Source organism: Mus caroli, unplaced genomic scaffold, assembly GCF_978045245.1.
Source record: "Mus caroli unplaced genomic scaffold, Mus_caroli_1 scaffold_2, whole genome shotgun sequence".
Taxonomy (NCBI): Eukaryota; Metazoa; Chordata; class Mammalia; order Rodentia; family Muridae; genus Mus; species Mus caroli.
Window position 1 is genome coordinate 145376053 of NW_028227257.1, and position 472861 is coordinate 145848913.

Genomic DNA, 472861 nt, shown 5'->3' on the forward strand with positions numbered 1-472861 from the left:
TGTGTGACTTGGGCAGGCTGGCGAAGGAAATGAGGAGCTGAAGAAGGAGGCATGAGGTGTGTGCTGAGTCTGGGGGAAGTCATGGAAGAGACTGGTGGGATGAATGGTCATATGTCACCAGTGGGGAAATGTCAACAGGCTTGTCCATTCTGGCTCCTCTCTGTGTCCCTCTGTCTTACAACGGAGGCCAGGAAGGTTCCTCTCACAAGGACTTTCTGGGAGAGGCTTCAGAAGAGCAACAAGAGGTCTTTCCTATACGGGCCATTTCACAATGGCTTTCAACTTCAAGTACTCAGGGGCCACATTAGCAGGTAGAATGTTCTGCACCCCTCAGTGTTCAGCATGTTCTGCCCCATGATGGGCACTTGGATCCACTTCTCCTCTGTGCAATGGAGGCTCGGTTGTCTGCAGTGTCAGTCATAGGTAGGGGTGGGTTTGCAGGATCCCGGGGCGACCCTGCTTAACTTTCTGAGCCACTGCCAAATTGTTTTCCACTGGGATTTGTGCTCACCATCCTCGGTGCATCATCTGGGGAAGCTGCCAGCTCATGCTTCCCAGGGGGTGGCCCTGCTCTTGGCTCTGTTGCACAGGGGACAATGCTCAGTGGGTAAGAGCACCTGACTGCTCTTCCGAAGGTCCGGAGTTCAAATCCCAGCAACCACATGGTGGCTCAAAACCATCCATAACGAGATCTGGCGCCCTCTTCTGGAGTGTCTGAAGACAGCTAAAGTGTACTTACATATAATAAATAAAATCTTAAAAAAAAAAAGAGAGAGAGAGAGAGATTCAGAAAGATGGAGCCTCATGCCCCACACAGCCTAAGAAGCACAGAGCTCGTAGGGACTGAACTGTCAAGAAGGTTCAATGGGTAAGGGTGATTACTACCAAGCCTGATGACCTGAGTTCCATCCCCAGGACCGGCATGACAGAAGGAAACACTGACTTGTGTAAGCTTTTCTGTGACCTTCACGTGTGTGCTGGGGCACAAGTGCACCCACACATAAATACATAAACACTAAATAATTCTTTAAAAAAAGAAGGGGCAGGAGGGAGCTGGAGAGATGGCTCAGTGGTTAAGAGCACTGACTGTTCTTCCAGAGGTCCTGAGTTCAATTCCCAGCAACCACATGGTGGCTCACAACCATCTGTAATGAGATCTGATGCCCTCTTCTGGTGTGTCTGAAGACACCGACAGTGTACTTATATACATAAAATAAATAAATAAGAAGAAGAAGAAGAAGAAGAAGAAGAAGAAGAAGAAGAAGAAGAAGAAGAAGAAGAAAAAGAAGAAGAAGAAGAAGAAGAAGAGGAGGAGGAGGACGAGGAGGACGAGGAGGAGGACGAGGAGGACGAGGAGGAGGAGAGACAGCTCATTGGTTAAGAGCACTGGCTGCTTTTCCAGAGATCCTGGCTTTCAATTCTTAGCACCCACGTTGCTTAGGGTTACTAGCGTTGTGATGAAACACAATGACCAAAGAAACTAGGGAGCAAAGTGTCTATTTTGCTTACACTGCCACACTGAAGTCTGGCACTAAAGGAGGAACTCACACAGGGCAGGAACCTGGAGGCAGGAGCTGATGCAGAAGCCATGGAGGGGTGCTGCTTACTAGCATGCTCACCATAGCTTGCTCAGCCTGCTTTCTTATAGAACCCAGGTCTATCTGTCCAGAGAAGACAAAATCCAAAATGGGATGGGCCCTCCCCTGCTGGAGACAGCATACAATGACAGGGACTGCCTGCAGTAGGCTGGGATGGAGACATCTCAGTAGCCTGCAACAGCTCTTTGTAAAAAACAATTGTTCCCAGTTCTCCTAACCTTAGCCCTGGACAACGGCTGTATAGATTTCATTTGTGCATGACTTCTTTTCAGTTGGCCCTGGTGTGCATAACTATTCTATTCTATCTGACTTTCTTACTTCTTTCTCCTTCCGCTCTGGTGAATTCTGTGAAACTAGATGTTCCTGGGTGTGTAATGATTCTTAAACAATTAAAAATTGAGGCATGGGGCACAGCACAGCACAGTCCTAATGGCCCAGGTGCATGCTGTGTGTTCTCATCTTGGAGACAATGTAATAACTGCACATTGGTAGTTACAGATTAATGTATTATATGCAAAGAAAGTTTGAAGAAATTATTAGAAAATTAAATAGAGCCAACATTGGGATCCCAAGAAAGAAAAAAAAAACTATTAAAGTTTTGAAATAAGTTTTGCACAACATTTGAGAGTGGTTCCTGGATAAGCAAGTATAGAATATGTAAAATCTTATATTAGTAAAATTAAGTCAAAACACTGGGTCTCTTAGGAGAGTCATTATGTGCAATGTGCAGAAGCAGAAAGCTAGCGGAACTACTGAGTTAAGGGTTAACTTGATTCTTTCTGGCCACTGCCTGGCAGCTTTGCCCATGTCATTTATCATTAGAGCTTCACAAGAAAATGCAAGTAGCTGGCCTCGGAGCTCTGAGCTCTGAAGTATAAAAGTTAAAGTTTAAATAGTGGTAAGTTTGCGATTATTATTATTTTGGCTACAGGCCTGGGAATAGGGAAGCTTGAAACTTGGGAACAACTGTGATTCTTGATTCTTTGTGGGACGAGGTTATTCTTTTGAATTTGATTTGGCAATGATTATACAATGTCTTTTTTTTTTTTTAACCTGCTTTTGGAGTATCAATAAAAGACCGGAGCAAGAGAGCGAGTAGAGAGCGAGTGAGGAGTATGTGAGGTGAATGTGGAGAGCGCATGAAGAGTGAGAAAGAGAGAGAACATGAGAAGAGTGTGTGAAGAGTGAGTGAAGCAAGAATGTGAAGAGTGAGTGAGGAGAGAATGTGAGGTGTGTACAGAGCATGTGTGTGTGAGTGAAAGGAGAGTGCATGTGATATGTGGGTGAGATGTGTGTGAAGAGTGTGTGTGAGAGGGAAAGGGGGAATACACAGAGGTGTGTGTGAGTGTGAGACTTCAAGGAAAGAAAAGCACACAGGAAAAAAGCAGAGAGCACAAGAGAATGCAGAGTGTGTGCAGCCTCAAGCTGTGAGCGAATGAGCGAGAGAGAAAGAGAGCAGAGAAAGAGAGAGAAGAGAGAGAAAAATTTAAGCCTTGAAAGATTGCCTGTCAGCGTGTACCCCAAAAGTAGTCTGTGTATATTTATTATGCACCTTCTATGCTCTGCTTCCAGTTGAGAACTCCGATCCTGTGTTCAGGCTGGACCCCGTCACTCCCCCATCAATCACTAATTAAGAAACTTGCTATGGTTGCATCTTATGGAGGCATTTTCTCGATTGAAGTTCCCTCCTTTCAAATAACTCCAGCAGGGGTCAAGTCGACACAAACCCCACCAGTTCCCACATGGTTCCCCATAACCATCTATGACTTGAGGTCTAGGCGGTCCAATGCCATCTTCTGTCTTTGAATAGCAGGCATACACATGGTGCAGAGACATATGTGTACAAAACACTCATACACATGAAATAATTTTTTTTTTCGAGACAGGGTTTCTCTGCATAGCCCTGGCTGTCCTGGAACTCACTATGTAGACCAGGCTAGCCTCGAACTCAGAAATCACCTGCCTCTGCGTCTCAAGTGGGATTAAAGGCATGAGCCACCACCACCCGGCTGAAATAAAATAATTTTTAAAAAATTGAAAGGAGGAGGCGACCAGAAGCCACAGACCACATATACGTGTTTCCTGTTTCTCCCCATGTGATACCCTGTGCCACACTGGGGCTCTTCCACTCTCAGGGGGTTGAATTAGAGCTGCGCTCACAGGTTATGCTATGGTCAGTGCTGGGGCAGCTGGCTGCACAGTCAAACCAGGTCAAACCCAGTCCACAGCAAGGTTAGCATCTGCTGCTTACTGGCTTGAAGATCTGGGGCAAATGACTTAATTTCCCTAAGCCTGTCTTCTCACTGCACAAGGGAAGGGTGAAAATTGCCTTAATGAAGAGTCAGTGACCAGGGCGCAGGTCAGATCAATGCTGTGCTACTGCTACTGTTAGCAGGGAACGGGGACAAGCACTGCAAACCTACCGCATCTTGCTCTTTTTCTCTGCATGTTGGAAAGTTAGGGCCAGTTTGTGCATGACTTGAGGACAGTGGCCAGCTTAGAAGATTTCCTTACCACGTGGGCTGGTGAGGCTAGGGAATTCAGGTTTGAATGGCATTCTCACATTAGCTTCTGTCCAACACCCCCACCCACCCTCCCCAGGCACTTCCCTGCATGAAGACCTTCTAATAACAGGGGTCTCTAACCTCTGAGGAAGTCCCACCTCTCCTGGGCCTGCTCAACTCTGCCTTTCGCCAGGGCTCAGAGTCACCCAGGAGCTGAGCGTACTCTAACTCCCCATCTCCTCCAAAGGGCACTGCCAACTTCTTCTTCACTCAAAACCCCTTGCAACATTAGACTCTGGACTTGGTGAGCAGATGGCTGCAGGCATTTTCTCACAGTACAGGAAGGCAGGGAAACTACGACTGTGGAGGTGCCAGGATTTGCCCAGGAAGTTGGAGATCAGTGTAAGATGTTTGTTCTGCTGATGCCCGCAGCCAGAGCAGCCAGAGCTCGTGTTCTCAGAGGCACTGCATGTGTGGTTGTGGTGCCTGCTATTTAGAGCAGTAATTACCATGGGTAGCAGATGGGGGAGTAGGCTCCAAGGGCTAGGTGCCAGTCAGCCTGGGAACTTTGCTGATAGATGAAGTTTTTCCCTCACTCAGATGTTCTGTGAGCCCCTCTTTAGACTAGGTTCCGTGTTGGGAGCTAGAGATGCAATGAACAAGACAATGGTCAGATATTTGTACTAGGCTGCAGGGCAGTGGTGGTGCATAGCAGGCGAGTCTTTGAGTTCAAGGCCAGCCTGGTCAACGGCATGAGTTCCAGGACAACCAGAGCTACACAGGGAAACCCTGTCTCAGGGGGAAAAAGAAAAAGTAAATACAGGGCCAGAAAGCACAATGAACTTAGTCTCTGGGAGCTAGGAAAAAAAAATGGCCTTTATTCATCAACCCACCCATCATCCATCATCATCATCATCATCACCATCATCACCATCACCACCATCATCATCTGTCTATCAACCACTCATCCTTTGGTCTATCCTTCTGTCCAGCTCTGTACACTTATGGGGCTTATCCCTGTTACTCTACTAATAATTACAGTACTGACTGACAGACTCAATCCAATCAACAGCCTTATTAGATTACTAATAATTTATTTACGGGAAACATGAAATGGCCAGAGTCAGAGGTTTCCAGAATCAGGACACAGCAATAGTTCTAAATGTGTCTTATCTTGGCAGCCCAGCTCCTATGCTCCTTGCTTGGGACAATTGTGCTCTGGAAAGGAGGGACCTTGCCCCAGGCTGTGTGATTCACAGCAAACAAACTGCTTCTTCCAAGGGAGGGGGAGGATGGGGTGGGGTGTGTGTGTGTGTTTAGAACATTTGACAGAGGCTACACCAATCCAAGTTTTTCATGATTTTGTCTCTGCTAGATACCTTGATTTTTGTTTTTCTATCGATATGATAAAATCCCCTGACAAGGGGTTGGAGAGATGCCTCACACTGGCTGCTCTTCCAGAGGACCTGGATTAGATTTACAGCCCTGAGACTGCAGCTCGCAACCCTCTATAACTGCAGTTTCCGGGGATCCAATCCTCTCTTCTGCCCTCTGTGACTACCGGGTATGTGGTGAACATACATGTATATAGTCAAACACCCATACACATAAAATAAAGTGTTAAATACCATGACAAAAAAACAGCTTTTGGAAGGGGGCTGGTGTGATGACTCAATGGGTGAAGGAGCTTGCTATCAAACTTGACAACCAGAGTTCAATCAGGGAGATGTATACAGTGGAAAGAGGAATGGCTCCGGCAAATTGTCCTCTGGCCTCCGCATGCAAAGTGTGGCCTGTGCACACATACAAACATTGCTGGGGCCATTTCAGGTTGAACCAGAATTTGATCTCCTTGGTGGAGAATCCCAAGGCAAAGTACCAAACTCTGCTCTAGGAATCAGAGGTTAGGATGTCTCAGCTAACTTTCCTTAACTCAGCTTATTTTAGTTAACTTACCTTAAATTGTCAGCTTCTGTACACACACAAATAAATGTCAACAAAACCAAACAAAACACAAAAACCAAAAACCTTAAGGGAGAAAGGGTTTATTCTGATCTACCGTTCAAGGGTACAGACTATCACAGCATGGAAGTCAAACCGACAGGAGCCTGAAGTAGCTGCTCCCGTGGCATCCACTGGCAGGAAGCAGACAGGAGTGCATGAATGCACATCTCTGCTTGACTTCCTTTCTCCGTTTATGCAGTCCAGGATTCCAGGATTCCCCACGAAGGGAATGGTGCCGCCCACAGTGGGCAGGCCTTCCCATATCCCTTAAACTAATCAGAGCAATCCTCAATAAACTAGCCCTGAGGCCATTACCCAGAAGGCTCTAGAGTCTGTTAAGATGCTGTTAACCATCACAATAGGTTCATCTTTTTAGGCCTGTTGAGCCTCCACCTCATGACTGTGGCTTTAACAGAGAGGGAAAGCATTTCCCTTCCCACTAGACTTGCTAGGGGTAGGGGCTGTTGGGGGCCAGCCCCAGGGTTCTGTGTGATGGGGACGACTAGCTACAACAGGCAAGGCAGGTGACCACAGTGACGTTTTCTGGTCATAAATAAATTTATATCTGAGGCTAGGCTATTTTGTGGGCCATTTTTGGTTTAAGCCAATCTAGGTTTATGCCATGTGTCAGGAAGAGACCACCAAAGTTACCCATGATCTTCTCAGATGACCTGGTTGTCAGCGGGTCCTCAGTTTCTGCTGCCATTCCCCTGCCTCCTACCATAGTTTCTGGCCGACTCTCCACTCTGTCCATTAGCCAGTCTCCAGGCGTTGAGTTGGGGACCTTCATGTCTCCTTAATTCTATCTGCTTTTCTTGATCTCAAGTCATGGGGCAAGCTTTACTTGTGTGACAGGGAAAGACTGTTATATGTGGCAGTGGCAGGGTAAGAGGGTACCTGGCAGGCCCATGCCAAGATGTCCCCCTGAGAAATCACACCATGCGGCAGACCTGGTATAAGGGAAGTTTATTTAGGGGGAAGTGGGGGGGGGCAGACAACAAGGACAGAGAGAAGGGAACAGAGACAGACAGAGCCACAGGGCAGAGAAAGGGAGACAGAAGAAAGAGAGGTCGGCCAGGAACACATGGGAACAGAGGGAGAAGACGAGGAGGAGGAGAGAGAGGCTGGGATATCGAGCAATCCTTTTTTGTTTGTTTGGATTCTGGTTTTTCTGTTGTTTGAAGGGGGTGTTTCAAGACAGGGTTCTCTGTGTAGCCCTGGCTGTCCTGGAACTCACTCTGTAGACCAGGCTAGCCTCGAACTCAGAAATCCGCCTGCCTCTGCCTCCCAAGTGCTGGGACTAAAGGCATGCGCCACCACTGCCGGTCGTGAGTGGTCCTTTTATAGGAGGCAGCTGCTGCCCATGGCAGACAATGGCTGCAGGTTATGTTGCAAGCTGTTGCTAGGTCCCTGTTGCTAGGCCCTTTGGAGGAGCCTGATGGAATCCATTGTAAGTCAACAAAGACAATGCAGAGCCTCCTCCAGTTTGTATCCTTGCTGAGGCCCTTTCCAGTTTAACTAGAATTTGCTCTCCTTGATGGAGAATCCCAAGGAAAGTTACCCAACTCTATTCTAGGAACCCGCAGCCGTCCAGATGTCCTGCTAACTTATCTTAAACTGCCTGCTTGGGCAGAGCCTCCTCCAGCTAACCACTTATCTTAGCTTCTGTTAAACTGCTTAGTTCTGCAAAACTCCCCTACCACTGCTGAGAAAAAGCCACAAAGCCACTCTCTGGACGCTTGCTTGTGGCTATGGCCTTGACATCTGAGTGTAGTCCCAGTCAGCTGGAGAAAGATTCTCAATTTGCTATAAATTGTGTCTAAGTGGTCACCACTGGTGGGCTCCCAGTAACACCTGGAGCTTCTACCATCTAAGGGTGCTCTTGCCTCCTCTCTCTCTCTCTCTCTCTCTCTCTCTCTCCAGCTCACTTCAAATCAGCTCAAGGCTTCATCTGCTCATAGCCAGTCCGTGCCGGAAAGCCCTCCGAAGGGAGACCCTCACTCAAGTCTCAGGATAATAGGGGACCCCCAAGAACTCACGAGAGACCAAACTTGATGCAAACCACATGAGGCTTTATTCGGGGAAAGCCAGAGCTCTGGGGATGACTCGTATCCCACGCAGGGGTAGAGGAGTCGACCCCAAGGGGAAAAGGGTCCCAGTTTTTATAGGTCCTCAAGGGGGAAAGGAGAAGGGGGGATTAGGGGATTTCCAGATCTAAACAATGTCTATTCTAAAAGGATTGATTTCTCAAAAAATGGCTATGGGAGGGAAACAAGGAAAGAGTCTAATGAAAGTACAGTAACTCGGATTGGCCCCGACTGTGGTTGCTGGGGAGATTTTCCGACTCTATCTCAGCAACTAATATCACAAACACCTGGCAGTGAGGTGCAGCAGTGGGCACACACCTGGGTTCAAGGAACGGTCAGAACATTGGCAGACACACGGGTTCAAGAAGTGGCCAGAACATTGTGCACCTCTATTTTTCTAAATCAGTGAAGCTAGTTCTGCTAACAATGAAATCTATTTTGCCAATTTCAGGGCTTCTGTGACCTTTTACATTTTGTCAGGATCTTTCACTCACACCACCAGAACCTCAACGCTGGCTGTAGCAGCTTACTGTTAGTGTTTCTTTTCCTTTCTTTTTCTTCTTCTTTTTCCTTTTCCTTCTCCTTCTCCTTCTCCTTTTCCCTTTTCCCTTTTCCTTTTCCTTTTTTCCTTTTCTTTTTCTTTTTCTTTTTCTCTTTCCTTTTTCTTTTTCTTTTTCTCTTTCTCTTTCTCTTTCTTTTTCTTTTTCTTGTTTTTTTTTCTTTTTTTTTTTTAATTTTTTTAAAAGATTTATTTATTATATGTAAGTACACTGTAGCTGTCTTCAGACACTCCAGAAGAGGGCGCCAGATCTCCTTATGGATGGTTGTGAGCCACCATGTGGTTGCTGGGATTTGAACTCTGGACCTTTGGAAGAGCAGTCGGGTGCTCTTACCCACTGAGCCATCTCACCAGCCCTCTTTTTCTTTTTCTTTTTCTTTTTCTTTTTCTTTTTCTTTTTCTTTTGGTTTTTAGAAACAGAGTTTCTCTGTGTATCCCTGACTGTCCTGGAACTTGCCCTGTAGACAAGGCTGGCCTTGAACTCACAGAGATCCTCCTGCCTCTGCCTCTGAAGTGCTGGGATTAAAGGCTGCCCCAGGTCTTAGTGTTTCTGCACCATGCCTTTGCCTGTAGCTTCTCTTCCTTTTTTTTTTTTCCAGACACTGGCTGAGGATGATGTGGAAACACATGTTGGCCACTCCTCAGTCACACGGCTCAGGGCATTCGCTGTTGGTTAGTGTCTGGGATGGTAGGTGGGCTTTTCCATATGGCTATTTAAACCTCACACGTGGTTGGATGTGTGTGTGTGTATGTTGGCGTGCACCATGGTGTAGAGGTCTGAAGACAAACCTGGTCTTCACCTTCTTCTTGTTTAGAGTCAGGGTTTCTTTGCCGTTCACTGCTGTGTACTCCAGGCTAGTCCATGGACTTCTGGGATTCTTCTGTTCCTTTCTCCAGCTTCACTGTAGCCGTTCGGGAACTACAGACACTCACACGCCGGCATACGCAGTTTAACGTGGGCTCTGGGGATTTAAACTCAAATCAACATGCTTGCATGATAAGTGCTTCACCCACTGAGCCATCTCCCCAACTTGGACTTCACATTTCAATTGGAAGGCTCTCAAAGCTTTGAGACTTGATGTCCATGTATAGGCTCTGGTAAAAGAATGAAGGGTGGGCAAAGCCATCACTATAACCACCATCATTATCTCCATCATCATCACCATTATCACCACTACCACTATCATCACCACCACTATCTTCATCATCATCATCACCACCATCCTCAGTTGTAGTCTCCATCCTCTGGAACTCAAGGAAAAGACCTTCAGTGTCTTACATGTGGTGGCATGGTTGGTATTCACTGTCTGGTGGGCATCTGGGGGCAGGTCATGGAGGAAGACTTGAAGTGCCATCATTATGAGACCAGTCTCAGTCCCTGATGGCAGTGTTGTCTGTTCTGCCTGACCTGTGCAAGTCTGGGGTTCTTTTGGTTTCTTTTTTTTCTGGCTTTAAAAAGGAATCGGTGTCCTTGGGCCTGTCGACGTAACCATCTAGTGGCATGGGTCACAAAGAGCCGGTGACAAATCATGTTCAGACTCACGTTGCTCCATGCTCGTCCACTGAGCTGGCTTCTTGGGATATTTTTTCAAGAATTCTTTTTATTTTTAAATCTGTCTGTACGTGGAAATGTGTGTGTGTGAGTGCAGGTACCAGCAGGGTCAGGAGATCGCTGGATCTGAAACTGCAGGCTGTTGTGAACTGTCTGGGTGCTGGGACTGAACTCAGGCCCTCTGCAAGAATAATGTTTTGTGTCAGCTTGACGCAAGCTAGAGTCACCACGGAGAAAAGAGCCTCCAGTTGGGGAAATGCCTCCATGAGTTCCAACTGTAGGGCATCTTCTCAATTAGTGATCAATGAGGAGGGCCTGGCCCGCTGCGGGTGGTGCCGGATTCTATAAGAAAGCAGGCCGAGCAAGCCACGAGGAGCAAGCCAGTAAGCAGCCCCCTCCATGGCCTCTGCATCCAGGTTCTTGCCCTGCTTGAGTCCCTGTCCTGACTTCCTTCAATGGTAGATAATGTTCTGGACACGTAAGCCAAACAGACCCTTTCTTCCCTAATGTGCTTTTCAGTCAGGGTGTTCTGTTGTAGCCATAGAAACGCTGATTAAGACAAACAGTAAATGCTCTTAACTGCTTAGCTGTCTCTCCAGCCAAAGTTTAGGTCTCCCTTTCCATTGTCCCCTCATCTCTTGTGCCCAGGTCCTGTAGCCACTGGCCCACTGTAGCTCCCTCTTCTGGTACCAGTAGCCTCAGCCAGGGGGACTATATTTTATCAATGGGCATCGTCGTGTTTGGGTTTGATTTTTTTTTTTTTTTTTTTTTTTTTGAGAGCTCAAACCCATGGTAGGCCTCCCTCCTACCTTAGCCCTCTGGGTCCTGGGTGCACCTCCACACTCCATGATCCAATGCTGGCAGTGGATCTGGGGCTTTGTGTGTGGTAAGCAGACCCTCTAGCCATGGAGCTCCACTTCGACCACACTGGGCTCCTTGCCACTCTGGTGGCCTTCACACTCATTCACCCTCCTGTTTTAACTTCCAGTGTTGTGAAGAGACTCCAGTTTTCCCGCATCTCTGCCTTGGCTTCTGGCTCTGACCCTGGCTTAGCCTCTGGCTCTGACCCTGGCTTGGCCTCTCTCCTGCTTTCTCCAGACTGTGCCTATCCCCCACCCCACCCCCCAGGTTCCCATCTTGGCCCCATCTTATCTCATTCCACACACACAATCTCATCCATGGTTTCGGTTTTCCTCACTGAGTCCGCCCCCCCTCCCCCATACCCCAGTGCTGGCAGGGAGCCTGCACTCTACTCTTGGACTCCAACTGTCTCAACCCTTACCCCTGCGACCCAGCTCAGGATCATGGCACCAAAAGCTGGGCCGCACTTCTCCTGTTCTTCTTCCTAGATCAGGAAAGGTTGCCACCATCTATCTAGCGTCATCCTTGACTGCCTCAATTTCTCAGTTTCTACTCTCAATGACTCACTGAGGCCCATGGACTTGACCTCTTTTGACAAATCTTCATCTGTCCACACACGTGTCATCCCGACAGCTCTGGCCTCAGTCTCCCAGTGGACACCTGCCTGAAGCCATATTACTGTCTTCTTTGGTTCCTCCACGAATCCAGTGACATATTTTCTACCTAACAGTGGTGGTGGCTCCCACTGGAAATCACCCCCAAGGCCAGAGTGACTGTATTTAGCAAACAAAACTACAGGATGTTCAGTCAGGCTGAACAATGGATGTCTTCTGTTTTTGTAGTGTGAGCATGTCACGAGCGCCACATGCGGCGGGACCTTCTAAGCCTTGGACAGGTTCCATGCCCCCAGCATGCTTGCCCTACCCCACCTCTTTCCTTTGTTTTGTTTTGTTTTGTTTTGTTTTTGTCCTTCATTCCCCCACCCCCACCCCCAGACAGAATTTGTCTGTGCAACTCACTCTGTAGACCAGGCTGTCCTCGAACTCTCAGATCTGCCTGCCTATGTATCCCAAGCAAGCACTGGGATTAAAGGTGTGCATGGCCGCTGCCCCGGCTTCTGCTCTTTTTGGATTCAGTTTGTGTTTTAAATTACATGTACATGACTATAGGAGGACACATACACGTAAGTATGGGTGCCTGCACAGGTCAGAAGAGGCCATCAGATGCCCCGGCAACACAATTCATAGGCACCTGTGAGCTGCTCAACATGACTACTGGGAGTAGAACTTCTACTCTTTGCAAGATCAGCAAAGACTTTCCATCACCATCCATCTCTGCAGCTCTCCTCTTCTCTCTGGACCGTCTTATGCATCCCAGGTTAACCTTGAACTCATTACGTAGCCCAAGGATGACCTTAAACTTCCAGCTTTCTCCTCCCAAGGACTGGGATCATAGGTGTATACCACTCTGCTCAGTTTTACAGAGTTGAAGCCCTAGTTTTGCATGCTCGAGGCAAGTCTTCCACCAACCGAATCACACCCTGGCCCCCAGCCTTGTTTCTTATTATACTGTACTCTGGGTCATAAATTTAAGACAGACTGAATTGCTTAAAACTGTCCCAAGAGGGCCAGAGGTTTGCTCATAGATTTGTTTCTCTTCCCTGCATCTGACCCACCAGGGAGGCCAGCCCCTTCCTGCTCACCTCTAAGACTTGGAACACAGTAGCCCTCTCTTCCAAGAAGCCTTGCTGCTTCCCTGGGTGACCGGAAGTCCCTGTAAGCCTGCACAGCAGCGCCTCACCCTTTGGATCTTCATCGCCACTTTATTCTTTGTGTCTCTCCTTCAGACCACACGACATCGTTGTCAGTCCTGCACATCCCTCACCCCACCCACGCCCCATCCTACATCTGGTCCATCCTGCCTGGCTATGCCACAGCTGGATGCTCCCAGGGGAGGAGGCACAGAGCTTTGGCTGCCTCCCAACTCTCCTGGCCTGAGTCCCAGTTACAGGGCTCACCCTCCTTCCCTGCCTGAGTTCCCATGAAAAGTGGCCTCCTCCCCAGCCCCTTACCCAGGACCAGGTTGTAAAACGCTGAGACAATGGGGGCTTGAGGCCAACTTTCCAGCCGGACAGCTGCCAAGCCATCCACAGAATCCGCCTGTGCATCTGGGGGACAGGCAGCCGTGAAGAGTGGGGGTTTAGCCACACTGCATTAGCTTGAGCCCTGGTGTGGCTGCAAAGGAAGGAGTTGGGATTAAGTCAGGATGTAAGTTTGAATCCCAGCCCTGCACCTTCCCTTTGTACCTCCGCTTTCTTGTCTGTAAAAGAGGACCACGGCACTCATCTTTAGAGTAGACCATGAGTGGGAAACACCTCACACTCATCAGGGCACAGGAGCAATCTCCTGCCTCTCTGTGACTCCTGAGAGCAAGCCATGGGCAACAGAGATCTCCTTTTAAGTTCTCCCAGACTCACTAGCTAGATCCTACCCTTATCCTCTGCACAGGCTCCAGGGAGCATCCGGTAGTCAAAATGACCTTTAAGTGTTAGTGCATATAACCAAGCTAAGAGGGAGAGTGACTGAACAGAGATAGACCAAAAGGAGTGGTCTGGGCTGCAGAGGTAAAGCTGGGAGCCCCTTGCCTTTCAAGACTGTCCTCTGAACCTTTTCCTTCTGCCTGGGCCACCTGATCCCCTGTGGCTCAGTAGGGGCATCTTGGCTGACCCTGGTAGACCTCCTTGTGGCCCACCTCAGCCTCCTCTCTAATCGACAGCGTTACAAACTAATCGATCATCTGTTTGTTTTCTATCTGTTCTATAGATGCTTCAAAGCCAGGAGCGACTGTCTCGTTTGCAAATGTATAGTTATCTCTCAGTATCCGTTGGGGATGTGTAGGACCTCTGCAGATATACAAATCCTCAGATGCAGAAGTCTCACAGTGTTTTGTTTGTTTGTTTGTTTGTTTTGTTTTTTGTTTTTTGAGACAGGGTTTCTCTGTATAGCCCTGGCTGTCTGGAACTCACTTTGTAGTCCAGGCTGGTCTCGAACTCAGAAATCTGCCTGCCTCTGCCTCCCAAGTGCTGGGTCTCACAGTGTTTGTCTATAACTGAAGCCCCTCTCCTGTTAGGTTCAAGCATGACCACATTATTCATAATACAAATGGCGGGTGACTAGCTGTCACACGGTATTGTTTAGGAATCATGGTGAGAGAGAACAGAGCACCTGTTCAGTATGCATGTAGTCTTATTCCCCAGAATATTTTATGTCCTTGATTGAATCAGAGAAATATGGAAGTGAGACATTTTACAAAAATGGAAATGTGAGCGGACAGGAAAAGTGAGAGCAGCCGGGCTGCCCTCACTCTGGTCCAGACTGCCTTTCCGGCTGACTGATGTTCAAGAAACTTCAACATGCCTGACAGCCCCGCATTGCCAACAGACATCTTCCCAAACAGGAGCTGGAGCAGTAGCGCAGTGCTTGAGAGCATTTGCTGCTCTTGAGAGGACCTGGGCTTGGTCTCCAGCACACATTTGATGGCTCACGACGGTTCATAGCTCCAGCTCTGGGGACCTAATGTTCTCTTCTCCCCTCTGCAAGCACCAGGAACACACATGCTGAACATGTATGTGTGCAGCTAAAACACTCATGTACATAAAAATAAAAGCATTTTATTAAAAAAAAATCCTCAGTAAATAAATGAATGCTATTTAGGGCAAGAGTGTTTGTCAACTTGAGTATGATGTTTCCATCCCTAAACCTAAACAACACACCTCATTTAAAACCATCTTAGGAATGCACTTTTTACTTGATTTTAAAACCTAATTTTTTTTTTAAGGATTTGTTTATTTTGTGTATGAATGCTCTATCTGCATGTACACATGTGTGTCACTAGAGGGCATCACACACACACACACACACACACACACACATACACACACCATTATAGATGGTTGTGAGCCACCACGTGGTTGCTGGGAATTGAACTTAGGACACCTGAAAGAGGGGGCAAAGGGGGACAGTGCTCTTAACAGCTGAGCCACCTTTCTAGCCCTTTAAAACTTAAATTTTAAGCGCACGCACACACACACACACACGCACACACACACATGCCTGCATGCACACATGAACAATCATTAATGTCAGCACCCACACATATTAATATAGTCTCACACTTAACCACATTCAGACCCATGTTCCTGCAAACACACACATTCATACCACATGCATGCTCCCAAACACAGACACATGTATTCACACACACACACACACACACACACACACACACACACACACACACACACACACACACATGTGCAATGCTGTCTCACCCCACCCCACATTCCCATATTCACAGTTTCTCATGGAGACATGTTCATACATACACTCATTTATGGACACACTTGCACCTCTGCACTCATATACCCACACTCTCAAAATGTATACATGAATATAGCCACACACATGTCATATACGTACACACATAAGCACATAGCTTCTCACGTTTGGAGAATATACAGGCAAATTCACACTCATTGGACACAACTGCTCATACACACAAAATCGCGCCAGTTTACTTACTCCCACACACCCACTTACATACTCTCATATACCCACAGTCACACACACAGAGAAACCACTCGCATATTTTCTCACACACATACACACCCACCCACCCCCCACACACACATTCTAACCTTGGTTACACTCATACTGCCACATAAACACAAAGGTACACACAGAGACACATAAGTACACACACATACACCCCACACTACACACACTTCTTTACCACACTCGCAAGTGTGCACACTTCCATTTTCACTCTAACATTAGGTTAAGAACTTGGAAGTCGCCCCTACCTTTCTTACGCTAAGAAAAAATTGAGCATGGTGACGTATACCTGTAATCCCAGTCCTTAGAAGCTGGAGGCAGGAGGATTGTTATGAATTCAAAGCCAGCCTGGGCTCCATGATGAGTTCTGGTTCAGTGGGAGGGGGAGGAGAGAGAGAGAGAGAGAGAGAGAGAGAGAGAGAGAGAGAGAGAGAGAGAGAGAGAGAGAGAGAGAGAGAAGCTGAAATCCTACAATGAGTTTTAGATCCACAGAGACTAGAGGCCACAGGTAACTATGACTCTGAAAGCTGGCTTGGGGAAGGGGTGGAGAATCTGAGCTCAGCCTAGCCTGCTGCAGGAGCCAGTAACTAGTTAGAAGGCTTCCAAAACCACAGCTGGAGGCCCTCTGAGGACCAGGGAGAGCCCAACCCTGCCCCCCCCCCCCCAGTTTTGTAGGCTTTATTGGCAAGATTCTGCCTGGTGCGGAGGACCTGGGATCCCTGAAGGGAAGGGCTGTAATCAAGAAGGGCCAGAGGGCCTAGGCAGGAAACTGCTTTGCCCTAAGCTGCTCTGATCAGGGACAGGGATCCTTACACCTTCCTGTCTCCAACAAGGGGAAGAGGGACACTTAGAAAACCTAAGAAATTCTTCTAAAGGTTGCCTCTCAGGAACTGCAACCCCAATGAATAGGCTGAATTGGATTGAAGGGCATCATTGTATGTGTGTAGAAAAACTAGGAAGAATGTCATGACGGGGCTGGGGAGATGGCCCAGTCAGAAAGGGACTTTCTACACAAGCGTGAGGACCCATTTTAAAACTCAGCACGTGGACATTGTCTGTAATCAATTTCAATGCTTGAGTGAGGGAGCAGAGATAGGAGGATCTCTGGCCACCTAGTAAGACAAGAAAGCCTGTCTTTAAAATAATAAATAAATAAATAAATAAATAAGTGTGGAGCATGTAAGGGGTGGCCCTTGGGGGTCAGGACACCACCAAACACCAGCTTCTTAGTACAGCTCCACACAAGGAAGATTTGTTATGCTGGAGGGCTGGGGAGGGAGGGTGGGGGGTGGGAGGGGGTAAGCTTGTGTCTGCATTAGGCAAAGGCATGGCCAAGCAGCAGCAGGTGCTTTTGCGTGGCTTTTTAAGGAGAAAAGGAGTCTGTGATAGGGAGAGTTGCTAAGTCTTGATTGGACATGTTAGCCAAATAATGAATTTTGATTGCTGGTCCTTAGTGTTTTGTCTCGGGAATGAACTGAACTCAAATAGTGTATAAATGCAAAGAGGGTTTTTATTCTGCAGAAGTCCTGCCTGCTGGAGTCTCCCATTACCAAGATAGAGACTCTGAAGTGAGTGTGCAGGCCTTGTTTAAAGCACACTAGGGGAATCCCAGGGTAAGTGGACTTTGTTTTATGCTATCTCTGAGGACATTCCATTACCGGGTTGTGAGGGCTGCCTGGAAATTGCTGACCCATTGCCCTTGCTTCAGGTCAGGTGGTGGAGCAGTTTCTGATGGCAGGGCAGTTTCTGACTAGCTGCCTGAAGCCTGGGCTTTTAGACCTAATCTCCTGAACTGCCAATTTGAAGCCGGTCATGGAGTCAGCCTGTCTCATCCAGGGTAGCTTTAGGAATGTAATCTAACAGTTTTAGGGAGAGAGACATGCCTGTAGACACCATGTTTGCTATGCTCAGGCCTGCTAGCGAGCCAGTCCTTCAGAGAGCAATTGAAGATGCTGGATGTTGCCTTCTGACCTGTGTGTGTATGTGTGTGTGTGTGCGTGCACGCACACACACACACATGAATAGATAAAACTTTTTTTTTTTTTTTAAGTAAAAAGATGAGGCTGGAGAGATGGCTCAGCAATTAAGAGCACTTGCTGCTCGTACAGAGGCCCTGGGTTCAGTTCCCTAAGTGCCTATAACTCTAGTTCGAGGGTCTCAGATGCTCTTCTGCTTCCTGGCTAACATATTTATCCATGGGGAGTGGGGGTGGGGTGTGTGTGGAGTGAATGCTGTCAAGGTTCTAAGAATCAGCCTGTGTAAAAGATGGGGTCAGAGAAGGTCACTCTCCCTACTTCCTCTCCCACCCCTGCTCTATCTTCTCACCTATGGACTGTAGATAACAGCAACGGACACTTACAGTCACAGATCCATGGTTCCAGGATTCCCTGGGATGCCAACAGTAGTGGGTGTGTCAGTCCCTTAGATGAGATGGCAAACGGCCACAGAAGTTGAGCATTTCCCTCACCCCTGTTTACTTAAATCATAATTTAAGCTTACTTTTAATTCCTAACACAAGAAAAGGGTTAAGAGACTAAACGTTACACTGTATTGTCTAGGAAATCCTGGTTAAAAAAAAAAAAATTGGTCCATGCTCACTACAGAGGGGCTATCATTGCACATGTGGCTGCAGTGTGATTCTGGTGTTAGTAATATATTTGCTCTGGGGTTGGCTGAATTCAGGAATGGAGAAACCGTGGGCTCAGAAGTCATGGAGACGGAGCACCCATGACATTACCGAACATCCTCTTTTTACACTATCTCATTTGTTCTTTACTTAAACCACATGTGGCAGGAATTTCTGTTCTTTTACACATTGGGATTTGAGGTCAGGACAGCTCTGGAACTTGTTCCAAGGTACCTAGTCCATGCCTGTGGGTGGCCAGAGTCCATGTGGCCACAGGCTTTGCCAAGTGTTCTCCAGGTCTCTGTGGCCTGTTCCTGCAAGCCTGATTCTTACTGGGTTGTCGACCAAGTGTCCCACGCCCAGCATTTCCCACGCTTGGTGGCTATAAATAGCTGTTTTGTGCTGGAATAAGTCAAAGCCTTTTTCCCTCAGGACTGTAGAAAACACCCCACAGAGGGCCTGTAAAACACAGCTGCCCGAAGCGAACATAAGTAAGCTCGTAGCCATTCCCCCCCCCCTTCTTCTTGTGACATTTGAGAGCATCCCAAGCATTCATTTGGGAAGGCTGTGCTTTATAACTGATGTCACCCCTGGGTAGTTGTCTTAGTCAGGGTTTCTATTCCTGCACAAACATCATGACCAAGAAGCAAGTTGGGGAGGAAAGGGTTTATTCGACTTACACTTCCATACTGCTGTTCATCACCAAGGAAGTCAGGACTGGAACTCAAGCAGGTCAGAAAGCAGGACCTGATGCAGAGGCCATGGAGGGATGTTCTTTACTGGCTTGCCTCCCCTGGCTTACTCAGCCTACTCTCTTATAGAACCAAGACTACCAGCCCAGGGATGGTCCCACCCACAAGAGGGGCCTTTCCCCCTTGATCACTAATTGAGAAAATGCCTTACAGTTGGATCTCATGGAGGCATTTCCTCAACTGAAGCTCCTTTCTCTGTGATAATTCCAGCTGTGTCAAGTTGACACAAAAAAAGCCAGTACAGTAGTCACGGACAGTATGATCCAAGAGGTCCTTTTGGAGGGACTCTGGTGACTTTCCAAAGAAGCTTGCAGCCTGGGAAACATCCTCAGAAAGAAACGGGTCCTGGAAGAGTTTGTAGAACAGGACAGGCAGCTGGGCTAGCCTGGTCCAGGCAGCTGGGCTAGCCTGGTCCACTGCACATCACACACGGCCAGCCACAGTTTCCTCTGCTTCTGAGGATAGTTCTAAGCTTGCCGTGATGTTCTTTCCATCTTTACATGGCTAGAGGCAAGTGCTAACCATCACTTCTCTGCTGCTGGCTGCTACAGAGATACTCACCTGCAAGGGGGTTGGGGAGGGGGGGTACATGAGAAATAAGCAGCAGGCCTCAGGGGAGCAAGCTCTATCAACGCAGTGTCTTTTTTTTTTCTCAACTTGTTTGTTCTGAGACAGGGTCTTCCCACAGAGCTCTGATTAGCCTCGAACTTAGGGTGACCCTCCTGCTTCTGCACACCTGTCCCCCCAAAACGCTATGATCACAGGCATGAACCACCATGCCTAACCATTCTAGACTGTCTTTTAAGTTTTTTCTTATTTATTGACTTCGTGTGTGTGTGTGTGTGTGTGTGTGTGTGTGTGTGTGAGTGAGTGTGATACGTGCGTGCCACAGCGTGTGTGGAAGCCAGAGGAAAACTCTCAAGAATCCTTTCGTGTTTACCACACGATTCCTGGAGATTGGAGCCAGGACATGAGACGTGTAGGCCATGTCTTTACCCAGTGAGTCATCTTGTCTGTCTCTATACCAGAGTGTACTAATGATAGCTTAGGTGAAGGAAATGTGAAAATCACCACATGAGGGGCTGGAGAGATGCTCAGCGGTTAGGAGCACTGACTGCTCTTCCAGAGGTCCTGAGTTCAAACCCCAGCAACCACATGGTGGCTCACAACCTCTGTAATGGGATCTGATGCCCTCTTTTGGTGTGTCTGAAGACAGCACACTCACATAAAATAAAGAAAAGGCAATCACCTGGGAGGAATGTGGTTCCCCCCCCCCGGGGGGTGTTTTCAAGGACATCTTGGCTGGGTCGGGCGTGCAGCTCAGTCGGCAGCCCTGGTTCCTGCCCGTTCACCTGCTTCCCAAGGCTGCTCTACCACAGACAGCAGTAGAGTCTCACTCTGAACACTACATTCCTGAGTCACTGGAGTCTGGGTATGTCACATGATCCCCTGGGGCCAATATGCACACTTCGGAAAAAGTTCTAAGGCTTCTTCACTGGATAAGGTCTGTAAAGCGCTTAGCCCATACGAAGCACACAGCAGACCATGGGTACTTCCTCTGCGGCTAAGTGACTTCCAGCTGTGCCGCTTAACAGGCTGGGTGTCTGCACAGTCTTCTCAGACTCGGAGCTGCAGTTTCTAATCCCTAAAGTGAGAGGAATCATATGCATTTCAGAGTCATCAGGACACTGAATGAGATAATGCATGAAAATGTTCTTCAGATGCTGCCAAATGCTATGTAGTTAAAGTCACCATGGCAACAGCAAGGGGTTTTTTTTTTGAGATGGAAAGTTGAAGCACCTACTACCAATGGCACCTTCTAAATCTCCCAGGAACTGTGCACTAGCAAGTAGCTCCCAAGGATTGACAACCCTTTTACACTGCAAAGAGCTGTGGCTGGCTGGGATAGGGGTGAGGGTGAGGGCTGGGCGGGGGATGGGAGGGGGAAGGCACTGGTCTAGTGCTAGAAAGAGTGACTTTGTTCCTTACTTAGGATCTAGCCTGGTCTCTGGCAGAAGACAGGAGGGAGGTGATTACTTGTGAATAGATGTGCTTGTATCACTTCCTCTAACCCCATTGCCAGCCTGCAGAGTGTGCTGCCAGACTCAGGAAACAAAAGCATGGGACGTGCTGGGCGGGGGTGGCGCACGCCTTTCACTTCTGGTAGAACACAAGTATTTTATTTTGTCAGAGGCAGTAAGCACGCTTGCTTTAAAGCTTTAGAGTGAGCCTCTCGCTCTATCTCCCAAAGCTGATTTTGGCTTACAGGTCCTTTCAAAGATGGCTTATAGCAGCCGTAGCCAGCGCAGCTCTACCTGTAAAACTTGGGTGGTTCTGGCAGAGCCTCTCCCAACAGCAGCTCAGTGTGCAGCTGTGGGGTGGGGGAACAGTTGTGGCTTCTTCCCATTGTGTGTGTGTGTCCTGAGATAGGCACTTGTCGGGGGCTGACATACTCCTTATCTGTCGCCGGCTCTCTGCCCTGTCAGCCTGCCTGCTTTTAATGGGAAATTTGAAGTTGTCTGTCTGGTAGCACACACGTAAACCTATCAAAAGTAAAGATAAGAGCCTGGTGTGGTGGTGCACACATTTAATCCCAGCACTTGGGAGGCAGAGGCAGCGAATTTCTGAGTTCCAGGCCAGCCTGGTCTACTGAGTGAGTTCCAGGACAGCCAGGGCTACACAGAGAAACCCTGTCTTGAAAAACAAAAAAAAAAAAAAAAAAAGTAAAGATAAATAAGGAAAAAAAGAGATGTGCCTTCTGGTTTCTGTTTATGGAATGTAGAGCTCATTGTTTCATAAAGATGTCATAGGAGCTGAGATAAAGGCGATGGCCCCTGCACACATGTAATCCCAGTGCTCGAGAGGTGATGATAGGAGGTCCTGGTGGAGTTAAAGACATCCTCAGCTACATAGGGCCATCCTGGGCTACATGAGACCTTAATTCATCCCCTCTCCAAACTGATGGCTTCTTTTTGTAAAAGAACAACAACAAAAACCTGTTTACTTTGAGGCCTCTGCCAAGGTCTCTGCCCTGACTTCCATGTCTCTGCTCTGGACCTGCCTGGTGTGTCTCCCCTCCCTGCACTTGAACTCTGCTCCATTTTCCACCACAGCCTGCAGAGAGGCTCCCCTTACTTCCCCTTCCTCTGGCGAACACACTTTGCCTTAGATAATTTCAGCTCAGACTCTGCCCACTCCTGGAATCTTTCTCTGAATAGTTCCTTTTGGCACCACCCTACGTGGATTTCTGCCTCACCCTGTGCACAGAGAACAGACTGTTCTGCATACTGGAGACCCAAGCCAGGGCACTGAGGTCCTGCTTTGGGTTTCAGGCCAGACTCTTCCTCATTCTACTCCACACCCCAATGGGCCCCAAGTTCTTCAGCTGTCAAGTAAGATGCTGATGAAGGAGACCAAAGGCCTGCCACTCAATGTTAAAGTCACTATGTCATGATGGTGACTCATGGTGTGGTGGTTTGTATATGCTTGGCCCAGGGAGTGGCACTATTTGGAGGTATGGCCTTGTTGGAGTAGGTGTGGCCTTGTTGAAGTAGGAGTGCCACTGTGGGTGTGGGCTTAAGACCCTCATCCTAGCTGCCTGGAAGCCAGTCTTCTGCTAGTGGCCTTCAGATGAAAATGTAGAACTCTTAGCTTCTCCTTTACCCTGCCTGCCTATATGCTGCAATGCTCCCCCACCTTGATGATAATGGACTGGACCTCTGAACACGAAAGCCAGCCCCAATTAAATGCTGTCCTTATGAGTTGTCTTGGTCATGGTGTCTGTTCACAGCAGTAAAACCCTAACTAAGACATATATAGCTTGCACATTTTTTTTGTTTGGTATTCCACAATGAACCTGCCCAGCCAACTGCCGTGATCCCATCTGAAAAACACAGGGGTTCAGAAATCTCCAAGTAAGTAACAAGGCTGGCATGTAAACCTACCCTTCTATGAGGGCATGAGCTGAAGTCACCTTAAAAACAGTCTATAGTTTCTGGAAGGATTTTTTGGGGGACCACGAACCAGAAGGGGTGATTTTCCACCAGGCTTCCTGGCTACCTCCCTTCCTCAGCTTCTCAGCTCCTACTGTGGAGACATGGGCTGTCTGTGAGACAGATGGAATCTGGACTTCACATTCTCAAGCATTGTGTTGGTGATAAGATCCCCTACCCAGCCAAGATCTCTGAAATCAGCCATTCTGAACCTTTACAGAATCCTGTAGCTCACATACTTCTGCTCTTGCCTGGGCTTCCGTACCCCTCCCACACCCCACCCCACCCCACCCTCTTCGCCTTGGTTTCAGAGCTGAAACACGTTTTGGGGGCTAAGCCTTCTCCAAGGTTGGTTTGCCTAGGTCTGGTTTGTTCCTGGCGAGGCTGAGGTAGTACACACAGGCAGAAGTGGGTAGGAGAAGGCCACCGGGTGCAGACATGCAAACATAATCTGCTTCTACTTCCCAGGCTCCAGTAGGGCTCTGTTCTAAATGCTGGTGACACATCTGGACTTCTTCACTCCTCCCTTCCCATGTCAAGGCTTCAGGTTAACGAACACCAGCTGTACAGGAAGTCCTGCACTAAGCTCTTGGACTGAGAGGCACCAGCATCCTGGAGGCCAACCGCAAGTATGCCCCTTCAGCTTATGCTATGTGGCCCTGTTGCTTCATGTTGTTCTCCCCAGCCCCAGCCCCCCCCCCAGTCCCCAAGCAGGTGACAGTCACCAGTATCTATCTACTGCAGCTGTCTTAGGTCACCCTGTTTCCGGTCATGGTTGAAGGTACTCTTTTTGAAGTAGTTCAGGCTGACAACTCCCAGCCTATTTTGCTGATCTATTTTGCTACTGGGGCACCAACCTTGCAGAGTGCCCTCTGTCCATAGGTGTCAGAGGTGGTGAGGGAGAACCAACCCGTCTGTCTCCAGTCCTTCCAAGAGCTCCAAGAGGGAGGATCTGCACCTGGAAGCATTCAGGGAGGGCTCTGCCCCGCTCTGCAGTGAGAGAGTCAGAACAGGAAAGCTGGGAGCTTTGAAACACAGAGAGCCCTTCTCTACTTCACAGCTCCACTCCCCAAGGGGGCAATGCCTCCTGTGTCTTCCTGAGGTAACTCCCCCTTCTTGCTTTCATCAGATCCTGCATAACTCAATGAAGGGGGAAATTTTTTCAAAAGCCAAGCTGAATTCTCTCAGGACCTTTCCCCAGCCAATAACTCATCCACAACCCTGTGGGCCCCTCAGCTCCATGGAAGGTCCAGTCAATGAGGCGGATGAACTAAGCTTAGCACCCTCATCAGAATCGCCGTCGCTCTCCAAGAGCTTATAAAAATTCACACATGGCTTCCACATCAGATGTCCAACAGTCACCCCCTCCCCCACTTCCCACCCTGATTCTTAGTCTGCTGAAGTTCCAAGCCCTCCCCTAAGCTAACTGCTTCTGCGGCAGTTATTTGACATTGGGCTCAGAATGTCATAGCTTGCTACTGCGAAGGCTTTTTTTCCTCTGGCTTATTTTTCCAGGTTGGGAGTTCGGGTTGGCTCCCAGGCTGTTTGTGGCTCTGCCATTGTGAGTATATGACTCTCAAAACCATGCCAAGCACTGGGAGGGGCTGGGACCATGTGATGGGAGGTTTCCTGAACTAGGCCAGAGAGAATGGCATTGGCTAACACAGAGGCAGGTTCTGCTGCCTCCTGCAAAGGATGCTGGGAGAGCAGCAGGCTATGGGTCCAGGGAGAGGAAATGAATGAACTTGTGTGTGTGTGTGTGTGTGTGTGTATGCGTGCGTGGGGCAGGAGAGGCATGTTCTCATGGTCTCAGCTCTCGCAAATCTCTGGTTTTCTCTTCCTGACATGTGTCCGGGCGTTTTTCAGATATATTGGCAAAACCATCAGGTAGGAGGTCTGTGGTAAAGTGGATTTTAGATATCTGATGACATTCTTGTTTAGGAACTGGTGGAAGACTCAGGATGATTTTAGGTCTGATGCAGAAGAGAATAGTGAATAGCTAGCTATTAAGGAAACTAAAGACAGTTCAAGATAATTTGGTTCTGAGTCTGCAATACTCAGGCTCTCTGCAGTCACAAAGTTCTAATTAGTCATGCTTGAACATAGATATGGCTTGGGGAGGAGGGTTGGGGCATGGTCTTATGTAGTCTGGCTATGTGTATGGGGGACATAGTCTCATGTAGTCTGGCTGTGTGTGTGTGTGTGTGTGTGTGTGTGTGTGTGTGTGTGTGTGAAAGAGAGGGGGGAGAGGAAGAGGGATAGGGAGAGGAAAAAAGAGAGGGGGAGAGAGAGACAGAGACAGAGACAGAGACAGAGACAGAGACAGAGAGAGAGCAGGAGAGGCATGTTCTCATGTAGTCTGGCCTGGCCTTGAAACACTGATCCTCCGATCTCTACCTTCCAAGTGCTGGGCTTACAGACAAGCATCAACCTGCCCCGTTTAGGTGTGGCATTTTTTGGGCAACTTCAGATCACTTTTTGGTTATTTCCCGTAGCTTGCCTGGGTAGGATTCTATTTGTCTTACCTCCCTAATTTGGGGCTTAATTCTTCTTACTGCTTCTGCTGTCAGGCTCATCTTTTGCTCCCTTCCCTCCCCTCCCTCCCACTCCTATCCAAGAGTTCCTCCACCTCCCCCCCCCACGCCCACCTCCCCACTCCCCCACCCCCACCCATCCAGCAGAGTGTTCCCTCTGCTCCAACACAGATGCCCAGCCTGAGGCACCTGGCCAAGGAGCCTGCCCCCGTGTTGATCACATGTAAAAGCAGCTACCAGCTGCTGCAGCAAGAGGTGGGTTCCAGAGATCACTTACTCTGGCCTTTTGTTCACATCCGCAGTAGCTCCAGGGGGACTCCTCGTGATCTCAGTTTACCCAGGAAGAAACAGACACCAGAGGAGAAAAGTGTCAGCGAATGAAACAGCCTCTCATCGAGGCACTGGCTTGTCCCCAGAATGTGCCACCTTGCTATGGCCAGGGAAGGGCATCTGTATGATGCTTTGAAAGCAACTGCATGCTTGCTAAGTTTCACATTCATTTTACCCTGCGCATCTCCCTCCCTGTTTTACAAGGTGTGTATCAGAGGACACAAGTTGCCTTAAGTGGATCTTGTACTTGGCACTCAAGTCTCCCATCTACCCAGAGCCTGGAGACCTGATTCTAACCACTGTCCTCTTCTCTGTCACCTGTGGTCCTGGACAAAGCCCTCCCCAGGGCTGACCAGGCAGTGCTGGGTTGGGCTTTCCTCCCATCCCTTTAGGAGACCTGAATTCTATTTCTGTTGGTCTAGCTTGGGTATCCAGGCCATCTCAATAGGGCACCACCCAGAGAAGTCTGTCATTGTGTCCACAAAATTCTGTGAGTCTTAGCTTTGAGCTCTGGTCCCAGACTCATGGTAGACCTCTGTCTTAGGGTTTCTATTGCTATGCAGAGACACCGTGATCAAGGTGACTCTTATAAAGAAAAACATTCAATTGGCTTACCGTTCAGAGTTTTAGTCCACTATTGTCATGGTGGGAAACATGGCAGCATGCAGGCAGACATAGTGTTAGAGTGGTACCTGAGAGTTCTATTGACAGGCAGAAGGAAGAGAGCGACACTGGGCTTGGCTTGAGCATCTGAAACCTCAAAGCCAACCCTCAGTGACATACTTCCTGCAACAAGGCCACTCTTCCTAATAGTGCCACACCCTATGAGCCTATGGGGGCCATTTTCATTCCGAGCAACATAACCATATAGGAAGAAGGACTCTAAATAACAGATGGCCTGGTCCTAAGGAGGGACAAACTGAAGAACAAGGCCAATTACAAAACCAATTCCACACGCACAAGTTCAGTGCTTGGAGATCTATGGGCCTTGGACCCCGCCCTGGCTTCTAGCCCTCTCCAGCTTCTCAGTGCACAGAGCACTTTCTCCTGGGGTGACTGATGTGTCCCAGTTCTGCCTTTTAAAGATAAAGATCCCAAGATCTTGCGTGTGCCCTGGCTTGCCAGCAAGAACAACGCTGCAACAAGATCCTTCTGCACAAGTTTATTGGGAGAGCTTGATTGCAGAGGCGAAGAGACCCCAAGCCCAGAACTGGTGCTGCTTATATAGGCCTAGGAGAGGCGTGTCTCACACCCTGATTGGTTATGCGTGGGTTATGCTTACCACCTCATTTGCATGTCTACATCTGATTGGTTAACTTCTCTCTCATCTGATTGGTTAACTTGTCTCTCATCTGATTGGTTAATTCTCAAAACCTCATCTTGGCAAAAAAACTTTACTGCCTATGTATGCAGTGGCAGCCAGCACCACCCTGCAACGGCACATGTGGCTTCCCACATCAAGAGATACACCCCTGTAATCCCAGCATAACAGAGATGGGGGTGGGAGGATCATGAGTTCGAAGCTAGCCTGATTTGAAGCTAGCTGAGGTACAGGACATGCTATCTCAAACAAAAGGAATGAAATAATTTAAAAATAGAAAGAGGACCCGGAGAGGTGGTTCAACATTTAGGAGAGCTGGCTGCTGTTGCAGAGGACAGGAGTTCAATTCTGAGCATCCACGTGGGGACATTCACAACTGTCTGTGACCTCACGGGACCCAGAGCTTTCTTCTGGCTTCCTTAGGTATTGGCATTCACATGCTCACAATACACAGATATGCAAATATATTCATGAATGAAAAATAAATCTAAAAAATAAATAAATGAAACTGAAGACTTCTCCTTCTAAAAGAAGGCCCCATTCTGGCCAATCTAAAAGCTGCTCATCTTTTCCACTGTGCTGTATATTTCCTACTTAAGAACTGGATGGGTCAGGTCTGGGAGATGGCTCAGCAGATAATGGCAATCACCACCAAGCCTGACATCGAGATTTGATCCCTGGAATGTTGGAAAGAGAGCACAATTGCCCCAAGTTGTCCTCTGACCCCCACGTGCATGCCGGGGCATGTGTGCACCCACACAACAAGTTCAGAAATACATGTAATTTAAAAAAAAAGAATTATTTTATGGACATCTCAGGAAGCAACTGGGGGAAGTAAGAGAGGAGTCTTGGTGGTTATGATCAAAATACATATGCATATGCATCTGCATATGAAAATGTCAAACAATAAAAGATTTTAAAAAGAATTACAGGGAGTTAAGAATTTGGGCTCTGGATCACACAGGGTTTAGAGTCTGTCTCTCAGTAACTCAGCGACACAATAGTGAAACACTTTTGCCTCTAGAAGCTTTAACCTCCTTATCTGCGAAATACAGGTCATAGCAACATCTGCCTCAAAGAGTAAGTGTTTAGGGCACCAGCTGACACAGCGTTCATCCAATGGTGTCCCAGCCCTCGCATCCGAGAGCAGAAGGTGGATGTTAGAGAGCTTCCTAGAAGACAGTGTGCTGAGTTACAGACCCGCAGGTACTGACTGACTGTCCTGGGCGACTAGGGAGTGAAGAGCCAGCCGAGTGCCGCTGTGGCAAGTACAGCAGAACACTGTTCAGGAGGGGAATGTGGAATATTCTAGGCAAAGAAAGAGCTCTGGGGAACTGTGTCTGGTCAAATTTGAATGAGCTGCATTGCCCGGTGTGGTGGTGTACACTTTTAATCCCAGCACTTGGGTCACAGAGGCAGGTGGATCTCTGTGAGTTTGAGGCCAATCTGGTCAACAGAGCAAGTTCCATAACAACCAGGAAAAACCCTGTCTGGGAAAAAAAAAAAATTAAAAAAAAACAAAAACAAAAAAGCGCTGCCGTGTTTTTCCTGAAATCTCCTTTGGGCTAGGGTTGTCCATAGAGGGATCTAAGCATCAAAGAGGGAGTGAAACAGCCACATGTATAATCAGAAAACCAGGACAGAGAGAAGACACTGAGGCAACCCAAGCATTCTGACGCGGTCCACCTGGTCACAAGGAATGACCTGAAAGCTGCCTCTGCATTCGTTCTTGCCACACTTGATCTTTTGCAAGTTTCTTCATCTCCTGAGACTGTTTCCTTTGACGACACTTCCAGCATTTCCTGTGGGTCAACCCTGACACGAGAGCTCTAGGCTGGGACATAATGGGAGACCAGTGTGGGTTCTAGCAGGGTGAGTGCTGTTGGTCTCCCCACCTGTGTGCATTTCCTTGCCAGCTCTCCATCCTGCTGGCCACAAAACTCTGGGTATCAATTGCAGTGCAGCTGGGCAAGTGCCTATCCCGTATTAGGTTAGCTTGCTATAACCAACCCATCTTCTTTCTCTATATTCCGAATGACTCTGCTTCTCCAAATGGACAATTGAGTGGTACACAAATCAATGAGGTTATAGAGATAGACCAGGCCTTGGGCCCAGAACATCACAAAAGGGCCTTTGGTGTATCCTGCCACTAAGGGAGAGCCCTTGAAGGTTATAGAGCAGGGGGATGGGGAATGGCATGGTGAGGTCCCAGATGACCCTAACATCCTCAATTCCCATAACTGTGTGTTTAGTCTGAACCAAATGGTGGGAGGGATGCAAGGGACATCAGACACCTCTCATGATGCTAAGGGCCTTATAGGAGATCTGCTCATACAAAGGACTCCAAGGCTGAGAGCAGTCATTGTTCCGTAACAGTTTCCTCTGAGATTGAAACACTCTGTCCTGCAGGGTCGCTCTTTAAACAAGAAGATAACAACTCAAAACAGCTCCAGGAAGTCCCTGAAACAGACCAGATTCACAGGCCTCTCCCTGCCAGAATGAAGTATAAAAGCTCAAAGTTCCTCTCAGACTGACAGAAGCTGAGCTAACAAAGAAGACTCTGAGAGCAGAGCAGCTGCCTGGAAGAAGCAGAAACCAGCTGAGCTGCCTAGACCAGGCTTGGGTCAGTTATTTGGGAAGGACACGTCGACTTGTTGAGTTATCTGCAGGCTGTTCAGTGTGCTTCATGTTTCTAGCTTTTGTGAACTGTCACCTGTGCTAGGATGAGCTTTGATGATGCAGCTGTCTTTGAGTCATGTCTCCTCCTGTATGTAACCCCAATAACACTTGGTTTACCAAGCTGCACTTCAGTGGTATCTGTACTTTTGTCTATCATGGGATCCTTATTTGGGGTGAGCAGATATGTGTGTTGTGTCTCCCCAGGAAAAGGTTTTTGTCACACAACAGTTATGACCACAGGAGATCTGGCAGCACAGAACATTCCCTCAGCTGGGTGACAACATTCTGTATGTCCCCTCTCAGGATTGAGTACACAAAACTGCTGTCACGTAGACATGAAAATTTCCCAGCTCTCTTCAGATGAGGGCAAAACCTCTTGGAGCTTATAAGGAACTAATAAAGGTTTCAAATGTCATTTTTTTTTCATCTGTCACCTTCAGTTGCATAAAAATGGTGAGCTAGATGACTCGGCCGATAAAGTGCCTGCTGAATAAGCCTGGCTATTTTAATTCAATCCCTGGGACCCTGTAAATGTGGAAAGAGACTTGACTCCATGAAGTTGTCCTCTGACCTCACACACACACATATATCTGGCCATCAGGAAATGGGGACCAAGAGACCATCACTTTTATATGCTGGGGGTCCTGTCTCTACCCATTTTTAATATGTTCAGTCAATGTCTTCCTCCAGGTTCAACCTTCAGCTCTGGTATACCCACTGCCTTAGCTAGGGCTGAGAGGTAGCCTGAAAGGAACCACTGTCTATAGTCCAAGTTCGAACATACATGCCATGTGCCAGACAGGAACACAACAGGATGGATGTCAAGGAACTCAGGTTTTTTCAAAGGGGACAGGGATCCCCACCCCCACCTCATGGAGTAGACCCGGCTACAGAGCTGGACAGTGCTCAGCATGGCTGCTCTTGGGACTTGTCCTCATCCTGGTCCTGGTGGGTGCTGGGGAAGTCATATCAGTACATTAGCCCGTTAGAGTTCCTGCTGGGCAGAGGGGAGCCCCCAAAGGAGGGAGTTTCTTCTATGGTGGTCTCTAATGGCAGTGAGCGAAGGTGACAGAGCAACATGCTAAAACTTGGTGGCAGAGCCTCAGGGAGGCTCAGGGGATAGCTAGTTCACTAGCAGTGAGGCTGGGTCCCCATCAGTCACTTCCTACTAGCCAAGATCCTTGGCTGTGTCAGGAAGCTGGAGGCAGGACTGACCCAAGGATGACTCGTATAATATGCCTTACGGCTGGAGTCCCCGTGGGAGTGGGTGGGAGCCTCTGACATGAGCTGTAGCTGCCAGAGTGACTTTTCCATATCCCTGGTGGGGACAGCAGTAACACCCAAGCAAGCCAAAGCTGCTACGATGCAGGGTTCACAATGGGTGGTAGAGATGTATGTCTTACTCCTGTGGTGAGCTGAGCATAGAAATGTAGGCTCTGAGAAGGCAGAGGGGGAGGGAGGCAGCTGTGTTATAAGAAGGGAGGGTGTGGGCTGGGGCAGAGCCATGACCAACTTCTTTAAGGCTATTACCTTCCATAGGGAGAGGAGGGGAGGGGGAGAGGGGAACTCAGATACCAGGGAGACAGTTCATGGAAGAAGTCTTGTGCTTCATGCCCTTCAGGAAGTAATACCTGGTCTCATAGGAGCTCACCGAGGTGGGATGCTTAACTGGTGGGTTTGCTGAAGACTCGAGACTGTAAAACTAGGGAACTCAAAGAAAATCATTCTGGGCACCCATTTACTAGGCAAAGAGAGAGCTTACTGACAGCCCTCCCCGATTTGCATACTAAAAATAACACCCAAACCTCAAGTGGGTACGTTACAATGTATTGTACCTATTTCCGGTTCTCACCAGCGACTGGTGTAGCAGTAAAGACAGAGGAACTGAAACCAGATGCAAGGGTGAAGTTGATTTTCAGAGACAGGATGTCGAGGGGAAAGGAAAGTTCCAGAAGGCATCCAACACGATATGCTGTGTGTGCACGGTTCAAGACGAAAAATGAGACCGAACAATAACCATCAGTTATAGTAACCATCTGTGGCCCAGCTCAGGAATTCTGGGACTCTGAAACAAGGGAGCAATGTGGGAGTAGGAGGTGGGTTGGGGGAGAACACACAGGCAGCTAAGGCAGAAGTGGTTGCAGAAGTGACTTAAACCTAGTGGTCCATGTGTGGCTACCTTTCGTGACAATGCCTTGTGACTTCATGTACATGACACATTTCCTCAACCCAGGCCTTTCCATCTCCTTCCGAGTTGCCAGAGAACTCAGCTATTTCCCAGCCTTCTGACCCTGGCAACGGAGATCTTATGCTTGTGGTTTCAAGCCACCCAGACTTGAGTAATGGATCTATGGCACAGTCACAGGAAACCATTGGTACCGGGTTTGCTGTTCTTCATGCTGACAATGAGAGTCGCCAGTAGAGGTCACATGCCTTCCAAGGCTTCTGTTTCCTGCTTTGCTTGTGGCCATTAGGTCTGTTCTCTATATATCTGTTGACCTACCTGGATTTCTAGTGTTTATAAACACCGGGGCCAAAAGCGACACAGGGCGTCAAGGGTTCATTTGGCTTATGGGATCCAACCATGGTCGATAATTGTACAACAAGCAACAGAAGAAACTCAAGGCAGGAACCTGGAGGCAGGAGCTGAAGCAGAGGCCTTAGAGGAATGCTGCTTACTGGCTTGCTCCGCATGGCTTGCTCAGCTTGTCTTCTTATAGCATCCAGGACCCCTGAAATGAACCCACACATGCCAGCCTTGTCTGCTAGGGATATTTTCTCATTTGAGGTGCCCATTTCCTCTATGACTCTAGGTTGTGTCATGTTGACAGAAAACAAGCGGCACACCTCTCCTGCATTCTGGGCTCGCCTCAGGTTGAGGCAGGTCCTGCCTGTCACACCACACCCCTTCTCTTCTCTCTGTGTTATCCTTGTCCTCTGGGGCATCCCAGTTGGGAGGAGGATAAAGATCCAGGCAGGATCAGGGCATGAAAGATACTAATTCTGAAAACCTCTGTGAGTCTGTTGGGTGCTCCTGGTGAGGGCTAGCTTGTCCCTTGCCTCTGGATGGCAAGATTGCTAGTTACTGTTGCCATGGAGAACAGTGGATGTCCACAATTCCTCCTCCCTCCTTTACTGCTCTCCTGGGCCAACTGCTTCCAATGTCATCATGGAAAGCAAGGGTTGTCAAGGGGACGCAGAAAAGCAGACAATCTGGGTTTGGGGGTGGGTTTGGGGGTGGGGTGAAATGCGTGGTCCCTGCTCCACTGACAGCCTGCCCAGGACCCAGGGCCAAGCCTCTACCTCATGTCCCTTGTCCCCTACCCTGAACCCCACTTCTGCCTTACTTGTGTGGTATCTGGGGGAACAGAGAAATGAATCTGGATTTGGGGCTTGAGTCCCAGCTCTGTTGCTCTCTGCTGTGAGGTCACCTTCTGAGCCTTTGTTCCTTCATCTGCAAAGGAAATGAAGCAGCGCTGGTTTAAGGGGTTGAGAACCTTGTTTTCTGCCAGATGTGGTAGTGCATGCCTTTAATCCAGGGCTTGGTGGAGCAGAGGCAAGCCTCCTTCTGCCATTCCAGCCTCACCCACTTCCAAAGCAATTTTATGCTCTTCCAAAATAGTACCTCCAGCCGGGGACTAAGAGTCTCTGGGGGACATTTGCATTCAAGTCATACCAAAAAGGGTGCTTAAAATTGGGGGACAGGATATCCAGGGATCCATCCCATAATCAGCCTCCAAACGCTGACACCATTGCATACACTAGCAAGATTGTATTGATAGGACCCTGATATAGCTGTCTCTAGTGAGACTATGCCGGGGCTTAGCAAACACATAAGTGGATGCTCACAGTCAACTATTGGATGAACCACAGGGCCCCCAATGGAGGAGCTAGAGAAAATACCCAAGGAGCTAAAGGGATCTGCAACCCTATAGGTGGAACAACAATATGAACTAACCAGTACCCCGGAGCTCTTGACTCTAGCTGCATATGTATCAAAAGATGGCCTAGTCGGCCATCACTGGAAAGAGAGGCCCATTGGACTTGCAAACTTTATATGCCCCAATATAGGGGAATGCCAGGGCCAAAAAGTGGGAGTGGGTAGGTAGAGGGGTGGGGGGGAGGGTATGGGGGACTTTGGGGATAGCATTGGAAATGTAAATGAGGAAAATACATAATTAAAAAAATTGGGGGACAGGGCTGACAAGATGGCTCAGCAGGTAAAAGTGTAGTTTATAACCTAATGACCTGAGTTGCATCCCCAGAACGCACGTGATAGAAGAAGCGGACGACTCTCAAAAGCTGGTCCTTGACCTCTACGCAGGTACACGTACTAAATACATAGGTGCTAATTTAAATAATCCTTAAAGAATACAGTATGTCTAACCCCAGACTGGCTTTGGCCATCCAGTTCCACAAACTTGCTGCATCAGTTGTCGCCTCCGTCCATCTCCAGGGGAGCTTCCTCAGTTTCCCAAACACAAACACTGCGCCTCCAAACACCAACCCTCTGCTCAGTCCTCCCTCTGTCCCATCTGCCCACCTCGCCGCTTCCTGTCTTTCCCAAGCCCCTCATGTAAATGGAATCATGAAATATCCACCCCACCCCCTCCTCCAGCATGATCTGCTTCAGGATGTTTTGAAGAATCATTGAAGAACGTGACCAATGTGACCGGTCCAGCCAGAGTCCGCACGCAGTAGGTGCTGGGTGTGAAGGTGACTGATTGTCCTACAGCCAGCCTCGCTCTCTTCTTTCTCTCCAGGCTTGGAGGCGGAAGGAAGGCAGGGAAAGGAAGTGCCGGTTTTCTAACACACGGAAGTGTAGACTCCAGAAAGGAAGAAGCTGCCCACATCGTACGTCTGCTCATCCTGTCACTGTAGACCATGTGGCTCGTGAGGAATCACGAAGGTCTTCTGTGTGGTCACTGTCTGCCCTGTCCTCTGCTGTAAGGGTGCTGTTATTCTGAGTCACGATGACTTTTGAATCCAGATTTGTCTCTGTGCTTCACTTTCCTCCTCCCCATAACCTTCAAGAAGCCAGTGCCTGTCTTGGTTGTCTCTGTGTCCCTAGGATCCTCAGTGTAGCACAAATCTGTACTTGGTAGCTGGTAGGGACAGTGCCCTAAGACAGGACACCATGCAGCTTTCGAAGTGTCTGTGTTCATTCCAAGTTCCCCTGGGGGTACCCTCACAACCAGCATTCCTGTTCCCATCGCCTGTCTCCACCTGGGTAGGAGCCCATTCTTACAGCACAGCCTGGCTGGCTGTGCAGCCCAGTGGTCCTCAGAAACACTACCCCATGGCTGTTCATGTGCCATGGCTTCTGTAGCCATCACCAAGTAGGTAGTGCCTAAGACTAGCTCGTGTGTTACCTTATGGTTCTTTGGTTCAGCCGGTTGTCATGGGGTGTGTTCTTTTCAGTTCTAGGGTCAGTGTGTTTCTTTGCTCTCTGGCTTCTAGGAGCTGCTGGCATCCTTAGCCTATGGCCTCCTTCTGTCCTTGGCTCCAGGAGTCACTAAAGGATTCCTGGCTTTCCATCATGCCAATCCCTGCTTTCTTTTTGAACAGACTCTTCTTCCACCTCCCTCTGCTACTTTGAAAGACTCTGTCTTGGGCTTACTCGGACTCAGTCCAGTTAGGCTGCTCAGATAGGTCCATAGCCAGGGGCATAATACACCGAAGACCTGGGCTTAGCAGCAACAACAGGCTTCTCCCAGTTGTAAGGGCTGTAATTCTACCTATAGGGGTTCTGAACATGCCTCAGTGGCTTTCGGCTAAGGTCTACAGTATAAGGGGTCACCACCATGTCCTTCCAAAGTCACTGAAGTTTCAGACCGTTACATGGGGACTTAGACACTTTTAAAAGTCTACCTTATATACTTTAAAACGCTTCGTACAGTCCATTTCACCCAAGTAACCCAGAAGTTTGAAGTTTGTTTTATTCATCGTTGATATTATTTATGATGGTGGCACTAGATTCCTGAGCCTTGCACACACTAGGGAAGCACTCTGCCACTGGGTTACATACACCCCAGTTCTGCAGTTTTGGTTTAAAGTTAGTTAAGCACAAGGCCTCAATTCCCCCTTGGCATGTGCCCTAACACAGTCTTGGGACTGGGCATTAAGATGTGGACATCACATCCTCCATCAGCACTTTGGGTCTACTTCTCAAGTGTGAGAACTTGTGCAGATGACACGTGGGGCTAGAGAGGCTTCTCGTGTGGGCTCCTCTGACTGCTGCAGATGTACTTTCCTGTCCCCTGAGCTACCGGGCCACCTTCCTAGTATTTAACTTCTCTTTCTTTTTTTAAATTTATTTTATATGTAGGGGTGTTTTGCCTGCACAAATGTCTGGGCACCACTTGTGTCTCTGGTACCCACAGAGGTCAGCAGAGGTTGTTGGATTCCCCCCCCCCCCCAACTGGAATTACAAATAGTTGTGAGCACCATGTGGTTGCTGGGAATTGAACCCAGGTTCTCTGGAAGAGCATCCAGTGCTCTTAGCCACCAAGCCACCTCTCCAGCCCCACCTGTCAAGAAGCGACTTAAGGAAGGCTTTGTCATAGTGAGGAGGTTACAGTGTCAGGAGCTCAAGGACACGGGTCACACTGACTCTACAGGAATCAGAGATGGATGCTGGGGTTTGGCTCACTCCTTCCTCTGAATTCAGTCTGAGATCCCAGCCTATAGGGCGGTGACACTCACACTCAGGGTGGTTCGTTCCTTTTTGTAAACCTTTCTGGATACACTCAGAACTGTGTTTCCATGTTGATTCCAAATTATGTCAAATTGACAATCAAGATTTTCCGTCATGGCCCATTGGGCCTCCGGGCCCCGCAGGGTGTCCTGGCATGCGGGCGGGCACGGACCGAGGTACAGTGTCTTGGCCACAGTCTTGTCCCCGCTGCCCACAGCCAGGGCCCTGCTCTACCCCACGGCTGTGGACCTCAACAAGGGCCATAGGTGACGAAAAACGTCAGCGAGCCGAGACACAGCCGGCGCCAAAGGCGCCTCACCAAGCACACCAAGTTCGCGCAGGACTTGATGGGGGAGGTGTGCAGCTTCGCGCCCTACGAGCGGCGAGCCATGGGTTGCTCAGTGTCCAAGGACAAGCGTGCGCTCAAGTTCATCAAGAAGAGGGTGGGCACGCAAATCCACGCCAAGAGAAAGCGGGAGGAGCTGAGCAACGTGCTGGCAGCCATGAGGAAGGCGGCGGCCAAGAAGGATTGATGAACCCTCCCCCAATAAAAAAAAATCATTCAAAAAAAAAAAAAAAGATTTCCCAAAAATGACCTAGCGTGTAAAGGGACGGCAACTGCCACCAAGCCCAAGGTACCAGGCAGGAGAGAACTGACTCTTGCAAGCTCTTCTCAGATTTGCGTGTGTCGTGGTGCATCTCTGGGGAGCACAAATGCACAAATTACTTCATTATTAAATTAATTGTTAAAAGAATCAGCCAGCACGTGCTGGGAATGAGACCCTGAGCAGTGAGGTTTGCAGAGTCAGCAACCACCCTTGGGCGTGTCTCTGTGAGTCACCTGGCATGAAGGGGTACACAAAGCACCTGCTAAGACAAGCCCAAGAATTCTAGGAGTAAGGGAATGTCACAGCCAAGAGGGGGCGGGGGAGGGGCAGAGCAGTCACTTCATCATGAGACAGGCGAGTTGAATCCTTGGTACCAGGAATAAACAGGAAACTTCGGAACCCCTCTCAGGCCTTCCGGGTCTGGGGTGCTGGGGGCACACGGTGCACTTGGGCTCCTGACTAACCTTTCTCCTTTAACTACCCAGCTGCCTGTCTTTCTTGTAAACTGCCCGGGGTGGGGGTGGGGCAGACTCCAGCGTGGGGTGTTCTTCTTTCTTGTTGATTCTTCTTGAGGCAGCGTGGGGCTGGGGCGGGGGTGGGGGAGAGCTTAGGCGGAGGGTAGGACTTTGAGGGTAGGACAGGAAAGACATTTAGGGTTGCTGTATAATAAAAAGTTTACTTACTAAGCCTAAGTTACTATGCTATTGCAGTTGACCTGCCTTCTGTGATCCTCTGAGGCCAGAAACTGCAGTTTCTGGCACCTAGCACCTCCTCTTCAAGCCACAAAAGATTAAGTAAATAGCCTTGTCTATTTCAGCAGGAACTGCTGGGCTCTAACTTTCAGCCTGCTAGTTGGAAGTTGCAGGAAGAAAAGATACTTAGATAAGTGATTATAGAATTTGTTACCAAGTTGTAAAAAGTTTCCTATGAAAGCTATCTAAGGGGAAAAGCAGAAAGATCCTAAGTGGGTAAAGGGAAAAATTCTCTAAGTGGGGAAAGGGAAAAGAATCTAGTCTAAGTGGGGAAAGGCAAAAATGTCTCCTCTATTAATCTTAGCTCTATTGATGATTTTTGAGCTTCTCTTTGTCCTCAGTACTTATACATCTTTCAGATTACATGATCACATGTTACAAAGTTCATCACAAGTTCACACAAAAAAAATCAAATCATAGCCGGGTGTGGTGGCGCATACCTTTAATGCCAGCACCCGGGAGGCAGAGGCAGGCGGATTTCTGAGTTCAAGGCCAGCCTGGTCTACAAAGTGAGTTCCAGGACAGCCAGGGCTATACAGGGAAACCCTGTCTCAAAAACCAAACCAAACCAAAACAAAACAAAAAATCATAAATTGAAACAGAAGTTTACAACGGCAAATGTTTATATGCACATCCACTAGGAATAATTATCTGGCTAAACATCCATCTCCTGTCTCAGCTCCACAGGTTCACTGAAGGTTTAAAACCATAACTAAGTTATTAGTGAAGTTTTGTATAGATAAACCCAGTTGGTATTTTATCTTCTGTCCTAGCACCTACAATAAATTGTTAGTTGCCTTTTAATGACCTTTGGTTAATTGTTTTACCACCTCTTGGAATGTGCTCTGAGTAGGAGAAGGTCTGGTTACCATCAATTACCTGGTGACACTTGGGAGACTGGCAGAGTTCTCACTGCAGCTTTGACTATCAGAAAAGGACCTAGTAGAAGTCCCATTATAAAAGAGCTTGATAATCGCAGATATAATTTTAGGAATTCTCATAGGATCATCATTAAGACTTAAGTCATCTATTTGTCTATATAGCATCACTACAAGACAGTACATCTTCGTGGATCTGCAGAGATCTGCTTCAAAGGGATGTGCTCCTACTTAGTGATTGTTATATATGTTTAATAATAACAGGAAAAGCATATTAATAGCAGGAATCTTTCCTAAAATTTGTCCCTCACAGCCTTGCTTAATGAGGGCTCACCTGTCGCAGATTATATACTAACCTGAGGCAGGCCACTTTAGGATGATCACCTGCTAGTTATTAGCTTGTCCCATGATGGCTCCTGATAGTCAGCTCTGTACCCTCACATTCTCCATTGCTGCCTGCCGCTGCAGACCTTCTTAGGTGCTGTTCTGCTTTTTCCAATGCTCCTCGCTCCCTCTCCCTCTCCCCTCCCCCTCTCCTCACATCCCCTTTGTGATATTTTCTATATCCTTCAGAGGCCAGTTCAGTTGTCAGGTCCCCAGTGAGGGCTCCTTTGTTCTTTCAAACCGTTCTAGATTTCCTCACTAGCTCTCCAGGTACCCACAGCCTGCCTTTCCACACCAGGCAGGATTGCATTTTGAAATCCGAAAGGCTAGCTCTTGATGTTTATTCTCTTTCATCAGTCTTCCTCTTCCAGTCTTACATAGTGAGTAATTAAGAATATTTAGTTAAAAAAAAAACTTTTTTTAAAGCTGGCCCACACCTTTAATCCCAGAACTTATAAGGCAGAGGCAGGTGGCTCTCTGAGTATCAGGTCAGTCAGGGCTATGTAGTGAGATCCTGTCTCAAGATAAAATAAACTTAAGAACGTGTGTGTGTGTATGTTTGTGTATGTGTGTGTGTTCACACACACTGGTATGTGTCATGGCATGCATGTAGAAGTAAGAGGACCTGTAAGATTCAGTTTCTCCTTCTGCAGTTATGGGTCGGCAGGCTTGGTAGTTGGTGCTCTTATTTGTTGAGCCACTTTGCCAGCCTAAGAATATTTGTTGAATGGAAAACGGTGGCGCATGCCTGTAATTCTAGTACTCTGGGAGATAGTGAGTTCAAGGCTAGCCTGACTGTATATTAAGGCCCAAGCAAAAAAAGGGGTTGGGGTGGGGTAGGGTGAATTCAGCCAGTAGAAAGATGTGACTTTAGAAGGTAATACTCCTAGAGCCTGGCAACAAGTGAGCTGGTCACCATGGCGATCGACCCAGATAGAGCCCAGCAGCATCCAGTACAAATGCACAAGACCTTAGTTGAGGCTTGCCTTACTTACTTACAGAAAGCTTCCATCTTGGTGGAGGAGTCATTCAGTGACTGCTCAAAGCCTCCTTGTCTGTGGGGTGGAGAGTTGAGGGGTGGGGGGATGGGGAGTGGGGAAGTGGCAGAGGAGGGGGCAGTAGGAGAGGGGGACTGGGCTAAGGGGGAGCGGACCTGGCACAGGGACACAGATTCCAACCTGTGTGGTCTGCCTCGAGGTCTCTTCCCATTACATTCCTCCAAGCTCATGAGGCTAGGGAGTAGCCACGCCCTGCTATACAGCTAGAGACCTAGGATATGGGAGTGGTTTGTCCTCAGGAAGGAAGGACAACAGACTTAAGACAAAGACAGTGTAGGCCCTGGTTTGGGGAGAGACCTTGCTAGGGGATCTATAAGAATCTGTGGACCATCCCATCCACAGTTGGGGTAGTTAGAGGGCCAGGGAGGAGGTTGAACTTTCCCTTTTTTGGCCAGACATTGGACGTTGCTAGGAGTGACCAAGGAAGGGGTGAGTAGTGAGGAAGGAATGTCAGTGATTGACAGATGTTTCCTATGGCTAGCCATTATCAGCGGTTCTGCAGTGGGCCACTGACAGGAATCTAGGAAAAGAAGTCTGCGAGGCTAACTGGAGCAACTTTTCAAAGTGGTGACAGGGAGAGAGAGACTGAGACCCTTCCTTGGAACTGTGGTCTGTCCCCACCCACCTCCAAGACAAGCTTTGGCTAATCTCTTGAGGCCACTGCTCCTATGGGTTTCAGAAAGGAAGCAGAAACAAAGGGAAGAGTGAGGCAGCTGCTAGACCACTGGAGCCCTGAGGGCACATGCTGAGAGAGAGGTTTCTCAATTCAGCAGGAAAAACAAATCCAGAGCCTGCTTGTTCCCTGTGCATGCAAGCTCAGAGGCAACACACACACACACACACACACACACACACACTCACACACACCCCATGCATGAATCCAGAAGTGAGCCTAGGTATACTCTTGAAGGCAAACTTGTAATTACATGCAACAGCCTGTCCTGAACACTCAGCCTGCAGCCACACACCCCAAAACCTGTCCTCACCCATCAAATTCATCAGCTACTAATGCTCAGGTATATATGGAAAACACAGCATAGGGCCACTGTCACTCCATCCCACGCCAGGGCACAAGCATACCTGTGAAATGGGGTCAGAAAATGATGGCACTAGTTCTAGAGTCTAGCATTTAGTAGGACTCCCATACTCCTGGAGGGGAAAAAGCCATCGTTGGGAGTGCTAGCACACTCCTGTGATCCCGGCATTCAGGAAACAGAGGCAGGAGGCTCACCAGTTAGAGGTGGGTCTGAGGCTACATAGCAAGACTAAATCTCCAAGATCTTCCAGAAATAATCAAGATCCAGGAAACAGTCCGGTCTGTCTTAGGCAATGGGCAGCAGGGGAGAGACTAGCCCCTACTGTAACCTTTAAGTTGAAGGCTGACACACATCTTACTGTGTGAGAAAGTCAAGGCCAGGCTCCTGGGTGTGAGACATTGCTCATCGCCCATAGTCCAATCAGAGATGCGGCCCATCTGGCCATTGTACCTTCCTGAGGGCCCATGGCTCCTCTCTAGGTTCTTCCCTGGCTATCTACACAGCCTCATTACTGTTTTGTAGTGGTGATAAAACACTGTCCAGAAGCAACTTTGAGAGGAAAGGGTTCATTTCATCTTACACATTACAGTTCATCCTGGAGGGAAGTCAAGGTAGGAATTCAAGACTGGAGCTCGAAGCCAAAACCAAGCACAGAGGATGCTGCCTACTGGCTTACTTCTCTTGGCTGGCTCAGTTCCTTTTAAACAGCCCAGGACCACTTGCCTAGGGATGACACAGCCAAAGTAGACTGGGCCCTCCTACATCAATTAGAAAATGTTTAAAATAGAAGTCAGGCAGTGGCATAGAATGCCTTTAAAGCCCCAACACTTGGGAGGCAGAGGTGGGTGGATCTCTGAAAGTTTGAGGACAGCCTGGTTTACATCCTGAGCTCCAGGACAGCCAGAGCTACATAGTGAGACCCTGACTCCAAACACTGCTGCACAGGCCAATCCAATGAAGACTCCTCGTCTTAAGTGGCTTTAGGATTTGTCAAGTTGACAAAAAAGTAACCAGCACAGCAAATAGAGACACTCAGCTTTGCCTCTTTTCTTTCTTGTCAGACAAGGTCTCATGTAGCCCAGGCTATCCTCTAACTCACTATATAGCCAAGGCTGGCCTTGTTCTCCTAATCTTCCTATCTCCAGTTCCCTAGTGGGATTGTAGGCCATACCACCACACCGAGCTGAACAGTGACCTATGAAGGGCACCACCTTGTTCTAAGCTCCCAGCTAGAAAAGATGGAGCAGAGCAGGAGGTGGCCCTGCTAGAATCTGGGATTTTATTTGCTCAGGTGTCTGTCTGCCACTCTCAGATCCTGACAGGCTGTGACTTGTTCCTCCAGGAACAAGAAGACCTCTGGGGAGCCCCAGGGCTCTGTGAATGGGGAGAAAGAGCCAAGCTTGTGGGGAAACACAACCTGTCTACTGGGGGAGCTTTTGCAGGGTCCTGCTTGGGGTTCAATAATAAAGACACAGAGACGTCTGTGTAGTACAAAGCTGTTGACCTGCTTGCTGGGACAATCTCTTAGCAACCCAACCCATCTAATTCCACTAGGCCTCTGTGCCCGGCTCCTGTTTGGCTTCTGTCCCTCCGCCCCCACTCAAGCAGCCAGCTCTTTAGTTACCAAAAGCCCCATTCTTTTCTCATAACCAAAAAGCATTAGCAAAGTAGTAGGGAGATCTGCAGCTGACTCACTCTGGACCAATCAGCAGCAGGACAAGGCTCAGTTGATATCTTAGTCCATTTATGCTTAAACTATATGTGGCCTTTTGGCCACATCTGAGGACAGGCCCCTTCGTGGGCTCCAGCAGTTCATAGGTGGAGTAGATGCTGGGGTGGGCCAACTCAGAGCCCAGGATCTGGGCCTGGGTGGTAGCTGAGTTGGTCAGCCCACCAGCTCTCCCACACTCTCACCACCGGGGCCAGCTCTACTGTGTTTCCCAGCAGCACAGTGCTCTCCCAAATGCTGCAGTCAGTAAGGGGTGGGGTCAGCTCTACCTAGCCTTTGTATATTAATATGATCCCAGGTGGCATCTCAGACCAGGGACCAAGGTCTGCATGGCCTTTGGTGGTAATTTGGGCCATGGACATTGATGCAGACCCCTGCTACTGCATGATCACAGACCCAGCCATGGCCTTCAGCAGCAGCAGCAAGGCCACAACCTAACCATGGCCTCAGGTGGCATCACAGGCTACTCACAAATGGTGTTCCTCTCTACCTTCAAGTCTCCAGATCTGCCTCTCTTCACAGTGCTCACAATGTTCCTCTTCTCTTCCTCTCCAATCTGTCCACCATATTCGCATATTGTAGTGGTTTGAGCTGCAGGCCACACAGTGGACAGAGTCTCTGGGTGTCTTCAAATGTCTGTCCAACCCTAAGAATGCAAAGGAAATAAATACATTGGCCAAACACATGGCCAAACACAGCACAGAAAAACTGTAATTCAACAGAGTCGTCCCATCTCATGGTTGAACCACCATTACAATAAACTCGAGAGATAAGCAGACAGGCCAACAATGAGAATTAAACACAGCAGGACATGTTGATGGACCACATGCTGTGGTCTCCACTCTGCAGGTCCTGCTCTTCTCCCTGGGCTGGTAAGTAGCTCTGGGGGTCACAGTGACTCACATGGTGGTTGACTTTCTCAAAGGAAGAAGACATAGGCCACTGGTTCTTGCATTCATCACTGGCTCTACTGATAGACAGTGTAATTCACCATCTCCCAAGGAGCAAGAACAGCAATGGCCTTCCTGTTTCCAGTTCTGCCTCTCTTCATAGTGCACAAATGGCCTCTTGCCCCCTGCTTCTCCAGCACCTATCTGCTTGCTTCTTTCTCTCTCTTCACTCCACCACCTACTTACTTACTTCCCACAGGACCCAGCCCAGTGAGGGTGCAGACCATATTGTTTCTATACCCACACTAACCATTTTTAGAAGAATAAAAAAGGTCTCTAGGAAATTACTGGATGCAGCTCTATGACAAACAGTGGGAGGAGTACCGGCCAGCCACCCCTGGGCTTGGCATGTTCGTGGAGGTAAAAGACCCAGAGGACAAGGTCATCCTGGCCCAGCAGTATGGCTCTGAGGGCAGGTTCACATTTACCTCAACATCCCTGGTGAGCACCAGCTCCTGTCTTCACTCCAATTCCACCAAGGTCTCCCTCTTTGCAGGAGGGATGCTGAGAGTTCATCTTGAAGTGGGTGAACACGCGAACGACTGTGCAGAAATTGCTGCCAAAGACAAGCTGAGTGAGCTGCAGCTGAGAGTTTCTCGGCTGGTGGAGCAAGTGGAGCAGATCTAAAAGGAGCAGACCTACCAGCGGTGGCGAGAGGGGAGCTTCAGACAAGCCAGCGAAAGCACCAACCAGGGAGCGCTATGGCGGTCCATCCTGCAGTCTCTCAGCCTCGTGGCCATTGATGTCTGGCAGATGTGCCACCTCAAGAGATTTTTTTTTTTTTTTGAAGTCAAGAAGTTGGTGTTGTTGTCCCAAGCCTCACAGGTCTTCCTTCCAGGCTATGGGAAAAGGGCCTGGAACCAATTTCTCTCTGGGAGCAGGACTGGTTTTCAGCCGCAGATGTTCTGGAGGAGAGAGGGGCTGCAAACATGTCCTCATTCCTCAGGCTCAGGTGGAGGACAGCAGCCCGGCTGGCTAATGCTGAATTGGTAGTAGGACAAGCCCTCTCACTTGCACCTCTGGACCTTTTGCAGTAATCAATCTCTCAGGGGCTGGCGGTGCCCTTGGTGTCTCAGAATCTCAGTGTTGCTGATCAAGAAAGTGAGGCTGCTGTCTGGGGTAGGTTTCGGGAGGGAAGTGGGTGGGCCAGCAAGCTGATTTTCCTCTGTCTTCCTTTGTTAATGTGGAATTTTGAGTAGGTCAGTGACTCTTTGCTATTCCAAAAACCTTGCTTTTCTTGCCTTTGGCTTAGAACCAACCTGCTAATCTAGAGTGTGTTTGCCTGTCAATTTATGGGTGTGGAGGGGTTGCAGTGCACGAAAGGGGCCCAGAGGTAGATTTTAGTTTCTTACAGTTGTCCTTTCTGGGGCTTGAGCAACTGGTATCAAACCAAGCAGAGACTTTAATGCTGGTTGGAGCCAGAGCCTACAGAGTCTTAGTTACCGACTTCATTTTCAACGAATGTGGGTTTGTTACATTGGTTCTCCAATTTTAAAAAAGGGAAGAAAAAAAAAGAATTAAAAAAAATCTTTCTTGAGGATAGGGATTTAGCTCAACTCTGGAGTGCTTATCCAACATTCTCTATGACTTGTGTTGGAAGCCCAGCATATACAAACCAGACATGATGTCAAACACCTATCATCCAAATATTTAGGAGGAAAATCAACACATTCAAGGTCCTCCCAGGTTACACAGTTAGGTTGGAGTCAGTCTGGGCTATCTGAGACCCTATCTCAAAACCATCAACAAACAAACAAACAAAGCAACAGAAAAGGAAAATGGCCCTAGCATAAGACAGCTGTGTAGAAAGCCAGGCCTATGGGCAACTGGGGCCAGAGCAATTCCCTAACCCTCTTGACCATGTTGATGGAGGAATCCCCATCCAAGCTCCCGTAGGCCTAGGAAGATGGCAGGTAACAATGATCGCTGCCAAGCCTGATGACCTGGATGGGTGTCATCCCTGGAATCCACATGACAGGAGAAGGGAATAAACTTCTGCAGATTGTTCTCGGACTTCCATAAGCACACAACACCCTGCCTCCAGATAGATAGATAGATAAATAAAAAATAAATAAATAAATAAATCCATTGATCCCAGAATTTGAGGGAGCAGGGCATGTTTTCTCTGAAGACCGCCTAGAAGAGCTAGCTGCATCTTTACTCCATCCTGACTGTGTTTATCTCTGAGGACTGGATGCTTGAAGTCCTGGGCCAGCCTAAACTGGTTAGATTGCAGATGATTATCCTCAAAGGATCTCTATGCCATCTGCACACAAAATGGCATAACCCCCAGGGCCACTTCAGCTCACAATTGCCATGACAACAACTGGACAAAAAGAACCATGAAAAGGTCGAAGGGGGCAGTGCCCACATTGCTGGAAAAGTTGTGTGCATTCCCAGAAGCACACAAGCATTCCTCCTCGGTGTCAGCCTCACCCCAATCCTCATTTCTTTCACCCTGAGGTTATAGCCATTGAGTCCCGGGGCTGCTGGGAAGCTGTTTTACACATGTATTAGTTCCTTTACCCCATTCTTGGCCAAGAATGAAAAGTCTCCTTCATTGCTTGATAGCACTTGATCTTGTTTTCTCCCCCTCACAATTCTGAGAGGGACAAAGAACCCAGTTTTGGGGCCAAAAGTAGCAACATGCAGGGTGAGGCAAAGGAGAGGCAGGATGGTGCCTGCTTGCCTGTGGCAGGAGAAGCCTTCTTCCCAGGGGCCTTAAGGGGTTTGCAGACCCAGGACCGGGCAGAGCTATCCCTGGTATTGGGGAATAGAGAGCTTGGGGAGAATCATTGTTTGGAGCCTTTGTTTCCTGCTGTGGGAATGTAGAAGAGTTACATACACCTTCCAGGGATATGTCCTGAGGTCTAGAGTGAATGTGTGCGTTTGTCTGTGTGTGTGTGTGTGTGTGTGTGTGTGTGTGTGTGTGTGTTAGCTTGTGCTCAATGTGAGCAACCCAACAGTACTCTACAATAACCTCCCTCCAACTCTGCTGCCTACAGAACATCATGGAAATGCCCTGCGCTAAGCCTGTTTATTTTGGAACCCAGAAGGCTAGAAGTCCCTCCTTAGTGGACTAGCCTCAGCCTGTGCATGGAAGATAGCTGCTGGAGTGAGCCCTTTAAACTTTGCTCATGACACTCCTCTTTGCTTTATGACATTTGACAATTGCTGTGACAAAGAGGAAGAAGCAAAAAGAAGTTGTCACATCAAAACACAATTGCCTCAGGGACAATAGGAGAGTGTTATTAGGAGCCAGATGCGACTGACCAAGACCCCAGATCGCAAGTTCAGGTTACCCTAAATGATACCTCTTGGAGGAGTTAGCAGAACTTTTACAGTCACAGAAGAAAACAAAGGAAACACAGATCAATTAATTTACAGAGTGGTCTGTTGAGGAGGGGACAGGAGCTAGGCACCTGCTCACAGCCACACCTGGGACTGTTGCTGTAGGTTCCAGACTGTCTGGTGACATTCTCAGCTCTGGAGCCCATAGGTCAGGTGATTTCCAGGAATGCATTCTGAAAATGTCACCAGAGTGTCAAAAGGATGTTTCTGGTAAACTGCTACGGACTAATGATAGCCCAGAAGAATTTTATCTCTCTATTTACAACATTTCAACTCCTTCTAACTACAGACCTTCTAGTCACTCACTCTGCTGAATTCCCTGCACAGATGTCAGCTTTGCATGGGACTTCAGTTCATGGAGCCAGAAGAGGCTGTGCAGGAGTCTGGGGGATCAATGCTGTTCCCTGCAGAGCACCTCTTCTTCTAGCTGTTGTTAGGAAAAAGCCTCACTGTGCAGCCCAGACTGGCCTTGTACTCAAACTAATCCTCCCAGTGCTGGCCTCAGAGCTCTGTGTTCTCATTTTCCTGTGGTCTGTAGCCTCCCAGGCCCCGAGGACCGAGATATTGGTTAGTGAGTGACTTCCTCTCCTAGTGTGCTCTTGGCCTCTTGTGCTGCTCAGTGTTGGGACTGGTTATACAATTCTGAGAGGGAAAAAGGAGGTTCAACCTGATCACAGAGGAGTAAACAAAGTAGAAATGGACAATGATTAGGAGGAAAAAGAAGGGCTTTGAATATGAGTGATTGATTTACCTGCAAAGAATTCTATGTTCAATCCTTAGCACCACACACACAGTGGGCACAGACAGACCAGAGGCTGGGAGGTAGAGGTAGAATGAGAAAAAGTTCAAGGCCACCCTTATAGAGTGAGCCCCTGGTGATGGTGGTATTTGATAAATGAAAAAAAGGATCCCAGGTAACTCAGGCTGGCTTTGAACTTGCTAAGTACCCAAGGATGACCTTGACCCTCTTGGTCCTCCTTCCTGCATCTCCCAAGTGCTAGGAACATAGACCTGCACCACGATGCCCAATGTGCTGTTACTATTTCTAAGACCAGGCAAATCCCACATCACTAGCAACTGCACGATGTGGATGGAAACTCTGCCCCTGTAGGATTTGGTGGCTAAAGACAACGGAGCATCCTCTCATATCTGTTCTAAATGACGAGAGATGCTCACATGGTAGCTGCATCTAGAGCCTTAATGCAAGAACGTAAAACATCTTTGGTAATTTTTGTAGGTTCTCTGAGGGACAGAGAATTACACCCACTTGGAGATAAGTAGTTAAGTAACAATTTCCCCCTAAGGTTGCACAGTGTGTATAATTGCAGGACCAGAAATGAGCCCAGGCTAATTTCAGGCTTAGACTAGAATCTAATTTTACTGCACGCTAATTCTTGAGGAGGCCCAGCCTACTCACATTTTGTATTTGTGCTTTTAAATATCATGCACTTAATTTAAGAATTAAGTAGTACATTTGTACAAAGGAACAATCTAGAATTGCATTCCCTCTACTCAAATAGATTGAATTTCCTGCGTGACCTTTCTTAAACGGTCAGGAGAAGCAACGTTTAAAACAGAATGGAATGCAACCTTTAAAGTTTTGGTTGGGTAGGTAAGATTTTTATGTCAACTGCTGGAATTCTTTGGCCCTGAAAGCCCGAGACTTGGTGTTTTGTTTTGCTTTGTTTTGTTTTTGAAATGAAACCCAAGAGCATAAAAATACCTGGCTTTCTCTGTGTCTGCCTTTTAAAACTAGAAATATGAAAGTACCAGAGGTGCGGTTTAATATCATTAGAAAACAGAGGACTTACAAGTCATAGGCAGGTAAAAAGAGAGCAGTGGCGGTTTGAACAGCGTTTTCTTGGAAGCAGTAAGGGAAAGAGGTGTTGACAGGCACCTCATTCCTCCTAGTGTGACTTACTGTCAGGCTGGAAGAAAAGCAATCGTGGATACCAGGCCTGCATTGTGAGGCTCTCTCTCTCTCTCTCTCTCTCTCTCTCTCTCTCTCTCTCTCTCCCTTTCTCTCTCTGCATACTTGTCATTTTCCACATTGCTGCGGCTTCTAGAGTTCTGGTAAATTCACAAACAATGCCATCAATGTCCTCACCTCTGACTCACCAAGCCCTGCTGGCTTCACCGCCATTCACAGTAGATTCTTTTATTCTAATTTGTTGTTTTTCAGACAAAGTCTCACTCTGGAGCTCAGGTTGGCCTGGAATCGCATGTAGCCCAGGCCAGCCTTAAATACAGAGCAATCCTCCTGCCTCAGACTTTCAGGTGTTGTGATTACAGGCATGAGTCACTATGCCTGGTTTTTTTTTTTTTTTTTCAGTCTTAACTAGTGTAATCAAGTCTCAGGTCACATATCACATGTTGTAGCGTAGAGTTTGGCTACACCGCTTTGTGTTTCCGGTGGGTCCCACTCCTCCAGACACCTGTCCAGAAGCTCCCTGGATCTTAGAATGAAAGACACACATACATTAGCTTATTTTTAATATGCTGTCTAGTTCAATGGCTGGGCAGTTCTAATTCTTTGCCTGCTACCCTAGGCTCAATCAGGGAAGTGTCTAGTGGCCATTTACCCAAATTCTTCCATGACTCATTGACTCTCTTTCCTGCATCTCTAAATATGATTCATCTTCCACTTCATCATGACAGTCCTCCTTTTTCTCCTCCTCTCTGTCCTAGCTCCATCTCCCTTTGCCCAACTATTGATCATTGGCTCTTTATTGATCAGTCAAAAGGCAATTGGGGACAAGGACCTTGTAGGTTACAGAATGCTGAGAGAACGAAAGGGGCTGAACGGCTCAAAGGTGCCATGTTGAAAGCAAGATGGGAGAGCTGATGGAGCTGAAAGGAGAGTCACTTCAAAGCCAGGCATAGAGATTTTCTGCCATGAGGGCCCCAAATCACGGAGCAGGTTGAAGGGGACTGATTGGTTTCCAGGTTCACTGGATCCAGACAAATGGCAAATGTGTGAATGTAGCGACCATGCTAAGGTAAAGCCTTGGTGACAAGCAGAGTGTGTCCCTGAGGATCCTGTGGTCCTTGCACCGGTGACCTAAGGATGCGCTGATGGGTGCCCTGGTACTGTGCTTTATAGAATCAAGAAGCGCTAAGCTCATAAGCTCATGAGTCTACCTCGTTCTGGTGTGGATTCACTGCACCTCTGTGTTCCTGTGCTCCAGGATTCATTGACAAGTTCATAGCTGAGGATATTTGTAGAAAAAGTTATTCCTCAGTCTTTTCTCAAGATGGCTCCCATCTGTGCCCCCATCTGTTCCGGGCAGAGAGCAGTTGTTTAGTAGCACGAATGACATGTGGAGTCACTCTCCTTGAGGGGTTGCACTCACAATGGAGCAAACTGATGTCCCATAAAATGGAGTCACCCAGGCCAAGGCCCAGTCTGAAAGCTGTTCTAATGCAATATGTTATGCAGCGCAGGGCACAGCTTTCCCAACCCAACCCCGGATTCCTGCTGGGTGGGTCACATGGAGAAAATCAACATTGTTCTTTTTACAAGACGCTTTACAGTTTAAGTAAGTAGGAGCCACACTAAGTGTGAGCGATAAGAACAATGTTTAGTGCAGGACTAGGCTGGTCTTGAACTCACAGAGATCTATCTGTCCCTTTCTCTCTCTCTCTCTCTCTCTCTCTCTCTCTCTCTCTCTCTCTCTCTCTCTCTCTCTCTCATTTTTGGTTTTTCTCGAGACAGGGTTTCTCTGTGTAGCCCTGGGTGTCCTGGAACTCACTCTGTAGACCAGGCTGTCCTGGAACTCATAAATCCACCTGCCTCTGCCTCCCAAGTGCTGGGATTAAAGGCGTGCACCACCACGCCCGGCTGTCTCTTTCTCTTAAGTGCTGAATTACAGGTGTGGGCCACTATGCCCAGCCTGATGGTTTTTTTTTTTTTTTTTTTCCAGATGGGGTCAAATTGTACTGGTCAGGTTATAGCAAACAGCCTCTCTTCTAAAATGGGTTTCTTGAAATGTAGGCTGGCCTCAAGCTCACTAGGTACCAGAGGATGACCTTGAGCATCGATCTCATCCTCCTGCCTTCTGCTGGGATAACAGGAGTCTAGTACCGTGCCTGGTATCTTTTTTTTTTTTTTTTTTTTTTTTTTTTTTTTGGTTTTTTCGAGACAGGGTTTCTCTGTATAGTCCTGGCTGTCCTGGAACTCACTTTGTAGACCAGGCTGGCCTCGAACTCAGAAATCCGCCTGCCTCTGCCTCCCAAGTGCTGGGATTAAAGGCGTGCGCCACCACCGCCCGGCTCCGTGCCTGGTATCTAATTGAACACTTTACATTTGCTTTGCAGAGTCTCTTAGTTAGGTTTTTATTGCTGTGAAGACACCACGACCAAGGTAATTCTTATGAAGGCAAACTTTTCACCGGGGCTGGTTTACAGCTTCAGATGTTCAACCCATTACCATAGTGGCAGAAAACATGGCAGAATGTAAGCAGTCATGGTGCTGGAGGAGCCACAAGTTCCACATACTGATCTGAAGGCAGTCAGGAGGATACTAATTTCCACAGGCAGCCAGGAGGAGGCTCTGATTCCACACTGGGCAGAGTTTGAGCTTAGGAGACCTCAAAGCCTACCTACACAGTGGTGCACTTCCCCCAACAAGGCCACACCTACTCCAAAAGGCCACTTCCTGTGGCCAAGCATTCAGACACATGATCTATGTGGGTCCAAACCCTATGCAAACCCGCCACGCGCTCTGGTCGAGTCAGTTTAAGCCAAGAGGCTTGAAAGTCACTCATGAGGCAAAGAGCTTCAAGGAAGCTCTCCTCCTAGAGTCTGGCGTTTCCTCTAACCCATACACTAATTTTCCATTCCCGAGTTAGTCTAGTGTATAGATCCACGTGCTCTCTTTTTAGTATTATCCTATTATAAGTGCCTTTTAAGATTGAATTCTGACATAGCTAAAGCCTTCCGCCAGTGTTCCAACAGTCCTAGAACATCCTTGAGCTAGACAGTGACATTCAGAATAGCCTTTGGTATTACACTATCAATAAAACCCAAGTTGCTCCCATATACAGGAATTTACAATGGTTTAGGAAGTAGATCGGGTGGTGGTTTTAGAGTATTGCATTATTCATGAGATAGTTAGCTAGAATGGAACTCTCTAGTTAGAACCATGACTTGGGTGTGAAAGCCCTTGACCTAGGAGAGTAAAGACCTCTCACCTGGCTTCTAAGACTATAGCTGAGTTACACCCATACACATGTATTTACAATGGCCTAAGGGGGAGGTGGACTATACAATAGACTAAAATAGGAACTATGGCAAGGACACGAAGCCCTTGACCCTGGCTTCTAAGATTAAGTGAATCTTAGGTGGAGCCCTTTTTGATCCCAGTTGTTATCAATGAATTCTATCCCAGGTGGTTCCTGTTAGACCTTTTGTGTTTGCATTCCTCTGTTTTATGTAAGATTCCTTTTACCTCATTTGTACCTTGCGAATATGTCACCCAACTTCCTTATTGTCTTCTGCATAAAAAGTCTGATGCTCAATTTGAAAAATACATTCAGATTCCACACGACCTCTCCTGTGTGTGTCTGTCTGTCAATTCATCCTATGCTTTGTCCACCCGCAACTAGAGACCCGTTCCACGCAGACAAAGGGGCCCAGAGGGTCTGCGGCACAAACCACCACACATGCATATTGAGTTCCTCCTGGTTTGTTTCAATTACAATGTCTGTGTATCAATCCACAGGAATTTCAGGATTCTCCCTAGCAAGCCTTTCTGAGTCTACGGCTGAATGCATGAGGTGACATGTGTCTCTATTATTGTTCTATTGCTGTGCAATGACACCATGACCAACTCTTATACGGGAAATCATGTAATTGGGGTTTACATAGAGTTTCAGAGGTTCAGCCCATTATCCTCGTGGTGAGAAGCATAGTGGCATGCAGGCAGACATGGTGCTAGAGAAGGTGCTGCAGGTATCCCACAACCCTGGCATCTCCAACATCTTGGCATCTCCAACATCTTGGCATTTCCAACGAAATCCAGTCTTTCTTTCTCAGCGTCACACAATGGCCACTCTTGGTCTCCATTCATGGACTCCCCTGATACATGCCTGGCTCGGCAGCTTTTCTTAACCATGGAGGGAGATTCTACAACCCCTTTCTCGTGTCCTTGACCCTAAAGCCGGAACCATGTAGCTGAAGCTGCCAATTTCTGCTGCTTGCTGGGGCTGGAACATGACTCCCTCATTCAAATACCAATGTTGGTGCTCCTTTTCTCTTCAAACTGTGAGTTCTGTATTTCTCCCTGCCCTGCTTGCTTCTTTTCATTGTAGATCTGCAGATGAGTGACCACTAGTAACCAGGTTACACAGTCAACACCAGACTGTCTTGAAAACTCCTTCGCCAAGGCCATTCATCTAAAACCCTTTCATTTAGCCTCAGACAGACTTTTTGGACAAGGGCAAAATCCAGCCGCATTCTTGGCCAATATATCACAAGACCAGTCTCTAGGCTACTTACTAATAGTCTTCCCCTCTGAAGCATTCTGAGCAGGACCCACAATTCAAATTGCCCTCAGCACTGTCTTCCTTGCTCCTACTAGGATGGCCAATTAAGCCTTGCTTAATTAACTCAACTGTTTTCCTAATCCAATATGTGAAAGCCCACATTTCACCAACAAGCAGCATGGTCAGCTGTCACAGCAGTACCTTGCTCCCTGGTACCAACTTCAATCTTAATCACTGTTCTATTGATATGAAGAGACATCATGACCACAGAAACTCTTATAAAGGAAAACATGTTATTGGTGTTTATTTATAGCTTCAAAGATTTAGTTCATTATCCCCATGGTGGGAAGCACGGTGGCACACAGACAGACATGGTGCTGGAGAAGGAGCTGAGAGTTCTACATCTGGATCTGCAGGCAGCAAGAAGTGGCTCTGGACTTGGCTTGGACTTCTGAAACCACAAACAAAGCCCATCCCACTGACATAACTTCCTCCAACCAGGACAGACTTCCTAATCCTTTGAAATAGTGTCACTCCCTGGTCACCAAGCATTCAGATCTGTGACCCTAAGAGGAACACTCTCAGCTAAACCACACAACATACATCAGGTTTGAGCATTCTGAGTTCATGACAATCAAAGCATTGTGCCCTGAGGTATGATTATAATGTTGTATTGCAGTGTTAGACTTACGATGTGGGAGCCACTCCCATTAGTTACTTTCCTAATGCTATAAAGAGACACCATAACCGAGGGGACACCCTCTGCTGGCCTCCATTGGCAATGCCTACACATGGTGCCCATGCATACAAGCTGGCAAACACTCATACACATAAACAAAACCTCGAAAGCCCAGAAATATCACATGTCCATAGAATGGTTTTTATAACATGTACATTAAATATCATGCATCTTTTGAGGATTTGGTTTGTTTGTTTTGAGACTGGGCCTCACACAGTGACTTAGGCTAGCCTTGAACTGATGGAAATCTTCCCCTCAAAGTTCTGAAATGATAGGGTATGACCACCGTGCTTGGAGTGCTGGCTGGTTTTGTGTCAACTTTACATAAGTTTGTTAGGGTTAGGGTGTGAGTGTGCTTCATCTGGAAAGATGGAACATCAACTGGGAAATGCTCCAACCGAACTGACTCATGAGCAAGCCTGTGGGGCAGTTTCCTTTTTTTCTTTCCTTTTCTTTTCTCTTCTTCTTTTCTTTTCTTTTCTCTTCTTTTCTCTTTTTTCTTTCCTTATCTCTTCTTTTCCTTTTTATTTATTAAACTTATAAAATTTATTTTAAAATATACAACTCAGTATTGACATTTTAAGGCATCAAAATAATTTATAATAGTTAAATGCCCTTTAAATATGTATGATATCTTCTGAAGCTAAATTAATATACATTCAACCAGTTTTTAAAATATATTTGGAGCATTAAACATGATAGAAGTAGAAAAAAAAACTCTTATGAAGCCCTCTATGAAAGGAAATTGTGACAAGTTATTGATCAGACAGAAATCGTTCCATGTGTAAGGAAGAATACTCAGCGTAACTGTGGCTTCATAGAATGAACTGGGTAGTGTTCCTTTTGTTTCTATTTTGTGGAATAGTTTGAAGAGTATTGGTATTAGGTCTTCTTTGAAGATCTGGTAGAATTCTGCACTAAACCCATCTGGTCCTGAGCTTTTTTTGGTTGGGAGACTTTTAATGACTGCTTCTATTTCTTTAGGGGTTATGGGACAGTTTAGATGGTTTATCTGATCCTGATTTAACTTTGGTATCTGTCTAGAAAATTGTCCATTTCATCCAGGTTTTCCAGTTGTGCTGAGTATAAGCTTTTGCAGTAGGATCTGATGATTTCTTGAATTTCCTCAGTTTCTGTTGTTATATATCCTTTTTCATTTCTGATTTTATTAATTTGGATACTGTGTCTGTACCCTCTGGTTAGTCTGGCTAAGGGTTTATCTGTCTTGTTGATTTTCTCAAAGAACCAGCTTCTGGTTTGGTTGATTCTTTGAATAGTTCTTTTTGTTTCCACTTGGTTGATTTCAGCCCTGAGTTTGATTATTTCCTGCCATCTACTCTCCTTGGGTGTATTTGCTTCTTTTTATTCTAGAGCTTTCAGGTGTGCTGTCAAGCTGCTAGTGTAAGCTCTCTCCAGTTTCTTTTTGGAGGCACTCAGAACTATGAGTTTTCCTCTTAGCACTGCTTTCATTGTGTCCCATAAGTTTGGGTATGTTGTCCCTTCATTTTCACTAAAGTCTAGAAAGTCTTTAATTTCTTTCTTTATTTCTTCCTTGACCAAGTTATCATTGAGTATAGCGTTGTTCAGCTTCCATGTTATGTGGGCTTTCTGTTGTTTTTGTTGCTGTTGAAGACTAGCCTTAATCCGTAGTGATCTGATAGGAGGCATGGGATTATTTCGATCTTCTTATATCTGTTGAGGTCTGTTTTGTGATCGATTATATGGTCAGTTTTGGAGAAGATACCATTAAGTTGCTGAGAAGAAGGTATATTCTAATTTAGGATGAAATGTTCTATAGATAGCTATTAAATCTGTTTGGTTCATAACTTCTGTTAGTTTCACTGTGTTTCTGTTTAGTTTGTGTTTCCATGATCTGTCCTTTGATGTGAGTGGGGTGTTGAAGTCTCCCACTATTGTTTTGTGAGGTGCAATGTGTGCTCTGAGCTTTAGTAAAGTCTCTTGTATGAATGTGGCTGCCCTTGCATTTGGAGCATAGATGTTCAGAATTGAGAGTTCTTGGTAGGTTTTCCTTTGATGATTATGAAGTGTCCTTCCTTGTTTTTATTCAGTATTAGAATGGCCACTCCAGCTTGTTTCTTGGGATCATTTGCTTGGAAAATTGTTTTCCAGCCCTTTACTCTGAGGTAGTATCTGTCTTTGTCACTGACGTGCATTTCCTGTATGCAGGAAAATGTTGGGTCCTGTTTACGTATCCAATCTGTTATTCTATGTCTTTTTATTGGGGAACTGAGTCCATTGATATTAAGAGATATTAAGGAATAGTGATTGTTGCTTCCTGTTATTTTTTATGTTATTTTTATGTTTGTGTGGCTATCTTCTTTTGAGTTTGTTGAAGGAAGATTACTTTCTTGCTTTTTCTAGGGTGTAGTTTCCCTCCTTGTGTTGTTGTTTTCCATCTTTTTTCCTTTGTAGGGCTGGACTTGTGGAAAGATATTGTGTAAATTTGGTTTTTATCAGGGAATATCTTGGTTTCTTCATCTATGGTAACTGAGAGTTTTGCTGGGTATCATAGCCTGGGCTGGCATTTGTGTTCTCTTAGGGTCTGCATAACATCTACCCAGAATCTTCTAGCGTTCATAGTCTCTGGTGAGAAGTCTGGTGTAATACTGATAGGTCTACCTTTATATGTTACTTGACCATTTTCCCTTACTGCTTTTAATATTCTTTCTTGTTTTATATACTTGGTTTTGACTATTATGTGACAGGAGGAATTTCTATTCTGGTCCAGTCTATTTGGAGTTCTGTAGGCCTCTTATATGTTTATGGGCATCTCTTTCTTTAGGTTAGGGAAATTTTCTGCTATAATTTTGTTGAAGCTATTTACTGGCTCTTTAAGTTGGGAATCTTCACTCTCTTTTATACCTATACCTATTATCCTTAGTTTGGTCTTCTCATTGTATCCTGGATTTCCTGGATGTTTTGGGTTTGGAATTTTTTGCATTTTGTATTGTCTTTGACTGTTGTGTCAATGTTTTCTATGGTAGTTTCTGTACCTGAGATTCTCTCTTCTATTTTTTGTATTCTGTTGCTGATCTATAACTCCTGATCTCTTTCCTAGGTTTTCTAACTTCAGGATTGTCTCCCATTGTGATGTCTTTATTGTTTCTATTTCCATTTTTAGATCCTGGGTGGTTTTTTTTTTTTTTTTTTTTTTTTTTTGGTTTTTCGAGACAGGGTTTCTCTGTGTAGCCCTGGCTGTCCTGGAACTCACTTTGTAGACCAGGCTGGCCTCGAACTCAGAAATCCGCCTGTCTCTGCCTCCCGATTGCTGGGATTAAAGGCGTGCGCCACCACGCCCGGCTCCTGGGTGGTTTTATTCAATTCCTTCACATATTTGGTTGTGTTTTCCTACAATTCTTTAAGGGATTTTTGTGTTTTCTCTTTAAGGGCTTCAAGCTGTTTACCTGTGTTCTCCTGTATTTCTTTAAGGGAGTTATTTGTGTCATTCTTAAAGTTCTCTGTCATCATCATGAGATGTGACCTGAAATCAGACTTTTGCTTTTCTGGTGTGTTGGGGTATCCAGGGCTCACTGTGGTGGGAGAGTTGGGTTCTGATGATGCCAAGTAGCCTTGGTTTCTGTTGCTTATGTTCTTGCCCTTGTCTCTCGCTATCTGGTTATCTCTGGTGTTAGTTGTTCTTGCTGTTTCTGACTCTGGCTTGTCCCTCCTGCAAGCATGTGCATCAGAACTCCTGGGAGACCAGTTCTCTCCAACAGGAATTTGGGTATGGACAGCTGTGGTACAGGGTCAGTCTGGGGGTGCAGATAGAAACCAGAAGTATCCTGTCTCTGGCTGTTCCTTGGTTCCTGTGACCTGAGGGATCCAAGCGGGTCCCTCTGAGCAGAAGTGGTGGTCTTACCTGTGCTCACAGGTGTATCTACACCCCTGGGAGACCAGCTCTCTCCCAGTGGTGTTTGGGTATGGAGCGCTGTGTCACAGAATCAGCTCCAGGTGCTATGGCTGACAGTTTCTTGATATATGGTTGATATGGAGGGTCCCAGCCCACTGTGGAAGGTTCCCCTGGGCTGGTGGTTTGGGGGGGGGTGTAAGAAAGCAGGCTGAGCAGTCCACAGACAGCAAGCTAGTACACAGCGCTCCTCCTTGCCTGTGCTTCAGCTCCTGCCTCCAGGTTCCTACCTTGAGCTCATGCTATGACTTCCTTCAGTGATGGACTGTGCTGTGGAACTGTAAGCTGAGCCAAACCCTCTCCTCCCCAAGCTGTTTTTTGGTCATGCTGTTCATCACAGCTATAGAAATCCTATGTAATGGCTAAGACATCACAACTCAGTGTCTCAGCTTCACTAAGGATCTAGTTAATGTGCTCCAGCAGCGGTGTGCATCTGTGCTGCAAGTGGCTGTATCTGTCATGGGAGTCACTGGTCATACTAGCAGCAAGCACGGGTCAATGACCTGTGGATGGGCAACAACAGCTCTCTGGACAACCTGGTCTGAGAGTGTGATAGTTATGGTGCCACACAGAGTTAGGATGTGAGTGTGCATCAGAGGCTACCTGGCTGACAGTGTCATCACATTTTGTCGGAGATAGATGTCATACTCTGACACAGATGTCACAACTGCAGATTGGATTACAGGTGAAAGATTAGCTTTCTACTGGGTACAGGTTTTTACCTCACCAAGGCTTCCATGTTCAAGATACCAGTAGTGTCCATATGATAAACTCATCTATACTCCTAGCTATAGGGTCGGTGACTGTTGATTTTCTATAGCTGTAATGTTCTGATAAGTCATTTCATCACATCTTAGTGCCAAGATTTCCTGAAGGAGACACTGTCTCTAGTTTTGGTTTGTAACTTGTATAGCTTTTCTGTTGTCATGCTTTCTGTATTTCTTTGCTATCTGTCTATCTATCTATCTATCTATCTATCTATCTATCTATCTATCTATCATGTATCATCCTATCTATTTTAGTTTTTTGAGACAAGGTTTCTCTGCCCCGGCTCTTCCAGAACTTGCTATGTATCCTGTGGTCCCTGTAATCATCAGAAGGAACAGGAAAACTAGATTCATCGAGCTTAGTTGACCTGGATCAAACATCTAATCTGGTGTCAGGAAGTTCACTGCAAGCATATTTAAACACAGTACAATCTGAGGGAAAGTTTCCAGGCAACAATCATTCCAATTCTAGATGCATAATAGAGCTTACAGCATAACTACCTCGAAACTCCTTTGCAAAGCACATGTGACTTGAGGGTGGTTTTTATAACCAAAGGGCTTAGGATCTGTACCGGGTCTAAAAGCTAGCAGGTTATAAAACACATGTGGCATCTCCCCTAGGGTGAGTTATTAACCAGGAGCTAAGATAAAGGATTAGGGAGGGAGAGTTCAGGATACATGACGGGGGTTAGGGGTGGGGTTGGGGGTAGGGGGGTGAGGGGGTGGGGGGGTAGCCTGCCTCTACAGACAGGAAAGTTCACTGGGTTGTTAACATCCTAGTGTGTGGAAAATAAGTGTTTATTTCCTTCACTGAGGAGACATCTCTCATGAGTAACATTTCTGGTTTCTCCAGTGTTTATTTGTGAGCAGGAGAACCTTGTGCCATTCACATGAAGTCCAGGCTGGCCTCGAATTTAGGAACCTCCTGATTCTGCTTCCCTGGCACTAGAATTAAATGTATGTGCCACCATGTCTGGCTTTAGTTTAATTTTTTTAATGAAAAATTTGTGTATGCATATGGGTGTTTTGCTAGCATGTCTGTCTTTGTACCACGTGTGTGCCTGGTACTCACGGAGGCCGGAAGTGAGCACAAGATTCCCCCAAACCTGGAGTTGCAGATGATCATGAACCATCATGTGGGACTGGGAAGTGAACCCCGATTCCCCGAGAGCGGCCAGTACTCTTAACTATGGAGTCCCCCACCATCTCCTTTGTTTTCTCAACTTGTTCCCCCATTCAACTTTCATATTGATTTCTGTTGGTGTACCAGTAAGTTTAATCAGGGTTACTTACAGAATCACGTCTGCCTTAGCAGTGACTACACCAAAGGACAAAGTGTTCCGTCTCCATCAGCAACCATTAACTTACTACCCGTCCTCAGAGACGGGTGGGGCCTTGTGAGCCTCTTCCCCTAAAGATAAGCTTTATTTTTTATTTTATTTTATTTTTCTGAATGAAATGATCCTCCTCTGTAGCCCAGGCTGGCCTGGAATTCACTGTGTAGCCCAGGCTGGCCTGGAATTCACTGTGTAGCCCAGGCTGGCCTGGAATTCACTGTGTAGCCCAGGCTGGCCTGGAATTCACTGTGTAGCCCAGGCTGGCCTGGAACTCACTTTGTAGCTCACGCTGTCTTGGAACTCTGGGAAGTCCTCCTGACTAAGCCTCCTGAGTGCTGGGATTCCAGTGAGCCACCATGCCTAGCTTGCTTCTAACTGCGTCATTTAGAATGTTTCTTTGCATATTTCTTCAAGGGAAGAGAGATCCTTCTGGGAAGTACTCTCTGTCTCTCTGTCTCATGGGTTACATTCCTAGAATGGTCTGGGTGTTTTGCTCCTATTTAATGTGCCATATTAATCTACTGTGGTGACTAATTTTCATCTTGGTATACTGTTTGTATTACACATGTATTAGTATTAAATGTGAAATAGAAAATTGACCTGTAAGCTGGGCGGTGGTGGCATACACCTTTAATCCCAGCACTCATGAGGCAGAGGCAGGCAGTTTTCTGAGTTCGAGACCAGCCTGGTCTAAAGCCAGGGCTACACAAAGAAGAAAAAAAAAGGAAGGAAGGAAGGAAGGAAGGAAGGAAGGAAGGAAGGAAGGAAGGAAGGAAAGAAGGAAGAAAATTGACCTGTATGTGGCCCTGATTTGGAAGGAGTTTTGTCTGAGTTATCTTGTGTGAGCCAGACAGTTTTGATGACAAAATAAGTGTCTGTAATATGTCACGTATGGTCTGGCCGCTGGCTTACACACTCATGAGTGAGACTTGGATGTTCTGGTATAGTCACTAGTCTGTTAGCAGAGCTTCCTTTTCTCCTCCTCTTTTCCTCCTCTCTTCTCCCTCTCCTCTGTCTCCTCCTCTTCTCTCCCCACCCCTTCTCTTGCCCACTTTCTCCTCCTTTGAGACAAGGTCTTTTTTGGTTCAGCTGGTCTCTCAAACTCCATTGAGCTCCCGATTCTTCTGCCTCCACCTCCCAAGTGCTGGATTGCAGGTGGACATCACCTTTGGCTAATGACACTTCCTTTAACTCATCTGTTGTTGACATGACCCACTTTCTAGTGTTTTAAAATGCTTGATCTAGAGCCATCCACTTTAAGTTACCTCTAAATATTGTCAGTTCACAGTAAGGATGCGTTGCTTTTCAGACACGTGTATTATGTGGATGTGTGCACATAGGTATTGGAGCATGTGTGGAGGGGTGTACTCGTGTGGTGTGCACTCGTGTGGGTATATACAAGAAGGGTGACATGCGTGGCTCATTATCCATTTTTATACTGAGGCAAGGCCTGTTGATGAACCTAGGGCACCCCCACACCCACACCCAGTTGACTAGACTAGCTAGCTAACTTGCCCTAGGGATCACCTGTCTCTCTGCCTCTCACGTATTGAGGTGACAAACGAGCCATGGCCATTCAGCTTTTTATGGGTTTTGAGGACCCAGACTCCAGTTTTCATGCATGCAGGGGCAAGGCAAACACCCTTTGAGCATCTCCCCAGCCCGCTAGCTCTTAATATGCTCCTGTCCTAAAGTGTGAGTTCTATTTGGGGGCTTAGCTGTGCGACTCAGTAGCTTGTGCTTTAGACTTGATTTTCCTGCTTCATTCCAAAGACACTTAGGACTACAGTATCTGTGCCTCCATCCCATGGGTGTCAAACCCACGTGGTTCTGAGGTCTGTTGCTAGACGACACAACATCGGTCCAAGAGTTTTGAATTCATCCTTGATGCTTCCTCTGTCTTATGGTTACAGTCTATTGCTGGCTTCTGGTTTTAGTTGGTCACGCCACAAAGAGCTTCTCTGAGGATCATTAAAACCCCACAAGTCACCAGGACGGGTGCCTTAGTGGCCCCAGTGGGTAATCCATTGCATTGTTAACATGTTTTTTTTTTTTAATTTTTTTGTTTGTGTTATCTGGGGACAGATGTCTCCAACGCATGGGAGGAGGTGTTCTGAAGCACTTTCAGTGCTGTTTGCCCTTGTGATTGTCCTGATCAATCTTTGGCAGTCTTTTAAACAACATTTCATCTAGCCCTTCTCTTGACACCCCACGCATTACAGGGTTTACATCATTAGAATTCTTTAAATCTAATGTTATGTTCTTTGGGACTGCTACTACTCTCTTCTCTTCTCTTCTCTTCTCTTCTCTTCTCTTCTCTTCTCTTCTCTTCTCTTCTCTTCTCTTCTCTTCTCCTTCTTCTCCTTCTTCTCTTCTTCTCCTCCTTCTCCTCCTTCTCCTCCTTCTCCTCCTTCTCCTCCTTCTCCTCCTTCTCCTCCTTCTCCTCCTTCTCCTCCTTCTCCTCCTTCTCCTCCTTCTCCTCCTTCTCCTCCTTCTCCTCCTTCTCCTCCTTCTCCTCCTTCTTCTCCTCCTCCTCCTCCTCCTCCTCCTCCTCCTCCTCCTCCTCCTCTTCTTCTTCTTCTTCTTCTTCTTCTTCTTCTTCTTCTTCTTCTTCTTCTTCTTCTTCTTCTTCTTCTTCTTCTTCTTCTTCTTCTTCCTCTCTCTCTCCTTCCTTCTCTTTGGGTCTCAGGAGCACTTCAGGGGTCCTACTTCTCCTTAGCTTACACCAGGTCTTTTTTCCAAGAGCTAACTTGTTTGTGGTGTCCTTGCTGTTTTTCTTGCCTATTGAAATCATTTCTCAGGCTGGAGAGATGGCTCAGTGGTTAAGAGTACAGACTGCTCTTCCAAAGGTCCTGAGTTCAATTCCCAGCAACCACATGGTGGCTCACAACCATCTGTAATGGGATCTGATGCACTCTTCTGCTGTACATGAAGACAGCTACAATATATTCATATAAATAAAAAGAAAATCTTAAAAAAAAGGAAAGAAATAATTTCTCAGCATAGCACAGTAGAACTCTATAGCAACTCCCCTGCGCTCTCTCTCTCTCTCTCTCTCTCTCTCTCTCTCTGTGTACAAAGTTTTGCTCTATCAAGTCCATCTTGAATTCACTAAGCAGCTCAGACTAGCCTTCAACCCACAGTAATCCTCCTGCCTCCGATGCCTTGCCTGCTTGCCAAAATTGTAGGTGTGAGGCACTAGGGCTGGCTATAGCCTGCCTGAGCATGAAATCCTAGGCCATGATGAGGCTTGCTACTCTTTCTATTGACCCTGCTTTTTGTTAAGCCCTGAGGCCCTGCATGGAGAGGAGAGTTCAGGCAGGGAGCCTCCCAGCTCTGACCTCCAGCACTCACCATGTGCCTCACACAGCACCACAGACAAGAGCTATTCTCACCAGGGTTGGTTAACACTACAGTGTGAGCCAGGATTTGGGTAACAGCTGCAAGCTTTGAAACAGTGTTTGTGATGGTGTTTGTGGACATTGGTAGGGTTTCGGTTTTTATCTCTATCATCAAATGGTTTACTTTACTTGAAAACAAACAAACAAACAAACAAAACAAACTAAAACTTTGTGTATTGCCAATTATTTTTGCCAGAAACATGTTTACTTGTTGGTCTCCTTCTTGGATGATGGAGTCCTGCTGGCCACATTCATGGCTCTGGGTGAACTGTCTAGAAACTGGATTGATGTGTTTATGTCTCTCCACAATGTCAAATTTTATCAAAAGCAATAAATCCACAAGCTAGGCCTACTTCATTGGCTCTAATTCACCAAGTACTGCAGATTTCATTTGGTGCTAATGGCGACTGCCAATCAGAGAGTCTTCTGTCCCAAATCTACTAACTGCTCATGTTATCTCTCAAGCCACATGTTTTGCTTCACACAAAATATGTATGTGTGCTTGTAGGATGAACTAAAACCCAAGCGTCTGGGAGTACCTGTGAGGGAGTTTCTTCACTGGATCATTTGCAATGAGAAGATCTACCCTAAATCTGGGCTACACCTTCTGGTGGCAGCACACATAAAAGGAGGTGGGGGAAGGAAGCTTTTTGGTTTTGCCTCCTTGCTTTGGCTCTTGTTGGCAGGCTCATCTATGCGGACGCTGATGCACTCCTTCACTGGTGTTAGAACCTACTTCTTCAGGATTCCAATGTAGACTGAAGACCAACAGCTCTCTAGGAATCTCCTGGGACTTCTCCCCTAGACTGAGATTTGTCAGACATCCAGTCTCATAGACTAAACAGCTGTTAGCCAATCCATTGAGAGACAGCCTCTGTTTGACTACACAGCCACTTCCTGTAGGTCACTCATAAGAGTGATTAAATCTCTACATTAAAATATCTATATTAGACTCACTAAATCTTGATATACTCAAATACACTCAGATGCATACACACTCCCCCACACAGATACACACACATACAGACACACACACACAGATGCACACACACATACAGACACTCAGACACACATATGCACATATTTATCCTGTTAATTCAGTTCTATTCCTCTGGGGAACCCTGACTAATATATTCTCCTTCATTTTCTGTATCTCATATGAGGAGAATTGCATCATCCTTTGATCTGCTGGTTTTGAGATGTTTGTGGTCCGCATGGGCAATCTGGAGTGGTTTTGAAATATCTATGTGTCTACGTGTTCCTGGTTTAATTTGGTAAGTTCATAAAAGGCAATGCTTCATTTGTGTAAATAAGTTACTTATTCAGCACCTCATGATGTGCACGAGACAGATAGTATTTAGGGGTGGCACACATGCATGTGGAAATTGGAGGACAACTTATCATAGCTTGCTCCTTCTGCTGTGTGGGTCCCAGACATTGAATCAGTCCTTGGGTTTGGCAGCAAGCACCTTTACCTGCTGAGCCATCCTGCTGACCCAGGAGATGGCTGTTTATTGACACAAGTAAGATGCAGACTCACTGCCTCAGCATTGGTGCCCCAAATGGAGAAAACTGCTGGTTGAAAGATGGGGTCACTCAGGACAAAGCCCTGCAGGTGACTCTGCTGTGTGACATGGGATACCTTAGAGCATGTACAGCTTAAAACATTCATCCTTTCTCTCTCTTTTTCATTATTCCTTCACATCTTCTCTCTCTTCCTCCCTCCCTCCCTCCCTCCCTCCCTCCCTCCCTCCCTCCCTCCCTCCCAAGTTCCTCCCCAATGCCCTTTATTTCTTCTGTTTCTACTTCTTTCTGTTTCCTTCATCTTTTCTCCTTTCCTTCTGATGTCATTTCCCTATAATGACTGATGGTTAAGATGAGAGTATCCTGTTGATACAGAACCTCCATCATGCCACACTCCCTTCTTGGGAGTACCTTACTAATGGCTGTGAGTCCCTGGCCTTTTCTGTAAATGTCTCTGACAGGACTGCTCAGATGTGCTGTTCCCCACTGTCTCCTACAGGGACCCAGGCCACCTCTGAGGTACCATGACTAAGTTTCCCTTTTCTAGTGTTCTGCTCATGCCCATTTCTTCCTAGATATGGGTCTCATATTTACCCTGCAGTTCTGTGGAGTTAACACTATCTCTTTTGCGTCTTTATTAAAACACCTCCCAACCCACATTGGATCTGTGAGTTTCCCTACCTGATAAGGAGCTGGGGAAAGGCCTAGGGCAGATCCTAGCTCTGAAAACCGCAAACTTTTGGCTTTGAAGAAGTCACTTCCCTACCTACCTCTCACTTCTGCGTTTGTCTATGAGGGTAAGGCTGGCTGGCTTTGGGAAGCCAGGGCTTTCTGGTTCCATAGAAGAGTAGGATTTCCTTCATCCAGTGTTTCTGTGGGAAGCGCTCACCTAACACTGACCTTGCACTCCTTATGGTTAATTCTGTTCCCCACCAAAGACGCTAGGAGGAAATTTCCCATGTCAGACTCTTCTGGATGGATATTTCAGACTCTCCCAAAGGCCACTCCCGACAAGGAGAATCTGACAAGAGGAAGGACCTTGTTCAGAGATGGGAGAATGCAAGCTGGGAGTGGCTGCTTCACCACAATCAGTAATGACCTTAACTTGGGTCTGCTGTTGGTTCATTACCTGGGGTGACCTGCATACTGATGTGTCCCCAGGAACAGTGTTACAGAGAATCTGTAACTAACAGTCAAGGCATTTACTCAGTCGCAGCTAGTTGTTTAACTTTTGAGAACTTGATGGTTTCTCTCAAAGAATTAAAAACATATCTAAAGCAGACCCATGCGATTAGCTCACATTTTTTTTTTTTTTTTTTTTGGTTTTTCGAGACAGGGTTTCTCTGTGTAGCCCTGGCTGTCCTGGCACTCACTTTGTAGACCAGGCTGGCCTCGAACTCAGAAATCCGCCTGCCTCTGCCTCCCGAGTGCTGGGATTAAAGGCGTGCGCCACCACGCCCGGCTTAGCTCACATTTTAATGAAGCAAATTTAAGTCTAAACAAAGCATGAATTTTTTTATGCCCTTGGCTCTATAAACTGAACAAGTCCACAACACAAACACAAATAAAAACTTTAGCATCAAATTTTTAAATTTTCTTTTCTTTTTTTAAAAAAGATTTATTTATTTATTATATGTAAGTACACTGTAGCTGAATTCAGACACCCCAGAAGAGGGAGTCAGATCTTGTTACAGATGGTTGTGAGCCACCATATGGTTGTTGGGATTTGAACTCAGGACCTTGGGAAGAACAGTCAGTGCTCTTACCCGCTGAGCCATCTCATCAGCCCTTAAAAAATTTCAAATGGCATAAAATCAAGGAACGGATTAAACTTGTGACATTGTGCTTCACACTTACCCTTTTTCTGTATTATATTTTAATTAATTAATTTCCTTATTTTGGATTACAGGTTGTTTTATTAGATCTGGAAGACTTGCTGGAGACGAACTATTCAGCTTGTATTTCTGAACACAGAAGCAGAAGTCTTTTAATTTTATATACCATTTATAACAGTTTCCAACAAAGTATGTTTGCAAAGTGTTCTGTTTCCTCATCTCTTCCACCCTCTCCCCATTTCTTTGGTGGTGCTGGCGTTGAATCCAGGGCCTGGTACAAGCAAGCTATGCGAGTTCTTGTTCACTGGCCTCTCTCTAGTCCCCTTTACTTTGTCTCTCTTTCTTATGTGTTCCGTGTGGAAGAAAAGGCAGGAGAGCAGGTACTAGTGTGTCAAGGAACTAGTGTAGAGATTAGAGGGCAATGTTTTGGAAAAATGTTCTTTCTTACCTTGTTTTTAGGCAGGGATTTTCCTCTGTCTGTCTGTCTGTCTCTCTCCCCTCTCCCTTCAACTCCTCTGTGTGTGTGTTCAGGTGGCTGTGGGAGCCAGAAGGGGCCAGTTGATTCCCTAGAGCTGCTCAAGTGTGGCTGTTGAGAACCAAACCCACAAGTTTCTCATAACTCTTAAGCAATTTTTTTCTTTTTAAAGATTTATTTTATTTATATCACTACACTGTAGCTTTCTTCAGACACACCAGAAGAGGGCATTGGATCTCATTACATATGGTCGTGAGGCACCATGTGGTTCCTGGGAATTGAACTCAGGACCTTTGAAAGAACAATCAGTGTTCTTAACCACTGAGCCATCTCTCCAGCCCATACTCTCTTTTTTTTGGGGGGGGGGGGAGGGGTTTGAGACAGGGTTTCTCTGTATAGCCCTGGCTATCCTGGAACTCACTTTTTAGACCAGGCTGGCCTCGAACTCAGAAATCACCTGCCTCTGCCTCCCAAGTGCTGGGATTAAAGGCGTGCACCACCACTGCTGGGCCAGCCCATACACTTATGCAATTTTAACTGTGGAGCCATTTCTCCAGCCCAAGGCAGAGTCTTTCTTGTTGCTACAGTTTTGATGTGCACTCTAGGACAGTAAGTCCGTGGGCTCTGAGCCAGTTCTCCTGTCTCCCTCCCATATTATTGTGTGTGTGCTGGATTACAGGTGCTAGAATTGAACTCAGGTCCTCAGGCTTGAGTGGCAAGCATTTTCTTTCACCTGCTGAGCATCTTCCTGACCTTCGTCTGTTGATTGTAATCACAATGGATTATCAATCGAGCTAAATCATTTTAAGCCAGGGCACAGTGAAACCACTGAACTAGACCACTTCTGGGGAGAAAGAAAGGCTTATTGGAGATCAAACTGTTTAAGCTACCTCTCAGGGACAGAGGACAGAGGGAGGGGGAGAGAGAAAGAGACTGAGAGACTCTAGGCCTGAAGAGAGGGCTTGGAACCCTAAAAGCCCACCCGCAGTGACTCACTTCCTCCAACAAGGCCACTACTGCTCTAACATTCTAACCTATCAGAGAGTTCCAAATCTTGATGACTAAGCATTCAAATATAGGAGCCTGCAGGAGGGGTAGGAGGTATCTTATTCAAACCACAAGAGAAAAATCTGTGAATCTCAGCAGCTACCCAGGTGAAGAAAAGGAGGAAGACAGGACATTTGTCACCTGAAGGTGGAATGGTTGCATGCGTGAGGCTGGACCATGCTCCCCACCATGACGATGATGGACTAACCCTCTGAAACTGTAAGCAAGCCCCCAATTAAATGCTTTCTTTTTTTAAGACTTGCCTTGGTCATGGTGCCTCTTCACAGCAACAGAATAGCTCTCATGGAGTTTTGGGTTTTTTGTTTTGTTTTGTTTTGTTTTCCTTTGGGACTCTGGCTGGTTTTTTTTTTTTTTTTTTTTTTGGTAGAACTACCACTGTTTTCTCCAACAGTTGTTTATTTAGTGTCAGGGGCAAGGAACTCATGTGTGGAGGCAGAGAACAACTCACAGAGTCAGTTCTCTCTGCCCACCAAGTGAGTTCTGGGGACTGAACTCCGGTCCTCAGGCTTAGTAGCAAGTAAACCTAACTCAAGGACTCATCTGGCCAGCCTTTGTTTTCTTATTTGGAGCAGGGTCCCTAGCTACATCAACTGGGCTAGTTTTGATTTTGAAGCAATCTCCCACCTCTGCCTCTAGAATGCTGGGATTATAGATGTGTGGTGCTATGTCTGCACCTCAATCCCCCACCCCACCCCAAGCAGGATGTAATGGAGCCCCTGCCCTCCAGTAACTCTAAGTATTTGGGAGGTGGAGGCAAGAGTTCAGGGTCAGCCATAGCTTTGTGACAAGTTCAAAGCCAACCCGAGCTAAGCAACGTATTCCCAAACAAACTAAAAAGCTTTGGTAGGTAGGACCTGGAGAGGGCAAACCATGATCAGAACCGTGAATGAAAATATTATTTTAATAAAAACAAAACAACAGCGACAAAAGCTCCTCCTGTCTAATTGACAGCGTGTTCTCAATTGTGGTAACTGAGAAGTGGAAATGAAAGCACTTGGCGCCTCAGTTTACTGTTTGAACTGTGGTTACTAATGAGCTCCAGTGAGCACACTGGCAAGACAATGCTAGGATTGATCTCCAGCAAAGGGCCCATTGTCATGGCTGCCGGTCTACTCAGGGTTATGGTAAAACACCAAGCCTGAGAGCAAGCTGTGGAGGAAAGGGTTTCTTTGGCTTACACTTCCACAGCACTGAATGAAATCAGGACAGGAACCCAAGCTGGGCTGGAACCTGGAGGCAGGAGCTGATGCAGAGGCCATGGAAGGGTGCTGCTTACTAGCTCGCTTCCTAAGGCCCACTCAACCTGCTTTCTTATAGAACCCAGGACCACTGGCATGGGGTGGCCCCACCCACAGTGGGCTGGGCCCTCCCCCATTTGTTACTAATTATGAAAATGGCCTACAGCTGGATCTTAAGGAGGTATTTTCTTCATTGAGGTTTCCTCCTCTCAGATGACTTCAGTTTGTGTCAAACTGGCGAAACAAACTAGCCAGTACCGCTGCATGGCTCCTCATTCCTGAGCCGCTCTATGGGGACTCCATTCTGCTGCTGCTGTGTTCCACTGGGGTTTTCTAAGTTCTGCCGCAGTACTTGGTGAGTATGTAGGCTCTGTGCTTACCTCAGGAACCTTGTGTCCCCTTTCCTTTAGCATAGGACCCTCAACAATGTGTGCAATCTCCGCGACATCAAGTTACAGCTTTAATAAGTTAATAAACTTTAATAAGTTTCTTAGTCTATGACAACGATGTTCAAGGGCTGGAGAGATAGCTCACTGTTAAAGCGCACGTGTTGCTCTTGTAGAATGGTGTTACAGCTCTGACCGAAATAGTGTTGCTAGTGTTACAGCTCCCTCCAGGGTGGGGAGAGTGTTTCCCCGCTGCAAGTGTTATAACTCTGCTCTGGCCCGGCACAACAAGAACCCAGGAAGGTGGTGGCTGCCTTGGCTTGGGGGGGGGGGGGAGAGGGGAGAAGCAGCTGAGACCGAAGACGTTGTCACAGCTTTCCTTGGGGCGGAGCTTTCCATAGAGTTTGGGTTTTTTACTCTGATGGCTGGCCAGCGGGTGGGGGTGGGGGACTGAGAGGGGCGGGGAGGGAACGAGGAGGGCAGTGAGCTGGGTCTGGCCAACCATTAGGGAAGTGAGAGTGGTCTGTGGGCGGGACCTGAGTGTTGGCGTAAGGAGGTCCTCAGGGGAGGGGCCTAGTTACTCACGAGCCTACAGGGGCTTACAAAGAGGACCTGAGTTCTGTTCCCACGCCCACAAGGTGACTCGAACCATCTTGAATTCCAGATCTAGGGTATCCGAATAGTTTCCTTTGAACTTGTAGGACACCCAGGCACACACGTTGTATATATACATACACATATTTGCATGCAAAACACTCATAAAACAAACAAAAACTTTTAAAATCTTATTTTTTTTTTAAACTTTAACCAATGGTGGATATTTTAACAAAAGCAAAATTATACCCCTTTTTCTGGGAATGAAACAGATCCAATTGAGCCTGAGGGTGGAGCAAACCAGATGAGGGCAGATGTGCTTGTTGGGCATAGAGGTATAAACTCTGCCACGATTGTTTTGGGTTCCTTTCTAAATAATTACAGAAGGTCGCAGTGGCTCTGTATAACCCTGTCAGAGGACACCCAAGGCTCAAAGGCCACAAGCAAGCTATGTTCTAATAAGCATCCATGGGCAGTCCTTAGCCTGTAGCCTTTCTCCTTTCTTCCCAGAGAAACACCCGGTGTGGAAAGACCTTCCAGGCTCCCAGGTGTCTGGCTGTAAGCCAGTGTCCAGGAGATCTTTCCTCATTGCATAGGGTGTCGGTTCCCCCACCCCATCACCCAGTACCCCGCCCCCCTCCCCCCAGTTCCTCCTCTGCAACCCCTATCACCACGGGCAGGTCAAAAGACACAACCGGCCGTGAGCGTTTTTTGGTTATTGTTGTTGGTTTTTTTTTTTTTTTTCTGGTTTCAGTTTTTTTTCTGCCTGAGTGGAGATGAAACATCACTCCTCCCACAGATGGGAAAGAGGTGCAGGTAGGGGTAAAGTGAAGGGACACCCAATGCATCACACGTGCATCACGCCGGACGTTGTGTTGGGGGTGGAGGGTGGGGGTGGACTCTCTAGGCTCCCACTCCCCGGTCGGCGCACGCCACTTGCCCGCGCCCTAGGCCGCCGAGCTCTGCAGGGGCCAGAGGCGCGCACCACGCCCGACACACCCGGACGGAGCAGCGGCCGGGTCTCCTACAGCGAAGGGCGCCGCCCGCCCGCCCGCCCGCGTGGTCCTGTCCCCAGTGCAGCAGACAGCTCACACCCTGCCTGCTTCTGCGAATCAGGTGGGTCCCGCCGGGCGTCTGACACTGAAGCCACGCGAGGGCTTCAGTGGGGAGGAGGTGTGGGTGAGCGGGAGCGCCGCTATTCCGGCCCAGCCCTACTACGGTCCTTGCTTTTGTCCTGGTCACTCGATCATTTCCTCTGTATCCACTTCTGAACTCTAGGCTCTGTCCCACCCTGAACAGTGTCGCTGCATCTGTTTGCTTACTGGGGTCTCCCGCCACCTTTCCTCGCTATCCGAATAGCTGATATTCAGGGCAGCACAGGGCAGGGCAGGGCAGCACAGGGCAGGGCAGGGCAGGGCAGGGCAGAGCAGGGCAGATCAGGTCGTGGGACCACCGGTACTAACCAGTGAGTGTAGAAAGCAGGAGGTGTCTTTTCCTGCTGTAGTCAGGACAAGGCGGGTTGGCTCTTCTTCCGGACAAGATGGGAAAGGGGTGCAGGTAGGGGCAAAGTGAGAGACACTCGAATTTGAGAGACAGACTCCTAACAGTGAAGGAAGGACCAAGCCAAAATCAAGCCTGGGCAAAGTCTCAGGCACTAACTTTGCTGTGTTGGGTGATGGGAGGTAATTTCGTCACAACTTTTCAAACCACCTCGTTCCCACTGCAAGGAGACACCATCAAGTGTTTGAAGATGGCAGGGGAACCTCTCAACAAAACACACACACACACACACACACACACGTTTTATTATTTTATATTTATTTTGCATGCAAAGTACTGTGTTTCATTATGGCATTTTCATACATATGCGATTGCACAAACTCTTGAAAATCATCCAAGAAACAGCAAAGCGGGAAATAATGTTGGGGGGGCGCGGAGGAGGGAGAACAGAGACTGGAGAGACTGCTGTCTTCCTTGCTGCGGGGGCCAGGAAGAGGCTAGGAGGGCGGGGATGTCAGCGCCACTAGCTCCTCCCCCAGGAAGGACCCCAGGGACTCTTATTTTTGTGGTTTTGCTTGTCTAGGCCACTATCGGCCCCAGAACAGATCTGCCTGCCTCTTTCATTCGCCCGGAGGTAGATAGGTGTGTCTCAGGAGGCTGGAAATTCTGGGTGGAGCCCTAGCCCTGCCTTTTCTTAGCTGGCTAATACCTTCCTTGTAGACTCTTCTTGGAATGAGAAGTACCAATTCTGCTGAAGACCTCGCGCTCTCAGGCTCTGGGTAGGCAAAGGCGAGGGGGCTCACCATGGCTCGGGTTGTCCAGGGGTTGGGGCATCAGGACTACGGGAGTCTCTGTCTTTGACAGTGCTTCCTTACAGTTATTTTTGGGAGTAGTTGCTTCTTCCTGATGGGAGCCGCGTGCAGGTCCAAGCTATCTTTTGCAAGTAACAGGTGTCTGGTGACTAAATGCAGGGCTGAACACTTCACTTGGGATTACCTGGTTCCAGAGACTTTGAGTATTGGCGCAGGCCCCAAATGGCCTAGGAGGGGTACCTGGAGACCCTGGCTCCTGCTCCTCCGATCTTATTACATAGAACCGATTCGTTTATTTCTACTTTCTGTGTTAGGAACGCCCCAAGAGGATATTTTAGGGAGGCCTCCTGTCCTCATTCCCTGTGATTAGGGCCAGTTTTCAGTGGAATGGCTGAGATCAGAAGGCGGGAGATCAATTGATTACTGTCAATGGCCCCCTGTGGCTGAACTTTACCGGAAGCATTCTGAGTTACAGAGCAGGACTGGCCGCCTTGCACTGGCCATACTGACTCTGAGCAGCCATTTGCCCGGTTTCTGACACTTCTGAGCCAGGGGCTGGTTTTAATTCCTTCTGGGTCTTGGTGAGACTTTTAGTGTACATGGGTCTCTCAGGTTCCCCAGCCTAACAGGATAAGCTTGGCACTGTTGGGTGGATTTATAGAGAAGGAAATCAAAGTTGGGAGAAGCCAAGTCACTGGTTTATGGGTGCTCAGGGATTAGATTGAATCTGAGGTTGGAATGCACTCCAGCCAGCCTCTAAGGCTTGTGAGCTTCCTGTTTGTTTGTTTGTTTGTTTGTTTGGAGTGTGTTTTTTGTTTTTTGGGTTTTTTTTTTTTTGTTGTTTTGTTTTGAGACAGGGTTTCTCTGTGTAGCCCTGGCTGTCCTGGAACTCACTCTGCAGACCAGGTTGGCCTCGAACTCAGAAATTTGCCTGCCTCTGTCTCCCAAGTGCTGGGATTAAAGACGTGTGCCACCACTACCTGGTTGCTCACTTTCTATTCAGCATTTCCCACCATGGCAAGAAAACGACTAAGGAACAGATGGCATGGCTCTGGGGGGTCGAGGGGGGAGTGGGGAAGGGCTGGGGAGAGTGGAAGGGAAGAGGCAGTAGGTGGGGCTGAGCATTTATTTCAACAGGTGCAGTTCAGGTATAAATATTATTTTTGAAGTGAATATGCTTTCTGATAAATAATCAGGAGTCTTTACAAGTCTGATAAATAATCAGGGGTCTTTACAAGTTATTACTAATTTTTAATTACACTCTAATTTACGTACACTAAAATACATAAACCGTAAACATTCTTGGTTTTAATGAGTTGGAAGGTTTTTAGATGGACAGTCCTTGTGTTTGGTCTAGGCTGGTCATTTTCTGAGAAGTGGCTGAGGTCTTGTGTGACAAAACTTTGCCAGGGGATGCAGCACACCTGTCTACTCACCTGGATAGTGAGTCCAGGGCAGACCAAAATACGGATACCACCAAAATCCAACTTGGCGGACCACAGAGCTTTATTGGTGTTATTTATGGGAATATGGGTGAGGGGTTACTTACAGAAGTACACATGACTCATGGAGAGCTGTATCATCAAAGGACAGGTGACAGGTCACAAAAGCTGGGAACCTGGAGCATAGCCTTCAGATAACTCAACAGTTAGAGAGTGTCCTTCCCAAGTAACTGACCCAAGCCTGGTCGAGGCAGCCCAGCTGGTTTCTGCTTCTTCCAGGCAGCTGCTCTGCTCTCAGAGTCTTCTTGGCAGCTCAGCTTCCGTCAGTCTGAGAGGAACTCTCAGTTTTTATTGCTTGCTCTTATAGGGAGGGGCCTAGTGAATCTGGTCAGTTTCAGGGACTTCCTGGATCTGTTTTTTGTTTTTGTTGTTGTTGTTGCTTACCTCTCTGTTTAAGGAACTCCTCTGAAGTACTGAATATTTTAGTCCAGAAAGAGAATGTTACACAAGTCTTGAGTTGTGTGTCTGGGGAAGGGGTGGAGTTCATTGATATAGACACCTGAACCCAGGACCTTTAAATACCCAGTTGGGTTGTTGTAATCCACTGAGTTATACTGTAAGCTCCTGATATTCTATCACTGAGCAATATCCTCTAGCCCTTGTGATGTTTTGAGATAGGGACTTGCTTTGTAGGGCAGACTGGCCTTGGGTTCTCTAATTTTAAGGGAGAGGACAATAGTGTGTTATTATTATAATCTTTGGGACTGATTAGAGTGAAGTTGTGCATAGTGGTGCACACCTTTAGTCCCAGTACTTGGGAAGCAGAAACAGGTGGTTCTCTGAGTTTGAGACAATCCTGGTCTACAAAGTAAGTTCCAGGACAGCCAGCGTTGTTACACAGAGAAACCCTATCTCTGGAGGAGGAAGAGGGGAAAGATGGGGTGGGGAAAGGATGTTATGTCTCCCAAGGCCATAGATATGACTTAGATTCCATTCTATGACTCTAAGAAAGGAGCTCTCCCTTAATGGGCCTCAGAAAAGTGCCCAGACCTCCCCATCTATGGGAGAGGTCCATCTTCAGTGGCTTACAAGCTCATTAATGCCTGTCTAGCTACCTAATATTTGCTCCTGAAGAGTTGAGACCTAACATTTAGGACATGAGTGCCTGGTGGATCTGGGTACTTGCATCTGAAATGGAGGCAGAGGAGGGCTCAGCATCTCCACACTTGCTGACTTTCAGGCCCTTGAGGTAACCCCTGGGGAGCCAGAGAGAAGAAAGTCAGAGGGTGGATCTGTTGTAAAAAGACAGGAGATATGGTAGCGTAGCCCCTGGGGTGAACGGGATCATTACCAAGATCATAGCAGACAGAACTCACTTCTGCCACAGAAATCCGGACACTGTCTTCCTGTGGACTAAATCTGATTTTTGTGGGTTTGTGTAAAACTGACAAAGCACTTAGCAGGATTATTGGGATGCACAGTGTTTTGTTTATGGTCAGGGAAAGCTGTGTTGACCATCTTCTTTTCAGAATGTATAATAGATCTGTCTCTCCATGGCTCCTCTAATCTAGAGGACAGGTAACTTGCAAGAACTTTCAGGACCCTCTGGTAAGTGTCCAATCATCCCTTGCAGTCTGGTTGACTCAGGTAGGGACCAAAATAAGGGCTATTCTTTTAGTCCCTGGATCTTCATGGGCTCTGGTCCAAGGTTGGTTGACTACTCCCCCCGCCCACCCCCTTCCCCCGGAAGGTTACTTAGGACAGTCCTGAAGAGAGGCTTGGACATAGGGCACATTTGATCACTTATACCTTTTATAAGGCAGACAGATCCCGCAGCAGGAGGATGTACATATTTTAATCATTATTTATTTATTTTGATCATAAAGCATTTTTTTCCCTCCCTTTCTTTCTTTCTACTTTATTTTTTCAGGACAGAATTTCACTGTGTAGCCCTGGCTGTTCTGGAACTCATTCTGTTGACCAGGCTGGTCTGGAACTCACAGAGATCCACTTGCCTCTGAGTGCTGGGATTAGAGGCATGTACCACCCTATGATCTGAAAGCTTCAATTACCAGTGATTGGTAACTCTAATGAGTTGAAGTAAACCCTAGGGACACTGTGCAGGGCCAAATCCACTTTTTTCTTTTTTAATTCTTCAGGATCAAGTTTGTGCTTATCATAGAGAGCACATTTGATGAGTGAATCAGCGATCAAGGAGGAGGAAGGCTAGGGAGCCTGTGAACTGTGGCTGGAGCATGCACTTCTAGGAGAGCCTTTTATCCTAGGCACAAATGTGTTGGAGGCTTATGGGTCTAGAGGAATCTCTATTCCCTTTAGGACCCAGTTGGTACATTAGGTAAAGTGTTTCAAGACCTAAAGAAATCACTGGTGTTCTTGATATATTCCCTCTCCAATAAATGCCAGCCACTACCAAAGCAAAGGCCCTAAAACCCATAGGGACAGAAAAGAAAGCCTGGAGATCAAATTGAGAGAAGAGCCAAAGGGTAGGCAGGCATGCATGGGCCACCATCAGGAACCTCCCTCCCCGAGCCTCAGTGTCTGGCCGTCCGTTTTGTCCTTGTTTATGACTCTCCTGTAGATGACAGACACGGTCTCTTTTGCAGGGTCTTCATCTTGCTGTTAAAAGAACTTAGACACAGGTTCCACAGGAAACTCATTTTATGAAAAATTGCAAGAAAAACAACAGGGCAGGCAAGGCATAAATCTTGTTAGGGCTGGAAGGAGCTGGCTAAGTGGGGGAAAGTCAGGCCTTTTGCCATGAGGTCCAAGGTAGGCTCTGCATTGGGGATCTGCAAGCGGCAGTGCGGGAGGCGGGGTGGGGGGGTGGGGGTGTCAGCAGAGAAACACTGATTCAGACAGGGTCACACCGAACACACTTCCAAAGGAAGGACAGAGGAGGGTCTACTGCTGGGTTTCTGTGTCAACTTAACACAAGCTGGAGTTATCACAGAGAAAGGAGATTCCCTTGAGGAAATGCCTCCATGAGATCCAGCTGTAAGGCATTTTCTCAATTAGTGATCAATGAGGGAGGGTCCAGCCCATGGTGGGTGGTGCCATCCCTGGGCTGGTGGTTCTGGGTTCTTTAAGAAAGCAGGTTGAGCAAGTCTTGGAGAACAGTCAGTAAGCAGCACCCCCCTACCACCACCACCACCACCACCCATGGCCTCTGCATCAGCTCTTGCCTGCAGATTCCTGCCCTGATTCCTCCAGTGATGAACTATTTTGGTAATGGCATTTCAGTATAGCAGTAGAAACCCTCACTAAAACACAGAAAAGGGGCAGTTAGATAGACTTTTTATATTAGAACTCAGGAAAGTGATCAGGCAACGAAATAGAAGCAATGACCTTTATTTATTTTAAGTTTTTTGAGACAGGGTCTCACTTAACCCAAGCTGGCCTAGATTATATGTAGTTAAGGATGGTCTTGGATCTCTGACTTCCTGCCTCCATGGAGCGCTGGATGACAGACACTGTGTAGCTCTGAGGATCGAATCCAGGACTGTGTGGGCTAAGAAAGGACGCTGCTAACTGAGCTACATCCCCAGCTGTATGGCTTCTGCAGTTGTCAGTACCCGTGTGAACAACTACCCAAAATGAGATAAAATATTTTCTTCAGGCCTAGAGAGATTGCTCCGATGTTAAAGCACGTGTTCTGCTCTTCTGAGGACCCGAGTTTATATTCCTAGCACTCAAGTCAGGTGGCTCATAAACGCTTGTGACTCCGGCTCCAGGGATCTGATACCTTCCTCCCCTCTGAGGGTACCCGCATGCTTGTGCACACACCCCATATAGACACACACACACACCTCATTAAAAATAATACATCTTAAAAAAGTTATCACCCTAGAAAATACACATTTTCTCCCTCACTGCCCCGCCCTCCCTCCACAATGCCGCCATTTCCTGGCTTTGTTGCCCACTCATGTTTTTTGTTTTTTGCTTTTTCTTTTGCCTGATCCTGGACTTCATGTAAGTAAAATAAGGCATATCTAGTTTATTTCACTCGCACAATGAGTTAAGATTCAATTGTAGTGTGCTTATGAGTAATTCGATTGTTCTATTGTTAAGCCATTTGCTTATCTCTTCTCTCATTAATGGCCAGGTTAGTCCCTTCCAGGGTTTGGGGCTAGCATGCAAACATTCTTGCTAAAGCCTTTTAGAAAGTTGGTGCTCGGGCTGGTGAGATGGCTCAGTGGGTAAGAGCACCCGACTGCTCTTCCAAAGGTCCAGAGTTCAAATCCCAGCAACCACATGGTGGCTCACAACCATCCGTAATGAGATCTGGCGCCCTCTTCTGGAGTGTCTGAAGACAGCTACAGTGTACTTACATATAATAAATAAATAAATCTTTAAAAAAAAAAAAAAAGAAGCCGGGCGTGGTGGCGCACGCCTTTAATCCCAGCACTCGGGAGGCAGAGGCAGGCGGATTTCTGAGTTCGAGGCCAGCCTGGTCTACAAAGTGAGCTCCAGGACAGCCAGGGCTACACAGAGAAACCCTGTCTCGAAAAACCAAAAAAAAAAAAAAAAAAGAAAGTTGGTGCTCATCCAGGAGTGAAATTACTCCCATAGCAGAACTGGAGTTGTTGAGATATGCCCATATGTGTGTGTGTGTGTGTGTGTGTGTGTGTGTACTAGAGTTGGTGGGATTTGTGTGTGTGCGTGCTCTATTCTTGCATGCATCAAGTCCAGAGGAGGATGTCAGGTGTCTTCCTCTCTGTCACTCTCCACCTACTTTTGTGGGGACAGGGTCCCCACCTTAGCTAGACTGACTGGCCGTAAGCCCCTGGGATCCGCTCCTACCGCTAACCGTCCCCCAGCACTAGGGTTCTGGGCACACATGACTGTGCCTGGCTTTAAACTTCACTCTTTATGCTTGTACTGCATACATTTAACCCATGGAGCCATCTCCCTGGCCTGACTGTTGGCCACAATATTCCATACTGATGGCTGATTTTATTTTTCCGTTTGAGTGACTGTCTGACACTGTCACTGCCTTGCTGCCTTGGCTTTTGCCCATTGAATTTTAGGTTTTGAAGGTCAGGGCATGAGTAGGACAAGATATAACATAAGATGGTGATGTACAGGCCCACTGTGGATTGTGCTGGTGATATGCAGGCCCACTGTGGATTGTGCTGGTGATGTGCAGGCCCACTGTGGATTGTGCTGGTGATATGCAGGCCCACTGTGGGTGGTGCTGGTGATATGCAGGCCCACTGTGGGTAGTGCTGGTGATGTGCAGGCCCACTTTGTGTGGTGCTGGTGATGTGCAGGCCCACTGTGGGTAGTGCTGGTGATGTGCAGGCCCACTTTGTGTGGTGCTGGTGATGTGCAGGTCCACTGTGGGTTGTGGTTAGGAAAGGACAGGACCATGGTGGTTGAGTATTTGTTACTGGTGGTCAGGATCTAGGCTGAGTGATTTTTCAGGTCCTTGACAACTCTTACCCAAAAAAGTGAAAATGAGGGTTCACAAGTGGATCTCTGTGAGTTGGAGGCCACTCTGGTCTGTATGGTAAGTTCCAGGATAGACAGGGCTACCTAGAAAGAGCTTGTCTCAAAAATAAATAAAGCCAAAAAAAAAAAAAACCCACAAGCAAAACAAAATATCAAAACCCCTTTGCTTGTCATGGTGGTATACACCTTTAACCCCAGTGCTTGGGAGACAGAGATAGACTGATCATTGTGTGCTCCAGGTCAGCCAGGGTTGCATCAAGAGACCCTGTTAAAAACAATACAGATTAACAAGAAAACCTACAAAGAGTTGATAGATTTACAAAAGAACCAAGATAACTTTCTGGAGGTAGGATTGACAGTGGGGGAGGGGTGGAGTGGTGGGAGGCATCTGGAGAGATGGCTCAGCTGTTAACAGTTCTTGCTGCTCTTGCAGAGGACCTGAGCAGCTCACACACCCACAGCTCACACAGCTTCACAAACTGCCTATAGCTCTAGCTCCAGAGATCCACTACCCTTTTCTGGCCTCCTTGGAGACCTGTGCTTATGTGCACAGTCCCTCCCCCCATGCACATGTATAAAAATAAAACATGGATGGAGCTGGGGGGAAGGGATACCAGGACATGTGAGTATTCTAAGGCCTAAGGGTTTCCTTTTATAGCATTCAAGAAAAGAAGGGCCAGTTATGAGAGGTGTAGTCTGGATGTCTCTGTTTTGATTTACAGATTAGGTCTCATTTTTCTTTTTTCTTTTTCCTTTTTTCTTTTTCTTTTCTTTCTTTCTTTCTTTCTTTCTTTCTTTCTTTTTTTTTTTTTTTTTTTTTTTTCAAGACAGGGTTTCTCTGTGTATCTGTGTAGCCCTGGCTGTCCTGGAACTCACTCGGTAGACCAGGCTGGCCTTGAACTCAGAAATCCACCTGCCTCTGCCTCCCAAGTGCTGGGATCAAAGGCGTGCGCCACCACTGCCTGGCAGATCTAATTTTTCTTATTGCATGTGTTCTTTCCTATAATGTATCTAATTTTAATCATATGTCCACTTAGGGAGATTCTCCCTAAAACGCTATTGGGTGGCATAGTTTTGCCTTATTGCCCACATATTCAAAAGGCAGTTCAAGCTGGATTGGCGGTTCTGTTCTTCCTGCACTTGAATGGGAATTGTCAAAAGCTGGGTGCAGGGGAAGGGCTGAGGGGTTTCTGAGACTGCATAGGAGAGTAGTAGTGTGTGTATGTGTGTGTAGTGTGTCTAGTGTGTGCAGGTGAAGGAACTAGGTTGGCAAGTGCACTGTTGGATGCTAAACTGTCTCCTGTTCTTGTCTGCCCCAGACCAGCTTTAGGCATAGATTCCTGGGCTCCAGAGTTTTCTGTGTTATCAACTAGGGAGTTTCAGACTTGGTTCTTGTAGTCAACAATCTAGGCAGTTTCAGGAATGTTCCTGGCTTTAAATAAGACAAGGGTCACTGGATTAATGATGGTGCTGGTAGCCAAGAGAGAAGACAGGAAGGAGGGCAGAGAAAGGAATGAATTGCCTTCATTGTTAAGTGTTGCAGAACAGTGCTGGGAGGGGGGTGGCTGTTGGGAGAAGGACAGGACAGGATGGGATGGAGAGGTTCCATTGGGCAAATAGATTACCAAAATACACAAAGAGAGGAGGACAGAGCGGAAGGAGCAGTGAGTGAGTTGAATCCCGGAAGCGGAGCCAGCAGAAGCAGTGGCATTTTATAAAAATTACAATTACATTCATTGTATGTGGATGTGGATGGGTGTGTGTGTGCCACGGTGCCTGTGTAGAGGTCAGTGGGCAGTCTGTAGAACTTTGACCTTTCTTCCTGCCATGTGGATCCTGGGACTCGAGCTCAGATGTTCAGGCTTCACAGCTAGTGCCTTAGCCTGCTGGGCTAACTGGCCAGCCCAAGGAACCTGGTTTTCAGATAGTTTCCTGGCTGGCTTAGAAGTTGATACATGGACCATACTGGCCTTAAACTCATAGATGTCCACCTGCCTCTGCCTCCTCAGTTCTGGGATTAAGGACATACAGCACCATGCCCACCTAGCCTAAGAAATAGGTTTTTGAGACAGGCCTTTTCAGTACAGTCTATGTATCCCAGATTAGCTTCAGTCTCTCTCTGAATCCCCTTGCCCCCCATTTCCCAAGCACATACCCCCTCACCTGCCTAAGCAAGTATTTTTGTTATATTTATTTTTTAATATTTATTTTTGATTATATATATGTATCTATCTGTATGTGGTTATGTGCACACAAGTGCAGTGCCTTTAGAAATCAGAAGAGGGCGATAGATCTCTGGAACTGGAGTTACTGACATTGTGAGCTAACATGTGGGTGCTGGGAACTGAACCTGTATCCTCTGGAAGAGCAGCCAGTGCTCTTATAGCTGACCAATCTCTCCAGCTGCTTATTTTTTAATTAGCGTACAAAGCAAGTTTTTTGAGATATCTTTTTTCTTTTTTTTTTTTTTTTTGATAAGATATTTTCTTTATTTACATTTCAAATGCTATCCCGAAAGTTCCCTGTACCCTCCCCCGGCCCTGCTCCCCTACCCACCCACTCCCACTTCTTGGCCCTGGCGTTCCCCTGTACTGGCATATAAAGTTTGCAAGACCAAGGGGCCTCTCTTCCCAATGATGGCCGACTAGGCCATCTTCTGCTACATATGCAGCTAGAGACACAGCTCTGGGGGTACTGGTTAGTTCATGTTGTTCCACCTATAGGGTTGTAGACCACTTCAGCTTCTTGGGTACTTTCTCTAGCTCCTCCATTGGTTGAGATATCTTTATACAAAGCTTTGCTTTCCCCTACTCCTCTCTTCCCTCCTTCCCTTTTCCCCTCCTCCCCTCCTCCCACCCTGCCTCCTCCCTTTCTGTCCTCCCCGCTCCCTCCTCCCCTTCTCCCCATGCTCTCACTTGGACTCTTCTGTCCCTGGTAGTCCCCCTCCATTCCTTTAAACTCTTTCTCCCCTTATGCCCCCTTTCTAGTTTCATACCCTACGCCCACACTTACATAGCCAACACCTAAGCACATAACTACACACACATATATATCAGCTCATGAGAGAGAATGTGAGGTATTCATCTTTCTGAGCCAGGCGGGCTACCTCAATATAATAGTTTCCATTTTCATCCATTTTCCTGAGAATTTCATTTTTATTTGAGGCTTAATAAGATTCCCATGCATATTAGTATACCCTGAATTTTGATGTCCACTCACCAGCCAATGGACACCTAGGCTGAATTTCATCTCTTTGCTTATGAACGGATCAGCTGTCGACACGGGCAGCCAAGGATCTCTGCCTATGACAGAGAGTCCAGGAATGGTAGACCTGGGGCTTGTGGCTGTTTTTAGTTTTATGAGAAACCTTTGCACAGGTTTGCATAGTGGCTACGCCAGTTCCCATTCCCACCAGCAGTGAATAAGTACCTCTCTCGCTCACATCCTTGCCTACAGACATCTGTTGTCATGTGTGTTTTTAGTGATAGCCAATGGCTAGGATGGGAAGGACTCTGGAAGCCATTTTAATTTACATTTACCTGATGGCTAAAGATGTTGAGCACACTAAAAACCAAAGCAAAGCAAAGCATTGGTCTTTTGTGTTTCCGCTTTTGAGAACTGTTGGCTCAGTGGCCATGTATTACTTGGCAGGGCTTTTTTTTTTGGCTTGTTTACTTTTATTCTTCAATTCTTTATATAGTGCAGACAGTAACCTTTGTTTGAAGTACAGGGATTGCTGTACTATGACCACAGAAGGTCTTTTCATGATCAATTGTCTTCTTCAACTTACTTTTCAATGTCTTAAAGTTTTCACTCTAGAGGTTTATTCCTAGGCATATTGTACATTTATTTATTTATTTATTTATTTATTCATTCATTCATTCATTCATTCATTCATTTGTTCATTTATTTATTTATCCTGAAGCTATTGAGAATGGAATATTTCTCCGAATATCTTTCTCAGTGAGTTAATTTTTTGGTATATATAAAAAAGCTACTGGCTTTTATATGTAGATGTTTCTACCTTGCAACTTTACTGAAAGTGTTTCTCAGATCTAAAAGTTTACTGGTGGAGTCTGTAAGATCTGTTTTTTTGTTTATTTGTTTTAAGACAAGGTTTCTCTGTGTAGCCCTGGCTGTCCTGGAACTCACTCTATAGACCAGGCTGGCCTCGAACTCCAAGTGTTAGGCCTAAAGTTGAGCCTCAACCAGCAGGTGGATTTTAAATGTAGGATCATGTTATCTGAGAGCTGGAACCGTCGGGTTTCTTTGTTGCCTACTTTTATTCTGTTTGTATCTTCCTCTTGTCTGAGTGCTCTAGCTAAGACTTGGGGACTACACTGAACATGAGGGAGAAAAGAGTCACCTGTGGGCACCCTTGTTTCACCCCAGAGTTTAAAGGAGATGGTCAGCTCTCTCCCGTGTACTCTTGGCTACAGATTTGCTACATATTGTCTTTATTATGTTGACATATATTCCATTTGTTCCTAGTTTTAGACTTTTCATCATGCAGGCATATTGAACTCTGTCAAGTGTCTTTCTGTATCCCTTAAGCCGATCATGCCTATTTTGCCCTATGTCTGTTTATGTGATGTGTTATATTTATGGTTTTGTATATGTTGAACCAGACTTGCATCCCTGTGATGAAACCAATTGGTCACGATGTGTGATCCTTTCACTTTAAAAAAATAAAAAGAATTAAGACTAAAATAATTATTTGTGTGTTTGCCTGCCTGCCTGTATGTATGTATGTATGTATGTGCACTGTGTGTGTGTCTGGTGCCTCTGGAACACAGGAGAGGATACTGGACCCTCTGGAACTTGAGGTACAGACAGTTGGTAGCTATTATGCAGGTGCTGGGAAGCAGATCTGGCTCCTCTGCAGGAGAATGTTCTTAATGGTTGGGCGATTTCTGCAGCTCCATTAATGTGTTCTTGAATTTTGTTGAGAATTCTTGCATCTCTGTTCATCAGGGAAATTGGACTTTCTTTCCTTCCTTCCTTCCTTCCTTTTTTTCTCTCTTCCTCTCTTTCTCTTGTGTTTTTATCTGGTTTTGGTATCAGTCACACTGGCTGTACAGAGTGATTTTTGTCAGTGTCTCTTCCTTTCCTACTTTGTGGGACAGTTTGAGAGGTACGGTTCTTATGTCCTCCTTAAACATTTGGAACTTGGGGCTGAGCGACGGTGCTCTTCCAGAGGACCAGAGTCCAGTGCCCAGCACTCAGTCACAACACCAATCTGTAACACCAGTCCCAGGGGCACCCAGAGGATCTGACATCCTCTGCTGGATTCCACAGGAACCGCCTGCATGTGGTACACAGACTTACATGCAAGCAGAGCCACTCATACATATCAAAGAAATTAAATTATTACAACAAAAAACATTGTTGAAAAAAAAGTTTGGGATTTAGCAGTGAATCCATAAGGTCCTGAGTTTTTCATTGTGAGGAGATTTTTAACTATTACTTCAATCTCAGTGTTTTAGGTATGTTTAAAAATTTTCAATCTTTGTGTATATGTATGTTTTTGAGACAAGATTTCTCTGTGTAGCCCTGGATCTTCTGGAACTGGCTCTGTAGACCAGGCTGGGCTTGAACTCTGCCTGTGTCTGCCTCTTGAGTGCTGGGATTAAAGGTGTGTACCACCATCATCTGGCTTGTTTCAGTTTTCTTAAACTAGAGATTTTAAAGACTTTTACCTGGGAAGGCCAAGAAAGAGATTAAGCAATACCGAGCTACAGGGAGTTAAGGCCAAGGCAGGGTTTTTTAGAGTGGAAAAGATTAGTAAAATCTAGGTTCATGCTGGGTTTGATGTCACACATCTTTACTATCAGCACTCAAGAGGCAGACGCAGCTGGATTTCTGTGAGCTCCAGGGCAGTCTGGGCTGCATAATGATACCCGTCTCAACTAAATTAAATTAAATTAATCTAGGGGTAGAGATAATGGAAACTGTTGAGACTCCCGTGCTCACAGCTCCTTATGAGAGCATGTGTGCATCTTTATAACCTGGACTTGAGATCTCTGTCTACAGTGTATATCAGCCAGCTAGCTTTTGTTACAGTTGTGCTGTGTAACCAACTCTAGAGCTCTTTTTTCAAGTGATGATTTTTTTTTTTTTCCACAGAGGATGTCAGCTGTCCGTAAGTGCAGAGCCATGGTCTTGTGGTTTTTCTCTAGTTGTCAGTCAACCAGAAGGTTTGTTCCAAAGTGAACTCTTATTCTGAGACTTAGAGGCTGAGGGAGCTACCTCTGTTTGGTGTGTGTCATTTTCATAGTGAGAGATCAAGAAAAGATGATTTGATGCTTCTCCAAACACCCTCTGTGGACGTCCATCCAAGCATCCTCTCTGTAGATGCTGCTTAAGCCTCCTCTCTGCACTCTCACCCAGTTGCTAGTAGTCACAGCCAGTCACATGACAAAGTAAGAAGTACAGATTTGCCCCTTGCTCATTTTCAGGGAATCAGTACTTGGAGATACGCATCTAATTGACAATATGTTTGTTAATATAATAGTTTCCTCATTATTTATCAAGGGTACATTTGAAGACCCCAGTGACTACCTGAAACCTACAGGATTTTCTGTGTACCGTGTTTTCCCTCTGTAGCTTCTCCAGAACCAAGGGCAGTATCACTGTGATGTCACCAGATAACAAGCTGTGACTGTTGTGATCCTTCCCAGCATCCAGCTCTGTCAAGGGCTGTAGTTACACTCTGACCTCACTCTTGTCTTTATGACGTCACCCCTCAGGACCTGCCCCAGCCTCAGGAGTCATCACAAGTCTCACAAACAGTGGGGATACACTGGATAAAGGAATAATTCTTGTCCTGGGCTGTTTTCATTGGGATGGCACAAGATTTTATTATGTGAAGCATGGTATACATTTGAAAACCCATGACTTGTTTGTATCTGGAATTTTCCATTGAATATTTCAGACTGTGACTTACTATAGATAACCAAACTCTCAACCTGTTCTTCAGCTTTTTTTTTGAGGCAGGGTTTCTCTGTGTAGCCCTGGCTGTCCTGGAACTCACTCTGTAGACCAGGCTGGCCTCAAACTCAGAAATTTGTCTGCCTCTGCCTCCCAAGTGCTGGGATTAAAGGCGTGCGCCACCACGCCCGGCGTTCTTCAGCTTTCTACAGCTTTGCAAACAGGACTCCTCTTTTGGGGGCTCACCCTTGATTTTTCCTCCTGTATTAGTCCACTTTCCACTGTGACAAAATCAAGAAGAAAGGCTTATTTGGGCTCATGCCTTCAGCAGTTTCAGTCCCTAATTGCTTGGCTTGGTTGTTTTGATGGTAGTGTAGCACAGGATAGAGCAACCCCTGTTGGCTGATTCCTCCTCTCCAGCCTCGGCTCCAACCTTGTATTCTGCAAGAAGACAAGGCACCAAGCTCATTGGATATTTTGATCTTTCTAAGCACATGTGACTTCCAGGGCTCTGCAAAGGTTGTGCTTTAGCCTAATTCTTGACCTCTGTCCCGCATACTCCGACTTCTGCTCCAGCCTCAGAAATTACAGCAGTTCCTTGGACCCTCTTTCCCCTGCTTACAATGTTCCTTTACTTCCTCCCAAGTCTACCCTCTATAGACTCCTACTCATCCTTCAAGACTCAGTTGAGCCATTGCCCTTTCTCCGACTTCAGTCTCTGCATTGTGTTGTAGGTGGAGGGTCTGGCATCCTGCAGGGTGGGCCTCAGCTACATGTCTGCCAGGGGTCACTGTTTCTTTCCTCTTGAGCTGTGAGCTGATAGAGTTTGAGAATTCATGGTTGGCATGCGTTATAGACCACAGAGTTCTCTGGTTGGCACACACCAGTGTTGGTGTGGCCTGTGGAGATCTGCTTTGGGCCTTTGCTTGCCCTTTTTAAAAATTGTATAAGTGTTTTTGCTAACATGTTAACATGTGTGCTAAGTGCACTGTGTGTGTGCCTGGTGGCTGCAGAGGTCAGAAGTAGCTATTAGATCCCTTGAAACTGGAGTTATAGATGGTTGTGAGCTACCATGTGAGTTCAAGGAACAAACCTAGGTCTTCAGAAGAACAACACATGCGCCTAACCTCTGAGCCATCTCTCTAGCATCATGCCTCAGTCCTTGACGGCTATGAGATCTGAGTCCTGCACCATCGGTTGGCTACTAGGGACGTTGCCTTCTCTCCTGAGAGGAGGCTGGTGGGAGGGGAGGCATTGGGGAAGTGAAAGAGTTGTTGAGATTTAGGCCAGACTGGTCCCCATGTAGGCCAGAAAGGTCACCATTTAACACGCTTACTAACCCAGAATTATTTCTGAGAATCCTTCCAGATCTAAAAGAGGAAGTAAGGATAGATTGTCCAAGTCTCAGCCAGGGCTGGGTTGATCTGGTGTCCAATCTCCACCTCAAGGCTGCAAAGCTTTGGGGTGCAGACACGAGAGAGGCTGTGGGACTCTCCTGTGGAAGCATGGCTGTACCCAGAGCAAGCTGGGGTAGAGGGGGAGCATGTAGCCAAAGAGAGGCCTGGAAGCTGAGGGAAGGGAGGGCTTGGCGCTTCTTAGAGGCCGGAGAGTGACAGGTCCTGGAATAAGGAACTCACCTGACTCCCAATTGATTACATGACTCTGGGGGGAATTGGGGAGGAGTCTCGAGTTGCTATATCCAGAATTGTCACAGTGGACAGTTCTAGATGTGAGATTGTGTAGTCCTGGGAGGACAGAAAAATAGGAATTACTTCTCCATTTTACCGGTAGGCAAACTGAGGCTTAGAGTGCTCATGTCCTGGCCAAGAATGATGAATGAAGTGGGAGAAGTGAGTCATGCAAGTCAGATCTTTGAATTCCAACAGTGCGTCTTGGAGCCCCTGGTAGCTCCAAGGAGAAAGCATTCTGGAGACAGGTGCTGGGTCTGGAGGAGACTCTTGCCTGGGGCAGAGGGAGGGGGGCGGGACTGAAAATGCTGGAGAGAGAAGTTAGGACTAATCCTGTCACACAGCCCCTGTGTTGTTTTCTCACACACGCACCTCCCACCCCCTACCCCCGCCATGTTCTTGCCTGATAACAGGCCACCATACCTAGTTTAAGAGGTACTGAAGATCGATCAAACCCAAGTCCTCTTGGATGTTGGACAAGCACTCTGCCAACTGAGCCACAACCTAGACCCTAGGACTTGTTCTTAATAAGCCTTTCATTATTATAAGCCCATGGGCCCCTCTTCAAGAGCTTTGCTCATGAGTTCAGTGATCCTCAACCTGTGGGTCGAGACCCCTTTGGGAGTCGAGCAACCTCTTTACAGGGACTGCCTATGACCCTCAGAAAACAGATATTTACATTGCAACCGTAGCAGTTGCAGATGTTCAGGTATGAAGTAACAATGAAATGATTCCCAGGGTTAGTGGTCACCACAACATGGAGAACTGTATTAAAGGGCTGCAACATTAGGAAGGCTGAGAATCACTGGTCTAGATGCTTTAGTCTGGGCTGTACTGTAGTCTAGGCCACTGGAAAGGGGGCTGTGGGCTGAAAGTGAGGTGGCCATACCCCACCTGGTTCTAGTGGTGCTGGCTGGGGTGTTGTGGGAGCCTCAGTTTCCCTGTCAGCTAGACAACACAGGGCACAGATTGATCCGATAATCTCCCTGAACAGCTAAACAAAAGACCGAGGGAAAGGAGTCTGACCCACAGGAAGTGAATTCTCAAAGCAAAACCCACAGAGAGGAAGTGCTTGCTATTCCCAGGGGAATCCCAAGTTGTCAGCTTGTTCTTGACCTGTAGCTATGAGGAAGTCATCTTCCAGGTGTACCTGCCTGGCCATTCACAGTGGCTCTGCCAGGCAAGCAACATTTGTACAACTTCCCTCAATCCATTCTTGAATTTGTTAATTCATTTAGGGTTGATGGAGCCCTTTCTGAGTGCTGGGCTCTGCACCTGCCTATGGAGAGGTGAGAACTTCGCTAGGGGAGACCACACCTAGATGTCTTGAGTGTGCACTGAGTCTCCTAGGGGATGTGAGATAAGTCTTGACCTCCTCTGAGGTGACTAGCTGGCTTCCTGCAGATGTGGTCTTCACACTGAGAGTGACAAGGGATGTTCCCGAGGCAGACGAACCCTCCGTGAGAGCCGACCCTCTCCAGCCCTTCCTGTATCTGCTCCAGGAGGCTGAGAGCTCTGTTGGCTGGAAGGCAGAAAGGAAGCCAGAGGAGGCGGCAAGCCTGGTACCGGTCAGCTGCGCAGAGTGGTATTATTAGTGTTAGCAACATCCAGAGAACAGCTGCCTGCCTTCCCCCTTCTAACAGAAGGCGGTGAGTGCTTATGTGGAAGTCCAGCTGTCCCTAGGAGGAACTTGTCTGGCATCAGGTCTGGGAGAAGCGAGGACACTCGCAGAGTCAGCACTTGGCTCCCCAAGCGTTAAGAGCACAGTCTGGAGTTGAGAATGGATTTCGATGGATCCTTACTTAGGAAAGTCTGGTTTTGTGTGTCAGACAGTATAGTGCAAAGGAAGGCTAAATAATATTTCTAAATGCAAACTGGACTGAGTGTGCTTGGGACGCCATCTTTTATGTGTCCCAAATTTTTCAAAAATCACCACAGAGGTGCTCAGTGGCTGAGTCCAAACACCAAGCACCCCCGAAAAGGTGCACCATTCAGAGACTGTGGCACGGATAGCAGGAGACTCCAGTACCAGGGCAGAGAAGCAATGAGTCTAGTCTGCACAGGACATGGTGACTTGCTCAGTGTGATGGGTCACTGTCCTCAGGCTGCTTCCTTAGAGTTCAAGGTCACTCTGACTGACCTGGGCTGTGTCCCTTTACATTCATGTGCAGAAGTACCGGAGATGCAGAAGGGGACATTTATCTGTTTTGTTCTTGACACAAGCTGGGCAGCTGCCATGTCTATCAAAGGCCCCTAGAGGCAAGGGCTTCGTGGAGCTACAGAGTTCTGTGGTCAGAGAGGTCCCGGGGGAGTGTTGGGAGGGAGGGGCTATGTTAATGAAGCTCAGAATTTCAGTGTCCCCAATGTGAGATGTTGCAGACATCAGTGATGCCATGGTGGTGGAGGTGTAATAGTCACCCAAGACCCTGCTTTTATATCCTGGTTTCAAGGAGCCTTCCAGCCTTCCCACCCTCCCACCTTGGCTCTGAGCTGCATCTTTCCTTGAGGCTCAGTTTATCTGTAAAGGAGAAGGGTTTGAGGATTGACACTTAGCATTTCCTTCAGCTGTGAAATGTCTCTGTGTCCGATTATCGCCAGGCTGAGCCTACAGGAGCAACTCTTTGCTGGTGGGCTTTCCTGCCTTTTTTTTTTTTTTTTTTTTTTTTAACCTCAGGGTGTGACAGCTGAGCAGCCACAGCAGTCAGGGGTGAGAGGACCGAGTGGCATGGTGGCATGTTGTGTGTTCAGAATAGGCCAGAGTGGAGTCCTGCGATGCAGCTTGGGCCAGCACCTCTGATTCACTGCATGTTTGATTTTAAGATGAGTTTAGCTCATTGTGTGTTCAGAGCCTTTCATTGTTGCGCATAATCTATGGCTCATTCATTCGGTAAGGCACTGTTACGTGGGGCCACAAACCACAATCTGTGAGAAGCCGTGGTGCTGGACCACCATGGAGCATGCTCCACATCTGGCTTACCAGGAAATGGTTACAGTGTTATCTTGAGTGAATCAAGGCTTGTGCTCTCAATAGGTGAGGTACAGGCTGCTTCAGGCAGCCCTGGCTGAGGCTGTACTTCCAGGAGCCGGGATCATCGACTGCAGTCATTGCTGTGGAATTGTCCCAAGGATTCCATTGAGTGCTCAAGGCAGCTGTTGCCACCATGAGGGTAGGCTGGTTAATAGGATGACAGTCACTTTGCTCACAGCAGCCCTGGAAGCAAGAGTTTGAAGGCTGTTAATTAGGGAATCAGGGTCTTCTCTTTAGGAGCAGGAACATCAGAGGAATTGCCTGCAGTATAGCAGAAAGCACTCAGTAGCGCTGTGACTTTGATGGATTCTTTGAACAGTGCTTAATATTTGCTCAGCGTCCCAGGGAAGATTGGGGCCCCTTGCACTGCTTCCAAACAACATATCAGAGACCTACAACTGAGTGACCTCCAGGAACAGGGAGGTACTGATTCTCGGGACTGGTCATTTTCCTCCTCCTTGACCAGCGGCTATTGCATACTGAATTCAAAATGGCTTCCCTCTGGTGCCCATGGTTAGTCCCGGCCTAACCTTCTGAGCTATGGTCAGAGGGAGCTGACCTTCTCAACAGTGCTGGGCCTTGCTTTCTTGGAGCCAGCTGAAAATAAATGCAAGGCTGTTTCCTTTGTTGCTAGGCAAGATGTGCTAGGGTCAGGGGACAGGTGATCAACCTAGGTGCCTGGCTTGATAGGAACGACTCTGACTTGAACCCACAACCCGCTGGGACCCGAGAGTCAGAACACAGCCCTGCTGATTTGCATACTGCTTTTTGTCTTAGCACTCAGGCAACTGGTCTTTTGGTTGTTACAGTAAAATGACTCAAATTTCAGGGTTCTGTGGGCCACATGGCGAGGGCTGCCCGGGGGGGGGGAGACACGAAACCTCCCAGCTTGCTTTCATTTTCTCTTCTATCCCTGCAGCAGGTAGAGCTATGGCTGACTCATGATGGGGGCTGCGCTAGGGCAAATCCATAGTGACTGGAAAATAAATCGAAAATTTGTTGAGTGCGGCTAGCTAGAGGAACACCAGGCTCAGGGCCCTATGTGGAGTGTGTGTAGGGTCTCAGTTTTTTGATTCAGGATTGGGGTCCAGCCACTGCCCAGTGTCAAGATAGGGTATCTTACTGCATACCATTCACCTAGAAGAGATGCAGATCTGAAATGCAAAGTGTGGTTTCAACAGCACAGGATGGCATCTCTACCATCAGAAAGTTGAAAGTTTTAAGTCATCCATCATACGTCTGGAAACCTCTGGAATGGAGGCTCTGCCGTCTGCCGGTGAAAAGCCGAAAAAGAGGTGTTGTCCCCCTTACTCTCCAGGCCCCAGAGGTGAAACATGGCTCCCTCCAGACAGAGGCTGGCGTTCACTCTGATGGGACTCTTGGACCTTGTAAGGTTTGGAGCAGAGAGGTTTGGAACGGAAACAAACCCGGAAGCAGTGCCTTTGGCAGCCTGAAGTCATTCTGCCTTCCCGAGCAAGAGTCTAGAAAGTCCACCGCAGCCTCTCCATACCCAGCAGCCAGCCCCCTCATCCTGGTGCTCTGGGGCCGTGTCTAGGATTTCCTGCCACTCCTCCCATGCAGTTTCCTTTTCCTGATCTGCTGGGCTTAACTTGATGTTCAGATTTGCTTTCTCCGAGGGATGCCACTGGGACATGGTCTTCACTGCCCGAGCTCTGCTCAGCTCACTGCTTTTGCAGATGGGCAAGCTTCTGGCGAAGGAGGTGGTCCAGGAACCAGATTATTCTCTCTATAGCTCATGCTTACTTTTACTCGTTCTTCATGGCAGCTAAGTGACAGGACAGGGATGGATAGCGCTCTGGCTTTACAAAGGGGGAACATGAGATACACAGATTAAGGAATGCTCTAGAACCACATGAGAAGAAAGGGGGTTGGGACTAAGACAAGGCAATGAGATGGTGCACACAGCAGAAAGAAGACCCCCAAGCTAGCAGGGAGAAAGGAAGTCCAGCCTACAAAGGGACGGGGCCTCTGAGGTCTCTGAGGCCAGGCAGAGCTCCTTAGTCCTGAGCCCCTCCACCCAGACTCCTTTGGTCATTAAAACACTGGCCCCAAATTGTTCATTCTGTGCTGCTAGCCTCTTATGAAAGTGCGGTGGCCAGGGAACCCTGAAGAGGAGGGTGGTGGCCTGGGGCCCAGTGCTGGGGCTTTAGCAAAGATGGCAGATGCTCTTTGGTCCCTTTTAGGCAGCTTATGCCACAGAGCCAGCTACACACTGCTTGCCCATTGTGCAGGTCACACTTCCTGTTTGCCACTGGGACCCAAGTGGAACTTTGAGTGAAAGATGAGAGGGTGGATAGAGCCTCCTAGCCAAAATTGCACCAGTTGGAGGTGGAAAGATACCAAAACAGGCTAAACTTTCCTTTCGAAGCTAGGGAAACTGAGGTGAACAGAAGTTTAAAGCGAGTGAGAACCTGTCCTAGCTCCCATAGTTTGCCAAAAGTCCTGATGTGAGATTATGAAACCCTCAGATGAGTCCTCCTTTCCACATTCCACAGCTGAGGGGTTGGGGCTGGCACAGGTGTCTGTCTGGGCTGGGAGGAGTCTTTTCGTGAGATGAGCTCTGTGAACAGATTATTTGCAAGTCAATACCAGCAAGCACACTTGAAGCCACCTCTCCTGGCAGTTTATATCTACCACAGGACTGTGTGTAGGGTGCACATCAGGCAGCGAGTTGCACGTGCCTAGACAGTGGCTTGAGCACAAGAGGGAGTAACCTGGTGAGTAACTTCCTGGCAGTGAGTGGCAGAACCCTGGAGGGTAAGGAGGTGGTGACTGGCTAAGAGGGGAAGGCTGTCTTAGTATCTGCTGCCTTTTAGGCAGCTTTGGTGTTGGCCTGCTACCCTGAACTCTGATTTAAGGGAGGAGGCAGGGCGTAGTCTCCTAACTGAAGAGAGCAGAGTACTGCTTAAGGCTTAGAGTACTAAAGACTGATGCTCCTCCCTGGTGCCACAGTAGGGTTAGAAAACCCGAAAGCAAGGTGAGAGAGGAGGATCAGATGCAGAGCACATGCAAGGCCACATACATGCACACCCACACACACACACACACATGCACACAGATGCATGCACACACACAGATACACCAAGATAAAAACACATCCATGCACAAACACCGCAGAAATCGCTAAGGTTAGCTGACCTTGAACAGTGTGTTAATGGCCTGGAGCCTCTGTGTATTGGCTCCATGGAGGCTGTTGACGAATGACACATGAGCAGGATCTAGGAAGAGACTGTAGGCTGCTCTCCTTGAGCGGCGTCTCAGTGAGTGTGGCTGTGGCTCTCCACTCCAGCGCTTTGTTTTACTTTCTGTATCCCTATAACCTGACACCAGTGGAGTGGCTGACTGTATTTTGGGAGCTTTCCCTCCCCCTGGTCACCCATGAAGACTATGTTTTAAAGGAATATCCCGGGGCTTACCCCCCCACACCAACCCGGCAGCGTGGCACCCTTCTTCCCATTAGAGCTCTTGAGGACACCGTTGCACATCGGGGGGTCCATGTACAGCACCCCAGACTTTTCCTGGCAAACAGACAGTCTGGCTGCCTTCAGTGTCGTCCTCTTTTAAACATTTCTTCAGTTTATATGGCCTGGAGCAGGCTGGAGGGGTGGAGGTCTGCTCTTCATCTGGGTTCCTTCCCCATACAGGACCTGTGCAGACGCAGAAGGGACAGAAAGTGACCAACAGAGTGGCTTTCCGAGCCGCAGTGAATTCTGTCCTGCAGGGAGAGGGGAAAAACAATCCCCGTTGGCACCCGGTCTCTACACTTCCCCTTTTCCTCCTGGGTTTGTGGTTAAACTTTCCAAACCAGACAGCTTCGGAGGAGGCTCATTAGAAGGGTTATTTTGGTTCCATTTTTATTTGAAATTTACTTAAAAACAGCCAAGAACCGGAGGGCTTAGACAGGAAGACCATGTTGCTTGCCGCTCGTTTCTGTTGGTGCAGCAGCTTGGACTGCGCTGCCCCTGGCGTTGGTGAACTTGGCTCCTTTTGCAAAGGGATGACAGAAAATATGGCTCACATTTATGCAAAGTCAACACTGCTTGCTCTGTGACTTTTTATTTATTTCTATTTTAATCTTTTGAGTGTTGGGGAAACATCTAACTTATTTAAATACATTTTTGTCTGGTTACAAAAAGTCGTATGTTCTCATCACAGACTGTGCCAATGCAGCGAGCAGAGCGGAAGCCCTGGCCATCCTTCCACAGACAGAGAGAGGCTCCCTCCTCCCTCTGTGGCCCCATTTCTTCTGCTGGTCAGTTTCTTTTCCTTCCAGGCCTCACCTTCGCATTAGTGTTAGCATTTTAGGGAATAGCATGAGGGAGTTGTCCAGTCTCTGCATCTTCCACAGGGCTTGGCACACAGTAGGCACTTCATAATTATTTATTGCTTGGAACAGGATCTGGTGCATTTCCAGTATTTAGAGAACAGAAAAGCCCAGATGGCAGGTGTGGGAGGTCACATGATCTCTCAGGTACCTGAGGGTCTCAGGACTCAGCACTGATTTTCTTCTGACAAGTCCAGCAGTCTGGTGAGATTGGGGAGATACTGTTCTGAGATGATATCACAGCATCTGGTTGCAGCCAGGAGTTTCCCAATATTTGTAGACTGCTGCTGCCTGAGATTCTTTTGGGCACCTGCAGTTTATGTAGTAAGTTCAGTCTAAAGTGCAGGGGACAGTTAGCATGTGAGTGCCAGCATACGGTTGCTAAAAGTATCTGCAGGGATGCCTACGCTGAGATGGGTTCTGCCACTGTTGAGTAGAGAGGTAGCTGCTATAAGCCATCCCTACCACATCTTTGAATCAGCAACTGGTACTTCCCAGTGAGCTTACTGGATGCTGAAAGTTGAGTTTTTTATTGAGGAAGCAGTAAACGTGGCAATTGTGATTAGTGTTACAAATGGAACGTAATTGCTTAAATTCAAGGTCAACCTATCTGAGGACGCGGGCTATAGTAGGAGTCCCTGCTTTTTATAAATTGCTTTTAAGCCCAGCAGGGTAGCACACACCTCTGATCACAGCACTCAGGAGGCAGAGGTAGACTGTGAGTGTGAGGTCTGCCTAGTCTATTAGTGGGTTCTAGGCTAGCCAGGGCTACATAGTGAGACCTGTCTTTTTTTTTTTTTAAATATATTTTTAAAAGTTGAATTTATTTATTTGTATGTATATCAGTCTTTTTACTTGTAAAATCTACTTCTAATTGTTCTATGACCCAAAGGTGGGGAAAACATTTATTTATTTATTTTATTCTTTGTGTGTGTGTGTGTGTGTGTGTGTGTGTGTGTGTGTGTGTGTGCGTGCACAAATGCAGGCACCATGGTATGTGTGCAGGTGGAGGTCAAAGGATAACTTGCAGGAGTCCAGGTACAGAACTCAGGTCGTCAGGTTTGGCTGCAAGTGCCTTGGCCCACCAAGCTGTCTTGCAGCCTCATCTCCACTCTTGTGTGGAGATGGACCATTTATCCTGGAGCAGCTAGGGACTCTGGAGTCTCAGAGTTGGAAGAGGACAGAATCTTCTTCTGTGTACCTTGTGTGTATGTGTGTGTGTGTGTGTATATATATATATATATATGTGTGTGTGTGTGTGTACAAGATTGTATGTATATATATATACACACACATATAGTAAGCAGGCAGAGAGATGCGCTGAGGCATACTGAACAGCAGATGAAAGAACTGATGCTTGAGTGCTCAGGAGCCCACCTGGCGAAACCTGAGTTGTCAGTGAAGAGCATTTGCAATGGCTGCAGTTACTATAACCATCCAAATTAATGTGGTCATATAAGCTACAGATCCTTGGTCTTCAGACGTTCACAACCTGAAATGGGGGAGGAGACAGGTGTGGCGGTTGCTGAGGGAAGAGGTAAGGGATGCTAAATTAATGCTTAGCCAGGGGAATTCAGAGAGGGAAGTTCTCCATGCTGACCAGGCCCAGTTGGTTCCGGCTTTGACCCCGATGGACACAAGTGTGCTCTGAGCTTGTTCCCCTCTCTATCGGACGGGGCTAATGGAGTGTGCTCCTCGGGGGTATTGGGTGCCCCATCCCTCCCTCAGTCAGCAGGTTAAGTCATCAGGTCATCCTGGGTCATTTGGGGGGCTGGTGAGTACAATCACCTTCTTGAATCTGCTCCGTGACACAAAGAAGGTGAGCCCTGGAAGGTCTGTGTGAGCAGTTAAGTGCTTGAGCCCACTCCCATCTTATTGATCAGATTAGCCACACAGCCTTACCCAACCAACTCCAGCGGGCCAGGAATTGAGATCTCGCCATGAAGGCAGAGAGAGCTGGAGATATAACTAGTCAAACAACCCCGAAAACTCCCCAAGGTTGGGTGTTCCTTTTTGCGTCAAGCTTGCCGGAGGCAGCTCAGGAAGCTGAAGACTGTGTTGAGTTCCCTACAGAGCAACCTCTTTGCTCGGAGGCTGGGGAGCTGCAACCAGAGACGAAAACCCCAACATTGCCTCTCCGCAGGGAAGAAAAGGTATTCAAGGGCTGTCTGCTGACGCTTCTGGCGGAACAGAGGCCTGAAGCTGGGGGTAGGAGAGGTGACCATGAAGGGGCCCGTGGTACCCACTAAGAGGCTGAGGACCCTTGAGGGACCTGTGGGGAAGGCAGAAGCAAGGAGACAGAGCTGGGTTTCTAGATGATCTCGTAGCCCCAGCTGTGCGGTGGTTGGTAATGGAGTGCCTCTTTCAGGTTCTCACAGGGCAGCACCTCACCTGCCTTATCCATGTGTCACTGAGAGTGAAGCTCACTTTTGCAATGGCCTGTGCTTTCATTAGAGAGCCCAGAACGGGGCTTGGGGGAAGCAGAGCTATGTGGACATTTCTGGAATGTTTCCAGTCAGTTGAACATGTTTAGGAAGCCAGTCCCCAGCCCCCCTTCCTCGTTCTCTGTGGTTTCCTAGTTTGTCTCATGGGGCAGTTTGGATGGCAGCATTTTCACCTCACGCCGAGTTGTACTGCATGCATGCTGCCCTCCCTTCCTCCACACCTCAGTTTACTCACCTGTAAAATGGGGTAGCTCAGAAGATTGGGGGCATCGGTTGAGAGGGAAGGAATGCAGAGTACAGGCCTTCATGGTAGCCTCAAAATCCTCTTGAAATCCACGGAGCTCAAAGTGAACAGGTGAGCGAGGTACCGGTGAGGGAGCCTCTGTTTGGACACTCTCCTCTGCAGGGTGATGGGTTACCTCAGGGCCCGTTTTCCATTGAGCACGGAGATCCTTGGGACCCATGAGCTGTGTCATTGTCGAGCTTGGCACTTGCCAGGTGTTGATCCTGGTATAAAACAAATATTTACCTGACAAATGAGTAAACTTAGCCTCCTCTGATTTGCACCAGTGGCTGGTCAGCTTTATTTTTAAAAATTATCATTTGCTAGACAAGTGCTCTACCACTGATCTCTCTCCACTAACCTCCTTCCAGATTAAATATATTTATGTGTGGCATGGGTGTGTGTGTTTGTGTGTGTGTGTGTGTAGTTGAGGGGAACTCTGTGGGAGTTGGCTTTCTCCTTCCACCATGTAGGTCCTGGGAATTAAACTCAAGTCACCAGGTTTGAACAGGTTCACTGAGCCATTTTGCTGCTTCTGTTTGCAGACTTCTTTTGGGATATGAGCAGGTAATAAAGAGCTCCTGGCTTTGCCTGAACCCAGCATGCATTCCCACCAAGTCATTCAGGACAGCCACCCGAGTCCTTGGGGTTTCCTGCTGGGGGAGCCATGGCCCTGCTTCCATCCAAGGCTGTGGTCAAGGCTTGGGTAGTAGGGAAGGTGATTCAGAAGTGTTCTGGGAATTGCTCAGTCCATGCCAAGGCCAGGCTAGCTGTTTTCAGGCCACGGGTACATGGTGGACTCTGGAGACACACAGAGCAAAATGTGCCAGAGTCTGTGAGGGAGAGTTCTGGAATAATCATCAATGTGAACGGAGAAACTGTTGTTTATTGGGAACTGGTTAAAGGGACCTCTGCCAGCATTTCATGGGTGCCATCTCTTTCCTGTGTCTGAAAGAGTGGCTTTGCAGGCAAGCAGGAGAAACCAAGTGTTTATAGAGTTGCCTGAGGTCATTCAGTCAACACCACAGGCTCTCCTGTAGATGTAGGCTCCACTTCTGGCAGATGGGGAGGTAGGGACAGTTTGTTCCTTAGGCACAAGGGACAGTAACACAAGCTGCTGTTTCCTAAGTACATTTTGGGTTCCATGAACTTTACAGATGAATTTGTTGATCTTCTTGGTAATTCAAGGACTAGATGACTTTTTAAAAATCGGTTATGGGGTCTTGCTGCATCACTCAGGTTAACTTGAATTCCTAGGCTCACGAAATCACCTTTGAAAAGCTGCTGTGATTATAGATTTGAGCCACAGAGCCTGGCTAAAGCATCCCTACTCAGTCTACTCCATCTGCCCTCCTCCTGCAGTGCTAGGGCTCCAAGACCTCACTTATGCTAGGCAATTAAGTGTTTCAGGGCACTCTATTACCCCTGCTTTATGGGTTAGTAAACAGGCTCGGGAGTGCATGTCCAGGGTCACAGGGCAAGAAATGTTCCGGTCCGTGAACAAGAGTTGTCTCATTTCAAGAACAGACAGAAAATAACATTCCCCAGTGGCCCAAATTTGAGTTATTTTGTTTGTTTACTTGCTTGTTTGTTTGCGAAGGTATTATTTTTAAACTTTCTGCTAAAACTTCTTCTATTAGATATGAATTCCTGAAAGCATTTTTATGCTTGAGTCAATTCATTATAAGAGTTTGAGAAAAATATAATAGGAGGAAAAGAAAATCCAAGACAGAACAATCTCAGGATTTTCTAGTAAATTCTTAGATTTGAACACCCCTGGACCATACACGACTCACTTTGAGTCAGTTTGTCTGTCTCCCCCTTTCAAGCATCAAATCAGGCAAGTCGCAGAAGTTATAAGAGAGAGGCAAGAACAGCAGAGGTGCAGGAGGAGTGAGGTGGGGATGTATAACGGTTAGCGCCCCTCACTTTTGAGACAAGACCAGGATGGCCTCAAACTCAGTGGTCTGCTGGCCGTTGCTCCTCAAGTGCTGAGATTCTAGGTGTGTGCCATCATGCCTGGCTGGTGATGGTTAATTGAGACTACGAGCTTGATGGGATTTAAAATCACCATGGAAACATGCCTGTGAGTATGTCTAGGAGGAGGATGCTTCCAGCAAGGTTGAACTGGACATGGAAGAGCTACCCCAACTGGGCAGCACCATTCTGTGTCCTGGAATCTTAGACGGATGACAAAGGAGAAACCAGGGCCCAGAAGGCTCAGTGGTTAAGATTGCATGCTGCTCTCACAGAGGATACGAGTCAGTTCCCAGCACCCACATTGGGCAACTCACAAACAGTCTGTAACTCCAGCTCCATGGGAACCGGCCACCTCTGCCCTCCAGGGATATCTGTCATGCGTGTACACACACACTTAAAAACAAAAATAAATTTCTCCCTTTTAAAAAATTCAGCTAGCTGAGCATGGGGATTCATGTCTGTGGTTGTACTCAGTGACAACAGATTCTCTTTCCTTGCTTTTTGGTAGAAGACAAGACAAATATGTTACTCTAAGAACTGGGCCTCTGTGCCACCATGGGAAGGACTCTAGATTTCAGCTGCCATCTGAAAGGATGAATGGGTATTAAAAACAGACCCAGTCAGGTGTGCTGGTATAGACCTGTAATCCCAGCATTTGGGAGGCTGAGGCAGGAGAGTCACAAGTTCCAGGCCAGACTGAGCCACATAGCCCTGTTTCAAGAACTAAAATACAGCCTGAGAGGACCCAGTCTGGAAGGGTAGCCGGAGATAACACCATTGAGTCACACTTTACTAAACTATTTTCACGGCGGGGGTGGGGGGTGGGGGAGAGGGAGGGGCAATTTTGGGATATCTCCTCCATCTGTCAGCTGACTCTCAACAGGAACAAACCTGGGCAAGTGTCTTAGTCAGGGCTTGTGTTGCTGTGATGAGACACCATGACAAAATGCAAGTTGGGGAGGAAAGGGCTTATTTAGCTTCCACTTCCAGATCATAGTCCATCGCTGAGGGAAGTCAGGACAGAAACTCCAACAGGGCAGGACCCTGGAGCAGGAGTATCATGATGCAGAGGCCATGGAGAGGTGCTGCTTACTGCCTTGCTTCTATGGCTTTTCTCAGCCTTCTCTTATAGCCCCCAGGACCATCAGTTCAAGTATGGCACCATCCACAGTGGGCTGGGTCCTCCCCACATTAGTCAATGAATAAGCAAATGCCCTACACCTGGATCTTAAGGAGACATTCTCTCAATTGATGGTCCCTCCTTTGAGATAACTCCAGCTTGTGTCAAGCTGACACAAAATATCCAGCACTCAAGGCATCCCTGAGGTATGAGTGGAAGAAACTGTTATGTTCAGTGGGAAGGGTGGCACTCATGTGGATATGAGGAGTTCCTGGCTCTGGGGCCTTGCCCATGTTACCCAACCTCGGAGCTGCAATTTCCCTGCCTGGAGAAATAGGCAGGTTGCCCAATGGCTGTGGTGAGGGTGGAATGAGACCATTATTGAGATTATCTTGGGGCTGGAGAGATGGCTCAGAGGTTAAGAGCACTTGCTGTTCATGCAGAGAACCGTGTTTGAGTCCCAGACACCCTTGGCAGCTTACAACCATCTGCAACTTCAGTTACAGGGCATTTGACCACTCTTGGATTCTGGGGACCGCGCACATGTGTATATAGCAAAACACTCATGCACACAATTAAAAACATGTATGTACATACATATCTATGGTGGGGAGGGGAGGAAGAGAGACAGGTTTGGAGCAAGGGTGGCCGTGAGCTCACAGAGATTGGCCTCCCTTCGTTTCCAGAGTGCTGGGTTGAAGGGCATGTGCCACCATACCTGGCTTTTATTTTGAAGCATCTTGTGTAGATGAGCTTGGCCTCACTCCGAGCTGCATATCTTACAATCAAACAGTTCTGAGTAGAAACAGGGATACAACTGGCTGTTGAGTTCCCCATTCCTGAAGGCTTCAATCAAGGGTACTTGAGAAAGAGGGTTAGTGGAAGCCTGGGGGGACTGACCAGTTACCACCGGCATAAAAAACCTGAGAGACTTAAAGCAGGGATGGTAAATGGACGTTTTCCTTTTAGGTCATCTAGAAGGCCCTGCTGTTTTTCAGCTAGGGGCCCAGCATTGAGACAGCAAGGTTGAGGTGTAGGAACTGGCCCTGGGAAAGCTGACATCTGCTCGGTGGAACACTAAGAAACAGGAACAGGCCAGACTGGAAATCTCTGACTCTCAGCAGCTTTGCCTCTGACTAGACAGAGACCTGCTGCTCTCCTTGCATGGCCAAAGCATGTTCTCTGCTCCTGCTCCCTGGGTGGAATGGCTTTCCTCTGCCCAGAGACTGATGTCCTCCAATCATTGATAAGTAGCTCTCCTGGCCCTAGACTACGGCATGTCTTCCAGCTCTGAAGGAGCAATGATTGGTTCCAAAGCCCAGAACTTTCACCTGGAGCCTAGCTGTATGTTCTAGGTGCCAGGGACCCCCCCTCCGGCCCCCCAGGGCTGCATTACAGATATTCGGAGAGAAAAGCTGGCCTACCCTCTGCATCTGGTAGGGTTGTGGGGGAGCTGAGCAGGTGTACTACACAGAGGTTGCTGAATAGAAATGGAAGGGAGAGCTGGGACAGAACTGGTGTAGGAGACCTACCTGGGGCCTTTCACTGTGGAACACAGCGTGCATACCTTATAAAGTGTCAACAGGACCGGTTTCTTCCTTAATTAAAGCATGAAGGGACTATATTAACTCTAGGCCACAGAGGAAGGTCTGTCTTAAAGCTGGTCCGAGCAGGCGATGTGCAATGTGGTTATGTATTGCTTGGGAAGATGAGATAGGGGCCCATGAGATGGCTCAGTGGGTAAAGGTGCTTGCTGCTAAGCCCGATGATCAGAATTTGATGCCTGGGTCTTAACAGTAGATGGAGAGAACAGAGTCTCAAAGGTTGTCCTTTAGTCATGTGTGCTGTGTATCCCCAAATATCACGCAAAAAAAAAAAAAAAAAAAAAGAAAAGAAAAAGAAAAAAAAGATCAAACAAATGTAGTTTTTCTCCTACCTTTTTCTTTTCAAGGCAGGGTTTCTCTGTGTAGCCTTGAATGTTCTGGAACTCACTCTGTAGACCAAGTTGGCCTTGAACTCAGAGATCTGCCTGCCTCTGCTTATGAACGCTGGGATTAAAGGCATGTGCTATCATTGCTCAAATGTAAATTTTAAAAAAACTGAAAGAAGAAAAAAAAAAGGTAATAATTCCATTTTCCCAGAGAGAGCTGAGTGTCCTCCCTGGCAGATTCATAGGAGCCTATGCTCCTGACCACAGAGCTTCTTGAGGCTGCCACCATCATTTCAGAAATGTTGCTAGGAGAAAAGCCACGGCCATAGCAATTTGGGGACAAAAGGGTTTATTTAATCTTACAGCTCGTAGTCCAGCATGAAGGGAAGTCAGGGCAGGAACTCAGAGGCTGGAACCAAGGTAGAGACCATGCAGGAGTCCTGCTTCCTGGCTTGCTGTCCTTGGCTCGTTCAGCTTCTTTATATAGACAGGCCACAGTGGGTGGGGCTTCCCACATCAATCAGCAATCAAGATATACTTTCAGAGCAGTCTAGTGGAGGCAATTTCATTTATTTATTTACTTATTATTTATTTATTTAATGTATGAGTGCTTTATCTGCATGTACACCTGCATGCCAGAAGAGGGCATCAGATCCCATTAGAGATGGTTGTGAGCCACCATATAATTGCTGGGAATTGAACTCAGGACCTCTGGAAGAGCAGTCAGCCAGTACTCTTTAACTACTGACCTATCTCTCCAGCCTATGGAGGCAGTTAATTGAGGTTCCCTCTTCCTGAGTGACTCTGGTTTGTGTCAAGTTGACAAAAACTAACCAGTTATAATAGCCGTGGGAGCATCAGGCTAGAAATCTCTTCTCAAGACTGATGAGGCTGACACACAGGCGCTTTCCTCACACAAATGTGACAGCATTGGTGGAACTGAGCACTGCAGTGTGGTAATCATGATGGTGCTTTCGGAGACAAAGCTGTGTCCTTCTCAAGGACAAGCCCACTTGTCCTTCATGAGGACAAAGCCATTTAGCTCTTGATGTTCTGCGTATGTGGCTCTCAGTAGGTGCCAGCTTCCACACAGATGTTATCATTCCCATTTTACAGATGTAGCAGCGCAGGCACAGCGGCATCAAGTAAGCCTCCCAGGATAGCACGCCTCACGTGGCAGAGCCATGGCTGGCATCCAGACCCTAGATCTCTTACCCAGCCTGCTCCAGCCCTTCCGTCACCCTGAGACATGATCATCCCCATCACACAGGACAAGAAACCCAAGTCACTTTGCCCCCTGGCTCAGCAAGCTTGCCTTTTGTGACCATCCCAAACAGACTTGGGACTGAACAAATGACAGCTAGCAAGCTTTGTGTTACTAGTGCTCTCTGCCAAGAACACTTAATCCCCACATTCCCACAGAGGTAAGTGGGGTAGGAATTGCAGCCAGAAGTGACTTGAAACAAAACCAGGGCTCCCCACTTCGAGGGTGAAGCTGTCACTTCTTCCGGATGGACAGTGTGAACAGACCGAGGCCTGAGGGTGGCATGGTGACAGTCCTCACCCCTCTCCCGTTTGTACCCACCTGCCCACCACACTGAGTGCAACAGCTGACCTGGGGAGTATCCCTTGGAGGCCCCCAGGGAGGAAGGGCAGTTCTGGGATGCATCAGGGGAGTATCCTAGCTGGGTGGGCTGACTCTCAGAGCATCTCCCTTTATGTAGGCCACGTGGAGGGCAGAAGTGAGGGCTCTCTGGGGTAAAGGAGGGAAGTTGCTTCCTGTGTTCTGGAGTGTGGGAGAGTTGGGATCGGCAGGAGACCCCATGAGGAGCTGGTAATGACTCAGTTGATGAGGTGTTTGAGGAGCATGCTCAGAGCCCTGTGTTCCATCTCCAGCACTGCAAACATTTAGAGACCCCCCCCCCCCCCCCGCTACCCTGATGCCGGTCCCTTCCCCAGTGGCCTCCCTCCCATGGAAGACCTTAGCTGCACCCTCCCAAGGAGTTCAATCCCAATGAGGAATCTAGGAGATGGAAGAGGCAGGACCTACCCATGATCCTGGGGCCCTAGAGAGTGAGGTGGGCAGGGTGGGGGTTGGGGAGATGGTGTCAGAGTGTACCAAGCTTCCACAGGGAGCTTTCTGGAATTTTCCATCCTTAGCAATACACATGGAAAAAGCCTGTTAATGAGGCCCACTTGTGTGTTCTAATCAAGCAGACAGGTCTGTGTAACCACCATCTAGACCAGAGCTTGCCACCCCTAAGGAGCCTGCCGTCCCCTCTTGTAACACCATGAGTTAATTTTACTTGTGTAGGACTTTAAGTTGAAGCATATAGCTGATACCCCCTCTCCCACCTTTAAAAAGACAAGGTTGCAGGTATCCCAGGTTGGCTCCAAGCTCTCTGTGTACTTAGGCCTGGCCTTGGAACCCTGTCCACCCGTCCCAAGTGCTAGACAGATAGGCCCTGTTATGACATGCCTGACTTAAGAATGTGTCCTCTGGGTCAGTCTCCTTTTGCTGAGTACTGAGTGCTGAGGTCCTCCTGTTGATGTGACCTGGCTGCAGCTTGCTGGTTCTCATCGCTACAGAAAGGTTGCCATTGTGGCAATTGGTGGCAACTTCCCACTTCTGTTGGGTCTTGGTCCAGTGTGGGATGTAGCTGATGCTCATCACTTGGAAATAGACTTGAGAGAATGACTGTATCTCAGGCATGTGCCCTGTGGGTTGAATGGATGCCATCAGAGAGGATTTCAGCAAGCTATTAAGAAGAACTTCCAGTCCCTGAAGCTTATGGTCAGCTGGCTCCTGCTCTCAGAGGAGGAAGCCGTGAAACTTCCTTCTGAGAACAGGAGGAAAAGGCTCAATTCCAGGCTGAGTGACCTGGGGCCAGGCCTTGACTCCTTCCTGTCTGGCATTGGCCCCCTCCCTGTTGTCTAGGGTTCCCAGACTTCCCGGCAGTGTCCCAGTCACTTGGGGAGGGAATGGGACAGGGGGTCCTGAGTACCATCTCCCTGCTTGAGCCAATGTGTGCCATAGACAGTGTTGCTTCTGAGAACAATAGGCTTTTGGAAAAGCACAGCCGGTGACAGGGTGCTTCTGTGCACACAGTGTGCAGGCCTAGTGTGCACACAGCCTGAGTCTGAGTTCCATCCCTCATATCACATAACTGGATCACATAACATATACCCATCATCTTAGGACTGTTGGGGAGGCAAGATCAGAAGCCCTAGGTTGTCGTTGGCTACACAGTGAGTTCATAGGCTACTAGGGATCCTATCTCAAAAAGGAAGACAAACAAACAAACAAAAGGTGGGCAGGGTTAAGTTGTCCCTCAGGAGTAGGTATGGGTTTCTGAGGCTGTCCCAATTGCATTATGGTAAAGGCTTCTCTATGGAGATTTACACCATTTTCTAAAGTGCAGTGTTCCACATAACTGTGTGGCTTCCAGAGCCAGGCTGTGGAGGAAGAGCTTATCTCAGAACCATATTTAGGCATCCCATCAAAGTGCCTCGTCCGCTCACCTGCCTCTGCCCCAGGCTGTGTCATACGCATCTCCGTGGCTGGCTGTTCCGGGGAGGTATCACTTGAGAATGAGTGCATCTCACAGGGCTCCCAGTTTTCCCTGGGACTGGGTGATGTGGAGGGTGGTGGCCTCATCTCTTGTGACTCCTGGCCTGGTTTGGTCCTGCAGTTTTTCCTCTGGGTGAGGAAGTCAGAGGACCAACCCAGAGCCCTGATTCTGCCTTGCTGCGTAGACCTGAATCAACAGCCCTGATAAACAGCCCATTTCCCGGGGCTGAGGGAACAAAGCCTGCGGCTGCTGCCGAGGGATCTGTCTGCCCACCCCACCCCTCCTCTTCCTGAAACAGCTGTTTATTCTTTTGACAGGAGTTGGAACCCTGTACCTTCCTTTCCTCTGCTGAGCCCTGCCTCCTTCGGCAGGCCAGAGCTCGACAGAACTCGGCTGCTTTGCTGTTTGCTTTGGAGGGAACACAGTTGACCATGAGGTATGTTTAAAGGATTTGTGTCTCCTAGCCCTGGGTCACCGAGAGCTACTGTTAGGTCACCAAATGGTTCCACCTGAGGGAGGACCCTTGCTCTCTTCCGAAGCTTTCCTTGGTCCCTTCTGTGATTTGTTGTCCTTTCCCTTTTGCTTCTGAAACAGGAGCTGGTGGAATGCTAGCTGGGAACTATGGCATTCTGCTTCTCTTGGCAGTTCCCGGGGCTATGCCAGTCAAGGCTGCAGCCTGGAGTTCTCTGTGTGGGGTTTGGGTTGATGGGGCTGAGTCTTGGGCAGGGCGCGGTGGGAGAGTGCTGACTCTTCTCTGCTCTGGGCTGTCTCATACATGTCCGGTGGCTGGCTGTTCCTGGGAGGTATCACTTGAGATTGATTGCATACCATATAACACTGCTCCCAGGGACAGCCCTGCACTCCCCTAGCATCTCTGCTGTAGAAAATGCTTTGATGGTGGTTCCTGGGGGCAGCCAGGAAAAACTGTAGTTAGATCCCAACGTTAGACTTCCTAAAGGAGACTGAAGTAGAGGCGGTGAGGCAGATGTACCTTCAGAACAGGTTGTGCTGCCCATGGTGGTGTGTGACAGCTGTGTCTGTAGATTTAGTCAGAGTCCTGGCTCTCACTTTCCTGTATCTGTGTTTATTCTGACCCTAATGGTATTAATATTTTCTCTGTGTGTGTGTGTGTGTGTGTGTGTGTGTGTGAACATATGTGTACTTATGGGCCTAGAGGCCAGAAGAGGACATTGAATCCCTGGGGCTGGCACTATAGATAGTTAAGAGCCGCTTGGTGTGGGTTTTAGGAACCAAGCTGTAGTCTCTCTGTAAAAGCAGAAAGCCCTCTTCCCACTGAGCCATCTCTCCGGCCCCAACTCCGATTCCAACCTTCTTAATGAAAACATGACTGAAAGCTAGTTTTTCTTTCTTTTCCCCCATCCATTGTATCATGTTTCTCTCCATGGGGAATTTTATAATAAAATGGTCTCCCCTTATTCTAACACTGCCCCACTGCCCAGAACAAGACCTAGAGGTAGACACTGTGACCTAAAATCATTGCTTCTGAACATGGTCAGCAACCTCGTGCCAGCCACCTCTTCACTCAAGTGTGGTCTCGACCAGAAAACAGAGCCGTGGGCACCACAATGACCATTGGTGAGTGTGAGGCGGATAGGACATACAAGTGAGGACAGTCAACACCAAGCACACCAGGAGATCCCTGCTAATGGCAGAAAAGTGATCAAGTCAGGCCCCCCAGTTCATCTGAGGAGAAGCTGACCCTACCTAGTGTTTGGGCTCTTTGGGGGTGGGGAGGCGACAGTCACAACAACATGGCAATCCTGAGTAGCACAAAGAGATCTGAGTCTTCCCATGACGGTTGGCAGGGCCTTCGGAGGCCAACTCCTGGGATGAAATCCCAGCCCCAGAGCTGTCTGCTGTGCACACGGGTAAGCTGATTAACCCGACGAGCCTGTTTCCATGTATGCACAAATGGGATTAATAGAGTTACATCCCAGGACCATTGTAGTGGAACTGAAAGACAGCTGGAGAATGCTTCAGCCTGGGCCTGGCTCAGGAAGGAAGCAGGTATGAAGCTGACTTGATGGGGGACGGGGCACTTTAAGAAAAAGAATTTAAAGTCATAGATACAATATTCCCTAGGGAAGTGACCATGTAGACTGTGAGAAGGGGTATATCATGTAAGTGAAAACGGCCAAGTCCTTCAAACAAGACACTCAGAAATCAATAAAATGATGGAAAAGCTGGAAAATTGATGGGATGTGTGGAGCTGTGTGATACATGTACTATATTTTGGCTGCAAATTAAAAAAAGTAAAATTTTTTCTACTTTTGGTTATACCCATGCATGTGTGTCAGTGTAACGGTATGTGTGCATGTGCACATGAGCCCAGGTGCCCTCAGAAGCCAGAGGTGTTGAATTCCCCAAGTTAGTTGATTATGATCTGCCTGATAGGGATGCTAGGAGAGCGGTGTGCACTCTGACCTGCAGAACCATCTCTTCAGCCCCAGGGCCGCAGACCTACTATCTTTACTAGGATATTCTAGACCAGAGGTTCTCAACCTTCCTAATGCTGTGGCCCTTTAATACTGTTCTTCATGTCACGGTGACCCCCCAACCATAAAATTATCTTTGTCGCTACTTCATAACTGGCTTTGCCACTGTTATAAATCATAAATACCTGTGTTTTCTGATGGTCTTAGATGACCCCTGTGACAAGGCCATTCATTCAACCTCAAAGGGGTCATGACCCAAGGTTAAGAACCACTGTTCCAGTGGCAATTTCTTTTTATTTTAAATTAAATTTATTTAGTGCGTGTGTGTGTGTGTGTGTGTGTGTGTGTGCGCACACGTGTGCATGCAAGTGTGCATGCATTTGTGCCTTGTATGTGGGGGTCAGAGGAAAACTTGTAGCAGTTACTTTTCTCTATCATGTAAGACCCCGGGACCTGGGGAATGGAAGTCACTAAAGAAGCAAAATCAAAAAAGGAAGGGAGGAAGGGAGGGACGGAGGGACGGAGGGACGGAGGGACGGAGGGAGGGAGGGAGAAAGGAAGGAGAGAAGGAAGGGGAGAAGGAAACCAGAAGACAGGTTGGTTCATTTGGTCTCCGTCGTAGCTGATGTTCAGGAGTGGTTGTTGCTTACTACGTAGCACTGGGCAGACTTGTTTTTGCCTCATAGTTCGTTGTTATTGTGTCTGGGATGGCCTGGACAGCTTCCTGTTCAGGTGGCTTCAGGCAGATTCCCTAGAGTGTAGTCCTTGTTCCTTGATAGGTAGTACAGCTGGGCTGGGTACCAGTTTGGGGGAGCACTGGAGGCTTGGTACATCGTGACCCCTGAACAGGAAGAAAGTCAGGTCTGGATGCTATATAAGGTTCTGGGACCCTGGTGAGTAAGTGGGGCAGTTCCTTGCTTCCTCCTATAGCCCCAGTCAGCTACCAGAGCTAGACAGAGCTACCTGGACTCTGATATAAATAAAGCTCTGTCTTATGAGGGGACCCAGAGGCCCAAGCTGCTGGGGCCTGGTGAGCCAGCATCTGTACTACAGTATAGATAAATTGGTCGACTGAGGAGTCTATCATTAAATCATCCAGTCTAGGAAAAGTATACAGGCCATGGCAGCAGGGTGAGCCCTTGTGCATGCCTAAGGGATATAGATGCCTGGAACTGACTTCCCATCCAGACCTGGGTAAGTGGAGAAGCCTGGAAGAGAAGCCTGGTGCAAATGACTTCTTTATGGAGTGTGAAACTCTGTTTCCAGGGCAGGAAGCTGACCCTTGGCCTTCTAAGAGTGACCCTCGGCCACTTTCCTGCCTGATGTTGGCAAATGCCTTCTGTGGGCACTCATAGGAGGCAGTAGGGCTACTCAGCTACAACCTTGTCCCAGATTGGGCATAGTAAGGTTTCTCTCAGCCTGCACCTGGGGTCTCGGGCTCATCCCAGCTGCTCTGTGAGGGGTGTCATATGAGCCTGAGATTCTTGTCTCTGGTGAACACTCAGTTCTGCATTCCTTTTTGGAACCTCTCTCCCTAAGAACATTGTCAGGTTATAGCTGCCGTTTGTGGAGAACATGCCGACTGCCTGGTACAGCATGCTTTGCAGGCACAGTCTATTTCTGTCCTTTGTAAAGCCCCAAGGGAGATCTTTGTGTCTCTATATTACACATGGGGCAAAACCTCAAGTTAAAGCAACTTCCCCAGGGGACACATCTGGGACCCTGCCATGGTCAGAGTCACCACCTAGTCTGATCTTTACCTGTAGTGCTGGATTAAAACACTCTTGGATATAATTGAGGGTTTGGGGATACCAAAGGCGGGTGCTATAGGCAGAGGATTAGTATAGAGGTGGAATGTTCCCTTAGCATGACTAGTGTAGAGAGTTCTATCACTAGAAACGTGTGTGTGTGTGTGTGTGTGTGTGTGTGCAAGTGTGTGTGAATGTGCAAGTGTGTGCATATGTGAAAGTATGTATGCAAGTGCATGTGTGTGAGTAAGCATGCATGTGCGTGCACACATGGATGTGTGTATGAGTGTGTGCAAGTGTGCACACGCACATGTGTGTGAGTGTGCAAGTTTGTGCATGTATGAAAGTGTGCGTGCAAGTGCATGTGTGTGTGCGCATGTGTGTGAGCATGCGTGTCTGTGCACACACAGATGTGTGCATGTGTGTGTGTGCGTATATGTGAGTGTGTATTTTGTGTTTGTATGTGTCTGCATGTGTCTGTGTGCCTGTACGTGTGTGTGTGTAGCTAACAGGCAATGTCCAGGTTGCCATTCTATTGTTTTGTTTGCTTTTGTAACGTTTGTCACTCCTTGACACTCTTTAGCTTTTTGTCTCGCCCCCCCCCCCAGCCCCCCAGGGAATGGAGGGTCCCCAGTGGCCTTGTTTACTCGAATGCCTCTGTGTTCAAGAGCCCACTGCTGCCCAGTAACCTAGTTCATGGTGGCTGATGGGTCAGAGTGGTGCAGGACTGAAGTCCCTCAGGACTCTCATTGATTTATTTATGCCACAAACATTATGGGTGCATCTACCAAGCCCCCTGCAGGGCCTGTGCCAATCTGGACTCATCCTGCCTGCTCATTCCTTGGGAAGGAAAGAGTGGCTTCCAGGCCCAGGGGCTGGAGAGCACATCCTAGGTTTGGTTTCTTTGGCAAGTGCTTTCTTCCCTGCCTGTCTCCTGCTCTCCAAGGCAATGATAATGGCTTTTCCAGGGAACCTTGTGTATCCAGCTGAGGTTCACCTTTCACCCACCCTGATTGAAATGGAGAAAACAGCAGCACCCTGTGTCTGCTTCAGAGAGGAATTGTTTGGAAGGAATGTTTCCATCTGGCTGGTGGGTCTCTGAGGTTCTCTTGAGGGGTGTTCATTGAGCCATGAAGTGGATCCAGAAAGGTGGAGGCTTGCCTTATGAGATGCCCAGGAGGAGGGATACAGGTGCTAATCTGCCAAAGCTCTGCAGGGTTGACTCTGGGAGTGGCCAGAGGAACGAGTGAGAGGTGACAAGAACACTAGGTCACAGGGTCTCAGAGTTTACAGAAGGGCTCCAGGCCACCACAGTCTGTCTATCTGTCTGTCTGTCTGTCTGTCTGTCTGTCTGTCTCTCTCTCTCTCTCTGTTTTGATGTATTTCATTTTTTACTTTTTTAAGACTGGATTTCTCCGGCTGTTCTGGAACTAGCTCTGTAGACTAGGATGGCCTTGAACTCAAAGATCCACCTGCCTTTCTGAGTGCTGAGATTAAAGGTGCAGGCCACCACACCTTGCCCTCTTTCTTTTAAAGTGTAACTCCTATTTTTATTTTATTCCCAGATTTTTTTTTTTTTACAAATTATAGGAGAGACCACACATTCACTTTTAAAAGAGATGAACATACTTATCAGAGCTTGATCTCAGATTGACCCATAAGAAATGTTCGTGTTTTATAAACGCAACCATCTAACACATGAGATATCTATTTTTATTTTTCCTCTTTCAAAAGTTACTGTAGTAAGCTCACTGGGCTTTCTAAAAATATAAGTACTTATTGTATACGTCTTCTGTAAAACCATGCAGTTAACAGGTGAGACATGCGAGCAAATACTTATATAGTAGCAAGCAGAACAGCATAGGTGAAGGTCCATCTGAAGCCACTTCTTAACATGGGCTTTAGTGGAGCATCAGTGTGTCTAAATCATGCTGGGGGGTATTTGGTCCTTCAAGGTGGGCTTCAGGAGATCAATTCCTGATCACTTTGCTCTGAAGGAATGGCATTGCTCACACAGTAATATGGCTTGAGTTAGAGTCCGCACGGAAGCATCGAAGGCTCTGCTTTGGAAATATCCCTGATCACAGTGGCCTCTACAATATTCTGAATGACAAACTTAATGGCCTCTAGTGAGCATACGCCAGGCACAGTTTGTGCAGGCCCTCGGCCCTCTTTGGTGGAACCATTATTTGGTTCTTTGTTTCTTGCTCCTCCTCCTCCTTCTCCTCCCCCTCCTCCTCCTTCTCCTCCCCCTCCTCCTCCTCCTCTCCCCCTCCACTCCTCCTCCTCCTCTTCTTCTTCCTGATGGTGATGATGATGATTGTCATCTTGGAGCCAAGATCTGAAAGAAGCCAAACTCATTTCTTACCTGATAGGCGAGATGGTTATCCAGCAATCTTCAGAACTACAGTTTGAAAATTCTAAAATTCTAAGGACACACAGGACTTTTAGGCCATGCTGGCTGCCAAATGTCTCATTTTGGTTCAGCGAGAAAATCAAAATGGTTTTAAAAGACCAATTGGCCATGCTGATAGCCCTTGCTTCCCTGGGAACTTGGGGGTTTAGATCCTAGCAAGCATGTTGTGCCTGTTTCCTTTTTTATTTTAAAGATTTATTTATTTATTTTTATGTATACGAGTACACTGTAGCTGTCTTCAGACACACCAGAAGAGGGTGTTGGATCTTATTGTAGATGGTTGTAAGGCACCATGTGGTTGCTGGGAATTGAACTCAGGACCTCCGGAAGAGCAGTCAGTGCTCTTAACCACTGAGCCGTCTCTCCAGCCCGCTGTGTCCATTTCTAACACTTAGCTCTGACAGCTCTCAGCCACAGCCAAAGGGCATGTGGTTCCAAACCATTAGTGAAGCCCAGAAAGAAATCAACCTTGAGAGTCAGTTCTGATATGAATTCCTGAAATCTACAAAAGTCACACACACACACACACACACACACACACACACACACACACACACACCAGGCTACTGAGGGTGGGGATCAGGAGTACCAGTCTGGACTGCCTCTGGTGGCACCGGTGACTCTGTTTCTCTGTGTCCTGCTCCTTCCACTAGGAAGAGGCTTTGGATTTGTGGGGTTGGCACGGCTGAGCCTGGAAGCCTGGGCTCGCCCTTACCTCCCAGCAAGCACAGGATGTCTTTAGACTTGATCAGAGAAATTAAAGTTCATCTATCTTGGCAGCAGCTCTAGCTCAGGCTGGGCTAGAGCGGGTGGCGAGGCCTTGAATGTCCCCCCGTTCCATTTGTATAAGCGGCACTCCAGAACTTTCTCCAAGTGTTCTGAGCACTTTCTAAGGACCAGTCCTCGTTTTCAGCAGATCCTCCCAGCAGCGTCTTTTATGAACATTAGTAACAAAGGCTAACATTTTGGAAAAGCATTTATCCTGTTATGGCATGGCTCTGAAATCATTGCTCTCCCCCTCCCTCTCCCTCTCTGTCTCTCCTTCTCTTCTGCCCTCCCTTCTTCTATCTCTCCTTCTCTCCCTTCCTTTCTCCCTCCTAAGGCAGTCTCACTATGTAACCCTGGCTGATCTGGCAGCATATTTTTGTTTCTTGAGATTTGAGATTAAAGATGTGCACGGCTGTGTGTGCGTGTATGTGTACATGTGCTTGTGTGGTGGTGGTGATTGGTGCTGGCAGCTCATGTACCAGAATGTGCATTTCATGGTCAGAAGACACCACTTAGGAGCCAGTTCTCCCCTTCCATGGTACATTTTGGGTATCAGGCTCAGGCCGCAGACTTCTCAGAAAAGGTTACACACAGAGCCATCACTCTGGCCCTTGCTTGTTATTTGAGATAGTATTGCTGTGTATAGCCCAGGCTGTCCTCAAATTTGCACCCTCTCTCACTAGTCTTATCCCCATTGTCAAAACAAGAAAACTAGTTTAATTTGACCTAGCAGAGCCTCCCACCCCCAACACCTGGGGCACCTAATCTGAAGCTCTGGGTTGAATTCAGACTTTGGAGCACATGAATAGCTTGACATCTGTGGTGTGCATTCTCTGAACCAAGAGACAGAGCACATTAATGCTTATGCATAGAGGTCATGGGGGCGTGCTGCTCTGGCTTGCTCTCCGTGGCTTGCTCAGCCTGCTTTCTTCTGAGTGCCCTACCTAGCCTTGAGGTCTCTGGAGTGCCACTCTAGTGATAAAGTTGGAAGTTGGGGCGTGCAGAACAGCAGGCAGGGCAGAGGGAGCAGTTAAGATCTACTCAGAGCTCTGGGTGACAAGGCCAGGACCCATTGCCTGTGAGGTATGTGGGCCAGACAGGAGGCCTGGCTCATCTGTGGGCCAAAGGATTGTCCTCTCTGAGCTTTTAGAATCTCAAAGGGCCAGCTCATCTTGAGGAACAGTTTCTCCTCAGACAGGAGAGTGCTGAAAGGGATCAAAATGTCATGACAAAACTTCCTAATATAGGAACAGCAACATGAGGTGTACACTACAATTGTCCTCTCTCTTTGGCCATTAGAATTGTCTGTGACTCCCCCAGTAATGCCAGGGTTCTGGTACTCTACTCCCACCCCTCAACAGGTGAATAAGGTCCTTTGAACTCAGATCCAGTTCTTCTCTACCCCAAAGGCTCTGACATCTGCCAATCTCCCCTCAGGCCACTGAGAGCTCTGTGCATCCTGTATTAAAGCTTTAGATCACAGAGACACACCTAATCCAACAAGGCCATACCTCCTCCAGCAAGGCCATACCTCCTAATAGTGCCACTCCCTGGGCTAAGCATATACAAACCATTCCATTCCATTCCCTGGTCCCCATAGGCTTGTTCAAACACATGAGTCTAAGGGAGTCATACCTAGTCATAGCATAATGCAAAATACATTTAGTCCAACTTCTAAGTCCCCATAATCTATAGCAGTCTCAACAATGTTAAAAGTCCAAAGTTCAAAGTCTCTTTTGAGAATCACCCAATCGCTTAACTATAATCCCCAAAGCAAAGCAGGAGACCAGATAGGCAAACTCCAAACTCTGTGTCTCCATGTTTGATATCAAAGCAGTCTTCAGATCTCCAACTTCTTTTTCATCTTTGTTGACTGTACCAAACTTCTTTCTCCTGGGCTGGTTCCACTCCCTGTTAGCAGCTTTCCTCAGCAGGTATCCCACAGTTCTGGCATCTTTAAGATCTTGATGTACCCAAGTCAACTTCGCCTTCACAGCTTCTTGTTTCAATGTCTGGGATCCACACCTGATCTTCTGGGATCCTCGAAAGGGCTTGGGTCACTTCTCCATCTCTGCCCTCTGTAGGACTCTAGGCTCTAGTTGACTCCACTCCACTGCTGCTGCTGTTCTTGGTGATCATCCTATGGTACTGGCAAGTAGGTGAAAGAAGAGTGAATCTTCCTTCTTCCAATGTCCTTATGTAGGCGTCCAGCAGAAGGTGTGGCTCAGATTAAAGGTGTGTACCACCATGCCTGGATCTAAAACTTGCTTTGTTCCAGGCTGACTTTGAACTCAAGAGATCTGCTTACCCCAGTCTTCTGGAATTAAAGGCCTGTACTACCTTGCCTGGACCTAAGATTTTCATGATCACTATGCTTCAAGATCTCCATGTCAACAAGATCTCCATGTTAAGATCCAAGTCAGAAACAAGTCTTCTATCCTCAAGATCTGGATCACAGGTGTGCCCTTCTGTTTCTGGATTGTAGTTCATCCCAGATGTAGTCAAGTTGACCACTAGGAATAGCCATCACAAGCCTGTTGTGGAGGCTGCCCCCCCATCCCCCAGGCTCTCACCCCTTTCTTGTGGCAACTCTTGTCTTCATCTCCAGTGTGCAACTGTCATTCCCACTCTGCATCTTGCCTTCCTGAACAATCACCGTCCTGAAGTTCTCAGTCTGCTGTTATCCTCTTCCCTTTCTTTCACAATCTTATACAGAATTTAAAAAATACCCGACTCCTTCAGTAGTTCCAGTTGTTTGCTGGCTTGTGGGGGTGTAGTGGGGTGAACCAGGTGGGGCTGGAAAGTGGGTGCAGGCTTAGATTATAGTCATTGGAGCAAGTCTTCAGTGCTCCAGCAACAACAGAGTTGGTGAGAATTCTACGGACCATCTTAGAGCTACTTCTTCTCTTTCCAATGCCCACATGGATGGGCTTCAGCATCCTTTCAGAACATGAAGCCTCATTAACTGTGCTGGCCTAATTGACCATGACTAGTTTGTGTGCTTGAGGGAAGGGGGGGAGGGGGAAACAATTGTCCCTGAGTGAGTTACAAATGTATCCTGTTAGGAAGGATGTGGGCAGATGCCTTTCATTATCTTTACTGCATCAAACATTTTATGTGTATGAGTGTTTTGCCTGCATGTATGTATATGTACCACTTGTATATGTGGACCCCATGGAGGCCAGAAGAGCATCAGATCCTGTGAAATTAGAGTTATGGACACCTGTGAGCTGCAAATGTGGATGCTGGGAACTGAATCGAGCAGGTGTTTCACTGAGCTGTTTCAACCACACAGCTGTTTCTCCAGCCCCAGAAGCCATCTCTCATTCCAGATTTAATTTATTTAATCTATTTCCCCCTCTTTTTTCTCCCTGCCTCTACAGGAGAAAATAATGAATGTCAAGGGAAAAGTAATCCTGTTGATGCTGATTGTCTCAACCGTGGTTGTCGTGTTTTGGGAATATGTCAACAGGTAATTATGAAGCCAGCTAGAAAGGCTGCTTTCATTCCCTGTGACTGGTGCCAGCTGAGTGACCAATCAGTCTGAACATAAGGAACGGAGCCATAAGCAGGAGTCCAGTCTTCCTGTGTTCCTGAGCCCTGGATGGCCATTAAAACTGTAGACCATCCAAGTCACTTCTGCCTTAGTAATTATCCTCTTTCATGCCATGTTCCTCAAACCTCAAATTTCTTTAGGCTAGACGGAGAGAGAAAGTACATTAAGCCAAAACCACCATCTCAAGTAATTTGTATAAGCAGATCCCAGAAGATTCAAGCCAGGCAGGGTGGTGCATGTATGGAATCCTTGAGCTTGCAAGGCAGAGGCAGGAGCATCATACAAATGGAAGACCAAGCTTGTCTACATAGTGACTTCCAGGCCAGCTGTAGCCTTACAAGGAGACCCTGACTCTAAAAATAAAGGGGCTGGAAAGGTGGCTCAGCAGCTAAGAGCACTGGCTGCTCTGTCAGAGGGCCTGGGATTGACTCCCAGCACCCACATGCCTGGTGGTTCACAAACTCCTGTATCCAGTGTCAGGACTCCTTCATTGTTTTCTGGCCTCCGTGGGCACCAGAAACACAAATGGAGCATATCCATCCACACAGGCAAAGCACACATACTCATAAACTCGAAAAAATAATTAAAGAAAGGAAAAAAAAAAGATAAACAAATGATCCAGGTAGGAATTCCACAAGAAACCAGCTCTGAGTCTTTCAGTCCTAAAATATTTGCAGGATGAAAGGGACCATCCAAGTTGCTGGGATTTGCTACAAAAAAAAATACCAAGTTTTACCAGTGATTCATTCGTGACTGGCTGAAAGCCTCTTCCTCCCTCGCTTGGAAAGAAGGTGAATGAAATGTTTCTAGGTTGTCAAATGCATCTGTGAATTAAAATCTATCAGCTGCCTTTGCTCCTGGAAGCTCTGCTGTTTGAGGCCTCAGGGGGAGATATGTCTCCATCAAAAAGTCCCCACAGGCTCCTAAGAAGGAACATTGCCTGAACTCCGTTCCACCTCAGCTGGTCCAGAGCTTTCTCAGAAGAGTACTTTTTTTTTTTTTTTTAAAAGGTGAAGTGTTTAGTGGCCCGAGAGTTCTTTAATCTGGATTGTCAGCCATCTGATTTATCTCTTTCAGACTCTTGAGTTTTAAAGTCAGACGAGCCAGCAGAACTCTTGGGGCTACAAAAAGAAAACTGTATCTTTAGGCCCAGGAGTAGGAGGGGCAAGATAAGAGTTTCAAGGTGTAGCAAACATGTAACCACTTCTGGGATGTTCTGCTGTTTCATTCTGAATAGCCACTTTTGAGAAAAGGCCTGACAAGGTAGGCTGTGACCAACTTCAAAGGTCTGGAGAGTAGGCCATTTGAATTGAGGAAGCTAGTTCAAGTTAAGAGATGATTCACTAGTTGGATATGGCTACCCTTAGGCTCTTGGGCTGAAGAACATCTTGGCTAGACCAAAAAGCCAGACTGCCTGGTTGGTCCTGGGTTCCCATTTACTGCCTGTGTGGCCTTGGGCAAGTTACTCAGCTACTCTGTTCTTCAGCTCCCTACTTTAAAAAAATGAGGATTATATCCCAGCATGGTGGATCAGACCTGCAATCCCCATACTTGAGTGGCTGAGTCTGGAGGATCACTGTGAGTTAAAGCCAACCTGGGTTATGTAGTAAGCTTAAGGTCAGCCTGAACTACAGAATGAGACTCCGTTATAAAAAGAAAAAGAATAACCCTAAAAACAAAACCGTAGAGATCACAGGTCAGTGGTAGAGCACTTGCCTAGCTTTGCAAGGAATCCCTGTACCACTGATGAGCAAACAAGAAAATTCCCCTGCCGTTATCATCCTCATCTTGGTCACCTCTGTCATAATAGCCAGGTACCACAACTTGTGTGGTGGCTTCAGCCAGAGAGTCCTAGGCAAAGGTGCCGTCCTTGTCAGCTCCCATGTGCAGCTTTCTTCCTGGTTTGCAGACAGCCACTTTCTCCCCAGACCCACATATGATGGAGAACAAGCAACTTGTAATTGTTTCCTTTTCTTATGAAAACACTAAATTCATCATGAGGCCCCAGCCTTAGGCTCCCATCTAAACCTAGGTACTTCCCAGATGCCTACCTCCAAGTGCCACATCTTGGGGACAGGGCTTTAACAGACACATTCACTACACTGTAGCAGTCTTTGCTCTGATGGGCAAAACATGCATCAAGATTGTGGTGTCTAGAAGGTATGTCTCCAACCACTGGGCTTGTCCTCTGGGGCTGGAACACTCATTTGGATAACCAGCAAGCTCTGAACGGAGTTTGATTAGACACCTTTGGTGTTGTCTTATTAGAGCCATGCCTCTGTTTTTTGAGTGGCTCACTAATGAAGACATGGTGAGTAGAGAGCTGGCTCAGTGGTTAAGAGCACTTGCTGCTCTTCTAGAGGACCTGGGTTCAATTCTCAGCACCCTCATTGGGCAGCTCACAGCTGCCGGTAACTCCAGCTCCAGGGGATGCAGTGACTTCCTCTGGCCTCTATAGGCACTGCATACATCAGCATCCCCCCTCACCCCTGCAACACACACACACACACACAAAGAGGGGGGGAGGGAGGGAGGGAGGGAGAGAGAGGGGAGAGGGAGAGAAGAAGAGAGGAGAGGAGAAGAGAGTTGAAAGCTCAAGAGCACATACATATGGGTGTGGCATCTCTGAAAGAGCATTATTATCTTTGTTGCCAGGCATCTGCTCTGAGCATCATGGCTGTAGGTGGTCTGGCTACTTTTTAGGCAGTTGTTTGATACTAAGACTTTAGATACATTGTTTTTCTGATTCGTGAAATCACTTGTTTTTCTGCCAGAGTACAGAAAGGGGAACAGGTCACTGGCACTATCCAAACTGGCTATGCACTGACCTGAGGTGGATCAAGGGCATTCACCCTAGAGAGGCAGGTGGCACTGTGCTCAAAGGGATTTAAGTATAACTGACTATATCCAACAACTAGTATATAGGCCATTTAAAACTAATACTGCCTTCTGGGCTAAATAGGACTGCAGTGAGATCCTGTTTCAAAAAATAATAATAAGGGCTGGAGAGATAGCTCAGTGGTTAGGAGTACTCCCTGGTCCTTCAGAGGACCCAGGTTTGATTCCCAGCACCCACACTGTGCCTCACAACCATCTGTAACTCCAGTTCAGGGGCTCTGATGCCATCTTCTAGCCTCTGTGGAAAGTGATGCTGGCAAAAAACCTATTCCCGTAATTTTTAAAAAGAAAATAGTAAATGAATAAGAAGAACATGGTCCAGGAAGGCATTTGATTTCAAGGTTTTTGAAAATCCAGTGCCATGTTTTAGAGCTGGAAGGAATCTTACAGGTTAGTATAACCATCGAGATAAAGAAGGTGATGAAGGTGGCCGGAGTTACTGAGCATGTGTGGATACCCAGGCTGTGTCACTCCTGTTCTTAGAATGGTTCCACAAAGTGGGAATGACTCTGTGTGTGTGTCTTGATGGCAACACCAAGTCTCAAGAATGCTCAATTAAAGTTTATGGTCATGTTTGGGGAGGACTTGAGCCCCTGTTGCCTGAGTGAGCCATTCTTTTACTCAAGCACTGCCTGTCCTTGAGCTGGGCCATTTTATACAGATGTCAGAGTGGAGGCCAGCCTTGCAGGGGACCAGCCTTGCAGGGGAACAGGGTGGGGTGGTCAGTAGTGGTTTATATCTTTGTTCTAGGTAGTATTAGATCTTGAGATCCTCCGCCTCAGGTTCCATGGAAGAGTGCTCCCATCTTCTGAGTGTTCAAGGGCCACATGAAAGCCAAACAGAGCCCTTCACCATCGGGCATTACAGTATGGATTGGGTGAGATCCGTGCATAAGGAACCTGTGATTTAAGGTGAATGAAGGGCGTTGAGGTAGAGAGGAGACCATGAGAGACTGTGAGACAAGGAGGCAGAGACTGCCTGCCCTGGAAAGAGATTCATAGACATTTATAAAACACATTCTGTGGGCCAAGTGCCATGCCAGGATCAGATCAGGGAGGGCACAGAAGAGGTGACTTTTTGAGCTGTGCCTTGGAGGATTAGTGCTGCTAAAGTGACAGTTTAGCCTGAATATCATTGGAAGATTCTGGGAGAAGATGGTAAAATTTAGAAGGAAGGCTGTTAAAGACAAGATGGCAAACATTAACTACAAAATAGTGACCCTATGTCAAGTAGTGTTCTGAATGTTGGGTGTCTTTTCCTCTCTCCTCATAGTTGCCCTCTTTTCCTCATGGTCCCCTCTTTTCTCATTGTCTCCCCCTTTTTCCTCATTGCCTTCCTCCCCTTCTCATTGTCTCCTCCTCCTCCTATGGTAAGATGTGGAGTTACTCCACAGGCTCAGATGTGGGGTTCTGCACCTCATTAGTAGAATGACTTTGAGAAAACTCATGGATTGCCCCTGCCCTTCAGAGTAAGGCTGGGGACAGAGTGGTGTGAGGATTCCCAAAGCCACTGTGTGTCAACTGCGTGGAACAGTGCATGGCTAGACTCACCAAGGCACTACATTAATACATTGATTTAGGAGCTAGGTACATTAGGGCTTTGTCCTGGAGTATGGATCTTGGGGCAAAGCTGGAGGAGGTAACAGGGCAGGAAGGCAGATGTTTGCTCCCTAGGAGGAGGCTTGAGCTCTGGTGTGGGGAGGAAGTGGGGAGAGGAGATAAGAGCCAAAGAGACCCTGGTAGAATCTGAAACAACTATTAACGATGGGATGAGCAAAGTCAGCCATAGGGTTTAGGCACAGTGCCTCTGCCCAGCACCAAATTACTCAGTATGGCACTAAGTCCTATCTTTTTGAGACACTTCTCATTGGTCATTGCTATGCAGAGCAGGGAGGCCTCAAACTTGTGGCCTCTGCTGCTCAAGGCTGGAATTAGAGACACCAAGCCACCACACACATTCTCCAGTAGCTTCTCTGGTCAGCACTGTCACCAGCCATGGCTGCCTTGACCACTGCCCACTTCCTAACTGTTTTCCACACCAACTCTTTATGCTCATTGCTGCTCTCTGGCCACACTAGCTTTCTAACAGTTCTTCCCAGGCAAATCCCCTAGCCAGGATTTATGTTGCTGTATGTTACCTTCTCTGTTACATTGTATATTTTTCATGAGCCCCAGCACTGGGTGTGTAGGACTTGCCTAGCACGTGTAAGACTGATGAGAGCTAGTGCCCTAAAGTAGTTGTAGCTGGCCTAGCCTTCTGGTTAAAGCAACACCCATGGGGGCTGCTCAGCAGAAGGGATCTGAGCTGAATGTGGCGGGCTGTTTCCTGTGGGGAAGAATCCTCAGCCTGAGATGGCTGGCTGTGGCGCTTCCACCTTCCCCGCCTTCCTCATTGCCCAGCTTCTGGGACTGTGGTGGAAGAGGACCTTCCTGTCATGTAACAAACAGCTGGGTGACTTTAAAAGAAAGAAAGGGGCAAAAAAAAAATCCCCCAAATAAAAACAAGAATTGAGAGTGTTTGGATGCCCACTTCTGTCCCTCAGTGATGCTTGTGGGAATCCCCTGAGAACCCAAATGCTTAAGGAAAACCACTGCAGTGAAGCCTTTCTGAGAATTAAAAGTATATGACGTGTTTCTATTTCTTATTTGTCCTTAGCCCAGAAGGCTCTTTCTTGTGGATATATCACACAAAGTAAGTGTTCTGAATTCTGTGTATCTATTGGATGTCTGGATCACTTGAGTTTTTTTTAGCCTCTAAAGTTGATTTCCTCTCTTCAAGCCAGCCAATGTAGTGCTCAGGCCACAGTAAAGGGAGAAGGAGAGAGGCCAGGACAGGGAGGAGTGCTAGGGCCCTGGGGTCAGGGCTGCACTCTGCTAGTCCCCAAACTGGTCTTTGTAGAATAGTGATGAGTTTTGCCCTCAGTTCTGCTCAGGGGACTCCCCTCAAATATTGTCATGGGGACCATTTTTGGTTGATGTAGGAAAAGAACCCAGGGAACTGTATGCTGTAGTGGATACCCTCAGTGCTGGTGTGAGGTACTGAGGGAGGAGTTATGTTAAGTTCCAGTTTCTTATCTTTTGCATGGTGGCCAGGAAGCCCAGAAGAAATAATTTGTAACAGCTTTCACCACACGTAGCCTTCATTTAGGTGTAATTCATTCCCTAGTGTTACACCTGGCTTGTATCCTTACCTGCTGAGAGGTCTTAGCCACACACTCAAACCCATTGAGCCCTCACTTCAGCTGTAAAGAGGACAATAGACATGAAACTTTAATTTGAGATTGTCAAGGTCATGTGAAAATATACACTGGGTAACCAAATGGACCAGTGGCATTTTCTTGGTGTATGTGTGTGGTATGTGCACGGGTGTGAGTGGGTGTCCGTAGTTATGCCTGCCTATGCATGTACCAGTGTGGGCCAGAGAGTAACGTTTATTATTCTATTCTTCTGTACCTCAGTTTTGGAGACAAAGCTTCCTACTGAATTTGTGTATTATTTTTGGCTATACCAGCTGGCCAGCCAACCCAGGATTCCTGGTTTCCACCCCCTACCCCCACTAAGTGCCGGGGTTCCACACTTGCACCACTTGCTTTGGATTTTGTCAGAGTGCTGGAGATCTGACCTTGGGTCCTCATGCTTTTGAAGCAAGCACTTTATTCACTGAGCAATCTTCCTATCCACTAATATTTCTTTTATTAAAATTGTGTGTGTGTCTTTGTGTGTGTGTGCAGATCAGAGGACAACTTGGTTCTTTCCTTCTACTCTTATGGGTCCAGGAATTGAAAGTGGGTCATCAGACTTGGTGGCAAGTACCTTTGTACCCACTGAGATATCTTGTCAGCCTTTCTCTATTTCCTATGACTTGTGTGTGTGTGTGTGTGTGTGTGTTTTCTTTCCCAATTGTTATAAGCACATCTTGGATTCATTAACTATCTTAGACATTTCCAGAGGCAATTGAGGTCTAGAGTGGATTTCTTAGCCAGGTGTGGTGGAGTGAGCCTCTTGTCTCTGCCATAGGCCACATGGGAGGGGGAGGCTGCGGTAGCCAGAGCTACAAGCCAGGACCCCACCTCCAAACAGGGTCCCTAACATTGTGTGCCTGTTCAGAGTCACCTTGTCACCACATCCAACTTTCTCTCACCAGAGACACCTGAAAGTAGAGACTTCAACCATAATTATCAAAAGCCAGGGCTAAGATTGATATATAACTATTTTCTAACTTTTCTTTTGTCAATCTTCAGATTTCCTGAAGCTTTTATTGATTGGGCAATGGGATTTTTTTCTCAGATTAATCTCTGTAATACATGCATGTGTACAGACACACACACACACACACACACACACACACACACACACACACACATGCAGTCATTCTTGGGAAGGTGCTTTTTCTTATTTTAATATTACCCCTCGTTACAGCCGCTTTATGTTCACCAGGCCCTTGCATATCTGCTGTCTCATTGGTCATTACAGATCCCTTCGTGGAAGGACTATTATTGATTACCCATTTCAGAGAAGCACGTGGCGGTTTAGACAGTGTGAGTGTCTGCCGAAGTCACTCCACTAACAGGAGGAGAGCGTGACCACAGGCTCTCATGTCTGCAGGGTCTCCACCATTCTGATTTCCCTCCCCTTATCCTTCAGGGGTCCCAGGGATGAGCAGAGTGCTCAGGGCTGCCCAGAAGGGCACAGCTGAGGCTCCTCAAGTCCACTCTCTGCCTTTAGCTCAGCTGCCTTTTGCGTGTCCGTGTTCCATGAGCTGTACCTTGATGTTCACTTTTTCTAGTGATACCCGACCCTTAAAGTTCGGGACCGCCTCAATTTCTAGATGTGTTTATATTCTTTTTCATTTCCTAGAATTCCAGAGGTTGGTGAGAGCAGACGGCAGAAGGAATGGTGGTTCCCAAGCTGGTTTAAAAATGGGTAAGGGATCAGGATGGGTTCCTAAGTCCCTGAAACCCACAGAGGACCCATGGCCTCCTCACTCCCTCCTTCTGGCTCACTGGACTCACTCATGGAGTCTCCTCATTGCTGTTGTTGTTTTTGTTGTTGTTAGCTTCTATTGTTATTGTGTGTGTGTGTGGGTGGTGTTTGTGTGTATGACATGTGTATGATTGCAGTTGTGTGTACACCATAGTACACGTCGGAGGTCAGAAGGCAGCTTTCAGGAGGAAAATCTGCCTTTCCAGTGTGGGTTCCAGTGTGTGATCACCAGACTCAGACGCTCAGGCTTTCAGGACAAGTAGTTTTACAGGATGAGCCATCTCACCAGTTCAGAGGAGGCTAACTTACAAGTGGAATTCTGAGTCTCTCCCTGCTTCCCTCCCCCTCCTCCCACTCCCTCCTCCTCCCCTTCCTGTCTGCCTTCCTCCTTCCTCTGCCCTTTCTTCTCCAGTTAAGGGTGAAGTTCAGGCTGAAGTGGAAATTTCAGAATAGACACAGAACAGAAATGTCCCTTGGAGCACTGTTCTGAAACATCTCCCCGACTTCTGAAATAACTGAGGGTTACAGAACCTCAACCCCTGACCCGCATGATGGCCAGAGAGGCAAATGCTGTACCTTTTATCAGAAGTGTGTAGGGATCAAGGGGTCAGTGTGCCGAGTCCTCCAGTCCACCCAGTGGTGTGAGTGATGCCTTCTTTCCCTTGTCCTCCAGTCCACCCAGTGGTGTGAGTGATGCCTTCTTTCCCTTGAGACACGAGTCATGGAAGCCACCTGTCCTTACCAACTTTGTCCTACCTTTGTCCACAGGACCCACAGTTATCAAGAAGACAACATAGAAGGACGGAGAGAAAAGGGTAAAAATGGAGACCGCATTGAAGAGCCTCAGCTATGGGACTGGTTCAATCCAAAGTAAGGACAGAGACTACGCACCCTGAAGGAGCTGACAGGAGATTGGGGTGGGGGGTGCTGAGGGGGTGCTGGCAGGAGGGGATGCTGGCAGGAGCAGGTAGACCTTCCTCAATGGGCTTTGGCTAAGGCACTAAGATCTGGGTGCTTTGAACCAGACTGAACACTGTGGTAATTGCAACAGGAAATGGCCAGTGGTAGGTTAAACATAAACACTGGGTGTTAAGGACTTTACAGGCCACATAGGATGCTGCTGAGAAAATGACAAGGTCTGGGGTGAGCCAAGAAAATTCTCTCTAGATTCAGCTAAAACATATCCATGAAGTAGAAATTATGAGCTAGGAGGTCACAGAGCCAGGAATTCCCTCCGTACACAAGCAGAGAACTCGTGTCTATCAGAAACTAGGAAATGGTAGCTGGTGTTTTCCAAACTGCTGCTCGCTACCCACTCACGTTCTCAGAAAGCAACCGAAGTATCAAGCCTAAACAGACTTTAAAAACAATCAAGGAATGGTAGTGTTGGTGCAGTGAGCAAAGCACTTGCCGCGCTAGTGTGCAAACTGGAGGTCAGAACCCCTGGAAGCTGTGTGAAGCCAGATGCAGTGGCCTGCGTGTGTGAGCCCAAGCATAAAGGTGGAAATACAGACAAGAGAATCTCTGGAAGGTCTTAGGTCAGTCAGGCTGCTTTAGGAAGTGGGGAACCCCCAAGAAACCCTGCCTCAAACATGGTGGGAAGTGAGGACTGTCACCTGTAGTTGTCCTCTGACCTCCACATGTGGGCTGTGGAATCTGCATGCCCACATACTACATACACGTCACACACACACCTACACATAGCACTGAAGTATAAGAGATGATCAAAGTGCATACCCTAAGGATGAGTGTTTGTAAGTAGAGTTTTGTTTCTGTGCATATGTGTATTATTTGCATATAATATAAACTATTTCTTCACTTGATCACAACCAAACTTGCAGTTCTTTCAAATTAAAGCTTTAAAAAATACTGTGTTAGGCACTGTGTTGGGGACACTATGATACGTTTAAGAAGTTCCTCATCTTAGAACTGGGGTTTCTTAGCTCAGTAGCGGAGTATGTAGTTAGCATGCATGCCACCCTGGGTTGATCCCAAGGACTAATATAGAAAGAAGACAAGAAAGAAGGGAGGAGAGGGGATGGGCAGGAAGTGGGAAGTGGGTAGAGGAAGAGCAGGGTTGGGTGTGTGTACTTCATAGTCCTAGGGGGCAGTAGATGTTAAGGTCATGTGATCCGCTGACTGGAAAGGTGTGATCCGAGCTGCCCAGGGCGACTGTCAGCCCTGGGAGACTTGTGACTGGTGGTTTTTCTAGGAAATGGACATTAGGAACTGCCACAGGCTTAGGACCCGAGAGGTGGCACTGTGTTGTGTATGTGTTAAGGAGTTTCTGGGTGGAAAGCCTCAGCTGCTTATGAGCTTGGCTGAAGATGAGCTGGAGAAGGTGAGGTATCATTAGGCTACAGGTAACAGGGAGATCTGTAGTCATAGATGAGGTCATCGGGGCTGAGGAGTGGGACTGGGTGTGTTCTGTCTCAGCACTGGAGGAGCAGGCAGAGAAAGAGACCTCTCAAGGGGTGCAGGCACAGCTGTAAAGAAAGGAGAGAACAGTGCCTCGTTCTTTTTGACGGATCTCAGGCTCTGGAGAAACTGGAGATGTCCTGGCAAGTCCACTGAGTTCTCAGGAGATTCATGCCAGTGTGCAAGACTGAGAATTCCATCCTGCCTGTATCCTACCATAGGCTGGGCATGGGGTAGCTGCCTGGGACACTATGAGTGTAAAATGTTGGGAGCACTGCAGCTTTGCTAAGCGTCTTAGATGGGGATGAGGTCCAGAGACTAGACAGCTAGAGATGGTGCTTATGGAGGTAAGACCCCACCCCCAACCCCCAGGGCTAGACAGTTAGAGATGGCTGCTGTGGATGTCTCAGCTCTGCCCCAACCTCTTCTTTTTCATTTCCCATCTTCTTAAATACCTCAGTCCTAGCGTGGGAGAATTTTTCCATTGTTCACCAACAGTAAAATTCTATTATCAAGTCTCCCTCTCAGATTCTTTCCACATCCTCTCTCCCTTCCATAGCCACCTCCCCTGTTTGTGCTGACATCATCTCTCTATTGGGATTCTACAGCTTGTGTGATGTGTGTCCCACATCTTTCCTCAGTCTACTGTGTGCTTCATAAGAATTTTAAACATCGATTCATTTATTTGTGTGTGGCAAGGCCCGCATGTATAAGTCAGAGGACAACTTGTGGGAGTTGGTTCCCTCCTTCCACCGTGTGTGTTCCTGGGATCAAACTCAGGCTGTCAGCTCCTATGAAAGTGCCTTTCCCTGCCGAGCCACCTGTCCAGCCTAATATACAGAATTGTCATACTTCCTCTAGCTAACCCGTGGATACCATTAATGTACCTGTGCATGAAGACATACAGTTGGGCATGAACTCCTAGTAACCTAGAGACCCGGTTGTTCTATTGCAGGAGGTGGTCATTTTCCTAAAGTTTTTGCCCCCTATGGTGGGCCTGGCCATGCTGAGGTCACACAGTTTGAGTGCCCGGTGCAGAAGGGAGGGCATTTGAGTGTCACATAGCACCGTTTCCTGCCACTCTTTAGAACCTTATCGTGGTAGTCTTGGCTCAGGCAGTTGACAGTATCACAGTGGCTTCTTTGAGGGGATGTGCTTGTGGGTTTTGATGACTGAGATTCAGGCACAGTTTCGCCCTAGAAACTGGAATCCCCTGATCCTGCCTCCCACCTGCTCCCACCTGCACTTTCAGGCTGTTGTCTGGCTTCTCGGTCACACGTCACTGACATGCTGAAAATGCCAGTGGAACTGAACAATTAATGACCGGGAAATAGAATGTTTCAATTTTTAATTTTGCTTTAATTTTTAATAGCGCTGTTTTGTCTTCCTGCTCAAAGGAGGCTCTCACTTTCAAATAGCCAAGGTGGACACTGGGTTTCCACTCAGTTTGGTCGGGCGGCAACAGGGCCCAAGAGGCCACAGAGCTGAGGAGTGGCATGGCAGGGTTGAGCACCCACTTGTATTGAAGGTTCTCAGGGGGAGAACTGGGTGCCATTTTATAACTTTAACTTTTTCAAATCCTATTTTTAATGATAGTTCTTAAATGCTTTAACCTTCCTTGTAACCCACCACCCACCAAAGGTAATGGAAAAGAAAGGATATGGGGGAAGTGGACCTATATTACAAAGGTTCTTTGGAGCAATTCCTGTCTGTGTGTTTGGAAATCAGCAGTTCAGTTCACAGGTCAGCAGGCAGCGAGTGCCAGCTCCATCCACTCGCAAACACCTCACATACACCAGCAGTCCAGTTTGGTGGTCAGGTTAGCAACAGTGGTTACATGACCTAGCAGAGACAGGCAGGCTCAGCCTCTGCTCGGGTCAGCAGGAAGGACTAACAGGTACACCAAGAGAAGGTCTCTGCTCTGCCTCTCTCAGGGAAGTGAAGATCAGGAAAGACACAAGAGTCACAAGTGTTGCACAGGTAACTGTACCAGCAAGCCAAGTTCTGTCTCCGTCACTCCATGGCGTCCTGTTTATACCCTCCAACCATCACGTGTCCTCCACATACTTTGCCTCAGCACTTGCATCTAATTAGCTAAGTCCTTGAAAGCAGCAGCAAACTACAGCACACCACCAGAATTTTTTTGGGGTGCATTTCTCTCTATGACGTCCCAACAAATGCACCTCAACTATGCAGTGTAAGGCAGACCAATACAAAGAATTTTTCATCATGAGTCCTTTCACATTCTTACTTTAGCAGAACATCCTCTCTCCTCTGTCTGCTTCAGTGAACTGTTCCTTCACTAGTCTGCCTTAGTCTTTCACCTGTGTCCACTTTGACGAAATGTTCCTTCACATGTTTGCCCCAGCAAAACACCATCTAACTGACTTTCCAAAGAACCCTTAGGTTTCCACTCCACCATTCTCTGGGCCAGTGCTTAAACTTCAGTTTGGCTCTTTGTGAAAATGAAGAGGCTCAGCCCCCTTCCCCTTCCGGAGCCTCACTTGCCTTGACAGTGGGTGCTGGCAATGGCTGGTGTGGGGCTAAGTGCAGGAGGGAAAGGCCTGTACTTAGCTCCTGGTATACACGACACATTAAATACAGGCCTAGTCTTTTCATTAACCACAGTATAACATCATCTGCTCATCGAGAACAATGAGCAACACTGTGGTTCACGCACAGCAACAAGACAGACTGAGGAGGTTGGCTGGGCTAGAGCTACTCGAGACTTCCTTCCTTCCTTGACAGCAAAGTCAACAACCCAGCAGATGAGGCTCTGACATAGGAGGGAGATAACATTCACAAACGCTACTTTTGAGAAAGAGAATCTGCATATGATTATTTATTTTCTCCTTTTTGTTTTGAAATACCATCATTCAATAAAGCCAGCCTGGGGAGGGAGTAAATGTTCCCACCAGGGTAAACCTCTGCAGGCGAGCACCCCGCAGAGCTGGCTCCTGTGAGCTCCTAATACCAGTGCCACACTGGCCTATCACAGTTCAGTGCTGACGAAATGCTGCAGTAGCTACTGAATGGACAAAGGCAAATCTGGGGTTTAGCCAGACTTTATCAGCTGAGCACGTGTCCATCTAAGGAGCAATGAAAACTGGGGCTCAAAGCACTAGACTCCACAGAAAGACTCTGGGTTCAAGTCTCAGCTTTCCTTCTTAGTAGCTGTGTGACTTTAGGCAGATAAGGGCCAGACTGTCCATACTGCAGACAACAGCACTGGGAACCAGTGAGGTTTAGGTTTAAATAACAGGAAAATGCTGCAAGGCGAAGCAAGCTTGCCCAATTTGTATTTCACCCATCTAGGACCTACTATCTTTGTACTTCACTCTGTTCCAAGAGAGTTGGAGGTACCCTATGCATTTGTGCCTGGCCCTTGCCAAGACTCCACCCCGACTGTGCTTCCTGTCTTTCATGCAGTCAAGATTCAGGGACAGTCACTGGCCTCCTCTTCCTTGGCCAGTCTCTCACCACACCTCAGTGTAATGGTTCTGACTCAGTGTTGTATGCTGCTTCTCACCAGGAACCGCCCGGATGTTTTGACAGTGACCCCGTGGAAGGCGCCCATTGTGTGGGAAGGCACTTATGACACAGCTCTGCTGGAAAAGTACTACGCCACACAGAAACTCACTGTGGGGCTGACAGTGTTTGCTGTGGGAAAGTAAGCATCAGGGACAAACTCACCCTTGATGATTTGTTCTTGTTCTAGCATCAAAGGATTTGTGAGGGGCTCCAGGGGCCCACAAAGGCTGGAATTTGACAGTAGACTTCCCCCTTCTTTCTTAGAATGGCTGAGAAAAAACAATGATAGTAGGTGAATTATTTCTCTGCCAGTGAATGAGCCAATCCAAGCCAGAGTAGATTATATTAAATACAGGTTTATTGGGAAGCTGCTCTCAGGTGAGTTCACTGACCCCAAGGACTGAGGCCAGAGATGTCACTGTGGGGAGTATGGTGAGGAAGGGCAGAGAGATGGGAGGGGAGGGAAGGAGAGGCAGAGAAAGAGAGAGAGAGAGGGCAGAAGGGAGGGAGGGAGGAGGGAGGAGAGTGCAAATGTGTGCATGACAGGATTCGGTCTGGACTCCACGCCCACAGTTACCTGGCAACATCCAGGTATGCTCCTACCCATAGTTACCTGGGAACAGCCAGGTAGGCCTGGCCCACAATAAAATGGGCTGCTTGCCCCTCCTCTCTCTCTCTTATTTTTGCCTCTTGCTCCCCCTCTCTCCCCATTCCCGTCCCTCCTCTATCACCATGGTCATGGCCGGCCTCTACTTCTTTACTCTTTCCTTCTCTCTGCCTTTCTCTGCCTCTAGTACTCTTAACTCCCCTGCCCATGCCCTGAATAAATGCTATTTTATACTATACCGCCATGTGGCTGGTCCCTCAGGGGGAAAGGACACCTTGGCATGGATCCATCAAGGCACCCCCTTGCCCCATATCTCACCACACCCCATAGAACATACTCTTATATTTCTTTATCTTTTTATAATCACAAGCAAAGTGTCTGGATTACAAAGGCAAGAACCTCTAGGGGGAAGGCTGGAAAGTTCAGGCACGGGGGTGAGGTATGTCAGGTAGGGACTGAGGGATGCTGGGAAAACCTGAAGGCTTGCTTTGCTATGTAAAATAAGCACCTTGGTCCCTTGTTCCTGGGTTCCAAACCAAACAGGAGGCAAGTCCACCAATTCCCACCACACAAGGGAGGGAGACTCTCTTCAATGCCACTGGTACCCAGAACCAAGACCATTCCTGCCTTCAGAACCTTTCTAGAAAGGCCCCAAAAGCCAGCTGTTGACTGCCTGGGATGTAAATGCTCCTCCTTTCTTAAAGCCCGGGGCCACGGACAGGGTGTGGATGTTTGGGTGTGTCAGAAGACAATTTAGGGGTGTTGGCTCTCTCCTTCCACTATATGGGTTCTGGGGATCGACTTCAATGCTCAGGTCTGGCACCCTTACCTACTGAAAAGTCTTTCTGGCTTGTTTCTTTTTCTGTCCTCAGGCCCTTGGTGTTGGTACTTCTGATTTAAACACACACACACACACACACACACACACACACACACACACACACATCAACAGGAAGTTGGCTCCCCTGCCATAGACAAGAGGAGCAGAAGGAGCAGGTTGACCTTCCATTGAGCTTTCACAGGACGGGACCTAACAGAAGATGCTGTGGTTATATCCCCTGATCCCCTCCCAGGGGCCATCAGTCCTCCTTGGCTTTGGGAAGTCCTGACATTGCTCAGTGTGCTCATTCCCTGAGCCTAATGCCATCCAGTGGAAAGCAGTGCCTGTGGAGTTTTGACATTTCACTAGAGGCATTTGTATTGTTTAGGGATTGGAGTCAGGGCTCAACTCAGCAAAGCCTCTGGGCACTGAAGCCACAAGACAGCCACATTGCACATTGATTTGATCCTAGTGTTTCCCTAAAAGAACAGAAAGTTGCCCACTGTCCCACAATGCTATCAATCATCCAATCACAACTCTGCAGAAAAACAGAAGCCAGATCACCACAAGAGCCCTGTGATCCCTCCCACCTCCTGGGGGAAAGCTGTGCTCCCAGCTAGGCAAGTCTGCCACAGTGAATGCCAGAGAATGTGCATCTGGACCTTAGGGACTGGCCGTTGCCTGTCTTCAGGCTCCATGCCGGAGCTACCTGCAGCACTTTAACCTCTTAAGCTGACAGCTAGACACTGCAGTGACACTGCCCTCCCTGCCCTGCTCCTAAGGATTGTTTCCCTAGCTTCAGAGCACACTGGGTTTCCTTAGAGGTCCAAGTACAGAGGTGTGTCCTGACCTCTATCCCGCGTGGTCCTGTCAGAGGCTCTCCTGGATCATTCAGACCTATTCGCCCATCTAAAGAGTCACACCTGGAAGCCTTTGAGCTCCCTGATGCCAAAAATAAAAAGTGCAATTTGTTCCAACTGCACTGGAAAAACCCAAGCATTGAGAAAAACAAAACAGCAACAAAAGAAACATTCAGAACATTGTGATTGGCTACTTGTGTGCTCAGCAAACTGTCTGTGGTCCATGTCTGTGTAAGGTTTGCACAAGGACCCTCTGACTTCAAACCCTCATCCTGCAGTCTCCTTGGTATTTCTTCGGAAGACGGTCTATAGCTTGAGCTTGTAAAATGATCAATATGGTGTCATTAGATTGAGTAAATATTCAAATTGACAAGAGATATTTATAAAAATGAGAAAAATAAAAATAATACTGATACTATAAAATGTTGGAAAATATGTGAAGTAATAGGAATCATTTTTATTGCTAGTTGGGAATACAAAATGGTGCAGCCACTGCAGAAGAAATTGCGGAAGTTGCTTACACAACAAAACATGCTCTGATCATAATCTTCTGGTCAGATTCCTTGGTGTTCCCCCAAATGAGTTGAAACATGTCTTCACAACAACCTATGTAGATATTTTTAGAAATGTTCTTTGTAACTGCTAAAACTTGGGAGCAAACAAGTCAAATGGAAAGATGAACGGATCAATTCAGACAATAGGATAATATTTCCTGCTGAAAAGTGAGCTGTCGAGCCAGAGAAGGAGGAGGAAGTTTTTGTCAGTTGTTACTTAGTGCAGAACACAAGCTGGAAAGGTTCTGGTGCTGGCCAGTTTTGTGTCAGTTTGACACAGGCTAGAGTCATCTGAAAGGAAAGAGCCTCCATGGAGAAACTGCCTCCATCAAATGCAGCCTCAGGCAAGCCTGTAGGGCACATTCTTAGTGACTGATGGGGGAGGGACCATACCACTGTCTATGGTCCCATTCCAGGGTTGGTGGGCCTGGGTTCTATTAGAAAGCAGGCTGAGTAAGCCATGATGAGCAAGCCAGTAAGCAGAGCCCATCTATGGCCTCTGCATCAGCTCCTGCCTCCAGGTTCTGCCCTGCTTGAATTCCTGTCCTGACTTTCTTCTAGGATGAACAATGATGTGGACATGGAAACCAAATACCTCTTTCCTTCCCAACTTGCTTCTGGTCTTGTGTTCTGTCAGAGCAATCTGTCCCCAAATAGGACAGATCTATACTGTCCACTTTGATTCTGGAAGAGCCAAGCTATGGTATCAGGGAAAAGAATGGTGCCTGTAAGCAGCTGGGGGGAGAGAAAGGCAGAAAAAGAAGAGCCTAGGAGAGTTCTAATGCAGTCAAACTCTTGTGATACAATAGTGGTGGATTTTGCTGATACCATGCTTTTGCACACTTCCCAACATGAACCATAGTATAACATAGTATAATCTTATGTTAATGTGAGTGCCAACTGTCACACACATGCCACCAGGAGCACTGGTGGCCCTAGTAGGGAAGTCTATTCGTATATCAGGTAGGAGGTACATGGGTACATTCAACACTTTCTGCTCAGTTTTGTTCAGAATTCAAAATTATTCTAAAGCATGCTATTATTTTTTTACATTTTATCTGTTTTTGATTTTATGTGCAATGGTGTCCTGCCTGCATGGATGTGTGTGAGGGACGTTGGTTCTCTGGAACTGGAGCTACAGACAGTTGTGAGCTGTCATGTGGGTGCATGGAATAGGATTCTGGGAATTGAACCCAGGTCCTCTGGAAGAGCATCTATTACTCTTAATGCTGAGCCATCTCTCCAACCCCAAAGAATGCTATTTTTTTTAAAGATAAAATTGTTAAAATATAAGTAAACTGTAGTGTGGTCTGTAGCTTGGGTGGCTGGCTGCATAGTGGGTCTGACACTCTAGGTTTGATCTCAGGTACCTTAAAAATAGCAGATGTCCTGCTGGTAATCCTAGCAAGACTATGAGAAGTTCAAGATCATCCGAGACTGCATAGTAAGTTTGAGGATAGCCTGGTACACATGACCCACTGTTCCCCCCCAAAAAAAATAAATAAAAAATAAGATGCAGTCTGAGATTGTTCGAGTATATGAATGGAATCATAATATGGTTTTTGTCTAGATGGTCCACTGGTGTTTGGGGTAGCCCGTGAGAGGTTTGTAGAATGGACATGCAGTAAGGAATTAGATGTCCATCCTATGAACATCCATCCTCGGTGTCACAGAGGAGGCTGACAGCACTAGTGTTTGGGGTTAACCTCACAGAGAAGGTAAGGTTGCGTTTTGAATGCTCAGAGGATTCTGGGAAGAATTTCCTTTGTGTTTGGCTTAGCAGATACACTGGCCTCTTCTGGATATTGAAGAGCTAGCTCCTTCTCTGACAGCCAGCTTCTCAACCAGAGAACAGAGCCTTAGCATGAAGCTTCCTGCAAAGCAGAGTAGTCGAGGGCACCGAGCTCTCAGGGTGGCAGGCATCAAAGAGCACACGGCTGGGGCTGTGCATCCCCAGTTTGCTTAACAAAGCTGGCAGTGAGACAAGTCATACCACTTTCCCCAAGGACCCAGTGACCAGCTAGTGGCGAGTGGTGTGTGGAGAAGCCATCCCCTCCTAACATACAACACAGATCATCTACTGTAATGTTACATATGGTATTGCATGTATATATGTACCCATATATAAGTGTGATAGCCCGTGGTGGTTCAATGTAGCCCTCTCTGTTTCAGGTACATTGAGCACTACTTAGAAGACTTTCTGGAGTCTGCTGACATGTACTTCATGGTTGGCCATAGGGTCATATTTTACGTCATGATGGACGACACCTCCAGGATGCCTGTTGTGCACCTGAACCCTCTGCACTCCTTACAAGTCTTTGAGATCAGGTCTGAGAAGAGGTGGCAGGACATCAGCATGATGCGCATGAAGACCATCGGGGAGCATATCCTGGCCCACATCCAGCACGAGGTCGACTTCCTCTTCTGCATGGATGTGGATCAAGTCTTTCAAGACAACTTTGGGGTGGAGACTCTGGGCCAGCTGGTAGCCCAGCTCCAGGCCTGGTGGTACAAGGCCAGTCCCGAGGAGTTCACCTATGAGAGGCGGGAACTGTCGGCCGCGTACATTCCATTCGGAGAGGGGGATTTTTACTACCACGCGGCCATTTTTGGAGGAACACCCATTCACATTCTCAACCTCACCAGGGAGTGCTTTAAGGGGATCCTCCAGGACAAGAAACATGACATAGAAGCCCAGTGGCATGATGAGAGCCACCTCAACAAATACTTCCTCTTCAACAAACCCACTAAAATCCTATCTCCAGAGTACTGCTGGGACTATCATATAGGCCTGCCTTCCGATATTAAAAGTGTCAAGATAGCTTGGCAGACAAAAGAGTATAATTTGGTAAGAAATAATGTCTGACTTCAAATTGTGATGGAAACTTGACACTATTATTCTGGCTAATTCCTCAAACAAGTAGCAACACTTGATTTCAACTTTTAAAAGAAACAATCAAAACCAAAACCCACCACCATGGCAAACAGATGATCTCTCCAGACACCTTGAGCCTGTAATATGTGAGAAAGAGTCTATGGCAAGTAGTAATCAGGTGTAAATTCTCAGTGATCTCTTATTTATTCTGGGTTTTGGGGAAACTTGATTCTAGAAATCAAAATTAATTTGACAAAGGAAAAGCAGATGCTGGAAACTTCTGCCCAGTCTGTCATACAATTCACCACAGGCCAGGTGCTGAGAGAAGCATTAGGGAACAGTGTGGGTTGTGTCGGAGTTGGGCGGCTCCATCCCTTTGGCTTCATTATCTTCCTCCTCGTGGAGATTCCAAAGCAACACAGAGAGGCTTTGCAGCCAGAGAACTTTAATAAGGATGCCAATGTGACCATCAGTCTGTAAAAGCTGATGGCTCCAGGAGCCGCTGGCAGTCCAGGCTCCACTAAGCTATTGTTTCTGTCCTGGGCATAAAGGAGGCAGAGAGTGCTAATAGGTACTTTGGTGGCACATGTTCAGAGTCCAGGAAAAATGGCGGGGTGACCACTTAGAGGGACATAGGGCTTGGGGTTGGTGATTGAACTGAGTTACAAACACAGACAGCTTTCTTCAGGATGACTAACAGCAGGAATTGAATGGAAAGCATGTTCATTTTGTTTTGCCCAAATCATATTCACGCTGTTAGCTTTGTGTGCTGAACCCCTGTGGAGAGGGTGTGACTGTATCAGGGAAGGAGAGTACCTCAGCGGACTGAGGACCAGCACCCTGTTATATCAGAAGACAATCCGCCATCGTCTGGTCCTACCACCTGCTCTGAACCTCCGAGTTCCTCAGCCCATCGTGTTCCAGTGTGGAGGCCTATATGGAGCAGGTGACCGAAGACAAAGCCCCCTGTTACATGACCTCATTTCCCCTGCTCTCAGTACTATGCAAGTGTGACAGCCAGCCAGCCAGATGTACTGGACAACATAGGAACTGACTTTATGGCAATGGGAGACGCAGTCACTACGATGGAGCTGCTGAAGGTTCCGTTCCCTGCTCTGAGAGCCTGCAGGAGCCCCTGTATAGGTGGTTCTCAACCTGTGGGTCGCGACCCCTTTGGGGGACCGTGTCAAATGACCTTTTCACAGGTGTCACCTAAGACGGTTAAACAACATAGATATTTCCACTCTGACTGGTAACAGTAGCAGAATTACAGTTAGGAAATAGCAAGGAAAGTAATTCTAGGGTTTGGGTCAGCCATTAGGTCATATCATTAGGGAAGTTGAGAACCGTTGCTCTACTTGGGTATTTAAGGAAATCATTGCAAAGGGGCTTGTCGCTCTGTGTTTCTGTGTATGCATAAATTTATATTTTGCTTGTCTTCCAGTTTAGGTCATCTGTTTCTACCTTTAAGCAGTTTATTTAAAAAGCCGTTGCACCACCTTGGTGAACAGCATGAGGGGTTTCTATAAAAAAAAGGATCTTACCATTGTCCACAGGGCTCTACCTCTTACTTTTCAATTGTTAACAAAAAAGGTCACACACCGAGAGGCAACAAAACCCACAGAATTCCTGAACCGATGGGAGTTGCCAAAGGAAGCAGAGCCTGCACATCTGCTAAAAATTCTGCCTGTCTGTCACTCACGTTGTGCTGGATCAGTCTAAAGTGGGACAGTTCAATGGTCTGAACGTTTCAAAAAGGCTCGGGAATTTGAGGGGATTTTTTTTTAAATAAAATTGATCCAAGTTTAAATCTCTAATGAGTAAACTTAGGATTTTATTAAAGGTAATTTTTAGACATTCTTCAAAATAAGAATTCTTGTTTATAATTGAATAAATTATTTTCTCAGTATATTCTGGTCTGGTATGGATTATGCATTGTATCCTGAAGATGTTCAGAAGTGTCAATTATGATTGTCCATAATCATAAAGAATTTTAAGATACCTTGAATGTGCTTCACAAAGACAAGATTACAAAGGGCCGGCTTTATTCTCAAATTATAAAGTGTGCTCTCTCTCAATCTCTTTCTCTCTCTGCATGTGTGTGTGTGTACATGTGTGAGATCATCTGGCAGAGCCTTCATGAAAAGGCAGTCTATGAGAGCACTGTCCAGCTGCCCTGTGTTCATCCAGGACATGTGGCTCTCTTCTCGCCAGCCGTCTGGTCTCTGGAGAATCTTATTTCTATGAAAATGAGTGCTGTGTTTGCAGAGGATTATCTTGTCTGGAGTCATTGGTTCTGTCCATCTCGTAAGAGGGAGTGACTGTCTGAGGGGTGACCTGGGCCTAGGCACTTCTGTCTTAGGATTTGCTGTGAAGAGACAACATGGCCAAGGCACATCTTATAAAAGAAAACATTTAACTGGGGCTGGCTTACAGTTTCATAGGTTCAGTCCATTATCATCATTGAGTTGCATGCCGGCAGACGTGGTGCCAGAGAAGGAGCTGAGAGTTCTACATCTTGGTCTGAAGGCAGCCAGGACAGACTTCCTTCTGCAGGCAGACTCGAGTAGGGTCTGGATCACACTTAAAATACTTTAGTATGAAACCCCTCTTCCACAGTGACACACTCCCTCCATTAAGACCACACCCCTAATAGAGGCACTTCCCTTGTGCAAAGCATATTCAAACTACACAGTCCCCCAAACAGTGAAATTCAGGTGCTTTACTAAAACTTAGGTTCTTGTAGTTTTGGGAACGGCTAGCTGAGGGTGGGCAACTTCACGATAAAACAGTAGGGACAGAGGGAGGGCAAGGTCACTGAGGGGAACAAGTCCTGGGGACAATCCTGCCTGGCTCCAGCCTTACCTAAGGTCTTTGCTGCTTCTGGGCTTTACAAGCCTATGAAACCATCAAGTGGAGTAAGGCTTCCTTTTGTAAGCCTTACTGGACTGCTCTAGGATTGTGAGTTCCTCAAGATGCTGTGTGCCTTTGCACCAGCCGACTCCTGTCTGTCATTCATCTCACAGGCTCTGTCTCACAGGGATCTACAGAAAGAGTGGGGGAATGCAGCAACATCTATTCCATCATGCCTCAGAAGACGTGTGTGTGTGTGTGTGTGTGTGTGTGTGTGTGTGTGTACATGAATACACGTGCAGATGTGTGTTTTGCATGTTTGTCTTTGTGCATTGTGTATGCCTGCCTGTGGAGTCCAGGAGTTGACATCAGGTGTCTAACTCAGTTGTTCTCCACCCTATCTTTTGAGCCAGGGTCTCACGAACCCTGAATGGAGCTCACTGACTGTCTAGAGGGGTTGGCACTGAACTTGAGTGGAGTTTGCTGATTGGATAGACTGGCTAGCACTGAACCTGAATGGAGCTTGCTGATTGGCTAGGCTAACAGGCACTGAACTTGAGTGGAGTTTGCTGATTGGATAGACTGGCTAGCACTGAACCTGAATGGAGCTTGCTGATTGACTAGGCTAACAGGCACTGAACTTGAGTGGAGTTTGCTGATTGGATAGACTGGCTAGCACTGAACCTGAATGGAGCTTGCTGATTGACTAGGCTAACAGGCACTGAACTTGAGTGGAGTTTGCTGATTGGATAGACTGGCTGGATTCCAGGCTGCAGGTCATGGTCTGCAGTCTTCACAACAACAGCTCTGGAGTTCCAGTGGCATGCCCTCACACCTAGACAGTTTATGGGCATTCTCTGGGATCAGATTAGTGTTCACATGGCAGACACATTATCAGCTGAGCCATCTTTCCAGCCTAGGCATGCTCCCCACTCCCTCCCAGTGTAACAGACATCGGGCTTGTCTACAAGGGAGTTGCTAGGTTGGGTGGACGGAGGTAACCAGGCTCATTCTAACTGGATGGCACCAGTCAATGTGGGGTCCCAGACTGAATACAAAAGAGAAGGCAGACAGAGCATCAGCATCTCTCTGCTTCTCGATTGGAGATGGGACCAGCTCCCTCACCTTCCTGCTGCTAACATTTCCATCCGTGGTCCAGCAGACAGAACCTTTTTCCTGTGGTTCACAAGCTGCAACCTCGGGGTTTCAGCTTGAGTTCAGGTTGAGGCTCTATGCCAGTGCCATGGCCAACAGGGTTCCGTGCTGCTCGCAGGGCAGTAAGTCCTGGCCTCCTTGTCTCCCCACAACAGCACATCAGCGGCTCTCAGCTCACATCTCCCTCCCAGCCCTCGCAGCCATTTGGCAATGACAGTGGCTGCATTTTTTGCTTGTCCTAACTGGATTGTGAGTGTGGGTGCTACTGGCATGTAGTGGGTGGATACAAGGGCACTGCTAAGTGATTCACACTGCACAGGGTGGCAAACTTCACCCCATCTCAAGAAATGTCATTAGTGGCAAGCTTGGAGCGGCTGGAATTACATTTTTTCAGAGTTCACTAACCGAATTATCTGTTTGCCTGTGTGGGAAACTCTAAAGCTCCACTTCCTCCCTAGACTCCAGAGCTAAGGCAAAGCAGTTTCCCCTGGTGTCCACCAGAGGGCAGGAGTTCCAAAGAGAACCAGTTTCTGGAGTGATGAAAACATTCTTTTTGGTGCTATTAAAGGCAGCATCATTTGTATAAATGCTACTGATTCTTCATATAAGTGGAACTAGCTCTATAGCTTAGTGGTGCTGTAGGTGTGTTGTGCAGTTTATCAAATAAACAGGTAAAAATCAACCCTACATATACCACAGTTAATAAAGAAGGCATAGGGGAAGGAGGAGGGAATCTTAATGCTGACTTAAAGGAGAGACACATTGCTTATGTGCGCCAAGGGTGCGTGGAGTTCACACTGAGGTTTGGTTCCAGTGGATAGTGCTGTGTTAGGCATTGACTAGGGATTAATGCTTTTCTATGAGTGAGCTGTCGCTCTGGAGATGGGCTTCTGTGACATGGTTGTTAGCAAGCTCCCCTCTACCACTCAAACCCATGCTCCGCTCCACAAAGTGCCTCTGGCTGACTGCCACATGGTTTTCAACAGAAACTGAATGGATTCTTGGACATCTGGAGCTGGAGGCACATTTTTTTTTTCTTTTTGTAAAGCACCCAGCCTCGGTATTTTGGTGGTAGCAATACAACACACACCAAGAAGTGACCTGGAATTCAGTGGCCCTTGCTTCAACTGTTCCATCAAGGTGAGCTATAGCCTTCAACAACCTGTCCCACCCCTCTCTTAGCTACTCAACTGTATAGGTGACACTGGTCATCAGCATCCACTGGGTAAGAAAGCATCCCAATAGCGGCGACCACTTGACGACCTCCTCCAGGGTTTCTTGGGCAGCTTGCTGCTTTGTATATTTATCAGGTGGACAGGAGACAGGTGGACATTCCCTGTTGTGGAACACAGTCTCCAGAATCCAAAGGCAGCCCAAGGGAGTTTTTGTCTTTCTTAGTGGCAAGGGACACAACATTTATTCACAATTTACAATTGGCTGCATCTTGGAATTTCCTGGATCGAGAATATTCATATCCGGATCTTATCCCAAAGATTGCTGCTGTTCAGTTGTCTTGGTGTGGGCTTGACGTCGGGGGTTTTAAAACTTTCCTGTGTGACTGTTAGTCTTGGGACCTTGGAAATGACTGCCATTAGAACAATTTGCTTTTTGTGCATGGCTTTTATTTTGATGTTGTCTTTTTGGTTTGGGTTTTGGGGTTTTTTGTTTGTTTCTGTTTCTGTTTTGTTTTGTTTTTGGTTTGGCATTTGTTAAAGTTCTTACATTTCTATATTAATCATTTTCTTCTAAATTGAATTTGGGAATTTTTGGTTAAATTTGATTTCTGCTCCATTTTCTGCTTAATTAAATTTGTTTTATCTTATTTGTGTGGAGGCCCCCTTTAGAGGTCATAGGAAAACTTGAGGGAATCAGTTCTCTTGTTTTACTATGTAGGTTCCAGTGACTGAACTCAGACTTAGCAGCAAGCACCCTCACTCACTGAGCCATCTTGCTGGCCCATTCCACTTATCTATGAAACCAGGTATATACACATGATAAACATCTTTTAAAAAGATTATTCACTTATATATATAAGTGCTGCATTTGCATGTGTGTGTACATGACAGAGAGAACATCAGATCTTATTACGGATGTTTGTGAGATACCTTGTTGCTGCTGGAATTGAACTCAGGACCTCTGGAAGAACAGCTAGTGTTTCTTAACTGCTGAGCCATCTCTCCAATCCCAGCTAGACTTCTTTTTTTAAAATTCAACTAATTTTTTATTATATTCAACACAATATATATTTCTATACCAATCATAAAAATTATGGACATGTTATTAAATGAACATAAAGTAGATAAGTAGATTTTTGTTTGTTTGTTTGTTTTGTTTTTAGTAGAGCTTTAAAATCTTGGCTTTTACTGTGGTACAAACCCTAAATAAGAACAAGTTTTAAACATTGGAGTTCATTGTAATAAGGCTGTACTTCAATGTCCCTCACATCATCAAAGGATTTTACCTCCATAGTAGCTAAGGAATGAATCATAGGCACGATTATTTGAATACAAATTTCCTGCTATGGTCGAAGCTATTTGACTTCAGTGATTGTCATCATTCTCAGCCCACAGGGAACAGGTTACATTCATTTAAGAAATGGTGTGTGAGCCGGGCGTGGTGGCACACGCCCTTAATCCCAGCACTCAGGAGGCAGAGGCAGGCTGATTTCTGAGTTCGAGGCCAGCCTGGGCTACAGAGTGAGTTCCAGGACAGCCAGGACTACACAGAGAAACCCTGTCTCGAAACCCCCACCACCAAAAAAAAAAAAGAAAAGAAAAGAAATGGTGTGTGTATTAAGATGGTCTATCCATGAAGCCATTCATCAACTGTTTCAGTGAACCATGGTTCTGCTTGGAGGGTGGCACAGACATGAGGTGAGGGTAAGATACTGATTCATTGGCTGTGATGATTTTGAAAAGTATTCATCTCAGAAAAAAGAGTAACTTATAAGGTCCTCTTCTTCAAAATTGATACAATAATTATAAATATCAAGGAAAACATTCAGTCTCACCCTTTGTTGTTCTCCTACAAGCCACCTCCCAAATTAATTGCCTCTGTTTCTTTTGACTGTATAAATTATTTTCAAATAGGTATGCTGTTCTGAAAACAATAGTATAGTGTAAAAACATCAGGTTAACAATCCTCCTAATAGAGAGGCTGAGATAGGGGAAGCTCGATTTCAAGACCATTATGCAGTACACAGCAAGACACTGTCACTTACAAACAAGCAGAAAATGTATATGAATTGTACAATATTGGACCTATTTCTCCAATTACCAAATTAGAGAGACCACTGCATGACAGCCCACAAATTTCTAATTCCTCATTTTTTGAATTTTAATCAATTAGGATATGCTGGTAATATTAAATTTCCTATTGAGATATTAAGGAAAAGTGATCATTACTTCCAGTTATTTTTGTTGTTAGAGGGTGGAACTATGTTTGTGTGGGTTTGTTGAAAGATTACTTTCTTGCTTTTTCTAGGGTGTAGTTTCCCTCCTTGTATTGGTGTTTTCCATCTATTGTCCTTTGTAGGGCTGGATTTTTGGAAAGATACTGTGTAAATTTGGTTTTGTTATGGAATATCTTGGTTTCCCCGTCTATGGTAATTGAGAGTTTTGCTGGGTATAGTAGCCTGGGATGGCATTTGTGTTCTCTTAGGGTCTGTATGACATCTGCCCAGGCTTTCATAGTCTCTGGTGAGAAGTCTGGTGTAATTCAAATAGGTCTGCCTTTATATGTTACTTGACTTTTTTCCCTTACTGCTTTTAATATTCTTTCTTTTTTTTAGTGCATTTGGTGTTTCCATTATTATGTGATGGGAAGAATTTCTTTTCTGGTCCAGTCTATTTGGAGTTCTGTAGGTTTCTTGTATGTTCATGGGCATCTCTTTCTTTAGGTTAGGGAAGTTTTCTTCTATAATTTTGTTAAGGATATTTACTGGCCCTTTGAGTTGGAAATCTTTGCCCTCTTCTATACCTATTATCCTTAAGTTTCATCTTCTCATTGTGTCCTAGACTTCTTGGATGTTTTTGGGTTAGGAGATTTTGCTTTTTGCATTTTCTTTGACTGTTGTGTCAATGTTTTCTATGGTATCTTCTGCACCTGAGATTCTCCTATCATATTCTGTTGGTGATTCTTGCATCTATGACTCCTGATCTCTTTCCTAGGTTTTCTAACTCCAGGGCTGTCTCCCTTTGTCATTTCTTTTTTTTTTTTTTTTTTTGGTTTTTCGAGACAGGGTTTCTCTGTGTAGCCCTGGCTGTCCTGGAACTCACTTTGTAGACCAGGCTGGCCTCGAACTCAGAAATCCGCCTGCCTCTGCCTCCCGAGTGCTGGGATTAAAGGCGTGCGCCACCACGCCCGGCTGTCATTTCTTTATTGTTTCAAGTTCCATTTTTAGATCCTGGATGGTTTTGTTCATTTCCTTCACCTGTTTGATTATGTTTTCCTGTAACTCTTTAAGGGACTTTTGTGTTTTCTCTTTAAGGGCTTCTAGCTGTTTACCTGTGTTCTCCTGTATTTCTTTAAGGGTTATTTGTGTCCTTCTTAAAGTCCTCTATCATTATCATGAGAAGTGATTTTAGATCCGAATCTTGCTTTTCGGATGTGATGGTGTATCCAGGACTTGCTGCCATCTGGTTATCACTAGTGCTACCAGTCCTGGCTCTATCTGACTGGAGCTCATTCTTCCTGTGATTCTGGTTGTGACAGAACTCCTCAGAGTCAAGCAGTCTCTGTGGTCCTGTAATTCTGGGATCCTGTGATCCTGAGATCCTGGCTGTGTCAAAGTGCCTGGTAGTCAAGGTGCCTGCCACCCTGAGATTCTGGTGTGACCAAGCTTCTGTGATCCTCTGATCCTGGGTGTGTTAGAGCACCTGGGAGTGGAGCTTCCTCTGGGTGTTGTGGGACTGGATGCTGAGTTTGCACCCAAGATATGCTCAGGGCACTGACCCAGACTGGAAGGAACCCATGCCACTGGTCTGGTGGAGTTCCTGTGTGCGTGGGTCCCACTGGTCCCAGTTACTCCCAGTGTTGGAACAGATCCTAGCTAGACTTCTTCTTTTTTTTTTTTTTGGTTTTTCGAGACAGGGTTTCTCTGTGTAGTCCTGGCTGTCCTGGAACTCACTCTGTAGCCCAGGCTGGCCTCGAACTCAGAAATCCGCCTGCCTCTGCCTCCCAAGTGCTGGGATTAAAGGCGTGCGCCACCAAGCCCGGCTCTAGCTAGACTTCTTAATCATCTTTTAGGTCAAAAATTTTCTTCACATGTTTTTCTCTGCCCCAAATATGTACTCTGGTTCAAATATGTAGTCTGAAGTTCTAGAATATCAATTGTTTTTGGAATTCTGTTGCTTGGCTAAGAATTCCTACGACTCATCCACTTTGATAGTGTTTTCCAGTAAATCTATGAAAGTCCTAGTTTCTCTCCTCTCACTTCTTGTACTCAGGTTTTCTGGGCGAAGCAGCACATTGGTTCAAGGAAGCACAGACAGTGTATTAGTCAGTGTGATGGTTTGATAAGAATGGACCCCTTAGGCTCATGTTTGGATGCTTAGTCATCAGGGAGTGGCACTACTTGAGGAGGATTAGGAGGTGTGGCCTTGTTGGAGGAAGTATGTCACTGGGGTGGGCTTTGAGGTTTCAAAAGTGCAAGCCAGGCCTAGGAATGCTCTTCCTGCTGCCTGGGGATCAGAATGCAGCTCTCAGCTTTGTCTCCAGCACTATGTCTGCCTGTGTAACACCATCATATTGCTATTGCCTGTCATGATGATGATGGTCTGAAACTGAAAATGTAAGCAAGCCCCACTTAAGTGCTTTTCTTTATAAGAATTGCCTTGATCATGGTGTCTCTTCAGGCGATAGGACAGTGACTAAGGCAGGGTTTGTTAGAAGAGAACAGTGGCTTGCATACACATATACACAATCCTATCAGTTCTGTTCCATTAGAGTACCAGAATATAACTTCCAACAGTGGAGTAGTGACACTTTTACCTTAGGGGTAATCTACAGTTGTCTAATTGGACTTAAGACCTGTTCAATAGGAGAGAGTTCTGCTGACTACTCATGCTGACTCTAGAGGCAGGGAAAGGCTTTCTCTTTGTAAACTTTGATAACTTTGTAAACCCTCAAGGCAGGAAAGTGGCCAGGCACTGGCCTGAGGAGTTCCAGCAGCTAGACTTCTCTGTCATAACATATCTAGCCTCTGTGACTGTCACAAAGGTGGTTTTCCGCCCCTCCAGAGGACCCTCCCCAGATTTGTTAATTTTAGATGAAAAGTCTAAACCAAAGAGCCACCAATCCCTGAACAGGAAAACCCATCAATTCCTGAGCTTTCTGATTGGTCCCGATGAGTTCACTTGGTGGGACTTGAAATCCCAGTGTCTTCCTTCATTAGGGTTTTACTGCCATAAACAGACACCATGACCAAGACAAGTCTTATAAAGGACAACATTCAATTGGGGTGGCTCAGAGGTTCAGAGGTTCAGTTGATTATCATCAAGGCAGGAATATGGCAGCATCCGGGCAAACATGGTGCAGGAGGAGCTGAGAGTTCTACATTTTCATCTGAAGTCTGCTAGCAGAATACTGGCTTCCAGGCAGCTAGGATGAGGTATTATAGCCCACACCCACAAGTTCACACCTACTCCAACAATGCCACACCTCCCAGCGTGCTACTCTCTGGGCCAAGCATATACAAACCATCACACCCACCAGTCCATACCCTGGAAATCTCTGCCCTTGAAGTCTCCACTCCCTAAGAAATCCTATATTTGCTCAGTTCATGCTGTCATCTCCCAGGTACAGAGTCAGCAACCTTGGATTCATCATTCTCCCCCTGGACTTGTCCCTCTAACAAATCTCTTTTATGAGATTTGCTGCCTGGTGTGACACTAACAGAGTCAGTGGAATTTATGTGCATATGTAAATATGTTTATTTATTGGTTGAGGAGGTTACTATAAACTTGAGAGGGAGTGTAGAGGGAGACATAGAAGGAGTAAATGGGTGGAAATAATGTAAACAAAGGAGTCATTGATAAAATTCTTAAACAAATACATTTGAATAAAAACAGTCAAAATGGAGTCTTCTGGAGAGCTGTCCCTGCCTCTGTTGCCTTATCTGCCTTAGGTGGAGAGGATGTGCCTAGTCCTGCAGGGACTTGATGTGCCAGGATGGGTTCTCAGGGGAGGAGGAGTGGGGGAGGGGCTTGGGAGGAGGGGGGCTGTAATGGTGGCATAAAGTGAATAAGTAAGTAAATGAATGGAAGATACTAATCTCCTGGTTATGAAAAATAAACTCCAGCATGTGACTTGTTAAGATCACAGCCACCTGGTTCGTTCTCAAGGGACACAGATGGCATCATCATCCACAAAAGACTGGAATGATGAATCACCAAAGTGTGGACTGACAACAAGTCTCACACTGAACTCACTTTCAAACATTTACGCTGCCTTCTCCAACTGCTCCCCCAGGCGTGGTGAGGGTCTGTGATGACGCCTGTGCGGAGTTACTTTGTGGTCTGTGAAAACAGTAGGTGCAAGGTTGTTCTTAATTTCAACCAAACTGACTGATACCCACCTCTCTTCTTGATGCACAGACAATTTCATTTTGGTGGATTAACATAATTTTTTACCTTTTTAAAAAGACTTTACACTGGGCATAATGACACATGCCTTTAATCTTAGAGCTCCATGAGGCAGAGACAGGAGGATCTCTGTGAGTTCTAGGCTATCCTGGTGTACAGAGTGAGTTGCTGCCATCCATTGCAATATAGTGAAGTGTGTGTGTGTGTGTGTGTGTGTGTGTGTGTGTGTGTGTGTCTGTGTCTGTGTACATATATATGTGGAACTACTGGGGGTTGAACTCAGGACCAGGCCTCTTTGTTTTTGAGCTCAATTTTGCACTAATACCCTAATCTCTGCCTCTGTGAACCCGGGGGTAAAAGGGAAACCTTGCCTGCTTGGCTGGGTTTTGTAAACTGCATGGCTGAAAATCCAAGGTTCTTGTATGGATAACTTACACAATAGCGTTGAGCCTCCAGGCTTCACACTGCAATAATTTCATAATCAGTTACTCTGGAGAAGGAGCATAAGTCTCCTGCTGCCCTTCTGGCTGTGATCATCACAATACCACAGCACTGGTAAATTAACCATTTCCTTTATTACCGTACAAGTCTTTGGAGTCAAAGTTTCAATGAGGACTGTGAGGTAAGAGATTAGGAAACACAGCTCAGTGAGGACTCTGAAGAGAGTTCAGACCCACTCAGCAATGTAGGGGTGCTCTTCTGTAGGTTTCAGGGGTCCTATGGCATGTAGTTGATGATGTGTAGCTCATAATATGTAGGTGTAGTCAGGGTGATTTCTGGGTATAATGAAGAGTGAAAATTTGGTAATTTGGACCCGTCATTCTGTATACAGCACCATAGCCCCTGAAAGCTAACGACACTCGGTGAACTTCTCTTTATAAAGATTCTAAACAAACAGTGATGGGATTTCTGTTATCTCATTCACAGAAGCTGAGAGAGTAGAAAGAGAAAGAAGCTGCTGAAGGTGGACTTGGCCTGAGTAGCCCTGAGCCCAAACCTCAGATAGGTACGTGTTTTCATTATGAGCTCTTTGACTTATATCTCACAATGTGACTTAAGCTGTGAAGTAGAATTTTAATATCCAAGGAGCCACAGTGCCTTACCTGCTAGTCAGAGTCACTAGGATGAAGTCACAGAGAAAGGCGGCCAAGCTTACTCTGTATGCACAAGATTTTCCCACAGCATACTCTGTATACAAGGCTTCCCACAGCTCACTCTCTGTACACTGGGTTTCTCACAGCTCACTCTGAATGCATGGGGTTTCCTACTGCTTACTCTGGAGATACTCAACTTTTATCTTTTTCTTTTCCCTCTAGGAAAAGAATGAGATACAAAATATTAATCCTATCGCTGTTGGTTCTAATGTCTCTCTATGCCCAGTATAGAGAATACCCTTTCAGGTAATTGTGAAAACTTAATGTTATATTCTTGATAAGAATCTGGTGAGATTACAGGATTTGCCCCTTAAGGAAATCGGCCAAATGTGCAGATCCAAATATATGTGAATTATACTCGTGCCTGTCTCCATAAATAGAGCCCTCTGTCCCAGTTCTTTGTTTCTAATGATATCAAAGATTTTAAAAATTCTATAGATAACCAGGTGTAGTGGTACATGCCTTTAATCCCAGCACTTGCAAGGTAGAGGCAGGCGGATTTCTGAGGCCAGTGTATTCTTTTTTTTTTTTTTTTTTTTTTTTTTGGTTTTTCGAGACAGGGTTTCTCTGTGTAGCCCTGGCTGTCCTGGAACTCACTCTGTAGACCAGGCTGGCCTCGAACTCAGAAATCCGCCTGCCTCTGCCTCCCGAGTGCTGGGATTAAAGGTGTGCGCCACCAACGCCCGGTGGCCAGTGTATTCTATGGAGCTATTTCCAGGCAGAGAATCCCTGTGTCCACTGTGGTTGGGGAGGGCTGTAAGAGAAGTGTATGAAACTACCACTGGCTGTGGCAGCAAACAATGTTCACAAAAGTATGTTAAAGATGGAAACAAGTAGCACCCTCTTTACTGTTGGTGACTTCTGGAATAAAATGTATTCACTCCATAAATATGAAACAAGCAGAAAGACTTCCTAGCTATTTAACAAGTTTCTGCTAAGGATGCTAATCAATCTCATTTATTTGTCTCTGAAATTTATTAGGCAGTGGATGTATTGTTTCCTAAAGCTAAAGCTGTATGTAGCAAAGGGGGTGGGGAGAGATGATGGTGGAACTCTGCCCACCACAAATGAGACCCTGAGTTCAGTCTCCAGCATAGCAAGGAATAAATGAATACATAGCACATGGGCGTTCACTTTAGTGGTCTTCACCACATTCACTACATTATCTGAGCAATCAATGATATACTTCCAACAGTGTATTTTGAAACACTAGTAAGAGAACTAGATGATTTGTGAAAACCTTTTGTATACTTTTTGAAGTAATATAGTGCTTTTTTTTTTTTTAATTTCCCTTAAGCATAAAGAAACTGCAGATGACCTACCAGTGCTGGTAAGTTTTTATTTACAAGTATGGTACGACTTGTCCTTTGTGGACAACGTTGGTTGTTGATCCATGCTCCATGTTTCCTGCAGTCAGACTGCACAAGCACCATGTGACACACACATCTTAGTGATAGCTAAAGTTGGAGTGCCAGGAATCAAGAAAAGCAGGTGGGTAGTCAGCCATATTTGATGGAGGGCTGGAAACAGGCTAGGAGCAATTTACTAACAGGAGACAGAGCTTAGGCCCTGCAAATCTTTCCTCCTTGTGTGTTCTGGGCAGTCACATAGGTACAAGACTTGGTTGAAGATCATAAGAAGCCACACTCAGAACATCTCCCCAACATGTGTGCCTAAACATGAGTTAGACGAGGAGGACACCAATAGATGTGGCCAAGTGAATGGTGTAGGGGAAGGAGGAATCACAAGGCCTCTACAAAGAGCCACACACAACTAAGAGATGCTGAGCACAGGAGAGATAGTTGTCCCAGGGAAGAGCGCACCAACCGGTTTTCTGATAGCAAGTGGTCATCCCTGAAAACATACATACAAGGCCATGAATTTGGAATACAGCAAGAAGGGGGTGTATTCAGGAAAGTTGGAAGGAAGGAGGGGGAAAGGGAAAAACGATATAATTATCATAGAATCTCAAAAATGAAAGAAATGATCATCAAAGGCTCTCAGGAGGTTGCAGTGGCCACACAGTCATGGATTCTAAGAGTGTTGTCATGGGAACCCACATTGACGAGCAGCAACTTTATTTTCTGATGCTTCCTATGTCCAGGAGCTGGGTTTCATGATGATTCTGTGACTTATAACATCCAGAGAGGACCAGGTCTACCTGGGCCAAGCATGAAAGCAATATGTTAAAAAGGAGTGGATTTGGTGCACAGGGGTGCTTGCTTGTGACACCAGTACTTAGAACAGAGGCAGAAAGGTGAGGAGTTAAATGTTATTTACCTCCATAATGGTTTTAAGGCCAACCAGAGATATACAAGAGCATGTCTCAATGACAGTGGCTAATAGGAGACTTTCAGCTGTTCATATGAATGCTTCTCCTGGCAAAGATTCAAGGATTCAAACATTCAAAGATTCAAATATCCAAGGAATGCCCACTGCAGCAGAAGGTGGAAGAGGGAATGGGTTAATATACTTCTTGGAAATTTTTATTTACTTTCTGATACAGGGTTTCTCTGTGTAGCCCTGGATGTCCTGGAACTCACTCTGTAAACCAGGCTGGGCTCAAAGTCAGAGGTGTGCCTGCCTCTGCATGCTAAGTGCTGGGACTAAAGATGTGAGCCCATGCCCAGCCCTGGACAATGTATTTACTATCATACTTTCCAACAATAATAATTTCTTCTATTACCATTAATTCTCCTAGCACTGGAATTCTTTAACCTAACATATCAATACACACCATTTATAGGCAATGACAGCCAGAGTTAGTTGAATATTATAGTTTGGTCACATCTTTGAGATAACCTTATGGTACAACACAGCTCCACGCCTGCCTAGTCCCTCTACTGACTCTACTCAAGATTAACTCTCCACGGTGCCCTTATATCAGGGCTACCACTAGAGTGTATAGCAAAGAAGAAAAAGATTGAGTGAGGAGAATTACTGGACTTCCAATGCCCGTGACTTTGAGTAGGATTATAAAAGATCTTTGTGCCTCGATTTCATTATCTAGTAAAATGGGTATGAGAATTATGATAGCAATGATAGTATCTATCTTCATGTGTATAAAATAGAAATTAAATAAGAATTAGGAAATTTGTATATTTTTCAAAACCTTGTTTAATAAGGATACTTTAATGTTTAACCTCCCTTGTAGCCCACCACCCACCATAGGTAGTGGAAAGGAAAGGTTCATAGGGCAAAAGAAGGTGTAGACCTGGTTAGAAACAGTTCTTTGGGGCAATTGTCAGGATAGCAGCAGTTCAGTTCACACAAATCAGTAGTAGGAGCTTGATTCACTTGCAACCACCGTCCATGAATTAGAAATGGCAGCTCCATCCAGAAGAAACTTCGAGGCTCTGCCAATCAGCCTGAGTCTCCAGAAGCTGCAGGAAGCCGCCCAGACACCACCACAAGTTCTTTGGTGCATTTCTGTCTACAAAGTCACAACAAATGATGATCAGCAATGAAGGCAAGGCGTACCAATGCCACAGCATCGGCAAAGCCCAATGAAACCTGGCAAAGAGTGTCAAGGTGAACACAGCATTGTCCACTGTCTGTTGGGTTATACTTATACCCTTTCCAAACATCACGTGCTCTCTCAAGTGTCCACTCTAGCAAAACATCACATGCCTTTTTTCCAGGCAGCTTCCAGAAAAATACCACATGTCTGTTCAACAAAACATCCTCCCACATGTGTGTTTCAGTAAAAACATCCTCCCATAAGACAGTTTCCATAAAAATATTACATGACACAACTGAGTCTCCAAAGAAACCAAAAAATTTCACTTCAGAAAGTATTCAAAAAGTATGAGCTGTTAATAGCAGAACTCTAACTTTATCCAGCAAATTAGGAAATATTTTACTTAGGAAAGGGTAACTCAAATGAAATCTGGAAACTACATGCAAATAACAGCCTCAAGTTGCAGTATGATTAAAGAAATTTGAAAAAGACCAATGAACTAGGAAAACTATGATAGGTGCCCAGTAAGAGATGTGACTAGAACAGTATAAAAGATGGGTCATGGGAAATTTGTGGCCATATAAGGAATGTGGACATGAACACAGTGAAACTGAAAAATGACATGGTAATCTTGGGGCTTCCATAGCACAATATGAAAGTCCAAGGAGAAATCTAGAGAATGATTGGAAGGGGACAGAGAGGGAGCAGCCTGCTAATTCCGGAAGATGACATGTGGAAGTATTCTCTTCACATTTACTTCCTTTCAGATTTGGTTTTATCCTACAAAGAATTTTAAGTCTTCTGGATTGGGGATAAAGGTCAAGGTGGAGTGCTTATTTAGCAAGCATGAGGCCATGGGGCCACTCCTCAGCTCCAAACGACACACACACAGAGAAGACAGACAGACAGACAGACAGACAGACAGACACACACACACACACACACACACACACACACACACACACACACACAAAGAGTGAGGCCAATTAGGAAGCTGTCCCAATGGCCCAGAAAGAGATAATGAGGCTTGAAGATGTTGGTGGTGGCAGGGGGTGGAATCAGGCAATAGACTTGAAAGAGATTTTGAACATAAACCACTTAGGACTGAATCCTGGGCTTCCAGGGGCCCCGAGAGGGTATTGACTCCTGCTATGCTTTGGCAGTGTACACATGTTCAGTGGGATACAAGCTATGACAGTAGGGACCTGGAGGTGAGATGGCAGCATTAAACACTTCACTGTGAGATGTCCAAAAACTTAAGACCTCCAGAACACAGTTGAATTCCTGGAGAAGTCCAAGTTGTATGTAAAAAGCCTGAAGCCACAGAGGAGTGCCAAGAAAGTGTCATGTGGAGAAACAGAATGTCTCAGAGAAACCCTCATAAAAATGGTTGTCAGGTCTCAGATGAAGACTCCTCAGCAAATAAGATATTTAATGCTCATCTAGCAACGGAAATAAGATCTCTTTCTACTGTTAAAACAAAACAAACAAGAGCACAGAGGTAGGGCACAGCTGAAGCAGTCAGACTTCTGTGAGTTTAGGGCTGGCCAGGGCTATAGGAAGACCTTGTCTTGAACAAAAGGAACAAGACATCAAACAATCCAGAGTAACTTTGGGATGGCAGGAAGTTGAGGGAGCTATAAATTCTCTCTGAGCTAGATGACTGTGCAAGAGAACTATAAAAAGCCACAAGGGCTGCCAGGCGACAGGGTCCTGGGCTGCTGGGTGGCAGGGTCTGGTGCCATCGCTACTGGCACTCATCAAGATTGTTCACTGTGAATTTTATATCTTTTATCGTTTTTTTTAGGTCTCTGAAAAACCAACCAGAACTCCAGCCTTCAGACTGGTTTAACACCATGTAAGAAAGCCCATCTTGCATCTGTGAGGTTAATTCACAAATGTTGACATATGGGATCAGTGCCACTGTTGGAAGTGTGTGCCTGGAACCAAGGAGGCCAGAGCAGGGCACTGCATCTCCTGGAACTGGGGTTACAGAGGGCAATGAGCCAACAGTGTGGGTGCTGGGAACTGGACAGGTTCTCTGTCAGAGCAGCAAGTGCTCTTAACCACGGAGCCATCTCCGCAGTCCCAGCTTTGAGCAATCTTGCTACTTAAAACTTGATCAGTGGAAGTGGGTGGGTAGGGGAGCAGGGTGGGGAAGGGTATAGGGAAACTTTCGGGATAGCATTTGAAATGTAAATAAAGAAAATATCTAATTAAAAAAAAACTTGATCTATAACCGTTTGCATCACCTGAAATAGACACATCTGCTATTGTATATATGAAACACACGTATACAAAGTAGTATTCCTGTTTATGGTCATTAATCCTGCTTCCTAAGCTTATAAGCAGTCTAAATCTTTTTAAAAGATTCAAATATTATATCAAAAGTGAAAACTAACATATAAAAAATGTTCTGAGTTGATTATCCCTAACTTCCTGGCATTTTATATCCCTCCAGTCTATAAGGCTATTGAAACATAAAGTTTAGGGAGTCAGGATTCTGTCACTCAAAATAAAATTGTTAATAATAATAATAACAGCCCATTTCAGGCCTAATATGTTTCTAATTATATTGTGATCATCATTCTGAGCATAGACAATTATATGTGTCCAAGCACTTTGCATTCCAAGCCCCTCCAGTAATGTTTTGGATTAAGGTCACTAGGAAATTTCATTCTAAGTGTGAAGATAGGGCTAAACCAGAGGCAGGTTTCATCCCCAGGACAAAGAGCTTATATATAACGCTCATCCTGAGCATGGGGGTAAATCTGCACACGAGCATTCCCTGGCTTTCCTTTCATGTCTTCTACTTAACTGTAAGTGCACACTTACATAATGGTCTGGCCTGCTGCCTTCTTACCTTCTCCTTCCTAATATATATACTTATATATTAGTAAATTATATTTATGTAATTATGGGATTCAATATGCACATATATTCAACAACAATTGGGGACCAGCAGGACCCGGGTACCCAAGAACTCCACCAGACCAGTGGCATGGGTTCCTTCCGGTCTGGGCAGTTGCCCTGAGCAGACCTTGGGCACAAACTCTACAGTCAGTCCCACAACACCCAAAGGAAGCTCCACTCCCAGGCACTCTAACACACCCAGGATCATAGGATCAGAGGTGCCCTAAGCAGACATTGGGTACTAACTCTGCAGCCAGTCCCATAACACCCAAAAGATGCTCCACTCCCAGATACTCCAACACACCCAGGACCCCGGGATCCCAGTATCTTAGGAGCTTGGTCACACCAGGATCTCAGGGTCCCAGAATCACAGGATCACAGAGACAGCTGAACTCTGAGGAGTTCTGACACAACCAGGATCACTGGAAGGACAGGATCCAGTCAGATATAGTAAGGGCAGGTAGCACTAGAAATAATCAGATGGCGGGAGGCAAGCATAAGAACATAAGCGACAGAAACCAAGGTTACTTGGCATCATCAGAACCCAGTTCTCCCAACATAGAAAGTCTTGGATACACCATCATACCAAAAAAGCAAGATTTGGATCTAAATCACTTCTCATGATGATGATAGAGGAATTTAAGAAGGACATGAATAATTCCCTTAAAGAAATACAGGAGAACACAGGTAAACAGCTAGAAGCACTCAAAGAGAAAACACAAAAATCCCTTAAAGAATTACAGGAATCATAATCAAACAGGTGAAGGAAATGAATAAAACCATCCAAGATCTAAAAATGGAAATAGAAACAATAAAGAAATCACAAAGGGATACAACCTAGAGTTAGAAAACCTAGGAAAGAGATCAGGAGTCATAGACACACACATCACCAACAGAATACAAGAGATAGAAGAGAGAATCTTAGGTTCAGAACATAAAAAATACTGACACAACAGTCAAAGAAAATGAAAAAAGCAAAAAGCTCCTAAACCAAAACATCCAAGAAATCCAGGACACAATGAGAAGACCAAACCTAAGGATAATAGGTATAGAAGAGAGTGAAGATTTCCAACTCAAAGGGTCAGTAAATATATTTCAACGAAATTATAGAAGAAAACTTCCCTAACCTAAAGAAAGAGATGCCCATGAACATACAAGAAGCCTACAGAACTCTAAATAGACTGGACCAAAAAAGAAATTCCTCCTGTCAAATAATAATCAAAACACCAAATGCACTAAACAAAGAAAGAATATTAAAAGCAGTAAGGGAAAAAGGTTAAGTAACATATAAAGGCAGACCTATCAGAATTACACCAGACTTCTCACCAGAGACTACGAAAGCTAGAAGATCCTGGGCAGATGTCATACAGACCCTAAGAGAACACAAATGCCAGCCCAGGCTACAATATTCAGCAAAACTCTCAATTACCATAGATGGAGAAAACAAGATATTCCATGACAAAACCAGATTTACACAATATATTTCCAAAAATCCACCCCTACAAAAGATAATAGATGGAAAACACCAACACAAGGAGGGAAACTACACTCGTGAAAAATCAAGAAAGTCATCTTTTGAAAAACCCAAAAGAAGATATCTGCACAAACATAATTCCACCTCTAACAACAAAAATAACAGGAAGTAACAATCACTTTTCCTTAATATCTCTTAACATCAATGGACTCAATTCCCCCCAAAAAGACATAGACTAACAGACTGGATACATAAACAGGATCTAGCATTTTGCTGCATACAGGAAACCCACCTCAGGGACAAAGACAGACACTACCTCAGAATCAAAAGTTGGAAAACAATTTTCCAAGCAAATGATCCCAAGAAACAAGTTGGAGAAGTCATTCTAATATCGAATAAAAACTTTCAACCAAAAGTTATCACAAAAGATAAGGAAAGACGCTTCATAGTGGTCAAAGGAAAAATCTACCAAGATGAACTCTCATTTCTGAACATCTAAGCTCCAAATGCAAGGGCACCCACATTCATAAAAGAAACGTTTCTAAAGCTCAAAGCACACACTGCATTCCACACAGTAATAGTGGGAGACTTTAACACCCTACTCTCAGCAATAACAGATAATGGAAACAGAAACTAAACAGGGACCCAGTGAAACTATCAGCAGTTATGAACCAAATGGATATAACAGATATTTATAGAACATTTCATCCTAAAGCAAAAGAATATACCTCCTTCTCAGCACCGAATGGTACCTTCTCCAAAACTGACCATATAATTGGTCACAAAATAGACTTCAACAGATATAAGAAGATTGAAATAATGCCATGCACTCTATCAGATCACCACAGACTAAGGCTGGTCTTAAATACTAACAAAAACAATGGAAAGCCCACATACACATGGAAGCTGAACAACGCTCTACTCAAAGATAATTTGATCAAGGAAGAAACAAAGAAATTAAAGGCTTCTTAGAATTTAATGAAGATGAAGGCACATCATACCAAAACTTATGGGACACAATGAAAGCAGTGGTAAGAGGAAAACTCATAGCTCTAAGTGCCTCCAAAAGAAACTTGAAGAGAGCTCACACTAGCAGCTTGACAGCACACCTGAAAGCTCTAGAACAAAAAGAAGCAAATACACCCAAGAGGAGTAGACAGCAGGAAATAATCCAACTCAGGTCTGAAATCAACCAAACAGAAACAAAAAGAACTATGCAAAGAATCAACAAAACTAGGAGCTGGTTCTTTGGGAAAATCAACAAGATAGGTAACCCCTTAACCAGACTCACCAGAGGACACAGGGACAATATCCAAACTATTAAAATCAGAAATGAAGAGGGAGAGATAACAATGAAATATATCTTAGAATAATTATTCTGCTTGTTGAATATGAACAGTTGAAAATATTAAAATCATGTTCTACAAACAAACAAACAAACAAATTAATAAGAAAAAGAGGCCATAAGTTTGAAAGAAAGTAAGGAGAGGAATATGGAAGTATATAGAGGGAGAATGATAATGAAGTAATTATATTATAGTCTCAAAAGGGAAGAAATAACAACCTCTTGTATTTTACAGATACAGATATATATATATGTATTTGTATATATTTTCCCATATATATATATTAGGAAAGGACATTATATAATATAATAATGTATTATGTATGATATATTAATTATTATATAATTACATATAATATATTATATATCATATAACACAATGCTATATATTATATAATGTACATACACGTTATATAATACTTATACATGTTATATATAATACATAAACTACATGCTATATATTAATTTTATATTATAAATTATATTATATTTTATATAATTACATTATCATTTCTTAATGCATATGGAATTATATATAATTTAAATTATATGCATATGTGGGGATGTGTAGTTGTACACATGAATGGAGTGACCTACTAGAGAAGGTTGTGAGCCACCCCAGAACTGGAAAGTAAACTGCGGTTCTCTGCAAGAGCAGCATACACTCTTAATGGTGGGACCATCTCTTTAGTCCTTTTCTTTCTTTCCTTCCTTTTCTCATTCTCTCTCTCTCTCTCTCTCTCTCCTGGAGACCTAGTTTCAATCTATACCCCATGCTGACCTTGAACTCACAACTGTCTCACCTTCCTGATGATCTGATGTGGCCCTTTCTGACGTGATGCTTCCCTAGCTTATCAGAACTGTCAAGACTTTGGGTTGGATATAATGGGATGCTGCCTTCAGATACAAGGTATTAAGCATTATCAGTCCCCCCCCCACCCCGATGTTTTAGGATTACCTATTTCACTCTAAAATTCTGTCTTTCTTACAAATACAGAATGGATCCAACACACATGCGCATGAGAGCTACTAACTGGTCCGCTCCGATTGTGTGGACCAACACTTACAATGAGTTAGTCTTGGTAAATTATTATAAGAAGCATCCAGTTACCGTGGGGTTGATCGTGTTTGCAGTGGGAAGGTAGGTAACATCAAGTGTCTTTTAAACTCAGGCTTTTCGTTGTAGAAAATAGAGATGATCTACTGACTCTATGTTATTCTCTTTAAGTCAATTCTTGTCACAATCCACAATACCACCACACAGAAGCAACCCATTCTCTCAGCTTCCTTCTATGATCTGATTTTCAGTCTTCCCTCCGATAATAACTTAATTTCATGGGCCTTTTACCAATCACCGTAATACAAGTGTATAGCACTTTTCATTATCTCTGTATTTACTCCAGTATTTCCCTACCTACTGTGCACCTACAGGTGATAAATAACTGCTTATAGAAACTCCCACTCACCTGTACATATTGACTGTCAGAGGAACACAACAAAATAAAGCCGCTGTGATTTTATGCAGCAGGGTTCTTACATGCTATGTTTTCTGACCATTAATCATAATGTTGAAAAAAAGAGCATATAAAAATCATCCAGTGATTTTAAAGTCAAAGCAAACCCACACTGAATTCCTCCTAATCAAATAGAAAACCAGAACCACAAGAGTCAACTGTTTAAAGAGGAAAACAAGTGCAATGAAATGTTTCCACTTAAAGATAGAAGGGCTGACCTATAGACAATAAATATTGAGAGAGAGAGAGAGAGATGAGTTCAGTGAAATTAGGACATACTGCAAATCAAACATGAACCTTGCCAGGTACAAAATGTGAACCATGACCATGTTGTGAAGACATCAAGCTGGGCGTAAGTATGCAATGTGTAGCCTTCAGACTCTGCACCACATGGTCAAAGCATAAGGAGAGTTTGCAGCGGCCAGTGGAGAGCAGGGGCGGCAGCTAAGGTGTGCCGCTCCACACGGTCTGAGCTCCTCAGGAGAGACAGGCTGATTCTTGGCATCTCTGTTCAGGGTTAGCAGATCTTTCAACCATATTGTGACTTAGTGACGCCTCGCTCTTTCTTCATACTGCCTCTTTCTAGTATACACATTTAATATTACAAAAACATATATAGAAGAGTCCACTCAACAAATGTCCTTTCCATGTGTGTAAAGTACTCTTTGTGGTTGACCATATTTAACTCACAAGAGTTGAAATAAACAAAAAACTGAAATTGAACCAAATGTCATATGGGGGTGAAATTTTCAAAAATCAATTCTAGGATAAAATCAGGAAAGCTCACAAATAGGTGAACATTGAATTGAGCAACACAATTTTTTTAACTTAGCATACAAAGTCATGGGTTTCGTTATGACATTTCCGTACAGTTTGTCAGTGCACTATGTTCAAACTCCCCTCTCATATTCTAGCCTGCCATCCTACTCCACTATTCTAATGTTCTAATTCTGCATATGAAATAAAACAAGCTGTATTTATCTTCTCCATTATCCTCTCCTGTATTCCTCTCTCTACTCCCATTAGCCTTTTCCTTTTTCAGATCTTTTCACGTGTGCACCACCCTCCTACATTTCTTTATTCACTCATCTGAATGACACACTCTATAAATACCCAGTAGGTCAAGACTGGAGATGTAGTCAATTAGCAGAGCTTAAGAACCTGGAGCACATAAGGCCGTAGGTGACCTTCAGCCCTTCCAGAACAGGTCATGGTGGGTCACAGCTGTAATCCCAATACTTGGGAGGTGGAGGCAGAAAGATTAGAAGTTCAAGGTCATCCTTGGCTATACAGCAAGTCTGAGGCCAGCCTAGGATACATGTGATTCTCTCAGGAAAAAAAGTGAGGGATTTCCTACTTCTCATGAGTCCCTGGGCTTGAACTCCAGAGCCATACATGCAGACATACAAACATGCACACATACATACCACACATGCATAAATACATACTACACATGCACATATACATACCACATATGCACACATATATACCACATATACATACCACACATGCACAATGCATAGCACATATGCACACATGTACACATACACACCACACATGTACACTTACATACCACATATGCACATGTACATACTACACATGCACACTTACCATACATATGCACATGCCACACATGCACACATACACACCATACATGCGCACATACATACCACACATGTACACATACATGTAGGTAGGAATACATACCCTAACCTTCATTTTAAGGAGCTGTATAGAGAAAACAACCTAAGACAAGCTAAAATAAATAAATATGGGAGTGATGATAAATAAAACCAAATTTAAACCCAACTTAGTCCCTTACAAAAGGTCAATAAAGTTGACAAACCCTGAAAAAAAAAAAAAAAGAAACAGACTAGGAGAGTTCCTGATAAATACTTGGTAAAGACTCTGCCAAACCACCAGTGGCAGGAGTCACAGAGAAATTGATGCAGACTGGAAGAGACCAAGCAGCTGTCAGGACTAAACCCATCCATCATGTGTCCCGGAGTGCATCATGACAACTGAAGTGCGTTTACGAGTTAAAACTGGGGAAATCAGATCACAATCTGTAGCTTAGCTGATAGAATACCACAGTTGAGGATTTCCTTATTTTGTACGAAGCACAGTGGCCACAGAGAATGTAGAGAGTAGCTGGGGGACACACGGCTTGGGAGACTCTGGCATACAGGGAAAGCTCTCTGTAACTTTAATGACGTTCAAAAGTAGGAAGTATGGCTCTACTGAAAAACACATGTTCTATGTTGTGCAAAGAGAAGAGAGGACAAGGTGTGTTCAGGGTGAAGTGACAATGGCTGTAGGTGTAAATGACTAAAACTGTTTGGTTGGCTTGTTTTCTGGAGGGCAGAGAAGTTACTATAAGGCAGTGATACCAAGAAACAAACTGGCAAAGATCTCGGAGACAGTGCAGATGTCATGTGTCTGTGACCTCAAGACTGTCTCTATCTGTGGGACTCCCCCTCCAGTGTGGAGTTACTAATGAGACTGGATGACTACACTTTCTTCATTCTTTTATAGCACATCAGGGTTTTAAATGATTAATTAACTGGACCCTTTAAACAAAGTTCCTCACCAGCTGGTATGTAAAAATTAATGCAAACATGTAATCAGTAGCGGTAACGGTAAAGTGGCTAGAAGATAGACGAGAATGTTTTCATGAGGGAGGCAAACCTGCCACAAAGGAAACACGGGCAACGCTGACTTCTTTGGATTTGTGCGACAGCATCCAGCACAATATCACAACATCAGTGATTCTTTTCATGGCTCACAAATAATAATAGATTGGATGAGCTACAACACTTTCTCCTGACCATTAGTTATAATTTATCATTAGCCTGTTTCCCAAAATGTAGATCAATACCCAGGACTTAGTTCTAAGGATCGCATAAGCATTACTGAAGCAGACCCCCTCATGGTTACCTTTCCTCTTTTGAAGTTACCTGTTCTATTCATTACCTGAGAATCTCACCAGTTTCCAGGAGCAGAAATGGGGAAATGTTTTCCAGCCCAACCATTTCGCTGCCATCATAAGGCTCACAATACAAAATGCAGAGGACAGAGTGCCAACTGCTACACCAACTGTGTGCATAGCTGACGATTCTATGCACAGAGATGCACAGCAGCAGAAGCCTGGAGAGACCCCTCTCTTGCATCCTGTGTTGCCCAGGGCCACCCTGAACTCTGGCTTTCACTTTGGGCAAGGCTCAGAATGAGACTCCTTACCTCACTAATGTTCATGTCTTCTCTCAAAGAGCCCCTCTTCTGTCCCATGACCCTGCCAAAGAAAACAGAGTAAATACTTTCATAATGCTCCAGGAGAGTAGTGGCTATCTGGGTGCTCAGCTTTCGGTCCTGGATAAGCTATGCCCAGGCGATTGTGATGTATGTGTTCCACCCAAACTGTGAGATGAACCTCAACTGCTTCTTGTTTATTCTGCAGATACCTTTTGTCCTACTTGGGTCAGTTCCTGGAATCTGCCGATCGGTACTTCATGGTCGACCAGAAGGTCATCATTTACATCATGCTGGACGACTTCTCTTATATGCCGTGGGTAGACCTGAGTCGCCATCGGACACTAAAGATTTTTAAGATTAAACAAGAGCGGAGGTGGCAAGACATCAGCATGGTGCGCATGAAGGTCATCAGTGAACACATCGCAGGTCACATACAGCATGAGGTTGACTATGTCTTCTGCATGGATGTGGATCAGATATTCAAAGCCAAGTATGGTCCAGAGACTCTGGGGGACTCTGTAGCTCAGTTGCACACATATTGGTACCAGGAAAGTCCAAGCAAAGTGCCTTATGAGAGGAACGAGTCATCAGAAGCGTACATAGCAGTAGGCGAGGGGGACTTTTATTACCATGCTGCTGTTTTTGGAGGCACAACCACTCAGGTTTTCAAGATTACCAAGGAGTGTGCCAAAGCAATTATGAAAGATAAGAAAAATAACATTGAAGCAGTTTGGCATGATGAAAGCCATTTAAACAAGTATTTCTTTCTCCATAGACCCACTAAACTCTTGTCACCAGAATATTGCTGGGATTTAAGAAAGAATAAGACTTCTGATATTAAGACTGTCAAACTCGCTTGGAACTTTAAGAACTATAAAGTTCTTAGAAGGCACCTATAATTTTATAGCCCTTCCTTTGCATTTCTGAATTGTGGAGTATTGATTTCCTTGGAAAATTAGCAGCTGGCATATTCTGACAATAAAAAAAAAATCATTACAAAGTGCCAAACCCATCAACAGAGAACTTATCTTCAGCTCTGATTCATTCTGAATGATGTAATAAGGGGCATAGCAGTCACAGAGAGTGTGCTGAAATGATGTAATAAGGGGCATAGGGTCACAGAGAGAGTGCTGAAATGACATAATAAGAGACATAGTGACCGCAGAGAGTCAGATGGAAGCATGATGGTAGGTGATAATTTCACATCTGTGTCAATCTTGCAAGTATAATGTGTTAGTTCAGGGTGGAATGGAATGGATTCTGGAACTAGAAGAGGAAACTAAGTATCCCAGATGATGAGAGCAGAAGCTGTTGTGGCTGCTTTGTTTAGATTGTATGTAGCCATTGCTATCTTGAATCAGAAAAGCCTTGGTCATTTTTGAGACACTCACAAAATAAGCCCATTAACATTCCCTCACAGGAGGAGAGAAGGGCTCATGAGATTCATGAGGCCCCTCCCTGCCTCCCTAAAAATACATAAATGGTTAATGATGGCTGAAAATAAAAGAAGCTTTTTGTTAGTATGATTAGACTGTAATTGTTCATGCTTCCATATGTAACAGCAATGCACTCTTTGATTCACTAAGATAGACTGGAATAGAATCATTTCTTTGGTCTGTTGTACATCTGGATATTTTCATCTGGGATGAATATATCCAGACTTCTTAGGAAATGTCAAGTAACAATTGGGGGTGGAGTTACATGACTTCTGTTATATTGGTTAATACATGCAGCTAAGGCTGAGCTATCTGAGAGGGCAGTGTCTTTCAGGGACCATTCTCCTATCTATATGAGGATATACATATAATATATGAGGGTGAGTATATATATATATATATATATATATATATATATATATATATACACACACACACACACACACACACATATTTGTGTGTGTAGCCATCCTCCATGTGGCATGTGGTATGTGGTGGTATACCTTCTTGATATAGTGGCAACTGTGTAACCCCTGCTACAGATGATAGAGGCAGAGAAGGAGTATCCATGACAGGGGATTCCAGAATGGACATCTTTATATGTTGTGAAATGGCATGGCTTCTTGATGAATGGAGCTTGCTATGAGAATATGTGTATGCCCCCAACGTGGCCAGTGAGCTAAAGACTACATTGAAATCCCTAGGGCTAGTGAAATGGCTCAGCAGCTAAGAGCACCAACTGCCCTTCCAAAGGTCCTGAGCTCAAATCCCAGCAAGCACATGGTGGCTCACAACCATCCGTAACGAGATCTGACGTCCTCTTCTAGAGTATCTGAAGACAGCTATAGTGTACTTACATACAATAAATACATAAATCTTAAAAAAGAAATCCCTAAAAATAGCACATATGGGGTGAGAGTGTAGGCAGGCTATGGCAGCAGTTACATGGTCTCCGATGTGTGACAAGCAAGTGACTACGGCTAAGCTGTTTGCCTAGAAAAACAGTACTGGCATAAGGGAGAGGTTACAATAGGGAAAGGACATGAAGATGCTGCTCTCTGCCTTGGCCTCTGGTTTTTCAGTAAATATGGACAGGGAGTGAGAAGAAGAGGACAGAGGTGAGAAAAGATTCCCCATATGTCTCTTCTTTAGTTTTAAATTTTTATTATTTATTTAGTGTGTGGTGTGGTGTGGTGTGGTGTGGTGTGGTGTGGTGTGGTGTGGTGTGGTGTGGTGTGGTGTGGTGTGGTGTGGTGGTGATGTGTGTATATGTGTGTGTGTGTATATGTGAGAGAGGGGGAGGGAGAGGGAAAGGGAGAGAGGGAGGGAGAGAGAGGGGGGGGGAATGCAATGTATGTGAGTCTGGAAGTCAGGTTTCTCCTTCCACAGTGAATTCCAGGATTAAACTCAGATTGTCAGGATGTTGTAACAAGCATCTTTACCCACTGGGCTGTCTCAACATCCCATGTCTAAATTTTAATACAGTGGAAGGGAATATCCAGGACTTGGTTTTAAAAAAAATAATCTTAGGATCTATGTTATTCAGGATCTAATAAGGGGTTTGTAGGTCAAGATTACAACGGTGATGAAATTATTGCATATTCAAATATAATAACAAAGAAAGTGAGGTCATGCTGGTCCATGGGGTTGGAAGGCTCGGAGGGTCACAATCCAGAGGCACCAGGGATACTCATTGCTCTATGGACCAAAGCTTGGAGTCTTTTAGCTCTCCAGTGCGGTCAGACAGAAAGTGTAAACTGCCAGCCTAGCTTTACTTTTTAAAAAGATTAATTATTATTTTATGTATATGTATTTTATGCATTGCATGCATGCGCTGTGTGCATGCAGTGCCCTCAGAGGCCAGAAGAGGGTACTGGATCCCTTGGAACGGGAATTTGATTACTAGCTACCTTGTGCTCATTAACTGTTGAGCCACCACATCTATCTTCTTAAGAATAATGTAATCAGCTGTTTTCTGCTGCATTCTATGGGATGGTAGATACCTGTTTCCGAATGCTAACACATTGTTTCTATATTTTAGTTACATCTAGATGTAAACAAGACCTGACTAGCCATTTGATCTCTGTCACCTATAATTCCCCTTCTGGCAACCAAAGCCTCAATCTGTCAGGGCACCAAAATGTTCTGATTCACTTAAACAGAATAATTTATGAACAGGTAAATTTGAAAGGACTTAATTATTAAGTATCAATAGTCTGGCACAGTCAGGAGAAAATTTTCAGTTCTCCTACAGGGCCAGAGTTAGTTAGGGACAAGCAATCTGTGCTGTAGGGTTAGGTGCTGATCAAGAACAATAGAGAGTGTACCATTGAGAATTCTTCTAGTTGGCATAGAGGAGGTGTAATAACACTAGAGAATCTCACAGGAGGTAGCCTCTGATGCACACTCACATCCTAACTCTGTGTGGCACCATAACTATCACACTCTCAGACCAGGTTGTCCAGAGAGCTGTTGTTGCCCATCCACAGGTCATTGACCCGTGCTTGCTGCTAGCATGACCAGTGACTCCCATGACAGATACAGCCACTTGCAGCACAGATGCACACCGCTGCTGGAGCACATTAACTAGATCCTTAATGAAGCTGAGACACTGAGTTGTGGTGTCTTAGCCATTACATAGGGTTTCTATCACTGTGATGAACAGCATGACCAAAAAACAGCTTGGGGAGGAGAGGGTTTGGCTCAGCTTACAGTTCCACAGCACAGTCCATCACTGAGGGAAGTCATAGCATGAGCTCAAGGTAGGAACCTGGAGGCAGGAGCTGAAGCACAGGCAAGGAGGAGTGCTGTGTACTAGCTTGCTGTCTGTGGACTGCTCAGCCTGCTTTCTTACACCCCCCCCCCCAAGACCACCAGCCCAAGGGAACCTCCCGCAGTGGGCTGGGCCCCTCCGTATCAACCATACATCAAAAGACTTCCCCACAGGCTTGCTCATGAGTCAGTTCGGTTGGAGCATTTTCCCAGTTGATGTTCCATCTTTCCAGATGAAGCACACTCACATCCTAACCCTAACAAGCTTATGTAAAGTTGACACAAAATCAGCCAGCACTCCAAGCATGGTGGCTCATACCCTGTCATATCAGAACTTGAGGAGAGGATTTCCATCAGTTCAAGGCTAGCCTAAGTCACTGTGTGAGGGCCAGTCTCAAAACAAACAAACAAACAAAGCAAATCCTAGAAAGATACATGATAGCTAGTGGACATGTTGTAAAAAACAGAATTTGAACATGTGAAGCTGTAAAGGTGAAGCCTAGATTTCATTGGAGACCCCACAATGTTAGAGATGCCAGAATCATGGGATACCTGCCAAGGAGAGCTACAGAGGAGTGAGAAGTGTGTTGCAGTCAACAAAGCAGAAGGAAGTTGGAGGTCTGGGGAGTGCTTTGCTGTCAGACATAGTGATGCAGAGTTTAGGTTTTGGTCTTGGTCCAGTATATCTTCACCTTGCTCCCTGCTCCCTGCTTTTGGATTGGTAATGTATATTCTGTGCATCGTATGTTGGAAGTACGTGATGTACTTATAGGGAGTTACATTTAAGAGATTGCCATGTGTCTCAGAAGAGACTTTGAACATTGGACTTTTAAATAGTGTTGAGGCAGTTAGGGACTATGGGGACTTCTGAAATTGTACTGAATGCATTTCCACATAAGGATATGGCTGTCCAGGGAATGGAATGTAGTGGTGTGAATAAGAATGGGCCCCTAGACTCATATATTTGAATGCTTAATCACCAGGGAGTGGTACTATTTGAAAGGATTAGAAGGTGTAGCTTTGCTGAAGGAAGTGTGTCACTAAGAGTGGGCCAAAAAAGCCCATTCCAAGCCCAGAGTCTCTGTTCCTGCTGACTGTGGGTCCAGATGCACAACTCTCAGCTCCTTCTTCAGCATCATGTCTGCCTGTGTGCTGCATTTGTTTCCTGCCTTGATGATAATAGACTAACCCTCTGAAATTGTAAGCCAGCCCCAATTAGATGCTCTGTTTTGTAAGCGCTACTGTGGTCATGGTGTCTCTCCACAGCAATAGAGCAGTGGCTCTCAGTTATAAGCAAACACAACTCCATTTTGAGAATGGTGGAGCATCCAGAGATCTAGTTTGGCATCCATGGGAGTCCTCTGGACACAGGGACGTCTGCGTTGAGTTGCTTTTCACTGTGCTTGGGTGTTGTGTTTTGCTTCTGCTGAGGTGGCTGCCTGGATCTTTTACTCAGGTTTTCACTGATTTTCTCCCAGTCTGAAGTTTTCTTCTCACCAGTGTAATGGTGCTTTTTTTTCTTTCTTGTCTTCTCTGTATCCCAATGGTTTTAGACTTGGCATTTAAGCTGATGAAATATTATGAGTTAATTTTTGTGCATGTCTGGGGAAGTATAGACCAGCCCTTTTTGGAGATGGCTATATGATCGTTCCTGAGACTTTGTTTTGTTTTAAATCTATCTTTTTTTCTCTAGTGACTGACCTTTTCTCATCAGAGTTTTTATAGGTGTGTGAGTCCATATTCAAACTTCATTTTGTTCAAACAACCTATTTGCCTATCTTCAAAGCCGTAAGGTCTTGACAGCTGAATCTTGTAAGTATAAAATTACAAAAATCTGATAGAAAAGAAAAGAAGGCTGAGCTCAGTTCACATGGGATATAACAGCTCCAAAACGTGGAGTGATGCTCATCGTCAGGGTAATAAACAAGAATCAACTAATCCACAGTGAGTTGGTGAATGTGATTAATATAAAAACAATTCCACAATATATTTACTTAAAGTTTTACCTCTGACTAAAAAATTCTACGTCTAGGAATTTATCTTGCATATAAACTGTCCTGAGTTCAATTCCCAACAACCTCATGGTGACTTACAACCATCTGTAATGGGATCTGATGCTCTCTCCTGGTGTGTCTGAAGGGAGCAACAGTGCATTCACAAACACAAATAAATAAATCTTTAAAGAATAAAAATAACAATCTCTAGGAAGGAACCCTGCAGATTTGTGTGGCACAGGCACAGAGAACGTTTACTCCAGCATGGCATTTCTTAGAGCCAGCAGGGCACAGGCAGAATGCCTGGCAATAGAAAAAGAGATGCATAATTATATTTGTGAATGAAATACAGCTCACTTATAAAAAGCTGTGAGATACATCTATATTCGGTACCATGGGATGGTTTTCAAACTATCCTGGGTGAAAGAGCAGAAGTGGCAAGAGTCTGTCTAATATGCTTACATTTGTGGGCCTCCAAAAAAAAAAAAAAGCCATGTGTTTAAAATATACGTGCCTGTATGAACAAAGAGAAAATACAGAATAAAATCCATGAAGCCTGTAATGGGGTGGGGAATAACGACAAGAATCAGGTGCTAGGCAAAGGAACACCCACTGTGCCTGAAATCTCCCTTTTGGTATTGGAATGTTTTATCATATGTTCCAATCTATACATATGTTTGCATCTCTTTCAATAACAAAAACAAAATTAGTTTTAGAGGTGAGAGGGAAATAAAGGTACTTGTAATCTCAAATTATGTGTGGCTGTCTCAGTGTAATCGTGTTATCACAGTGATGATCTTTCAATAACCTGAAAATGTGCTATTTCTATAATCATGAAAATAAGCACCATGAAAACATCTTAAAAAGGAATAATGTGGGGCCAGCTCTGCCTGGGATAACAAAAAAGCATGTCTAAAAAGTGTCTAAAAAGCATGGGGAAACAGTTGAAATTTTTCTCTGTCATCCATACGCATACATCATTCAAGGTACATTTCTATAAACAAATAACGAAGCCGGGAGAAGCCCCGTTCAGTCTAACCATCCCTGCTGTCGTTCAGGCCCAGAACCAATGCTTTGAGTTTGTCCTTTCCCAACATCTACTCCACCTATGGGCTAGGGAACCAGATGTCATCACTGAAGAGGGGCCGTTCCTAGTAGGTCTGTCTGCTGGCTGGCCCGCAGCTTGGCGCTTCTGCGGCTGCAGGCTTCATATGTGGGATGGGGTGGGGTGAGGGTAGGCTGCGGGCAGGCTACAGGCACAAAGGAAGAGCCCAGTGCGCCTAAGGGAGGCCAACATCAAGGGCAGAAAGGTATGCACCAGCTGGATAGAACTAGCTCTGCCTACCTGAAAGAGCGCCCTGACTCCGGGCAACAGCAAGATATCCAACAGGAGTCTGGGCAATCAGAATCCTTCTTAGAAAGCAGAACCCTTGAACCAGACCAATGAGAGACAGAACTAGAGACTGGCAATGACAAGTGTGAGAGGAGACTGTGTCACCACCAAGAGCCACACGGATGTCTGTGGTCTATGTATGCTACCACACGAAGCTACATTGATGCCTGTGGCCCACGTTTCCACCAAGGGACTGTTGATGAGAGTGGTCTGAGCTGCCACCTGAGGCCCTGTTGATGTCCCTGGTTTGTGGTTCATGCTGCTGACAAGGGCTGTGTCTGGATCTGTGGTCCTTCTGCAGCCAGGGACTATGTTGATATCTGTGGCTTGTGCCACTCACTACCAAAGGCTGTGCAGACATCTGTGGTTTGGGCTGCAATGTGGGTGTGTGTATGGGGGGGTATGTTGATGTCTGGGGACCTGGCTGCCGACTGGGACCATATTGGTATCCTTGGCTGAAGTTGCTACTCCAGGTCATATTGACGTCCTCGGTCTGTGCTGCCACTAAGGGCTACGATGACATCTATGGCCTGTGATGTGGCAAAGAGCTGTGTTGATATCCATGGTCAGTACTGCCACTGTAGGCCATGCTGAGGTCCCTGGCATGTGCTGATGCCATGTGGATGTCATTGTCTGATTTCCCAGTGACTGTAAAGGGCAACGAAGATACTTTTGCAGTGGCATTAATGACTTCAGACTCACAGTTGAGAAAGAGGGACATAGAAGGCTTCAGTGACAGCCCTCACCCCCACCCCACCCACCCCTGAAAAACCTAATAAGAAACCACCAAAGAACTATTAAAAACTGTGACAAGGATGCTAGTGTGTAGCTCTCCATAGAGCTTCTGGCATGGGTTGTGGGAGGATTAAGTTTTTTAAGGGGCTGGCTACTGGGAGCTTAGCCACACTCCAGTGAGGTATAAGCCATACAGATTGGACTTGTGGCCTCCTCCTCCTCCTCCTTCTCCTTCTCCTCCTCCCCTCCCCCACCACCTCCTCCTTCCTTTTGGTGGGGAGGTCACAAGAGAAGAGGGTGAACCTGGGAAGACTGGAAAATAAGTGTGAAAGGATGCATGGTGTGAAATTCCCAAATAATAAAAATATTATGGTAAAAAGATAAAAACAAAGGAAACTCAAATCAGATTTTTAAAAAAACTTTGTAAAGGTTTTCAGATTAGACAAAGCTCTATTTTTGGCAGCCATAAAACAAGGTGTTACCTCTGGGGTCACTGTGGCAGCAGCTTCTAAGGTTTCCATTATCAAAAGAATTCAGTGACGTCACCATGAGAGAAAACTCCGGCAACAGAAGGATACCACACAATACCTGAGCTGGTATTTTCTTTTCCTGCCATTCATCTTTACAGTATCAAAACTAAAGGTAAAGTGACTCACAAGAAAGAGATGTATAAACTTTTGGATTATTATGATAAAAATCATAGTTATCAATCCCAAACTTTGACATAAAAACTATATTATTCAAAACAATGAATGATATATCAAGGTGTTCTTGGCTTTTAAGAATAATGCCATTAGCCGGGCGTGGTGGCGCACGCCTTTAATCCCAGCACTCGGGAGGCAGAGGCAGGCAGATTTCTGAGTTCGAGGCCAGCCTGGTCTACAAAGTGAGTTCCAGGACAGCCAGGGCTATACAGAGAAACCCTGTCTCGAAAAAACCAAAAAAAAAAAAAAAAAAAAAAAAAGAATAATGCCATTAAGGTCACATGGACAGGAAATAACCTGGCTAAATAAGCCACAGTCTTACTTCACTCAAACTTTGTTCCAAAGGATCTCGAATTTAAATAGTGAACATTTCACATTGCTCTTGGGACATAGAGGTTGTGTCCAACTACAACCCGGTATGGTATTATTTGCAGAATTTTCCAGTAGAAATGTAAGCTGTATTTGTTACCTTAAATATTTGAGGGGATACATTAGAAAGAGGCAAAAAGAAATGGATGGAACTTTACTCAAATATTTTCTTTTACTCATGTTTCCAAAATTTCAATTGATTAATACTAAAAAAAAAAAATCAAATATCTTAAAATTCTCTGTTTCTCAGTCTCCTCTCTATATAGTCCTGGCTCTCCTGGAGCTCATAGACAGTAGACTAGCCTTGGACTCACAGAGAATCTCCTCCTCCTCTTCCTCCCCCTCCTCCCCCTCCTCCTCCCCCTCCTCCCCCACACCCTGCATATTCTTCCTTGAAATCTCTGTTTTCTTTTTTTTTCCCTTTTTTTTGATTTTTAATATTTTTATTACATATTTTCCTCAATTACATTTCCAATGCTATCCCAAAAGTCCCCCATAGCGCCCCCCACTTCCCTACCCACCCATGAAATCTCTGTTTTCAAACTCCACTTTTTGGAGTATGAATGGTTCATATGTTCACAACTCATGTGGCTGGTGGCTGCTGCATTAATAGGTACACACCTAAAACTTCTTCATCATTAAATATATGTCCAGGAAAAAGTAAACCTCTATGTTCCTCCTGTACCCAAAGGCAAGACAAGACCTGCTTTTGATTGATGCCTGACCCAGTTTGTGTGCCGATATCTACTACTGCCCCTGTATCTCAGTGCATTAGTGGAGGTAATGCCTTTGTATTCCTAGGAGACAGTGTATCTATTTTGAGGCTATCAGTTCTGAGGTCTTTAAGTCAATGACTGGCTTTACTATCTTTGTGATACACTTTGTTTGACTGTAGGGTAATCTGAAATCAGACACTGAAGTTGGTGGCCCAATTTCTACAGATCCATTGAAGACACGGAAGAAAGTTTTTTTTTAACCTTTAACCGAAATTTTTCCTTCCTCCCTCTCTCCCCCACTCCCTCTCTCTAGGAAGGAATGCAGTATAAAAAAGCAGCACTGTTGCTAATGCTGTTGGCTGTATTGCTGGCACTAACTCAACGCTACTCCTACTCCAGGTAACTATGTAACCCTGACGTATCACAGTCGCTGATTGACACAGCTGACCTAAAATGCTGGGCTTTTTATACAAAGGCATCAAAGCACTCTCCAATGGCAATGGCGAACGGATACCTCAGCTCTTTCACTTTTTTTCAACTGTCAAGAAGTACCGATCAAATTCTTGGTTCTCGGTAAGCCTTGTGCCAGCTGGTGCCGAGTCACACAGTGACTTCTTGTCTCAGGGAGCTTTGCATTCTAGGTGGAAAGAAACGGCCTGTTTTCTGTGCTGTCAGAGTGCTGTGTAATGATGCTATGAAGACGAGAAAATGAAAGGGCCGGAGGGAGCTCCTCTCTGATTTTACTCTTCATCTTTTTTTTAAATTCTGCTTCATGTGTGAGTGCCTGTTATATGTTTATGTGCCATGTGCATGCAGTGATAGGGGAGGCTAGAAGAAGGAGCTAGATCCCCTTACAGGTGTTTCTGAGCCACCATGTGGTTGCTGGGAGCCCAAATCCAGGCCCTCCACAAGAGCAGCTGGTGTTCGTAGCAGCTGAGCGAGCTTTCTAGCTTCCTACTTTACTCTTAAGGCACTCACTTACAACAATGTTTTCTGAGCCCGCCTTTATTCCCAGCCAGCACTCAGGAGCAGAGGCAGGCAGATCTCTGAGTTTGAGGCCAACCTGGTCTACAGAGTGAACTCCAAGACTGGCTACACAGAAAAACACTGTCTCATAAAAGCAAAGCTAACATTTACATTAGCTTGAAATTCAGTTCAATCTTTGTGCTTCTCTGCTGAGTCTGTCTTCAATGTATTAAACAAAAACATCTTCAAGACAATGGACTGCTAGGTTAGGGTTTGTTATTTTTTTGTTGTTTTTTTTTTAAGGGAAAAAAAAAACCTTTTAACATCAAAGTTCTGATCATTGTTAATGAGGCTAAAATAGCAACTCTCTAAAGGAAAAACAAAACCAAAAAACCATTAACATGCTAATGTCCTCATACAGAAACATTTAAATTCTCAGCTCCTCTGTGCCCTACTCACCATTGTCGTCCTTGTACTGATGGCACCAACCATTGTTTGAAAGGTAGCTGAGTTGGGGGACATAATGTCTTTAAGGTTACCCCTATTCCTTGGTATCCTAGGCTACACTTATTTGGTCTCTAGAGTTATTGTGTTTTAATGAAGGAAATTCACAGCCTGACATTATAGTCTTAATACATGTCCCATAAGCTACTAGCAGGCCTAATTTGTCCCGTCTTTCATTGCTGCAACCTTAAACCGGTCAGAGTGTTTAGTGCGTACAAACAGATGGAAGAAGAACTTCAACTGTAGAGTTTTGGTTCTTGTGTTGTGTTTTGTTTGCTATTATTACTATTAATAGACTTTTTCCCAAATTTATAACTAAATTGACTTTTTTTCCCTTAAAGAACAAAGGATCACCTACAGAAGATGTATGCCTGCTGGTAAGAGTCTGTCTGTGACTGTCCTAAGGACTGTGGAGGGGAAAGTGCTTGCAGCAAAACGGGTTTCTAGTAGAGATGCTGTACAGAGAAGTGTGCTTTGGCCATTGACGTCAATGCAAGCATCCCCGTTCGGGACAGTGATTGCTTGGGTTTCTTTAGATGGATAGCTCCCTGAGAGCAGCCTGGTTTCCACCCACAAGAAGATGACCTCATCTTTTCACTTTATAGATTCTTTGCATCCGTATCATGGCTTCCAGCTTTGTGTTTTCATGAGATTCCTATGTGTGTAAACATGTCTCTCTGTTTATACATGTTTCTTCTGCCTTTTCCTTCACTCTTTTCCTTCTGTTGGCTTGCTTTGTCCTCGTCTGATTTGGATGTTTGTTTGTTTGTTTATCTTACTATTATTCTTTACATGCCTACCTGTTTTTTAACCAGAGACAGAAAGGGTGTGGATCTGGATGGGAGGGGAGGTGGGAGGAACTCAGAGGAGTTAGGGGAGAGGAAACTGTAGTCAGAATATATTGTTGAGGGAGGAAAATCTATTTGGGGGTGGGCAGGGAAGGCTGTGTTTGTTTGGTTTTGGGTTTTCTAGACAGGGTTTCTCTGTGTAGCCTTGGCTGTCCTGGAACTCACTCTGTAGAGCAGGATGGCCTTGAACTCAGAGATCCACCTGTTTCTGCTTCCTAAGTGCTAGGATTAAAGGCGTGCACCACCACAAACAGCCTAAAAATCTATTTTCAATAAAAGAAAAAAAAACTCAAGACAATGTTGCTCAAAAATATAGACAGTTAACTTGATGTAAAACAAAACAAAACCCCCCTAAACAAAAGCAAACTTCTCTGTGTGTCAGTACACAGTTTAATGAATTTAGGCACAGATAATGTGGATGTAGAAAGAGAACCAGGGGAGCCATACAGTGAAATATCTTTGGCTAGAGATACTTCTGAAAATTAAGAGATGCACTCTTTATTGCCTTCCACTTTATTTCAAAATACTAACCACTCCCAGGAAGTCACCTGGGAATCTCATGCACCTTGCGCCTGACATTTCACCCGATGCTCCCTAATGTTACAGCTCACACGACGAAACTGAAAGTCGGGAGACTGACACTGAGACAAGGTGCCTATATAATTTTACCTTTTTACCACATGTCAACATTCATACAACCACAGCACCAATCAAGATATACTACTTTTCCATTACAGCCCAAACTCTCCTGTTTGGTACCATGGGATGCTTCCTGTTCTACCCCCTACTTCATCCCGGGAACCACTTCTAGGCATTTTTCTATCTCCATCATCTTGTCATCTTGAGACTTTTCTAAATAAGGTCATAAAATACATAACCTACTGATCAGAGGTGTTGTCATGCAGCAAGATGCCCTTGACAGCCAAGCACATTGTGTTTACTAACATTCTAGACCGTTTTACTGATATGTAGTATTTCATATATGAACACAGCAGAATTTGTCAGACAGATTTTAGTGTAGAGTTATATATTTCAAAACCTAATCTAAGGAGGGTGCTCAAATGCTTTAACCTTCCTTCTAGCCCACCACCCACCAGAGGTAGTGGAAAGGAAAGGTTAATAGGGCAAAGGGGGATGTAGACTTGGCTAGAAATAGTTCTTTGGGATGCATCCAAACATTGTTGTCAGGATATCAGCAGTTCAGTTTACACACAGTAGCTCGATCCACTGGCAAACATCATTCGAGAGTCAGCAATGGCAGTTCTATCCAGAAGAAACATCTGTCAATCAGCTCGAATCCTTGGGAGCTTCAAGAAGCCTCCAGAACACCACCAGAAGCTCATTGGTGCTTTCTCTCTGTGAGGTAATGACAAACGTTGATCAGCAGGCAAGGCGAACCAATACCACCCAGCATCGCCCAACTGTCTGATGAGTTACATTTATACCCTTTCCAAACATCCTGTGTTCTCTCAAGTGTCCACTCTAGCAAAACATCACATGCCCCTTTTCCAGGCACTTTCCAGAAAAACACCACGTGTCTGTTTTCAACAAAACGTCCCCCCATGTCTGCTTCAGCAAAAACATCCTCTTATAAGACAATTTCCAGAAAAATATCACATGACACAACTGAGTCTCCAAAGAAACCAGAAATTTCATTTTAGTTAACAGGTTTTTTTTTTTAATTACTTAAGTGATCTGAGTTTTATCTATTCCCCCTACCACTGTTGAACCCACCCACTGAGTTATTTCTATCCCCATTCAATACTATTGATAAGATTTCCTATTTCTGTTTCTTTGCATCAAAGATACTATGCCCATGGTATCATACATTCAGCAATCTATTGAGTGGATGACCCCTGAGGTGAGTCTTCTCTTTGTTCCTAGGAAAGATCACTTAGAAGAACCTCATCTCTCCACCTGGTTTGATCCAAAGTAAGAACAAAATAATAATGTAACTCAATTTAAAGGAATGTTATTCTGTTAGCCAAGTGTAGGTACTCCAGACACCTAGAACCAGCTTTTTTCTAAGACTTTTTAGTTTTTACTTTTAAGGGTTTTTTTTCATATGTTTATGGTCTATTTTTCAAGAATCATGCAGTTAAGGGGTATATTAAGAAAGCTGTCATATCCAATCTGGTTTAACATTCCTGGTATTAATAGGGAGAAAATGTCTTTAAGTACAATCTAAAAAATGCCAATATTGACTCCTCTAAATTTTAATTTATGATCACTATTATTTGAATATTAATTATACAAATGAATGTTTCACTGTGACATTTCTACAGATGTATATATTATGTTTTGCTGGTGTCGATTCTTCTTGCTATGCTCATTTGCCATTGACACTCAAAGGAAATCATTATTCTGTAATGGTTGTGTAATATTCGGTTTTATGTTTGTACAGGATAAACATGCTTATAAAACATTTATAATGCATTTATGTATTTCCTTGACATTGTCTGATAGTTGTAATTTGGGGTTTATTATATTCCAATAAATATAAGTGTGCGTGTGTGCACATACCATGTGAGAGTATGGATTTCTAGCATGGAGTCGCTGGTTTAAAGACTTCAGGTTTTAAGGCCTGGGAAGTTGGCTCTGTGTGGTAAAATGAATGCTGCATATGCATGAGGACCAGAGTTTGGACCTGCCCCATTCACATAAATGCTGGGTATACGTGGTGACCAGTCTGTTCTCCCTGTGCTTGAAACATGGAGACAGAGGATCCCTGGAGCAAACTGGCTAGCTAGCCTAATTGGTAAGCTCTGGATTCAAGTGAGAGACAGCCTCAATACGTAAGCTGGAGGGCAAGTGCAGAAGATACCCCATGCCAACATCTAGCCTCTACATGCACATGCACAGATATACACCCACATATATGCAAACATGCGCATAAACATATACAGCACATACACGTACAGAAGTAAGAGTAAATACAAACAAATAGGACCTGTAGAGATGGCTCAGAAGTTAATAGTGCATGTTGCTCTTATAGAGGACCCAGGATTGATTCCCAGCACCTGTGTGGCAGCTCATAGTCATATATAACTCCAGTTCTAGGGGATCCCATGCTGTCTTTTGGGCTTATTGGGTACAGGCATACAGGTGGTAAACATGCATACGTGCAGACAAAACACACTTAGAAAATGAAAATAAGTAAGTCTTTAAAATAAATAACTAGGGGCTGAAGAGATGGATCAGCAGTTAAGAGCGCTGGCTGCTCTTCCAGTGGTCTTGAGTTCAATTCCCAGCAACCACATGGTGGCCCACAACCATCTGTAGTGGGATCTGACTGCTTCTGGTGTGTCTGAAGACAGCAGCAGAGTATTCACATACATAAAAACATTAAAAATATACATAAATAAATAATAAACAGACAGACAGTCAGACAGACAAACAAACAAGTAAATAGATAAATGACACAGAATTTAATCTTTGATTTAGGCTATTCAATTACATTTGATTATCATACTATTTATTTTCCAATCTATAGTGGGTAAATATTAGTAATGTTTTACTTATTTTACATACTTTCTTGATGTTAGTTTTATAATATCAAATATTTCATTCTTGGCTGTGAGCATGCCTAGGCCTAGAGGAGCAAGTGGCACATGATTTATAGGAGATCAGGGATTGCCAGGGCTGTGAAAGAGAAGCCATCCATCAGTGCCATCACAGTATCATCACAGGATGACATTAGCCATGCCCAACACTCACCCTACAAAGTAGCAGAGAAAGAGAAGAAAATAAAGTAACATACACAATAAATCATTGTTACAGTCCTATTGCAACAGCTGCTGCAGAGATGGATACTAAGTGGAAGTAGATGATAATCAGATCCATGGCTCCCTTATCCACTGCTAATACACTCTTGGCCTCCGTTCTGATCACCTCCATTTCTGATGACCGCAAGTCCCTCAGTGGTGCAGTCCTGTTGAGGCACCGCTATTTTCCAAGGACCATTATTCCTGGACATGAGCTTAGTGGAGAGCATCCCAGAGAGTTCTTTGGAAGGCAGTTCTCCTTGCTGTCATTTTTGCAGTAGCAACTTGTATCTCCTTGGTAATGAGAATCATTTTCCCAGCCAGTATATTAATGATATTTTTACCTTTTAATTAAACATTTAAGAAAACTCCAATGACCTGCAAGTGGTTTTATGGACCATGACTTTATTTCCTGAGGAAGGGATTCGATTCCTCTCTTGTGAAGTAGTGTCTCCCAACCCATGGAATCGCAGTCATAAATCACTCTATAAATTAATTATCTAATGTAATCGAGAGCAAACCCTTTCTCACATCTACCTACCCTTATGGACTATGCATTTCAACTTTGAAAAACATGTAACCAGAAAAAAAATCATTGGCAGGACCTCAACATTGCAGAGAATCAAGCTCTCAATTTGCACTGAAATGGAGACTTCTGTTGACTCTCCCACTTTCTGGTAGGTTAGCTGCTTCTGGACAGACAGATGCATAGTAAGGATAGAGGCTGTGGTGGAAATAAGCCAACTGTGACACACTTCATCATAAAATTCACTGACTCCTCAGCTAGGCAGTGTGTATGGCACTGGACACTCACTGCCTGCCTAGCTCCATCTAAGTGATGGGCACATTGTTTAGCCACATATAATCTCCATTCCTGTGCTGGGGGGCACTCTGCACAGACTCACTAAGGCAGAACTAGGTTTGAGAGGCAAAGCTGTGATGATGGCATCCAGAGGATGGCTCCTGTTGCTCACTAGCATACTGAGCCTCCTTTGTATAATGTGTCCTCTTACCAGCATTTCGCTCTCAGAGGAAGGGTTTCATAGTTAAGGACTCTAACGATTTACCTCTTCATCTTCTGTTTAATCTTCTGTTAAACAATGTTGTATTTTAAAATGGTAACACTTTAGTTTCAATCGTGTGTGTGTGTGTGTGCACATGAGTGTACATGGCTGCAGAAGAGTAGAAGGGCTGCTGGGCTCTCTGCAGCTGGAGCTGCAGGCTGCTCTTAGCAAGTTCATATGGGTTCTGGTGATCAAATTTACGTCTTCTGCAAGAGCACTGCACTCTTCACCACTAATCCATCTCTTCAGCCCCTAAATTTGTTTTTTTTTTTTTTTGTGAGTGTGTATGTGTGCTCATGAGTATGCATGTGTATGTGGGCCAGTGACAATGGATATCTTCCGGTATCACTTTCCACCGTATATTTTAAGTCATGTTCAATACCTGTCTAGGTTTGCTGCTCCCTACACCTCTAGGGTGCTCCTGTCTCCCTCTTCCATTGCTGGAATTACAGACATGCACCAAAACGCCCCACTTAAAATACACACATACACACACACACACACACTGCATGAGTTTGTATGCATGAGTTTGTGTGTGCAGGAACCCACAAAAGTCAGTAGATGGTGATCTCCTGGAATTGGAGCTACACGTGGTTGAGAGCCATTATATGTGGGTGCTGAGAACTTACTCAGGGTCCTCTGCAAAAGCATCACCATGAAGTCATCACTTGGGTGTTGGGGGTTGAATTCCTTGTGCTTGTATAGGAAGAACTTTCTCACTGAGCTGTCTCCCATACCTGTTGCATGTAGCTTTGTTACCCTGCCAAAGCTCCCAAAAAGGACCATGCTACCAGCACCTGCCCAGAGAATATTGGATCCTTGGATGAAAACACAGACACACACAGGTGTTCAAATTCAACCTGCTTTTTGGCACAATTGCTGGATGCTACTTATCTCCCACCTGGAGAAGCATGCCCTTATAAATATTCTTTGCTCAGGATCCTAAATCTGCCCTCAACTTTAGTTGCTTAGTTACATCTAGTCCCAGATAAACATCCCGACTACCCACCTGTATGTAGGAGCAGGTGTGTGGCCACTCCATCTAAGATCTCTCATGGCTAGTCACCTTTTCTCCCTCAGAGGCATAGGAAACTCCTCTCCTCTTCTCTCTCCTCTCTCCTCTTCTCCCCTCCCCTCCCTTCCCCTCCCCTCCCCTCTCCTCCCCTCCCCCTCCCCCAATTGTCTCCTTCAGTCTGTTTTTACTCTATTTATGAGACAGATTCTCACTGAGGGCTAGGCTGGGTATTCAGTGAGTCCTAGGGATCCTCCTATTTCTACCTCTAGGTGTGCACCATGCCTAGCATTTTTGACACGAGTTCTAGGGAACCAGACTTGGGTCCTCATGCTCTTGTGGCAAGCACCTTTAACTGGGTGAGCCATATCCTCAGTTCCACAAAGGGGATACTATAGATCTTTCCAGGGGAAAAGAAAGGAAAAGCAGAAATTAAAAACATAGTAAGCACTCTACAGCTACTAGCTATTATCACTTGCATAACTTAGACTGTCACAGTAGGATAATCTGCTGGGTTTTTGTTCTTTTTTTTTTTTTTTTTTTTTTTTTTTTTTTTTGCTCAACAGAAAACGTCCTGATGTTATAGCAACAACTGGTTGGCTCGCTCCAGTCTTATGGGAAGGAACTTACAACAGAGAAGTTCTAGAGCAATATTATCAGAGACTGAACGTTACCATAGGCTTGGCTGTCTTCGCTACTGGAAAGTATGCACTGCTGGTAGTTGTCCTTTATATTTTGAAGAAATAAGGATGCGCAGCCATGGACTGTCTCTAACCAAAGTACTACTTACTAACGAGTCTGTCATTACTTCTTTCTGCCCTGTGTCACTATGGATAGCGGTTGTTCACTTGTTTTAGTTTAGTTTAGTTTTGTTTTGTTTTATCCAGCAATAGCTGAATGTTAGAACTTGTGAAAACATTTTCATTACTGTTCATTAAACTCTCTTTCCTTTTCTTCCTAACAAACTTTATGTCTTTTCTCAGGCCCCCAAGCTTACCAGATTATCTTTCACTAACCAATACAGCTAAAGGTACAGACACAGCCAGGCTATCTTTATCTTCTTAGACACCAATGTCTTGGATGTTAATTGGCATGCTAAGTGGCACACACCTGCTGGGAATTGGTGAAGTGTTTGTTTATCTTTTGTTTTCGTAGCTTTACAAAAGAGCCCCTGAGACGCTTCATAAAGTCTGCTGATGAGTACTTCATGGCGGGCTACAGTGTTATTTTCTACATATTGGCTGACAGCACGTACAATCTACCATACTTTGAGTTAGGTCCTCTTCGGACGCTTAAAACATGGAGGCTATTTGAGGAAGAGATGTGTCAAGACTGTAATCTCAGAAACATGATTAACATGCATAGCAAAATCATACACTATATACAATATGAAGTCAACTTTCTCTTCATGATGGCTGTGAACCAGACCTTCAAGAACAACTTTGGAGTAGAAACCTTGGGCAAATCTGTAGCTCAACTCCATGCATGGTGGTATTTTAAAAAGCCAAGAGATTTCCCCTATGAGAGAAGAACTAAAGCTGCAGCTTTCATCCCCTTCGAAGAAGGAGATTTCTATTACCACAGGGCCATTGTTGGCGGCACACCCCTAGACGTCTTAAATCTAATTGAACAATATATAAAGGGAATTAAAGAGGACAGCACAAATAAACTTGTTAGCACGTTTGAAAGCCACCTAAATAAATATTTTTTTATCAACAAACCCGCTAGGGTGTTATCACCAGAGTACAACTGGGACCCAAGATTTAAAACTCCTCCGGAGATCAAGCACATTAAGATAGCTTGGAAACCATAAATCGCACTATGGTTGTGCCCTGGGGTTCATGAAATCACAAGTAAATACCAGGAAATTCCTCCAAGGTAAAACTCTGGGGAGCTTACACAAGTGTGTAATCTTTCAGAATAAATTGTCTTTGAAATTATAATTCTCCTTAGTCTAAATTAAAGTAACTAGATAAGTATTGCTTACATGGTGTGATGTTTTATGTATGCATTATTAATGTGGAAATTATTTTGGAGGTATAGGTGATTTTTTTTTTTATGAAGAAGTCATACACGTCAAATAGATATACACAGGGGAAGCTTAATATTCATGACTTTGCCCATCTGGGCGGCGGGGGGGAGGGGTAGTATATTCCTTAGAGCCAATCTCCTTGATCAGTATTCAGTGTGCCTACGATGTGACTGAGCCCAGGTGAGCTGAAGACATTCTACGAAATGTAGTTCTTGCTTTTATTGCTAATTACGTTGAGTTCATTTTTTAAAATGTTTCTGTCTTATTCTATGTGTGTGGATGTTTTGCCTGAAAGTGTGTCTGTGGACTATGTGTGTGCCTAATGCCCTCGGAGGCCAGAAGAGGCATTTGGACTCCCTGGAACTAGAATAACAGGCAGGAGTGAGTCACTATGTGGGTGCTCGCAACTGAACCTGGGTCCTCTGAAAGAATGGTAAGTGCTCTTAAATGCTGAGCCATCTTTCCAGCTTTGAGTTCATGTTTTTAAAAGAGATACAAGAATGTGATGCAATAAAAAATTATCTTGTCCTTGAGGCACCCGATAGTCTAACGCAGGAGATAAAACTACCCTTGAATGTTTATTTCACAAATTTAAAAGTTAAAAAATAAAAAAGCCTCAATCCCCTCTCCTAGATATGCCAAGAACTAGATGCTGGTAATGCACATTATGCTGGTGAAGTCTCATGCGCCATTTGAGCTCCCTAAGAAGCTGGCTTTGGAAGTGCGGTTGGTCCCTCCTCTCCAGGACTGTTTGAATTGTGCCTTCTGGGGGATGGTCCCCATTCCCTGTGATAGTGAGGGAAAGTCTAGCAAAACAACCTGAAGCAAAGCAGGGGCTTGAGAGCAGCTGTAAGGCAGGCTCTCTCCAACAGAGCTCACTAGTATTTATCCTCTGACATGAAAATGTCTACAGAGGGAACGAGAACCAGAAGTTCAGCCATAGGAAGCTCATCCGTGCAGAAAAGCACAATTGGGAGCCCCTGTTTCAAACCCCAGTCCATTTCTGCTGCGTATCTGTAAGCCGTGCCTTTGAAGAAGTTCCCTCTCTATGTTGCTATTTGTTCTTTTACTTGGAAGTCTCACTTGAGGCTACCTTCAACTCTACCAAAGACTTTATCAGGAATGCCACCCGGTGGCATTCCCAGGGTTTCCTGGTGGATCTCCGCTGGGTGTCTGGAGACCTCAATTTGATGATGTCTTGCTGTTGATCCACCCTTGATATTTATTGCCTTACTCTGGGCCTTTTTATATACTCAAGAAACTACCCATTCTAAACCGGAAGTATGCCTATGGTAGATCATCCTCCAAATTGTATAGAAGAATACATATTAGCCAGCATTTACCAATAAAGGGTAGTGAAAAGAATGGAAACACACACACACACCACCTCAAGGCAGATCTTAACTCCATCTACTGATTCAAATGCTAGTCTCTTCCACAAACACTCTCATAGACACACTCAGAAAAAGTGTTTTAGCATCTGTCCGATTGCACTTTAACTCACTCAAGTTCAGGCATAGAACCGACTATCATGGGTTATCTCCATGACATCCGGGGAAAGTAAAGCCATGAAGACAATGAGCTGATGGCCAGGGGACACGAGGGACCTGAAGGCAGGATGTTTGAATAGCAACAAGCACAGCATAGGAATCTCCAATGTGAGATGATCCCATATGATGCTGTATCAGTGGCTATGTGAAATTATTCACGCATTAAACTCACAGAATTTGAAAGCCCAGAATGAACTGGAGCTGCGACCAATGCCTGTGGGCTTTTGGTTTTGTTTTTCAAAATCTCACAGAAGACCATATGTTAAAAGGTGGATGGCGAGAAGCGTATAGAACTACCTCACTGAAAAGGAAGAGAAGAAAATGCACTAGTATAATTTTGGAATTCAGGGAAGGATCTCTAGGAAGGAAAGGACTGTAAGTGTAAAAACAAAAACAACTGTACATAAAGATTGGACTCGGGGGCTGGAAAGATGGCTCAGCAGTTAAGAGCACTGACTGCTCTTCCATTTGTGAAGGTCCTGAGTTCAGATTCCAGCAACCACATGGTGGCTCACAACCATCCATAATGAGATCTGACTCCCTCTTCTGATGTGTCTGAAGACAGCTACAGTATACTTAGATATAATAATAAATAAATCTTAAAAAAAGATTGGACTCTAGTTGATAAAATTGTTTCTGAAACAGAAGCTAAAAGACAGAGCTTCCAATGGGACAGTTTGAATAAGAAGATAATGCAAATGTATTGTAACTCCAGCTATAAAATAATTATCCATGTGGATCTGGAAAACTAAATAATTGCAAAATAACTCCAAATAAATCATGTAGACACTCAGTTCTCAAGGAGACAGAGAAAAAACTTTGCACTCATTAACTGCATTTGCATAAAGCGACGTCTTTCCAAAGCTATCATCATAGAAGCTGGAAGAAAAAGTAACTTTGCAATGGAGCAAATAAAACTATCACAGTCACATCAACAGGCATAAGTTGTGTTATTGTCATGCACCCCTTATATGGTGGAATCGCTCCTTGTTACCAGTTGAACTACATCCCTCCAGTAAATGTGTTACAATTCTGAATTGTGGCCAATCTGGATGAAACTGAGAAGAAGGGCCAGAGTTTAACCTCCAGACAGAGAAAACAGTCACATGAAAACTAAAGCACGTTTTACTCATTCATTTATTGTGTATGTATGTGTATGGTGTGTGTGTGTGTGTGTGTGTGATGTTGATGTGTGTGAGTGCAGACACATTTGTGCTGCAACATGAACTTTAATTATTCATTATGTCAGTTAAAGGACATTTAGGCTGATTCCATTTCCTACCTATTATGAATGAAGCAACGTGAACATGCTGAGCAAGTGTCTTGGCAGGAGGATGCTGGTGCCTTTGCATAGACATCAAAGAGTGGTCCAGCTGGGCCATATGGAGGATCTACTTTTAGCTTTGCGAAGTGATTTCCAGAGTGGCTGTATCAGTCTGCAATCTCACCAATGGTGAGTGAGTGAGCACCCCCTTTCATCTTCTCCAAAACTTATTGATAATTTTCTTTCTTCCCCCCCCCCCTTTTTGGTAGGAGGCAGACCAATAAGTTTATTTATTGAGTCGTTGGTGGAATATGGATGAAGTTAAAGGAGCATGGGTAACTGAAATGCATCTGCATGACTGGAGAAATCACACGTGAATATGAGGTGATGATCTTACCGAAACAGAGTCTTTGGGGTACCCCATTCAGTCAGCCTCACACCTCCTGTATGCTCTAGTACCACCTAAGACACATGAGAGTCCAGTGACTTCTCACCCCTCTGCATCTAGAATGTTCACAGACCTGTTACTATTACCATACACCTAGCTATCTCTGTCCTAGATTATTTTATTGCCACCATTACAGAGGCCAGTGTAACCACCTCAGCAATCTCTACTCTTTGATAGACACTGGTCATGCTATGCCCAGAGGAAGCAGCTATACCACAACAACCCCTTTCAGAAAGAGACACTGATAAAAAAGCCTACTAATGAGTCTCAGGGAGAATCATGCATCCTTAAGAGCGAGAGGCACAAGGACGCCAGGTCAGAAGCATGGGTAGTTTTAAATAAACTAGAATACTTTTAAATGAAATTACCCTGCAGGCCAACCAAGCCCCAAGGGCATGGAGACTGCAGAGGTGGCTCAGCAATCAAGAGCGCTTACCAATCTTGCAAAAGACCCAGGTTCAACTCATTTGCACAATGGCAGCACCCAGTGCCTTGAAACTCTGGTTCTAGAGGATCCAATGCCCTCTTCCAACCTCTGCAGGCTTTCACATGCTCAAGCATGCACACACACACAAATTTAAAGTAATTTTAAGTGAGATAATAATTAAATAAAAGATAAACCAAAAACTAACACATGGGAATTTGACAAAGCAAACACAAGGAGCTTGTCTGCTTTTAGTCCTGTTATGGAGGTGGTTAAATCGATCCTATATACACTCAGTGTTGATTTTTGTTTGGAGGGACAGGGTGATTCCAATTCAGTGGTAACCAGAAGAGCTTACAATTGTGATGCATAGCTGGGTTTGCTTTGCCTGAACTGGTGCACAGGTTGTAATACTGAAATAAACCTGGGAGTGTGGGGACTGGGAGGCACAGGAGTGGGGTGGAGTGGGGGGACTGCTGCACAAGCTGAGCTAGGCATCGTGGGAATAGTGAGACATCATTGGAGGACTAAGGTGTGCGTGACTCACCAGGCTGGGCTGATGCGTTAGCTGGAAGACCAAGAAACCCTGGAAGGTAGGAACAACAGGGTGTTTAGAGGGGCACCCCGAGAGGACAAGCTTTCTGCCTTCTATTAAACCTAACTAGGCCAAGAAGTACATGAACATGAACACTAGATGGCACACCATAGAAAGTAACTAACTGATTATTACTTCTAAAATGAAGCTGCTCTAGGGGAGCCTGTTGATGTCGACTTGGTGGTAACTGGAATTCTACTGATTAACGTCTTCTGTGTGGTAATTCTGCGCTCCTACATATTCCCTTTGCTCTCCTGTGTTCCAGTAAAGCTGGTCAAATTCTTCCTCCTCTGTCTTCCATATTCACCCAAATCCTTGCAAACTTTCCAACTTGTCAGCAACTGAAGTCAGCAGTGCACCGATGCTTTCCAACGAGCAGAAACCACGTTGAAGGAGACGACTTACAGTACCCTCACATTCTGCTAAGGCAGTCACGGATGAGCAGGGTAATTCTTTTCTGTCTCGCTTTGGATCTACTCCCCCCTGGAATGCTAGACTAGATGTGCTGTGGAATGGATCTGAATGGAGGGGCCATGCAACATTAAGAAATAACATTTCCTTGTCCCTCTGAATATCCTTTACTGGGTCACAGTCATTAGAAAACTTCAGGGCATAGGAATAAGCCCTGTCACTCATCTGCCCCCAAGTCACATTAGGCTGTGGTGGCCATCTTGTCTCAGTTACAGTGTTGGAAGTCTCAAATCCCAGATAATTAGTGTCTAGAGTAAACAAAGCAGCTAGTGGCTCTACATTAGACCTAGATCTACCTGAACCCCATGTGAACTCAAGCCAGGGAAAGCTGGAGAGATGGCTCAGGAGTTAAGACCATTGGCTGCTCTTTCAGAGGATCCAGGTTCAGTTCCCCACTTTGCTCTTTCGGCATAGCACTGCTTTGGCTTTTGGAGATCTTTTGTGCTTCCGTATGAATTTTAGGGTTTTTTTTTTCTAGTTCTATGAAAACCATATTGGAATTCTGATGACGTCTGCACTGAGCCCCTGGAACACCTTTAGCCCTGTGGTCATTTTCTTTTTTTTTTTTTAATATTTTTTTTTATTACGTATTTTCCTCAATTACATTTCCAATGCTATCCCAAAAGTCCCCCATTACCCCCCCCCCCCGCACTTCCCTACCCACCCATTCCCATTTTTTGGCCCTGGCATTCCCCTGTACTGGGGCATATAAAGTTTGCGTGTCCAATGGGCCTCTTTTTCCAGTGATGGCCAACTAGGCCATTTTTTGATACATATGAAGCTAGAGAGTCAAGAGCTCCGGGATACTGGTTAGTTCATAATGTTGTTCCACCTACAGGGTTGCAGATCTCTTTAGCTCCTTGGATACTTTCTCTAGCTCCTCCATTGGGGGCCCTGTGATCCATCCAATAGCTGACTGTGAGCATCCAGTTATGTGTTTGCTAGGCCCCGGCCTAGTCTCACAAGAGACAGCTATATCAGGGTCCTTTCAGCAAACGCTTGCTAGTATGCAATGGTGTCATCTTTTGGAGGCTAATTATGGGATGGATCCCTGGATATGGCAGTCTCTAGATGGTCCATCCTTTTGTCTCAGCTCCAAACTTTGTCACTGTAACTCCTTCCGTGGGTGATGGTTTCCAATTCTAAGAAGGGGCAAAGTGTCCACACTTTGGTCTTCGTTCTTCTTTAGTTTCATGTGTTTTGCAAATTGTATCTTATATCTCGGGTATACTAAGTTTCTGGCTAATATCCACTTATCAGTGAGTACATATCATTTGAGTTCTTTTGTGATTGTGTTACCTCACTCAGGATGATGCCCTCCAGGTCCAACCATTTGCCTAGGAATTTCATAAATTCATTCTTTTTAATAGCTGAGTAGTACTCCATTGTGTAAATGTACCACATTTTCTGTATCCATTCCTCTGTTGAGGGGCATCTGGGTTCTTTCCAGCTTCTGGCTATTATAAATAAGGCTGCTATGAACATAGTGGAGTGTGTGTCCTTCTTACCGGTTGGAACATCTTCTGGATATATGCCCAGGAGAGGTATTGCTGGATCCTCCGGTAGTACTATGTCCAATTTTCTGAGGAACCGCCAGACTGATTTCCAGAGTAGTTGTACAAGCTTGCAATCCCACCAACAATGGAGGAGTGTTCCTCTTTCTCCACATCCTCGCGAGCATCTGCTGTTACCTGAATTTTTGATCTTAGCCATTCTGACTGGTGTGAGATGGAATCTCAGGGTTGTTTTGATTTGCATTTCTCTGATGATTAAGGATGTTGAACATTTTTTCAGGTGCTTCTCAGCCATTCGGTATTCCTCAGGTGAGAATTCTTTGTTTAGCTCTGAGCCCCATTTTTAATGGGATTATTTGATTTTCTGGAGTCCACCCTCTTGAGTTCTTTATATATATTGGATATTAGTCCCCTATCTGATTTAAGATAGGTAAAGATACTTTCCCAATCTGTTGGTGGCCTTTTTGTCTTATTGACAGTGTCTTTTGCCTTGCAGAAACTTTGCAGTTTCATGAGGTCCCATTTGTCAATCCTCGATCTTACAGCACAAGCCATTGCTGTTCTATTCAGGAATTTTTCCCCTGTGCCCATATCTTCGAGGCTTTCCCCCACTTTCTCCTCTATAAGTTTCAGTGTCTCTGGTTTTATGTGAAGTTCCTTGATCCACTTAGATTTGACCTTAGAACAAGGAGATAGGAATGGATCGATTCGCATTCTTCTACATGATAACAACCAGTTGTGCGGTCATTTTCATAGTACTAAAACGCAGACTACAAAAGAAAGACTATGTGAAGTCTTTCCTCTTCTGTCTTCCTCAGATTCTTTCTTTAGTGTTTTAAAGTCTTTATTGTAGAGGTCTTTCCCTCCCTGTTAAGTTTATTCATAGCTTATTTTCTTTTCCTGATTATTTTACATTCTCTTTCTCCTGAGCCAGCCTCCAGCAAATGATAGACTCCAGTCCACCATTCCTGGGGGTTTGAATCGACTGAGGCTTCCCCGTTAGCTTTCATTATCATCGGTGGAATCACCCAGAGCTATCCCCTGGTTTTTCTCCTTTCTCTTTTCAGCTGCCACCCTCTTTACTTTTAACTAGACAGGATCACTCTTCCCACAAAATACAAGTCAGTGAGAATGGGGAGAGGGGGAGAAAATATGATGAAAAAAGTTACTTTCTCTTCAACCACTTAACAAAGGACAGATGGTAGGGAAACACTACATATTGATTGATATTTCCAACACACACACACACATGCATGCACATATGCACATGCACACTCATGCACACACACACCTGCATGCACGTGCATGCACATGCACACCCACGTGCACACTTCAAAGAAGAACCTCAACCTTATAACACATTGTTTCTTTGCCAATGTTGAGTTTTCAGCAGACTGTGCAGTCATATCAGTTGTTTGTGTTGGTTTCGAATGATAGATGCATGTGGCAAGATTAGCAGTTTCCATAGCTCAAACGTTTTAGTTACACTCTTTTGTTGTGTTCCACGGTCAGAAACTGTATTAAGTAGAATATCATGACAATGGACAGGGGTTGTGTGGCTGTACTTGCAAAAACAGTTGAACTGAAAAAGTGTCTCCATGCCCAACTGTTTGTTTATTTTAGTTTTTAAAAACTTCTTCCATAGTGGGAAGGATACACTACTCAATCATTTCTGTCTCCATTACAAGGCCTCCGCCAGGGTATCTATTCGTGGCTGTCCATGCAATTCCTTTCTCTTGTGCTCTTTTCTGAAAGATCCATTCATGTATCTCATTTTCAATCTTCCTTGTTAACAATCTCTCAAAAATGTTCTTTTCAAGTTTCTGACCAGTGATTAAAGATCTGATTTCTATAAGTAAGTGCAGACCTGTATCACCTCTTCTTCTGGGCCATAGTTACAGCTAGATACATTGCTCAAAGTCCTAATGCCTGGAACAATAGCTCTTGACTACTCCTCTTCATTGGCATCCCAGTGTGAATATACTTGTACTACCATAAGATAGAGATGATTTTTTTTAATGAAGCCCAAGTTTTTATTCTTCCTTCAACATGGAACGCCCATGACACCGCTGTCATGTGGAAGGTGAAAAGGGGACCAGAGGCAGCAACAGTAGATGCTGTGTGTGACAGAACCATGTATGCCTTTATGTAAGAATGTGTGCTGTCTGCACACATTCTTATGTGTCTGGCTGACACATAATTTCTGTCTGATGATAGACAGCTGCTGTGCATGTCCAGCCTTGGCACAGTATTTAACACATTGCCTGAACAACTACTGCTCAAGCTGGGTGGTGAAGGTAACCGTTTAGAATTCCCCATTAAACATTGTTTCTTCCAGGGTACAACAGAGTCTGCTATGGATGTCTCAAACAAGAATAAATGGTTCTCTCAGAAGAAGTTAGCATTGTTGTGATCTCAGACTTTAGATATTTGTTTGGTAATTTTCCTGTTGAGTCTTGCTTTCAGAAGCCACACAATGTTTTTAACCACTGACACTCTGGGCACTGTTGGATAGGCTTAGAAGAGCCTAGTGACTTGCAACACCCATAGAGAGTCTTCACCTGCCCTGGGCATGTTCCAGAAGCAGCGATCATGTTTCTTGTTATTAATAAGTCAGACTAGTGCTTACAAACAGGGTTTCTGTTGTCTTGAGACAATAGGAGTCTTACAATTAACACTCTGGGGATCCTAAATGTAGAAAAGATTCCACACATCCTTTTGATAACTCGACAGGACATGAATGGCTGTTACCTATCCATATGTGATTGTACATAAAACAGCACAGTTCGCTAGGCAGGAACATCTTGGGCTTATATTAATTAACGTAGAAAAATGTGTGTGCATCTTTGTGGGTCTACACACACAAAGGGACAGAGTTGAATTGCTTCTTCACTACTTCTTGTCTACATGAAAGACTTTATTCTAACAAAAACCCTCTTCCCAATTTTGACAGTTCTGATGAGACTAGAACTGTTTTCTATTTACCAAATAGAAGTCAGTCTAGAAAACAGAACTGCAGAAGCAAAGGCCTACGTGTGGTTCTGGCAGAAGCCATGAGTTCACTGTAAGCAGGAACTGCGCTGGAGAGATGAGAGAGAAACTGGAAGGGCCGGGTGGGGCTAGACTGAGATTTCTATATTAGGCTAGGAACATGGACAGCATTCTGTGGACTGAGGGGATGGAGTGACCAATTTCCATAGGCTGTAGCCTGGACTGCAACCTCATCACAGGCCTTAAAGATTACAGCAATGGCACAAAACAAAAGCTATTGTCATTTGTGGATTATACCCACAGAAGAATTACGACAATATTAGCCACAGAATAACAGCAATTAACTGTTGATCAAAAATGTTTCTCTGAAATTTTTATCTCCCAGATAAAGGTGGCAGATTAAATATAACAATACAACTTTACTACCTCTGAAATCCTGCTAAAACATAATAAATGGATTTGTTTTATTTATTTATTTTATTACTTACCTTTTTATTTTGGCTTTTCAAGACAGGGTTTCTTTGTGTAGCTCTGGCTGTTCTGGAACTTGCTCTGTAGACCAGGCTGGCCTCAAACTACATAGATCCACCTGTCTCTGCCTCTGAAGTGCTGGGATTAAAAGCATGTGCCACCCAGCTGTAAATGGATATTTTAAATCCTACAACCCTACCAGTACACAGAGATAACAAAATTTTAGAAGTCATCCTCAAGGTTTCTACTTGAAACTACTGTGGGAAAAGTAGAGATCTCAAATGGCATACAGCACATAATCTTACAAAGAGATCCTCCAAGCTGACCTGTACTCCTCAAAGTGTCTAAGGTCAACAAAAAGACAGACCCAGCACGTCATCGATTAGACACGAAAGAGTCAAGACAGCCAAATGCACTGTGAGTTTCTCAAATGGAGAAAGAACATCGGTGGGAAACTGGTGGCATCCAAATCAACTCTGGTTTGGTTATTGGTGGGACTTACAGTCATCTCTTCATTTTGATAAACACGCCACGATTATGTGCAGTGATAACAGGAGAGAAGGCTCGGTGGAACGCATGTGGGAACTTTTTCTCCCATCTGTTAAGACTCTTTTGTAAACTTAAAAATGATTTCATTATTAAGCTTTGAGACTAAGTCAATATTGAAAGGAGAGAGAGCACGCGCTCATGTTCCCTCTCTCACCCAGTACACTGGGCAGTCATTTCTAGCATTGATGGTCTCCAGAGTACAGACCGGCATGAATAGGTGTGCAAGGCTGTGGTCCTGGGAAAGCGGGACATGAGCTGAGCATGCGTGCACACCTTGGTGATGCTGACCTTAGGGTAGATGGTGGGGCTGCACGCACGGTAAGACTCTGCATGTCCAACAGGGACAGGATCAACTTAGGGAAGAACACGTGGGTGTCTCCGTCCTACAGTCGGGGCTAGTGGAAATTGCATTTTGCTCCGAACTTCAACTTCCACTTGTTTATTGATAATACTTGAGGCAGCCACGGACTCTTTTATATTAGCCTATTCCTGCCGTTTTGTTATAATCGCTTATTAGTTTAAAAAAGGTCTTAGGTCAGTTCTTTGAGACTTTTCTATATGATTTTGGTTTTTTCCTTCCCACACCTATGCCTTCTGTTTCCTTTCTGCATTACTATTACTATTATTGTTGTTATTATTATCATTATCATTATTATTTGGTCACAGTGACTTGACAGGAACCACTTATAGGAGGAGAGGTTTATATTTGTTTACAGGAGCAATAGCAGTCACCACCGGGAAAACATGGCACCTGCACCAGGGTAGTCCATGGAGGCAGGAGCATGAGCAGCAGATAGGGAACCGGAAGTCCGAGGAGAAATGGGGCCTCCCACTCCCTGATGCATGGAGTGCAAGCCTTCTCTCAACGACGTGGGTTTCCCTGAATCTGCCTTGTCCACATCTTTATTTTGGCTTTTGTTTAATTTCGAGACAGTGCTTTGTATAGCTGAGACAGCTGGGAACACCGCGTGCCTGAGGATGGCTTTGAACTCCTCACCCTCTTCCCTCTGCTCCCGAACACTGGGACTGAGGCATGCACTACCATGCCCGGCTCTGGTGCATACTTTGAATGCGCCATTATCCTTTCCTCGAAAGCATCCCCAACCCCCTTTCTCTTCCCTCCTTACCCCAATGCTGATTAGAGGCAGTGGGAAGAATCACACCGCCATCTCGAAGTTTTCTCTACCAAACACATTGCTTTACTTGTCCGTTATCTGAGAATGCAGGGCAGCAATTTTTTTTTTTTAGGTCAAGAGCAGAACAGAATCACATTCTGCCAGAACATGCCTTAAATGGCCTCTGATCTAATTCCTGAGTGCGCCCTTGATCCGGTCTATAATCTCAGGATCTCAGCCTTTGCTGTATCCACTCCAATCAGCATTGCAGACTTCCCATGCTCCCTCCCAAAAGACCCATTAAGCTCTGATTGCAGCATCCTACATCCCTCCTGCACACCAGTTCCAAAGGCCTGAGGACCACATGGTCAGGTCAAACACAGCAATGGCCCACCTCTCTGTACCAGGGTTTTGCTTTCAGTTATTTTTCTTGTCACGGTAAAATAGTAAAATAACACACACACACACACACACACACACACACACACACACTTGAGGGAGGGTTTAATTTAGCACATGCTTCACAGTGACACAGCTGTCACAGTGGAGAAGGCACTTGTAGTCTTGAATGTTATCATGAGTTAAAATACAGTACCCCCACATTGAGATGCTAAAGCCTTGAATATCAGTACCTCAGCCCACTGTTGTATTTGGGAACAAGATCTATAAGGTAATTAAGTTGAAATTTGGTCCTTTGAGTAGTCCCAGGTCCAATAGAGTTAGTTGTATTCTAAGAAAAGGGAAATCTAGACACAAGCAAAGGAAAGAAAATGTAAAGATACAGAGAAACGGGAATTATTTACAAGTCAGGGAGAGAGAGAGAGAGACTTGGGACAGTCCTTGGGTTGGGGGGAATCAACGTTGCTAATACAAAGAGTAGCGATTCTCAACCTCTAGGTCGAGACCCCTTTTGAAAGTCAAATGATCCTTTCACAGGGGTCACATATCAGATATTTACTTTGCAACTCATAACAGTAGCAACATTATAGTTTATGAAGTAGCATCAAAAATAGTTTATGGTGTATGGGGGGGTGGTCACCACAACATGAGGAACTGTATTAGAGGGTCACAACATTAGGAAGATTGAGAAACACTGCTCTAGAACAAGAAAGACACATTTCTAATGTTTAACCCACCTAATCTGTGGGACTTTGCTATGGGCTCTAACAACTGACATGTACAAAGAGAATATTAGATCAATAAGGTCAGGAATGGCTGTCATTTTACTGGCTGATACACTACAAACATCTACTATGCTACTCAGCACACAGTAGGTTTTCAATAAATGTTGGCCAAGTGGACTTATAGAGTCAATAAGAGTCTCCCTTAGATAAATCCACTAAATACCATCAATGCTATTTATAGTAATGCCTCCCTCCCCCTGTAAGTCCCCCAAGGCTGCTCCTGGATGTCTTACCACATACTGTGATGTAATGGATCTGCTACCACACCCCGAAGGAACAAAGTCCTTTGGTGATGACTCACATCCGGGGCCAGGAACAATTTCCCTAAGAAGAGAAAAGATGGGGGAAAAAAAATCTTACTGTGATGCAGTAACTTAGAATTAAACCACCAGAGGAACATATCAGATTTGCCATCCTGGACAGATTGGCACAAAACGCAGCTTGTTACTCCACGTGCTTCTGCATGGTATTTGATTAGCTGGCTTCCTTGAAGGCAGCAAGAACAGCCTGGATCAGTAGTTTAAAGGACAAGATAATCAAGACCTTTCCTGCTCTTATTGAAGCATTTCTTATGAGCAGAGGAAAAAGACTAATTAAATTTCCTTAGGACTCATTCAATTATGGACTCACAGCACATCTCTCAGCCCCATCTCTACATCCTAATGTCATCAGCCAGCTCTATCAATCAGTATTGAAATTGGTACCCTGAATATATTAACCAAAAACCAGAAACATAAAAGAAAACCAATAAGGAGTATTCTGATTTTTAGCTATGAATACCCTTTTAAAGATGTCCCTCTGGGGCCTGGAAGGATGACTGTGTTGTTAAGAGGGGTGATGCTCTCTCAGAGGACCAGAGTTTGGTTTCAACACCCATGCTGGGCAAATCACAACTGCCTGTTTCTCCAGCTCCAGGGTTCTGGTCCAGTTACCATCTTCTGATCTCCATGAGCACTACCTGCATATGCACAGTCCCACATACATGTATGAACAATAATAAAATAATAAACAAATAAATAAATAGACATGACTGCTCCAAGGAATAGAGGAGAAGAAGGTTCATTGTAGATATGAGGGAAAGAATAGTCAGAGGCAGAGACTTCTGGGAGTCCAGAGTGAACCTGACCCTGAGCCAGGCCATGGGGGAAAGGGGGGGGGTACAGGGAGGAGGGGAGAACCAGGGGTGTAAAGGGTAGAGCAGGGAAGGCAGGGTAACTGAAATGGCTGGATTATTTAGGAAGGGCAGCTGGGGGAGGGGTAGCCTGGCCCCTGAGTGGGAGAAGTTTAGAGGAGTGGGGTATGCCAGCCATACCTAGTAACAGGTAGGGACTGAGGGATGCTGGGAGAACCTGGTGGCCAGGCCTGTTTTGATATGTTAGATAGGTATCTCAGTGGGCCATTTGTCCCAGGTTTGATACCTAACAAGAAACACATAATTACAAATAAAATCCTTTTTTTTTTTTTTTTTTTTTTGGTTTTTCGAGACAGGGTTTTCTGTGTAGCCCTGGCTGTCCTGGAACTCACTCTGTAGACCAGGCTGGCCTCGAACTCAGAAATCTGCCTGCCTCTGCCTCCTGAGTGCTGGAGAGATGGCTCCGCCGTTAAAGGCTAGGCTTACAACCAAAAATATAAAATTTTCATCAAAATTATGAAAGGATCTGAAGAGATGGCTCAGCAGTTAAAAGTATTTATGGTTCACATGCTGGTTTATAACCATCTATAACTCCAGTTCCCAAATATCCCATCTTCTCCTGAACTCTACAGGAACCAAGGCACCCAAGTGGGATTCAGACATGCATGCAAAGCAAAGCACTCACATAAACCTTTAAAAATCCTTATGATTGTTTGATTAGAGGTGATAAAACTGCAGGCAAATTTCCTTTCTACTGACCCGGAACTCCACCTAAGTTTCCACTTCTAAAGCCTAACATTCTTTTAGAAGACACTTTTTAAAAACAATCTGTCCGCATGAGTATAGGAGCGCGTGTATGTGCAAGGGTGTGAACCTTTGTGTGCGTGGAGATCAGATTTCTCAGAGCCAGATGCCAGACTCATTGTATGGGCATTAGTGACACCAGATAGCAGATAGATTCTTTTTCTCTGTTATTAAGGAATTAAAAAGACAGGGAAATGGCTCAGCGTGAAGCAAAAACTTATGTCTCAGACTCCAGGGGCTCCAGAGCCGAGAACCAGTGACGCTCAGAGGTTTTTATGTGGGTTCAAGTATTATCTTTTTGATGATACTCGTGTTCTGTGGGACTTACGGTGCTTATGTGCCTCTTTTGGTGTAGTAATTTGGTCTCCTGCTTCTGTCTATGAACATCTATCTCCCTTCCAACTTTCTTTCCCTCTGCTTCAGAGGTCCACAGTACCACTGGGATCCAAACTTCTCTTTATGATTAGGGAGCAAGCCATCTCTCCAGTCCTCTTTTAGAAAAATTCTAAATTCTTGAAAATTCAAAAGGAGGTGTGTGTGTGTGTGTGTGTGTGTGTGTGTATTACCTGCATGCACTAAAGCGCATACCATGTGTGCCTGGTTTTCACAGAGGCCTGAAGAAAGCAAGTGAATCTGTGGAGTGAAAGATCCAGGTGATTGTAAACTGCCCATTGTGGGTGCTGGAAACTGAACTCAGGTACTCTGAAAGAACAGGAAGTACTCTTAACTACTGAGCCTCCTAAAATTATTTTTTAAAGAATATTTAGCCCAAACATTTACAGAGAATATGTGTGAAAGCCAAAATTTGACAGTACTATGGGCAAGTCGAAATATTTAACTCAGAATTGGAAACTCTCATCTATTCCCTACAGTTTGTTCTTCATCTGGGGCCCAGAATTAATGCTGAAACTGATGCAATCTGGAGTGGGTGCCAGCAAATGTTTTGCAAACCCTCTGTCCCAAAGGGCAGTGCCTCACAAATGACGCTGGTTGAGATTGTCTTGAGAGTTCAGTTCAGGAGCACGAGCAGCACAGACAAATACACTTGGAAACACCGTTTTCCTTTCTAGTAAAAGAACAGTGAAACATAAATACTTTATCACAATAAGCAAGGATTAATTTCCTATTTGTGCTGCTTCCCTGAGAGCTACAGCATATACAGGAAGTTCACACCCTGGGGTTTATTTATGGCAGAATGGGGAAAATGAAGCTGTGGACTTTGTCAAGGAAGATTCCGAGAGAACAGACCATTAAGCTATCATAGCCCCCGCCTTCTCTATGAGCAGCTTATCGATAAAAGGCTAACCATGTGATTACCTGAGTTGGGACATCATCCCCAGGACTATAAACATTTGACCTATTTTATGGGAAGTCAATTTGAGAAAGCAGAATCACAAAGCTTAAAATTCTAGAACCTTCACCCTCAAGCAAAGGTCGCCTTGATCCTTCCCAGTCACTTTCCTGCTTTCTTCTGGACAATATCAGTGTTCTGGAGCTATAAAGTCAAGGGACAGCATTTCATGAGAGGGAACCACCACAAGGCGTCTGGAATTACACAGCAAATAGTGTGTGTGTGTGTGTGTGTGTGTGTGTGTGTGTGACAGAGAGAGAGAGAGAGAGAGAGAGAGAGAGAGAGAGAGAGAGAGAGAGAGAGAGAGAGAGAGAACGTTTCCAAGAGGGAGCTCTCAGCAGTGATGAACTAGCTCTGTATCTTTATAACTGTGTTTATAAGAATGTATATATACATGTGATAAAATGGCATACTTATATGTATACTTATTCTGTCAGGGCCAATTTCCTATTTTGAGACTGCACATAAAACAGATTTAACTATAGGAGTAACATGAATAGAGGGGTCCTTGTGACCACTATAATGTCTTCTCAGCTTTCTGTGATTCTATGTTTATTCAAAATAAAATGCCTTTTAAAAGTTTATTTTGTGTACCTTAATATTTCCCTGAACAGTTTGCATTGGGACAGACTAGGGAGAGAGAAAAAACAAAAAACAAAAAACAAAAAACAGCAGTGATTTTTCAAACATGAGGTTTTCAGTTACAAACTGCAAGGGAGGCAACTTGAGACTGGGAGGGTTCTGGCAAGTGCTTCCTCCAGAGCCTGGACACTGTAAAATGTAATTTTAGAATCCAGGCCCGACCTTTCACCTCTCATAAATAAGTCTGCCCCCATTCCAAGGCTGGCTCTTTCAGGGGACATTTTTCACAGGCCACATCCTTATTTATAGAAAGAAGCCTTTCGGTTTTGATTAATCAAATGGGCTCCGTGTTGTTGCTTTCGAAACACCCTTAGCTTGTTTGTTTGTGGTATAATACAAACTTCACGAGGGCTGGCACTGTGTCCACTTCTGCCCACTGCATCAACTGGGAGGCCCTCGCCTGCTAGAGGCCAGGTGCTCCGTAAGTTAATTTTGTCTGAAAAAAGTAAATGCACCTCCTGGGAATTGGTCTTCTTTGGGGCAAGGGCATTGGCGCGAACTCCTTCCTCTCACTGCCTACCCGATGTACCAGGCTATACTCAGCACCCTCAGCACGCCCCTCAATCTGCAAGACCCCCACTACAAGAGGACGCCTTCCCCCTCACTAATGCCGGGAATCACAGGAGGCCTTGCACCGCTCCCTCAGCCCCGCCCTGTTCTCGCACCTTCTCCTCGGATTAACCCACTGGAAGCTGGAGCGAGACTCTGGCAGGGCCTTAAGCTTTCCGGCCTCACTGTCTTACCCTCCTAGTATCTGCCTGCCAACAACCCCTTCAGGCCACGCCCCCTCCAGCCACGCCCTCTGAGGGCGGGGAGAGGCGTGTCTTCCCCTCCATTCCGGGGCACCTATTGGGCAGGCCGCCACCTAGGGGCGGGACTGCACCCGAGCTCGAGCCCCTTCGTTGCTAACGGCTCTCAGTAAAGCTCCGGCTTTGGGAACTGGCGAGTTTACGAGCGACTCTGACTCCAGCACTATGTCTGACAAACGACAGTCCAGCCATGTCCAGTCTCAGCGGATCCCTGAGTCCTTCAGAGGTGAGTCTCTCGTCACCCGCACAGCCTCTTCGAGCCCCCCTCTGGGTCCCGAGCCCCACCTTCTGCAGTGAGAACCCCCGCAGACCGCCGGCGTGCCTCCACTGCACTGTGTGCGCTTCGCAGAGTCGCCGTCTTCTTCATTCCTGAGTTCTCGGGCTGATAGATGATGATTTGGGGGTGCTGGGGTGCAGCCTGCATGGCAGCCAAGAGGGCGCACTCGCGGCAGGGGCGTGTATCCATTGCTCGACACCCTGGCAGGCAAGAGCTGGCTTATCCTTTGGGTCCTAGATGCCAGGTGCCTATCACCGGCGCTTCTTTATCTCGGGCGGTGCACGCGGACCAGGACAGACCCTGGCAGTCAGGAGTGGTAGAGGCGCCTCTTCTGCAGCTTCAGCCAGCCTCCTCTGCTCATTCTTGTTTCTTTTCTGCCCCAGCGCCTGGGAGGGGAAGTAAGCAGTTCCAACAAGTAGCCTTCAGCAACCCCTACGTGATCCACACTCCTCTGAACCAGGGAAGAACTCCCACCCTCTTCCCGCCATCCCCAGCTTCGGGAAACTGATCAATTTCCTAGTAAAGGGCTAGGCTTCAACCTATGACACAGTAGGCGGTATAGGCAGAAGAAAGAAGGTTCCCCCCCCCCCCCCGGCTTTCCTTCCAGTTCCATTGTCTGTCCCATACTGTTGTCCACTTTTGTCTTAGAGATCTCTCCTTCCAGGTAAATAGCTCACCACTCTTCTGGAGCCTTCCTAGTTTTGAAGGCAAGAACTGTTAGCAGGCTCTCAGCCTATCTTCCATAAAAAAATTAGAGCCCTTGAGCGAACTACCTCCTTGAGCCTTTAAATTGTATAACTCCTTGGGGTCAGGAGATGCCCAGTAAGAGAAAATAAACCTCGCAGGAGTCCTGCTATCCTCCTGGGAGCTTTACTAATCTAAAGGAATTATTTCTAAAGATGGAATTTCAGGGAGGATGACACGGTGGAAGACATTTAGGAGGCTGAGTGGGCTTTTCCATCATCCTGTGGAGAAGGCTATCATCCATTCGGATTATTTGCAAAGCCAACCTGGCCTCCCATCCCCCTGCCCAGAAGCATCTTTAACTCTTTCTCAGGGTATCTCGAGGATCTCAGAGGGCTCCAGAGTGTTGTAATAGGAAACCTACGGGATTCCATCCTCGGGATTATGCAGAAAAGCCTGTGTGTGTATCATTCTCCATACTTTAACCCTTCCCCCAACTGGGAGCATAACAAAATTAAAGAGAGCAATAGCAAAACTGACCCTTAATAGGCTAAGCACTATCCTAAGTGTTTTATAAGGTGATCTTATTGAATCCTCACAAACTGATACTTAGTGACTTAGTCTCAAAGGCTTAAAATTCAAATTTAATTCTAAAACGTGAACAGGAGAAAAGTGCCAAGTCTGCCTCTTCAGTGGTGGTCTCTGGCTTTAGATGAAAGTGTGGGTACGTTGGGGGTCTCCTTCACCTGTACTAGGACCACCAAAGTGGGAGTGGATTTGGAGCCCCACCCTAGGACCACCCTGTGGGAAGTGGATTTGGAGCCCTGCCCTAGGACCACCCTGTGGGAAGTGGATTTGGAGCCCTGCCCTAGGACCACCCTGTGGGAAGTGGATTTGGAGCCCTGCCCTAGGAATGAACTCAATCTCTATTCCTAAAGATCATTACATTTTTCTTGCTCACAGACCAATTTGAGTTTTGGTTCTAAACCCCTTTTCTTGGTTCTACACTTGGCTGTTTTAGACAGAAATCTTCTCGAGTTAGTGAAAATGATTAGGCTTTTTCTCAAGAATGTATACAATTGAATTTTTGCTTGGCTTTGACAATTTTTTATTTAAAAAGCTTTGCATTTACTGTGTGTGTGTGTGTGTGTGTGTGTGTGTGTGTGTATGTGCCCATCTTGTGGAGAGATCAGAAGACAACTTTTGAGCTTTTTCCTTGCAACAAGTGTGATCCAGGGATCAACTTCAGGCCATCCATGCTACAGCAAGCACCTTTGTGGGCTGAGGTAGCTCACCTGCCCACCTTTTAATCTTTGTTTTCTCACTGGTAAGCCTCAGAGATTTAACACTAGGAAGAAATCTATTACTATAACATACTAAACAGAATTTCTTAAATGTGCGTCATTTTGCCAAACATCTAATTGCAATCCTGGGACAAGGAAATGTCTTTATTCCCTGTCTTTCAGTAAAGAGACTGAGTCAGATTGATAAAGTTGCAGACAGCCTAAAAAATTCAGAACCAGGTTTCCAACCCAGGCTCTGACTTCCCGAGGGATGTTCCCAGTCCTGCAGCGATCCATAAAGGAGGTACCACAATAGAGGGTCTGGTCCAGCCTCAGGACTTCACTGAGGGTAAGAGGGAGTAAACAAAGGGAGCCTAAAGGATCAGTGTGACTGAGGACCTCCCAGAGAAAGCCACTCCAGAGGACTGCTTCTGATGGGAGTGTGCAATTACACAGTGCCAACTCTGCCTCTTTGTGTCTTTGTGGAGAAGTGATCCTCTGTAGATAAACATGGCCAAAGCTAGGACCAACCAAGGAAGTTAAGCAAGAGCAGTGAACAACAGTGCAGGTGGATGGCAGAGGAAAGTGTTGTTGTAAAGAAGAGCCTTGTCAACAAGATAGATCCCTGGGGAGGATCCCTTGGAAAGAAGCAGAACCATGGGACTGATATGTTTATTTCAGTTGCTACAGTTGATCAGATTGGTGGGACTTTAACTTCTTCAATAATTGACCTGATTAAACCACCAGTGGTGATAAATGAATTCAAATGGAAGACTAAGACTGCAGAAGCTATTGTTTATACAGTTTGTGATAAAATAGATTTCAGTGTCACGGAATAGCATACGCTTTACACTGTAAAAGACGGAGTGAATAACTATCTGGTCTGCTTTTAAAAATGTAAAATGTTGATAAAGTGATTCAGAGGTGACTGAACTAGGTAATGAGTTTTTAAAGAGGGCACAGGCAGGCAATTTCCTGTAAACTGTTATGAGCACATAGCAGTATCTGCCTAGAATCCTGCACATACTTGTAACATGACTATTGTGTAATGTAACTTTCAGTTGGACCCATCTGTTACCCTTTCCTTTTTTGCCTCATTGTAAGAGCTCAGGGTGAGCCAGGTGGTGGTGGCCTATGTCTTTAATCTCAGCATTTGGGAGGCAGAGGCAGGTGGATCTCTGTGAGTTCAAGGCCAGCCTGATCTACAGAGTGAGTTCTAGAATAGCCAGAGCTACACAGAGAAACCCTGTCTCAAACAAAAAGCAGCTCAGTATGAGGCATATAGCAGATGAATAAATGTTTGCTGAAAGAAAGAGGAAATGGGCATAAATCATCTTGTTAAACGTTGGTATTTATTGTTTATTGATTTTAGGTTGTGGCAATCCTTTATGTATTGTTAAGTATAGACAGTCTATTTATTCTTATTATAAACAGTCTGCTTATTCAGGTGTGTATTAACAATAAAGGAACTATAATTGGCAAGGAAATATATTGTACCTTATGAAAACCGAGAGAAGTTAGAGGATCTAGCAGGTATAAGTGTGCCTCAGTTCTCTGTAACACACTTGCACCTCCTGTCTTTCTGTCTCTGTCTACACTCTGGGACTACCAAAGAAACCTGGACCTCAAGCTTGTGTTTGATGTTTTAGTAGATGGAGCCTTGGAGATATAACCAAGAAAATGCCTTCAATTATGAGACAATAAAAAGGATGCCCACTGAGGGAAGGTAGCGTGGTCCAGGGAAGTGAGTGGCATTAGAATGAAAAGCCTGGGTTGTGGGCTCAGTACCATCGCTGACTACCTGGGTCACTTAGGCAAGTTCCCGGACTTCCAGAGTCAGTCAGTTCCTCATCGTAGGCATAACCTTACTGCCCTATCTCCCAAGAAGATCTGTGTAGGAGGCACAGAGGGCTTTGTGCTCACAGATAAGCACCAGGGAGCCAGGAATGTTAAACACATAGGGTTGGCTCTGCAGAGAGGGGGATGTTTTCTGCCCAGAACGCTGAGAGAAGAAGTAGGTCAAAGCTTGGTGAGCTTTGTCCTATCTTTATGGCCAAGGCCCCGCCAGGTCCTCCCACAGACCGTCCTTATGAGCTGATTTTTCTCAATCGACTGACCCCATCTTTATGGAAGATGTCACATGTACTTCACAGAGAGTTTCCATGTAGCATGGCTTAAGCTTTACTGTGCACACAGGATTGAGTTCACTAGCATCAGAAAAAATTTTCACCAAATTGTGCTGTGGTTGAATATGCCTAAAATAAACTATTTGGGGTCAGACTCTCAAAGTTTGAGCCAACACTGACTACTGAGTGGTGTTAACCAAACTGTCTTCTTATCTCTCACACATCAACACTCTGCTGGCCCTGGTGATCTCAAAGACCCCACAGATATATGTGAATTTTCTTTTGAAATTTTAAGGTTTTTTTTTATGATATTACTTCATAGAGAAAATAAAGAATGAAAAGATTAAAGATGACTAGACTTGCAGGGATACACCCACTTCCCATTCAGTTCACATTCAGGAGAAAGTGGAAAAGACGAGAGTGACAGATTCCCTGACAGAGTTCAGAACTCTTTACTGCCCTACATGTGATCTGTTCTCCCCCCTGAGATGGAATCCCCAAACACATTGTTAGCCTTGATATTTTCTCCATGGCATGCAGGTCCCAGAAGGCAGTTTACCCAATAAAACCACTTATTCCTTATGTGGTGGTGTGAATAGGCTCAGTGTTTGAAGACTTGACCCATAGGGAGTGGCAGTTAGGAACTGTGGCCTTGTTGGAGGAATCTGTCACTCGGGGTGGGGGAATTTGAGGTCTCAGAAGCTCAGGACAGTCTTTTTCTGCTTCCTTTGAATCAAGATGTAGAACTCTAGCAACCAAGTCTGCCTGGATACCATATACCAGGAGGATAATAGACTAAACTTCTGAACTGTAATCTTGCCCCAATTAAATATTTTCCTTTATAGGAGTTGCTGTGGTCATGGTGCCTCTTCACAGTATTAGTACCCTAACTAAGACATCTACCTTATAAGCTATTTATTAATTGCCTTATAGTTGTATTGGTAATAGTAGTCACTGCTTGACTACCCTTATATGTCAAGCAAGCATGTATTTTTTTTTCATTTGGTCTTCATAACACTGGTCACTAAGTACTGTTCTTTCTTCCATTTTTCTGATAAAATGAAGAGGTAGGATTGGAATTTGGCCCCAAATTGTCATGCTCCTACATATATCTTAGCAGTTCGTCTGAGGGAAGAATTAGGAATCTAATGCTAAGGTGTCCTCTGCCAGAGCAAGCCATGCTCCTAACCGCTGAGCTCTCTCTCCAGCCTCTGTCAATAGTTTTTACATTTAAAAAAACCCCTCAGTCCAGCATTTATATTTTAATACGGTCTTTTTTAAGGGTCAATGTTTTGCTACAAGTGAAAGTCAGATGTCAGCATAAGTAAGTAAGTTTTGTTGGAGCACAGCCACAATCCTTGTCCCCTGTGTTGCCCATGGCTGCTGTATGCTGCCATAGTAAACTTGAGTATTTGCTCAGGCTCTGTGGTCTGCAAAACCTGTTTTCTCTTTGCCTCTGTCAAGAAGACACTTGCTAAATTCTAGCCGTCTGGTGTAGGATGTTGGTGAACGGGAGGAGGAAGAGAGGAGGAAGAGGAGGAAATAGTTGTATCTTGAATATAAATACTTTTGGAAGTAAAAATTTGTCAAGATTTTTCACCAGCCAGTTTCCCCTTTAAAAAGTGTTCTTAGACCCAGATAGCATGCATTTTAAAGATAAAATTCCCAACTATTTTATCTGTCTTTACCTAGATAATACTGTCCATGACAGTTTACAACATAAGATATTCACCTACATTCTGTTTAAGTAAAAGGGAAGGATTGCCTCTTAAATACTGCAATGCAAACGGGTTAGCCCATCCCTTTCCCTTTGTGCAATGGGGCATGTGACTCTGAGTCCCTAATTTTAGATATAAGTCATGTTTCTGGGCTTCCCCAGCAGAGGAAATCCAATACATTTTGGAGTAATTAAATCTCAATGGTGAATGGATTTACTCATGCTTTTGATCATGCTCCAGTTTGTCTTAGAATAAACCAGCTGACACAGGACAGAGAGTGTCATACACCACTCTGAACAGTCTAGGAGCTCCCAAGTGAGACACTTCTGCTGTCCCTGTAGCCAGACGACAAAAGTGACTGTACAATGTGTACTTTTACATTCTATGATTTGGTTTGGTTTTATGTTAATTTCCTTGAGGTGAGGTCAATTTGAACAATAATAATAAATTTAAATGTATAGATATGTGTGCATTTTCGGTCCTTTTGAGATAAATTATTATTATTATTATTATTATTATTGGTTTTCCAAGATAAAGTTTCTCTATCATAACCCTGGCTGTCCTGGTACTCACTCTGTAGACCAAAAACTGGCCTCAAACTCAGAGATCTGCCTGCCTCTGCTTCCCAAGTGCTGGGATTAAAGGTATGCTCCACTCTGCCCAGTTTATATGTTTTTATATGCACAGTCTTTGGCCTACAGGAATTTCTGTACATGCCTTGTCTGTAGAGGCCAGAAGAGGGCATTGGATCCTCTGGGATTGGAGTAAACAGAGGGTTGTGAGCTGCTGCATAGCTGCTGGGAATCAAACTCAGGTCCTGTGGAGGAACAGCCAGTGCTCTTAACGACTGAGCCAGCTCTCCAACCCTATAAGTCCTAGTTTTGATTGGTTAAAAGTTTGTTTTTAATCCAGTTTTCAGAAAAGAGTTTCATAGTGGAAAAAGAAAATGCATCAAAACCCGTGAAAGCCAGGTTTGCACCCAAGTACTGCGGGGTCCCTGGTCTTCTCTGGTCTTCCCACTGTCAGGCATTGAAAGGTATTTAAGCCAAATATCTCAGGAATATTGATTGCCCCTTACTTGTCTGCCATCTCCCTCATACGCTAATAGAAGGAAACACCCGAAGTTATTAACTGAGACACTCTGAGGAAGCTGCTTCCCACTTTCAATGCCATGTACCTATTTGGGCTTTGAAGAATCTTGATGTAATGGTGGGGCCTGAGCCCCGAAAATATCTTGGTCGAGCTTCCTGGCCTGTCTACATGGGGGAAAATTTGACAATGTAAAATCTTTGAATGTTAAGTGGAGAATTAACTCATTTTTAAGGGGATTTTTTTTTCAAAAAGAGCAAGTACTAGTTCCCATTTTCAACATGGAAATTCGGATAGAATATTCTTTTCACTGAGTACAGTAGATGGTCTCAGAGACTTCTCATGTGTGGCTACTGAGCGCTAGCTATCTCAGTTTTAGAAGACCAATCCAATGCTCAGTGTCCTTTACAGTGCAGAAGCTAAGTTCCCACCAGCGTCAGCCGTGGCTGGTGGTGGTGGTGGTTGTTGTTGTTGTTTTGGTTTTGGTTTTGCAGAACACGTGCTGAGCATTGGGAGTATGGAAATGAACAAGAGGGACTGTATTTGTCATCCATGGAAAAGCATTTTCCTAGCATGTTCAAGCTCCTGGACTGGGTTCCCAGCATCATAAACTAAAAAAATGATTAAGAACCACCCCTGCTTTGGAGGTTTTGTGTGTACTGTGATCAGGAGCTCAGCAATTTGCCCACAGTGGGAGGGGCTTACGGTGATGTTTTTGAGAGCACCAAATGTTACCAGATAAACATCTTGTGGCCTGTCTGCTCATCTTTGGAATCTAGTTCACATAAAATCTAGACCTATGTGACTCAGAACCGTGAGCTTTTCTGCTAAAAATAGGAAGTCCACCTGGGGCGAAAGGCTTCCTCAGTTAGGATATAAGATTTTATCCTCAAAATTGCCTGCCCACCCTTGGGCATAGTCTTTAGGGCCAGGGTTTTATCCTTCCTGGCATGACCTGGTGAAAGTCATGTTGTTTCTGTTACTTTATTCATAAAATGCAATTAGAATTACTTAGCCTAGTCAGGTATGGTGGGCATTCCTCTAATCCCAGCACACAGAAGAGTTCCAGGCTAGCCTGAGCTACATAGCAAGAGTTTATTTAAAGACAAATAAAAAAATAAGACTTCACTGGATGGTTCTAAAATTTAGTGATACACATCACATTTTAAAAGTATTTAAAAAACACAACGCCTGCCTGGCAGGAGACCTCCCATATTGTCCCATGGGAAGGCACGTTGCTTCTGTCCCCTCATTTATAAAGTGCAATTACAACTGCTTTATTATCATCCGTGTAACACTTGCTAGAACTTCCCTACAAGCAGTGGCCCTGTCTCAGGTGCTCTGCCAGTGACTGTGTCTGTGTCCTAAGAATTGTGGCTTAGATCTGCCAAGATAAACTTAAAGTTGTCTAAACAGTCCCCTGACACAGATCAGAACGTTACAAACATAACCAGACTCCTGGCTGTGTTTTCTTGGTCCCCTCCTGTGTTTCAGAGGCTCACTCTAGCTGCCAAAGCCTTTCTCTATGCCCCACCCCCCCACCTCATCCCCACTCCCCACCCCCTAACCCCTACCCCTGGCTCTGTGTTGCCTTGTTGCTTTACCCCTTCCTCCTGAGCATTGACTCACCACCCCAGGCACACCTCTCCCCTCCTGTCACTTCTAAAACTACAACAGCAGCTGAAGTAATAGCAAAAGCCCAGGGTCAGCTGGCCTCTCTCAATCCCCATATGTTCCACCATGGAAACGAGGAAGATGCTGGACTCAGAAAATAGAAAACTCTGCACAAAAGGCCGAGGTGGATTGCCAGGCTCGAGGGTAAAAGGCAACTGCCGAATACTAACTGTGCAAACCAGAGAAGAAACGGAGGGGATGCCCGGCTGTTGTGAAAGGAGATTTAAACTGTGGATGGAGGATTACGGGTGGATCACTCAGAACGGTAGTAGACTAAAGAAAGTGAAAAGAAAAAAACAGAAAAAAAAAATAGTACTAGAAAGGAATGCTAGTTTGTCCTTTACCATGGCTTAGCTTTGACTGACATATTGGTGGTTATTAATCTAACCAAAATTACGATGCAGTTTTATAAGTCATGTTGGAGGAAGAGATAAGGAAGAGCAACTTCTCTCGTATCAGGGAAAGTCGTGTGGTACTGCTCAGAACTGAAAACACAGGCAGAACCCAGGTTGAGGAGGGGAGGTTGGTTAGACCCGGGATGCAGCCAGAAGATCAGTTTGGTTTTGAGGAACAGCTATGGGGAGAAGTGAGCAGAGCAGGCACTGTACCTTTTTGTGTTAACTTCTAGAAGTGCTTGATTCTACACATGGGCAGGCATACCATAGCATGCATGCCACAGTGTCAGTGTGACAGCGCACATGTGGAGCTCCGAGGACAAGCTTCAGGGATCAGTTCTTTTCTTCTACCTTGTGGGTTCCAGGGGTCAAATTCAAGTTTCTCCATTTTGGCAGCAAGCACTTTTATCTGCTGAGCCAACTTTCTGGCCCCGAGTTTGACGTTTTAAAACTTCGGTAGTGTAACAACTTTGATTTCTTTTTTTTAGGTCAAAAACAGGAAAAGCCCAAGTTCATGAGTTCAGAGGCTAATAAAGAACAATAGCTAGAAGGGGGAAATATGCTACTAATTTTATTTATTTGAATTTTAAAATATAGTGTAAACTAGGAAAGAGATTGAAAGAATGTGTTGAAACATTTATTGTCTCTGGGTTTAAAGTAACGTTCCTCTCCTTTTTATACTTTGCTACACTTTTTGCAGCAGTCATGTATGTATTACGTCTGTAATCAGACAAAAAGCCTCTTATGCAGAAGAGGAAGGAAGCCCGAGGACTGTGACATCCATCATCACACTGTTCTTGCTATTGCAAGAAGCCAGAAACAGCCCGGTCACTAATCAGGAAATGGGTGATGGTTCATAAACCCTGGGCAATCCTGAGCACAAGTAATTTGTATAACAACAGTGTGATGGAATTACGCGTGTGGATCTGGGTTGTCATCTGGAGTCATGCTGTGCCCTCAGCTAGAATTCCCATTTTCTTTCTGTCTCTGCCATCTTGGTGGCATTTCCCTTTCTGTTAGGAAGCTGACAGCAGCTGTCAGCTCCCCATCCCACTGTTGCTCACCTCCATCCTGGTCACTCTCCCTCCTGCCTCTCTGTTTACCTCCTGGTGTCATGACTGCCTTCGTTCCTCACTATCCTTGATCTCATTAGAGGCTGAGTAGTCTCCATTTTTGTTATCTCACATCATGAGGCAAAATAAGCAGGTGGTATCTGAGAAGCATTTGCTGGGTAACGCAATAGGTGACGTGAGATAAGACCAGGGACACGTATTTCAGGGCTGAGTGAGACTGAGACAAGGAAACTCAGGTGAAGCCAGCGGACCGCCAAGCACAGCTCATTCAGTGAGTGGCTGGGATGAAGTGATGACATGCCCTTAACAAGGTGTCTGATTTTGTTTTTGACAGAAAATTCCAAGACAGAACTGGGAGCTTGTGGATGGATTTTGGTGGCTGCCTCGTTCTTTTTCGTAGTTATAACCTTCCCAATATCAATATGGATTTGCATAAAGGTAAAGAGCATTTCTTTCCCTTGTGAAGCAAGGTCAGCTCCCACCTCCAGAAGCCATGTGATCCATGGGGCAGGTGAATGGGTACCAAACTGGCCTGTGCTGTCTCTTTCATCTCTTGTGGATAGATTCTGCTCGTGAGTTATAGCAGAATCTTAAAACCCAGCTCTGTCTGCTCAGCCCTTCCTCACGAGTGAAGTGATGATTGCTATGCAACAGCTTTGTGTCAGCTGTGAGATGCTCCTGGGAGGATACAGCGAGGATGGCGGAGGGCGGGGCTGGGCAGGGTGGCAGGCTCCCTCCTAGATGGCAGTCCTTCCTTAGGATGATGGCAGGACTGAGGGAGCAGCCCGTGTCCACACACGCACTGCGGAGCCTGGCACAGAGCAAAGGCTCCCCAGTGCAGTTGTCTTTCCCACAATTACTAATACTTAGCCAAATAACTGCCACTTGCGTATTGCTAGGTTAACGAATGTGCTGCCTGCATTTTCGGATAAATTGTATTGTAACTAATGGAATCAGAAGAAGCACTGTAAGCTTTTCTGAGCAAATAAAACATGAATAGTCGGCAGGATACTAACAGCCAAGGATGGGCTTGGAGGTGGGTTTCTCTGTGCTCTGCGCTCCAGTGTTATGAAGTCAGGATATTTGTTCTGTGTTTTGGGTCAGAGGCTCCTAGATAGAGCAGGCTAGTCTTGGACTCACTTTGTAGTTCAGCTTGGCTCAGACTCACTGTCCTTCTGCTTCTGCCTATAGAGCCCTGGGATTAGAGGCATGTGTCCCCCACTCCCAGGGGTCTATCGCCTTATTATAGTAAATAAAGATCTGTGTGTATATAAGACATAAGCTTTGTGCTTGGAAACAGTAAACACCAGGTACACTGTTTATAGATACTGTCAGGAAATAGAGCAAACAACAGGAGGCATTGAACCTGGTCAGAGCGGAGACATGCTTAGGAAGCTATGCATGTAAATTGTATTCCTTGTGATGAATGTTCATTCATGTTTTTTATTCCAGATTGTAAAAGAGTATGAAAGAGTCATCATCTTTAGACTGGGTCGCATTTTGCAAGGAGGCGCCAAAGGACCAGGTCAGTACTCGACTGCAGTCTGGAAGCCAAAGTGTTGGGGTTTTGTATTTTTTAAACCCATCTGTATGTGTGTGTGTATGTGTGGGTGTGTGCACATGAGTGCTGGTGCCCACAGAGGCCAGAGGTTTGGGATCTCTCTGTAGCTGGAGTTACAGAATTTGGATCCACCTAATGTACGTGCTGGGAATGGAGCTCTAGTTCTCTGGAAGAGAGCATCAGGAGTTCTTAGTGTTGGAGCCTGTTCTCTGGTCTATGAGATGAGCTGTCTTACTGATGTGCCAATGGGTCCTCTGCTTGGAGCAGAAGTTGTCTAACAAGGACAGGGGCTCTGGCCAGGCTGGGGGCTGCCCACCCTTTCCACTCTTATCTATTTAGGGTGCTTAGGTTATCAGTGGCCTTGACTAACAACGGCCATAGCCTTGGGAGGCTGAGCAGGAAAATCTTAACCAAAGAAAGGGCTGCAGTCAGTCAAATGCTGGGCCTAAGGGCACATGCCACCACGCCCAGTGAGGCTCTGGGAATGCAAGGGAGAGCAGAACACTGTCTCCTTGTCAAAGGCCACCAATAAAGAAACAGATAGCTGTGCCCCGCATTTAGTGTTAGGACCCAGTAGCCACAGAATCCTGAAAAAGAAGCCAGGAGACCCGGAGAAGAGCAACTGACCTGAGTGGGAGCTCAGTCAAAGCTTTCCGATTGTAGTCTTATTATTTTAACATTACATGTCTATGTGTGGGTGTGGGTGTGGGTGGGTGTGTGCACATGAGTGCAGGTGCCTTCAGAATCCAGAAGAGAGGCAGAGTCCTTGGAGCTGGAGGGAGTTGCCTGTATGGGTGCTGGGCAGTAAACATGGCTTATTTAGAAGAGCAGCAAGCACTCAACTACTGAGCTATCTCAGCTCCTCTGCTTCTCTCTCTCTCTCTCTCTCTCTCTCTCTCTCTCTCTCTCTCTCACACACACACACACACACACACACTGTTGTTTGTTTTCTTTTTGAGACCGTATTTCACAGGCTAACCTGAATCTCACTGTGTACCCTAAGCTAGCCTCAAACCTCAGCAGTCCTCCCGTTTCAGCCTTCCAAGTACTGTAAATACCTATATGGCCAGCTGTGGCCGGCCTGCCTGCGTTCTGAGGCATGGAGAAGTGCCAGCCGCACAGAGGGATTCCTGACAGAAATAACATCTGCAGAGCAGTGTAGCGGAGAGAATGCAATGAGTGCTGCAGGAACTGTGTCCAGTCAGAATGCAGGACCCCAGGACAGGGAGAGTGATGAGAGGCAAGGCGAATCCTGAGAGACTGCAAGGGCAAATGGGTCATAGGGAGAAACTCTAGTAAGTCTTTAGAGAAGGGTGATCAAGAAAGCAAGCTGTGTTATGAAAAGTGTCTGGGCTATTCCGTAGGACTGATCAAGGACGAGCTGAGCCTAATCGCACTCTCTGATCCTGTATGTTCCAGGTTTGTTTTTTATCCTGCCGTGCACTGACAGCCTCATCAAGGTGGACATGAGGACCATCTCCTTCGACATTCCTCCGCAGGAGGTGAGCAGTTCTCACTATGGCTACCTGACACTGGGAGGCCAGAGCTTGTCGCCCTGACTGCCTTCTCTTTGTCCAGCCCTGCCTCTTGAGCAGGTCTCTAAATTCTGTGTCAGTGTCCTCAGCTGTGAATCGCAGGTTGTAACGGTGAGGCCGGGGGGTGTGGTGAGGGGTGAGTGAGAGACTGAGCTCGTGAAGTGCTTAGCACTGTGTGAGAGCTTGTCATGGTTGTTAGAGACACGGTGTGATGCCGAGGACACGGACTTAACCTTACTATTGTAACCGTCACTCTGACCACAACTCTATGGGTTTCAGACAGAAAAGAAAAACGTAGTTTAACATCCTTTCTAAGGGCCTTCATTTTTATTTGAGATAAATTGGTTAGAAGCAAAAGAATTCGAAAGTGCTCATCTAGCATTTTAGGAACCTCGTGATCATTCGAGCCTTTTCAGACTTCTTCACAGACAGCTCCCAGTTCCTAGAAGGAAGCCATCGCACTGAGGCCAATCCTCAGAGCCCAGCTCTTGGGATGCTGTGTCTGGTGCTTTTCCCCATCTCAGGGCTGACTGCACCAGATATAATAACCATCGCTAACAGGAAGCCAGCGGGCTGCTGAGGGGCTGGCTGTGGGAGAACTGGAAGAGCAGTGTTCCCTGGCATAGTCTGGGAACTCAGCATGGTGTTGGAGCCTGGCTTTCTCTTATCATAAGTCGTAAGTGCAGGTTGGTCACTCCCTTACACTAGCACTGACCCAAGCACTGGGTAAGGCAGGCTTCTCCATTCACATGAACTCAATGAAGCAGACGTACTTCCCACCCACACCTTAAAGAAGCCCGAGAGCATCCTGGATCCTCTGAATGCTTCCCTGTCATCCAGGAAGATGGGCTCCCCCGAGCCTCTTTGAGGGCCTGGGAATTGTGGCGGTTTTTTTGTGTAGACACTGTGGGCATCTGGCATGTGGCTGCGAGCTTTTGCCTTCCACTGCTCTTTCCCTGCAAGCAATCAACCTGGAGTGACTGGAACTTGGCAAGCAGCTCTTTCCCAGCCCCTGGGGTCTTACTGCAGAGGGAGGTTAACCACTCTACCCACAATAACCAGTGCTCAGAGAAGCTGCAGCATTGAGCGGGTGGCAGCTGTGGCAGCCACCACTGGCAGGAGTCTATGAATAGCGTTCATTTCCCCACTGCATTACAAGAAGCTGTCTAACAAGATGGCAATGACCTGTACATTTGTTAACAAATGCCCCTGTTCCCTTGAGTCGGAGGGGTTTTAGATTTCAAAACTAAGCTTTGGGTGCCTGGCAGAACTAAGGCCTCAGAGCGTCTCTGCTGCTGTTACTTCTCATTGACAAGGCTGGGGATGCTTTCAAATACATCCTGCAGGACTCCTCCCTTGATCAGCAGGACTATGGTTAGGAAGCAGTGCTTCCAGTCTCTTACAGATGAAGGTCACATGGCTTACAGCCCGCTACAGCCCAGGGTCAGGGCTCCACGCCTGCAATCGTGTCCTAGGGCCTTGTTATAGTTCTGTCTCTCACCACATGGCCCTCCACCATGTCAGCCACACTGCCAGTGCTCCAGAGACAGAAGAGCTGCCCCTAAGAAACTCACCTTGGAAAGGAGAAGCAGAAGTGCCCATCGTGCATCTCCATCAGTGCATCACGGCACAGGGGCATAGTGGGTGTGCACAGGGTGGCCTTCCTGAGAGCAAGAATCAGAAAGTCCACAGAGAACAAATTTGAATGGAGGGAATAAATGAGCCGGAGCAACATCAGCTTTTGGGTGGCATCGCAGATTTTGTTGAGGGGTTGAATGAATCTGTGGACTTGGATAAGTAGGAGAGCCTTATTAAATCTCTGAAGGGGCACAGATCACCTTCTGATGCTTTACCAGAGGGCTTCAGCCATTGCCTAGGGGTCATGGAGTGACAGTGACGAAGCCCTGGCAGGTGTATGATTGCCTTCCTCTTCCCGTAGGTCCTCACTAAGGACTCGGTGACAATCAGCGTGGATGGTGTGGTCTACTACCGTGTTCAGAACGCAACCCTGGCTGTGGCCAATATCACCAATGCAGATTCAGCAACCCGTCTTTTGGCACAAACTACCCTCAGGAATGCGCTGGGCACCAAGAACCTGTCTCAAATCCTCTCTGACAGAGAAGAGATTGCACACCACATGCAGGTGAGGAGTGCCCACTGCTGGTTAGCGAACCAGAGCCAGAGAACGGAAGCTGAGGCCATGACCCTTCACCCAGATGGGGATGGTCGCCCTTTTCCCTTTTCAGGTTTTCCAGACTTTACTAAATATTTTCAGACAAAACCCATGGGATCATGGCACTCAGATGCATGCTGTTTTTAAATTCCTTTTGGTGTCTCCCCTCCCCGCGAACCCATATTACTCTCCTCATAGATTGTATGGCTCGAGAGTTACTCTGCAAGACAGTATAAGCATTGCTAAAGCTCTGGCCTCCAAGCAAATCCCATGAGTCCCCATGTAATTACCTTGCTTTCAGGTCTTGCCTGTGACGTAGGTGTTAATAGCTTATTCAATGAAGTTACCATACTGTAAATGCAAACTCCTATTCATAGAGGTCTGTCTCTTCATGGTTAAACTCTGCTGTTTGTTTAGTTTTGAATAGGTGATCACTCTACACCACAGAGTGCCCTGTCACTTACTCTGCAGCCAAGGTGGGCCTTGCATTTCTATCTGAGCATTACTACCACCCCCCTGGTAATGTATGTGTGGTGCCATCCCAACCTCCTGAGATGAAGTACCGTTCATTCCTGCCCTTGTAAAGGAGGAACAGGAGACAGGCTTGCACACACCCATTAACTTGAGTAGGCAGACTGCTGTGAGCTTAGCCTGAGACTGACCACTCTATGTGTAATGTCTCACTGGACCATAGCCTCAGCTGCTCCTGACCAGGGAAGAACATCTGGAACAGCTGCAGTGGAGACTACAAATAAACAGTTCCTTTATGTCCTCTCAGAAGCTTGCCAACCTACACGAGCACAGTAGTCACGGAATCAGATCTGTAGCCCCTGCTTCAGCGTTCCTCTGACGATGGTGCTCTGCCACTCACCAGTCCTTACCCACCTCATCCATACCACTTGCCGGTGAATGTGCCCACTCTTGGCTTCTGGACAGGCGACGGGGACTCACTTGCCATCTCTTCTTTTTGCAGAGTACGCTGGACGATGCCACGGATGACTGGGGGATAAAGGTGGAGCGGGTGGAGATTAAGGACGTGAAGCTGCCAGTGCAGCTCCAGAGAGCCATGGCTGCAGAGGCAGAAGCCGCCCGGGAGGCTAGGGCCAAGGTAATGCTTTCTGTTTATGTACATTCTGTTATTATTTCAGTTTGGTTTTCTTAAATTCCACACTCTCTCTCTGAAAGAGTAAAATAGCCATGGATGTTTAGGAAAGCCTTGCTAATCACCTCAAATTCTGTTTCCTCAGAGGTCACCATTTTAAACAGGTGCATGTGTGCGTGTGATGTGTGTGTGTGTGGGGGGGTGTGTTTTGATGAATGTGCATTTTTGAGACAAGGCCTTTCTGAACCATCTGGTGAGATTGTCTGGTCAGCGAGGCCCGAGGAGCCACCTGCCTCCCTCCTCCACACTGAGATTACAGATGTGTGCTGTTACCATGTTTTGCTTTTGCATGAAGGCTGAGGAATCCAAAGTCTGGTACTCAAGATGGTACAGAAAACACCTTGTCCAGGGAGCCACCTCCCTGGTCTGCACTCGCACTTTAATTGACTAGGTTGTTGCATTATTAGCATGGGTGGAACCGCAGTGCACACACTTGTATCTTAGCCTTTCCACATGGGTCTCATGGGAACACTGGTCTATTAAAGCTGTATCACTGTCTCAAGACTGTGAGCTGCAGGCTTTATTCCCCGGACTCATTAGTAAGGGCAGGTTGACTTTCAGAGCGCGTGACAGTGCATCAGCTTGTTCTGTCCATCCGTCCTTGATTTCTCTGGCCTTTTCCCTCCTCTTTCCCTCCAGGAGGCTCTTCCCTCCTGCTGCATCTCCTTCCTCCTGTTCATTCCCCCATCTTGCTTCTCTCTCCATGTTTCCTTTCTTCTCATCTCCACCTTTGTCCTAAGCCTCCCCGAGTGAATGGCCCCTCTGGTAGTGCTGAGGAAATATTTATTAAGCAAACCTCAAAAAAATGTTTCCTGTAAGATGACAACATGTCAGAATATGAAGATATCCCATCAAACCCAAGGCCTGGAAGCACAGGCAGACCTCGTCGGAGCTGCACAGGGGCTTTGTCTCACTGCAGGCAGCCGTGGCGGAGGGCTTCTCATTCTCAAGATCATAGTTTTCCTTGGGGAGCAGCAGTAAGGACAGAGATTTCCTGTTAGAAGAGTGATTCCCTGGTTCAAGGAAGAGGCCACACAGCCCCACCCTGTGAAAAGCTAGAACTGTTTTCATAGGAGGCTTTGCCCTGCCTTTGACAGATCTCCTAAGCCAATTTGTCATCATCAAAAGTCATAGTGGTCAGTGACTGGCGGACCACAGAACCCTCTCCACCTCATTGGTTACCCATTTAAGCCACAGACTGGCTATTATAATTTCTTAGCCAGCCAGTTCTAAATAGAGGAGTACCCTGTTGACAGGCTGCCTCCGGAAGTTTCTATCAGCCAGAATTTCCATGTCTTCCGAGTACATTCACAGTGACATTGCAGAAATCTCAAGTGTTTTCTTGCAAACCCCTCCCTTTCAGGAACTAAAATATATGCACAGTGTTATTAAATGTTCCCGTTACCACCCAATTATTTGAAAAGTAGGAATTGCCTTTACCTTATTATGTGACATTAACTAGACGCCCGTTATTAGATCATATGGAATAATAATGTCTCATACAGAGTATGAGAATTAAAGGACCCGGGAATCTTCACCTTCTATTCCCACGTCAGTGATAAACTACAGAGCTGTTTTCCACTGACATCCAGACCCCTTTGCGGCGCTGCAGATAACAACCCTCCGCTGCTCGGAGATAGCCCTAAACAGGAAACTTGTTTGCTATCCTGCTCAGTGAAAACTGAAGCCTCAAAGAGCTGAGTGATTTCATCAAGGTCCCATGGCTGATTAGAGATGAGATCGCCCTGTTGCCCCCTTCCCTTCCCGATTCCTCCGGAGCCTCCCACCACGGACCTTCCACCATGGTCTCAACAGTTGCTTTCTTCACTTCATGACAAGGAGCAAAGCTAAAGAGGCCAGTTAGAGTGCTGTCCTTGGATGCAGCTGTAAGGTTACATGAGCCTGGCCCATAGCTGTCTGTCCCCCAAGGTTAGGCTTCACACAGTGTGACCTGCTTCAGAAAAATACACTAGTAAAATAAGCAACTCTGAATTCGCTGTGAGCTCGCATGGGAAATAGAAGTTGGCCGCCTCTTCAGTAAGCAAGTTACAGAGAAGAGAGAGTAGTGAGGTGACCCATATACATGGACTTCAGAGTAAAAGCCCTCAACTTAATTAGCTAGAGGGAAACTCAAATTCAAGCCCCAGGCTGATGCCACACCAGATACCCATCAAGATGGCTGAAAACTCACCATGAACTGGAGCCCTGTGTTCTGCTGTGGGGATGCCCATTGGTACTGCCACTTTGGAAGACAGTCTAGCAAAGTGTACCAAAGCTGGATGTTGGCAGAACCTGTGGCCATAGCTTCATGCTCAGCATGGACCTCACAGATACACACTCATGTTTACCAGCGGTATGCCCGGGCAGCACCTCCCCCACCCTGGAAGCGTTCTGGTCCTCATCCTGAGCTGAATAGATAAGGGCATAGCTATTCTTAGGACAGAATAGTATGCAGAGAAAATGAGCACAGAACTGCTCGCAAACATAATCTAAGCTCAGAAAGCTGCTCAAAAGTATCCAACAGGAAGGCACAGATGAGGGCAGGCCTCTAGCCACATTACCAGCTCTCATTTTAAAGTGTGTAGATGAACTCGTGGGTTCAGGCTCCAGCAGTGAAACTGAATGACGTGTGTCAGTCGACACGGAATGGCTGCACATTTGGCCAGAGACCCACCCAGCTACGAGGAGCTTGCTTTGCTTGAAGATGCTCTCCACATGCAAGTGTCCCTGGGCTCTGTCGAGAAAAAAAGCCTGTGGCATCTTGTCACCTCTTTGGTGGTTTGCTCGGAGTAGCTTTTGGATGAACTAAATGTGTGCCCATCAGAGTGGGTCCTTCCTGGAAGGAAATGAAGGATCTGTGGTCCATGTCCAGACAATGGTGTGCCTAATTGGATGTAAGAGATGGCAAGGAGGAGAGTCTGAGGCTGCCACACACAGTGGAGTGCACTCATGCATTCACCAGTGCTTGCCTCAGAGCACTGTTACCTACCTGTTCAGTATAATGCCTGGTACCCTCTATCCTATTTAATGACACTACACGTGGAACCAGAATTTGGACTTAGGACTCAGATCCTGTCTCCTCCCCTTCCTTGTCCATCATTCTCATTAGGTAGAGGCAGTTGGGATCTCTGTGAGTCTGAAACTAAATTGGTCTACAGAGTGAGTACTGCACCAGCCAGAGCTACATAGTGAGACTCTGTCTCAAAAACAAAACCCATATTATGTACACACACACACACACACACACACACACACACACACAATCTGTATCAGTTCTTGGCTTCTCCTTTCTATTCCTCTATACGTTTCCACTTACTCAATCAGAACTTGATTCCCGTTTTGTGTGCCGTCTGCCTCATGATGATACCATGGAATGCTGTCCCATTTCAAGAGTGTAGTGTGTTAGCTACTTTTCTGTTACTGTGCTGAAACACCATGGCCAAGGCTACTTACTCAGAATTAGTTTATCAACCTAGAGTGATACTTTTAGGACAGGCTAGAAGGAAAGCGATCTCTAAATATGAAGGGGATTCTACGGGTGTTTCAGAATCTCTCCTTAAGTCGTGTTTACTAGACATGCTCCTGAGTGCAGTGTGTGCGGCAGTCACTCACATGTCAGTGGTTGCTCGGTACTCCTAACCAGAAAGAGAAGGCGTGCAGTATTATTAGTTTTTATTCTGATAGAGCTAAGAGACTTTAAACAACAGGTAAGATGGAACTTTGGTTGGCTGCCATGCACCTCCTAGCATGCACACAGTCAGTATTTTAAGACTCACACGTCATTCTCATCAAACACCATCTCTAAGTTTTCATTTCAATAAAGTCTCCATTCTCTGATTTCAAAGGACTGGAAATCCACCTGACTTGCAAAGGGCTTCTGTCCACACATTTAAGTCTGTTGCTCGCCCCTTTGCAGTGCTTTGGCCTTCGCCTTTGTCTGGCACCCTGTTCAGATAGTTTTAGCCCTGCCTGAGAGACAAGACAGCAGTAAAAGAGAAAGCCTTGAGCCAGACACATCCTTACACAATTCAGTTTCAGGAAAAAGAATACCTCACTCACTCAGGATCTGAGTGTCTAGGGATTGATGGATTCCTGGCAAATCCCATATGCTATCTTACTTGAAGACCACTATGTGGCACCATGCTATTTGCCAGCTGATCTCTTCTTCCCCCTGTGCAGGTGATTGCAGCTGAAGGGGAAATGAATGCGTCCAGAGCTCTGAAAGAAGCGTCCATGGTTATCACCGAGTCTCCTGCCGCCCTTCAGCTCCGATACCTTCAAACCCTGACCACTATTGCTGCAGAGAAAAACTCCACCATTGTCTTCCCTCTGCCCGTCGACATGTTGCAGGGCATCATGGGTTCTAATCACTGAGCTGTCCAGGTCTATGGAGAGCTGTGCTGAATCCTTCCCAGGGTAAAGTGGGGACAAAGTTAGCCTTTAACTCACAGGAAGATTAGCCAGAAACTTGTCTGTCCCCCTCCCTCTTCTTTCCTGTATGTTCACTAGAGGGGCTTTTAGAATGGCTAGAAATCATAAAGGCAGATGAGGGACTCGCTCTGGAGCCAGGAGTGTAGCTCAGTAGCAGAGTACCTGTTAGCATGCCTAACCAAAACAGAGACATGTTGGCTTGTAAATAACGAGAGAATGAGATGGCTGGCTTATGCACAGTTCTCTTACTCTTTAAGTTTGCGTCTTTATTCTTAAGTAGTTGAGGCCAACTTCTGACTTCCTTTAACTCATTCTGAACCATGAATGAGCAGGCAAGTCAGGGCAAGGGACACAGCCTAGACATGCCACCTGAGCCCAGTTAAATGCTCTATGACACTGAAGAATTGTGCTGCCCACTTCTCTGGCCACCTGTGCATTCATTCCCTTGAGAGGATATTTTGGATTGTTTTGTTTTGAGACAGGATTTCTCTGAGTGGCCTTGGCTGTCCTGGCCTTGCTCTCAGAGATCTCCTTGCCTTTACCCCGACCCCCCACCCGAGTGCACCACCACAACCACCTCGTCTTAAGGAAGGGTATTTCCCCCAAAGTTCATCCACCAACTCTAAGCCCAAACCTTGTTTCGGAATGATCCTCTCCTTCCTCCTGCTTGATCCTGTAGGAGCCAACAGAGAGGCTCACACTGACCCTTCCGAGACCGAAGGTCACTCCTGCCATAGTCCTTTTGAAAATAGTAGGTGCACTTTTTAAAAACCTTCTTGGGCCTCCCATCCCTGACTTGATGACCCCTCTGTGTGTGGCCTTTAAAGCAGCTAATTCCTGCCACAGAAGTGCTCTTTCTCACTTTTGCCTATTTTCATGAATCAGGTTTTTACATCATCTTGATTTTTAAAAATAACTTGGGAGTTCTATCAATAAATTTTTATGTCCATTTGATTAGCTTAAGTACTGAAGTACCTTTAAATTTTTTTAAGAAAACATCATACTTCGCTCTCTGCATACTATTAACTGTTGTATACTGTGGTATGTTTTAATACTAACCCTCCCTAAGTAGCATAAGGAATCCCTAACACAGGAGCTTGTGATTGACCTGTGCGGACGCCCCTGCTGAGCCCTCCGTGCACAGGGAGAATGCTTATGTTTGATTCGTTTTGTGGGGTTTTCTTTCTCATATAAAACATACAAAACCAGTAGAGGACCACAGTTCCTTATTGTGACATCCTTCCCTTGGCCTGGAAAGCTTGGTGGTGGCTTTAGCAACAGCTTGGGGGGAGCGGGGGCGGTCTTGACTCAGCTGGAGGAGCCTGGAAGAATGGCTCCCTGTCACAGTAGCACTGTTGACACCTGCCCTGAGCTGTTCACTGCCAGGCCCACGTGGAGCCCATGACAGACACTCTATTCCTAAGCCTTGAGCCCAGCTGGGTTTTCTAGAGGTGTAGAGCACTTCCACCTGGACTCAAGTTGCACTTACATTTTGAGTTGAAAAAGATGTTTTTTGCTTTTTTTAAATCTGTTTATAGAAGTAGCTCACCCTCCACTGAGGACCAGGAAACCCTGTGTCCTGGTAAAAACACCTTGGAAACAGGAAACAATGCCCCTGGTTTTCTAAATTTCCTGTCCAGACACCAACTGGCCTTTGCTTCTGTGCCTTGTGAATTAGTAATCCAGTAGGCTAAAACTCAGTCACAGGGAGGGGTGGAGAAGAGCAAGCCCAGAGGAAGGGGTGCTGGTGGGAGGGTTTCCACGCATCCCCCCCTCAGCCGTGTACAATAAAGTGCGTGCCCTGTGACCCAACTCTGTGAGTCTTGGTTCTGTCGGCATAGAGGCTGTTTTGAAGATGTTCACTGGACTTTGCATTCATACTTGAAGGGGGCCTTAAATTTTAAGTTGTTGGATTTTATCAGTTCAGGACAAAGAGTCTGTAATCCACATGTTTACAACACTGGCCAGGATAGAACAAAGAAAAGAACTCAAAAGACTTGTTTGATTGTGCTTTCAAGTCCATTGTTTCTTGTGAGTCCCCACACTGCCCGCTTCCCCAGGCCTGGCGACCCACAAGTGGTTTTCAGCTTTCCCTTTAGCAGCGAACCTTCCTTTCCAAGGGCATGATCCACTGTTGAAGATTTCAAGTGTCTGTTTCTGCAAGATGACATCTATAGCACTTCAGTTGTTCAGTGAGGACAGTGAGGTTGCTAATCAGCTGTGAAAGGCAGCCTTGATCTTCAGCTCTGGGGCCTGCAGAGATGGCTCTGTGGTTAAGAGCACTGACTACTCTTTCAGAGGACTTGGGTTCAATTCCCAGAACACACATGGTGGCTCACAACTATTTGTAACTCTAGACCCAGGGGACTCAACACCCTCACACAGACATACATGCAGGCAAAACACCAGTGCACATAAAACATTAAAAAACAAAAATAGGTAACTTGGGCTCTCAACTCAGCTATGCTTCTCGGCGTCAGATTTTTCTTACCACTTAAATGGAGTTTGAGTTCTGTTTGTAACATCACAAAAGAGTCTCATAGAATTCTGAAGATCTCAGTCCAAAAGTCATACTTGTGAGGGTTCCTCCTCTGCACTGCTGCCTGGAGTGTGACTTGGCTGGTTGAAAGCTGTAGAGCAGCTCTGAGAATTGCACACATGGGGGAACTTGTATACTTAAGGAGGGGACACTCTGATCGGGCTACCATGCCTTCAAGACATCAGAACTGCTGGACAACTTTACACCTATATTCTAACTCAATGAATACTCAGTTACCTAAAACAGCTTTGTGCCAACTAAAGATTTCGCTAAGGAAGCATAATGTCTCCAGCACCAAGTGCTGTGCTCAGCAGTTTGCATCTTTCTCTTGCATACACAGGCCTGCCTGGTGTATGTGGACCAGCCCACAGGAACTCTGCGGATAAGTTAGGGCTGTCTGTCTCTTATAGTGATACCCGTGGCATCAGGCAGAGAGCAGATCCAGGCTCAGGTGATGCCAGGATCTGCCTAAAGGAAATACTGAGAAGATGCAGGCAGCTTTTTGGGATCTGCTCTGTAGCCTGAAGGGTTAGGTAAGAGGAAGCCGAAAGTCATAGTTAAAACAGGTTTTAGGAATCTAGAAACTTGGCACTCATAACAAAAATTGTGGATCTTCCCTAAAAGATTCTGGGGAAGGGCCAGCAAGACAGCTCCATGAGTAAAGGCACCTGCCTCCACCCTAACGACCTGTTTTCAATTCCCAGGACACACGGTGGAGAGAGAACCAACTCCCCCTTGTTGTTCTCTGATCTCCCCAGATATATGCCACGACACCCACACATACAGGACAATTTTTTTAAAAGATTCTGGGGTAAGGGACTTGAAAGGTGAATCAAAGGTGAGGAGAACTTGTTCTTCTTGCAGAGGACCCCAGGCTCTGTGCCAGCACTCTGTCCCAGGGAGCTCACCAGAGATGACCATTCAGACACAGCTTATAGTCAACTGAAATAGCCTGGAATGCCAGTATGGGACAAGTATTTGGGGACCCAGGTATAGCCCCAAATGTTCAGAGCACGAAATTTCTGAAGACAGAAACCTCATTCTGGCATCTTGTGCTAAGACCACCAGTCCGGAATAAGACCACTACCACAAGTTAAAGCCAAATTTGAAGCAAGCTTTAATTAAATACCGTTCAGATGGATGGACTCGTGCCAAGTCGATCCCTGGGTCCCTAGGAAATGGCTAGGAGTTGCATTTTGCAGGGACTCCTGAAAAGGTAAAACCCACAATTCATTGCATTCCCCATCAGGACCAATCAGGGGCAAGCATACACCTTGACATAATTTCTTGCCCACCTACCTCCTGCACACATGTGATCAAGCCCATCCGGTGCAGATGGGTCAAACAAACGCAGAACAGACAGGAACTTGTCTTAACTGAAAACATGACTTTTAACCTGCAAGATATACTTTTTCTGTTTTGGTCTCCCAATAACTGGCAAGGTATATTGTCCTTGTTCCTGTTTTGTCTCACACTCGCTTGGCAGTTTCGGGGGATGGGGGGCAGGCTTCGTAGAAGCAAGCAAGCAATTAGACAGATGCCGTACTGGTTAGCAGGAGGGGGTTCCACACCAGCATGCAGCTTAACATGTAAAGATAAGTTAGCTGGGACATCCTGCCGTTGGGATTCTAAAACAGAGTTAGGTAATTGTCCAAGGGATTCTCTATCAAGATGAACCTGAAATGGCCTCAGCAAGAACACAAGATGGAGGAGCATCTGCACTGCCTTGCTTGTCACAAAAGGCAGCCCACAATCAGTTGCAACTCAGTTCTAGAAGATCCAACACTCTGCCTTCCTCGAGAACCAGGGACACATATGGTGCACATATATACATGCAGGAAAATACCCCTGAAAATACAAGTAAATAGATCCTTACTATGGAAATCAAACCCGTTGGGAGTTACCATACACCACAAAGTTGTAGGAGGTCTACTGTTAAATTTTTAGCTTTAGCGTCTGGTTCCGCCCCAAAGTCAATAAAATTGCCATCCACTGCTCCCATTTGCCTCCTTCTTCCTTGGAATCCCTGCAGTGTTGCCAGGGATCTCACTGAGAGCGTTCATTCAGGAGAGGAGAAATTTACCCAGCAACCAGATGTATCTCTCTGACCTGTGACCTCACCAGGAATGGTGTGAGGACTCTTGAGAACTGAATAGTGGACTTGGAAGCAGCTCATCCTCTCTCTCCCAGGAAAACATTCTACAAACAAAGACTCTGCCTTTCCCTAAGCTTGCCCTTGCATAGCTGAGAGCCAAAATGCCTGTAGACATTTTGCTATCACACTAAAAGCCAAGAGAGACCGTGGAAAACTTAAACATAGCAGCTCCAGTCTGACACCAAGGCCCATAGACTCGGGACTCACAGAGAGATCCTGAGGCCATTTGATTTGGGCTGGTTCTCTATCACATATAGTCTAACACATCCTATCTGACCCAGCACAGGGCAGGTTTTCTCCCATGATGCACTAGAATCTGTACATGTAATTTTCTACCATTTAGCAGGAGTCCTACATTGGGTTAAGCCAGAACCACAGATTTCCAAGGGGTAAGCTGGCTTTGTCCAGAGCAGCCTCCCACCTCCCTGTAGGGAAAGCCTTGTTGTATGATGCTGTCCCTGGGGAGGGGGGAAAAAAACCCTGCTCACCTAGATAGAGAGCCAACTGTAGAACAAAGTTAGGATACAACTGAAAACCAATTTGATGAACCAAATGGGTTTACTGGGGTCACTTACAGGATCGGAATGGCTCAGAGGCAGCTGTATCACCAAAGCCCACCACAGCACGGGGGACAACTCACAGACACTGGGAACCTGGAACTCACAGAGCTGACAGCTCAATAGGCTCAGGGATGTCTGTTCCAGGCCCTTCAGTCATTCTGAGCTGCTTTTAGGCAGTCTGGCTTTTCTGAGGGTGTCTCTCGGTGTCCTCAACAGCTTATATAAACTTGGGAAGGGAGAGCCCTAGCAGATATGGTCAGTTTCAGAGACTTCCTGAAGCTTGTGTGTTGTCTACTTCTGGCCTGAGCTTCACCAGTTTCCCTCCAAGATGAAATGTTTTATCTCTGTGGGAAAAAAAAAATTGCTCACAAGCTCTAGGAACAGACTTCTGTTCTGCTATGCATTTTCAGCATGTTACACTTAGCAGGTCAATTGCTTTGACTCCTGAGAGCTGCCCTTTGGAGATAGGCAAGGCAGGCATAAAGTCAAGTGCAAGTTCCTTGGCACAGTGCTCAAGGTTCCTTGCCTACTGCTCAGCTTTGAAGTCTGGCACTCCCAAGCTGCTCTGGCCACATATCTAACCCTGAGTGCACCAGTCTCTTCACAGAACCCCACCTTTGTTTTTGCTACACCCTGCTTGTAATCATGATCTGCCTCCACACCTAAACCATCGCCTCTTCCACCTGGAAAATTCCTCCTCTGTTGCCCTCTGGCAATGACTCAGACTCTCTCCTCCTCTGTTTCCCTCAACACTGGCAATGACTCAGAATCTCTGGAGAAAGGACCCCAAGGGAATCTTACTTCTAAAGAACTCCCTGGACAGTTTCAGGGCCCAGCCAGAGCTGGAAACAATGGTGTAAACACACACAACTCTCTCAGGCTTCCTATCATACAAACCTTACCCTGGGCTCTTCTACTCTACAGTTCACATACAGAAGCCATTCCATAACTGGAGTGGCATGGACCAAGAGGAGGGAAGCCGGGAAGAAGAAACCAGGAGGAAGGAGGGGAGGGAACAGGCCTGCTCTTTAGTTCCTTGCACTGATCTGGCACCTCTGTGGAGAAGGGCTTTTGGGACAGTTCGTGGGAATGCCCAAGAGGGAGCTTTGATGCTGGTGCACCAGCAGAGATCCAGGCCTACAGGGACCACATTGAACACCAGAGGCTGCAAACAGAGGTATATCCAAGAGCATCTCAGGCTACAGCAGTTGCCAATGCAGAGATCTCACCAGAGTCCTGAGCAGCAGAATGAACAGAAGGGACCAGCTATAAAAGTTGGTACAGGTAGACATCACAGAACGTGGCTCTGTGATGATGCATGGTACCTACTTCCTACTCCAGGGAATGTACTTGGCTTTGAACTCTATGTCCACCACTGTTCTAAGGCTCTTATCCTGTCCAACAAAAATAAAAATGTTGGGATTGGTCTGGAGAGATGGCTCAGCTGTTAAAGAGAACGAGATGCTCTTCAGAAACACCCAGGTTAGATTCCCAGCACCCACAGGGCTCACAAGTGCCTGCAACTGCAGTTCCAGGAGACCCAGTGCCTTTTTCTCACCTGCTCAGATGCACACTGCATATCCATATATGTAGGTAAATTACACATACACAATTTTAAATTGTTTTTAAAGTTTGGGTACAGGTAGCAATAACAACTTATATCACATTATATTTCTGTAATATTACTGAATTATACACCTGAAAGTGACTAAAATTAAATCCTGTCATATACAGCTTGGTATATAAAAAACCAGACAAATTAAAAAAAAAAAAAACTGGACATGGTGGCACATACCTAGAATCTCAGCTTTGAGGGAGGCTGAAGAGATTTGCAATTCAAATCAAATCTGGACAACTTAGTGAAACCCTTTCTCAAAACCAAATAGACCAGATTCTGGAGAGGGAGACAAAGCTGCTCAGAAGGGAAAGGAGCTTTTGGCTCAAGCTCGGTGGCCTGCGTTGGTCTCTAGAACCCACTAGTGGCAGGAGGAAAGATGGGACTCCTCAAAGCTGTCCTCTGACCTCTACATACACACCCGCACACACACACACACACACACACACACACAATGCATACATGCGCGCATGCGTGCTCGGGGGCATACAGAAAGAGAGAGACAGAGACAGAGACAGAGACAGAGACAGAGACAGAGACAGAGACAGACAGAGAGACAGAGAGAAACAGAGAGAGGCAGAGAGAGAGACAGAGAACAGGTTAGGAATATAGCTCAATGGTAGAGAGCACTTGTCTAACTTGCACAGGATCTGGGGTTCAATTTTGAAAAAAGAAACAAAAACAGACCATTCCATCAAACTAAAACAAAATAAGACATTTCACCACTGATTGGCCCAGGCCTATCTAAAAGCTTTGCAAACTTTATTAGACTAGATGTTAAGAGATTTCCACTCAGCCTTCTCTCCCTCTTGGCCTCAATTAGGTCAGCCCTGCATCTTGCTTCAGTGGTTTCCTGTGCTCATTTGCTTTTGTCTGCTAGACACAAGCCAGGGCCATCTGGGGAAAGGGAACCTCAATTGAGCAATTGCCTCTATTAGGTGGCCTGTAGGCAAGTCAGTGTGGACACTTTCTCAATTATTGTTTGATGTGGGAGGCCCAGCCCACTAGAGAAGATGCCACCCTGGGCAGGTTGGGGAGCAAACCAAACAAACAGCGTTCTCCTATGGCCTCTTCTTCAGTTCCTGCCTCTAGGTTCCTCTCTTGAGTTCCTGACCCGACCTCCTTTCATGACAGGCTATAAGCTATAAGTTGGCACAAGCCATTTCCTCATCTAATTGCTTTTGGTCAGTGTGTTTATCACGGCAATGGAAAGCAGACCAGGATGCTCTGCAGTACGATCTATGCACAGCATTCCTCGGCGTGCCATCAGCTTTTCAAGGACCGAAATGCACACGCACGATGGATAAAAGTTCATCTGCTCGCCCACTGGCCCGTGGGAGGCGTCTGCCTGGGTCCCTCCGGATCACCAGGGTCATGAACAGGGAGGGTAGCCATGGAATTCAGAAAGCAGTGAGACACCTGGGGAGAACACACTTCAAAAGCTTTTATTGGCTTTAATTTCCAAAGTACAGACATTTGAAGCAATTCTGTAAAGACCCTGAGTTTCCACAGGGCTTGTTTTGGCTACTGTAAAAAACAAAAACAAAAACACTCGCACACACACCATAGTTTTCCTGCTTGCCATATGATGTCTTTGGGAGATGGACAACCCTCAAAGGCACTGATTGGTGACATTGATGGCTTTGGTCCTTACTCAGGCAGCCAGCTCAGCCAAGGCCCGGTCCAAAGGATCCACTGACCAGTAGTTGTCATCCCAGCCGAGGAACCAGCCCACGAAGGAAGGAGGCTCAAAGCCCTGCCTAACGACTGTGATGGGGGTCCTCCTGTCCCGATTTGCTGGATCTGTCTCGATGTACCGCTTAGCTGCGGACACACAAGAGGAAGGAAACGCAGGGACTCTCAGTGTGATCTCCTCAGGGAGAGAATAGCCCTACTGACCACCACCACTGAACACAGGCAAAGGCCCCATGTGAATTCCCTCCAACACAGAAAGAACAGAAACTTCTACTTAAATTCCTGCTTTGCAAAGTCCTCAGCCCTTGCCTGTGTGTATCATTTCCCCTCTGGTGATTAAGAGACATTAAATAAACTGCTCTTAAGACTCCCAGCCTCTAGATTAGATTTTGGGATACTGCTTTCCTACATGGGGCCCCTAACAAGGGAGTCCTTGGACACGCTGAGAATTAGACATGGCCTCTCCTCTTCCTTCCCCAGTAAGCCCTCGGGCACTCTGAAGGGACACACTGATCTCTTCATACCTGCTAGAGGTTAGACCTGGCACATCCCTCAGAGCCTCTCTAAGAGCGGGTATCTTCTGCTCCTTAAAGGTGATGAAGGTGAGATTCCCCCCATGCCTTCATCTCCCTTCCAAGTCCCCATGGCTTTACTTTGTACACACTTCCCACCTCAATGCCTCACCACAGGTTCTATCACCAGAGTAAATCAATCTGGGCTGAAGCTTCCAAAGTGAACCTTCCATCTTTATGAACGGATTGTCTCTGGTCATCACAACCAACTATTGGGATATCACCCCAACCAAGGCTCTAGAAGGTCAGGCTATGAGCAGAAAGCCCCCATCCCTATGGATGCTAACCCCTAGGAGAGCATCAGAAGCTGTTCCCACCAAGCCCCAGCCTTTATCTCATGCCCACCTCCCACCCTCACCTACAGCCAAAGACCCCACCCCCACTACTGCCTAAGACTCACCCCCACCCACAACCAGAGAGACCCCCCACCCCCACCCCAAGCCTCACCAGAAGTCAAGGCTTCTGTCTTTTCCTCTTCCTGGGAGTCTTTTCCAACCCAGACAAAGACCTGGAGTGAGATGTGAAATGAAAATCACGTGAGAGGTGCCGCGACAGTCACTGCCTCATGAAGAACAAGGGTGGAGGAGGGTCCTGGGTGCCAGCAAAAGACAAAACGCCACAACTAACAGCCGTCAAACAGCAACTAGAAGGGCATGGAACAAAGGCTGCAAAGCATCGGCCTACAAATGCATTTGCCATTAAGCTGTTGGCCTGTAATAGCACCGTCTGCAAATTTGGTTATCAATGATGGTCTAAAGAGTCTGGCTTTCCAGCCTCTCCAGAAACATGGGAGAATCTAGAAGCTGGGCCATCACCTTCACTGGGATGAAGCTGAAAGGGTAGGTCCAGTTTACCTCAGGCTACACCATTCCTCCTGTTTCCTCATCCCAGCCTGCACACCCACAGTCACTGCAATACAGCGGCAGCATTGGAAAGCCTTCTTTAAGAGCTCACGAGTCACACCTTTAAAAGTGTAGATTCACTCAACAGATGAGTGGACAGAGGTTCTTCATCACTCATCCAACAAATGCACTCGGGAAGGCTGCCCATCCTGGCATCTTGACTGACATGTGTCTAACTAAGGCTTGCGATGAAAAGCCTTAAGACACACACATAAAAACCCCTGCTGATTTCTACACACCATCTATTGTTTATATCTTTTTGTGTATGTACATGCGTGTATTTGTGCCACAGTGCACACATGGAGGTCAGAAGACAACCTTGGGTGTGGGTCCTCGCCTCACACTTTGTTTGATATGGGATCTTCTTGTTCATAGTGACGCAGCCAGACAAGCTGGCCCGTGAGCTCCTGGGGAGTGTCCTGCCTCTGATTTCCTCATTCCTCTCTTGCTCAGGAGTATGGTATCACAGACACACCCATCACTCTCGGCTTTTCCCTGGGTTCTGAAGACCTGAACTCTGATCCTCAGGCGTGTTTAGCAAGTACTTTATCCACTGGGCTATCTCCCCGCTCTTCTGCCATCTATTTTTGTTTTTTTATTTTGCTTCTTTCAAGAGAATCACATTCAAGAGCGACTGCCATATATCAATTGCAATTAATTTTATCAAACGCCTTAAATGAGAAAATGCCAGGCTCGAGTCAGGACTGGTCTGGTGTCCCTTTGACTTGTCTCAGGAACACAAGCACTTACCATTTTGCCTGGAAGATGGTGAAGCTAAAAAACACTGGCCGAGGACTGCCAAGGAGATGCATAAACAGGCAATGTCTCTGACCGCTTAGTCAATGATGACAGCCATATTGTTCAAACTGCAAACACTGAACTTCCCACTGAGCTGTCCCAAAGCTGCCCCATGGGAGAAAGACATGGGACTTTGTATTCAGACATTCTACAGCCTGGAGGATGCTGGGAACAGGCACTTGATAGAAGAGTTACTGAGTTAACACTCCCACGGGAATAGATCCAGACCGGGCAGAGGTCAACTTGATGCAGTCCTTCACTCCCAGCGTCCCCAGTACAGAGCACTATGCAGATGCCCAACTGACACTGGATGAATGAATGAATGTGAATGAATGTTGGCATCCCTTCTGGGGCCTCCACAGCAGCTACCCTAGCAGATGGCACTAGAGGGCTCAGAGCTGGGAAGTGACATTTTCAAGTCTCCAAATCACACTGGGCAGTTGGGCTATGTGACCTGGGTTTCTTTTCTAGGGTGCTGAGCAGATTTCAACGACCATGTATCTTGCCAGGCAGGTCCCACCAGTTCCATGCTACGGCTGTGGAAATGGAGTCTCAGGGAGAGGGTGTGGCTTGTAGCCATTCCAGGAAACACCTGATGTTGTCTCTTTTATGCCCTTCCCATGGTGACTCATCTTAGAACTAAGAGTCCAGCTTCTCCCTCTACCCAGGTCTTCTCCCTCTCTCCTTCACTCACCTGGTCCCAGGTGTCCAGGAGCATGACATCATCAGTAGCCAGGTCTTCCTGCATAAGCTCGCCAGGAACCTCTTCGATCTGGGAAGGGTCAAATGGGGGTCAAGGAAGAAACATCAGCCCCATTGGTTCCCAGAATGAGTTTAGAGAGAGATGGTCTACCTGCAGAGGCCCTTCCCCTTCCCTGGGCCATCAGACTTTCTCCAGGCTCTGAGGTTCACTGAGCCTTGGACCTGCCTCCTTCCCTAGGCACAAGCAGAGGTGTCACCTCCAGACTCACCACAAAGCGTCCGATCCTGTTGGAGCAGGCAAAGAGTCGAGGAGGATGGGCATCCATCTTCTTGTCCTTAAGCCTGGGGGATGTGCGGTAGGCAGTCTTCCCGCCCAGAGCCTCCCAGAAGGCATCTGTGAGGGGAGATCACCTTGGTTGCCAAGGGAAACCCTTGACCCATGAGCACATCTCACCAGACCCCAGACCAAACTGTGCTCAAAGCCAGCTGGCTGTTCTCCACTCTAAGATCCCAAGGGGCTCAAGATGGAAGAGAATGGAAAGAAAGGCCTGAGAGGGTAAGCAGGCAGAAAACACAGTGCAGAGACAAGAGCACTACAGAACGGGGCTAATTATCTCCTCTCAGAACATGAGTCAGTAGATGCCCAGAGACAGGACAGCAATTTACCTAAAACAGCCTGGGAATGGAAAAGCCAGGAGGCAAATCTGTTTTAAGTCCGATTTCCATGCTCTTTCTACAATACCTGCTGTCTACATGTGTTCTGCATTTTTATAGAAATGTATCACCATTAAAGATAAAACTTCATTGTGTCCACTCATTGGCTCCAGCTACAGTTCAAGTCCTCAAAAGCCACAGTGACCATCAGCCACCAAATTGGGACTGGGAGGTATAGAACACTCATCCTCAGAGATGTGTCTGCTGAATGGAGAGGCTGTATGCCCACACATGCGTGGACAGAGCATGAACAGACCAAGCTGTCCTTCACTGCTTCCGTGAGATACCAGGAAAAGGGGGAGGGTTCTGAGTATCAGCAGAAAAGAGGGCTGAGGGCTGAAGCAGGGTCTTCCTCTCTATAGATCTGAAGGTCCGGGACCTCTTTGACTCTGTCACTCATTGCTCTCACAAGACTTCCTGGGAAATGGTCAACAGCCCCTAAGGCCCCCTCGCACCATCCACACCAAGTTCCCCTTTCTTCAGGAGACAAGAGATTATCCATCGCTGACTATCACCCTCATTCCATCAACACCAGAGAAGGATGTGGAGATGGAGCTCCAGGCAGTGGGAATTGGTGGGTCCCCGCTCGCACCTGGCTCACTGCCTTCCTCCACCTGCACGTGCCGGGACCGAAGCACCTTCAGAAGCTCCTGGGCGCCGGTCTTCTCTGCCTCACTGGCTCCTGCGCCCACCCACAGGTAGGCAGCGGAGGAGGTTTTCAGCACAAAGGCGTCGTTGGAGTTCAGAGCACCAGACTTAGGCATCACCTGGAGGTGGAGTGGGACAGGCAGCACTCAACTAATCAGGGGCCAGAAAAAAACAACCCTGCCCCCTCCTTATAGCCAGGAGACCCTGCAGTGGGACAAACTTCTTCCCTGCAGAGATGGAGAGCACAGAGTTTGGAGTCTGAGGGGGTCTGGCTAATTCCCATGTTTCTTGGATGCATTGTGGTGAGGGAGAAGTCTCCAGAATTTGGGGCTGCCTTAGCAAAAGTTGTATGTTCAAAACAAAGGAAGTGATAGAGGAATTCACAGCACCAAGACCACAGTGTCTACTGGAACGGAATCACACATGGTGTCCTGGCTGCACAGAGTGAGTTCTAGGGAAGGGAGTGTGGGAAAGCGTGTGAGGAATCCTGGAGGGGTAAGGGGCTGCCAGGGAGGAAGCTCTGGTGCATCTGCCTCCTCCTCCCACCCAGGCCACTGGAGGGCAACCCACTGGGCCCAGAGGACTTGAGGAGGGCAGACCGGCCCGTGTTCTGGAACCTGGCGTTACCTCCACAGCCCTGGTGGCTCCAGAGCTGCTGGCTCGCACTTGGAAGAGGCGGATACTGGCAGGAGCTGTCTGCCCACCGTCTCGGGAGGTGCCGCCCTTGTAGATGATCATGGGCTTCCCACCAAACAAGCTCATGAGGTGTGCAGGCTCTTTGCCTTGGACCACTCGGCTCTGGCAGTGAGAAAGGAAAGAGTCAGCTTTTCTTTTTCTTTGTAATGGTCCTGGACCATTCCTCCAGGAAGGCCACCGCACTGTGCCTGACTATGGTTGGGGGCACCATGCAGGGAACAACATCAATCATAGTCTGCAGCACCACAGTACTGAGAAGAGAAAGTTGGAGATGATGTCACTGCCCAGGCCCCCTGGGTGCTGTTTTCCCACCATCCATCCCTGTGAAGCCTTGCCTTACAGCCCCTGAGTCCGGTCCAAGAACCAGGGAAGTCCAAGTTTATAAACATGACCTTAAAAGGAAGGACGGAGTGCTTGAGTACATTCTTTCAGAATGCTGAGGTCAGTCCCAGACACATGAAAGCGTGAGGGAATGCAAAGAGCCTTTTGGGTCTGGAGGCACCACTGAACCCCGTATGGCCCCAACTCCCAAATTTCCCCTGTCCCTAGCCTGTCTTCTTACTTAGATCTAAACACAGCACATAGATTTCCTTGTCCTAAATGTGCCCTGCAGGGATGAACTGTATCATCCCCTGGTGGACAACCAAGGGAGGGTATGGAGACACTGCCCTATAAGGCACTTCTATATATCTGGATGCAGACATTAAGTCTAGTGCATAGGGGCCGTGCATAAACGTTTATTGCATGGGTAGGTGAGTAGATAGACAGATGGATAGATGAATGGGTGGGTAAGTGGATGAATGGATGGATGGATGGATGGATGATGGATAGATGAATGGGTGGATGAATGATGAATGGATGGATGGATAAGTAAACAGGTGGATAGATGGATGGGTGGATAGATGGATGGGTAGATGGATGGATGGATGGATGGATGGATGGATGGATGGATGGATGGATGATGGATAGATGGATGGGTGGATGGATGGATAAGTGGACAGGTGGATAGATGGATGGGTGGATGGATGGATGGATGGATGGGTGGATGGATGGATGGATGGATAGATGGATGACGGATGAATGGATGGATAATCAAGAAGCTAAATGAGCAAACAGATGAGGTCCCGACTGAAGCCATAAGAGGCAATACTCTGGCTCACCTGGACAGGAGTCCCTCCCAGCTCCTCATCCAGCTGGGCAGTCAGGATGGCAGAAGCAGCAACCTCATCCTGGGTAGACTGGGCACCCTGCCTAGAAGAGGGAGAAAGACTCAGCTCTAGTTTCCATAGTTCCTAGTTTATGGGCCTCTTTCTTGCTCTGAGCTCTAGTAACCCATGAAGCTGCTTGTTGTAGGGATGGCCTGGGATGGAGAAGTGCAGGGACCGTGGGGAGAGCCAGAGACAGCAGCTTTGTCAACCTGCCTACTCCTAGCTCAGGTACACTGGGAAGATTCCCTGTCCTAAATGTGCCTGAGGAACTCCCTGGGTCCTCTGATAGACATACAGAGAGCGTACTGAGACGCAGATGCACAAAAGTGGTCGGGGCATTTGCTGGTATACAAAGACGGGTCAGAAACAGCTGGCATGATGTGTGCCATCTGTGAGGAAAGACACCAGTTAATTACCCTCATGGGGACATGTGAAAAGGACTCCTGGATGTGTGCTGTGTGTGGTAACTTCCCTGAGAGGGAGAGTTAGGGAGACTCAAGGTCCTCCCACCTCAGCTTCTTGCCAAAGCTGGGCCTTATAGTATTGTCCCTGGCACACACCATATGTCAAAAGGCCTCCTAAGAATTTTGAATTGTATGTTGAACTTAGTGATACAGGACTGCAGTTTCAGCTACCTGGGGAATTAAGGGAGGAGGATTGCAAGTTCAAGGCCTGCATGGGCAAATTAGTGGGGCTCTGTCTCAAAATAAAACGTAAAAAATGGTATCACTGGCAGTGGCTTGCCTAGCATATGCTAGGCTCTGGGTTCAAACTCCAGCATCCCCATGTCCCTGCAATAACGATATCTGTATTTAGCTTTTAAGTGCTGATGCTCTCAGCCAGACAGCAGTGGTACACTCCTTTAGTGACAGCCCTTGGGAAGTGAAGGCATGTGGATCTCTGTGAGTTCAGGCAACCTGGTTTACAGAGTGAGTTCAAGGACAGCCAGGGCTACACTGAAAAACCCTGTCTCGCTCAAAAAACTGAAACAAACAAACAAAAAAAAAAACAAGATAAACAAGCAAACAAAAAGCAGATGCTTTTAAAAATATGGGATTGCCAGACAGTCTGTGCACATGATTCCTGAGTACCACTCTTCAGGCGCTACGGTCATAAAGGAAAGCGGTAACCTGTGTCACAATCCCAGAAGGCTTAGGAGACCCCTCGGAGTCCTAAGCCTGAGAGATGTCCCATGGGATCTTGGGTTAGGGCCTGGGCCAGGAAAGACTGAGGAATGCAGATCTGGTGAGACAGAGTAGACACAGACAGATGCACAGCACTGCATCAGCCGGCCCACAGCTGCCTGGGCTGTGAAAGGAAGCAGGCGGGGCAGAACTTATGTGAGAACTGACCAGGGTTTCTTGATTTGGTTTCTTTTGTGGATTTTTTTTCAACTCTTCAGTAGGTCTAAAATTATTTCAAAATGAAACTTCAATGGAGAAGAAATATGACAACTATTATTCAGACAAAAATCTGAGACTGTCTAGTACCAGGGTCACCAGTATGTTATTGTTTATCTTTCAGTACTAGGGGAGGGACCCAGAGCCGCCAGCATGCACACAAGCGTTCTGCCACTGAGCCATACCCTGACCCCAAATGCAAACTTAAAGTCAAAAAAAAAAAAAAAAAAAAAACCACTTTATAAACTATCCATGAGTTTTAACAACACAATCTGCTTAGGTGGATCCAGGGAAACAGGGACTCCTGCATGTAGCTGGCAGGAATACAGGGATATGAAAGGCCCAGGCACTAGCCAGGGAAACTGGAGCTATCTATCAAAATGACTGACAGGTCCATTGACTGGCAGTCCACTCCTGGGAACTCATCATAGAGATTTCTCTAAACACCCACCTGTTGGTTAACAGTCACTAACGCTGATGAGACAGCGGACTAGCACCCAAGCATGCATGGGTGTGGGAGCTTGTCAGTAAACCACGGTACAGCAACCCGAAGGGATGGCATGGCTGTTAGACACACACCCACACCAGGAAGAGCTGTAAATTTCCAGGAAGGTAATAGACAAAAGGCCAGCTACAGGGCACTACGCTTAGTGTGCGCTTACATTATACATCCTTCCAGTAATCATGCAAAAAGGATAAATAAAAATTGCCAAACTGATCACGAGGAAAGGGTGGGGCTTGGCAGGTGAGTCACAGGTGTAACGAAAAGTACAGAATGACACCTTTGGGCTTTGCTTTGGATCTGGAGCAATGTGATTCTATGTTCTGCTGTAAAACAATTATTTAAATAATTGATATAATTAATAATTATAATTTAAATAATTATTATAATTTAAATAATTATAATTGATATATATATATGTATATATCACATATTTCTGTAGTATAGGATAATCTATAATTATTACAACAGAAGCCTCTGGAAAGATAAATTAGTATTAGCACTTGGCACTGCCTGGCAAGAGCTGCTGGATTGGTGTGTCTCTGTCCCTAAGTTGGGCATGACAAGAAGTTCAGGGTTGTGACTCTGCTTGAGAACGGGCCCCAGCAGGGTATGGCTGTCCAAGCTCAGGCCTCTATACTCCAGACTCCCTTTGTCAGCATATTCAGGCACAGCATATTCATGGCTCCGCACACTCCCCACTTAGACTCAGCCCAGGCTCCTCACCAGTTGTAGATGATCTGTCCCTGGCGGCCACCGTGGCGGTAGTTGTACAGAATGATGTAGCTGTCGCCTCCATAGAACTGCCCATATGTGGCAGGGTCCACTGGCACCTTGTTGGAACCTTCAATTCTCCAGATCTGCAGAGGCAGAGCTGAGGTCAGACACTGCAGTGTGCCCTGTCACCCTGGGCAAGCTGGGACCCCAGTATAGTGGACAGTGTGGAGAACAGGACAAGTTTTTCATGGGAACGCGGTGCCATCCAGGCCCAAGCAAAGTTAAATAAAGTTAAATAATTTGCCCGGCGCTCAGAGCCCTTGAGAGGCACAGCAGGATATGATCGCAGAGTTCCTGCTGTGCCTCTTCCCACCATGTCTGACCAGATGATCTGTTCTTCCCCCTGAAAAGCCCCTCAAGACAGCTCTAGATTAGAAGATTGAGCCAAGCCTGAGTCAAACCTAAGCCATGCCCCTTGAGAGGTCATATGACTTCTGATGGCCCCTCTCAGAGCCTCGGCTTTCTCACCTGAAAAGTGATGGTGACAACAGCTGTAAATAGTGTCAAGCCTTCCATTCTAGTCATGAAGATGCCAAGACGCCCCTACCACAAGCTAGCTCTAATAGGCCCAACTGCCATGAACAGGATCGGCATTATATCACCAGTATTTCCACTCTCCCTATGGATTTTATAGGTCACTTTATTCACCGGGGCCATAGTTGGGTGGGCTCATAATGACCCCCCTCTGCAGGCGGATCTGTACAAACAGCGCTAGCAACCAGTCATCGGGAGGCCCTCCAGTGACACCTAGTGGTCAAGTGGAGGCACTGAGCCCGCAGCGTGGAGTCTTGGAGGTGAGGGCTCAAACCCCATTTTACAAAGAGCATGTGAGGCTCAGAGATTTTGAGTAAATGGCCAGGCTCAACTCTCTGTCTACCAAATGCTTTCGCTGCCTCCTCTGCACACTGGCCAGTAGTATGGAGAGAACAGCACCTACGACAGTAATGGTGACTATGCCTCTCAAGGGAACAGTGGACGCTGGCCTGGAATGGACTCTGGGCCCCAAGCATCTATGAGCACACCTCCACCTCTCCACCTGCACCCTGTCTCCCCACTCCCGGGTGTTTCATCTCTCCCCTAACCGATCACGATGACCCCCCACTCCCAGATGTTCCAGCTCATGTTTCTACCTCTTACCTATTTTTATGGCGGGCCTTTAAAGCACAGAACCAAATCTGTCATACATCTACTAAAACCAAAAGAAAACCCAAGCTATTTTATTACTGCCGTACCCCATGCGCTGCACTCATGGTCCCTCCTGAGAATACTGCTGGCACCATGCTCCTCAAAAGGCAGGTCCTGCCTGGAATGTGTCCCTACTCCCTCGCAGCAAACTCCCACTCCTACTGTAATAGCCAATCCCAGCCACCCCATTCCCACTGCCTTCCCTGTGTTCCCACAAAATCCCAGAGGTTCTCTTCAGCTCCGGGAACAACAGATTTCAAGACTCTACTGTGGCTGTGGTCACCTCCCTCCCCACCCAGACACTCCTAGGGAGGAAGATGGAGTCTGGGAGCCTGGCACACAGTAGGTACTCAGGGAATGTTGATTGCTAAAAATCAAACAAACAAAAAAAAAGTGGAAGTGTAGAATCTCATGTACCACAGACTGTGGTGAAAACTTGGGAGAAACACCCTCGGGGGGGGGGGGTAGAGGGTTGGGTGTGAGCTATAGCAGGTAGAAAGACAGGGAAGGGAGGCATCTAGCCAAAGCCAGCCCAGGCACAGTGACACTGTAACAAGTACTTAGAAACTGCTTTTTGTTAGAAAGCACTGGCTCACAGGGTAACTGAAGCCAGGAGAACACAGAATTCTCCATCTTGTTAAGGTCTGCATCACTTGCTCAGCTCTGCTTATAGACACGTTACTTCAAGAGGAGTCTCGAAGACCTATCTCATCTGCCTTTGCTCCTTCAAGGCTAAAGGCACACAGATAAGTCATTGTCCTGAACCTGTGCTCACTCTTGAGGGGCTCGTTGCCTCCAGTGATGGGGAATATCCAAGAGAACAGGGCACACCCTGGAGTCAAACTGGCCTCGCTTTGCAGACTAGATATCAGATGATTAACCATGCCATGCTTGGCCCAAGACTGCTTATTCATACACACCTCTAGCCCCAACTCTCCCTATATCTAAACCCAAAGCTCAAGTCAGTGCTGTGAAGATGGACTTGGGGGAGGGCTTAGGGCCCCTTTTCTTGTTCTCCCCAGTTTGGCTACATTGATATAGCCTCAATCTGCCCTTCTCCCATCCTTTAGCTGGTGTTAACGGGGCCGGCGACTGAGCCTGGGCTGTGGAATCCTTTGCTGTAGAACTGTGGTTGTGATTACCTGTTTCTGGCCAGTTCCATCATCATCCATGCCGTGTTGAGCGGCCATGGCGGTGGAGGTGTGCAGCGTAGCAGCATCGAAAGGCACGCGCTCCACGTTGGCAATGTGGCTGGAGAGGTAACCCAGGCCGGGGCCGTCTGTCTGGTCTGGGTCCCGCCAGTTCTTGAAGAACTGCTTAAAGAGAGGGGTCTCACCGCCCTCTGGGAGAACTGAAACCTGGGAAGGGAAGAGAGGCTTAGGATGTGGCCACGCTGCCTAGCAGGGGTCTTAGGGAGCCTCAGGTGCTGGTTGGTCCCTGAGGAGGATGGGGGACCCTCTCCATCCCTCACCCCCACTGAACATGCCTCTCCCTGACATGAGAACCTCACCTGGGTCTGCCTGGGGTACTGCATCTTGGAGATGAAGTCAGAGGCTGTTTTGAGGGCAGCCTTCCGTTCTTCCATGTTGGCCTGCTTGCCTGCCAGAAATCAGAATAACAATGTAAGGCTAGTAGCCAGAGGTCCCTGGAAAGGGGTAGCCAGTCCACCTCCCTAATCTCCTTACATTTAGACAATAGCCAGAGAGCACCACCCCTAATCCCTGAGGGTTCCTAGCTCCAAGAGACACTCCTGGCCAATAACAGCAACCATGGTAACCACTGTGGTCAATTTACTGAATACAGATTCGGCACCAGAACTCTCAGATTATTCCATTTAATCCACACAACAGCCTTAAATCACGAAAGTCATGGCTGATTTGTGCCCTCTCATATATAAGGAAACAGGATCTCAGAGAGATCGTAGGAAATTAGCCAGCCGCGTCGGTACAGACACCCAGGCTGCACACTTAACACAGAAGCCTCTTTCCAAGGCAAGGTGATCCTGCCTATCCACAGCCTGGCCTCTGTTCCTCTGTTCCTCTGTTGAGAGCCTTTAAGAGTCAGGTGAGGCCCTGGCCAGTCCATGCCCACATCCCTCAGACAGACAGCCCAGCCTCAAGGAGCCTCTCAAGTTCTTGCTGTCCCTATTCACTTCCCTCCCTCCCATCTTCCCAGCATCAGTGTCAGAGGAAGCACTGGGGATCTTCTCAGACATCTCTGGGCTCTCACAGGAGCCACCCATTCATAAGGACTTCCCTGGTGACTCCTGGTGCAATCTCCTTCACAAAAGGCCCTGATACCCAGCAGAGAGTTCCAAGTCTTATAATAACATATTGTTTAACCCCATTCAGCATGCTGGGGCTCAGGAAGCACAGAGCTCAATCTACACACACACACACACACACACTATATGGTATCCATTAACTTCTTGGAGGACTGATCTTGTCACACAATTGGCAAACACTCATTTGAGCCCAAACAGGGACTCGGGCCCAGCAAGGGCCTAAGATCACACAGTGAATCAGCTGCAAAATGAGACATTGATTCAGGATCCCACGTGCCTTCATTGTCCCAGCAGCCTCTGTTCCCCCTGGGACTGAGTTTCTAGAAACCTGTGGTGACCTAGGACCCACCCCATACCTTTCCAAACAAAGATTTTCCCATCTCTGCCATGGTCCAGGATGAAGCAGTCCTCAGATCTCAGGGCGCCCTGGGCGAAGGGGTTCTCATCAGCCACGAGGGAGACTGACATGCTACCTGCACCGTTGGAGACCTGTGGGGACAGAGAAGGGGGCATGTGAGCACCAGAGGCAGGCAGGGGCGCAGATCAACGTCCATGCCCACCAGCTCTGCAGCACACTCAGGCTCTTCCACCTCGCATGTATCACGGATGCTACTGCACCTAGAATAGGAAGGAGGGTAAGTGGAAGGAAGGGAGGAGGAACTTGAGGCCAAGCATGTAGCTCACAGTCGGTCAAGTGCTGGCCTAGCATGCATGAAGCCTGGGGTTCTATTCTCCTAGCATCACATAAACCAGGGGTCGAGGTGCACACCCTAGAACTCAGGAGGTAGAGGCAGGAGATCAGAATTTTAGCCTTAGCTATGTAGAAAGTTGAAGGTCAGCCCAGGATATGTGAGACCTTGTCTTAGTAAAAGTGTGGGGGCTCGGACAAGATGTAGAGTTTGCTGGGAAGCTTTTGAAATCATGAATAACGGAAAGAAAAATGTCAACCGGCAAACATGGTGTGCCAGCCTGGACCATGCTTGGGACGAACTTGGGAGAACCAGAATCATGCCTAGAATTGGTGGGCAGCATTGGCCACTCTCAGGCTCTTAGCTGACAATGTGCCTGCTTACTTACGTTAGGCTAAGGCGAAGCTGAATGGGGGTTATGCTCTATCTGCAATATTCCTATAAATCTAAGAAATTCCAGTATAAAGAATTCATTTGACTTAGAAACAAGAGATGTCCCACTAGCAAAGATTTCATAAGACCGCTTTGGGTAAGCAGGGACCTCTGAGTCCCCAGGGCGGGAGATTCAAGAGCTGGGGACTGACATATAGCAAAGTCCATGAGCATCATCCCAGATTCTATAATGACAGGGGCGGGGCAAGGGCTGGCACCTGCCTGGTGTGCACAAGCCATGGCCCAACATGGACCCCAGCAATGAGAAGGAGACCCAAAGTATACACAAGGAAGACATTGTCCCTCGCCTGGCTCTGCAGTGTCCTGTTTTCCTAAGGCACTCTCTCATCCCCAGTGTCCCGGCGCAGACTCCCAGAAACCCTACCAACATTTTTGCAAAGTTGACCCTCTGGCTGGGCACAGTGGTGCTGATCTGCAACCCCAGGACTTAGAGGGCTGAGACATGAGGATCAAAGCTAGCCTGAGCTGTACAGTAAGATGAGATCCCATCAAACAGATAACAGTAACAAAACCCACACACCTAACCCAAGCAAACCAAAACACCAACAAAGGTTGTTTCTATTTTGCAGGGAAGGGGTGGTACGGATGGACTCAGCATCACCTCTTATTCTCCGGCATCAGTTCCCCAGTCAGGACAGCTGAGGAGAGCAGAGCCTCCTGCCACCCAGCCTGACCCTGTGTGTAGTATGGGTGACACTACTCCGGGGCTCACCTTGTAGAGCTTGGCCAGCCTTCGGTTGGCTGCATCTTCCTTGGCTGTGTCCTCGGTACCTTCAGGCAAAGCTGGCTTGGGGCCCAGCACCTAGGGGAGGTTGTCAATGGGGTGGAAGAGAATCCATGAGCATGGAGGTTTCTGGGGTCAGGCTTCATAGACAGCCATGCCCATGTCCCAGATGCAACCTGCCTGGCCCTGACATCTTGAATCTACTCCTTCTGAGAAAGAGCTCTCATCAAGTACCAGCCATCCTTCCCTCCCTGTGCCCTGCCCCCAGGCTGGACTTTTCCTTCAGTCGTCTGCTTTGATTCTGAGCTAAACACAATTGACAAACACCTTCTAGCCAGATCTGGAAAGGATCTTACCACTCAGACAGGCTCACTGGTCTACGCTGCTTCCCGGAGGCTGTCAGAATTGGGACCTCAGCAGTCACCACGACAGAGCTCATGTCCGCTCTGCTCCATCCCAGATACTATCCCTAGTGTCTGGATCTTTCCCCCACATAAAACCCCTTTGCAAAAATTCGGAACTAGGTGTCCCCAGCAAATAGTAGCAAGGTGGCTCAGAGCAGAGACTTTGGCTCTTCCATTTCCTGGGTAGCCTTGCGTGTCTCTGTTGGCAGATTCTCAAAGCATTGTAGCCTAGCTGATAATCCATCCGCTAACTGAAGGAGCCATAAATAAACAGGCATGTCAGAGGAGGCCACTGACAGCTGGGTCTCAATTGTTTCAGCTAGTCCTCAAGAGTTGCTGGGAGGACCTCTTTCTTAGCCTGCTTCTTGGTCGTAGCCTGCCCCCTGCCCACCCTGCCCGGACCCCACAGACACCTGCAGCATGGCTTCTGGCTCTCCTCCCTCTTCAGACACATGTACTTGAGCACGGCCACTCCTCTCGTTGTCCCGGATGCCCTTGGACACCTGTGTGGCCTTCAGCCTTTCAAATTTGTTGCTGCCAGAGCCACACCACTGATAGATATTCTGTAAGAAGACAGAGATCCCAGGAAGTCAGGGTCCAGCCTCTGCACAAGCCTGCCTGGCAGAATGGCAATATGCAGCCTGTGGCTATGTACAAGCTCCCCTTGGCCTGCGCTTGCCCAGGTGAGGGCTGGCAGAGGGCACACACGTCACCCAAGGGCAATGGAGTGATTTGCATTTGAGGATACTGATTGTACAATGACGTCTAGAGTGCTGGCCTCTATGGCTTGCATATAACTTGTTCCTCTAAAGATCATGTTAAAGTTTGATGGCAATTTGGCAGTGATGGAGAAAAAGGCCTACATTGGCTGCTAGGATTAACATTTTTCAGGGGTTCAGTTTTTCCTACTACAGAGCAGATCACCTCTGTATCTCAACTGTTTTACACACAGACATTTGCCTGTCTACACTGGCCACTTTATAAACCACCCAGTCAGTCTCCAAACAGTGCTGCCAGATCTCCCCCTCCCCAAACCCTGAGACTACGTCAATTTTTACTTACAAGTTATATCATCTCTGCGCATCTGTTACAGAGACCCCTGCTGGTGGAAAGCAAAACTGCAAGCACTATTTGTCTACAGCGTCCACAGCATTTCTGACCTACACCTTGCCTGTGCGCTAGTTATTTTTATCATCAACTTGACACAACTGCCAAATTGCCATCAAACTTTAACATGATCTTTAGAGGAACAAGTTATATGCAAGCCATAGAATTTCTTGGCAAGAGGGAACCTCAACAGGGAAATTGCCCAAATCAGACTGGCCTGTGGCCATGTCTGTGAATGACTGTCTTGATTGGTCACTGATGTGGAGGACCCAGCCCACTGTGGGCAGTAACCTCCCTAGGCAGGCAGGTAAGCAGCATGCCTCCATGGTTTCTGCTTCAGTTCCTACTTGAGTCCCCGCCCTGATTCCCTTCAGTGATGGAGTGTGATATGGAAGTGTCAGAGTGTTCAGAACAGCCCAAACCAGAAACCACCCAAGTGCCCATCAACAGCAGGAATAATGAAGTATCTAAGTCCCTGTAGAGTTGAGTGAGTGCCCACAATATGGAGGAATCTCAGATATGCAAGATGAAGAATTCAGTATAAGAGAGGAAGGTCTCCTGCACATAATTTCATAAATGTGCAAAAAAGAACAACAACAACAAAAACAAAAACAAAAATAAAACCCTGAGTCTATCCAACTGAGAGTTCCAGTGGCTGCCCCTCAGGGCAGAGAGCCTGGGAGGAACAACTCATGCTTTGCAGAGAGCTGTGATGCGTCCTTTCTGGATCTACAGTTAAAAGGTGGGCAGGTACATTCACTGGGTGAAACACAGAACAGCAGTTGGGATTATAGCACAGCTTGCCATGTCACTTCAACAAGAAACTATGCTGAGGCTGAACAGGCAGCTCAGCAGTTAAGAGCACTGCCTGCTCCTGCAGAGGACCTGGGTTTGACCCCCAGCACCCACACAGAAGCTCACAACCATCTGTAACTCCAGTCCCAGAGGAGCCAAGTCACTCTTCTGGCCTCTGTAGGTACCAGGTATACCTGGCACACAAATGAATATGCACCCCCAAACACCTTTAAACATTCCACAGGCTCATGTGCACAGAGGTTTTAGGGTGCAGTGTCTGGCTGTGACCATCAGCATGTTTGTGCTCGTGCAGGGCTATGAGGCAAGACTGTAGGAAGCATCACCACTAACCTGTAAGTAGGCCTGGGATGTGTACCACGGGCATCATCACATGCTAGCCTCATAGGCAATCAATGATGCTTATGTCAATGTGGGTCCATCCAAGTCTATGGGTGGAGCACTCACTGTAGGGTTAGTATCCATGGTGATCAAGAATCTACAGTCGTGCACACAACTGCCATGTGCTTAGAAGTGAGTGTCTATATTCTTAAAGGTATATAACTGTGCATGTCAGATATCGGGGGGGGGGGCTGCATTTCAAGAACTCTGTGTAAACGGTGGGAATCCGAGGCCCATGCATACATGTGTGACATGAGTCTATGCGTGGGAATCTAGAACCAAACTTAGCCATTCTAGATCTGTCTGCATGACACATCCAGTGTCTGGTCTCCATCCCCCAAGTGTTCATGCACCCCTTCACAAGTGTTTTCCCCTTCCCAGAGTCAGACCTGGCCAAGTTCACCACAGTGGCCTTGGAAAAGGGCAGGCAAGACTCACGTTTCCCAGGTCCAGAATGAAGCAGTCGCCATTGTTGAAACTGTCCCAGGACACAGGTACCTCAGTGGCACGGACTACACGGCGTCCTTTGACCTGGAAGAGCCTCTGTACCACCACCTCATTGGGTACCACGTGTTTGAATCCAGATGCCACACCTCCTTTCTGTCAGGTGAAGGAGACAGTGTTAGTCCAGGGGAGGAGATCTGGTGAAGTAGACGCAGAGGGTCACAGGACTGAGGGGAAGAGACTTCTAGCCGGTGGATAGATGCTCAGCTCAACCAGGACTTTCACTGTTACGATGTCTGATACCGAGACATTCTTTTCTGAAGTTCAGGAAAAATAAATAACATCTACCAAAACCACATGGCTAAGATTCCCTACACATTACATCCCTCTGAACCTTACACGGCACCTAAAAGATCCCGAGAGCCACTTCCTGGATCAAAGGACCGCAAACATATCTCTCTCAAAACCAGCATTCCCCAAAGGGCACGTTGTGGCATGCTACACGGATAACCTTCAGGGAAAGGGATCCATCATCCAAGTGTAGGGGATGTTCCTACTCACGGACCCTGACTGTTACACAACAAACATGGACATACCAAAGGTTCCTATGGTAAACACCCACGCTTACCCTGTTTCACACAGTCTCTCCCTAGCTCACCACTCTTCCACCTCACCCCATTGCAAGACATTCATTAGTTCAGTGGGAAGCCAAAGGAAGCTGTCTGGGATGTCTCCAGCTTCAGATACTCAACATCCCTCCACCTTATACTCATTGTGCCCATCCTGACCAAAGCCCAGAGACGTGAAGTGATTTCTTCAGGCGTGCTCAGCAAGCCTGTGGCACACCTCAAGACCTCCAGCCTTGCTGTCTGCGGTGGGTCCCGTACATCTCCCTGTTCCACACACCATGGAGGTGGGAGTTCAGAGGCTTCTATAGGTTCTCAGACCACCCCAGCCAGGACCCTATCAGCCCACCTCCTTGCACTGACCCTAGCCTTACAACCTTGATGGTGTAGGCAGAGGCAGCTCCTGTAAGGCACAGTAACAGTAAATGGAATAGACGTGTTTGCCACACGATCATACCCACTACACCACACATTCCACATGTATCTCACAGGTGAGGGGAGAAGAGCCCACACATGATGGGCCTCGCTCAAGCTCTCACAGTGGGACGGGTGGCGCTGGGATCAAACCCCGGTGCGTCTGAATCTGAAAAATTATGTCATTCTTCCTGATATCAGATCTTAGGCCCAGGAACAAGCAGTTTCAAGTTTCTGGGGACTGGAGCGCCCTCTGGTGTCCCTTCTTGGTGTGGACGTAAAGTCTTTTGCCCATCACCAGGCAGAGCTGTGGTGCCACTGGGTGGAATGACCTCATTGTGGGGCAAGGCTACACCCGCGGCTTCCATCCTGTCTTGGAAAGTCCACAAGTCAGTAGCAAGCCAGGAACTTTTCCCATCACAGAAAGAATAAATCTGAGGCCAGATGGCCATGGTGCCTGAGACCCAGAATGATGTGAGGGCTGGAGGAGGGCAAGGGCCGAGGCAGTTGCTGGGGACGAGGTGAGGGGCAGACACTGGGCAGTATACCCTAGCACTCTGTGCTTCCTCCACAGTCATCCACAGGACTCCAGGGCCACATGAATGAGCAGCGGTAAGGCTGGCACCCATTATCCATGCAGGACTCACAACAGCCACTGAGATAGGAACTGTCATGGCATCAACTCCTAGCTGGTGAGCCTGAGAGTCCTGATGCGTGCTCCTTGTGCTGCTGACTCAGGGAATGACACTTGGAGAGATGCACATACACATACACACACATACACATACACATTCATATAAATAAATATATATATATATTATAGATATACATGTACATATGCACATACATATATACACATACACACATACATACACATACTACACACACATATACACATACATATATACATATATATATATATATATATATACTCACATACACACACATACATAGATACATACACCTACCCCCACACACATATATACACATGTATATGTACATACACACAGACACACACACATAATAAATAAAGCTAGTTCTTAGAAGACACCAGTGAATCTACAAGGGAAAGGATGGGAATCTGTAGAGTTTTTTTCTATTACTTTTTTGGTTGGTTGGTTGTTTTGTTTTGTTTGTTTTTTCGAGACAGGGTTTCTCTGTGTAGCTCTGGCTATCCTGGAACTCACTTTGTAGACCAGGCTGGCCTCAAACTCAGAAATCCACCTGCCTCTGCCTCCCAAGTGCTGGGATTAAAGGTGTGTGCCACCACCACCCAGCATTCTATTACTTTTTTAAACTTTTTTTTTTGAGGGATTGATTGTTGCTGTCTAATCTAATTTTTGGGTGAGGCAGGAAGAGATCAAATTCTTTGAACAAAATTCTCCAGAGTGAGCTGTTTAACGAGCCATTCCCTGAATTTAAGACATAGTGATGAGAGGAGGTTTGTGAAAGAACCAGAGTGACCAACACCATTTGGTCTGCGCCTACAGGGGTGGGGTCCCAGCTCTTCACTTCAGAGCTGCTTCTTATTCTTGGCGAATGTATATCAAGCTTGACATAGCTAGGGAGATATGGGAGCAGGGCACTAAAATTTCCACAAAAAAAGATAAAAAGTCAAACTATGTTCCATAACTAAAAAACTCCTTGGCGAGGCTGGAGCCGTGCATCTTCTAGCTCAGAGCCCTTTTCTAAGCAAAGGTCCCAGCAGATGTCTGGTTTCTAACTGTCTCAAAGTCCAGGGCTCCCGGGACTCATGGGCCCAGCTTCCCTTTGAGCAAAGGACTTAAGATAACCCAGCCTTTGGGGGGGGGGAGGCTACTATCAGGGCTCTGGGTGAAGGTGAAGAGTAGGCCAGGTGATGAGAGATTGGAACCCTTCCCACCCCACCCTGGACAGTGACTTAGGAATGACCGGGGTAACAATAACTGTTGCTCTCCCTGGTGGCTCTGTGTCCCCTCTCTGCCCCTTCTCTGACTCGGAGACAGAAGTGGTTCCCAGGAGGAGGCTTTCATGGAAACAAGTCTTGTGTGACAAACCTGGCTCCTTCGCATCTATAATAGATGAGGGTGGGGAGGCTGAGAACCTTGGTCCGGGCCTGCCAAGTGCGGGGGCGGCCTGAGGACCGAAGAGGAGGCAAACAGGGCTGGCTGTGGGCCTCCTCTGTCCTCCAGGGGCCAGTTTCCTTCATGACTGAAGGCTCAAATCTGAACCCTGGCTGGGATCTACCTCTCAAGTGGTCCTCAGAGCATGGTCCGGAACATTCCTGAAATCCCCTTGATGTGGGAGCAGCTAGGCAGACATGCAGGTTATAAGCCCCACAGGGCTAAGATGGAAGAGGGTCAGGGACTCTTGAAACATCCACTCTGGGCTGGCTCTGAGCTGGGTTAGACCCTTCATGCTTGAGTCTGAATTTCCTTTGAATGACTCTCTAGATGTGTGACCCTGAGTGAGTGCTTAGCACCCCTGCACCACACTTTCCTCAGCTACACAATGGGGTCAGTACTGGCCAGTACCTCACAGTCTGACATGAACTGAGTACAGTGAGGAGCACATTCCATGGAAGGCACGTGATGTAAGAACATCCTACTAGCTTGCAGGTTCATTCCACAGGACCTCAGCCTTCCCATCTATGAAATGGGACTGTTGCCAGCACCCTAACAGCAATGGTGAGAATGAAACAGGATCCCATAGAAAAGCCTAATGTATCAAACCTACCACTTCAAACCTGGGTGCCCATAGCCTGCTCTGCAACGTTCTCTGGCCAGGTAATCTGCCCTTGTGTTCATGACAACTGTCACATTTATATTTGCTCACCTTTCCCCATAGCAACGGGTAACTGAGGCAGATGGATGGCCCTAATCTCCGTGAGAGCTGACTATGTGAATCCTGTGGGCCCCCCTTCCTTCCTTCTTGTCTTCAGTGGATCGGCTCTCTGAAGACTGCCAGTACTCTCAAATCCTTAGACAGGAAGGGATCTGCCTCGCCTGGACCCCGATGCCCAGTGCAGGGCCTGACAGAATGAGGGCGAGGCTGGGCTAGAACACAACTTCCACCACTTAGAGTTATGTGACTCTTCTGAGCCTCGGGTCTCCTCCCAGGGTTACCTTGGGGATAAAACAAGGTCACATACACTCCCAGTACCGTCTGCAGCATGACAGCCACAAGTGGGAGTGATACAGGTCCGTTTTCTTTCCCTCGTTCCTTCATATATATGTGTATGTACAAGCCCGGGTGCATGTGCATGCATGTGCAGGTGTCTGTGCGTGCGTGTGGGTGCACACAAGTGCGTATATGTACACACACACACGGTGTGTATATAATGGGGCCTCAGACACAGTATCTAGCAGAGGATCACCTTGAATTCCTGATCTTCTGCCTCCTTAATTCTGGGTTCAAAAGTGTGTGCCACTGTGCCCAACTTGATCTAGGAGCTTGAAGCCATCTGCTAAGTGAACAACGGATAGAAAGACTACACAGGTCTTTCTGCAGCCCAGAGCTCAGCTTCTCATCTCTCCTTCCTCAGGGTTGCAAGGACCCCAGACAACAGCAGGAGGAGGGAATAGAGCTGCCCAGCTGGGTGGCAGCAGCTGCTCGGCCGTGGTAACCCAGCAAAGGCAGCCCAGCCCCACCCAGCCTAGGCTGCTGGTCCAGGACACACCAAGTCTCACAGGTACACTCCATCACTCAATCCCTGCCCTTCACCTGGGAAAGAGGGAGTCACATCTGCACTGACAAAGAGGACTCTGAAGCCCAGAGAGGGACAATGGCATAGACAGGGTATGTGTCCTCCTTAGAACCGGGTCATGGGAGACAGGGTCGCTTACTGGGAACAACACTGAGAGTCAGGCAGGTGATGTGGGTTCTGGTCTTGGCCTCTGTATTAACTCACCCTGTGTCCCTAGTCCAACTGATCAATCTCTCTGTACTTTAGTTGCCTCAGCCCCAATAAAATGAGAGATCAGGACTCATCTTGTTCCTAAACTTGTAATCCCCTCTCTACCCTACACATAGAGCCAAGCTTCATCACTATTCAGCTTCTCTTGAGCCGTGGGACACTGCCCAGCTACCTCTTCAGCAGAGCCTCTCCCTCGTCCTGTAGGGCAGGTATAACTGGCTCTCCAGCAACCAGAGAGGAAAGGCAGGCTCTGGGTATCATGGGGCTGTCTAGAGGTTACACAGTATATTGGGGAACAGTTTCCTGGGTCCCCAGCTTGAATTTGCTCTGGCTGAAAGCTTAGGAAAAAACAAAACAAAACATGGTACAGATTTGTAAAAGTCCAAGAGGAAAATGTGGAGGAGGGGGCATCAGGAAGAGAGATGTGAATGAAAGGGCCTGTCAAATACTCATCACAGGGCCCTCGGCCAACAAAGCCTCAACAAGGACCGGGTGTAGGATCTCAGGATCGGGACTTGGCACACACCCTGGGCCAATGTGAGAAGGCCTCCTGGGCGCTCACTCTGATGCTGTGAATTGTCTACCAGGCTGTAGAGAATCTTTTCATCGTAAGATAAAGAGTCAAAAGCTCAGGGCAGGAGTTTGGTGCATCCAAGACCATGATGGTAAGGACCCAGGGTTCCTGGCTGCTAGGCTCCAAAGCTTAACACTTGGCCTGTCTGTCCATCTCTCTGCAAGGCTGAAAGACTATGAACCATGCCATTGACCCAACCCACCTTGTACTTAAGTCCAGACTTGAAGTAGCCGGAGAAGGTGGACGACTCAAAGCCCTGAACCTCACGGTGCTGTACAGCCCGGCCGTTCAGGTAGTCATCCAGTTGCACAGTAAAGATGGCAGCAGCCCCGCTCTCATCCTGGCTGCATTCATTGCCTAGGGAACATGAGGGTAGCATGAGACTGGCTTCTAGAAGGTAGTCTTGGCCCTCTGGGGAGGAGACATGCAGAGCCAACAGCTCTACTCTGACCTGGCTATAGAAATTGAGCTAGTCCCTCCCTGCTTTCCAAGAGCCTCAGTTACTCCATCTGTATAATAAGGAGACCTTAAAACAAACAGATCAGAGCCAGTGTTAAAGACTCTAGGCTCCTAGCTGGGAAGAGAAAATGAGGGAGTGATTGGAGCTGATCCAAGAAAGCACGGGGGTGGCGGTAGGGGGAGAGATGTAGGGTCTCCATGACATCTACAAAACTTGTTTGTCCTCTTGAGGAAGCATAGCGGTCAACATGACCATTCTATAGAAAAAAACACTGGTGAGCTGCAGAAGGGCAGATCACAGGTCAAGGGGCAGAACTGGGATCTGAACTTGTACAGGCTGGCTCTAGAGCGGTGTCACAGAAACCACTAACAAAGGCCTGGTGTAGAGAGCACTCAGTTCAGGTATATCCATGTAGTTGGGGGTCGGGGATGGGGTGGGGCTAAGCAGGAGCACTCCCTCACCCAGCCAATAGTGGAGGTCGTACTGCAGATTCCCGTTCCTCAGCTGCACAGTCTTTAGGATGACATAGGCGTCACCCGTGAAGAAGTCTCCATAGAGGTTGGGGGGCACAGGTACCAGGTCAAACTTCTCCACACGCCAGATCTGCAGGCCAGGCTCCTTCCCTGCCTTCAGGAATTCGGGGTGCTCCACCACCATAGTGCTGGGCTGCAGAGAGACAGGACAGAGCCTGAGCAGAAGTGTGGGTCTCAGCAAGGAGAGACCCCAGGCATGAGGGAGGGCAGGTTCCAGCACCAAGAGTGACTCACTTGAGCCTCGTGCTCTCCCTGTCCTAGAGGAGAATCAACCCCTTTCTGGGAGTTTCTGGCCAGGCCAGGCTGTCTCCCTTTCTGCCCTCCAAGTTGGTGATGTGACGGAGGAGGCAGAGAGCTCCCTCCCTTTTGGGGAGACAGCTAAGGCACAAAGAGGCAGGCTATCTTTCAGGGACCCCCATTTGGGAGACAACACAGAGGGATAGCCCTGGACTTCAAAGGCACTCTCTGCCTCTATGGATAGACACTCCCAGATAGCAGTGGCAAATCTCCCAGTCCCCCGGGACTCTGCATGCTCTCTTCCAGAACCTTTGTGGCTTAGGATGCATTATCCACCCCTACTCTGCAAATGGGGAAACAGAGGACCAAAGGGCAAGGGGCCTGATCCTAGGTCCCATGTTTGGTTTTGCTCCTTGGAAGGGGAAGGATCATCACAGCCCACTAAGGACTGGCTTAGTGGGCCCAAGTGGCCTCCTGAGCTGCCTGCCTCCTCCCTCCTGCCCCACCCTCAGCATCCCACCCACCAAATTTCCACATCTTGGAAAAGGGGGAAGGAATGGAGCCTGAAGTCTGCAGGGGGAACCTGTTAGGAGAAGGTTTGAGGGTGGGAAAGGCTGCCAAACATGCTCTGTAGTTGCCAATGGGACAGACGGTTAGGTTTGCGCCCAAGGAGGGATGTCAGCAGGTCACCTCAGACAGAGGAAGGTCTGGTTGGAACAAAAAAGCAGGCAGGAGAAGCGATTGGGGAGAAAAACTCAAGTAGTGGAGAGTAGAGAACAGAAAGGGCAAACAAGTGGGAGGGGTTGGGCAGGGGAGGAGACCACAGTCAGGGTAGAGAGGAGAGAATAAAATAACAGTCCTATCCAGAGGCTTTCAGAGGGGAAACTGAACGGGAGGGGACAGATACGACCAACAGCAAACGCAGAAGACTCTGAGAAAGACCAGCAAGAAGGGCAGTAGTTAGACGTGATAAAGGAGATGGGATCCAAATCAGTAGTGGGGAAAGATCCGGCCAAGGTGAGGTTAGCCTGCAGGGAAGGAAAGAGCTTTGGTCCCGGCCCCCGAACCCCGCCCCCAGGAGCCCCGAAGCAGCAAGACATACTTACAAAGCAACAAAACAGTTTTTCCATTCTACACCTGAATTACTCCCCTTTTCCTAGCGCTGTATCTGCAAGAACTTACAATAGACAATTACTCGGGGAGCCCCGGGGACCCCGGGCACTCACCCGCGCCTCAGACACCCGACTTTGGGGCGCCCTCTCTTGGGCCCTGCCCCGCGATGCCGTGGCTGCATGGGAAGGCGACAGTGCGCACAGCGCCAGGAGGAGCAGCGCGCAGAGCAGCGAAGAGCGGTACGGAGCCATGGCGACGGTGAGGACCCAGGCTGCGGCCGCGGACCCTTGGTCGCCCCAACCTTTAAGTAACCAGCCGTCCCATCCCGCCCTAGCTGAGGACCGCCCAGCAGGGAGGGCCTTGCGGCCCGCAGGGGAGGCGGGTATCTGTCCCGGATCTCTGAGACATCTGGGTTCCCTTCCCACGGGGACCGACCCGACTGGGTGCGGTCGCCCCTTGGACCCTAGTTTCCAATCAGAAGATCCGGCCTGTGGTCTGACATATAACAGATGCTAACTCAGTGAGAGAAGTTTTTCTGGGGCCCGTTCAATCCCCTTCTTATCGGTCCAATTAGCAGGTCCAACAAAAACTAAACAAAACAACAAAAAACACCTAGCATGAACTAACACGTTCATGGCGGTTTCCAACTCAAGTACTCTTTTTGGGTTCTTCTCCCCTTCCCCCAGTGACATTTTTTTTCTTTCTGTTTTGTTATTGTTATTTTGAGCAAATCTTAGTTTGTTGTACAAAGTTCTTGCCTGTTGACTGGTTGCCCCTGCCCAGGGCAACACTTGTATCCATCTCCTTTAGAGGATGACACCTCCATTTCCTTCTACAACCTTCCCCCCACCCCATTTCAGGCCCTCTCCTTCCCCCACTCCTCATCACTGGGAAATGTGGACCTAAGTTAGACTCCTAAGTACCACCTACTATGTCTCCTAGAGGTTGCAGAGGGTTAGATCAGGCCTGCTCAGATAGCCTGGTCTGCAGGAGGCAATGCATCCTGTCCCAGCTCCCTTGGGAGCCTACATAGCATGACTTCTATCTAACTTTGCTGGCTCCCTCCCCAGTTTCTTCCCACTTAAGGGGAAACAGTTCACAGCTAAGAGAACACAGAGAACAGCTGAGACTGAAGGTTATGGGGACTTCAGATGGCCTGGGTCTTGAAGGTAGCAGGGGAGTCTGAGAACATTTCCAAGGGAGGGAACAGCATATAGGCAGAGGGCAAGCAAACACAGGCCATGCCCAGTAAATAGCTAAGATCTGATTTACAGGGGGGCAAGGCAAGAAAGGTGAGTACCCCTAGAAATGGGATTTTATCAGGTGTTTGTAGAGGCCTTGAATTCTCTGGGCTCCATGGTCTAGGAAGCCTGTGTAGCCTACAGTGGGCTGCCCTGGGCACAACTCAGGGAGGTGATTAAAGCCCACACTGCTTGCAGAAACATTCCTGGAAGCATAAGCCATTTTCACCTCTCTAGATAGAAAGTAGATTGTGCATATTCAAGACACATAATACAACATTCCCTACAGAGCTGCTTGCAATGGACAAGGATATGCATTGAAGCATTGTTCGAAGAGAATTGGAAATGACCCAAATGCCCTGGGGACATAAGTGATGGGACTGTCACACAATGGACCACAAAGCAACCGTGAAAAGAAAAAAAAAAAAAGTCAGAGCCAGTTGTGCCTGGTAGCACATAGTAGGCACTCAGTAGGCACGGAGAGACCTCCAGGTGCCAGAAGCAAATTGCACAATGATGTCTCTTCCTTTCTATAAGGAAAGACTCTGCAGCTGATGCACAAACCCCTGCAAAGTCAGTAAACAATGCACTGAGACGTCACCTTGGACACTGCCGTGGCTTGGCTGCCCAGGCTGGAGAGAGTCCTCAGATCACTGTAATTGCCACAAGGAACCTTTCAGGATGGTGGGAAATTTTTAATACCACACCACGATGATGATCATACAACCAGTTCACGCCACAGAAAAATCACAGAACTGTGTGCTTCGGTGAGTGGACTGTGCATGCTACACGAGTTACATCCTGAGACACTTCCTAAAATAGCAGCTTAAAGCACAAGATCTAAAACATGACACAGATACATCCAGCTGGCCAGGGATGGTGCATACCTTTAACCCCAGTATTCCAGAGGCAGAAGCAGGCAGATCTCTGTGAGTTCAAAGCCAGTCTGCTCTATAAAGAGAGTTCCAGGACAGCTAGGGCTGCCCAGAGAAACCCTACCCCAAAAAAGCCAAAGAAAAGAAATTTATCCAATAGAGTTGATTGATTGATTGATTGATTGATTGATTGATTGATTGATTTAGAACTGTAGTCTAGAAAGACTGCTTTAAGAACATGCCTGAGGGGATACTTGCTCCTTGGCTGACTCAGGAAATGACCAGGAGCCTGAGCCAGCAGCTGGCCTGGCTACACAGCCCCCTCAGGAACAGGGAAGCAGTGTGGCCCCAGCTTACCCAGTTGGTGATTAACAGAAGGCCAGTATGGCTTGGCCTCGACCCCTGGGGTCAGTGACCACCAGCCCAGGCTCCCCCGCAGTTAATGATCACAAAGGTGGTGATCTTTGCTGACTATGTAGCTATGGAGTTTAGGCCATATTAACCAAGGCCCCACCCCTGCCTTTTAAGACCCTGAAGCCTAGAAACTCTCCAAGGCCTCAGTGAAGGAGACCCGGATGGGGCAGCGATAATCTGTTCCCTGCCTGGAAGAGGTTCATGAGTTCAAGAGAACAAGGAGTTTTAGAGAGGGTAAAAGGCAGGTATCCCCTGTTAGAGAAGGGTCTGCCACAGACGTCCTGGATGACTCTAGGCAACTCATTCTTTCTGGGTCTCGGTGTCCATACAAAAGATAAGCCTCAATACTCTTCAATCTAAGGCCCATTTCTGGACCCAGAGCATGGCTGCACCACCCTGCCCAGAACTTACTTGCTTCTATGCTTCGATGTCCCTATCTGCAAAATGGGGACAGTGGACCAGCTCACCTTGGCACGTCCTTCTGAATCAGACCACCTATGATCCCTGATGTAAGAAGGAGGTTCTGAAATCAGAACAGCATGTCACCTCACCTCTAGATCCAGTGAGTAATCAAGCCCCATAAGACCCCAAAGCCTAGAACATCTCACTATGCTGCACCGGGAGTGGAGACTATGATAGGGAAACCCTGTTTTACTCTGTTCCCTGCTTGGAAAAAGATGTATGAATTCAGGGGAGCAAGTAGATACACGTGCATAAGAAAGGAAAGCAGACCGATGGCAGGGAAACCAAGACTCGGGCCACTCGTGGGAAGGAAGCACTGCTGATATTCTAAACCTTGTCTGGGATTCCTGAACCCAATTATGTCTGGGAGACAGAAGCAAGAGCTCTGACCCCGCCTCACCTGGGGAGGGAGCAGCAGCCCAGCCCAGGAAAGGCTGTTGTTGCTAAACCAGTCCAAGCCTCTGCCAAGCAGGTAGCCAGACATCTCTAGAGCAGCAGGCCCTACAACATCTCCCAGGCTGGGGGGATGTCTATGTAGATCCTCAGGCCACAGCCACTGGGTGGAGAAAGACTGTGGTACCTCCATTCCAAGACACTCAGACCTGGGATGGCTGCTCTGACTTGAATGTAGCACTGTTTGCTGTCACTTCGACTGGTGTGGGTCCTGGTGTGGGTCTACAGGCTCTTTGCTGTGCCTCAGACACCCCCTTGATCTCCCATCTTGGCTGTGTGTGAGTCCCGCCCAGTGCCCCCTTATACACCAGGCAGCTCTTAGTATCTGACACAGGATGGATCAAGGGGCCCTTCCCTCCCCTGTGGTTGGATCCAGGGTCCCACAACCATCTCTTGACCCCTTCCTTCTATGATTAACTTCGAGTCAATCTGTGGGTCTCCGTGGGCCTCCTAGGGTGGCTACCAGATGAGATGCCTCACCCTCACCCTCCACCCTCGGCCTCAGTGTACAAAAGGCCTTGGCAGGCTGGGAAGACACCACCCTGTTCTGTTCCCTCACCCGAGACATTGCAGCTTTCTCTCTCTCTCTCTCTCTCTCTCTCTCTCTCTCTCTCTCTCTCTCTCTCTCTCTCTCTCCTTGTGTACTTTTAGCCCACTGCTGTTCTCTGGTCCCCCTGGGAGCACCCACCCTTCTGGCCTAGGATTTTGCCAATAGGGACAATGGTCAGTAAACAGAGAAGGCAGTTATGAAACCCAGTGGAAGCAAACAGGGCCAGCACAAGTTCTGGCAAGCCCCATGGACTTGAACGCACACAGGCCTCAGCACCTGTAACCAAGGCCTCAGTTTCCTCATTTTTAAAATGAAGAGGATGGTGTTAGGCTCGTGGAACAACAACGAAACCTAAGACCCGACATGCATTAACTCCCAAAGGTTTCCTAGCTGCTGCTCTCTGCTCTCAGAGGCCTGGGCTAAGCAAATCCATACCTACTGAATGGCAGGCTAGAGGTAAAACCCCAGGATGCAAATGGGACTTGGGCTCAGGTTGGGCTGTGCATTGTGGACTGGGTCAGTTCCCATTCTAAACCCCAGTCACTCATTTGTATACAGGGAACTATGGGGGGAAATAGAAGCAAGCCACAAGACTGCCAGTTGTAATGGTCACTAGCTTCTTGTCTCTTTGTAGATAACACCAAGCAGAAGACGATGTCTCCAGGCCATGGAGCCGTGTCCACACACTAGACTTAAACCTCAGGTCTGTGGACAACACCAGATCCAAGGCATGGGGCTCATGGAACAGAGTTCCCTGATATGGCCAGCTGGGCCTCTTGCCCTGGCGATGTTTATCCTGGGTGTGGACAGCTATTGGGAATCAGGCCAGTGGGGCTTGGTTGAATCTATCCCAGGGACTGAAGCCACTGACCCTCTCCCAGAGCCAACCCCACCTCACATTGTGAGCCAAGTCAGGACATTAAGAGGAGGCTTGGCCCTACTGCTTCTGGCCCTATTCCCTGGAAACAAGATTTGTCCTGTCTCAGAGCCCAGGGACTCTTCCACCAGGACTCACTGTAGCAATCAGTTTTCCCAATGCTGAGACAAACACTCTAGCCCTAGGAAACTTGGGACTTCAAAAGACTGAGCCCTAGCCCCTTAGTACACCCCTAAAACTCTGTGGTAACCCCTGGAGGAGCCCAGACACAAATGTATGTCAACAGCTGGACAAAGGGACTCACACACTGGCACAGTGACTTAAAGCAGGATCAGCAGGAAGCCTGGGTAGGGTGCAGATCTGTGCTGCAGACAGAAGGCAGGGTCTGTGATGCCCCAGCCAGAGCAGAAAGGAACAAAAAGATGTTGCTGGAAGCAGCTACTCCAAGGAAGGATTTGGGAAGCATTGCCACTAGCGAAAGCTATGGGTTAAACTGCCACTTAACTAGCTGAGTGGCTCTGAGCAAGTCATCTTGGCTCTCAGAGCCTCCATTTCCTTATCTGTAGGTAGGGATTATAATATCCTCTTCCCATGAAGGTGGTAAGAATTTAATAAGGGGAACAGGCATGAATGCTCAGCTGTTAAGAGAACATACCACTCTTGCAGAGGACCTCAGGTTGGTTTTCCAGCACCCATATCAAGTGGCTCACAACCACCTGTAACTCCTGCCCCAGAGGATCTGACACACCATTCTGGCCTCTACAGTTACCTGTACTTACATACCACACACACACACACACACAGAGAGAGAGAGAGAGAGAGAGAGAGAGAGAGAGAGAGAGAGAGAGAGAGAGAGAGAGATACACAGAGACACACATAGAGAAACAGACAGACAGACATACGTACACACAGACACACATATTCACAGATACAGGCACACACAGAGACATACACACACACATGGACACACAGACATATACACACAGACATTCATATACATAGAGGGGGCACACAAATAACTTTAAAATTAAAAGAGTAAATTGTAAGAGATTTTAGCCAGGTGAAACATGTTAGGGGCTTGGCATAGCTTGATGCAGATGAAGCCCCTGTGAAAAGGAAGCTGCTCTTTATGCTGGGTCAGTTGCTTGGGTGAGTTTCTATCTCTCTGGGTCTCAATGTTCATGTGTGTAAATTATAGGTAAAAAGGCCCTTCCCTGCCAAGCATGCTGGTGTGTACCTGTAATGCCAGCACCCAGGAGACAGAAGCAAGTTTGAGGCCAGCCTTGTTTACATAATAAGTTTCAGCTCACTCAGAACTGGTTAGCTAGCAAGACCAGATCTCAAAACAAACAACATGTGTGTGTGTGTGTGTGTGTGTGTTTAATGCTAGTGTAAAATGCAAATGAGACCACTAAAACAAAAGTTCCAAGGACTGGGTTTTTCATAAGATGAAATTTCCAAAACACTGGGTTAAAAAAGCAAGCATCTGAGAGACGACTGCACACCCACATCCATAGCTGTCCTGCCCGTCACAGCTAAAGCATGGAAGCCAACCAGCTGTTCATTAACTAATAAGAACACAATCAACCAAAATATTCCAACAGAGGAATAGTAACCTTTGTAAAGCTTGCAGCCTGCTCTAGGAATGGCCCTGGAGAACACTAAAGCAGTACAAAACAGCAAATACTGTGAGCCCACTTCCATGAAGTTCTGAGAAGAACCAGGTACAGTAAAATGACCATTGTAAAGGAAGGGAAATGTGTGGCTATTGTCCAGAGCAGGCAGAGCTTCAGTTTGATGAACCAGCCTGCCTCCATCTTTGGCTTTCTTCTATTGAAAGCCGTCTTATAGTAAAGACAAACTAGGTTCGTTCCTGTTTATGATTATACCCGTTTCTCAAGGATTGGGCTATAACAGTGACTACAAATGGTTCTGTACTGGCTGTCCCAGGAAATGGCAACAAATCATGTATTTGTTTCAAAAAGTTATTAAAATCTTGCAACCTTGTTGCAAGGGACTCAAAGACAAAGAAAGAGAAAAAGGTGAGCACTGCATGTGACCAAGTTGATTTGGAGGCTAAGTTTATTTGTCACCAGGATCCAAAGGTCTGGTGGACGCTCCTCAGGACATGACATATAGTGGTGTCAACCGGAGGGTGCCACATCCTCCTGCTAATGGTTCAATACACTCTTCAATACACAGTCTTTGTTTTAAAAGGTTGTTCTAACTACCGGATTATGACTATATTGTTACAATCACCTTGCAATCATGACTTTGTAGCAGGAGGTTGTTAGGACTAACCTGCTATGCTTGTATTCTGCTCCTGTAACTCCACATATTTTGCCCCCAAATCCCTCATTTGGAAACCCCCTACCTCTGACTATAAAAGCCCTGTTTTCCTCACATCCAATGCTGATCTCTTAGACCCTGCTTTTAGAGAGAGCAGCTCATGTACACAAATTAAGAAGCTTGCTTTAATTAATTTGGCCATGATGATTTGAGCCAGTGGTCTCTCTCCTTACATCTTTGGGAGTAATAAGTTCTGCAAGGTGGAGAGTCCTGGGTACACGCGGTGATGGTGAGTGTAACACAGACAATGTATTTAACATCATGGAACCATGTGTCTTTGATATTTTCAGTGCTGGGTCGTGTTACATCTACCCATGATAGATACATCTGCTCATTTTGAGGATCCAGTCAAGAGGAGTTATGTGACATGAGTGACCAGCCCTTCTCCAGGACTGTTCACAACTGTTCGGGACTCAAAGACAAAGAAAGAGAAAAAGGTGAGCACTGCATGTGACCAAGTTGATTTGGAGGCTAAGTTTATTTGTCACCAGGATCCAAAGGTCTGGTGGATGCTCCCCAGGACATGACATACAGTGGTGTCAACCGGAGGGTGCCACATCTTCCTGCTAATGGTTCAATACACTCTTCTACATTCCCACACCCTCCACAGCTAACCACCACCACAGTGTCCTTCCTCTGTGATGGGTTCTGGCCGCAGCTTGAGCCGATAGCCTGAATGGCACTCTGCAGCCTGCAGGCAGAGGTCCCAGAGAGGACCAAGGGGTAGGCTTGCTGAAGAGGGAGAAGATGATTGGGTCCAGGAACCCATGCCACGTCTCCATGAGCTCACACACGGCAGAGATGACAAGTGAAGGTTGAGTGACCTTCTGGCCAAGGAAGTACCAGGCCACGTTCAGGAAGGAAACTGCAGGAGCCCAGGGAACTGGGCACATGGTTCCTTTCTACAATGATCTTCTTTCCTTTGATATAAAATGGGGTGAAAGTGCCTACCCAGCTGGATGTCTGGTAGGACTGAAGAAGCCCCTGGCTCTGAATGTGCTACTTAACTGGTGCTTAGCAATTGTGATGTTCAAAGAAGGCCCTTACGCACCTGCAGCTCGCTTGCTCATACCATCCTTGACCCATCCTGAACCCATCCTGGACCTCCACTTAGTTTTTCACATTGAAACCAAAGGACAGCTGGAGGGTTCCAATCAGAGCCAGAGACTGGGCAGTGGCTAGTTCAGGGATATGTGGGTGTCTTGGAAAGGGCCTTTGCCTACTCCTAAAAAGCCAGCCTCGCTATCTACCTCCAATAACTCCATTCCTCTATGGATCTGGCCTTCTCTGTCCCCTCAAAAGAACACAGACCCTAACACTCCCCAGCTGAGTGAGAACTGGAAACTCAGCCCCTCTAAACTTCACTGTCCTTGGACATAGAATGACCAGACTATATCACAGATTTGCTACACATACTATTAATTAAAAATAAAATAGCAGAAAATCTCCATGAAGAGATGAAGGTCAGAGGCTAACAGGAAGCAGAGAAAAAGGATTCACGAGATCTCATGTTCATATGGTAATCACTGTTCCAGACCCTTCCATGGCCCCAGTGCAGATAGACAGGACTCCTAAGGCCATCCTCTAAGATCTGGTGCCCAGGAGCCTTAAGCATTAACACTGCCTCACCACCAGAACACCCTCTGCCATCTGACCTCAGCTCCCTGCCTACCACCTCCCAGAACCCAGGGACCTAGCTTTATTCTGGGCATGTGTGACCTTGGATCTGGCACTCCGGTTCAGAAGAGACAGAATAAACTGGTGCGTTCCGGGTACCAAGAGGGCTTGAGGAGCTCCTTCTATAACCCACAGCCTCCTCTTCTGCACCTCCCACAACAGCTGTTAGCAATTTGTTCATGGGCCCCAACAGCAGTGTAGCTGTCTCTCCCCAAAGGCCTGGAAAGCAGTCGCTCTCAAAGCCAGCCACGCAGCCAGGGAGCCAATCAGAAGAAGGATCTGGGGAGAGGAAAATTACCCGTGCTGGCCCTCACCAGTGCTGGCGAGACTGGCTTGGAAAGAGGGGAGCTGGGGGCCTGGCAGCTCTTCCTGAACAATGAACTTGGTCCCATGCCTTGACCCCTGTCTGAGCTAAAGGGATAGTGGGTGCACTTGGGGCCCCAGTACTCCTCTGGAACATGCCTACTCTTTGGCATCCAGAAACAGGAGGAGGAACAGGCAGGCCTTTGTACTGCCTGCTTGCTGAGCCCCAGATCCTACCATGACAGAGCCTGCTGGGGCCTAGGAACACACAAGAGCCAGAGCTCAAGTACCCAGCTCTTGGGACCATGCCTGTCCATCTTATATGTTGCACCACACCAGTGTCACATATACACCATGTGACTACATCGCACCCCAGGCCTTGTTTGTGTCCCTTAGGCTTCGTGGTAAGGTCTACTTTGTATGTGAATTCACACTTGCCTTCAGTCATGACTACTGACCTGCACACACTGCCATGCCCACTGCACTGTGGCTCAGCCCTGGGCAAGACATGCCACATCCTTGTTTTGGACTCATAAATGGTGTTCCTCGCCCCGGGGGCATATGTAGCCTAAGGGGCAGGGACAATGCAGTGTCACAGTTAAAACCATACCCACCAGCCTCTGTCACCACGTGACCTTGCCAAAGCAACTTCTGTCAGTGCCTCACCTTCTTCAGATCTAAAATGGAATGACAGCAACATTTCTCTGGCAGAATGGTGTAGATAAAAGCAGATAACGCAACGGTCTGCATCCCAGCACCTGACATACTAGGTAAGCACTCTGAAGTGTAGCCTGAGCCTGCGTGTGTGCCGTGCACTAGAATCCCATGTGCCCGCTGTCTGCTGCGAATGAGGCAACCCTAACAGCCTGCAAGAGGGCGTGGTTATCCCTCTTACTGAGAAGAAATCCTAGGTTCAGAGAAGGATGACAATTTGCACAGGGCCAGAAAGGAGAGGGGGCAGGAAGCTAGACACAGATGCTAATTAACTGTGGGCAGAGCACTAGAGGAGAGATTGTAGGGAGCACTGGAGGAGAGACTGTAAACACAAGGGATTTGGTGAGGGGAGGGGAGGTGATGAAAATGTTCTTTCCACTTGTGATGACTTATGCCTTTAACCCCAGCGCTCAGGAGGCAGAGGCAGGAGAATCTCTGTGAGTTCCAGGACAACCAGGTCTACAAATCCCCAAATTTGCTAAAAAAAAAAAATCATGTTTATGGAAATGGAAAAAATATATATATAAACAATATGTGCATTTTCTCTAGTCAGTTATGTAAAATATATTTTAGGGATGTTGTTTTGGAAACAAAAGCCCTAGTGTTTGGCTGGAGAAATCAACTTTCCATTGTCAGCAACTTGAGACCGGCCTGGAGCAGCTGTCAGCAGAGAGTGGCTGTGAACATGTCTGCAGACAAGGTGGGCCAGCACAATCCTTGGGGGAACGGGGTTTGGAAATTGTGCAAAGTCCCAAACCTAGCCCCAGCCTTGGACTGTATAGATCTGGGTGGGCCCAGGAACCCAATTCTAAGAATCAACCCCCAGTGGGAACCACTTGGTAAAAATCATAGTTGGGAAAACTGAGGCTAAGCAGGAGAAGGGGACCTGATGGGTCTCGTTAACCAAACAGCGGGACAGCTGGGACTAGCTGGTCCCCTTCCTGTTTTCTTCTCTCCTTTCCCTCTGCCTCCTTCCTAGGGCGGGCTGCTCCTGCCATCAGCTGTGACTCAGAGTTCTGAGTCATCATGTGGCACTACAGAAGGATCTTCTTAAGAAAAACAATCCCTTACACAAAACTCCCCTGTTCTTAGGAACAGGATAGGCCCCAAGGGCTGGGAGGAGGAGAGAGAAGAGTTGGGGCAGCGTGGGAAGCCAGGACTGCCCAGACCTGACTTGAGCAGAGCCCTACACAAGGAGCCTCAGTTCCTCACCTGCAAACAAGACTTCTACTGCACACAGATACTCAGCATGCAGTGGGCACCATGACAAGAACTCTGTGTGTGTGTGTGTGTGTGTGTGTGTGTGTGTGTGTGTGTGCATGTAGAGGCTAGAGATCTTAATTTGTGGGGAGGGGGCATGTTTTCTCCTTGAACTGGGAGCTCACATATTGACTCTAACAGTCTAAGCCAGCAAGTCCTAGGGGATCATCTCTCTGCTTTCCCTTCCCACCTCCCCTCTCCTCCCCTCCCCTCCCCTCGACTCTGGTTATAGAGATGCCAGGGAGCCAACAGGTGTGTGGGGCCAGCACTTTACCTTCCGAGCCATCTCCTCAGCTCCGTGATATGAGCCTCATAAGCACCATTTTTCTGAATCTTCACTAAAACTTACGGGTGCCATCACCCAGCTTCGTAGATAAGGAACCAGGCTCAGAGAACTTCAGCTGAAGACCCCACAGTTGGGAACCTCGAAGCAGAGTTTAAACCCAGGGCTACTTGATTTTTGAAGCCTGTTACTCTGTGTGTGTCTCTCTCCGTGTCTCCCTTCGTCTCTCTCTTTCTCTCTCTCTCTCTCCCTCTTCCTCTCTCTTACAAAGCACCTACTGGCTGCTCTTGCAGAGGACCTGAGTTCAGTTCCCAGCACTAAATGGCAGCTCACACCCATCATCTGTATGTAACTCCATTTGCAGGGGATGCAACGTCCTCTTGGGGTCTCCTCAGCACCAGACACACATACAGTGATGACGAGATGCAGGTGAAACACATAAAATAAAAATACATCTTTTTATTTATTTATTTTTAAGATTTATTTACTTGCATGAGTTCTGCCTGCCTATATCACTGTGTCACGTGCATGCATTGCTCTTGGAGGCCAGAAGAGGGCATCAGAACAGGCAGCGAACAGTTTGCTGGCTAAACTGGCTAACCTGCCTGCCCCGCCTGAGCATGCTGCAGAAAGCTCCCTCAAGTCCCTGCTACTTGCTATTCCTGTTAGGGCTTCTGTCCTCAGCCATGGCCGGGCAGGGCAGAAGGGAAAAGGCCTTTGACATAGGCCAGGCTAATCACACAGGCCTATAAATAGGACCCTGTGGCTTGGGCTGAAATAGCTGCGCCAGCCCCGACTCCACAGGCAGCAGAGTACAAACAGCCTAAGTCTCCTCTCCCACACAGTTAACTGAAACTTCTTCAGGAAGCCATTATTCACGCTCCTTGGAGGCAGCGGGTTGGAGCAAAGAGCCACACCTGCCTAGAGGGAATCCTGGACCTGGGCCTAGGCTCCTTTTTTTCTGCTTCTTATTTCCATTGCTTCTGCCTGGGACTCAGTTTCTAAAACTGTGACCTAGGGAGGTCAGTTGTCAGCTCTTGGGCCCTTCCAGCCAGGATGCTCTTGGTCTGCCTGTGGCACCCTCTGCTTTTCACACCTACTTCTTTGTACCCTGCCCCATCAACTTGGAAACTGTGTTTTATCCTCCCCCTCCTCCTCCTCCTCCTCCTCTTCCTCCTCCTCTTCATCATCATCATCATCATCTCAGTCCTGGGACCAATCCCAGGGCCCAGCCTACCCTAGGCAAGCATTCTTATTATCTGAGCTATATCCATAGCCTCTGTTGTTGTGTTGTTTGGGATTTTTGAGAACCTAGTCATCCTGAGTGCTGAGAGCCCAGGATGAAGAGTTGAACAAGTCCTGACCAGTTCCCCCATGCTTGGCCTTGGGCCAGACACCAGTGCTAAAGGCATTTCCAACCCCCATTTCCCCACCCTCAAATCTTCCTGGTGGCCTCTGTGAGCTCTGCTGGGAACATCTTGTTTCTGGTTCAGATTACAGACTTGTGGCCACAGAGAAGTCCCCAGTGGGCAACTTGTGACCTGGGCAGGGCCTTCACCAACGGTAAAACCAAGGCTCCCCAGCCGTTCCGTGTACTTAAACCAGACTTCTCGGCTTCTTCCCAGCCACCGTGCAGCCCTAGTTCATGGGTGCAGAAAGCCAAACTGAGAGGGACTGGGGCACCTTCGGGTTGGAGAGATAGTGACTCAGACTCTCTCACTCCTGAATCCAGAGCTGCAGAGATCTAACTCAAGTCAGCCTAGCTGGACAGTGGGGACAGAACCCAACAAGAACAAAGAACAGAGAAGACCAGGCTGGCTATTCGCTATTCCCCTCCCCATCTCATTTTGTGTGTATGTGTGTGTCTGTGTCTGAGTGTGTGTCTATGTATGTATGTATCTGTATAAATGTGTATGTGTGCATGTCTCTGTGTGCCAATATGTGTGTGTGTGTGTGTGTGTGTGTGTGTGTGTGTGTGTGTGTGTGTGGTGAAGGGAAGTGACAGGGCTTCACTGGTAACACACATTCTCTCCTACCAGCTCTCAGCATTGCCTGCTCTGACCCACCCTCCCCTTTGCCTTCCACCAATTGGCTGCTCTACAATCCCCTTGACAGCCAAGTAGTGACCCAGAAAATTGAAACTAACTTTCAAGGTCTCTCTAGACATCCCTGTCACCTCCTGCCACTCCCATCTCAGTCTCCACCCATGACTCACTTGTCCTCAGGCACAATGGGCTCCTCCAGGTGACCAGCCCTTTGCACATAATGCTCATCTCAGCCCAGCGCTAATCTCCGGGGCAGGAAAAGCTGACTGGCTCCCTGGGCGTCTTGGAAGGCAGCAAATGCCCCCTGGGTATCAGCCACCACTGACTCCTCATGGATTAGAGTGTCACTGTTCTTGCAGGATGGTACAGCTCACCTCTCTTTCCAGTACAGAAGTCGGCAAGGGCTGCCTCGGAAAGGGAGGGTGGGGCAAAGAGCCAAGAGAATCTTGGGAAAGCACTCATTTCCCAGGACTTCTCAACATAAGGCTTCACATGAGGAAGTACTGGGGCACTTCAGTGAGGAAAACCCTAAAGCAACACCACACAGGGTGTGTGTGTGTGTCCGTGTGTGCCTGTATGTGTGTGTACATCTGTGTGTGTGTGTGTGTGTGCATACGTGCTAGTTCCACTAATAAAGTTCTCCTGGTCTCCCACTGGGAAGCTCCTGACAGCCCCCAGTAGCCTGGAGTAAAACCCACAGTCAAGGGCAGCATGGCCTTGTCCCCTTGTCTGAACTTTCCCCATTCCCTCTGAGGGATGCTCTCCCTGCCTAGCTCACCCTGCTGTCCTGTACTCAAGCTTTTCTGCACTGTCCACTGCCCCACCCCACCCCACCCCACCCCCAACCCCACCCCCGGACACCTAAACTGTCTCCTCCTCCTCAGGTGAAAAAAATCTGACTCCATGGCAGGAATGACTATCTACACAGGATGCATGGAAAGGATCCGTTCCTTGCCCATTCTCCAACACTCAGCGCAGAGCCTAAATACCTGTCACGTGATTCATGGATTCCGGAATCCGGGGAGCATTTAAGTCAAAAAAAAAAAAAAAAAAAAAAAAAAAGCCCAGAAAGGGTGGGGTGGGGCAGCTCAGGAAAACAGACCGGCCAGCCTCTCCCACAGCAAGGAAGAGAATGTTCTAGATGAAGAGAAAGCAATCAATGTGCCAGAGACTTGTGACAAGGCTATCTGCGGATCTGACAGGACCCCAGGTCATCTTGCTCACATGGAGTTCATGGAGGGTACAGGACAAGAACAAGCAGGCCAGCTCAGCAAGCGCTCATACTCAGCTAGACCCAAACTGGTCTGTTTGTGGTCCTGCGGTGTTTGCAAAAGCAGGGCAGGCAGGGAGAATGCAAGGTCCTTGTGACATTGCTAGCGAGCAAAGTACACACAGAAAGGGACACTCCTTACTGATAAAAATCTCTCAGAGGATGACCAGCATGTGGCAGCTCCCTCATGGAGCAAAACAGCACCCCAAAAGGCAGATGTGGTTCTTCAGTGTCAGCTGGGGTCAGGCCAGGCCTCTGTCTGCACCTAGAGAACCTTCCAGGAACCCCTAGCTCCAAGGACTAAGTGTCTTGATGACCATCAAAGGCCCTTTTATCTAGACTTTAAGAGGGACAGTAGTCGGCTCCTGTCATCGCTCAGGAGCTAGGTGCGGCTGAGAGCTGACTGAACAAGGCAGGCACTCACTTCCTGATGCTTTGGGCAAGCAACAGGGACATCGCGGGCTGGTCACTGATGCCATGGGCTGGAGGGCTTTCTCTTCATACAGTAAGAAATTTTCTTCTGTTCAGAACTGAAACCCTGTCACAGCGACCCTCTTGGCTTTCCAGCTCACAAAGGCCTTTGGCATCTACAGACGCATCTGATCCCCCCCTCCCCTGGTGCCACATCCCTGTTGGATGTATGGGAGTTGGGGGGCTGCGGAGTTGTGCAATGCACCTGCCTTACAGGGAGGAAAGCCCTTGGAAAGCAATCTGGGTCTCCTGGCTGGGAGCCCAGCTCTCTGCTCTCCCAGGGCCCTGCAGGCTCACCTGGAATCTGATAGGTGGGCCCGCCCACCCAGCCAGGTGGCAGTGACTCATCCACCCTCCCATGACTCACACTCCTCAGGTGCCTCCTAACTAAGGTCAACAAGCGGGGGACTTGATGGCCACAACCCAACTTCTCTCACCTCTCTGCCACCTGCAGGGAGACTCCCTGCCTCTCCTCCTCCCCATGGGGAATCTGCCCCACCATACAAAGGGTCCCAGAAGACTTGAGAACACAGCAAGAAGCATAGCCCATAGCCTGGGTGGGAGCAGACATCTGGGCACTCAGCCCGCCTCATCCCTCGCCATCAGGGCTCCCCTCGCCTGCCTTCCCCTTGTCGAGGAGCAGAGGAGTTAACACATTGACAGTAGCGGTCACAGGAGAAACCTTTAAATCCACAAAGGCTCTTCAGCCACTTCCACTCTGGAATCGTCTAGACTCCCCTGGACACTGGGTGGACAGTGGCTCTGTGTTCTACTTACCTTACAGGCTGCACAAGAAGAGAGCCACTCCGAGAGGAGATGCTATGACAGCGGCTGAAGCACCGGAAGAGGAGCTGGTGGTACCTGGAAAAGGGTCCAGGAATCTCAGTGTCAGAGTCTGAGGTCACATGGGTAAATCCCTCCTACCTGCATACCTCTAGTGATGAGGTACTCACTTCCTGCTAGCACTGCCCACACCTGCTGCTGGAGGGTTGGGCGGGGTAAGAGTGTGCCTTGGGGATGCCAGGCCATGAGCTCCTTGGCATAACTGCTTTCTCTAAGGCTGTGGTAAATGCCACACCCAGAACATGTTAGATGAGGGGCTGAAGGTCCATCCTTTATCCTAGACCCAAACCAATGGTGGGTTGTACAGCTGAGTCCTCTGGCCTCTGTCAAGAAGGCAGACTCAGGCCCACTCTGGAAGATCTTGCTACCCAAACCGGCTTCTCCCTGCCAAGGGGAGAGTCAGGATGCTCGCACTGAGGGGCCTCACGGGCTCTTCAGTTGAGAATACAAGCTCCTTCCTTGAGCACAGAACATAGCAGACATTGCTGATGGTTTCTGCGGTGTCGGTAGGTGATACAGATGTACAGCATTGGCTGTGGAGCCACGGGCAGAGAGGTCAGAGGTCACACATTTATCTGGGCCTGGGGGACTAGATTTCAATGGCACCTCTGCAAGCCTTTCACAAATATCTTGCAGAAAAAAAAATCCCTAATTCCTAAGGGCAGGTCAAGGCGCGTTGGGTGTCTGGTTTTAGAAATGACACCCTCTACTCCAGTCCAGATTCATTTGTTCACTTGAGGGGCTGCATATGTTCCCAGGTGCTTCACGGTCAGCAAAGGGTACCACCATCCATCCCCTCCCATCCACCATCCTCACAAGGGTCCAGGCAGGTATCACCCTCCTCCACCTCCAGTTCACTTTGACTTCCAACTACTTCCCACCAGCTCAGCCTCTGACTACCCCAGAACACACTTAGTTCTCCACCCCGACTGCCACTGCACAGCTGGACAGTCTATCTTTGACTCGTTCACAGTGCCCCTGCCTCAGAAAAAGAAAGCCCAGACCACATCACTGGGTTTGCTCTGACTCTGCTGGGCTCTGAACGGCCCCCATACGAACCCCCTGAACCACAGTTGTCATCCTCGGGCATCTTTAGTCTGTGCCTGCCAGACTTCAGCCAGACACAAGCATGTTCTATTTCCTGCATGCTCTGGGTAATCTTTGTGTGTGCTGTTTTCTTGAATCCCCTCAGCACCCTGGGTCTTCTGCCACACAAAATTACAGCAGTGTATTTCTGTATTGGGCTCTCCCCACACACTAAGATCTGTTTACAAGGTTCCAGACCCTGGCCCACTGCAGCTCCGGATACGCCAATGGCAGAAGCCAGTGCTTGTACACATGCTTAACACATGTGCTGGCAGGCACATTCATTCCCACAGAGCCTGCTCACAGTACAGATGCTGCCATCTATGGGTAAGAAAAGGACTTCGTTCTCCTTGCGACATCAGGTTTCACACCAGGCTGGGTTTACAATGAGACCCAGCTAAGTCTAAGTTTGAGGGGTTTCCCTTCTAGAATCTTAAGGCAACAACAACTGAAAAGCAAGCTCTCCAAATGATGTTGGTACTAGCTAGGTCTCCACCTCCACACTCCCAATGGAGCAAGAAAGAGCGGGTTTCTGTGGCAGTCCTCACCAGCCCAGCTCAAGGCCTCTGGTTCTGAGTCTGCCTGCTGAACACCTCAGACCTCAGGGAGAGGAGAGAGAGTCAGGCTGTCCATCACAGAAAGGCTGGGCTCTGGCCAGGGAGCTCACTGACAGTCAGTGTGCCTGCTACCTGGGGACCACACTGATCTAGTCTAGGCTGCTGAGAGGGAATGTTCGTTCGGCCTATGGGTGGGGCTGCTGCAGTGGCTCTTCTCATCCTACAAGGCCCTTCCTGAGTCAGGAGGATTGTTGGGCTTGATGGCCAGTCACACCAAAGGATTCAAACAGCCATCTCCAATGACAATAGCCGCCACTGTCTGCACACTTACTACATATCAGATTCTACAGGCAATACAGTAAGTCTGCCAGGCAAATATTACTACGCACACCTTGCAAAGCAAGACCCCAGGCTCAGGGAGGTAAAGTAAGGTGCCGTGAATCTGGTCACAGTTAAGATGTTGAGACAGTTGCCACCAAGTCAGACTGCCTCTCTTAGGCCTAGCTTGTACCTAATACCAGACTGTATAAGGCTAGGCCTCCTGCTCACTTAGAGAGAGATACCTGAAGCTTGGCTTGCTCAGGTTTACAGCAAACTTCTGCAGAGGGTGAGAGGGTACATGATCTCAGCCAAGGCGGGCTCTGCTCTCTCTTGGTTTTTTTCCTCCTTTCTTATTTATTTGTTTATTTGTTTGTTTGTCAATTGGCTTTTAAAAACCATTCTTAGCTCAGATCCATACAGAAACAGACTGAAGCCCCTCTGGCCCAGTTAGTCCTTCACATACTTACTGAGAACATGTTTATCATCTTAAGTGTGAAACCTTCTGGGGGAGATGCTTATCAGAGCCACATTGCAGGCCCTTCATCCAGATGGCTTCCCACTGAGTCAGTCTCTCCTACTGTAAGGCCCTACCTCTCCATGACTTAGCAGAAAACTATCCCAACAACTGCTCACATTCTAGAAACAGTGGAACAATATCTGACCCAGAGTTCAAAGAGAAGAGGAAGCCCACAGCTGGGTATAAGGAATCGCGAGGGTGAGATAGCAAGAGTCCTGGTGGGGCAGCTCATGGCTGGAATGCCCTCTGGGTTCTATGCCCCGCTCTGAAGAAAAGAAAAAAAGTGCCAAGATCTAGACTGACTATTTATGCCTTATCAATAGACTTGCCTTTTGGATATTCTTTCTAAACTATCAATTGATAATCTGCCCCCCCTTGTTTTCTTTGAGACAGTGTCTCATTTATCCCAAGCTACCCTTGAATTCAATACACAACCAAAGGTGATCTTGAATCTCTGATCTTCCTGCCCACTATATACAGGTGTGCACCACCACGCCCACATTAGCATTCCTGGAATCTCACTCTGGGCTTTAAGCATGCTATGTGAGCACTCTACAGTGCTCAGTTTAGAATCTTCCAATTCAGTATGGACCCCAGACCAGCAACATCAACATTGGCTGGGAGCTCATTAGGATGCAGAGTCCAGGCCCCAACCCAGCCTACACCTACATTCTCACCAGATGCCTGGGTGGTCTGTGGACATGGTGAATCTCGGGATCTTCAGAACAGTGTTTCTGTCTCCTTTCAATATTGCTAAAAGGAGTCTAACCACATCTTCCCAGGTGCCATGATGTCACCTCCCTAGACCCAGCCCTAACTGGGTATGGAAGCAGATTTGGGAGGAGAAGAGAAAGCAACATTCACATTTCACAGAGGAGTGGGAGCCGAGTTATAGACCAGGTTAGACCAGTGAACAAATGACTTATCCCAGCTCAGCACCCAAGATGAGGTAGGGGTATGTCCATGACCAGGTTCCTAAATCTTTCCAAGCCCTTGGGTTTAATAGTAACCAAAATCAAAATTATTTTGGTTTGGATGTGTACTTTTGAAATATCCTAAGTGATGGCCCCCCGAGAGCCCCCTGGTGGGTGTTTGAGACACACGCACTCTCTCAGGGCTTGGGAACCACAGGCTTGGGGAGTGAAGAGGTGGCAGGCACGAAGCAGTTAGCCCATCTATGCAGGCTGGATCTGGAGACTTGTCAGGTGAGAAGACAGTCAGGAGCAGTATCTTCTGCACCCCAGACACAGAGTCTCAGGGATGGCAGGCAACACAAAGGTTGATGCCACAGTCCTGAGTGTGGCGGCAGAGAGAAGCTTGGTGTGGACACCAGAGAGATGCTTAGCATGGTAGAGAAACTGGGGCCTCCAGAGCTGCCAGGGCCTCTGATTAGAGCCCAGCATCTTTCCCTTCAGCTGCCAACCAAGCAGTGTGACAGGGGCCTGGAACTGGGGTTCTTCTAGGAAAATTCCATGTAGGGAACAAGGGTGAGCCACCCACAGGAGCCCTAAAGCCAAGAGAAACCCTGGGCCATTATGTTTATTTCCTGGCTTTTGTCTCTTTTTTTCCCCTCTACACTTGCCACTCTACTATGAGCAGACTGCAACTCTCCAGCTCACCATCGTTTCAGGCAAAACCACAAATAAATTAATTTTCCATCTCTCTACAGACTGTGTTGTTTTTCTTGTAACATGGGAGGACCCTTTTGAGCTACAGGCGGGATAAGAAGTCCCAGTTCTCTGCAGTATGAGAACAACATGGGAACGTGCAGATGTATACAAAGGACTGATGGGGGAATTCCCTCCCAAATTCTATGGTCTGCTGTATACAGGCAGTTGCCACAAAAAGAATTCAGCTTGGTTTGACATCAGGGCCTCTAGCAACAATGTTTCCCACCCTTGAAACTGTGTAAGACTATCCCAGGAGCCTCCTGGTAGAGTGCAGAACAGATCCAGCAGATGGGAAGCAGGTAGGATTGCCTGATAAACTACTTCATGTCCATTTAAATTTGAACTACAGATATGCACAGATTTTTCTTTATACATATGCCCCCAATTATTGCAAAGAAGATGGCAATACTAAATAATTATTCATTCTTTATCTGAAATTCTAATTTAACTAGCATCCTGTTTTCTTAGTTGCTAAATATGGCCACGCTAAGGGCAGAGCTTGAGATTCAACATTTCTAAAAAGCTCCCAAATGCAGCCCTGCTGCATCTAAAATACCATTTACAGCTATGAGAATGGAATTTTATGCAACCATGAGTTCTACAAGGTTTTTAAAAAGACCATTTATAGAGTCAGGCAGGCAGTTCCCAACTTCTAAAGGAGTGTTCTAGAATGGAGTGTTCTCATGCTTTATTGAGAAATGCTCCAGGAGAATGCAAAGGGCACAGAGCCCAGGCTAGCCCATGAAAATCCTACTCTGAATGGCATGCATCAACTGGCTTCTACTTCCTGGCCTGAAGCTCACAAGAAGCCAAGTACACATGACCACAAAAAAGAAGAAAAAAGACAAAACAAAACAACAAAAAACAATGGCCCTCTCCCTTTTGCTTTGGTTCCAGGGTATTTTAAATCAGATGAGAAAACAGAAATTCCAAGAGTCTGAATGACCTATTCTGGCAAAGTACCATGCCATCACTCCTCAAGACCCTAGGAATGGGTCGGGGCCCGGTTGGGAGAGTGCTTGCCCAGCATGGAGCTCTGGGTTCAGTCCTCAGGACTGCATGCTATCAGGCACAGTGGTGCATGACTGTAATCCTTGCTTGGGAGATGGAGGTAAGAGTTCAGGTTATTTTCAGCAACATAGTAACAAGCCAGCCTGGGCTATAGGAAACCCTAAAAACAAACTAACAAAAATGTAGGAAGCTAGTTGGTGTTGAAATCCTAACTTTACTCTTGAAACCAAAGCCCAGAGAGGCAAACTACTCAGGACTAAACCACAAGTGCAGAGAGAACCAGGTTCCCGCTGCTCTTTGGCCTAGAATCTCAACTCTACCTTTTTCTGATGCTTGACTGTGCAAAAGATTTGCTGAGAGAATGAACTGAAGTCTAATGTTTTAGGGAAGTGGTCCCTGGATCAGAAATCTAGAACAGTTAGACTTTAGATACCCAGCTACAGTACTCCTTCAAGAATACCATTTCCCCACCAAGGGTGCTAGGAACAGGGACCACTGTTATTCTTCCTGAGTAACAATTTTGCAAAATGTAACAAAAGCTATAAAACACATCACAACTGAGCCAGGAGCTCCATTTGTAATAATGAAGGAAGAACTCGGGGGCAAGCGGTCGCTGGGTGGAAGCATTTACCGTCAAGCCTCATGACCCCCAGGGTGGAGAGAACATATCCCATAAAGTTGTCTTCTGACCTCTGTTCCCCTGCCTTGGCATGTACACACACACACACACACAAATGTAAATAAAAAATTTAAAAGAACATATTAAAAAATTGCTCGCTAGGATGGACTTACTCCATGGACAGGCAACGGACAGATAACAATTATATACACATAAAAATAATGAAATAAATCTTTTTTAAGAAGGAAAATACAGGAAGGAAACATACCAAATGTTTGTAGTGGTGGCAGTTATGGATAGTTCTTTGGTTTTGTTTAGTTGGTTTTGGTTTTATCCTTTAAAAGAATTTCATTTTCCAAATTTTCTATCACAAGCTCTTGTTATCATGAGGAAGGAAGGCTCATGAAGAGATGAAGCACATCCCCCAGTCAGGCCACTAAGCCACCCTGCAAATTTAATTAGTATTTACTTAGCCCAGCCCAGCCCAGCCCAGCCACAGCCTCTACAACAGAGAAATCAAGAGCCCCACCCTCAAGGCTGACTTACATGGAATATATATATCTTTTGCTTGATAAGTACTTGAACTAAATGATAGATCTGTTGAGGTTGGAAAGTAACGAGACACCCTTTGCTTAACCAACTTAGCAAAATAAAGGAAGCCCACTCCCTCCAGCCAGGCTCCCTCATAACAGTTCCCCACCAGGCTCCATGGCTCAGACCTTTCTGGAGTCTTCTCGGAAAAAGCCAGATTCGGAGAGACTATAACCAGAAAAAAACAAATAACAAAACAAAGCCGAAAACTGATCAGATATGGTGGGGCACATTTTTAATATGAGCATTCAGGAGCAGAGGCAAGTGGATCTCTCTAAGTTCCGGGCCAGCCTGATCTACAGAGTGAGTTTTAGGATAGCTGGAGTCCATTAAAAAAGCATGCCGGCACCAAACCTTACCCTTGGTTTTGTCAGAGGCACAGACGGGGACCCCAACCCAGCCTTTTAGCTGCCTAGCCTCACCCACCACACCCTCTGTTTTTCTCTCCCCTACCCTGCAATTGCCCCTGTGGTCCATGGCAGGGCAGGAGCAAGTAGGCAGGTCTCTCAAGAAGAGGGGGAGGGGAAGTCAGAGGCAGAAGGAACTAAGCCTGCCTGTGGTCTCCAAGTTCACAAACCACATCAGACTGAAATATGACACACACTCATTTAGCTGGAAGGAAGGAGATATTTTTACTTAACCTCCCTCAGCTGCCTAAACATTGATGGCCCAGCCCCGCCACCACCACACGTAACTCCTGGGACCTGCTTTTCTCTGCTTCAGCCCACATTTTCTTACAAGGTAACAGGGCCAACTCCCTTTCCAGCGCTTCTTGGGGATGTCTAAGAGTTTGTCAAACAGTAGAAAGGAAGAACGCAGTTCTGGCTGGGTGCCCAGCTAACAAAAGACCTTGCCTGGGTCCAGGAGCATTAATTTCCTAAAAATAGATAGGAGGCTGATCCACACTCTGCAGACCTGTTGATGGTAAAGAACATATGTGTTTATAAATAGTCCCGAGGCCTCTCCAGTGTTCCCGAACTGTGCATACCAAGTCCCCAGCACACATGTAACAGCTGCAGGCATGGGGCAGGGGAGGGGGGAGGCACATCTGTATCTCCAGGGCTGAAGTCAGGGGACTAGAGACCCATAGATCCCTGGAGCTCCTTGGCCAGTCAGCCTACTGAATTGCTGAACATCAGGTTCACAGAGGGGCCAGAGAAATGGCTAAGCAGAGTGACCACATCCTACACAAGCCTGATGACCAGAGTTTGGTTCCCAGGACCCATGTAAAGGTGAAAGGGGAGACGGACTCTACAAAGCTGTTCTCAGACTTCCGTGTGTGTGCCCGCACACATATCACACATCCACACAGTAATAATAAATTAATAGCAAATACAAATGTAATAAAAAATAAAGTAAAAAGTGATAGGAGATGCTTGAAATTGACCTCTGGCCTCTGTGAATGCACTGATGGATGCACACCAGAGTACACACATGCACACACATGCACACATGTGCACACACGCACATACACGCAGACACACACGCCTAAGCTATCACTTGTAACTTCTCTTTCATTCTCTTGCCCTCTAACTTATCACTTCCAGTCAGCAAATACTCAAAAATTGTGGGCTGGGGCCAGAAGAGTTTCCTTGAAGAAAACCAGAGATCAATGTCTCAGCAAAGCGCTACAGGCCTGAATGATACCATCTCTATAGCCAGACAACATGTCATCTAAGAGCCAAATTTCCCTTCTGGAGTTAGGGGGAGGGACCCACAGGCTCCAGATGACCAGGAAACACCACGTCCTCCCTCCTGTGTACAGTTCTCCCTGTAACAGTGAGTGTTCTTACACAGACCACTGTTCACAGTGGGACAACCAAGACAAGGGAGCCTGAGTGACTGACTGTCCCTCAATTCATAGCTATAGTCTCTTTTAATTTAGAATTATTTTCTTAAGAAGAAAAACAGCAACAGGGAGACACTAACCGTAACAGTATCTACCTGCGAGCTTCGCCTCATCTGTTTTCAGATAAAATTTCCAGCTCCCATAAACCTGAAGTTGAGTTTCCAGGATCTGCCATTGATCTGCCCAGCAGGCATTGCTCTGGGTTGGATCTGCCTGCTGACCACCAGGCCACCTCCTCAGGGCCTCCCCATGCACTCCCACCTCAGCCTCTGCGTCAATGAGAGTTCTTGGTCACTGCCCTGGTGACAAACCTTTCCCAGCATCCTACTGCCTGTCAGTTCTGCCTTCACCTAACACTCTAAGTCCCAGCACTCCAACCCTGCGCCCTCCATTCTAGTCATGAAGGATGCTCAGTGCCTTTGCACAAGCTTCCCTGCTTCTTAGAATAGCTCCTTCCCCACCCCTCTTCCCCTGGCAAACTGTTACTCATTTCCGAGGCCTGGCTCACCCAGACACAATTAGTCACCTGCTCTTACATGGCTGAAGAAACTATCATCTAGATGTGTCAAGATGAGAAGTTTAGGGAGCTCTCCTTAGGGCTCCTGGGCCCCTCCAAGGTCAGGACCAGAGCACAAGCCAGAGAATGCCACATCAGGGTAGGAGGGAAGGAAACAGATTGACAGGCGAACTTCCCCTGGCTCTGAGAGTCCCTAATAAAAAGACTGTGGAAAATTATGGAGTAAACTCCCTCCCCTGGTTCACACGGAAACCTTTGCTGCTGTGTAATTTACACAAGTGCCAAGCCAAGCTCCCTTGGCTCTTTATGATTTCCCTGGCATTTACAAATAGGGAGGCCCAAGAAAGGGAACGAGTCTGAAAGAAGCTGGAAGCCACTGGTCCCTTGTTCACATCCTTCATCCTCCTTACTTTAAAATCCTCCAAGGAATAGCAACCTCCTCCCCAATTGTATGGGACAGGGTGGGGCCTCTGACCTTTACAGCATAGAATATCCAAGAGTCTAAGGTCCCACAGAAGTCAGAAAGAGTGGGCTGGACCTGGGTCTATCCCCTGCCACTGTCTCACTGTGTGACTCAGGCCCTTGGGTCACACTCAGAGATGCGGTGCAACTCCACAGAGAGGGGTCAGTACTAAGTGGCTCAGCAGCCCTGGTGACCAGGTCAGAAATATGGTCTGTAGGAATGGGACAGAACGGTTGTCTTCCTCTTCCGTTAGTCCCAGAGGCCAAACAAAGCCAGAGGCTACGGCAGTCCACAAAGGCTACCTCGAGGAACACCAGGAAGGACTCCTGGGTCTTTAAAGGGTTCATCTCTGCTCTGTAGAGACCGCAAGGACTGAATAAAAGGATAGATGTCTGGGCTGAGGAGAACCTACAGTCGGATCCCCTGCTTGCCGGCTGCCCAGCTCCCAGACCTCCCAAGACTGGGGCTTCCCCTACAGGCCCATCAAGCCCACAAATCCAGAGTCCCGGACCATGGGGAAGTTGCTATAGTAGAGTTGGGGGAGGGGCCTGCAAAGTGATGGAGGCCCAGAGACAAGGTTCTAATTACTCAAAAAGGAGTTGGTGTTCAGTCAGAAGTTTCCTCTCCAAGCCTGAAGAGAACACAACACGGCAAAGCGGGAACGAAATAGCTAAGTGCCTTCAGGTAAGATATGAAGAAGTCAGGCACCTTCAAGGAGGAACTTTCTAACAGTTTCGGGCCCCAAGGAGGAAGGTATTGCTCAGGAGTGAAAGCTCCGCTTTCTTCACCTAGCCACTGTTCAACCGTGCGTGGGCAGATACCTGCATGCGGGGTCAGAGACCCCCAAAGCAACAAAGACTCGGGGCCCATTGCCCCGCACTCGCGGGGTGGGGATCAAAGTGAGGTCCGGTGCTGCAGCACACCGGATCTAGGCGTGGCGGTAGCACGGCTCCTCTTCGCCTCTAGACCCCAGCCACAGTCCTAGGTCCCCTAGAAGAAAGCCAAAGTGAACGAGCACCTCTTTTCTCCCGCGATACCCGCGCGTGGGCCCAGCTCCAGGTTCACCCGAACTCGGATGGGCACCGGAGGGAGAGGAAATTCAGCTCGGACCACGACCCCAAAAGTCTGGGACCCGGGCGGCCCGCTTCCTTACCTGATGGAGCGGAGCCGGTGACGGCGACAGCGACAGCTCGGTCCAGCTGTGTGCTCAGCTGGTTCCTGGCGTTGGGGCGGGGTGCGCTGTGCGAGCCGCAGGGTGGGCAGGGCACGCGCCGGAGCCGCCCTCGAGGCGGGCGGGGCAGGCTGGAGAGGAGCGGCAGCTGGGAGGATGTAGACTCGGGCTCCAGGCTAAGCATTCATCCAGAGCACAACCGCTTCCTCTGTTCCGAGGAAGGTGTCAATCAAGCTCTCTGCGGTCCATAGAAGGAAACCGAGGCTCGGAACATGGAAGGCAAATCTGAGGGGGCCCGAGGTAGTGGGGAGGAGACTCAGGATTACACCAAGGCTAGACTCAGGGCAAAGAGTGTACTGGGCGAGGGTAGCCTGCGGTGCAAAGCTAAAGCTGTAAAGAGAAGGCCTTCAGAGGCAAAGCCCTCTGACTGTGAAATAGCTCCCTACAAGAATAGCCATGATGTGCAGTCAGACGGCAGCTTGCCCTACTGAAGAGACTGAAGGAGATTTTTTTTCTTCTAACGTCACACAGAAGTATCGAAGGAGAAATGTCAAGGCAATCCTTCCTAAAATGTGAACAGTAGCTAGGCATCAGAGTCAGGAGGCCTAGACTAGAACTCCTGACATGTCCAGCCTACGACTCTGGGCAATGAACTTAGCACATCTAAGCCTCAGTGCAGCCTCTTGTCAAAAGGGAGGGAAAGATGCTTGACACCAGGCAAACGCGGTGATTCCCTCATAAACCAAGATTTACATTAGCATGAAAGCAAATATTCCCTGGGGACCTGGTCAGAGAGGCGAGGGTGAGAGCACTTTCAAGCGTGTGTGAAATGGGACTCCCCCCACCCCCCACCCCCGCCATGGCCCCAGACACCATTTGAAAAACAGAGCATTTATAATGGAGCAGGATTTATAATACAAACACGGCTTCTCTAGGGAAGAATTCACATACCACACAGGGGACCGCACCAAATGTCAGACGCCCATTCCAGGCTGAATGCTGACAATACTCACATTTCCCAGCGAGAAGCTCTAACACAGGTAAAATACACCAGGATCCCATAATTAGTAGGTGCCAAGGCTGGTGTTTCAGTAGCAGAGAAAGCAAGACCTCAGAATGTGTTTCCTAGTTTGGTCTTTCATTGAGAAGTAGCCAAGAAAGCCACAAGGCCCGGGGAATCCCAGGCTGGCTCTCCCTGCGCCCCTCCCCCCCCCCCCACGCCTACTCCTCTTAGTGAGTACACCACAAGCCATTCCTGAGGTAGGCATCACGATGTATACTGTTCAGATGAGATGAGCAAGCCACAGACAGAGCTTGGTCCTCTATGCACGAGGCTTGGCTGTGGCTCATTTGTCCCTGTGTCATACTCTGCCATTCTTCCTGGCTTGGTCAGCACTGCCCAGTTCCACTCTAAAAACTAGAGTGCCCACATGAAGGGACACTCACACCTCTCTCTCGGCTAATCGGATTTTTCCAGAAGCTGCCTGTGACCCTTGCAGTGTAGGCTGAAGGCAAAATCACAGGCTACTTGGCCCTGCACCCTGACTCTGAGCCCCGGCACACATGTACTTTGGAATTATCTAACACATCATTTCCAAACCCAGGGGTATCTTCCAGACAAAGGGAAGGAAATCTTAAATCTGTGCCTCCCTCAAGCTGTAGAGTATCACGTTGGGATATAGAAAACACCAGAGAACACTTGTTCAAGCCTTCCTGTCAGAGAAGAGGGGACTGAGGTTCAAGAGAGCAGAGGGACTTGTTCCTATACCTCTGATCATTCCACTCAGTGGCTGGAGAGGTAGAGAGCTATCATCTAAAATTACTACCACTAGTTATAAGGATAAAGATGGGATGCTTACAGAGGAAGGTCCTTCCTTCTTGGTGTTCATAGATGCTCTAATATGCTCTTTCAGGTCAAGTTTGCTGTGCAGGAATTCTAGAAGTCCCTTCAGCTCCATGTTTGTCTTAGACTATTCTATTGCTGTGACAGAACACCATGACCAAAAAGTAAGTTGAAGAGTGTGTATACTTCCACTGGGGAGTGTGTATACGTCCACAGCACTGTTCAACATTTAAGGAAGTCAGGACAGAAACCTGGAGGCAGGAGCTGATGAGAGGCAGGGGTGCTGCTTACCGGCTTTGCTTCCTCATGGCCTGCCCAGCCTGCTTTCTTGCAGACCCCAGGACCACCAGGCCAGGGTTGGTCCTACCCACAATGGGCTGGGCCCTCCCCCCATCAATCACTCATTATGAAAATGGCTTACAGCTGAATCTTATGGAGGCATTTTCTGAGTTGAGGTTCCCTCCTATCAGATAACTTTAAGCTATGTCAAGTTGACATGAGACCAGCCAACACAGTGTCCCATCCCCTTTCTTTTCTGGACTCCTTGAAGCTCGGCATCATTCCTGGATCCTCACCTGCAGACAGAAGGGAGAATCTTGATGTATTCTTTTGACAGAAGACTTCCCCAATGCTCAGAATGAGGATGTGAGAGGTGAAGGCCACACGTAGGCCGAGCAGTAGACAATTGGAAGAGTTCATTTCCTTCCCAAGACTGCCTCTTTCTACCCACGGACACTGCTCTTGCTAGGAACCTGTATTTGTGCTATATTCCACATTTATGACATACTCCAGCCAGAGTAGCAGGTTCACACTACCAAAACTTGGCTTCTCCTACCCTCATCTGTGGGTGCAGGGATTTAGTTTCAGGGATGGAGAGATGAGGGACTGTAGCTTAAATGATAAAATGCTTGCCTCACAGGTACAAGGCCCTGTGTTCAACCCCCAGTACTTCATAAAGCAGGCTTGGTGCTACTTGGCTATAATCCTAGCACTTAGGAGGTAGAATCATGAGGATCCGATGTACAAGGCCATCCTTCACTATACAGTGACTCTCCAGCCAGCCTGGGCTACATGAGATGCTGCCTCAAAAAGAAATTCCTTGTTAATTAAAAATCGATGGAATTCTAATCCAGAAAGACAGCTTTACCAGGCAGAAGGCAGAGGCATCTTTGGAAGGCTGGAGGAGCAAGAATGGACCAGCTCTTTTTCAAAGACTTAGGTGTATGGGAAATGGAGGGAGACAGAGCTGAGGAAGGAGAGGAATCTGCCTCCCTTCTGGGATGGCTACAACCAGCTCACACCAGCTCTTGAGAGTTGATTAGTAAATCTCTCAGAATGTTTTAAAACCAATTTTAAAACAATTCATATAAATAATAATTTGTGTGAACTTATAATTAAATAAATTACACAGGTAATTCATTCTCCAAGCATGATTTCCAAGTTAAATTTGCTGTAGTTCACTACCAACTAGACTTTAAGGTCATCTCAGCTATTTCGTCATATGATACAAATGCTACATGTAATTGGGCACTAATTCATGTCTCTTTCCAACTCAACCTTCCCTGATATCATGCAGGTAGCCAGATAGAAGGCAAGGCAGAAATCAGGAAAAGCCTTAAGTCGGGGCATCCAGCCCTGTATTCCTGAGAGCTTACTTCTAACACCAGCACACTAGTGCCTAAGCTCCGTCCCACCGAGCCCCGCCCAGCCCTGCAGCACAAGACTTTCCAGCCTCCCTGAGACTCTGAAGACACATTGTCAAGGAAGGACTCAACGTATCAGATATTCTTTCATTCTGCTGAGCCTACCACTGCTGCTCCCACCTCACACAGCAGGCCCGATGACGGTGACATCCACAATAATAATAACAATGAAAAGTACAATTATAACAGCTACTTAATACTTCCATTAAACCGAGTCTACTTCAGTATCTCAATTAGTAAGCTAGGAGAGCCACAGAAGGGGGTTTAAACCCAAATCTGTCTCTAGTGGCCAAGGAGAAAGGCAGCTGAGGGTCAAGGTCCTTTCTGTATCTCTTATACAGTGTCAAGAGTTATTTCATCTGAGGCTGGTGAGACGACTCAGTGGCTAAGAGTACTCACTGCTTAAGAACAGAACCTGCGTTTCTGTCCCCAGCTCCCACTGTGGGTAACTCCAGCTCCTTTGATGCCTTCTTCTGGCCTCTGCAGGGACCTGATTCATGTGCACGTAACTTAATATATAATAAACAGTTGAAAAAATAATTATCTCAGTGTTACAGCACAAAGTTAAGCCCCTCCTTGTCCACTTTAGATATTAACTGAGAGCAATTTATTCTTTTAAAGTCCCCCTACTCTGGGTTTTTTGAGATAGAGTTTCTTTGTGAAACCCTGGCTGTCCAGGAACTCAATCTGTAGACAGGGATGACCTCAAACTCAGAGATCTGCCTGCCTCTGTCTCCCAAGTGCTGGGACTAAAGACATGCAATACCATAGCTGGCTTCTTTTGGGGGTAGGTTTGTGCAATGCTGGGAACTGAACTCCAGGCCACAAGGTGTTCCGTTCCACTGTTTAGCTACATTCCTTCCCCTTACTTACTAATCCTTTGCATGGAAGGTATTTGGAGTTATTTAAAAACTGTAGCAATGTTTTCAGATAACTTATAAAAATGCTCTAAACAAAGAGTAAAGCAGGGATCGGTGGCATGTGCCTTTAATCCATGCACCAGGAGGCAGAGGCAATCCAGTCTCTGTATGTTGCAGATCAGCCTAGCCACACAGTGAGTTCCAGGCCAGCCATAGCTACCTAGTGAGAATCTATCTCAAAATGGGTATTAAAAAAAAAGTAATTCCTAGAAATCCCTTAAATACCCCTTTTTCCCCAATAAGTTGTGTTCATTTGAAAAGCTTTGGGGAAGTTCAATGATTCATGCCAACACCTGGAGCCCAGAAAGTCTCAGTCATCAGTAAGTAAAGTAAGTAAAGGCTTGGAAGTACTAACAGTGGATAAGCTTTAATGCCAGTGTGTGCAGATGCTCACTGCCTGGATTGAGTTATAGACCAAGCCAGACAGCAAGCTGCTTCCAGCTTACAAGAAATAGTCAGAACGCATGCTCATGTTGTTATCGCCTCCAGAACCTAACAACAGAGCTTTCAGACTGGCACAACTCCCACTTCCCAGATGGAGAAACTGAGGCTCAGCAGCAAGGTGATGGCTCTTATTTCTGTTGCACACCTGGGAAATAGCCAAGCTGGGATAGAACCCAGGTTTCCTTCTTAGCCTAGGAGAGAAAGGGGTGTGATGATCTGAATGAGAGTGACCACATAGGCCCAGATATTTGGATAAAATTGGTCCCCAGTTGGTAGTAGAACCATATGGGAAGGAGGTGTAGCCTTGTTGGAGAAAATGTGTTTCTGAGCATGGGCTTTGAGGTTTCAAAAGTCCACACCATTCTGTGTTAGCTCTCTCTCTCTCTCTCTCTCTCTCTCTCTCTCTCTCTCTCTCTCTCTCTCTCTCTAACTCACGGTTGTCTTAAGGAAGTGAATTCTTAGCTACTGCTCCAGCACCATGCATGCCTGCCTGCCTGCCTGCCACCATGCTTCTCACCATGATGGTCATATCGAAAGATTTTGTGGTGGAAGAGTATCTTGGAGATCCTGGGCTAAGGAATACCATGAATACTACACCTCAGAACAGACCTCACAGAAGAGATTTATTGTGGCGGGAATGATGCAAAAGAGCTGCCTCTGAGCATGGATGGAGACAGCAAGGTAAAGGTTGTGATGGTGGGCTTTATAGCCCTCATATGGAAAATAGGTGTCACATTGGTCATTAGTGATGACAGAACCATTGGCACTGAGTCACAGAAGGCAGGGAGGAACCTAGCTCTGGAATGTGGGCAAAGGACTTTTGGGGGTTCTTAGTGTGCCAAACACATATACTCACCCTCTGAAACTGTAAACCTTAGTAAACTCTTCCATAAGTTTCCTTGGTCATGGTGTTTGTCATGGTAATAGAAAGATAACTAAGATGTGGGTGGTACAGAGATAGAAAAAAAGAGAGAGAGGTAGAGGGAGGAAAGGGAAAGTGAGGGAGAAAGGGAGTGGGAGAGACAGAGACAGAGACAAAGACAGAGACAGAAAGAGAGAGACAGAGAGAGAGAGAGAGAGAGAGAGAGAGAGAGAGAGAGAGAGAGAGATTCTGGTGGAGGACACAGGGGCTCTACTGGCCTCCCAGCCCATGCCTACCAGGGATTTAGCAGGAAGAGCTGCCTTTGTTCCAGATGAATCAGGCCAGCTGTTTGTGAAAAGCCAGCCCTACTCTTGGGGTGCCACATAACAGAAAGCATTAAGCTGTCCATGCAGGACACCAGTGGGAGGAGGGGTGGTGCTTTGTATACAGGACTGTACCATCGACAGACTTATATTCTCAGCATACAGAACAATGGGCTTTTCAGATGTGATGAGCCTTAGAGTTGAAACACTGTCAGGCTGGCAATACATTACCTTCTTTGGGATGTGAAAAAGAAAAAGAAAAACTTTGAGAAAATGAAAACCAGTAGAGCAGCTGATGGGGTTGAGAGTTTAGTCAATGATGACCTGAGGCTGAGGATGGTTGGTAAAGTGCTTGCCCTGCTTCTCACCATGATGGGCATAAGCACCAAGGCCTGAGCTCCATCCCAGCGCTTGTGTGGTGTGCCAGTAATGCCAGGGCTGAGGAGAGGACAAGAGAATCCTTCCTGAGGCGTGCTGGCCAGACATAAGTAAGTAAATAAAAAGTGGTGTGTGTGTGTGTGTGTGTGTGTGTGTGTGTGTGTTTGCCTGTGTGTGTTGAGAGTGATGGAGGAAGACACCTTAAGTTGACTTCTGGTTTCCATATACACATTCAGGCACATGCAACCGCACCCGCAACACACATACATACCCACACAAACAAACAGATAAACAAGATAATCTCATGCAATTAAGGAAGCTGAGGCAGGATGCTTACTAGTTTAAGGCCAGCCTGAGCTACATTGAGAGACATTGTTAAAAAGACAGAAGTTAACTCCCTCCTCCCCTTCCCTCCTTCTTTCCCTCCTCCCCTTCCCCCATTCTTCAAGAATTTCTTCTTTTCTCTTTTCAGTTTCTCTTTTGCTTCTCCTTCCTGATTTTCTTCTTTTCCTCTTTTCCCGAAGCACTGTTCAGCAGAAAACATTTTGCTGGAGTCCAAATATCCTTGCTGAGCCAACTGACCTGCCCCTTCCTTTCAGATGACGTGGGACAAGATGCTCACTTCTCCAAAACACCCATGGAAGGAGTTACAGAGACAAAATTTGGAGCTGTGACGAAAGGATGGACCATCTAGAGACTGCCATATCCGGGGATCCATCCCATAATCAGCTTCCAAATGCTGTCGCCATTGCATACACTAGCAAGATTTTGCTGAAAGGACCCAGATAGAGCTGTCTCTTGTGAGACTATGCCGGGGCCTAGCAAACACAGAAGTGGATGCTCACAGTCAGCTATTGGATGGATCACAGGGCCCCCAATGGAGGAGCTAGAGAAAGTAACCAAGGAGCTAAAGGGATCTGCAACCCTATAGGTGGAACAACATTATGAACTAACCAGTACCCCGGAGCTCTTGACTCTAGCTGCATATGTATCAAAAGATGGCCTAGTCGGCCATCACTGGAAAGAGAGGCCCATTGGGCTTGCAAACTTTATATGCCCCAGTACAGGGGAACGCCAGGGCCAAAAAGTGGGAGTGGGTGGGTAGGAGAGTCGGGGGGAGGCTATGGGGGACTTTTGGGATAGCATTAGAAATGTAAATAAGGAAAATACCTAATTAAAAATACAAAAAAAGAAAAAAGAAAAATCTGGAAAAAAAAAAAAAAAAGATGCTCACTTCTCTAAGATGCCCCCCCCCCAATCTTATTTGCATGGAAGGAAACGTGTCAGAGAGCTCACACCTGACTCACGGCACCAGGCACACATGCCGCAGCTTCTGGCTGTTCGCCATAGCCCAGCACTAGATTCCTGCCCCAAGGATAAACAGTTATACCAACCAACAGACAGGCAGGCAGGCAGGCAGGCAGGCAGGCAGGCAGGCAGGCAGGCAGGCAGGCAGGCAGGCAGGGGCTGTCTCCTAAGACCCACTAAAGCTAACCTTCAGGTTACTAACTTTTATCAAAGTCACTCTGAGCTATCTGTTCTAACAACTTTAATTTATAAGAATGTTTTTAAAGTTAAAAAAAAAAAAAACCTACCGATACAACCCCCCTCCTTTTTTTTTTCAAATGAAAATCAAGAATTAAGAATCTCAGTCTGGAGAGATGGCTCAGTGGTTAAGAGCACTGACTGATCTTCCAGAGGTCCTGAGTTCAATTCCCAGCACCCACATGGTGGCTCACAACCATCTCTAATGGGATCTGGTGCCCTCTTCTGGTGTGTCTAAAGACAGATACAGTGTACTCATATAAATAAAATGAACAAATCTTTTTTAAAAAATGAAAAAATATTAAGAATCTCAAATTCTGACCACTAAAAAGCCTGCCGCTTTGCTCTTTCTGATGAGTGGCCCCAGCCTCCAGCCCAAGACACACACACACACACACACACACACCACCCCCCTGCAGTACAGTGTTGTTTTCTCCTTGGCAAAGAATGTTGCTGCTCTGACCTTGACCTCAGGCTGCTGGCCTTGCAGGTCCTGGTCACTGAGCAGGTCCCAAAGACATATGACATGTGGCTTGTCATATAGCCATTCTTCAAGGTCTCAGCTGGCTAGCAACCCTATACCAAAATTTGTTGGAATAACCCCTCACCACGGACACTAGCTGCCTCTTGTTTTCTGATGGCCTCCACATTCCTGCTGAGGAATGAAAACACAGCCCTCAGGCAAGTGCAAGGCAGATTACCCACAGAGGACTTTAAGATCATTTCCACAATAGGAAAATCGTTAAAATTTCAGAGGCAACCCTAGGACTTATTATTTTATTTTGTTTTGTTTTGTTTTTGTTATTTCTAGACAGGGTTTCTCTATGTAGCCCTGGCTGTCCTGGAGCTCACTCTGTAGACAAAGCTGGGCTCAAATTCAGAGATCCATTTACCTCTACCTCCCTAGTGCTGGGATTAAAGGCATGTGCCATCACTTGGCTCTGTTTTTTATTAATTATTATTACTATATGTTATATGTATGAGTGTTTTGCCTACATGCATGCTTGATGTCTACAGAGGTCAGAAGAGGGCATTGGATCTCCTGGAATGTAGATGCTATGAATTAAACCCCAGATCTCTAGAAGAGCCATCTCTCCTGCCTCTGGGATTTGCTCTTTAAAGTGTCTAGTTTAATCACGGTATAAAATACACTAGTGGTATGATCTAGCCTTATAAAGACTCATGACTGACTCCAGGAACTTGCTATGTCCAGGGCCGGGAGTGGGTGGGGTTGGTAACCACTGTGGTTATCACTGTCCAGACAGACCGGTCCCCAGCTTGCCTGCCTGCCTGGCATGGTGACCATAGGTGACCTGGCCTCTTTATCTCTCCAGCCTCAAGTCCCCTTCCTGCTTGAACTCTGTACCTGTAGCAGTCAAAGCATTTACTAGTTCCCTGGCAGTGTACCCCAAATCCCTGACACCCCCCTCAACTACACACTGTAACATGCCATCCACTGTATTTCTCCTTATCTTTCCAGACTCAGTCTTGGGGAACCCATTAGGATGCTTTCTCTGGAGGTGGGGCACTCCTTAGGAGGCTTTCTGTGAGGGGACCCTCTAGAAGGCTTTCTCTGGAAGCAGAGAAGGGCATGTTAGACCTGAGGAAAAAGCATTTCCATGATGTTAGATTAAAGCCAGCTGTATGTATTTAGAAGAATACAAGGAACTTGCCAGACAACTGTCTCCTCCTAAGTTGGGGTTTCAGTGAGCAGCCCCTTCCTGGTTTTGAGGTCCCTTTTATGAGGAAGGGTTAGGTTTGATAGAAAATACCTGTTGAGGTAATTGGCTGTTAGCACCTGGACAGAGAGGGGGCCTTAGGCTCAAGGCTCTCTGTGGGTAGATAAGTGCAAGAATGTGCCAGGTGGAAGGGGACATCACAGGTGTTCAGGAGCTTAGCAAGGCAAAGGGATGGGTACACACTATGGGGTCACAAGTTCACCAGAGGTTGGTTTGTAGGATGGATGCATTAGGTATAGGAAACAGAGACATTCTTGAAAGGTGTAGAGACTTGTAACAATGTATGACAATGTGGTAACAATGTATGACAATGTTTGATTTCACAGGGGAACCCTCCTCAGGAGGCTTTCTACAGAGAGATCTCTTAGGCTTTCTCTGACTCCTTCACAGTGTATTATATTAGCTGTCCTTCTGTGTCCCCAGAGTTCCCAACACTTCTCTATCCTTGTAGAACTGGGTTCCCCTATCCTGTTATTCTTCACTACAGAACCCCACTCAAATCTCTTCTCATTGATAGTTATCTATAATGATACCTGTCTGTTTCTGTCTCCTCCCCTGGACCCATGAGCTCCCTCGATGCAGGACCAGATGTCTTTCTCCTCTGCCTGAGAAAGACTGTGCCCTGGGTGAAATGGAGTCTCTGGCACACACCCTCTGAATGAAACTGACAAGTTAGCTGGTTATCACATCTTCCAATATAGCCCTGGGATTCCCAGATGTACCAGTGAGTCCATCACAGGCAAGAACTTGCACAGGAGTACTCTCTCAGTGCTGGTACAGAATTTAGGACATAATAGGAGACTAGTAAATATGGAAAGAAGGGATGGATGGACGGTTAGGTGGATAGTTGGATGAATGGACCAATCAGTGGGTAGAATGACAAGCTGGAAGAGCTAACATGAATGCAGGATAATAAAAATGATCAAATAAAAACATTTATAAATAACCCAGTAGATGACCCTATCATTGCTGCTCACTACTACTGGAAGGCTTCTCTTTGATTCTGTTGGCTTGTACTGATGCATGGAGGAAGTGTGACTTCCAATGGAGTTGGTCCAATCACCATTAAAACCCAATGACTAGAGGAGTCTTTTAATGGCTAGGCAAGGCATCGACACCACCTTACATTCATTAGTAACACTGGGATAACTTCTCCAGATGTCTGCTCCTTAACTTCCTAGATTTGTGTCCAATATAACCCTTTAGTTTTCCAAAGTTTTATATTAAAAAAACAAAAATGCAGTCTGCTTAGGTGTCTTCTGCATAGCGTTTGGCTTTAAGTAGTCCTATGTCCGAAAGCTGCCCAAACTAAGAGCACAGCATCTGATATCAGCTGGAGACCATGTTGAAGTGAGTGGCCTGTATTCACTGGTCATGACGGGGTCTGTGGCTCATGCTGCAACTGGGAGCAGTACTGATGTTCATGGTCTGTGCTGCTGTAGGACACCATGTTGATGTCCCTGGTCCATGTTACTATGAGGACCTCGTGAATTCCTGTGGTCTATGCTGCTACCTGAAGTCATGCAGGTATCTGTAGCCCAGGCTGCTGCCAGGGTCCATGTTGATATCCATAGTCTGTGCTGCTGAAGACTATTCTGAGGTCAGTGGTCCATGGTCTGAGATGAGGCCAGAGGACATGTGCATGTCTGTGGTACATGCTGTCACCAGAAACCATGTGGAAATCCATGATCCCTGTTCCTGCCAACTGTAAAGGGTAAGGAAGCTTCCTTTACAGAGATATCGATGACTCCTGGTTGAGAACAAGAGACTTAGAAATCTTCTGTGACAACCTCTCTCCCCCATCCCCTAAAATGAAATAGTCTACACAGGAAACCACTGAAGAGAGCTCATAAAAATTTGTGATCGGAATACTAAAGTGTAGCTCTCCACAGTTGTTGACTTCTGGTGGGGGTGGGGGTGGAGAAGGACTCACTTTTCTTTAAGGGGCTGGGCACTGGGAGTTTGACCATGTTCCAGTGAGTATATGGACAACACAAATTTGGTCTATATTTTTTCTTATTTCTTTTATATATCTTCTTTTTTGTTTTCTTTTCTGCTTCTTGTTTTTGGGAGGAGGGAGTTCACAAGGGTGAGGGGGTTGGACCCGGGAAGACTGGGAGGTGAATGTGATTGGGGTGTGTACGTGAAACTTCCAAATTATCAATTAAAATATTACATTTGGGGAGAAAAATGTCATCAACCACAGTCATTAAGCACAGAGCTGCCCTGGAATGTTCTGGTTGGGTAGTCAGGACTCCCACACATATTTCTATTTCCACAAAGCTGTGATCCTTACATTTAGATAGTTGTACACACAGGGTTTTTTAACCTCCTGGATACATTGTTTAACACATTTCCCCATGCTCCGAATTCTCTTTATATTCCTCTGACTGAGTCACTTCAGGCTCCATGCCTTACCTGCCATCACTCGCACTCCAAGCACATCTTGTTATGCCCCGATTCCTTGGGAAACCCAGAAGAGCTCAAGAATCTCAAAGTCTTCTGCAATTTGCAAAAGAGTCCTTTTATTTTGAGTCTTGACTTGATCACAAACCCCCTACAGTGTAGGTTCAGAGTGCAACCCCCAGCTTTAGCACTTATATACAGCGCAGTTAGAGGTTCTTTCAATGCTTAGGGTGAAGAGGAGAGAAGGCAGGTTAGGTGAGTTGTAACTCAAGCAGGATACCATGTGGAATTGCAAAGCTGGGAAGGGGATTAAAGATTGTCTTTTGTGGGGCTATCAGGAACTAGTCTTTTGGCTGGCCATAACTGTCTGTGACCTCTGATTACCTCTTTTCTATGATTTAAGCCTGGAACCCTAATCTCCTTTCTTCAAGGATAGGCACCAACTGCCCCTGGTTATCTAGGAGAATGCTTGCCTTGGAGACACCAAAGCTGAGGGGTTTTTGTCATTTGTCTTACTTGGGCTGGCACCCTCAGCTCCTTGAGTCTTCTTGGAGCAGCCAGGGAGGTGGCAAGAACCCCTGAGTTTGCTGCAAGTAGGGTGAGGGGAAGTAGAGCTTCTGAGGGGCAATGCAGAGGTAAGCAGCAGAAGCCAGCCTTACTGTGCTTACTGTGGGAGAGAGCCTAGGAGGAAGGGGAACTTCTGCAGGAGAGTGCAGAAGCAAGCCGCCTATGCACTTCAATGTCAGAGCTCAGTTCCAGCCTGGGACTGCTTCTGGTTATTCACTCACCCAGCTTGTGAGAGGGCAGACTGTGAGGAGAGGGTGGGCTGTGAGGAGAGGGCAGGTTGTGAGGAGAGGGAGGGCTGTGAGGAGAGGGTGGGCTGTGAGGAGAGGGTGGGCTGTGAGGTCATGCATCTTTCTAGAATACCTGGCTCTGAATCCTTGTCATCTTGGATTCTTAGCTCTCTTTCATCTGAAAACTGCAAATTACAATGCCTCATGCAATATGGCACAAGACTAATCTTTAAAAGCATGATTGCATTGATGGATTGATTGATGACTGATTGGGGGTGCATATGCTTTGGGACACATACAGGCCAAAGTCAGTTTTCCCCTTCTAACACAAACATCCAGAGGACTGAACACATGTTGTCAGGCTTGTGTGACAAGAGCCTTTCTACCAGCTGAGGAATCTCATCAGCTCCATGCACAACATTTAACCTAGCACCTGACACAATATTACTTTGCTGGTAATATTACTGTTCCAAGATGTGTGATTATCATTGTATATTGTCCCTTCTCTTAGGGTTCAGACATCAGGGTTGTTAAATCCTTAGCATCATTACCCAAAGAATTCTTATTCCTTAACTCTTACAAGTAATCCTGCAGAATCCATCCTTGGGCAGTGTGTCTTTCTTTTCCTCAGATTAAGATTTCCCTCCTCAGATTAAACTTCCCATAGTGCTCTGTACTAGGAATTGTGGAATGCTGGTTTCTTTACAGAAACACAGAAGTATAAGAATATGCTTGTGCTTTAATCCTGGGAGGAGCTGCTTTGTAGCAGCTGACTATGATTTGCCTCGTGCTCTAGCAGAGGTGTGATTTTGCCAGCTGCAGATAGTTTCTGATAGTGTGTGACATTTGGCATTCTGGGGACTTTTTGGCTGTTAGTTGGCTTTTTGTTGCAGTCTGTTAAGTAGTTATGCACAAAAAGGAAACAACAAGAAGAAATGAGATATCCTGATGTGAAGATCAGACTTGCCTCAAGGCACCCCAATCAGCAGGAAGTCGCCTAACCATAACATTGCCTCCTTTCTAACCACTGACTTTATTCCCAGATCTCCTTCCTCTCCTCTCTATCCTTTTTTCTCTTTTATCCACTCTTTGGGGTTGAAATGGTGGGAGAAAAAGTAGTAGAGAAAGATTGAAGAAAGAAGAACCCACAAAGTAGCAAAAGCCAGCTACAGCGCTCCCCTCTGCCTCATGATCCCCTGAGTGTTAAGGCTGACCTGAAAACCTTCCTACCCCATGCAGCCTCTTCGACACTTGTGATAGTTTGAATGAATAAGGAACACCCTCTCTGGGCTCAGGCATGTGAACACTCTATCCCCACTTAGTGTCATGTTTTCAAGAGGTTTAGGAAGAGTGGCCTTGCTGGGAATAGATTTTGTGAGCAGGTGACTTTCTTTGCCCTACTTCCCATTTGTTCTCTCAGATGTGATCTCCCAGCTTCCTACTCCTGCCACCAGGCCTGCTACCTGCTGCTATGCGTCTACACCATGATGCACTCTTACCCCTCTGCAACCAAAAGCCCAGATAAACTGTTCCTTCTCTAGGGTGACTTGGTCATGGTACTCTATCACAGAACAGAAAAGTCAGCTACTATAACCTTCAAAGAGACTGACTGCCTCCAGCTCCACTTATCAAGAGCACACAATCTCTCCTATGGCTGTTGACCTCCAGTTACTTCCATGTTGATCCTCCAGTTACTTCCATGAGTCTCACAAGGACTTTTCTAAAACCATTTTCAGGATATAAACCAGTATAAGCCAGCAAAAGGACAGCTAGAAAATTATTTTCTTGACCCAACAATTCCACCTCCAAGATTGTTTACTGCAGACAGACTCACACACATTGAAAGGACATATTGACAAGATTAGGCAAATGCTGTCAGAGCAGCAAAAATTAAAAACCACCCATGCCCCCCCACCACCACCAAGGGAAGCTTATCCATACCTAGACTAGAACACGTGTGTGTTGTAAACTGACAATAGGAAAAGTCCTTGGGTAGGTTTAAGGGGCACTCTCAAGATTAACTAGCTAGGCTTTGGGGCATACAACTTTGATCCTAGCACTTGGGAGGCAAAGAGAGGCAAAGCTATGAATTCCAGGTCAGCCTGGTCTATGGAGCAAGTTCCAGGATAGCCAGGGTTACAAATGAAGAAACCCTGTCTTGGAAAAACAAAACAATAAAATAAAACAAAACAAAACAAAAAGATTTAACTATAATAATAAGTGGAAAAGAAGTTGCAAAAAAATGTATACAGAACTAGAATACCAGCATGCGTGTTAATAATAAAGAAAAGACTAGTTGTGTGTTTGTGTGTCCTTGCTCAAGCTGTGTTGGAAGAACACATGAGACACTGGTATTATGGTCACCTGTGGGGACAGTACTGAGTGGCTGGCAGCTGGGGGCAGAAAGGTTGTTATCTTTTCATTATGTCTATGTGCCTGAGTGTGGTTATGTGCACACGAGTGCAAGTTCTGGAAGAGTCCGCAAGAGGGTGTTAGATCCCTTGGAGCTGGAGTTACAAGCACTTGTGAGCGGCTCATCATAGGAGCTGGAACTCAGACTTGGGTCCTCTGTAAGAGCAGTACTGTTGGGCCATCAATGCTGCTCCCAAAGGGAGAGTCCCCCCCTTTATATCTTTCTGCTGCTTTTAAAATTTAAACCATGCATATATAGTCTCCATTCAAAATAATAATAATAATAATAATAATAATAATAATAATAATAATAATAATAACAAAGATAATAACCTATTGTGGACACAAACACTGCTGTGTATGCATGGTGCTATAAGGTTTGCCTGAAGGATTCACATTTGGGAAAGCCAAAGCCTGGGGTCCAGTCTGGAAGGGAACGGCAACCCACCTGCCATAAAAGTGAGGAATGGGCTCTTAAGGTTCCAAAGTAGTTCTGATTTTAAGTAACTTTTTACCTCCCCTAGGGTGGAGTTAAGATATCTGGACCAATATGAAATGGGGGGAAAGAGGAAAGAGAAGGAACATAGCTCTAAATAACAATAGAAGCCAGAGCTGAACTGGCCCCTGTATGTGTCTAAAGCTGTAGGGCTGACTGCAGAGAAGCCATCTTGTGTTATTGCGGGACAGATCCTGCTGTTGTGAGTGTGTCAGGGTTGGAGAGGCCAGCACTGCTTCAGCATTGAAGCTTAGCTGATCTCTGTCCCTCTTGGTCTACCTAGCATGATCATTTACCTTTATGAACAGCAGAAGTCAAAGACTACCAACTCTTAAAATGGAAGAACCCTTTCCCTCTCCCTCCTTCCTTTCTCAGTTCCTGATTTAACCAGTATCAACCTGTCTCTTGGCTTAATAGGTTGCTGAGTTTGTTGATCTCCTCCTCCTTGGAAGAAACCACTTGACAGAGCAACTTAGGAGAGGTTTACCCCGGCTCACAGTTTATAGGGAACAGCCCTGTTGTGACAGAGGAGGCAGGGAAGCTGGAGAAGTTCCTTCTTGTGGTAGCAGCTTGCAGGTGCTGCCTCTCAGGTCTTGGAAGGTCAGAATGCAGAGAGCTCAAGCTAGTACCAGAAGAAATTTCAACTTTCTGCTCCTGAGATTTTCCTCCTAGAGGTTCCACAGCCTCCCAGAACAGGGGTACCTGCTGGAGACCAAGAGTTCAAACTCTACAGGGACACTTCTCACTCAAACCACAGCCATCAAGTCTTCTGTTAAGTAGAACCAAAAAGCTAGAGACAGGAGGAAATAGAAGATGCTAGAAAGAAGACCTTTTCTCAAGGTCATGTGGAGGTCAGAGAAAGGGGGGGGGACGGGAAGTGAAGGTAGGGTCACATCAATGCCCAGCCAGCCCTGAGAGCTGATATGGAGCAGTTTAGCAAGAAGTAGGTCAGCTGAGACAAATGACTGTCTCTGAGCAGGGCCTTGGAGGGAGGGGGTTCTAAGCAGCAAGAAGCAGGCTAGACCTGAGTCACTGACACAGCCATGACCATGGAGACCCTCCCGTTGCCTCCATGAAAAGCATGTTCAAACTCTGTTTCTCAGTGGCTCATCGGGTGTTATGTCACTCCACCAGCACCAACAGCTCACCAGTCAAATGCCCACCGTATGGAAATAGGCCCTCTCAGCAAGCAAGCTACTACTCCAGGAGTCACTGTCCTGTATAATGCTCCAGGCCAAATACAAAGCAAGGAACTGAGGCCCTGGATCCAGATGGTAACTACACAACTAGATGCCTGTGCTCAGTGTGAGAAGGGCAGCAGCAAAGGGGGAGATAAATTTAATCGCAAATGCCAGAGGTGGGCACATCTGGGAGAGTCCAGAGCAGGCGTGACCCTGCACCAGACCATGAGGGGAGAGAAAGGAGCCAGACCATGAGGCCAGGAAGGTGAAGGGTAGAAGGCATGGTAGCTGCTGTCCCCGGTTGGCTTCTGCCCTTGGGGTGTCCAGCACTGTTGCACAATGGGCTGGGGAAGGCATGAAGCATAGCAGGCATGGGTTCCACAAATCTCCATCAGCAAGGGTGCTGGGGAGAAATAGCCTTCTCCAAGACGGTTTTCACTGAAAGAGCCCCTCTTTTTTGGAGGTAACAAGAGCCATACAAACCTTGGGGAGCGAGTACGGGTTTTCGGGGTGAGTGTACATGATTGGTTGGTGCACAGGTGCTGGGAAGGGTTCTTTTGCATGAAGAATATTTCCAGGTGTTTGCTGGACACGTCCTTATAGGGAGAGAGGAAGTTAAACCTGTGATTTGGCCACCAGGCTACGTGACTTCCTCAAGGGCTGCAGAGGTGGGGGCAGGGTATCCATACAGGCTACATGCCCTGGAGCATGAAGACCCAGAACAGGGGAAGGAGCAATCCTAACTCATGCTGGTCTCAGGGTGAGATTTCCAGGGCTTGGGCACATCTTGCCCTCACTCTTGCTCCAGACTGGCTCCCCCAATCACACAGCTTTCCAACCCCAAAGGTGACCAAAATGGCTGGATTATATAGGGAAGGGCAGCTGGTATAAAGACAGCCCAGCCCCTGGGCTGGAGAATTTAGAGTAGAGGGAAGGATATGCCAGCCATATCCTGTAATAGGTATAAGTGAGGAGTACTGAGAAAACCAGGTAGCCGGGTCTGCTTTAATATATTAAATAGTAACCTTAGCCATTGTCCCAGGTTTGGGACCTAACATTACAACCTCTTTGTTGACAGTAAATGATAAGGAGTGATGTAATCTTTTCTATGACTACTTCCTGCTGCCATCAGAGCATTGTTGCTGAGATCTGGAATGCTGGCCAAGGCTGGGAATAGAGAGAGGAATGTAGGCTGTTTCAATTACTGTCCAGGCTCTGCAGGACCGTCTGAGGCTAGTGAAGTGCAGGCTGGACCACAGGGCTAGCCATCTAAGATACAGAGGCTCAGGATGGTTGGAAATTCTTTCAGAAACACCTAGGGCTGGTGAGTTTGGAGCAGACTGCAGTATTTAGTTGACTGAAAATTGATTGGAACAGATAGACTAGAGACAGAAGATAAAGTTAAGGAATTAAGAGGAAATTTTTTATCCAGGGTATACACTTGAAACTGAGGGGAGTCCCAAGGGGACAGGGGGAAGGAGAAGGAAGGAGATGTGGAGAGGGAAGAGAGGGGCCAAGGGATAGGGAGGGGGAGAGGGATCCAGCCTCAGGAATAAGGGGGTGGGGGAAACATAAAAGTCCTTCTCTGGAGGATGACTTGTGAGAGGTGGATTCAAACTGATTCCCTGAAGCTTCCAAGATTTTTAAGTTTACAAAGTGAGATAGAAGTTTTAGATAGGGGCTGGTGAGATGGTTCAGTGGCTAAGAGCACAGCCTGTTCTCCCAGAGGACGGGGAGGGGGCGGGTTTCAATTCCCAGCACCAGCATGGCAGCTCACAACTATCTATAACTCCAGTTCCAGGGGATCTGACACCTTTACACAGATCTACGTGCAGGCAAATGCATGTAAAATAAAATAAAACAAAATTTAAAAAGGTTTAGTTATGTTAGAGATACCACCATTTGTAATCTGTACTGAAACCCACAGTGTAGAAAAGGCAGACCCTTGAGGCATAGTGAAAGCTTGGGAAAGCAAACTGGTTTGGGGTTGAAAGCTCCTTGGAGTTTCTCTCCATTTAGAGTTTTGTGTTTCTCAGCTGGAGACCAAGTAGCTCTAGGAAAGTGAGGCCAGAGGCCTGATGGTTTACACATGAAGGGAAGAAGGCAGTTGTATCCTTGGGGGAGGAACTGAGTGCTTGAGCTGTTGAAGCTACAGTTAAGAGTTCTGAGAAGGATACATTGTAGCAAGAGATATAATCCAAATGGCCTATGTATCAATTAAGATGACAGAGACTCACCCACCACCCAGATCTCTGCCTCGGGCTCCCGTGGACTTGATGGCTTCATTGCAGGAAGTGGTGAGAGGCCTTTGGCTGTAATATAGAATAGCCTTTAATCTTCAGCTACCACACGGAGCAGCAGCATCTGCCTTTGACTGCCAGACTCAGGTCTGAGAGGGTTTCCTGTGGAGAAGGGAGGACTAGGGAAAACTGTCCTTACTTTGACCATGCAAAGCAGAGCAATCAACCCAACAGTGCCCACAGCTTGGGTAGAGCCTGGCAGCTAGCGCGGTATGGGGCAGTTTTCCCCAACGGTTAATGTCACCACGATTCTGGTGTAGTCTTCCTTCCCACCTAGTTTCTTTGGAGACGATAGGGTTCCCAGTAGGAGCTGGCATATCTATTATGGGAAGCTTTTTATTAAACATTTAAATGCCATATTCAGCAGACCTCTGAAGAGCTAAAGGACCGTGTATTAAGTATGCCCGGGTTTAGGCTTAACCTCGGAAATACGTTAATTGTCCAAGACTGTTCCAAAAATAATTGGAAATATATTAATACATAAAATATTGTATGTCTTAATTATCTTTGACAGTTTAATTGGTAGGTTTCGTAAGTCTAGGACTTTACAGCTTTATCCCTGTTAAGTTTGAACTTTTAAAAAAATTTGAGTTGAAGATATAGTTGCATTACATTTAACCTCAAAATAAAACTTTAAAGCATAAATACTACAAACTTTAAAGCATAAATACGACAGTCCATAGGGTGGCTGGGAACTTTTCTGATCCTTTCATGGTGCACCATTCTAGAATATCACAGTTTTAGTTTTGTTTTTTGCATGATTTAGTTTTATCAAAATAGCTAAAGCTTAGCAAAATGAACAAAGGCCAAGGGGCTAGACATATATTACCATGAGCCCGAGTGGACCTTAGGAATTTATGAATCTTATTTATCAGATATATGTTATTACTTATCTAAAATGAGAGAGCGGGGCCAAAGGGAGACAGTAAGTGTCTTAGCACAGAGACCCAGATGAGTGTAGCAGGCCAGAACCCAGAGATGCAAGAGGAACACCCAGGCGGGTTCCTTGAGAGGTTGCAGAAGGCACTAGGAGCCTGAGAGACTGAGAGAGGAATTGTTAGGGGAGAAGTAGCTGAGAAGGCGGGCTCTAGAATTTGGGTCAAATTTGATGGATGACAGGAGCCAGCAGAAACAAATGGTCCGGCCATACCTTGAGAGTCTGATCAGCAGCTTGGTTGTGAGAAGCCATTCCTTAGAAGGGAGCTCATATACCCCGATCCTGTGGTTTGTCACCAGTTGAACAAAAAAACAAAACAACAGAAATGAAAAGGAAAGACATGGCGGCTCCTAGGAACAGATGGTGGAGACGGTTTACTGTAGATAAAAAGGGAGAGGACAGCCAGAGGTGGGGACATCTGAGAGATTCCAGAGTGGACATGACCCTGGGCTGGGCCATGTGAGGAGAGAACCAGGCCTAGAGGCCAGGAGGGTAAAGGGTAGACCAGAGAAGGCAGGGTAACCACAATGACTGGGTTTTATAGGGAAGGACAGTGGGGGGTGAGCAGCACAGCCCCTGGGGTGAGTTTAAGGTGGGGGTTGGGATACACAGGCCACACCCTGTAACAGGTAGGGACTGGTGGCCAGGTCTATTTTGATATGTTAAATGGACACCTCGGTAAGCCATTTGTCCTGGGTTTGAGACCTAACAAGGCCACCTTGCCATCAAGTGTCACTTGGACCCATTTTGGTCTTCAGAGCAAGGCAAGAAAGGTACTGTACAATTCAAACGCGCTCTTTTGTGCTCTAGCTCGGAATCAGAATGGGAGAGGCCAGTTCCAGCTGTTGGGGAGACTAGCCTAACCAGGTGGTTCCCCACAATGCTGGAAAAACTGAGAAATGGGGAGAGTACATGGAAATATGACAAGCAGGAAGTTCCTCTGTTCCCTGTGGCACTTAAGACATGGGGTGGCACACACCTTTAATCCCAGCATTCGGGAGACTGGCAGGCAGAGCTCTGAGTTCGAGGACAGCCTGAGCTACAGAGTGAGGTCCAGGACAGCCAGGGCTACACAGAGAAACTGTGTTTTTAAAAATATTAAAACAAAAACAATAAAAAATAAAAACAAAATAAAACCTTTTCATCTGTCTCAGGAGCCCTCCAGTTTTGTTTCCTGACACTATAATCTCCCAGGCTCAGAGCAGTGAGTTTCCATTTTGTATCCTGAGAGTCTCTCCTCCATTGGTGGACACACAATAGTCTCTGAATGTATATTCTCGCTCTTTCTACCCTCTCCATCCACTGACTGCAAGCCCAGTTTGGATGTTGTCTTCTCCATCCCCCAACCCCTCAGGGTAAAATTAGTTAACTGGTATAGTGTGGCCCCATCTCTTTGACTAGACTCTCTCCCATTCCCACCTCAGTCCCACAAGACCAACCCTTGGTGTCTTTCCAGTGCCTGGCATAGAGTGGGCACTGAGGGAACAATTGCTGAGGAACTGCTCCTGCTTTAGAATTTTTCAAATGGCGATGAAATTGTTTGTGTGTCTCTCGCCCTCATCTGCATCCCCAGTAAGTAATAAACTCCAGATGATGGACGAGGTCTTAGTCATCTCCATTGGCTGCTTACCAACCAGCCCTGGGACTCATGTCAGGACATGCTCCATGGGACTCCATCCATTTGTTTTGTTTTTAAATGTGGATAATAATTTTAAGATAATTGCAAGTGGGTCTTTAAAAACAATGAACGTTATCTTTGTGCGTACTGCCCCTCAATTTAAAAGTCTTTTTAAAAATGCAAACAGGAACAATAAACAAGAGAGCTATTTAGAGAGTAGATTTCATGAATGCTAAAGTACTTCTAGCACTTGCAGTCCCGGTGTGTGGGCTTTGAAATGTTATCTGTAGCTAAAGCTATTAGCAGTCCCTTGGGTTGAGTGATACCAGCCAGAGCCAGAGCAATAAGGAACCCGAGGGCACCATCGTGCCAGCCTCAGGAGAAGGCAGAATGTAGACTTTGCCGTTTGTTTCTCTCTGGGCCTAAACCTTATTATTCTCACTCAAAAAGCCTAGGTTTTTTTCTGCTCTGAAAACAACCATTTGAGCTATAACCAACAGTAGTCCAGGTCCCAATTCCTTTCAAAGCTATATTCTTTGTTCCAGTTTCAAGATTTCAGAGAAGGGCTGTGCTCAGTACCAGAGTGGAAGTCGCCAACTATACTGGTGGTTACTACACACGACTTTGCTTTTACAAAGAAACTAACTCCAAGGATCAGGAACTGGGAGAAAAGCAATCACTTTTATGGAAGTTAGGACCTATTCTTGAGATATGTAACTATACACATTTCCATGCAAACAATGGATGTAAAGACACAGTATTGTAGGTTAGCCACCAGAGAAGACTGCTTGGCCATGGGTTTAAGCCAATAGAAGTCTCTATTAGCCAGCCGGAGACTATATTGGGTGTTTAGGATCCAGTGTAGACTTTCCCAAAGTGAGCTTGTAAACACAAAACCACGTTCTGGGTTGACATACTTCAGTTAACAAGAACAGTTAGCCAGAAATGGAACTACAGAAGCCACAAAGCAAGGTGAGAGTACATTAGAGTCTTTCCCAGGACTGTGTGTGGACTTTGATGGATTAGGTCTTTGTTTCAGTGCTGGCAGGTGGTACTGTCAACATGCTGAGGTTTGTGGCCTGCATGGGTACTTCCATCCTGGGGTCAGTGGTGCAAAGATCTGTGGCCCTGTTACAACAGCATCTGAGAAGGACTTCCCACCCCCTGCCGCCCCTTACACACGTGCCTGGGCTTCCAAGCATTTCTGTCATAAATGCCGTCTTATAACTCTTTTAACCAGCCTCACAAGCTCCTTGCCTCAGTTCATACTTTATCATCTTTGGTCGAGACTGCTGCAACATTCTCCTGTCTTGACACCTCTAGCCTCATTTTGCCTTTACCATTTACCCCATGATAGCCTCCAAAAGACCCTTCTCACAAACATATAATTCTGTCACTGCACTGAGTCAAGCCACGCAGTATCACATAGCCTCTTGGCATAGCTCTGAGGCTCTCCCTGATCTGTCCCCAGCCCCTCTGCTCTCAACAGGGTTCCTCCCCCAGCTGCTCCCCACCAGTCTTCTGAAGTGTGTGCCCTCTCTTCTCCCTCCAATCCCATACCGCCATCTCTGCCTGATGCTGCTGCTAACTCTTCAAGGCCCACATGCTGTGTTCTCCATGAGGTCTTCACAGGGTGTCCACTTAGTTCTGGGCACACTGCTTCACCCACTGTGTTTTCTCACAGGAGTAAGCGTGTCAGCCTTCCCTTGAATCTCCAGTTCTGAGCCTGTAGCCTGGCTCACGTTAGGAACTCATGGATACTGTTTAATGCACAGCCGCTTGGGGGTGGAATGAAGGCGACACCGTGGAAGCATTTTGTTTCTATGCCAATATTGGTTATTGTGAATTGGTCTCTGTTTTGCACCGGTTCTTTTTAAAGACAACAATTCTTAGTGGAGTGCTTTTTCATTGGTTGGAGTCCCTGCGGTGGGTGGGGCATGAGGGAAAGAGGAGAGTTTGATTGTCTGTGTTTAATCGGTGACTGCTAAAATCTTGATTTGGGTGGGGCTGACGTTAGAGGTCACTTATATTTCAGTGTAATAATTGGGCACTCGAGGATATTCTGTTCGGATGCCTTTTGTGCTTATTTCAGACCTTGGGTACCGGCTTCCTCTTTATTCAAATGAATACTACAGACTAACCACAACTACTTAAATCCAGGCAAACACTTTCAGTTGGCTTCTCTTTCAAACTTCCGGGTGAGTTGAACTGAAAATGGCTAAGGGCTGGGAATACATCTTACCTGGCATGAGCGTGGCCCTGGGTTTAATCCCAGCAAACCTTGTGCGGACCCTGGTCCCGTGGCTTAAAACTGACCTTACAAAGGCCCATGGTAGAAAGCTGCTGCACCTCACTTCCTATCTGTAGAGCAGGGCTTTCACAACACAGTGCAACCAAGACAGAAAACACAAAAGAAGACATGCATAGGGTCAGCCTAGAGCTACTGTGTCTTCCTTGTCTGGCAGGCTGGGTTCAAGACTCATTATGTTTTGAGAAATGGGACCGTGTGGAACAAGTTTAGGCTGGTACTGGGCAAGGGCATCCTTCTGTAGAACCAGATGGGTCCTCCCTTGCCTGTTGGTCCAGCAATCTGCGAACACCAGAACCTCAGCATTTTAAGTCTGTCAGGCTCCTCACTACCCACAGATTCCCTGACCCAAAAAACTTACCTGTGTTCTGCAACAACTTCTGAGCTAAATCAAAGAGCAAAAAGCAGAGGAGCTGCTCTCTGTCCTTTCCCACCATCCCTGACACACAGGCTGCAGTCTTGCTCACTGGCAACAGCTCTTATTAGCCCAGGGGTGACAGCAGTAAAACAAAGGTGAGTTCAGCCACAGACACTTTCCTGTAGCCAGTGCCCACCTCCAAAGACTAGCACTGCTTTCCAGGGTCCCATCTCACTTCCCTAAAACTTCCTGTTCTTTGGCTAAGTGTGTTTTTTTTTAAGCCTCTGCTTCAGGCTATCACTCCCTTGAGGTTTCCCCGAGAGGTGTGTCCTGTGTGTCACAGTAAACTTATTCATTTTCTCTTGTGAATTGGCTTCTGTCACAAGGGTCTGGCTCAACTCCAACCTCCTGAGGGTGGAAACTTCTTTATCAGCAGTCCGTGCACCACAGCTGGGGCAGATGTCACTGTGCTAAGGGAAAGTGGCTGGAAGAGCAAGCTCCTACTCCCGTGATTCCACCTGCGTGGCTTTTTCAAAAAGGCAACATATCACAGGGCTAGAGATGGGACTAGTGATTGCCAGGGGCTGGGTGAAGGGATGGCTTGACTGGGAGCTATGCTGTTCTCTCTTGATATGGTATATTCCCGGTCACACATTTGTTAAGACTCATATAATCGTACATTTAAATGTTATTTATTTTTCTCAATATGTATGCATGTGTGCACATATGTGCACCATATACATGCAAGTATCTGACATAATCAGAAGAGGGTATCGGTGTGAGCTGCCTGGTATAGGTGCTAGGAACCGAACCTGAGTCCTCTGCAAGAGTAGTCAGTGCTCTTAACCACTGAGCCACCTCTCCAGCCCAATTGTATTTTACCGTATATAAGTAAAGCCTACCTGTAAAAATAAACAAACAAACAAAAATAAATAAATAAAGGTACATTCCTATAACCCCAGCCACTTAAAAGGGTGAGAAAACTATGGGGTTCAAAAATTTGAGGCCAGCCTTGCGACTTAGAGAGACTTAGTTTCAAAGTTAGGGAAAAGGGAGAATGTGGAAGAGGGGAGATGGATGTCAGCACAGCCGCTCAGACCCTAATTTAATATGAGGCCATGGGCTCAGACTCTAGTACCATCAAAAATGGAAAAAAGAAAGATAGAGAGAGAGAGCAGAGAGGGGGAGAGAGGGTAAGAAAGGGGAAGGAGGGGAGGGAAGGGACGGAGAAAAAGAAAGGGGAGGGGACAGAAAGGGAGGGGAGAAGCGAAAACACAGGTGTCTTACTCAGGCTTTCTATTCCTGTACAAACATCAAGACCAAGAAGCAAGTTGGGGAGGAAAGGGTTTATTCTGCTTACACTTCCACATTGCTGTTGATCACCAAAGGATGTCAGGACTGGAACTCAAGCAGGTCAGGAAGCAGGAGCTGATGCAGAGGCTGTGGAGGGATGTTCTTTACTGGCTTGCTTCCCCAGGCTTGCTCAGCCTGTTCTCTTATAGAACCAATACTACCAGCCCAGAGATGGCCCCACCCACAAGGGGACTAATTGAGAAAATGCCTTAAAGCTGGATCTCATGGAGGCATTTCCCTAACTGAAGCTCCTTTCTCTTTGATAACTCCAGCCTGTGTCAAGTTGACACACAAAACCAGCCAGTACAACAGGTACCTTGCTAATTAGTGCCCAAATCCTCTTCTTATCCTAATTAGCAGTCAATACAGATTCCTAAATCCTAGTTCTTAGAATCCATATTACCTAATAAACCCAAAGGGAATATTGCTGGTATGATTTAAGAATGTCAACATGGAAGGGTGTCCTGTAATTGCAGTCTACCCACCCCACCCCCACCCTCACCTCCACTCCCACCGAGGTGGGATTACAGGTATCCTTAGAAACGGGGGCAGAGGGAGATTTTATGAAGGAGAAAGCAATGTGAGGACAGAGCAGAGACATTTGAAGACTCAGAATTGCCAGACTTGGAGCTAGACAGAGGAAGGAGCCATGTGCTGAGAAATGTTACAAGAGGAATGCTACAAACCACAAAACTTGAAAAATGCATTCCGTTGCTAACCTATCAGAGGGAACACAGACTGGCAAGACTTGAATCATCTGTGTTGTTTTAAACCAAGTTTGTGGGGATTTGTTATGTGTAATAACAAAGGAGTGTACCCTTCCTCTGAAGGAACTGTGCTTTTTAAGGCTAGGCATGATGGGGTCCATGCCTGTAACCCAGTATTAAGGAGAATCCTCGGGTCAGGGCTAACGTGGGCTTCATGGTGAGTTCAAAGTCAGAGACTCTACCTTTCAAAAGAGAGGTCAACAAAAATGAACAGATACACAGCTTGTCTGTCTTTATTAATTTTTGACCGAATCTCACTATGGAGCCCTGGTGGCTGGCTCAGCCTCGCCTCTGGATTTAAAGGTGGTCACAGCGGTGCCTGCTATTTCTAAGAATGAAGAAAAATTTCCCTTTGAATCCTCCTATCTCAGGCGCCCATTCCTAAACCAAGCACTTTTAAGAGTGATCAGGATTTCTTGCCCTTGTAGAAACCAGACCGGTCTGTCCCGAGCCTCCCAGCCCCAGACTGTGAACTGTATCAGGATTATAAGAAGGAAGAAAGGCCCACTTTGGGGCTGGCGATCAACAGCACCTACCTCAAAAGTTATTTTCAGGGAAAAAAAAACCCAATTTCTCAATTTAACAAATGTTTCATATGAGTAGAAAAACATTTAAGTGGGGCCCTGGACACAAAGCCATCTTCCAGATAGCCATCCCACTTGCAAGAAAGCTCATCCATACAGCGCGTACTATTCATCCTTTAGAGACCTAGTGAAATTCAGAAACACTGAAATTCAGGTTAACCGAAGAATCAATAAATCTTAAGTATTAGGAATTCATCTTGACAGAAGAAAGGACAGGATCCCTCCCCCCACCACACCCCCACCCTGAGGGGCTCGTCAAGCTAAAGAGAAAGCAAAACCTGGTGGCTTTCAAACCGTCTGTGATCTGTCCGTCCGTCAAACTGTCTGTGATCTGTCCGTCCGTCCGCTCAAGCAGATGAAGGAAAGGCTTGTCTTTCCTGCGTTAGCCGGTTCTCGCTGACACATTAGCCTACAGTTTCAGAACTGCAAAAGCCCCGAGAGTACTAATAATGCTAATTGCCGTAGATAATAATTTAAATGTTCATTTACTGAGCATTTACTAGGATCTAGACACTATGCTATCACATTTAGTCTTAAGCCTTCTCAGTGAGGTGCGTGCCAGCGCCAGCCGTACCTGACAGGCGCTGACACCTAAGGAAAGAGAGGGGCGAGATCTCCAAGGTACCGCTCAACGGACAGTTTGTTTATGTGGGAAAGGCTTTCTTCCTCTGAAAACTCATTAGAAAGAAATGCCATCTTTACTATCTCAGGGTTTTCACTCTTCATTCTTACTGCCTCTGAGGAGATTTTTTTTCTATTTATTTGTTTGTTTGGGGCTCTATCCCTGCACATGCTAAACACACGCTCTTGCCCTGAGCCCACCCTAGCCCTCACAGTGGCTCTGTCTCTCCTACAAAGAGAGGCAGAGAAGAAAGCAGACATGAGAACTGAAGCCGACAGCTCCCCTTAAATGTTTTTCTACTTATATAAAACATTTCTTAAACTGAGAAACTGCTTTTTCCCTGCAAATAACTTTTGAGGTTGGTGCTGTTGATCGCCAGCCCCAAAGTGGGCCTTTCTTCCTTCTTACAATGCTGATACAGTTCACTGTCTGAAGCCGGGAGGCTCGGGACAGAACGGTCCTGATTCTGCAAGAGCAAGGTCGCCTGTTTACACTTATAGGTGGTTGGTCTAGAAGTTAACTTGAATAATAATTTTGTTTCTGTTTGCTTTTTCTCTAATTGATTTGTTTTTATCATCGTCAGCTGCAGCTGCAGCAGCATCTCCAGTGGCTTGCTAAGTGGCAGAACTTCCTTGTTTCCCCCAGCTTTTCAGTTGATTCCAGTTTTGTGGAGAGAATGAAAGCCACCTGTGGATACTGAGCAGCGGAGAGAAGCCCGCTTCCATGTGCTGCTGAGTGTTCCCAGAGCTCTGCGTTTTCCAGATGACTGAATGAGTCCTTTGTATTTAGAGATATTTAGAGACACAGGTGCCTAACATGGAAGTCCTTTGCAAATGAGTTTCTATGAGCAGCCACCATCTACGAAGCTTTTGTTCAACCCCTCCTGATTCAAAAACATTTGGTGGCATTGTTTTCAATCACCCTTCTCAGGAAGGACCCGACCCTCCCCCACTCCATCAGGTCCTAAGAAGATTATCATTGATTGTCATTGATTCCACTTCCATGCCCCAAAGAGGCCCTGGTTCCACGATAGGCCAACCTGGCAAAGATGTGGGTCTTGAGGGTCAACAATGGCTAGAAGGTGCTTGCCACCAAGCCTGAAGGCGGGGATTCAATCCCTGAATCCACATGGTGGAAGGAGAGACTCTCTTTTCTTCAAGGGACAAAGCAAGTTGTCCCTTGACCTCTACACATAACTGTTGCACACACTCACACACACACACACACACTAAATAAGTAAAAAGCATACACGTCTTGAGAGACCCTGAAGCTGACCAGAGGACACTGTAGCAGAACCTTCTAGAAGATGCCTGGGAATGTTTGCCTGGGGCTGCCGTTTCTGTCTTGCCCAAGGTCTTGTTGCAAGTTCCCTTTGATGCCAGTGTTACAGGTACAGATCTGGGTTCTGGGGGCACCCACTAGTTCTATGTGTTCCCAGGCAAAGAATTGCACAAGGACACATGGTAAGGTTATGCAATCAGAGACACTGGGCTGGTATAGTAGCACTTGGCTTTAACCTCCTTGTTCAGGAGGCAGAGGCAGGAGGATCTCTGTGAGTTCAGGGCCAGCCTGGACTACATATGGAGTTGCAGGCAGTCATAGCTTCGTAGTAAGACTGTCTCAAGCAACAATAACAAAAATAAGCAGTTTATTAAGAAAGACTAAGCATTCAAGAACGCAAAATGCCCTGTGAATAGGCTGTTCACTCTGTGCCTGCCTCTCGTGTTTGTGAAACCACAGGCTCTTCTCGAACATGGTCTGTCACATACATGATCTGTCACATGTAGCCCAAGTAGAGAAGCATTTCTAGTCTCCTGTCACCTAGCTGCTTTTCTTCGTTTCTTCCCATTCTTTCTCTCTCTCCTTCCCTCCCTCTCTCCTTCTCTCTCTGTCTGACTCTTTCTTCCCCGCCTCCTCTCTATTTAATTTATTTCTAATATGTGTGGCTGAGTGTGGACATACAACTGTTCCTTAACACATACAAATGTCAAGAGGTTTTTCATGTCTCTGCCTTTTTTTTTTTTTCCTTCTGTTTTCACATTAAGGAAGCCATTTTTTCCTGACTCAGGTCAATTCCCAGTCAAGTCAAGAGGGATCAAAGCTAATCTCTCAACAAAGAAATAAGAGACCTACAACACCTTAAATCTACCACAAAGCCCTTGAGAGAAAAGCTGCTACCCAGGGACGCAACCGTGTTTGAGATGTCGTCTGGCTACCTGGTCCACTGGGATCACAAAGCACACATCTAAAACAGGAGACACTATCAGTCACTCTTCTGCTGCTGTGACCAAAACACCATGACAGAAGCAACTAGCAAAGAGTTAATTTTAACTTTCCGGTCCAGTGGGGTAAGAGTCCGTCAGAAAGGAGGCATGGCAGCACATGGCATAGCCGCGGAGCAGTGAGCTGGGTGCCCACACCTGAAATAGCAAGCACAAAACCGAGAGAACAAACCGGAAGTGGTGGAGGCTTTTAAACCTCAAATCCCACCCCTAGCAATTCACTCCTTCTAGCAAGGCTGCACCCCTAAACCTCTCCAGCCAGCTCACCAATTGGAGCCAAAGGCCTGAGATTGCGGGAGCATTTCCTATTAAGTCGCTACAGAGGGCAAAATGGTGGTGCCGTTATAATCCCAGCACGTGAAGGGATGAGGACAGTTGATTCAAGGCCAGTCTGAGCCACAGGGAGAGTCTGTCTCAAAGAACACTCGGGGCTTAGTGAGAAGGCTCAGCTGGTAAAGCACTTGCCTCTTAAACTAAAGATTTAAAGAAAAAGGAAAAGGAAAAAAAAAAGCAAAGGGGATTTGCTTCTGGATTTGAGTGTTTAGCCTTCCCAGACCAACCTTGTCATTACTCTGTGAAATCCAGGCGTATGCAAGTTCTTCCAGTCAGATCCACACCAGGACACCTCCCCTTCCCATCCCTTGGCATAAGATGACAATACTGGCTAAGTTTTAAAGAGCTTCTGTGCCACATGGCATCAAGTGTATTACGCACACAGAAATAAGTTGAAAGACTGGAGCTTGTGTGATGTTCTTACCACAAATAACACAGAGCAATTGTTGGAGTCTGGTCTGAAACAACACGCCCATCTCCGGGAGAAGCATGGAGGTCGGGAAAGCTAGAGCAGCGGACTCCTGATTTGCCTTCCCATGGACTGCTGATAGGTCCTGTGTTGAGGAGGAGTGTGATCATGCTTGCCCTTTATCCGTAGCAACAGCAATGGAAGTCCCCTGCATTCAGCAGAGGTGCAATATATTTGCAGAGGAGGGATCTGTAGGAGACCCTTCAGGTGGTCGGGGCAGGCAAGGAAGTAAGCTGCAAAGAAGTGAGCATGCGCAAAGCAGTGAGCATGAAAACTGTTCAGATTGACGTCATCAACCTGGATCACGACCGTGAGGAGTCTGATGCCAGGCAGTTCGTTATCAACAGGTTTAAAACACAGTACAATTTGGAAAAGAAGTTTTCTGGTGTAATACAATCCCCAGTGCACAAGAAATTCGCCTCAGGCCGGGTGTGGTGGCGCACGCCTTTAATCCCAGCACTCGGGAGGCAGAGGCAGGCAGATTTCTGAGTTCGAGGCCAGCCTGGTCTACAAAGTGAGTTCCAGGACAGCCAAGGCTACACAGAGAAACCCTGTCTCGAAAAACCAAAAAAAAAAAAAAAAAAAAAAAAAATTCGCCTCAAGGTACATGTCATTTCTTCCAAGAAGATGGGTTCCAAAGATAGGCTACCTGTGCTAGCTTGAGGGCCTAAGGAAAAGTCTGGCTTGGTCTTCATCATACAGATAGTGGAGAGGTCATTTGGGCAATTAGTCACCTCTGGTCCTGCTTGGTGGAGCTTGGGGGAGCTTGTAGCTATACAGATAATTTCACGGCCATTTAGACTCTTAGCTATCTCCAGTCCTACTTGTGGGACCTTGGGGAACCCTGGTGGTAAGGGTCATCTAGGTTATTAGCCACCTCCAGACCTGGCTATGGAAACGCGATGTGGCCTGGCCCAAGAGATAATGTAGATCGAAGATCGCCAGGCTGCTAATCACTTCCAATTTCCAGCTTAGGATGGAAGAACAGGTTTGTTTTGCTTTGTTTTACATCTTCCCCATTGGAAAGACAATCCTGTGCGCTTAACCGTCTTGTTTTCCCTGGACATCTGTGAGCACAAGGACCTGTGGGATGTGCTCCTAAGAGGGATAAGAAGCCTTAACATACACAAGTACAAATAACCAAACCCAAAAACATACAGTTCCTGACTGTGGCAAGGACTTGTTCAAGTCCCTAAAGCTGGACAGCAGCCTTCCAAGTCCAAATCTTCTGCCTTTTTCACCACCCAAGTCATGGAATCACAGAGTTTTCTCAGGGTTTTTTAAATTTTGGGTTTCTAGGTCATGAACCCAGGGTCTCACACAGGCTAATCCTAATGAAAGCACTGAGAAGTTGTGATTTTGTTAGATCTAGTAGGGAAACCCCCACCCAATTCCCGATTCGGCGTGCACCCAAAAAATCACGAAGGACCATCTCTTGCTGTAATTACATGAGGACGTTTAATTACGGAGCTCCGGACCGACATGCATCCCACACAGGAGATAACGGATGTCGGCCACGAGGCTCGAAAGCTAGGGGTTTTTATGGGGTAAGGGGCTTAGGGGTGTGGAATTCAGCATAGCAACACACTATTGGCTTATTTAAACATTAACAGAAAGATTATAGGGCTTCAGGACTTTGTTCCTGTGGGCTGGGGGCTTATCTTTGTTCACATAGCAACCAGTTGATGTATGACTTTACCCGGCGTCAAGGGGCAGTAGACAGAGGGGAGGTTCCGGCCAGGTGGTGTTGACTCAGATAATATAGCCCTGCTGGTCCTTGCATACCTTTTCATCTTTACAGTCAAGATGTTCTTAGGAATGCCTTAACAACAGCCCTGCCCTGGCATGCCTGGGGGCTGTTCTGCTTTGTTCTCAGTCCCAGGCCGGGGCCGTGGGTTCCTAAACAACTCACAAGTTACAATATTTCATCTTCCTTCAATTTCCATGCACACTCCTCAGTCCCGCAAGTGCACACGATCTCTAAGTTACCCCTGGTTGCTGATCCTGTGTGCAGCACTGGAGAGAGCACCTGAAGCCCAGGCCCCAGCCCCCACACCAGCACATGTGCATTTCTATAATAATTAGCCGAGATCCACAGACCTCCACTCACACTCAGTAAGTCTCATCGTGGAGCCACACTCACTTCAACCCTCTAGGATTTCAACGTTGACAGAGGCACTCTCGGTAAAGGTAGTTTTCATTTATTGGGTGTTTAATATGCGACAACTACTACATAAGCACTGCCTTTAAATGACTCCATTTAAATTTATGAGGTGCATATGATTTTCCCATTTCATGGTTGGAAGGCTGGGGCTCATCCAGGAAAAGTGAATTTCCCAGACACAAGGGAAAGTCTGCTCCAGTGTGTAAGGAAAGCCGGGTCCCTCCTGCTTCTAAAACCCAGTCTTCTCTTACATTACAACTTCCTCAATGAACACAATATCCTCAAGACGCGGAGCTAATTACCTAAGTTCAAAGTAATTATCCAGATGTGCCTGTTGACCAACAGCTTCATGTGCAGTCAGTCAGCTAAGGCCGTCTGGCTTTAGGATCTATCCCACACATCTTGAGAATATCCTTTTGCAACACAAGTTACTTCCCTGAGAACATGTGATTTTGAATACACAATTTCTGAGCCTTCCCCTCCTCCAATATTGTGAATAGGCCTAGCATTTTCTCTCTGAGCCCCCCTTTATTCCTCCTTTAAGAAGATGAGTCTGGAATGTCTTGTAACAGAAAGCAAGGAAGTGGCCGGGGCTGTTGGAGACAGGTAAGAACACACAGGCACCAGTTCAAAGCAGATCCCAAAGTCAGACTTGAGATGATTCAAACATGAAACTTGTGCTGGTTTGAGTAAGTTGGCCCCCATAGGCTCCTATCATCAGGAAGTGGCGTTATTTGAAAGGACTACAAGGATTTGGAGGTGTGGCCTTGTTGGAGGGATTTTGTCAAAAAAAAAAAAAAAGTTTCAAAAGCCCAAGCCAGGGCCCAGTGTCATCTCTACTTCTCTTTCAGCTACTTCTCCAGCACCATGCTTTCCTGTCACCATTCTCCCTGGCATGATGATAACTGCCTAAGAGCTGAAACTGTAAGCAACTCCCCGATTAAATGCTTTCTTTATAAGAGTTGCTTTGATCATGGTGTCCCTCCACAGCACAAGAACAATGGCTAAGACAACAGAGAATAATGACCACAGTGGTGGCTTGAATAGGAATGGCCTCCATAGGGTCTTATATTTGAATGTTTGGTTATGAGGGAGTGGAGATACTTGACAGGGAGTAGGAGGGGTGGCCTTGAAGGAGAAAGTGTGTCACTAGGAATGGGGTTTGGGGGTTTAAATGCTCAAGCCACACCCAGTGTCTGTAGTCTTAGCTTTTTCAAAACTTACTTTTAATAAGGATTCACAAACACTTCAACATCTCCCACGCCCCACCCCCAATCTAGCCCACACCGCCCAAAGGAAGGGAAAAAAAAGATGATAAATAGCATAAGGGGATGTGGACCTGTTTAAAAGTAGTTCCTTGGGGTGATTCCAGCAGGATACCAGCAATCCAGTTCAGTAGTGTTAGGATATCAAACAGAAATCAGCAGCGGTGGCAAGATCTGGCAGAAAATGCCAGTCTTCTGCCAAATTGGTGGGAACAACCAGGACCAGCCAGGACTCCAGAAGTTTTCTGCCATGCCTCTCTCAACAAACTGAAGATCAGCAAAGACGAAAACTCAAGACCAACCAATGAAGCGTTGCAAGGCTAGCTATGCAAGCACACTGCATTGTCTGTTGCAAGGCTAGCTATGCAAGCACACTGGCATTGTCTGTTGCAAGGCTAGCTATGCAAGCACACTGGCATTGTCTGTTGCAAGGCTAGCTATGCAAGCACACTGACACTGTCTGTTGCAAGGCTAGCTATGCAAGCACACTGGCGTTGTCTATTGAGTCCTATTTATACCCTCTCCAAACATCACATGCTCTCCCACAGGTGAGTCTGTATCAGCAAAACACCACATGAATCCGTATCACCAGACACAGCCAGAAACTTCCACTTCAACTGTCTTTCTTTCTTGCCTGTGGATCCAGATGTAGACCCCTCTGCTACCTCTCTAGCCTCATGTCTGTCTGTTTGCTGACATGCATACCGCCAAGCTGATGACAAACTAAACCTCTGAAACTGTAAACAAGTCTCAATTAAATGTTTTCTTTTGTAAGAGTTGACATGGTCATGGTGTCTCTTAACTGCAGTAGGACATTGATTAAGGCAGACTACCAAAGACTACTATACACTGAATTGACAGTGTTATTATTACTCTAATGGGAGAGGGAGGAGAGGGAATTAAAAACCCCATCTTACAGCTACCCCAGTGATATCGGATTCCGTAAGATGATGTAGGACTTGAAGACCATGCTCATGAGCATCATCATGTGAGACGTTGTTTAGGGACAGAGCAATCCGTCTCAAAGCATTTCTTCCTAAATGTACTCGTTGATTACAAAGAGTAGGGGACACCCTTGCAAGCTACTTTTAGCAACTGGTTTAGTTTAGGTCCCCCATTAGAAGTTGACACCATGTGCTCTCTGACACATGTGAAAAATACAGCCTGACTGAATGTGCCTTTGTCCTTCGTCATGGTCACTTGATGGGTTTGGAGTCATCAAGGACATATGCATCTCATCTACAAGGAGTGGCACACTGGGTGTGGGGAGCTGGGGTCCTAGGCCAAATAAGAGAAGAGAAGGAGAAAGCAAATGGAGCACAAGCATTCGTCTGTTTCCGTACTGCAGCTGCAGTGCCACCAGCGAGCCTACGCGCCTGCCCCCAGGGCTTGCCGTCTGTGATAGACCATATCCCTGATGGCTTGGGCATTCAGATTACGCTTAGAGTAAACTTTCGTTTTTCTTTACAGCAAAGTTATAATTTTACATTGACTCTGTAGAGGGGAGAATTTAGATCAGAAGGGGGACCTACCCCTTACTGAGGTAACACAGCAAGCTGAAAAATCACTACACTAGCACAACCCCAGCATCCAGGGTTCTGACCAATGCTTTCCCCCTTCTCCATACTAGTCATGAAGTGGGTGGAAGGCCAAGCCAAGGGAACCGGCCTCAGGAAAATGGCACAATTCAATAAGAGAAGGCCAATGCTGGGCTTCTGGAAGCTTTTCTTTAGAGGTAGGGAGAGTGGAGTCCCTCCACATTTGGGGTTGGGTGTACAGGGGGACCACCCTCATGATCTAATTTTCTCCCAGACCTTTGCAAAACAGCCTGTCCTTTAAGTCCTTGTTGGGGGAAACTGGCTGCTTTTTTGTTGTTTGCTTTGGGGAAAACCTTGATCAGAGGGTAACTGTTATGAGAAGGGATATGGAAATTCTACTTGAAAGGAACAGCTAAAGGGAAGGGTTGAACTTTTTACATGGCTTTCCTTCATGCTGGAGTTGGGGCTGGGCCAGGGCAGCTCTTCTCAGGTTGCCAGAAACAAGAAGGGACAGCTGAGCCCTGATGGGGCCAGGTCACCTAGCCTTTATTACCTGCTTAGCTTTAAGGACCCCAAACTCAACGTTTACTATTTTAGTGAGCTAATTACATTGTTTGCTCACTATTTTTCTGTAGAAATTTATTCTCTTTAATATTATAGCTATTTTTATTAATGGTTATTTAGCCAGGCCAATTGTTTTCAACTGGAAAAAAAATCCTCAATTTTTATGGAAATCAACATCATTTCCATGAAAATGAATCCAAAGAAAACCAAACAACAGCCAAACGAGGTGATTAAATTCTACCTGGGTACTGGTGCCAGGCTCCACCTTTGTTGGGAAAGGAGATTAGGCATGTTAGGGAATGTTTAAAGTCTGTTAGAAATAACCCGATGCTTTTCTTGATTTAATCAGAGGCTCTAAAAGGCAGGAGAGAATGGGATTAGTACCTCACTGGTCGGTTAGGTTACTTAGGCTTTGTGTGAAATAGCTAAAATTAGCCGGGGATCCCACCGCTGAGTGCAGCCAAACTTCAGAAGGTGCTTTAGCCAGGTCCCTCACATGATAACTCCAGGGTGGAGAGTAAGACCACGGCCACATTTTTGAGCCAAACTTGGAACAAGCTTTAACTTAATACTGGCCATGATGATAGACTCTGGCCAAATATTACTGGACTGAAGTCTGTGTGCTTCCACTCAAAAACCAAGAAAGACAAGGATGCACTGAAAGGAAGGAAGGAAGGAAGGAAGGAAGGAAGGAAGGAAGGAAGGAAGGAAGGAAGGAAGGAAGGAAGGCAGGCAGGCTTATGTGGTGGTCTGCATATGCTGGGCTCATGGGGAGGTGCGACCTTGTTGGAAGAGGTGTGGCCTCATTGGAGGAAGTGTGTCACTGTATAGCGGGGTTTTGGGGTCTCCTAGTGCTCAAGCTCCACCCTTTCCTCCATTTTGGGACAGCAATATATATCCTGTGCCACTATATGTTGGAAGTATGTGATCTGGTTTTTGATTTTGATTTTATAGGGGATTACAGTTTAGAGATTGCATGAATCTCAGAAGAGACTTTGAGACTGTGATAGACTATGGGGGCTTTTGAAGTTGGACTAAATACATTTTGCATTATGTTATGGCTATAAGCCTATGGGGGCCAGGGAGTAGTGTGCGTAGTGATTTGAGTAAGTTTAACTCCCATCGACTCATGTGTTTGAATGCTTGACCCATAGAGAGTGGCACTGTTAGGACCTGTGGCCGTGGAGTAGGCGTGGCCTTATTGGAGGAAGTATCTCACTGTGGTGGCAGGCTTTGAGGTCTCCTATGTTCAAGCTAGGCTCAGTGTGGCACACAATCTTCTTCTGCTGTCTGCAGATCAAGATGTAGAACTGTCAGCTCCTTTTCCAGCACCATGTCTGTCCGTATCCTACCCTGCCCCATGACAATAATGTACTAACCCTCTGAAGCTATAAGCAAGCCCCAATTTGCCTTTATAAGGTTGCTTGATCCCTTCATAGCAATAAATCCCTAAGGCATCCCTATCTTTTTTTTTTTTTTTTTTTTTTTTTTTGGTTTTTCGAGACAGAGTTTCTCTGTATAGCCCTGGCTGTCCTGGAACTCATTTTGAAGACCAGGCTGGCCTTGAACTCAGAAATCCGCCTGCCTCTGCCTCCCAAGTGCTGGGATTAAAGACATGCACCACCATGCCTGACTCCTATCTTACTTTTGCAGTGTATTTTATTACAGAACCAGGAAGAGAAACTAAGACACAAGGTTTGTGGTAGCTGATGCACAAGACTAGAGCAAAAGAGGGGCAGTGTATCTTCTGGTGTTGTCTGAAGAAAGATTAATTAGCAGTTACCATCTAAATCATTTAGGCACAGACTTTCCTTACAATTCAGACTACCAGACCGGGGTGGGGTGGGGTGGGGGGGGGAACGGAGCAACTCCACAAAAGGCAACTCTCAGAGAAGCAGCCTGTCACACGAAAGGTAACCTCTCAACACCTGCTAACTGGATGGCCCTAGAAGATGGCTAAAATGATTTCTATCTCAGTCAGAGTTGCTATTACCGTGGTAAAATGTCTCCACCTAAACAGCTTGGAAAGGAAAGGGTTTCTCTGGCTTCTGCTTCCACATCCATTGTCTCTCAGGGAAGGAAGTCAGGCCAGGAACCCCAGCTGGGCAGGAACCTGAAGGCAGGAGCCGATACAGATCCCACAGAAACTTGCGTGGCTTGCTTTCTTACAGAACCCAGCACCACCAGCCCAGGTGTGGCACCTCCCACATTGGTCAGGGCCCTCACACATCAATCACTGATAAGAAAATGCCCTACAACACAATCTTGTGGAAGTATTTTCTCAAATGGGGTTTCCTCCTCTCAGATGACGCCAGCTTGTGTCAAGTTGACAGAAAATTATTTTACATGCAAGGAGAAGGAGTCGCCGAGTTATTAGGTGACTGCTAGGAATTGCATAACAGACTTATATGTTTCATGCCTCTACCTTCTAATATTTGAACAACTATTCCGAATGTGTTTAGTCACAGATAATCTCCAGGTCAAGGCAAGGGTGAGAACGGCACATAAAAAAATGAATAAGATGGAGATTTGTCAGTTAGATGGAGTGGGATGGTGTGGGAGAGGAGTGTTAGCATTCCATATGAAGTTACAATAATGCATTTCTGTGTTATCTGAGTTTATTTTAAATGTAAAGGAATAACTGTTATGGACCAAATCATGCAACCTCACCCCAGATGAACTGGAGTCCTCACTCTCAGTACCTCAGACATAACTGTATTCTGAGGTAGGTTATTCTGTGGTTGCCATTTACATGTCTGTGATAAAACAGGTTGACAAACAATCAGCTTAAGAGAAAAAGGGTTTATCTGGGTTACACATCCAAGTTACAGTCTAGCATTTTGGGGAAGAATCAAACAATCACATGACATCCACAGTGGAGAAAAAAAGTGGAATAAACATATCTCTGGGGTCTTCACCTTAGCTTTTTTCCTCTCTTACCTCTTGTCCAGGGAATGATGCTGCCTACAGTGGGCTGGGTTAGTCTTCCTATAGCAACTAAAGTGAATACAAGGCCCCACAGCCCAGAAGCCCCCTGATCTGTGTGATTCCTCATCGAGGCTCTCTTCCCAGATGATTCTAGGTTGTGGCAAGCTGACAAAAGGAAGCCAGCATTCAGGAGACAGAGGGAGAGTTCCAGAAAAGCCAGGGCTACATAGTTTGATTCTAGACTCGGTCTCAAATGAAACAAAAACGGTAAGCATCAGAGTCTTTAAGGGATAAGTTGAAATAATACCATAAGGGTGTGTCCTTATCTAAGGGTCTGAAACTGTAAGCCTAGACTGACTGCAGACAGGAAGTGCATCAGGATGTGTGCTTGTTTCCACTGGAAGAAGGTGGTAGTGTGTAGCCTTGTTGGGTTTGCTTGTTTAAATACCTGACCGATGTAGCTCGGGCATTTTCAGGGAACGCTGGAGTGGGCCTGGCAAGAGTCCATCATCCTGGCCAGCATTTAATTACAACTTGCTCTAAATTTGGCTCGTTTGCCCAGAGGGATTGATGGAACCTCAAAAAGTATGAGCCAAATTAATTATCTCAGGTATTTTGTTATGGTGATGGATGTCTGACAAATGCATGTAGCAAGCTAACAGGGCAAGATCAATTTCCTTCTCCAGGAGCCCCCAGCCTCGTCAGACAAGCAGAGTCTTATGGTGAAGTACTGCAATTCCAAGGAAACTGGAGTGAGATGCCTGGCAGGAATCAAACAGGAAGTGGTTTTACAGCTGGACCTTGAAGGTGACTAGCAAAGAAAATCAGAATCTGGCAGGGTTGGGGGTGGAGCTAAAGCTGGGAAGGGAAAGGGAGTAGGGGTAGGGGCACTCCATAAAGGGTAAGGAATTGCTTCTGTTACAGGAAAGGTAACCTCTAAATGGATGATCCTAGGAAATGAGCAGAATAATTCATAGTCTCTGCTTTCCACCTAAGGAAAAGGAGAGGCCGGCCAGCAAGGCCAGCCATGAAGCTCTGGTCTGGGTCAGGGGAAAACAGGAATGTAATCCTTGAGCACAGGATGGAGCAGAGGGGTCAGCAGTTGTGTTAGTCACCATGATGTCAGACATGAGCTCAAAAGAAAGACTTGTGTCAGTTCACAGTTTTAAAGAGTTCACCCCTAAATTGTTGCTTGACCTTGTGTACTTTGGTAGGACATCGCCTGCAATCAAAGCAACACAAATATGGAGGAAGGTTTAACAAGTGTTGTGGGTCCCTCCTAGACACTGGGGACTTACCTCTGAACCGGCTGCTGGGCCCCCTACCGAGGGACGTTCCCACCCATAATTAAGATGGGTCTTCCCACATAAATGAACAACATCAACACAATCCCCACGGCCCATCTCCCAGGTGGTTTTAGATCCCTTCAAGCTAGCAATTAATCCAAAGGAACGCTGTTCAGAACAGGCTAGAATGTAGTCTTAGTTTTCTTTGCTCTTAAAAACAGCTGTGCCTTGTTCCACAAAAGGAGGTAGGTGACTGTTGTTACATCTTGTGCCTTGCCGCAAATCTATGGGCCACCTTCGCATTTATCGATGAGAACATGGGTCAGAAAGCTCATGAGCTGCAGAAACGAACACTAACACTAAACCCATGCCTGTGAGGCGCCAGGCCCTATGCAGAGCGTCACACTCATGCTCTCATTGAAAGTTCACGAAACCCTCTAGGGTAGGTATTATTTTCATCTTTCGTCTATGCCTTCCGCCACAGCCGTGAGGAACCCATGAGCCAGCAGGTCAAGTACTCGCCCGAGTGTGTAACTGCGGAAGCCGGACCATAAATGCAGCACTTTGTGTCTTTGCTCCAACAGAAAGCCCGAGCTTGCAGCATAAAAGGGCTTTCTATCTTTTCATTCCTTAATGAATGACCCTCGCTTTTCATGGGTGATGGAGACAAGAGCTGGAGTCCAGAGAGTAAGCCATGGGCTCTCTCTCTCTCTCTCTCTCTCTCTCTCTCTCTCTCTCTCTCTCTCTCTCCTCAAGCCTGGACCTCTGGGCCCTGATCCGTGAAATGTTAGGGCGGTACTGACCAAAGCAGAAGGCAGGTTCCTTTGTGTGCCAGGAGGTCTATAATTCTATGCTTCCCCAGGCTTGGGAAAAAGTCACTAATTATTAATCAGAAAGAGAGCGAACTTGCCAAGATTTCAGCAAACGGCAGAGCCAGGATTTGAATCCAAGTACACCTGACTCCGAAGCTTCTCGGTTTACTCTTAGGCTGGAGAATAAGAGGCATTAACAAAGAGACTCAGGGAAACAGCTGCCTAACAGGGTGTGGGCCAGCAACACCGATGGGCCCAGTGGACACGGGCAGGGCAAGCTGGCTGCAGAGCGGCCCGGCACGGACAACCTACGCCCTCTTGTGGAGAAGGGTTTAAATGCTTCGCTCCCCTGGGTTTTCCATTTTGACTTCAGACTAGGCTAGATGTAGGAGTAGGGGGTGGGGGCTGGGGGTGGGGGTGGGGGGTTTACTCAGCTTTAGAAAACCGTGGCTTCAGCTACCATCTCCTACACCTGCACTGAGACTGCTGGCCGCTCTGGGAAGCCCAGCTGCGCTGGGTCCAGTTGCTGACTAAACAGAGATTTTGTTTTGTGTTTTGGTTTTACATCATGTCTGTACTTAACAGCAGCAAAACATCTACCTGAAGTGGCCTTTCGTCTGCATGCAAAACCCCGGAACAAATAAGGTCGGCAGGAAGAAATTCAGCTTCCTTCACGTTCCTTTTCTCTTTCACTTTTGTCGCCATCTCCGGAGTGGGGAAAGATCTCTGATAAGCCCAAGGCACGAGGGAATGCTATGGTTTGCTTGTGTCTGAAACAGTTGGGAGTGCCAATTGGGTGCAGAGTGGAGCCTCTGGACGGTGGGACGTAGCTGGAGGAAGTACGTTGCTGGGATTCGGGTCGTGAGGCATATAGCTGGGCCAGCTTCCTCCCATCATGCCTTCCCCATGATGGATTGGGAGTTCTTAAACTGTGAGCCAAGATAAAATTCTGCTTCCTGTAAGTTACTTGCTGCGACGTTGCAGCGATGAAAAAGGGTGCCCATACAGGGAGTTTTTAATGCATATGAGTTCATTTGCCACATTAGAAGCACACACTGGACTCTGGTGGTTCTAACACAGCTAGGTCCTCAACTCTACTGAAGCATTGCCAGCACCGCCTCGGAGGTTGCTCTGTGGTCCTCCTCGGGGTGGGGGAGGTGGCAGCTAGATCCTGAAGAGGAGAGCAGGGTATGGAAAGGCTTAGCCACCGAGCCACCGTGATAGAGCCCACCACCCACCTCAATCAACCAACTACCACCAAATCAATCAACGAGAGACTCCCCTCCTGCCCACTCTTATTGCACGGGCAAGGACAATGAGGCCCTGAGACATGAAGAAGCTTGTTTGAGCCTCGGACCTGATGAGCTGCCGTTAGACCTCGAGGAAGCAGGAAATTAAACATTCAAAAGCCATTACCTAGTCCCAGCGTGTAGGCTTGCTATGTGGCTGCTGGGATCCCTGTTTTCTTATCAGCACAACAGAAACTTACCTTAAAAGTTGCCCATGGCTTCTTGGCGGTCTACCAGCTACTACAACAACCGAAGTCAGAAAAACACAACAGGGCACAGAGGGGCTTGAGGGGACCTGAAGAGTGGAGGGCCCCAGGTAGAGGCCAGTGTTTCTTCACGTCAGAGGGAATGCCCTGTCAGCTCGGGGCCTCTCCTGCTGCACCTCAGACCCTTATCAGTAAAGAGCAGAGAGCATCAGCAACCAGAGAGATTTCTTTATCTCTCTGATTTTTCAAGTTTTGACCAAAATCACCAAGCCATAAATCCTTCAAAATGGCTGCTGTGTATCACCGCCGCCACCACCACCACCACCACCACCACCACCACCACCATTTCTTCCCATTACAAAGGTGTTGAGGGGGAAAGCTGAGAGGAATAGAGCCTCGGTCACCCGAACTGTGGTTAACCCTGTGTCCCTAGGGCTGAGAAACATGGAATGGACTGCTGAGTTCAACTAATCTCTTTACTTCTCAGATCTGGAGTCTGAGACCCAGAGAGAGAAAGCAATTTCCACAGGGTCCCAGTTGGCTTCGGCCACTCCTCACCCCCTTAGTCCTTAGTTAAATAACAGCAGGTACACCTGAAAGCTACTGTTTATCAGCATAACAGACTACAGAAAGCCACCAGTAAATTACATAGTGGTTACAGAATCTGTTATGTGAGTTCAATTACCTAAGACTTGAAGAATTTGTGGTATTTTTCAAAATAAAAAAAAATTTTACTACAATGTACTTTTTGGGGGTAGTAGAATATAATATATATCATTTGCTATTTTAACCCTTGTAAATATATATATATATACATATATGTCTGTATATATGTATAGGTATATTCGTATATGTGTTTGTGTATAGGTGTGTGTATGCATGCACACACACTCACAGGGGTATATATGTGCAGGTACATATGGAATTCAGAGGACATTGGTGCTATCCCACTTTGGTCTTTGAGACAGGATCTTTTACTAGTCTGGAATTCACTACATAGGTGAGACTGGCCAGGGAGCCTCAGAGAGCCCACATGCCCAGTGCTGGGATTACAAATATGTGCCACCATACCAGCTTTTTATGTGGGTGCTGGGGATGGAACCCAGGCACACATGTTTATACAATGTGCTGGCTAGTTTTTACTGTCAACTTGGCACTCTTGGGAAGGGAAACCTCACAGGAGCAGTTGTGCAGTTCAGATGTGTCATATCTCTGAGGGATCGTCTTGACTGATGATTGATGTGGGAGGACCCAGCCCACTGTGGGCAGCATTATCCCTAGGCAGGTGGCTCTTGGCTATATAAGAAAGGTAGCTAAGTGGCTGGGCATGATGGTGCCCACCTTTAATCCCAGCATTCAGGGAGACAGAGGTGGGTGGGTGTCTGAGTTCCAGGCCAGCCTGGTCTAGTTTCAGGATAGGGAGACACATAGAGAAACCATGTCTCAAAAAAGAAGAAGGAGAAGGAAGGAGGAAGGAGGAAAGAGGAAGGAGGAGAAAGAAGAGGAAAAGGAGGAGGAGGAGGAGGAGGAGGATAACAACATGCCAGCCAGGAGTCAAGAGTACCTGGGAAGGAAAGAAAGAAAGAGAGAGGAGGGAGGGAGGAAGGAAGGAAGGAAGGAAGGAAGGAAGGAAGGAAGGAAGGAAGGAAGGAAGGAAGGAAGGAAGGGCAAGCAAGCTATCTGAGATTGAACAAGGGAGTGAGTCAATAAACAGCTATTTCATGGTTTCTATTCCAGTTCCTGTTTGAGTTCCCTTGAAGGTGGACTATGACCTAGAAGCAGAATCTGAAGTACCCTTTCCTAAGTTACTTTCGGTCACTGTATCTGTCTCAGCATCAGAAAGCAAACTAGAACACGTGGCCTCATGTTACCTACTGAGCCAGCCCCTGGGCCCCATTGAAGCACCTTTTAAATGTATACTTAGCAGTGTTAGATAGATACTCACTGTAGTGTAACTGTTGCCACTGTTGAGCTTCCGAGATCCTTTATTACTGAAGACTGAAACTCTGTATCAACGGAGCTAGAGCTCCTGTGTTGTGGCTCTCCATTCCTGCTAAGTAACTCTTTATCCCCTGGGTCTGTGCATTTGAGTATTTTAGGGACTCCACGGAAGTGGAACCATATGATACCAGTCCTGTGATTGGCTTTTTTTCCCCACTAGCACACTATGCTCAAGGTTCAGCCACATGTGGCATGAATCTGACTTTCCTTCCCCTCTGAGACTAAATAACATAGAACTGCATTTGTGTACTTATCCACCAGTGAGTGGCCTTAGTGGCACTACTAGAATACTTCTGAGGTCTGATCAGGGCAAGGTGCTTACGTAATGTGGCACTACATACTAACATGGTCAAAAGACTTTTCCTGTGTGCAGAGAGAGGATGAGGTAGAAAAATTACACTACAATCAGGCCTGGTGGTGCACGTCTTTAATCCCAGCACTCAGGAGGAAGAGGCAAGTGGACCTTTAAATTTAAGGCCAGCCTGATCTACAGAGTTCCAGGACAGCCAGGGTTACACAGAGAAACCTTGTACCAAAAACCAAAGATAGGCAGACAGACAGATAGATAGACAGACAGACAACACTATTATTTTCCCCAATATTCAGAGTGGTAAGGAAACTCCCTATTAGGAGTTTGGGACTTTACAGTTTACAAACACCCTCAGATCTGTACTTCTCACGTACATTCCCACCCATTCTCTGTAAAGTTCACAGGGCAGATATTACTGGGCCCATTTTTGCAGAGGGCAGCTCTTAGCAACTACCTCTCTCTTGGGCTCGTGAGTGTAACTGACAGGGATGGAGTCCAATGTGGTAGGCTGGAATACCATCAATCTGTGTGCATCATTCATCATTCAATAGAATTATACAACCCAACTCTCTCAACTTGAGGTCACACAATATAATTTGTGCTACTTTGGGGAGAAGCCTGATAATCCAGTCTATTCACTGATCTTTTCCTGTGAAGTCTGGCAATGCTTCAGACTCAGACACGGAGTACGCCCTCCATGTCCTGGAATAAAGATGGCAAGGCACTGGGAAGCAGTAGACACATTATGGGTGCAGGGATGAGCAAGAAGTAAATGATTGTAGCTATAAACACTGAGATCAGGGATGATCTAGACTTTTGCTAATGTGTCTATAAAAGCAATGTCTATTCCTGAGACAGAGAGCTGTGACTTCATGTTCAATAAAATTCTTGGTTCTCTGTGTGTGTGTGTGTGTGTTCCTGCATGTGTGCATGCATCTATGTGTGCTCACATGTGTGCATTTGTGTGTGTGCATGTTTGCATGCACAGTGTGTGCACATGTATGTGCATGTGTATGTACATATGTATGTGTGTATATGCATATATGTGTGTATGCCTCTATGTGTGTGATATGTGCTCTTGTGTGCATGTACCAAGGGATATGGAAGATCCTGCTGAGACCGTCCCAGATGTCAGCCAGCTTTTCAGATAGCCAAGCCTATAGATACCTACTTCCTGATCTTCTCTCTCTTTGCCTGTTTGTTTCTCTGTGAACATCCTTCTGATCTTTCTCAAATCCCACGATAGCGGGGGGAAATGTCTTCTCCTTTCCCAGTTTATATAACGGGATTGCTTCTGCAGCTGTTGATTGGCTCTCAGACTTGATATCAGCCACTCCTGTTTCCTGAGCAGGCATCCATGCCTGCAGTTCCCCTGCTAAGCTTGCATGCCCTCTCTCATTCTAGCTCATTGGCCACTGGGGGAATTTGATGCCACTACTTTGTCATTTTGCAGACAAGGAAATCAAGTTCCTTAAGGAACTTATCCAAAGCCTCGGTTACAGAGAAGAAAGCTGAGCTCAAATCCAGTTATGATGTTGGATCCCTCTGACTTGTCGGTTTGGGGACTTTTGCAGACGTGCTTGGTCTGCTATTTCTAAACCCCACTCAGTTCATCAGGACAGTAGAGGGGAATTCTTTTCTCTAGTTCCCGTTTCCATTGGAGAGGATTTTCTTTCTGAGGACGGCCCTAAACCTCTTCTGTTTCATATACTCTTGGAGAGATGAAGGACTGATTTGTCTACTAAACCTGAGAATACATGACCACACTCAGCTTAGCCTGGTCCTGGCTTCTGTTCACCATTTTTGGAACTTGCCTTGGTCTTTGCAGCCCAGGTCTGGGGTTTGATAGTGGTGCGTTCCTGCTGCTTGATCTAATATCCTCTTCTTAAACCAGGCAGTATCAGCAATGGCCTCCCTCTGCTCCTCTATGTTTCACTTCCTCAAGAAGCTCAGAACACAAAGAGAAGACACCGACTTAGAGTTCTGCAGCGAGCCCTAAAGGGGTAGCCTGAGGGAATCACCCTGGTGGGAAAGACTTCAAGTCCTATTGCTCCCCTCTCCTACCCCAGTCCATTATGATAGCCTCACACAGAGAGAGGGAGGAGGGGAAGGGGGAGGGGGAGGGGAGGGGGGGGGAGGGGAGGGGGAGGGGAGGGGGAGGGGAGGGGGAGGGGGAGGGAGAGCGCTCAATAGTCTCAGGGTTTAAACTTCATCTCCCTTAAATTATTTTATTTTACTCTCAGTGCCCTCTCAGGCAGAGTGTAGAGTGACAGGTGTGGGTGTGTCTCGTGGATTGAAGACTGAGTTCCCAGCCTGCCTTTCGAGTTAGCACACCTTGTGATCAGGTGACTCATCTGTGGGATGTAAGCAGAAATGGTGTGTGCAGCTTCTGGGCAGACACTATAAGTGTTTTTGAGGCACCAGACAGAAGTTTTTTGTTTTGTTTTGTTTTGTTTTGTTTTGTTTTTCTGAGGGAGAGGCAACAAAACATCTTGAGGGCCATTGGTTGGTTGTAGTATCTGAATGAAACCTTCTGTCTAACACAGATGGAGTCCTAGAAGTTGCTTCCCAATATGAGAGAAGAGGGAGGCTCTGGCTGGCAAGAAGTCTCAGGGGTTAAGACCTCTTGCTGTTCTTCTAGAGGACCCAAGTCTGTTTCCCAGCAGCCATGCGGGGGCTTACACACACTCAAATTTATTTTCTAATATTTATTTTTGTTTTTTGAAACAGCCCACCCTGTGTTCTGGCACCCACTCATATTAGCATCCCAGGGCCCAGCCATGAGGAAACTAACTCTGTCTAGTAAGCTGATGCTCAGGCTACTTGAGAGTCAGTTTAAAGTGGAGATGGGGAAGTATTTTTATAATAGAATATTTCTTTTTCAACTTTTTTTACACAGTTGTATTGATATTGATACAGCACACCATTCTTTAGTGACCATTAACTGGATTGAGTCCTTTTAAAAAAAAAACTTTATTGATTCATTGTGAGCTTCACATTATGCACATTCCTCTCCCCGTCCATTCATACCTGCTTCCACCCTTGCAAACTTCCCCTCCAAAAGAAAAAAAAAAAAAGCACACAAATATAAACAAAACAAAGCACAGAAAACATCTCATCATGGAAGCCATAGTGTGTCACAGTGTGTCTCACAGTATATCCCTCTGTCCACACATCCTCACACGCAAATGTTCACTAGTGAGTCATTGGTCTGGTTCCAGACCACTGGCTTCTGTCACACCATCAACATTGGATCCAGGACTCCTCCCAGTTATCCTGTTATTGCTCTATGTCATGGAGAGCTTGCAGCTTTGGATCTGGCCCTTTAACACTTCATAGATGATGTAGATTTGGGGTGGGCAAACTCAAAACTCTGTCTGGATCTGGGAGTGGGTGGTAGCTGGGCTGGTCAGCCTGCACACAAGGACGAGCTGTCCCCCACTGCTCTGGCCAGGTCACTGAGCTCTGCCATCAGCAGGAGGCAGGTCAGCTCTCTCACTCTCATGCCCTTGAGGCCTTCTCTCGCTCATCCATGTCTTCAGAGCACAGTGGTGCTGCCCAGTCAAGGTGTGGGGCCCATTCTCCAAAGTACTGCAGCTTGTGAGGACCAGCTCCGGCTGGTTCACCGGTGCCTTCACCATTTGAAGGTGGTGCATTCAACACAACTCCATTGTGTTGCCCCATTGAGGTGCAGAGCCTGCCCTCCCAAGTGCTACAGCCACTGAGGGGTGGGGCCAGCCACTGAGGGGTGGGGCCAGCTTTGCATGACCCTTTGACACCTACTTGCTCCCAGACCAGGGATGTTCTCGTGGTCTTTGGTGGTAATATGAGCCATAGATATGGACACTGACCCTTGCCGATGATGCATGGCCACAGATGCTTGCCAGGCATGGCCCTCTGAGGCAGCATGGGTTGGGACTTCACCAAGGCTCACAGGCTTTTCCTCTCTCGCCTTGCTTTTCCAATTCTCTCCTCCCAATGCTTAAACTGTCCTGAGCCTCTTCCTCTCCCATCTATCCACCACATACTTGCACATTGTAGTGGCTCCTGCTTCAGGCAGCCCATTCATGCCAGGAGAGGCTCTGGGTGATCTCTGTGGGTGCCACATGGCATGGCTGCAGACAGGCCTTTGTATGTGTAGTGTGGTGGCAGGGAGGTTTGTCAGCAAGGTTTTCTTACAGTGTCAGCCAGGCCTGGAAGCACAGGCCTTTAGTCCCAGCTACTCATAAGGGAGAAGAGTCAAAAGTTCAGGCTAGCCTAGGTAACTTATTCAGACATTGTTGAAAGATAAGAAACAAAGACTGGAAATGTAGTTCACTGGTAGAGCCTCTGTCCAGGGTGTGCAAGGCCCTAGTTCAATTTCCACGACTGTGAAACAAAAAAGGTTTCCTGTTATGAGTTGGTTGCCGATAGAAGAAAAGGGTTCTGTGTGACTGGGAGCAGGTATGAGAGCCTAAGATGCACTGTGCCGGTTGGCCAGGCCCCTTGGCTCAGTGACTGTGAAGACTCAATGGGTGAAGGTGCCGACCCACATTGTGACCTTCTCTCCCCAGTCTCCTTGACTGACCTTCTGGAGAACACTTTATCTCTCAAGGTCAGTTCTGAGCTTCATAAACGTTTCAGAGGTTTAGGCCATTATCATCGTGGAGAGAAGCTTGGCAGCATGTGGGCAGGCATGGTGCTGGAGAGGTAGCCAAGAGTTCTACATCCTGTCCTAAAGGAGACTGTGTTCCACACTTTTTCAATTCAGTTAGACTAAAGACTAAAAGGTCCCATGAACTTGATTTTAACTCGCTTGTCAATCTGCTAAATTTTGGAGCACACCACTTATTTCTTCACTTGAACTAGGGTTTTTTGTTTGCTTGCTTGCTTTTTGTTTAGTTTTACTTAATTATGCATCCCTGAGAGTTAATCAACTACATTAAAAATTTTATTTGTTTTTAATTAGGTAGCATTGACATACGGCATAAATTCAGGTTACAAATTGTGCAAATTCTGGTACCTTCTAAGGCATTGGGGCAGCAATAGTTTAACATCTGATTCCGGATTGGTGCCAACTCCAATACTACCAGACAAAAATGGATGAGGAGGGAAGCCTGGGAGAGAAGAAAAGAGAGCGAGAGGAAGGAGGAAGGGAGAGGGGAGAAAAAAATGATCTGCAATCCAATATAAGCTTATGGACCAAAAATCGAAAACATATGAGGAAAATTAGCCAACAAAATTAAGATTGTAAAACTAATAATAAAAAAAGTATTATTTTGGTTTAATAAGCATGGTAGATCTGAAAATGACTCTAATTTTTTTTATGTTCTGAAATAAGATAAAGAATAAAATAATATTTTTTTAGAAAAGAAAATATATAAAATACATAAAGAACAGTGAGACAAGACCAGGTAGGCATGGCAATGATTCAGTACCGAGGGGATCCTCAATGCCTCCCCTGGGAGCTGGTGACCCCCGCGTAGCTGCTGTATTGTCCAGATGACTGCTGGTCCCAGTGTTTTGGCCTCAGCTTTCTGATAACACCCCATTGAGGGACTGGGAAGTGAGGGAGAAGAGCTGAAAGCAGTTTAAGTTGTTCTCCCTCCATACTTTGCTCTCCCTGCTCCACAAGCCCCTGCTAGGCTGACTCCCTCCCTCTACCCGTGCAGGCAGCAATTGGGTAGAATGGATCAGTTAAATCTGCTGCCTGAACTGATATCCAGTCTCCTCTTGCTACAGGCACACTCGGTCTTCCTTGATGAGTTGGAGCTCCTCCCTTAACTCTAGAAGGGGATATGAGACTCTATGCAGAGAGTGAAAGGAGAGCCCTCCCCCCCCACACACACACTGCATTTTCCATAGAGACCCATGTCCCTGTCATCTCTCCAGCCCATCTTTCCACTGAGTAATGCTGAGGGTATGTGTCTGGGCGTAGCATCTATGAATGGGGGAAAGGATTGAGAAGCAGTGGAGTGGAGGTGGGAGCTTCCTGGAACAAGATCCACATCTTGAATAATAGGTGTTCAAATCCCTTGCTAGAAGGTCCATAGTTCCAGCCACTCATGGCCCTTTGCATGTAAAATATGGACTCTTTGGAGACTTTTGTTTTTAGGTTGGCCATAGCAGGAGTTCAAAGACAACAGAAAAGATACTTTCCAATGTCTATTACATAAGTGAGTCACCTTTTTAAAGAGCTGCATAATAATCTACAATGCGGATGTGCTGTAAGTTACTGTAACAGCTATCTATTTTCGTCCTTTGCTATTACAGTGCCCCTATAAATATTGTGTGCATATCTTCCATTACATACAAACAGTGTTTTAATAGAGTTAGCTGGAAGTGCTGACAGATGTTCAGCAAGACAGCTCTTAATGATACAGCAATCAGTTACATTGGGCCTTAACTTTAGAAATTCTAGGATCGGTTACAGAAATAACTTTATAATGATTAATGATTATAATTATATAATAACTTTATAATTTCCTTTCTTAGCAGGAGACCCTGGCAGTCTTCATTTGCAACAATATTTCTGTTCAATACTACTTCAAAATGATCCAGTAAGCTGCAGTCCAGATCTCCAAGTGCAGCTAAGGAAGAGCTGCAGGGTAGAGCTCAGAGCAGGAACTCTGGAATCCTGTCCTGCCAGGCTCCTGACACAGCACTGCCAATTTTTACCTATAGGACAACTTTTACCTTTAGGCCTATATGACATTACGCCTTTTCATCTATAAAACGGATGGATACAGTGATGAATTCATAGAGCTGTCTTAAAATGGGACCAGAGAGATGGCTCAAAGGTTAAGAGCATGTATTCTTGCAGAAGACCTATTCCATTCCCAGAATGCACACAGTGGCTCGTAACCATCTATAACTCCAACCATTCCAGGGAGTCTGGTGCCTCTTACTTCTGTGGACGCCAGGCATGTGCACGGTGCATAGGCATGCAGGCAAATCATTCATACACTTACAATTAAAAATTAAAAAGGTTTATAGAAACTAGGTAAGAAGATGACTTTTGGATAGTTTTTGGTGTGTAATGATTGTTCAGTAACACCAAAAGGTTTCACTTCAGATAACAAACAGACAGAGACTTTCTGGTTAGGTAAAAATTCATCCCTGAGCAAACAGTGACAACTGATGCTCAGTTTTCTCCTTTAGTTACCAAGGCAGTATCAAAGCAAAAAAAAAAAATTTTTTTTTATCCTTTGCTGTGTTTAAGAAGGAATTCACATCCTGGTACACACAAGTGTTCTACAACTGCCTAGAAATTTCCTTGATTTAAAAAATGTCAAAATATGTACATAAGTATAAAAAATGTATAAATGTCTTAGTCATTGCCTGTTGCTGTGAAGAGACCTCATGACCAAGGCAACTTGTAAAAAAGGAAGCATTTAATTGCGGTTTCCTTACAGTTTTAGAGGTTTAGTCTATTATCATCATGGCAGGGAATATGGTAGTGTCTAGGCATGTATGAGAGCAGTACCTGAGAGCTGCATCTCACTCCTTAGGCACAGAGAGGGGTGGGGGACTGGGCTAACATTTTGAAACCTCAAAATGCACCTCTAGTGACACACTTCTTCCACAAGATTCCAACAGGGCCACAGCTCTTAATCCTAATCCCTTTAAACAGTTCCACTCCCTGGAGACTCAACATTCAAATCTATGACCAGTGGGGGCCGTTCTTACTCAAACCACTACTTTTCACTCCCTGCCCCCCATAGGTTTGTAGCCATGTCATAATGCAAAAATACATTCAGTCCAATTTCAAAAGTCCCCATAGTCTATAACAGTATCAACACTGTTTAAAAGTCCAAAGTCTCTACTGAGACTGATGGCCATCTCTTAACTGTAATCTCCTGAAAAATCAAAAATAAAAAGCAGGTCACATACTTCCAATGTACGATGGCACAGAAGGATTATTCCCATTCCCAGAAGAGAAAAGGAAGCATAGTGAAGACACACTGGACCAAAGCAAGACTGAAAATCAGCAGGGCAAACTCTAAATTCTGCATCTGATGTGTGATGTCAAAGCGCTCTCCACATCTCCAACCCCCTTTAGCTTTGTTGCCTGCAACAGACTTCTTTCTTGGGATGGTTACACATTTAGTCTGCAGCTTTCCTTGTCAGCTCTCCTACAACTCTGGCATCGCCAACATCTTGGGGTCTCCAAGGCAATCCAGGCTTCATCTTCACAGATTCATGCAGTGGTCTTTCTAGATCTCCATGTAGGGGACACTGCTGACTCATTCCTGGCTTCAGTGGCTTTCCTTAGCCATGGAGGGAGATTCCACAGTCCATATCTGGTATCCTTGACTCTAAAGTCAGAACCATGTGGCTGAAGCTGCCATGATCTTCTCTTTGCTGGGGCTGGAACATGGCCCCTCGTTCAAATACATTTTCACCAGCTTTCTGCTTTCTATGGTTTCTTTAACTGCCTAAAATTTTCCTTAATCCCTTTTGACAAACTGGCAGCTTAGTTGAGTGGAGTCCTCCCCTGAGGCCACCACTGCCTTTATTCCATTTAGCATTAGGCTTTTCTTTAAACTTTTTCCAGAGCACAAGACTTTCTAGTGCTCTAACTGTGCATTCTGTATTTCTCTCTGCCCAACTTGCTTCTTTTCATTGTAGATCTAAATAAAAGTGACCACTAGTGACACAGCCAACACTAGGCTAGCTTGAAATCTCCTCTTCCAAGAATTAATCCATTAATTCTTCAATTTATCCTCCAGGAATTTTTTAGGACAAAGTGGCCATATTCTTTGTCAAAATATCACAAGGGTGGCCTCTAGGACACTCATTCTTCCCCTCTGAAATATCTTGAGTGGATTCCTATTGTTCAAACTGCCCTCGGCACTGTCTTCCATGTTCCTACCAGGATGGCATATTAAGCCCCACTTAAAATCTCCAATGCCTTTTCTAGTCCAAAGTCCCATTTGTTTCCATATTCCTCCAACAAATGGAATGGTCATGACTGTCACACAACACCCCAGTCCATGGTACCAATTTCTATCTTATATATGTTATATGGGGCCCATTCTTATTTAAACCACCACAATGAATTAAACCACTGACCTCCAGGACTGGAAGAGAGTACCTTATGCTTATCAAACAATAATTGTCCCTATTCAAGGTATTATATGCCAGGAATTTTGTATGCATTGTCTATTCAATTTTAAGAAGAACCCATAGGAATTAGATATCACATCCTTACTTTGGAGAAAATTCTGAGGACCTGAGAAAGTAAATGACATGTATAAAAGTGTTGTCTGTATCATGTATTTATCAAAACAAGAGATTTTTAAACTGCTATGTATTTTTCTAATGACATCTCACTTTCCTAAGGCAGAACCAGTTTACAACGAAAGGTTTTAAATGCTTAGAATTGTGACTTTTCTTTGGGGGTCCTGGAAAGGGCCATTCTATCTGCTAGGCATGGTAAGGATAATGGTTACAGTCCATAGTCCCTTCAGAGACACACAAGATATGTACCAAATCCTTTAAAATCATGGGGGAAAACCTGGGTGTGATGGTGCATGTCTATAACCGTAACACTTGAGAATGCAGAGACTGGCAAATCTCTGCAAGTTAGAGGCCACCCTGATTCACATAGTGAATTCCACGGGAACCAGAAGTACATACTGAAATCCTGTATTGAACCCCACTCCACTCCTCAAAAAAATCAGGAGAAAAAAGGTCGACTTCTATGCTGAAAAAAAAATTGCCTTGCTACGCGTTATTAAAATATCCATCCTTGTGGCAATGTAATTGTAAAATATAAATTAAACGTAAATGTAAGATAAATAACGTAAATGTAAAATAAACAATAAGATAAAAAACGTAAATGTAAGATAAGTAAATCCACATCTAGGTTCTACAAGGCAAAAAGACGTAAGCCGAAGAAAGTGAAACTGTTGCTTTCACCAAGGTGTCTTGGGAAGGTGGGAGTGGGAAGGTGTCTTGGGAAGGTGGGAGTAAAAATGTCAAGTTTCCCTCTTCCTGTTGCTGGTGTCCGCAAAGCAAGGTTAAGCTAGACAAAGATGAAACACAAGAAAGAGCCACCTCCTAGCTACATGATTATACAAGTGGGTTGGTCAATGTGAAGCACCCGTTTGCCTCTGATGGCACGAGAAGAGTCTCTGGGTGTTGGCCAGCCTTGTTCCTACTAATCTCCAATTGGTCTGTAAATGTTGAATAAATGCAGTAAATACGTGTGTGTTCCAGAGGCCGGGATACAGAGGCGGCCCAGTGATAAGCAGTTACGCGTATTAAAAATAGTTAGGTCTCCAACGGCGACAATTCTGGACAGACACTGTCAACCCATAGAAAACAGTGTGCGAACTTGCGCAGTAACTCCGCCGGGAGGCGTGGCACACGACTGCGCTTGCGCAGACTCCTTTCCCGCCTCCTTCAGGCGTGAGGACCAGTGGGGGCGGGCCGAGGCCGAGGCGGGTCTACTCCAGAGGGGCGAACTGAGGAAGGGGCGTGGCCGTCAGGTTAGTCTCCACCACCCTCTTCCGGGCTCCGCTGGCTGCGCGCGCATCCTCCCCCCTTCTTTTGTGGTCCGGCCCATTGCGAGGGTGACAGGAAACCCTGTGCAGGGAGCGCCGCCATCTTGGGCCAGCCCGAGGAAGATCCTGAGGGAGCCGCAGGAGCAGCCGCCGCCGCCACCGCGACTGCCACCCGAGTGTCTGCAACCTCCGGCCAGCCCGCCTACCTGCCAGGGCCTCGGCCGACGGATTCCGGCCGCCCTCCCGCCGCGTCCGCCCTCCGCTTCCTCGTCCTGACGTCCCCCTCCCGTCCGGAAAGCTGCCCAGCCACCAGCAACCCCCCAGGTAACCAAGGCCTTCCGCAGGGGCCGCCGGAGCCAGCCTCCCAGCCCGGCCCTTCCAAGGGGCGGAGGCGAGCCGAGAGGTAGGCGGGCGGCGTCCCGGGCTGGGCCCTGCAGGCCGCGGCCAGCCCGGGGGTCGGCGGAGGGCGCCGGCCTGACAGGACTCCGCGGGGCGAGCTGTCGCCCGCGCCGTCCCGGGCGGCTCGCGCTCCCTGCCCGCAGCCGGGCTCCGAGGCGTGCGGGGAGGGTGTGTTCCCACCTCATCCGTCCGGCCTGCGGGGCACAGCCGCGGCCTCCGCAGGCCCGGGTCTCGCCGCCTTTGCCCGCGGCTGCAGACCACCCCCGCAGTGTTGCCCCACGCGTGGCGCGCCGGCCTGCCACCCACGAGCCCCCAGCCGTGGCAGTCCCACCCTATAGGGCCTCAACAAAAGGCAGCGCTTCGGCGTCTCGGGCTGGCTCCCGTGTCCTTGTAAGCCACCGCTCTGTCGTCCCGGCTGAGGATTGGGCGTGTGGGACTGTTCTCGGAATCCCTGTAAAGTCCCTGGCCAGCCTGCACGGGTTGGAACCTAGACAGCATCTAGAAAGAACGAAGGGAAAAAGTTTGGGCATCTCGAGAATTTGAGAAAAGACGATGGAACGGGAATGCTAAAACTCCAGTGTGTGCCAGACACGGGTTTAGGTGTCTTCACACATAGCTTGCTTGCTTCGAGTGCCTTTTGAGAGTTTTCCGCATTTTTTTAATAAGGGGCGAGGGACGGACCGAAGCCAGAAGTTGTCCTGTAGCTGAGTAATGATGGAACACAAATGATGGCTTCTCCCTATCCTGGCTGGTATGTTTTGTACTACAGTACGTTCCACGAGGGCTGAGACACACAATACTGGATCGGTTCAGAGAGGAGACAACTGAATTCCATTTTTTCTCCATTCACACTGGGTGAGAACTGATAAGACCCAAAATCTATCATGTCAGCTGCTACTCTGGCAAATGCTCGTTGGAGGAGAGGTGGTGGTGGCATGTCCTCCGTATTTGTGAAGAAAGCTATGTTCTTGGTGGCTGCACAGCCAAGTATGGACATTCTTGGAAAGTTTACTGGTCATGACATGTTGTTTCAATTACCTTTTATGTAAATGTGATTATTGAGTACAAATTTGACCCATTAATAATGCAGCTTCCTCTTTTCCCTTCCCTGCAGCAGGCGATTATCTCTGGAATTCAGTGTAACTAGGAAATGGCAGAACCCAAGGCACAAAACCTTAGCCTACACGCTTTCATGCATGGTCAAGTAAAATCGCCCAAACCATACCTACATGTTAGTTATTGAATTGACCCTAACCAAGTTAGCTAACCTCCCAGACTCAGTGTCCTTATATTTCAGGGTCATTTTAAGGATTAACTAGAATTAAAGAAAGCTCAGGTTTGGCATGCAAGTTGCCTGTAGTTTTGCTAGCCACATAATGGGTGTTTAATATCTGTTGGACAAGTACTGTCGAACTGGCTTAATCTTACCTGTCCATTTAGTAGTATATAACCATCAGTAAATCACTTTTGACCGGGTTTCCTTATTTGTAAAATGAATTTTTAGGGTTAGAAATTGTTTATAAAGTAGCTAGTTTGTATTAGGAGCTCAGTAAGTGGAGTTATTGTAAAGGTGTAAAAATTCCTTGGAATTAAGGCTTTTTAAAAAAAAATTTGTTTTATATTTTTCATGTTAAAGTGTATATTTGTAAACTTAAGCTTTGCAACAGAGCTTGAAAATTTCTTGCAGCCAGGTTTTATAGGTCTTATTTGCATACTCTTAGCAAGACATGTAAGATAAAAATGTTCAAACTGTAGCTCTCGAGGTGTTTATGACATTAAAAACCTTAGCAATGTGGGCCTGGCAAGATGGCTCAGCAGGTAAAGTCTTTTGCTGCCATGCTGACAACCAGACTTAGATTCTGAAACCCACCCAGTAGAAGGAGAGAAAGTATTCATGCTAGTTATTCTCTCTAATATCTACATGTGTGCCACATGTGCACACACATACAGTCATACACAAGTATTTTAAAAGTATGGAGGAGACAAATTATTATTAATATTAAGTTATAGTATATTTCAAACTTTTTAAAGTTTGCAAAATAAAGCATCAGTATAGTGAGCATTAATACTGTATTACTGATCAGTGTCTGCAGTGAACAGTCTTGGTCTATCTCTGCACTGCTCCTCCCAAACTCACCTGGGTCTCAGACAAGTCATTAGTAAGCTTTTACTAATCCTTTCAAGTGCAGGTATCATTGTTTTGTTGTTGTTGTTGTTGTTAAATACTTTTATGGAAATCAGAAAACAGATTTGGGAGTACTTCATTTCTTATTCATAGCACGCTATCATTAGTGGAAGGTTTTGTCTTTCTCTGTGGACATTGTTAAGCAATCTGGTATTTTAAATTTTTTATTACATTAATTTACACAAAATTGTAATCTTAAGTGAGTTATGAAAAGTTGGTCTCAGAAATGGACAGGTTATTTTCCAAGGTTGTATTTCTATTATGGAAAGAAGATTGACCATTTGGATTAGATTGGTTATTAGATTAATTATGGAAGTTTCCTGTCCACCTGACTAACATGTGGCATTGCATTCTAGTTCAGGGGCCTCTCAGCAAGGATGCACCCATTCTTGAGTTCCATGAAGGTAGAGACAATGTTACTCCCTTTTTTGATTATTGTTAAAACCTTTCAACAAAACCTTTCAACGTGGTTTGTGCTTAGTAGATGTGGGATATTTTTATGTTGTTGGTGTTTAATCACAAAAGTAGTCTGGTCTCCAGTGTTTATAACAAAATACATACATAAAAACCCTAAAACTGAAGAGCAGCACTAAGACGTTAGGCCACCAGGAGTACGTAGTGTGTTGCTTTCCTCTTGCTATTGTAAAGATTGGGTAGTAATCTAAGGAATAAACTACAGCAGCTGTGAACAGTGAATGACAGTGTATAAATAAACACATAGGAGTTAAAATATAAGCCTGAGAAAATGCCTGTTAGTAGGAGCTTTGTTTTTTACTCTGAGGCCTCTACCAGCCTCAGAGTAAACTAGTCATTTGGGACTGGAGAGATGGCTCTGTGGATAAAAGCCGCTGCTCTTGTAGATGCCCCAGGTTTGATTCTCAGTACATACGTGGTGGCTCACAACCATCCATAACTCCAGATTTTTTTCTTTCTTTTTTTTTTTTTGGTTTTTCTGAGACAGGGTTTCTCTGTATAGTTCTGGCTGTCCTACCAAGCTGGCCTTGAACTCAGAAATCTGCCTGCCTCTGCCTCCCGAGTGCTAGGATTAAAGGTGTGTGCCACCACGCCCAGCCATAATTCCAGATTTAAGGGGCCTGACAGGAGTATGTACTATACATGTAGGCAAAATGTTCTCATAAAATACATTTTGTTTAAATTAAAACTCATTTATATAACCTTACTCAGTAAGAGATCTGATTTTGTTTGACATGACAATGACTAGCATGCAATATATGTTTCATAACCATTTAGATACAGATGTTTTGACTCAGGAATATGTCCGTGATTTCATTAAGTGAAAAGAACATGTTGCATGTTTTATATAATTGCTATGTTCCATCTTTAAGTAAAGCTTATTTATATACCTCCTTAACATAGGTACGTTTCATACTAAGGTAAAGTTGAAAACTCCTTTGTTAAAGCAACATTAAGGATGCTTAATATTTAAAACTGGCCACCTGATTACATAGTGCAACAATTATCAGTGCTTAAAGGCACTTTGTGAAGGTTTCTTTTGGTAGCCAAGGACAGTTATGTGTCCACCTTGCATGTCTTCAATAATTAGTTAAGTAGAGAGCATTATGCTCTTTGGTGTCAGGCCTCTGAGCTTAAGTTCTAGGTTGTCCATTTACTAACTTTAGAACATTGGCCAACATAGTGAATTTCACCAAATCTCAAATTCTTCAATTTTTGCGTGAAAATAATAGCTTTACAGAGTTGTAGGAATTAAGAATTAGTATAAGTCACACAGATCACTGAATGATTTATTCTCAAATTTTCCTTATTGTTACCATGGATAAATAATAATAAATCAACATTACCAATTATTTATATTTCTTAAATTTGTGTATACTCCTAGTGTAATTATTTAATATTTCTTATTCAGCGTGTTAAATTAGAAGCAAAGGAGTGAAAGGTCTGTGCCTTAAAAGCATCACCTGGAGGAGGCAGGGTGGTGCTGTTTGTAAAGGGGAATTTGTGTTTTTAACTGGGCTGGATACAGTATAGACTTGGTCCAAACTGCCTGAGCTAGATAGACTGCTTTCCTCTGAGACCATTTCCTCTTTTGTAAAATGAGGAACCTAGTAGCGGTCTTATAAGGGCAGCAGTCAGATGAAGTGGCACTTAGAGTACTGCCTGGTATTTGTTAAGTGCCCCCAAAATGGAAACGATAGAAGCTGTGTTACTAATTTACAAATTGTTCATCACGCTTGTTTTTGTAAACGCAGCAATCCTTTTGTTTTTATTTTTAAAAAAATCAGAAGCATTAAAGGTGATCTTATGTCAATTTTATCCAAGTAATTTTTATTTAAAAAAAGGAACAAAGGGTGGCACTTCCTGTAGTCAGACTCAAGAGGCTGAGGCAGGAGTATTGTAAATGGATGGTGTAGTGAGTCCCAGGCAAGCCGGGATGATATTATGAGACCTTATTTCACAAAACAAAATGGGAAGAAAATGCATTTTAACCCACAAGTTACAGAATATTGCCAAGCTCTTAAAAAAGAAAAAAAAAAAATGAGCGGATACTGCAGTGTTGTGACTTGTGCTTTCACGTGAACTAACCAGCATTCCCTGCACACCCCCACCCTCTGCCTTTTTTTGACCTTTGAGCTTTTAAAACAAACTTGCTCTTAAATAACAGAGGGCTATTTTTTCTCTTTCCAAAGCTAGGCAAAAATCTCTTGTTCACTTTCTCAGTGGCGTGCTTTGAGAAAGTATGCTTTGCTTTGTTCAGAAAGGAGCCCCTTGCATATGACTTGTAAACATGTATTTTAACTAACAGACAGACTATGGGATTATTTAAAATTTACCAGTTTCTTATTTTTGAATAAGAAAAATGTTTTTGCCTTTGCAGAAATGAATGAATTTGTATTTTGTTTGTTTGCTCTTGAGACAGTATCTCATGTAGCTAAGGCTATCCTCAGACTTAACATGTAGCCAAGCATCACCTCAAACTTCTGGACTGATGTTTTTCCTGAGTGCTAGGTTACAGGCCTGTGCCACCAGGTCTGGTTTATGTGTGCAGCTGGGTCTTGGTACATGTTAGTCACACACTTACCAAAGAGGTACATTCCCAGCACTGTCTCCCTGTTTATGTTGTCAGGACTTTTATTTGTAATTATAAAAGAAACTTGAACCAAAAAATGATTGTGGTGAAGTAAAAACAAAGCATCTGTGTTCATCCTGAATCGTGATTATCTAGGAAACTACGATATAAACATTCATCATTTTAGTTGATATCTTAGAGGATGCTATATGTGACTACTAGCATGTGCACAGTTAGTCCACGTAGAATTGAATTATAATTCACAGTTGCTCCTAGAACACTTGAAGTTAGTTGACTTTGGGACTGTTTAAAGACCATGATTTTTGGGTGTTGTGTGTTGGGGCTTGAAGCCAGGCCTTGTGCATAACTAAGCATGCATTCAACACTAAGATTCAGCACAGGCCCTGTAATTTTATTTATCTGTTTACTTGTTTGTCACCTACCCATCCATCCATCCATCATCTACCTATAACAAGGTCTCTGCATAGCGCTGGTTATCCTGGAACTCATTATACAGAGTAGGCGGGCCTTAAACTCCCTGAGCTCTGCCTGCCTCTGTCTCCTTAGTGCTGGATTTTAACATAATAAAATAGTAGGAAGCAAAGTATGTACACAAAACTTTAGTCAAAAGAAAATAGGAAAATCAAGGGGAGGAGCGCAAGAGAACTAATTTACAAACGATTACTTTGGAAAGGAGTTTTAGGAATTAAAAACTAATTTGAGGAAAAAACATAACTGTTTCCATACAGAAGAGAAATTAGTATATGTTAGGAATTTAATAATCTTGAAAATTACTTAATTTGAGGGTTCCTTCTACCCCTTCCTTGTAAGTAGCTGATTCAGAGGTCAGGTAAATAATTTAAGTTTAACCTTGAGGCCAAGTTGTAGTGGGGTTTTTGTTAGTTTGTTTGAGACAGGGTTTCTCTTTGTGTAGCCCTGGCTATCCTGGGACTCACTCTGTAGATGAAGCTGGCCTTGAACTCAGATATCTTCCTGCCTCTGCCTCCAGAGTTCTGGGATTAAAGGCATGCACCACTTCACTGCCTAGGTTAAGGCCAAGTTCATTTTAAAGTGAGTCCCAGTAGTAGCTAGAAAAGAGGTAAGAGTCTAGGAGCCCAGCTGATCCAACTAGAAAAACTCCTCTTGAGAGAACTGGTTAAGGGAGTTTTCTGAGATGTGGAGGACTGATTATGTGTCACAACATGCTGGGTGCATTGGGAGCAAGGCATGGACTTGGGTTGACTGTTGTCTGTACAGCAAAGTAAGGTGACTAATTATGTGATGCACTCTTTAGTTTTCTGTATTTAAGGATTTCTTTTTCCTTGATTCTTCACCTATTGCAGATGTTCCTCCTATAGATTTAGTTTTATTATGTTGAAATTTTATTTGAAATATAGCATAAAATTATCACAAAATAGTCATTAAAACACTAGAAAGCACAAATTTTTGAACAGTTCATAAGTCTTGAGATGTATGAGTTTTGTCTTTCCTTAGCTGAAAACTGGTGAAAAAAATAACTTCATTAGATGTTGTTATCACTATTAGGATGTGTTTCTCTAGAACCTAGCACAGTGTTAGACACATTGAGACACAACTACCCCTACATTTTTAAGTATATTATTAATGGGTAAATTTATTTAATGTGTATGCTTGCCTCCAAAGAAAGTTAACACATGAAACATTTATACAGCACATGAATTATTTGGGAAGATTATTGTTGTTGAGACACAGGTCTCTGTATTGTCCAGGCCGACCTCAAAATCTTGGATTCAAACAATCCTTCAGTCTCCTGAGTATCAGCCAGGATTAATGTGTGTGATTGTGCCTGTGAGATTGAAGGTTTAGGAACAAAATTGGAATTTTTCTTTTTTTTTTTTTTTTTTAAAGTGACTTTTTTTTTTTTTTTTTAGATTTATTTATTTATTATATGTAAGTACATTGTAGCTGTCTTCAGACACTCCAGAAGAGGGCGCTAGATCTCGTTACGGATGGTTGTGAGCCACCATGTGGTTGCTGGGATTTGAACTCTGGACCTTCGGAAGAGCAGTCGGGTGCTCTTACCCACTGAGCCATCTCACCAGCCCGGAATTTTTCTTAGGTTAAGTCTACCTGATGACTAAGGAAAGAGTAGGCTGTGGTCTTTGGAAGTATCTTAATATGTAAGCTTTTGGATTTCATTAGTGTGAATACAGCTTTATAGCATTTTTTTTTCCTCCTAGAATAGTATACAGAACTCAATTCATGTGTTTTTAATAATTAAATACTATATTAAGCTGAGCCATATGAAATTGCTAATTATGTTCTCCTTTTTAAAATTCTATAGGAATGACAGTTTTGTGTGATAAAATCTAATTTTGATGTCAATTTGATTTGGATTACATGCTCATTCTAGACTTCAGATTCTTTGCTAAGTATTGATTTAAACTAGAGGAGAAAATTATTTTTGTATTTATGTTAGTGATTACTTTCGATATTCTAACTTATTTGACCAGTTAACAAGGAAAAGGACCTTGGGAGAAGGAACTATGTAATGATATTTGAATTTAAATTCATAAAGATTTTCTTCTTTGTAAGATTTCCAGAATAACTTTTTTTCTTTATATATTTCCTAGAGTAAAACGTTTTTTTTTTTTTTTTCATATTTTTGTGGATCACATGAGAATACTAAAGTGGCATTCAAGAGAGAGTTTGGTCATTTTGGGAATTTTACTGGCTTAGATAAAAATTTTGTTTGTGTAGTCAGTGTGTTTTCTTATATGTATGATAATTTAAAAGATAAGTATGTATGTTTAATATATCTGCTTTGCCTTTGGAAAGGCAGTAGTAATATTGGTTTCTATAACTTGTAAACTGTTTTCTGAAGTAACATAGTTTTCTTTGTTTTTAGTGCCACCATGGCAACTGCACCGTACAACTACTCTTACATCTTTAAGTATATTATTATTGGTAAGTTTACTTAATGTGTATGCTTGTCCTCCAAAGAAAGTTAACACATGAAACATTTATGCATCAGTACCTAAACATACTGCTGCAGAAGTGCATGCTTTATTGACTTCAGAACTAAAGCTGTTTGATGAAGATACATATGTCTTTTCCAACATGGCACTGGGTACTTATCTAGTCTCTGGGCATCAATGAAATGATGGTGGTTGTTCTTCAGGGCCACCTGCGAACTTGTTGGGGTTATAAAATTAACTTCCTGCTAGTGCTGAAATATCCCAATGTCATAAAAGTTTTCAGGTCCTCTTGAATTCCAAAATAAGTAGAGAACACCGATTCAGAATTGGTTGTGACACACAAACACACACACAAATAGTTTTGTTTCTTAAATGTCAAGACTTTCCTTAAATTCTCTTAATGCATTTATCCGCGAATGGTTATAAATAACAGGTAAAAGCCCAGATGCTGTGCTGAGACCAGTGGAAGAGCTCTTACAAGCTTATCCTGGCTGTGGGCTTGTGTTTGATCTCTGCAATGGAAAACAAAACACAACAACCCTGAAAATAATGGAAAGAAAAGAAATGTCATCTCTTTTGCTTTGATGTCAAGTTTGTATAGCATTGTGAGATGGCCTCTATTGTAATGTAGAGGTAAAACAACATAGTTAGCCAAACTTCCAGATTTTAATTTGTTATTTGTTTGCTTTTGTGATAGTTCATTTGCATAAACCAATAAATGCACTTGGGATACCCACTTGGAAACAGTTCAAATTAAAAAAAAATCTCACCACAATAATTTTTCTGCTACAAGTCCTGTTCAACTTGTTGACTATTTACTAAACACTAATTTACAGCAAATTCTATCCTGCTAAAAGTTAGAAGTGCTCAGTTAAACGTCTTTTGAATTCATAATAAAGGAGGAAGATGCAGATATTGCAAGTGTTCAGAATATGTTTGTGGTGTATAGGATATGCTGATACGCAGCAGTCATTGCATACGATTATACGCGTAAAAATTGAGAAATATAATTACCATCTGAAACATTTTCTCTTTTTAAACAGGGGATATGGGAGTAGGAAAATCTTGCTTGCTTCATCAATTTACAGAAAAAAAATGTAAGTTCAATATTAAAGGTAAAAAAGATGAGTAGCTTACTTTATTGTCACATTCTCTATATTTTAAAAAGTACTATTTTTAGTGTATTTTATGCATTTAATTATAACCTGTCTCTATATTTACACTTAAGTTTTTAAACTGCCATGATTATTTTTCTGCAGTTTGTTTTAGTAGATTTATTTTTAAAAGATTTATTTTTAAGAGTGTGTGTGTTTGTATGTGTGCTTGTAGGGTTATATACCTGTGAGTGCACGTGCCCTTAGAGGCCAGAAACAACAGATCTCCAAGAGTTGGAGTGAGTTACAGATGGTTGTCAGCCATCTGGATGTGCTGCTGGGAACCGAACTTGGGTCTTCTCTAAGATCAGTACATACTTTTAACTGCTGAATCATTTCTCGAGACCCAAGGGGCATGGATTTTTTTTTAATAGGTTCAGATAAAATACAGTATTGCCAGTTAAATTGTTAGGTTTTTGTTGTTGTTGTTTTTTTTAATGTCATGATGTCTGATTATATTCACTTTGATTCTTCTTATTTATTCATATATAAATAAAGACAGAGTCTCACTGTGTAGTTCTGGCTGACCTGGACTTGACTATGTTGACTAAGTTGTCCTCAAACTCAAAGAGATCTGCCTCCTGAATGCTTGAGATTAAAAATGCACACCATCATGGCAGGTTGTTTTGATATGTTTGTTTTGTTTTTTCAAGACAGAATTTCTGTGTAGCCCTGGGTGTCCTGGTATTCACAGAGATCCACCTGCCTCTATCTCCCAAAGTGCCGGGATTAAAGGTGTGTGCCACCACTGCATAGTGTGAATTAATTTCTAAAAGTGTAGAATGTTAAATTTAAATAACCCCATCTTTTTTCTTTCACTTTAAATATGTATCTTTTTAATCAACTTTTTTTATTTGTGTGTGTGTGCGCGCGCGTGCACCCGCATGATCATGCATGTTGATCTGTATGAACATGTACGTTACATATGGACTGGTACACACAGAGGCCAGAATAGGGTGTTGGATTCCCTGGAGCTGAAAGTTATAAGCAGTTGGGAATTGTACAGTGTAGATGGTGCTGGGAACTAGACTCTGGGTCCTCTGGAAGGACAGCAAATAATGCTCCTAACCACTATGACATCTCTCTAGCTCCCCACCCCCAAAATATATTATCTCAAACATTTTTTTCCTGTATGTATCATTTATTCACTATTTAATTTAATTTTGAAATAATTAATAGGATTCTTTTTATCTTTATCACTGGCTAAAGTTTAGAATACAATTCTTATCATGGGTAGTGGAGAAAGAGGCCAGTGTGTTGTAATTGATAAGCAAAATATAATTGAGAACATAGCATTTTTGTGCTGCTTTCCACACAAGTTTTCTGAAATTTGTCTATTTTCTCTTCTCCAACAGTTATGGCTGATTGTCCTCACACAATTGGTGTTGAATTTGGTACAAGAATAATTGAAGTTAGTGGTCAAAAAATCAAACTGCAGATTTGGGATACAGCAGGGCAGGAGCGGTTCAGAGCGGTTACACGGAGCTACTATAGAGGAGCTGCAGGTGCGCTCATGGTGTATGACATCACCAGGTAAGATGATGTCCCGCTTTGGGGACCACTACTTTGGGCAGTATGGTTTCTTTTCTATTGATTTGGGCCTCCTTTAGTTTGTAATTGGATATCTGTAAACTAATTTATTTGGGTTTTATGATTTCTACTCTAAAGCTTGAAAAACTTAACATTCTGATCTTCTTCCCTGGAAGTTGGTTAAAGAAAGACCATGAGATAATGGGGACCTACAAGAAGAGCACAGTTTGCGGAGCTGAGTTAGTTGTTGCAGAGAGGTGGCTTTGTATGAGACTTTTCTCACAAGAAAGGCCAGCCAGTGCTTCGGAATTGTATTCAGTCTGTGTTAAAATTGACACCCTCTGTAAATAGTAACAGTGAGGAGTGAAATACTTAGTCTCGTTGGAAGCATGATAGACTGAAACAGATCCTGTGTTCTCATCTATAGGCCAACAAAAGGTTCTTTTATGATAAGTTGACTTTTTTGACATTTTGGTGTTGGTTTATGTATAATGTTTGAGTAATTACTCATTTACTTAAATTCATTTTTCTACCATGGATTGAAGTGACTTAAAACATTGCATCAGGATTCAATTCATGACAACATGGATCTTTCTAGAAACTCAGAACATTAGACACGATGTCACAAAACAGGAATATAAAGGTTTGACTTTGGAGCATGTAGTCAAACTGCCACTTACTAGACCTGAACAGTTCTCTCCTGTAAGATAAAAATGAACCAGTCTCCTTTCATCAGGATGCAGAGCGTCAGCCAAAAGCACCCCTAAGAAGACTTCCTCCTTAGAGAGAGAAGGGAGTGGAGCCGAGGGACAGCTGGAGAGTGTTGCTGAGAAAAGGCTTTATGCTGTTTCATTTTGAACAGTCAGCGAACCTGAGCATAGGACTGAGCCGTCCACGGGGGAGGAGCCCTTGCTAACTTCTGACTTTGACACACTCTTGAAAATGCTGCCTTTAGAATATTTATAGGGACTGATTATAATCATGAATCTAAAGCCTCAGTAAAGTCTCAGCACACGGTAAAGGAAGTCTTCATTTTCCTCACTCACTGGGCAGTTGGTAACAGGGTCAGGAAATGGAGACTGTAAACCTGGCTGTTGTACAGAACTGCCTCAATATGAGTTGTTACTGCATTCCTGCAGACTTAATGTAATTACATGTCCCATACATTACCAATACACTTAGATATGATGTGTGCTTAAAATGCAATTTATTTTGCTTTTTAAACATATCTTTTAAGTATAGTAATACTGTGGTAAAATTTATGTGTATTCAAGTGTATGCAAGCACTTCATATGGAAACAGCAGAAATGTCCATCAGCTAAAGGAATGAATATACATCAGGTGGCTATCCACACAATGAACTGTTTTTGAGCTGTAAAAAGGATGACTGATAAATACTATATGGAAGTGTAAAGGCCACATGTGACTCTGTCTATTTATCTAGAATAGGCAGGAAGATTACAAGGGCATGGCAGTTACTGGGCACAAAATTTCTCTTTTGGGGATCCTGTGAATGTTCTAGAATTTGATAGTAATGATACTAAAAGTACATTTTTTTTTAAAGGGTTTATGGTGATGCGTTTTTTTTCAGTATTTACTGAAAGAAGTACTTTGGATGTTAGGTGACTTTAGACAGTTCATAGTCACAGGTTGCTGGTAGAGTAGTGACACTATTTTCTACCACTTATTTCTGTCAATCCTTAACATTTTACAGCTTAGAAGTTCCTGCTTTAATAATACTTTTTAATCTTCGGCATCAGCTATAATTGTTACAAGCCATTTTCCTAAATTGATAATGAAGCTTATTATGTCAGTTGTTTTGCCAGACAGTCAGAATGTATAGTGAAGTCAAGAGTAGAAAGCTGAGCCATCCTAACCCAGAGACTGTCTGTGTGTGGATTTATTTGTTGTGTTAGGGTCAGCTGGACTAGTGCAGATGACACCATGCTGGATAGAGTGGAACAGTGCCATAGTCTGAATCTCTAGCGGCTTTAAGTGCCATGCAGTTAAAGAGTGACAAGATACAAGCTTTCTTTCCAGTAGCTGAGGTCTTGAATTTTTAGATGAACGCATTAAATGCCTTTTTTAAAGGCAGTTTTTAATCTGTGTATTAACTCAGTCCAGAGTAGTAATCTGGGCATGGTGTCATATGCCTGGAATTGTAGCATTTAGGAGGTAGAGGAAGGATGATCACAAGTTGGTGGGCTTGGGAAACATTCAAAAAAGGAAAAAGAAAAAAGAAACTTAAAGAACAATTTAGGAAAGATGAATTATGTACTAATTTAGTCTTTTATTTCTGACTAAAAATCGTAACTTGAAGGTAGAAGCAAAAATATTTTTTCCTTTGGGTATATTACTAGGTAAACATTATGGTACTGTTATCTAATTTGTGATTAGAAAATATGGATAATTTCAAGGAATGTTAGTTTTGACTCTAAACTGCAAATCTTGGTTCTGAATATTCTATGTACCTTGCTTGCACATTGGTGTGTTTATATATATACTTCTGATATCATTAATATAGTTGGATATTGAGCTATTTAAAAATAATGAGCTTGGGAGTGGGTGGGTGGGGGAGCACCCTCAAAGAGGCAGGGGAGGGGAAATGGGATAGGGGGTTTCCGAAGGGGAGACCTGGAAAGAGGAAAACATTTGAAATGTAAATAGAGAAAATACCCAATTAAAAAAAATAATGGATTTGTGGCCAGGTATGATGGCACACCTGTAATCCAAGACATGGGAGGATTGAGAGAAAGTTGGCTACATTAAGAGAGGGAAGATGGCTTGAACTACAGAGGGAGACCTTCTTTCAAAACACAGAACAAAGTTTGGCTCGAGTCTTGAGAGTTGTGTTGGTTGTGTTTACAGCTGTTCTTTGGAGTAGCCATCTCATCAGAGTAAAAATACACATAGTTTGGGTCTTTCAATTAAATTCTGTATATGTATGTATGTACAGACTTACATGTTTATTTGCTTGTTTGTTTTTGAGACTGTTGTACAAGTCATAGAACAAGCAATTCACTTAGTGCCATGGTGGCTTAAATTCAGGGCTCTCGTGCTTTTGACTTGCTGGGATTACATGTGTAAGGCACATCACACCTGGTTCTTTGTTGCTGTTGTTGTTGTTCTGAACAAATGGCAATCGTATGTAGAATCAACACATTTTAATTTTAACTTTTGCAGAAGAAGTACATACAACCACTTAAGCAGCTGGTTGACAGACGCAAGGAATCTCACCAATCCAAACACTGTAAGTCAACACTTAACTGTATAGAGATTTAAAATCAGCTAACCCACACAGGCTGGCCTGGTACTGGTGAGATAGTGTTATTTGGGTGCTAAGATTAAGAGACCATTCCCTCATTCTCTCACTCACTCATTTATTCATTGCATTCAGATTTTCTTTGATGCTAGAGATGCAGGCCTCATTTATGCTAGGCAGAGATCTACCATGAAGCTACGTCCCCAGCCCCAAGTATTTTTATTATACTTTTTATGTTTGGATTTGAAAACAAAAATGAAAAGCTATGAATGAGGTGGTGCTATCAGTTGGAGTTATTATAATCTGAAATTATAAATTTAAAACACTTCTAGATTAAGTTTGTAAAATATTACCATCAGAGGAAACTGGGCAAAACTGTGCAAGGGCTCTTTTTGGTTTTTTACAGTTGCATGTGAATTTGTAATTATCTGAATAAAATGTCAACTAAAAGTAAGTATTCTATATACTTTAAGTAATTAACTTCTTAGCAAGACAGAAAAGATAGTGAGCCGTTGAAGGACAGCTACCATGCTAGATTAAACATGTTTCTGGCCCTCAGTGGGTTATTGTCTGGCAGAGAGAACCTTCAGGTTTACAGAGAAGCCATAAAACCACCTGAATGATGAATTAGAAATGTGAATGGTTCGGATATGGAGAGCGCAGTCAAGCAGGGCCTTCTGGTATCCTGGAGGGTGTTGCAAGAACAGTGTTTCACTTAGATTTGTACCTCCTGCACTTGGTAAGAGATCTGTTTTGCTAGTGTAGAGCCTAGAGCTTTCATTTTCATTTATACTAAACTCAGCTGTTGCTATGCATAGAGACCTATGGATAAATGTTCATGGCAGCTTTATTTGTGATAACTAAAAACGGAAATCAGTCCAGCTACCACAGATATGTGAACAGCAAAACAGTTTGGTTGCATGCATTCCCACTACAGTGACCTATTCAGCCACACTGAAGAAGGAATTTTGCTGAGTTTAAAAAAATCTAAAAGGCTTACATATTCTATGATTCTATTGACATATTTCAAAATGACCGTATTGTAGATAGATAAAGAGCAAACTAGTGATGGCCAAGGGTTGGTTAGTGACAGAGTAGGTGGTTGATAGAACTGGGAAAAAACAGCCAGAGCAGTTTCTTGGTGATGATGTTGATAGTTCTGTGCCCAGATTGAGGTGACAGCCAGTAACTATTCTAACACTGCACAGAGCCACATGTGGATACAGCCACATACATTTTTGGAAAAACAAAAACAAAAACAAAAAACAAAACTGGTATCTTAGGGCAGTAATTGTACCAATCTTAGTTTCTGGTTTTGACAGTATAATGTAGCCCCATGAGTTACTAAAAAGTTTTGAAAATGTTTTTTGAAGCACACTTTATTTATGTTACTATGTTTTCTATGAAATTGCCTTTTGTTTTTATGGGAAAAACATGTATTCTTCATTTTTGTTAATGTTTTGTGCCACTTTGTTACGAGACTACCTCTTGGGGGAAGGAGGTGGGCAATGAAGATTGGAGATTGATGTGTAGTTGGGAAAGAGAAAATACTTCTTCTTGAAGAGAGTTATGTATGGTAGAGTGGAGTGTTGGAGATTAAAACCATAGCTGAGTGCCTGCTAGGCAAATGCTTGCCCATACTGAAGGTAGTAGTTCTTGATTTGAATGCCTGTCTTATAATGACCCTATACTAGGTTTGATCTTTTTGTTAAGTGCCATTATTTTATTGTTCAGATGACTATGAACATTATTTTCCCTTGTCAGTAGTCACTTGCACTTTGAGGAATGATTTTATTATTGCTGCTGCTGTTGTTGTTACCATGTAACTTACTTGGAAATAATTGATTAATTCACTGGACCCAAACATTTGAAAGTGGAAGAGACAAGTACAAGTACTAATTTTATATGGAAAAAAAAGTTGGGAAGCACTTTTGTGTTGAAATCATTAATTCCTAACCTCTGTATCTGGTTAAAGGGGGCAGGAAGTAGAAGAGGGGCTGATATCTTCCCCCTTTGTGCTTTAAATAACAAACAAAACCCCTTTGTTTTCTACAGCTATCTGTAGTCTTTTAACAATTTTACTCGAGTAGGTAACTCCAAAGTAGATGACGGAGTGTGGTATTTGAACCTATTGCGTATTTATCCCATCCTCAGCTTCTTTCACAGACAGACACAAGCATTGCTGATAAGTTGATAGAAATTTACACCTCTCCTGGGATAGTTTGTCTCTAGGTCACAGTTTGCATTCTCTAAGGTTCTAATGCCCTCTTTGCTAACTCTGTCTTATTTGAATTTAAGGGGAAGATAATTACTGTTACCCTGAATGAATTAAACTAGTGGTTTTCAAGTTTCCTCAGGGTCCCAGAATCTTTTGAGAACCTGAGAGCTATAAGCCTTCTCCAGGGGATGTTCATGGTTACAGCACTTTGCACTTAATTTTAGGGTCTTCTTATTAATTTTGCTTATTTTTTTGGCCTAGACCAGATAGGAACAAATTGGCTCGTGAGCCACATTCACCTAATGAATGACTTTTCTATTTTTAAGGGTTTTGTGACAACAATAAAAATAATATTCAGCAAGATTTGTGTGGGGCCCACAAATCTGAACTATGCCTTCACTTCCTTACAGTCAGTTGTCAGAACCTGAGCCGGTTTGTTGCGAGAGTTCTGCCCAGTATTCTTGCCTTATGCTGTGTAGTCCAGGGCTCATCTTTTTTCCTGTCAAGGCTTTTGTATTTGAGAATTTTCATAGGTATTTTTGTTCTAAGATACCTTTTCTTTTGTTCACAAATTAGGTAATAATTCTCATAGGAAATAAAGCAGATTTGGAAGCACAGAGAGATGTTACCTATGAAGAAGCCAAACAGTTTGCCGAAGAAAACGGTGGGTTTAAGACTTAACACTCTCCTATGGGATTTTTAAAAGAAAGGAGAATTAGATCATGCCGGTTATTCGAATTTTGTTTTTTTAACTTGTTCTATTCAGAAATCTCAATAAGGAAATAAAGTGTTTGTTTCTATGATACCTGTTAGTAGTAGTGCAGCTACTGAGTGACAAGTACTGATCTGCCCCTGCACCTCAGACACGTGCTCCTTCATGAGGGCTGGAGTAGGAGTACTGACAGCTGTGGGGCCTACTCACATGTGACTAGAGCACTCCTGACTCTCTGCAATGTCCTAATTTTAGTCTGAATTTTATTTTTAGGCTTATTGTTCCTTGAAGCAAGTGCAAAAACGTAAGTATGGCTAAAATGTAGATCATGTTTCAGTTCCATGCAGTGTAGAATCGTGTGCTGTGTAAGTGGGTGATGCTGTAGACAGGCATGCGAACTGTGCTGTGTAGCGAGGCCGTGGACAGTGCACAGCAGGAAGAGCAGTGAGCAGAAGCTCCTGTTTCACTTTACAAGAGAATGGGATCCTTTTACTTAAAGGGTTTACCTCATTGTGTCCACTGGTAACCCAGCTTAATAAATGAAAGTGTGCTGACATCTCACAAGTGTTTGACTCTCACAGCTGAGGTTGAGTTTGGTATCTTGAACATACACTGGGCCAGCATGTTCACACAGCACCTTAATGATTCAAGGACTCCATACTCAGTGACTAATGAGGCACAGTGAACATTTCCTGATTGCCTTGGAGTTTAGCATTGATCCCAGCACTCCCAGTCATAGTTCTGTATCACACCAGGCAAGGACAGGCCAACCTGTTCATGTTATTTATCTCTGCTGTTAGTCCCAAGAGAACTGAGCTGTAAACATGGTTAAACATGGCTATGTCACCATCGCATGATAAAGATAGCATAGTTTTATACATGGCTGTTCATAAAATAATGGAGAGCCTGGAATCCTGTCGGTACATTTGGAGAACCTGCTCTCATTTCAGAGTGGCCGTCTCAGTTTTCATGCAGTATATTAACCGAGCACTGCAGTGAGTACAAGATGTAAATATGCAAACTGAGCTTTAGAAACAGCTTGGTACTGGGTTGTGTACTCACCACCAAAAACACTTCCTATGTTGTTCTCTTAGCTCAGTCTTCTGGTAATCTCTTATTAGATGACAGTGGCTAAGTGGAAGACATCATGGCAGTTGACTAAAGGTTTAGCAAATCAGTGTAAATGCCTTACATTTTCTAGAAAGCTGTGCTTTGTCAATAAAGTTGTTGATTGTCTCTTAGGGGAGAGAATGTAGAAGATGCTTTTCTTGAGGCTGCCAAGAAGATCTATCAGAACATTCAGGATGGAAGCCTGGATCTGAATGCTGCCGAGTCTGGTGTACAACACAAACCCTCAGCCCCGCAGGGAGGACGGCTAACCAGTGAACCCCAACCCCAGAGAGAAGGCTGTGGCTGCTAGTGACCTCTTTGCTCTGGCCCCTCATTTGACCTTTCACCTCTGTCTGTTGGAAGCAGTACTTTTTACTGCCTCCTTGTCTTCTGTACATCTTACTGGGTTTAATTAAAAAAAAAAAGAAAAACAACTCTTGTAAAAACAGTTTAACAATACTAAACTGCTAAACATCTAGATGTAATCAGGTTATCAAAGGCAAGTAGAGTAATAAATCTCTCCTGCATGGTAAATCTAGACTTTCCCCCTTTGATTGTCCTTGTGATAGGTTTGTCACCAATATATGATTTAAACTGAGCACTGCTGCTGGACCTGATTTTTACCTTCCCTTTTGGCAAGGCTTTGTCTCGCTGTACGGTTTAAATTTGATCTTTTCAGCCTTTCTCCCATCTTTAAACTGTTGAGTATGTCTGTTGTAGCCAGTAAGTTCATTGCTGTGAAATGACTTTGGATGGTAGAGAAAAGGGGTCTGCAACTGCTTTTGTTTTTGTTGGATAAATTCCCTGTTGTAGGGGTGGCATTTTTCTTGATGAGGTTTGCTTCTGTCTTAGCCTTGCACAGGGAAAAATACCCATTTATCTTTTCTTAATTAATAGCTTTATCTTTTTTTTTTTAATTTTTACACTATTTTATCCTTTTCTCTTTAACAGAAAGTAAATATGTATAAATTTTGAAGGAACCTAACTAACAATACCTTCTGTGTATATTATTTTAATGAAGAAAATAAATTGATTACTGGCATTGGAACAGTATAAAATACCAGTTTGTACAGTGTGACCTATATGTGACCATGTTACTCTTCCATTTCACACACGGAAATAGACACAACTGCAGCTCACAAATAATACTGGCTCCACTCCTTGGTGCTGGCAGTGTTTGGGGACAGACATTAATGCTGGAAAGAGCTCCTGGCATCAGCGGAAACACTAGCGGATTCTATTCCATCTTTGCACTGTGGCATACCTGCTGATTTTCTTAACTGTTCTTGTGTAATCAATGCGCTCATCTGCTTTTCTTTTTGTAAACATTTTGTGTTGTAGGCTGCATTCTTGCCTTACTGTATAGGAAAAGGAAGAAGGCTGGGTTTAATATTGCACATTTTAAGCTTTTATACCTTTATCTTGGAATGGTCAACTTCTGGACCAGATAGCCAGAACCACAGGTCTGCTGTTAAGGGATTTTAAATTGTGCATTTTTAACACTACAGTGAGATAATTTAGTATTATCCTTTGTGTTCATAGTATGAGGGGCTATCTTATGTCATGTTGGCATAAGTTATTTTGTAAAAGGGAAGGTGTTTCTAAATGTCTATGCTGACATCATGTAAGTTACTACTTTGCACTGGGTGGTCTGGCCACAGAAAGAACGCCTTGCAAGGGAAACAGATCTCTAGGCAGCATCTGCTTCACTCAGTTCTTCCCTCCTCTTCGTTGGTTTCTAGCTGAGTTTAAAGTGGATGGGAATTGAGAGGTCATTGGAAGTGCACGTAGGTAAGCCCCAGCACATTATCTAAAATGCTCTCTGGTCAATGCTGTGTTAAAATACACATTTTAAATCCCTCTTTACCAGACACTAATGTAAAAGTACATCTTCTGGATTATAAACATGTGGTAGTTCCAGAGTTTTGTATAGTCAATGTTAAATAAAAGCCAAAACTGGAATGTGCAGAAAATAGGATTCAGTTTTTTTGTGGATTCACCTTTTTGTCCTTGTTTAACTTAAAGGAATCTTGGAGTAGACTGATCTGTTAAAGACTTAGAGTGATCCATTTGCTTACACTGTTGCATCACAGGGGATTCGCCCAGGGACCATGACCTGCTGGTGTGTGTATATATTTACAAAACAAAACAAATCACCCATCGGGACATAAGGTAGCAATCACAGAGTGAAGACCTTCGGCTTGTTTAGGTGCAATACCCCATTTCCCAAAGTGACAGTGGGTCCTAATTGTTTTTGTGACAGAAGGATTTATTCAGACTGCTGTACTCTTCATTTGATGTAACAAAATGCTATTATCTAAATATTTGTAAATAAAGTACCTGTATCTAGATTAAATTGAACGTAGTTGCATTGTTTTTGAACTGTAAGACTTTCCAGATGAATATCTGAACTGTTTTTACTGCAGCACTGCACTTAGTGTATGGTGAGGTCTGAGTAGCAGTAAAACTACCAAGTGAGCTGAGCTGGAGTTTCATCCATGTATGGTGCATCTTTGAGGCCAGCACATTGCTAGCTAATAGTGTTCTCCCTTTTCTGTATATGGGGCCAAATTCTATACCAGCGTGTAATAAATTTGGGAGCTTAAAGCAGATTGTCATGGTGCAGCATCTGTGAGCCAGTGGATCTGGGCAGAGTGGATTTCTGTTCATTTTTAACCCACAAAAGCTTGTCGTTGTGCAGATGCCTCCTCTGGCTTTCTCACTCTGCTTTTGCTGTGGAGGAGCCCCTCTGGTGGTAACTAGTACTCCAACACAATGTGGAGCTGATTTTTGGTGTTTTGGTTTTTTTGTAGTTAATGACATGTTCAAAGAAATGATGGCTGGAAGGAGTTGGGTGGCGGTGGTCACATGGTACTAGTAAGGCTATGCAAGGTTTTTTAAAGATGTCCTCTGGTTGTGTTGGTGTGTGTGTGTGGTTGGTCAGACCCAGGATTCTGCACAAACTAAGCAAGCAGCCCAAGCTGTAGGTTTTGAAATCAGGTGTTTTGAAAGCTCAGTTTTGGGAACTGCTTTAAATGTGGCCTTAAAAGAAATAGATGGTTTAGTTCCCTCATCATAAACAGAAAAAAGACCAGGCAATTTCTATTACTATTTATGTGGTAGTAGAGATGAAGATTTATGTGGGAATATGAGAGACTACTTCACCTTCATTAGGTCCTATTCCTGTACTGTCAATAGTTGGGATTAGTTCATACCTTTAAGCATTTTGCAAAGACATAAAGTAAAAGTATATGAATACAAAAGACAAGTTTTGTGTTGGAAATACATGTCATCTAGATAATGTGCAGTAAGCAGTGTGACTTCTATTGTCTCTTGTAATTATACGTATCCTGTAACTAGCCAGATAGCTTAGTGAGGGATGCTGGGCTGCACTGAGCTGACATGCTACAATGCTGATGGTGGCTCAAAAGGCTGTCTAGTGAACACAGTCAACATCATCAGACAGTTACTGTTGCTTTAACTAGATGGATCAGTCACAGAGTTGAATGCTTACAGGTTGTCTGTAATATACTCACCATCAGAACGGAGTCTCCACAGTATAGTCTTGATGTTTTCCACCAAAGAATTACTATTTTAATAAGGAAAAGCAGCCTACGCAGGATGACTTCTTAATAGGTACTTCTAATGAAGCACTTGCTGCTAAGTAGACCAGGTAAAAAGTGGTAGGAAATGGCTGGGATATTGTTAATGTCTTAGAATAAAGGTAACCTGTGGATGACAGACACAAATTGACTGTACCTTTATTTTCATATTAAAAATAAACTTTGGATCAGAATCAAAAATAATAACTTATTAATTATTAAGCCTAGGGGCTTTTAGTACATTCTTTTCCATGGTAACTAGACATACCAGTTATGGACTCAGTATATGTGGTTTCACTGTCTTTATAAAAATATTTCATCATTGGAGGAGGAGAGTCAACAATAGCCCCTTACATCCTATGTTAGACACAAACATCTAGTCCCACAAGTGCATGTGATTTACAGAAACCTCGGTATAAATTGTACAAACTACAATGCATTTTCAGTCTTCACAGGATCTTGATTGACATTCCATTAGGATGTCAGTGAGGTAGGAGAGTAGCTATTTCCTCTTATGGTTACACATGGCTGTATTCCTGACCTTGGCTGGAGCTTCTTTTCCTACAGTAAGACAAGCAGAACGGATGAGTTAAACCTCTAACCAGACAAGGCCTTACAGGATGTGGTGGTGGTGTGATGACTGGCAAAATAATGTGCTTAAGGACCGCTTTAGAATTAGTTTTGTAGTGCTGGGGATTGAATCTGGGGACGTACATGTGCTAGGCAAGTGCTCTACCATCAAGCCATAGCCAGCCCCCAAATGCTTTAAGATGAACTGCTATAAAATGATGAAAGATGAGGTTAGTTTTCCTGGGGCTGCCAGAATTCCGTGTTTTAATTAAGTGCTGGTTGGCTAACGTACCTGCAAGCAGGAAACTTAGTGGCGGTAACTGTTTGGTTCTTCTAATGGAACTTGCAGAACTTGGAAGGAGCTCTGAAAAGAAGGGAACTCATTTTAGGCACAGAATCCAGCCCCCAATCCCAACCCTATTCAAGGCTTCATGCCACAGTGGCTCAGATGACAACCACAGACTAAAAAAACCACTGCCTACAATTCACCTATGCCTCTGATATCTTGTAGAGTACCCCCAAGGCTCATGTATGGGCCCTGTGCTATTGCCTTACAGTCTAAGCTCTGGAGGGCCATATGGTCTGGGCCTTTACCTGACTTGTCTCAACCACAGGTGTTAAGATAACCATATTAAAATCTTAGCCCCGCTGCTCATTAGGCTTGTGCCTCAGGTTAGCTATCTGCCCCTCAGGCCAGTCAAAGAAACAACTGTGTATCCAACAAAACTTGGCTGTAGACTGAGTTCCTTTTTCTACTACCTTTTCCCACTCCTCTTCTTCCACCCTTTCAATCTCCCAACACTAGGCAGGAGAGAAAGAATAGAGGGGAGGGGAGGGGAGGGGAGGGGAGGGGAGGGGAGGGGAGGGGAGGGGAGGGGAGGGGAGGGGAGGGGAGGGGAGGGGAGGGGAGGCGGCCGATATTATTAGACTACTTTCTGCTGTTTAGGGATGTTGAGTTCCCTGGGGCAAGTTTGATCTTTGCAGTCAGGATATCTCATGATTTTCTACACTCGACCACTTAACCAACAACTAACTACCAACTGGCTAACCAGCAGGAGCGATGCCCTTCGGGGCTCTAGCACTTATATACCCTTTCAAGAGTCCCCAGAATTCCAAACATCATGCACTTGTGGAAACTACTGGCAGCTGGCAAAATCACACCCCCCCCCCCCAAGAGCATGAGAGCAGCTCCGTATCCCATACCTGAGATCAAAACAAAACCATATTCATGTAACATTTCTGTATTTAAAGAAACTAAAATTCTCACTAACAAAACTGTCCTTGGCTAGTCCTTGTGATTTATAGTATACTCAGGATCCGCTGCTTCCTGGTAAAGGTAGGCTGGCTTCTATATCCTGATCTGTCTGTCCTTTGCTATACCCTTGACCTGTTACTTACAACTTCATGTAGTTCCTTGCCTACACAAAGGGACAATTTGTACCTTTCTAAATGGGGTGTTGTATGTATAGTGTTTAGTATGTACATAGAGTAAGCACCTGAAAATGGAAGCCATTTTCTGCTCACAATGTGTTACTGTTGGTCAGTTCCGCGGGTTATTTTTTGTTCCTTTTAGATGACTGATAACTAAGTCCCACACAGAAACCTTTGTGATGTCCAGAGTTTTATAAATAGGAAGTGAAGTCTGCATTCAAGTGTCTTTGAGACATGAGAGGTACCACCTAAAACCCAGGGAAACCCACATTTAACCTCACAGGTCTAAGCTCTTATTTCTCCTAAATGTATATGGCTGTTTTGCCTGCATGTATATGTCTGCACTGTTGGGGTGCCTGGTGCCTGTGAAGAAAAGGGTGACGGGTCCTTTGAAATCAAACACATGAATGTGAGAGCTGCCAGATGAGTGCTAGGAACTTAGTCTGGGTCAAGCTTCAGTGCTCTTAACTGCTGAACCATCTCTCCAACCCTCTATACTGAAAATAAATCCAGAAGTTGAGGACACACACTAAATCTCTCCTGAGTCATCCTATCTCCAATTCTAATTCACTGTCTAAGCTACAGCTTACCTATTCTTTCTGCACCTATAAACGAGGTAAACTTTCCCCAGTGATGGCAGACAAATAGTTTTTGCTAAAACAGTTGAGGGCGGCATTTCACAGTCTTTTTGGACCACCTACCCCAAAGTTTCCAAGTAACTCTAGACTAGAGAGCATCCTCTTACCTGACTATGCCCATGCTGGGAGTCCTCCACAAGGGAAGGCAGACTGGGTGATGATGCTGAGTCTGTGGAGGTACTAGTGACCAGTTCTCCTAAAGCATCAACTTGTCTCCTCAGACTGTGTAGGGTGCCCTCTGTCTGCCGCTTTCCTTTGATCAATACTTCTGCTTGCTTAGACATACAGTGTCGAAGTTGAGCCTGGAAAGTGTTATCAGATGTGGGGTTTACATGGAAGAAAAGCTCCTGAATGTACTCTGCTTCTTCACATTAGATAAGCAAGCTATTAACACATTTAATAAACAGGTATGAGGGTAGGCCATGGCAATAATCACCAATCCTTGCACTGGGGAAACAGGCCAGACAGCCCCAAATTCAGGGCTACCCTGTAGTACTAGGATATTCTAGGGTACAGAGAGACCCTGTCTCAAGGAACAGCATTATAGAGGTTAAAGAACACAGCTTGACACCAAGATTCTAGATTGGACCCAGTGCCTTGCATGTGCTAGACAAGTGCTGTACCACTGGGCTATCATCCAATGCCCTAGAATTCAAATGGGCTTGAATGCTGATACCCATTTGCTATCTGTAATGTCGGCTTCTCTGAACCTCTTAAGTGTGATCTATAAGCATCCTCCTGAGTGTTGCAGTAGACTGGACATGGAAATCTTTCCCTACTCTTGCCAAGTGCCAGTTATCTCACAGGGGCTTTCTCTGGTTTTTTAAGAGGCAACCTTGAGTTGATCTTCATGGTGGCGCAGCCTTTCACGGAGTGCTTCTCCACGCCAGTGTTCATCCTTTTTCAGAGAGAAAAGGAGACCAATGAGTCACCGACTGCCACAGGTGGGAGCCAACCATCTTTCCCTCCTACCCTGGTGCTCCCAAATCTGTTTTTAGCTTTCTCGGGGGCGGTGGGAATCAGATTCTCACTCTGAAGCCCGGGAGAGCTGGACAAACGTTACCATGATGTGAACTTGGGGAAAGTTGGATCTTTCTTCAAAAATCCTCTCTTTTGTGGTAAACGGGAAGTTCTCTTTCAAGCTTTCCAACTCTCTTAAGTTTTCATTTCTTTCCAAAATAGACGCTAGATCTGCCGGAAGTTCTGGAAGGAACTGGTTGAGGTTCCTCAGACTGGTTCTGATTTCGTCTTTCACCTCTGACTTCAGCGTCCTCATTGCGTCACTGACCTCCATCTGCCTCCTCTCCAAGTCTTTCTGGTTTGCTACCTAAGCAGGGTGGTGGGGTCAAACATCAGGACTTAGAACTGAGTCACTTAGTGCGTCTTACATGGAAGGTCACACCCCTGGACAGGCTCAGTTAGTACATGCAGTTCTTGATTTGCAAGCATCAGGACCCGAATTTAATCCTCAGAACCCACAAGGCTGGGCGAGGGACTATGCTTGCCATTCCAGGACTAGGGAGATAGAGGCAGGTCAGTCTTTGGGGCTAACTGGCCAGCCAGCCTAGCCTAGCAGTGAGCTTATGTTTCAGTGAGAGTCCCTGTCGCAAGGCAGTAAGAGCAATTAGAGGAAGATATCCAGTGTCTTTCCCTGGCCCTCTACATGAACCATTTAAGTGCATGCAGCACCCACACTCACAGCAAACAACAACAACAACAACAACAACAACAGACACAGCTGGGGAGAAGCTTCCGTTAGTGCAGTGCTTGCCGGGCACGAGGACTAGAGTTGGATTTCCAGCTTTCCCATAAAAGCTAGCTATGGTGGCATGTGCCTGTAGTCTCCGTGCTAGGGACGTAAAGACAGGTTGATGGATGGGGCATATCCTAATTGGTAAGCCTCAGGTCCCAGTGAGAGACTGTTGGTTAGTTTTATGTCAACTTGACACAAGCTATAGTCATTTGGGAAAAGGGCCTCTCAATTGAGAAGATGCCTCCCTAAGACTGGCCTATAGGTGAGTGCATCAGGCGGTTCCATGACTGCTGATTGATGTGAGGGAGGGAGGGCCCACAGATTGTGGGCGGGGCAAAGTTCCTGGGAGGCATGCTTCACTTCCTGTCCTGATGGAGTGTGGCCTGAGGGCTGAAATTAACCCCTTCCTTCCCAAGGTGCTTTTGGTCATGGTCTTTTAGCATAGCAACAGAAACTCTAAGATGGGAATCTTGTCAAAAAGCAAGATGGACATTCTGAGGAATGACACCTGCGTGTGATCTTTGCCCTCCACATGTACGTGTACAGACGTATATTGCTACAGACAAGGGCATGTGTGCGCGTGCACACACACAACACAAAAAGTCAGCCAGTAAACTTGCAAGCATGAAGACCTGAGCTCAAGCCTCAGAACACACATAGACGTGCTGGGCATAGGGGCTCACTGCAGGCCAGTCCATCTAAACACATGCTGGCGTTCCTGAGAATGAGAGCCAAGGCTCCTCCCACTCCCACACACATATGCACCAGCACACTCAGGTCCTGGGCCTGCACACCCACTTAAAGCCAGTCCACTGAGCTCGCTCAGCAGGCAAGGCACTTGTTAATAAGCCTCACACCGAACTGAATCCTCAGAGCCCAGTTCACGGAGCAGAATGGCCTCCCACAAGTTGTCTTCTGACCTCCTCATGCTCACCACAGTGTGGGCACACACACGTACGCACTCACACATAACCATAAATCTGTAAATAAATAAGATCACTTTAAAAAGCTAGTTCATGGGCTGGTGAGTGAGTAAGAGCACCCGACTGCTCTTCTGAAGGTCCAAAGTTCAAATCCCAGCAACCACAAGGTGGCTCACAGCCATCCGTAATGAAATCTGACTCCCTCTTCTGGAGTGTCTGAAGACAGCTACAGTGTACTTACGTATAATAAAAATAAATAAATCTTTAAAAAAAAAAAGCTAGTTCATTTAAGAGTAGATTTTCAACCAATTCTTTTTCCTTAAGTTTATGTCTAAATTTTAAGGCTAAGAAAAAAATTAACTCGAAGAACCCTCTTTACAGTCAGCTTTCACAAGTCCCACATTCCTGTTAAAGAGATACTGACAACAATAAACCCTGCCTGTGCCCGCACAGTGGCCCGGGCTGGTCAGCTGGGGTTCTGGGATGCACACCTGTTTCTTGAGTTCCAGGTACTCCTGCTGCATCTGGCTCAGCTCCTTCATGAGTCGCCTGGCCCTCTCGTGGTTGTCCTGGGCCACCAGCTCAATTGTAGCCATTTCCTTTTGCATGCAGCTGTTCTCCTGCTTCTGCTCCTAGCACGCAGGGAAGCAAAGGACTTTGCAGACACACACGGGTTCCACACTCACGAGCAATGTAAAGGCCTCAGTTTCTACAGCTGCGAAATGGAGCATTCTGAAGACAGGTGTAGTGTGACTGGGAGAATTTGAATCCAGTGTTTGAAGCCAAATCTTTAGCAGTACCTCTGACAAGTCACCTTCCCCTTCCTCAGCCCCATCAGTGGCCCATGAGCAGGCAACATTCTTCAGGGGCTGTAGGGATTATCGTTTATTGATTTGAGACAGGATCTCACTGTGTAGCTCTGATTGGTCTGGAACTCACTGTAAAACCAGGCTGGCCTTGAACTCACAGAGATCCTCCAGCCTCTGGTTTTGAGTACTGGGATTAGAGGAGTGGGCCACCATGGCCAGCTTAAATCTGTCTTTACGATCGTCCTGCCCAAGTCCTAGTTAAGGCACACCACCTTCTGATAACGCATCAGATTTCCTTCATACAGCAGTTCCACTAGTCCCTCCACAGAGCACCGGAAACACCCACTCCTGGAAACACTGTACACTGCTCTGACTGATGTCACCACCACCCCACCCCTTAGGTCACGGGTAAAAGCATGGTAGACCAGGCTTCCTGGTTTTAACGCTTGATAAAAATTAATGTTGAACAAAAAGGGCAGAATGCCACAAACAGGCTGACTGCAGCTCTGCAAAGGTGCCTACCAACCCAATGCCCAGAGCCTGCAGTGGGCTGAACAGAGTGCAGAGCTGCTGTGCTATCCACAGGATGGCTGCTGGCAGCCAAGACTCACTGTGTGCTTCAACAATCAATTATGACAAAATACACCAATAATAACCACTGGGGTAGGGCCTGGGTTGATGGATGATTTATTTTCTTCATAATGAAGCTGTGTATAAGTAAAATGCATGTGTCAAGTCAGGTAAATGCATTGATTTCCCTACACTCCCAGGGCAGCAAACACTCACCAGGAGGTTTTTCTCCAGCTGACTGCGCTGGATCTTCAGTGCTTCCTTTAGCCCGGCCACCTGCTTCTCTGCCTTCTTCCTTTCTGTTAAGAACTGGTTCCTCAGGAGGCTGAAGTCGGCCCTCATATCGTCAGCCTCTTTCTGCAGGGCCAGCAGCTCACCTGACTTGGCCATTAGCTGCTGCTCCCGCTCTGAAAGCTGCTGTTCTGGAATGTGAGTATGCACACTGAGTAGGCTTGGCCGTGGCCCTGGGCCAGCTGTGGGCAGAGCCCTGTGCTCCTTAGTGCAGGCTGCCTGTTAGTGAGTGGCAGGCTCCCTACTCTGCTGTTTCCCTCTAGTACTGGCTCGCACAAGTCTGCGACCTACTCCACAGGCTCAAGAAAGTTTTGCCAAGAGAGAGCAAACTGACTCCAAAGTAAATCCAACTCTAGCTTAGCTCATGCCTTCAAATTTCGGCTGCTGACACTGTTTCCCAATAGCTGAGGTCACTACTCCCAAATAACTCGTCCTTCAGAGACTCTAACATCCCACTGTAATGTCCTACTTTCCTGTGCACGGTTCAAGGGCACGAAGAGACACATTGGCCAGTCTCAGGGTCAAACTTCACCATAAAGACACATTCGCCCTACCTCCCTGTGTCCTTGGCCATCCTTCCCAGGGCTGTTGCCTGCCTTCCCGCTTTGGCTCTCCTGCCTCCTCCTGGGGTGGCCAGGTCTGGGTCTTCCTCACATACTTCACCAGACGACCAGGACAGCCCCGCTCCCACCCTTCCCTGGATGGTAGCCGTGGACTTACTGGCCTGGGACAGCATCCTCTCCAGGCCCTCAGTGCGACGCTCCTCTTCCTGCAGGGTCCCCAGGCGTCCTTCAGCTGCCGACACGTCTGTGAGTAGCTGCTTCAGCCTGCTTTTCTGGTCCATCAGCTCCTTCTCCAGCTGCCTCTGCTGCTGCTCCAGCGTCACTTTACCAGCCTCGAACTTCTGCTCTTCACGTTCTCTCTCTTTCTGGAGGTTTTGAAACATCTGAATAGAGACAATAACCTGAGTTGATCATAAAAGAATAAATGTCCCAGGTGATCCTCAGATTCCAGTTCCAAAGAGAGAAGCGCTTACAGAGAAGGGAGGGTAGGGGAGACAGACAGACAGACAGAACAAATGCCAGTGCTTCTGTAACGATGAAGCCACCTGGCCACTGTGAGAAGACGAGACAGGTCGCTGATTAATTAGCATGTGGCCACTAAGCTCTTTACAGGATGAGTGCTGGATGACTTAACAACCTATCAGTTATATTAACCAAAGAGTCCCAGAGAAGGTGCACACGGGCAGTGTGACCTGGGTGGGGAGGTGGGAAGCCTGGAGCCCCGGGAAGTGAGTACCCCTCTGAGCACAGTACCATCTCCTGCTGGTCCAGCCGGAGCTTGCTCTCTCTGATCTCATCCTGCAGCTGCTGGACTTGCTGTTCCTTTGTCTCTGCCTCTTTCTGGCAGCTCTCTAACCTGGCCATCCATTTGCCGATGTCCTCCTGAAGCTGCGTCTGCTCACTGAGCAACGCGTTCTGGCACTTGGTGGTGTGGATCAGGTCCTTTAGGCAAAAGATCACACGGAAACACCTCACAGAGCCACCTCCTAAGGTGACAGTGTCAGTCCAGAGCCCACCAAGTCTGAAAAGTGCCACCTCCTTTAGCCTCTCAGCAAACTTAGAGGAAGGTACCCAGGACTAGAAGTTAATTCCTGGCTTTCCTTGTCTTAGCACCTAACAAGTAGATGGTGAGACCACAGTGAGAGTTTCCCAGCCTTGCCACCGAGGCAGGAATAAACCCTGCTCTGCAAGTAACCCAGGGCTGTCGAGAAAATGAAGGTGCTGGACTCAAGAATTAATCTGCCTTTGTTACTGTATTAAATATTCAGACAAGTTCAAAACTTAGAAAAAATTCTGAAAAAAATTTTAACACAGAGAAATTTAAGAATCTTACATCTTAGGGGCTGGAGAGATGGCTCAGTGGTTAAGAGCACTGATTGCTCTTCCAGGGGTTCTGAGTTCAATTCCCAGCAACCACATGGTGGCTCACAACCATCTGTAATGAGATCTGATGCCCTCTTCTGGTGTGTCTGAAGTCAAGGACAGTGTACCCACATACATGAAATAAATAAATCTTTAAAAAAAAAAAAAGACTCTGACATCTTAAAAGTAAAAAGGTTTTTGCTCTAAAGGTTTTATGTCTTAGAAACACAGAACCCTGGAGGTATAGAAGAAAGATTAGGTGTTTCATCTGATTTGCTTGAAGTCCTCTGAAACACAAACTGTAGCCCTATTCTCACAGGCTGACCCTGAGTCACCTAGAGCAAGGTCATCAGAAGCACAGGGCCACAGCTGCACTAGTCAACACCTGACCAGACCCTGCTCTGAATGGACAGCTGCTCTGCACACGGATCCCTACATCCCAGCATCCTTGTTAAGGCTTCTTTGGACTGCTGTTTGACTTTGGTCTAACTACTATCTTACTTCTTCTTAGCTTTGAGTAAATGAATCAAGAGCTGAAATAGATCAGAGAACCACCCAAGGACCAAAGCCTTATCTGAAGGCTGTGCTGGGTAAGGAGGCCCTATGGTGCTGTGTAAGGGGGTGTGGGTGGTCTAGGGGGCTGTGTAGATGACCTTATGATGCTGTGCAAGGAGCCCTATGAGGCTGTAGTGCAAACTGTAAAAAGCCAATTCTATTTTGAGCCTTACCTGCTTTGCTAGGTCCAAATGGTCTTGGGTACTATCCAGTTCCTCCTGCAGAGAGTTTATGGCTTCCTTTTTATCTACCAAAACAGTTCCATAAGATGCTATTTGCAAATATACATATAGCATATATGTTTATATACTGGATCCCCCTTCAAAGTACATCAGAACTGAATTTACATTTGTTTCTGTTAAATCAATGATGCCAAAAGACATCAAGGTTATATATGTAACCTTGTGGGATTTAAAAAGGTTTCTATATTAAAGAATCTCATAAACATTTAACTAATAATGTTGGTGAGATGCATGGTTTAAAAACAAGTAGATTCGGCCGGGTGTGGTGGCACACCCCTTTAATCCCAGCACTTGGGAGGCGGAGGCAGTGGCAGGCTGATTTCTGAGTTTGAGGCCAGCCTGGTCTACAAAGTGAGTTCCAGGACAGCCAGGGCTACAGAGAAACCCTGTCTAGAAAAACCAAAAAAACCAAAACAAAACAAGTATATTCTACATTGCTGTTGGAAACGTAAGACTTGGTACACTCTTTCATGAAGACAATGTATAGACAGCATTGCTATCTATTACTAACTATGTGATCTTTAGCAAATAGCAAGAAAATTAACCCCCAATATCACCATCTGTAAATGGATAAAATACTGGTTCTATGTCAAAAATGCTATGAAGTTTTTATTTTTGATACAGTCTCATGATGTGGCCCAGTTGGCTTTGAACTTGCGTTCCTCCTGCCTTTTTCTACTGAGTGCTGGAGTTATTGGTGTGTCACCAGATCTATTGGTGTCACATGAATTAAATGAGACAGTACATACATCATGACTAGAACATAATAAATGCTAAAAAAAAATACATCATTAACTATAAATACTTAGCCATTTCTCCTAAATAATTATTTGGTAATAAAAGACATTTTTACTATTGCCTTCAACACCCCCCACCCACATACACAGTCAGAGTTATGACCTGAGGGGTGATGTCAGCTCATTATTGTGTGTACTTGTGGGAATGAGTGTGAGCATGTGCCACGCACCAGTGTGAAGGATGAAGGTCCACATCTGGGTGTCAGTTCCCAGTTCTCTCCTGTTAGTGTGCTCTTGAACGACAGAACTCAGGCTGTTAGGTTTGGTGGCAAGTGCTCTTTACCTACTGAACCACCTCATTGGCCCAAAAGTAATTTGTATTTAACCTTTTTTTGCTCTACTTTTAAACTGTTCCCTAAGAAACATAAGTTAAAAATTTAAAAGCCAGCTTAAGACGAAATTCATGTACCATGTGTGTCTTAAAGTGTACAACTTAGACTTAGTATGTTCACAGAGTGCTATAATTAAATCCATAATCTAATTTTACACCATTCTGCACCAATCACGTCAGCTAAGGGAAGTCTGTGGGTGGAGCCCCGGCCTCCAGTTCAGTCTCTTCCTTACCTTGTAGCTGCTGCTGCACCTCGGCCACCTCACTGTGTAGGGCAAGCTTGTCTTGGCTCAGCTGCTCCAGCTCCTGCCGCAGCTTTCTGACACTCAGTTCCAACTTCCCGAGGTTGGACTGCTCCATTTTGTTGCTTTCTTCTGTGGCTGCTAGAACTCTACCACAGAATAAAGTGGACTGTTAGACAGAAAACACCCACACTACGCGGATGAGGGGCAGCCCTGCCTTCCACAGTGCACAGACAGTGGACGTTACCAGGGTGAGGGTAAGGCTGGAGATGGAAGATGCCAGAACTACATGTAAATAGGGTCTTCGAGTATCAGTCATTCTAGCAGGCATGTTATCGACTGTGGTTTTAACCTGGATTACCCTCGTGCTTATTTTCCATTATATATCTTCTATAAAAATATATGTTCAAATCTTTTGCCCATTTAAAAAAACAGGTTATTTCATATCAAGTTTGGAAGACTTTTTACACCATACGTTTGTGGACCTGAGTCCTATGTTACATACCAGGTTCAAACTCTTTTCTCCTAACTGTTGTCATGTATTTTTCTTTAGTTTTAATATTATATTTTAGAGTGATCCTTTAAATGTCCAGTTTTTGTTTTTAATTTTATTTTATTTTTGGCTTTTTGAGAGAGGGTCTTTCTACATATCCCTGGCTATCCTAGAACTATGAAGACTAGGCTAGCCTTGAACTCACAGAGATCCACCTGCCTCTGCCTCCTGAGTGCAGGAATTAAAGCGAGTGCCACCACACCTGTCTAGTTTCTAGTAAGATCACGTGTTTCTTATCACTGTGCATTCATGTGAGCACAGGGCAGAGGACAGGCTCGGGGAGCTGGTTCTTTGCCCTGGCTCGTGTTTCTGCTATGCTATGTTCTCCAGGCCAGCTGGCATGTGGCTTCCAGGTGACTTTCTATCCCCGCTTCCTGTCTTGCCACAAGAGTGCTGGGATCTCAGATGCAAACCCAGAGCATCTGTCCTTCTTATTAGGTTCCAGGAAACGACCTATGGACATCAGGATTGCGGGCTTTGACTCCTCACCTCCACTGTCCTGTTAGCTTTAATTGTCTTGTTTTATTTGTTTAGTTTTACGTGTCTGTGTGAGAGGCACGTGTGAACCTGGAGCTCCCTCTGCTGGCTAACCTGGCTGGCCAGTGGGGCCCACTTGCCTCCACCCTGCAGTGCCAGCTTTTGATGTGGGTGTTTGTCCTGAAACCCAGGTCGCACTGAGCTCCCCCTCCACCCTCGAGCTTTATTGTGGGTTTTATGGATCATGCTTTTGGCATCTAACTAAGAAGAATTTTGTCCTACTCAAAGTCACAAAGGGCTTACCTTTTCTAAGTTTTATATTTAAAATTTACATTTATATTTATGGCTCGTTTTATTTTACACTGATTTATTCAGTGGGGAAGGGGTATGCACATGCCATGGCACATGTGTGGAGATAAAATGACAATGCAAGGAGTTGGTATTCTCCTTCTGCTTGGTGGGTTCCAGGAATTAAACTCAGGTCGTCCCAGGCTTGAACCTTTACCCACTGAGGCATTCTGCTGGCTTGTTTATGTGTATGCTGTTCAGTCTGCATGTGTGTCTGTACACTACTTGCATGCCTGGTGCTCACAGCAGCCAGAAGGGAGTGTCAGATTGCCTAGCACCAGAGTTACACGTGGTTGTATGTTGCCATGTTAGGTGGTAAAAATCAAACTCAAGTCCTCCAGCAGAGCAGCCAGTGCTCAAACTGCTGGGCTCCTCCATTGTTTTTATATAGTGAAATACGGATCAAATTTTCTATTTTGGATCTTCAATTCTTTTAGCATTAATTCTAAAAAGACTACTCTATTGAAAAGATAGCTTTCAATCTTTCTCAAAATCTTTGCTTCATATATCAAAGTTCATTTCTAAACCTTTATTCTAGCAGTTCTCAACCTGCAGCCTCAACCATTCACAGCAGTAGCAAAATTACAGTTATGAAGTAGCAATGAAAATGATTTTAGAGCTGGGCGTAGTGGCGCACACCTTTAATCCCAGCACTTGGGAGGCAGAGGCAGAGGCAGAGGCAGAGGCAGAGGCAGAGGCAGAGGCAGAGGCAGAGGCAGAGGCAGAGGCAGAGGCAGAGGCAGAGGCAAGTGGATTTCTGAGTTCAAGGCCAGCCTGGTCTACAAAGTGAGTTCCAGGACATCCAGGGATACACAGAGAAACCCTGTCTTGAAAAACCAAAAAAAAGAAAAGAAAAAGACTGTATGGCTGAGGTCACGACATAAGGAACTGTATTAAGTTGCAGCATTAGGAAGGGCAAGGCCCGGCGCTCTGTTCTGTCCCCGGCACCCACTCACTTGCTGTACAGTAGGATTTTGATTACTGTAATCTGTATTAAGTGCTAAAAGCACGTGTGTTAGTCTTAACTCCTTTCTCATTTTCTAATTTTTTTTTGGTGGTATGTCTAAAGAATTCTATAAATTGTAGGTTCTTTCCATTTTCTTATAAATTTTAGAACCAAGTTATAAAACTTTAAAAAAAAAAAAGGAAAAGAAAAAAACTTAGTGGGATTTTGACTGTAATTGTTTTGAATATATAAATCACTCTGAGAACAATCTGTTTTCTTATAGCAGTGAACAAAATCTTCCTTTCTATTTATTTCCAGCAAAAGACTGTGTGTCCTGGAGGACAAACTTGGGGGTCTAAGAGCTGCTCTTCTTTTCCCTTTAGAGTCAGGGTCTCACTGGCCTGCAGCTCATGGAGGGTAGGCTAGTGCCCAGAGATGCAGTTGTCTCTATGTAATTCCCATCCAGCATTACAGCGTCTGTCACCGTGTCTGCTGTTTCTGCTTTAACATGGAGACCTAGAGACTGAACGCTGGTTTTTCTGATTTTTTGTTGTTGTTGTTTTGTTTTTTAAAAATCTTTGCTCTTTTGTTGTTTTTTAAAGACGGCTTTTCTGTGTAGCCCTGACTTATCCTGGAACTCACTCCGTAGGCCTTGAACTCGGAGACCTGACTGCTTCCGCTTCCTGAGTGCTGGGGTTAAAGGTGAGCACCAGCACATGTGGCTTCTGCTGTTGTCTTGAGACAGGTTCTGACTAAGTAGCACTGATGGCTTGCAGCCTACTGTGTAGGCCATGGTGGTCTCAAATCCACAGCAATGCTCCTGCCTCCACTTGGTGGGTGCTGGGATTACAGAATGCACCCCCATGAGCATCTCTCTGTTCTCATGGTTGCCCCCATGTCTCTATCCTTGCCCTTACCTTTGGGCTTGGGAAGACTTCTTTTCCCAGCTCTCGCACTGTCCTTGGAGATCCTCCTTTTCTTTACTCAGACATTCGACGCAGGACTGCAGGGCCTGGCTCTCTGCCCTCACTCGCTCTGTCTCCCGCCTGTCTCTCTCCAGGAGCTGTCTCTGCCACTCTAGCTCCCTTCTCTGCTGCTGCATTGCCTGCTGCAAATTCTCCAGTTCTAGTTTCTCCTGAGTGAGAGAGAAGATTCAGAAGATTCTCTTTCCCTGAAAGAGAAAGGCTGAGGAGGGTGGCCGCGGCTCAGAGGCGTTCTTTCCTCCGTACCTCCAGCACGTCCACCTGCGCCTTCTCCAGCTCCACCACCTTCTGGTCATGCTGGAGCTTCAGACCGTGGAGCTCGCTGGTTTCAAGCTGCAGTATGTCTGCAACATTCTTTAGTTCTGACAGAGACAAAACAGGGTCAGGGTTGGGGAACTGGAAACCAAACAGAACAAACTATAACTCCTCGTTCACTGACCAGAAAGAGAAAAAAAATTTTTTTGCTGTGTTGCCTAAATGGTATTAATTTTATTTGTAAAGAAAAAAACCTTTTTGAAAGTACTGTTAAAAACATTAATTTGTGCTGGGCACTGGCGGTGCACATCTTTAATCCCAGCACTCGAGAGTGGCTGGTGGATCTCTGAGAAACCCTGTCTCAAAAAAACAAAAACAAAAACAAACAAAATAAAAACCCCAACACTAATTTGTTAAATACACTGTAACAAAAACAGTTACAGTGCTCCGACTCTAGGAGCATTTATATCCACATCTCTGTATGAAAAGACAGGAAACACTTTACAGTATGGGTATTTGTTCTCTGCAGAAAATCTAGAAAAGGAGCCCAATAGTAAAAGTGCTGAGAAATTTCTAGAAGGGGAGGGGTGGTGACCTGGGATGACCTGGGATGAGTATGAGGGGACCAACTCCCCAAATCTGTTCCGACTCCATGTCCATACTGTTTGTCTGTCTCGCCCTCTCTCTCCCTCCTCCCCCCTTCACACTCACACACACACACACACACACACACACACACAGACAGACAGACACACAGACAATGTAATAACTCAAAAGCTGACTACTATGACAGCACTTTATGGTGTTTTGTTTTGTTTTGTTTTATTTATTTATTTATTTAGGTTTCCCGAGACAGGGTTTCTCTGTGTAGCCCTGGCTGTCCTAGAACTCACTCTGTAGATGAGGCTGGCCTCGAACTCAGAAATTCACCTGCCTCTGCCTCCCGAGTGCTGGGATTAAAGGTGTGCGCCACCACTGCCCGGCTGGTGTTTTATTTTAGAAGTACACTGTTTGACACGGCATGGCCTCAGACCCAAAGTCAAAGGTGATGATCTAAGAGCCTCAGGCGGTCGTGAAAGCTCTGGACAGGAGGTTGACTTGACTGAGCGAAGCCTTGCTTCCCCTAGCCTGAGTATGAGTGCTGATGGTGTGTGCACATGCTAGCTACTGCAGCTGCGTCCTCCCAGCCACGTATAGCCCCAGACTGCTAATGAGGCCTATAGAGACCTCCTAGGAGACTGTGCCCCTCCGGAACAGCACCTCAGAAGAGAAGGTAGAAAATGCGAGAGCCAGAGGGCCAGGAAGCCTACAGTGAGACTGATCTTCTGGCTATTATGAGGCACTACACTCACCAAGTCTCAACCACATGCTGCCCAAACAACACTGGCACGATTCCAAACAGGCTAGACAAAATTCTGTACTGCTGAGCTGTACTGCTGTGCGTAACAAACTGGGGACCTGGGTTGCTGGGTAACTGGTGCTGCTCTAGCAGTGATCATGACCCACCTGATGCCCGCTTCTCTGGATGCCAGACTGCATATCTGCTTTTTCCTCATTCTCTTCCTGACCTAGTCAGGTGTCCAGGACATGGTAGGTAAAAGCATTTGCTATATAGGTATGAGGACCCAGGTTTGACTGCCAGCGCCCACACAAAAAGTTGCGTGTGGCTATGCATGTACCAGTAACCCCCTGTGTGGATGCGTAGGATGTGGGGTGCGGTGCAGAGGCAGAAGAGTCACTGGGACTTGCTGGTGGGCATCTATAACTGCAATGCTCTGCATGTGTGTTGAGGGTGTGCAGAGACAAGGGATCATTGAGACCTGACTGAGTGAGAGCCCTTGTCTCAACAGTATAAGATAGTGACCCAACAGGACATGGGATGGTCTCCTGTGGGCTGTGCACATACACAGGGATGCACACACAAAAGGAAACAGGGTAACATGAGTAAGTAAATAAGTGGGCTCTCTCCCACACTCACGACCTACCTCAGATGTTTACTCTAGTTTTACGTGGCATTAAAGGTAAACATAAGCCTTTTCTTTCCAGGTTCCTAAGTGTAAGTCTTGCTGTGGCACACATAAAGGATGGATAGAAATCTCTGGATGAATAGAAATTGGCACTTTGGTTTTACAAGCTTGAATGTTTGGAGTGCTGAAGCCCTGGCCGAGCATCTCAGCTCCTCTCTTACCAGCTGTGAGAGTCCTTCCCTGCTCTCATCAGCTACTAATATGCTTAATTGCTTTAAATAATCCTTAGCAAACTGAACTGAAGGGCAGGAAAACACCGAGTTCCTTTTATAATTTGCTCATTACTGAGCTTACAGTTCAGAGGTGAACTTGGCCAGGTGCACTTCGCTGTGACCTGCAGTGCAGATGTGGCCAGCCTCACATTCTGTGACTTGCTCTTTAAACTCACCAGTCTTATGTCTCGACAGCTGCTGTAAAACCACCTGAAGATTCTCTTCCTCTTTCTCCATCTCCTGCTGTATAAGTGCGAGCTGAGTCTTCTTTTCACTGATGTGGACATTCAGTTCTCCTTTCTGAAAACTTAGTTCTTCTAGAAGTGATTTTACTTCCTGTGTTTAAATAAAAGTCAGCTTCTCTGTAAATTACAAATCAAAATTCCCTTTATACCAGTCAGTTCTGTTATTATTCTATTTCATATATCTAATTTGTAATTTAATTTATATTAAATTATAACTTTTTGCCTTTGGTACAAGAACAGTGCTGTATTTTGCAGCAGCCCCTACCGTGAAGAAATATGAAGAAATAACCTATGTTCACGCAGATGTGTTTGTGCATTTACCCCATGCAAGGCTGCTCCCAGCCTCAGTGACTATCAGAGGCAGAAGGCTGGAGGCACAGACAGTCACAAACTGAGGTGCTTAGGACATAGGCAGCTATTATTAAATGCAAGATAAAGAAACTCCTTAAGAGCAGCTTAGAAAAAAACCAAAAACAAACAAACTAACAAAAATCCCAGGAGGTTGCATGTGGCTGAACCACGAGAAACAGGCAGGATGCGATGTTGCCTATGACTGCGATAAGAGCATCCCTGGACAGGAAACACATGAGAAAGCCAAGAAACAAGAGAACCCAGAGTGTACTCAGAGGCCACATGAATGCCTCAGCACCAATACACTAACACCCCAAATGGTGCTATAGGAGGCACTTCTATCTCGGAACACTTTAAAATAAACCTCAGCACTGCCCTACGGCAACCATACCCTAATGTGACTGCACTTCTCAGCAACTTCCGTCTCCCCCAGTGTCAGGGCTTCCTGGAGGTCAGCTTTTGCCTGGGCGAGGCTGTCCTGGAGTAGAAGCAGCTCCTCCCTTCTATGCCCCAACTCTGAGTCCAGGACAGCCAACTCCTGCTGCTGGCTTGTCACCTGAAAAGGGAGATAGTAAGTTTGACTCAAGGACACATGTATTCCCCGCCCCCCCCATTGGCCTTGAGCCTGCTTTATATTGACTTTCTTTCTTTGTTTCTTTCTTTGTTTCTTTCTTTGTTTCTTTCTTTCTTTCTTTCTATTTTCTTTATATACATTTCAAATGCTATCTTGAAAGTTCCCTATACACCCCCCAACCCCGCCTGCTCCCCTACCCACCCACTCCCATTTCTTGCCCTGGCTTTCCCCTGAACTGTATTCCCCTCTTTTCCCAGTGATGGCCGACTAGGCCACCTTCAGCTACATATGCAGCTAGAGACACGAGCTCTGGGGGTACTGGTTAGTTCATATTGCTGTTCCACCTATAGGGTTGCAGACCCCTTCAGCTCCTTGGGTGCTTTCTCTAGCTTCTCCACTGGGGGCCCTGTGTTCCATCTAATAGATGACTATGAGCATCCACTTCTGTATTTGCCAGGCACTGGCATAGCCTCATATGAGACAGTTATACCAGGGTCCCTCCCTTCAGCAAAATCTTGCTGGCATATGCAATAATGTCTGGGTTTGGTGGCTGATTATGGGATGGATCCCCGGGTGGGGTAGTCTCTGGATGGTCCATCCTTTCATCTTAGCTCCAAACTTTGTCTCTGTAACTCCTTCCATGGGTATTTTGTTCCCTATTCTAAGGAGGAATGAAGTATCTACCCGTTGGTCTTCCCTCTTCTTGATTTTCTTGTGTTTTGCAAATTGTATCTTGGGTGTTCTATGTTTCTGGGCTAATATCCACGTATCAGTGAGTGGATATCTAATGACTTCTTTTGTGATTGGGTTACCTCACTATGGATGATATCCAGACACATGTATTCTTAATACTTGTTTTTAGTTTTCCATCTCTTCTACAACCAAATAAACCTGATCCAGCAATCCAAAATACGTTTAAAAACAGTCATTTCCAGGTATCTGCTGTCATACCTGGCTTTTCAGTGTTTCCAGCTCAGCTCTCTTGGCCTGAAGGAGAGTCTCAGACTCTCTAAGGACCTGAAGGTGGTGATCCTCACTGTGTTGCGCTGCCTTGATGTCTCTCTGCAGACTCTGAAGCCTACATGGCAGGGTAGGACTTCAGCAGCCCTCCTCTAGAGGAGCCAGATGCCCACAGCTGCTCCAGAACATTCTCTTCCCATTCCATCCCATCCCACCCCACCCCTACCCTTCAAAGGCCTTACTCTTCTGTCAGTTTTTCCTTCTTCTCGTTTAGACACTGGAAATCTGCATCTTTGGCTGCTACAACTTTGTTTATTTCTTTCAAGATTTCTTCCTGTTTGATTTTGTGCTGCTCCAAGTCCTCTGCATCAGCCTGGAGCAATCTACAATGGAGCATTCATCCCCCTGGCCCTTAGGGCATAACCAATCCCCTGAGTGCCTGAGCCCTCAGCACCTGGGCCCCACCCACCCAAGGCCTGAGCTCCACCCACCTTAGCTGCTGCTCTGCTTTCACAAGGTTAAGTGCAGTCTCCTGGGCTCTCTTTTCTAGTGCCTCAGCATCTGACTCGGTTTGTAATAAATTTCTCTTGGCATCAGTGAACTTTTCAACAGCACTCTTTGTCTAGAAAAGAAACGGTCATTAAAAATAATTCGGCTGCAGTACTCACTACAGCTATTGGCAGTATTAACTGGTACAACTCTTAGAAAACAAGATTAAAACCAGAAAAATGTAAAAACATTCCTTTGCTCTGAATCTAATGCTTAGAAAATTATCCAGAAGCAAATAATTACTGTGTAAAAATGTAATGAGATAAGATGAATCTTGACAAATAAAAATAGTGTAATAAAACAGAATGCTATTTAGTCTTTAAAATGACAATGTTGCAGCATGATGATGTTAGAATATGTTGGGTCAGAAAAAAATCTTAAATGGTATAAGCACTATGAGAGGAATTATATAAAACTACGTTTGTGTCAACAAAAATGGAGCGTTTATGAAAAAAGTTATCTGAAGATGAAGAGAATGGAGATATCTTTTTATTCCAAAAATGTGATTATCAAACCTAGCCAACTAAATGACAATACCAAGCTTCCATGCACACAGATTCTTCTTACTTGAGACGTTATAAAAGGACCCTCACTTGTGATGGCGACTTACACTGAAGTCTTTAGACATACTCCTATGTGAGATTTGGCAAAAAACATTTTCAAAAAATCAACTTGGTTTCCCGATCCATCTAGAGCAAGCAGTTTAATAGATCTAAGATTTTAGTTGGCACTGACTCACAAACAGTCTCCAGAGTCAGATGTGGCTGCATGTGAAATCTGTCTATTAACTGGGTGTCATCTCTTCAGCAGGATCCACAATGACAGACATGTCACCGCTTCTCTTCAGACAGCTGCCTTCTGCTGCCTCATTAGCAAAGCCTTGGGCAGGGTTCATCATCTACTTAAGGGAGTCCCTTGGAGGAGAGTGTCTCCACTGTGGTCACTCTGCCTCTATGTGTCTACTGCCAAGGTCACTGATTAAAACAAATATAGGAGATATGTTTTCTCTAGTCCCATAGCACCTACATAACCTACATAACCACAGCAACCTAACGTTTACAGCACAAGGACTGCCCATAGGAAAACACACGAGGACTTCCTTGTTCTCATTTAGAACCATGTGAAGAATTCCGGGAAAGGAGCTATGCCTGCAAAGGCAGATGGACTTTAATGATGTGGAGGGGTTAGAAGTCTGCAGGTCCACAGACTCACTGCAATTTATACTGGATTAGCTTCAGCCTCCTAAGGAGACATTCCTTGTCCACCTCTGGGTGGTGACCAACACCCTGTTGACTAGCAGAGAAAGCTGATTCAACATCCTGAAAAACAGATTAAAAAGCAAAACCAAAAACCATTTGGGCTCTATGAACTTACCAGCAGGCTTCTGGACAGCACCTGAAGCCCGCAGCGGCAGTCTCTGCCTGGCTGCCCCCGCTTCTCTAATGTTCCCACCAATGCATTTGAAAATGTCATGGGTTATGGCTTTTTTGTATGTTGTTACTATAAAATCTTTATGAAACTATTAATACATCAGAACATGAAATGTCAGGCCATTGGCTCCAGGATAAATTATCTTGTACCTCTTTGAGGTGAGAGCTGTGTTTCTGTAACAATAGTCATGATACACAGAATGTAATAGGTGAAGCCAATCACTCAGTTACAACTACAGGTTTCTATTAACTTAAATTGATCCAAGTTGAACTAACAAAGTAAAAACAGTTCCTGAGGTACTTTGTGTGCCAGGGTCTTTTTTTTTTCTCTGGAATTCTCATTTAACTAAAGAACTCTAGAGAAGGCAGAGCTTCAACTATGTGACTCTGGGCTGCATGTGTAAGCTGAGTTAACACCACGTCCCAGGGCTGCCAGGGAAGCTAAAGGAAATGGCGTTCATGAAGACCTAGGGAGTCACTTTCCCTCTTTGGCTTTCTGCTGCATTGTGTCTTAAAGAATGCTACTACCAATCACTCGGTAGTCCAGAGGTAACGTGCCAGCAAAGAACATCTCAGGACCTTTCTTTCTTTCAATTTCAACTTGGCTGAACCTAAATGAATAGAAATCTATGACCCAGAAATTGAAAACAGATCATTACTTCTGTTACCAACTTGATGAAGAAGATTTCTGTAACAATCGATTTGTTATTTAAAAAGACGCAGATTGAAAAGTCCAAAGTTAAACCAAACAAACAACCACCTCACCTCTGCCCCACAACACACTCAGCCGGGCAAGCAGGACATGCTGAGAACTAAACAGCACAGTGTCTGGAATCTAAAGCATGCGTTTAATCCACACTCAACAGACCACACATTCTTAGCTTGAATTTACAGACAAGGTGAGCAAAGTCAGCGGACCTAGGTGACTTGCTCGGATGTCCAGCTCGGACAGCGTGCTCTTTGCCACCACTGCTTTCCAGTTTTAGGCCTGTGTCCCCTAGAGGGCCAGCCTGAAGCACACTAGACACACCTTCTCCTTGGTGCATGCAAGCTCATTCTCGGCTTCCGCCAGAAGTCGGTCAGCTTCCCTGAGCTCCGAGCGACGTTTCAGGAGAGTTTTCTCTAGGCACTCAATTTCATCTACGATATCCTCATGATGTTTGAGAGACTTTTCTATTTCTAGTTCAGTCATAAGATTCTCAACATGTCCATCAATGAAGTCCCTAAAAATTACATAAACATCAAAAGATTTTAGACACAGGCAATACGGACATTGATAGCCAATGAAGAATGTTCAAATTTTTACTTTGTTTTGGTTTTGTTTTGTTTTGGAGGCAGGGTTTCTCTGTGTAGCCCTGGCTGTCCTGGAACTCACTCTATACACCAGATTGGCCTCGAACTCAGAGATCTGCCTGCCCTTGTCTCTCAAGTGCTGGGATTATAAGTATGTGCCACCCAACACCCAGCTAAGGAACTTGCTGACTTTTTAAGAGTAGCTACATGTTCAAAATCCATTTTTATTATAAATACAGAGTATTCCTGGCAGTAAAAGCACACTATGTCACAAGGCTTGATGGACTTGGGTCAGCATCTGGCCGAGACAGCATAGCCACATCATTTTCCTGAAGAGTAGAGATAAAGGAAGTGACTACACAAAAATTTCCAGTCCCTTAGTCCTCAAGGACAGTCCCAGAGCATGCAACACCACACACTGTACTGTTTTGTGACTGACTTCTTTATGCTGGAATACAACTGTCATAAAAAAGTTGGCAAAAAGTCATGACACAAAATTCAGTAACTCGAGGCTAACAAGACAAAATTATCTGAAAATGGGCTGCTTGGCAGAAAAAACATGAAATCAAACTCAGCACATGGATGCTTTTCTCTGACTAAGTGTTACCCAATTTTCCTGGAGTAATCATTTATACTGCTACCATGGGAGAAGTGGGCCTATGCCCTGCCCACTCTGTCATCTTCCCAACATGTCCACTCACATGAAAAGAAGCTTTATTCCCCCCACAAGCAAGAAGCAAGTTCCAGTCTCCTCAGTGTGGCTCTCGTGAGAGACGTCCACTCCTAAACAGCAGTGGTCACGTCTCTCTCACTCTGCCTGCCTCACAGGCCTCCCTATCACACTGAGGCCCAGGCTGGTCTACATTAAATGACAAAAGCTAGGGAATTGCCATAACTCATGGACTAGCACAGAAGACAGCATTTCATGTACCTGAGCAGACAACAGAGGCATGTGAACTAGCTGACCCATGCTAAGCACAGGCGCCCACAGATGGAGGGCCAGCTATTCCCGTCAATGACTCTGGCTGGTCACAGCACTACTCAGGCAGGGCTATACTAATGGTGACTAACCCTGCACTGTACAAGATACCTGAGGAGAAAGAAGGCCTACTTCAAAAGCGATCCCTTACCTTTAATGTTTTTAAAAGGTTTTATGTGTATGAATGTTTTGTTTGCATGGCTGCATGTGTACCACTGAGTGCCTGATACCCAGAGTTCAGAAGAGGATGTTATCTCCTGGAACTGGAGTCATAGATGCGTATGAGCCACTATGTGGGTGCTGGAAATTGAACCTGCACCCTCTGCGAAAGCAACAAGTGCTTTAACTTAAAGCCTGAGCCACCTCTGCTGACTGCCCATCGTCACTTTTGTTTTGAAAGGCAGGACAGACAGACAGACAGGGCTTGGGGAAGGCATGTGAAGGTGCAGAGGCAGAGCAAAGTGGTATGTGGGGAGACCACAGGTTCAGGCCAAGCACTGTGTGAGGCTGAGGTAACAGAGTTGGGCAGCTGACACTGAGTCACAGTGTTTTCTCGACAGACTGGGGAGAAAGATTCTAAACATGGTGGCAAGTATGGAACCTCCTATGGTGGTCGAGAATTCCCCCAATTAAAGGCCACAGCATAGAAATAACAGAAAGGGTCAGTTAGCTTTTTGTATGCAAAGTCAAAAGGACAAGGAAATCAAACCAAGGCCTTGGAGAACGAGGGTCGGAATTCCTGTTGTCTACTTTGGCTATGGTGGCTGAGAAGGAAAATGATTGTGCTGTTCAAAGACAACTATAGAAAGAGCTGATCTGAATTATTAACCAGGTGGCCTTAGGTGTGCGCTGTCCTAAATGGTATTTCCCATGTGGGCTGTAAGTTAAGTGGAATTAAATTCTGTTTCTTAGTTCCTATTGCCAGCTCCACCTATACATGGCCAACATTTATTATTTTGCAGTTATGATCTAGGACATTTCTAAAACGAGAGAATGATTTACAAGGCAATGCTGACTGAGAATGTCTGTCAACACTGATATTATACCCTTTGAATTATAAAAGTATGATGGCGAATGCTTACTTTCGTTGTTGATGTCTCTCAATAGTTCTATGTAATTCTTCTACTTCAAGTTCTAATTCTTTCTTCTCTTGCAAAAGGCCATCAATATCACGGTGCAGCCCATCCACTTCTTCCTCAGAATGCTGCGTGAATGCTTTCTGCCGCCGCTCTTCCCGCTGTTTTGATTTTAAGTGCTGCATTATGTCTTCTAGTCTAGACACTTCATTCTCCTAAACGCAGAAAGTGAATGCATTATAGAAATGCCAGAGGGTGTCTCTCCTGCTTTGCTGTCAAAAGTTGAAACTAATTGGTTAAAGTGGTTATCCTGAAAGATAGTGGGAAAGTCTAAGTCTTCAGTATGGAAAGAAAAATTGAGTCAAGCCACATGACAGATGAAACTGACAGACTCACATAACTCTTCCATCAGTATAACCATGCATTAGAAATTTACCACCCCTCTCTGTCTCCAGAGTTCAGCATCTAACAGAGAGACAAACTGAAGTCTCTTTCCACTCTGGACACCGGGAGAACTGTTTAAATAAGTTTCCAGAAGAAGAGGTATTTTGCCCACATTTTGTAAAAAATAATAATAATAAGGGAGACCCAGTCTCAAGAAACAAGAAGGTCAAGTGTGAGGAGATCAGAAAGCACACGAGAGGCTGGCGAGTCATGCACTGCTGGAGACACAAAGCAATCCGACAGAGTGTCCGTAAGTGCTCAGACAGAACTCTCACAAGCAGAGTGTACACCATAAAGCCGCAGAGAACCTAAGTGATTCCTACATGGGGGCCTATGGACCAAGTGTGGCCTGCCAGCAGAGACTGTGGCCTGAACACTATCCTCTCCTCATTATTCCCTCAGTGGTGAGTTGGAAGAAGAACGAAGGCCCCAAAAGCTCTGAGCACAAAAGAGGAGCTGGGATGAAGTTTAGTAGTAAGAACCAAAAAGTTAGAAAACAATCAGATTGGGATCTAGCCTACGACAAGAATACAAGGCACATGTAAGAAGTCACCGTCACCTAAAACATCTTCAAATAAAGAAACGGTATGTAGATATTAAAATGCTGCTTAGTCATTTGTAGAGACTGAGATAGCTCAGTAATACAGTTCTGTGTGTGACAGCTTCCTCCTAGACTGAAAACTTCCATCCTTCAGGAAGCCCCTTAAGCAGGAAGGCAAAGAACTCAAAATAGCTTCAGGGCATCTCTGTAAGTGACCAGATTCACTAGGCCCCTTCCTGTCAGCACAAGCTGAGAGCTGCAAAAAGGCACTGAGACCAGGCCAGCTGCCTGGATGAAGCAGAAACCAATGCACTGCCTGCGAAAGGCTTAGACAAGGGAGTCGCTTTGGAAGGGCCACTCTCAACCTGCTGAGCTGCCTGCTGGCTGTGCAGTGTGCTTCATGTCCCACATTTTGTGAACCTGCTGGAGTTAGCCGTGCTGATGCAGCTCTGGGAGTTATCGCTACACCTGTAAGCAACCCCAATCAAACTCACTGGTTCACTAAGCTGGTCTTTGGTGGTATCTGCACTTTAGTCTGTTGTAGCCACCGATCTGGGGTGAGTAGATATGTCTGTTGTGTCGCCTGGGAAACCGTCACACAAATGTTCTTTCAGAGGACTTAGGTTCTTCTCCCAGAACCCACACCAGACTTCTTACAATTGCCAATAACTCCAGCTCCAGGGCTGTGACTCTGACTTCTGACTGAGGGTACCACATTCACATGCACACCTTCCCCAACACACATACACATGTAATTAAAACTAATAAAATCCTAAGAGTGTAAAGTACTGGGTATTACTAACATCAAGTGGGAAAACAAAACTCAAATGTCCATATAAAAGTAATGAAATAATTCATAATCATCAGTTAACCCAGAGATAATTCCTGCATGCTGTTTATACATATCTGCATATACAGGCACATGTGTACATGTGGAGCATACTTACGTATGTATAAGCTACAGGTACTAGTATGTGGTAGCTTTATATAAACACTAATGCATGGTACAATATGGAGGAAGTTGCAGTCCCCACTTACTAGGTTATGGTGCTCTGGGATGTTGCAATGCTGCACACCCGCGGGGACAAGCGGAACAGCGAAGTTGGCAGGAGGAGGTCCATATATGATGGGGGCCCCAGCAGGAGGTGGGCCATAAACCACAGTGCCGGGGGTCAGAGGATGGCTGCTGTTGGGCAATGGAGGCGATGGTGCATACAGGGCCACTCCCTGGGGTACAGGAGAACCATCAGGAAGCACAGTATACATTATGTACCCAGGGGGAGGCACAAATGGGGGCTCCTCCTGGTCATCCAGTCCACTTTCTTCCTGGCTATCTCCTCCACTGTCTGCATCTTCTAAGACATAAACAGGAAAGTAGGAAAACAGATTTAGGAAGAAACATCAGTACTTCAATCAAGACACTGGAGATGGAAAACAGCCGTGAAAATGATCAGCTGTAGGTGTAAGAAGCAGATCACTACAAAGTGTTTTCAGAAGCCAGCATCTTACGTTTAGTCACAATTAATTATTAATCTATTCAGCAATCATTTGCATATATGCTTCATACTATATAAAATATCAACAGAGATGTGTTAGGTCAGACAGAACTCTAAATCGATTACCGCCACATGGGCCACTCTAATTTGATGGATTACTTCTTTCTTATTCCCTAAAGGCAAGGGCTATGTCTGCTAACCTGACAAAGCAAGCACACAGTAGGCACTTTCTTAGTAATAGTCCCTGTGTGTTTGCTTTTGTGCTGTTAGGGGTTATATTAACAATGAGATACATCCCTATCCCAGGAAACACTTCCTTAATTAACAAATCATCAAAATGGAGCACTACCATGTCAAGTAGATCACCTGTCTCAGAGCAGCAAAATGATTTGACTATGGCCACAGAGCTATAAAATACAAGAGCTTAGACAGATCCAAGTCTTACTCTTTGTGCAGAGGTTAGAAGACTAACCTCTGACAATTTTAGCAGAGCTGCTATGTAAAGTCATGATAAAATAAATGGTACAACGCCCCTGACTCAGAAGCATAAGCCAAGACGCTGCTCAGCTGGAATGGAGGAGGAAGGAGAGTGGAGGGAAGAACCATGCAGTGAGCAGTCTTACAAAACCACAGGATAGCTTGGGATTACAGAAAAGTGGTTTAAAATGTGGAGGTGAAGGGGTGAGACTGTAACTTGGTGGCATATGTTAGGCCCTGTGCTCAACCCACAGCACTGAAAACACAGGCAGAGAGCCCCGAGAAGCGGGCGTGCTGCAGTATCTGTAGATCAGCAGCTTAGCCTTCCTAATGCTGTAACCCACTAACACCGTTCCTCATGTGGTAACCTCCAACTATAAAATTATTTTCATTGCTACATCACAACTGTAATTTTGCTACTGTTACCAACTGTAAAGATCTAATATGTAGGACATCTGATATGCGACCCCTGTGAGAAGGTCATTTGACCCCAAAGTAGCTGTGACCCACTGGTTGAGAAATGCTGCTTTAGATAGAAACCCTATGGGAAGATAGGTTACTAGTCAACAATACAGGGTCCCACAGGATTTCCGAGTAAGAAAAGACTTTGGAATGCATCTATTTATTTCAAGGAACAGTAAGAGGTTATTAACTAGGTAAGAAAAGTGAAGCTTTCCTCATGCAATGTGGCCTACCTCTCTTTGAAAATGACTTATGCAGCGTGCTTCTGATGGGGGAGTAGACCCAGTACCCTGAAGCAGGCAGAGGTCCACTGCTGTCCTTTTCTTCTTGTTGTCCAGGCTGTGGTTTTCTAAGAGGAGTTGAGGCTGTGTACTTTAGACCCAAACCGGAGTCCTTGGTGGCCTGAGAACTATGGCTGGAAACCTGGAGCGACAGGAAACACTGCCTATCATCATGGAAAGGCTGACCTTTAGACACGTCTAAGTGGACAGCCAAGGCGAGATACACAGAAACTAAGAAAGAATTTGTTATTTCCTTATCATGACACTCACTTCTTACAGATAGAAATAAGAAGTGATTACAGGTATAAACTATAGTCCATACACATGGCTCAGCATATTAAATCTGACACAGCAGTGTCAGGTAGGCTGAGCAGCGAGGACTATGGAAGCAGTAGCTGGAGTCCTGTCAGACTGCTCTGTGAAAGAGATGGGCTCTCTTCAAGAAGTTATGCGATAGCGTCCATTTCCCACCCTGCTCTTTTGGCCATTCTCTGGGCACACAGATCCTCGTGGTACTATGGTGGTAACGGCGTGTTACCTGGCTGTGTGAGTTTATTTTATGGCACAACTTGCCATAAGAGAGAAGTAAGTCCTCCCTAAGTGACTAGACCCGAGTGCCCCTTCCTCACACCTGCACTCCGCACTGCCAGTGCTTTCTCCTCTGCCTTGTCCTCAAGGGCCAACAGCTGAGGTAAGGGAACCCAACACCTTCAAGGAAGCTGGAGCACAGTGTTCTCTGGGAGCATGCTACCCCTCCCTCCCTGCTTCCCAGTGTGTAGGTCTCGTCTCCAGGAGCACACTCAGCACAGGCGGACAGTGCTGTCTCTTCCTTGGTGACGGTGTTGGCTTCCTTCACATTTCTGGGGGTATTCTGCACGTAGGTTATGACTACAGTCAGAGCCCTGGGACCCTGGTGTCCCAGGTGCATCTCCTTGCTATTGCCCTACAGTGACTCTCAGAGTGTCATTAAGGCCCTCTGCTTTGGATAAGTCCTGCTTAGATCCACTCCTCACATCTAAGCTTAGGTTGCAAGCTCACCCCCTAACTGTACCTCTTCTTTCCAGCTCCACTCACCTAGCTCTGGTCTCTTCTGTCTTTCACGTGGGTGTTCAAATAGTGCACAGAGCTCACCTTGCTGTAACTCTATCCTGTGCTCAGCCAGAACACTCTCTGAACTACTGAGTCTACTCACCGTAATCTCATTCCCCATGACGTAGAGAACGGCCCCTTGTAAAGGATGGCCCTGTGGGTTTAATGAAGATGCCCCATAGGCTCCTATATTTGAACACTCAGTCCCTAGCTGGTGGTGCTGTTTGGGGAGCTGTGGCCTTGCTGGGGGCAGGCCTGGGGGCTCAAAGCCTTTCACCATTCCCAGTGCGTTTGTGCTCTCTGTATCTGTGGTTCAAGATGTGTACTTTCACAGGTCTGTCCCTGCCGCCATGCCTCCCAGCCACGACAGACTTTTATCCTTTGGAATCAGAGCCCAAGTAAGCGCTTTCTTCTCTGAGCAGTGTTGGTCACGCTTTATCACAACAGCAGAAAGTAACTAAGACAGCCCCAATGCTTCAGCCCTCCAGGCAAACCATCTAACCCTCAAGGTTCCTCACTAGAGCCACAGCAACCTTCCTCTTTACACACACTGTGTCCTCCCTCTTAACACCCTCCTGGGTGCCCACTCACTGCTCAGCTCACAGTCTCATCTATTCCACTTCCTTCCTGAACTTGCTCACGAGAAGAATCCCTGAAACTAACCTCTCTGCACCTAGAGCACACACACAGGGCAAGCCTGCTGTCACAGAATGTCACTGTTCTGTAATTACACTCACATGGCCCAAGAGCTCCAAGAGCAGGGCTGTATCCACCATCACAGCACTCTAATACAGCCTAGCACTGGCCTAGACTGGTGAACACCCAAGGATTGTTTTAAGAAGGAAATGAAACCTAGGTACCCATTATCCTGTCCACACCTCTGCAGTCATTCTCTACAGTCTACAGTCATTCTCAGTCAGCTCTTTGGCCTTAGGTCATCCTAACCTTTTATCTACTTCTTGACACTGGCCATAAAAAGGCAAGCTCTATTTTCTGTGGGATAGCTCAATTTTTACATCTCAAATAACACACAACACCGAAGAACCTAAGTGTATGTCTCAGCAGAGAAGTGTTTCAGCACCTGCTAACAAATTTGGGGAAGGAGAAAAATTCAGTATATCCTTCTAGCAATGTTGCTAGGAGGGTTCCTACTTTTGAGGATGGTGCTGGTGGCATAAAGTACCACCAGCCTTGTCTTCTGAAAGGATCTGCCATGCTGCTGATGTACTCGTTCTGAGCAGAGACGGCATGCCGGAGCTCAGCGATTTCCTCTAACACGTTCTCAATGCCTCCTTTTTTACCTGGAAAGGAAAGCCACTGTATGAAGCTGCCACGCAGTCACAGACTTCCTTTCTCTCCCAATACAGAAAAGAGACTTCAGGAGAGCCAACAGAATCTATCATGTCTCCAAAGCTGTCTTCCAGCCTGCCCTTGGGTAATTATTTTTTTTGTTGAACACCAAGAAAACATCTTTCTGCCCATCAATTATAAAGTAATTTGCAGAAAGTTAACAGATGTATAAACACTTTGTCTTGCTAAAATCAAATCCCCTAGTACCACACTCTAAAATGCTTTTTAAATTCTTTAACTTATCAGGAAAGGCATGACTCTCTAGATCAGGCATGGAGTTGATTTCCTTCAGCCAAGTGCTTTTCTCTACAGGCAGGAGAAGGCACTTGAGTTTTATAATGACAGCACCATCCCGAATCAAAGCCCAACAGTACTTTACCTGCCCCCGTGAGGTTTAATACATCCCGGAGTCTTGTGATCTCAGCCCTTTGCTTCGCCATGGCCTCGTTCAGTGCCTCAATCTCTAGCAGCTGGGAGTTTGCTCCTTTAGCACCTAAATCTGCATTTTCCATCTCATCTCGGAACTATTAAAAAACCATACACGAAGTGTCAATGAGCACGCTCAGTTGCATTTACCCATGTAACTAAGAAGCCTATCTTCTTTTTTTTACTTTTTACCAATGAGGAAACCATCTTACCCCTTTCATTTTCATGGCACTGAGCAGGCGAGGCTAAAGTGCTGCCTACTGGATGTACTTCGGTGCTTTGAGCAATCGCCTGCAGTGCTCAGTCTTAGCAACCCAGAGGAGCTAGCCAGAGGCCGCCTTGGGTACCAGCACTGACCTGGCCCTCTCTCTCTCTGAGAAGGTGCTGCAGGAGCTCGATCTCTGCCTCTGCTCTGGTCAGGTCCTTGGCTGCTTGCATGGCCTCTCTGCTGAACCTCTCTGCCTCCTGCAACTCCTATGGACAGATCGTGAGAAGGGTGCTGCTGTCACAAATGCTCATCTCCAGTCCTCCTTCCTCTCAGAGTGATCCCCTGCCCCCATCCTATAACCAGCCAGGCTTACGCCTTCACATGTGGTGCAAAGCCTGATCCACCCTGGGGCAAGTGGAGGGTTTTGCAAGAGGAATAAAGACTCCCTCTTCATTATCCTAGCCTGCCATGGATGTCTTTCTGGGGTCTCATTCATCATTTGTCCTACTATAATCTACTATCTCAAGCTCATTAAAATCTGTGTCCTACTTAGCATCATCACCATTACTGCACAGAGCACTAACAGCCTGTACAGTAGGATTTCAAATATATACACAAAATAAACATTTTAAGGCTCAAGATGAGCATGGTGGCACACACCCCTAAACACAGAACTTGAGAGGCAGAGGCTAGTGGATCCCTGTCAGTTCCAGGCCAACCTGGTCTACATAGCTACTTCCAGGATAGTCAAGGCTACACAGAGAAATCCTATCTTAAAAAAAAAAAAAAAAAAAAGCAAGCAAATAAGTAGCAGAAGAAGAGGAGGAGGAGGAGGAAGAGGAGAAGGAAGAGAAAGAGGAAGAGGAAGAAGAGGAGAAAAGCAGAAAAAGAAGGAGAAAAGAAAGGAGGAGGAAGAAGAGGAGAAGAAAACAATTTGAGGTTCAGAGAGACTGAATGGCAAGCCTTCAAAGCTGGAATCCCAGCATGTATGTGGCAGTAACTTCTCCAAGGAGACGGTTATCCTTTAATATTCATTTGATGGCTCCAAATAGATTCTTAGGAGTTATGATGGAATGTAACCACCGGTTCTTAAGAAAAGCAGACAGACTGAGCAGTGGTAGTACACACCTTTAATCCCAGCCCTCAGGAGGCAGAGGCAGGCATATCTTTGTGAGTTTGAGGCCAGCCTGGTCTACACAGTAAGTTCCAGGACTACACAGAGAAACTCTGTCTTGAAAAATCAAACCAAACCAACAGAAAAGCAAACAGTGTCACAGTGGCTTGTAAGGTGACCAAAGTTTGCACCAAGGATCAGTAACGCACGCTTCTTCATTCTGAGATAGTCCTGATGAGCACATCCTGACCGACCTAGGTACTGACCTCTGCTCGCTCCTGATTAATTCTCACAACAGTTCCGTGCAGGGACTTGAGCTGGTCTTTGGCAATGGTGAGCTCAGCTGCAGCTAGTTTATCAGAAGCAGCCACTGCTTTCTTTAGACTCTTCAGTTCTTTATCTAAACCAAGAAACTGCTCCTGAGATCTGGCATCTTCACGCTTCTTCTAAAATAAAAGAATCATAAATGAAATAAAAGAAATCACTTAAAAGCAGTAAATTAAGGTGTAAGCTCCAAGAGAGCCAGGCTCTGTCCCCTGATGCAGCACATGTCTAGAATAGTACCTGATGCATACCAGGAGCTTCATAAATAGTCACTGAACATTAACTTCACCAGAGATTTAAAACAAGTTGTGTGTGTGTGTGTGTGTGTGTGTGTGTGTACACATGTGTGCAGATGTAGAGGCAGAAGAGGGTATCATATGTCCTTCCCGATCATTTCCCGCTGGGTCCCTGAGCCCTTTGAAACAGAATCTTGCTTAGGGCGTGTGTTTTCTGAGCTGGGATGGAGCCAGCAAGTGCAAGCATCCTCTTGTGTCAGCGTTCTTCACAGCTCAGACTGCAGGTGTATGATTGATTCCGGTTTGCTGTGCAGGTTGCCAGACTCGGAACTCTGGTCCTCATGGTTGTCAGCACTGCTCCTAACAGCTGAGTCATCTCCCCAGCTCCCTACACATAAACCCTTTTAAATAATGTTTTTCTTAGTTAAGAATGTTGAGCTGGAGCGATAACTCGGGAGAGGTTAAGAGCACTGATACTGTTCCAGAGGACCCAAGTTGGATTCCTAAAGCTCACATGGTAGCTTAAACCCTGTAACTCAAGTTCCTGGGAATCCAACACCCTCTTCTGGACTTGGCAGGCACCAGGAACACACATGATACATAGCATAGACACAAACAAAACACCCCTACACATAAAAATAAATACATACATACATGCATACATATATACATACACACATATATACACACACACAGAGAAGAATAAACTTAAGCAAACAACCTCCCAAAACTCAACCTTATTTGTTAGTAGCATAATAGATGGGCAAACCTTTAAAATAACTATATGAGATCCTGGATAAGTGATAGTGAAGACCTTGTCATTTTTGAGGGTATGGACAAATCCAAATCAAAATGGACAAATCCAAATGTTCTTAGGCTTAAGAAGTTTGCTCTTTAATAGTAGAGGTTGGAAAACAAGGAGGGTCTGACTCCAACCATTTTCCATTTTACGAAGGTAGGTTGATTGCTCTGTGGATTTGTGTCATGTGTAGAATTGGGAAATCAGCTAGGTAGGCACAGCAACTGTCCAGGAGGAGGATGGCTAGACAAGGGTGGTGGAAGTCAACAGGACTTGGGTGACTAAAGGTTCCTAGAGGGTAGATCACTTGCTGAGGCAATGAGGAGAGGGAGGGCAGATGAGAAGGAGGAGGCCCCCCTCACAGTGGGGTGAGGTGAGCTTACTGGCATAGACTGACGCCATGTGAAATGGGACAGTGAGACTGTAATGAGACTAGTCATTGTGCTAGAGACTGATACTCTACTCCCCCCCACCCCAAGGCACGCAGACCCCAAGAAAGTAGGGATCTAAGTTTTGTAGGGAAGTGAGACAGAAGAAAGACAAGGAACTTGAAGCTACTTATGGGTGAAAAAAGACTCAGTAACTGGCTGTGGACTTTAGGCTGGACAAGAAGGAAAGCAGAAACTGAAAAGCTAGAGGTCGATGAATCAGAAGCTCAAGGAGGCTGGAAAAGCATTCACATGTGGGGGCCAGAAAGACAGGGCTGGAATTAGAACAACATGCTGCAGTCTGTGCTTTCAGAAGCACAGAGTGAAATTTCTGAATGTGACTCAGGAGATGACAGTGGGGTAAGTAGAGGAAGATTGAGAAAATGCCACTAGAGAGGCCAAGGTATTACAAAGTGAGGTGAAGAGTGTCAAAGTAGCTCCCATGAATGTACCCAGGTGGTAAGCCATTCTGTTATCATTTGTTAACTATCACCTAAATGACCCTAAAGCTGGGTCTCCCATTTCCAAGTCTCATTTCCCTCTACAGTCTCAGGTCCACGACTGAGTAACAAGTACCCAGCTGTGAGGTCCTGCTCAGCACTGTGCAGGCAACACAGACAGCTGAGTGTGGGCTCCACCTCTGACCCTGTCACCAGGAAAGATCTGGGAAACAGGTCCCTTACTTTTCTAGGCTTCTCACCTTTTTCTCTAACTCCTGGAGTTGGGCCAGAATTCTTTCCTTCTCTTCATCTGCTTCCTGAAGCTGAAGGTCTGTAAGGCCTTGGATTTTTTCCATACTTTTTAGGTTCTCTTGCAAATAGTGAATTTCATTTTCTAATTGCTGAATTCTTGCATTATGTTGTCTTTTATCAAACTTAATCTGTGAGGAAATACAATTAAGAACTTTTTTTCTTTTTTTTTTTTTTTTTGAGAAAAGCTCTTGATATACAGACCAAGCTAGCTTTAAACTATGCTCCCACCTGCATATCCTGAGTGCTGGGATTTAAGGCTTGTGCCTCTGTGTGTGTGTGTGTGTGTATTATGTACATATACACACAAACATGTATGTAAACATACACATATAAACACACATATTTATAAATACATACATGCATGCATACATACATATGTACATATCTATATGTCTTAGCAAAATAAGAGTGCTGTAAAGCTATCATTTCCTTACTAGGGAACATAACAAGGTTTTGTACTAAATAGTGACCAAAGATGTTTTTATCTTGTTCTCTGGGATTTGAATGCTTGCCTTAATATGAACATCAGTAGGTTAAAAACAAACAGATTCTGGCACAACACTATACTTTAGCAAATGTGGTTATTATTTTTCTGCTCATTATAAAATCTCTCTCACTTGCACTGTAACAAGGAAACCAGTGTTACAAATAGGCCCTGCTTTGACATCAATAGCCATATTCAGCATTAGACTTTACACAGTACTGAAACGTACTGTGAGTGAAAATAATAACGGGTAAGCTGATTTGCATGCTGCAAACATTTGCTGAAGGCCTCCCTCCGCAGTCTCTGCCCTTTCTTACTCTGGCTTCAAGTGCTCTTTCACAGGCCTGCCTGAACTCCTCTTGACCATTCGTCAGTTTCTCTTGCTGGAGAGCCATTTCTTCATGGAGTTTCCTCTCTCTAACTTGGGCTTCCTCTTTTTCCCACTGGGATCGTGCAAGGATTTCACTGAACTGTTTCTGTAGGTCAGCAAGACTTTTCCCTAAGACATCTGAAGGACTATGGATTCTATGGAGAAAAAACAAGAAGGTATAAATTTGACGCAAACATGTTCATGCTAACATTATGAGGAGAGAGCATTGTGTGAAGGGACTGGTATCAGTGGAAACCATTATAGCGAATCACTGGGCCATTCTGCAGACACAGGCTAAGGATGAGTGTCCATAAACTTGACACTATCCTGCTTTGTACTGGTTCTCTGCCCAAAGTCTATAATGTGGCCCTTCTTTCTGATCACACACCATGTACTTTCAAGAGACACTTAGATACCTTAACGCCATTATTAGAATTAAGCAATCTTGCATCACAGCCTTTCAGAAACATTAGTCAGTATTACAGAGCCCGAGCAGGACAGGCTCGTGGCTGGTCCCAGCCACAGCTCTGAAGAGGGAAAGTTAATGCTAACTCGGGGTCCTGTTTCCCCTTACCTCATTTCCCCAGCTCCTAGTTTCAACCTTTTCCTTAGCTCGTCTACACGAGCTGCTACTTCCTCTGGGTGAATCAGACCATCAACCACATGGTTAAGGTGATTCTGAAACTCTTTCAGCTGCTTCTTTAACACGCTGTTGTCATCCTGTGTGTAGAGGGAAAATGGAAAGGATGAGTTATCTGCCAGCAAATGAATTCATTACTAACATACGCATAAACATATCTTGGCTACAGAATGAAACCCATATGATGCCTCCTTCAAATACAAAGAATTGCTAAAACATCCCAGTATAAAGAAAATCGTTTATATATCCTAAGTGATAATGCTACTCCCTTGAATGTCCCTAACGACCTCAGGGTCACTCTCCTGCAAATCCAGTGCAGCACTGTTAGCTCCAATGCAGCACCTACAACGGCACGCCCATTTTTAAGGGCCTATGGCATTTAGAGGTCTCATGCGTAGACTGACTCCCCAGTACCCTGAGACAGCTTTCTCTGGACAACTGTCCTCCCTACCTAGCAGCCTTTCAACTTTCAGAAGAAACCATACTCTGTGCTGTGAGAGAACCACAAGAAGCTCCAGCTCGTAGACAAACAACCACTCTACAGAGCACAGAGATGCCATGGTCTTTACAATCTTTCTTGTGTTTTTGTGTACCATCATGTTTCTGATGAAATACTGAGAGTCAGTATTTTATTATAAAATAAGCTTTGTGTTTTAAGGTAATTTTTACTTACTATAATAAATGTGAAGAAGACTCCCACACACAGTGGGGTTCCCCTTCGGGCCCTGATTAGGCACAAACCACACCCAAACACCCGTTCACAAAGAGAGCCTTTACTAAGTGGGGGAAGAAAATTAAAGTGGCTACTTTCTGATACAAGCAGGAAAATAGCAGCAAATGACCTTGCAGGTGTAATTTTTAAGTAGAGAAAAGTGGTAGTCTGTGTTAGAATAGGCTCCAATGTGGTAGTATATTTTAATTGGGCATGTTAGGTGACCCAAAGGGGGCTTTTAAGGGTTCCTTTCTTCCTTCCTAATGTATATAAATTCTCTACCTGCATGTATGCCTGCATGCCAGAAGAGGATGCCATATTCCAGTATGGATGGTTATGAGCCACCATGTAGTTGCTAGGAAATTGAACTCAAGACCCCTGGAAGAACAGCCAGTATCTTTAACCACCTAGTCATCTCTCCAGCTCCCTAAGGGGGCTTTTAGTTGCTGACCTTCAGTACTTTGATTGCTGGGCCTTGGTGGTCAGCCTCAGGAGGAGGAAATAACCAAATAAGGGAGTAAACCTTGATGGCTAGCTTTAGGAACGCAATCTAATGTTTTTTGGGTTTTTTTTTTTAGCAAGGCAAAGGGAATGGGGGAGAAAAACAAAGCCTGCCAGAGCCATATTTGCCAGTTCTCCCTGGCCACAGTCCCTTCAAAATGTATTTATTATAAGCATATTAAAGATAATTAGGTTACAGTGTCATCTTCAGGTTAGGTATAGTAAATGCATTTGAGACATGATATTTTCAACTTGCAGTGGGTTTGTCAGGACATAACCCCATCATAAATTAAAGGACATCTGTACTGCTTAATCCTGGCCATTCGTGATCTCACTCAAGACCAGTCAACCTACTAATTAGCTAGAAAAATAGATTCTACTATCTTCATAATTTGAAGCAAGATACAGTACATGTAAAATCTGTACAAGAGTTGGACCTGAAACAACATATCAATTGAGGGTTGTGATTCAGGCTGTGCCAAATATACACAGAGAATTAGCAAAGAGCAATGAGAGAGCAACCAAAACACTGAGCAAATGACTTTGGTTCTTAGCAAGTTTTGTATTAATAGTTTCCCTAGATGGAAACACTCCATCCTTCAGGCAAGTTCCTTATGTAGGAACGTAAAGAACTTGAAATAGCTTTGGGAAGTCCCTGAAACTGACCAGATTCACTAGGCCCCTCTCTGTGAGAGAGCAGAGCTAAGCTGCAAAGATGTCCCTTTTGACCAGAACAGCTGCCTGGAAGGGGTTTAGGCCACCTGAGTCACCTGGAAAGAGCTGTCGGCAGGCTGTACAGTGTGACCTGTGCTGGGGTAGGCTTTGGTAATACAGCTGTCTTTGAGTCATTTCTGCTCCTATTAAGCAATCCCTCACCCATATTCCTGAAAGTAATCCCAATATACAATGCACTTGACCACCAAGTTGGACTTTGGTGGTATTCATCCTTTGGTCTGTATACTCATCCCTATTTAGAGTGAGTAGACATGTGTTGTGTCTTCCCAGGATAAGTTTGTTACACAATAGGAACTATCTCTTTCTTATGCTATCATGAGTTCACTTTAACAAACTGACTTTTAAGAAAGACAAGAGTGCAAATAAGTTATACTCTACATCAGGAGGCCAGGAGGCCAAGTAGGATCTAGTTCTAACTAAGGCAGACCATGGAAAGGACCAGGTTTGGAAAGTTGACTTCAGCTTATATCTTAGATGAAGGCACCCCTGAAGACTTGATTTTAGTTCTTTTCAGTAAAAGTTGCACAGTAAGTATTTCTAGGTGAAAATATATTGGACTTTTTTTTTGAGACAAGATCTCACTATGTAGCTCTACTATCCTGGAACTCACTATGTAGACCAGGCTAGCCTTGAACTCACAGAAATCCACCTGCCTCTGCCTAGAGAATTCTGGATTAAAGGCAGGAGCCACTACTCCCAATTTGAATTTTTCTTTAAAATATTTTAAAGAAAAAGGTAAACTAAAATGAGACAATGTTAATAACTGAATAAATCAGGAAATGGACCAAAGGGATTATTCTGGTTTTGTGGTCATTTTAAATTTTCATAGTAAAAATAAAAATTAATAATCTACTAAGACATAGGGATCTATATAATCTCACACAAAGATGAAAAACTGATTACAGTTTTAATAGCATCTTTACTGAGAAGACTGTGAGAACTGCCGATAATTAAGAAATCTTTTTTAAAAAGAAAGAAAAAGAAAAGGTCAGGTGTGGAGGTATACGCCCTAAATCCCAGCACTTAGGGGCAAATGTTCCAAAGAAATTGCACCCAGAGTTCATTTTCACCTAGAAACCCAAGCTGCTAAGTGCCAGAGTAAAGCCATCACCATCTTAAGGGTGTTCCACAAGCACAGATCTTTACCTGCAGCTGCTTCAGCTGTGTACGGAGCTCGTTGTTCTCCTGTTGTTTCTCTTCTGAGGACTGGGCTTTGCCCAGGGCATCCCTGAGGGATTTTCTCTCCTTCTCCAGTTCTGTTTGAAGCACCGATTGCTCTAACTATCATCAGAGAAAGCAAAGTATCAAAGTGCAAAACAGTCACAAAGTTCACATTCCAAAACAGCAAATACACATTTGCATTGCTATAGTTCTAAATTTATACTCTGAAACGTACACATCCAAGATCATTTTCTACATGCCCTTCTGACTATTACTACTTAATAATGAATGCATATCAGAATTTGCTCAGCCTGGATACCCATCAGAGTCTTTAGGGTCGTCCCCAGCACCCACCTTTAACAGTAACTGTGGTCCTCAAATACCTGTATCAAAATAATTTCACATATCTATTAAAAATGAGGGGGCTAGAGAGATGGCTCAGTGGTGAAGAACACTAGTTGCTCTTCCAGAGGTCCTGGGTTCCATTTCTAGAACCCACATAGTGGCTCACAGCAATCTATAACCCCAGGTCCAAGGGATTAGACACCTGCTGGCCTCTGCAGGTTACCAAAAAATACTCATGTGGTACACAGACATACCTGCAGGCAACACTCATACACATATTTTTGGAACATGCAGATGAAGCCTGGCACAGTGGTACATTTCTGTATTCCCAGCTCTTGGGAGGCTGAGGCAGGAGGAGGGAGAGGTTGGCCTGAGCTACAAAAATGAGACCTGATCTCAGAGAGGAAGAGAGTGAAAGATATAGAGGGAGGGAGGGAGGGAGGGAGGGAGGGAGGGAGGAAGGAAGGAAGGAAGGAAGGAAGGAAAAAGAAGAAAAGGAAGAAGGAAAGCAGGAGAGGGGGAAGAAGGAAAAAAAAAAAACAACAAAATAAAGCAAAAACAGCAGATGACCAGTCTCTGTCTCAGATCTGACAGGTCAGAATATCTATGGAGTCTGCATCCAACAAGCTTTGCAAAGGGTTTCCTATAACTAAAGTGTAACGATCCAAGAAACTAGATTCTTTATGCTCTATATTTTCTAGGTGGTTTGAAGCTCAGTTCTGGTAATTAAGGGTAGAGTACGGCTTTCAATAACTGAACATCAAGGTTCTTAAAACGTTTCCGCCAAGACTTACCTAAAAGTCAAGTGTTAGGCTGGAACCCCTGTTCACTACCCTCCTTGCACAAGCTGGGAAATACCATCTGCCCTTCCTCTCCTAGCCCCACCCACACAGAAAAAGCTCTGGGCTAACAACTAACATGCCATATTACTTCTTGTCTCTCTGTTTCTGGCAACCCACTCAAGAGTGCCTGCCCAGGGGCTCAGTGTTTGACCACGTATGGACACAATCCTAGCTTCTTGCTTTAGCCTGGATGAATGACTTCACTGACCTCTACCTGTGAGATCAGAGAACCCACCTGAGAGCTGCCTCTAATAAACCTGCCTTTATCTACTTTTAGTAAGGTCTAATCTGACCTATTATCTGCATCACTGAGGGAGAGAAAAAGCCTGTCACCAAGTACAAAAGACCATCACTCAAAGTAGCTTGGGAAAACCAAAAAAAAAAAAAAAAAAAGAGTTCATTCTAAAGAGATGACATTTAGAAATTTTATTTGCTGCTATTAAAAAAAGAAAAAAATTCTTTCCCCTAACCAGCTGCTTTTTGCTACTCTGATCCTGTCAAGGGTTTTATAAAATGTAGTGCTCTTGAAAAACACAATACTGACACTTGGCAAGACAAGAACATAACAATAACATTAATCACTACAGCACAGACCTATTCTTGGTTCCTTTCCTAGTCACACAGACACTCTAGAGCATGTGCCTTTCCATTTATCATTTTGTGTGTCTGTGTTTGCTGGCAAGGATGTCTGTGTCTGCAGAGGCCAGAAGAGGACGTGGAAAACTCTGGAACTGGGGTTTTGATGGTTGTGAGCCACTCTGTGGGTGCTGGGATCCAGCCTGGGGCCTTAGGAGAGAGGTCAGGTGCTCCTAACTGCTGACCACACTCCGATGAAGGACAGGCTACGTTGCCCACTTTCACCCTGCTACTTAACTTTTATCTTCTTTCTGCACTTTCTTTGCCCTGACATCTGAAGATCTTGCAGTACAGTGCCCTCTCTAACCGTTTGTCAAGGTCACCCACCTTCCCTTTCTATCCCTTTCACTCCCACTCGCCCCCATGCCCTAATGAGGCATCCTTTCTAAAGGTGGTTATGCACGACTGGCTCATTCAGGACCCACCACCCCCCGCCTCTCTCTCACCTGTTTAACTCGCTGGACTACTAACTCCTCAGGGCAGATCCTCAAAGGCCAATACTTATTGGGTGAATATTATTTTCTTTAATTTACAAGTATAACAAACGAGTGATCTTGCAACCAATCATAAAAGGAAACAGCAAACTAAAATCTAAAGTCAACTTAAATAGAAGCTCTTAAAGCTATTCTGAGAAAGGAACCCTAGGCCTATCAAACCCTAACTTACCAAGGCATTCATGCCCATTGTCCCCAGCATCTGCTGTCTAAACCAGGCTGGGGTGCGTGGAGCCATGAAACAATCTGGCCACATTTTACACAGGGCTCTTGTTTGATTTCAGAACGTCAGACTCCCAAAATATGCTCCTTTATATGTTCCATCAATCCATATCCATTATATTAAAAATATCTGATATTAAGACAATGCCAGGTGTGGTGGCCCATGTTTGTAACCCCAGCACTACAAAGCTGAGGCAGGGTGATTTCCATAAATTCTAGGCCAGCCTGGGCTACATTATATAGTGAGATGCTATCTCAAAAGAGGGACAGACAGCACAGGCTGCTTGGTTTGTATTTGGCATATGTTCCTACTTACCTGAGTACGCCTTAGGAGTTTTTCCAACTCTTGCTTGAGCTGGCTGGTTTCAGCGTCTTTTAGTTTTAGCTGAGTCTCTAGCTCAGTTTCATAGGCGCTGAGATCTCCCTGGGCTTGCTGTAGGGATGCATTCACCTCATGCTGTTCCTGGAGGGCACTTTCTAGCTCTGCAAGCTCCTGCAAAGATTCAGCATGTTGAAATGCAGCGTCCTGAGTGCTGCATAAGCATCTGCAAGCCACTGTAACTAACCTGAGCACCAAATGCTGGCCAACTGCTACTGCCCAGCACAGACAGACTTTATGAACAACAGGATGCAGGGTCAGGCTGGCATATCCAAGTTGAAATACAAGCTCTTCTACTAAATGGCACCTGAAAATTCACCAAGTTACCAACATGTTGCTTTCCAAAGTAATTATCTCCGTGACACTCTAGTCTGAAAGTATATGAGGAAGACAGGAGTGGGAAAACATTTATAAAAAAGGAGAATAGTAAGTGTAAGTAAGGCCTGTCCTTCCCTGGACTTGGTGTTTTTCCATTCACTGGTTCATCGGATAATAGCCCTGGACGTTACAGTTTATAGTAAGCAACTGGAGAGCCGTCTCGGGGATCACAGCCCTGTGCAGCTAGAAAAAGGAGGTAAGTTATGGACCCAGATCTCTGACTGCAAAGCCCACATTTTCCTGATTAAACCATAGTGTGTTCCCTTAACAAAAGAACATGAAAGCACTGGCATTCTAAAGATGGCACACTGGAGCCGGGCGTGGTGGCGCACGCCTTTAATCCCAGCACTCAGGAGGCAGAGGAAGGTGGATTTCTGAGTTGGAGGCCAGCCTGGTCTACAGAGTGAGTTCCAGGACAGCCAGGGCTACACAGAGAAACCCTGTCTCGAAAAACAAAAAAACAAAACCAAAAACAATAAAAAAAAATGGCACAGTGGACTGAAGGCTTACAACAATCTAGTCAGCACTAAGAAAGACAAACACTTTCACAGCTGAATTCTCATACTGACACACCTTCAGATGTGCACATATAATTCCCACCTATTTATTTAGGTATGAAAGAATTAGCTCAAACTACTCTGGATAAACACAAAGATCCTGGGTAACTTCCATTTAGTTTTTCAAGGACCACTTGACACTGCTTCATGAAATAAAGTATTGCATGGATTCAATAAAGGATTAACATCCAAAATATAAAGATCTTGCAAATCATTAACAAAAGAAAGATAGTCCAGTACAAAAAAAAAAATGGTCAAAGAATTCTATGAATAGGAATCCACTAGGCTGAGGAAATCAGAACCATAAAGAACAAATAAAAGGTGTGGTGTGGAACTGCTCCAATGTCTGGAGAAAATAAAGTTAAAAAGAGATACTGCTTTATAGGGAGCATGGAGGAACAAAGTACAACAGCACAGAGAAACCATCAGGCAAAAATACAGAAGGAAGAGCAATCCAAAGGCACACCAGTCTAAACCACACACACACACACACACACACACACCACTATAAAAGACATCGTGGAGATCCTTCTAACAATCAGAAGGTGTTGTGATGGTTAGATGAGCCTTGGGAAGGAGCCTGAGTTTTCCTAGGTGTAATAATGCATTCATTGCAGTGACACTGGAAACTGAGAACAGACGGATGGAAGGGTGATGTCTGAGACTTTCTGAGCACAAACAAAAGGGATATGTTTATAAGGGCCAGACTAAAGTATTTATTAATCTAAGGAGGCTGAAGAACTTCGCCACTTTTTCAATATTCCCGCAAATGTGAGTTTTTCGTAATATAAAGTTGGAAGAGAAGACACCTTTTAAAATTCAGCAGATTGACAAACATGAAATCTGACAAACTACTACATTTCCTGCTGGTGTGGTGAACTCAGGCAGTGGAAGCAGGAGAGTCACCAGTTCAAGGCCAGCCTGAGCTACATAGTAAGATTCTATCTAAAACAACATAGGGAAATCCTCAAAGCAATGAGGATGGGCAACAGATGAAAGGCGTAACGTAACTTGTGTTCTATTAGCTGTAAATAATGTCAGTTATCAAGTAATAACAGTAAGATGAACCATGGTATTCCTATAATTTTGCTGCATGAACCCAACATAAACATTTGATACAGCATTTTGGGTAGACACACGTTCATATTCTTCAGTTATTTGATGACCCATTTCTAAGTGAATTTGACATACATCATTTACTTCCCAAGCTCAAAAAGCAGAAAAGCAAGTCATACCTTCCTCATATTTTCTGCATCCATGGCAACAATTTCGAGTTCCTCCTTCTCCTGCTGGACTTCTGTCAGTCTCTGCAGCAATGTCTCTTTCTCATCCTGTAGCTTCCTGCACTCACTCTGGGCCTGAGTTGCCTGGCCTTTGATGGTTCCAAGGTACTCTTGCAATCCACTGATGACACCTTCTAAATCCTTCTTCAGAGCTTCGTTTGCTGCTATCTGGCCTTATGTATGATAAAAACAGAGGGGTAATCTGTAGTTTGGAAGTATTTTGTCTCATCAGTGATTGGTTATTAGCCCACAGTGAAAGTCTAAGTTTCTTATATATCTAATTTTTGAAAATAGGATAATATATTTCCTATAATACAGGAATATTGTACAAGTATGCATAAATAAGACAAGCATATTTATGACAAATATTTACAGAATGCCTGAATAATGCTTGTAAAATTTAATTTCTTCTAAAATAGGAAAAAAGGCATTGCTGGGTGGTAGTACTACCCACCTTTGATCCCAGCACTTGGGAGGCAGAGGAAAGTGGATCTCTGTGGTTTAAGGCCAGCCTGGGTTACAGAGCAAGTTCCAGGATAGCCAAGGATACATAGAGAAACTGTGTCTCAAAAAAAAAAAAAAACCAGAAAGAAAGAAAGAAAGAAAGAAAGAAAGAAAGAAAGAAAAATAAATTATAATAAAACTATGAGTTCTTCCTGAATACACAATACAAGACCACTCAATATATAAGACTCACACGAATCTCAGACTGGCAACATAAATATATATACCCTGAAGGGTAAAAAGGTATCATAGGGACTGGAAAGATGGCTCATCAGTTAAGAATAACTGGCTTCTTGTCATGGAGGTTCACATCGGTCTGTAACTTCAGTTCCAGGGGATCCAACATTCTCTTACAGATTCCATGGGCACGGCATGCGCATGGTACATAGACATACTTCAGGCATAACAACCAAACACATACATTTTTAGTTAAGTACTGAAAAAGTGTATGCTGACACATGCTATTTTACAGGATACTTTTATGAAAACTTTAAAAAGCCTCTCTCAACAACTATTTATCAAGGCAGAGACAAACTGAAGGTGACACAGCCTGATGATGGGGGATGGAACCTTTCCTTACACGGAGCTCAGGCTCCGTCACACACCTGATTTATTCCCCTCTTCCTCTCCTCTGAAAACGCTATTTTAAATTTGCCTTCTTTCTATACACCTTCTATAACTCACAATGAGCTTCCTAACGTCACCGAGCTCCTGAAAGGACTGTATGCCACAGAAGACAATCACTGACCAAGCTTTTCCTGATCAGTCTGACTTCTTCCCTACTGAAGCCTGATTCACTCGTCATCACCGTAACAAACCACAATAATACAAAATACTTGAAATTTTACTAAGTGTTTTTGGATATGTTCAGCCAAAATTCCCCATCGAACACTAAAAAGAGCTGAACTGTATCCAGCCAAGTCTTGGACTGTCTGTATGAGCATCTTCTGTGTACCCTGAAGCTATTCACCGGAAATCACACTTAAGTTCTCACCATCTGTAAGCTGCTGTTCAAGGTCCTTGATCTCTTCAGTCTCTTTAGCAATTCTACAAAGTATCTCGTCCAGGCGGCTTTCGAGTTGTGTGTACTGTCTGTTCATAATGTCAAGCTGCTGTTCTTTACCCCTCTTCTGGGCTTTCATGTGGGACTGAATTTCAGGGAAAAAAATAATCAGTACAACCCAAAATTTTAAAACTATTGAAAATAATAATCCTTAGCAACATTTTAAAAACCAGTATTGAAAATAAAGTGTGACAATTTCATCTGCTCTGAGTTAGGCCCTTTAGAACTTCCATATAGATGGTTCTTGTTTAACCTTAGGGTGAGCTGAGATGAGATGAGAAAACAGAGCCGATCAGGGAGGATAAGCCATTTTTCAAGGGCACAATATAGAAATTTCAGTGTTTTATGCATAGCATTAAAATATGTCTTTTTTTTTAAAAGGTTTTCAGAACACTGGTTATACTGACAGTATATTTACAGGAAACATCCAAAGAGAATTCCAAAGTATAAATAGGCATTATATTTCTGTATAAGGACTCTAAGAGATTTTACTTATAGATTTTTAAAATTTACATAAATTTTAGGTTGGGAGTTTTATAGTAAATAACTAAAGTCTTTTTAATTTGAAAAAATAGCATTTAATTATACTTTTAAAATGTTTCTCAGGGAGGCTTGGGGGAAATGGAGACTTCTGATTAATAAACACATGGGATTCAAATTTATTTTCTATCTCCTATTCATTCAAACATTTTGTTCTTAGATATAATTATCTGGGAATGGAGAGGAAGCTCAAAAATCATTTATCCCAGCAGGTATTCAGTTGTAGGGTCCTGGGAGGCATACTCCTTACACTATCCGCGCTCTGGCTCACACACCCTCTTGCCCCTGCGCCCTGACAATTATGGTATCATGGATCCACTGCTAAGTGAGAGGAATGTATTATCTCCCCGAGGTGTGCTGGGGAAAACAGAGAGCCAATGATCTAGTCTAACCTTCCACTTCAGAAATGTAAGCCTGAATCTCAGGTCAATCAAATGTCTTGACTGGTTTCCTTAGGCAACAGTTCATTTGGAGACAAAATAATTCCCAAGAGAGGCATTTGCCTTCCTGCTAATTCCACCCTTCCCCTCAAGGCTCCCAAGACTCCAACCTTATCCAAGAGGATCAGAAGAATAGAACAATAACTGAGGAAAAACTCATTAGGAGAACAGTTAGAGCCCGAGCAACAAGTGCTATGGTTTTCAAGCCTAAGACATGTTAGCTTCTACAAGAAAGTGCTTTGTTTGAGAAGGTACCCCTCTCAAATGGGGAGCAAATGAGTGGCCACCGCCACCTTCTAGGCCAGCTTTTATTTTACAGGTGGTAGATTTGACAGGATGTTCGAATCACCTTTTCCCATTCCCCAAATACCCATCTTAAATCTTTCCTACAACAGTTACTGTAGGTAGGTAAAAGTTTATATCCTAATAGTACACCAAACACTTTTGTGGCTCAAAAATGAACAAAAATTCTACTGTCCTCTTAATCAACATCTTAAAATTCGCCGTTAATATACGCAGGGCAAGCATGTGGTTCAGAAGATGTCACTGCTATGCCTTAAACACGCGGTGCCACAGCCATTCCTGCGGTTTTTCTGCAGCGTGGAGCTCACAAAAGAGTTACTGTGAAAACAAACAGGAACTTACAGATCTGGCTCCTCCTCCTTCCAAGCCCTTTCTTTATGCACAAAGGAATGACCATACCTTAACTCCGAATCTTTCCTGTTATGACTGAGCCGTGGAGAACAAAAACAGACTGCGCAAAGCTTTCTAAGTCTGTCTTCAAATTCATGTGCACTTCCCTCTCTGACAGCCACATCTTGGCACGAGCCTCCGTGCCCAAGTAACTTCCCAGCACCTCAAACTATGGTCCTAGTCAAGCATGAGTGACAGCGAGCTAGTCCAGTCACCAGCAGTCTCTGTGGTCACGCCCCGCCTGCAACTTTAAATCAAAACACAGGAAGCTCCCGAGGGCCAATCACACCCAAAGGCTGAAAGATCACTCTAATTCCCTCTAGGAAAGCAGGACAGATCTGCATTGTGTTTGCAGGTGATAATTGTTCCTCTAGCTGGGAAAACTTGGTAACTAAAGCGGGATTCGACTTTTAAACGCCATTTCCCCTTTTGAAACCTAATAAAATGTTTATGTATTTTTAAAAAACTGAATAGGCTTGGTTCTGAGCTAAGATTTCATTTTTCATTTTTGGATTTTAAAAATCCTTGTGTAAGGAGAGGGTTGTTGTAATAACTTAAGCAAGGGCTCCATCCCTTCCTAAGAGTGCTGAGGGGGCAAGTAATTTAGTTTCCCTAAGTCACAGTTCTACCCTGTGCTAGTGGAAACCTTGAGAACTGTGCTGTGGTATCAGGACTGGAGTTTGGTCGGTGTGCCTTACCTACCTACAACCCTCAAGACTACACAGAGAAGCCTGTCTGAGGCACGTCCCTCACAACAACAACAACAACAACAAAAGAACACACAAAAAACAGGGAGGTGATGGTACATCTTTAATCCCAGTACTGGAGAGGGAGATGGATCTGAGTTCCAGGACAGCCAAGGCTACACAAAGAAACCTTGTCTCAAAGAAAGACCAAACCAAAACAACAACAAAACAAAAGGTCTCTTTAGCCCTTTCCTCTATGTGATACGGCTCAGAAATACAGGGAAACTTAATTTCCCCTTATGCCTAGAATGCCATGGTCATTTGCTGTAGCAAACACAATTGTGGCTTTAATCTGACTCAGGACCAGCAAGCTGCTTCATTCTTGCCTTCCGGGGGATATGGTTTTCTATTGTCATGGCAACCCTTTCACAGATTGAGGACTTAATATGTAAATACAATATAGTAAGATACTACTGACTGATATACATTACAGGACTTAAAAATCTGATTTTTCATCTGACAAAAATTCTTGAGAATAACCTGGGGAGGTGGGCATGTAAGCCTAAGAGCTGAATCTCGATGTTCAGCCCTCCTGTAAGGCAGGCACAGAGCAAGACCATAGCACCCCAGTGCGGGTTAGGTGGAGGGGACAAAAGCCAACGGCTGAAGCTCCTGACCTAGCTCAATTAATTGGCTTCAGATTCAATAAGAGATCCTGTCTCAAAAATGAGTAAATGAATGAATGAATGAATATATAAACAGAAAGCAAGTGAGGATGCCAATGGACATTGACCTCTACCCTCCACATACACATGATGCTATGTGCACATACAAATGTACACTACACACATGCACACACACAAATAATACTTTCAGTTAGAATATCAAGGCTTAGGCTTCTTTTTTGAAGATATTTTATACCTACGACAATTAGTTTATCCTTGTCAAAATTACATGGCCTCTATTTATAGGTACATACATACTTACATACAAACATATAGAACTGATGTTTAAAGAGAAATCTGACAAGTACTTAAAGCATTTCTAGTGCACTGTCCTTATCACATTACATCCTGATTCCTGTTAGTCCAGAGATCTTCATTTTTTTATTATAACTTTACAATTCCACCTGTGACAGTAAATTATAAAGGAAATAGTTTTACCTTATTTCAGAACAGGGGCTAAAATATACATCATTAGTAAGATTTACTAGAGTATAGATTGACAGAAAGAGACAAGAGCCTAACCCTATCATTCACTCATCTTTGTTTCACAACACAGCATGGCAAACTCCAGAGAAATGTTTTCTTTTTAAGGACAAAATAAATAGAACCAGCAAACAACATCTGTGGATTATCTGCATGAAAACTTAAAGAGGTACAGAAGTCCTCTGACCTTGCTTCAGCATTTCCTGTCTTTAGGAGACCAATTTACAGAGTTCCCTGAAGAAAGTTTCTCTTGCTCTAGAATACAACAAAAATCAGCCACGCCCCCCAAATAGTGTGTCATGTAGCCTTCATTTATTGAAAACCAATTTGTTCAAGACTAGGTGGTTCCGTTTTGGATATAAATGTTTGATATGAATACATTCATATCTTTCTAATTATATGTATTCATATGCAAATAATTATACACATATAAGTATTTGTATATGAATATTTTTTTCTAACTTAAATCTGTATAGCAAATGAAAACTTATAGAAAGAATTCTGCTATTAAAATGGTAAGGCAAATACTATCTATACACAGATATAAAGTCGCAGTCTCCGTGGAACTAATCAAGATTTCCCATTTTACTTACATGTTTTGGGTCTTTGGAATCCAGGCTGTCTGTGGCTAGCTGCACGGTATTGATCTCTTCATGCTTTTCGGCAATTTCTTTTCTTTGCTTTTCCATCTGTATTTCTAGGTCCAGAGCTTCCTGGCGTAATTTGTTTAGATGTTGTAGTCTACCACTCAACTGCTTGAGAAGAAGGTCTTTCTCTGCTTCTGAAATCTAATTATCCCCAGCCCCCAGCACATAATTAATAAAGAAGAGCAACAACAATTTATGAAGCTAGCACCTATAACTTCAAAAATACTCTGTTATAGAAGACTTTTAAAATAAGAGATGTGGTAATTGTCTAGTGTTGTGGTTTGAATGGAAATTGTTCCCACATGCTTATATATTTGAATACTTGGTCTCCAGTTGTTTTCGAAGATTTAAGAGGTTTGGCATTGTTGCAGGTGTTACAGGCTCAGAAGTTTCAAAAGCCCAAGTCATTCCCAGTTAGGTCTTTCTGCCTTGTGTTGTGATCTCCCAGCTACTACTCCAGTGCCATGCCTGTCTGCCTGCCTGCTGCCATGCACCCTGCCACAAGGTCATAGATTCTAACTCTCTAGAACTGTGAGTTCCCAAATTAGACAGGTTCTTTTATAAAGTGCCTTGGTCATGGTGATTTGTCACAGCAACTGAAAAGCAGCTAAGACAGCTAGGCAGTCTCTATGCAGTTTGTAGTTTTATGCTAATTATAGGTAGAAACCCTACCTCTAAAAGCTTATGAACATTAGGAATGTGGTGACAAGTGCAGTTAAAGCTGTCATCATCACAGCAGTAGAATGGCTGACTTGATGCATGGATATGCAGGAGGTATGACTCTAAATTGCATACCTTGTAATCCTTGAAACATGTAAGGTAGAAAGATACCACCGCAATTTATTATATTTATTTTTGAGATAGGGTCTTGCTATGTATCCTTGGATGGCCTAGAACTCACTATTTGGACCAGGCTGACCTCAGAACTCACAGAAATCAGCCTGCCTCTTACTCCCGTGTGCTGGGATTAACAGTGTGCTCTATCACTGCTGCAGTTCTACATGTAGGACAATAACGTCACAGAAAATCAGGCGTCTTCCTCAATGTCATATTAGGAGGTCGTAGAACCAAGACTGTGTGACTTGAGACATTTTACGAATTGCTGTACTACAGTTTAAATATGGAGATAGTCTACCAGTGAGTTCTGAGGGTTGACACAGTAACTTAAAAAAAAAAAAAAAAACAATAGAAAACAAACAAAACAAAACAAAACAGAGCCAAACAAAAAACCAAAACCAAACTCTGGTCCTCTGGAAGAGCAGTAATTACTCTCATAAGTAATATATTGTTTGGTTGGTTGGTTTGGGTTTTTTGAGACAGGGTTTCTCAAGACAATGTTTCTCTGTGTAGCCTTGGCTGTCCTGGAGCTTGCTCTATAGACCAGACTGGCCTCAAACTCAGATACTCGCCTGCCTGTCATGTGCCACCACACCTCGATTTTTTAAGTAATTTATTTCTACATATTTTATGAAATATTAACAGGATATCATTATGAATGAAATACTGTAACCATATTCTACTCTACACTAATCCAATAATTAATTTCAAAATGATTTATATGGCTGAATATCCCTGGCTGGTCTGGAACTCACTCTATAGACCAAGCTGGCCTCAAATTCAGAGTTCCTCCTGCCTCTTCCTTCTGAGTGCTGGGATTAAAGGCAAGCGCCAGCACTACTGCAGTTTTACAGGTAGGAAGCAAGCCCACATTAGCAGTGATTTCTCCGGCATGATTCACATACCTTTTTTTGTTGTATAGCTTCTTCCAGTTGTTTAAATTCTTGAGTAGCCCGTAATACTTTTTGTTCTGCTGTTTCTATTTCATGGTGTAGTTCTGACAGTCGAGTTTGTGCTGCAAATTTAAAAACAATTCTCACATTCACAAATGAAAAAATGTTGACTTCTAGAACTTTTACTACTTTCTTTCTTTGCAATGAACTCCACCCAGTTAAGGTGTTCCATTGCAGAACAAAGCTATGTCTTACTTATGATGGCTTCTATCTCTATTAAACTCTGTTCATAAAACTCTAATTAATCTTTTTTGTATAATTCATAACATCAGAAGGACTGTGCCTTATCGCTCTTAGCACTGTTTTAAGATACTAGGACTATATTATATGTGTGCACACATTACCTTTTGTAGAGCTGGACACTGAAAAAGAGCCTTGCACATGCTAGGCAAATGTTCCACCATGCAGTCATAGCCTGTCTTTTCTTTTCTAAGAACTTAAGAGTACCTCTGTTTACCTGCACTTATTTTTTTTTCCGTATCTTCCAACTGTTTATCAGGTGGTGCTTGGACTCTCGGGGGTGTGTGCTCGTGTCTAAACTGTCCTCCTTCTGGCACCATCTTCCTGATCTGAACTGCCTGGGCGTCGCTGACAATGTAAGTCTCCGTGGCAAACATATTTCTCTTGTATCTGGATTTGCCAATGTAAGGGCTTTCATCTGGGTATTTGTCAATTTCAGCATACTAAAGCAAGCATATTAATAAGATTTATGGATTAAGAAGCAACTTCCAGTCAAATGACATTATTCACCTTATTAATGGCAAACTTATCACAGAATACTTACATTTATATTAATCTAACTTGCCTAGAGGCTAAAAGATATGTTATTCATTCTCTTCTTTTTCATATAGTGAAAAGGAATTAGAATTTAAAATGGTCTCAAAAGGATTACTCCCTCTACTTAACAAGTAGAGTTTAGATTAACTGACTAGACTATCCACAGCTATGGGATACACATATGAATACAAATATGTATTTAAAAAGGTAACAGAGATATTCATGGTAAAATCCCCTTGATATTACTATCACTTGTCTTGTTCCTGCCTCCCCAATCCTGGCTTTAATTTTGGATTACTAAAAAATATAAACTTACCTCTGATGGATAATAATTTAGTGGCTCAAACTTGGCATCAATTTTATAAAAGGCCAGTTCCTGCTCCAGCTCATACTGCTTCTGACATGCCCGTGTTAGCTCCACTGTTTTCTGTTTTAGCTATTGGCCAATATGAGATGGATAAGTATCAGTACGGTAACGTAGTCCTATGATGATATGGGCAGTTCTAGCTAAACTATATCAAATAGTACAACACTGAGAATATTTTATCTCAATCCCACATTACAAAAAATGCAACACAATTATCATTTCAGAAGAGGTCACATAAAAGACCTCTGATATGCCATTTCAGGAAACAGTGAGTCATAAAGAACAATTCAAATTGTTTCATGTGAACATGAAACAAATGCCAGCCATCCTGCAATGCTTTGCGTCCTGGTCCTGGTCCTGGTCACTAATTCAGATGTAGTAAACCCACTCTTTGCTTCAGTTCATGGAGGGACATTTTACAGAGGAGGAGGAGCTGGGTTTAGCTGATGAATCTTAGCTGGGAGTGTTCAGTACGGGTGGGAGTGGGAGCAGCGGATCTCACTATGTTTGCCAGGAATTTGTTATGCAGCCCAGGCAGGCAGATTGTGTGAACTCCCTGTCTAAGCCTCTTGAGTGCCAGACGTATAGACACGTGCCTCAGTGCTGGGTCAGAATAGCAGAACTCTTTGTAGCAGAGGTTAAAAAATGTAAATGAGCTCAATCAGATGCAAATATGTGATATTAGTAACTTTTAATACTCCAGTAACTTTACTCTAACTGCAGCTTTTTGGTACTCTTGGAGATTTTGGCACTAGGAGGAGAACGTAAGGATAATATAATCTAATTTCTGCATTTGCAAGTGCAGAAGTTGTGTCTCAGATTGGTGAACTGCCTTGCCACAGGTGACCTGACTTCCAAACAGATCCTTTGAGTTCATTCAAAGGTCCGCTAAGGGATTTTTTACTTGTTCTTTTCTTTTTTGACAATCTGAGGGTTGCTTTCAGACAGAAAAGCATGCAGAAATATTTCATCAAAATGCAAGTTGAAAAGAAACAAAGTATACACACGAACATTTTACAAGGCCAGGAGCCCCAAATCGTGCATAAGTTAGCATGCAGTCCCCTCCTGAGTATCCATCCAATGGAGGAACACTAAGCGGCGCTCTCGCACAGCTGCTGGGTCATCTGCATGTGCCAGCTCACCTAGATCACTACTCTACTAGGAGGCCATCAAAGCTGCTCAGAGATGCTAAGCGACTTGCCCAACTGAGCAGTGTTCAAATTCTAGTATCATGGGTTCAAGTCTAGCACTCTGCTGTCCCATGCTGCCATCAATGTCCTCTTGCTGTCTAGTGCATTGCCCACACTGATGTATTCAGTCAATTTTCAAGAGGACCTGAGTCTCAGAGACAACTCACAATCAACAGCATCACTTATGGTTAGGGTTTTTCCCCCAAAGCAAACTGACAATAGGGCTAAACAAAGGCAGACATGGCTTTTTTTCAAAATGATTTTGTGTTTTTCATAGCTCTGGATTAGAGGATAATAAGCCCTCAGCAAATATCCGAAGGCACAAGTGCATAAAGTACTGCAAAAAGGAGTCAAAGGAAGTAGGCTTGCTGCGTGCTGGCTGTGAATAATCAAGAGATGACTGCAGTTAACACATTACTAACAGGAAGAGTAATACTAAGTTCCTCTCATATTCAAATTTACTCTCCTGTAGACAAAGTCATTTATAACACATCACACAAACACAAACACATTCTCAAAGAAGCAAGCCAGTTTGAAAACTTAAAATGTAAGCAAGCATATTAACACAAGTCATCATGCAACCCCACAGAACACAGTGTGCAGCTCAGCCCTGGAGGAGCTACCTTAGAGAAGAATAAAGACTCAGTGGAAAATGACCTGTAAGAAACCAAGACGTGGACTCAGAGAAGAAAGAATCAAACAGACATGTCACCGGAAGAACAGTGGAGAGAGCTAGGCTCTGATGCTACCAGCATCTCTCTATTGATGACATACCATGGAAGGGAATGGTTATTAGTACTGTCTCAATCTGCCTCTAACACATGGCTTCACTGAGCATAAACACCACCTGGCATTACTTAGCTTGCTTTACTCGGAGTTATTTTCACACTCAGAGTCTTAAGTCCTCACAGTCCTGAGGGTGGCAGGGCAGGTAAATATTCCCATTTAAAAAGCAGGAACAGTAAAAGGTCAAAGTTAAGTAGCTTGCAAAACAATAAAACAAAAAAAGAAACCAATGTACAAAAACCCCCAACAGACAAAGTTGGTTAGTATTTGCCGTTGGTGAGGATAGGGGTTAACTACAGTTTAAATGGCCCTTAAAAAACTTAATTCAACATGACTTTTCTTTTATTAAAAAAAAAAAAACTAGTTTAATGCACAATTAATTACTTAGTAAAACTGCAAATCACTAAAGATGATGTTATCACATATTCTGCAAGAGACAAAGGAAAATATAAGCTTTCAAAATGAGACTTAGAATTCTTTTTTTAAACATACAAAAAAGAGAAAAAATAATGAAATGGGTAATTTACAAAAGAAAAATAAATGATCAACAAATATATATATACTATTCACTTCTCCAGCAATTACAAAAACATAAAAATAAAACTTTAACAAGATTCCATTTCCCCCCGTAAGTTCACAATAATAAACCCAGTTTGATCCTTTTACTCACTGCTGTGGAAAGCATAAATTGGTAATAAGCTTTTTAAAGTGGACAGTAGCATTTATCAAGATTTAGTGTGTGTGTGTGTGTGTGTGTGTGTGTGTGTGCACACACTGGAATTTACTTTAACATATTACTGTTACCATTTCTATTGAAAAGAAGTCTCCATGACACAGGATATGTTATGTTATACAGTCTTCTCCGTGATGCTCTTTGAAACATATTCTAAGCAGTGTGACCAGCTCCTCCCAGTGCACGGCATTATGCTCCCCTTCATGCCGTTCTTCACACATTCTCCTTCGAGCAGCACATCACAGTCACCTACAGTTCACAAAGCCCTTGTCCATGTTCCTGTTAACCCCATCTTCCAATGCTACAGCAGGACATAGTGCTTTTACATGTAAGAGCAGTAACAGAATACAGCCAAACCAATGTATAGCAGACTCACCAACTCCTTTTTTGTGCTGAGGTCACTTTCTAGCTCCTCATAGCTCTGTTTTTGTAACATGGCTTCTTCTTTTAATGACTTGTTTAGTTTATCCTGATTCTTTATTTCCTCGAGAAACTTTGTTTGTTTGCTCTTAAGCTCTTCTGTTTCCACTGTCTTCTTCTCCAGGTCTTTTTCCAGTCTTTCTATCTCCTCTGTCAATAAAAACGAAGTAGCTAATATCATTATATTCTCATCTTGGAAAACAGCAAGTATGCTCAGAACAGTGGCAAAACAAGTCTAAGAACTGTGTAGCACAACTGACTTCAAAATCAGCTGCCATGGTGTTTTGGGGAAAAGATGACCACCTTGAATCTGAATCTGACCTATATTAAAGAGTTAAGAAAGGTATGGCAATTTGAAGGGATTTTTACTTCAATTATTATTTGTGTGTGTGTGTGTGTGTTTGCATGTGTGAGTACACACACACACACACACACACACACACACACACACACACACACACATACACACACACTCAGAGAGGCTCTCTTCTACCCTTCTGTGGGTTCCAGGATGGGCTGTTTCTGATCAGGCTTGCACAGAGAGCATCCTTCCTCATTGAGCCATCTCACTGGTGTGAAACTGCCATTTTTGTAGGTCAAAAGTAGATTAATACCGATTTCAAATTCAGATCAAAGAGAGGCTGATTCCTCAACACTCTAAAATAGTCACTTCATATCCTTTCTCCTCAAACCTCCCATCCTCCAACTAGTCTTTCTCAGCGAGAGCTTCACGTTTCATTAAGGGAGGGCCCTAATTCTCCTCCCGCAAAGACAACAAAGGTACTGACATATACATATTATTTTCTCTCTATTTTTTGATCAAGAAAGTATCCCTCCTACCAAAAGATGATCAATGAGAGCTCTCCCCTGCCCCTCTCAAAATCTAATCTCTTTGGACCTTGTTTTTATGAAGTAAAGGAATAAAGGCCTGACTTGTCTCTCCCTCTGATCTCAAGAATGCTATTTCATAACTAAAAACTTTGAGGTTTAATTGCATTGTCTCTTCCCATTTCCTTGAAGCTTTCAGTGAGTGTTTAGTCTTAGATCTTTTATTTACCTTTAATACTTAAGAATTACAATTATTAAGTATTGGAAGTGTGAGACTGCTGTAGAAATTTCAAACCTTTGATCAAATATCTCTTTCCCATTCCTTATCTACCATTAGTTCCCATCCCTATCCAACTTCTCTAAGCAGGAACACTAATCCAAAGCCTTTTTTTCTTTTTTTCTTTTTTTTTTTTTTTTTTTTGAGGCAGGGTTTCTGTGTTATAGCGCTAGCTATCCTGGACCAAGCTGGCTTTGAACTTATCGATCCACCTGCCACCAGCCTCCCAAATGCTGGGATTAAAAGTGTGTACCACCACTGCCAGGCCTAAAGTAATTCTAAAGCCATGTCTGTGTTAATCTTACTTAATCATATGTCAGCCCATTCACCACGGGGACCACTTGCTCTCTTGAAATCTTAAACTCTGTCTCCTGTACTCTGATCTCACTAGCTTGTCATTACTGTTTTCTTGGCTGCTCACCGTTCTGCCTCTTCTCGAACTGTACACACACACACACAGGAGATCACTTTTGAGGTGGGGAACTTTCGGTACATAGTATATGGCGACAGATACTTGCTTGATTAACCAGTTTATGGTGCCATTTCCATTTTAGTAGGATTATCAGGTTTATAATTTACCCTTCTTGTTTTAAATGTTAGGTGTGGTATATTTGTTCCTTTATTCATTGGCTGTGAGTAGGGATGCATAGCTGACATGGGGTAGGTAATACAGGTAATAGGACAACTTGTAGGAGTTTGTACTTTCCTTCCACCAAGTGGGTCCTGGGAACTGAACTCAGGTCCTCAGGTCTGGCAATAAAAGCCTTAACCCTCTGAACCATTTCACCAGACCCTATCCTTCTACAGAACTTTCAAAGGTCAGTTCCCTTCTCATTCAAGTTTAGTGTTCTCTGTCTGTTTGCTTGCTTTGTAAGCATCATCTTACCCAAGCTGAATCTCTCGAAAGCCTCTTGTCTATCCTGAGTGGTTACTGGCTGACCTTCCAAACTTTCCAGGGACCGGAGGTGGAAAATGATGAACTGGAGGTAATGAGGAAGGGCCACAACTGGATTGTCAATGAGGATTAGAGATGTCAAATCTTGAAGAGGCTTCAACTTGCTTATATCCTGGAGCTGAAATGGTACCACAGCAGTATAGGAATGATTAAACGAACAAAGGAAGTAAAAAAATCAACAGCACTGCCTTTAGCATGTCAAGAAAGCTATTTATGAAACTCATAGCCCCTAATTAGCAGTGTGAGAAAGGGGCACCAAGGGCCATGTAAGCACTGGTGTGTCAGACAGTACTATGCATTGTCAAGGTTCAAAGGTGGGACTTGCCTTAGCTCAGACTCTGTAAGTGAACAAAATGGGGGCTCAATCTCAGCCTATATTGCAATGTCTTTATTTTATATTGATCAATATGCATAAAATGAACTGCTATGAAGGATTTTGGTAAACATGAAGATAACTGAGTTATAACTAATGGTTAAAAAACATAAAAACATATATAGATATTCAAACATATATAGATATTCACATTCTTTGAAAACTTTTGTTTATTCAAAGAACTTATGTAGGTTGGGAGAATTAAATTAAATTGCTAGTACAAGTACATATTTTCCCCCAAATAAATATATATTACCCTTAATGATGTCAATGCCAAACATATAGACGAGAAGATGATATATGATTACAAATCCTCAACACTGAACAGTCTTCCTGTTTTTTAGCAGACACTGGGTATGACCTAAAAATCAAGAACTCTGAGAAATACTTGGGGTCAACTGTAAATCCAGGGCTGCATCTTCTTGTAATCCCGTGAGTTTCGAGAGCTGTCAGTGACATACTGAACAGTCTAAGGCTTCCACTCTGAGGCTCAGGAGATCTGGCAGTAGACGGGAGAGTGTCTTTCCCAGGTCTTTTTAACAATGGGATAAGAAGGAAGGATTCCTGCTGAGTGTGGCAGAGCATGCCTGTGCGCCAACATGTGAAGACAAAGGCAAGAGAACTACAAGTCTGAGGTATGCTTGGCTTACAGAGAGAAGCCTCACCACAACCTCCGTGTAAGGAACAGATAAGGGAAATAATCAACAATAAGATGAAAAAAATGGTGTGTATTCTAATTTGTCTTCACACTTGAAGGAATAAAGAACAAGCCTTAGTTACTCATTGTTCTAAAGTTTCTGAAGCAGTTCTATTCCTCTCCGTTCACCTGAGCCTCTTAGAAACCATTTTCTCTATTTTAGACAATTTATAGAAATCAAAGGACTCTCCAGGGTCATATCAGGGCAGTTAGGCCTGTGGACTTTCCCTTTCTAATCTATGACAATTGTCATTAAGTTATATGATGATTGTCCCAGTTGTAACAGCCAATGTATTAGGTGTTCAGGAGGCATTTTCTAACAAAACATGAAAGAAATTAAGACTTTATCTGAAAAATAGGAATCAAATTTCCTATCTCAGAATAACTTTAAATAGATATCCATTGCATCCTTATTACCTATGAAGAATGGCACTAGGCCCCAGGGATGTAAGGCAGTGCAATGCACTGATGGACAGGAAAACCCTGAGAGATCAATTCCAGGTTACCACTGTACCTAAGAACATGAGTGCAGTCTGTGTTTAACACACTGAAGAATCTTAGGTTATATCTGAATATGGCATATGGCCAATGAAACAAGGACGCCAAAAGAAATCTCACTCTAAATATTTTCCCAACAAATAAAAAATCTGAATAAAGAAGATTTTAGGAGGATAAAGGGGACTAGGAGCAAGGGGCAGGAAAAGAGAGGATAGTGGGCAGGAGAGGGATGGTGCTCAATGTAAAATATATACATGGACAAAACCTTTATCGTCCAAATCACTTAAATTTTAGGAAAAGTAATCTTGCTATTTTGAGTAACTTACCGATGATATCTTATTGCCTTTCAGATTGAGGACTCGTAAAGATTTCAATTTCTTTGCGAACCACACTGGAATATGCTCAATTTCATTACCTGCTAGGTTTAGCTTTTGCAGGTTACACATGTTTTCTAGTCCTTCGATTTTGCTGGAAACCAGAGAAGAAAATCCAACATAATGAGTAAAATGAGCAAGCCCTTTCGCTGCAGTTTACAGTGAAGAGCCGCGGCAGACCAGGCTACTTCTCATAACTATAATTCATGAACTCTTTTCCTGAACGACAAGCACATGGCCAAAGTCAAATTTCCCCAACCCACCACTGCTCTATGAGTGTGCCTAGCAACCCAGCCCACCTTACTATACGCAGGATACTATACTATACATAACACAGGAGAGAAGAGGATGCCCATGGCCAACACTCGACCCCACTGTGTGCCACGGTGCTACCCAGATGTCCACAATAATTGCATTGTCATCACCAAAGACGCACTGTGCTAGCAGCATGTGTGACACATTCTAAAATGATACTGTTTATGGATACATGCGCTGCAGTGAAAATATTTAAAATTAATGAAGCACTTGCCACTCACGCTCTAAACCATGGCGGATGGCATGCTCTTCACAGTCTCTGCAATCCGGCTGTCAGTCTAACCCTAGTCCATGTGCCATTCTCAACAGATATTCCTCGGCTTCTCTAGCTTCGTTTTTACTATGAAATTACTTTCACTAGATCAACTCTTTTGAATGTTTGACATTATGACCTTGATTGGCCAGGGTTGTTTTTTTTTAACATTTCATTTCTGTCTTGGAACTTCTCCAGGCCCACGGCTGTTGTCTCTTCATTTGTCACAAGTCTGAGTTGGGGAAACGGTGCATAGAGGTTTTCAAGATTTGATCCTTCCTTCATTTCCCCATTACAGTTTCCTATGTAGCTTAAGTCATCATTAGATTTTACTACATTGGTTTATCCCTGTAGTTGTATATTTGTATGTGTATCTGAATTAGAAATGAGACGTACACTCCTCATTTCTAGTAGCAATAGCAAAGAATAAAAGGATGAATATACAGCATCAAATTATTTGGAATATCTTCAGGATCAAAGCAGCATTTTCCTCACATATGAATTACTCACGCACTAAGGCAAGGACTCACAGGTAACAACGACACAAAGTTACTGCAGAAATAGGATCACATTGGTACCATGAAAGGTATCTGCTTTCGCAATGCTAAGTAAAAACTACTCTACACTTACGTGATACTGAATCATAAAGGCAGATGTGACGATCCAGAATCCAATAAGCAAGAATCAAAACTCCTGTTACTTCAAAGCACTCTTTCAGTAGCACAGATACTGTTAGTCCATCTCTGGCAAAGAAGACCTGGCAACGCTACCCACAGGAGCGGTCACTCACCTGATTTTGTTATATGATAAGTTGAGCTCACGCAATCGTAACAGCTTGTCCACTTTCTCGATCTTCACTATTAGATTATAGCTGAGGTTTAGTACTTCAAGTTTAACACACTTCTCCAAATTTTCGATGTACTAATTGGAAATAAATGGTAAATGCTTTATATAGCAGGCTTCTTGACGCTTTTAGAGGCTGTTTTGATCAGCAAACCCTAACAGCTTTCCTGGACAATCCCTGCTACAGCTTTCTTTGACCACAAGTAGCAAGGCTCTGCTGGTATTCTCCCTGACCCAGTAACTCCTCTAGAGTAAGAGCCTCAAGCTATTCACCACCATTCCCCTGACCTCAATCTTTCTATGCCCCTCCCTCTTCCCTTCCACTGTCTTATCCTTTTCCCCCCTCCATTAATTTAATTTATTTATATCCCCATTGCAGCCCCCTTTCTCTCATCCTCCCTCACATAACCTCTTCTCTGATAAGAGGGAGGACCCCTGGATATCAACCCAACCTAGCACATCAAGTCACATCCTCTCCCACTGAGGCCAGAGGAGGTGGCCCAGTTAGGGGAACAGGATCCATAGGCAGGCAGCAGAGTTAGGGACAGCCCCTACTCCAATTGATGGGGGAGCCACATGAAGACCAAGCCTTACTCTTTATAAACTGACTACTACACTATCTAAGGGCCTCCTGTTCCCTCCTCTCAGTTTAAAGGCAGTCACTTTACAGTAGATGTGCACTGCATGGCTAATATATATAGGTGTGGTACCACGCAGGAAGCCTATGGCAGTGACCCAGGTCATTTCCCTGCTGCGCAGTTCATATTCACCATGTTCACATTTCTTCTGTACTTAGTAAGTTGCACTGTACTATAACGGCGTTTCTACTGCACCTTCCTCTTACCTCCGTCATTTGTCATGAGTACAGTTACAAGAATTGTCCACCTTTGCTTTTCTTGCCTTTCCCATTTACTGCTATTGTCCTGGTAAGGCAATAACTCTTAGCACATCATTGCCTCTCCATCATCGTCCATTCAGCAAATATTTATCCAACATGGACTAGGTGCCAGGAGCTGTTCTATATATATGAAATGCATATGCACACAAAATGTAGTGGCAAATTAAGACATAGGATGTCTTGACTTTCTTGGATATACAAACATCAACAAGATTTTAGACAGTGAAAACTCAAAAGAAAATATGGGAACATCTTGTGCCAGCATGCAAGGCACCACAAGGCAGATTTTGCCTGTTGTCTACACTGCTAAGCTCTACTGCTGACACAGACTAGATGCCAAATAAATATCTGTTGAACGAAGAGGAGAGGGTGTCTGTCTATAACACCCTCAACTGGTTGGTAAGAAAAGGTCTCACAGAGGGAGTATATCCTGCAGAGAACTTAATAACATGTCAGTTGAATCAATTGTGCGTACACCCAGGAACAAAGAACACCAGGCTAATGTAACAAAAACCACAAACAAGGATGTGGAGAGATGGTTCGACACTTGCTGCCCTGGAAAAGGACTACAGTTTGATGCCCAGTAACTACATGGTTGCTTACAACCACCTGTAACTCTAGTTCCAGGGCATCCAGTGCCCTCTTCTAGCCTCTGCAGGCACCAGGCAATGCACATAAGTACACAGACATGCATGCACGCAAAACATGAACACATAAAATAAGATTTAAAAAAATCCCTACTGTACATAATCCTTGTGAAAATAGTCGATGAGTTTGAGAAACAGAAGGAAAGACTTTGAAATGGCCAAGTCCTGGGCCTCCTGTTGTCATCTTCAGCTCCTCTGTGCCACTGTTGTCCTGGCCTGTCTGAGGTTTCTACCTGCAGCCTCGTGCTCCTGGAGATTTTCTAGCACAACAGATCCTTCTGACTTTCACGTTGGTTTTCCTCCCCATCCCATTCTCTCTGATTCTCCCTATTTCTACACTGAATCCTAGACACTTTTCACGCCAAACTCTAAATTTTCCCCCTGTATCTGCCTCCTTTGACTGACATGTCTGGTGCATGTAATAGCCACAGAGCAACTACATCCTGACGTGATATGTCATTTCTACAACTTTAAAACTTCTGCAGTTTCCTTTTCCTCTATAGCTGTCCAACTTAGACCTAAATATATTCTAATAACACTTACAAACAAAACACAAAACATTCTTACTGAGGTCTCACTAAATCAGGAAGAATCACACTGCCCAGTAAATCACCATTAAGAAGCTAATGTGTCTATACTTAGACTCTCCTATTCCTTTCTGTCTGTATATACAGCAAAGAGAATTTCTTTAGAAAAAGAAAGAAAAAAATAAAGAAAGAAAAGAAAAGGCTTGAGATTATATTAAATAAAATACCTGAGAATTTTGTTTTCATTGAAACTAATATGAAAAAAAAGTCTGCTTTGAATGAGATTGACCCCCATTAACTCATATACTGATGAGCTAACAATCAGGAGGTGTGTCCTTTTGAAGGAGGTATGTCACTATCAGGGTATGCTTTGAGGCTTCAAAAGCCCATGTGTCTTGTTCTCCCTCTGCCTGCTGCCTGTGGATCAGGATGAAAAGCTCTCAGCTATCTCTCCACCACACCTTCCTGCCTGTCTGCCTGCCTACTGCCTGCCTGCCTGCTGCCTGCCTGTTGCCATTCTCTCTGCCATAATAATACCATGAAATGAAAACTTGATGTTTCCAAAAGTGATATTTGCTAACTGGGTGCTGGAGAGATGGCTCAGCAGTTAAGAGCCTCCACAATTGTTGCTGAGGACCTGAGTTCAATTCCTAGCACTCAAGTTGGGTAGTTTTCAAACATTAATAGCCCTAGCTCCAAGGGATCCAATGCCTCTGGCCTCCAAAAATATCTGCACTCATGTGTATGTTAAAGGAAAAAAAATCCTAAAAAAAAATTCTGGCAGGCTTAAGACATAAGAAAGTGAAATCAATGTTTATGTTTAGAAACTGCTTGAAACCTACCCTAAATTTCTTGCCGCCATCTTTAGAAAGTGAAAGATTCAGAGACTTCACCAAGGCCAAATTGTCCTGTTTAGTGAGTTTTTTGATGAGGGCCTCTGTAATATACCGGACTCCTACATATGAATCAGCTCCTGAAATCCAGAAACAAGTTCATTATCAATAGGAAGATATGAATATCAATCACCAAATAGAAGTCATTTTTACACTATACATAAGGCAACTTTAATCCAGGCAGATAAACAGATGGTATCTGGCTGGCTGTAATCACAGTACCTTAATATGTCACTTTATATCATCTCATTACCATAATGAACACAGTCTATCACTTTGGGCTTTGTAGTAAATGTTTTACATTTAAATATGTAATTTGTATAAACCTTTGAAGAAAAATTATTAATGTTCATATTTATGAAAAATTATTTGATCATGAGAGGTGGCTCGATGGTTAAGAGCACTGGCTGCTCTTGAAGAGGACATAGGTTGGATTCCAGTACCCACACAGCAGTTCACAAACATCTGTCACTCCAGTGGTAAGAAGACCCTCTACTGGTCTCCAAGAACACCAGGCACACAAGTAGTACATAGATATCCAGGCAAAGCACTCATACATAAAAATAAATAAATATTTTAAATCATTTGCTCAATATCCTACAACGAATATGGTACAAATTCCAAAATTTCAACTCAAGCAGATACATTTAAAATTGGTATTTTGTTTTATTTGGGGGTGGGGGTAACATGTGTTCATGTGCAGGTACACGTGGAACAAAATATGGAGGTCAGAACATCAGTTCTGAGAATCAGCTCTTGCCTTCCACCACGGGTCCTGTAGATCAAACTTTCAACCACATGCATCACTGAGGTTTGTTTCAAAGCTCTATTTTATTACTTGTTGCTTTATGAAATAGAAAGTAACATAACATTTTATGGACATAGGGTATCAACTTGGTAGACAACAGACATTCCTTTATGGCCTTTGTAGAAAATGCGATCATATTGCATTTTATAAAGACAAAATAGTCTCTTGACAAAACCAACATTCTAGAATAACAATCAATTCAGAATCAACCAGGGACCAAGAGACAGTGAAGCTGTACAGCAGAGTCTAAACTGCATGCTGAAAGTGTGTTAACAGAAAACCGTCAGGTACTCAGGTCAGCAGAGGCTGATAAGAATCTCACGACCTAGCAAAGTATAAAGCATTTCTGAAGGCAAACTAGAAGGGCAGCAATAAAAAATAAAAAAAAAAAAACTTTAAAAATGCCGGTGGGACCTGTGCATGTTCTGTAAGTGGAGGGCAATGCCCTTACAGATCAGCAGCCTGAAGAGCCCAAGCACGGCTAGCACACTTAGATCAAACTTTTACCTTGAAAGCACTCCACTCTCGGCTGAGGAGGAGGTGGAAAACTTCTAGTAAGAGCTTAAATCAACTCTACAAGAAATCCAACTTCCTCTCCTAGAAACTTTCCCCCGCTAATCCCTTCAGACACCTTTACCTTCATCCAAAAGTAGTCCCTTCTCCATTCTTCCACAATTTCTAACAATTAAAGCAGCAATACAAGGTGGTTTGGGGACAGGGGGTGGGATGCGGGAGGGGTATATCTAGATTCCACATTTAAGCTCAGTATTTCCCTTCTCGACTTACATGTGAGACAAGACACAGTTTTAGCAGTACCTTTATGTTGCTGGGGCTCCAAAGGCACGGTGCTTTCATCTGTCAGCTCAGCCTGTGCAGGCCACTGTCCGCCAGGATGTAAAGGCTGAGTCTCAGATCCAATTAAAGGTGAAAGGGACCTAGATCGCATGCTGGACCTAAGAGATGACGGCCCAGGAAAATGAGATGACAGCGGCATCTTTGCTTTGGAGAGCTTTCCTTCAGAACCTTTCTTCATTGCAAGAATAAAACCAGGTGGCCATCAAAACCTGTAAGAGTTTCCAAGGTATTTAACAAGGCTAAGTCCCCACAGCTACTGAGAGTGTTACATTCTCTCTAGAGCTATCAGATCATTTGCTGTCAATGGGAAGGCTATGGAGACTCTGCCCACACTTCTCCAAGCTTATGGAGCAGTGCTCCCTTAGCCTCTGATCAGCCTCCACAGGGAAGAGACCTGGGAGGCCTGTCACTGACACATGCTCAGCTCAGAGTGTCACTAGTTACTTCTTTTCTCAGTTTATCAGCTCAAACTTTTCACAAAATAGTTTTGTGAAAACTCTTTTGTGAAAACAGGTCCTTTCCATATAAGGCCACATACAGGAATATTTGACAACCAACACTTGTAAGCACTCTGTCCTCCCAGAAGCTGGTCTGGTACACCATGCTCTACTGACATTCCCCTGTCCTGGCTACTCCATGGCCTCCTTTGCTGGCTCATGTTCCTCTACTTCCCCTAAATGTCAGCGCTCCTCCACAATTCCTTTTTGTTCCCTTTGAACATCACCTTGGGCAACCTAATGTGTACCCTCAGCTCTCAAATGTACAGCTAATTTTTAGAAAAAAAATATTTAGTGAGATTGTATATTAAGTAGCTTTCAATCCAATGACAAGTTGGTATCAGAAAAGGATATTGTAATAGAATGTTGCATACAAATCTTTATGTAAGTTGAATTTGGCCTGAGGCTGCTTTCCTTTGGCCTTGAGTTTCCCTATAGCCAAATACTACCTTCGTGTACAAAACGAAACTGAAAGCCCAGTTTAACAATATACTTTTTAAAAAACTAGCTGAGTCTCAGTAAAGCTTTACTTAACCACAGGGTTACTGTGGTATCAGACCATCTTCAAATAAGATGAATGCTGATCTGCAACCAACGAAGCTGTCTTGCAGATTCTATTTCTGTCCATAAGTGCTGTCCATTCTCAGAACCCTGATTCACTGAGATGGTCAGCCTATGAGATAGTGTGTGTTTCTACATGCAGACTTCACGAGAGCTATGGCAACTCAGGGAGGGAAGCAGGGGTGTGGAACCGTCACTTAATCTTTGAGTGATCCAGGTTTCTGGAATCCACTGAATACTTTCCTAATTCTATAGGAATCATTACTTAGAAGTAATAATTTGCTAATCAGGGGAAGTAACATAGGACCTCATAATAATTTAATGAGGATTTGATAACAATAATTCTAGATGGTTTATAATTTCAGAGTTTTTAAGAGAAGACTATGATGTAGGATACAAAATAATTGAATTGTCTAATGATATAGGATGCACTGCAACCAGGGACATGGGGGCCAAATAAACCCTTTCCTCCCGGAGTTGCTTTCTGTCACAATGTCTTACCACAGCAATGGAAACCTCAACTAAGACATCTAGGAAGTGGTTAAGGGACATGCCCAGAGCCCCAGTGAGATGGCTCGGTGGGTAAGGGCATTTTCTGTGCTAATTTGATGGTCTAAGTTCTGTATCTGTAGCCCACGGAAAAGTGGAGAAAACCCGATTCCACAAAGTTGTCCTTTGCCCTCCATATGCGCATCACGGTATGTCCCTCCCGCCCCCATCATCCACACACGCTTCAAAAAAGAAAAAAGGAACAAGCTCAGAGTCACAGAACTGAGGTTAAACAGCAGAGCCCTCAGGACCGCCAGCCCATCTCCATCGCAGTTATCCCGCAGACGGTGACACACCCCGGCACTCTTCCTCTCTGCGGGAACCTCATCCTTCAAAGCGCCGCACCCCAACTTTGCGACTCAGCAACGCCCAGTCCTCCGCTGTGCACGCCTCTCCTCCCCTGCCCTCCCCTCCCCTGCCCACGCCGGCCCCGGCCCTCCTCCTTCCCGTCCAATCCCCTTTCCAAGCACACTCCCCCGCCCCGAATGCGTCCGGAGCCGGCACACCTCACGCTGGACCGGGGCTTTCCGGCCTTTGCCGCCCGCCACCCCAGCTCGGTCCAGACGCCGAAGGACACTCACCGCCTCAGCACGGGAAGGAACGGCCTAGCGGGAGGGGCGAGGCGGAGACGCCGGGATACTTCCCCTCAGGAGACCGACAGCACAGCAGCCATTTTGTTGTGTTGTGCCGGTTGCCGAGAGGGCCAGCTTGGTGTGGGCGGGGCTTGGGATCGCCACGCCCCCGACACGGACTAGTGGGCGGGACGGGGCGGAGGCGCTTCCCGCCACCCTTGCCGCCTCTGCGCGCGCTCAATTTGGGGTGCGAGGCTTCCAGGTATGAACCTGGCGGGCTGTGGTCAGCCTTCTGGGCGCCGAGTCTGTGAGGAGAGATTTTCCACTGAAGCAATGGGGGAAGGCTTACGTTCCTCTCCCTAAGGCAACAACCGGAGGAACCAGTATGGAGATGTTCACTGCATTCGACCTTGGGATGATGGAAGGCAGGCTTTGAGCTCTCCTGTGTCTCGATGCACACTATCCTTTACGCGACTATTTCCGAGGCAAATTGTCATGCTTGGGAACTGATCGAACCGGACGTGGCTGCACCTCAAGACTGCTTGGGCTCCAGTGACCATTCTCTTGAGCTATATGATCCTAGGATTCACAATCCAAGAGTGCCCCTTATGTTAGTACAAAAGAACTAAAGCAAGCATTTACAGAGACTTGAGCAGATCATGCCCCAAAGAGCAGCCTTCTACTGTATTTCCTAATTGTCTGCACCATGTGCTTGCGGAGGCCAGAAGAGGGCATCAGATCCCATATAACTGCAGGTACAGACCTTTGTGAGCTGCTATTTGGGTAGAGGAATCGAACCTGGAAACCTGGGTCCTCTGGAAGAGCGGTAATATGCTCTTATTAAGCACTGAGCCATCTCTGCACCCTCTCCATCATCTTTCTTAACTATCTTATTCTCCAGTCAGGCATTAACGTTCCCTTTCTTTACCACAAACTTCCTGGCTCATTTTTCTAACACTTTTACAAATTTCCTTTCTGCCTCAATTTCTACTCTCATGTAATCGTCCCCATTTCCAGCAGTTAACCTTAATGACTTAGAACAGTAGCTGATAAGTTCTTCGTATGTTCTAATTTTTATCATTAAGCAAGACTTCTTTCATCTTAACTCTGAAAGAAGAGTTTAACCAAGGGAAGGTGTTTGCTTGGCAAAGAGAACAGCTTGTACAAACCCCAGGAAGGATTAGGAAAGTTGGCAATGAGCTGGCCATTAAGTAATTCAGGGCGGTTTGAAGAAAACATAAGTAATGCACAAATGCAGTTCAGTACGAATTATGCAAACGTCTGGTGTGGTGACGCTAAATATGGAGAGGAACCTTTTAAGCAGCATGAAGCCTGTTTGTAGAAGCTGAGGTCCTTTGACCTAATGGGAAGTTCTGATCATTTCCAGCAGGAGGCACTATTTGGATCTGATGAGCATGATCCTCTCTTTCCCCCTCGAAACTTTGCAGCACAATTCTTTGCTGTTGGAAAGCAAACTCTATGCAAAGATCTATTTAACCTTGAAAGGACTTTGGACCTATTTTCAGGCAAAGTTCAGGTGTTAGGTATTAGTTCAGTGTACCTTGGTGAGATTCTGGTCTTTGGTACTTGTCTTTCAGCCAGAGACTTGGATTAATTGCACAAACTCATGATTGTTTACCCTAATCTGTGATGGCGTTCAGATGAGTTCGTCCGTCGTCAGATTACACTGTGCCAGAGTCAATTCATCAGTCCAGTCAGTAGTCATCAAAAAGCACACACAAAATCCAGGGGTCTCTCTCGGAACACTCATTTTTCTCTGCTTTCATGTTGCCCTATTTTCCTCCTTTATACAGATACAGTAACCTTCTCTGGGTCTTGCATGGTGAAAATCTTGGTTGTACCTCCAGCCTTAGATACTTGCCATGATTATTAACAGTCCGTCTTAGCACACTGGAAGAGGCACCCCCGACAAGAGTAAATATACAAAAGAGTGAGGGCAGCTCGCATTCCATGCTAATTTATTCCCTGGTATGAGTTGTCATTTTTCTGGATTACATTTAGATTATAATATAGATATTAGCTGGGGAGATGGGAAGGCCATCTGGCTTCTGGCTGTGACTTGTCTCCAGGGTTGGAAGATGAGTCAGGGCACAGTGACATAGTTTTTTCAAGATCTTTTGTCCAAACCCTAGCAAAGCTATTGAGGTTGCTCTTCCTCGATTCTCTTACACAATCCACACTAATTACTCTGAGCATCACCTTTAAAAGAGAATCAGAGGAACTTAGGCAGAGACGGTCAGCTTCCACCATTGCCATTACTGTGACTTCCTAGTGTGACTTTAAAAATTGACTAAATTATGGCTATATTTTGAAATAAAGCTTGTTCTGTTATTTGGAAATCTCATACATTCGTGTAGGGTATTTTTTATCTGCCTGTCTGTCTATCTGTCTGTTTATCCCATTGGGTTTTTTTGTTTTTTGTTTTTTTGAGACAAGATTTCTTTGTGTAGCCTTAGCTGTTCTGGAACTAGCTGTGTATACCAGGCTGGCCTCGGATTCACAGAGATCCACCTGTCTCTGCCTCCTGGGTGCTGGGATTAAAGTTGTGCACCACCACCACTCAGCTATGGAGTAGTTTTTGATCAAAACACAACCCCCTCATTTCCTGCCCAGTTCACCGTCACACTTTTCCTTCCCAGATTAATGTCTTGTTTTGTTTTTCTGTAAAGCCACTGAGTTTATTTAGTGCTGTCTGTATGCGTGTGGGCGTTAGGGTTGTCTACTGGAGCATGGGTAGACTCTCGGGGGCCTCATCCCTGACGAAAGCTGAGTCTTCTAACATCCATCCATTGCCAATACCTCTGCAGCTAGGCTCGAGGCTGTGATTCCCCATCCATGCTGAGATTTTTGCGTGACTTGCTCATTTCTGCTTTTTACCCTCAAGTCTCACAGAGTAAAGGTACAGTTTACAAACAAAAATATTTTCCATGATAAATATAAATCCTCTCCTAGAGGCTTGCGAGTGTAGACCTGAGAAAATGATCTGATTCTAGACGAAAATATCAGATCGCCTGCTGCCATTTATAAAACATCAAACTTCACAGACTGCTTTTACTATCTTCCCTCAATTAACTGGGTTTTCGTTGTTGTTCCTGTTTTCTTGTTCTGTATTCATCTTGTTAATATGTGGATACAAAATAACACTAGCATGTAAGTATTCTGTGAGTATGCTCTAGGAATGAATTTAGATACCATATTGACTCTCAAAGAGATGGTACGGTAGTTAAAAATGCCGAAGAATAGGGTGGGGAGGTAGGGTAGTAGGATTTCAGGCTTCCCTTTTGAGACAGTAGTGAACGCAGGAATGCGTTTGGCTTCAGAACGTGAAGACCTTTGATGTCCAGAGTGTCATAAAAAACAAAACCAGGGGCTGGTGAGATGGCTCAGTGGGTAAGAGCACTCGACTGCTCTTCCGAAGGTCCTGAGTTCAAATCCCAGCAACCACATGGTGGCTCACAACCATCCCTAATGAGATCTGACTCCCTCTTCTGGAGTGTCTGAAGACAGCTACAGTGTACTTACATATAATAAATTTTAAAAAATTATTAAAAAAAAAAACAAAAAAACCAAAACCAACACACACAAACACCCTGCCTCCACCCACCCGCACTATCCTAGGCTTTATGCTGTGCTGAGGTTTGTGATGTGCAGCCTGCCTCTGAAGAAAGCCAGGGCCAGGCTTAAACACTCAGATGCAGCTCGAGACAGCCCTGCACTCTATCTGGAACTCTATCTGGAACACCTCTGTCTCTGAACTGTACCCCCTAAAGCCAGATTCATTATTCACTTTCCTAAGGTCAGAGTGAGTCTCTCATGTGAGTGAAAGGGCATAGCCCCCAAACACTGAAGACCATAAGCAAGTGCTACTTGCTTATGTCCAGCTCCATGCACCTGAAACGTGGTGTCTAATTTTAAAGATCTTCTAAGTCGCCTATATGGGTCACTCTATAAAGAAAGTGTCCCCACTGCTTCTATTTTCAGAAGAATGCTAGCCAGTTAATATAGAGAAAATGACCAATTAGGAATACATCTTTTTTTTTTTTTCAGCTCTCAGTATAGTATTTCTGATTCCAAGAAAGATCCCCAGCCAATGGTAAAACCCTTGCATGCATTTGACTGTGGTAGCATATGCCTGGAACTCAATTCAAGAGGCCGATGTCAAAGAATCCCAAGTTGCTGAGCAGGTTGGCCCACACAATTATATCATCCCTCAGACAACTGCAGACAGTGAGTAAATTTTTTTTAAAAAGTGCATGAAATATTCTTGATGAAATCACATCTACTTGGCCTCAAAACACCACCCTATAGATTGTCCGTGACTTATAGCAAGAGAGAAAGACTTTACAGTGGGCCGTGGAGAGGGAGAGCCAAATCCTTCTTATTAGCCTGTCTTGGTGACATATCCTTCCTGACCCCACGGTGTAATGATATGTAAGCGATACCTCAAGTCCTGCATGTCTAAAGTAATTTCTCAACTACTCCTTGAATGCCTGAAAAACTCAATTCCTCCAAAGTATACAAATCATGGGCTGTAGCTCCTGCTCTATGAAGCTCTTTCCTATAGCTAGAACAACCCGGGGAGCTGATAGTTTGAACATTCTGCCCTTTTTATAAAGGCGCTCTTAGGACTGACACTGAAGAGGCCATAGAGAGAAGGGATGCATTTGTGTTTATCCAGCTGACCCTGAGATTTTAGTGCCAGCATCTGAGGAGAACCCCTTGTGGTTTTGAAAGCACATATATGAAGGCATAAGTCACATCTATAAAATTTACCTGTTTTAAATACACTGAGTCAATAGTTTTAAAGTGAAGAACCGTCGCTGTGGCTGGTTTCCTCATGCTTGTTTGAATTTGGTCTCCATTCTCAGCCCCCCATTCCATGTCATTGCTACCTAGTTTGGGTCTCTATAGCTTTAGCTTTGCTGGACATTTATTCTAAATGGTTCAAATTTACTACAGATAGTTTAGTAAAGGAAAAAAAACCCACAGAAATATGGTCAAGGTTAAGGAATTAAAGCGATGATAAATCACTCACAGACTAGGAACCAGATAAAGGCCCCTAATTATCTCTGGAGTAAAGGGGAAGGAAGAGCTGATACTGGAACTCTGGGACAGTGGTATCTGTGAGAGGGACACTGCTAAGCACTGACCCCACAGGGAGGAAAAGGGAAGCACAGCCTGACCTCTCTCCACCTATCTTCTGACATCTTACTCTCTCTCTCTCTCTCTCTCTCATCATCTTTATCCAAATTGGAAACCAGAGAGCTAGGGGACATCTTGCTACTTAAAGAGGGATCATCCTAGAGTAGAGCAAAAATCTAAGCGTGGCAGGACAAGTCTACAACAACTAAAATACTCATAAGTTAATTCAACAATTTTGGGCATTATTCTCTACATTTTTTTTTTTCTTGTTGAAATGTTCTCTTCTCTTGGCTTCTGTTGTAGTTACTTTTCCTTTGCTGGGATAAGACACCAATGACCAAGGCAACTTATACAAGTAAGAGTTTATTGAGGGCAGTTTCTGTGGATGAGTCCATGACCATCAAGGCCAGGAGCATGGGAGGAGGCAGGCAGGCATGTGATGGAACTATAGCAGTGAAGTCACATCTTGAAATACAGCCACGAAGCACAAAGAGAGAGCTAACTGGAAATGCTGAGGGCTTTAGAAACTTCAAAGCACACCCTTGTGGCACATTTCCCACAAGGCCACACTTCCTAAGCCTTCCCAAACAGTTTCACCAACTGGGGACCAAGTATTCAAACTATGAGCCTATAAGGGTGGTTTTCATCCAGATCACTATATTTTCCATGGTAGCTTTAAAAGGTTTCTGTATTAGTTACTTTCGTCATCTCTTCAATAGAATGTTTGACAGAAATAGCTTGAGGGGAGAACTTGTCATTTTATATCACAGTTTCTTCAGTTTTTCAATCTTAACTCTGAGTCAGGATTAAGAGGAGCCCCTCACCCAGGAATCCACTATGTCTGCACACTAATGAAATGGATGTGCTATTTTCAAATTAAAAATAGAATTTGGGGGAATGATCAGCTGTTAAGAATACATACTGATCTTGTAGAGGCCCAGGTTCAGTTCTCAGTAACACATGGCAGCCCACAACTGCCTGAAATTCTAGTTCCTGGGGACTCTTCTGATCTCTGAGGCTTCCAGCATGCATGTAAACATACACACTCACACACACACATTCACACATACACACTATATATGTATATGTATATGTATATGTATGTATATATATGTATACACACATACATATATATGTATACACATTAGGGTTTGGATGAATATTTGATACTATATGTCATTATCTTCAATGTTGCTGGTCTTCCCCAGACATCAGTAATACAGTAGGGAAGGTCTTTGAAACACCAGTTTTGAGCACACTAAATTTCACATGCTAATTAGATATACCAGTGGTGACTTTGTGTAAAGCAGTTACAATCGTGGTATTTAAGAGAAAGGCCCGGGAAGTTAAGTGAAAGTGTGTTAGTATTAGAATATTCTGGTCAAATGCACTCAATTGGATATGACTGCTCAATGAATATAGATAGAGAATATCTACTCCAACATTGGAAAGTGAGGCTTTTAATGGAGATGTGGATTTAGATGGAGATGGAGATGTCATCAATAGAGCAATGGTAGTTGAAGTGATGACTTCTGCATGTACAGCAGAGGTTCTCAACTTTCCCTTTAATGCAGTTCCTCATGGTGTGGTAACCCCCAACCATAGAATTATCTTCGTTGCTATTTCATAACTATAATTTCACATCTGTTATGAACTGCAATGTAATTATCTGTTTTCCGATGATCTTAAGAGACCCCTATGACCTTCAACCCCCAAAGAGGTCACGACCCTCAGGTTGAGACCCACTGATATACAGGTAAAGGATGTATGTGGTGGTGAGGATTTTCAATGGAAACTTCAAACAGCTCCCATGAAGAGCCTACTGGGTTCTGTACATTTAATAGGGACACAGGCTTCATTCTCCACAAATTCTAAGCTATGCACACACCAACCCAGAGATTTTCAACAAGGGTCCTCTGCCCTCCCTTCTCCCTCAGGAGCCTTTGGCAGTATGGGTGGGTGATTTTATTGCTCCGAAGGTTCTACTGACATCTATTGTGTGGAGGCCAGATTTTCCCAACAGCCTGCTGTGCCCAGGACAGCTGTCCATAGCAAACGCCCACCAACCAATCATTCCCCCTCCCCGGCAGGAGTGCTGCTGTCCAGAGACATTGACTTTACCTGAGCTATTTTTCTTCTGTTTGACCCAAGTTGAAAAAAAGAACTTTGAAAGTTGCAATATTTGAGGATGCTAAAGGTTTGTGTGCTAAGTTACACAAGCTCTGGGAACAGTGTGAAATTTGACCTGCAGAGTTGTTTTGGCTCCAGTGTTTGCCACTGCGTTTGCTTCTCTCCCTGTGATGCTGTGAGTCCTTGCACAAACTCGCACACAAAACGAGCAAACGGTGTAAATTATCCTCCTCTGGCTAACAGCTTGAGACCAGCACATCACAGACACCTTTAAAGGAAGCCTAACATTGTGGTTTTTACTTACATGATTTTGAATTTTGCCCAAATGATGCCAGAAGCTCTCCATTTAAATTAGATTCATCTTTCACAACCCAGCTGAACTACTTTACAGATGTCCTTCTGAGATAATGCACTGGGTGGTCAAGACATAATTGGTCGGTTTACATCTCTTCCGGGACACATGTAAGAGACACCTTCAGAGAAATTTGCACATCAAATTCTGCTCTGCCCTCCTTTATCCCTCTAACAAGTATAAACGTGTTGGTAAGCTGTAGCTGAGCTGCCTTGACAGCTGGTGGCTGCCAGGGAAGAATTGTCAGCTTCTTAACTGGTGTGGCCCCTGATAGGTTGACCAGGCTTTGGTGGATATTCCCACACCTATACATATATGGAAAGCACAAATTAGGCCCAGTATGATATATGTTGTATTAATGTATGTGCAATATATGTAATATATATAAAATAAGAATGTGCAATAGAGCATAGGGAACTTGTCTAGGAGGGCCTGAAAGGGTGGAGTATGGTGTGAAAATGGTTAAAACACATTTTTTGTATGCACAAATTCTTAAGGAATATGTTAGGAATGCAAATTAAATAGTGCTGACACAGCATTGACAAGCACTGGCAGTTTATACTAATATGTTTAGAGACATTTGTTTTCTTGCAAATAGCAAATATATAGAGAGATAGAAAGAATAGTAATAAAGAAATACATAACTAAAACACTTTCTCCTGAATATAAAACATTATGAAAGTAGATTTAATTAAAAAATCTTAAAGGTAAGATGTATATTTATCTACATATACATTTATTTCCCAATATATTTGCCTGTGGTTTTATTTACATATAAATAACTAGTGTCAGTTGTTACAGGAATCTTCATCTTCAGTTCTTACATGAAAGCTATTTAAATCCATTGAAAGGGATACATTTTTTAAATGAAATACATTGTGTCTGAATGAATGCAGATTCCCAGGGTGGGTCCGGGAGCATGTGCATTCCCTGCTAAAGACTAAACTTCTGGGTTACTTAGTAATGCCAGCATCACTAAGGTGACATGGTAGGGGCATTGCCCCTTCTCTGGGCTGACAATTGATGAAGCATTCCTTGTTCCTCCATGGAAGATATCGGTTGTTCGTAGACTATTTCCAGGACCAAGGATGCTATCACTCAGGTGTTCTCTAAGAGGGATCGCCTTGTGAGCCTTGTCCAATTCAGACCCATCCTCAAATCGTGTCAGCACGAAAGCAAATATACGTGGGTTTCTGTCACTATTAGAACTAAGTAGATCCCATCGGATATTATTAAGGTGTGGTGGTTTGAATATGCTTGGCCTATGGGAAGTGGCACTATTAGGAGGTGTAGCCTTATTAGAAGAGATGTGACCTTGTTAGAGGAAGTGTGTCACTCTGGGGGTGGACTTTGAGACCCTCCTCTTGGTTGCCTGGAAATCAGCCTTCTCCTGTCTGCCTTTGGATCAAGCTGTAGACCTTTTGGCTCCTACAGTCCCATATCTGCCTGAATACCGCCATGCTTCCCACCATGATGATAATGGGATGAACTTCAGAACCTGTAAGCCAGCCCCAATTAAATGTTTGCCTTTATAAGAGTTGCTTTGGTCATGGTGTCTATTCACAGCAGTAAAACCCAAACTAAGATGTCAGGTTTGAAGCTGCAGCATCCACAGACACTTACATGTTAAAGGCTTCTTTGCAGCTGTTGTGTGTAGCAACAATTTTGGAATTTTGGTTTCTATAAAAACACAGAAATATAAGAATGTGTTTTCATTTTAATCCCAGATGTGGGATATGGGGCTGCTTCGGACTGTCCACAGCAGCTGACTATCATTTGCCTCGTGTTCTAGCAGAAACATGGTTTTGCCAGCTACAGATAGTTTCTGCAATTGTGTGACATTCAGAATTCTGGGAACTTTTCAGAGGGTACATAAATGTGAGGACCTCTAGAGTCAGGTTGGTTGCCGTTTGTTAGCAGGCATGGTCAAAGAAGAAACAAAAGGAAATAAATTAGATTCAGTGATTTTTTTTTTTCTAATTTCTCTCTCCCCTATCTCCTTGTATCTCTCCTATGTAGTGTTACAGGGTGAAACCGGGAATGGGGGAAAAATAAAGGGTGGAAAAAGAAGAATCTAAAAACTAGCAAAGACCAGTTCTTTCATGGGAGCAACTGGACTGTGAGTGCTCCGGCCTATCAATGGGTGATTCCACTATGGGGTCAGAGTTTGATGGCCTTACTGGGAGGTGGCAAGGACTTAAGAGATGGGCTTATTTATAGAAGTAGATGACCAGAGACATGCCTTTGAGAGATCTGGTCTTTGTCTGTCATCGGCTCACCTGTAAGTTACAAGGAGAGGGTGCTCCAAAGCATGCTACCCACTGTTCCTGTGTGGCTCACTGTGACTGGGCCAGAAGCAGTGAGGACAAGTGGCCATGAGCTGAGACCCCAGACTCCGTGAGTAACATCATTCTCTCTCCTCCTCTAAATTGTTTCAGGTATTTGTTACAAGTATTTCATATCAAGTCACATGCTGAGCAGTGCCAGAGCATCAGAGCCAATGACCTTAAGAGAAAGCCAAAGGCAATGAGACTCCTGCCTTCTAGCACTGAGCCTGTCTTCACAGGGCCAGGCTCCCATGGCTGAGTCCTCATTCTTCGTTAATTGAAGTAAGTGTCCTGATGCAAATTCCTACACAATACCTGCTGCCTGTGTTCCCGGGGTTCAAATGGTTGTTTCTGTTCCGATTTCAGTCGCCTTATGTGGTGATCCTTTTTCCTTGTGTTAATAATTAACATGACCTAGTTAATCCCCAAATTTCAGGTTCTCTTTTACTTAAATGTAAAGTAGCTTCAAAGAGGTGACATATATGGTTTTGATACCGTCTCAAGCTATGGGCTTTTGGGGAACACTTCTGTTTCTGATCTTCCTTGAGCAAAGTTGGGGACAGGAACAAACGTAAGTGAAGCCAAGCATCTTTGTTGTGTGGTGTGTGCGAGCTGTGAGGATTGACGTCCTTTAGACTGTGTGAATCTGACCGTTTTGGTTCCTCTGAGACACACATCTGAATGAGAAAGTCCTGCCTAGTTAGAGTCAGTGAGTGGCTAACCTACGGCAGCTGTTTGGACCACCGCTGCCGGTAAGAAGGACAGAGCTATTACTCACAATCCTACTCAACCAAATCTTAACCAAGACTACATGCCCAAGTGTGCATGCACACACACACACACATTGTTGTTTTTGTTTTGTTCATTTATGTTTGGTTCTTAGTTTCATTGTGTTTTTTGTTACAGTTAAGCCACGGTTACTTGGGGGAACCAGCTCTCTTTTTACTTAGTTTATTTTACATTTCAAAAAATTGTTTTGACCATAATTTTTCACCTTCCCCAATTTCTCCTAGATCCTCCCCCGTCTAACTTCAGATCCTCTTTCTCTCTTCAAAAACAAACAAGCGAACAAGCAGTATTGAGGGAACTCAGGTCAGAACCCGGGCTCCCATGGTACATGCAGAGAAATATTCTGAATTCTTTGTACAGTGTCGAGGTGGCCCTTACTGGAAGGCAGCTCCTCACTTTTTCGGAAACAGTGACAAAGCATCTCATGAGCAATGTGGGAATCAATCACTTCATGGATAAATTGCTTGGGTCAATAACTGCCCATTGAGCTCTTACTCAGTGGCCCGAAGTGAGGGTGTGACAGGCAGAAGAGCTTTCCTCGAACTTGTATCATTTAAGTTATAAATTAAAATACAACAGTATAACTTAAAAATATTATAGTGTTGGCAGTTGCCTGCAATAATTCTCAGCTTGGGTGATGGGTGCACTCCTATCTGTTGGGACACCTAAATGACTCAGTGTCTGAGTCCTCTGGGGTTCATACGTAATTCTCTTCTGTGTAGTCTCTCTCCAGGTCAGATGCTGTTGTGATTTGTTGTTGTTGTTGTTGTTGTTGTTTTCTAAGTGCCCACTTAATAAGATTATTAAGAAAATCATACAATTTAAATTTTATATTTCAAAACCAGGAATGGCTGGGGGTGGTAGCACACGCCTTTGATCCCAGCCCTCGGGAGGAAGAGCCAAGAGGATCTCTTGTATAAATTCCATGCAAAACAAAACTGAGGAGTTGAGGAAGACTCGTAACCTTGACCCTACTTATAGACTTAGACACTGGAGTAAAATCCTGCCTCATTCACTTATAAACCATCTGGCCTTGATTAAATTACTTTTGCCTACATGTAGCATAGGAATAATAGCCAAGCCTGGGACATCTCCGACTTCCTGCAGGGAGTGAAAGAGTTCTATAAATTCCTGTCAGAGCCTGAGACACAGAAAAACTCATATCAAGTCACATGCTGAGCTACTGCAGATTAGCTCACACTCAGGACTCTGTCCTTTAGCTTGTGCGTAGTCCTCAGGCTCATCTGTGTCGTATCATCTGTATTTACCCACCGATGTAAACTCATTTTGAAGATCTTTCATGTCAACGACGGTTAGTGAGTGCCATTCTTTCTTAAGTGGTAGCATGCTAATGTTTTATACCATGCCCTTATTTAGCTCACCACAGAAAAAGGTGACAGAACAGGCCAGGGACTTAACCGCACACAGCCATCAGAAGACAGAGCTGGTGTCCCATGGCCAGTGCCCATTTGATATTTTATTCATTGGAGAACAGTGACCCACTTACATGTTCTAGTCAACCTTGTTTTTGTGTTTACATCAGCATATGAAACGTTATGCTTTATGGCCTTATTTAGTCCTCTTCAAGTAGAGTAGGCCAGTGACCCACTATTACTAACTTCTTAACTGTAAACTCACTATTACTAACTTCTTAACTGTAAACTATTACTAACTTCTTAACTGTAAACCCACTATTACTAACTTCTTAACTGTAAACTATTACTAACTTCTTAACTGTAAACCCACTATTACTAACTTCTTAACTGTAAACTATTACTAACTTCTTAACTGTAAACTCACTATTACTAACTTCTTAACTGTAAACTATTACTAACTTCTTAACTGTAAACCCACTATTACTAACTTCTTAACTGTAAAACAAACCCTCTGCTCTGTTTTTTAGGACTTAATTTCAAGTTATTTCTTCCTGGAAACTATGGTGAATTTGTCATAGATCACAGAATGAGTGTAGTTTTCTAATCATGACTATTAGAAAATACATCTACAGTGAGATGACCATGAACCAGGGGTACAAGAATGTATCCCTGTCCTAGGGTTTCATTGCTGTGAACAGACACCATGACCAAGGTAACTCTTATAAGGACAACATTTAATTGGGGCTGGCTTACAGTTTCAGAGATTCAGTCCATTATCATCATGGCAGGAAACATGGAAGCATCTAGGCAGACATGGTACTAGAGAAGGAGCTACATCTTGTTCCAAAGGCAGATAGGAAAAAGCTCACTTGCTCACCCCAAAAGTGACATACTTGCTCCAACAAGGCCATACCCACTCCAATAAGGCCACACCTCCTAATAGTGCTACTCCCTGTGGGTCAAGCTTATTCAAACCACCACAGTCACCAAAGCTACTGAGCCTTTTCCTGTTTCAGCAGGTACATCATTTCAACCCCAATTGTCTTCCGAGTTGGAGCTCCTGAAAATGTTACAGTCCAAGCCCAAGGCCATACTGAGGCATTTGACACAACCGTCTCTGTAAAAAGTTACCCTGATGAAAATGTTCGTTACTCTTTCAGCACTGTTAATTTATCACCAGAAAATAAATTCCAAAACACTGCAATCTTAACAGTAAGTATTTGTCTTTCTTTAGAAAATATAAATAGGGCTGGAGAGATGGCTCAGTGGTTAAGAGTACTGACTGCTTTTCCAGAGGTCCTGAGTTCAATTCCCAGCAACCACATGGTGGCTCACAACCATCTGTAATGATATCTGATGCCCTCTTCTGGTGTGTCTAAAGACAGCTACAGTGTACTCATATACATCAAATAAATAAATAAATAAATAAATCTTTAAAAAATATAAATATAAAACACTTTTGGTAAAATATGTATAGTTTTGAATATTAATAGCATAGAAATCTGATCATTTGTATCAGTCTACCATTGTGTAAATATTACATGGTTATCACTAACTGATAACAATATGAATTTATCAAAATTCCTTTTTTATATATTTGGTAAATGATTTATTTATTTTTATTTTATTTTATGTGCATTAGTGCATGCATGTTCATGTGATTGTCAGATGTCCTGAGACTGGAGTTATAGACAGTTGTGAGCTGCCATGTAGATGCTGAGAATTGAACCTGGGTTCTTTGGAAGCCAGTGCTCTTAACCCCTGAGCTATTTCTTCAGCACCTGACCCCAAATTAATTCTTCAAAAGTTCTATCCATCCATCTATCCATCCATCTGTCTATCTATGTGGATGTAGCTCTATGGGCTTATGTGTGCCATGTGTGTTTGGGTGCCGAGGAGGGCCAGAAAATGTCAGATCCCCTGGAACTGGAGATTGTGAGCTTCCTGATGTAGGTGCCTGGAACAGAACCCCAGGTGCAAGAGCAGCAAGTGCTCTTAGCAACTGAGACATCTCTGCAGGCCCTGAGTTAAACAATAGTCTAAACAGAATTTTGTTTGCTTTTCAAGCAACACATCCAAATGTTAACAATTTTTATTAGAAAATAAAACTGCATCAATATGTAAACATTTGGAGATGAGTTAAAAATAATTTTGTCTATGAATTACCTCTAAAATAGTAGAGAAACATAAATATGCATGCTTTTAACATTTGTCCAAGCTTCAGTAGTCTTTGGTTATGTGCATAGTGTCCCAAACGAATACAATTTTTGTTTTCTTTTGTTCTTTAAACAATACATGGCTTTCTTCTTCTCTCCAGTGATCATGGGGCACTGTGCATGGGACCAGGGTCTCATGTTAGGCCACAGTGCTAGCACTGAGCTACAGCTTCAGCCCCCTATGAAATAACTGTTACTGCAGAGAACAGCTCTCGTTGACAATCAGTGAAAGAAATAGCAAGCTTATGCAAATGACTTTTTCTTCTATTACAACATTTCCAGACAGGGGATATAGTGCAGTGTTTGAGCGCTTGCCTGGCATGCCCGAGGCCCTGGGTTCAAATCCCAGAGCCAGGAAGAGTCATTGTAATACATTTGCTTGGGGAAAAAACTTACAGCCCATCGTATTGAACAGAAAACCAGAAAAATAAGAGAATGTCAGCTTTAGAAGAGGCTCTGTTGCTGCATAGAAACAAAATGATGTTTCTCTACAGTGAGAAAGTCATAAGGGTAGAAAAAATAAAAATATGTGTGCTGGGAACTGAACCTTTGTCTTCTGGAAGATCATCCAGTGCTTCTAACTGTGGAGCCATCTCTCTAGCCAAGTGAACCTCTTTTAAAAAAAAAATGGTGCAATACTCAAGCTCAGTCTTGGTCTTAATGAGATGATGATGATGATGATGCTGATGCTGACGACGATGACGATGACGACGATGACAATGACGATTTAGGTCAACATACTTTACAACTTTACAGTCACACTTTTCCACTGATGGATTTTGTTCTTGTCTTACAGATTCAGGCCAAACAGTTGTCTGAAGGACAAAACTCATTTTCAAATGTGTATTTAGAAGTCGTGTCAAAGCATTTTTCAAAATTAGAAATAGTGCCAATCATCTATGACAATGACTCTCTCTTCGTTCAAACCGACAAGTCCGTGTATACTCCACAACAGCCTGGTAGGGTATATGATGCTTTCTCAGAGGGGGGGAAATTGACACAAATATGGGCAACTTTTAACATCTGGACTGAGTGGAGACGATTTCTACCTAAGAGAAACTCAAATCCTAATGACGTTTATACTCTCTAATAACATTTTCATTTTTACCTTTTAGAGGGATTGCTAAATAAATCACACAATCAATGATCATTTTATCTGCCCTGTTAAAGAAATTGTTCATCAAAAATACGGAAGACATAACTACACATTCAATTTTGGCAATGGGAAGTGATTTATTTTAAAATCTTGCTTGTAAAACATTCTTGGGGGCTGGAGAGATGGCTTAGAGGTTAAGAGCACTGACTGCTCTTCCAAAGATCCTGAGTTCAAATCCCAGCAACCACATGGTGGCTCACAACCATCTGTAATGATATCCGATGCCCTCTTCTGGTGTGTCTGAAGACAACTATAGTGTACTCAGATACATAAAATAAATAAATTTGAGAAAATTCTTGGGTTCAATAGCCAATCATGTTAGAAAAAGGAAATCCAACAGAAGAGGATTAGGTGTTTCTCAGGGATTCAAGTACACCATAGAAATGTCTAGATGCTGATTTTCTATGTTTATCCACCTAAGAAAGAGTCTGTCAAGCATGGTTTCATATTTTCAGTGTTACTGTTTGAGAGAACTGGCAGAAGCTATGAACGCTGTGAATGAGGAAAACCTGTTCCTGCCCCGCCCCCCAAAAAACTAAAAATAAGACACAGAAAAATGTCAACTTTGTTTATAAAATATTCTGTTTTTTTTTTCACCCGAAACTTGTCATCTAATCCAGAGTTAGGGATGGATTTATGCAAGACCTGCACGTGACAGGAGGAAGCTGGCATGTTTCATCGATGGTACTCTGGAGCAAGGACCAACAATGGCAGGCAGGACCACCCAGTTTTGCTTTGCTCTGTTTTTTAACCTTGTGCATAGTAGATATCTCCTAATTTTGGTGGCGCTGATGATGTCAGTAGTGAGGTAGACTGGAGCTGTATGATAGCCACCACACCACTCAGCAAGAGCATCGCTTACACTGGCTAGGCAAGCAAAGACAGGGTGAAGATGTTGCCTCCAGCTTAGCCAGAATGTCAATGCCAGAACTACTGCTCTGACCCCAACAAGACGGTTTGGTATATGAGACAGTAACCTCTGCCCATGAGAATATTCTAAAATCTTTTATCCTACTGATGTATGCAATGTGAAGATGCATGAAGGATTATCAGCTTAAACATTTTTGAATAAAACCTTAAGTCTCAGCGCTGGAGAGATGGCTTAGTGGTTAAGAGCATGGAATGCCTTTCCAAAGGACCAGGTTCAATTCCCAGCACCCACATGGCAGCTCACAAGTGTCTGTAACTCCAGTTCCAGGGGATCTGACACCTTCTTATAGACATGCCCCACCCCTACCCACATCTTCACACTCTCTGTCTCCCAGGGCCTCCTACATCCCAGGCAAGTACTCCATCACTAAGGCACAACTCGCTCATCCCTCTTGTTTTCTCCAAAGCCGCAGCGTCCTCTGTAGCAACCATGCGCCTGGAAACTCACGGAACTGTATTTCCCCTCTCCTGCACAATGTTAGGAGACATCCATACCTGACTGGCTTTCACTACTCGGATTTTGGCATTTTAATACGTCACATCTTCGACATATAGATTTTATTGTTCTTGCCTCTGATACGCTAAGGTTAATATTCTAAGCTAACGAAAAGCTAGATTAGAAACTATGCAAAAGTAGTCATTGAAATAATAATGATAATGTAAACATCTGTTACTTCTTTTGTGCTGAGTCTCGTGGAAACTAGTTCTTTGTATCCGTGAGTAAGCAGTTGAGGCAGTGTTCCTGTTTTACTAATTAGCTAAAATGCAAAGGTCAAGCTAACCCTGAACAGAGGAAGTCAGAAATGAGAGGGACCACAGTTTGGACCTTCAGGACCTGTGATCTTAGCTTTTGCCACATGCTGCTAACAGTTCTTTCTTAATAACTGGACAGGGAAGGTGGTGTGTCCCCAGTCAGGAGGGGGAATTTGAAGTGGAGGACACGGAAGGAAGGAGATAGCAGGGTGTGGGGGAGTTACTGATCATAAATTTTACCTTGTTACCTTGGTAAAATAAGTTTGAATGGGGCCTTCTTTGAAGAGTTTACTGAATACTAGTGAAGAGTGGAAATGGCTTTGGGTTTATGGTGCTATTTTTATTTGTGTGTGTGTGTGTGTGTGTGTGTGTGTGTGCGCGCGTGTGTCAAGACTTGGCTGTGAAATGGCTTGAAAACCCTTGAAGAATGAAATTGTGTCACTGTGTCCCCAAAGAGCTGAGTTGGAAGTCTCACTATGTAGTTTTGCAGTTTAGGCAACCACATTACTGAGACTTCAGAGGCGTTCTGCCTTCTGGTCCACAATGTGTCCTGAATCGTAGGTAGAGGCTTGTGTTTTAGATGTACCATTCGGGACTGGGCATCCCATGGTCATGTTATCTCTGAGCAGTTGATGAGGAAAAATTTCAAAGACCTCAATCCTAGGTGAAGAACTATAGGCAGTCATCCAACGGCTGATGGGATCAGAAGAGTCAGCTTTATCCAAGGATGAGCCCCCGATAACTGATCCAATCCTGAGTCCTAAACACATGTACATAGGAGGGACATAGTAGTGTGTGTGTGTGTGTGTGTGTGTGTGTGTCATAGGAAGGGGTAGAAATGATGCATTTATAGTACTCATGCTTGTAATTCTCAAAACATCAAGATGTTAAGTTAAAGAAATATTGAACCCAATAAACAAAGACAAAGAAGATATGTTAAGGACTCAAATTCAGACTTGTAGAGATTTAAAAATGCAGTGTCCGAGATAAAAAATATGCCAAGGTTCCACAAACGTTTTTTCTGTGAACCTATCGTTAAAGTATAAAAATAAGAAAGCAAATTAAAAAAATAAATAAGCTTTGATACACATACAAAATTTAAAAAGTAGAAGGTCTGGTAGGGTGTCAGGGTGTAGCTATAACCCTACAACATGAGAGGCAGATGTAGGAGGGTTGTGAATCACAGGCTAACCTGGGCTACTTAGCAAACAAACAAAGGTTTAGTGATGTGTTTCTGTGACAGAATGCTTGCCTATTGTAGCCAAGGAGACTAGCAGTTCTGAGATGTTGCTACTATTCTTTTAAAGAGGAAAGAACATTCGCATGTTCTTCACGTGTGCACAAATACAGTGCAATCACGTGATCACGGTAACTTTGCAGGAAGAGCTAATCTGGAGCCTTGCTAATGTTTGTAATTGGGAGGATGTATGCTATCTGAACCTAACTCCCAATGTCCCAGTAAACTCTTCAGCCCCAAGGGAAGGCAGTATTGAATGCTTTCATATAACCCACAGTAGATCTCTCTCTTTTGATATTATGAAATTCCTAATAAATGGTGGCCTAATTACAGACCTAAGTAATTCTCTACTATATACATATTCTCAGCAAGTTTTACCTATTTTCATAAACTATCTTATTCTGTAGAAGTAACTCATAAGGATTTGCTTTAAAATCAAAGAATCCTTAGTAATGTATATGTTTCCAACCATTTTCTTTTAAATGTGTTTTATCTATAGATTTTATAGCTTTTAATGAGATCTCATTAAAGATGTTTAACAATATATATTATTTTATTCTTCCTCAAGAATGCCATCCAGTGTATTTTAGATCATTTACACCCTGAAGGTGTTTGTTTCAAAAATGAGACTAGTCTTTGTTTAACAAGGATTTTGACGATATGACTTATTCCTGCAGTAAAGGTTCGTGTCTACTCTGTGAATGATGACTTAGAGCCGGCCACCAGAGAAACAGTCTTAACTTTCATAGTAAGTATTTACTTAGTCTCTCGGCACTTTCTGCACAGATGTACAGACTGAGAAGGGTTAGTCTCATGGGAGAGCCCTAACTCTTCCTAAGCGCTTGCTTGCCCTTCTGTTTTTCCATCCAGAGTTGAAGCCGCATGGCTCTCCTGTTCAGTATGGGCTTCTTTCAACCAACTCTAGCTTCCAGAATTGTGGGACAAAATAAATTTCTATTCTTTAAAGCTTACCTAGCACCAGATATTCTTTGATAACAAATAATGAACTAAGGCAGGGGTGGATTTTCTTGTTGTTTTGTTTTGTTTCCCCACAGGATCCTGAAGGGTCCCAAGTTGACACAATAGAGGGAAATAATCTCACTGGGATTGCCTCTTTTCCTGACTTCGAGATTCCGTCTAATCCCAAGTATGTAAAACTTTTCTGACAAACACCTGGACCTTCTGTTGACAGGCAGAGGTAATTCAATGGAGCCACCTACTGCTGACAAAGGACAACACAGATGTGGACATGTGAAACCTCTCAAAGTATTGTAGCAGTTAGGCCAATTATTGTTAAGAGTGAATCCCAGATACTATAGCACAGCTCCAACATACCAGGATCTCAGTTACCCAGGATACTGAGGGAAGAGGACCACTTGAATGTAGGCTTTACCAGCCAGTTTGGAAAGCATAGCAAAACCTTATTTCAATAAATGAACACATACATACATACATACATACATACATACATACATACATACAGAAAAGGTTCCAATTTTTTCCCATCCATTCTTTTTATATAGAGAGAAATAAAGGTTTAGAAGAGAAAAGAATTTTTAAGTAATCCTTTTTTATTTTTCAACAAAACCATCTAGAGCTGTCTCTAAAGGAACCTAACAGAGCATCCATCTATAGGCCAGTGGGGGTTTGGTTACAGTCTAGCACTTTTGCCTAGACAGTACAGAGATTTGGTTTAATAGAAATGTGTGTGAAAGTGTGTGTGTGTGTGTGTGTGTGTGTGTGTGTGTGTGTGTGTGTGTGTGCGCGTGTGCGTGTGTGTGTGCGTGTGCATGTGTGTGTGTGTGCATGTGCGTGTGTGCATGTGTGTGTCTGTGCATGTGTGTGTGTGTGTGTGTGTGTGTGCGTGTGCATGCGTGTGTGTGCAGGAAATTTTGCACTTTTTGGACTCATACGCAAGGATTTAAGACCATCTCCATACAGGAGCTGATGAAATATATGTTTAATGAGCACCCCTGGTATGTGTAAACCACAATAAGAGAGCAAGATCCCAAATAGAAATCAAGGAACACAGAGCAGGATGTAAGGCCAAGGCATTGAGAAATGCATGACATAAACTTACAGCAGAGCTGTTTCCAGTCACCTTCCCTCTGTCCTCTTTAGGGGAATTTGTATTGAGTTCATTTTGAAAACATTTCTCCTAAACTCATGGACTGAAGTTGGAACATTTTAAAATTACAGAATTTCTTTAAATACCACAGATTCCCTAGTGCAAAATTAAGTTTGTTATATAATTACTATTCGTATTTCCTAGATTTCTCCTCATGCCAGTTGTTCCATAGCAGATTATTGGAACGCATCATGGCTACACTCTCCTCCCTCAGCAGCTTGGCATATGTCGTCCTCTTTGCAAAAAAATGCACTGTCTCTTACACTATCTCTTACAGTTCTCTTCTTCAGGACGTGGTAAAACAATACTTTGCACAAATACCATCCCTGGATGTGATGTAATGTCCTCTTTACCTCTTTACCTCTGAATTTTGTGTATGTTCTTTTTATCTCTGTTTCTCTCTCTCTCTCTCTCTCTCTCTCTCTCTCTCTCTCTCTCTCTCTCTCTCTCTCTCTCTCTCTCTCTCCCCCTTCCCTCCTCCCCCACCAACACTAACTAGACTGTCAACTCCCTAAGGGTGAGGCCCTTGTCTGTGTTGCTCATTTTACTGATAGGGACTTGGTTAGATTCTTGTTAAACTGCTGATGATCATCATGGTAACCGTGATGTTCACTTCCACTGATCACATCGTCTATCTGCATGGTAGATAGTATTCGTCTCCTTTCCCAAAGGAGAAGGCATTAACTTGTCTGATCAAACATGCTAGGAAAGAATTGGGAAACACTGAGTTGAGTGGGTTGTCCACTCTGACGTCTGTGCTTCTTTTGTCTTGTGTGTTTCTGATCTCAGCGAAGTGCTCACTAAATAGTTTTGAATGAAGGTTGCTGGCCAGGTTAGTTTACTCTTTAAACACGCTGTACTGGTTTCCAGAAAGAATTTTGTTCATATGAGGTGTGAATTTCATCACGGGCATGCCATCTTTCTGGAGACGTTATTTGCAATGTTTTACTATATTGTGGATTTAACTTACACATTCTTGGATTAAGTAAATTCTGAACTTGTCATCAGCTCTCAAAACAAGATCGCTATATTAAAATAAAATATGTGAGAAAAGAATACTATATGAAAAGCTAATTGTTAAACAATCTCTGTTATCTTTGAAATGTTCTGTTATATCTACTCATTGTTTAAAAGCCTTTCCTCCAAACTTTCACTTAGGGGATGTGTGTGTGTGTGTGTGTGTGTGTGTGTGCGCACACACACACATGTGCAGTTATGTACATATATTCTCACCTTCTCAAAAAGAAACTACTAGATTGACTCTTGGTAACTAAAACTACCCGGTGCCCTCTATGATTCCAACCGTTTGGCTTTCCCAGGCCCGGTAGATGGACAGTCAAGGCTAAGTATAGAGAAGATGCTTCAACAACTGGAACTACATACTTTGACGTTAAAGAACACGGTAATCCTTGGCCATTTCAACTTATTTATAAAAAGTTAGGTGTTTCCCCCCAGTAATCCTTTTCAGTAATGTAGCTGATACAAACCACTCCCCGGTGCAGATGGTGCACCCTGCCAGGGTTATGGGAAGTGCTGGTTGGGTATAGGTCTGGGCAGTTAATGGTTGTTACAGATTGTCAGAGGGTCACCACGATGTAGAATAGAATACTGTCATGGGACTGTTTTAGAAAGATTTGATGTCTTCCCTACTCCCTTCTTTCCCTCACAGATATAACTTACAGAATATCTGTCATGCCCACAATTGATCTGCAACCCGAGGTGGAAAAACAAGGTACTCTGACGCTTAGGTGGCTGTCCAGGAGTCTGCGGCCAGCTTGCCTCCTAGCCCCGAGGAAGCCAGCCAGCCTCTGTAGATCCATGTTCTTCTTAATAGATGTGGTGCAGTCTTCAGGGGAGCCTGGTTTCCTGAGACCTTTCTAGGCTTATGGTTTTAGGGAAACTAAACAATTATGAGCGAGTTAAGTAGTTACATAAACAGATGGTTAACTAACTCCCAGTTGATCAGTGTTGAGAGTTGATCCTGGGGGGACAAGAACAATTTTTAACCCTGAGCCTGAATGCTGACCCTAAACGCTCCTACCCTATTCATTCTCTCCCTCACAGAAGCACACGGCATGTGTCTTCATCAGCCGACAGAGTGTCTGCGACGGAAGATAAACGAGCAAGGTACTGAGCAAGCTCAGTGAAGCTCTAAGCCACTGCGGTTACAGCATTCGCAGGACCAGGGAAAATAAGACATGGGGTTTTGCCCATTAAAATGCAGCAGGTGGGAAGAAAGGCAGATATAGAGGATTAATTCACCCCTCAAAAACATTCATGAATTCAGGATTTTATTGGCTATATCCTTAACCTGGAGCAATTCTCTATTACTTAATGCCTAAAACTATCTAAAAGACTTGTTTTCCACAAAGACATTTGGGGAAGGAGTCTTTGATGGCAGAGAAAGTCGCTGTAAGATTCTCAAGCCTGAGATGTCATGCACGTGTGTGGCTACCATTTCAGCTTCTACATACAAACATCGAGTGATAAAGAAATGCTGTTACGATGGGGCCAGATATAACATACATGAGACCTGTGTGCAGCGAGCTGCCCGTGTGACGATAGGCCCAATCTGTGTCAAAGCCTTCACTCTCTGCTGTAACATGGCACACCAGATCCTAGAAAACAGCACCTTTAAGCACATCCATCTGTCAATTCACCGTAAGTATGACATTTTCTATCAGAACTTTGCCAAATATGGGTAATTTCTAAGAAAAGCAGTTTTCTTCCCCCACCCCCCAGCTTTCTCTAAATTATTTCATTTTAAAAATTGGTTATTCTATTTATTTACATTTCAAATGTTATTCCCCCTTCCCAGTTTCCTCTCCACAAACCCCCTATTCCCTCCCCCTCCCCCTGCTTCTATGAGGGTGCTCCACTCCTACCTCACCATCCTAGCATTCCCTACATTGGGACACCAAGCCTCCATAGGCCAAAGGGCTCCCCTCCCATTGATGCCAGATAAGGCCATTCTCTGCTACATAAGCAACTAGAGCCATGGGTCCCTCCATGTGTACTCTTTGGTTGGTGGTTTGGTCCCTAGGAGCATTAGGGGGTCTGATTGGTTGATATTATTGTTTTTCCTATGGGGTCATCCAGCCAACCATCAGGCTGAGCACGGGGACCCCCAATGGAGGAGTCAGGGGAAGGACTGAAGGATCTGCAGGGGTTTGCAAACCCCATAGGAAGGAAAGCCGTTTTCATGTCCTAGTTGCAACTAAGAGTTGGAAGGCAGAGGACTTGTAACGCCCAGATGAAAGTCTGTTATTTTTCTTGGTAACTGGAAACACTATAGCACCCAGCAGACAACACCTGTCCAGAGTCAAGGCCCCAGGAAACCATAGGCAGCTCATTATGCAGACTCGAAATGGCCTCCGGATGACAAAGTGCGATGATTCTGTCACAGTCACTAAAAGCTGAAATCTTCTTTCTGTGTCAGCCTTACTAGATGTTTCAGAATTAAAGGACTTTCTTAATATTCTCAAAACCTTAAGGATTCTCATTTATATATTGTCTTTAAGAAAACAAACCATGGGAATGACACATTTCTGATTTTACTCTTGATTATTTTTTTAATTAGTTCTTTTATCTGTAATATATAATATTAGACAGTATTATCTATTATGTATACATTCTACCTGTATTATGTTATGCATTGTATATGTATATACATATGTATATATTATATGTGTGTTATGTCTATATTGTATATTATGTATGTATATATTATATAATAATATATTGTGTAATAATGTTATATAATATAGAATATAATGTATAATATAACCACGTCATTTCCCCTTTCCTCTGCTCTCTCCCAAACTGTCAGTATATCCCTTTGCTCTCTTTTATTGTTATTATATATATATATGTATATTATATATATACACACACACACACACACACACACAGATGCACATATATTCCTAAATATAACCTACTTAGTCTGTAGAGTTTTATGTATGTTTTCAGGGATGATCACTTGGCATTGGATAGCCCTGGGGAGGGAGGTTGCTCCTGCTACAGCGTTCCTTAGTGACCCATAGCTCTTTGTGCAGAGTTGAGGCCTCGTGGTCTTTACCCCTCCACTCTACTGTCACGTTTGGGCAGTCATATTGGTGAGACTGTATAATATAGCTTCTGACATTACCAGGAGACATAGTCTCACAGCAAAACACTTGATCCTCTGGCTTACAACTGCCTATGACTGCATAAGATCAAATCCTCTTCTGGCCACTGAGAGCACCTACCCATACGCACATACCTACACACAGACACCTAAACATATGCATGCTTAAAATATAATAAATCTTTAAAGCAAGAAGGAAGGGGGTGCATATAAGCCTTTGGAATATGGGGAATATTAAGTATTTCCCATATAGCACTTCATTTTTGACTTTCCATATAACCTATTGTGTACAGTATGCTTTCAGGAGCACAGGTGAGGAGACTGGGGTTGGAAATTGATGAAGCAGGTGGTATATCTAACCTATTCTGCTCTGACCTACTGTGTGTTTGTTATATGAGCAGAACAGAGCAAAAATTAATTGCTATGAAAAAGGTTTTGGTAAATTTCAGGTAACTTACCTATAATTGATACCTATAAGGCTCAGGCCTTACAGACATACACATTCTAAGTACAATTCTTAGGTTGGTGTAAGAGGAGTTTTGACAGGCTGAGAAACAACACTCCAAACCTCTAAAACAAATGAGCCTTTTCTCCCACGTGAGTGGGTAGAGCCCTTAATGGTACCAATATTGGTACAAGGAAGCCAGGTGAAACTATCATATAAAATTGGAAATAATAGATATTTACTGGATGATTTTTTCCTGGTTACTCAGCTGACACTAAGTACCAACTATTTTTAGGGAATATTTGGAACAAACTCTACTTTCATAATAACTTCTTCCTTCATCCAATAGGCTTCAAGAGCTTTAAGGTGATTCTAGAAAACAAGGCATCAGGACATGTCGAGATGCTCTTAAATTAAAACCCGTGAACATAGTTAAGAATATGGCATTGACCGGGGAACATATGGGAGCCACTCTAACTAAGACTCCTAGCAGGGAGGATTATGGATCCTGAAGTGGCCACTTCCTCCAGCCAGGCAGGACTCCCAGTGGAGGGATAAAGACCGTAATCCACCCACAAAACCTTCAACCCAAACTGTGTCCTGCTTACAAGAAGTGCAGGGACAAAGATAAACAGAGACCAAGGGAATAGCCAATGAATAACTGCCTAAAATTGAGACCCATCCCATGGACAAGAACCAATCCCTGACACTATTAACGATACTCTGTTATGATTACAGACAGAAGCTAGCATAATTGTCCTCTGAGTGGCTCCACCCAGCAACCAAGGGAAAGAGATACAGAAACTCACAGCCAAACATAAGATGGAGCTCGGGGAGTCTTATGGAAGAGTTGGGGAAAGAACTGAAGGACCTGAAGAGGAGAAGGAAGACCAACAGAGTCAACTAACCTGGTCCCTTGGGGGTTCCCAGAGTCTGAATCACCAACCAAAGAACGAGGACTGACTGGACCTAGGTCCCCTGCACATATGTGACATATGAGCAGCTTGGTCTTTTAGTTGGTGTCCCAACAACTAACTGAAGAAGCTGTCCCTGAATATGTTGCCTGCCTGCCTGCCTGCCTGCCTGCCTGCCTGCCTGCCTGCCTGCCTGCCTGCCTGCCTGCCTGCCTGCCTGTGGATCCTGTTCCCCTAAATGGTCTGCCTTGTCTGGCCTCAGTGGGAGAGGATGAACCTAGTCCTGCAGGGACTTGATGTGTGAGGGGTAATACCCAGAGTGGGGTTCCTGCACAAAGGATAAGGGGAGGGTGGAATGGGGAGAAGATCTGCATGGGGGTACTGGGAGGAAAGGCAGGGTTGATATGGGGATGTAAAGTGAATAAATAAATTTAATTAAAAAACAAATATGGCATTGAATAAATATTATGTTTATTGGCGTCTGTGGGTGAGGCTTATTTGGTATGTATTTGGTGTTTCAAATTTTAATGCATGTTGATGTTTTTAGCTTGTCATTGGAGCTGAATAATACCCCAGCAACAGATAATAATAATAATAATAATAATACCCCAGCAACAGATTTGTTTTCTCTAATTACTTTGTGTGTTTGTATGTATAGGTATGCATGTATATATGTGTATGTGGCATATGAATGTGTTCACATAGGTGAGAGCACATATTTACACGGATGTGTGTCCACACGTGGGGGCAAGAGGTCCTTATTGGGGTTCTTCCTCAGTAGCTCCCCACTCCATCTTTTTTGAGACAGGACCTCTCATTGAGTGTGGGGCTCCCTGATTTACTGCTGGGATGTGACCCCAGGATCTTTTTTGTTTGTTTGTTTGGTTGGTTGGTTGGTTTTTTGGTTTTTCGAGACAGGGTTTCTCTGTGTAGCCCTGGCTGTCCTGGAACTCACTTTGTAGACCAGGCTGGCCTCGAACTTAGAAATCCGCCTACCTCTGCCTCCTGAGTGCTGGGATTAAAGGCGTGTGCCACCATGCCCAGCTGACCCCAGGATCTTATGTCCCTGCCCTGCCTCTCCCATGTTGGGAATACAGAGCTCTGCATCTGCATGGCTACTAAGAATCCAAACTTAGGTACTTAAGCTTGTGCAGCAAGCACTGTTCTGACTGAGCATCTCCCAACTATGATTTTCTCTGATTTAAAGAGGGCATTTTCAAGAAATTAGGGATTCCTTTTATTATTATCATCATCATCATCATCATCATTATTATTATTATCTTATAAAGGAAAGCTGAGGCCCACAGATTCTATGACCAGTATTCTTTAAAGTGTAGCATGATTTCTTTCAATGAATGTTTTACATAGGAAATGAATATTGAATATCTAATTGTAAACAAGCAAGAAGGAATTAATAAATGCTTTATTAATATATAATTTATGTTAGTAAATTATTATTTCCTCTGCATTTATTATTAATTTTATTGTTAATATATTTGCTTATAATCTTATACATTACATAATTATATTTATAATCTAGCATATTTATAAATGTATTTATAATATCTATAATAATATTTATAATAGCATTCAAATATTGTGTATAATATAAATAATATCTAATTATATTTTATACAGTCATATTAGAATGTATCATATAATTAATTATATAATTATACAATAATTAAATGTCATATGTTATAAAATATAGAAATAAGTATATATTTTTATAATATATATTTATAATATATTATAGATTATATTATACTATATATTATAATGTATTATATTAAAGGCCTGTGCCACCACTGCCTGGCTGAGTTGAATTTCTTTAGTATTAAAATTCTTTGTGGAATGAAACAATGCATTGTAGACAACATCTTGGGAAGGTTCCTACTAAAATACTATTAAGATAAAATTTGATGTTCCAAAATGCTTTTGCTCCCTAGTAATGGTAGGCCGGCTACACTATCTAAAGAAGTAGTTGCCTAACTTGTGTTGCATAATAAGCCTAATTCCTGTCATTTTTATAACTTTTCTGCTTTCTCAAGCTTCCCTTTTGGACTATAGCAGCAATAAAATACCACAATTTTAATCTGTGTTTCCTCAAATTCTCTATGTATTAGTTGGAAACAAATCAGTGGATACTTTACATATTGGATGGCATAAAGCACAGCACACACATACGTGCACCAGGGACTGCTGTGGCCTGTTGGAAAACAGTAGGACCTTACTGTCATCCTGCACAGCCCCTGGTATGCTGTACTTGACCACGGTAAGTCTCCAAGAGTCATACTCTCTTGGTAACCCTCAGTGGAAGCTTGAATTATCCAACCTGAATCCCCCATGTTGTTCTGCCTACCCCAGCATTCCCACGCTTTTCCCTCTTCTCTCCTTTAAGAGATAGCACTCTCTTTTAAAATGGGTGCTGGGCTAGAGAGATGATTCAGTGGTTAAGAGCACTGAATGCTCTTCAAGAGGTACTGAGTTCAATTCCCAGCCACCACATGAAGGCTCACAACCATCTGTAATGAAATCTGATGTCCTCTTCTGCTGTGTCTGAAGACAGCTACAGTGTATGCACATACATAAGATAAATAAATACATAAATATTTTTAAAGGTATATATAAAACTGGGTGCTACTCTATATGATCTCACTCTCATTCCCACGTCTAAGGCACTCAGTCTCCCTCTTTCTTATCAATCTTTGTCTCCAAGTTAAAGGCAATGTCACTTTATCTGACATCCATGCACTCAGTGCATCCAAAGTGAAGCAGGGAGCAATGAAGCTAAAGGAGAGAATTAGACACATTCAACTCACCGCATGGAGTTTATATTTATTTTACATAGATCCTAAGGCCTTATTTTCGGCAATACTTCAGAGCCATAGCAACACAATAGCACAATACTAGCACAAAACCATATATATATATATATATATATATATATAAAGTAGAGGACACAGAAATGAACACATGAAGCTACAGCCATCTGGTTCTAGACAGAAGCTCCAACTAATGTGTGACAGAAGACAGCCCTTTGACAAATGCTATGGGAAAAGCAGTATGTCACAGAGAAAAGTAAAACTGGATCCCTCTCTCAGCTGGTACAGAAATCAAGTCAGAGGTGAACATTTGAAACTCCAGTGAAAAATAAAGTGGAAACCAAGATCTAGATAGAGGCAAGGACTTTCTGAATAGAAAATCAGAGCAAACATTGACAAATGAGTTTGTGAGAAAGGAAAGGCTGCACAGCAGGCTTGGGAGACAACGCCAGGGGCAAAGGCACTCGCTTTGCAAGCGTGAGGGCCTAGGTCTAAAGCTCTAGCACTCAAGGTTTTTTGTTTTTTGGGTTTTTGTTTGGTTGGGTTTTTTTTTTTCATTTTTTTTTAATGCCAGCATTAGAAGGTGTGGTTGATCCCACTGTCCAGCCAGCCTCAAGGAAATACCAAGCTTCCTATAATAATGAAATAGCAAGCCTCCCAATATTCTGCACACTGCTGGTACAGAAATCAACATTTGGATAAAACAAAGACAACCTTTACTCAGGGCCCAAGATTATCCCAACAGCTTGCAGTTCAGTAAGAGCTTCTGCCTCAAGGCAGAACACAATAGAAGGCAGACAACATCCTACTCTGTCCACCCCATGTGTGTTCATAAGCAGGTGCACACCCGTACTCTATGCATAGGCCACACTATGCATACACATCACACACATATACATGCACCACAAAAAAATTTTTGTATAGGAATGTAAAGAGCAGACTGAAGAGACAGCGTATGGAAAGGAGAAAGTCCTTTTGCCAACCATTAATCTCACAGGGAATTAATAGTCAGAATGTATAAAGAGCTAAAAAATTAAATGCCAAACAATCCACAACCCAACCAATAAAAGAGTAAATGAGTTGGATACAGCTTTATTATTATTATTACAAATATTTTGGTTTGGGTTTTCCAGACAGGGTTTCTCTGGTTGTCCTGGGGCTCGCTTTGTAGTCTAGGCTGGCTTTGAACTCAGAGATCTTTCTGCCTCTGTCTCCTGAGTGCTGGATTAAAGGTGTGCACCACCATCACCCAGCCAGGTACGGCTTTCAAAAGAAATACAAATACAAAGTACTTGAGCACATGATCATCACTGTTGTGTGACATCCTGCAGAGTCATGAACAAACATCTACTCACTCCGATTTAATATCCACGACAGATCAAAGAAACAATTCTACTCAAGTCTAGCTTGGCAAACCGCAGAGTTCATTAGGGTTATAGAGTATGGAGTGACTCTGGGGCAACTGAATCAATAAAGACCCACCCTAATGTGGATAAAGAATCAGGAAAGCTGCATCCTTGTGCCACAGTCTCCGACCCGCAGAGACAAGAATGACACGGATACCAAGTCGGGTTCACGCAACAGCTTCTTCTTTTACTTGCAGCTTTCTCTCTTACAGCTCTCTCCACTTCTACTTCGGGCAAGGGCTACAACAGCAACCCTCCTATACTCACACAGACTGACCTCATCTCGCTCCACCCCACCTCATCCAATCAGAAATCACACACACACACACGCACACGCACACGCACACGCACACGCACACGCACACACATGCTCCAGGCACGAGCTCAGGTCAGTCACCGATAGGCTGACAGGTCCGGATCATGAGGAACAGTCTAGCCTGGCAAGCAGCCCACGCATGCAGCCTCACTGTGCATGCTCGGGCAAGGCAATAAACATGTGGGGTTCACGGGACCTGGCAATGAGACAGGGCACCATCTAGGCCCATGCAGCTGCACCCGCTTCCCGCACCTTGGAATCTCTGGCCAAATTTCCAGGCAATTCTACTATCAGTCTCTTATCCTCTAGCAATATATATTGCTTACAAAAACTCCAGTACAGATCCAGTGAGTCTGCTAACTTCCAGGGCTTTCAGAGCCTGGTTTCATGAGCTTCCTGAGCCTCATGAGTTTCCTTAGGTATTGAGTCTTATGAGTTGCCCACTCATCTCCAGAATGATTCAACTTGGAGGAAATGGCTACATAGCTGCCATCTTCAGGCATCAGGGAAGCATAAATCAAAACTACATAGAGGTTTCATTTCACCAGTCAGAGTCGCCATCATCACAAAAAAATTCTGATGAGGCTATGGGAGAAAGGAAGTCAGTATTAAAGTTTATCGAAGAATAGATCTGCCATATCATCCATGCCGATCCTGCATACGAACCCCAAAAATTCAAGTAAATATATGATAGAGAGAATTGCAAACCCAAATTTATTGCAGCAATATTTATAACAGTTGGTTTAGGGGATCAGCCTACGAGCCCAGGGCTGGATGAAGAATAAAGAAAATGCAGTATATGGATAAAATGGAGTTTTATTCAGTCATAAAGAAAAGTAGAGATCACCAGAAAATAAACCTCTTGCTGCATCTCAGTGTCTCACTCAGGGGGTGGAGGAGCATCCCAAAGTAAGTACCACTGACTGGGGATAGGGGGGACCTTACATCTGGGGGTCATCTTGGATTCGAGGAGCACACACACACACACAACCTCACTACCTTAAGTGACCACAGACTAGATTTTACTTTTGGCTCACAAGCCCGGTATTGGCTGGAAAGTCTGTGGTCTAGTGCAGTCAATTGCAGTGGGCAGACATTTCTTAATGCCATGACCGTGGGGAGTCTGAAGGATGCTTCAGGCCCCTAAGAGGGGGTTGAGAGGACTCTGCTCCTTATGGAAATGACAAGACAGTATCAGTGAGAGCCGAGTCTTGCTATAACCTGGTTTGTGCACCCATGGAAAGGGCAAACTGTCTGTAACTGTGACCGTGGAAGGGGCAAACTGTCTGTGTATTGATTGTCTTTCTCTGTGTATGTTGGTGTTGGTTATATCTTTCTGAGTTCTTGGACTTGGATTGACATTTTTGGACATTGGACAAACTAAATCTACCCCGTTAGATATCCTAGTTAACCACTGGAGAGGAAAACTTGTCAGTAGTAGTAAAGAAGGGGAAGTCAGTTACTCTCTGCTTCTCCGAATGGCCCACCTTCAGAGTAGGGTGGCCATCCATAGGGACCTTAGACCTGGAGGTGATCAAAGTAGTAGAAGAAAAAGTTCTTAGGCCAGGATCCCTCCGGCACTCAGACCAAGTGCACTATATACTTACCTGGAAGACTCTAGTGAAGGACGCCCCACCCCACCCCCATGGATAAAAGCTTTTCTTTCCCCAAGACCCACCTCATGGGTTCTGGCAGTCAGGAAAAAGGAAACGGGAGGAGGGATCTGGACCTGAGAAGAAGTCAATCCTCCAAGACCCTTCAATAGCAGAGCTGTTGTTCCAAGACCCTCCTCCTCTACATCCCCCTACCCTTGCCCCCATGGCCTCCCCAGTGCCAGCACTAGCTCCAGAATCCTCAGCCCATATGGGACTGGGGCCATTGTACCTCCCCTATACCAGAAGGAGGAGCAGGAGGAGACCCTAACTTCCTGATCCTACCATGTGGACCTGAAATCTGAGAGCCACCTCCCCTGATAGTGCAGTGGCTCTCCTGCTAAGTCCTCTAAAAAAGAGGCTAGGCACTTGGTCTTCAGCCAACTTGTACAAATGAAAGGCCTAACACCCCCCATCCCACCCCACCCCACACTTTTTCAGATAACCATAAGGGGCTGATTAATCTGAGACTGTTTTATTTATTCATCAGCCCACCTGGGATGATATCCTACAACTCATGAGAGTGCTCTTCATCACCGAAGAGCAAGAGAGGATAATGCAGGAAGCCAGAAAGAATGTCCCCTTCAGACATGGGGGCACCATTGATTGACCAGGCTGTCATTGACAGCAGGTTTTCCCTGACTAAACTTGACTGGGACTTTAATATGGTAGAAGGTAAGGGGCACCTGAAGGTCTACCTCCAGTCTCCGTTGGCAAGTCTCAAGGGGGTCTCATGATGATCCACAAATTTGACCAAGGTACATGAGGTTAGAGAGGGATCACCTGCTGCCTTTCTACGGTGACTCATGGAGACATTACGTCAGTATACACCCTATGACCCCAGAAGCAAGGTACACAAAGCTACTGTGACAATGGCTTTTATAGACCAGACTAGTAGAGATATCAGGGAAAAAGCTTCAGGGACTAGAGGGACTGCAGGATAAATCATTGAGGGATTTAGTGCAGGTTGCTGAGAAAGTCAACCATGACAGGGAGACAGAGGAGGAGAAGGAGCAGAGAAAGAGAAAGAAAGAAGATGAAAGGGAGACAAAGAAGATGAAAGAAAGAAAAAAAGAAAGAAAGAAAGAAGGAAGGAAGGAAGGAAGGAAGGAAGGAAGGAAGGAAGGAAGAAAGAAAGAAAGAAAGAAAGAAAGAAAGAAAGAAAGAAAGAAAGAAAGAAAGAAAGAAAGAAAGAAAGAAAGAAGGGTAAGAAAGGAAGAAAAGTGACGGGGAAGGAATTTACAGAGAATCTTGGCTACAGTAGTTAGGGAAATCAGAGAAGAGAGGCTCCAACCAAAGAGAGACAGAAAATCCCTTGAAAAGGTCCAGTGCACATATTGTAATCAAGAAGAGGCACCACTGGGCCTGAGAGTGCACTAACAAATGGAAGCTGGGGGCAGGAAATCCCAGGCCTTGAGAAAAGCACTCTCAAACAGGGGTTTTATGGTTTGATTACAAGCTTTCCAGATCAGCCATCAGAAATTGTGGCCTAAAATTCGTGCCCTGTATAACTCAGGTACCTCAGAAGTTCCACACAAGTATCAAGTTGGAGATTGGGTATATGTGCTGAAACTTGGAAGCCAAGTGAAGAGGGTTGTTCCTGGTGTTGTTGACCATCCCAACTTCCATTAAAATGGATGGAGTAACTGCCTGGGTTCACATCAGACCAGCACCTGTGCCTGACACCAACTGGATAGCAGCCAGACACCCAAGCAACCCCCTTCTGCAAGGCCAGAGAAACCATAAGATGCCTATGAACTATCTTCCAGTGCTGAGCCTTGGCAGCATCCACAACCCCACCAGGGTGACTTGGCAGGTGCTCTCAGTCACTGGAGATGTGGCTTGGTCCACTACAGAGGAACACCTGCATTGTATCTGGTGGCCGGACCTTGTTTTGATCTCTGTGATTTAATGGTGACCTTGACTTCTGGGGTTTCCCCTGCCCTGGAGATACAGGGGGAAGGATTGCCTGAATGTGGGAGACAAGGGACTTGTGAATCTAAACCATGCCCCGGAAGCAGCCTTGGAGGGTGGGGCTTGATGTGTAGACACCCAAAGTTGAGGAGTGTCCTGAGAGGAAACCCCCATCTATGTGTGCCCCTGAGATGGGAGAAGTCAGCAACAGGCCCATCAGTGTTAGGGGGCCAACCACTTTCTCTGTGCTACAGGGGGTGTGAAACATTGGGAAGCACATACTGGAGACCATTCAGGGGTAGTTAAAGATTCAATGGCCAAGGTGAGGGAAGGACTAGCCAAGAGGTAGAGAGAAAGAACAGAGTCAGGACTGGTTTGAGTCTCATCTAACTCCTCTTCTTGGTTAACCATCCTCATATCCACCTTGTTAGGACCCCTAATTGTTCTCCTGCAAGTGCTGACCTTTAGACTCTGCATATTGAACAAGCTTAGAGCCTTCATAAAAGACAGAACAGGAGCAGTGCAGCTGATGGTCCTGTGCCAACAATATGAGACTCTGAGACCAGGACCTGAAGAATATAAGTTAGTTACCCAAGACTCCTGAGCATAGCTCCAGGGTTGGAGCTTGTACAAGAAAAAAGGGGGAAATGAGGGATTCTCGGGGCTTTTCCAGTCCCACACCCTCCTTACAACTTCCCCCTCCTGCCTGGAGTCAAGGCTAGGCCAAGTTCTATTCTCCACCAACAGGATCATTCTTGAGTAAAAAATTCTCAGAATGTATTCACTGATAGTCACCTGACCCTCTGAAAAGTTCCAGGTAGAGTTCAAATGTGTGTCATGCTTGCTAGCCAAAAGATTTAAAGGTCAATATGCTTAGCCAGTAAGTTTGAACTGTAACCTTGCTGATGTAACCTGTGTCCCTAAAAAGTATAAAAACTGCTTGTAATAGCCATTTGGGGTCATCTTCTTAGTAATTGGCCTTGAGGGACTATTTGAAGGTTGACCTCAACACACCAAAAAATTAACCTCTTGCTTTTGCATCGGAAAAAAAAAAAAGAATCGGGGATGGAGAGGTAACTCAGTGGTTAAGAGTGACTATTGCTTGTGCAGGGAATCCAGGTTTGGTTCCCAGCACTGACATGGAAGTTCACAACCACTTGTAACTCCAGCTTCAGGGTATCTGTTCCTTCTCTGGGTTCTGAGATTCTAGATTCTCACATGTACACAGAGCTACATGCAGACAAACAGATACATAGACACACACAGACACAACTGAAGACAAATCTTGAAAAAAAAAAGCACAACAAAATTACATCATTTGCATAAAAATGGATAAAACTGGGTATCAACATGTTAAGTGAAATAAGCAAGTCTCAGAGAAACAGAAGTAAAACTCTGTCAAATTCTGTAATATTTTGAGTCCAGTGTCTTAGTTACTTTTCTATTGCCACGACAAACACCATGACCAGGGCAATTTGCAAAAGAAAGCACTTAATCTGGGGATCACAGTTCCACAGGGTTAGAGACCTTGGCCAATATGGTTAGGAGCATGGCAGGCATGGGGCTGGAGCAATATCTGAGAGCTCACATCTGATCCACAAGCACAAGTCAGAGAGGGAAAGAGAGCTAACTGGGAAGGGTGTGGGCTTTTTAAATCTCAAGGCCCACCCCTAAAGACACGCCTCTTCCAACAAGACCACACCTCCTAATCCTTCCCAAAGAGTTCCACCAACTTGGAACCAAGCATTCAAATATATGATCTGATGGGGGCCATTTTCCTTCAAACCAACACACTCAGGAATATTAAAAAGGCATTGGTTTGGTTCCTATTGCCCCCATGCCAACTCACAACTTCAGTTCCAAAGGGTCCCACAGTCCTCTTACCCCATGAGCACTATACTTACAGATACGTACAAAACACAGGGTACTCATACACATCAGATAAAATTTAAAACACAGTGTTATGGTGCTGGGCATAGCAGTGTACCCCTGTAATCCTAACCTCTTATGAGGCTGAGGCAGGGGGATCACAAGTTCAAGATCTGCTTGAACTACATGGCTGCCATGAGGAGCTTGCTGCTATAGTAAAGAATGGATTTTATCCCTAGGTGGAGAGAGTCTTGTCTCTTCCCTTAAGAGTTAATCCAATTAGGCAGGTCAAGGCCTTCGCTAAGTGGACATTCTTAGGAAAAGGAATCCACTTTAAAATAATGTTCTTTTCTTCCCAGAACTCCTGACCTACCCCCACCTCCAAATGCAGTCCTTACAATAAGTGGTCATGAGGTTTAGCTGGGTCTGTTTGCCCTTCTGAGTCCCACTTCAGAAACACTGAATTATTCTTTTTGTCTTCTATCTTTTCTTGTGGATGCCAGACAGACCCAAAGTGTGCTTTTTCCTGGCACCCTGGGCTTCCTTACTCAGAACCCGCTCCCCACTGCCTGCCTGCCACCTGCTTGTCAGAACAGCATGGCAGGTTTTTTTTCTCTCTCTCTCTTCTAGGCAGCTGTGGAATTTACAGTTTGCTGCTCTGGTTTGCTTTGTTTTAACTGTAACAAACTGTTAAGCTTCCACTGGAGTCTGCTTTTAAATTCTTACATCAATGAGACTAAAATCCCCAAGAGGACACCCTGGTACTCCTGGTATCAGATGACAAGTTTCCTTCTGGACTCTTCAAGATTTATGGTAGTGGTTTCATTTATGCATCCCTAAATAGTATCACACCAGAAAGACTGTCTGAAAATAAAAATAAAAAATGGAATGAGGTTCTCTGGTTGAGCATTTGCCTAGCACATTGTAAGGCTATGCATTCAAGCCCGGTACTGAAACAATATTACACTGTGGTCAACCACATCCACCTAACCCTACCCATAACACTGTCTTCCTCCTGTCTGAGACTGGAAAAACAGATTCTGATCACTGCTGTATTTGGGAATGTCAAAGCTTGAGGCCTAAGTCACACAGGTTCTGGTAACAGGATGAACTTTAAACCATAGGGTTTCAGTACTTGGGAGGCAGAGGCAGGCAGATTTCTGAGTTCGAGGCCAGCCTGGTCTACAAAGTGAGTTCCAGGACAGCCAAGGATATACAGAGAAACCCTGTCTCGAAAAACCAAAAAAAAAAAAAAAAAAATCCATAGGGTTTGTCAGGCTCCTCGCCTCTGTCACTTTGTTGGCTTTTTCTTGGTGACAATTTAAGTTCATGAGCATACATTGTCTTTTTGTGGCTAAGAATCTGATAACTGCTGAAGAAGGGCAGATCTATGGCCCGAGTGTGCTGTGAAATGGAGCTTATGTGACCTCAGTTACTAAAGCAGCTGGCCTTACACTGAAGCAGGGGTACCACCATTCTCACCAGATGTGGTAGTATTACTTGTCACCATTGGTCGGAAATCTGTCTGGACTAGACAGATGCCAGAGTGACCTAATGCTTCCAACTGTCATGGAGATCCTTTCCCACATTCTTAATTGCTGGTTAGGAATTTTCCTGTGTCTGGGTCAGCAATACCCTGTTTGATTTGGTTCATAACTCAAACAGTGGTTTAATTCTTGTTCTCCTGCCCCAGGTCAGATATGCACAAGTGTCCAAGGTGTTACGCACATCAGAATGGTCGTTAACTCAGGCCATTCCATTCATCTGCTTTGTGTCTCGAGACCCCCTACTCCACACACTGAAAACTTAATGCTGCCACAGTTAGCAACTTATAAGTTGTTGCTGTGGGTCAGTGTTTGATGTAACATTATCCTTGCATCCCACCTTAGAGGACCATTTCTCTAGTCACTTGCACAGCATGCCCTGAGTGGTTGGCCTTTTGATGAATCAAGGAAGATAAGTTGATCCTAAAGAGATAGCATCTCCAGGATTGAGGCAGCAAGGGTCAATGTCTGGCTCCAGACTCCCAAGCATAGAATTCCAGGCTACACACAGGTTGCCTCAAACCTGCCTTTCAGTGTGTCCTCTGACCCAGCCATCCCGCAGCAATCCTCTGAGTGTCCAGGGCCTTTAAGTTCCAGTTTCGTTCTCCATTATGTATATTAGACCTGTGGCTAGTTTCCTGGAACGTAAGAGTAAGGAAGGAAAACAAACAAGACGAGATGCTCCTATGAGAGCAGTCATTAACTATTAATATATTTAGAAACTTGAACTTGAGTGTAGGCCATATATGCAGTTAAGTCAGGCTGCAGAGAACCTAAGACAGGTCACCCTCACAGCTTCCTGGCCCATGTGGCTTATTTCTTTCTAGTCCATGGGTGGATCTCAGATCTGCTCTAAGAAGGATTAGTACAGGTCTCATCTGACCCAGTTAGCACCAGATCATATCCAGAGCAGCTACACCACTTTCTCCAGACCTAGGATACTCTGTATCAAATTCTTTAAGTTTGGGTTGCTTCTTTAGAAGTGAGGCCTGAAACAGGGATCATTCCCAAGAGAAATCCATTAGGAGTTAGCAAAGCACACACAGCAGGAGAGCCAAGCAAGGATCATGTAATAAAGTAAGGCCAACCCTCACACTGCTCTTGTGGGGGTGTCTGGGGCATTAAGGTACCACATGTGCCTTAGGGGCAAAGGGCAATCACTCAAGCATAAATAGGGCAACAAACTCAGAGACAAGATGTAATTTCAAGTACATTTCATGGCTGAGTTGAATTACTTGGAGGCGGGTGTACATAGGCGAGTCCAGCCGTGTATGCACGTTGAGTGCATTGGCCAAAAAAGAGGGCCTGACTATGGGAGTCACTGCACCGGGTAGCGGCAGCCTTGAGTGTCTCTGGCATGTCTGTGGGAGTCACTGCGCCGGGTAGCGGCAGCCTTGAGTGTCTCTGACATGTCTGTGGGAGTCACTGCGCCGGGTAGCGGCAGCCTTGAGTGCCTCTGACATGTCTGTGGGAGTCACTGCACCGGGTAGCGGAAGCCTTGAGTGTCTCTGACATGTGTTAGTTGCACCAGCTTTGAAACCACTTCTGGAGACTAGCATGCGGATGTCTTCTTTCCATTTCACACTTCAAAGTGAAGATTTCCGGCTTGGAATTCCAGAATTAACTGTGGAGGGTAAAAGGCTTGTAGTGTGAACACTGAGTCTTCCCTCCTTAGTGCTAATCATTAACTGGAGGACAAATTCAACCAAATTCAAGATGAGATCACACAAAAAGAAGGCAGTCTGAAGAAAGGCTGTGCTGATGATAGCTCATCCCACTCTGGTCAGAAAGATTTTAAGCATAATCTATGGGCAGGAGGAAACATAAGCTTCCATTTGCCTTCGAAAACTATATGGCTGTCATTTTTCAGAGCCTAGAACTGGATGAGGGACACATGATGTTAAATCTGACTTCTGGGCCCTGCAGATGAATTTTTCCTTCTCTAACATCCAGTGTTACTGCTGTGGGAGTGTTTGTGTAGCCAGAATTCGGATTCTAAATACCTTGTGGTTTTCCCAGGGTATGACTCTGTTTCCCGCTCCCTCACCAACCCTATCGCTGGAAGAGTGACTTCCTGGTTGGGATTTTGTTTCAAAATGGAGTCTTGGAAAGCCAGAAATGTGATTGTAGTTTGAACTTCTAGGGAACCCTATTAAACATCCCCAGTGTGCAGCAGATCATAGTCGCTTGTTTGCTTGGAAATCTCATCCCCAGTATGTCTTCTGTAAGCTACCACACATTCACCATGGCCAGCAGCAGTTTGAGAAATGAAAAGCATACCATTGCTTAAGAAACAATAATTTGTGTTGACTCTGAGGAAAACAATATTAAAATCATATTTGACTAAGCTATTGTGTAATTCCCCTATTTGAACAAATAGTCACCTCTGTACCTAAGGCATCCTGTGACACTTGACAAATATAGTGACTCAGGCTCCCAGAAACACAGAACTGTTTGCTGTGACCATGGCTACTGAAAGCTATCCTGACAGAACCTCTACATTCAGTGATGGGCAAGTTATCTGAAACCTAAACTCCCCAACTCTGCAGCCTTAACTGTAGGTATTTATCTCATGTCTCTTATATGCAAAATGTGTCCTTGTACACCATACAAATGAATGTCTGTGGATACATTTTATATATTTGAATTAACACATGATAGGCTATCGGGTGAGCTCACAGATGATTGTGGAACAAACTCACATTTATAAGTAATGGGAAATATTAAATGAAGAATCAATCTCTCATTTAGAGAAATGCCTGAAAGAAGTAGATAAAAATCTGAATATACATTATATATGGAATATCATAGATTTAGTGTTTTTGCTTTGTGATAGAACCAAATGTGTTTTACTTCAACACATTTGTTGAAATGTTTAAACACATGCTTAAAGAATGTTTAAAGAAAATTAGAGAAATGTTCACATCCTATCATAAAATATAGACTCAATCAATATATGTTAAGAAATTTACATATTTATTAACTAAGAGAAATGAAAACTATTGGTAAAAGGAGTTACATTTTCAGCACAAATCTGAAAGCAATTATAGATGAATTATGTTTTATTGTTTTTATAAGCTATTTAGTCCATAGTCTGCCTGACATGGATCCCCTCTTGTCTTCTATGTCTTCATTGCTGTCTTAGGGTTTTACTGCTGTGAACAGACACCATGACCAAGGCAACTCTTATAAGGACGGCATTCAGGAGCATGGCAGCATCCAGGCAGGCATGGTGCAGGAGAAGCTGAGAGTTCTACAGCTTCACCTGAAGACAAACAGGAGAAGACTGGCTTCCAAGGAGCTAGGACAGGGGTCATGAAGCCCCCACCCACAGTGGTACACCTACTCCAACAAGGCCACACCTACTCTAACAAACCATACCTCCTTATAGTGCCACCCCCTGGGCCTAGCATATACAAACCATCACAGTTGCTAATACATTTCTGAGCTTTCAGTCTTTCCTTAATGGCAGATGAGCCAGAACTGGAAAAATGGTGGAGGTCAAAGATCAGCACTGGTAATTGATAGGTAGCATGGTCCAATTCTTATAAAGAAATCGGCTACAGATAAACAAAGTCCATACGGCTCCTAATTTTCCAGAATGAACATTCTGAAGACATTCTTGCAATATAAGGAATATTGCAAAATAAAGTCTTTTCATATTTTTGGTGGAATGAATCACTTCTTATTGCCTTACATGGAGGCCATCATCTTACCTCAAGGCATTAGAAGGTTAGCTTGGAGGAAAAACCTCCAGTCATGTGACTTTTCTGGATATTGCTTTATCAACCGAGCTATCCGAGGAGCCTACCTGGAGCTCTTGCGTATCCTTATTACATGGCATCTGGCTCCTCCCAGAGCAGGCAGGCAAAGCAATGTAATTAGAACTAAGGACACAAGTCACACACCTTTACTTTTATCACAGTCTACACAAGCCTACAGACACTTGGGAGGTAGGGTCCAGGAAGGGATGTCTCCAAGGCTGGCCACTACATCAAGCCAATGGACGAGTAATAAGTCATACGATTCGATGAAAGAACTAACATTGAGCAGCAAGACTGTGAGGACAAAAAGTATATCCATGCAACCAGAGGTTAACAGGCGAGGCATGAGCCATTTGGAAGTCAAAGAGTTAGTAAGCCCGTGGGAGACGGAGGGTGGGCAGCGCCGTTTTCTCTCCTTCCACTGGAGACCCTGTTTCTTATGAGGGCCATGTGCTCAACCATTGTCATTAACTCTTGGTTCTCTCCCGGGCTGATTTTCCACCCTTTCCCAGCTCCATGTTCCATCCCCTCCAACGACTCCAGTGACTTTCATTCAGTACCATGAGTCACAGCTGCTGGAGTCCAGCTCCAGCAGGTCAGGGGTCTGAGGAAGAAACGCCCAATCCATGACATGAAGACGCACATATATCTTATCAATGTAGCAAGCTCTAATTCTCTCATCTTATTTTAAACCAAGTTCCTCAGAAGCCCACGTGTGGTTGAAAATATGTGTCTTGTGATTACGAGGCGATGTTTTTCCTGCATAGATTTTTGTTTTGACTGGTTTATAGGGGATTTAAAAAAAATCAATACAATATGAGAATTAGAGCTTGCTCCATCACTAACGTATCTGTGTGTCTTCCTCTTGCCAACTCTGCATTTCCTCCTCAGATCATGTTGCAT

At 45.3% G+C, this 472861-nt stretch overlaps 8 protein-coding genes, 2 long non-coding RNA genes and 2 pseudogenes across 26 annotated transcripts; 9 read left to right on the forward strand and 3 right to left on the reverse strand.

Annotated features, from left to right (window-relative positions):
* Positions 1-36823: 36823 nt before the first annotated feature.
* LOC110290348 (large ribosomal subunit protein eL36 pseudogene) lies at positions 36824-37242 on the forward strand (annotated as a pseudogene).
* A 7145-nt stretch (positions 37243-44387) lies between these two features.
* Positions 44388-93660, forward strand: LOC110290353 (transmembrane emp24 domain-containing protein 9-like; annotated as a pseudogene).
* On the forward strand, positions 72300-140177 carry Ggta1 (glycoprotein alpha-galactosyltransferase 1 (inactive)). 7 transcript variants are annotated; one of them, XM_085834977.1, is made up of 9 exons: positions 72300-72349; positions 108097-108215; positions 117446-117625; positions 118551-118639; positions 124277-124312; positions 126478-126543; positions 127372-127473; positions 132554-132691; positions 137566-140177. In XM_085834977.1, exons 3-9 carry the CDS (start codon positions 117530-117532, stop codon positions 138257-138259), a joined length of 1221 nt encoding a protein of 406 aa, XP_085691103.1. In that variant the 5' UTR covers positions 72300-72349; positions 108097-108215; positions 117446-117529; the 3' UTR covers positions 138260-140177. The 7 variants fall into 7 exon arrangements, with proteins under 7 accessions (XP_085691103.1, XP_021011608.1, XP_085691106.1 ...); XM_021155949.2 differs by lacking the exon at positions 72300-72349 and adding an exon at positions 73384-73512; XM_085834978.1 differs by lacking the exon at positions 72300-72349 and adding an exon at positions 98532-98603.
* Positions 140178-143331: 3154 nt separating this feature from the next.
* Positions 143332-165932, forward strand: LOC110289780 (N-acetyllactosaminide alpha-1,3-galactosyltransferase-like). Its single transcript, XM_021156157.2, has 7 exons — positions 143332-143416; positions 150787-150865; positions 151176-151259; positions 152311-152343; positions 156281-156331; positions 161203-161346; positions 165177-165932. The coding sequence occupies exons 3-7, from the start codon at positions 151183-151185 to the stop codon at positions 165868-165870; spliced, it is 999 nt and encodes a 332-aa protein (XP_021011816.1). The 5' UTR covers positions 143332-143416; positions 150787-150865; positions 151176-151182; the 3' UTR covers positions 165871-165932.
* Positions 165933-175409: 9477 nt separating this feature from the next.
* LOC110290101 (N-acetyllactosaminide alpha-1,3-galactosyltransferase-like 1) lies at positions 175410-185114 on the forward strand. The gene is made up of 5 exons (XM_021156586.2): positions 175410-175489; positions 176902-176937; positions 179293-179340; positions 183815-183952; positions 184404-185114. Exons 1-5 carry the CDS (start codon positions 175410-175412, stop codon positions 185059-185061), a joined length of 960 nt encoding a protein of 319 aa, XP_021012245.1. The 3' UTR covers positions 185062-185114.
* LOC110290102 (uncharacterized) lies at positions 177831-202540 on the reverse strand. Its single transcript, XR_002377401.3, has 3 exons — positions 202451-202540; positions 198090-198180; positions 177831-178764 (listed from the first exon to the last, which is right to left on the reverse strand). It is a non-coding gene; the product is annotated as an uncharacterized LOC110290102 (long non-coding RNA).
* Positions 202541-202668: 128 nt separating this feature from the next.
* Stom (stomatin) lies at positions 202669-225587 on the forward strand. Its single transcript, XM_021155775.3, has 7 exons — positions 202669-202820; positions 213248-213351; positions 214366-214438; positions 215894-215976; positions 217949-218152; positions 219156-219290; positions 223524-225587. Exons 1-7 carry the CDS (start codon positions 202760-202762, stop codon positions 223716-223718), a joined length of 855 nt encoding a protein of 284 aa, XP_021011434.1. The 5' UTR covers positions 202669-202759; the 3' UTR covers positions 223719-225587.
* Positions 225588-232070: 6483 nt separating this feature from the next.
* Gsn (gelsolin) lies at positions 232071-284132 on the reverse strand. 2 transcript variants are annotated; one of them, XM_029471225.2, is made up of 18 exons: positions 284036-284132; positions 273616-273699; positions 256173-256377; positions 255454-255608; positions 249737-249898; positions 247411-247560; positions 246582-246671; positions 245084-245216; positions 243954-244042; positions 243586-243801; positions 241208-241341; positions 238532-238622; positions 237303-237473; positions 236620-236794; positions 235583-235707; positions 235306-235383; positions 233359-233419; positions 232071-232468 (listed from the first exon to the last, which is right to left on the reverse strand). In XM_029471225.2, the coding sequence occupies exons 3-18, from the start codon at positions 256366-256368 to the stop codon at positions 232299-232301; spliced, it is 2196 nt and encodes a 731-aa protein (XP_029327085.1). In that variant the 5' UTR covers positions 256369-256377; positions 273616-273699; positions 284036-284132; the 3' UTR covers positions 232071-232298. The 2 variants fall into 2 exon arrangements, with proteins under 2 accessions (XP_029327085.1, XP_021012368.1); XM_021156709.3 differs by lacking the exons at positions 273616-273699; positions 284036-284132 and adding an exon at positions 257708-258004.
* Positions 264097-271923, forward strand: LOC115029729 (uncharacterized). The gene is made up of 3 exons (XR_003835281.2): positions 264097-264190; positions 265106-265252; positions 268083-271923. It is a non-coding gene; the product is annotated as an uncharacterized LOC115029729 (long non-coding RNA).
* Positions 284133-339913: 55781 nt separating the features above from the next.
* On the forward strand, positions 339914-360817 carry Rab14 (RAB14, member RAS oncogene family). 3 transcript variants are annotated; one of them, XM_021186061.3, is made up of 9 exons: positions 339914-340207; positions 340949-341033; positions 348401-348459; positions 349514-349567; positions 350980-351157; positions 354338-354404; positions 357211-357298; positions 357620-357650; positions 358589-360817. In XM_021186061.3, the coding sequence occupies exons 2-9, from the start codon at positions 341008-341010 to the stop codon at positions 358764-358766; spliced, it is 681 nt and encodes a 226-aa protein (XP_021041720.1). In that variant the 5' UTR covers positions 339914-340207; positions 340949-341007; the 3' UTR covers positions 358767-360817. The 3 variants fall into 3 exon arrangements, with proteins under 3 accessions (XP_021041720.1, XP_021041729.1, XP_021041738.1); XM_021186070.3 differs by lacking the exon at positions 340949-341033; XM_021186079.3 differs by lacking the exon at positions 339914-340207 and having other exon boundaries at positions 340949-341137.
* A 1375-nt stretch (positions 360818-362192) lies between these two features.
* On the reverse strand, positions 362193-430782 carry Cntrl (centriolin). 6 transcript variants are annotated; one of them, XM_029474142.2, is made up of 44 exons: positions 430633-430781; positions 428406-428653; positions 426731-426861; positions 423764-423894; positions 422358-422499; positions 420395-420581; positions 418360-418553; positions 415224-415343; positions 414588-414813; positions 414083-414192; positions 412287-412481; positions 408058-408211; positions 406512-406732; positions 404279-404455; positions 401409-401543; positions 398249-398394; positions 397622-397829; positions 396769-396948; positions 394548-394724; positions 393317-393433; positions 392913-393057; positions 392336-392484; positions 390047-390236; positions 388417-388733; positions 386400-386608; positions 384076-384268; positions 381558-381688; positions 381309-381449; positions 381058-381184; positions 379924-380088; positions 379113-379272; positions 376689-376804; positions 376377-376594; positions 373127-373284; positions 371697-371770; positions 370360-370548; positions 369764-369989; positions 368969-369174; positions 367865-368005; positions 365761-366024; positions 365533-365595; positions 364805-364999; positions 362921-362992; positions 362193-362619 (listed from the first exon to the last, which is right to left on the reverse strand). In XM_029474142.2, the coding sequence occupies exons 2-43, from the start codon at positions 428620-428622 to the stop codon at positions 362936-362938; spliced, it is 7002 nt and encodes a 2333-aa protein (XP_029330002.1). In that variant the 5' UTR covers positions 428623-428653; positions 430633-430781; the 3' UTR covers positions 362193-362619; positions 362921-362935. The 6 variants fall into 6 exon arrangements, with proteins under 6 accessions (XP_029330002.1, XP_021039426.1, XP_021039417.1 ...); XM_021183767.3 differs by having other exon boundaries at positions 367865-367999; positions 394548-394727; XM_021183758.3 differs by having other exon boundaries at positions 394548-394727.
* Positions 430783-440564: 9782 nt separating this feature from the next.
* On the forward strand, positions 440565-457147 carry LOC110285497 (complement C5-like). 3 transcript variants are annotated; one of them, XM_085834983.1, is made up of 10 exons: positions 440565-440665; positions 443780-443972; positions 445773-445935; positions 449730-449800; positions 450108-450199; positions 452500-452582; positions 452850-452912; positions 453245-453307; positions 453644-453841; positions 456493-457147. In XM_085834983.1, the coding sequence occupies exons 1-10, from the start codon at positions 440580-440582 to the stop codon at positions 456501-456503; spliced, it is 1023 nt and encodes a 340-aa protein (XP_085691109.1). In that variant the 5' UTR covers positions 440565-440579; the 3' UTR covers positions 456504-457147. The 3 variants fall into 3 exon arrangements, with proteins under 3 accessions (XP_085691109.1, XP_021007368.1, XP_021007377.1); XM_021151709.3 differs by lacking the exon at positions 440565-440665 and adding an exon at positions 441034-441166 and having other exon boundaries at positions 443777-443972; XM_021151718.3 differs by lacking the exon at positions 440565-440665 and adding an exon at positions 441034-441166.
* Positions 457148-472861: the final 15714 nt, after the last annotated feature.

Coding starts and splice junctions, on each gene's coding strand:
- Ggta1 (XM_085834977.1), top strand. CDS start 117,530: ATGATCACTATGCTTCAAGATCTCCATGTCAACAAGATCTCCATGTTA. Junction 118,640..124,276: donor TTTTGGGAATATGTCAACAG/GTAATTATGAAG, acceptor ATTTGTCCTTAG/CCCAGAAGGCTCTTTCTTGT. Junction 127,474..132,553: donor TGGGACTGGTTCAATCCAAA/GTAAGGACAGAG, acceptor GCTTCTCACCAG/GAACCGCCCGGATGTTTTGA.
- LOC110289780 (XM_021156157.2), top strand. CDS start 151,183: ATGAGATACAAAATATTAATCCTATCGCTGTTGGTTCTAATGTCTCTC. Junction 156,332..161,202: donor TCAGACTGGTTTAACACCAT/GTAAGAAAGCCC, acceptor TTACAAATACAG/AATGGATCCAACACACATGC. Junction 161,347..165,176: donor ATCGTGTTTGCAGTGGGAAG/GTAGGTAACATC, acceptor TTTATTCTGCAG/ATACCTTTTGTCCTACTTGG.
- LOC110290101 (XM_021156586.2), top strand. CDS start 175,410: ATGCAGTATAAAAAAGCAGCACTGTTGCTAATGCTGTTGGCTGTATTG. Junction 175,490..176,901: donor CAACGCTACTCCTACTCCAG/GTAACTATGTAA, acceptor TTTCCCTTAAAG/AACAAAGGATCACCTACAGA. Junction 179,341..183,814: donor TCCACCTGGTTTGATCCAAA/GTAAGAACAAAA, acceptor TTTGCTCAACAG/AAAACGTCCTGATGTTATAG.
- Stom (XM_021155775.3), top strand. CDS start 202,760: ATGTCTGACAAACGACAGTCCAGCCATGTCCAGTCTCAGCGGATCCCT. Junction 215,977..217,948: donor TCGACATTCCTCCGCAGGAG/GTGAGCAGTTCT, acceptor CTCTTCCCGTAG/GTCCTCACTAAGGACTCGGT. Junction 219,291..223,523: donor CCCGGGAGGCTAGGGCCAAG/GTAATGCTTTCT, acceptor CCCCCTGTGCAG/GTGATTGCAGCTGAAGGGGA.
- Gsn (XM_021156709.3), bottom strand. CDS start 257,845: ATGGCTCCGTACCGCTCTTCGCTGCTCTGCGCGCTGCTCCTCCTGGCG. Junction 241,342..243,585: donor ATGGAACTGGCCAGAAACAG/GTAATCACAACC, acceptor CTGCCTCTGCAG/ATCTGGAGAATTGAAGGTTC. Junction 236,795..237,302: donor GAGCCACCAGGGCTGTGGAG/GTAACGCCAGGT, acceptor CTCCACCTCCAG/GTGATGCCTAAGTCTGGTGC.
- Rab14 (XM_021186061.3), top strand. CDS start 341,008: ATGATGGCTTCTCCCTATCCTGGCTG. Junction 341,034..348,400: donor GCTTCTCCCTATCCTGGCTG/GTATGTTTTGTA, acceptor CTTTGTTTTTAG/TGCCACCATGGCAACTGCAC. Junction 351,158..354,337: donor ATGGTGTATGACATCACCAG/GTAAGATGATGT, acceptor TAACTTTTGCAG/AAGAAGTACATACAACCACT.
- Cntrl (XM_021183758.3), bottom strand. CDS start 428,622: ATGAAGAAAGGTTCTGAAGGAAAGCTCTCCAAAGCAAAGATGCCGCTG. Junction 392,485..392,912: donor ATTAAACCTCACGGGGGCAG/GTAAAGTACTGT, acceptor TTTCCTTTCCAG/GTAAAAAAGGAGGCATTGAG. Junction 369,175..369,763: donor GAGGATGCTGTCCCAGGCCA/GTAAGTCCACGG, acceptor CTCACATTCCAG/AACAGCAGCTTTCAGAGCGG.
- LOC110285497 (XM_021151709.3), top strand. CDS start 441,078: ATGGTTTTGATACCGTCTCAAGCTATGGGCTTTTGGGGAACACTTCTG. Junction 452,583..452,849: donor CTTTGACGTTAAAGAACACG/GTAATCCTTGGC, acceptor TTTCCCTCACAG/ATATAACTTACAGAATATCT. Junction 453,308..453,643: donor ACGGAAGATAAACGAGCAAG/GTACTGAGCAAG, acceptor CTACCATTTCAG/CTTCTACATACAAACATCGA.